Source organism: Oryctolagus cuniculus, chromosome 3, assembly GCF_051225735.1.
Source record: "Oryctolagus cuniculus isolate XC-2025 breed Fujian yellow rabbit chromosome 3, ASM5122573v1, whole genome shotgun sequence".
NCBI lineage: Eukaryota > Metazoa > Chordata > Mammalia > Lagomorpha > Leporidae > Oryctolagus > Oryctolagus cuniculus.
In genome coordinates, this window is record NC_142869.1 from 89028356 (window position 1) to 89605071 (window position 576716).

The 576716-nt window shown below is 42.5% G+C and overlaps 4 protein-coding genes across 22 annotated transcripts; 2 read left to right on the forward strand and 2 right to left on the reverse strand.

The window, feature by feature from the left end:
* Positions 1-57670: 57670 nt before the first annotated feature.
* ARL6IP6 (ARF like GTPase 6 interacting protein 6) lies at positions 57671-87953 on the reverse strand. 3 transcript variants are annotated; one of them, XR_016230855.1, is made up of 6 exons: positions 87398-87953; positions 85870-85923; positions 70644-70776; positions 60549-60624; positions 59699-59796; positions 58970-59093 (listed from the first exon to the last, which is right to left on the reverse strand). XR_016230855.1 is itself a non-coding variant. In XM_002712176.6 (4 exons), exons 1-4 carry the CDS (start codon positions 87795-87797, stop codon positions 59000-59002), a joined length of 681 nt encoding a protein of 226 aa, XP_002712222.1. In that variant the 5' UTR covers positions 87798-87953; the 3' UTR covers positions 57671-58999. The 3 variants fall into 3 exon arrangements, 1 of the variants encoding a protein (XP_002712222.1); XR_001793578.4 differs by lacking the exon at positions 59699-59796 and having other exon boundaries at positions 57671-59093; XM_002712176.6 differs by lacking the exons at positions 59699-59796; positions 60549-60624 and having other exon boundaries at positions 57671-59093.
* A 422-nt stretch (positions 87954-88375) lies between these two features.
* On the forward strand, positions 88376-145212 carry PRPF40A (pre-mRNA processing factor 40A). 8 transcript variants are annotated; one of them, XM_051849558.3, is made up of 26 exons: positions 88376-89024; positions 90188-90319; positions 104750-104830; positions 106264-106294; positions 109463-109479; positions 116880-116990; positions 118277-118397; positions 118638-118691; positions 120510-120534; positions 121049-121423; positions 123832-123940; positions 124438-124502; positions 124859-125023; positions 125754-125862; positions 126975-127125; positions 128092-128225; positions 131022-131136; positions 131293-131396; positions 131502-131618; positions 131915-132052; positions 132739-132834; positions 133995-134081; positions 134170-134266; positions 134350-134411; positions 135417-135548; positions 137344-145212. In XM_051849558.3, exons 1-26 carry the CDS (start codon positions 88941-88943, stop codon positions 137434-137436), a joined length of 2805 nt encoding a protein of 934 aa, XP_051705518.2. In that variant the 5' UTR covers positions 88376-88940; the 3' UTR covers positions 137437-145212. The 8 variants fall into 8 exon arrangements, with proteins under 8 accessions (XP_051705518.2, XP_051705523.2, XP_051705519.2 ...); XM_051849563.3 differs by having other exon boundaries at positions 131305-131396; XM_051849562.3 differs by having other exon boundaries at positions 88787-89150.
* Positions 144374-481548, reverse strand: FMNL2 (formin like 2). Of its 10 annotated transcripts, none has more exons than XM_051849549.3 (28): positions 481415-481548; positions 291532-291615; positions 265698-265778; positions 258383-258459; positions 247191-247274; positions 243657-243809; positions 221214-221322; positions 217213-217289; positions 215498-215591; positions 187254-187328; positions 182448-182558; positions 179040-179189; positions 176596-176697; positions 174620-174923; positions 174060-174272; positions 171522-171542; positions 169008-169132; positions 167730-167932; positions 165951-166185; positions 164496-164564; positions 164304-164384; positions 161982-162111; positions 158594-158757; positions 155687-155788; positions 153186-153284; positions 152390-152513; positions 148495-148541; positions 144374-146430 (listed from the first exon to the last, which is right to left on the reverse strand). In XM_051849549.3, exons 1-28 carry the CDS (start codon positions 481529-481531, stop codon positions 146392-146394), a joined length of 3270 nt encoding a protein of 1089 aa, XP_051705509.1. In that variant the 5' UTR covers positions 481532-481548; the 3' UTR covers positions 144374-146391. The 10 variants fall into 10 exon arrangements, with proteins under 10 accessions (XP_051705509.1, XP_051705506.1, XP_051705512.1 ...); XM_051849546.3 differs by having other exon boundaries at positions 148448-148541; XM_070070920.2 differs by lacking the exon at positions 148495-148541 and adding an exon at positions 150086-150211 and having other exon boundaries at positions 146289-146430.
* On the forward strand, positions 280893-282502 carry LOC149127421 (isopentenyl-diphosphate Delta-isomerase 1). The gene has a single exon (XM_089328310.1). It carries the CDS (start codon positions 281016-281018, stop codon positions 281697-281699), a length of 684 nt encoding a protein of 227 aa, XP_089184436.1. The 5' UTR covers positions 280893-281015; the 3' UTR covers positions 281700-282502.
* Positions 481549-576716: the final 95168 nt, after the last annotated feature.

Consider the following 576716-nt stretch of genomic DNA (forward strand, 5'->3'; position numbering starts at 1 on the left):
GTTTGAAGACAAGTTTTATCGTTAATTCTCATAGTACAACACAATAAGGATAGAGGTTCTACATGGGGAGCAAGTGTACAGTGACTCCTGTTGTTGATTTAACAACTGACACTCTTATTTATGACTTTAGTGATCACCCAAGGCTCTTGTCATGAGCTAAGCAGCCTTTTTGTCAGCCAATAGATGGTGGTGAAACGGCAAAAAGGAAGACCTTTCTCTCTGTCTCTCTCTCTCACTGTCCACTCTGCCTGTCAAAAAAAAAAAATAGATGGTGGTGAAGAAGAGAGCTTGTAGTCTAGTAGGGAAGGCAGATGCTCAAGGACTTAGGGTTCAAGTGCACCCTCGATTCCCAGGAGACCAATGTGAAGAACCCCTTCTTCTCCGTAGTGTGGGATAAGCGGAAAATGACGCATGTTGTACACTGGTCTAAACCAATGTGTATAATACTTACATGTATTAAACCAAACAATTCTAAATGGGCTAAATAGGATGTTGTGAAGAAGAGAATGAGGACTCTAAGACCTGGTCTGGAGAAGTGAGGACATTATTTATTTAAAAATTTTTTAGTTTTTATTTCTTTATTTTCAAGGTAAACAGAGAGGCAGACAGAGGCAGAGAGAGATCTTCCATGCCCTGGTTCACTCCTCAGATACCCAAAACAACCAGGGCTGGCCAGACCTAAGCCAGGAGTTGGCAACACAATTCAGGTCTCGCTTGTGTGTGGCAGGGACCCACATGCTCAAGCCATTGCCTGTTGCCTCCCAGGGTGTGCATCAGCAGGAATCAAAAACAGAGTCAAGACTCAAACCCAGACACTCTGATATGGATTGTGGGTGTCCCAAGCTGCATCATAACCACTGGGCCAAACACTGGCCCTGGTAACAAGAATTAGACTGAGAGCTGAGCAGAAGGTCAGCCAGGTGAAGGGTGAGCAGTCTGGAGGGCCCAGGCAGACAGAACAGCATCTCCACGATCTTCAGGCAAGAGCCAAAGGAAGAACTAAGAGGGCAGGCTCCAGGAGGGCTGGAGTCAGTGTGTGAGAGGAGAGCGGAGAAAGAAGCAGGAAGAAGGTCATGCAGGCCTCTCCAATTGCTTGAACTTCACGTGGAGTTCAGTGGAACGCCCGAGCAGTTTCTAGCGGGGGAATCTTGTGTTCTACCCACAGTACTGAAGACCTTTCTGGCTCCAGTAACCACAATACAAACCAGATAAGCCTTTCCTTCTCGTAATGATCTTTATTTCATTTTTATTTGTTTATTTTTTCTTCTGTAGTTTTCTGAACCATAAAATATCTCTGTCCCTTGTAAATTACTCAGTGATTCATCCTGAACCTTATAAACCTTAGCTGGAGGCATTCTGATCCTTGTGGTCTTCAGCTTTCCCTAAATCTAATCAGAAAGTCATGATTCAATCTGGTACTGTTCTCGGTGGAGCATGATACCTTCAAATATTATTTTACCCATTTTATAGCTATCTTTTAATCAAATATTAAAGTTGCATAATTAGAACTATACTTCTATTTCAAAAGATATAGTAAAGGTATCTAAGTATCTGGGAAGCAATACAAATGACAATTAGATTTGGGGAGAGAACACTTGCTTATTAACATCAACACCAGAAACTGTTATAACATCCCAAGTGCTGCAGGTCGTCAAAGTGACAGAGCCTCGGCTGTGTGCTGAGTGCTTCATATGTGAAAGTCCTAACTCCTGAGGTAATGCCATGAGGATGTGGAGTCCTTGAGAAGTGATGAAGTCATGAGGTCAATGCCCTCAAAAAGAGACGCTGAGAGCTCTCTGATCCTTTCCACCACAGGGGAACACAGCAAGAAGGCACCAGCTGTGAGCCAGATAACAAGCTCTCCCCAGACACCAAATCCGCAAAAGCCCTCGTCTTGGACTTCCCAGAGCTCGGAACTGTGAGAACTACATTTCTGCTGTTGGAAAGCCCCCCAGTTATGGTGCTTGTTACGGCAGCCCAAAGGGACTGAGACACCCTCTCCTCTCCAAGCAAAAGGAACTTTGCTTAAATCTGGATTTAGTTGTAGCAAAATATAGAAAATTTCTAAGCACTATAATTCTTCCCAAGGAAGACTTTTCTTTTTAATTAGGAGAGTATTTGTTTAAGTATTTGAGTGGAGAGGGATAGGAATAGTAACTACAAGACCTTTTGTCCAGCGGACATGCTTACAGGAAATAGGTAGTGCGTTCTTTGCCACAACTGTTTTTCATTAAGACCTTTTTAATTCTACCTAGCCCCACTGACCCCCTCTTATGTAATTATTCGATATACCCCTTTAGCATCCAGAAATTAAATTACTGAATAGTTTCAATCCACACACATTTCAAGTAATTCAATAAAATTCCTTAAATGAACTATAAATAGAATAGCCAGATAAAACAGAGAGACATTATTTAGGGCATATGAATACTTACAATAGAAAAATAATATTTATGGGTTATCTGAAATATGAATTTAATTGGGATTCTTGAGTTTTTTTTTTTATTTGTTTAACATGACAACCCAAAATACAGAGAAGACTTCTTTCAAATTTTTAAAATTTATGTAAGGTGAACAGATTTCATGTATTTCATATACACAAATTTAGGAGCATAGTGACACTTCCCACCCTACCCTCTCTCCTGCTCAAGCTCCCACCCTCCCTCCTCCTTCCTTTCTTATTCTTTCTTTTAATTTGTATAATGACATACTTTCAGTTTATTTTATAATCATACGCTTAACCTTCCACTAAGTAAAGAATTCAGCAAATAGAAGAAAAAACACTGTTCCCTCAGTGATAAAGACAAGAGCTGAAAATAATAATCAAATCTCAAAAATGTCAATTTCACTCATATATGACATTTTTAAAAAGCTTTGTACAATAATAATAGGTATTTGAATGGGTAAGTGCTCCACCATATGGCACATAACGAGGCAGGCAGATGTTCTCTTCTCCAAATACAAGGGAATTGCCGTCATTGCAATAGCCACAAATGTGGACTGATTGGCGTAGGTTTCATTGGCCACTAAAATAGCATAAGTTGCATGATCATTAGTGATATGATTTTCTGAAGTGGCAAGCACTCAGAATTTTCAAGCAACACAAGCCACCAGTTTCTTTTGATTTGCACACTGGTAACCTTCCTAGAAAATCTGGTATGCAGTAAAACCATGCCAAACACACAGACACATGTTAGGTAAGTTTTCTGCTCAGATAATTACAAACAGTGTTTCTCACTTACATGACTATCCAGAGGACATTTAAGCACCCTGGAGAACATTGTACACTTCTTTGTTAAATGGGACTTGGCTGCACGTTGCAGGACATTGCCTTTTCTCGTTCCAGCTCACCAAAACTAGTAGTTTCTTCCCTCTATCAAAATGATCAAAAAAAGCTCCTAAAAACTTCCCCCAATGGGTGGGAGTAGACTCCCTGAAGCTGCTAGTCTGGACCATACATAAAGGGAGAATGAAGGGAGACTTATTCTGGGATAAATATTTTGAGAAAAGAAATGCATATTTCGACCAAGTAGAATTTGTTCAATTTTCTTCTATTGCTGTGTCATGAAACTACAGGTCCATATATATAAAATCTTTGGTAGAACATTTGTTTCTCTGTTTCTTTTTTATTATTATTAATTTTGGAGGCAGAGAGGAAGAGAGACATCTGCTGGTCCACACCCCAAATGTCTGCAGTGGCCAGAGAGCCAAGAGCCAGGAATGCAATCCAGTGATCCCGCATGGGTGGCAAGAACCCAATGACTGAGCCATCACTGCTATCTCCTAGGATTGCATGAATAGGAAACTGAAGTAAGGAGCCTGAAACTGGGATCGAACCCAGGTACTCCGATATGAGACGTGAGAATCTTAATCACCAATCTATATGCCTGCTTCCCATTTCTCCATTTCTGATAATTTGCAATAGGGAGGAAGAAATAGGCCAGCTCTGAAATATACAGGAGGGGGCTTCAAAGAGTTTATGGAAAATGGACTGAAAGATGTGCTTATGTGCAAAAAAAAAAAAGTTGAAATCCATTTGTATTAGTTCTCAAGAAATTCATGGATGAAGTAGGTGTTGAGGCACAGCAGTTAAGCCATCACTTTGAAAGTCTGCATTCCTTATCATAGTGCCTGGATTTGAGAAATGGCTCCCCTTCCAATCCAACTTCCTGCTAAGGCATACCCTGGGAAGCAGCAGATGATGGTTCAAGTATTTGGATCCCTGTTACCCTTATGGAAGAGTCAGATTGAATTCTGGGCTCATGGCTTTGGCCTGGCCTAACCCCAGCTGTTGCAGGCATTTGGAGAGTGAACCTGTAGGTGGGAAATATTCTCTCTCTCTCTCTCTCTCTCTCTCTCTCTCTCTCTGCCTTTCAAATAAGTAAAATACTAAAAAACTGAAAGAATTCATGGAAAATATGTATTGTGAAAAAACTGTGCATAGATGTCAAAATATTTCTGCCCCCAAATAAGTTTATCTTATATTTTCATTTTCCATGAACTATTTGAACTTCTCTTATAGTCCCTCCTCCTTGTCTAAGACCTATAACCCATGGTACAGAGACAACAAAGAGGGAAGTGGAGGCAAAAGCCATGGGAAAACTACTTGTAAGTATTAGTGTTATAGACTGAATGTTCTATTCCTCTTGAAATACGTATGTTGAAACCCTGCTCCCCGAATGAGATGGTGTGTGGAATGGGGACATTTGGAGGTGACTCAGATTGAAGGTGGTCATAAGGGAGGAGCCCCTGTGATAGGACTGGGGCCCTTATAAGATGAGGAAGAGAGGCCAGAGTTGTGACACGTGAGGTTAAGTAGCTGCATGCAAAACTGGCTTCCCAAATGGGCATCGATTCGTGTCCCAGCTGCTCCTCTTCCAATCCAACTCCCTGCTGATGCTCTTGAGAAAGCAGCAGATGGCCCACCTCAGCAATTTAGGCCTCTTCATCCAGCTGGGAGACTGGATGAAGCTCCTGGCTCCTGGCTTCAATTTGGCCCAGCCCTGGCCATTGCAGCCATCAAGGAGTGAACCATCAGATCGTAGGTATCTCAATTCTCTGTCTCTCTGTCTCTGTCTCTGTCTTTCTCTTTTCTCTCTCTCTCTCTCTCTCTCTCTCTCTCTCTAGCTCTGCCTTTCAAATAAATATTTTTTCAAAAATAAGGAAGAGGCATCAGAGTATTCTCTCTCTCCTACACACACACTGAGGAAAGGCAGGGACAAATGCATTGTGTGCAGGGCGGGGTGAGGTCTCTCACCAAAACCCAACCATGCTGCCCCTGATCTCAGACTTCAGTCTTCAGAGCTGTGAGCAAATGAATGCTTGTTTTTTACACCAAGACTATAACATTTTATTACAGTTACCTGAGAAAACTGAGGCAATTATAAAGAGGCCCCCTATCTTGCTCTGGTTGTGCTGGGCAATGCCAATACCTTCAACTGGTATGGTGACCACTGCAGAAGCATTGTGTGTGGTTTTCTTGGAGTGATAGAAAACCTCACCTCTGGACCCTCCATCATGGTGGCCCCTTCTGAAATGACAGCTGAGTCCAAGAGAGTGCCTTTCTTGGATCTTCCAGTGATGTGAAGCCCAGCTCCTTCTCTAGCCTACAGCCCAGAGCTTCTGCATCCCTCACATGGAGACCTCTTTCATACTCTCCAAGGACATTGGAAAAGGGGATGTCTAACAATACAATACAGCATGGTTTCTTCAGATTTAGGAAGCATCTGTCACTCCACTGGTCCCTATATTGTAAATATCCAGGCCCCAAATAAATACCAATCTCTAGGTTCAAGTACAGCTCTAAATCTTAGAGGACTAACACCAAGCATCTCCTCTTCCCCACTGTGGGAAGAAGACAGAAGATGCCAATGTCACACATGGTCAAAGCCATTTTGGATTCTTATGGAAGGTATCTATAATCCTCTGCAGGTGGAGGTTGATAAAAACTACATAGTTCCTTCCCCTCAACCTTGCTACCACGAGGTATGCTACAATAAATTTGCTGCAAATACCAGTGGGTATTATGGAAGGCAGAAAAAACAATATTGTTATCTATTCTGTTGGCTTACTAAAATCCTAGCTCTGTTGTTCAAACATACTTGATAGTTTCTGTTGAAACAGATGCAGTGATATTCAGTTACTGTCTGGTCAGAGTCAGGAAGAGAACCTCCTACTAGAAAAATAGGAATGGTTTCTCAATTTCCTTGGAATCTTAAACCTAAGGAGTCATTGCACATCTGTAGTATTTGTAGTGCTCCGTGAGTACTTGTAACCTTCTCATACAAGAGGGGAAATGTCTACAATATTGCTGGCCCATCCACACATCTTCAACACCACTTATTTCACTAATGAAAAATTTCTGATGTTCATTGTGTTAATTAACAAAGATAACTGAAGCCAATGTTGCCTTAGGAAAATGAGCTTCTGATGAATCGTTTAACTATTAAATAACTACTTTGAGAGTGTGCATTCCCAATTAAGGTACTTCAAATATTAACTAATCGCTCAGAAAATGAGCAGATTAAAGTGAATTAACATGTATTTATCACATTCTGTACAGAATGATCAGATGGCCTAGTTAACCTGGGACAGCTTTATTCCTAACATTTCCCAGACATAAGTATAAAAAGTGTCACCTTGGTTGGCGTTGTGGTGTAGCAAGTAAAGCCACTGCCTGCAGTGCCAGCATCCCATATGGGTGCCAGTGTCAGTCCCAGCTGCTCCACTTCCAATCCCATTCTCTGCTATGGCCTGGGAAAGCAGTAGAAGATGGCCCAAATCCTTAGGCCCCTGCATCCACATGGGAGACCTGGAAGAAGCTCCTGGCTCCTGGCTTCAGATCAGCTCAGCTCTGGCCATTGCAGCCAGTTGGGGAGTGAACCAGCAGATAGAAGACTCACTCTCTCTCTCTCTCTCTCTCTCTCTCTCTCTCTCCTTCACCTTCTCTCTGTGTGTAACTCTGACTTTCAAATGAATAAGTAAATATTTTTTAAAAGTCCCCTTTTACTCTCAAAGAACACCTAGGTTCACAGCATATTCTCCAGGTATTCTTTCTCTATGTAACTTTGAAGACATTCCAGTTGGGTCTGTAGGTTCTACAGCTCACCAAGAATTGTGTAGATAGCAAAATTCCAGTCTGCCCTTCTTGGAGGTTACCTAATATGAAGGAATCTCTAGGAGACCCCATCCCTTAGTATTGAGAGAAACGATCACTGCTCCATAAGGAGGAAGAGAAAATACACCTGCTGTTGTGAGCTCCCTGAAGCAATATGCCCTCCTCTTTTCCCATCCTCTTGTTTGTTTTTTTTTTTTTTTTAATGAGAATGGATGGCAAAAGTGGTTCCCCTGAGAAACCACTTCAGCCATGACTCGCTGCATGTTCTTTTTTATTTATTTATTTGAAAGTAAGAGTTACACAGAGAGGCTGGCGCCACAGCGCAATAGGATAATCCTCCACCTGCGGCGCCGGCACACCGGGTTCTAGTCCCGGTCAGGGCGCCAGATTCTGTCCCGGTTGCCCCTCTTCCAGGCCAGCTCTCTGCTGTGGCCCAGGAAGGCAGTGGAGGATGGCCCAAGTCTTTGGGCCCTGTACCCCATGGGAGACCAGGAGAAGCACCTGGCTCCTGGCTTCTGATCAGCCCGATGCACTGGCCGCAGCGGCCATCGGAGGGTGAACCAACGGCAAAGGAAGACCTTTCTCTCTCTCTCTCTCTCACTGTCCACTCTGCCTGTCAAAAAATTTTTTTAAAAATTAAAAAAAAAAAAAAGAGTTACACAGAGAGAGAAGAGGCAGAGAAAGAGAGAGGTCTTCCATCCACTGGTTCACTCTCCAGATGGCGGCAATGGCTAGAGCTACGCTGATCCGAAGCCAGGAATCAGGATCTTCTTCCAGGTCTCCCATGCAGGTGCAGGGGCCCAAGGACTTGGGCCATCCTCCACTGCTTTCCCAGGCCATAACAGAGAGCTGGATTGGAAGTAGAGCAGCCGGGGCTCGAACCAGCACCCATGGCATGCCGGGACTGCAGGCAGTGGTTTTTCCTACTACGTCACAGCGTTGGCCTCCTCCCATCCTCTTGTTTCACTGAGTTAGAAGGCCCCAGCAGGCCAGAAGGTTGGTGTTCCATCTGGTTCTGTGCACTAGCTCCTTGCAGCAAGACCTGCACAGTAGACCAGCCTTAACCACTGACAATCTAGATTTTCTAGTTTTTATCCAAAAGTCCCATAGTTTCTGCCCTTTCTCTAAATTTGGGGGTTTGTCATAACTTCTTTCATGCTCTTCAAAAATCTGAAAAACAGAGGGAAGTTTTGCAGCTTAGAGTATTAAGGCCTCTCTTGGGACACCCACACCCATATCGGAGTTCCACTTCCAATCCAGCTTCCCGCTAATGTGCCTGGGAAGGCAGCAGATGTTGACTCACATACTTGAGGGCATGCCACTTATACAGGAGACCCAGATGGAGTTTCAAGCTCTGGATTCGGCCTGATCCAGCTCTGGCTCTTAGAAGCATTTTGGGAGAGAACCAGTGGATATAAGATTTCGATGTGTGTGTGTGTGTGTGTGTGTTTATGTGTGTCCTTCTGTCTCTCTCTGTCACTTTGACTTTCAAATAAATTCTTTTAAACAAAGGAATTCTGGGAGCCAGTGTTGTGGCACACTGGGTTAAGCTACCACATGTGATGCTGGCATCCCATATGAGCACTGGATTGAGTCCCAGCTGCTCCACTTCCTTTTTTTTTTTTTTTTTTTTTTTTTTTTTTTTTTTAATTTTTGACAGGCAGAGTGGACAGTGAGAGAGAGAGAGACAGAGAGAGAAAGGTCTTCCTTTGCCGTTGGTTCACCCTCCAATGGCCGCTGCTGCAGCCGGCGCACTGCGCTGATCCGATGGCAGGAGCCAGGATCCAGGTGCTTTTCCTGGTCTCCCATGGGGTGCAGGGCCCAAGCACCTGGGCCATCCTCCACTGCACTCCCTGGCCATAGCAGAGAGCTGGCCTGGAAGAGGGGCAACCGGGACAGAATCCGGCGCCCCAACCGGGACTAGAACCCGGTGTGCCGGCGCCGCAAGGTGGAGGATTAGCCTATTGAGCCACGGCGCCGGCTCCTTTTTTTTTTTAAGATTTATTTTATTTATTTGGAAGACAGAGTTACAGAGAGAGGTGGAGACAGAGAAAGAGGTCTTCCATCTGCTGGTTCACTCCCTAGATGGCCACAATGGCCGAACCTGCACTGATCCGAAGCCAGGAGCCAGGAGCGTCTTCCAGTTTCCCATGTGGGTGCAGGGGCCCAAGGAGTTGGGCCATCTTCTACTGCTATCCCAGGCCATAGCAGAGAGCTGGATCTGAAGAGGAGCAGCCAGGACTAGAACTGGTGCCCATATGCGATGCCGGGGCTTCAGGCCAGGGCTTTAACCTGCTGAGCCACAGTGCTGTCCCCAGCTGCTCCACTTCTAACCCACTTCCAAGTGCTTGGGCCCCTGCCACCCACATGGGAGACGCAGATGGAGTTCCTGGCTTCAGCCTTGTCCAGTCCAGATGGTCATGGCCATTTGGGGAGTGAACCAGCAGATGAACGATCTCTCTCTCCCTCTCTTTCTCCCTCTCTCTCTGTCTTTTTCCTTCTCTCTCCCTCTCTGTAACTCTGCCTTTCAAATAAGAAAATCGTTTTTTAAAGAAAAAAAAGAATTCTGAAGAAACTTAGATGTAGAAGCACCTGAGAAAATTATGAAAACCAAACTTTGATTCATATAGACCTATGGCCTCCAAAATTCAAGCACCGATTCCAATTCAGTAAATTGTATGTTGTTGTTGTTGTCGTTCTTCTTCTTTTTTAGTAACTCACGTGTTCCACTCATTCCCAGGTGCCTTTCCAGGAAGAATGGCATCCTGGAATTACAGAAAATCCATGTATCTCAAAAACACTGTCCAGAAAGTAGACTTGAACTTACTCATGGTCTTACTACTATGACTGAGACCCCTGCTCCTTCACTTTAGGCAAGAAATGTCTTATCTAACAGTGTTATAAAAATACAGATATTGCTGCTACTCTTGGAATATCTTTTGTATGCAGGAGTGGTGATCATGTTGGGAGAGAGACAGATTTCACATAGGCAGGTTCGAGTTCTAATTTCAAACATGAAGGCAAGCAGGGCTCTCATAGTTAAGTGTCAGTCACTTAACAAGTTTCCTCACATAGCTTCCATTATTGCACAGTGCTCATCAGTATTGGATATTTAGTGTGTGTACGTTTGACCACCTCTGATCCGGGTCTTCACCCTGGGATCCAATTCCTTTACAGCTATCCCTGAGTTTGGAACATTTGACAATAGTCCTTTTAGTGACAGAAGGAACCATAGAAATCATTCATTCAGCTTCTTCAAGGAACACTGTAATACATAGACAAAAGAATCAGGATCTAACATCATCAGAGAACTTGTGTTCAAACCCTCATTCAATACTGAATAACTCTGACCTCAGGCAAGGCACTCAATCTGTCTGAGTTGCTCTCTAAACAATGAACAATACTAACCATACAAAGCTATTTGAAGACATACAAACATGCTTCCGAAAAAAAATTTTTAAAGATTGATTTCATTTATTTGAATGACAGAGTTACAGAGAGAGGTAAAAGACACAGAGAGAGAGAGAGAGAGAATCTTCCATCTGTTGGTTCATTCCCCAAATGGCCACAACAGCCAAAGAGCTGAGCCAATCCAAAACCAGGAACCAGGAGCTTCCTCAGGGTGTCCCTCACGGGTGCAGGAGTCCAAGGACTTGGGCCATTCTTCGCTGTTTTCCCAAGTGCATTAGCATGGAGCTGGATCGGAAGGTGGGCAACTGGGACTTGAACCAGTGCCCATATGTGATGCCAGCACTGTAGGCTGGGCTGTAACTCATTGTGCCACAGCACCAGCCCCAATACAAAAATGTAACTATTTGGCAGATGATTAGATAGTAGCACAAAGACTATGTAGGTTGCTCACATTTAAGGGAAATATCCAGATATTCTAACTTCAGCAATGGTAACTGACATTGATTGATTGCTGACAGTGTTTCAGGCATTATGCCAAACTCTCAAAATTCACACTTAATTGCATTTATTCTTAACCCAAAGGGAAATGGACAAATAAAATTAAATGGTTAGGTGCATTTTCAATGAACCATTTGAAACCCCTTCATATTGTTACTAACATACTCATGTTCAGATGAAGAAACTAACTCTGCAATGGTTAATAACACAGATCCATGTGACAAACATCGTTAAGCAGCAATTCAAATCCAAGCTTGCCTAACTAGAGAAGCTGAGCTCTTGCAGCTAAGTAAGTAGATCTCAAGTTTACATACCAAGAAACAAATTAAAAAATATTAATCCACATGAGTAATCTTTAAAGGTTGAGAACGATTTTTAAGCAATTGATTGCATTTAAAGTTCATGAAAGGGCTAGCACAGTGCCTGGACAAAATCGTCTCTTCTTAATTCAGCTAACCATGTGAATTACTCAGATCACAGTGGCTGCAGTACACAGATAGAGATGGGGTGGGAAGGATTATGGGTAGCAATCAGGAATATGAATACAGTTGAGTAAAACAGGTGGACACACAGAGACAATGCTGATGGAGGGGATGAGTAGCTCATACTTGTACTGTCATCCCCACTTCCCATGAGAACAATACTAACCCTCCAAATGGCTGTGCTTACATAAATAGAAGCTAGCATGACCTAGGTATCTCCTTCTTTCTCTTAAAGTTTCCTTGGTGCTTATTTCAACTTAATTTCTACAAAAATAGGGTCAGGGGTTGAGGAAGCCTAACTCTCCAAACTCCCCTCATAATGTTTCATACTGGTTTTAAATATGTGTTAGATAGGGTGGGGATCAGCCTGGCCCAGTCCTGGCCATTGTAGGCTTTTGGGGAGTAAGCCAGCAGATGAGATCTCTCTCTCTCTCTCTCTCTCGCTCTCGCTCTCGCTCTTGCTCTCTCTCTCTCTCTTTTTCTCTCTCCTTCTTCCTCTCACTTTACCATTCAAGTAAGTAAATAAATAATTTTCAAATATGCATATATCTCATAATCTGTAGACACCTTTTAAACAAAAACACTTCTATGTTTCTTGCTTCACAATGAGGAATGTGAGAAGATTAAAAATTTGATTCCCAGTATTGGTAAAGAACTCAAGTCAAAGAATTGCTGGTCTTAAAATGGATTTAATTAGCTGGTGCAGCTCAGTCTGCAGATGTCCCACTTTCTATCCCGGTACAATAGCACTTTCTCACTTCACACATGAAAAGACCTCTGGGACACCATCCCCAAGATAGCGCTTCTTTGTCCAAGCTGATGCCACTCTCATCTGAGTGTGTTTAACCAGAAACACGTGTCCCTAAAATAATGGAACAAAAGCCCTCCAGGGTGAGAAGTCTTTGTTTATAGCATTCTCCAAATTGACACCTACTAAGATACATATTTCTTCTGTGCAAACAAATCATCAGTCTCAGAAAAAGCATCCTGGTTATGCCGTGGGACAGACATAGCATTTGACCCCCAACAAATGCACAACAGGTAAATGCCTCCCAGGCATCCTGCTGCAAGTTAGATACTCAGCAGCAAGACACCCAGGGACTCACACCTTCTTGATGAGAAGTACGGTAAAGCAATTCTCAGCAGCTGATTCAAGAAGGGGAGAAAGCATGGTCACAGAAGAACTTGAAAACTAGCCCTTCAAAAAGCTTCAGACTCCAGATTTTGAGTGACAGCGCTTCCAAACCTTCAAAGAACAGGAATACTTTATATGAAAAGAGGGTACTTCAAAAGTTCACGGAAGAATGGAATTAAAAGATAAATTTATTTTATTGTATAGTTTTTGAAATCCATGCGTAGTTTTTTTCAAAATGCACACTTTTTATGAGCTTCTAGAAGACATATATATATGTATATGTATATATATATATATATGCATCATGCAAAAAAGTATAGTCTTAACCTATCCTACAAGGCTAGCATAATCCTGTAGGTTCATAAGACCTATAAGCATAGATCCAAAAGTCTTAACAAGATATTAAAAGCTGACACTTAGTTAAAAAGAACAGCATTCAAGCATTCTCCAGCATTCTTCAGTATTGTGCTGCAGGTCCTCACTAACGAAATACAATAAGAAAAAGAATGAAGGGGCATAAGAATTCAAAGAGGGCCAATTCTACACCTAGCTGCGCTCAGATCCACCAGAACACTCCACGCTTTGCCGTGTGTCATAAGCAGTCCAAACCCTGCGGGTTGCACTTCCCTTGCTTTATTTTCAGAGGATGTCCAGCTAAGTACAACAGGCAGAAGGCACTGACAGCTGATTAGAGGGTTGGGGTGGGGGTGACAGGCTGGGATATTCCCCCACTTCCTCTCAGCCTCCCACAGCTTCCCTGCCAGCAGCTTTGACTCCTACCAGGTAAGTCTACGATGCTTCCAGTTTCTCTTGGGTGACCATTGTTCCTGGATATCTCTTCAGTCCAGTGGTTGCAGTTTTCTGCTGTTATTGATCCTTGAGTTATCTCCTTGCTACTGGTGTGATTTTCCAAGAGTCCTCCTCTTCTCTGTAACCACTTTCCTGTTTTAAGTTCTCTTTGTAATAAAAGCTCAGAGTGGTTCCTTTACTGAAGAACAGAAAAGTAGACCTAACTATGTAAAAGATCGATCAAATTCCTGCATGTAAAAAGTCAATAGCATGAAGTTGTCAATTCTTCTTCCAATGAATCAATAAATTCAGAGTCATCCCAACAGAATAGTTTATGACTTAAAAATTAGATTACCAAGTTCATAGTAAAAAAAAGAAAAGAAAACCACAAGAGTAACCAAAAAGATTTTCAAATAGCAATTAGGAGAGATCTTCTATTAAGATTTGCAATAAAGCTATATTTTAGTAAGAAAGTGCAGCAATACCGGTGAGGTACTTTTTAAAAACTAAAAAAGTCTGTGTGTTTGTGTGTGCTTAACTAAGGTGAAATTTCTGTCCATTGTGGAAAAAAAGAAACTGTTCAATATTTAGATTTGGAACAAATCCAATTTGACTTTTTAAGGCAGAGAAAAAAATATCCCTTACCTACTCTAAGTGACAAACTACAAAAAAAATTAAAATATGAAACTTTGGAAAAATATTTTATTTTGATAGAGAAGATATTTATAACTGATACACAGAACCCAGAAGCCATAAAAGAAAAAGTATGACCAATATGAACGCATAAAATATCAAAATCTATTGGTAAAAGACACTGTATACAATATTAAGAAACAAGGGACTTAGAGAAAATACCTGTAGCATGTATAATAAATAGTTGTTATTACAAACAGTTGTTACTAAATTTAAAGAGCTCCTAAAAATATTTTTAAAAATAGCAATCTAATGGAAAATTGGCAAAAGACATGAATGATCTTATAAAAACAACATACCAATCCTCAGTAGACATAAGAAAGTAAAGTTCTGTTTCAAGAGTAATTAGGTAAAAATATATTAGAGATTAAAAGTATTAATTTTTCCTTTGATTACCATGTATTTAAAAGATTGATAACAGGACATTGATAACATTTATTATCATATATTGCTCATGGAAGTAGAAATTGTTAAAGCCTTTTGAAAAGGCAATTATTAGTATCTACTAATTTTACAAGTGAACACACCATTGAACCCAACAAGACCACTTCCAAGACTCTAACCTAAATGCATATTTTCATATATATTTGAAAAATGTTCACTGAAACATTGCTTGGAAAGAAAGAACATTTTTTAGGAAATTTCTAAAGGTCCATAAGAAGTGATAGAAAAAGCTGTGCTGTATTTAAAATTGCTCTAGATCTACATTATCAACATGAATAAAATTCCTACACATGTGCTTAAGAGAAAGTGAAGTCGAAACACAAGATATGATGCACGCAATATGATATCTTCCTTATAAGATGAATACATGTGTCTTTTGATACGTACAAGCAAATTACACAGACGTATTTATAAATGTGGAGAAAGAGAACGAGAAGTATAAATAATACACTATTAGTAGTGAGCCCTCTGCTGTTGAGTAGGATCTGAGCAGGATTGGGTGCAATGAGAACAGACAGAGGGAGGGTTTGACATTAGTCCCTAAAATGACACATTTAACCCTGGGGGAGGTAGCTGGTTCCCTGTCACCCATGTAGGAGACCCAGGCCAAGTTCCCAGCTCCTGGCCTCAGCCTGCCCCAGCCCTGCCCCAGCTGTTGTGGGCATTTGAAATTGAACCAGCAGATTGGAGATATTCTCTCTCCCCTCCCTCCCCCTTTTTCTCTCTATGTATGTTTATGTATGTGTATTTACCTTTCAAACAAAAAAAAAATAAAAATGATGCTTTTATATTCAGAAAAATTAACAAAATATAATACATATTAGTCAACATCACAAATATGACTTCAGTTATCACATATTCTCTTTCTTCTGCAGCATGATTGACTTTTAGTGAAAGACCCTAATCTTGGAGCCAGTGCCTGGGATGGCAGTTTTGTAATAGCAAAGACTATACTTGCCTTGTTCATGCAATACTCAGTAAAGACCTGGGTTAGAATTTTGCCTATGTGAAGGACCCAACAACAGTAAAGACCTTGTTATATGCCAGTTGGCAACCTAAGTGCTTTGCACACACCACAACTAATTGGCCTACCCATGCTACTGTTGAAGAACCTGATATACCAGCTGGTATCACACAAGTAGGGGAAAACTCTCTTGAATAAGATTTAGCGCCCTTATAAAAGAGGACTCGTGGTGGGGGGCATCTGTTGCCGGCTTCAACCATGTAGTATTGTATTAGGAAGACAGCTATCCCTGAACCTGGAAGTGGACCCATGTCAACCACCAAATCTGCACAGACTCTTGGACTTTTCCCAGCCTCCAAAACTGTGAAAATAAATTTCTGTCATTTATGAGCTGTTTAAACAAGCTAAGCCCACAGGAGAGAGTTCTACATTTATGGAAGTATCCTCACTTCCTTGTAGGGACAAAGTACCACCAAGATCCAGATGTTACAGATCAAACCAGTTGTTTTTTCCTATATCAACTGCACTGTCTTATTATCAATCAGATTCATCCCACTTGAAAGAAAACTAATGGTAGTCAATATTTTCAGTGTTTACTATATGGATAGTATTACTTTAAGTGCTTAAAAATGTTATAATATCACTTTTCAAAGTGATTCTACAAAAAATGTTTATTGGTATTATCCCATTTTTACACTCAGAAAATTGAATAACCAACAGTTTGTACCAAATATCAACTCAAATCCACAAGTTAAATAATTTGCTCACATCTATCAAACCCACTAATTCCACCTCATCTCCACACCCCAAAATATCACTAAGCAGGTAGTAGCTACCAGTTCTCAGATAATTTTCAAGTATTGTCTCCAGAATATAATTCTGACCTTTGCTTACCAGTGTGACTTTGAGCCAATCACATAAACCTTCTACACGTCAACTCTCTCATTTATAAACTAGTATAAATATGATCTTCGGGAGAGTATGAAGGTTCAATGAGACCATATTTAGACACTGCTTAAGCCCACTTTTCTTGTGCCTAATTAAAAAATAAATTTAATTTATTAGTTTGTTCATTGAGTGTAAGCAGCACTAGCACTCTTTCAGTCACAGCTTTCTCACTCTCTGCTTAGGGCTGGAGTTTCATCGACAATCTATTGCGTCCCAGTCCCTAGCTCAGTGCTTGGCATGCATTTGGTACCTAATAGTAATAATATACAATAATAATAATAATAGTTACTCTTACTGTCTACCATGTGCCAGTCATTATACCAGCTGTATGCCATATATACAGTCATGTATTGCTTAGCAATAGAGAGGTGTTTCAGAAAATGTATCATTAGACAATTTGTCATTGGACAAACATCATAATCTACACTTGTACAAATCTAGATGACACAACCTACTACACACCTGGCTTATATGGTGTTTCCTACTTCAAAATTTTTTTAAGATTCTTATTCATTTGAGAGGTAGAGTTATAGGCAGAGAAAGGGAGTGATGAGAGAGAGATTTTGGCTGCAATGGCCTGAGCTGAGCTGATCTCAAGCTAGGAGCCAGGAGCTTCTTCCAGGTATCCCATGCAGGTGCAGGGGCCCAAGCACTTGAGCCATCCTCCACTGCTTTCCCAGGCCATTAGCAGAGAGCTAGATCAGAAGAGGAGCAGCCTGGAAATGAACCAGCATCCAAATGGGATGCCAGCACTGCAAGCGGAGGCTTGGCCCACTATGCCATAGTGCCAGTCTCCCAAATTTTTCTTAATTTTTAAAAACTCTGTTGTTAAAAACTAAGACACAAGAACACAATTAGCCAAGACCTATAATGGATAAGGATCATCAATATCAATGTCTTCTCTCTCCACATGTCGTCCCTCTGGAACGTGTTTAGGGGTGATAACACATCTTGAGCTGTCCTCTCTAATGACAGCAAAGCTGCCTTCTTCAATACTTCCTGAAAGAACTGTCTGAGGCTGTTTTATAATTGGTTTTATAAGTAGAATGAGTATACTCTAAAATAATGAAAAAAGTATAGCATAGTAAAGACATGAACAATAACACATTTACCATTATCAAGTATTATGTATTGTACATAATTGCACTTGAATGTGCTACACTTACTTGTAGCACTGTAAGTTTCTTCATACCAGTATCTCCAAAAATACATAAATAATGCATTGTACTATGACATTACCATTGCTGTTACATCATTATGCAATAGGAATTTTCCCAGTTCCATTATAACCCTAGGGGACCATCATTGTATGTGTGGTCTGTCATTAAGCAAAACAGTTCATGACTGTACTTACACATAAACACACACACACACACAGATAATCTCATGTTAGCCTCCTTGTTACCTGGTGAGAAGGACATTTGTGATTATTCTGTTATTCACCTGGTTTTTCCAGCTCCTCATAATAAAACCGCAATTCCCAGTCTTCTTGTGGTTGGGTGGAAGTCACTGACTGGTTCTGGCCAGTGAGTTATGAGCATTAAATGATTGACAAAAAACATTCCACATGCAGCTGTTCCCATTTGGGGGGAAATGTCCAGGCATTCTGAAGGGGAGCTGACATGGTTCAGAATGTCCAGCTGAGAAGGATGGATATGTGGTATATATATGTGGGAAACACACTTTAGGTATTTCTGGATCCTGAGAGTTGGGTTTTTTTACAATGCAATATACTCTGAAAATGTTATTATTCCAAATATACACAGATTAAGAGAGATTCAAAAGTATCAAATAGAAATATTAAGATTTCCAAAGTCACACAATCAGTTAATGATGTAATATATACTGAAAGATGCATCTGAATCCCAGTATTATGATTCTCCATTTACAAAGGCTCTCAGTAACTCTTGAATTGATGCATGAATAAATAATTTAATAAAATTTACATTTAGCTAATAAACTTTACTACACAAGTGATCTTCAACAAGTTTATGGAAATTTATTCATGAAAAAAATTTGTTTGGATTTCAAATTTTTTGCATCAAAATTAATTTGTCTTTTAAGTAGTGTTTCCATGAACTTTTTGAAATCCCTTTCTATGTATTATTTTAGTATTATACTCTGGATGTAGTTCTGCATACACCATCCCTGTCTGGCTACAACTTGGAAAAGTAGATCAACTCTTGGTGGCATACACAAAGTGCCGTGTGCCTATGTCTGATTCTGAACACAGCCACTGACAAGAACAGTACAGATCTCTCCCTGGTCCACTCAATAATGGAAAGGGGGAAGATGGAGGGAGACAAGAAGAAAACAGAGAAACTAAAATCTTGCCAGCTGACCTCACCCCCGTGGATCTAATGCAAGCCTTCACTTGAACAACCCAGCCAGGCACAGTCAGAGCTGCTTTGGTGACAACTTACCCAGTTCTCCTTAGGGCATACTCCACGTGACCTCAAAAGTGCTGAGTTGTGAAGCAATACTCTGTCCTTCCCCAGTCTCACAAAAGACTTGAAGAAACAAGCTCTCAACACAGTTATCCTCCCAAAAAGCTATGATATCAGGGAGTAGTTATCTTAGAACATGTGTAGATAATGCACAATACCAGTAATCCACATAGGAATCATCACTCATGTTTGATAATAACCAAAACATAGGGCTCTTTCTGAATCAAGGGCTCAGTAAATTGTCAGGTTTTTTAGTCATGCTACCAGCTGGAGAGTGGTAAGGAAAACTTTTTAATAACATTTTCCTGGGGCCGGCGCTGTGGCACAGAAGGTTAAAGCCCTGGCTTGAAGTGCCGGCATCCCATATGCCAGTTCTAGTCCCGGCTGCTCCTCTTCGCATCCAGCTCTTTTCCATGGCCTGGGAAGGCAGCAGAAAATGGCCCAAGTCCTTGGGGCCCTACACCCACATGGGAAACCTGGAAGAAGCTCCGGCTTCGGATCAGCACATCTCTGGCCGTTGTGGCCATCTGGGGAGTGAACCAGCGGATGGAAGACCTCTCTCTCTGTCTCTCTACCTCTCTTCTCTCTCTGTAACTCTGTCTTTCAAATAAATAAAATAAATCTTTTTAAAAAATAACATTTTCCTATCTTGTGCTTATTCTTTGATCAAGTCATGTTGGAAATGTCCCAAAATAGTATCATTAAGGGATGAATTGTGCCCTCCAACACTTCTTATGTTGAAGTCCAAGCCCCAGTACCTCAGAACGTGACCTTCTTTGGAAATAGGGTCATCACAGATTTAATTCACTAAGGGAAGATGAGGTCATACTGGAGTTGGGTCTTAATACAATATGACTGCTGTCCTTACAAAAAAGGAGCAATTTGGACACAAACGGGCTCACAAGGAGAACGCCAGGTGAGGATGAGGATGAAGGCAGAGATTGGGGTGACACCTACATAAGCCAGGGAACCCCAAGGATTGCCAGCAAACCGCCCAAAGCTAAGAGAGAAGCACAGAACAAACAGGTCTTCCTTCAGAGCTCTCAGAAAGAATCAACTCGCTGACATTTTCTCCCTGAATTCTACCTTCAGAACCATGAGGCAACACATTTGTCATTTGAAGCCACCCAGTTAGTGGTGCTTGGTTAGCAGCCCTAGGAAAATGCATATAGAAGTTATTATAAAGAAGCCCATGGGGCCGGCTCTGTGGCACAGCAGGTTAATGCCCTGGCCTGAAGCGCCAGCATCCCATATAGGCACTGGGGCCGGCTCTGTGGCACAGCAGGTTAATGCCCTGGCCTGAAGCGCCAGCATCCCATATAGGCACCGGTTTGAGACCTGGCTGCTCCTCTTGCGATCCAGCTCCCTGCTATGGCCTGGGATAGCAGTAGAAGATGGCCCAAGTCCTTGGCTCCTGCACCCATGTGGGAGACCCGGAGAAAGCTCCTGGCTCCTGGCTTCGGATTGGCGCACGTCCGGCCATTGTGGCCAGTTGCGGAGTGAACCAGCGGATGGAAGACCTCTCTCTCTCTCTGCCTCTCCTCTCTCTCTCTCAAATAAATAAATAAATCTTTAAAAAATTATAAAGAAGCCCATATCATGCTGGTTTTCTTATAACAGAAAGAAAGAGACCAATGCTTTATCAGTACTGACATGGAAAAGGCAAAACATTTATTAGAGTCTATCGTCTTGAACACACCATGTGCATTTGCAAGGGCAGCTCTGTACATGCAACTGCAAACATTCTTTAATTTGCTCAAATTGCCTTTCACCATAAGGAAAAACACAGCTGGCAGCCTGAGGAACCATGCTAGAGTGGAAGTTTGAATCAACAGCTCTAGTGACGGAGTCTAGTTTTTCACCCCTCATTCCACTTCAATAGACACTTGTGTATTAGTTAAAATTTCTATACTTATTGAACATGTCTTTAAATTGGATACAAAATTCAAGGAAAACGGGAATTGGAAACATGTTTGCTTTGGTTTGAAAATGGTTTATCTCCTCCAAAACTCACACTGCAATTTACCCCAACATAACAGTATTAGGAGAAGGTGAGGCCTTTAGGAGGTGATGAAGCCCTTAAGAGGAATTAATGCAGGGCCAGCACTGTGGCATAGTGGGTTAAGTTGCTTCCTGCAGTGGGGGCATCTCACTTCCAATCCAGCTCCCTGCTAATGCACCTAGGAAAGCAGTGGCAAAATAGCCCAAGTGCTTGGACCCCTGCACCTACATGGGAGACTAGGAAGAAGCTCCTGATTCCTGGCTGCGGATCGCCAGCTCCAGCCGTTGTGGCCATTGGGAAGTGAACTAGTGGATGGAAGATCTTTCTCTGTCTCTCTCTCTCTCTCTATCTCTATCTCTCTCTCTTTCTCTCTTTTTGTCTCTCTCCCTCTCTCTCTCTGTAACTCTTTCAGATAAAATATTTTTAAAAATCATCTTAAAAAAGGAGGACTTAATGCAAGAGCAGAGTGTGATAGAGCCAGGCTGCCCCTCATGTTTTCTCTCTTCTGTTTGCACTGCTTGGGCTTGCTTGCCCTTTTGCTTCTCCCCCTGCTTTCTGCCATGAGTTGGTGCAGCACAAGCCCCTCACCTAAAGCCCAGCAGATATCAGCACCATGGACTTGGGTTCCCCAGGCACCGACACTGTGAGCCAAAATAAACCTATATTCTTCATAAAGTACCCAGTCTTGGATGTTCTATCATAGCAACAGAAAATGCAGTAAGGCAATGCTTCTATTACCTTCAAAATAGAAGTGGGAAGTAAAAAGAAACAGCTCATATAACCGATTGCCCAGGATTACTCTCACTGAGGCCTTTGTGTTCAATAGGGGCAGGACAGGAAAAAAGAGCAAGGGAGCATGGGAGTAAAGAACAAGCATGTTCACGTTTGAGAACCAAAAACATAACATGAGTTAGGTGAAGTATTTATCTATTTTACTAGAAATTTACACTTTTTCAACATGAGCAAAAATTACATATGTATGTGTACATATCCATGTACATGTGTATGTGTATGTATGCATATATATGTACTCAATTTGTTAAGAAATCAAAATACAAGACCTTTTTACTTGTCCAGAAATCTGATTAAATAAACAGTGGGAAGAAACTGGCTTTTCTCTAGTCACTTTATTCCATCCAACAATGCTTAATCACATCACATGTTAGAGATTGTTATCTAGTATTTCATTACCGTAAGTGTTGAGATGACTTTCACTGTAATGTCTCGCCACTCCTTATGATAAGACAAAGATTGAAGGCCCACTTTTCCTAAATATTAAGTTTTAAATTCTGGTTGTTTGCTTTTGAGTGCATCACAGACTGCTTGGAAAAGCTAATAAAAATTACGGACCTAGGGGTCAGCACTGTGTCCTAGCAGATAAAGCCCACCTGCAGTGCCAATTTGTGTCCTGGTTGTTCCACTTTCTATCCAGATTTCTGCTATGACGTGGGAAAGCAGTGGAAGATGGCCCGAGTGCTTGGGACCCTGCACTCACATGGGAGACCTGGAAGAATCTCCTGGCTCCTGGCTTCAGATCTGCCCAGCTCTGGCTTTGCTGCCATTTGGGGAGTGAACTAGCAAATGGAAGACTTCTCTCTCTCTCTCTCTCTCTCTCTCTCTCTCTGCCTCTGCCTCTGCCTCTCTGTAACTCGGTCTTTCAAATAAATAACTAAATCTTTAAAAAAAATTATGGACCTACTCATGAGAAAAAAGTTCAAAAGCAGAGGGGCCAGCACTGTGGCATAATAGGTTAAGCATCCATCCATGGCACTGGCATCCCATATGGGCACTGGTTCGAGTCCCAGCTGTTCTATTTCCAATCCAGCTTTTTGCTATGGCCTGGGAAAGCAGTGGAAGATGACCCAAGTCCTCGGGCTCCTGTACCCATGTGAAAGACCTGGAAGAAGCTCCTGGCTCCTGGCTTCAGATCTGCGCAGCTCTGGCCGTTGCGGCCATCTGGGGAGTGAACCAGCGGATAGAAGATCTCTCTCTCTCTCTCTTTCTCTCTCTCTGTCTCTACCTCTCTCTGTAACTCTGTCTTTCAAATAAATAAAATAAATCTTTAAAAACAATAAAATGGCCAGCCCTCGTTCCTGATATAGACATCTAATTTCAGTTCATCACTTGCACTGGTAAATTCAGTCTACTATAAAAAAAAATGGCTTCTAATATACAGCAGATACTCATTTTTTTCAAAGTTCCAGATGCAGAGAACTGCAAGATCAAGGCATCAGCAGTTAGCATCTTATGAGGGCCCACTTCCGAGTTCATGGGTGGCTGTACTCTCGCTGGATGGTCACACGGCAGGAGGGACAAGGCAGTGCTGTGGGGTCTCTTTAATAATGGTACTGATTCCATTCATGGGAGTTTGACTCGTTTGACTCTCAGATGTAATCACCTCTAAAAGATCCCACCCTTTTTCTTGTTTAAGATTTATTTAATTACCTATTTATTTATTTATTTATTTGAAATGCAGAAAGGAAGAGAGTGAGAGATCTTTCATCTGATGGTTCGCTCCCCAGATGTCCACAACAGCTGGGGCTAGGCAGAGTTGTAACCAGGAGCCAGGAACCCCATCTGGGTCTCCCACATGGGTGGCAGGAACCCAAGTACTTGGGCCATCATCTGCTGCCACCCAGGTTCATTAGCAAGAAATTGGATCAGAAACGGAGGTGGGACTTGATTCACACCCCAATTTGGAATGTGGGCATCCTGAGAAGTTTAACCCACTGTACCACAATGCCCACCCTGACCCAATTTATTAATCCCAATGCATTTTCATGGCTTTAATCTTGGAAGGACACAGATATTCAGACCATCTTTCAGTATCAGTCCATATATCATCTCCTTCAGAAGCCTTTTATGAATACTATATGACAACTATTCCTTCTGAATTTCTACTGCATCCCTAATAATCTTGAATCTAGTCTCATTAATTTATATTTACATGTACCTTAATAACCCCTTAGATTTAAACTCACTGAGGAAATGGCCTTAGATTATATCTTGCAAACACCTCAGCATAGACTAGAAGCTCAGCAAGGGCTTGTCGTGTGATGACTTACTTGCTTACTATGTGCCATAATGCTTCTCATCATTCGGGACAGAAGGGGGCCTTCATGATACTGCATAAAGCATAATCTTACAGTCCTGTATGATTAGCAGGAGACTCAGCAATATCCCTCACAGAATAGGATAGGCCCTATGAGAAAGGAAAAGCAACTGCAATGCATAATGAGTCCTTAGCGTACAGTTACACTGCCACCCAAGTGGGAGACCCGGGTGAAGCTCCTGGCACCTGGCCTTAGCCTAGTCCAACTCCAGCCATTGCAGCCATTTGGGGATTGAACCAGTAGAGAGACGAGCTCTGTCTCTGTGTCTCCTCTCTCTCTCTCTCTTTCTGTCTCTCTCTCTCTCTGTCTCTGTTTCTCTGCCTTTCAAATAAATAAATAAATAAATAAAATCCTTACAAGAGACAGAGAGATCACACTTGAATGAACTCTACTTAGCTGCATCTCATGCAGAGAAGACAATCAGACTGAAAATGATTGATTAGTGAGCAACCCATTAGAGCAGAAACTTCTTTAACATATTCACCAAGCAGACAATACATTTAATTAGAGTGGGAAGATACAGCATGCCATTGAAGTAGATGTTCTGGTCACTCACTTCAACTAATTGGATGCAGAGAGACTTTTGTTCCCGAGGTAATGTTAAAGGACAATTTTAAAAAGCTAAAATTGTGACTTTCATACAAATATTAAAAATGAACACATAGTAAAGATTATTTTAACTCACTAATGAAAGAAAGGCTAAGAAGTTATATTCAGTTCAAAGATGAATTCAAAGAACAAACATATTTGGGGCCTGTGATGTGGCATAGCAGGTTAGTCTGCTGCCTGTGATGCCAGCATCCCTTATGGGCAATGTTTTGTGTCCCAGTTGCTGCACTTGCAAACCAGATCCCTGCCCATGGCCCAGGAAAAGCAGCAGAAGATGACTCAAGTACTTGGGTCCCAGAGGGAGACCCAGATGAAGCTCTTGGCTTCAACCTGGCCCAACACTGGCCATTGTAGCCATCTAGGGAGTGAACCAGTGGATGGAAGATCTCTGTCTGTCTCTCCTTCTCTCTAACTCTGACTTTCCAAATAAATACATAAATCCTTTCTTTAAAAAGAATATATTTGTATATTAAACACCTTAAAATGAATGTGCAAGTTGAGACAAAGCTAACTTAATTTCTCAAATGGCAGAAAAAATCAAATCCACTCAGGATAGAGTTTGCATGTCTATATACAAAAAATTATTTTGCATTGCAACTGAGTATGTCCAAGTTTTAGAGTTGTAAATTAACTCCCATAGAATCAGAAATACCCACATTTTAAAATTTGCAAAAATTATAAGGATTTTATTGCCCAAAGCAACTAACAACTGTCACTGGTAGCAACTCAGCCTTCACAGCTCTAAGAGACACATGCAAGCAGGACATAGTGAGAATGTTCACTTGAGAGTACTTTCTCCCAAAACAATGATCCTCCCTTCCCAGGGAACTCAGTGATAGATTCCATTTCATAAATATCTCCTGATAATAAACTCATGAATACTTGTAGATAATTTATTTATTATTTTTATTTATTTGAAAGGCAGAGAGACAAAGATGGAGAGAGAGAGATCTTCCATTGACAAGTTCACTTCTCAAATGCCAGCCAGCCACAGCTAGGGCCAAACAAGTCTGAAGTTAGGAGCCCAGAATTTGACCGAGGTCTTCCTTTGGGTGGCAGGAACCCAAGTACTTGATCAATCACCTGCTGCCTCCTAGAGCACACATTATCAGGAAACTGGAATTGGAAGTGGAGCCAGAACTCAAACCCAGGCTCTCCAATAAGGAATACAGATGTCTCAAGTGGCAGCTTAACCCGTCGTGCCACAACACCCACCCCTTGAATACTTAACAAAAGAATGTTTTATTGTGCACATATTGAAGATAAAGAATATATCACTTCATGAATTATCTTTGTAAACATTTTCTTAATTTTATCTTAATGACTCTTTAAAAATGTACTATTTTAAAGGCAGAATGACACAGAAAGAGAAAGAAACAGACTTTCCATCCACTGATTCATTCTCCCAAATGCCTGCCATGGCCAAGGTTGGGCTAGGCCAAAGCCAGGAGCCCACTCCTATGTGGGTAGCAGGAATGCACATACTTGAGCCATTATCTGCTGCCTCCCAGGAAACACATAAGCAGGAAGCTGCACTGGAAACAGAGTCGCCAGGACTGGAAGCAGGCACTCCTATAGGAGATGCAGGCATCCATTGCAGCTAAACCTTCTGCACCACAATGCTCATGCCAATGGTCTTTTTTTTTTTTTTTTAACTTATTTGACAGGTAGAGTTAGACAGTGAGAGAGAGGCAGACAGAAAGGCCTTCCTTCCGTTGGTTCACCCCCCAAATGGCCGCTACGGCAGGCGCCGCGCTGATCCAAAGCCAGGAGCCAGGTGCTTCTTCCTGGTTTCCCATGCGGGTACAGGGGCCCAAGCACTTGGGCCATCCTCCCCTGCACTCCCAGGCCACAGCAGAGAGCTGGCCTGGAAGAGAAGCAACCAGGACTAGAACCCGGCACCCATATGGGATGATGGCACTGCAGGCGGAAGATTAACCAAGTGAGCCATGGTGCCGGCCCATGTTTTGTAGTGTTTATTATTGTACTTTCTCTGCATTTTTATCTTTTACTTACATTAGTTTCAAACCAATTTCACATAAAACCTAAATGCTCCAATTATAAATTTTATCTGCTCTGTTTCATTATCTTTCAAAACATTTTGAATTCTAAATAAAATTCCCCAAATTATTTACTTGCTTATGTTCAACAATCTTCCAATCCCATTTTTCTCTAAATTTTTATTTGTTTGTCCTTAGATCATGGTTTATGTCCTGTTTTATTAGTGTGTAATGTAATTTTTTTTTAAGATTTATTTATTTATTTGAAAGAGTTACAAAGAGAGAGAGAGAGAGAGGGAGAGAAAAAGATCTTCCATCTGCTAGGGCAGGGCCAGGCTGAAGCCAGGAGCCAGGGGCTTCTTCCATGTCTCCCACATAGATGCAGGGGCCCAAGGATCCTTCTCTGTGACTTTCCAGGCACAGCAGCAAGGAGCTGAATTGGAAGTAGAGCATCCAGGACTCAAACCAGCACCCATACGGGATGCCAGCTCTGCAGGCAGCAGCTTAACTCGGTATGCTGCAATGTCGGCTCCATGTAATGACGTTTCTTGGATATAGTCATCATCTTTTACTACCCACACAGCTTCAGTTATCGCTCAATTACACTTCCTTGACTTTCACTCTGTTTACAAATGACTTGAGGGTAAAATTCTCTATTGAGGCATGCTGAAAGGTAAGAAACTTCAGCACTATTTTAAAATGCTATTTCCTCATGTTATTTATCTTAAGTCAGATCTGAAGTTTAATTGATTGAATACCAGCTAAATCTAAAGATAGGACAAAGCCAGATGTTAGTAAATGGAGGAAAACATGAAACATTTGTTTCTTTAATAGAATCACTTCCCTCCTTCCTCCTTTATCCTCATTCATATACCTTTGGATGTTTATATTTTGATTTGCTTTCTGGAGCATAAGACTAAAGCTTTAGGAACAGTTTTGAGAAACAATAGATAGTCCTTGAGCCTGGACTGCTTTCTCAAGGGGTCTACAGCTGGCCAAGCACCATGTTTCCTCAGAGACATGACTATTTAAACATTACGTTTTCTCAGGGGAGCAAGGCTAACTAGCCAGCATGCTTTCCTTTATAAAACGAGGTATAGACAGAACTTCAGGATTTCAGAAGACAGAACAGGGCAAGGACATGAGTATGCTGTCAACCCGAAAGCTCGGGAATAGATCAGAGATGTTTTATATATATATATATATATATATATATATATATATATATATCACATATATATAACATATATATACATATATATGTATATATACATATATATAACATATATATATACACACACACACACATATGTAGTGTGTAGTAATCTCAACCCCCTTCTCCAGTCCCCATTAAATCTTCAACAAAATTCTGTATTGCTCTGTAGAGCCAGCCCACTCAGTGTATGGGTTTGATATGGTGTTACTAGTTAGTTAAAGATCCACTTGTCTGGAACTTGTATCCTTGCAATGATCTGGTCACTTTAACTGTCAATTTGATATGCCTGTCACAGCCAGGACCAGTGTGCAAGATAAGACCCCACCCCATTTACATACCCAGTTGGAGTGCCACTCCCTTCCTTATAAAAAGAGGAGGAAAGGGGAGAGAGTTCTTTCCACAATGGCTCCTGCTTAGAGGTACCCGTCTCATTTGCTCTCTTTCTGCCATGAATCTCACTTAGAGGTCCTGCTCTCATTTTCACTCTTTCCACCGTGAGGACATACGGCTCTCGTGAGTGGGCTTCCTCCACAGAGCTCAAACAGATGGACCTCTCCCACTCTCCCTCTAACCCACTCTCTGACAGACCTTCCCAATTACAGGTAGCATTTCAGGTTTTTTTTCTCTCTCTCATTTATGGGCAATTGTTTGACCCACTCATTTTGGGTATTTGTCCTTGTGGGATGGCCCCCACTCATGCATGAATTCCCTCATTGCCAAATAAACTCTGTTCCTGTTTGCACAATGTACCAGTCTCCACCTAGTATTTCTATCTCTGCAAGAGACAACAACTTGGACCAAAATTAATATATTCATTGCCCACATCTGGTGGAGTATCATCCAAAATCCTTGAGACCAGGAGTCTGAGCTTTTGGGTATTATTTTTTTTCTTTTCTTCTTCTTCTTTTTTTTTTTATTTTGGAATATTTACATATTCAGAATGGGAGATCTTACAAATAGAACTACAGTCTACTAGAAATTCATTTATGTTTCATATGTTCCTTATACACATAGCCTGAAAGTACTTTTATATAGGATTTTTAGTGCACCAGCATTTTGACTGTCACCCATCAAATGATATATCAGGTGGGGAATTTTCCACTTGTGTTGTCAAGTGGGCACTCATAAAGTTTTGGGTTTAATGGGGGGAGGGGGCTGGCATCATGGTGCCGCAGGCTAAGCTGCTACCTACAAAGCCAGCATCCCCTATGAGTGCCACTTCAAGTCCTGGCTGCTGCACTTCTGACCCAGCTCCTTGCTAATGTCCCTCGGAAAGCAGCAGAAGATGGCCCAAGTACTTGGGCCCCTGCCACCCATGTGGGAGATGCAAATCGAGTTCCAGGCTCATGGCTTCAGAATAGCCAAGCCCAGGCCATGGCAGCCATTTGGGGAATGACCCAGCAGATGGAAGATCTCTCTCTCTCTCTCTCTCTCTCTCTCTCTCTCTCTCAACCTCTCTACCTCTCTCTACCTCTTGTAACTGTGACTTTGACTTTCAAATAGATAAGTGAATCTTTAAAAAGATTTTTTTTGAATTTTGGAGCATTTCTGATTTTAGATTTTTGGATTAGGGATGCTCAACCTGCACTGTGCTGTCTTACTAAGAACAGTTAGGTGACTGTAAGCAAAAGAGGCCCATGAGTCTTAACAAGGTTGTATGTCAATGATAAGCTGCACTCACAGGAAGAGGGGCACCACAGGCTTTAATGAAATGCTGGCAAGACTGACAGTGTGCACTGACATGCTACTGATGTCTTTTGGGATTTTGATTGGTTCTTTGTCATATCTGTTTTGCCTACTTAAGGAGATTTATAAGAGAGAGAGAGTCATCTCATTATCCAATAACTCCACACTCTACTAAATAATCAAAGTGGTTCTTTGTCTCAAAAAGAACATTAAATATTATTCCCTATATCATTCTCCAAAGTTCCACTGTTTCAATAAAATGGAAATGATATCTGCTTCCCATTATCATATCAGAATACTGAGTAGACATTATCTGAAGTCTTTCAGCACAAATATAGCTTCTACCTCTGGGCGTCACGAGCCCAGAAGCTAAAAAGCCCCAAAGGCTCAAATCTGCAGTCGTGGGAGGTGGCTCCATCTGGCAAAAGAACTTGTGGGTCCCGGCCCTGCTGCAGGCACGTGCCTGTTATAAAGCCCCTCTCACTTTTCTAGAGATCAGTCCTCTCGTCCCACGTGAATGCATCCCACGAAATCTTTGACTTTCAAATTGCTCGGAGGAAGTCTCCAGGCCCAAGAGCCTTCCTGCTAACCTGTTCCCTCCCCTCTTTTATGCCAGAGACCTTCCTTTCTATCCATGTCACTTAGGGAACAAGATGTAGAATTGTTTTACTAACTAAATTGCTCTCAAGGAGGGACATATTTTGATGAGCCGCTTGAAGCAGGAGTGAGATTCTAAGGCGCATGCTTAGGGAGATCCTCTGCATAATGAGAGAGAGAGAGAGAGAGAGAGAGAGAGAGAGAGAGAGAGAGAAGTTCTCTGGGGGAAAATATTCACAGGAGGGAGACAGAAGCATGTTTTCAGAGTGGAAGATAAGAAGACTGTGGTAGTTAAACAAGTGCATTTCTAAGTGTTTCCATTGAAAGATCAGCTCTTAACTAGTTATGTGATCTTGGAAAAGCCACCTCCCATCTCTTCAGTCTCCTCATCTGTAAAATGAGAATGACAATAAAATTTACCTAATTGGTTGAATTAAATCAAAGTTTACAGAGCTCTTAATATGTGCAATGCACACCCCTCGTGACTACAACCCTCCTTTTGGGGGCCAAATTTAGACAAGACCTGAAAGAGCAAAATGGCTTTTCAAATTTTGGTTTGTTTATTTTATTTATTTGAGGGACAAAGAGACAGAGAGACAGAGCTCTCATCAGTGGTTGCTCCCCAAATGCCCACAGTGTCTGACACTGGACCAGGGTGGCAGAGACACAACTGCTTGAGCCACATCACCTGCTGCCTCCCAGAGTGTGTACTGGGAGAGGATGGAACCAGGAACACACATGGAATTCAACCCAGGCCCTTAAACATGGGTTGTGGGTGCCCAGCAGCATCTTAACCACCAGGCCAAATGCCCACCCCATGCAAGAGCAAAATAATTTTGAAAGCAAATTTTAAATTAGCTAAGAAGACACCAATTAAACTTTGTTTTCCCTGTTGAATCCTCAGGGGAGTTCACATAATTCACTGCTGTTTTGTGTATGCCTACTTTATTATATGTTTGTTTAAAAAACAACATCTTTAGGGGCTGGCATTGTGGCACAGCAGGTTAAGCTGCTGCTTACAACGCCAGCATCACGTGTGAGTGCTGGTTCGAATCCCAGTCCAGCTCCCTGCTAATGTGCCCAGGAGAGTAGCAGAAAATGACTCAAGTGCTTGGACCCTAATCACCCACATAGGAAACCCAGAGGGAGTTCCAGGTTCCTAGCTACTGCCTGGCCATTCCCCAGTCGTTGCAGCCATTTAGGGAGTGCATCAGTGGATGGGCTCTCTCTCTCTCTCTCTCTCTCTGCAACTCTGCCTTTCAAATAAATTAAACTTTTTTTAAAAAAAAAAAAAGAGTATTTATAGTATCAATATTGAACATGCCCATTGTGGAAGATAATTTCTTTACTGAAGGTAAATATATAAAAAAGTCTAAGAGATGAGTACTAATGCTATGATGTAACTAGGCAGTTTTTGTGTTTTTTGTTTTGTTTTGTTTTGTTTTTAAGAGTTATTTATTGGAGCCACTGCCTGCATTGCTGGTATCCCATAAAGACACTGGTTCGAGTCCCAGCTACTCCACTTCAAATCCAGCTCTCTACTACGGCCTGGGGAAGTAGCAGAGGACGGGCCAAGTCCTTGGGCCCCTGCACCCACTTGGGAGACTCCGAAGAATCTCCCTGCTCCTGGCTCCTGCTTCAGATAGGCCCAGCTCCAGCCACTGTTACCATATGGGGCATGAACTACCATATGGAAAACCCATCTCTCCCTTTCTGTCTCTCTCTCTGACTCTGCCTTTCTGTAACTCTGCCTTTCAAATAAATACATAAATAAGTATTTTTTAGGTTTATTTATTTATTTGAAAGGCAGAGAGAGAAAGAGAGACAGTTTCCACCTAACAGTTCACTCCCCAAATGGCCACAGTGGCCAGGGCTGGGCTAGGCCAGGTCCAAACAGGAGCCAGGAGCTTCATCCAGGTCTCCCATGTAGGTGCAGGGTCCCAAGGACTTGGGCCATCCTCGGCTGCCTTCCCAGGCACATTAACAGGAAGCTGGATGGGAAGTGATACTAGAACCAGCAGGCAAATGAGATGCCAGTGCTGCTTAACCCACTAAGCCACAACACCAGCCCTGACAGTTCAACTTTAGGCGAGATGGAACGCTGGTACCCCTGCAATGTGACCCTATCTCTTTAACAGGTGGTTTGATACGCCCACCTTCCCAGGGTGCACCTGTCCCACCCAGGACCTGGGCTTGCTGCTAGGACCCCACATCATTTGCATATCCAGTTGAAGACCCACCCTTTTCTTTATAAAAAGAAATGGAATACCAGAAACACCTCTCTGCAATGGACGCTGCTTGGAAACACTCCTCTTGTTTGTTCTCTCTCCACTGCGAAATGCACACGGAAGTACCACTGTCGTGTGCACACTTCTGCCGTGGACTGGTCTCAAGGGGACCTCTCCCACTCTCCTGCGCTCTCACACTCCCACGGAGAGTGCTTTTTCATTTAAAGGAAATTCGCTGGCACATTCATGTTCATTGCCCACATGACTAGGACTAAGTTTCATTGCTTTACAGGTTATCTGGTGTGATTCCTATTAAAGTGATTGTCTGGGTGATTACTACTAAAATTTGTAAAAGGCCAATTTAAGCATTACAGAGGGAGGGGCCAGCATTGTGGCAAAGGAGGTAAAGTCACTGCCTGCAAGGCTGACATCCCATATGGGAACCGGTTCATGTTCTGGCAGCTCCACTTCCAATCCAGCTCCCTGCTTATGGCCTGGGAAAAGCAGCAGAAAATGGCCCAAGTATTTGAGTCCCTGTTCCCACACGAGAAACCTGGATGAAACTGCTAGCACCTGGCTTCGGCCTGGCCTACCCCTGGCCGCTGCAGTCATTTGCGGAGTGAACCAGCAGATGGAAGACTTCTCTCTCTCTGCCTCTCCCTCTCTCTCTCTGTAACTCTGCCTTTCAAATAAATTTTTAAAATCTTTAAAAGAAAAATGAGCCAGCGCCGCGGCTCACTAGGCTAATTCTCCGCCTAGCGGCGCCGGCACACCAGGTTCTAGTCCCGGTCAGGGCGCCGGATTCTGTCCCGGTTGCCCCTCTTCCAGGCCAGCTCTCTGCTGTGGCCCGGGAAGGCAGTAGAGGAAGGCCCAAGTGCTTGGGCCCTGCACCCCATGGGAGACCAGGAGAAGCACCTGGCTCCTGCTATCGGATCAGCGCAGTGCGCCGGCCACAGCGCACCAGCCGTGGCGGCCATTGGAGGGTAAACCAGCAGCAAAGGAAGACCTTTCTCTCTGTCTCTCTCACTGTCTACTCTGCCTGTCAAAAAAAAAGAAAAAAAGAAAAAAAAAATCTTTCAAAGAAAAATGAAAACCCAGCAGTCATATTTAACAAACCAAAGTTCACCAACAAAATGCATTATAGGTACGAAAACAATTTACTGAGTGGCAGTCCTAAGAGCTAAATGACCAAAGGGGTATGTCCAACCACGTCCAGCAGTCTGCCTATACGACTTGCTCTCCAGGCTCAAGGAATCCTTCTTTCTCCATGGCAAGGTGGGTCACCCGAAGGTCACCTTCTCCCAAAACCACATGAAAGACATAAGAATGGATGTGCTTCTTGGACACTCAAGACTCAGGTAAGAGGAGTACATGCAGTGCATAAAAATTCACTGCGGTCAATAATTCTTATATCCGAAGCCTAATTCTATACTTGCTAGCTTTTGAATGTATACCTGACATAACTATTCTCCTTTTGTTTATGTACTCACTTTATAAGGACTGGATGAGACAATAAATATAGCAATTAGCAAGTACAGGGCAAGGTACACACATTCAAAAATTCTTAAATGCTATCAATCCACTGCACTTATTGCATATCCTTGCTTATAACAAAATTAACTTATCACAGCTGTTACTGTGTTTTTATACTTTTTCACTCTCCTTGCTAGACTTTTGAAGACTCCCTATGTCCTTGGTTATGCTAGATGACATAAGTGGCATATTTACTGTTTGTATCAGCCAAATATCTTGAAAGATGAACAGTCTCATCCATTTTACTTTTTTTCTTATAAACTTCATTCTATTTTAAAGTTTCATTATATTTAATATATGTTACTTTTTTAGAATGGTCTTCCACCACCTTATTTGTCATTCTCAAGTCTTTTGGCTCCAGGAAAGCAAAGCCATGGTTTTCTTACTGGCACTTATCTGTACTTAGAATAGTGACAGGTATACAGCAGATTTTCAATATATCTTTTCAAAATGAAAATATTTTTTAAATAAAAATAAGAAAAAATAAAAATACAGGTAGATCCTTCTTTCTTGGTGATATAAATAACCACCCTCTCCTATAAATCACATGCTGGATTTTTTATCTGGATGTTATGTTTTCTTATTTCTAGGAAGTCTGATTTGTAATTTACTTGAGACCTTTTTTATCTAATTCCTTTTTTGGGCATGTTGTTGCCTTTCTCATCCAACATCTCTATGTCACCAGAGACCTAATTGTTCTCTTAATTTCTCTCTCTCCACTGTTAGGCCTGCTTAGATATGCTGTAATTTTTCTTTCTTTTCCCACTGGGACTTGGCTGTAACTGCTACCATCTTCAGTAAACCTGGTCACAAGAGGTAGAAGGTCCTGTGGGCTGGCATTGTGGCTGCTGATAGATTGTTAGTTCCCCCTTGAGAATCAGTATGAAACTGTTCCACTCCCTGTTCTCCAGGTAGAGAGGAATCCACTTTCATTCACTTTTTCCTTGGTTCCCTGGAAGCCAGGGAGAATGGGCACACTTCCATAGCCAATGTTGACTCTCCCCTTGAAGGTCAAGGATCCTTAAGTCTTTTAACATAAAGCATACTGTGTTGGTCTCCGGGACCTCACAGGACCCACAGTAGAGGAATCCCTGTAGCATTCTCTATCTGGCATCTTCTGTACCCCAGATGCCCCACCCTAGAAACTTCTAGGCTCAGGGGAATTGGGTAAGACAGAGTTAGAGGTCAACTTTAGTTTCTTAGGATGATATTTCCTTATCTCTGAATCAAATTTTATGTATTAACCATATTTGATTTTGCCACTTATTGTGACTGCAAATTTGTTAAAAATTAATTTTTCCCCCTTATTTGGCTGTCTTTAGAACAAGGGAAGAGGAAACAGCATAAGATGGTATAAGTGAACAAGAGAGAAACCTTGCAAATTTTTTTCTGTCACTAGGCATAAATTATTACTTCCAAAGCAGATAGCTCTTAAGAGGAGGGACTTCTCTTAAAAAAATAGATTTATTTATTTCTTTGAAAGTCAGAGTTAAACAGAGAGATAGGAGAGACAGACACAGAGAGAGAGAGGTCTTCTACCCGCTTGTTCATTACCCAGGTGGCTGAAACAGCTGGAGCAGCGCTGATCCGAAGCCAGGAGCCAGGAGCTTTCTCCAGGTCCCCGACGTAGATGCAGGGGCCCAAGAACCTGGACCATCTTCTACTGCTTTCCCAGACCATAGCAGAGAGCTGGATCAGAAGAGGAGCAGCCAGGGCTAGAACCGATGCCCATATGGAATGCTAGCACTGCAGGCGGCAGGTTATACTACTACGCCACAGCGCCAGCCCCAGGACTTCTCTTTAGAATCTAAATTAGTATTTGGTACATACATGTACTCAAAAAAACTTTGCTGAATAAATTAATAGATGCTTGGGTGGATGAATGAATAAGTGTGCCCTTGAATATTAAGGGAAAAATTTTGACCATATTTATGCAGTTGACAGATAATTTTCAAAATTTGTTTAGAGACTCAAAAGCTTTTTTTTGAATAACACTTAATGGGGAATTTCAGTAAGTGAATGAGATGAGCAACTCTTGTTGAAATGAGCTTGGAGAACCCAGACCCTAACTTTCAGATGTCCCTGGCACTAAGAGGTCCCCCCACAAACCCATCTCCATCTTCTGGAGATGATAACATTGCAGAAGATAAACCCTGCTCTTGAATGATTACTGTATTTACTTAAGCTACATTTACTTTACATATCAGTCAATCCAGTTGAACCACTGAGTTCAATGAACTGCACTGATTATTTAGATGGATTAAATAAATGAATGGATCATTACTTCTATGAGCAACCTACACTAATCATTAAGACTAAATGATAAGAAGCCGGAAGACCTAATGTAAAATTGAGCAACAGTTTCAAAAGAAGCTTAATATAGTAAGATATCAATTATTAGAATGTAACTAACCAGAATCTTGATAAACTGAATTTTATTCATCTATTTATGAGAAATAATGCAGGTGATAAAGAGATGTGAATATCTGTCTAACAAAGTGTTTAGCTCTATGAAGGCTGTAAAGCTATATTAAGCATAGATTAAAGATGCTTATAATTTAACTAGGAACACAAAACCCACACAGAGAAAATAATCTAAAAACAAGTAAGTACCAAATACTATATAATTAATTTTGAACTTATGTCATTAATTTTAGGGATACTCTTTGTAATCAAAGCATCATTAAAAATATTCAATGAGATGTGAATGGAAGGGGAGAGGGAGTGGGAAAGGGGAGGGTTGCGGGTGGGAGAGACATTATGGGGGGGAAGCCATTGTAATCCATAAGCCGTACTTTGGAAATTTATATTCATTAAATAAAAGTTAAAAAAATATTCAATGAGAGGTTTTTCTTGTTTTTTTGTTTGTTTGTTTGTTTGTTTTTGACAGGCAGAGTGGACAGTGAGAGAGAGAGACAGAGAGAAAGGTCTTCCTTTGCCGTTGGTTCACCCTCCAATGGCCACCGCGGCCAGCGCGCTGCGGCCGGCGCACCGTGCTGATCCGAAGCCAGGAGCCGGGTGCTTTTCCTGGTCTCCCATGGGGTGCAGGGCCCAAGCACTTGGGCCATCCTCCACTGCTTTCCCGGGCCACAGTAGAGAGCTGGCCTGGAAGGGGGGCAACCGGGACAGAATCCGGCGCCCCGACCGGGACTAGAACCCGGTGTGCCGGTGCCGCAAGGCGGAGGATAAGCCTAGTGAGCCGTGGCACCGGTGAGAGTTCTTTTTTAAAAAAAAAAGATTTGAAAGGCAGAATTGAGAGAGAGAGAGAAGGAGAGAGAGGGAGAGAGAGGGAGAGATCTTCCATCTACCGGTTCACTCCCCAAATAGCTGTAATGGCTGAGGCTGAGCCAGACCAAAGAAAAGGGCCTGGAGCTTCTTCTGGGTCTCCCATGTGGGTGTAGGGGCCCAAGCACTATTCCCAGGCACATTAGCAGGGAGCTGGGTCAGAAGTGAAGTGGCTAGGACCCAAACTGGTGCCCCTGTGGGATGCTGGCATCATAAGCAGTGGCTTTTCCCACTGTGCCATTGAACTCTTGCCCCACTGAAAGTTCTTAGAATATGTTTTAGAGGGAGTTAAGATTGAGTTCCATATCTTAGGATTGTATAATACAGTGTGCCATAAAATATAAGATTTAGAGTATTAACCTTGGGTTAATATTGAATTTATAAACATCAGAGGTCATATCAATCAAGAATTTCTGAAAAACAGTGACAGAGAAAACCTGAACATAACCATCACACTCTTGAATTGAAGGTTTTACAGTTAAATTTTCCTTCAAGGAAGAAATTAATTTCTACTGTAGACAAACTCAAAGAGCAACCGAAGAAGCAGGCAGTTTCCAACTAATTTTATGATGTTGGTATCATACTAATAACCAAAACCCATTCATAGATATTAGAATAAATATTTTAGGAGAAATTCACCCAAGAAATGTGAAAAAATACCAGGTTAAATGTGATTTACTTCATCTTGTAATATCATGATTAACTAGAGATTATCACTGCAATGCAAGACAGCTCTTCCTTAGTTAATTCTACCAAATGGGGCCGGCGCCGCTGCTCACTAAGCTAATTCTCCGCCTGCAGCGCCGGCACACCAGGTTCTAGTCCCGGTCGGGGCGTCGCATTCTGTCCCGGTTGCCCCTCTTCCAGTCTAGCTCTCTGCTGTGGCCTGGGAGTGCAGTGGAGGATGGCCCAGGTCCTTGGGCCCTGCACCCACATGGGAGACCAGGAAAAGCACCTGGCTCCTGGCTTCAGATCAGCGCGGTACGCCAGCCACAGCAGCCATTGGAGGGTGAACCAACGGTCAAAGACTCTGGGGAAAATAAAATGCTGTGGTGCAGGGAAGCAACACTAGTCGTAGTATACACTATACAGCTCAGCCATGAATAGTGTTTCCAAAGTCAGAATGATGACAATACCGGAAAAAAAATAAAAATAAAATACAGCAGTACTGGGAGGATAAGGGACACAAAAAATTATGGGAAAGGGAGGGAACAGAAGAGAGCTAAATCCCCATCTTCCTTAGTAGGAAGGCAATAGTTAGTGAAAAAAGCAGAAAAGTTAAGTTGTAGAAATAAGAAATATTACTTAAACATATGGAAATAAATCTATAGAATGACCTAAAAAGGCTGAAGATGGCTGTCTTTGTGATAGGGAGCAAATGCAGATAGGGTTTGGTTTTGCTGCATTTGGAGTAGGCCTTTTGGATATCTGATGATTTCAAATGTATGTATCAATAGTTTTGATAAAAAGAAAATGTAAAAATTTAAATCTTATAATTTATAACATAAATTGATTTTTTAAAGATTTATCTATTATTTGAAAGGCAGAGTTAGAGACTGAGAGAGAGAGAGAGAGAGAGAATCTTTCATCTGCTGGTTGACTCCCCAAATGGCTGCAATGGCCAGGGCTGGGCCAGACCGAAGCCAGGAGCCAGGAGCTTCTTCTTTATCTCCTACATGAGTGCAGGGGCCCAAGTACTTGGGCCATCTTCCACTGCTTTCACAGGCACATTAGCAGGGAGCTGGATCAGAAGTGGAACTGCTTGGAATTGAACCAGAACCCAAAAAATGCTGGCATTGCATGTAGTAGCTTAACCCACTATGCCACAGCAGCAGCCTCCATAAATTAATTTTTAAAATAACTTTACCCAGTGTCCACAGAAAAGTATGTAATAAAATTCAATTCCTAATCATCTAAAAAATAAGAGCACATATAGGAAACGAATATTTTCTAAACAGAAAAGGGCTCTCTTAACAAAAGTCTCCTATAAATACCATATTAATTCTGAAATGTAAGAAATGTTGCCATTAAAGTGAGGACTAGGACAAGGATGCCCAAGAAGACGTCAAGTAACAGGGTGAAGATAAACAAGACAAGGCTGATTAAAGGTATCTCACTCTACAGATATAAAGCCTGATCACGAAGTAATTAGAGTAATTAACACAGTTAGTATTCACTCAAGAACCAATGTAAGGGGCCGGCGCTGTGGCACAGCGGGTTAACGCCCTGGCCTGAGGTGCCGGCATCCCATATGGACACAGGTTCTAGTCCCAGCTGCTCTACTTCTGATCCAGCTCTCTGCTATGGCCTGGGAAAGCAGTAGAATACGGCCCAAGTTCTTGGGCCCCTGCACCTGTGTGGGAGACCCAGAGGAAACTCCTAACTCCTGGCTTTGGATTGGTGCAGCAGATGGAAGACCTCTCTCTCTCTCCCTCTCTCTCTCTCTCTCTCTCTGCATAACTCTGACTTTCAAATGAATAAATAAATCTTTTTTTTTTAAATGAACCAATGTAAGAGAACAGAAAGCCTACATAGAGATAAATGTGTGCTCGTATATAGGAATTTGGCGGTGGTAGAGTTAAAATTAGTGGAACGCTAAAACATTAATAATCCACATGAAAGGGGCTGACACTGTGACTCCCTTGGCTGGTCCTCCTCCTGCAGCGCTGGCAGCCCAGGTTCTAGTCCCAGTTGGGGCACCGGATTCTGTCCCGGTTGCCCCTCTTCCAGTCCAGTTCTCTACTGAAGTCCGGGAGTGCAGAGGAGGATGGCCCAAGTGCTTGGGCCCTGCACCCCATGGGAGACCAGGAGGAAGCACCTGGCTCCTGGCTTCAGATCAGTGCAGCGCCAGCCATAGCGGCCATTTGGGGGGTGAACCAATGGAAGGAGGGCCTTTGTCTCTCTCTCTCACGGTCTATCTCTATCTGTCAAAAAATTAATAATCCATATGAAAGTTATAGTTGGTAATCACATCATATGAAAAATTCCAAACAAGAAGTATAGTAAGCAAAAGTTTAAAACCTATATAAAGATAGAATATTTCATCTTCTCGGGCTTCCATAGCCTTGGAAACTCATGACTGGAGCATAGGGAGATTACTGATGCCATAGACAGGAGTGTCAATTGGTAAGGTCAACAACAGGAGTCACTGTGCACTTACTCCTCATGTAGGATCTCTGTCCTTAATGTGCTGTGCATTGAGATTTAATGCTATAACGAGTACTCAAATAATATATTTCACTTTGTGTTTCTATGGGGGTGCAAACTGTTGAAATCTTTACTTAATGCATACTAAACTGATCCTCTGTAAAAAAAAAAAAAAAAAAAAAAAAAAAAAAGAAACTATCAACTCCCAACTTGACTCTCACTGGGATTAAACATGACAATAGGTCTGATCTGATTTCATCATCATTAAAAAAAATCATCTATTATTTTTCACTTTATGTTTCTGTGTGGGAGCAAACTGTTGAAATCCTTACTTAATGTATACTAAGCTGATCTTCTGTATATTAAGATAATCGAAAATGAATCTTGATGTGAATGGAAGGGGAGAGGGAGTGGGAAAGGGGAGGGTTGTGGGTGGGAGGGACGGTATGGGGGGGAAGCCATAGTAATCCATTATTCGTACTTTGGAAACGTATATTCATTAAATAAAAGTTAAAAAAAAAAAAAGAATATTTCATCTTCTCATTGAAGCAAAGCCTTTCTTTTTTTAAAAAAACTTTTATTTAGTGAATATAAATTTCCAAAGCACAGCTTATGGATTACAATGCTTTCCCCCTCATAACATCCCTCCCACTCGCAACCCACCCCTTTCCTGGTCCCTCTCCCCTTCCATTCAAATCAAAATTCATTTTCAATTCTCTTTATATACAGAAGATCAGTTTAGTATATATTAAGTAAAGATTTTAACAGTTTGCACCCACATAGGAACACAAAGTGAAAAATATTGTTTGAGTACTAGTTATAGCATTAAATCATACTGTACAGCACATTAAGGACAGAGATCCTACATGAGGAGTAAGTGCACAGTGACTCCTGTTGTTGACTTAACAAATTGACACTCTTGTTTATGGCATCAGTAATCACCCTAGACTCTTGTCATGAGTTGGCAAAGGCTTTCTTAACCAAAACATTAAGAGTAGAATTACTAAATAAAAAAGCATAAATTGGAAATAATGAAAGTTTTTAATTTTCTACATGAGGAAACACCATAAAAATTAAAATCTGGCAGATAATATTTGGAATGCACATAACCAGTGAATGATTGGTATCCAAAATATATTTAGCATCCCTACAAATCAGTAGGTCAAAGTTATTCTCTTTTAGAAGAGAAAAATCCAAGTGGTTAATAACTGAGAAGATGATTTGAGCAATTAAGAAAATACAGGGTAAAACAAGAGCTAGTGGGCCATCGCTAAAGCCTGCATCCCATATGGGCTCCAGTTCTAGTCCTGGTTGCCCCTCTGCCGATCCAGCTCTCTGCTGTGGCCTATGTAAGCAGTGGAACATGGCCTAAGTCCTTGGGCCCCTGCACTCATGTGGGAGACCCAAAAGAAGCTTCTAGCTCCTAGCTTCAGATCAGCTCAGCTCCGGCTGTCCTGGCCATTTAGGGAGTGAACCAGTGGATGGAAGATCTCTCTCTGTGTTTCTATAGCTCTCTGTAACTGTGCCTTTCAAATAAATAAAATAAATCTTTAAAAAATGTTAGCATTTCCTACCCATCAGAAAGGAAAAAAATTTTTATAGAATATGCTTTATTTACAGAATCTTTAAAATATTTATAGTCTACATAACATATTTTGTTTTTTAAATGTCTTCTTGTGACACCAGAGTTATTTTAAAAAATAATGTGATGGAATTGCAGAACTATAAAGAGAAATAAGAGCAATAAAAACCTAACATTTCTTTTGCAAAAGTCGATCTTCCTTTTTCTAAAGCAGATTTCAGCATATTGTCATTTTTTTTAAAGATTTATTTATTTATTTAAAAGACAGAGTTACAGAGAGGCAGAGGCAGATAATGAGAGAAGTCTTCCATATGCTTGTTCACTCCCCATATGGCCGCAATGGCTGGAGCCAAGCCGATCTGAAGCCAGGAGCCAGAAGCTTCTTCTGGGTCTCCCGTGTGGGTGCAGGGGCCCAAGGACGTGGGCCATCCTCTGCTGCTTTCCCAGGCCACAGCAGAGAGCTGGATTGGAAGTGGAGCTGCCGGGACTCAAACCGGTTCCCATATGAGATGCCAGCACTGCAGGCAGCTGCTTTACCCACTATGCCACAGCACTGGCCCGTATTGTCATTTCTTCGGAAGAGGACTTACTGAAAACAGATCTTATGCTATCTAAATAGAGAAATCTCTTTAAACTTCTTACAAAGGAGATGCATGTACTTTTAATTCAGCAGCTATTCTTAGGAATATACACCAAAGAAGTGTTCTCATATGTGTACTAAGAGACATATATGAGGATATTCCATGCTGCAGCTTTTGTAATAAATAAAAATTGAAAACAATGGAGAAATGGATACATGAGTTGTAGTACATCTAATGAAATACTATACAAAGAAGGGATCTCCAAACAGAAGACATAGAATACCTGTAACAATATTGATGAAATGCAAAAATACAACGCAGAGTTGAAAAAAAATGCAACTTGAAGGTGGAGTACATGGTCCAGGTTCTTTGAGAAGCAGATGCCAAGATGGGATTAGCTACACATGAGATTTTAGGGCGAATAATAAAGGGAAGTACTTGTGAGGAAAAACAGGGCTGGAGCAGGGCAAAGTAGGAAGAGCTGTCAGACCACGGTGCATGAGGGAGAGAGGAAAGGAAAGTTTAATGGAAGGGTCTTAGACCTCATTGTAATTCGATGAAAGTTTGGCAATTCACATTGTTAGAATATAGTTATATGGAGAACAATAGTTTATAATAATAGTTTTGGCATGGCCCAATGTCCAAGAATCAGGATACTGTCACTAGTTGGGTATTCCAAAGGCTTGCATGTTAGTTGTAAGGCTACCACAAAACACACCAAACACTGGAGTTAGAGGAAACATTTTTTGTCGGCTGGGGGAAGCCTGAGGGTCTAGGGGCAGAGGGCATGAGGATAAGAGAGAGAAGAGCCTAAGAGAGCTCAAGAGAGAGACACATGTCAGGGAACAGGTCCTGTTAAACCTTTGCCGGGGGATAGGGATAGGCAGTAGCAGCAAATCCCATTAGAGTGTGGACAGAGCTGACACCTGTGGTTGAGCCATCTGGTCACCTGGCTTCCAGCAATGGCAGCAGGGGCCAGAGCCCAGGATGGCATCCGGAGCGTAGACAGCGCCACAGATAATACTACCCCATTTTAGTTCCCAGGAGTCATTCAAGGGTCAGTCCCTTTTCTGGAATGTGCAGGATTTAAACACTGCAAATCTGCTGAGTTGTTAACAGCACACATGAACAAAATCTGGATGGTGGGAGTTTATTATATCATTCTCTGTACTTTTCACTGTATAAAATACCTCACAATAAAGAGGGAAGCAAAACTTCAGGCATTCAGGTATTAAAAAAATAAAAAGTATATGATATAGAAATGTCCAGAATAAAATTCTGTGCAAAATAAAGTGCAGAATAATTTATAATGATGTAAACGTTTATAATAAAAATGTTATGAAACAGTATGTATAGCATAATCACATCTGTATACAATAAATGTGTGAGTATACATATGCTGGGGAAAATTGGCTATGATGTATTTTTTTATTTTACTTTATTTTATTTTATTGACAGGCAGAGTTAGAGAGAGAGACAGAGGGAAAGGTCTTCCTTCCGTTGGTTCACCCCCAAAATGGCTGCTACGGCCAGCTCGCTGCGCCGATCTGAAGCCAGGAGCCAGGAGCTTCCTCCTGGTCTCCTATGCGGGTGCAGGGGCCCAAGCACTGAGCCATCCTCCACTGCCTTCCCGGGCCACAGCAGAGAGCTGGACTGGAAGAGGAGCAACCGGGACAGAACCGGTGCCCATATGGGATGCCGGCACCGCAGGCGGAGGATTAACCAAGTGAGCCACTGCACCGGCCTGGCTATGATGTATGTTGATATACTAACAATGGTCATCTCTTGCTACTAGATTTCCTATTATAAGTGATCTCTACTCGTATAGAAATCAGATTCCATCTCAAAGGGATCAAAATATCTTGAAATTGAAAAATAACTTCCTTAAATAACAAACCACTAGTTTGCATAAGCAACTCTGAGATGACAAATAGTGGAGAATAGTTTGTTAAAAATTTTTGTGTTTTTAATTATTTAAGATGCAGAGACACACTGACAGCATTTCCATCCACTAATTCACGCCACAAATACCTGCAACACCCAGTGGCTGAATCCAAGAGCTGAGAACTCAGTCCAGGTCAGCCATGTAGGTGGCAGAAACTTTATTACATGAGGCATCACTGCTGCCACCCAGAGTCTGCATCGACCCAAAGCTGGAGTCAGGAGTCAGAGCTGGGAATTGAACCCAGGTAGTCTGACATGGGACGTGGGCCTCTTAACTGCTAAGCTAAAGAGCCACTCCAGAACTTTACTTTCATGTTTTGCCTTTATTGAATAAAATCAGTGTCCCCTATTTCTAATTCAAAGGTAAGTGAGAGAAATAGTGTCATTTAAAAAAATGCTATACTGCTGCTGGGTACTTTTTATTTTTATTTTATTTATTTTATTTAATTTATTTGAGAGGCAGAGTTATAGACAGAGGGAGAGACAGAGAGAAAGGTCTTCCATCCACTGGTTCACTCCTCAGATGGCCAGAACGGCCAGAGCTGAGCCAACCCCGAATCTAGAGCTGAGCTGATCCGAAGCCAGGAGCCAGGAGCCAGGAGCTTCTTCCGGGTCTCCCACATGGATGCAGGGGCCCAAGGCCTTGGGACATCTTCTACTGCTTTCCCAGGCCATAGCAGAGAGCTGAATGGGAAGAGGAGCAGCCAGGACTCAAACTGGCACCCATATGGGATGCTGGCACTGCAGGCAGAGACTTAGCCCACCATGCCACAGCACCGACCCTGTTTCATTCCTTTTAATGACAGCCTAATATTCCATTGTGTGGATGCCTAAAATAGATTTAATGAATTGTCTGCTGTGGTCATTTAGAGGTATTTCCTTCTGTTTGCTATTTAAATAATTCCCCTATTTGTACTCCCCAAAATGTGTGTAAGCAGAGCTACAGGATCTGATTCTATAGACAATGTAGAGTTTGGGTTTTTTTTGTTGTTGTTACTGTTTTCAATAATAATGAAAACAGCTCTGGCTGTTAAATAGGGAAGATGTTTGTTTCTAGGGAAACAGTATGTTCTAGAGAATTTCATGTCTAATATTTTATTAAATTTCACAAAACTTCAGCTAGTTACTATTGTTATTTTTAATATATTTTTGAATTATGAAACTATGTTTTTAGAAAATGTAAACATCTATAAAGAAAATTACTTTCACCTGTAATTTAGCTGCTCAGAGAAAGCTTCTATTTTAATGAATGTGCTTTGTGACTTTTTTCTCCATAATTATTTTACATAATTGAAATTCAACTTTAAATAATTCAGTATCCTGGCCAGCGCCGCGGCTCACTAGGCTAATTCTCCGCCTAGCGGCGCCGGCACACCGGGTTCTAGTCCCGGTCGGGGCGCCGGATTCTGTCCCGGTTGCCCCTCTTCCAGGCCAGCCCTCTGCTGTGGCCCGGGAGTGCAGTGGAGGATGGCCCAGGTGCTTGGGCCCTGCACCCCATGGGAGACCAGGAAAAGCACCTGGCTCCTGGCTCCTGCTATCGGATCAGCGCGGTGCGCCGGCCGCATCGCGCTGGCTGCGGCGGCCATTGGAGGGTGAACCAACGGCAAAGGAAGACCTTTCTCTCTGTTTCTCTCTCTCACTGTCCACTCTGCCTGTCAAAAAATAAATAAATAAATAAATAAATAATTCAGTATCCTACTTTCTTATTTAATGTTATTTCCTATGTCACTCTTTTTCATAACCATTACATTTTTAAATGCTGTATAATATTCCTTAGCGTTTCTGCTTAGTTTGTTATTTTGGTCTTTTGGTTTGCTTTCAATATTTGTTATCACAACAAACTATATGTTCTTAAGGTGTCTTTAGGGTATGGAGACTTTTCTGTGCTTTTTGGTACTTCTTTAGGATAAAGCCCTAGAAGTGGAATTAGGAAATCACAGCTCCTTATTGCCAAACCTGGAGCCAGTTTCATTAGTCAGTCACTGAATTGTTCCTCCCAAGCCTTCAGTAGTCAGCCAGAAGAAGCATGCCCCACACTAACAGTTCTGGTATTCTTATACATCCTTGAGCTTCATGGTGGCAACGTCAGCCATTTATTATACATTTTTCTTTTTACTGTATTCCAGAAAAATATTCATAACACAGGAATACATGAATAATCATATACATGATAATAAGGGTTTTGGTATCATTTATCCTTTCATTTCTCTGTTCATATTCCATTGGGAGGATTTGGAGGAGAAATTCTTTATATTACCTACATAATTAAGATTTACTTTTTAAATACTAAGGAATTTCCAATTGCTTAAGATTTTCTTTTTTTTTTTAAATTTTTTATTTATTTATTTTTTGACAGGCAGAGTGGACAGTGAGAGAGAAAGACAGAGAGAAAGGTCTTCCTTTTGCCGTTGGTTCACCTTCCAATGGCTGCCACGGCCGGCGCGCTGCGGCCGGTGCACCGCACTGATCCAATGGCAGGAGCCAGGAGCCAGGTGCTTTTCCTGGTCTCCCATGGGGTGCAGGCCCCAAGGACTTGGGCCATCCTCCACTGCACTCCCGGGCCACAGCAGAGGGCTGGCCTGGAAGAGGGGCAACCGGGACAGAATCCGGCGCCCCGACTGGGATTAGAACCCGGTGTGCTGGCGCCGCTAGGCGGAGGATTAGCCTAGTGAGCCGTGGCGCCGGCCTGCTTAAGATTTTCATTGTTGGTTTGGAATGCATCTGCCTATTTAGGGTGATAGTGAGTTCCAAATTTATTTAAATTTCTTTCCTAAAATTTTTTTTCTAGGAAAAATTGCTTGGCTTTGCCTTATGTACATGTGTTTATGGTACTAAAATAAGCATTTACTTGCTCTATTTCTACAACACTTCTACTGGAAAACAGAAAATAGGGACTATTAATGATTTTGTTTACAAACTATAATTCCTATTATTTCCTTTTAACTTTTTGTCTCTGTAGACTTATGCCTGCTGTGAGACTAAGTATAAAAATTGTTTGATGCAGAAACACGTTTAGGTTGCAGGCATTGTGGAACAGTGGGGTAAGTGGCTGCTTGATACACCAGTATCCGATGTTGAAGCCCTGGATCGAGTTCCAGATGCTCCACTTCCCATCCAGCTTCCTGCTAATGCTCCTGAGAAGCAGCAAATGACAGCCCAAGTACTTGAGCTCCTGCCACCCTTGTGGGAGGCCAGGATGGATTTCCTGGTTCCTGGCTTCAAGCAACTTCAAGCTATCTGAGGAGTGAACCACAGAATGGAAGATCTCTATCTCCCTCTGTCCCTTTTAAATTAACAAAGTAAATCTTTAATAACAGGTCTTCATGAAAACTTTTCTAAGATTCACTTTATTAGGTCTTTAGCTTTAAAACAATCTTAAATTACTCAGTCTGAAAGTACGATTTTATGTAAAAACTGATGTAAAATAAAAGTTATGCAGTTCACATTTTATATCAAAAGAAACTTGTAGGAGCTGGCAGATAAAGCCCTCACCTGCAGTGTTGGCATCCCATATGGGTGCCGATTCAAGTTCCGGCTGCTCAACTTCCGATCCAGCTCCCTGTTATTGCCTGGGAAAGCAGTAGAAGATGGCCCAAGTCCTTGGGCCCCTGCACCTGCATGGGAGCTCCTGGCTCCTAGCTTCGGAACGGCCCAGCTCTGGCCGTTGCAGCCATTTGGGGAGTGAACCAGTGGGTGGAAGACCTCTTCGCTCTCTCTGCCTCTGCTTCTGCCTCTCTGTAACTCTGACTTTCAAATAAATAAATAAATAAATCTTTAAAACCAAAAGAAACTTGTAACATCCAACAGTGTAAGCATTAACTATTATACTGTCATTACACTTTAGATTCTGTATATGGACTTAAACTATAGGCAGATTTATATGGCACTAAGAATTATAACTGATAACTTGCCTATAAGTAGTAATTACTTTCTTAGTATCTAGGAAAAATACAGATATATAATGTCTTATCTTTTTAACGTTTAAATTGTGCAGACAGATTTTAAGATGGTAGTTTTGTTTTTTTTTTGAAGATGGTAGTTTTTGTTTGTTTGTTGAAGATTAAAATTTCAGCAGCAGAGTCAGAACCTACAAGTTATAGGGAAGTCAGGATTTTGTTTTTAATTCTGACCTGCTGTTAGCAATACATCATTTTCCTGGCACATGTAAGTTTGTGGAAAATGTATGGAATGAAAAAGCATGCATGGATTTTGATTTTTTTAACCAAAATAAACATAACTTTAAATTCCATTTTTCTATTAGCTTTTAAAAGTACCATTGTATAATACTGAACTCAGTATCCAGTTCGATTCTGGAGCTGACCGAGAGCAACCAAGTGCTTATCTTATGGTCTTCTATAAAGAGAAGTTTGAGCTGGAGAGTCAGGGATGGGCCGTCTCAGCAGTTAATTCCATATAAACAACTGGAAACCAAAGTTGATTTCTGAGCATAAAGGGAGGAGTGCGTACCATGCTGGAAGAAGTGTCCAGGAAGCAGCAGCATCTATTTTTGGTGGAAGGCAAAGATCACGAGGTCAGAAACTAATGGTTCATCCAGTTCAGTCCTCCTTTGTAGTGGTAACACACATCGCTTCACACTTTCCAGAACGTTTCCAGAACATTCAATATCTGAAGGATTCCCACCTTCAAAAATTGCGGCAGTCATCATTCATGATTTTTAAACTTCTGTCAAAGCTATCTAGAGTTTTTAGCCTGTACAATCTTGAGGTAGAAACCCTGATTTCATAAATCTGTCATGTACTGAAGAACTTCTTCCTACTAAAACTTACCACTTATGAGCTTTAAGGATAGAAAGGAAAAATGAAAATAAAAAAAGCACTCTAACCTGTTACTCTTCTATATGGGGAGTTTGCACAAGCCCTTTTTTTTTTTAAAGGTTTATTTATTTATTTGAAAGTCAAAGTTACACAGAGAGAAGAGAGGCAGAGAGAGAGAGGTCTTCCATCCGATGGTTCACTCCCCAATTGGCCGCAACAGCCGGAGATGTGCCGATCTGAAGCCAGGAGCAAGGAGCTTGCTCCGGGTCTCCCACATGGATGCAGAGGCCCAAGGACTTAGGCCATCTTCTACTGCTTTCCCAGGCCATAGTAGAGCTCAAAAACTCTACTATGGAGCAGCCGGGTCTCGAAATGGCGCCCATATATAGGATGCCAGTGCTTCAGGCCAGGGCGTTAACCTGCTGTGTCATAGCACTGGCCCTGCACAAACCCATTTTAATTGTATTCATTTCTTTTATGATTTAATAAACCACTAGAGACCACTCCCCTGGTGCCTCCCCCACCCCACCAAGACATATACTCTTGAGCTTAAACTTTTTTTTTTTTTTTAATATTTGTTTATTTGAGAGGTAGAGTTACACAGAGGGAGAGACAGAAAGGTCTTCCATCTGCTGGTTCACTCCCCAAATGGCTGCAACAGCCAGAGCTGGGCTGAGCCAGGAGCCAGGAGCTTCTTCTGGGTCTCCCATTTGGGTATAGGAGCTCAAGCACCTGGGCCATCTTCCACTGCTTTCCCAGCCCATAGCAGAGAGCTGGATAGGAAGAGGAGCAGCGGGGACAAGAACCGGAGCCCATAGGAATGCCAGCACCTCAGGCAGAGGCTTAGCCTACCGTGCTACAGCACCAGCCTCATAGCTTAAACTTTTTAAACTGTAGGCTGACCTCATTTTTGGCCCATCTTTGCAGAATGAGTTGGAATTTTTATTTTTCTTGAGTAACAGAGGCCAGAACTTTAGTTAACTAACTTTATAGTTAGTATTTTGTGTCTTTGTAAAAATATTATTTTTATTTGAAATGCAGAGAGACAGAAAAGTCTTCCATCCACTGATTCATTGCGTAAATGCCTACAACAGTCAGGGCTGGGCATGTTGAAGCCAGGAGCCTGGAACTCAATCCAAGTCTCCCACATAGGTGACAGGGACCCAGGCACTTGTACTGTCTCCCAGGTGCTCATTAGTGGGAAGTTAGAATTGGAAATGGAGCCAGAACTAGAATCCAGCTATTCAATCTGGTACTTACTGTACCAAACTCCTACCCTTCAATGCCTTTTCTAGTGATTCCCTTTGTATATGTATTTTATTTTCTTCCATATAATGTTGCCAACTTTCATACACTGTCAATGATCTATCATCTTTCTACCAACTTTAAAGGCTGCCAAGGGTGGTGTTGTGAGGATTTCCCAAATTCTGATGTCATTGTCATCTGTAGACTTGGATATTTTGAACAACATTTTCATATTACAAAAATATTATCATTCTAAGCACTGATATTTGATGAATCTCTTCATATTGCTGAATACTTGTTTGCCCATAGAAGTAACCTGTAATTTTATGTAATTTAGCTCTTTTATCTCAGGGACCCAATATTTAAAAATACTCTACTGTGGAGGCTCATTCTGATATATTAATTTGCAAATATATGAATAAATTACATTCTGATTATCCCTTAATCATGCCACTTATTTGCTCGGTTTGATGGCACTACAAATGGTCAAATCTAGGGGAAATTTAAGAATGTTTTATTTTAAAAATCATATACTCCTTTTAACTTTTTTGTACTTTTGAGTTTCTTTTAGTATTGTATGAATAGGCATTTATGCTAATGGAGGAATATTTGCTTAAGTGTTTGTAGTAAGTGTTCTTTTTTTTTTTTTTTTTTTTGACAGGCAGAGTGGACAGTGAGAGAGAGAGACAGAGAGAAAGGTCTTCCCTTGCCGTTGTTTTACCCTCCAATGGCCGCCGCGGCTGGCGCGATGCGACCGGCGCACCGCGCTGATCCGATGGCAGGAGCCAGGAGCCAGGTGCTTTTCCTGGTCTCCCATGGGGTGCAGCGCCCAAGCACCTGGGCCATCCTCCACTGCACTCCCTGGCCACAGCAGAGAGCTGGCCTGGAAGAGGGGCAACCGGGACAGAATCCGGCGCCCCAACCGGGACTAGAACCCGGTGTGCCGGCGCCGCTAGGCGGAGGATTAGCCTAGTGAGCCGCGGCGCCGGCCGTAATAAGTGTTCTTATTGTCCACGTATTTATAAGATGTGAAGTCACTTTTTCTTAGTTATTTTTCCTTATATTACTTTGTCATTTTATGATCAGATTAGGTGTTCAATGTCATAAACAATGACCAAGCACCTGCTGTGTGCAAGCTTCAGCCTAGGTAATGTCTACATAAAAAGAAATCTATAAGACAAGATGAGTCATTATAAAATAAGTCTGCATAGCATATGATGTCTTTTAAATAGTAGTATAATAAATGAGTCCAGGCAGAAATCATGCTGGAATAAATGTTTTCAAGAAGCTTTGGAGACAAGTAGTGCTGGAGAAATGGGATGATGAATTTGGTTCTGGGGTTTGAACTTGTAACTTTGAGGCCAGCACCATGGCTTACTAGGCTAATCCTCCGCCTTGCGCTGCCGGCACCCCGGGTTCTAGTCCCGGTTGGGGCGCCGGATTCTGTCCCGGTTGCCCCTCTTCCAGGCCAGCTCTCTCCTGTGGCCAGGGAGTGCAGTGGAGGATGGCCCAAGTGCTTGGGCCCTGCACCCCATGGGAGACCAGGAGAAGTACCTGGCTCCTGCCATCAGATCAGCGCGGTGTGCCAGCCGCAGCGCACCAGCCGCGGCGGCCATTGGAGGGTGAACCAACAGCAAAGGAAGACCTTTCTCTCTGTCTCTCTATCTCTCACGTCCACTCTGCCTGTCAAAAAAAAAAAAAAAAAAAAAAAAAAAGAATGTAACTTTGGCTAGCTTAAAATTATTTTATTGTTAGGTTAGGGAGTAACAGAATTGAATCCATTATGCCACAACACCAGCCAAATCCAGCCCAATTACTAGTTCACTCTCCATCAGTATGCATTATTCTTATTTTATACCATACTTCCTCTAGCTAACAATATGAACTGCCTGAAGTTCTTCCAAGGAGGATTTTCCTTTGCTGCCACCTGTAAACAGGGAATTTAATATGTCCAACCACCTCATTTGTGGCTAGTACTAACAGATCACACAAAATCATACATAAATCAGGCTGAAATTATTACCAGCATCAGTCAGTTAACCATAACAAACTCATGTAGGATGAAGAGGCAGCATGACAAGAGAAAGTAACATGGGAATGTAATCCTAAAGCTCACACCTTCAGAACTGTCTTAGGACATTTTTCCTGGATGATAAAATCCAAATGATGCATCTATGTTAGTTATTCTCAACTAAGGGCAATTTTGCCTTCCAGAGACAAAATTTAGCAATTTAGCTAAACATTTAGCAATGCTTGAAGATTTTTTTTTTTTAAGATTTACTTATTTGAAAGGCAGAGTTACAGAGAGGCAGAGAGAGAGAGAGAGAGAGAGAGAGAGAGAGAGAAAGAGAGAGAGAGAGAGAGAGAGAGAGAGAGAAACGCCAGAGAGAAGCTTCCATCCACTGGTTCATTCCCCAAATGGCCACAATAGCTGGAGCTGGGTTGATCTAAAGCCAGAAGCCTGGAACTTCTTCCAGGTCTCCCACATGAATGCAGGGGTCCAGGACTTGGACCATCTTCTGCTGCTTTCCCAGGCTCATTAGCAGGGAGCTGGGTCTGAAGTAGAGCAGCTAGGATTTGAACCAGTGCTCAAACAGGATGCCAGCACTGTGGGTGGAGGCTTTTCCTGCTACGCCCCTGGAGATGTTTTGATTGCCATAATTGGGGATGCTACTGGTGACTAGTTGACAGTGGCCAGGAATGCTACTAAATATTCTGCAATGCACAGAATATCTTCACCAGAAAAAGCAGTCCCAAATCAGTGGTGTCAATGCTGAGAAACCCTGATCTATGTTCATGACTACATGTGTCAGATAACATCCTTTTAAGTCAGAGGGGCCAGCGTTGTGCATAGTGGATAAAGTTGCCATTTGTGATGCTGGCATTCTGTATGTGTGCTGATTTGGGTCCCAGCTGCTCCACTTCCAATCCAGCTCCCTGCTAATGTGCTTGGGAAAGCAGCAGCAGATGGCCCAAGTGCTTGGGTTTCTGCACTCATGTGGGAGACCCAGATGAGTCTCCTGGCTCCTGTCTTTGGCCTACCCCAGCCCAGGCTGTTGCAGTCATTTGAGTGAACCAGCAGATGGAAGACCTCTTTCTCCATAAGTCTTTCAAATAAATAACTCTTTAAAAAAATGAAATGATGAACTTCAGCAGTTTTGTCCTCATTAGTAGTCAAATTAAGGCCTTAGATTTGTTGTCCTTGTCTTTGGTGGTACTAATCATGGCTTTACTAAATGATTTATACTTTATTACGAATCCCCACAACATTGTTCTGGCCAAAGAACTTAGTACTCAGAAAAGACAGACAGTGTTTAATCCTTAGTTTCCCATTTCCCAACTTTTCATTATGAATCTTTTCACAGTTGGTGTTTCCAAACATTGAAATCATCTATTGATTATGAAGCCAGCTGCAAGAAAACAAAGTTGGGGTCTTTCTAGATAGATGTACCATATATTTTCATCCATCAGTTGATGCCTGTTAATACATGAGTTCAAGAATCAAGAAGTTGACATTTGGCTGATGCTTCTCACTATTTACACTCAGTGATCCACTCAAAGTCTTTGTTTTCTGTTTTTTTTGACTCTGGACTCTGCTGTTCTTTAGTACAGAAAAAAGGAATTTAAAAAAATTAGAAGTTCAAATTGCCACGTGGTAATTTTAGATTCTTGGTGTCATGAACAATCAGGCAAAAAAGGGGGTGATCATGGTAGCTGGGGTATTTTAACCTTGTAACAATTTCTGCCACACTATGAGAGCTAGAACAGAGGGAAAGCTTCAGGTTATGTTATTGAACTACTACACTGGCAAAAGATGAACCAGTAAAAATTCAGATATGTCAGAAATAAATCTTTAGTCACTGTATCAGGGAAGAAACCTAATTAGCCGAGGTGGTAGCCAAATCAAAAATAAAACAGGTGAATAGAAGGGAAGCTCTTGTGCCTGGAGGCTTAAATGTAGTATAGTCACTTCTGTCTATATTTTCTTGTTCTGTCATATGTGACACATATTTTAAATCTCCCACCTCTTTCCTGTCCTGTTAGAAAGCATTAAAATGACTACTTTGTATAATTTGCAGACTATTAATAAGAGAATGTTGGAAAACTAGAAGACAAGCTAATCTGACAGCACAAGCCTTGGCATTAAATGCAGTAAATGCTACCTGCTATTATGTCTGGTACTTAATTTTAAGTATGAAAAGGATTGTGTGAAACTTGATCAGCCAAGAGTAAGCTGCAGTGAATATTTGTCTTTTTTTGTTGTTGCTGTTAACTTACACCCATTCATTCACCTTGAAAGAATTTCAGACGTTGCTTTGTAACTGCAGAAACAAACGGAATAAGCACGTGGCCTAATTTTGGCCAACTGGTCATTCTCTGCAAGCACAAGAACAAATGGCAGGAAGGATTCACTTACATGGTCCAAACCAGTTTATCCCCACTGTCAGCCTTACAGTGTCTCCTTGAGTCTCTGGCCCTTTCTAGGTTCCTACACACTGATTCTGAGACACTGAATATTCTTCCAGTTAAATTTCCCTTTCCTTAATCAAATGGTTTGTTGCTTATAATATAGCACCAACTGAAAATAGGCAGAAATGAAAAAATCACTCTTACCTTTTTAAAAAGAATCTACTTTTGGTATTGGATATTGTGTCCCCACCCCCTTTCCTATTTCCAATCTTTTTTTTTTTTTTTTTTGATGTTGGGGGAGGAATGTTCTGTTTTTCTTAAAAATACATATATAAATATGAATGTATATATTTCATATATATACATGAAAAGCAGAGCAAGAGAGAATGAATCATCCATGTGGGGGTTGACTCTCCAAATGGCTGCAATAGCAGTGGCTGAGCCTGGAACTCCATCCATGTCTCCCACATGTGGCAAGGTCCCAAACACTCAGGCCATCTTCTGCTGCTTTCCAAGGTACATTACCAGGGAGCTGGATCTGAACTGGAGGAGCCAGGACTTGAACTGATACTCATATGAGATGCCTATATGGGATGCCGCATTGCAAGTGGCAGCTTAACCCACCATGCCACAATGATGGCCTCTGTTCATTCTTTAAAAAACAAAATTTGCTTAAGTTTTCAAACTCCCTTGTGTCCTGATTAATATATTTGAAGTTATAAATTACTTTAAACAGTATTTTACTGAAGTCAGGGGTATAGAACCTTTTTCTTGCCAAGGGCCATTGGATATTTCTAATATCATTTATGGGCCATACAAAATTATCAACTTAAAAATTAGCCTGCTGGGGCCGGCGCTGTGGGGTAGTGGGTAAATCCGCCACCTGCAGTGCTGGCATCCCATGTGGGTGCCAGTTTGAGACCTGGCTGCCCCACTTCCAATCCAGCTCCCTGCTATGGCCTGGGAAAGCAGTGGAGAATGGCCCAAGTCCTTGGGCCCCTGCACCCAAGTGGAAGACTGGAAGAGTTTCTTCAACTCCTGGCTTCAGATCGGTGCACTTCCAGCCACTGTGGCCATCTGGGGAGTGAACCCACAGTTGGAAGACCACTCTCTCTGCCTGTCAAATAAATAAATCTTTTTAAAAAAATTAGCCTGCTGTAGATATTTACATTTCAGTTCCCCCTATAGTTGCCTTGGAAGGGCCAGATCAAATAATTTCTCAGGCCTTACACGGCCCACAGGCCAGACATTCCCCACCCCTGATTTAAGTCTTACAAATTATGACACGTAGGGGCCATCATTGTGGCACTACGGATTAAAGCCCTGGCGTGCGGTGCCGGCATCCCATATGGGCTCTGGCTCTAGTCCTGGCTGCTCCTCTTCCGATCCAGCTCTGTTACAGCCTGGGAAAGCAGAAGATGGCCTAAAGTCCTTGGGCCCGTGTACCCACGTGGGAGACTTGGAAGAAGTTCCTGGCTCCTGGCTTCGGATTGGCGCAGCTCTGGCTGCTGCTATTGCAGCCATCTGGGGAGTGAATCAGCGGATGGAAGATCTCTCTGTGTCTACCTATCTCTGTAACTCTATCATAAATAAAATAAATATTTTAAAAAATGATGCCATCGGATCAGCGCGGTGCGCCGGCCGCAGCACGCCGGCCGCGGCGGCCATTGGAGGGTGAACCAACGGCAAAGGAAGACCTTTCTCTCTGTCTCTCTCTCTCACTGTCCACTCTGTCAAAAAATAAAAAAAATAAAATAAAATAAAAAAAATAAATAAAATAAAAAATGACGTGTAGTATTTTCATTGTGGTTTTGTTAAGTATTATTCCCATAGATAAGGAAATTGAGAAATATTACATTAAGTAATAGTTATAAAAACTCATCTTGTATAATTAAAGATTCATATCTTGATAACTAACTATGGTAATGTTCTGGTTAACACTTAAGGTAGAACTGAATTTGGGGACATAAATAATTCCTGATGAAATAGCAAGGTTAACAACTAGTTTTGGTTTAGCCCAAAACTTTTTTGAAGTCACTGATACTTAGCAACAGGCAAACTTACATACTGTGTATCCTTCACAGGTAACTGAATGGTATGTTGGTAACTACAAATTAAGACATGAGCTCATCTGAGTCAGTTTCTTGCTAGAGATGGAGTCCAGCTGCTAAGCAAACTTATCTTGACTTTTGTTGTAACTGATAAAAGCCAATGTGAACAGTGAAGGCTGAAACAGAGAAACTTATTGGTTATGTAACCAAATTTCATAACTAGCAGTATTGCCACTGGGCTTCAGGAACAAGAGGAATGTCATGGGATTGGTATTTAATGTATATACACACACAAGGAACTTCAAAAAGTTCATGTAAAATTCACATTCTCTTTCTCTGTTCCTTTTTAGAGAAATAGACAACAAAGAGAGTTTCTATATACTGGTTCACACCTCAGACATAACTGTGGTCAGGGATGGGACCAGCCAAAGCCAGGAGCTGGAAACTCAATCCAGATCTTCCATGTTAACAGCAGAGACTCAATTACTTGAGCCATTACCTGCTGCATCCCAGGTCTGCAGTAGAAGGAAACTGGAATTATGAGCTGGAGCCAGGATTTGAACCAAGGCACTCTGATGGGGGGATGTGGATATCTCATCTTAACCACTAGTCCAAACTCCTACCTGTGACAACTATCTTTTAATCCATTTTCCATGAACTTTTTTGAAACTCCCAGATGTGTCACACACACATTTTTGTCTAAACATTTTGGATAATTTACAGTGGAGAAACTCAAGATTTTTGAAGAGCAAAGCACCTTGTTTATTGAGTAACAATATTTAGCAGATAATGTTCAGGGGAATTCTCTGCACACATTCATTTTCCATTTAGCCTCAATAAGCAGGTTCACTACACAGTGGTTTACTAATGTTACTTTTTCCTTACCCAAGCAAAGTACCTTTATAAAGTATACATCTTTCAAAAATTGAGATGCCTTTCTAATGGCTTATGGTATTTAGTAAGGAAACTGAACAATTAAGGCTAAATTACTGTGAAAACAAAACTTAACACCATAATTATAGAATATTTAAATACAAAAATTAAAAAACTATAGAAACTATATTATACATTGTATTATACAAAGTTTATTGTACATATATAGAATATCAAAATACCTCTTCCACTTTAGTAACTAATTCTTTTGAGATAAAAACACAGCTCAAGCATTTCTACATTTAAAATTTTGGGTTCCTGTTTATTGAAAATGAAATATCAGTATTTTGGAAATAACCATATATATATCAATATAAATATTTAGAATTGTGAGAATAGAAATAGTGAGCAGTCTCAAATTTCTCAGTATTTTATTGATACAATGTATCTTTTTTCAGTCACTTAAAAAATTTTACTTAATTTTAAAAAATTGTTTTTTTCTGTTTTTTAAAATGCAAAATAGTAAAAAAGGGTGAGTATTAGGTTATACCAGTTAGGAAATAATGTTTACAATTGTCTAAATGTAATAATTTAAAAACATAAAAACTTAACATGTGGTAGGAAAGAAAATATGTTAAAAAAAAGACACAAGGAACTACCTCCCATAAAAATACACATGCACCTTCTTTGATGATATGAGTATCAAAATCTAAATATTCTTACTTAAAAGTAAGTTCTATAAAATGCTGGTGTAATATGTATTGCTTACTCTCCTAATGTATAAATAAGAAATAATTCTTTCTTAATTACACAGTAAAATCAGTATTTCTTAGCAAAAATGTACTATATACAAGGGAAATTAGGCATTGACTGGTATTCAAGTTTTCAAATTTGATTTCCATTAAAATGTTTTCTACAATTTAAAAGAACTACACGTACAAAAGTAAAAAGATGAGGTAAACACCTTATACTTTTAAGAAAGTACTTGAAACTTAATATTCAGATACTCCCAAGGTCTAGCCTCTAGAATGATGCTTGAAAAGTTCTTCCATAATGATGGCGATGACGACACACAGGTGAACCATATAATGAACATTAGGTTTCTCAGTCTTCTGAGTAGGCAATGATGTTCTTTCCTGTTATTACAAAACAATTTAGACTGTATTTTGCCAACAGTATTGCTCCAGTGTGGATTTACATGAGGCACCATGCTACAGTAAGAGCAGCCACAATGCCATTCAAAATTGCCATGCTATAGCCCATGTGGAAGGAGTGTCCAGTCAGTTTCCTAGAGAAAAAGGAAAAACACATCATAAAAGAAAAGTTTAACTTGGTTTAACAGAAACACCAACCATCTTTATTGAAAGTGCTTATGATGTAGCAACATTCACAAATTTTTACACATCAATACATGCTAAGTTAAAAAAAGATAGAGATCTACAGGATTAATAGTAGACACAATTTTAATTCTCTGTCAAATACTGCCCTGATTAATAAATATAGTTGTTTAACTACTCAGAGCAAAATGTTGTGTTTGACCCCTTTACACCATTTCATAGTCACTATGTGTACCCATACCTAATTCTAAGCTATAAATAAGATTTATACTACACATTTTTCATTAATTAGCATTATTTTTCCCAATTCTTACACTTCACTTAGATTTAACTTAAAATATTTTATTTCTGGGCTGGCATTATGGCATAGCAGATAAAGCTGCTGTCTGTGATGCCCACATCCCATATGGGTGCCTGTTGCTCCACTTCCGATACGGCTCCCTCTAAATGGCCTGAGAAAGCAGCGAAAGATGTTCCAAGTGTTTGGACCCCTGCACCTAAGTGGGAGACCAGGAAGAAGCTCCTGCTCTTGGCTTCAGATGGGCCCAGCTCTGACCGTTGCAGCCATTTGGGGAGTGAACCAGCAGATGGAAGGTCTCGCTTATTCTCTGTCTCTGCATCTCTCTGTAACTCTGTCTTTCAAATAAATAAATCCTTAAAAAAATAAAAATAAAAAAGCTGGGGTATAAAAACCTGTTTGTACATATCATGTAAATGCTTTTTTTCTTGTGATTATTCCCAGAACAATATAACATTGTTAACATAGCCTTTACATTGTATTAGCATTTTTAAGTAACCTAGAAATGATTTATAGTACACAGTAAGATATGAATTGGGTATATGCAAATATTTTGCCATTTCATATAAAGAACTTGAACATCTATGGATTCTGGTATGCACAACAAGGGTGGGTCTTAGAGCTAATTCTCCTCTAATACCAGTAAATAGCTGTATTTACAAAGCATTTCCTTTTATCTTTCTTTTAGAAACAACATCCCGTAATTCTCTGTATCCTTTTGTCTTAAAACATTTTTTGGTAGAAATTAAAGAGAAGTTTCATATTCCAATGAACTTTACCAGTGTCATTGAAGAAAATAAGGGTTCAAATTTCAGAGACTTCCCTGATTTCACTTCTTTGCTATGTTTCTCATTAAGAAAATAAACAATACATTAATCTATTTTTTCTTTAAATTCAATTCTCTTTCCATTAACCCAAACTTACAGAATGAGTATTTAGGAATTATATTATATATAGCAGACACAAAATGTAAGAATCAGTATGGCCCTCAAATATATCAGAATCTAGTGATACAATGTGCTGTTAAAAGTTGTGCAGACAGGAGCAGATATTTAGACTAGCAGCTAAGATTCTTGCATCTACATATGAGTGCCTGGATATGACTTACCACTCCAGCTCCTGACTCTAGCTCCTGACCATGCAGACCCTGGGAGGCAGTGATTACGGATCAAGTAACCAGATTCCTAAAACACACAAGGAAGACCTGAATTGTCCCTGGCTCCTGGCTTCAGCTCTGGCCAATGCAAGCAATTTGAGAAGTGAACCATTAGATAGAGTTGCCTGCCTCTTTCTCTCTGCCTCTCAAATAAATAATTATGTAATTTTTGCAGACAGCATGTTTAAATCATAAAAGAGTAATTAGGCTTATAGAAGGGGAGAAATCTTAAAGCTAATATCTGAGCTAAAATTGAGTATGAGGGATTTAGAAGGTGCTGAAAATCCCAAGTGCAGCATGTACATTTTGATAACTGTGCAGCTTAAAACATTACTTTTTAAAATCAAATTTCATAACAATGCACAATTTTGTTTTCCTTTACTTAAAGCTATGTTGTTAGCATACAGAACAGTCCACTGTTGTTTTGGGGGAAGAAGTATACTTCACTAACACAATGACTCTGAAACTTGATTCATGTGGGAGGAAAATTCCTTTCCCTTTTAGTTTCTGAGAGAATTCCTGTTGGCTCCTAGGAGAGATTCCCTATTGTTGACAAACATAGGCGAAAACACTTTGTGGTGTAGAAAAAGTAAAATTCATTTTTATGTCCTCCTCCCTTTCCATTTTCAGCATAGAATTAACTCCTTAAACCCAGAGATCTTATCCCCCTAAATTTGTAACCAGTATGTCAGGCAATCCAACTTAAAAGTGACATTGAGATGGTGTTTCTTGAAGGAGCAACGGTTCCTTTTCTAGACTGTGGTTCTTCAGATTGATAATTCTGTCATTTTCATTTCAATTCCTGAAAGCCAAGGTTGGCTTGTAAAAAGCTGTCAAACAACATGCTAAATGTGAAATGTGAACCTTCACTCATTTCATGTTTAGGATATCAGAAGAGTGCATTCAGTTTTTGGTGGCTTGCTAATTTTGATAGTCAACTGAAGAAGAAGTGTGAAAGTTGTCATATACTATTAACCACTGTTTGCCCATGTCCTTCTTGAAATAGCATTATTATTTATGAAAACAATCTCTAATAAAACTAGATATTATTTGTATTGGGGAAAAATAAATCTGGAGTCATTACCCCAGAACTCTGTTAACAGTAGTTATTTTGTGGTTACTTAATATTATACTTATGCAGCCTTTTACTTTCAAAGTTATATACCCATAATTCTGTGATTTACAATATGCAACGTATTTTTTATATAATCATTAAAAAAGATCAATAAAGAGAAATTTTAAATTGCAGTCACTATCCTAGCAATGTAAGTAGAATATTTGGCCAGAAGTTCCGGAAAAATTCAGGATTTAGGATTAGTATTGCCATCTTATAAATTTGTTTATTCAGCATTAGCTTCTCTTTATGTTATTAGGGTCTTCTCTGGATTTGCTCTGCTCTTTTTAACATTAAGAATTTAAGAAGATGTAACCAAATACAATAAAATCAAGATGGAAAATTTTATAGTTTCTTAGTTTGGGGTGTAATATAAGCCTTGGAAGTCAAGAAAAGTGGGTGATTTAGTATTTAAATTAGAAGTTTCTTTTCTAAGCTCACTAGATTTAACATTGAGCACAATGAATTCAATCTATTATTCTTTCATACAAATTTTGGAGAGCTGCCTCCTTGTTGAATCAGATTCTTTATGGCCATGAACTAATGAAACAGATGTCAGATGGCTAATTGCAGTATGAGAGAAAAGCTACTGACAAAAGAGATAGATCAAGAACTTGGCCTTGATATTTGAGAATCATGAAGTTTGATTATCTAGGAACTATTTGGACATCAATGCTGTCACTATTAATGAATATAGTGCTGCTTTTGAAGTGAAAGGTTAAAATACATGTCATTACTGTGAATAAAGACATGCGTAGATGTAACAAAGTCATCTAAGATATATTAACCATTGTTTTTCTTGTTTTCATAAGCCTGTATAACTAATGAGTGGTTGCTTTGCAGCTGTTTGCTATTGCTCTTGTTTAGGCTGTTTACAAATGTGTTATATATGCGTTGCTGAAGAGGCACAGGTATCCATATGCATAAAGCAGCACTGATAAGAAACAAATGAGAGATAGCACTAACCAGTTTTGTACTCGGAACACTCTGTATGTTCAACATCCCTTTGTGAATTATGAGAGGTAGTTTGGTACATTCAAAAATGCTTAGAGATCATAAGAGGTGGTTTCCGAATGCAGCTTACTCCGTATACTAGCAGGACTTTTAAGCAAGTCAGCAATTTCCTCATCTGTAAACTGGGATTTAAAACAATATTATCTGCCCTCCTTCATAGGCAAGAACTGTGAGTTTACTAGTTTAAGCAACTGATAAGTCAGATGACAAAGCAGGCATGGTGCCAGAGCTGTGCTTTGCTTAGTATTTTTCAAGCTGAAAGTCTGCTGTGGTTTACTATCAGTTGCTGATTGTCTTCTCTTGGGTCAGTGTTACTTATTGCCAGATTTTATCCTTTCCTTTTTCTTGGCTCTTGGCTTTGCTCACTGCCGCCATTTGGGGAGTGAACCAGCGGACGGAAGACCTTTGTCTTTCTCTGTAACTCTACCTCAAATAGATAAAATCTTAAAGACAAAACAAAACACATACATTCAAGGTCGCCAAACTGAACACAGAATTATACTCAAGGTTGGAATAATTTTTGCCAGCAGTGGGAACTCAATCTGGGTCTCCCACATGGATTACTTAAATCAACACCATTGCCTCTGAGAGTCTGCCTTAATAGGAAGGTGCAATCAGGAGCCAGAGCCAGGGCTTGAACCCAAGTATTCCAACGTGGGATGTGGGAATAAACAGCTTTCCCAGGGGTAATTCTTTAGCATTCATTCTAGGGGTCAGGCGTTTGGACCAGTGGTTAAGACACATGCTTGCCACATGGAACGTCAGGGCTCAAGTCCTGACTCCAGCTACCAATTCCATGTTCCCACTAATGCAGAGTGAAAAGCAGCAGATGATGGCTCAAGTAGCTGGGACCCTGCCCTCCTCACAGGATGACAGGATGACCTGGACTGACTTCCTATTTCCTAGCTTCGGCTTAGCCCAGTACAGTTACTGCAGGCATCTGGAGAATGAACCAGCAGATGGGAGCTCTCTCTCTTTCTCTGTGTCTCTGCTGTTCAAAACAAATAGCCTCAAAAAGACTCATCTTCAGTTTTCAGATTCAAGACGAGAAGTCTTTTAGCATAGAATTCAAAGGATTAAAAAACCAGAGGTTCTTCAATATCTACAATGATGTGACTTTAAGATACCTAATTTTTGTAGTATTTCTCAACAGGAGGGAAATTTTAAAGTCAGTTTCTCACTAAGTGATTCAAAAACGCAAGTTTTGGATTGGAATAAGTGGCACTGCATGTGGTAGCGTTACATGCTACGTCACAACACTCGTCCCAATGCTTCTAACTTTAAATACAAATATTGATTTTTTTTTTCTTCCTCGGAAATAAAATCTCTGTGGTATCTCCAGCGTAAAATAACAGTTCTATCTTGTTGATATAAAAAGCTTCCTTGGCATAGTAACTCTGTTCACAATAACTTCAGCTATTTTAATAAGGAAATCACTAGATATTAGAGGGTACTTGCAGTGTATGTTTTGGTTATACAAATTAGCTCTGGATTTGAAATGAATAAACCAACTTTACTTACCAAGAACACCTTATTGTGGAATCCCCAAGTTATTTTAGTTGTATATATCCACAACTTAATGCCTTAAAGATTATGAACATGTACTGCTAAAATTTTTTTAAAGATTTTTTTTTTTGAAAGAGTTACACACACACAGAGAAAGAGAATCTTCTATCTGCTGGTTCACTCCCCAGATGGCAACAATGGCCTGTCCTGGGCCAGGATGCACAGGAACTTCACCTGGGTCTCCTACATGGATGACAAGGGCCCAAACACTTGGGCTATCTTTCACTGCTTTTCTCAAGCCATTTGCATAGTGATGGATTAGAAGTGGGACAGCCAGGACATGAATTGGTACCCACATGGGATGCCTACATTGTAGATGGTGGCTTTATTCAGTACACAATGTTGGCCCCAATGTGATGATAAATTTGACCTTTAGGCATTTTTCCATGTCAGCAATAAGACTTCAAAAGACAGAGGAGAGAGAGAGAAAGAGGTCGTCCATCATTGGTTCACTCCCCAAATGGCTGTAATGTCTTGGGCTAGACTAGGCAAAAACCAGGAGCAAGGTGCTTCTTCTGTTTTCCCACATGGGTGCAGTGGCCCAAGCACTTAAGCCATCCTCTGCTGCTTTCCCAGGCACATTAGCAGAAAGCTGAATTGGAAGTGGAGCACCCAGGACTCAAACCAGTGCCTGTGTGGGATGCTATAGGCAGCAGTTTAATCCACTTCGCCACAGTGTTGGCCGATGAGACTTTTATAATTTTCACATCCTTAATTACAAAGTTAAGGGACTTTGTTGAATACATTGCTTGCATTGTCATTTTTGATAGTATCACTAAATGTATCGCTATACCATAACATTCCTACCATGGGGTGGCTTACAATCATAAAGTAGTTTTTATTTTTAGCTGTCTATAAACTTGCAGCTACATCATTTTACCACTAGATGGTGACTGTGTACAGATAATGTGAAATGTGTAGTACAATCTAAAAGTAAACAGCTCTCTGTCACTGGGAGCAAACACTGAAGGAAAAGACAAAGAAAGTGGGATATTAATAACTGTGACTGGGTTTAGCAATAATGCAAGGGCAAAACTGCCACACAGCAAAAGTTGGGAGTTCCTGTTAATTGTCAATAAAATGTTTCATTTAATGAGATTCTTCCTGTTGATTTATTTCATAGTGTAGAGGAAGTAGGTTGGCTAGCACAGCAAATGAAAACAATAAACACGAAGTCAGGTACTAACTATACTATATGCAAATTACTTGGCCTTATGCAATTGCCTATCTGGCACTTAGTTTTATCTGTTAAAACGATGAAGGAACTAGACTAACGATAACACCTGAAGCTGCCTTAGGAGGAATAGGATTCACCCAAAATCTTTAACAGGAACCTTTTAAGATAATACAGTATAGGTTCCTGTTAATGATATACTCTTAGGAAAAATGTACTTTAAATGAACATCTATCCACACTGAAATCCTTCCCCAAGAAAAAGGACTTAAAAGGTCTAGTGTTGCCTCTGACCCAGCTCAGAATTAATCTCAAGATTTTTAAAGCTCTGAGTTCTGTTTCTTTGCAGTATTTTTGCAGGGGTTGATGACAGGCGTACATGCATTAAATCTTGGCAAGGACAATTAAAGCAGATAATAAGGTAGTACAGAAAAAGGAGGATTATGAGTAACCTAGTAAGAAATGGGAAAATGTCTAGACTCCAAGGAATCTATGCTTACTGCCTGTCTCAGTCTCTTGTTCTTTAACAGTGTAACAGATATTCAGTAACAACTAAAACATACTCCTCCATATAATTTAGAAGGCTACTGGATTAAATAAGCAAAGAAAATGAAGGCATTATCTTAATATAGAAGTTTGCACAGATAACGTTGTACTATACCTTTCTAACTCAGCCAAGTTCTCAAATTCACAGGACTATTTTATACTGTTGAAATCCATCAGGTCTTGTTTGAAAATATACCTTGCAAAGTTCTTTTTCTGTTTACTAATGGTCTTGAGCTTATGGAAAAATGAGTTTCTAAAATATACCTAATAAATATGGAATACTGAATATGAAAAAAACTACCTGGAGACAAGAAAAATTTAATTTCTAATCTCAACGCCTTCTAATGATTAATCCAAATTGCTGATTTACTTAAATCTTTCATCTAGTATTTGCTAAATATCAACAGGTACTATTTTCTCTTGTCCTGAATTTATATGTTTTCAAAGAGACAAAGTGGATATCCACATCAAATATGGCTTCACAAATTTTTTCCAGCTTCCCAACTAGTTATTCTGCTAAAAGGGTAGGTGGTGGTGAGGGACAAATGTGGTTAAGTCTGCAGAGGATCACAAACGACTACTATCTTAATAGATTAATTAAATAGGATTTTTAAAGTCTCTTGGAAAATACAGTACATTGTAGTCCCAATTTCATTTTTAAAAATATGTATAAATGGAAAGATACACATTAAAATGCTGGTAGCTGGTTGTAATTTCCCAGTTGTTCCTAATCTCTATTATTTTCTGTTTATTTTCAACAAAGAATCAAAATAAATGTTTATATTGACATCATTGCTTCTTTTAGGTAATAATATATAACCCATTACAAAGATTTTTATGAAAGTATGATGCTTCATATTATTAACCAACTGATTTCTAAGAAAATAAAGTTTGAAGATGTCAACTTTCTCAAAAGGTATAGAAGCTGTTTCCCTGCACAAGGACTCACTCTACTGGTGATAAAGGGAACACACTCTGACATTTCTGGAGTTAAGTGCATATTTTCCACAAACACTAGAGGGCAGGGTTCTCACTTTATTTATAATTCTATAACCATACACGTACAAAGTATATTTTGTATTTACTTTGATAAATATATTATTTGTGTGTTTTTATATATCTTGTATGTATGTTTCAAAACTGTTAGGATTGTACTAACAAGTATATATACACATATATACATACATACATATATAATATATGTCTATGATCTGATATTACCTCATATTAAAACTGGATAACTAACAATCACATTGAAAAATCAAGGCCCCCTTGAGGCCAGCATTGTGGCACAGGGGGTAAGCCACTACATGTAACACCAGCATCCCATGAGGTTCAGGTTCAAGTCCCTCCTGGCTGCTCCACTTCCAATCCAGCTCCCTTCTAGCGGCCTAAGAAAGCAGAGGATGATAGACCAAGTACTTGGGCTCCTGTACCCAAGTGGGAGACCAGGAGGAGGCTCCTGGCTCCTGGTTTTGGCTTGGCCCAGCCCTGGCCAATGCAGCCAACTGCGGAGTGAACCAAAAGGATGGAGGATCTCTTCCTCTGTTTCTCCTTCTCTCTTTGTAACTGTGGCTTTCAAATAAATAAATAAATAAATAAATACATCTTTAAAAAGTTAAAAAAAAAAAAAAAAGAAAGAAAGGAAAAGAAGAAGAAAAAAAAAGAAAATCAAGGCCCTTAACTTTTGGTTCCAGTTTGATAAAACATGTAGATATATTTTTTTTAAGATTTATTTATTTATTTATTTATTTGACAGAGTTACAGACAGTGAGAGAGACAGAGAGAAAGGTCTTCCATCCGATGGTTCACCCCGCAAATGGCCACAATGGCCAGAGCTACGCTGATCCGAAACTAGGAGCCAGATGCCTCTTCCTGGTCTCCCATGCGGGTGCAGGGGCCCAAGCACTTGGGCCATCCTCCACTGCTTTCCCGGGCCACAGCAGAGAGCTGGACTGGAAGAGAGCAACCGAGACTAGAATCTGGTGCCCATATGGGATGCCAGTGCTGCAGGCAGAGTTAGGTTAACCTAGTGTGCTACAGGGCTGGCCCAACATGTAGATAATTTTTTAAAAATCAGTTAAGTGCCATCAGTTACAGATCTTTAAGAGAACACTAAAACACTTTCTCTAATTCCAAATGCTTTTAACAATTATGGGGCTTACAAAATGTGACAGTGGTGAAAGAGAATGGGAAAATGACACTTTAAGGAGAAACCACAAGAGTAAAGGGGATGACATCTCTAAATCACTAGTTTATTTGAAGGATGTCAAGATAACTAGGTGACTACAATATGTAGTATGTTGTGGAAATATGTAAAGATGAAGTTGAGAAAGTAGGACAGGGTCATTTTGTTACACTGTACTTAAGAACTGAACTATTTTTGAAGGCAGTGGAAAAGCCACTGAAGAGAGTTGAGACTTCTACTTTTAGAAAAACAGCACTATTCAGGACAAAAGAGTAAGATCTTGGAGGATGGGAGACCAAGGAATCAAGTAAATTGGCCAAGGCCTTAAACAGTACAGAAGTATTAGGAATCCAGAAAGGAGTCTTCCAAGAACATTTGAAAAGACGGTTAGGATTGGACTTGGCAAAGGTATAAATCAGGACTTCAGGCTTGCTATCATGGATGGATATTGATGTCTCTAAGACAAAGCCTAGAGTTACAGTAACTCTAAGTTACAAGATGCTTTCTGAACCCAGGCAGCAAGATCTACTATCCAGCTGGAAATGTAGGGCTGGAATTCAGGGTAGATAAAAAAAAAAAGAAGAAAAAGATTAAGATATTTTCTTGTAACTTATTGGTCTCATTATATGAGGCCCCTCTCTCTTATTGAAGTAACTGATGTCAACAGGCAGAAAAATATAAATATGAATTGAATACTAATCACTGAACAAAATAAACCTTCCAATTAAATGGTACCCATTTAAACTATGGGATGATATTGCACTTTAGGTATAATTCTTAATCAATTTAATTATTAATTATTCATCTACCTCAGATACACAGAATTATCAGCAAGTATATGGTTTTTAGTTTTATAAATAAAAATGTGTTAAGGGGCTGGCGCTGTGGTGCAGGGTTTAAAGCCCTGACCTGAAGCGCCAGCATCCCTTATGGGTGCCGGTTCTAGTCCCAGCTGCGGCCTGGGATAGCAGCAGAAGATGGCCCAAGTCCTTGGGCCTCTGCACCCATGTGGGAGACCAGAGGAAGCTCCTGGCTCCTGGCTTCAGATCAGCGCAGCTCTGGCTGTTGCGGCCATCTGGGAAGTGAACCAGCGGATGGAAGACCTCTCTCTCTAACTCTACCTCTCTCTGTAACTCTCTTTCAAATAAATGAAATAAATCTTAAAAAAAAAAAAGTGTTAAATAATTTAATAATATACACAAATATACCATACACATATGCATTCACATTTCCTTTGAAGTGAAGGAAAAATGTTAATGACATTATTTTTTAAGTCAGAAAAATTTTTGGAAGCTTACTAATAATGAAAGTCAACAATACTAATGATTACTAGTAACTATCATTTATAGTTTGTCTCAAATAAATGATCTGAATCTTTCAACCTGTCCATGAGGTGAGCTGGAGATGACAGTAAGAGTTACAACTAAAATAATATACATAAATTTAAAAGAAATTATTTTCTAGTCTTCACCAACAGTACCACCCTTTACCCCCCCAAAATAGTCTAGTTTATTTGCGTAACAAAATAGGAACTTTGGAAGTTTATATTTAAAACTGAAGCTTTCTTTGCAAGAATAAACTAGATTAGAACATTGCCTGTTGAATTTTCTGCATTTTTTGAAAACAGAAAATGCAGATCAAAGAAATGTAATATTGCTCCACTATGAAAAGTATCCAATCTGCTCTAGGCACATAAATTGGTGCCATGGATGCTTGTTAATAGATACACAAAGTTTAAATCCTGAGGAAAAGTCCAACCCAATTATTATCTTGACCATTTACATGTGAACTTAATAAAATGTTCAAATTTTGACATTAATTTTGCCTTCATAAACTTTTTTTTTTTTTTAATATTTGACAGATATAGTTAAGACAGTGAGGGAGACAGACAGAAAGGTCTTCCTTCCATTGGTTCACTCCCCAAAGGCCGCTACGTTCGGGGCTGTGCAGATCCGAAGCCAGGAGCCAGGTGCTTCCTCCTCCTGGTCTCCCACACGGGTTCAGGCACCCAAGCACTTGGGCCATCCTCCATTGCCTTCCTGGGTCACAGCAGAGAGTTGGACTGGAAGAGAGCAACTGGGACTAGAACCTGGTGCCTATATGGGATACCGGCGCCGCAGGCGGAGGATTAACCTAGTGAGCCACAGCGCCAGCCCACCTTCATAAGCTTTTAAATGAAATTCCATTCCAAAAAGACAGACAGCCACCAGCTTCTCAGTTCTTTGATAATTCCTTGAATTTTGCTTTTTAAAAGAAAACTACATAATCTAAATGTGGAGTTTTAAATTCTTTTCCCAAGTTCACAGCTAAAAAACTTGTATCATTTGTGTTTTATAGATTAAAGACTGGAAGCCTGAACATAAACCACAAATAGCATTTTGCTTCATTCATATTTTTAACGTATTTGGAATGGGTTACAAAAGCAACAAGACATGGGAACACTTACTTGAACCTGGCAGGTGAAAGAGGAGTAGGAGGAAACATTCCTGGTTCAAAAGAATCAAAATAAGTCACTGTCCAAGAAAAGCTGCAACAGGAGAATCCAGCAGTTAGGGATATTATAAGCAGAGTCCAGAATCCTTAATGGAAGAGAGAGGGGGAAACAAATTATTAATACTACAACAGTTTAAATTAAAACAGTATCCTCATGTTTAGATCATGTGTATTTTTTGTTTTGAATTGTATATAACCAATAAGACATTTGAGCTTAGTATAAACTGATCCACATAGAAGTATACGTTACTCAAGTACAACTAGAAGCCACATCAGCGAACATTTTGATTAAATTATGTAGAAAGGAGAGCAAAATCAAGAATAAAACATCTTTTGCTTTGTTAAACTCAACTAGATTTTAAAATGTTACTCATTCAATGGGGCAACCAACTAAACAAGTAGAATCCATACTCCATACCCTATGTCAGGCTAAAGTCTAAAACGCATTAATGATCTAAATATAAAAATAAAATTACAGAAGAAATAACTGGAAAATAGCCTGGGAGGGGAAAAAGTCTTTCTAACTAAGATACAACATTTAAGATTCATAAATTCAACTAGATATCCCATACACTATTAAATTTGCATGGTAAAAGTCAAATATTACATCAAATAACCAATGTTTCAAATAAAATATTTGCAACTTATAACACAAAAGGAAGATTTCTTATAATAGAATTACTAGAAATCAGTGTGAAAAAGACCAGCAATCTAAACTCTCAAAATGAAAACAGGCAAATATGACAAAAAAGGAGTAAGTGAACCTTAAACATGAAAAGATGCTCAATTCAGTATCATCATTAATAATCAGAGAAATTAGGTATCATTTTCATCCTCAATTGTCAAATATCCAAAAATCTGGTAACATTCTCTGATGTTGAGGCTGTGAATAAACAAACTGTTCATGCATGTCTGTTGGAGGGAGTAAACTGATGTAACCTCTATGGAGAGCAACTTAGCAGGATCTGCTAAAATGACACATATTTATATGTATACTTCAATCCAGTAACTCTTCTTTCAAGTATTTGTCCTAAATGTATACTTATGTATAAAATTATACATGTACAAGATTGTTCTCTACGGTACTATTTATAATAATAAAGATTGGAAACAACCGAAATGACCAGCAGTGAAAATACAGTAGTCACTGTTTTCCAAGGGGATGCATTCCAAGACACTCAGGGGTGCCTGAAAATACAGATAGTACCAAAATGTATATACATAGTTTTCCTACACATGCAAGTCTATGCAATTTAATTTATAAATTAGGCACAGTAAGAGATTAACAATAAGGAAACAATATATTCTGTAATAAGTTATGTAAAATCGTTTCTCTCAAAAGCTTACTAGAAAACAATAATAATAATACCACATAAGCCTATGGTAACTAAGTTGTGAAGTGACTAATGGGCATGGATATGCTGACAATATGATTCATTCAGGGGGTAGAGCATGGTACTTCAAAAGTCTACCCAGAATGAACTTTTCTTCATATAATTTTCCATCTAATATTTCAGAGCCCACTTCGCCACTGGTCAAAGTATGGAAGGTGAAACTATGCAGAAGGGGAAACTACTGCATAGGATTTGTTAATCAAGTACATCCATACATTGCAATACTATACAGCTGTAAAATAATGAGCAAGCTATTTATGTACTAACATGGAAAGATCCCCAAGACACTCCTGAGCCAAAAAAAATAAGGTTAAGAACAGCAATACAACTCATGTAAAATAGGAAAATTATATACAAAAATGCATGTGGAAAAGTGAATATACATTCTACTTAATATAATAAGAATTTTCTGGGGCTGGCACTGTGGCGCAACAGGTTAAAGCTCTGGCCTGAAGTGTTGGCATCCCATATGGGCACCAGTTCTAGTCCCAGCTGCTCCTCTTCAGATCCAGCTCTCTGCCATGGCCTGGGATAGCAGGAGATGGCCCAAGTCCTTGGACCCCTGCACCCCTGTGGGAGGAGACCCGGAGAAAACTCCTGGATTCAGATCAGCACAGCTCTAGCCATTGCAGCTATCTTGAGAGTGAACCACTGGATAGAAGACCTGTCTGTGTCTACCTCTCTCTGTAACTGTCTTTCAAATAAATAAAATAAACAGTAAAAACAAAATAAGAATTTTCTGAAAGTGTAAGAATATAACAAGGTTCTCTATGGGGAAAGGAAATAAGAGGTTGGGAAGCAGGTGTGAGAGGAAGCCTTTTCAACATTCACTCTTTTACACTGAGTTTTGATCCATATGACTGTTCTTACAAGAAAAACTGAAAAGTAACCTTATTTTTATCTTAAAAAAATTATTTTATTTGAAAGACAGAGTTATAGAGAGAGGTGGAGACAGGGAGAGATAGGTCTTCTATCTGCTGACTCACTCCCCAAATGGCCACAATGACTGGAGCTGCGCCGATCTGAAGCCAGGAGCCAAGAGCTTCTTCTGGGTCTCTCACATGGGTGCAGGGCCCAAGGACTTGGGCCTTCTTCTACTGCTTTCCCAGGCCATAGCAGAGAGCTGGATTGGAAGAGGAGCAGTCAGGACTAGAACCGGCGCCCACATGGGATGGCGGGACTGCAGGCCAGTGCTTTAACCCGCTGTACCACAGCCCAGACCCTGAAAAGTCACCTTGTAACAGACTGCTTAAGTACAAACTCCCAGCAATTTAGCATTAAAAAGGTGGTGAGGTATTTTCTAAAGATTAACTAAATTTTGATCTCCTGATAGTTCCCTTTCCCTACCCCGCTTTTAAATAGACAATGGCCTCGGGCCGGCACCGTGGCTCAATAGGCTAATCCTCCACCTTGCGGCGCCGGCACACCGGGTTCTAGTCCCGGTCGGGGCGCCGGATTCTGTCCCGGTTGCCCCTCTTCCAGGCCAGCTCTCTGCTATGGCCAGGGAGTGCAGTGGAGGATGGCCCAGGTGCTTGGGCCCTGCACCCCATGGGAGACCAGGAAAAGCACCTGGATCCTGGCTCCTGCCATCGGATCAGCGCGGTGCGCCGGCTGCAGCGGCGGCCATTGGAGGGTGAACCAACGGCAAAGGAAGACCTTTCTCTCTCTCTCACTGTCCACTCTGCCTGTCAAAAAAAAAAAAAAAAAAATAGACAATGGCCTCCAGGTTGACTGCACCAGAAGAGGAAAGGAGAAATTGCTTGAGCATCTCTCTGGTTTTATGTTGCAAAATAATTATAACTAGGAAACAGATACTTAGATAACTGGGGGTCTTGAATAGACAACAAAGCTAACGAGTTGCCTAGGTATATATAATATATATAAAATGCTTTTGTGGAACAAGGATACCTATATGTGAGAAAAATTTCCCTGGTTTGAATAAAGGATGCTATATTTGCATTTCCATGAATAGGGAGAGAAGAGGATCTCGCTGCTGGGGATTCCTGGCAAAGCCATCTACAAGAGGATACATACCAGCCAGAGAACAGATGTGTAAAGCACCTTGGAAGAATGGCAAGACCTGAAGATCTTTGCCCTAAGTGGCAAAGAAACAGATAGTCATGTGACTCAAAACTGGCTACATCTGAACATTCCATGCTGACCATAGTAACAGCTGTTTCAAAGTAACTCATTTGAGGATCTGACTACTTTGAAACCAACAATCTTGATAGTTTGAGCCACTAGAACCTTAACCTAACCTTCCTGCTGAGCAAAAATAAGGGAGTCGAAACAAATCAAGATTTAGTGTACAACTACAATTTACAAATGGCTATACTGCCAAATAGCTGTTATTAAACAAATCCTTCTAGGAGTTGGCACTGTGCCTTAGTAGGTTAAGCCTCCTAATGTGGCACCAGCATCCCATATGGTCACTGGTTTGCATCTCTCTAATGGCCTAGGAAAGCAGTGGAAGATGGCCCAAATGTTAGGGCCCCTGCATTCATATGGGAGACCTGGAAGAAGCTCCTGGCTCCAGATTGGCCCAGCTCTGGCTGTTGCAGCCATTTGGGGAGTGAACCAGTGGATGGAAGACCTTTCTATCTCTCCCTCTCTGTCTGGAACTCTGCCTCTCATATAAATAAATATTTAAAAAATATATACAAAACAAATCCCTCTAAAGAGAGGAGAAATAGACAAACTTTCTGTTTGGAGACTATACATATCCAAAGAAGACACATTTAAAAATGTCCAAGTGCAAGGTTCTAAAGCCCACAAAGCTTTTTACTTAGGTTCTTTAATAGGGTGCCTGTGAAATATAACACAAATGTATTCTTTTTTTTTTTTCAAAATTATATATTGCACAATCTAAGCTTACCCCACACTGAGCATTTTAATTATTTTATGTTCATTGTGAAGTTAACAAAAGCTGCTCTACTAATAGGTCACAATGATTGGGCCAAAAAAACAAGTGCATGAAATATTGCAGTCTAGACATGTGTATGATTCTGAAAATTACTCAATTCATTTATGAATTAAAAAAAGCCAAAGTTGGTAACTCCCAACAAATCAACTTGTTGCAGGTCAATATCATCAGAATCCTGAAATGAAATTTGCTAATGTTTTGTAAATTGTTTTTGAAGAACTCACAATTTCTAAAGGATGTGAAAATGAAAGCTCACAAAAATGAAATCTTCTTTCCTTAATCTTCCTTAATTTGTGATGCATCTTTCCAAAAATTACATAAGGAAACATAGGTAGATATATTTAAACAGTTATGGACAAAAGGTATATAATTTTCTCAGCCTATCTTCCATAGAATTTCTCAGCAGAAAAATAGTTCTGCAGTTTGCCGTTTTCACTTTATCATTCTGTTGAAGAGCTTTCCTATCAGTACACACAGCCACAGTTCTGTTAAAGATTTTTATTACGCTAGTTTTTCACTGTTAAAAACAATGTGCAAATAACATTTTGTATTTCAGTGTACAGTTGTACAAGGATATATGTTACAAATTTCCAGATGGAGAACTGCTATCAGAGATAGACTTTCAAATATGCACATCCTTTTCTTTTCTTGATAGTTTGCTAAATATTCATCAGTTGATGAAATTATGGCAATTCATCTATTTCATCAACTGAAACCTGGACTCAATGCTGTACCAAAAGCAAAGATGGGGATGGATGGAGGTTTCCTATTCCAGTTCCTCTTCTGGGATTTTATATTCATTACATAAGTGTATATTTTGTTTTGGCTCACTTTTTAAAAATAAGCTATTTTGTTTTCAGTTATTTTTTAAAAATAAAATATGTTTACAACTTACTGTACTTCTATAAAACCTTCTGACAAAAGCGACTATCTCATATATTTTTATTTTGTTTCGGAATATCAAGGCTTCAGGAGGAGGTAAACTTTAAAAGTTTTAGGAAATCAGATGTGGAGGTCCTCATTTGTACATATTGTATGGAGGTAGAAACTACCACCAAAAACCTCCCCAAGACTCCCATGTTCCCAAAACTGGGAAAGGTTTCTTATTAAAGACTTGATTAGTCACTTATTTATACATCCTTTATAAAACTTCCTCCTGTCACAAGTATATGTGGGACCAAATATGACTGCACACTGATAATTTAAAAGCTACAACCAGCTACCTACTAATAAGTACTTAAATGTATTCATATGAATAAAAATGCTTATATAAGTAGATTTTTCTCAACAACAGACTGACAGCATTCTAACTTAAGAGAAAGATATATTTTAATAATTTAGTATCCTCTATCAACTAAATCACATTCAATAGATAGTTCAAATTCCTGGAGCAATGCATCGCTACATGGTAAGGCAGTAGCTAGACAGTTCATCTTCAAACTTCTTTCCAAGTACAGGAGCAAAGAAAACGAGTCTTTTCTTTCCTGCCAGTGCAATATGAGCACAGTGTGTTTACTGGTAAAGGACTCTACCCATCTGCCTGACAACTTGCAACCCAGCATGTGGCAATTCTATTTTCCTTCCTGCTCAAACAAATGAGGAACCAGGAGAAATTCAGAAAGATAAATGACTAACATCTGAAAATCAACTATCACTCATAATTTCCAACCCTGGTAAATATTATATTAACATGGAAAACCATAAAACAAATTCTTATTATGGATAATTTCAAATAAATAAAAATGTTGCAAGAACAGGATGAACCATGTATGTACTCAACATCACTAGGCTTTAAACTATGAACTCATTGTCATTCCTGTTAAACCTATATCTCCTCTGAAGCTTGTACTCTGCAGTATGCCAGGGAAAATAGTCATCATTACTTATCATCTAGGTCCAGTAGATAATTTTTATTTTTTCAATTTTTTAAACTCAACTGATCAATAATTTACAGAATGATAGGAATGACAAAAAAAAACTTTTGGAAATTTTGAAAGAAATAAATATAGCAGAGCTAAATTTTTTCCAATTTTCCTGGTTTTGAAGTGATTGATATATAGCCAAATCAGGTAGGTCCTCAGTGTAAGTAACTGATAACTTTAGGCCTGAATCTAGAACCTATCTATGCTGTACATATTGATTTTAGATATCATTACTTCTGTGTTTTTCTTTTTGCACGCGTATCATCAAAACACATTTATTTGAAGAAATTTTTAAGCCTTTCATGACTTTTAATTTTGATTAAAAATAACAATTCTTTGATACATAACTTAAAAAACATTTTCATTTTCAGATTCATAAACAATTTGAACGATCAATTCCATGACTTTTTGCCATTTCTTTCCAATCATATCTATATACAAAACTGCCTTTGTCATTTGTCCACTTACAAACAGTATCAAATAAGTTAGGGCAAACAAGTAAGATAAAAGTCATACATTCTTTCAGCATAGAGGGACGGTTGATGTTCTTGTCTGAAATCTATTTTGTTCAATAACTAACTGGATGATAATACTGTTTTTCTGAAAAGAGCCAGACAGTAAATATTTTCAACTTAATGAGCCCTAAGATTTCTGTCACGACTACTCAACTCTGACATTCTAGAATGAAAGTAGTCATAGACAATCTATTAGGCAACAGGCAAGCCAGTGCTACTTCTTTCAAGGCAGCAGATCAGATTTAGCTTACAGACTAACATCCACTGACTGCTTCCAACTAGAAAAGGTTCCATCATTATTCCATCTTTCAAAATAGGTGAAAATAATGAATAGCATTAAAATAATTCCTAAAACAGTGAAATAGTAAAATGTTTTGAGATGCAGAAATACTAAAATTCCATAATGTATGTTAATTTATAAAAGGGCCCAATATAATTTCAAGATCAAATAAATCTTACTGAAAATATAGTTCAGTTTTCCCTTAATTCTTGAGAAGACTCTGAAGAATAAGTCATGAAATTACAATTCCTAAAAATCAAACAAAAAAACCTAAAACAAAAAGGAATCTTAAGGCACTGATAGGGTCTAAGATGATATAAATTGAAAAAAGAAAACCTTCAGGGTATTTTGTTTTGATACCTCGGGTTTGTGATTAAGAACACAATGTAAAGCCCTCATAGGGGGAGCATCAGCTTTAACTAGAAATTTGTTAAGAAATGCAAATTCTTGGGTTTCATCCCATATTATTGAATCAAGTATTTTAGATCAGGTAAAGACTAAAAAAGTCTGGCCGGCGCCGTGGCTCAATAGGATAATCCTCCACCTTGTGGCGCCGGCACACCGGGTTCTAGTCCCGGTCGGGGCACCGGATTCTGTCCCGGTTGCCCCTCTTCCAGGCCAGCTCTCTGCTATGGCCAGGGAGTGCAGTGGAGGATGGCCCAGGTGCTTGGGCCCTGCACCCCATGGGAGACCAGGAAAAGCACCTGGATCCTGGCTCCTGCCATCGGATCAGCGCGGTGCGCCGGCTGCAGCGGCGGCCATTGGAGGGTGAACCAACGGCAAAGGAAGACCTTTCTCTCTCTGTCTCTCTCTCTCACTGTCCACTCTGCCTGCCAAAAATAAAAAAAAAAAAAATTAAAAAAAAAGACTAAAAAAGTCCAGTTTTAAAATGAGATTCTGATGCCAGTAATGTTTGCCTGACTGCACTAGTATTATGAAACATCTCTTCAAACCAAAGCTGGGCTTTAGAGTACCACACAAACAATGACAAACCAGTTTCTTAAGATTCAGAGTTCTAATGTCTGCTCTTTAGTACTGCATTTATGTGTTAAAAGGAGACTTTTGTGGGAGACCAGGAAGAAGTTCCTGGCTTCAGCCTGGTCCAGCCCTACCCTTTGTGGATGAACATTTGAACTGGCTGATTTCTATCTTTCCCTCTACCTGCTCCCCACCCCAAACCCCATAACTCTGCCTTTCAAATAAATCTTAAAAAAAACAAACAAACAAACAAACAACTTTATGATTTTATGACCAATAATTTAGCTGCACACTGACAATTCTTGCTAAGAAACCATTACCTATGTTATCTCATAACATAAAAAATATATGTTGTCTTGAGTTTTAGTTTGGAAGGAAATAATTTTTAAAAAGGCATTACTGTGAACTATTAAACTAGCACTATTTCTTTCTCTTAAGTTTGTGTTTTTCTTTACATTAAATTTTTCTAATTGCAGGTTACACGTATGTATGTACTGTAGAAAATTAAAAAAAAAATTTCCTGTTAACCAATAATTTCAAAACCCAGAGTAACACTGTGGTAGTATCCTTCCAGTCCTTTTTAGCTTTTGTTTTTCTCTTCTTTTTCTGTCTTAGTCACTGCTCTTTTGATAGTTTGAGTAGATAATACACACAACTTTACAGATTATGCTTAGAGATTAGGATAACATATTTGTGAATTTTAGATGAAATATTTGAGTTACTCCACCCAGCCACATTCAGCACTGTATCATCACTCTAAATAGAGTATGGTCTCAAATTATAAGGGCTCTCTCTCGCTCTCTGCTCTGCTCTCCTCTCCTCTTCCCCCTCTCGTCTCTCTTCTCTCCTCCCTAGCTCCTCTCCTCTCTTTCTCTTACACTCTCCTTCTCCTTTTTTTTTTTTCTGACAGGCAGAGTTAGACAGTGAGAGAGAGACAGAGAGAAAGGTCTTCCTTTCCAGTTGGTTCACTCCCCAAATGGCTGCTACGGCCGGCGCACTGTGTGGATCTGAAGCCAGGTCTCCCATGCGGGTGCAGGGCCCAAGCACTTGGGTCATCCTCCACTGCCTTCCGGGGTCACAGAAGAGAGCTGGACTGGAAGAGGAGCAACCGGGACAGAATCCAGCACACCAACTGGGACTAGAACACTGGGTGCCGGTGCCGCAGGTGGAGGTTTAGCCAAGTGAGCAGCAGCGCTGGCCTCCTTCTCCTTCTCTTTCCTTCTTCACCCTTTCCCTCCGGTCTGCTGGGTTTTCCCCAGTAAACCCTTTCCCTTAAAAAAAAATTAAGGTTTACACACTAGCAAGTTTGGGGCTAAATGGTTAGCCTAATGGTTAAGACAGAGTACTCAGTTTCAGGTCCAGGCTCCAGATTCTAGTTTCCTTCTAATGCAGACCCTTGGAGGAAGCAGTGATGCTTTAAGTGATTAAGTAACCCCACCACCCACGAGAGAGATCTAGACTGAGTTTCTGGCTCCCAGCCCCAGTTATTGTGGACACTTGGGGGAATGAACCAGTGGAACAAAGCCTCCCCCCAACAACACACACCCCGTTTGTCTGTATCTCTAAATAACAACAACAAAAAAATCCCAAACCCCAGCAATTCAAAGAATTCAATAATTTTTTCACAGTAAGAAAAAAACTGAGTGAGCTTTTCTCAACTGTGGCATTGTGACATAGCAGGTTAAGCTGCCACCTGCAATGCCAGCATCCCCAACAGCACTGATTCGATTGAGTCCCTGCTGCTACTTAGGCCCCTACGACCCAAGTGAGAGACCTGAATGAAGCTACTGGCTTCAAGCTGACCCAGCTGCAGCCATTTGCTGAGTGAACCAGACAGACCTAAGATCTGTTTGTTTTTTTTTTTAATAAATTTATTTATTTATTTATTTGAGAGGTAGTTACAGACAGTGAGAGGAAGAGACAGAGAGAAAGGTCTTCCCTCTGCTGATTCCCTCCCCAAATGGCTGCAATGGTCGGAGCTGCACGGATCCGAAGCCAGGAGCTTCTTCCCGGTCTCCCACACGGGTGCAGGGGACTTGGGACATCTACTGCTTTCCCAGGCCATAGCAGAGAGCCAGATTAGAAGAGGAGCAGACAGGACTAGAACCGGCACCCATATGGGATGCCAGCACCGCAGGCGGAGGATTAACCTACTGCGCCACAGTACCAGCCCTTCTCTCTGTTTCCCTCTCTATCTAATTCTTTCAAATAAATAAATCTAAAAAAAAAAAAACAAAAAAAAACAAAAACGAAAAAAAAAAAACCACCAAAACAGAAAGAGTAGTAAATGCTACCAATCTGGTCCTGGCCACAAAAAGGATTAAGTTGTCGCTCCCCCTCTTCGTGGAGGAACGACACAGGACCCTGCGCTGTTCTTTTGTCTGCTGGGCCCTCCCCGGGTTTGCTGCTGGTTCTTCCCAGGTTGGCTGCCGTCCTTTCCACCTCCGTGGAAGGGCGGTTCCCCCTGCCACATTCCCCACTTCCGCGGGGGAGCGGCACACTGCCGGCCGGCTCTCTTGGGGGCTGCACAGGTGTTCCCTCAGATGTTCCCTTTTAGATGTTGTGGGAGAGTGTGGGGAGCAATCCGGACTGGACTAAGTTACTGGAATTAAGACTTATTTTATGCATCTGCTCTCCCACAATATGGCGCTGGGAGAGAAGTAAACAGCTTCTACACAGCTGCCTCCAGTTCAACCAATAAACTGTAGGACTTGCTCCTGATTGGAGGAGAGCAGCGTACTCGGCGTGTGGGCAGCCGAGTTAGGATTGGCGGAGGAGGACTATAAAGGAGGAGAGAGACGGCATGCACCAGGAACATCTAAAGGGAACATCTGAGGGAACACCTGTGCAGCCCCCAAGAGAGCCGGCCGGCAGTGTGCCGCTCCCCCGCGGAAGTGGGGAATGTGGCAGGGGGAACCGCCCTTCCACGGAGGTGGAAGGGACGGCAGCCAACCCGGGAAGAACCAGCAGCAAACCCGGGGAGGGCCGAGCAGACAAAAGAACAGCGCAGGGTCCTGTGTCGTTCCTCCACGAAGACGGGGAGCGACATAATGGTGCCATGACTCGGATATGAAGCCTAGGCAGGGCTTAGTGTTGCTCCTCCACGAAGAGGGGGAGCGACATAATGGTGCCGTGACTCGGATATGAAGCCTAGGCAGGGTTCTGTGTCGTTCCTCCACGAAGAGGGGGAGCGACATAATGGTGCCGTGACTCGGATAGGAAACCTAGGACGGATAGGAAACGGGAAGAACTGGGAAAATACCGGAGAGAGAGACTAGCAAACAGCCTAGGGAAATTACCGGAGAGAGAGACTAGCAAATAGCCTAGGGAAAAGCCGGACGAAAAAGGTGCCGGAAGAAGCTATTGAAAGCCTAGGCATAGACTCGGATACGGACTACGGGGGGAAGCTGGGAGAAATCTCTAAGAGCGAAAGTGAAAGCTAGAACAAACAGACTCGGACGCGGACTGTGGGGAGAGGCCAGGAGAAATGAGGGAGGAATATTGTTGGAAGAAAACTTAGGGAAACATACCGGGTAGAGAAAAATGTTAGGGAAATTGAAGCCGCGGGGGGCAGGCCAAGGCGGAAACGAAAGCCACTTTGGGATTCTCAAGTTAGCCCGGGAATAGGGGGCGAAAAGTTGAAACCAGAAGCTGAAACGTAAGCCAGATTGGGATCCGTCTGATTAGCCCGGGGAGCAAAGGACGGGAAGCCAAACCGTGGGGCGGAGACGTAAGCTGGGTTGAATTCGCCAGGCTAGCCCGGGGAACTTAGATTGAATGCTAGTGGTGGAGACGCAAGCTACGCTGTGTGACTCGCGGAAGCCGCCGCGTGCAGAGAGAGCACGGGGCGTGAATAGATAGGGAACGCGGGGCTGGCACGAGGCCGTGGTTCAGACGCGAAAGGGTTAAGTGCGAGACTGCGGAGTGTGCGCGCAAAGCCGAACCGCGCAGATGAGAGAGGCGCGGGCTGAAGCGGCTCAGAGCCGGCGAGGCGCCGAGAAGCAGCCTCGGGGCGGAGCCCGCTGGCGGGGCAAGGCGCCGGGAAGCCGCATGGAGCCGTGAAGCTGCCGGAGCCGTGAAGCTGCCGGCAGGGCGAGGCGCCGGGAAGCTGCAGGGATAAGAGAAATAGAAGTTTAGAAGTAAAGTGAGAGAAATAGGAATGCTGGAAGATAGAAGTAAAATGGGAGAAATAGGAATGCCCGGAGATAGAGAAATAGAGAAATAGAAAGGCCTCCCCTCAACACAGCAATGTGAGAGCTTGGATTCGGTCTGCCTGATTAAGTGAGGCGATGAGCACCTGCGGCGGCTAGCAGCTTATGCGCCGCAGGTCACTGAAGACAGGCACGAATTAACATCAGTAAGGCCTCCCCACAATACAACAATTAGGAGGCTTGGATTCGGTCTGCCTGATTAAGGCGGTAAGCACCAGCAAGCAGCTCGACCAGAGTATGAGCTGCAGGTCACCGAAGATAGGCACGAACCAACACTAATAAGTCTCCCCCACAATACGGCAATGAGAAAGCTTGGATTCGGTCTGCCTGATTAAGGCGGTAAGCACCAGCAAGCGGCTCGACCAGAGTGTGAGCCGCAGGTCACCGAACACAGGCACGCATCAGCGCCTAAAAACCTCCTCACAACATGGCGAAGAGAGGACCCGGATTCGGTTTGCCTGATTGATAGGACTTGTAAGAACCTGTGGCAACTCTAGCAAGCAGAGCAGAGTGTGTGCCGCGGGACACCGAAGACAGGCGCGTATCAACGCCAAAAAATAAAAAGAAAGGGGGATCTGTGGGGAGCAACCCGGACTAGACTGAGTTACTGGAATTAAGACTTATTCTATGCATCTGCTCTCCCACAATGTGGCGCTGGGAGAGAGGTAAACAGCTTCCGCACAGCTGCCTCCAGTTCAACCAATAAACTGTAGGACTTGCTCCTGATTGGAGGAGAGCAGCGTACTCGGCGTGTGGGCAGCCGAGTTGGGATTGGCGGGGGAGGACTATAAAGGAGGAGAGAGACGGCATGCACCAGGAACATCTAAGAGGAACATCTAATGGGAACACCTGTGCAGCCCTCGAGAGAGCCGGCCGGCGGTGTGCCGCTCCCCCGCGGAAGTGGGGAATGTGGCAGGGGGAACCGCCCTTCCACGGAGGTGGAAGGGATGGTAGCCAACCCAGGAAGGACCAGCAGCCAACCCGGGAAGGACCAGTAGCCAACCCGGGAAGAACCAGCAGCAAACCCGGGAAGGGCCGAGCAGACAGAAGAACAGTGCAGGGTCCTGTGTCGTTCCTCCACGAAGACGGGGAGCGACATAATGGTGCCATGACTCGGATATGAAGCCTAGGCAGGGCATTGTGTCGCTCCTCCATGAAGAGGGGGAGCGACATAATGGTGCCGTGACTCGGATATGAAGCCTAGGCAGGGTTCTGTGTCGTTCCTCCACGAAGAGGGGGAGCGACATTAAGTGAATGATAAACACCCACAATAAGGTTGAGAAGCTTCTTAAAAAAAAATGAAGGTGGGCTAGTGCTGTGGCATAGTGGGTAAGCCACATGCAATACCACCATCCCATATGGGCAAGGGTTCCAGTCCCTGCTACTCCACATTTGATCCAGCTCTCTGCTATGGCCTGGGAATGCAATAGATGGCTCAAGTCCTTGGGACCAAGTCCTTGGGACCCTGCACCCATATGGGAGATCTGGAGGAAGTTCTAGGCTCCTGGCTTTGGATCAGCCCAGCTCCAGCCTTTGAAGCTATTTGGGGAGTGAACCAGTGGGTGGAAGACCTCCCTCTGCCTCTGCCTCTCCACCTTTCAAACAAATAAACAAAGCTTTAAAAAACAAAATACAATGAAGAAATTCCAGTCTAATGTTATAATTCTGTATGGCCAGTGCCATATATATACAAATACAGTGCCATATATATACAAATATATAAAAAATACAAGCACTAAATATAATTTAATAACAAATGTCATAGATTAAGTATATTCTGCTAAAATTTTTATTTTTCGTATGTTCTTATTTCAGATTTACCTCAAATAAAAGATCATTTTATACTCATTGCTATATCCTGGAGGATATTAAAACCGTAGAAGAAAAACTGCAAAGCTGGAAACAGGATTTAGTTTGTAAAATGTGATAACCTGGAAAAATGTGACAGATGCAAAAGCCAATGTGCAGTGCAAAACAACTTAATGTTTGTTGTACATGATCAGTGTAATCAACTAGGCCTGTGGATAACCTTAAAAATAATGCCTGTAATGTGACTTTAACTAAATAAGGTTTATTATCTAAATTTCAAATTTAAATAATTTAAAGTAGGTGATGATTCACTGCATAATTATAAAAAAGCCTAAACCTAAAAGCTTACCTAGAGGTGGGAAAGGAAGAAAGGCCATGACTAACTCTTATTATATTCATTTTGATACTGAGCAGCCCTTCCTTCAGATAACAACTGCCACTAATTCTATTCAGAGATGTGAAATCTGGTATTTTCAAATAGGTTAGAATTCATGCCTAGTTCAAAAGTTTCTGTCATATCAAGAAATGCTAGTTCAACAAATGCTATTTTGTAACTTTGGCTGTTACTATGAAATAAAAACATATTGTTAAAATTAGTACCTAATGTACATTTTTCTCATGCAACAAGCTGAGAACACAGCTAAAAGTTTCCATGTGATATCTAACACACTAACTTCTAACTTGAAGATTAGTTTCTTCTGCAAAACCAGGCAGACAATACATTGTGTCACTTTGAGCTCAGTAGCCTTGAAGAAGTAAACTGAAGCATTCAGAAGGGATTGAGGGAGCAAGTGGATTTCAAGGTTCAGAATCATAGAATGATCATATGATTTGATTATATAGTTTAACTGCCCTCCAATTTATGATAAAATCAAATGAACTGTAGCAAACAGGACTAAAATAGAGATACACATACATTTTCTCATGCCCATTATAAAATTACAGCAAATATGTAAGACACATACTGCTTACATATATATGAATAGTCTGAAAACATCAAACATATGCAAATAGGAAATAAGAATGAACTGACTACGCATGGTTTATATGTACACTAAGTATTATACATCAAATTTTATAGTTTAAACATGATCTGAACAAACAAAAATGAACTCAAAATCAAATTCATTGACAATTAAGTCCATACCTAACAGCCCAGTGTCTATGCCATCTTCATTTTTCAAATTCTCAGCATGCAACTCTGTAAATACAAAGAGGAAGATAGGTAGAAAAGTAAGATTATTTTATAATTTCAAGAGTGACTCCAAGGCTGAGCAGATGCTGTGGAGCTGTGGAATGTGCTCTGAACTGGGCTCAAATTCTGATACAATTATCTAGTGATGTGCTCTTCAGCAAGCAAAGAAAATCACTACAGGAGTCGGCTGCCATATAGGAAATGAGAGTAATGTTTATTCTCTAGGAATGTTGTAAAGACATTTCATGCAAAACAAACTAAAGGGCATGCTAAGTAGTGAGTTCAGGTCCTTTCTCTGTTCTCAAAGACAAGCAGAGTTCAATGTCTTCTACACAAACTTCCACTTACTGTGATTTTATGACTTCATGATACAAAGGCAATCACTTGGGACAAAAACTATCAGGGATCCAGTGGCAAAAAGGGAGAAGGGGAGTGGCTGAGAAATGAAACACTGGCAAACATTTAAAAGTGAGGGTTTACACCCAATGCCATTTGATGAAGTAAACCTCACACATGAACTTGCCAATCTGCCTTCTGTATTAAAATCAAACACTTTAAGCACTGAAGAGCCATCTGCAACATCCTAGGGCTGGAAGGTAATGGAGAAAAACTAAAACTGGAAAGAAATAGATTTATTCAGTGAAGTAAAGCTAACACTTGAGTGACAATGTACGGGATGCTTCCATACAACACTTTCTTGGTTTTTCTTTTTCATTAATTTAGCCATGATCACACCCAAGTGTGATCACACACTGAGATTTTAACTCTTCAATTTAACATACAATACTCGGAAAACCATACTCGGATAATACACCCGTCAGTTTAGGAAAAACTTTCAAGAAACACTTATTTTTATTCTAATCTGGCCAATATTTCAACTTCAGACATGGGAAAATAAAACTACAGAAAGAATAGCCTGTACCTCACGCAGAACTTTGCATGCTACACCTGGTTACAAACTTGATCTTGGAAAAAAGCTGAGACTATTTCACCTCCAAAAGTCGACCTTTGGGCTGTGGGATGGAAATCCTTGCCCTTCAGAAATTGAGTAATGCGAAGGGCTGGTGGACAACATATCTTCAGGCATTTGTGGATCAACGCCCTTCCATACTCATAGCCTATTTAATTACACGCACTTCCTGCTGTCTGCTAGGAGGTGTTGTGCAGTTCGCTTACATAACTGTGCCAGTGTTTTGCCTCACTTGTTCAACGACCTGGATACTTCTTTCCAAGTCATTTAATTGAGAGACCTCTTCTTAAAATGGGTCCCCCGATCGCAGATCAGGGACCTCCGCCCAGGCAGCGAGGACAAAGAGGAACGGGTACAGAAAGGTACAGACAGGGCTCTGGGGGAACGCGGCTGGCTGGCTGCCTGCCTGCCAGCCCTGGGGACGGCGGGGGCTGAGGGCTGGACGGAAGCGAGAGCCACACCCGGGCCCATCTGAACTCTGGGCAGACTCTTCGGCCCGGGCTGCGATACCTTTTACGACCAGGTAGACGATGGCGAGCAGAAAGGCGAGGAGGATGGCGAACAGCAGCGCACACAGAATAGAAAGGACCTGAACCGGCCACTGCCGAGCCGAGGTTCGGCTTCCCGCAGCAGCCGGGAAGATGCCGTTGCGCTTCTCCGGCAGCACCGGCGACCCATCTCCATCTGGCGGGAACAGAGAACCTCTCCTGGACTCCGACGACGGCCCAGCCGAGAACTCTGCCCGCAAGTCGCGGGCCACTTGGGTGCATCCCTCCTCATCGTCGACTTCGCCCACACCCCAGCTGTCCCCCTGAGAGAAGGCGGAGTACTGCGGCGCCGCGAAGGGCACAGGCGTGCCGAGGCGGCGGCGGCGCGGCGCAGAACGCCTCCCGCTCTCCACAAAAGACATGGCGGGAAAGACGGCGAGAACCGCCGAGGTCCAACGTCTCTCACTGGCCCCGCCCCGCGACCGCAACAGCCAATCAGCGGCAGGGCGCCGCTGCGGCCTCCACCACCCGGCCAGGCGCGCAGGGGTGCGAGAGGGTGGGCGGCGGCGCCGAGAGGGAGCAGAGGGCTCGCCGGAGAGGCTGGGCGCCTCGCGGCCGCGGGCCGATTCTGGGGCAGCAGGCGAGAGCGGGCGCAGGGAAGCGTGCAGGGACAGGCAAGCCGAGGCCCCAAGTAGCCGAGTTGCCTCTCCCCAGCGTGCTTAGTCCCGGCCACCGGCGCGTCGCCACCCAGGCAAGCGCGTGCCCCAGCAGCCCCACAGTCAACACCGGGTCCTAAAGCTCGCCCAGGCCCTTCCGATACACATTCAAGAGCCTGCGTGCTTTCCCCCCTCTACGCTCACACTGCTCCCCAGTCTGCTCCTCCTAACCCGTCGCTTTGCCTCGGGAGTCCATCCCGCTCTCCCTTCGGCGTGTTTCTCCCCACCCACAACTTCCCTCCCAGCGACTCGGCGCGCTCTGCGCCGCTGCAGGCAGAGCTCCCTTGCTCTGGACGCCTCTTCGCTAGCCCGTCCCTCCCCGCCCCTTCGCCTCCCACACAGCGCGCGCACTGGCGCGCATCCTGCCCCAGCTACCGCTACCGCTGGAAGCTGCTTACCCCGCCCCCACGCCACTCCACCCCACCCCACCCTACCCTCTTGGGGGCGGCCGCAGGTTTGTGGCGCGTACGTAACTCGGGAGGGGGAGGTGGTGAAGGCGGCGGGCCCCAATACCCCACCCCTACGCAGTGAGGCTTTTGGAGCTCAGGGAAGATAGGGCACGGTAGTCTTCCTCCGCCGAAAGGAAGTTGGTAGAGTTTTCCAGTCAAAGGACTCGACGCGGAAACTTCCTCTTGTCCCTCCTCTTCCCCCCCTCCCGTGCACGGGACGCCGAGTGAGGCTGAGGCTCAGAGCCAATCGCCGCAGAAGTGCGAGTCGGCGGCGCACTGCGATTGGACAGCGGAGAAACCTGTCATTTTATTGGCCCCGCTGAGCCCGCCCCATAGCTCAGGGCATCCTTTAACCTTTGGCCCCAGCGGGCGCCAGCCACTCAGATCGCTTCTTGTTGGTATGTGTAGCGGTAGTGGCCGCCGGCCGAGCAGTCTGAGCCCGACGATGAGGCCGGGGACGGGAGCCGAGCGTGGAGGCCTCATGGTGAGTGAAATGGAGAACCAACCTCCCTCGCGGGGTCCTGGGGACGGGGAGCCGAGATTGTCCGGCTCCAACCTCTGCTCCAGCTCTTGGGTTTCCGCTGACGGCTTCCTGAGGAGACGGCCCTCGGTAAGGGATCGGTGGTGTAGGGGGAAAGCGGCACAATGAAAAACGGAGGCAGACAGGAAGCGTACTCCGAAAGGAGAAGAGTGGAGTGGACGAAGGAAGAACTCCAGATGGTGGGCTATGTCCCGAGGGAGAGAGACGCAGGGCAGGGCTGCACAAAGAGAAGTATGTGGGACCTTTGAAGTTCCCAGTGGGCTTGGCCTAGACAGATGCGCGGTGAAGGTGCTGGCAGGCCTTGGGCGGGGCGAGCGTCTCGGAGCCGAAGGCCTGGTTTAGCAGAGGCTTGATGTCGCTAAGACTGCAAGAAGCTGATTTGTTTGCACGCGTAGTGGTGGTGGTCTGCGGCGGGAGGAGGGGGTCTCTGGGATAATTGGCTGGGGAGAATTCCCTGGTTTAAAAGCCAGGAACAATGGACACATAGGAAGAAAGTAGTGCGTTAAATGCGCAGTGAAATAGTTGACTTGGTTGTTTGCATTTAGTGTCTGTGAGTGACAGAACCTTAAGTCTTCGGAGATGTGTTTTCGGGAGAGGAACTTTTACCTGTGCTGAAGCTTAGGTTAGGAAATAGTATGTTAGGCATGAAGTGGCTCTGACAACCCATCCTGTGCATTCTGTTAAGACAGGTTTGCCTCGAAGTGAATTTGACAAATTCAAAGTCTTTGAAGTGTCAAATTAGTGGCATTGTAAAATGACAGCTGGCTTTTTTTTTTATATCTATGTAAAACAGGATAAAGATGTGATTTTTTTGACCATAACTTTCTAAGTAAGCATTGAATATGTATTTTCCAAAACCAGCAAGCAATTCGGTAGATGATTGAATCAGTGCTTAGTGAAGGGGGGTGGGGGGACCAAGCTGATTCAACCCTCCAGGATCATTTTTCACCTTTTCCACATTGTTATGGAATGTGCAAGTTCATTATACTACAGTCATGCATCCCACAGTAGCCTAATATAGGCCACTACAGGTAAGAGATTTCTTGAAATGAGATTGCTGAGATGCTTATTAACTTGGTAATTTTCAAATGCTCATTATTTTTCAGATGGGGCACCCTGGCATGCATTATGCCCCAATGGGAATGCACCCTATGGGTCAGAGAGCAAATATGCCTCCTGTACCTCATGGAATGATGCCACAAATGATGCCCCCTATGGGAGGGCCACCAATGGGACAAGTAAGAACGTTATGTTTTTGTTTTGTTTCCTATTTGTTGGTGCTTTTTTGCCTCAGGTATTGTGTCGACATTTTAGAATTTTAAATCAGTGCCGTACTTGTAGCTGGTTGAGGATTAATTTATGCCCAGATAAAGTTTTCAGATAAAAATGTTGCATCAAGACTGTAATCAAATTTTGAATGTAATGAAAAAGTATTCTGTATCAAAAAATTACTACCTCAACAAAATTTAAGAGTTTTTTTTCCTAAGTAACTGTGTATCTAGGCTTTTTATTTAATGTCCTTTTCTCTCTTGAGCATGTCAATTGGAGTTAACTTTTTAAGAGTAAATATTGTATGAAATGTCAACATAACTTATTTCAATGGACTATGTAAGTGTATAGACTCTGAAAATAGCGATTGTTTAGGCCTTTGACTTGGAATGAATTTTACTGCTTAATATCTTCTCCTTTGTCTGTTGTGGGGTGGTGAGGGAGGGTTGGGAAATTTGCTCTGTAATTCTGATTCTTCATAGAGCAGTGTCAGGTAGTTCGTTTTCAACTTATACTGTTTTTGGTTTTTAAAAAAATGCTTTTTGCTTCTGCACTCCTACTTTTGAGCTGTCCCTTCCATCTCTAACATAAATTGTAAATGGATTGTTTTGTAGGAGTGATTTAGAGCAAAAGGTTTATGCTGACTCAGCAGCATCCGTAGAACTAAGTTAGTTAGCTTGATTTAGTAGAACTAAGTTTCTAGAGAAGCATCCAATAAAGGTAACAGGTTTAGTTACCATGAATAATTTTGTGCTTTATGTTATTAGGTTCTTTAATACACACTCTTTAGGTTGTTGGGTCATTTCTATTTGAGTATCTCAGTAAATCAGCAACAGCTTAGGCTAACAAGAGTATTTTGGAAAGCCAGTAGGTATGATCTTTTGTTGATTAGTATTATTTGATATGTAAGTATTTAAGCCTTGATGGTTAGAGTTATTGGTGAAACTGCAGTGAAAAAAGGAGCATGTTATGTGTCTCTCTCTTTTTACTTAACCTTACAAGGAGAAGGGCTCAATATCAAGTGGTTTTCTTCTTTTTTATTTGGAATATAGCCCTAAATTTTGTGTAAAAATCTTTATTCATAGGCACCAGATCCAAAAGATTCTGCCAGCAGGAGTTCTTTAAATAAGACTCTTTTATTCTGTTACTCTAGAATAACACAGGTTTTAACACTCCCTAGGTGATGCAGAAACAACTCTGATTCCTCTTCTGTTTCTTTCCATCTCTAAGCAGCAAAGAGCTCTTCTTGTTTTCTTGGTAGAGCTGCTCTAACTAGATAATGAGCTTTAAAAAATATTTTATTCTTTAAATGCTCTGGTTCTTATTTAAAATTAGTTTCTTTCCACAGAAAGATAAAATAAAACAATTTGCTACTGCCAGATGCTTCTCTCTTTTCTGGGGCCTTCTGTTTCCATTGGGCCAGTCAAGGTAAGTTTTGCAAGGGATTGACCTGCTTACCCTTGCTGTAATGGTGCTGTTGCAGTACCAAAACCAAAACACAAGCTAGCGTTTTCCAGGTTCTAGTAAAATGCAAATTTTGTTTTTTAAAAGTACTTTTGTGTATCTCATTGACATAAGCTGGTCACAGTTTGCTTTATGGCCCTATCTCTAGCTGTATCAATGACCATCTTCCTTATAGGTTTTACTTGATACTTCGTACACATCCATTCAGATACTCAGAATTTTGCCTTGTAGTTTCTTCTACTTTTTTCCTAGGTCAATATATGCCATGTGACTTTAAATATACCTGATTATTTGTATGTTAGATTTCTTTTCCCACTGTTGTTGGCTCCTGGTAGGGTAATGAATGGATGTTTTAGGAGGGACCTAAGAGAATCCTGTTGTTCTTTTCAGTTAAATCATTTCTTTTTTTCTCCATAATACGTAACAAATGTGGGCCCCAAATCTTGATAAAGCTAATTCTTATTAGCGTAACAGAAAGGGAGAGCATGGATAATTTTGAATCCTCAGATAATTCAGAAATCTTATTTAAAGCACAAATAGAACAAAACATTAGCAAAATTGATCCTTTTTCTGCATCATTTCTTCTGTCCTCACAACTCACAGAAGTGTTAATGAACAGTGTCAGAAGATAATTGACAAGAAGTGGTGTTCTGGTATCGTTCACAGCAGTGATAGTTGGTAGGGTTCTGCCATCCAGTTTTTAAGGTAATTCACAAAATCTTTAGCCTTTGGGACTGGAGGTTATGTAACCTTCCTGTATAGTTGACCCTCTCTATCTGTAGGTTCCGCATCCAACCACGGGCTGAGAACATTCGGGGAAAAATTGTTTCTGTACTGAACATGTACAGATTTTTTTCTTGCCATTATTCTCTGAGCAATATAGTGTAACACCTTTATGCATAGCTCTTATTTATATCATAGAAAGTATTTTGCCATTTATAAGCAACTTGAGCATCCATGAATTTTGGTATCTGCAAGGGATCGTGTAATCAGTCTCCTATGGAAACCAAGAGATGATGACTGTATTAACTGCTTCTCATTAAGATGTCATGCTGGAACCAGTAGACAATTACCATTGATGGCAGTTTTATTTGCTAAACGTTTGTGATCTTTGGAATGTTACTGAATATGACATGAAATTTAAAAAATTACTTGTAAACTAACATGCAGACTTAATAGGAAGGATCTAGGAAAGCCAGAATTTTGTAATTTTGTAACTTTTAAAATGCAACAAGTTATTTAGCTTGCAGAAATCTTCTTTGTTTGTTTAATTCATGATAACTTTGAGAATTCAGACATTTTTATAGTTGAAACTGAATCTCTTAATAAGAGTAAATATTTGTAAGTCATCAAATAGGGCTTTATAATATTTTTTAGGTTTATCTTAGTTATCTATCCTATTGGTCAAGTTTGCCTCTTATTGTAAATAATTTAATGGGAAAGTCATGCTTCCAGTTTTATAGGAGTATAGGATCTTATCGCTGGGAGAGACCTTACATGTTGTAAAAAGTTTAAATAGTGGTTTTGGAGGGATCATTGTTTTACCAAAAAAAATTTTTTTCTACTGCCTAGTGACAATACTGAAAATTTCTGGTAGAAATTCCTATCCAATATAATTATGTGTGAGGGTGTCTTCTTCCTCCATCTATAGTAAGTAATGTTTGCCATCGAAGTGTATTCATGTCTTACTGTTCTACTGTTCTTTCTCCACAAAGATGCAAGTTCTTCCATCTTTATCCAGGTGATTTTGCCTTTGCCTACAAGAGTCGTAGCTGGCTCTTTTTTCTCATTTGTTTTTTGAGTCTTAATGTTTTCTTTTTAAAATGAGAACAGTAGAGCAGAAGATCTAAGGTACCTTTCAGCTTCTAACAGACTATGATTCAGTTCAGAACATTTGATAAGAAGAGTAGATAATAGCAGATTTTATGGGTTTATGGAAATAAAAGAATAAAAATTCTTTTTAGAAAATCTCCCCATCTCCCCTAATTCTGCTTATTCAGTAGTTTTTTTTCCCTTTCCTTTTTTTTTTTTTTTTTTTTTTTGTGGTCTTTGTCAAAACTGACAATGAGGTTGATTTTCTTGTTCTAATATTTAGCAAAGCAGGTTCTATTAAAAACCTTACATTGTTTCTATTCCTGCTGCTAGCTGAGCTCAAGTCATCATACTACCATTCCTTAGACAGGTAACAATTTTTGAGCTGATTTTCTTGCTTGAGGGATGTCTTCCCTATTACCCCACCCAACCAAAATTTTAGATTTCAACTTCTTATCTCCTTGCCCAGGAATGTCACATGTTTTTACTGTGCCTTTGGCATAGTACCTAAATTCCACTGCTTTTCTTTCAAGGATTTACCTTAGTACATACGAAAGCAAGATTCAAAGACATTCTTCACACTCTCATGTGAACCCAGGCTGGTCTTTTCATGGTATCTTGAGTGATTATATGAATACTAGTTCCTGACTTCAAGCTGTGCTGTTCTTAACCCCCCACCCTCACCCCAGCTCACTGTCACTGTGAACTTTGATTTTCTTAGCAAAGTGCTCCTATTTCAAGTTCTGCCTTCTCTAGGATGTTCTCAGAAATGACTTTAGCTAATATATACTTCCCCTTCCAATTACTAAAGAAAATCCTGTGTAATCTGCCCAGAAGTTATTGTTTCACTTATTTTGACACTTGGTTATTGACTTGGTTTGTCTTAGTTTCTTACTTGTTTTGCTATCCCAACAAGTAGATTGTAAGCTCTTGGAGGGCAGAGACTGTGTTATAATTTTTAGGAAGCATGGAGGTCCGCATCAGTTTCTGGCATGTCATAGTTGCTCAGTAAAATACTTGTTGAATGAATGAAACAAATAGATACTCTTTGCTACATTATAAACCAGTGGTAGTAAGTGTTACATGTGACTATTTCTATGGTTATTTTTTACTTCATTTGTTACTACTTGTTAGTATTTACCTCTTTACTGTTGCTTTTTCATTTTGGCAAAAATAAAGTATAAAAGTAAGTAATTTTGCTTATTGAATAAAACTAAAATACTTATTTCCATTTTAAATTACAAGAAAGTGTATTTCTGTGGTAGGTGAGATCATTGAGAAGTGATTATCTGTTTACTAAGTTTTACCACAGGTTTTGATCTATATTACATATTTTTCCACAGCTTAGAGATTGCCAGTGAAATCCAATATATTGGTTCTTCGATTATCTAAGTTGGTACATTTATTTTTTGCTTTTGAACTTTCTTTTAACGTACTAATGTACGTGCTGGAAACATTGCCATTCAGTTGGTATTAATGACAAAAAGAAACACACTAGATTATTTTGTCATAATTTCTGAAAATGTTAAATTCTTATGAGGCAGAGGGAGAAAGACAGATAGACCAAGTGAAGATGGCTCCTGTCTGCTTGTTTACTCTCCAAACACCTGCAACAGCAGGAATGCAGTTAATTGAGTTATCAGCCACTGCTTCCCAGGATCTGCTTTAACAGGAAGCTAATGTCAGGAGTGAGAGCTGGGTTTCCAAGCCAGGTACTCCTGTGTGGATGCAGGCGTGTTAGCCACTAGATGGAATGGCCACTCCACTCATAGTTTTTGAATCTAGGTAATTTTTGTGTTCTTTACATTACTTAGGCAAGTACTTTTTTAAAAAAAGATTTTATTTTATTGTATTTTAGTTGAAAGGCAGAGTTAGAAAGACAGAGGCAGAGAGACAGAGAGCTCTTCCATCCGTTGGTTCACTCCCCAGATGGCCACAATGGCTAGAGCTGTGCCTATCCAAAGCCAGGAGCTAGGAGCTTCTTTTGGGTCTCCCACGCGGGTGCAGGGCCCAAGGACTTTATGCCATCTTCTACTGCTTTCCCAGGCCACAGCAGAGTTGGATTGGAAGTAGAGCAGCTGCAGTGCAAACTGGTACCCATATGGGATACTGGCACTGCAGGCGGTGGCTTTACCAGCTATGCCACAGTGCTGGCCCTCGCAAATACTTTTTATTTTTATTATTTTTTAAAGATTTTATTTATTTATTTGACAGAGTTACAGACAGTGAGAGAGAGAAAGACCTTCCTTCCATTGGTTCAACCCCCGAAATGGCTGCTACGGCCAGAGCTGCGCCAATCCGAAGCCAGGAACCAGATACTTCTTCCTGGTCTCCCATGTGGGTGCAGGGCCCAAGCACTTGGGCCATCCTCCACTGCCTTCCTGGGCCACAGCAGAGAGCTAGACTGGAAGAGTTACAACTGGGACTAGAACTGGCGCCCATACTGGATGCTGGCAGCATAGGCAGATTAACCCAGTGCGCCACGGCGCCAGCCCCATGGCAAATACTTTTTAATACATTTAAATACATTAACCCAGATCTAATGTGTTTAATTTTTATACTGTGTGTGCTAAGATTTTGAGAGATGTTTTACTAGTGAGACTGTAGCTGTTTTTATTATTGGATAATTTCAATGTAAGCTCAACTCTAGAAATTTCAGATAGAATAATGTTTCTAAGTATGAAGAGTGGTGAGTATTTTCAGAGATCTATGAAGAGCATATCAGTTTTGAAAAGTGAACTCTATTGCCCTGCTTTTAGAATCAGAGGCATAGTATTTACTAAGATTCTATATTTCTCAGACTTACTTGACTGTCTCTTCCTAACCATCCTTTCCCTAGTCTCCCTGTCCCTCACCCATTATCTATTTTATTTTGCTATTTCCGCATTGTATGGAATTAGTGTTTTGTGAGAAATGTTGAATTATGGCCATTTATTCATTGCTGTTTAGGAGAAAAAAGCATTGAAATAAATTAGTATTAACACACATGAATGAAACAGCTGGTAGAGTACAAACAAATGTATTTATTAAACATTGGGGTCAAAAAGAGGGACCAAATGTCAGCAGGTTAAACTGTTCATTTTTCATTGGATTTGTTAGAGATGTTAATGGCCTGACTTTAGATCATCATCATAAGTAGTGTTACCAGCAGATAGTAAAGATTTTATCTGTATGTATATCCAATACTGTGCACTAAGGGTTTTTACTTGTCTGTTTTCAACCTAGAGGAATAGGTCTAGTTAGGAAAGTTTGTGAGCAGTAACGAGTATTTTACTTTCTCATGAAGAAGTTATCCTTTGTCTTTTCATTCTTCCTTTTTCCATATGCTCTTATTTCCTTTAGTCAATAAATATTGAATTCTCCTGCTGTGATGCTAATATATGAATACTCACATACTCACACACACACACACACACACACACACACACCCACACACACACCTCTTGCTATCAAGGATTTATTTATTTGAAAGGCAGAGTTACAGAAAGGAAGAAAGAGAAATCTTCAATTATCGGTTCATTCCCCAAATGGTCACGGTTTCCAGGCCTGGCCAGTCTGAAACCAGGAACCAGGAACTCCTTGGTCTCCCACATAGGTGACAGAGACTCAAGCACTTGGACTATTCATTCTCTGCTGCCTTCCCAAGGTACATTAATAGTGAGCTGGAAAGGAAATGGGGCCATCAGGACTTGAACCAGCACTCATAGTGAATGCCAGCATTGCAGACAGCAGCCCAACTTGCTGTACCACAATGCTGACCCCAACCTGCCATCATTTCTGAGATGCTTTTGTGAATTGTGTGTTTTTGTCTTCCATTTGCTGGTTTGGCTTTCAGGATATATATGGACATTTGGAAGTCTGCTGGCCAGTGAATCAAAATTAATTTTAGTTAGTGATTGCTCAAAATGGGTATTTTGCATTGTGAGTTTGAAAAAAATGTCACTGCTGCTGCTTTGTGTACTCAAAGTGGAAATCTGAATATTCTATGATACTGTTTGCCATGTCTCTTAAAGGACTAAAATATGCAGAGGACTCCCTGGAGTTGAAATACACTTTGCTTTTTCTTGGGCTCTGATTGTTTTAATCACAGGCTTTCATTTTTTATTTTTATTTTTTTTTTAATTTTGACAGGCAGAGTGGACAGTGAGAGAGACAGAGAGAAAGGTCTTCCTTTTGCCGTTGGTTCACCCTCCAATGGCCGCCGCGGCCGGCGCATCGCACTGATCCAAAGCCAGGTGCTTTTCCTGGTCTCCCATTAGGGTGCAGGGCCCAAGTACTTGGGCCATCCTCCACTGCACTCCCGGGCCACAGCAGAGAGCTGGCCTGGAAGAGGGGCAACCGGGACAGAATCCGGCGCCTCAAGGTGGAGGATTAGCCTATTGAGCCATGGCGCCAGCCTTTTTTGTGTTTTTAAGAGGTGAACAGAACAGGTTTTATTTTTTCAGAAGATTTATTTATTTGAAAGTCAAAGTGACAGATAGTGAGAGACGGAGAGTGATTTTCTGTTTTCACTCCAGAAGGGACTGCAACAGCCAGGGCTGAGCCAGCTGAAGCCAGGAGCTGGGAGCTTCAGCTGCATCTTCCACATGGGTGACAGGAATCCAAGCACTGTATCATAAGTGGAGCAGCCTGGACAAAGATTGGCTCTATATGGGATGCTGGCTTCGCAGTCAGCAGCTTAACCTGCTGTGCCACAGCCCGGCCTCAGAACAGGATTTATTGAAAGGCAAAAGGATAGTACGCACTCATATACGAGTGCAGGTGACCTTGAGAGAATTGTCACTTTTTTTTTTTAACTCTTTTTTTTAAACACATTTTTTTTTCTGTTAACTCTTGAACATCAAGTAAATACATCTTCAATAAGAAATGAACAATTTGCTGTACACCAGTATGCCATCTTGTGGTTATGTAAGAAGGCCTCTTGGAGTAGTTGACCTGTACCGCCTAGTTTTGTCTAAGTGAACTCTTGTTTGCAGAACAGCGCTGCATTTCTTGGAGCATGCCTCAGTCATTGAGACGTGATTGTATATGTTAAGCGATGTAGAAAATTGCCCTCTTTCTTTATAATGAAATAAGATTTGGTTACATATAATACTGAATCTAGCTTGAAGGACTTGGGAAAGAGACAATGTTCCTGTGTCTGTGGAAATAGTTCTTGAACCCCAAAGAAGGCTTAGTTGACTTTTTAGGGTAAGTTTCAAGTCTTTTATTTTGTGTGATTTAATTGAGACAAACTACAATGTGTGTGTATCCCCAGTTCTCTTTATAACATTAAAAAAAAAATGACACAGTTCATTTTCATTCAGCTCTGTTTCTGAGTTTTTTGTCATGTAGTCTGTCTTAGAATTCTGATGTGCTTCTTTTTAAGCTTTCAAACATTTCGTATACTCTTTTGGATTTGATTATCTTACCTGATAAAGGGGTTGACTAGATAGATTTCATGTATTGATCCCTACCAAAAATAATGGTTTTACAATATTTACTAGATGTTTCAAAGAACCAAAGTGCTGGAGCTGGTATTGTGGCATATTGGTTAAAGCTGTTGTCTGACATGGCATCTTATATGGGTGCCTGTTGGAATCCTGGCTGCTCCACTTTGGTACAGCTCCCTCTAATGCTCCTGGGAGAGCAGTGGAAATGGGTCTTGGGCCCCTGCACCCATGTTGGAGACCCAGAAGAGGCTCCTGGTTCCTGGCTTCTGCCTGGCCCAACCCTGGCCATTGTGACCATTTGGGGAGTGAACCAGCAGATGAAGGATTCTTTCTTTTCCACCCTTCTTTCCCTCCCTCCCTTTCTCTGTAACTCTTCCTTTCAAATAATCTTTAAATAAAAAAAAGTGCTTGAGAGATCCATACGGAATAAATGAAAGGGACAACATAAAAGATACCTAGATGACATGAGGAAGAATAGAAATAATAAAAAAAAAAGCATTCCATATCTGCAGGTTTTGCATCCACTGATTGAACCAGTCATAGATTGAAAATGTTCAAAGAAAAAAAACATGTTCGTTATAGAAGGAATTGTGTCTGTAATGAATGTATATAGATTGCTTTCTTGTCATTCCCTAAGTAGTTCAGTAATAACTTAGTAGCATTGGTATTGTTACAAGTCAATTTGAAATATACAGGAGAATGTGTATTAGGATGTTCACGTAAATAAGCTGTTTATAAGGAGTCATCCATAGATTTTGGTGTGGGTAGAATGATCCTGGAATCAGTACTTCTCAGGTAGATACCGAGAGACAACTGTAGTAATCACCGTTTATTAAGCATCTTTTCTCAGTGCCTTATATGTATTATCCCATTTAATTGCTACAGTACTGTTATCAGATGGGCACTATAAAGAGTGATTAATTGAACGACCTTTCTTAAAACCTGAAGGAATTTTATAGTCTTCCTTTATCTGAGGGGTTATGTTCCAGATTCCAGTAGATGTTAGAAACTACAGGTAGCTTTTAACCCTGTATATATGTAACATTTTTTTCTGTATGCCCTGGTATGTTGTGATAACTACCAAAATTAATCTGTTGTTTCTTGTTTCTGTCTTGATGCCTCATTTGCATCACTGCTCTTGGGCTTTGAGGCTACTGTGAGTAAAATCATGGTTACTTAGTGATCACATTGAGCTTTGAGAGTCTTGGTGGAGGCAGTATTGGCCAGGGTTTCAGGTAGCATATACAAATGGCATGTTTATACTAGGAAAAGATGACTCACATCCCAGGCAGATGGAACAGAACTACTGAAGATTTCATCACACTACTCAGAATGGCATGCAATGTAAAACTTAATGAATTGTTTATTTCTGGAATCTTTTATTTTAATATTTTTGGAACTTGGTTAATCATGGCTAGCCATAACCATGAATAAAAAGAAGATACTGTACTACAGTAATTCTTGATTCTGTGAGATAAGAGAGTTTGGAAACTAATTTTGAATACTAGGATTTGTCTTACTACATGGTAAGAGTCTATTCCATGTGATAACAGTGTGAAAATATTGTGTAACTTTTATCTAAATGTTTCTTGTAAAAAATGATGTCTTAAATTTATATTATTCTAGATGAATAAAATGATTTTCCCAAAATTTATCTACTTCTTTTGAGTTGCTAAAGGTATGCTTTAAACATAGGTATATCCATTTATTTCAATTTTATAAATATTTAATAGTTTATTTCAGTTTTTGCATTTTCACATTTCACATTTGTTTATATTCATAAAAATGTTTAGTGCTGTGTAAGATACTTGATTTTAAATTATATACTTAATCATCTTTGTATAGTATGTACTTACCTTGTGGAATTTTAAAAAGAACCAAGTAAAAATACCAGAATCAAACTTTGGGTCATGAACTTGTAACAGGTTTATATCAAGAATGGTTTCCCAAAAAATCAACCAAATTTATGAGTTAATAGACTAGACAATAAATAGGTCAAGGTATTTGTGATTTATTTCCAGCAAGAACAATATTAGGAAACAACTATAAGGAAAAGAACTTGTGAAATTTTTACATGAAGATTTCTACTTTTGTTTCCTTTTCATATATTAAAATTGGAGACTAGGTTTATGGTTTCCACTCTTCTCTCTCTCCTGCCTTTCAAATAGAGAAAAAAAGGAAAGATTGGATAAAATGAGCTGCCAGCTTCTGGTTCACTTTCCAAATGTGCTGAAGCTGGGAGCTAGAACACAATCCTTGTCTCCTTCATGTGTGTCAGAAACCAGTTAGAAGCGCAATCACTGCTTTTTCCCAGGGTCTGCATTGGCAGGAAGCTTAGATACTAATAGCTAAAATTTCTCAATTTATAGTGCTTTACACATTTGCCAGTAAAGTTTAGTGGAAATTTAAAAAGCACTGCATGGTTTTGATTTTGTGGTACGCTACATTAAGTTAGTATGGACTACCATATAGTAAGTAGCCTTAAGAACTATGTGATTCATGGGATTTTGTTGGATCACTACCATAGCAACCAAGTTACGATTTTTTTCCTTCTAATCCCTTAGAAGAGACATTCCATTTTCATTAAACCTAATATGTTATCAGTGGTGAGATACTCAATACTGCACATAAAGGTGGGACACCACTATACATGTGAAGTAAGATGTATATCTACCAAGCAAAAAGGGACAGCAGAGAAACTTGACTGTCTCGACTTTGGTTACTGGGAAGGTGAAAATAAAAGTCATTTTTGAGGATTTGAGGCACAGTGCAATTACCACAGTCGTGCAGTATGGTTTACCATTATTAGTATGCTGCTAAAACAAAAAAAGGATAACCTAGAAAAAATTTTAATGGTCTCAGACCGAGAATTCTGCTGAGTGCCTGGCATAAGAATTCAGTTTTGAAAACAGCAATTGTAAAATCTGTCTCCAAGTTATAAGTATCCTATATTTAAAGTAAATGAGAATCATAATATTCCCACAAAATAGATTCTGTAACTGTAATCCCCAGATGGCCGCAACAGCTGGAGTGTGCGAATCCTAAGCCAGGAGCCAGGAGACTCCGATGGAGTTCCTCACTATGGCTTTGGCCTGGCCTTGTCTCAGCTGTTAGGGGCATTTTAGGAGTGAGCTAGCAGGTAGTAGATCACTTTCTTTGTGTCTCTAACTCTGTCTCTACCAATATGCCTTTAAATAAATAAATAAAGCTTAAAAAAAGTCTTACAAATAAGGATGTCAGATAAAACAAACTTAAATAGTTGCCACCTCTCAGATTTTGCAGAGGTGCTGAGGGAGAATATAGCTTTTTATTTGACATTAAATTTTATTTTATAACCAATACAGAAATTCCAGGTTAAAGGGAAAATGTTGATGTTGAAAAATTTGAGATAAAGAAAGAGGAATAATTAAAGGGAAAACTGCCAAATTTTGTATGTTTACTAATTTTAACTTATTGTTTGCTGTAAGTCTCACTAGCCTGGTCTGGAATTCTCTTGTCATATGTAGGAGATTCAATCTTTATTATGAAGTTAGGATATTTCAACTTGAATTTCATTTGCAGTCTACTGCTACATTATGGAGATTTTACCCCACTGTTAAAAATATCTTTAATTCTTTGAGAAATTACTGTGATTAAAAATTAAGAGTTGTAGCTTTAAATACATTTCTAGATTTTTATTTTATTTGTAGATCCTGTTAAGTAGCAGGCTGCTGCTTTGTGGCCCACCATGCTTCTGAGTTGCTGTTCCTTGAAACCAATTCCTGATTCAACTTACATCATATTAACATAAAGAAAAATTGTGAGGATATATCTGTTGGGTGGGATGAAGGTACATATGGAAAGGGAGCAAGCCTCATTCTTAGTTGATTGCTTTATTTTTCCATTTATGTGTGATTGTTTTTTCTAATTCTTAGTTTGGTTAGTGAGGCTTGTCAGCTTCTCTTTTTGAATGCTGTACCTTTAAAAATATATATATATACACATATATATTTTGGAGTGGGTATTTGGACCAGCAGTTAAGATGCCAGCATCCCATATCAAAGTGCCAGGGTTCAAGCTCTAGCCACCTCATGCTTCCCATCCATGCTAATGCACCTAGAACGTAATGGAAGATGGCCCAGGTACTTGGGTTCATCACCATTGTGGGAAGTCTGAATGGAGTTCTTGGCTCCTGGCTTTGGCATGGCCCAGTTCTGGTTATTGTGGGCATCTGGGGAGTGAACTTGCAGATGGAGATACCCGCCTCCCATTTCACTCTATCTCTTAAATAAATCTTTTAAAAATTGATATGTATAATTTTGACTTTGTGTTACAAATAGGCTACCATATTATTCTAATCATGATTTTTGTGAAGTTATTGTTTAATAGTGTTGGTACAGTTTACTGGATATTTTTTCATTCATTGACTACATACTACATTTCAGTAGTTAATTTAGACCTCCTTTTTTTGTTTCATGAGTTGATTTTCATAAGTAATAAAATTCAGGGTGTGTATTCTTGTCTACTTTTAATAGGCTTTAATTTATATGTTGCTGCGGACCAATGTGCTTTCTGTTCTGTTCCTGTTTCTCAGATTGTCCATTTAATTCGAAACTGCTGAGTTACTAGTTATCTTGTTCCAATACTGCTATGGAATTTTTGTCCCCCACCCAGTTTCCTTAGAAATGTTTGGTGTATGCATTAAAAAGCAAAATTATAATGTTGCATTACACTGGTAAATATGCATTGAGGCAGATATTTGAGAAATGTATGTTAATCTGTATAATTTTTATTTATGTCTGATTAATTCATAGACTTGACTCATAGTTGGTAAACTATATAGAACACTTCAAAACTATCTTCAAATACTTATCTGTGTACTTTGTTTTTTGAACAAGAAATGGCTGGATTATATAGGAAAATCAGTTTTATGATTCACATATTTACAAGCACTTTCAATCTTAAGTTTTTGTAAAGGACCAAATTGCTATACAAATTCTTTCATGCAGATACTAAAATTAAAGGTGAAAAATACTGGGAAACTTTTTTTTTTTTTTTTTTGAAGATTTGTTTATTTTCTTGAAAGTCAGAGTTACACAGAGAGGGAAGGAGAGGCAGAGAAAGAGAGACGTAGGTCTTCCATCTGCTGGTTCACTCCCCAGTTGGCTGCAACAGCCAGAGCTGTGCTGATCCAAAGCCAGGACCCAGGAGCCAGGAGCTTCTTCTGGGTCTCCCACACGAGTACAGGAGCCCAAGGACTTGGGTCATCTTTCTACTGCTTTCCCAGGCCACAGCAGAGAGCTAGATTGGAAGTGGAGCAGCCAAGACTTGAACGCCCATATGGGATCCCGGCACCGAAGGCTACAGTTTTACCCACTACGCCACAGCGCCGGCCCTCAGAAACTTCTTTTGCTTAAAGTAGGGAGAGAAGCGTATGTATTGAGTTAAAACTAAAAGGAAATTAATATTCTTAAGTTTTGGCTAGAAATAATAGCCTAAACTTAAGTTTGTTTGTTAAAATAATTTCAATTACAGATAAGCTATGACATAACTGTTAAAATAAACCTTTGCTAAAGTTTTTCATTCATTCAACAAATATTTACTGAGCAAACTCTATATAGTAGGGTGTTCAGTGTCTTTTAGTCTTAAGTTGTATGATTCTCAAAGTGAAATTGACTTTGGTATAATGTAACAACATTTCTTTTGTTTTAGATGCCTGGAATGATGTCTTCAGTAATGCCTGGAATGATGATGTCTCATATGTCTCAGGCTTCCATGCAGCCTGCTTTACCGGTAATCTTGTGAAAATAACTTTTCTGTAATGCATTTTTTGATTGACTACTTTTATGTATGCATTAATATATAAGTGTCTCTGGTTACCGTTATAAAGGTTACAGTGGACTTTAAGTTGTAGTTTATATAACTTGAATGATAGCCATTTATTTTTTTCCTATATTGGTATCATAAAATTAATTCTGTATTAAACAAGACCAGAATACTGAAAAATGTAATTTGTGAGACAAAAGCATTTTTTATTCTGGTAACATTGTGTTTTATGTTTTGTTTTCCATTCTCAATTGACTTTATTTTGCAATTCTAGAATTGTAAACACATTATTCCATAAAAACAGAATAAATTTTTTTATATATTTTATATATTCAGTTAACATTTTGATGGGTAGATACTTATTTTATTGACTGCTAATTGAAAATGGATATAATATGATTTAGTACTAAGTTTAGAAATCAGAGGACTTAGTTTGAAATCTATACTTCATAGGACTTAAGCTGTGGCATTTCAGAAAATTCTTGTACAGCCTTAACCACTTCTGTTAGCCTAATTCCTTTATTACATAGTGGTTAGAATGAATATCCAATATTATAAAGTAACATGTTGCGTATGTTATGTAAACATTTTCTGTGAGATGTTGAGCGGTGTCTTGTGGTCACTAACCTAATAATATTTCTACAATAAAACACACAGATACTCGCTATGAGGTAGAACTAAGATTGTAAGGGGTTTGTGTTCATTCGGAGCAGATTTTGCCACTTCAATGAATTTTGGTGCCATACTTGAAAAAATTTGATTTTCAGAGCTTTCTGGATTTTAGAATTATGGGTAAAGGTCATGTGGCTGTATATAATTAATGACTACATAATACATTAAAGCATTTAATACTTTTTTCATTTTTAAGATTATTTGAAAGGCAGAGTTACAGAGAGGCATAGACAGAGAGAAAGAAAAAGAGAGGTCTTCCATCTGCTGGTTTACTCCCCAAATGGCCACAATGGCTGAAGCTGGGCCAATCTGAAGCCAGGAACCAGAAGCTTCTGCCAGGTCTCCCACACGGGCGCAGGGGTCCAAGGACTTGAGCCAACTTCCATTGCTTTCCCAGGCCATGGCAGAGAGCTGAATTGGAAGTGGAGTAGCCAGAACTCGAAATTGGCACCCATTTGGGATGCCAGAACTGCAGGTGGCAGCTTTACCTGCTAAGCCACATAACTGGCCCCAAAGCATTTAATATTTTAAATTAGTACTTAAGTAGTGCCAGATTGTTGATCCATTATAATCTATAGCAAGCTCAGGAAATGAGATCACATAAACTTTTGCTAAGAATCTTTTTGAGTTAGTGGTTTTAGAATTGATTATTGTTCTTTAAGAAAAATGTATCTAAAATGTACTTTAAGCAAAAGTGAATATTACTAATTTCATTTTTCTTCTTACAGCCAGGGGTAAATAGTATGGATGTGGCAGCAGGTATGTATACCATGAATACTATATGCAAAGGTACTTGAAAAATGGAATTAAAGTAGTTTATTTTGGTACAAAAATATTTTGAAGTTATGCATTCATAGAACTTCAAAAAGCTCATGAAAATTGTATATTAGGAAAAAACTGCATGGCCCCTTCTGTAATGTATTTTTTACATCAAAATAAAACTTTTATTTCCATTTTCCATGGGATTTTTGAAGTACTCCAACATTAGACTTCATTTGGATAGTGGGAGCCATTTTATAATCAGCTCCCTTTTTTTTTTTTTTTTTAAGATTTATTTATTTATTTGAAAAGCAAAGAGTTACGGAGAAAGAGAGATCTTCCATCCTTTGGTTTACTTCTTAAATGGCTGCAATGGCCTGGGGTGGGTCAGGCCTAAGCCAGGAAGAGCCTGGAACTACAGCTCGGTGTTTCAAATGGGTAGGACATCAAGTGTTTGGACCATCTTTTGCTGCTTTCCCAGATGCTTTAGCAAGGAGCTGGATTGGAAATGAAGCAGCCAGGACTCGAATCGGCAGTCATAAGGGATGCCTGTGTCATAGGCAGCAGCTTAACCCTCTGTACTACAGTGCCAGCCCCCATTTTTTTTTTCTTTTTTTAAGTCATGGGAAATAGTGGTAGCCTTGATAATTAAATTTTAAAGAAATTATCATAATGTTAGTTTAGGGGTTTGTTAGCAAATTGTGCAGATAGACTTGGTTCCACAGTTTTTTAAATTGCATAACTATTGCTTCATTTTTTAGGTTTTACATGAAGATTGAATTTGTCTAAAGTTGGTTGATCTAACTGTTCAGTTCTTAACAATATTCTTGTCAATGCAGAAAATGCTCAGAATATTTGTTGAATGAATGAATCTGGTTGAGTCCATATTTGTTTTGTATGTGGGGGGTATTTTTTTTTTTAAGATTTATTTACTTATTTGAAAGGTAGAACATCAGAGAGGGGGAGAAATCTGGTTCATTCCTCAAATGACTGCAACAACCAAGACTGGGCCAGGTAGAGCTAGGAGTCAGCAACTTCATATCGGTCTCCCACATGGATGGCAGTAGCCCAAGCACTTGGGCCATTATCCAGTGCCCTTCCAGGCACATTTGCAGCAAGTTGGATTGGAAGCAGTGCAGCTGGGACTTGAACCAGCACTTTGATACAGGGTGTATACATCTGAAGCAATGGCTTAACCTATAGTGCCCTAGTCCATATTTGTTCTCTGCAAACCTGAGGATAGGGTAGTAGCTTCATACATTAGATGTTGCATATACACTCTCCATGGTCTTCTGGACCACTTCACAATCTGTTACTCCTAATCTTTTGTAATCATTGGACTTTGTACCAGCCCTAAAATGTTTTTTCTCTGACTTTTGCAAGAGTTTTACTATTTTGACCTATAAGGCTTTAATTTTTGACCCATAAGGCTTTAATATATAATAGAAACACCTCAATTTTCCATATAAATTAAAATTCCAGATGCTGAACATTATCTCATGATTATAACAATACATTATAGTTAAAATTGTTTAATATATGTATACTGTGTGTCTTCATCAAGCTTTATATGGGATTTTTCTAAGCAGTTTCACAAACTTCATTATTTGTTTAAATGAAAGTGATATTCTGTAATTCATAGCACAATTTTGCATGGGTTTTTTTAAAATCATTTTTTAGATATCTAATACTGAGTCTTCTAAGTAACCCTGAAAAATTAAATAGAAATTTCTTTCTTCTTCTTTTTTTTTTTTTTTTAAGATTTTTTTATTTAGTTGAGAGGTAGAGTTAAAGACAGGGAAAGACAGAGAGAAAGGTCTTCCTTCCATTGGTTCACTCCCCAAATGGCCTGGCTGCAATGGCTGGAGCTGGGCCATTCTGAGCTGGGTTGGAAGAGGGAGTAGCCAGGACTAGAACTGGCGCCCATATAGGATGGCGGCACTGTAGGCAAAGGAGGATTAACCTGTGCCACAGCGTCAGCCCCCGAAATTTCTTTTAAAAAATATTTATTTGTTTGTTTAATAGGCATAGTTATTGCAGAGAGGCAGAGGCAGAGAGAGAGAGAGAGGTCTTCCATCCGCTGGTTCATTACCCAGATGGCCGCAACAGCTGGAGCTGTGCTGATCTGAAGCCAGGAGCTTCCTATGGGTCTCCCACGTAGGTGCTGGGGCCCAGCGAATTGGGCCATCTTGTACTGCTTTCCCAGGCCATAGAAGATAGCTGGATTGGAAGTGGAGAAGCCAGAACTTAGAGGCGTCTATATGGGATGCTGGCATTGCAGGCGGAGGCTTTACCCAGTATCCCACAGCGCCAGCCCCTGAAATTTCTTTTCAATGTCTTCTAAAATGCTTTGACTCTACCACTGATGTCCATAGTAGCTTGTATTGAATGCTGTCAGTATATTTGAACTTTGTTGTGCTTCTTTTGGTTTACAGTCTTTGTTTTCTTAAGTACATTTTTAAGATACAAGTTTCTGAAGTTAGAGATTATTTGTATGAACTTTGTGAATAACATGCATTTCAAAATGCATATCTTAAGGGGTTTACTGTAGTTTAGGATAGCACCAACCAACAGAACTTTCTGCAGTGATGGAATTGTTTTATAATTTGTACTGCCAAGTAGAGTAGCCATTAGCCCCATGTAGTTACTCAATGTTTGAAAAAGAGGCTGGTGTAGTTTAGGGACTAATGATTTTTACATTTTATTTAATCTTAATTTAAATTTTAATTTAAGCAGTGAATTTTACTGCTAATGGTTTCTTTCTTGTACAGCATATATCTAGAATCAAGATAGTTCAAATTTCCAGAAGTCTAAAGCATAAATTAGAAGTCAGTGAACCATTATTGTACTTTGGTAAAATATGCAGCAAAAAAAAGGAATAGATAAGATAGATCGCCTTTAATAGTCAAAAGAACAAAAGGCAAGGTGAATACTTTTCAGACTGATTTCAAGATAAAGATTGAAAGGTCAAATTCTGAAAGTGCTTCACCCTGTAAATACTTAGTTTATGAGAAAAAGAACATTCATTTAGGGGAAATAGGACAGTTTCTAATGAGTAAGGATGAGGAGGAAGCAGTATTATGAATAAATAGTAAAACTGTTAAGTTAAAGAAGAGACCATGATTTATCACATTATAAATATTTTGCTTTTTGTTTTTTTTTTGTTAGGTACAGCATCTGGCGCAGTAAGTACTCTTCAAACCTCCATAATACATTTATTTCATTATTGCTTTAACCTATTACATTGAATCAATCCTTAGATCAGTCCAGAGTTTTCTTTGCCAAGATTGAAAACTAACTTTGATGGGACTTTTCAGAGTAGTAGCGCATTGCGTATTGCTATCACAGTTGAGGCTACTTACTTTATAAAGGAGAAAGGTTTATTTAGCTAACAGTTTTGGCGACTGAAAGTCCATTATTGGGCTATTTTCATCTGTTTAGCCTCTAGTGAGGGCTTTCTGTCTACTTCAGAATATGGTGGATGGCATCACATACAGAGAGTACATGTGAGAACAGTGAATGGTGTATGAGCAATAGATCATGTGGCAGCAAGACAAGAAGCAGTAGAGCAAACTGAGGAAGCTGAAGCGTGCTTTCTAACAACCCATTTTCATGATAACCAATCCAGTCCTGTGAGTGAGAATTCACTCCCTGGATAAAAGTATTAATTTTTCTTAATGACCTATTTGTTTGTCCCTCAAAGGCATGCATACTAACACTGCCACATTGGGAACCAAATCTCAGCATAACTTTTTTGGGGCAAACCATATTAAAATCATAACAAGTAGGAAGCCTATATATACATATATCAGTATTTACAAGGATCTCAAATCTTTGTTTCATGATTAGAAGGAAAGTATAAGTATTAGGTGAATAGTAATTTGTAATTTTATTAAGTATTACATTAACAGGTACTCTTTTTTTATATAGAAAAATTAAATTTACCCTGTTTTTACTGCAAACCTGATATAATTTTTTTCTAGTCCAGTTGTTACTGGGTATTTTGCAGGTTGCTTCTATGATTAAGTGGATACTAAAGTCCAAGGATGTTCAAGTTTCTATATATGGCTTATTAAGTCTATATATTTAGTACAGATACAATTATTTTTAATCATTTTTAAAGGTAGTAGTTTTCTTTTGCTGACGATTCTATATATGGTGTTTTGTGAAGCGTTTTTATCATGCCCCATGATTTGGGAAATAATGTTACTCCTGAGACCCCACTTAAAGATGACTATTTTATGTTTTTTAATAATTAACCTCAAGGGTTTTTCTTTTTTGCTATGCAAAGAAGAGTTTATATGTATAATCTTACTTAATGATAACAGACCTGAGAGCTACCTGATAATATATCTTGAAAAGATAAAGAGAGACTGGTATCATGGTGCAATGGGTTAAGCTGCCTGTAATGACAAGCATATCCCATATCCATATCAGAGTGCCAGCTCAAGTCCTGGCTGCTCCACTGCTTCTGGCTTCCTGCTAATGTGCCTGGGAGAGCAGTGAAAAATGGTTTGATTCCTTGGGCCCCTGCCACCCACATAGTAGATGCTTGGAAGATTCTCCTGGCTTCAGTCTGACTCAGCCCTGGCCATTGCTGCCATGTGGGGAGTGAACTACTGGATGGAAGATAATCTCTTATCTCCTTCCACCCTCTTAATCTCCTCCTCTTCCTCTCCTTCTTTCCTTGTAACTCTCAAGTAAGAAAGTAACTCAAATAAATAAATAAATCTTTTAAAAAGCTTTGAATTAATGATGAGTATGTTAATGGACATTTTGGAAAATAATTTTTGAGAAGCTTATTTTAAAATATTTTTATGGTATTCTTAGGGTGTATTTTGCTTTAAAAGTTGAATTGTTATACAGTATTATTCTGGTACTCTTCCATTATAACTACTTTCCTGTATTTTTGAACAAAGATAACCGTTTCCTGCTTACCTAAATAACTTCTACTCATTGGGAAGAAAACAAAGCAAATATAAGTTAATGAAAGCAACACTGAATATTTTCAGGAGAGAATCACCAAATTAATTTGCTTCCTGTTGCTAATATTTAGGTTGTTTGTTTGTGTCTGGGCTCTAAGCCCTCCTTCTGGTCCCTACACATTTTGTATAAAGAAGGAATAATTTCAAAACCAAAAACAGAAAAATGGGATTTCATAAAACTGAACAGTTTCTGCACAGCAAAAGAAATAAGAAGAGAAAACTTGCAAAATGGGAGAAAACATTTGCAAGTTCTCTGACAAGGGATTTAATATCCTGAATTCAGTTAAAATTAGGCAGTAAATTAACCGGACAGTTCTCAAAGGAAGACATGCAAATACCTAATAGGTACATGAAAAATACTCATATGACTAATGCAATTCAACGCCAGTGATTTGTCACCTCACCCTAGTAAGATTGGTTTTTCCCAAAGACAAAAGAAAACAAGTATCAGCCAGGCTGTGGAGTAAAGAAAACTCTGGGATTTTGGTAGTTTGCTAAGAAGTCATTTCCTTACATCTTCAGATTGCTTGTAAATCTGTTCCATGTCTGCTAATCTGTTCTTGTTTTCCTTTTGTTATTTTCCCTACATTAGAGTAGTAAGGGGATTTCTCTTTTTATTTAGCGTATGGATTAAAACATTTTTTCCTTTCATTTTCATATAAATAATTTGTATAGAAATATTAGTATCATTGTATATACATTTTTTTGGTTGGAGTGTTGTTTTTTTTGTTTGTTTGTTTTGTTTTTTTTAAGATTTATTTATTTGAAAGAGTTACAGAGAGGTAGCTACAGAGAGAGAAGTCTTCCATCTGCTGGGGTTCACTCCCCAGATGGCTGCAACGGCCAGAGCTGCACCTATCCGAAGCCAGGAGCCAGGAGCTTCCTCCAAGTCACCCTCATGGGTGCAGGGGCCCAAGAACTTGGGTCATTTCTGCTTTCCCAGGCCATAGCAGAGAGCTGGATGGAAAGAGGAGCAGCCGGGACTAGAACTGGCGCCCTATGGGATGCCGGCACCTCAGGCCAGGGTTTTAACCCACTGCGCCACAGCACCAGCCCCTGGTTTGAGTGTTTTCAATTTCTTTACCAACTGTTTTTGTTAATTGGCCTTTTTTGAATCTGAAAAATTTATCAGCATTTGGGCTACACTTATGTGAGATTTTTTGTTTCCCTATTTTCATTGCATTTCAAATAGCATTTTTTCTTTATTTTGGCGCTATCATTGGTATGATGTCTTATTTTTATTTGACACTGTGTCTTACACATTTATCCTTCTTTGTAGGAATAGACCCTTATTTGTATGTTTTTCAGTGGGTGGATATTGAGTTAATCTCAATTTCATCACTGTTAAAAAGTAGAACTTTAGACGACAGTCTTCTACATAGTTGTAACAGTATCAGTGGGATGATGCCGAGTGAAATTTCAGGGTGGAGCAATGATGTTTACATTTTTTACTGTTTTTTTATTTTTAAAGCTTTTATTTATTTATTTATTTATTTATTTGTGAGATGGAGTTAGAGAGAGAGATTACAACTGTTGGTTCATTCCCCAAATGGCTGCAATGACGGGCCGAGCCAATGCAAAGCCAGGAGCCGGGAGCTTCTTCCAGGTCTTCCATGCAGGTCCAGGAACCTAAGCTCTTAAGCCATCATCTTTCACTGCTTTCCCAGGCCATAAGCAGAGAGCTGGATTGGAAGAGGGGCAGCTAGGACACATGCCGGCACTACAGGTGGAAGCTCAGCCTACTGTGCCACAGTGCCGGCATAAGAACTGCTAACCTATATTTTAGAGAATATACACTACTTTAATTTTTAACCATAGCTTAAGAATACCCTTTTAACATTTAGATTGTCTTCAATATCATTTTTCTGAGAAATTTTCTTTTAATGTGTTCTTCCTTGATTTGTTGGTATCTGTCTTTGTTCTGTTGATGGCCATTCTTATTTTTCTATTCAATAACATTTGAAAGGCAGAGTGACAGAGTGGGGAGCTAGAGAGATTGTCCATCCACTGGTTCACTTCCTAAATGGCTAAAATAACTAAGATGGGGCCAGGATGAAAGCAGACAACATGAACTCTATCTGGGTTGCCCGTGTGAGTGACGGGGACTCAAAGTACTTGAGCCATCATCTTCTGGAGTGGCTTATCAGGGAGCTGGCTTAGAAGCAGAGTAGCTGGCACTGGCACACCACTATGGGATGGGGACGTTGCAAGTGGTGGCTTAATCCATTGCGCCAGAATATCCGCCTCGCAATAATGGTTTTTAACCTTTATTTTGCAAATATACTTCCAGTTTACCCTTTATTTTAAAAAATTAATTTTGTTTCTCAACTGTTTTGTGTCTGTATTTTGTTACTACAACTGTGTTTGTAGTAATTCAGAGACCGGTGCCATCTGTAAAAAAGTGCAGAGTAATACAGAAGCTCCAATTTTAGGAAGATCTTAACTCCTTTAAGGCCACAAAGTTCAAGTACTTTCATGGGTTCTTAATATTTGCTTCAGAGAAATTGCAATTTTCTTGTCCAGTATAGTGTGCTAGAATAAGTTAAAGAATTTAACACACTTTTGGCATACCTTTTTACCCTGCTGCAGAAATCCATGTTGTGAATTGTCATGTCAAATGACTTACTAAGTCTGCTGGGATGTTCAATTCTTTTGTCGTCAAGCTGCTTAAATTTTGTGAAGTTCTTATTTTAATTTTAGTGGCTGTGCCTTATTCCTTTACATTAATACCAGTTTTTTTTTCTTTTTTTTTCATATTTTCAAATGTGTTTTTAATTTTTTTCTGATAAGATTACAATTGCGATTCATTTAGACTATCAAAATTTGCATAAAATTATATTTGTGAGTACAATGTGTTTTGTCACAATCCTTTGGTAGCCATAGATACTGACTAAATTTTCAGATAGAATTTAGAGAACTATGTGATAATATGAGGACATATCACTTGTTTATAGTATTCTGGGTAAGAGCACCAGTTATTTTTTCAAGAGTTAATATCATTCCTTTTCTAATTAATCATTGATATTACGTTGATTTAAATACTTTTTTCATCATCTTTTCTTGGTTCTTCATCAAATTTTGGAGTTGTTCCTTAATTTTCATTTTTTTAAAAAGATTTTTATTTATTTGAGAGAGTTACACAGGCCGGCGCTGCAGCTCAATAGGCTAATCCTTCACCTGCAGCGCTGGCACACCGGGTTCTAGTCCCGGTCGGGGCGCCGGGTTCTGTCTCGGTTGCCCCTCTTCCAGGCCAGCTCTCTGCTGTGGCCCGGGAGTGCAGTGGAGGATGGCCCAAGTGCTTGGACCCTGCACCCCATGGGAGACCAGGAGAAGCACCTGGCTCCTGCCTTCGGATCAGTGCGGTGCGCCAGCTGTAGCGGCCATTGGAGGGTGAACCAACGGAAAAGGAAGACCTTTCTCTCTGTCTCTACCTCTCTCACTGTTCACTCTGCCTGTTTAAAAAAAAAAAAAAAGGAAGAAACATAGATCGAGACACCACTAACAAAGAGTTACACAGAGAAGGAGAGGCAGAGAGAGAGAGGTCTTCCATCCGTTGGTTCACTCCCCAGTTAGCTGCAGCGGCTGGAGCTGTGCCAATCCGAAGCCAGGAGCTTCTTCTGGGCCTCCCACGTGGGTGCAGGGGTCCAGGCGGTTGGGTCATTTTCTTCTGTTTTCCCAGGCCATCAGCAGGGAACTGTATCAGAAGTAGAGAAGCCGAGACTCAAACCAGCACCTGGGTGGGATGCTGGAGCCACAAGCAGATGCTTAACCCATGCCTCAGTGCCAGCCACTAGTTTTCGATTATTGTGTTTCATTTTACCATCTAAATTTTCTGAAATTATGAAGCATTTTATAGTTCATGGTATCCACTGTCTAGGTATTAGTTACAGATTAGTAGTATATGAGTCAATAGCAAAAGTGCCAGCATTCAAAAGAATTGATACCAGTGATTTGAAAGAAACAGGGCACTTTATTCTCATCAGCAGAATATGACTGTGGTGAGAAAATGGGAAAATCAATGACTCACATTTGTTTAGCCATATCCAAAGCAGAAATCAAAAGTAGATCAGTTCTTAATAAAGTCGATAAGAAAAAGCAGGTAAATCAGCTTTAAATAAATGCAAAAGAAGGTTAAGAACCAGTAGCAGTGATTTTCACTTATTTTATAATTTTTTAGAGAAATAATAATCCTGATGCTGCAGAAGATAATACTATTTTGGATTATAATGGACATCAAGGGCTCTTAAACAAAAGGGGGTTGCTTTGTGAAGGAGTTTTAGGAATATCTTAACTATTTCGTTTGCCTACTTTTGTTTTTACGTATGCACAAAATGGTACTTGATAAATTCAGTATCTACATAAGTAAATTTTAAAATATTTTAAAACGGAATGTGAGTAGTAGGACAGCATATGATAGTTTGACAGTTATTTTATGTTTTTCTTTGAGATGTACAATACTATTGGATTTCAAAAAATGTGGTATATACTGTCTTTGTAACTTGTCTTCCAGCAGTTTGTTACCATCTAAATAATAGCTTTGGTATTTATTCAGACCTGATGATTTGATTTGATTTGAGGCATCATGTCTATTGATGCATAAAGTTTCATTAATAGCTTTTAGTAGATTATTAGTTCTCTTGGACTCTTCGTTAAGAGTAAATTTATATTCTACTTCAGAATAATTCCATATAAAACTTTGTCTCAACTCTACTGTTTCGAGCCATCTGGAGTCATGTGGGTTTTATTTCCCCCTCTTTATTTTATCTTGTTTGCAGTTTAATTTTGATTATCATCTAAAAGCTATTTTTTTCCAATTTTGGTAGTTGTATCTTAATGGCATGACAGTTTAAAACTGTCCAATATGATACTCTGGACTAGAAGCATGATCTGTTGTCCTATATACATTAGCAGCTAGTTCATATATGTTCTCTTGTATGCACTACAGAGATTTATACTGTCTTATATACCCAAGTTACAGAGTTACTGTTCTTCAAGCAGTCATCTTTGTAATTCCATCAGAGATTCTAAAACCGTGCCACTTTTGAAGTACTTTTTTTTTTTTTTTTTTGAAAGGCAGAGTGGATAGTGAGAGAGAGAGACAGAGAGAAAGGTCTTCCTTTTGCCGTTGGTTCACCCTCCAATGGCCGCCACGCCTGGCGCACTGCGGCCGGCGCACCGCGCTGATCCGAAGGCAGGAGCCAGGTGCTTCTCCTGGTCTCCCTTGCGGGTGCAGGGCCCAAGCACTTGGGCCATCCTCCACTGCACTCCCGGGCCACAGCAGAGAGCTGGCCTGGAAGAGGGGCAACCAGGACAGAATCCGGCACCCCGACCGGGACTAGAATCCGGTGTGCCGGCGCCGCAAGGCGGAGGATTAGCCTATTGAGCTGCGGCCCTGGCCTTGAAGTACTTTTAAAATACTGTGTTTTTCAGTTTTTACTTTACATGGATTGATAAATTACTCTAATTGTCTTAAGCTGCCAAATTATACCCATTTGATTCAATTTCTTCACATAGTTATAACCTTGAAACTAGTAATACTGGTATTTACTGTCAGTGGCAGTGTTACATAACTTAAATCTTTTTTAATTCTTTGCCCACAGAAATCAATGTGGACTGAACATAAATCACCTGATGGAAGGACTTACTACTATAATACTGAAACAAAACAGTCTACCTGGGAGAAGCCAGATGATCTTAAAACACCTGCTGAGGTAGAGGTTTGAGGGCTGGAAATCAGGGACTGTTCAGTAGATCAGGGCACACCTTTTTGGATTCTGTATTTCACTATCTAAAGAGCAGAATTGCTTATATACTAGAAGAGGGTTAGTATAGAAACACCCGTCAGCAAGAATAATAATAAAACTAAATTTTTTCCTGACTAATTTTGTTTACTGATTTTGCCCCTACTCCAAAAGATGATTTAAAAAATATATAGGAAGACGGGCCTGTTTTTCCCCTTCTTTTTAATTCACATATCCAATTGGTTTCTTAAGAGCAAAATTGGCAGTCTTAAAAATTTCCAAAAAGGGAGTTGGGGTAATGGGAAGGAAGTGAAATTACCAACAAACACTTCCTTCTATGAGAATGAGAAGTTGTCTCTGCAGAAAATGACCTTAAAAAGTGTTTGTTTCATTTTGTGTTGTAAATTTTATTTAACCCAGTATTGATTGATCTTTGGTGATATTTGTACTTATCCAAGAAACTGTCAGTATTCAAGTTTTCAGTATCTTTTTTTATATCATCCTAACATTTTAATGAGTGCTTCACAAAGTCTGGAAAATGTAACTAAAATATGTTTATTTTGATGCAAAAAGTTTGAGACCTATGTAAAACTTTTTCATTCCATGGCTGGTTTTAGGCCGCCCCAAAGCCTGGAGATTCATCAAGGTATCCCATTTGGTTGGCAGAGGCTCAAGTATTTGAGCCACCATCTGCTGCTTTTCCCAGGCCATTAGCTGGATTGGAAGTGGAACAGCGGGAACACAAACCAGTGCACATATAGGATGCTGGTGTTGTAGGAGGCTGCTCTACTTGTCACCTCACAATATCGGTACCCCCATGAAAGCTTTAAAGACCTCATATGTGTGGATTTCAAAATTTTTGCACCAAAATAAGCTTCCATTTTTCATGAACATTTTGAAGAAAACTTGTATTACATATATTATACCTATATTATGCTTTAATATGTTAGTTTAAATACAGTTTTAACAGTATCATATCATGAAGCTGATACCTAATCAGATTTTTATTTTCCTTAAATTTTGTTTTTCATACTTGTATTACTACTTGAAATGTGTAATGGAAATTTTTACCTGGATGGTGACAAGATCATATGGATTTGAGATAATAGGGTTGCTGCCTTAAACAAATTACCTTTTTACGTAGCATCTCCCCAAGTTGTAGAAATAATAAAGGGTGAGAATATGTAGTGAAAACAGTTATGTGAAATTTAGTGATGCTAAATATATTAGTTAACTCGAAGTTTGTTCTTCTATAGCAACTGTTATCTAAATGCCCTTGGAAGGAGTACAAATCTGATTCTGGAAAGCCTTATTATTACAATTCTCAAACAAAAGAATCCCGCTGGGCCAAGCCTAAAGAGCTTGAGGATCTTGAAGGTAAAAATAGGAGAAAATAATGTGTAGTATAATTTTTTTACTTTGATATATCAATCACTTTGAAATAATCCTTCCTGAATAGGATTGTTCAAAGGCCTTTTTTTTTTTTTTTAAAATTAACTGATTAGAACATTTAAAATGGTGTAATAGTTTTATGGGCTCTTATTTTCTTGTTGCTCTAGATCTCAGTTCTATAGATTTTAAATAGATTTTTATTTGATTTGATTCCACTGAAACTAGGATACCAGAATACCATTGTTGCTGGAGGTCTTATTACAAAATCAAACCTGCATGGTGAGCCGCTTTGATAATTATTTTCTGTCATATTTAACATTTTTAGAGTATGTCACTAATATTCACTAACTGAATTGATAAATCTGCAGTGAAAAATCTCTAATACAAGAATTCCTTTCACTTAAGGATTATATTATAAATGAGCTTGTAACTTTTAAAAGTATACTTTGATTTTCTTTAAAATTTATTTGTCATTAAAAAATTAAAAACTTAGAAAATTTCTAAATTCTACTTGAGTGTTGGTAGATACTTGGAACATATGATTTAACCCATTTAATGGTAGTAATTAGAGAACCTTGAATCTATCTCTTTAGTCGTTAGCATGTAGTCAGACATTTAATATTGATTTTTAAAAAATTTTTTTTTGACAGGTAGAGTTATAGACAGTGAGAGAGAGACAGAGAGAAGTCTTCCTTCCGTTGGTTTACCCTCCAAATTGCCACCACGGTTGGCGCTGTACCAGTCCGAAGCCAGGAGCCAGGTGCTTCTTCCTGGTCTCCCATGCAGATGCAGGGACCCAAGCACTTGGGCCATCCTCCACTGCCCTCCCGGGCCACAGCAGAGAGCTGGACTTGGAGGAGGAGCAACCAGGACTAGAACCTAGTGCCCATATGGGATGCTGGCGCCGCAGATGAGGATTAGAAAGTGAGCCACAGCGCCCACCCCCCTAATATTGATTTTTGCTTTAGCATAACATTTTTTATGATAGCTTTGATACATTATGATTGAGTGAAATTAGGTAAACAAAGTAACATGCCGCAGTTTTAAGAATTGTTTTACACTCTGAACTACTCAAAATATTATAGAACCCAAGATTTAAAATAGCAGTGATTCTGAATAAGAATTAAGAATTGAAATTTTTTGGTCTCTTTTTAACTGAATATAGTGTCAAAAAATATACCAAATTAGAAACAACAGCTTATAGGAAAACAGGACTAATAAAGTAGGCATCGATATAGAATAGTATCTGCCACGAAAGGATAAAATTTCATAAAAGGCATTGTCGACTTTAAGTCATTTACCTTTTCTCTGTGCACATTGTATCAGGAAAATGTAAATTTATATTTGTATATTTTATATTTGTAATAACTCTTGAATATGTTTTCTCAACCATTGTTAACAGATTTTCAGATTTCCTTGTTAAAATATTTTCATACAAGCAGGCTTATATTATTACTTAAATGGTACCTCATCCCTAGGATGCTAAATAAAAGCTACTTTTTATCCCCAAAGGAAAATTTACATAATTGAAAATGAAACTGAAATTTTCATTTATATTTCATTTTATAACTAAAGTTACTAGCATTGGCTAATAAGAATAAAGATAGGTAACCTGCATCCTAGTTTATTCATTTACAGAATATCAAGCTCATTTCTGATATAACCCTAATAAAAATAGTATGCATACCTATTTATGTACTTGTTAATGCTAGAATATGTATGTACTGGAATTTTATAATTGCAGTTTGTCCCATATTAAATTTAGTATCATAAGAAAATTCGAAGTAGTCTCATCAGTGGGAAAAATATTTTATTCCAGAATTTAGATTTTTCAGGGAGATTTTGCAGTAGCCAACAGCCATTGGGAAAATAACAGCATGAGATAACTTTTTCTGATAACTGTTCTTATTTAAAATTGGTTTTATTCTTTAATTGCTGCTCTACAACTATGGAGCAAGTGTTTGTAAAATTTATTCAAGAATTTTTTTTGGATGTTAAATCCTATTGTAAGATAGTTTTCTTTATTTTTTTCAAAGTTTGTTTTCAGTTACAATATTTAAAACCTAGTAGATGACTTTTCATTTTTCTCTTTGATAGCAATGATCAAAGCTGAAGAGAGCAGGTAAGCTATTTTGAATATCAACATTTATTTATAAATTTGGTCTCCTGTAACATCTTGTTTTAGCTGTCAGTTTTCTTTTAGATCTTGTTTTCTTGTTAGATCTGATGATTTGATGTCTTTAGAGGATTTTATGGGGGAGAAGCAGGGAGAATAATATTTGCTCAGGTTGATACTGTATGAATTAAGAAGACTGTTAAAATGAAGTCCAAAATTTTCTTTCAGTTCATTTGGGAATGGATGAAATATTATATCGATATATTTCTTTGATTATATATGGTTTCCTTTTAATTCATGAAACAGAAATTTTAGAACTTCTTACAGACATAATATATGTCAAATTTAATGATAACAATCTAATTGAGCATTTTGTAAATGAGAATAATTATTGGACTTTCTAGTTTGGAATCACTGAATGTTGGTCCCTTTTCATTTGTTATTATAATTTAAAACCTAGATTTAGATTTATGATTACAGTGATGAAATAACTAGTTTTCTCTCTTTTTTTAATGTATAGTAAGCAAGAAGAGTGCACCACAACATCAGCAGCCCCGGTTCCTACAACAGAAATTCCGACTACAATGAGCACCATGGCTGCTGCAGAAGCAGCAGCTGCTGTTGTTGCAGCAGCAGCCGCAGCAGCAGCAGCTGCTGCTGCAGCCAATGCCAGTGCTTCCACTTCTACTTCTAATACTGTGGGTGGAACTGTTCCAGTTGTTCCTGAGCCTGAAGTTACTTCCATTGTTGCTACTGTTGTAGATAATGAAAATACTGTAACTATTTCAACTGAGGAACAAGCACAACTTACTAGTACCTCTGCTATTCAGGATCAGAGTGTTGAAGTATCCAGTAATACTGGAGAAGAAACATCTAAACAGGAAACTGTAGCTGAGTAAGTTTAGTAACTTGTCTTCTGAAAATCAGTGTAGACGTAATTCAAGAAATTGCTGCTTAATCAGTGACCATTGAGTCTAAATATTTTTGAAAATAAAAATTTTAAGACTTTAGACACTAGATAAATTTTGAGGCTAAGTTATTCTTCTTGCTCTGTTTTGGTTTTTTGGAGGTAGATTAGACACCAAACTGTTGGAAAACTTGTGCACTGAAGTTTTAAGAAGTAGAGCAAAGGATCGGGTGAGGCACAGATGTAAAGGAGTGCCAAAAACCATACTAAAGAAGATATATCCTATTTGAAAGCAAAATATCCATGATTAACAAAATGTCAGTTTTGAAAAAGGATCAGTGTTACTGATTTTTTTTCTCCTGTGTGGTTCAGCATAGCACTACAAATGCCATAGTTTGTTATTAAAAAGATTTCTTAGGAAAGTTGAAGGAGCTCTGCAAGCTAGAGTACTAAAATGGTTTTGTTTCATTTTTTCTTTGCTTATTTGTAGTGTTTGGTTTTCAGTTTTCTACAAATGAAATAAAACTGCTTTTTTAAAAGCATATTTTGGAAAAGGTAATAGAAGGTGTTTTACAGAGAAAGGAAATCAGTTCTCCAAGAAGTTTATAAGACACTCAGCCGTTATAATGAAACACAAAATAATACTACTATTTTTGTACCATATTAGTAAAAACCAAGCACAAAAGATAGATTTAGCAGAGTATGAGAGTATTTTCATACTGCTTTTGGAGTGAATTGGGATGGCTTTTTAATAAAGCACAGCTCCATCTGTCAAAGTCTACAGTTTGCTTGTACCTGCATACGCTATAGTAATATTTCACATGGCTAGCTATGAAAAGTGAACTCAAGCTGCCTTTGACTTAAGGATGTCCACAGGTATAAAAAACAGCCTTAATCTTCATGGTCCTAACATAGTCATCCATCTTAAGATACTGCCTTTACCCTCCAGTTCTTATTGTAAGTCTTCTTTTTGTGTTCTCCTATGTTATATTTTCCAAAGTGAAAATAGCTTTATAATTTGTTCTATGAAGAGATCCATATGGTATATTTGAAGACATCAAGGTAAAATTAACATAATCTCCATACACTCCATCATGTATTATGTACTATGCATAAATTTAAGTGTCCCCTTACTGATTGACATTTCCACTATTGATAGAATGTTTTGTAATAATCTTTTGCATTAAATCCCTTGTATAAATCAGTGTAGTAGTTGCATATAGTCTGTGCACATCCTTCCATATACTTTGAATCATTTCTAGATTACTTATTATACCCAACAGAGTGTAAATGCCATGTAAATAGTTGTTGTATTGTACTTTTTAGGGAATAATGAGAAAAATGTGTTGTTTAGTGCTGATACAATTTCCTTTTTCTTTCAAATATTTTTTGATCCATAGTTGGTTGAAACCACAGAAGCAGAGGGCCAACCATAATATGTTCTTCATAATTTTAAGAATTAATACTTGTTTCCTGCTGTTTTTTTCTTTACTGCATTTCCTGATTATAGTGCCTGTCTGTGAGATTTTGATTTTAATTATGTTTATTTAGACCATTTGTAGCTGTTAGTTTTTTGCTGATCTCTTTATAGTACTTTTTGACAGTTCTAAATAGATTTCCCTAAGTAAGCTTACCTGATGTAAAGTGAATATATTTTCATTTTTGTCAGAATCTACTTAATTGTCTCCTCCCTTAAATATTTTACTTGAAGTATTTCATGATTTTTTTCTTTTTCCTGCATTCCTCTGTGTTTATATCAGGGTAAATGTATTCTTTGAATGACCCCCAACCAAAACCAGTTAAAAATTCTTGATTGTATTATTTTTATTTTGGATTTGTGTTTGGCAAACTTTTTGATAAAATACCAAATGTAAGTATTTGGGGTTTTGTGTTTGTTAACAATGCCAACTCTGCTGTGGTCCCACAGATTGGCCATAATCAGTATATAAACAAATGAGCGAGGCTGTGTATATTTCTAGTCAGAGTGGGCTAGTTTTGGCTAGTGTAGTATGCTGCATATGCTGACCTTGGTTTAGATTAACCTCTATATCTTTTTTATATTTTTGCAGTTATGCGAAATACTCAGTCATTAACACACTAATATGAAACCATTGAATTAACCATTTAAAATGGTTAGGTTGTAGACTAGTGGAGCTGGTGTTTAATGCAGTTAATGTTATATTTTGGCATTTCTACAAGGTTTTAATAACTATACTTTCAGGAAAACTCTGTATTGCCTTTATTCCTGTGTTTTTAGCATCTGTATATGAGGCTTAATTCCCAAATTGTCAAAATTTAACATCAAATATTATTTAAATAACAACTAAAGGCATTTATATTTCTGACTGAAGCAAGTATTTGTTTAAATTATCAATGACATGTTTACATTTCTCTAGTTTTACTCCCAAAAAAGAAGAGGAGGAAAGCCAGCCAGCAAAAAAAACATATACTTGGAATACAAAGGAGGAGGCAAAGCAAGCATTTAAAGAATTATTGAAGGAAAAGGTATTTGTGTTACAGATTTTTATATGCTGTGTATAAATTACCTAATAAAATGAGTTATTTTTAATGCAAACCTTGATACCTTTATTTAAAATACTGATTTCATGTACTGTTTTTACTGAAAATCAACTAAAATTGTCTTATTTTTTTGAAGATCACTATTTTGAAACTTTGAACAAAAAAACTTGAACAAAACTACACCAGGACATTTCTTCTTCAATATTTAATACAAGGTTTTTTATTTATAGTTACAATTGTTTACCTTTTAATCAAAATTGTAAAGAAAAAATACTCATTCCCTGTTTAAATTTGAGTTCAAGTTCTTTTCAGTTGATAGGTAGATTTCAGAGGTTTCCCATCAATAAAACATTATTTAGAACTTTTCAAAATCCTACAAAGGAAAATTCTTGAGGTTTACAGTGAGTATTGTAGTTGGTTCCCTGTTACATGACTTACTGTGCTAGTGTGAAATTTTAATTCTTCATTTAAATGGTTTTCAGCGGGTACCATCCAATGCTTCATGGGAACAAGCTATGAAAATGATCATTAATGATCCACGATACAGGTAATACTTCATTATTTTATAAACTTTTCACTTTGGCATAGCAAGCCTAGCACATTTAAAATTGTGGAGAATGGTGCAGTTTTTAATTCAGATTAATGTTCATTGTTTTAAGATATAAAGAATAAAGTTCTTTTGTGGATTAAAAAGAAAAAAATCTAAAAGGCTTGTCATTAGATTTGAGCATCCTGTTTTCTATGAAATTACTTATTTTGAATTAGAAATTATTTTCTAGTACCATTTCTTTGATAAATTTTTACAATCTTAATTTATGCATGAGAAAAGTTGTTGGTTTCCCCCCCCCAAGTATTAACATTGTATTTTCTTGCCTTCATTTCATGTGTTTTTTTTATATTTAGTGCTTTAGCAAAATTGAGTGAAAAAAAGCAGGCTTTTAATGCCTATAAAGTCCAGACAGAAAAAGAGGAAAAAGAAGAAGCAAGATCGAAATACAAAGAGGCTAAGGAATCCTTTCAGCGTTTCCTTGAAAATCATGATAAAATGACTTCCACAACCAGATACAAGTAAGGATTTTAGTGATTCAAGACTATGTTTAACTATATTCTTTTGTCATACTTTCTTGCCAGCTGTAGTGACTGATCTAAAACAAATACTGATTGAATAATTAGATAATTATTAAGTGTGGCAGTTTGGTGAGATAAATCAGTAGTTAAATGAAATTTGACTTGTGGACCTTCTGAGTTACTGCTTAGGGACTTGAAGAAAAAAAGAAAGATGAGATTTAATAAAGCTCGATTCCCTTTTACATAATTGAAATATTTAATATTTGTGGAGTAGAAATAAGCTATTTTAATTGAGCAGTGGTAGTTTGCTTTTTATTTAAAATTATGAGTAATTCAGTACTAAAAATTTTACAGTAAGTTCAGCTTATTTTCCCTGTTTATTTTTCTTTCTTAGAAGCCTTAGTAAAGAATTCTTAATTTTTTAAATATATTTTATGTGATCATTAAATTTCCTATGACTTCATAAAATTTTAACTTAGTTCTGTGGATATTTGGTAGTCTCTAGCTACCCATAGGAATAAGGATACTGTAGATATTCTGTCTATGGATAATGGAGGCTTACATTGTTTTATTCTTTTCTTCACTGTTCAAAAGCTATCCTTTGTAGTATAGTTAGGACTTTTAGAGAGGAGTGATCATTTCGTGATTTTAAATTTAACTAAAAATTGAAATGTTTTAAGATTATTTTTATTGTATAATGTAGAGTAATATTTATTTTTGTGATAAATAGAAAAGCAGAGCAAATGTTTGGAGAGATGGAAGTCTGGAATGCAATATCTGAACGTGACCGTCTTGAAATCTATGAAGACGTTTTGTTCTTTCTTTCAAAAAAAGAAAAGGTATTGTTTATTCCTAGTTGTTGGTTTCATAGACAAAACTTCTTCTGATAAGGAGCTACACCATGTCCATTTTTATTGCTTAGGTTATCCTGTCTGTGTGATGTAACTGATCTTTTTATTAGAAGCTAAGGTTTAAAATGAAGTGCATAGTCATTATATTACTCTTTATCCTTTTCCTTGTAGCATATGTATTGAAGTCATCACAAAATTACTTAAGTTGCCAATAATTAGCTGCCTTATGCCCACTTTGAAAAATAATTTATCTCATTGAGTTTAAAACTGCTTTTTCTGCTGATGCATTTGATTCTACTCTTAAGAATAAAGTAATGTGCATTTGTTTCAACTAAACTGAACTTACAGGATAGAGTTATGAAATACCTCTTTTATTCATGCCTGTTTTGTTATGCTTTATTAAAATTTTCATTATCCAGTCTTCAAGAAACATAAATGTAAGCATTACCAAAAATTTGAACATGGGACAAATTTCTGGCCTAGTGGTTTAGACTTTTGGGACAGCTGCGTTATACATATGGCATACCTGGAGTCAGTTCCATCTGCTATTCCAGCTTCTTGATATTGCATACCCTACGAGGTGGCACTGATAACTCAAGTAATTGGTTTCCTGGCTCATGTCTTTGGCATAGCCTAACAATTGCCAGCATTTTGGTAATGAATCAATGGATGAGAACTCTGTGTGAGTTTGTATGTCTTAGATAAATATCTCCCAAAATTTTTTAGCATAGCTAGAAGCCATTAAAACCATTAAAGGACCTTAACATTTACTATTATGTGACTTGTATGCAGTATCTTTAGTTATAGGCTCTGTCTGTAATATATTGTAGTAGGAAAAGAAGTGTATGGAGTAGGGATAAAAAACAAAAATATGCTTTCCAGATTCTGAACTTAACAAAAGAGGTTAAGAAATTAAATGGAAGTACCTAGACAAGCACTAAGGCAAGAGTAGTGTCAAAGTAAATAGTGTTTACTTAAAGTTAATGTATAATATTTAAAATTTGTTTCCTCTGTTTTAATGTAAAGAAACCTTCACTAATTATAATTTAGTGCATTCATTTCTTTGAATTTCAAAAGGTTTTTTTCATACTGTTTTAAAGGAACAAGCAAAGCAGTTACGAAAGAGGAATTGGGAAGCCTTAAAAAACATACTTGACAACATGGCTAATGTAACATATTCTACTACTTGGTCTGAAGCCCAGCAGTATCTGATGGATAATCCAACGTTTGCAGAAGATGAGGAGTTACAGAGTAAGAATAATGACTATAAATGAGAGAAATAGTATAGTCCCTAAGTTCAGTCTTTTTGCTAAGAATTGTCACATTTTATAGTGGTCACTAACTGAACTAGTTGTATGTTAATTTCTAAATATTCTATTGATTTCCAGATGGGTTGTTTTCTTCTAATTGAGTTTTGTGTTTTAGGATAGAATTTTTTTTCCAGAAATTCAGGTTAGCTTTGAACTATGTAAATCATAAGTCAGACTTGAAATGTTGCTTAGCCATTCACGTATTATGGAAGTGGGTAAGAATTAAATTAACTAGCACATTTTATTCCTACTGTCTTCTTGAAATAGTAACTTTAATTGGAGTTTTGACAAAAACTGTATTAGAATTATGTTTCATTAGGCTTCCCCAAGTACCTTTTCTTTCTTTCCCAGTAGCTTTTAAATTACAGCTTTTTTAGCCATCCCTCTGAAAAATAATGCATGAGTGGGTTTTTTGTAGGACCTAGAATTCTGTACCGTCATGCACTGCATAATAGCGTTTTGGTTAACTGGCTGGCTGTCCGTGTATAGTGGTGGTCCCAAACTATAATATCACCAAGTGACATAGCCATCCTGTTTGGTGTCAGTACAGGCTGATGTCCACTCAACAACGAAATCTAACCACATATTTAGCAGAATATATCCCCATGGTTAAATGACACAACTACTATGAGAAACTCCTTTATCAGTTACAATGTTACAAACAAAGTTTGTCATAATAAATTTACTTTCATTAGTTTTGTCATATGTATATTCTTTGTTTTTATCTTTTACTGAGTTCTCTGAGATTTTCCATATAAATGCATTTTCTATTTAGATGATCAAGTCATATTTGAGCTTAATGCAAGTGTTTTTGAAATGTCAATTTGAAATTTGTACCAGTTAATTTGAATAAATGCTTCCCTTTTTGATAATTGACATTTTAACTTTTAACTGAAAAATACTTTAGATATGGACAAAGAAGATGCATTAATTTGCTTTGAAGAACACATTCGGGCTTTAGAAAAGGAAGAAGAAGAAGAAAAACAGAAGAGTTTACTAAGAGAAAGAAGAAGACAGCGTAAAAATAGGGAATCATTTCAGGTAGTAGGGGGAGAAATCTTTTATGCCTTAATATTTATCGTACAGTTGCTGGGCTTGAGTAATGCCATGAACAATTTTGAGACCACTCTTCCCAGATTGTTCACTTGGGCATTGTGGAGGACTCATACATATTTAAGTCACTGAGTTATATAATTATCTGTGTGCTTCCACACTCAGTTTAGTCAAGGGAACATAACAAGGCTGTAACGTTAACATTGAGCATTATTCGGTAAGATTTTGGTCGGGAAAAATGAATCCGGATGAGAGATGACTGAAGATAAGATACATGCGAAGTCATTAGTAGCAGGTGCTGTGCTTCCTATAGAGAACATAGGGAATGCCATGGTATAGTTTCAGTGTAAGATCTGGGGTTGCATGTGCTTCAGTGTGTGGTTAACCTTTACCCCTAATGATTATGTTCATTAGTGAGACTATCATGGAGCAATGAATTTTTACATTTCGTATCTCATCCGATTGCCCTTCTCAATAATCATAATACTACGTAGCATTTATTTGCTTAGCAACATGTATTTTACATTTGTAATTTTAATTTTTAGGCAGCAGTATCCTATGAGGTTAGGTACTGTATTTGTTAGAGCCATTTAGCTTAAATAAGGAAATGAAAGTGTTGAAGTACCCTGCCCAGGCTCGCAGCTGCTAAATAGTTCAGAGTTTGAATCCATGCAGTCTTGATTATATGGTCTCTTCCACTAACTATTGTATTAGGATAAATGCTGAATTATATCTTCCATTAGTTTGTTTCTTGAAATAGTAGTGTGTTTGAGTCTAGAGTAGGGCATATAGCCATCCTTCAAGGTATTAATCTCCAAAGGAGCTTTTTAAAAAATTCTTCCCACCATGGCAAGGTCACCAACTGTGTTAAATGCCACAGCAAATTGTCTCATTTCTTTCCTTATTCCATGAAAATTTAAGAGTTGCTACTATTGATGGTTTTCTTTATCTTAGTGGTTTCCCAGAGGATTATTTTGAAGACTATTACAGGTTGTTGAGCTTTATCCCAAGAATTTGATTCAGAAGATCTGGAATGGAGATGGAAATTTTGCATTTCTTACTTTCTGTATAGTATTCATATTTCTGGACTATACTTTGTGAACCAGTGCCCTAGCACATTAACCTTATCTGTTTGGTTTATGGTATTTTGTTCCCATGATTGCATTTTTTCATGGAAAATTTTGAAAGGATAGTTCTTTTTTTGGTTAAGTCTAAAATATGGCTCTAAATTGGATTAGTAATTGCCTCTATAATTAGTGTTAAGCATATTAATATACTTGCAGATATTCATCCCAGTAATTTTTTTGTGTGTGTTTTTTTTTTTTTTACTCTGTCTTTAAAAGGTATTCAGGACTTCAGCAAAATGAATTAAAAAACAAGGATTTTTACATATCTGTGACACACTGGTTTTTTATTCTTTTTTTTTTTTTAATTTATTTATCTATTTGAAAGGCAGAGTTACAGAGAAAGAGAGGTCTTCCATCAACTGGTTCACTCGCTAAATGGCCTCAACAGCCGGAGCCGGGCTGATCCAAAGCCAGGAGACCGAAACCTCCTTCCAAGTCCCCCATGTGGGTGCAGGGGCCCAAGGACTTGTATCTTCTACTGCTTTCCCAGGCTATAGCAGTGAGCTGCAGCAGAAGTGGAGCTGCTGGGACTTAAACCGGTGCCCATAGGGGATACCAGCACTACAGGCGGCATCCTCTGTTTTTTGATTCTTTAAACTGGTATTTGAATTCATGTCAGGTCTGGAATGACTTTAAAGGAGAACCACAGAAATATGTAGTGCCTTAAGCCAAGATGAAATTTTAATAGAATGGGTTGGTCCTCAATATATAATCCCCAGGTATGCAGAATTAGTTATCACCTAAGAAATTTTTGAACTGCAAATTGTCAAACTGTATTACAGGCCTACCTAAATCAGACTGTCAGTGGAGACTAACAAAATGATTCTTTGAGAAATCCTTGAGTAGAGAAAACCACCAAAAATAAGAAATATTAAGAAGTTTTTATGTACTGAAACAGTACTGTTAAGTGTGGTATTTAGTAATCATTAGTACCAAGGTCAGCATCCCTCATTTGTGTTGACAGATAACGACAAAAGGATAGAGAATTTGAGAACAGAATTTCAGAGTTGTCTATATGCACTTGTTTTTTTCAAGAGTAGTGGATTCACAGGTGTACAGTATTGCTGAAGGGCAGCTCTATCCAATAAATTTATATCCCTTATGCAATTTTAATTTTTAATTAACCATATTTAACTCATTGTATCAAAAAGTTTCAACATGTTGAGTTTTTATAAAAGTTTGTGCTAAGTCTTTGTAACCATTTCATTTTATACTTACGCTATATTAGAGTTCTGAATAGCCACATTTCATGTACTCATGTAGGTCAGCGGCTACCATATTGAACAGTGCAGTGCTAAGAATTATGGGAACAGAGTTTAGGGTCAGTTTCCTTAGAGGTATTTGCTTACAGTATTAAACTCTTAAGGATTTTGGGAAACAGGAAGTTTAAAAATTACTGGGGGCTAAAGTTTAGTATGTTGCCCTGTAAGTAAGCAAATATGGAAACCAAAGAAGAGCAAAGAGAAGAAATTGGAATTAGCAAATAGATAATGGCTTCTATTTAAACTAATATGAAAAAAGAGAAAGGGTCCTGAAACTAGATTTGAGTTTACTTTTATAATTGGAAATAATGTATCTACATTTTTACATGTGTTCTCACATTGAACTTAATTTCTAATGTACTTCAAGAAGACTATTCAGATATTTTTTTTCCCAGATATTTTTAGATGAATTGCATGAACATGGACAACTGCATTCTATGTCATCTTGGATGGAATTATATCCCACTATTAGTTCTGACATTAGATTCACCAATATGCTTGGTCAGCCTGGTGAGATTCCTTTCTTTGCTAATTTATAGTTTTGATAGTAGTTGCAATGAATTAGAGGGGAATGTGATTATGCTGGGAATTTTTGTTTTATTTTTGATTTATAAACAAAAAAGTAATTGCAGCTCTTTGGTTAGAGCTAGCTTTTGACTTCTTTAGTTTTTTCATTAGGATCAACTGCACTTGATCTTTTCAAGTTTTATGTTGAGGATCTTAAAGCACGTTATCATGATGAGAAAAAGATAATAAAAGACATTCTAAAGGTAAATATTTATTCTTACCTGTTTGCTTATAGTGTATTACAAAAACTGGTACTGTGTTCCTTTGATGTATGTTTTATATATATTAACAATTTTTCTGATTTTTAGGATAAAGGATTTGTAGTTGAAGTGAATACTACTTTTGAAGATTTTGTGGCAATAATTAGTTCAACTAAAAGATCAACTACGTTAGATGCAGGGAATATCAAGTTGGCTTTCAATAGTGTAAGTTAATAATTTTTGCAATTATAAATAACTGGTATAATAGTGAAGTTCTTAATTTTTTAGCTAAGAATTTAAATTGAAGGGCATTTTGATAATGGAGTATACAGAGGTTTTTATAGAATGGTGGTCCTTTTGGTGGGGTAAAAGTAAACTGTTGCTAAGCTTCCTTTCTTGTTAAGAGATAAATTGCCCTTATAAATAATATGTGAGTACCTCTAAATTAAGAATAATGAATTAATTTCACATGAAAGTCACAGTTATGCTGCAGTAATTAATTAATCATGGTTTTCTGATAGTTACTAGAAAAGGCAGAAGCCCGTGAACGTGAAAGAGAAAAAGAGGAGGCTCGGAAGATGAAACGTAAAGAATCTGCTTTCAAGAGTATGTTGAAACAAGCTGCGCCTCCAATAGAGCTGGATGCTGTCTGGGAAGATGTATGTATATGTGTATATTTTTTCTGATAATTTTTTTTAGTTGAAAAATAAAAATATAAATTCCTTTCACATTTTACAGCCACATATGAAATTGCAAGTTGTTTGTTGAATATATTCAGTATATTTAGAGTATTTGAAGTCAGCTGTGGCTCTGCACTTGGAAATACTTGTTAAAAACGATTGAGACTTTTTTTTCTTAAAGATTTATTTATTATTATTTATTTGAAAGTCAGAGCTGCACACACAGAGAGAGAGAGAGAGAGAGAGAGAAAATGAGGTCCTCCATCTGATGGTTCACTCCTCAGTTGGCCACAACGGCCGGAGCTGCGCCAATCCGAAGCCAGGAACCAGGAGCCTCCCACATGGGTCCAGGGGCCCAAGGATTTGGGCCATCTTCCACTGTTTTGCCAGGCCATATCAGAGCTGGATCAGAAGTGGAGCAGCCGGGACCAGAACTGGCACCTATGTGGGATGCCAGTGCTTCAGGCCAGGGCGTCAACCCTACTGCACCACAGTGCTGCCCTCCCCCCTTTTTTTTCTTTTAAAGATTGAGACTATTGAGAGAAAAAAAATTGCACTGTAAATGGTTTGGATTATCATAGTTTTCGCTTGTTGATATTCCTTTTAGGCATATCGGTATCCTATTCTTGGTATTCATCTATTTATTCCATATATGAATTTTTCAGATCCGGGAGAGATTTGTAAAGGAGCCAGCATTTGAGGATATAACCCTGGAATCTGAAAGAAAAAGAATATTTAAAGACTTTATGCATGTGCTTGAGGTAATCTTAGAGTTCTCATAACTGGTTGAAATAATACTTAACATATAAAAGTATAAACAAAATAGAATTTAGAATGATCTGTTTAATATTTATTTATTTATAATTTTCTGGTTACTTGATAGTCATAGAATGTTTCTATACACCGGTACACTCCCCAAATGCCTCACATAGCCAACACTGGGCCAGGCTGAAGCCAGCTGCCTGTAACTCATTTCCAGATCTGAGTTTCCTCTGTGGCCTCTCAGGGTCAGGAGCTGGAGCAGGGGTTGAACCTAAGCACTACAATGTGGAATGCTGCAGGTATCACAAGCAGCCTCTTAATCAACTAGGCCAAATTCTCGCCCCTTTACTATTTACTTAACAAAGCAGAGTTACTGGATAGGGGAGTAGGAAGGGGGAGGAGGGGAGGAAGAAAAAAATATAATTGAAGTTTTGAGATTGAAAAGAAAAGCTAGCATTCAGTGAAATAAAAAAGGGATATTAAGAGTTCTGTCAAAGTCAGATATTCTGTTTCCACTGTGGTAACTAATGCAGAGTGTATTTTTAAAGCTGTAAATGTGTTTGGAGGTACAAGTCTTTTACTGTAGTACCTTCCCTTTTCCATCAGCCTTATAATTTTTTATTTTAATAAAGAAGTTGAAGTCCACAGAGACATGTGAATGCCCAAGGATGTCTTGAGTAGGAGATGTTTCTTGAAGGCAAAGAAACCTGATGTTGATTTTGCATTTATTCTGCAGCCAGCCTTGGATGACATTTGAGGTTCTTTGTTGGTGCCTGGCCTGCATTGCTAACCAAAACCAGATTCCTCAGGAAAAAAAACATGCCTGCATGTTTTATTTCAAAGCAGTTGTGACTGTTCTGCAAATTATACATTTGTAGAGTTTATCAGCTGTCCCTTATAAACCGTACTATCTCTTAAAGACTATGTATACTAATTTTTAACATTATTTTATTTAGATATCTAAATGGATTGGTATAGGATGGGTAAGAAAGAACAAATTTATAATCATTCTTTGCAGTCTCAAGAGATTAAATCTGAAATATGATGGAATTTTACTCTAGAAACTTAATTTGTGTAGCTTTTAAAAAATTTGTTGTGATCTGAAGTATAAACTGTTTTTTCTCTACAGTAAACTCTATTTTCTCTTTTCTCTCTGCAGCATGAATGTCAGCATCACCACTCAAAGAACAAGAAACATTCTAAGAAATCTAAAAAACATCATAGGAAACGTTCCCGCTCTCGATCAGTAAGGAAGCCTTTTAGATAACATCATAAATGTATTGAAGTATTTGTTCACATCCTCATCCTTGAGTGAAATTATTTGTATTGTTTAGGGGTCAGATTCAGATGATGATGACAGCCATTCAAAGAAAAAAAGACAGCGATCAGAGTCCCGTTCAGCTTCAGAACATTCTTCTAGTGCTGAGTCTGGTGAGCATTACCGTACACTTGATTAAACTCATTAACATTTGCATGTCCTCAAATTCTGACACTTTTTTCTTTATACTACTCAGAGAGAAGTTATAAGAAGTCAAAAAAGCACAAGAAGAAAAGCAAGAAGAGGAGACATAAATCTGTAAGCAAGCTTCTAAATGTTTACACTAGGCTGTTGTCTTTAGCTTATGACAGTAGAACCTCATTCTGTCTGATCCTGTGTAGTTCATGTAGTTCAAGTGTGCACTGAGTTCTATAGTTGTTTCTCATCTTAACTTTTAAATAAAATCATTTGATGAGCTATGAAAAATACACACCAGTGTTAAGATTTCCACCTTCTTTAAAAATAGTCTTCAGGAAAAGAGACTGATGTATGTGTGTGTGTTGTAATTCTTCTTGAGAACCACAAGTTATGCTTATGCAGCCATTCCTCTCCTATTGCAGTTTTTAATCTTAGGTGTGCATTTTCTAAGGAGGTGTTTCAAAATGTAAGTGCCTGGGTGCCACCCTAAACCTGTTGAATTGGAATTTTTTCCATGTTGCTCAATTCAGTCTGTGCATAGCTGATTAACACTCATTTAAGCAGTAATATTATATTTTGAATAATTCATGCTTCTCAGTAGTCATTTTGAGGAAAGAATTTGAATATGTGATTGTCGTCTTTATGTGAGGATACTACACAAAGGTCAGTTAAAAATGTTTGGAAATCCATGCAGTTTTCTTTCCCGTAATATGCATGTTTCATGAACTTTTTGAATACTCCTTACATATATGAATTTCAGAAGTTTTGCACCAAAATTAACTCCATTTTCCATGAACTTTTTGAAGTGCCTTTATAGTGATTTAGCTAATAGACATGTTACGTATCTAAAGAAGCCAATACCGTATCAGAATGGCAAAAACTAGAATGAAGCTCTTTCAGTACTGTTTTACCACAAAAGAATGTCACCCTTCTGAAAGAAAGAGCAGCTTTCTCCCATGAATGAGTCTTAGGGAAATTTTACAGAATCCTTGAGCTTAATGGCTTAAATTAGATTTTACTGCTTTGGGAACATGTAATCTGTTAGACATCAATATGTCTAGATGATTTATGTAAAACAGAATAGCATCTTAATCAAAATACTTACTTTTGTATTTATTTACATAGGACTCTGCAGAATCAGATGCTGAGCGTGAGAAGGATAAAAAGGAAAAAGACCGGGAAAGTGAAAAAGACCGAACTAGACAAAGATCAGAATCAAAACTCAAATCACCTAAGAAAAAGACTGGAAAGGATTCTGTAAGTATTTGAAATTATAGACTTTTTCAGGCCTGAAAATTAAAGAAAACAATGAAAATTTAGTTAAATACCCCTCACACAAAATTGCATTTTGATACATATGGTCTCCCAAAGGAGACACACACACACACACACACAGAAAAAGAGAGCTTCCATCCACTGGCAAGTGAATTGGAGTACAAATACAAGATAAAATTATCTTTTTAAAAGATTGATGTATTTTGAAAGGGAGATAGAGAGACAGAGATCTCCCATTTGCTGGTTGATTGGCTACAGTGGCCTGCACTGGGCCATGCCAAAGCCAGAAGCTTTATCTTGTCTCTCTCATTGAGTTGGGGGGCCGTTGCTCAGACACTTGGGCCATCTTGTGCTGCTTTTTCCAGGCCATTAGCCAGGAGCTGGATCTGAAGTGGAGCTGCTGGGACAGCAACTGGTATCCATATACAGAGCTGGCATTACAGGCATTAGTGTTAGCTGCTTAGGCCATAATGTTGGCCTCAAAATTTTTTTAATACCAAATTAGTCTTTAGTTTCTCATATATATAAAGGATACTTCAAAAAAGTACATGGAAAATGGTTTTATTTGGGAGCATAAAAGTATTGTTTTCATGACATTTATTTTCAGTATTTTTTATGAAGACCTCAAGCATGGATTTCAACAGTTTTGGCTCTAAAATAAATACCTTTTAATTCCATTTTTTGACATTCCTTCATATATGAATGACAGCACACAGTAATGGCAGCCTCTTTAGCAAGAAAATGCCTATTAATCATCATTGGAAAGCAGTAACTGAAGATAAGCCTTAACCTTACCTCTGGATATTCTGATTGACTTGGTGTGAGTTAGAATTTTAAAGCTGCAATAGGTCAGTCTGATTTCAGCCTTGGTGAAGAATGATTGAATCATCTATACTGGGATTCTTAGCTGAATGAATCCCTGAAGTAAAGATGGATGTGTGAACTATTCACTTTCACAGGTTGTGTCTCACAACAAATAATGTAGTATTATTTTTGTTCTTCCCTCCATGCCCCCCACCCCCACCTTTTTTTTCCAGCCTAAATCTTCCAGTTTGTACAGGGCTGGGTGAAGTAGTGCAACAGAATAAAACTGCCATTTGGGATGCCTGCAAACCTTATCAGTTAAAGGTCTTGGCTCCTATGTTTCCTATCCAGCTTACTGCTGATGCATTCTGGGAGGCAGCACAGGATGGCTCAGGTTGTTGGGCCCCTGCCACCCACATGGGAGACCAGATGGACTTCCAGACTCTTGGCTTCAGAATGGCCCAGCCCTGGCTATTGCAGGCATTTAGGGTGTGAAATTAACACATCACAGATTTCTATTTGTTTTTTCTCTCAGATAAAAACATTTTAAAAAATCAGTATATTCAAAGTATAATGTTGCATTTGAAATAAAGCTCTTAATAGGGACAACCAGAATCTCTGCAAAATTAATAGTACTTGAACACCTTGCTTCCGTTAAATGGAAATGAGATGTTTCATGTGCAGTTCTTTAAAAGGAAAAGACATAAGAATGTAACATTCTCAATGGTTAATGTGTTAATGTAAACTGAAAAGTAGTACCTTATAAAAAATGTGGTTCTCTAACATAACAAAGGAATCCTTAATTAGCAATTCATTGGTGGGCTTTTGAAGAAGTCAGTCTTGAACCATGTGAAATGTATTGCTCCTGAAAGAGAATATGTACATGTAGATGATGTATTTTATGAAAGGTTTAGTACTGTCTAAGCTTCTGAGTACTGACATTAACTGTTATTTTGTATTCAATGTCTTTTAGGGAAATTGGGATACTTCTGGCAGTGAATTGAGCGAAGGGGAATTAGAAAAGCGCAGAAGAACCCTTTTGGAGCAACTGGATGATGATCAATAAATTATACCAAATATATGTTTACAGTATGATTTAAAAGTAATTCAGACCAGGGATTCTATTTTAAGTTCAATTTAAATAACACTGGGTTTTAATTATCACAGAAAAAAAGTGCATTTAAGTATTGTTATTGTGGACTTTATAAAAGCAAAGGAAATTGAAAATAACTTTTGATTCTGTATCAAGAATCATATTTTCATACGGTCATATAACTGTTTCTGTGACCCTTTCATAGGGCACTGCAGGATGGATTAAAGGTGGCAATTTACTGATAACTGCAGATGTCTCCTTTGTTCTGAAGTCATGAGGTGATTTGATTTACTTTATAGAAGTTGGATTTTGAAGACATAATGAAAATTTTGATAATACAGTAGTACAAAAAAAGCACCAGCAACTGACAAAAACTGCTTTTTTGTGCACTACCCAACTGGTTAAAGCCAATGTGATCTTTTATGGTGAGCTCCTAAGAAATAGGTGGTTTTGATGGAAACCTGGTAGACCCTTTAACAAGAGTTGTGCTGATGAGCACTACTATAATAAAGCCACCATTATTTTTTACGAAACATCTGACTGCATTTTAAAATGGTTGTTGAGGGCATTATTTTGAGCATCTATTTTGAGGTGATATTTTAAAAAAGTTAACATCAAATCAAATTGTAAATTAGTTTAAATATATTGCCTTAAGGACCTACTAAAGAATGTGCCACCAAACTTTAAGTGATAGTTGCAATATCCTTGTCTAAAAAAAAAAAAAATCAATGTTGACTTAAACATTTTCTTTAACAGTTGTCTTGATTTTTTTTTTAATAGGTTTTTTTTTTTTTTTAATCCCATTGAGGAAGTCTTTTACCTTCCCTGCTCACTGAGAAGTATTGGCTTCGTGGTACACATTCTAAAGCATTTCTGATTTGAATATTTTTGTACATTTTTATCGATTATTAAACCTTCTCTTCTAGTGTGTACTAGTATTTATTTCTGCTTAAACTGCTTAGCACTAAAGAAATTGTATGATCGTTTTAAAGATTCTAAGTCCCTGAGATTTTGCTTCATCTTATGCACATAGCTAGCTTACTTTTTTAAGAATGTTACATTTCCTTACATTTGAGATCCCTAGATTTGTTTTTCACCTGTGAATTTCCTATGGAATATTTTAGAGAGGCAATGGTTTAATGATAAAATACTCCTTACATGCTAACTTTTAAAAGTTGGTAATGTAATTTATACTATTTTCCTTCAGTGCAGGAGGTTTTTTTTTTTTTATAAGTAAATAAATTTTAGCATATAGTCTTTGGTATTATCTTATTTTAAGTTTGACACATTGAGATACTCTGTTTCATATTAGGATTTAGAAGAACAGAAAGTTTTCCCCTCACCATCTTACAGAGTTTGAAAGTGGACCTGACCAGGATGATACATTTACCCTCTGATTTGAAATGTATCCAATATCCACTATTTAAGGGTTGAAGGGGAAAAATTTGTTACATAACTTTGCCATGTCATTTTTCTGCTATGAAGCATGACATGACTTTATGGAAAGAATCATTATATTTGAGAAATTGTGATCAGATTGCTTGCTTGAAAATAGCCTCTTGTATATTAAAGCCCAAACACCCAGCAACAACTTTGGCAATAGTGAATTGCCTAGACTTAAATTTTCAGAGGTCTCATTGCAATGATAGTTAAGATTTGCTAATCATGTCAAACACAAGACATGAAAGTAATAGTCTTTGAAATATTCATATGATATTGGGAGATACACTAGTGATGTTTCACAAAAGAATTTAGATTCTGTAAAACATTGTTTTAATTATTTCCATGAATGATTCTTAAAGTAAAACTTTAAAGTTTTGATTTCTTTTCTATTTAAATAAAAAGTTATTGATATGTTTTAGCATGTCCTTAAATAGATTTCTGTATTTCTTATACTCTTATCACAACCTAAATCCCTACAAGGTAGCATAAAAAGAAAGGAGTGAACAAACTGCAAAACAAAATTCAAATCCTTTTCATAAAAAAGATTAAATGAATTGATTGTAATCCTTTGATTACCTTTGATGGTCCCATCAGTGGAATTTAATTGCCAGAAAATCAGTTGATGGAATATTAACCTAATGTCTTGTTTCGGAGTCTTCAGTTAACTTTAGTAAACTTCAGTTTAACAGATGTGTTCAGGCAAGAAAGCATGTTTATTTTTCAGGGGAATTTATACCTTTCCAATGAACACTCAGGCTATTATCCCTAAATATCATTAATAGTAAAAAATGCGTTAAAATTCACTGGTACTTAATATTTGGTCAAAATAGGGACCTCAAGTTGTTTTTTTTTTTTTTTTTTTGGACAGGCAGAGTGGACAGTGAGAGATTTTTAATAGAATGCATTTAAATAAAAACTACAGCAGTGTCACATTTTCCAGTTTGCTGGTCAGCATTTTGCTAGTATCCAGAGTAGCTTCAACATGTAAATTATTCATGTTTCTAAACTTTAAAAAAATACTTGTTATGCCTCCCAAATTCACAATCATCCCAAGTTATTTCATCTTTTGACTTTTTGCTTAATTGGGCCTTACTATAAAATGGAAAGGAGGATTATCCTAGAGTAGAACAGTCAGTTCAGTTCATAGCAGAAGGATAAAGCAACTGCAACAATTCCTGGAATATGGTGTGTGCGTATTTCTGAAAACTTTTCATAGATCCCAATTTTAATACAGATTTCAGTTATACTTTAAGAGTTTGTCTAACTATTCCTGGTTTCTTCCCAGTACTAAGTGCTTGTTAGGCAGCCATTTTCATTTTTCCTTCTAGAAAAGGATAGCTCCTTCACATAAAAGATTTTATTAAAGCTTAGATTCTACGGGAGAGAGGATGTTTACTAACCAAGTAGTACACAAGGAAAAGGGATGACTGCCTAATTTTTAAGTTTCTAGGGCATTAAATGAATTCAAATCATAAAATTAAAATACTAGCTTTTAAACTTTGATTTTTAAAACAGTATTTCAAAATATATATATTTTGACAGGCAGAGTTAGTGTGAGAGACAGAGAGAAAGGTCTTCCTTTGCCGTTGGTTCACCCTCCAATGGCCGCCGCGGCCGGCGCACCGCGCTGATCCGATGGCAGGAGCCAGGTGCTTCTCCTGGTCTCCCATGGGATGCAGGGCCCAAGCACTTGGGCCATCCTCCACTGCACTCCCAGGCCACCGCAGAGAGCTGGCCTGGAAGAAGAGCAACCGGGACAGAATCCGGTGCCCCGACCGGGACTAGAACCAGGGGTGCCAGCACCACAGGCAGTTGTTTTTGTTTGTTTTTGTTTTTGTTTTTTTTAAGATTTCTTTGAAAAGGTTACAGAGAAGGAACAAGCCAAGAGACCTTCTATCCCTTGGTTCACTCCTCAAATGGCTGCAATGGACAGGGATGGGGCCAGACTTATTCCAGGAGCTTATTCCAGGTCTCCCACATGAGTGTAAGTGCCATCAGCTGCTTTCTGAGGCACATTAGCAGGGAGCTGCATCAGAAATGGAGCAGCCAGGACTTAAACCAGCACCCATGTGCAATGCTGTGTCACAAGCTACAACTTAACCTTCTGTGCCACAGTGCCAGCCACTATTTCCTTGAGACTTTTTCTTTTCCTTTGAAAACATACCTGTCTCAGTACCAGGAAAATTTTTAATTCAACCATCCTGCATTCCTAGGTAGAATCACTCATTGGTATAATGGAAAAATGGTTGTTTTCATGGAACTGTTCAAATAGGTATTTATGAGTCTCCTAATTCTTACCTTCATTTTTCTTACCTTGTTACATTTTGATTGTTTTGACTTAATTCTTCATTTTTCTTGTTTTCTGTTTTGGTGTGAATACTCAACATGTTAAGTTCCTTAGTGGCAGTGATTTTTGTTTGCTTTGCTGCTGCATACATAACACTCCCTACATAGCAGGCACTTACTGAAGGACTGAAAAATATTAATTGATGTACGCACTCATGCAGCATCTGAAGTATTCATCTGTATGAAAGGACTTGAAAACGCTATACTGCAAAAAACCATACTCACCCACAACCAAAGCCTCAGGCATAATCATAGTGCCCCTAAGTAACTACTTCAGAAGTGTCCAAAAGCTTGTTGGAACAGATGTAATTTCTAAGATGAACATAGTCATTTTGTTTTTTGTTTGTTTTTTTTCCTGACAGAGTGGACAGTGAGACAGAGAGAAAGGTCTTCCTTTGCCGTTGGTTCACCCTCCAATGGCCGCCGCTGCGGCCGGCGCACTGCACTGATCCGATGCCAGGAGCCAGGAGCCAGGTGCTTTTCCTGGTCTCCCATGGGGTGCAGGACCCAAGCACCTGGGCCATCCTCCACTGCACTCCCTGGCCACAGCAGAGAGCTGGCCTGGAAGAGGGGCAACCGGGACAGAATCCGGTGCCCCGACCGGGACTAGAACCTGGTGTGCCAGCGTCACAAGGCAGAGGATTAGCCTAGTGAGCCACAGTGCTGGCCTGGGATTCTTTTTAATATAAGTCAATCAGTTGATGTGGCAGGTACTCACAGTTTGCTGGAGCTGACAGTGGGAAGTGAGAGATGACTTTCCAATTACCCACGTACCCTTTAGCTCTCCATTTTAGTTTGTTTACCCAGCTTAAGGTCTTTAACCTTAACCAAGGTAAATTCTGTACTTTGTAATCTTTCAGTATAAAGATGGTCAAAACTGCTTTTGTGATTTTCAGTAGTATCTTACTCAAGCCCATCTCAGTGTTAGTGATTAACAGTTGATCATTGATGTTTGCATTTTCAGAGGAATTGGAATACACACACCATCACAGACTGCAAAACAGCAGGTGGCCAGCTATTCAGATCAGATTCTAACTACGTCATTTGTTTATTCTATACTGTGTTGTTCCATAGGGTATCTAAATGTATCACTTACACACTTGTTTTGGTCCTATCTGAACTTCCCTGGTAGGTTTTGGTCTTACCTACCTCTCCAACTGAACCGAGGACTTGTTCTGAAAGGTGAGTAAAAAGGGAAACAGTTTGTTTTCTGTGTTTGTAATGACCAGATTATCAGTTTTGTTTGTTTTGATGTAAAGAACTTCATATACAGTTAGACCTTTTGTAAATAAATTAGAAAAAGCCATCTTTAGTAAATAAAAGATTTGTATCAACTTTTTCCTTTAAACACGTGTCATAGGCAGCAGTTCTGTGTTGAGTTGCTAGAAGCCCACATCCTATTTCCTGAGTATAATACTTGTTTTATTTGCTAAAATGTTAGACCAAAAAAAAAAAGCAAAAGTATGTCAACATTTCCTTCATGCATTTGTTTCTCGCTTTAAATTTTTTCTTTAGATGAGACATTAGTTTACAAAGAGATAAAAATTAATCCTTTTGTACCATCTTTTTAGACATTTCTGCTAAAAGTATAGGAGGGTTGTTTTATTAAATATTAAAATAGATACAATTTCATATTGTTTGTTTTATAATTCACATATATCTTCCAGGGAAAGCTGGGTAATTCTATAAAGACAAATCCAATATGTTAAAGAAAAGCAAAGTCATTGACTAATACTAAGTCCCATTGTATGTTGAGCCAAAGAGTCAAAGAATTAGCATTTTGGTATACTTAAGTGTTAAGGGGAAAGTAAGGAGCAGGGGTATTTAATTCCCGTGTCATTGGTAAAACATCTTTTTAAAAATAGATCCCATTGGTATTTAATCTCCTAAACCTAGCCATATCGCCTTACTTTAACTTACTGGTAGAGTTTGGATTTGAAAACTTTCTGAATTTGTGGAATATTAAGACTTCTTTTAGCATTAGGTATTTGTCCTGGTATATATAACAAATTGGAGATTCTTCTTAAGTGCAGAATATAATTTTTTGCCTTTACATAAAAGAAAAACTGTACTACACTTTTTTTTTTAAAGATTTATTTATTTATTTGAAAGAGTTACACAGAGAGAGGAGAGAGAAAGAGAGGTCTTCTATCCGCTGGTTCACTCCCTAATTGGCTGCAACTGCCGGAGCTGTCCCGATCCGAAGCCAGGAGCCAGGAGCTTCTTCCTGGTCTCCCACGTCGGTGCGGGAACCCAAGGCCTTGGGCCATCTTGTACTGCTTTCCCAGGCCACAGCAGAGAGCTGGATCAGAAGTGGAGCCGGATCTTGAACCGGCGCCCATATGGCATGCCGGTGCTTCAGGCCAGGGCATTAACCCACTGTGCCACAGCGCAGGCCCCTGTACTACAGTATCTTAACTGTGGAACAGAAAACACATTGACATGTGAACAATGATCCGTGCTTGTACAGGCTTTTTCACCAGCTAGATTTATGACCCTAAGGCACTTAATTTTGTGTGCTTGGTTTCTGCATGTGTTTAACAGTATTAATAAATAGCTAACAGGCTTGTTGTGAGGAGCATAATTGTAAACAGCCAAGTGTGAAAAATGTAAAATAACACTGGTAATTGTGACAACAATTCCTTAAATGACCATATAGCCCTCTTAAGTTTTTCTTAAAGCCACTTGGAATGTTTTCTAAAATAAGTTTTATACTTTCTTGAATTGGATAACTTAAGAGTTACTACTTTTGTGTGCTTTGCCAGCTATTGTTGGGTATAGCAATACCTCTTTGTAATCCTCACCTAACTTTCTGTATAACACCCAAACTAGAACTTGGGGGAGTGAAGGAGACATGGGATCTCACAAAACAAGAGTGATTGCTGTTATCAGTAACACTTTGGAGATAACATCCCTCAATATTTAAAAAAAAAAAAAGTTTTCCTGTATTCCAAATACGAAGTAATCAAAAGTTCACACAAAGAGATTCTTCCTAAAATTTAACAAAATATTTGGACTGAGTTCAAATAGCAAGATGGGTGCTTCTAGAAAGAAAAAGTCTATATAAAACATCAGAAACCCCCTCAATTGCACCACTGAATGATCACTACATATTACAGAATAGTAGTGTAAATAGTTTATTTGCTCATATGCCATGAAAAGACCAGAAAAGTAACATGAATTGCTTTTATAAAACATTTCTAATGTTGCTAAAGTAGCAGGCCCATTAATAGACTAACAGTAAAGAACATGCCAACATCATTGTCTATTTGAAGAATAATAGGCAATTATTTTAACATAGATGTCACCACTGAGCTTTGGAAAACAGCTGCTTTGTAATAAAGTTCCAACTATTTGTCTTGTGTCTCTCACAGCCAAATTGCTATTTTCATCAGAAAGCATGTTAACTGAAAGACAAAATCTTGGCATGTTCTTTTTAAAGTACACACTTATGTACCAGCAGGTGGCAGCTCAAAAGTAATCTGTGAATAGGTACACTAAAGTGAAATTTAACAGATCTCTAAACTGTCCTTGTAGTTAAATATATTAAAAAAAACTATAAGTTAAAATAATATTCAGATTGTATAGCGTAGGTAGGCTGATGAATCTTTAAACAATATTTACATTATTACCCAGAGGCTTAGAGTGGGAATTAAAGAGAAGTGTAAAAACCATAAAAAACTGCACCAGTTTTATAGCAAAATATCTGTACATTTAAAAAGAGGTCATATAACTACACGTTATCCAAGGAAAAGGGACCTTCACCAAGGGGTTCACATAAGCACAACATAAAATAAGAAATTCAGTGGTTAAATACTATACAATAAACTTTACAATTAATATATTGATGGTAATGTACCAAGAAGGTAAGCCAGAAGCAGAATGTATATTATGGAAAGTATAAATTTAGCTTAGTCCAGTTTTTGACTTTGGAATGGGTCAAGTGCCCTGCCAGAGAGGCTTAATTAGCCATTTAGCTCCATTACAAATACCACTTAACCTTAATCTCAATATTTTTCAGCAACTTAAATGTACTTCCCCATAAATAATCTGGGAATCACAGAAAAATTTAGCTTCAGTGCATGATGTCAAATGAATCATCTCCAATTTACCCAAAAAAAAAAAAAAAAAAGGACACCCCCCCTCCTCCCCCCCAAAAAAAACAAAAACACTGCGATTGTCAGAGGAGAACAAAGCCAGGTTCCTAACACTACCCTGCTAGCAAGTGTAATTTTGAGTGTTTATTGACAGAGCTAGTGAACTCCCTGGCTAGCAAGGCACCAGTTTCTACTCAGGATTGACCTATAATGTTCCTCAGAAATCTTAATACTGAGATGTTAAATTTAGTGCCAGTTAATAAATACATCTGCATTAAAAAAAGCTGCCTCAAGCTGAAGAACACAGTACTGCAGATAAGTGCTGGACAGCAGTTTATGCCATCACATCCTTGCATTCATCCCAGTGACCGTGTCTGCCAGGGTGTCATACCCTAGAACAGAAGTAGAATGTGAAAGCAGAGACTAAGTTCTTCTGTGCCACTGCAATTGCATCTTGTTTGCACTTTGCCTGGGCTTAGTTATGGATACAAGTAGTTCATGTGACTTTTCTTGCATGCTTTGAGTCCTTATAAATACAAAACTTATGGATATGGCTGAAACAAAATTAACTCCTTAAAAGACATCTCAGTAAAGGAAGCCCACAACAGATGCATCCATGTTATTTACAACTTATCAGGAAACCAGGGAGGATGATCATGGCACAATCACACACAATGATTTTAATAGGAAATTTACATTTTGGTTAAAAAACTGAATAACATTGGTGTAAAAAAGATACCTAATCAAATCAAATCCTATTGCTTTGATTAATCTGAGCAGGTACTTCCATTTTTAGGCACTTGTTAACAAGGGTTGAAAGGAAAGCCCATCATTTTAAAATTTCTATGTGTTTGCTAAATCTGAGCCCTTAAAATATTTGTGTTGAAGGCTGCAGTTAAATAATAGCACATAAAGTTCACATGGGCAGTTTCATTCACGCACACCCTCTTCATGTAGGCAGGTCGCTGGGGTCACATTGTTATTTCTGCACCATTAACAGAACGCAAGTTCTGATCATCAAAGCGCCGCCTGACACTTCTCCTCACCGCGTCGGCTCGTCTGTATGGTTGGTTTCTAAGATCTGTAAAGAAGAGAGTGCCAATGAAAGAATAGCAACCTTTAATACCATGTGTCTAAGCAAGACAAAGGCCAGCTGGCAGCCAATCAAAGCAGCTTGTGTGGAAGAGTCAACTAATGGGCCCTTCAAACTCATTGAGCAATGAACCAAAGCATTTGCCTTTTATATTTACAATCAAACAAAAAAGGATGCAGTACTGGTTAGGATTTTGGGACTTGGAGAGGAAAAAAATACAAAAGAGATTATTTTTGTCACTGACCAGGGAGACTAGTTGAAGTCTTTTAAGGTTTCTTGAAATGAAGCAGCTGTGGCTTAGTTTTTTCTGGAAGCCTAATTGTCATATCATCATTAATTGTAAACTGCAAAACTAAATATGTCAGATTGTCCTGACATAGTTTGCAGATACTGGTTCTGTTATTTTTATTGCATTAGCCTACCTACACAGTTATTTTATCATTTTGCAAATTAGACATAATATCCAGTTAATGAAATCTACACTGAAATACTATTCTAATCCCTGAGTATACTTTCCTGCTACCCAATACTTTGTTTCATCTGCAAGGAGACATGGGCCATTCTGCATTTTCCAGTTCGTGTAGCCAGTGCACAGATGCCTGACAAGGGGAGGGAAGGACATTGGAATGCCCACATCTCAACAGAGCACCTAGGTGTGGCTCCTCCTTGCCTAATTCTAGCTTTCTGTTAATGTGCACCCTGGGAGGCAGCAGGTACCTGAGTCCCTGCTACCCACATGGAGACCCAGATTAAGTTCCCAGCTCCTGAACCAGTAATTAGGGAACTGCATCCTCCCTCACAAAGAAAAAATTGTCTTGTAAAAGAAAATAATCACCACATTCTGATTTAAGAAGATTCTGCTCTATTGGATGAACAAAGGAATTTTATTTAAGCACTCCGAATATGTGGGATATTCTTGAATAAAGTAAGGCAGATGGCTTAGCCAGCAAGTAGCCTCCTTTTGATGGAGTTAGGACATAACGAAAAAATAATAATAAAGTAGGCTTTGTGCTTTTCCCCCCTTGTTTTGTAAAATGCAAGGGACCTTCAAAAAGAAAATGCACATTAAAAACTATGCACAAATTTCAAAATCTTTTGCACCAAAATAAACTTCTATTAATTCGATCTTCCATAATTTTTTAAAGTACCTTCAAATATATTTCCCTTTCCTTAACTTAGTATTGTTGACTTCTGCTACCTTCAGGAAGGGAAATACAAACAACAGAATTAATACAGATTGCATCTGTTTTATAATCCCTTCATGTACTCGATAAATTGAAAATGGAGCTAATGAGCCACCGCACTGCCCCATATAGTTTCCTGAAATTTACATGGTAAATAAAACGAAGACCAGGGTATCCGGCTTCTCTTGAAAAATTGGAAAATGTGGCCATACTGGGCCCAAATCCATACACTGACTATTCTGGAGCTGAAACCTAGCCCTTCAGGTATAGCAGAGCCTCCATGAGGCCTACCCTTCTAGCTCCTGACTCACTCACTAATTTGTGACCCTGCCCACCATCCAAAGTCAAGCAAACAATCATTTAGCATGCTCTGATCTCTGAGCCCTCGCATCCTAACCCAAACTGTTAAGGCCAGACGACCACCTTTGGCCAAAAAGCCACAATCACTGAGACCCTGAAGCAATTAGTTCTAAAGATCCCACTCAAATGCTGTAGATCATGTTTCCAGGCCAGGATCTCTTTTCAACCTCCAGATCATATGGGGTTGGTTAACTGAACAACATGAAGGCTGAGAAAGGACAGCCTGGCATCTGGACCAACTACTGTCTGATCAACAAATACCTTGCCCAAGCCAGCAGACTTAGGAACATGAAGTAGGCCAAGAAAGAGTTGAGAGACAAGCCCAGCCTCACATCAGCGGAATAATGAGTACAAAGACTTTTCCCTGATCATACTGTCACCAATATTACCCTTAGCCATAGATTGAAACCATTGATCTGCAAACAGAGAGAGGAGGAAGCTAAGTAAAAAGTGATGCTTGCCAGCTCTGTGTATCCTCCACCACCGGTGTGCTAGAAGAAATCCTTACCCTCGAGTGAACATTTGGAAATTTAGTGATATTATTCTTCTTTAAGGCTAAACAGAAAAAAAAACAAAAACACAAAATGATGGTTAAGTAAAAATGGGATGAAAATGGAAAGCAACTCAACTTAGTGCTTAACATTCCCGGGCATGTTAGCCAACAGAGGAGGAGACTGGAAGGCCATTGCTATCAGAAGTTAGATAAAACAAGGGAAGGATGAGTGTGTCTTCCTACCCAGCTCTGACCACCCAGTTCCAAGCTGCTTTGAAGATTGGCTCCAGAAAGACAGTCCAGCTTAAGTAAAACTGACAGCAAACATAGACCAAGCAGTGTCTAGCCTGTTAATAAGCACTGGTGGGTAAGTACACTGCAGAGCAGGCAGAGACACACTATGCCCTCTGATGTCACGAGACAGAAGAACATACATGACAAGAGCAAGTCATAGTCAACACAAAACAAACACCCAATTCCATGTCAACCTCAGCATGACCGTCAATCCACAGCTATTTCCAATGACAGACTGGGCTTCCCTCGTGCCTTTTCTAATCAGCAAGGCACTAGAGAGAAGTTTCATCACAATCTGAGCCCAGGAAGTTACTTATTGAGAAAATTTGGTTATCTTTGTTGACTTCTAAGAATAGTGGCATTCCAATGATAGGTATTTGTTGCTTGTATTTCTGGTGCCACTATCCTGATCCAAGAAGCAGGTCCAGAGATAATCTCACAGAAGAAATACGCTGGGTTTGACATGGAACAAAGTCACCGTGAAGAGGTATGAATGAGGTAAGATGGTGTGAGCGCCTGCATCTTTGTTGACTCTTCCTGCATCATAGCTTTGTTCCAACATGGAATTGCTCATAACTACACTTGGGCATGACACTCAGAGCGAACACATATGACCAGCTCAGCGTGGGGTGCTGTGGGGCCATGGATTGCCAATATCAGCATACAGACTTCTAAACAATGCCAGGGTTAAGTTTACATTGTGAATTCCATTCCATTCCATTATGGACTGCACATGACAGCTAAGAAAGGCCCAATTTATAGCTATGCATAATTCAAAGTTCTTTCTGAGAATCATTTCGCAGTTTCAGAACACTCTGAGGTAACTGGGTATTTTTGTTTTTAAAGGGGGGAGGGGCTACTGTACTATCCATAAACCTATTAGAGCACAGCAAAAGTGCTCAGCAAATGTTAGCCATAATAGTTACTGTTAGTAATGACACTATCCCTTTGTATTCAAACGTTTAAGTCCAAAAATCTTACAATCTCCTTGGTCCCAATCCTGATTTTCAAGGAAGTTCTCTGTTTACCATTTTTCTGCAAATTTCTTCAAGCAATTCTATTAATTCAACTGTCAGCCATGCCCAGACTGTCACAGCAATGTGGATTGCATGTAAGTACTGAAAGTGGCAGTGAGTGAGCAGTAATAATTGAAATGCAAAACCATGCAGCATGAGGACAACACAAAATACAACATGATGGAGATGGTAATTCCATGCTACACATTGATTGGCCCTGACAGACACACAGAGAGGGACATAAGTTGTCAAAATAAATAAATAAATAAATAAATAAACAAAAAACCTGTAGCAACCTTTTAAGAGCATCAGGTGAGAAAGAGTAATAGTTTAGTAATGGTATTCCTCAGTGAGAACAGGTTCGCAGAAAAACCGAGAGCCACGCTTGGCGGTGCGAGCAGTAAAGGGCACAGTCTTCAGCACTGCATTGAGAATGACAGCCAAACAACACAGACAAAGAGAGGAGAAAGCCAAGATCCATCACATTAGTTCATGGTTAGTGCTTTGTTAATCATACCTGGGGACGGAGGTGGGGAGAGGGTGGGCAGGAAACGGGGAACATGAGGTATACTCCAGTTAGTTCATGGAAGTCTTTAAGAGTTTTTCAACCTGGGGCTTAGGAGCAGAGCAGAAAATGGAATGCATTCCAAGGAGAATAAAAACTGCTCGAGAGGGAGATACGCATCACCTCCTCTGGTAGATCAATCGCTTAGGTCAGGGACATAGAAAATGGACGTGCATTCCTTACATAAAGCCAGGTGTCTTTGGGATGGAGACACATCCGGGTTAAACAGAACACCAAGTCCTTCGTTACAACATTGCATGCTTCCCTACCTACAAGTTCATCTTACTGTGGTGCTGAGACTAACCAGTGCTTACCTAGAGAGGAGATCTGTTCCTGGTCTCGTTCAGAGTAGGCTTTCTCTCTCAGTGTGGAGGAGGCAAGGACACATGCTCAACAATGGGGGCTTTAATTTGAAGGCCTCTGCAGGCCACTCAGAGTAGGCACACCTACGCCGAATGCACGTGCGCTGTGCGTAGAGAATGGCATCTCCGTCGGCCACTGCCCTTTCAGACCTTATACTACTTCAATCTGAACCATTATTGACTCTTTAAAAAAAAATCCATAACTATCTTATCTGGCTTATCTGTGTCTAATTTCTCTAATTCCCCTGGGTCTGAGTTGGTGAAAAAAATGTGTGGGTTTCACAGTTTGAGATCCCAATTTTCAGTGTTGGCTAAGCTATAATAAGAAATGAAAAAACATGACCAGGAATTAGGTTTTTTAAGAAATTAGGACAACTGGGAAAATGTGAATACTGACTAGATATCTGATATTAAGAACTTGTCAGTTTGGGTGGTAAGTAGAAAGGCTAATGCAGGGGCTGAAGCTGTGGCACAGCGCGTAAAGCCACCACCTGCAGTGCCAGCATCCCATATGAGCGCCAGTTCAAGTCCTGGCTGCTCTACTTCCGATCCAGCTCTCTGCTATGGCCTGGGAAAGCAGTACAAGATGGCCCAAGTCCTTGGGCCCCTGTGCCCGCGTGGGAGACCCAGAAGAAGCTCTGGGCTACTGGCTTTGGATCGGTGCAGCTCCTGCTGTTACAGCCAATTGAGGAGTGAACCAGCAGATGGAAGACCTCTCTCTCTGCCTCTCCTTCTCTCTCTGTGTAACTCTTTCAAATAAATCTTGAAAAAAAAAAGGGGGGGGGGGAGGGTACTGTGGGTATGTTTTTATTTTTCTAGGGCCCCTATTTTTGGAAGACATTAAAGCAAAATATTTCCAAGTAGAATATGTATTGGATGTGCTTCAAAATAATCCCAAGGTACATGGGATTCTCTTCACTATGCTTTTGTCTATTTTTGAATTTTCCTATAATAAAAAGCTTATAAGTGTCTTAGACGCTGATACACAGCATTCATGTGCAACAGACATGAAAAAGTCACTTTGTGCCACTGCTACCAGACAATAGCCCAAATTATAATGGTGATCTGTAAGACAAAGTACAGCAACCCAGAAGAATTGGTTCAAACAGGAAACATGAGGCTAGAAGAACCACCCTGGGTTACACATGGTTCCTAGCTGGCAAAACAGCTAGTCACTAGCCCTGGGCTAGAAGCCCACTGGATCATCCATAGTAAAGTACCAGGCCCTGACTTCCTTTTGAGTTCAGGGACTCTGAATTAGAATAAGGAGGCTTCTAACTGGCATGCTGGGGAGAGCCTGCATGAATGGTAGTTAGTACGAAGCTGAGTGGTCTTAGCTACATTTATGTATCAGGCAGGTGGGTAGGGGTGGCCATGAGGAACATGGAGATGATAAAATTGAAAATAATGGAAAACCATTAGGAGAAGCAGCACTGCTGAAACCTACAGGGTTCCAATGATACTGAGATATAGATCTTTCAGAGAGTGTGTTGGGCCAATACCGATGCTGCTATAATGTACTTCAACCCCTAGCATGGAGTCTCTGGGTATAATTCTAGATCTGAACGAAGTTGCCAACCCCTGGGCAAAAGACACTGCAAAATCTGCCTAGAGCCCAGTCCACGTGAGGCTAGTGGGATCTCCACGTGCCACGGTATGGAGACATACTTTACCTGTGATAATGTCTTCAATGGCACCATCTTTTCCCTCATAAACGTGTCTGTTATCTTTCACTTGCCGCCGCCTTAACTCTGCGATCAGTTCTTGCTGCTGCCTCTTTGACTTATGAGAAGGAGACTGAGAGGAAAGAAGGGCACACGTGAGTGGCATCGGCACCCCCTGGAGATCTGAGCAGACTCCAAATGTGCCTGCTTACTTTGTTACACAATTAGCAGCTCAACCCAAATCACAGAGTGTGATCCCAATGCGCTGTGCAAATGCAGGAAGACCCAGGAAGCCGCTGGGGAGCACACAAGCTTTCGCTGGAGGACACACACACACTCCACCCAGTATCAAGGAGAAGGCTGGATCCTATGGCAGCTGGGACTAAGCACAGACTTCTCCTTTACTCAAAGGCTCCCAACGAAGAAAACGATCCCGTGAGGTCATCCTCTACGACACGTACGCTCACTGCCATTCCTCCTGGCAGAGCCCTCCAGGCCAGCACGAATGCGCAGCCGCACGAAACCCTCCATGGACACTAAGCTCTCCTTTCATATCCAACTAAGATTTCTATTCCTGTTCTCTATAAACTTGGAAATGCAACACAAACACGCACTTAGCCTTATTCCAGTGACTGCCTGAACACAATAATGCAGGAGCGACTTCCCACTTGCCACGTTTCCAAGTCCTAGAGGGCAGAGGGCAGGATCCCGGGCAGGTCGGCTCGCTGCCGGGTCTACTCCTGCCTCCCAGGAGCTCCAGAGCACCTCCTCCCGGGCGCCCCTCGCAGGGACTGGGCCCTCTTACCTTTGGGTCCTGTTGCTCCATGAGAGCTTCCTGCTGCAGGAGCTTTTCCATGAGGGCTTGTTCCTGCTTCTTCCTCAGCTCATTTTCCTCTTCCGCTTGCTAGGTAATACGAAAGAACCAAGAAGGTCACATCCATGGAAAAGATGGCAGTCAAGATTTCTCTAAGTCACCACTTGCAAATCCTTAGTGAGTCAGGAATTACAAGGAAATGGAAGATGGAGGAGATGCACCCCATCTGCCCATATTTAACTCTGAGTCCAAGTTCAATGTCCGTCTATCGGTCCCATCTTTCCCAAAGCTGGTCACTGAGGACCACCCCTCAGCACCCACTCACAAGTCCATTCCTACCGATCCTGTCCCTCTGCTCCCACTGCACTCTGTCAGTCCCACTTATCTGAGGGGGCACCTTTCCTTCCGGCATCCATGCTCAGTGATTTTCACGTGAGTTTGTTTTGCTTCCAGAATCCGTCCACCTGCCTACAGCTTCCCAGAAAGCAGGATGGAAGATCCCTCTGCATTTTGCCCGCTGTTGGGGAAAAACCTCCATTACCTAGGCCTCTTGACCCATTTAGGGGCCTCACCAGAGAGATACTTTTGGACTCTCTCTCCCACAGCTCACTCCTTCCCAAGGGAGGCAGGGTGGCTTGTCTGATGAATCTGGGAGAAGGAACTGATCAGGTTCAGCTCAAGCCTCTGGGTCTCTCTCTTCTCTCTCTTCTGAAGCCAGCCTCCCTCAGATACTTCTAATTGTCGAGCTACACACTAAGGGATAGGTCATCTATCTAAATCAGGCCTGAAGTACAAGTTCGCAGACCCAATCCTCCAGCCCAGCTTCTGTCAGCGACAACGTCTGATCTCTGTTGCTCTTGTCTTCAGTTCCATCTTGGATCACACTTGGGAAAGAAAAAGGGGACTAACATCCTAAAGCCCCTGCCTCGGCCCTTAGAGTCCCCAGGTCAGTGCCACAAGAAGACTGTCTGTAACGTGGCAGCTTGGCAAGTGCCTCCCTGAGCCAGCTCAGAAGACCGCCAGGGGAAGAGATGAAGTGGAAGGAACACGCTTAGTGCACTGTCTGCTCTACTCAGACCCTTGCTGAAGCCGGGGACTGTGCGGCAGTTTTTTTTTTTTTTTTTTTTTTTTTTTTTTTTTTTTTTTGACAGGCAGAGTGGACAGTGAGAGAGAGAGACAGAGAGAAAGGTCTTCCTTTTGCCGTTGGTTCACCCTCCAATGGCCGCCGCGGCCGGCGCGCTGCGGCCGGCGCACCGCGCTGATCCGATGGCAGGAGCCAGGAGCCAGGTGCTTTTCCTGGTCTCCCATGGGGTGCAGGGCCCAAGCACCTGGGCCATCCTCCACTGCACTCCCGGGCCACAGCAGAGGGCTGGCCTGGAAGAGGGGCAACCGGGACAGAATCCGGTGCCCCAACCGGGACTAGAACCCGGTGTGCCGGCGCCGCTAGGCGGAGGATTAGCCTAGTGAGCCGCGGCGCCGGCCTGTGCGGCAGTTTTATAACGGCATACATTTTAGGTTTTGACCTTAGACTGCACCTCAGGCCGCCTCTGCAGCTCACTGGCACTGCCAGCCGGGGACTGTGGGATATCAGTGAGCAGCAGGTGCTGGCCAAGGACCTTCCCATTGCTCCCAGCCCACCCAGTGCCTTGCACTTGGCAGATAGCGCTGCGTGTCTACCCCACTGCCAGTGCCTCCTGAGATCCCTGCTGAGAGAAGGCAGCTCAATATTTTATCTTTTGCAGTTTCAGTTAAAGGCTCAAGGATGACTCTCCGAAGCCATCAGTCACAGTGGTGTTATTCCCAATGGGATTTTCCCCAGAAGTACAGAAAATCCTGCCACATCCTTCACCCCCTCTCCAACAAACACTTGTCCTGCCACCGCTGACACCAATAGAGACTGCAAAGTTTCCCATGTGAGATGATAAAATCTTCTAAAGTCTTCCTTGTCATTCTTTCTCGAAGAACAAGCTGTTTGGACACAGACCTCTCTCCAAGTCAAACACGTTTTCATGACCGTGGTCCTCGATTATATCCAAGAGGGACTCCCATGGAAAGGGCTGTTACTGCTCCAGACAAAGCAACAGGGAGCAGCAGCCGTCCTCCGCAGCACCAGTCTTCAGTCCACTCTGCAGAAGCGCCAGCTAAAAGGCCAGGGCTTGCCCTGCAGGCTCTCCCTGACGGCAGCTGCACACCTGCGCCCTGGGTGGCAGCTCATTTACACAACTCCATGGGAAGACTGCATTTTCTAAATCCCTTACCTTGTCTGCATGGGTCACCATACAAGAATGGGGTGCCAAGGGGCTGGGAGCACCTCACCTACTCCCAGGGGGCAGCCAGGAGACTAGCCCAGTAGACAAAGACCAGGAATGGCCTGAGGGCCCAAGGAGCTCTCCGGCTCCACCTCACAGACCTGCTGCCCAGGGAACCGGGAGGCCCCGGCAGGGTGGCAGGGGCTCAGGGACGGCTTCACAGCACACCCTCCTCCTGCTTACCTTATAAGCTTTCACAAAGCGAACGAAGACGGGAAAGAAGACAGAAGGCGGCGTTGTCTTGGGGTTTTCGCCAAAGTATTTCACCACATCATCAAAGGCATCCTGTGAGGAAGCACATTTCTCGTGAACTGCAGTGGCTCCAGCGTTTGACCCTGCTGCTCGGGGCTCCCACAGCACCGCGTGCCTGCTGCTTTCTTCCCTTCCCAGACATCACCCCTGTAGGTCTCACCACAGGCAACCAGGCAGTGGAACAGCAGGGCAGGGGGATTCCTCTGTGGGACACCCTAAGCCTTCTACACACCCCTCCTCTCCACACACACACACACACACACACACACATCAAATTCAGAGCCACTGTCTTCAAGAGCTTCCTAAGGACACTGAAGAATCTCACTTAGAAGAAATCTCAGGTCACTCTGACTGCAAATCCTAATTTCTACTTTCAGTGGTCCCATGACATCCCCATACAGGGCACTTAAGAAGTTCATTTGACTCCATTTGACTCTTCTGTGATACAGGATAGCCCCAAACAGAGCCCCCTCCTGAGTTCCCCCATCACTCTGCCTCCCTTTCTATAACGGTGCGCAGTTCATTGTTTCCCATGTTTGCCTACATGAAGGGACTTCAGAGACATCATGGAAAATAGAGATCAGAAACAAAAACTAACAACTTTGCAACATAAACTCCATCAAGTCTGAGACACTTTGGTCATGATGCTACTCATTCAGTGGATTTTTAAAGCACTGAAGATGCTGGTAATTTAATCATTCTAATACAATGATTTTTACATTACTAACTGAAGAAAGACGGGTGCCTTAAAGATTTTTTTTAAAGATTTACTTATTCATTTGAAAGGCAGAGTTACAGAGAAAGACACTAGTGAGATCTATCTGCTGGTTCACTCCCTAAATGGCCTCAACAGCCAGAGCAGGGCCAATCCAAAGCCAGGAGTGTCTTCCTGGTCTCTCACATGGGTGCAGGGGCTCAAGCACTTGGGCCATCCTTCGCTGCTTTCCCAAGCCATTAGCAGGGAGCTGGATTGGAAGTGGAGCAGCTGGGACTCGAACAGACTCCCATATGTGTTGCCAGCACTTGCAGGCAGTGGCTTTACCTGCTATGCCAACATGCTGCCAGCCCAAGATTTCTTTTTAAGGTGAGGAACCAAAAGGAAGTCAGAATGAGGGGCAGGCGTTGTGGCGAAGCGGATTAAGCTACTGTGCTTGTGATGCCCACATCCCACATTAGGCCTGAATCTGCCGCTGCTTCTGCTTTAACTTCCTGCTAGCACACCTAGGGGGCAGCAGATGATGGCTCAAACTAAGTCCCTGCCACTTGGGCGGGAAACCTGGAAGAGCTCCTGGTTCCTGGCTTCCATGTGGCCCAGTCCTGGCTGATGCAGGCATGTGGGGAGTGAACCAGAAGATGGAAGATTGATCCATCTCTCTCCCTCACTCTCTTTGCCTTTCAAATAAATAAAAAAAAAAAAAAAAAAAAAAAAAGTCAGAATGCGCCAAATCAGTACTATAAGGTGGATGCCTAATGATTTCTCATTAAAATGCTACAAAACCGGCCTTGTTTCACAAAAAGCATGAGTAGGAGTACTGTCTTGGGGAACACTCTCTGATGAGGGTGTCCTGAACATTTTTGCTGTGAAAGCTTTGGCTAACTTTTTCAAGCACTCGCCTAACAAGCTGGTATTACTGTTCTTTGGGCCTCCAGAAAATCAACAAGCAAAAATGCCTTGAGCATTCCCCCAAATTGTTGTTGTGACCTTTGCCCTTGAGTGGTCTGCATTTGTTTTGGCTCAATCATGTCTACCTCTGGATAGCCACTGCTTGGATCATGCTCTGTCCTCAGGATCATCCTAGTAAAGCCACGATTCATCTCCTCCCCAAGTCTCCAAAGAAATGCTTCAGGATCTTGATTCCATTTGTTTTAAACTGCCATTGAAATCTCTGCTCGTGTCTGCAGCTGGTGTAGGCACAACAGTTTTGGTACCCCCCACCCCAAGCAGAAAGTTTGCTCTACTTTATTTTTTCAGTCAGCATTGTGTAAACTAAACCAAGTAAGGTATCTGCGCTGTTGACTACTGTTTTAGGTGTTAATCGCTGATCCTTTTCAACTAGGGCACGAACAAAATTAATTTTCTCCTTACAAATTGATGGTCTGTTACTGCAGGTTTCATTTTCAGCATTATCTTGTTCCTGGTTCAAAGAAGTTAACCAATTGTAAATTGCTGGTTTCTTTGGGGGCACTGTTCCCATAAACTTTTCATAAAGTGTCAACGATTTTATCATTCTTCCACCCAAGCTTCACCATCAATTAGACATTTGTTCTTGCTTCAATTTTAGCAGGATTCATGCTGCTCTGATAGAAGCTGTTTGCAAACAGATGTCTTATCTTTACAAACGCCTCAAACTAGATCCTGTTCAGTTGTGTTACAGTAAGTCAGGAGGAGTTTGTTTTGGAGCAGAAAAATCTTGAAATTCATGCATAGTTTTTTTCAATCACGCGTTTTCCATGAACCCTTTGAAGATCCCTCACGTATCAGCAACCTCTGGGGCAGTATAAGATTTTCGAGGTCAAGATTTACAGAAACCTGGTACACCAGGAAGACTGCTTTAATGAACAGACACCTGACACCTGCTGGTTGAACTTAATGCAGGACCCATACTGGAGGGAGTCTAAGAGTGGAAAGAGAGGGCAAGGAGGTCTGCAGAAGCGGATAAAGATCCCCAACTAGAAAAGGATGATGAGCAAACGACGCACTTCCAAGGAAAACATTGGAGAAAGACACCCATCTAACGATCTTCACCTACCTAAGAAATGCAACATTTCCCCACCGCCCAGGGCCTTTGCCCCAGGTGGCTTGTAAGGACCCGGTATCTTTCCTGTGACAGTACTGACCTGGGCGATCTTGGCGTCGTCCTGCAGCTTCTTCAGCTTCCCCTCATTGTTGAGGATGAACTCCTTCAGCAGTGTGTTGTGGTCGTGCATGGTGTACTCCCTCTTGGTCAAGTCCATGCCCCTCTGGAGCTCCTTGACATCCAGTAAAACATTCTCAAGGGAGACTGAGAGAGAACCAATGTCCCAGTGAGTCTCAAGGACGGCCACAACAGCATAGCAAGGCTGGCTCGTAAGCCAAGTTCTCTGTTGACTCTTGGGCTTGTTTCAAGAAATTTAGATCTGGTGTCTAGTTTTTGGTGCAGAGATCCTATCACTATGAATAATTTACTAAGTGCTCACTTTGAAGCACTACATTAAATTCTTTATAAGCACCAAATCATTTATACCATTAGTTTATTTTGCCAATAAAGAAAAGTAGCACAAAGAGGTTCCACATCCTGCCCTGGGTCAGGCAGTTAACAGAAGGTAGAAAAAGAGTTCAGGCTATGGTACAGACTCCAAATCCATTTCTCCTACGGGAAACAGTCTAGCTGGTGACCTGCAGGTTCTGAGCTCCCCAACCGTGACACGCCTGTCAGCGTTCACCCTGCGGCTCTCCAGCAGGGAGCAGCATTTTGCCTGTTGCACTATCTCTATGTTGACCACAGGCCCCCAAAGCAACCTTAGATTCTTTTTGTGAAACTAAGCGACCCTTCCTTGCTTCAGAACGGTTAGGCATGAACTTTCCCATCTGCAGTGTGGCCACCTGCCAGGGCAGGCCCCTTCCAGGAACCTCCTGAGCTTGCTTCCCATGAGAAGTCTGGTGGAACAAGGTCAGAGTCCCCCTACACACCCACCCCTCCCCCTGTCGCCTTGTTGACTGATTCAACTCTACACATGAATGAATTATAAAACAACGTAGGAGGTTTTCCCCTCACCAGACTTATACTATCTTATTCATCTCTGATTCTCCAATACTTATGAGAGTGTCAGTTCTACAGAAGGTACTCAGAAGTATTCTCTGGGTAAATGAAGGACTGAAGACAGGAGAGAAGGTGCAAAGAACGTGTGATGGCCCATCCAGGCACAGGGGAGCCAGCAGAGAATGAACAGTTCAATCGAGAGCACCCTAGTCTCCCCCATTTTCCCGTCGATTTCTTTTTTTCAAATAATACTTTTTGGGAATCTCACTTTGGGGAAAAATGTGCTAATTATAATTAGTAAAGCAGAAATTTTCTGAACTTTTTTCTTTTTTTATTTTGACAGGCAGAGTTAGAGAGAGAGAGACAGAGAGAAAGGTCTTCCTTCCGTTGGTTCACCCTCCAAATGGCTGCTACAGCTGGTGTGCTGCATCGATCCGAAGCCAGGAGCCAGGTGCTTCTCCTGGTCTCCCATGCGGGTGCAGGGCCCAAGCACTTGGGCCATCCTCCACTACCTTCCCAGGCCACAGCAGAGAGCTGGACTGGAAGAGGGGCAACCGGGACAGAATCCGGTGCCCCAAGCGGTACTAGAACCTGGGGTGCCAGCACCACAGGCGGAGGATTAGCCCAGTGAGCCGCAGCGCCGGCCAACTTCTTTCTTAACTAGAACTACAGTACTGAAGAACTAACTGAAACAAAAGGATATCTGAAAGGTGGAAAACCACCCCATTCAGAACAAATTCTAACTGCCTCACCAACACTGAATACGTCTATCCCAGCCTACAAAATCATAGCCACTTCCTCTCAGTCTCCACCAGGCCAACAGCCTATCTATCCCAGCAACAATCTATCACCCCATTCATTTTTTTCACCATCCAGTTTGCCAAGGGCTGAGGGAATTGTAAAGACAAGTAACATTTGGTGCCGGTGGGTTAAGCTGCTGTCTGCAATGCTTGCATCACATATGGGCGTCAGTTTGAGTTCTAGCTGCTCCATTTCTGATCCAACTCCTTGCTAATGGCCTGGAAAAAGCAGCAGAGGAGGGGCCAATAGGCTAAGCCTCTACCTGTGGCGCCAGCATCCCATATGGGTGCTGATTCCTGTCCTGGCTGCTCCTCTCTCGATCTAGCTCCCACCTGATGACCTGGGAAAGCAGTAGAAGGTGGCTCCAGTGCTTGGGCCCCTGCACCTGTGTGGGAGACCTGGAAGAAGCTCCTGGCTCCTGGCTTTGGACAGGCTCAGCTCTGGCCGTTGCGGTCATCTGTGGAATGAGCCAGTGGATGTAAGATCTTTGTATCTCTCCCTCTCTCTGACTGTAACTCTACTTGTCAAGTAAATAAACTCCTAAAAATAAAAATAAAAAAAGCAGCAGGGGAAGCCCCAAGTGTTTGGGTCCCTGCTACCCACATGAGAGACCTGAATGAAGCTTCTGGCCCCTGGCTTCGGCCTGGCTCAGCCATGGCTATTCACTCTGGGGAGTGAACCAGTGGATGGAGGATCTCTATTTACCTTTGTCTGTAACCTTTCAAATACATAAATAAATAAACCTTTAAAAAAACATAAAACTTGATTATACCCTTAAGAAGTACAGCGGTTGCAATAGACATGCATGTTGTGATGGGTAAATTAGGTACTAGAGGGGAGCCTAGAGTGCCTTTAGCCTGGCTGAGGTCAGAGAAGGCCTCACCTCAAAGATTTGCTAAGTCCGGAGTAAACCTCAGGAATCTGAATTGTTAACACATACTGGCAGCTAGGGATCAAGGTCACAATCTGAAAATCACAGCCCGTACATAACTCAAAGAACAACCTGCATGTCCTTCATTTTTCTAATATTCTGCTGAAAGCACACGAGTAAATCAGACGACAGACTACTCGACAGGAAATACCACTGGGGTTCTAGTCTTGTTTCCAACACTTTCCACTCATGTGACCTCACCTGACAGTTAACCTCTAAAAATTCCAATCTCCTCACCTACAACATAGGAATCCTGTGACCTATATATCCCAGGTATCTTAGAGTCACTGATGATTTAAATCAGAAAATGCCGAACAGTTTAGCTAAGTAGCAAACAAGAAGTAGTGACAATCTGGTGATCAGGCAAAGGCGAAGTGTACAGAAACGCCACATCTCAGTCAGTGTAATGGCACACAAATTAAGAATATTTCCTTGGGGGTGATTCTCACATTCTCATTTTCCCATTTCAGCCAGCAGCAATAGAGCGCACAGGGCAATGAACGCACGAGGGAAGGCATATGGGTCTCCAAGGCCTGGATCTTCAGAGAGATGGCTTCACGCTCACATTCATGGTACCTCTCAGCAGGGAACGCCACCACGGCCACGTTCTAGCTCAGCTTGACTTCTCAGCCTTGCCTTTTAAGTGGGTTTTGAAGAGTGTCTGCCTTAGCAGGGGCTGGCTAAAACAATGACTTGGCCAATGACTAGAGTCGGCAACTACCCAAGAGGAGCACAAACAGCTAACATCAAGTACCTGCGGCAGCTTTTTCTACGTAATGCAGCTCATTGTAAAACAGGGACACTTGGTGATATTTCTCTTTTACAACATTCGAGATATAGTGCAACAGCGTTTGCTTCCGGTCTGTGGACTTGGTGTCTAAGAGCTGAAAAAGGAAGGGAGCACAGTTAGGTGCAAACACATGAATGAGAGGGGAGCTACCCACCAGGCGATGATTGCCCACTGGAGTAAACAAATGAGCCAGATCCCCCAGCAGCTTGACAAAGATATTCCCAGAGGAGACTCAAGACTCGGAGTGTTCTTCAGCAAACCGGGAGGGCTTCCTGGCCACGGGAGATGCTCAACTGTAGTGATGAATCTACGCTGCAAGTGGGTCGCACTTCCACGTAGATGAACTCCCTGCCTCTGCTACTCCACCTCCCCAGCTTTAAGAGCAGCAGACTCCAGCTGTAGTGCCCCTCAAAGTGAAGGAACCGAGCGGAAGTGAAAGGTGGAGCCAGCAGGTGAGCGCAGGTGTCCCCGACGCAGGGCTTCTGCACTGCAGTCTGCACTTCTGGCTCCACTCCTCTCCTGCTCTCCAGCTTCTAATACAGTTGGCCTTCTGAATCCAAGAATTCTGCATCTGTGTGGTTCAATCAACCACAGGCTGAACCGAGTTTTTTTTTTAGATTATATCTGTAGTGAATGAGTACATTTTTCCTGTTGTTATTCCCTCCGTAACAGAGGATAGCAAACATTAACAAAGCATTTATGTTGTATGAGGTACTGCAAGTAATCTAGAGAGGCAGGTGTTGTGGTACAACAGCTTAAGCCAACGCTTCTGCTTCTAGCTTCCTGCTCATGCACCTAAAAGGCAGCAGATGAGGAGTCCCTGCCTCCTGCTTCCGCCTGGTCTAGTGCTGACTGTTGCAGCCATCTGGGCAGTGAACCAGTGGATGGATGATCTGTCCTTCATTCTCTTTCACTTTTTCAAATAAATAAAGACAGTGGTGCAGCCGGGACTTGACCGGTGCTCATATGTGATGCTGGAATTGTAGGTGATGTGCCACAATGTCAGCCTAATAAATGAAAATCTTAAAAAAAAATGAAGGTTATAAGAGGATACATGTTGATCATATGCTAATAGTACACCATTCTACATAACAGACCTCAGCATCTTTAGCTTGGCAAGGCAGGACTGTACCCAATTCCCAGAGGGGACTGAAGGACAACTGTGTGCTTAACTTACTGTGCTGGAAGCCAGAAGTGTGACTGACTGGACCCTCCCTACCCGATCACCACGTCTCCCCGCCTGCAGATGCATCCAGGGCCCAACCTTCCACATGCGAGCCACACCAGAGAGGGCTCAACGGAGTAGTTTCTCTACTCCTATTCATATCATGCAGGCGATTCTGAAGGTCAGAGCACCTTTTACTAGGCAGTCGAAAAATAATTTTTAAAAAAGGATGGAAAAGTACAAAAAAGTAAATAAGTCTTTTTTTAAAAAGTAGTTGGAAAAAATTCCCTAATTCCCTCTGACCTCTGTTACAATTTTAACCCATTTACATTCATTCCCTTTTTCGACCTGTGTTACTAATCTGAAGTTAAACTTCACCTGCAATTTATAATGATTTCTTTTCTACACATGAGATTACCTATTTTTAAAAAAGATTTATTTATTTATTTGAAAGAGTTATACAGAGAGAAGAGAGGCAGAGAGAGAGAGAGAGAGGTCTTCCATCGACTGGTTCACTCCCCTATTGGCCGCAACGGCCGAAGCTGTGCCAGGATCCGGAGCCAGGAGCTTCCTCCAGGTCTCCCACGTGGGTACAGGGGTCCAAGGACTTGGGCCATCTTCTACTGCTTTCCCAGGCCATAGCAGAGAGCTGGATTGGAAGTGGAGCAGCTGAGACTAGAACTGGCGCCCATATGGGATGCCAGTGCTTCAGGCCAGGGCATTAACCCGCTGCGCAACAGCACCGGCCCCAAATTACCTATTTCTTTAAAAACTCTTTTCAAGTATTTTAACAGCTGCAGTTCACTGTATTAACCACTCTTATGGCATATTTAATCATTTCCCACAAGCCTGGACCTTCAGAGTGTTACCAGTTGTGTGCAAGTGTAAGTAAAACATGACATTCCTAATTCATACTCCTGAGGAAAGATTCCTAGAAAGGGAAATACCATGGCGGTAAGTGCTCAAGTGACAGCCCCAGGGTCCCCCAACTAGCACAGAATCTTCACCACATCTACGCCCTCTTTGAAAAGCAGACCCGCACCCTTGACTCCAGCCATGAATCTTGGCCAGCTGTTTGTCCCAGGATCAAATAGTTCTTACAGTTCTCTCAGCCCACTCACCAAATCCAAACTCTGAAGCTTAAATCCATAAACTGCTCCTCGTTTACTGCTATTCATGTAGTTTCCAAGCGCCAAGATGATCTGCGAGAGAGAAAGAGAAAAAAAGATGCCCTCAGTACAACAGCCCAGGCCCTAGAGCGCAGCTGACACATGGGCTCTTCACGCACGCACACAAGGAAAAGCGTCACTTGCCTCCAGAATCTTCTTGAGCTTTTGGGATGACTTGATAGAGACCGACGCTGCTATGACTGCGTGCAGTTGCTAGATGCCAAGAAAAGGTCGGACATGTGGGAGAGAAAGACACATTAAATACGGCAAACGAACTGCAAGCTAAAAATGAACACGGGAGAAAGCAGTTCTGCATTTAGATCTTGAAATTCTGTTTTTCTTAAGGCTGACAAACTTGGTTGTCCTGCTGGGTCTTCAGCGACCATATGGTTATGAGTACACTTGGCAATAACAAGGAACACAGTAAATTGCTTATTGTAACAGCTGCAACCAATCTATAATCAACAAGACTCAAGAGCCGGGAGTCAGCAGGCTCTTTCCACAGAACTCAATTCCCAGCCCTCTATTTCTAATTAGATCATACAACTTCTATTTGTAAACCAAAGGAGCTGTTCAAGAGTGAATAACAAACAAACAAGGAAACAAATTCTCAAAATAGGTTTTAAACAGATGTACTACTATAATCAGTAATAACAAAAGGTAACCTAGAAAGAGAACTGGGAAAGACCTGAAGTCTATGATATCTTAAGTCTCCACCAGCTTAATGCCAGGACACCGGAGATGAGCGTCTATTATCCTAAATGACCACAGTCTAGTGTAACAAGCGTCCAAGGAAGAAAACGCCCATGGTGAATTTGATGCTTCCAATGAAAGCTCCCAAGGCTGCTCCAAAGACAAGGAATCATGTTTAGAAATGAAGACATTTTCAGTATTTTCCATCCTGCCAAGGGACTAATATCTCCAGGAGGGGACCAAGTGGTTTTCCTTGTGCTTTTTAAAGAAATGTCCTTTGGCCGGCGCCGCGGCTCACTAGGCTAATCCTCCGCCTAGCGGCGCCGGCACACTGGGTTCTAGTCCCGGTCAGGGCGCCGGATTCTGTCCCGGTTGCCCCTCTTCCAGGCCAGCCCTCTGCTGTGGCCAGGGAGTGCAGTGGAGGATGGCCCAGGTGCTTGGGCCCTGCACCCCATGGGAGACCAGGAAAAGCACCTGGCTCCTGGCTCCTGCCATCGGATCAGCGCGGTGCGCTGGTCGCAGCGCGCCGGCCGCGGCGGCCATTGGAGGGTGAACCAACGGCAAAAAGGAAGACCCTTCTCTCTCTCTCTCTCTCTCACTGTCCACTCTGCCTGTCAAAAAATAAAAAATAAAGAAATGTCCTTTGAAATTCAGAGGAATCTGCAGACATAGATCTGCATTCTCCTGGGAGACCAGTAATATGGAATATGATAATGCACCATTTTTAAATTTACTTCATGTATACAATGTAAAAAGGAGGGCTGAAATAAAAAATGAAAACTAGAAAATGCTGAGTCTTTAAACCCTGTTGTACTTACTGCAATTCTGGGCAATAATAATAAAAACAAATTCTCTATGCCATTGGATCCCCCCTCCCCCCGCCCCCGTCAGAGTTGGTCTACTCACGGGAGTCAGCATCTGGATGCTCTCAGCGAAGTTCCCAATGAAGGCCATGATGGTCATCTTCTGCATGAGCCTCTCAATTTTACTGAACTGCATCATGAACCGGTCTTCATCCGACAGGTTCTCCAGGGGCTTCCGTTCCCGCTCGTAGAGCCGCAGCACTTTCACCTCGTTCTCGGTCGGCAAGAACCTCATCAAGCATTCTACAAAGTCTACAGGCAATGTCTTCAAGTCAAATCTGAAGACAGGTGTGCACAGATTCAGCGTTAGAGAGGAAACCTCCTGCCCCCTCTTCACACTTCCCATCTGGTCCAGCTCATCACTGCCAGGCTGACAAGTGTAAGATTTCTGCAGCTACAAGTCCAAAGCCCAGTCTTGTTGCTGGTTCCCGACTGCACATCAGGTACCTTTCTTGATTCTTCCTGAAAGCCTAGACCTTATCTTAGCTTTCTACCCCCAGTTTTAGGTCACTGGCACTGCTCCAAGCCTCTAGAAATCAACAGGAAATGAAAGCAGGAAGAGGCTAAATGAAAGCTGAAACATCTGATGGTTAAATTGTCCAAGGACACTATTTGTAGGCTTTGTAAAATACTGCTAATTAAGAACATTAACACTGTACACACCACCACAGAGTATCCAGTGCACCCTACAGATATTTCAATTAAACTAATAGTCTGCAATAATTTTCTTTGAAAAAAAAAAAAATACCTCCAAATGCCTACACTAAATGCCTAAGAGCACACATTCCATGAAGAAATATCAAGTTTTTGCAGAGTTGTGCTCAATTTGAACAAATTAAGTGTTTGCTACTACCTCTATTTCATTTTCTGCATGATCTTTGTTCAGCAAATAATACAATTATATTTAATCATCATGATAAACAAGGTATATCAAGATTAAAAACTAGGCTGCATATCAGGTTCCAACATTAGAAATCAGAACAGACTGTAGGAGGCACTAGACTATTAGATTATGATTCTGGCTGAAGACACAGAATTGAAGAAAACAATTTATCAGGGTCATCTACTCTAGGAATCACTGACCTAAATTTTTAAGATACCAATTTATGAAGAATTAGCTCTGAAAACATTTAATAACATCCTTATCACATTTGAGTGTTACCAAGGCAACAAGAATAGTAGAAAGATTGTTCCAATAGAAAAGTAAATAAAGCCAAAGCCTTCTGTGCAGTTCGGGAATTAAAAGAGAACTTTGTTTAAAATGTCCTGACAGTACTGGGAGCAACAGAACTCACGTTCCTATAGCTATGAATTAAAATACACATCTGTATCATATTTATATCTGGCATTGAACTATTTCATTCCACAAATGCCATCAAATTTGTGTCCAAAATATGGATAAAATCCAGATACTCCAGAGTGAACTGACATTTTCTTCCTTTTCTTAACATCTGCAACACTTGGCTCAATTTTCCTTTTATGTAAGCCTTGCTGTGGGCCTACGTAAAAGAGCAGACCGAGATAATAAATGACGTCACAATCCAGATGTTACTCTTCTGAAACAATTAGTAAGTCATTCTAACAGAGCACTCCCTGGGGAATCTCCAGTCCACCTCGTGAGTGCTAGCATCTCATTCAGCTGAGGGAGCACACGTGTAACACAGGGAATCTCTCTCTAATGTGGAGACCGAAAATTGCCCCATCTTCTATCTCAGATCTTGCTACATTATTAAAATATTTGCTGTTGATTCCTAGCTTTCTTATTTGCATTTTTCTCCTAACCACACTTGCATATGATTCAGCCAGAATATCCTGAACTTACATGTGAATAGCTTTACATATCTCATCCGCAGTCTTCCCAGCTTTCCTTAAAGTTATGGCAAGATTTTTGGCCCTGTTTGCTTCTAGCAACGTCACTTTGCTCGATCCCTTCTGTGTTATCTTCTGTTTGCTTGAAGACAGATCAATGGCAGGACCTTGAGCTTTTGTCTTGAATATTTCCTCAAATTCATCCACATTTAAATCCTGGGGAGGGGAGAGGCAGGACATGGGCAAACTGTATCCTTCTGAAAAAGTCAGTCTGAAAGCCACCATTTAGCTTTGTAAGCAAAACCCTTATTTTTTTCTATCAAGTATGTGTCTTTGCTCATGGCTTGCCCTGTTTTTTCTGTTTTTGTTAGAGTGCAACATCGACCCATAAACATAAGTGGACACCTTAAGTGGACTGACTCCAACAGCCAATTCCATTACCTTTCCATCATTAGCTTGCACAGGCAGCTGCCACAGAGTACAACTACCACCAAGCAAGGCACTGAGTTATTCACTTACAGTTCAGTCAAGGGATTTTAGGCCCCTTTATAAATTAAGACAAGAAACTGTATCAGATATAGACATGGGTAATTTGACAAGTCTGAAAAACTGGAACCAACAGTTCCAGTTTGTTTTGGTGTTAAAAAAAAAAGGTTGGAAACCATAAACTTTTTTCATACTAATCTTCAAAGAACTTTTTGAAGACTCCTTGTATTTTGTGTCATACACCGAAAATGTTCAAAACTTTACTGGGGCTGGTGCTATAGCATAGCAGGTTAAGCCTCCACCTACAGTGCCGGCATTCCATCTGGGTGCCAGTTCGAGTCCCAGCTGCTCCACTTCCCTACCAGCTCCCTATTAATGGACTGAGAAAATAGTGGAAGGCAGCCCAAGTCCTTGGGCCTCTGCAACTGCTTGGGAGACCTAAAAGAAGCTCCTGGCTCCTGACTTCGTTTTGGCTCAGCTCTGGCCATTGTGGCCATTTGGGGAGTGAACCAATGGATGAAAGATCTTTCTCTGTCTCTCCCTCTCTATAACTCTGCCTCTCAAATAAATTATCTTTTTTATATAAAAAATTACTCCATTTACTCCATTTTACAACACAGTTTTAGAGCCACCTTACAAAATAGCATACCATTTTATTCTTTGCTTTTATCCATTAGTTGTCTCTTTCTATCCAGGCACTTACAGACATCAGTACTTTATTACATGAAACCTGCAGGAGGTTGGAGCATCCTCTGTGGCTCTGCTGCACAGGGGGCCCCTAGTTTCTAACCAACGAGAGAGATACCTCCAGAATACGCTCGTCGTCGATTTCATTGAAGACGGTGCCATTAATCTGATTGGGCTTCAGGGCTACCCAGTTAAACACCGGCATTCTGAACTTCGTCTTGATTGGCTTCTTAATTTTCACAGCTGAAGATATCACAAGAGAATAAAATGACAATCCCATCAAGGCTCTGAAACCCTCAGGGACAATCAGACAACAGTCCTTGCAGATGACACTTCAACACTGGAGGAAGGCTGGCAAGAGGTGCCCCGTGTTTACAAATAATGGGAAATGCACAAGGTTTTGGCCTGAGCATCTGAGGCTGCCATTTGGTTGACTGACACAGCAGTGTATTAAAAGTTTTCCAAGGGACTGGACTTTTTGTTTTAATTCAGGTAATGGCATTATTGCTTTATAGTTATAAAATATTAAGACAATATTTCAGACATTGCTTGGGAGCAAAAATTATTATGAGTATTATTAGATAGTAAAAATGGCAAAGAATGTCAAATTCTTGCTATTACACACACATATTTACCCAAAAGTCTTTAAAAATGATCAGAGACTGCAGAGAGTGGCCGCCTAAACCTCCGGGAACATGACATCAAGAAGACTGAGTTTCAGCCATGACAATGGACATTATACTGGCTGCTAAGCTATTCCAAACAGACTAATGGCAATGGCCTATATTGGAAAATGTTTAAGATGACTGGGGGGGGGGTAGGGGGGTGCCGGTGCTGTGGCACAGAGGATAAAGCTGCTTCCTGCAGTGCTGGCATCCCACATGGTTCGTGTCCTGGCTGTTTCTCTTCCGATCCAGCTCTCTGCTATGGCCTGGGAGGCAGCAGAAGATGGCCCAAGTGCGGGGGCCCCTGCACCCACATGGGAGACATGAAAAGAAGCTCCAAGCTCCTGGCTTCAGATTGGCCTAGCTCTGGCTATTGCAGCCATTTGGGGAGTGAAGCAGTGGATGGAAGCCCTGTCTGTCTCTGCCTCTCAAATAAATAAATCAATCTTAAAAAACAAAAACAAAACAAAACAAAAAAAACAGAAGGGTACTTAGAAATCAAGCAATCACTTTGTTTCTCAAGAAGGGCTATGGTTTCCCTCTCTCCTTTTTAAAAAGCAATCAGCTCGGTCTGAGTAGGAGATGTGAAAGAATCTATTACAAACACTGCAAACCTCTCTCTAGAGAGATGAGGTCTACCTTTAAGGGGCCTGAGGAGTAGCAACCCCTCTCACCTTTGGGGAAATGAGCTCAAAAAGGCAATTCATTTAAAATTCTGTTTGTGAATTAAACATCCTAAGAAGCCTTCCTAAGCCACTTAAGTGAACACACTGACTATCCCCTGCCTGTCCACCACCTTATTTGGGAGCTTAGCTATTTACCATTATTAGCAAGGGAGGGGCCTCTTGAGTGCTTCTATGCAAAACAAAATGGAAGCAACTTACACGGAGCTCTTGTCTGCCTGCCTGCCTCAGCTGGTGGTGACTGAGACAGCGAGACAGGGACAGACAGTGCCTCTCATTCCTCCAGAGTTACAAAGGTCACAGGGACAGGTAACTGCATCTGAAGAACCCCCACAAAAGCATGCAGGAACACAGAGACACAGCTTTTGCCAAACCAGCCATTTCTAGCACCAAATGGGACACCTTCGTTCCCACTGCCCAGCGGAGTCAAAACCTTGCCACACTTCATGCCTGTCTCTGCTCCCCAGGAAAACCAGCATGCTCTCTATGGATGAAGAACAGATCTTGCTTGAGTGTGACGCTTCAGCATGCTGGCCGTCCTGGGGGACAGGGGTGGGCTGTGGAGGTGTTGGCACGGGGAACAGGGAGGGCTCTTATCGTCATCTGCGGTGACAGGTGAGGCTGCTGCCGTTGGCTCCTGACCTTCCCTGCACAGACACTGCAGGCTCTGGTGCTCACTAGAAGTCTCTGCCTTTGCAGCCGCATTCTTGCAGCTCTTTAGCAGGAGGTCAGAACGTTCCCCTTGGAATGGTTCTCCTGACTCTCACTGGGGTACCGGGGTGGGGAAGATCACGAGAGGAACAAAGGTGACCACAAAACGCAAGTATTTTATACTTCTGCATCTCCAGAGTTCAGTCCCAACAAAGTGGCTCTAGGTGGGTGGACATTCCACAGCATGAGCCAGAGAGCAAGAGGAGGGGACTGGAAATGGGACACCGGGCAGCTCTCCCTCGTCCACGTTTCCTCAGAATCAGCCTAAAATTTAGATTGCAGCCTCAGTTCCAACTATGAAAATGAAACCCCTCAAGGAAGAGGTCCTCCCCTCAGAGGGAGAGGAACATGGCACATGAATCCAGGACGTCTGCGGAAAGGACAATGACCTCTTCTCCAGGAGAACTGTCGTGTGTGGGCAAACCTCGAGGAACAGCCGGCCAGCACCCAGACTCCCCGCGCACACAAAGTCAAAATGCAATGGATCGAAGTAAGATGGGGTGAAAAGATGTCAAGGCACAGTGTGACCAACACAAGGCAAATACCCAACACACTCAGTGAGGAGCAACCTACAGAAAAGCTTGATGGGCCCATCTTTTGTGGAAGCAGAAAGAACAGAGAAAATACAAAGAAAAAAAAATTAGATATGGTTAGAGTCAGGTGGCCCAGCAGTTCACGCACTTGTAGAGTTTCCTGCTTCTTGGACACATTTCACAGAGCAGCACAGAGCCAGAAACTCACTCCATTCAGGCCTGCCTTGAAGACTCACTTATTCTGTTTTTGTTTTTGTTTAAATCCTTTTCAGAAGAGGGAAAGAAAAACTTTTATTGCAGCGGTCCCAAACAGCCACAGGGAACTGTGCTATGCAATATAACATTTTTTTAAATAAACAATTCACTGAGATTTATATTCCCATTCTGAAGAAGCAACCACACCCTCCTAAAAAGATAGCAGAGGATACAGACTGCCCAACAGACAGGCGTGGGCGCTCCACCCTGCGGCAGGAGGCCACACTGCTGCCGCACAGCTAAGGAAGGAAGCCTCCGACTTCCAAGGCAGAGTTCACACTACTAATACTTTCCTCCTAAAATGCCAGCGTTCTACTGGAAAGTCACGGGCATCTCCTGCTCACTGGCTATCAAGGAGAGGAGGCGTCCAGTGGGTCCAGTGATGTCACCGTTTTCTGACTTCTCGGGAGCTCGGGGCCTCTCTGCTCATAGATCTCCTAGGTCTTTTGGTTCTCCTGGAACATTCTGATTCTGTCTGGCCTCTTGTTCCCAGATACAGAGAGAAGAGCAGAGTGTGTGTTAAACGGCAAAACATCTCACAAACTGTGCTTCACTAAGTACTCACAGCCAACTTAAGGATGAGAAATAGAGATGAAAGCCCTTGGAGAAACTGCCTGACCTCAAAGCTGTCTACCACTCGGTGCTTGCGCTTGCCTTGGCATTCTCTCCCTCCCTGCCTCTCAAATCCATGCATTTTTAAAACATAGATGAATTTATGCAAATAGATACCTGTATATAGTATGTCTAATTCCAAACTTAACCTGGCAGGGCCCCTGCACAAAGACCTGCCTCTGCTGGCCTCTTTTGTTTGCCAAGGCAGCTCCGAGTTTCCCGTTAGAGCTCAGGTGAGTGGAAGCAGATGCTGCGTCACACATTAGCTCTTGCCAGAGCGGAGGAAAGCAGTACCAAAGGAGCCATCACAGCAGCCACATCTCTCCCAGCCCCTCCAGGCTCCACACTCAGCCTAAGCAGGGAGGCCAGGTGCACAGGACAGTCGGGGCCTCCACACTCAGCCTCTGAGAGCAGCCCGGTGAGCAGCCGTGAGACTGTTTATTTACATTCCACCATCCAACAGCTCCACCAGGATTCTCCTCCAACTGCTCTCCTTCAGAAGCAATACAAGTTCTAGAAGAAAGTGGTAGAGGGGGAGGAGCTTGAAGGGTACAAATACATCAGTGATTTACTGTGGACGTTAGGTTGAGCAGACGCCTTGTTTGCTTCTTTGACACTCTTACAGGAGTCAGAGTGGAAGTCACATCATGGATTTGTTGTGTGTGTCGAAAAGGGCTCGGATTCCTACGGTGAATCAGCTCTGGTAACTGACCGGTAAAGCTGACGGGACCCTTTTGGAGGGACGAAGATTAGAGCTAAGACTGTGCCTTGTACTTTGAGCAAAAGCCTCCAACAATTACTGTAGCCTTGGAAATGGAGGCCATCAGAGTGGTTCTTCCTCGGAAACAGGAGACTCACCAACAGACTATGGCAGACAAAGAAACAGAACCACCTTATGTCACTGGGATGACCAAGCTCAGAGCAACTGCAAATGGCCAGGGACTATTCTATGACTGGGAAGTGGCTCGTCACATTGTAGAAAAGAGTAAAAATTCATGCCCATGGGTCAAAAGCCAATTCCAAGGCACTGTAAGAACTCTCCTGCTCTCACGTCTCCCCGGTGCTCCCTGCCCTGTTTTGTTTCTGCTGAGCTGGGGATGCTGCTCCTGGTTTAGCAGGAGACAACATGAATTATTTGGGAGGAGTTCAAGCCATGGAGTCATTGCTGTTGGCAGCACTTCCTCTTGAAGCTTGAGTTTCACCCTAGCAAATTCTGATGTCATCAAACACTCAGAAGACATGCTTGGAAGCCTGTACCAGACAATGACCCATAAAGGTATTTTCCCCTTAATAGATGACACTGCAAATAACTTAAAGGATAGAGAGAGAAAGAGAGCGAGCGAGCAAGAGAGAGCGGGCCGGAAGTGCTCAGTATCTGGCCTACTACAAGTGTCCAGGAAGTGTCTGCTGAACCTGCCAAAATGCACTGATCCTAAGGAAGTCCCTTGTCTTTCTTCTCTTCTCTGGATGGGACCAGTGGAAGGCAGAAGAGGTGTGCAAGATCAGAACCTCTCCCTAGGGAGGGCTGGCCAAATGCTTCCCATGATAATGTCCCCTTTCCCATGGCTACACCGGCAGGAGTATTCTCACACTTAGAGACACCTGTCATTCCAAGAGACATGGACTGCAAAAGAAAGGCTTTAACTCTCCAGAGTCAGGACAAATGAGTATTTCTGGCATGAGAACCTGGGTTTTCATTCTGTGCTCTTACCTGCTAATCCTGAGTTGAAAACCACTGTAGGTGAAGATGATCCCGGCAGTGGGGGTGCAGAGGGAGGAGGGGGTGGTGGCAGAGGAGGAGCTGGCACAGTCTCAGCTGCAGGACCCGGGAGAGGAGGAGGAGGAGGAGGGGGTGGGGGAGGTGGGGGCGGGGGAGGAGGCGGGGGAGGTGGTGGCATTGGTGGTGTTACAGGACCATTTTGCACTAGCAAGGAGAGAAGAGACAAATTGAAAATACAGGAATGGTTTTCCAGCAGTATGTCATGTGCATATAAAGTACCTGAAAACAAAACACTTACAAGGAGAAAGGGTCGCTTTCAAAAAAACCATAAAAATTTCCCTATTCACAAATGCAACACTTGTGAAACACTTGTGAAACACTTGTGAAACAAAGACCTATGACCTGGATCTCAAAATGCAAACAGTTCTTAAAATCAGGACATAAAAGAAAGGATTGGCAAAAACAGACAAGGCACACAAACCGACAACTGGTCCACAGAGAAAGACCAGTGCCCCAATACTGCCCTAAGCACCCCAGCCAAGGCTTCTCACCTGCTTCGGGTGTGTCTGATGACGGAGGTAGTGGTGGGGGAGGAGGTGGCAAGGGTCCCGAGGAGGTAGCCCCCGTCAGCGGTCCCACATAGTTCACTTCTGACCCTGCAGACAACGCGCCAGAAGCCAGGACTGGCAGAATGGCAATGTCCCCGTCCCCTTTCTTCTGAATTTTAATGGTTCCCTGTTTCTCCAGTTCATGAATCTTTTTTTCCAGGGTAGACTGTCTCTGAATGGCTTCTTCTTTTTCTTTGACCATTTTTCTTAATGTGTGAACTTGGGTGTTTGCATCTTTGTAGATTTCCTGCAAAAGAGTCTATGGTCAAGGGTTTGTCTTCACGTGGCATTCACTCATTATCATCAGGTTGGGAAACTGAGGATAAAGACACGACACTAAAAATGAGATGAAGGGTACACATATGAATAGGAATTCTATAGAACCCAGCCAGAATGGGTAAAATCCCACTAATTATTAATGACACCAATAATGCATGCAATACATTTCAGCAATTGCAAGTGTTAATGAAGTCCTTTCCATTTCATAAATGCAGCCAACTCATTTCTCCCCACAGGTGGAAAGGAACACAGCAGAGATGGCTCCAAAAGCCGACTTCGACCCTAAGGGTGAACTGGTGGTGCAGAATGTTTTCCTTCCACTTAGTTTAAAATTCTTGGTAACTCCTAGGCAGTGTATCAGCTAACAGTAGGCAAGAGGTCGCTAGGTCAGACTTGGACAGAAGTCAGACTAGGATCAAAACTCTGCAAGCCACAGGAGAGTGTATTCCTCAGTAACCAGGGGCTGGCTGCCCTTGAGTGCACGGCTCTGCTCCTCATAAAGGCCCCTTGACCAAGCTCAGGACAGGGACTATGCCATTCTCCCTCTGGTAATGCCATCAACAAAACGGGCCAAAGCTTCCCTCCACTAATTACTGACTTCTGTCTAGGTTTTTGGCAGAAGACAAAGGAGCTACAATTTCCAATTCAAAAGGCTGTCCTGGCTCCTTTTTTAAGGGGCCCACCGAGATTCCAGGAAAAGGATTTCTGGAGCTGAGTGAACTTGCTGCGCCTTCTACATGAGGTCTCTCCCCACAGCCTCCAGCAGGCAAGGGCGACATTCTTCACACCCTGTCTACTATTAATCATCTAAGAGTCTGAACTTGAATTGAGTCCATATGCTACAACTTGGTCTCGACGGTGTGCCAGAAAATAAATTTCCTCGAGTTAACTGCAGGACATGTCAGAGGAGAAAGCAACACACACAGGCATGACAACCCTCACATAAAACGTGCTGTTTCATTCACCATGATGCGAAGGCCAGCTATTTGCCTGCAAGCCCCCCAGGCAGGCATTTTGGTGTTTTATGTTCTGGACAATTCCAAGCACACGGATGGCACTCCATAAATACCTGACACGTAAGGGAAAGCAACACCAAGGCCAAATAAAACAGCTGGGATTATCTGATAATAAAATGCATTGGTTTTGCTTTGCCTTCCCCCACCCATTTTTTTTTTCTTTTGGTGAATGCTGTTAGGTCTAGTCTGTGTTGTGATTTCCCTGTTTCCACAGCAACCACCAAATCTCAATTTGAGAAGAGGCAAAGCAAAGCAAAGAAATACACCGAAGCCCAAGTCCCAGTAAAAACAAATGAGCGGCATGAATTAAATCCATGCTGTGTTTTCATTCCCAGCAGCATGTGCAATCCACAGAATCAGCTCAACCTCCTCCAGAGGGGGAGGTTGTTGGGCCCAAAATCAGTGATAAGGAAATAGAGAACCTCCAGGATTTGACTGCACACGCGCGTGCGTCTGTCCCCTGCCTGTGTGTACTCTTCACCTGGGGACCACCTGTAGCATGTGCCCATACACACACTGCACCGATGCACTCCTCGGAGAGGAGCATACTCCACGTCCACCTAGTCTAAGCACAGCCCGGTCCCCAGCGTGCCCACCTGGGGCAGCTGTCATCGTCACACTTACTCGGACAACATCCAGCTCCTTGTTCCTCTGCATGAGCTGCTTTTCCAGTTCCACGATTTTGGACATGGCTTCATTCTCTGTGTCTTGCAGTTTCTCAGATAACTGTGAAATGTTTAAAAGGGAGCCGTGTCACAACACAGGGTCATTCGGATCAGGTGCCCGGTTCTCAGAAAGCAGAGCTCCAAGACCATTAGGGCCTGTCAGAGCCGGTTGTTCTCTGGAAATGTCAGTATTTCTAATATGGTTCTGAATGCAGATTTGTTGCTATCAGGAATTAATAATTTATTAAGGTTATATTAAAAATGCATCCTTAATAAAATCTACAGGTCAACTCCTTAGTGTTTCAATCTACACATTGTGTCTGCTTCCATTTCTTCAGGGACCAGTAATGATAGAGAGATCAGTAAGGGACGAGGGAAACGGGAGTCCACTTCCACAGCTTCCCAAGCAAGGGCATCGAGCAAAAGCTTTCCGAAAGTATTGATTCAGAAATTTTGGTTGTGACATTCCAGGTAACCAGTTGAAACAAAACAAAAACTACTGCTTGTTTTAAACCAAACTGATCAAATATTGAGCACTATTTGAGAGACAACTGAAATAAACAGGTGGCCTGCTGTAAGTAAATACAGAAGTACGGCCATGCAGCAGCGGCTGTTCTGCACAGCAGTTGAGATGCTGCTTGGGGCACCTGCACCCCTCGTGCAAAGGCTTGGGTGGGAGTCCCAGCTCCAGTGCCAGTTCCAGTCGCCTGCTGATGCATGCCCTGAGAGACAACAGCTGACTGCTGTTGAGGTACCGATGTGGGGGAGATCCGGATAGAGCTCCAGTGCCTGGCCTGGGGCCGGGGCAGTCTCTGCTATTGTGGGTATTTGAGGAATGGATAAGCATATGGAAAATCTCCACCCTACCCCAATCCTTCAAATAAAATGACGTTAAGTTTAAAAAAATTTTTAATTTTGTGAAAAATGGAATTAAGTTTTTTAAAAGTATGGTCATGTAATGTTGGCAGTGGTTTCAAGAGAAACACAGAATGGGTCATTTTACTTTATGCCAAATGCTCTTAAAATTTACCTATTTCTGATTTTTTACATCTCAATGAAAATAATCCTAAGCAAAGACAAGGTCAGGAGGAAGCATGGAGATTTCTACTGTTCAGACTGAATCATTTAAGTTCAGAATTATTGAGCCTACAAGTTCTCTTCCGAAGTGGAAGCCGACCAGCTCACTGGAGCACTTACAGAGGGTTTCTGGATCACTCACTTGGCCTAACCACAAACCATGAATATGCCCATTTGCAGAGTGATGGGAAAAGGTAGAGGAAACCAAACACACGCAGTACTCTTTAAAAGAAAAATGTAGAGGAAAATAAATGAGCTGTTCCATGGGAAAAAATAACATTCCTCCACAAAAGGGACAACTCAGTTCACAATCAAGTGAAGTACACATCAGAAGTTATCAAAAGAATTTGGACCTCATAATACTGGAATTTCTGAGAAACACCATTTTTCTGTTCATTTTCACAGTACTGAATGCTCTGTTCAAAACATGAACAAGTGAACAATCTCTGAGGACCTACAGACTAATATTCAACTTGGAAAAGTCCCTCAAAGAAAGCTGCATCCCTGTTGGTACAGAGCTGACATCACACTGGGAGGACACTTCCTCCACGAAGTATAGTCAGGTTATTTAGCACAGCAGCTAAGGGACCCCACATCCCACATGGGAGTGTAGTTCCAGGCTCAGCTACTCTCTTTCGGATTCAGCTTTCTGCTAATGTGCACCCTAAGAGGCAGAAGATGACAGCTCTACTACTTGGGTTCCTGCCCCTGACATGGGAGACCCGGATTGAGCTTCATGCTCCTGACTATTGTAGATATCTGGAGAGTGAACCGTCGGTTCAAGTCAGGAGCTGGAGCTCAGGATTGAACCCAGGCACTCCAATGTGGGATTTAGGAATCTTAATCAGTGTATCTTAACCACTAGGCCAAATACGTGCCCCTGTTTAGAATTTGAATAGCCATCAGACAGGAATGTTCAGACCTGCATCACAGAGTTAGCTAATCCTGCCCATGGCCCTGTGTGAACATATTTAAGAAGGTGGCTAAATTCAAGAGATACTCCTTTGACTCAGACCAAATTCCCATATTTTATATCCTCCCATCTTGCAGGTGATGTCAATCATCTAACTCTCCATAACCGAAGTCATCAGGAAACACAACCCAGCAGAACCTAGCAGGCAAGCAGACAGACTTGATTTTGTTTTATGTAACACATCTGGTTTCTTTGAAAGACCCCAGAGTGGCTTCTGACAGCTCTCTATCCTAGGTTAGAGCTCATTGCTACACTTCAGCTCCTTTAACTTATTGCCATAAATGCTTGTCATTACTTCTGCTTTGCACCCAGTTGAAATGTCAGCAATTTTTCCCATTCTGAGACCGACTTACGTGAGAGATGTTCTCTTCCAGTTCTTCTACCCTCTCCAAGGCTGCATTCTTGGTTTCAGCATCTTCCAGCAGAGCTCCTACATCAAACACATTGTCCAAGTAAGCCTGAATCTGTACCTGCAGCTTGTCACTCTCTGTGTGTTTCAGCTTCTACAAACCAGAACGTGACAGAAGACGGTGTTAGCTTCTCTGAGGAAGCAGAATATACCAAGAGTCAATGCATTCTGTTTGCTCGAAGAGCCCAGCTTTTCCACAAGAAGGCTGAAGGTATCATCCACCTTAAAAGAATTGTGGAGTAACAGCCTGAGGGAGGACCACCAGATTACATTCTGGTGACTACACTCTCCCAAACACACACACATTTTCCTCCTAATCCTTCCTGCTCCATGTAATTAGGTTGTAACCTAGAACATCTGGATGTAGGTGAAATTGGGACAACAAAAAACATCCAAGCAGCTCCCAAAGGAAACAATGGCTAGCAACGTAAAACTTGAGGGTTGTCTGTGTAACACGAGAGACTGGAGGGAGTGGGACCTTGCCTAGAAGTGATGGGGTTGCAGCGAGGCCAGAGGGTTAGGTGGAATATGGGGCAGACACTGCTTGAGTTTATACTTAGCCTTCAGGCTTATTTTAGCAAATTCCTAGGGCCTATATCCCATGATTTCTTCCCTAAGGTAGAGCGCCCAACAAAAACAGCTCAGGGCTCCCAAAGCACAGATCAGAAACCTTTCCCCAGCTTGCTGCATCCAAGGTCAAGCATCAAGAATAAACTCAGCTACCTTTAAGATGATACTAGAAGGCAGCCGGCACTGTGGCATAGTGGGTAACGCAAACGCCAGCAGTGCCAGCATCCCATATGGGTGCCAGTTCGAGTCCCAGTTAATCCACTTCCCATCCAGCTCCTGCTAATGTGCCTGGGAAAGTAGTCCCTGGACCCCTGCACCCACATGGGAGACTCAGAAGAAGCTCCTGGCTTCAGATTGGCTCAGTTCTGGCTGCTGCGGCCATTCGGAGAGTGAACCAGCAGATGGAAGATCTCTCTCTGCCTCTGCCTCTGCCTCCCTGTAATTCTGCCTTTCAGACAAATAAATAAATCTTCGCGGAAAAAAGGATGACAATAGAGGTCAACAATCAGTAAATCTTCCCTACATGTCATAGGTTATGACCTTCCCTGGAGGAAAGATGAGTGGTGAGAATAGTATCTGGTACGTGGATGATGTCAATAAACATTTATTGAACAAATCAATGACTACCTATAAAAAAGTACTTAGGTCACTACATGCTTATAAGATAGCTCTTCTAATCACATGTATCCATCAGGATCCAGAATTAACATAACACAAAGCTAAATAAACACTGAGTTTTGGGAAAAAATCTTAAATTTTGAAAAGGTATCCCACTCTATAAAAGTTCTCATGAAAATAGATATTTTTCCTAGGTCTAATATTAACTTCCATAATTTAAGTCTTTTCTAAGGACATGTGTTCTATCTTAGTTTGAAAGAAGGAGGTACCTTTCTCTGAAGGGAGGAGAGAACCTCCACTTTGACTATGACCCTGTGGAAATATGATCAGAGTCCGCGAACTCAAAAGGCCTCCATAGCCTTGGCAGCTCATGACAAGAGCTTAGGGTAATTACTGATGCCATAAACAAGAGTGTCAATTTGTTAAGTCAACAACAGGAGTCACTGTGCACTTACTCCTCATGTAGGATCTCTGTCCTAAATGTGCTGTACATTGTGATTTAATGCTATAACTAGTACTCAAACAGTATTTTACACTTTGTGTTTCTGTGTGGGTGCAAACTGTTGAAAGCTTTACTTAATATATGCTAAATTGATCAATCTTCTGTATATAAAGAGAATTGAAAATGAATCTTGCTGTGAATGGAATGGGAGAGGGAATAGGAGAAAGAGTGGGAGATGGGAGGGGTGTGGGTGGGAGGGAAGTTATGGGGGGGGGAAGCCATTGTAATCCATAAGCTGTACTTTGGAAATTTATATTTACTAAATAAAAATTAAAAAAAAAAAAAGAAAGTAAGAACTTAAAAAGATTTCTGAACAAGGGCAAAGTCTAGAAAAGAAAGTGGAAAAGAAGCCTAACGGGACTTGAAACAAGACTCTCGGCAAACAACAAGGGTCCACTGATTTATTACTACCTGCCACGAAATCAGGAGCCTAAAGCAACTTCTACTCAGATACCGCAAAACTGAGCTCAGCACACTGTTAGGAATCTACACTCTCAAATGTTGGTTCAGATACTGCTACTATCAGAGCATGTGAGGAAAGAGGCTAGACAGCCTTGGATCTAAATGCAAATAAATAAATAAAAATCCAAATGCTGCCAATGACATTAATGAGCCTTTAATAAACAGACAAATTATTCAACAGCTCTTCAGTGGAGATCTATTATGCTTTGCCCTAAGTCAAAACTTTATGTGAAGTTAGGCCTGTCTACTCGAAGGGCAGCCCAGCTGGCCCAGTCAGCAAGTGTGTCAGGTGAGAGTAATTAACTCTGCAATTCTGCTCCCCCAATAAGCTGGGTCTGTGTAATCTCCTGGCTTTATCCCTAATGATGACGGGCAGTTGAACTCTGGAAATGTCCAAGGGAAGTGTTTCTATCATTTTCTTAGCTAGAAACATCCTTAAAATCGAGGCCAACAATTCTATCCCTGTCACTAGCAGTCTTCCAAATTCAACCGGACCACTCCCATCCGAAAGAGTAAAACAAAATCTGCCTAAGAGTCAAGGGACAAGGAGCCAGCCTGTGTACACACACAGCAAAGCAAGTCCATTTAGGGTATTCGTATCAACTTTCTGTTTGCTAATGGAAGAACCCCAGGGAACGGGCTGAGCACTTCTGCAAGGCAGCAGAAAAAAGGGAAACTTTAAACCTCCTTCTCCCAAGAACTAAAAGTGGAACTTCCAAAGCCACAAACACTTTAAGCAGAATTTAACAGCTCCAGGAGTAGGTCTCCAGTGTCCACTCCCTCATTATTTTTTTATGCTCTAAGTGTTTGCTCATCATTCTACAGCAGTCTTGGTTTGACCCTCCCTGCCCAGATGGGGTCCCCAGGGTAACCAAGAATGCAAATCGCCCAACAGCCCCGGAGAAGCATGCAATGCGACTTGACCCAAACAGGGCTCAAAGGCAGAGCAAAGCTACAACGAGGCTGCAAGAGGTTATCTGACTCCTGTTCTAAAAGGCTGCTGACAAGAGACAGCTCGAGGTCCCATGAGGTATGAGAGAACGCAGCTTCTCTGGCAGTTTACAGCACTCAGATATGTTCCCGCAGACTAGGAGGACAGTAGTTGCCTGCGCAGAGCCTTCGTGTCATTTAGTCACAATGGAAGTATTCCTTGGAGGGCAGCAATAACTCGGTGCTTACGAAGGTTCCAGCCATACTCACGTCCAAGTATTCATCCAGGCCTAACTTGGTAAATTCATATTGAAGGTGAACTCTGAAATTCATGTCTTCCACCGAATGAACTACAATGTTAATAAACTGCATTGAGGCCACCTGAAATGAAATTGCCAAGGCGTTAGATGGGCCTCAAACTTTTTTCTGTTTAACATGGGCATGTATTTTCAACTGCACAAATCAAGTCTCACCAATGGATTTCTTTCTCTGTCATTTCATTGGATCTTGGAAAATATTTTAATAATTTTTTTAAAGTGAAAAACTCCTAGAGGTACAACAATAAGATACCACTTCACACCCACTAGAATGGCCACAATGAAAAAGAAATATAATGACAGGTGTGGGCAAGAGTGTTCCAGAAAGGAAATTCTCACCCATTGCTGGAATAGAAAATGATGTAGCCACTTTGAAAAGAAGGAGTTTCTCAAAATGTTAAACACTGAGTTACCACACACTCCTAGTTTCTAACCAAAAGAAGAATATGTCCACATAAAAATCTGCACACATATGTTCAAAGCAGCACTATTCATGACAACCTACAAGGGAAAGAATGCAATGTCCATCAACTGATGGATAAACAAAATGTGGTCTATCTATACAGTGGAATAGTATGCAACAAAGAATAAAGTAATGATGCACATTAAAAAAACAAACTTAAAAACATGTCACATGGGAAAAAATCACAAAAGACCATATATTGTCTGAATCCATTCATATAAAATATCAGAAAAGGCGAGACTACAGAGTCAGAAAGGTTAGTGGCTGGCTAGGTAAATGAGACATGACGGCTAATGGGAAAAAAGTTTCTTTGGGGGTCATGAAATGCTCTAGAGTAGATTGCAGTAAGGCTGGGTCAAACCTGTGGCTCTTCTAAATATACTCTGAATTGCACACTTTAAATGGTAAATTGTATGATATGTTCATTATATCACACCAAGGCTATTCTTAAAAAATCATACAAGTAAAAACAACAAATTGTGTAAAGTATTACAAGAACACTATACAAAATGTGAAAATTATTACAAGAACATTTAAATCACCAATCGTCTCAGCAAAAGGTAATCCCGTCTCAAAATTCACTGTGTGTCCACCATACCCACACTGAATAACAGATCTTGGACCCACCTTTCCATACAGTCATCCAGTTTACATTCCATAAAAGCTTTCTCCTACAACTGCATCAGGACCCTAGGATCTCCTGCAGAGAATACCTATCCACAGGTTGATAAATAACACAAAAGTCCAACAGATCCATTTGTCTTTTAATGGACACTGTCAGTCTACCTAGGGTGAAAGGATCTTACTCAGACTTTCTCCATGGCTATAAGTCAGCAGAGTCTCTGGAAAGGAAAAAAAATGATTGACAGACCTGGTTCATACTTACTCTGAAAACCTACCTGGACTGGCACTGTGGCATAGTGAGTAAAGCCACTGCCTGCCATGCTGGCATCCCATATGGGCACTGGTTCAAGTCCCGCCTACTCTACTTCCAATCCTGCTCTCTGCTATGGCCTGGGAAAGCAGCAGAAGATGGCCCAAGTCCTTGGGCCCCTGCACCTACATGGGAGAGCTGGAAGAAGAAGCTCCTGGCTCCTGGTTTTGGATTGGCCCAGTTCTGGCCACTGCACCCATTTGGGGAGTGAACCAGCGGATGGAAGACCTGTCTCTCTGCCTCTCTAACTCTGCCTTCCAAATAAATAAACAAATCTTTTTAAAAAAAAGAAAAGAAAATCTACCTACTATTTCTCTTTTCCAAACCCAATTTCCTTCATGATTTTAAAAACTGCTCTCATCTAGCATTGTGGTATAGCAGGTAAGGCCACTGCCTGCAGTGCCAGCATCCCATGTAGGATGATTTGTGTCCTGGCTGCTCCACTTCAGATCCATTTCCCTGCAAGCGGCCGAGGAGAAGCAGCGAAGATGGCCCAAGTGTTAGGACTCTGCACCCACGTGGGAGACCTGGATGAGGCTCCTGGCTTCCGCCTGTTCCAATACTGGCCATGGTGGCCATCTGAGGACAAAACTGGAGGATGGAAGAGCTCTGTCTCTCCTTTCTCTTGGTGACTCTGCCTTTCAAATAAGATTTATTCTTCCATCTGCCAGTTCATTTTCCAGATGGCTGCAACAGTATGAAGCCAGGTGCTTCATCCGGGTCTTCCACATAGGTGTTGGGGCCCAAGGACTTAGGCTGTCTTCTACTGCTTTCCCAGGCCATCAGCAGGGAGCTGGATTGGAAGCAGAGCAGCTAGGACTCGAACCAGTCCCCATATGGAATGCCACACTGCGGGTGTTGGCTTAATCTGCTGTGTCACAGTGCTGACCCCAAATAAATCTTAAAAAATAAAAAGCCATTTGCATCATATATCACATTAACTTTCCCTGTGAAAACATGTTACATATTAGGTATCTCTGGAAGATGGTAAACTCTGAGTTACAAGAGGACTTTGTAATTTACTTTAAAAAAAAAAAAAGGACTTCAGTTTCTCCAGTTAAATGAGCTTTAAAAAAAAAAAAAAAAAAAAAAAACAACTTGTGGTTTGCTTTGTCCAAAAAAAATATCCAGAAAAGAGGGAAGGGAAATAAATCTTATACTCTATGACAGAAATACACATTATGAGGATTATGTTGTTTGGGAGATATTAATTTTCTGTTTGTACTCCCACTCATTTGCTGGAGGAAAAGAGTGGCTGAATTCTGACATCTTTCCATTTCTCTTCTGAAAACAGGTCTGAATGATCTGCTGAGCTTTATGATCTACCGAAGAGGCAGCTCTCTGTAGGTGGCATATGAATTCAGTACAGAGAACTCGTGAACTAACAGCGTCTAAATGAGACAGGTAACTCAATGCATGTGCAAACACATAAATGAATTCACAGGCATGAGGCCCCAGTTTGTACATGGAAAATGCAGGTATTTTAAAGGCCTCAATATAACTTCAGCCGAATTCCAGTGCTAAATCAGTCTCATAAAGTCTCATAGAAGAGTGAGGTGAACCATGTCTAGTGGTATGCACTGTGACAAGCTGGAGAGGATATCTTTTTTTTTTTTTTAATATTTATTTAATTATCTGAAAGGTAGAGTTACAGAGAGGCAGAAGGAGAAAGAGAGAGAGAGAGAGAGAGATTGATTGATTGATTGATTCTTCTATCTGCTGGCTCACTCCCCAAATGGCCACAACAGCTGGAGCTGGGCCAATCCGAAGCCAGGAGCCTGGAGCTTCTTCCAGGTCTTCCATGCAGGTACAGGGACCCAAGCATTTGGGCCATCTTCTACTGCTTTCCCAGGCCATAGCAGAGAGCTGGATTGGAAGTAGAGTAGGCGGGACTTGAACCAGTGCCCATATGGGATGCCAGCACTGCAGATGACAGCTTCACCTGTTATGCCACAGTGCTGGTCCCAAGGATATCTTTAGACTAAAGGGCTGCTTGGTTCCAGCGGCTGATTCTGAGCAGAGATGGACACCTAATGTCATCAGACAGCTTCAGCTTTCAAGAAAAGCAGATGTGTATTTTTATACACAACATCCAAATTTTCACGGAGAGTCTTTGCCAACAGAATAAATGTATAAGCCTATCTATCTGTTGGCTTCAGCCTGGCATCTTTCAGTTTGCCACCTTACCGCTGATGGAACAAGTAGGTTGTCCCTGAGCGGGCACAGGAGAGAAACTGGTAATATGAACCAAGACAAAGACCTCTTCCATATTTATCACCAGGGCCCAACATAGCCTTAACTTCTCTGAAAAATCCTAATGACAAGAATTAAAAAGACATTGTAAAGCACTCTGACTCACAGATATTTCTCCATCAAAGATTTCATCTTTCTCACTGATTTTAGAAGGGGCATAAGGATAGGATGCATGTAAAATTTGAGGACCCAGTAAAAAACACTTCACAGAAAACAGAACTCTGCAAAGCTATGTGTCATGTTTCACAGTCACTGAAGCAATTCAAATTAAAACTTCGCTTGGCAGCCTAAGCACAGGTTTAGTGATATACGAACTGACTGGGGCATCTGCCCCAGTGTGGAGAGAAGTGATCGGGAAGGAAGCCCTGGTCAGGATCTGCTGGGACCACTGGACTAGGCAAAGGCCTGCACATCTGGGCACACTCGTGTCTCAGGAAATTCCAAGAGTTTCTACCTTCAGTCTGGGATCACAGGTTAGGCCTATGAACGCAGAAGGGCTAAAACACCTTTTGCTGTTTCTCTTCCAGGAGGATAACAGGATGGCTGCGGAATCACAGGTTCTTGCAGGTGACCTAACCTATAAGGAGACCCGCTGCATTCCTGTGACTGTGTCCTCAGGGACATTCTAAAGCAGGAAAAACGATCAGAGGAAAAGGCACTGCTGCCTAGGTGGGGGAGACATGCAGCCAACTGTACAAACCGAACCGCTTGGGTCTTTGACAATTCAGTCTGGAGAAGGCCACGGGACAGGGTTGCAGGAGGCAAGGAAAGGTCCAGTTTCTTAGGATTTCTTCTCACTTCAGGATTCTGACCCAGCTCTACCAGCAGCTGAAGTTGGCAAGTAACCTCCAGTCCCAACTGTGTGCCTTCCCCCATGTATTTGCTACAAACAATCAGTACTTTCAACCCTTTTTTTGTGTATGGTGAACAGAGCAAGAAACAAGTGCTACAGAAGGTAAAGAAAGATGAAGAGGGGCATTCTAGATGGATCCTGTAGCACATTAAACTCAAGTTCCTGTCCTCTGGAACACACATACGTGTGAGTAGAGTTAGGGACAAAGTGCTGAAACTGACTTGACTTTAGTGAATGCAGTCCTTAAATAACTCACCATAAAATCGATGTTATTGTCTTCATTCCTGAAGTGTTCCATCAACTTCTCAAAGCGCTGTTTTTCTCCACAAACCTGAAACACACATTTTTGATGTGCATGTGACATTCCAAACATAAGCATTCCAAAATTAGATGTAGAAATTTCAACATTAATAATTATTTCCAGAATAGCTCTTGTTTTCTTCTCTCATGCACTATTTATTTCTGTTCTAAGCTAGTGAACCCACAAACAGTTCCATGAACTGGGACCAAGAGCTGATCCTTGGTTTCTTTTGTATGTTCTCTTCATATTTTGAAATTCCTATCATATGTCTTTTTCTTTCATTGTTGTCTTTGTAGTCCCATCAATTTTTTAGTACACTTTCAGAATCTAAGGATATAATTCATGATTTAAAAAAAACAACCATACTTTTCCTTTTTAAAAATACTTTTAAGACACACATACTGAAAGATCTGGATAATTTAATACTTTTTACATTTCTTGAAAGGCAAATTTAGATTATTCTTAATAGATCTAACTGAACCAAGTAACTTGAATGCAGAAGCTACAACACAGAAGTACACAGTTTGGGGAGCTGTCTAAGCCTGTGTAGGCTGAGTTTAGATTTGCAGTACTTCATGTTATAGCCCTGAAACAACATTCAGCTCAAATTATTGCTTTCATTGAAAAGCAAAATAAACATAGCAAACGCTGGGAACCCCAGGCCCGCCAAGTGCTTGTGTATACGTGGAATTAAATACATGAAGTTAAAAACAGAGCCAATGAATGATTTTTACCAAATCACAACCCTCTGGAAACTTATTCTCAAAATCAAGGATGACCTTTAATTTGGTCAATGTCCTTGGCTTCCATTTTTGGAGCAAACTCCTATTTCCACTTGGTTTATTCATTCTGCCTCCAGGAATATTTACCTGAACTTCCTATGGACTACATGCTGCAGTAGTGAGACACAGTCCCTGGGTCAACATTTTACAAACCACAGTCTCACATGGCAAACTCTAACTTTTCTGATTCCATGAGCGGTCTTAGAAATACTCCTATCAATCATCAAGAATTCTCCTAAAATGAGATTTCACAGTGTTATGATGAAGTCATTTAATACAATCATGTTGTGCTCCATGTGAACATACACATGCACAAAGTCCCATGAAGGCAGGAACTTTATCTGTTTTCTAGATGAATGCTTAGCATGTTGGAAATTCTCAGTAATATTTGTTGGACTGCACTGCACAGAGGACAAATGAGTAACTGTCAAAATATACTTCACAAAAGGGTTAACACATCTTACAATGAGATTCCGTCATACTTTAGAGCAAAACAGGGGCCATCAGAGACTGTAAACAAGCACCAGGAGTCGATCAGCAGTAGCTCTGTGCTTCAACTAGGAAGTTAAGGGCCTTCTAGTCTAAGAGCTGTTTAACAGTTCCAACAGATTAAGACCACAGACTATGCTGGTTACCACTCTCCATTTATCTATACATGCCTACCAAAAAATAATTTCAGAAGGCAGAGGAACATTCAAGAGGAAGGGACAAGGTTCTGAACAGGAGAGTATAAAGTAGAGCCTTTAAAAAATACACTTGCCCAACCCACCCTAGAAAAAACTAATTCTATAGGACAAGGCTGGAGTGATATGGGCAGGCACAATTTTAAAGGCATTACAGGGGTGGGCACTGTGCAGCAGGTTAAGCTGCTACATGGGATGCCTGATCTCAAATCAGAGTGCTGGTTCCAGGCCTAGCTACTTAGCTTTAACTCCAGTTTCTTGCAAATGCACACCCTGGGAGGCAGCAGATGATGGCCCAAGTACTTGGGTTCCTGCCACCCACATGAAATACTTGGATGTAGTTCATGGCTCCTGGTGTTAGACTGGCCCAGACCTAGCTGTTGCAGGCATTGAGGGAGTGAACCAGTGTATGGAAGATTCCCTCTCTCCGCCCCCCCAACTCTCACTTCTATCTGTAAAACAATCATCCTTTTTTAAAAATAATAAAGTCATTGCAGATCATTGCAATGCTACACAAAGGCCAAGAACCAGGGATAAAAGGGGATACCACTCTCTGTGCCTACTTACTGTTGGCCCCTCCAATTAATGTACAAGTTCCTGCAAATGAAAGGTTTCTTTAGGGGCTGAGGCAGAACAAGCCCCGCCCCCTAGACCACGATTTCAGGCACACTATGTGCTGAAATGAGAACCCCACAGGAGAAAACTGCCAAGGCTTGACATAGAAAGGATCCAAAGAACAAGTAGAATTTTCTATAGCAGACCCCCCAATGTAAGACCTTGCCTCCCAGGAGAATGTCTTGTTTCAGTTTTGTCTGGGGAAGTTGGCAATGGCAGAAGAAGGAAAGGAGAGGCCCCGTTAGATCTGGGGACAGCCACCACTCTCTTGAGACACACTCTGTGACTGAAGTTCTGTTGAACCTCACTGAACTGGAAGGGGCGATGGCTGCTGGCGAACAACGATAATGCATAGAAACCCTCAGGAGGGCAAGGCTGATCATCGGGCACCCCCAGCTGAGGGCTGAGACTGACACTCCCACAGGCCACATCTCCAGACCCGAGGAAAAGTTAACCAAGCAGCAGAGTCCAGGCTAAAACCTGGTCCCCACCTGCCAGCCTGCCGTTCCCTCTCCCAGGTAGCCCAGAACGCTCAGATAAACATATCCTCTTGAGACGACAGATAAACTGTTCCAGGATTATCTAGATAACCAGGGATGAAAAACAGCATCATTAAAAATCACAATAACTACCCTGTACACACACATCTGTGGACCAGAATCTTCCATGTAACTTCTACAAACAGCAGATTCCTCTAAGAAATAGAACTAGCAGTCTGTGCTTTTAAAAGGTACTTGTAGCAGGGCAGGCATTTGGCTCAGCAGTTAGGATTCTGCTTGGAACACCTGCATCCCATATCAGAGTGCCTTAGGTTCCAGTCTTGGCTTTGTTCTTGATTACAGCTTCCTGGGTTCCAGTCCTGGCTTTGTTCTCAATCACAGCTTCCTGCTAATACACCCCTGGGAGAGACTGGGTGACTGCCCAAGTTGTTGGGATCTGGTCACCCACAGGAAGACCTGGATGGAGTTTCGGGTTCCTGGCCGAATCCTGAATGTTGTAGCCATTTGCAAAGTAAACCAATGGCTGTAAGACCTCTGTCTCTCTCTGGCTTTCAAAATAAGTGAGTACTCATGGTATTGGACCAGCATTTGTGAACCTGTGACTTACACATCACTGAACTACTGGTTAAGCCATCAGGTTTTTTTCTGACTACCAAATGCAGACCGAATACCTCTACCATTAAGTCTCCAACTCATTCAACTGCCAACTGAGCAACAGAAATAAACAAACATGAGTTACCATAGCTGGAAATCACATGAATGGAGCAAGAAATGGCCCACTGCCCCTGCAAAGGTATGAAGAATGACAAGGTAACTCACAGACAATCAGGAATAGCACCCAGGGTACTAGACACAATGGATTTTATATGAGGGGCCTTCAAACAATTCACGGAAAGATTGAATTAAAAGAAAAGTCTATTTTGGGGGGCCAGCGCTGTGGCACAGCAGGTCAATGCCCTGGCCTGAAGCGCCAGCATCCCATATGGTCACCAGTTCGAGACCCGGCTACTCCACTTCCGATCGAGCTCTCTGCTGTGGCCTGTGAAAGCAATGGAAGATGGCCCAAGTCCTTGGGCCCCTGCACCATGTGGGAGACTCAGAGGAAGCTCCTGGCTCCTGGCTTTGGACTGGCACAGCTCCGGTCGTTGCGGCCACTGGGGAATGAACCTTTGGAAGGAAGACCTCTCTCTCTCTCTCTCTCTCTCTGCCTCTCCTCTCTCTGCCTCTCCTCTCTCTGTGTAACTCTGACTTTCAAATAAATAAGTAAAAATCTTTAAAATTAAAAAAGAAAAGTCTATTTTGATAAAAAGTTCTTTGAAAATCTTGTAGTTTTTCATAGAATGTACTTTTCGTGAACTTTCTGAAGATCCTTCATATGGCTGGGGAAAGCACATGTGGATGGCAATAAAACAAACTACTCACAGCCTGTTAATAAAAAGAGATGGCCTCAAGTCCAGAGCAAGCAACAGCAGATTAGCTTTATAGTGGGTAAGTATTCCAGAAAACGTACTACTAGCCTTGTAGGCAGGACTGAAATAGACATTAAGAAGAGGCTTGAATATGTGTTTCTTCAGTCATCCTTCATTCTGTCAACAGACAAATCCATGCTGGGAACATGTGTGTTATGAAATAGAGCAATACTTTTCATCTTCAAAAATAATGCACTTAAACATCTTCCTATTTATGGCTGCCATAAACAGGTGAAAAGAACTCAAATACACAAAGCAACCCATGACCAACAGACACCACGTTCAGCAACCTTGAAAGAATCTGAGTGACTACTCTCCAGCCCATAGTAATAACTAGACGGACCCCTACTATTGGCTCCCACAAAACCCTCTTTGTAAAGATTTAGGCTGCTGGCAATCTGAATTGATAGATTAAGGGTACTATCTTCGACACAGTTCCATGGGAACAGCATGAGCACCAGACCCCCTTCATTTCTTCTGAAGGAAGGCAAACCAGATTCCCATTTGTTTCCATATTACGTTAGCAATCATTAAACAAAGCACAGACTACAATCCCACAGGAAATGGGAAGGTATGTTTAGGGAAGGTTGGTAAAAGTTGTGTCCCACATCAAAGGAAAGTCATCCTAGTTCATACCACTCACATCTGGACCACCCCTGCACATCTGGTTACAAAAGGACCATCACAGTTAACAGGCCTCTTCCCTCCTTTCAACTGGCCTGGTTTAGAAAGCTGGTGAGGATGAAAGGAATAAGATGCTGACTTCCAGTTGTTTTCAGAATCTACAGATTGGTCCTCATGAAGAGGCTCTTAAGGGTTTCATGACAACGTACATAGGAGCAGGGAACACAATTATGTGTAGATATTTTAGCATGGCATAAAGTGCTGTGTGTAACTTCCAGCTGCCAACAAAAGCCAAAGAACATATGCTGCAAAAACTTTTAAATTAAAAAGTTGTACTCAGATTCATCATTCTGGATTTTTATATTCACTGGTTATTTCTTGTTCCCCCACCAGCTCTGACGCCAATTTCCTGTATCAGTAACCTGTAGCTCCTGGAGGAGGTGGGGATGGAGAGCAAGTTTACGAGGTACAGAAAGAGCAAGCGGAGTGGAAAGGAGCCCCGCTGTGCCTTGGAATACTCTATCAGGAATGGGATTTCCCAGGACCAGCAGAAACTAAGTAAACATAAAAGCATATGTTCTGGAGAGCAAGTAACTCTACTGTAAACTCAGAGACATCTGCATTATAAATCATCTACAAGCCAGTCTCATTTGAATGAATCCACTGGCCCTGATTAACACAGTGGACAGCGAAAGCAATCAGGCTCTGACCCTGGGCCACAGACTTCAGGCTGCTCTGCTAACCCAGCCACCACACTGCTCATCCCTGCGGGGTCCTGTCCTACCCAACTGCCCCTCCTAACACCTTCAAGCTCCAAAACTCATGCATGTGAGGGGCCATGAGAGCAGACACGGGACTACGTGGCATATTGGCTTTTTCTTTTTAAATTCTACTTATTTTAAAGGCAGAGGTAGAGAGAGAAAGAGACAGGGCCGGCGCCGCGGCTCACTAGGCTAATCCTCCGCCTAGCGGCGCCGGCACACTCGGTTCTAGTCCCGGTCAGGGAGCCGGATTCTGTCCCGGTTGCCCCTCTTCCAGGCCAGCTCTCTGCTGTGGCCAGGGAGTGCAGTGGAGGATGGCCCAGGTGCTTGGGCCCTGCACCCCATGGGAGACCAGGAAAAGCACCTGGCTCCTGGCTCCTGCCATCGGATCAGCGCGGTGCGCCGGCCGCGGCGGCCATTGGAGGGTGAACCAACGGCAAAAGGAAGACCTTTCTCTCTGTCTCTCTCTCTCACTGTCCACTCTGCCTGTCAAAAAAAAAAAAAAGAGAGAGAGACAGAGGGAGGCAGGCAGAGATCCTGTATCATGTAGTACGCTCCCTAACTGCCCACACAGCGGAAGGTGAGACAGGACAAAGTCAGGAGCCTGCAGCTCAGTCTGGGTCCCCAGCTGGAGCGGCAGGCACCCAAGGACAAGAGCCATCACCGCTGTTGCTCAGGGTGCTTGTTAGCAGGAAGCTGCAATTTAAAGCAGAGCCAGGTCTCGAACCTTGCACTCACATATGGGATGCAGGCTTCCCAAGAGGCATGTTTACCACTGTGCCAAATGCCTGCCCCTAAGCCATGTTTTAAGAAGCCATAGGATTACAGAGCATTGAGGAGCTCTAAATTTGGGGGCTTTGAAGGGAAAGCGAAAGCATCAATAAGTAAGGTTCTTGGGACATCTCCCCTCCTCCGAATCTGCCTTAGTATACAGAGTGGCCTGGTAAGAGTTCTTTTGGGGGAAAAAAGAAACAAGTTTCATTACTACAGATGTTTACAAAAATCCTCTCATTCAGTGTGTGTGTGTGTGTTTTTTAAAGAGTTACTTATTTATTTGAAAGTCAGAGTTACACAGAGAGAGGAGAGGAGAGGGGGGAGAAGGGAGAGAGGGGTAGATAAGGGGAGAAAGAGGGGGAGAGGGGAGAGGAGGAGAGGGAAAGAGCGAGAGCAAGCTTCCATCCACTGGTTCACTCCCCAGATGGCCACTATGGCTAGGATAGGGTTGTGCCAGACTAAAGTCAGGAGTTTCATCTAGGTCTCCCAGATGGGTGCAGGGGCTCAAGGACTTGGGCCATCTTCCATTGCTTTCCTGGGAGCATTAGCAGGGAGCTGGATTGGAAGTGGAGCAGCTGAGACTCGAACTGGTGCCCGTAGGGATGCCAGCACTGCAGGTTGAGTCCTAACTTGCTGGGCCATAGCACCAGCCCCTCATTCAGTGTCCTTAAGCTCTAAAATTCCTAACTAGAATGGAAATATAACATGATATTCCCAAACTAACCAGTGAGGAAATTCAGAGAGAGGCACTTGGCTGTGGGGGCCCTGAGGCGCAAACCACTCTCAGTCTCCTCCCATCTGGCTCTCCCCTGCTCCTGGAGCTGATCAATCCTGCCAAGCCCAGATAAAATGGGGCCACTCCCAAGACCAGTAAGATCCATTTCCACTTAAAGGAGAATGGGAGAAAAGGCACAAGTCCTGCCAAAAAAAAAAAAAAAAGCAATGCAACTATATTCACCAACATCTGTGAAAGACATTTCTGAATGGTGTCCAGGACCGTGTGAACCAATCCGAGGCCCTGGTTGCAGGGTAGGCTGTGGCTTCAGGTGCTTTCAGAGTTGGCAGGGGTTGGGGACGACTTCCCTAAAAGCTAACAGTGGAGGAGAGGTGGCTTTACAAAAATCTTTTAATAAAGCACATCATCTTGCCAGCCAGATGGGGACATGAACAGACTCCCAGCCTGCCGCCTCCTCGCTGTCCCCCTTAGAGGACAGTGATAGTCTAGGGCTTCCCCCAGCAAGGTACCACACAAAGTCTGCAGCCAGAGTGAGGCCTGACTCTTAGGAGGCGGCTATAAAATATTCTTCTGCGTTAGTTATATAAAAATTAAAGGCCCCTTGCCTAAGTGTTTCCTTCTCGCCCCGTTGCCTGGCGCCTGCCTCAATACTTTCTTTGACCCTGCTCACAATGGGCCCCTGTAATCGGCAGGGCTCCCTACAGGGAGGCACTGCTGGAGAGGCACACTCTATTATGAATGATTAGACCACCCTTCTGGGGGCCTGCCCCAGAACAGAGGTTCCGTTCTCGTCCCAGGGCCACGTGAGGTTGACAGTTACTTCACAGGGAGTCCTAGGTGAAAGACATCTTGTACCTTCTACCGGGGGCACCAGCCGTCTGAGGGTACTGACGCCATCATGGCCCTACAAATACCACTCCTCTGGGGTGTTCCGAGGTTGTGATGTGGGATAAGGCGGCTAGCTGAGCTGGAGGTCACACACCACAAGGCCCCACCCCATGTAATTCTACCCTGTCAGAACACTCCGTTCCCAGGATGCCTCATTTTCATCTGGGAGCTGAGGAAGGGTGGCCATGCAAGTTCCATGGGAAATTTCAGAAGGAGTCATAAACTGCCCAGGTGACATTACCTCACAGAAGGAGGTGCTGTGAGGTGCTCACTCTCCTGAGGGAGAAGAGGTGCTGAGGGTACCCCTCTCTCTACTTCCCTTCCCCCAATCGCTTCTATCTTGGTCCACTGTAACTACACCACGTGTGTGTGTGTTTGCTTTCCTACCTTCTAAATAAACTTTATCACTTTGTGTACTGTGTATGTGCCTGTACCTAAAGTGCTTTTGAAGAAAAAGGCAAGGACTGAGAGTAAAATGAAACCCACTTTTCCCACAGCAGTTGCAGGGGTCTGGCACTTCTTTCCTCTGCGGTGAGCAGATGCTGTATTCCAAATGGCTGCCACCTCAGAAGCAGGTCGCTCTGAGCTGTGGCTGGCTCTCAAGTCTCGGGATTTCACGGTGGAAATGCTCACCTTACTGAAAGGCTCGGGGACAGAAAAATTTCATCTCACTCCACTGAAATGAAAACTAATAGAAACTAAGCAACTACACTAAATGTACTCTACAACCTGGACAACCCCTCTTCCTCCATAAATTAATGGAATATTTAATCAATCTTGGACTGAGAGTCATGGGATGATGAGCCTGAATTCATCTGCATAATGCTAAACACCCTCGTGAAAATGAAAGTCACTTTTCCAGATGTTTCCAAATATCCAGATATTTGGCAGCAGGAACACAAAACATGCCTTACTTTCCGTGCTTGTATTTTGCTATACTGACTAAAGAACCTAGGTATTAAAGCAAAACGTCACCCAAAGGATGACTTAATGCACCCCCACACCTTAAATAAGAAATATATTTTTATCACTCCTCTAAAAAAAAGTGGCCTTCGTTATATTCTAGGGAGTAAGACTTCGTGATGTAGAATCTCAGAAAGGGTATCTTTTGATAACATTCTCAATGCCAGACTTGAATCTCTCAGTCTTCAGTGTAAGACTCCCATCTTCTAGTCATTAGGAAGAACATATATGGGTTCCCTCAAGACCACCTGTGATGGTTAATTTTATGAGTCAGCACGAGTAGGTGAAGGGATGCTCAGCCAGTAAAACATCATTTACAAGTGGGTCTGAAAGGATGTTTCCAGAAGAGACAAGCATTTGAACCCATAGACTCATATGCACAGACTGTATAAAGACCACCCTCACCAACACAGGTGCACGTCTCCAATCCACTGAGGGTCTAGGGAGGAAAAAAGAGATCTTGAAGGAAGATGAATTCTCGCCTTGAGCTGAGACATCCACCTGCCCTCACCCTTGGACACCGGAGCTCCTGATTGCCAAGTCTTCAGATTGCAAGACTCGCACTGCTGACCCTGCTGGTTCTCAGGCCTTCAGACTCATAGTGGATTATGACCCTGGCATTTCTGGGGCTCCAGCTTGCAGACAGCAAATCATGGGCTGTCTTGGCTTCCAAAATTGCATGAGCCAGTCCCAAAATAAGTCTCCTACATACAGGAACAGAGTAGAATAAAAAGATATCCTATTGGCTGTTTCTCTGGAGAACCCTCGCTAATACATCTCCATCCTTACTCGAAGGCCAAAATATCTTCCAGTTCTCCAAGAGCAACTGGTATTTAGGTGGGTGAGAACGAAATGATGAAGGTCTTCCGTCATCTCTGGGATAACCTACCAGTCACACCTTTCAAAAAGTCTCATCTTCTCCTTCACTTTCACTCATCTCTCCTTACAGCTTCACCCACTGAATGTGGCCCCTTAGTCACACAGGGCATGAAGGATGCCTCAAAGACTCAAGCTGAGAGGTCACTGCAGGTGCTCCAAACCACAGCAATGGCCTGCAGCATTTTCACCACGCACCTTGGTTCCTGCTCGGGAGGCAGCAGTCAACTCATGCTCTCCCCACGTCTGAATCTCAACAAATTAAATCACATCCAACAAATGTGTGCTGGGAATTCAATTAAGGAATTTGTGACGACAAAGACTCTGAGAAATCAAAGACTTTACGCCAAATACGTGCAAATGCCTTGAGTCTGTCCACTGCTCATATCTTCTCTACTTTCTTCTGAGCTCTTCCCCAAATTTATCCTAACATCTACTCTGGGTCTTAATCAGGAAGGTCTTGTTTTTAGCCAAGTAGAACTATCCAGGCCAAGATAGTAGACAACAGATTTGGGCAGCAAAGTATGCTTCTTGAACACCAAAGGTCTGTGGTCCCCTTTGAAAGGGTCATTGGGTTAAAAAAATAATTATAATCATATTTCAAGGTTATCTGCCTCTTTCACAGAGTTGACATTTGCATTAGTGGGGCAAAAGCAATGGTAAGGGAATAAAACTTCTGGTGCCTTAGCACAAACAAGATTGTGGCACCAAATTATTCTAGTAATCATTAGATTCATCACAGTCATGCATTGTTTCTCATAAAAGTGAATTTCACTTAAGAATATCCTTGGGGATTGATATTGTGGAGCAGCTGGCTAAGTCAACACTTGGGAAGCACATACCCCATATCAGAGTGTCTGAATCAAGTTCTGGCTGCACTTCTTCCAATCCAGCTTACTGTTAATGCACCCCAAAGTACTTGAGTCACTGTCACCCATGTAGGAGATAGAGTTCTTGGCTCCTGGTTTTAGTTTTTCCCAGCTCCATCGATTGTAGGCATTTGAGGAATGAACCAGCAGATGGAAGATTTTTCTCTTTTCTCTCTCTCCCTGTCACTCTGCCTTTCAAACAAATAAAAAATTTTTCAAAAAAAAATATACCTGATGAACCAATAAAAAGTGCTCATTTAATTACATCTCAACCTTCAAATACACAATTTTCTAATATTTTATGATGAAATGTACCTCCGCTGCATACAGAATACAGCTGTCTTGGGAAAAAGCACTTCTGAGATTACTCCAGTTGTAAGATGAATTAGTCACTCTAGTTCTTACAAGAATGACTGACAAACTACAGTTATTCAGACTTGCAAACTTTGCAGATTTCTTCTTGAAAATAAATTCAACTAGGCATTTACTCTGAGATAAATAATGGGCAATATTTGTTGCAGTGATAAAAACTGAGCTTTCAAGCAAAAAAACAAGAATTTTGGAAAACTGGCATTCACTTCTATGAGCCTGAAACCTGCTCAATACTTACAGAAGTTTACTGATGATAATAATAAATGTGATTTAAAAAAAATACTCTGGGATAATTCATTGAGTCAATATTTTCTAAATAACCACTGAGTGTTGTTGCGAAAGGATAAATTCATCCAGGGTGCAAGATAAATAGACATTAGTGCAACAACAGTATAAGAAGTTCATTATTATCATTCCACAATTCACTTTGCAATTAATCTTTATTCATTTATTTGAAAGGCAGAGTGTCTCAGGAGGTAGAGGGCGAAGGAAAGATCTATCTTCCATCTGTTGTTTCACTATCCAAATGACTGCAATGGCGAAGGTTGGGCCAAGTAGAAGCCAGGAGCCCCATTCTGGTCTTCTACGTTGGGGGCAGGGACCCAAACACTTGGGTCCTCCTCTGATGCTTTCCCAGAACCTTAGCAAGAAGCTGGATCTGAAGTGAAGCAGCCAAGGACTGGCGTTCACATGGGTTGTGGGAGTCATAGGCAGTGGCTATCTCAGCTGTGCCATGACACCAGCCCCAAAATCAATCTTTAAGAAACTTTAGTTGTCCAGTGTTTAAATAGCATAATACCAAAGTGAAAATGCATTATTATCTAAAAATGCTATCAAAATACTTCCTTCCCATGTACATATCTCTGTGGAGCTGGAGTTACTTCATCTATATCATCTGAAACAACACAAGTGACCACATGCATGGGTAGATGTAAGAACACAACTATCTTCTATTAAGAGAAACTGAAAAGATCTACAAAAATGTAAAATAATGCCACCACTGTTGTAAAGCTTGAATCCTCAATGTGACTGTGTCTGGGGTAGAGATCTCAAGAGGAAATAAAGTTAGTGAGGTCAGATAGGTAGGGTCCTGACGTGACAGGACTAGTGGCCCATCTTTTCTTGCACACAGAGAGGCAAAGCCACATGAGGTCACAGTAAGCAGGGGCCATCTGCAAGCCAGTAAGAGTCCACACCAGAACCCTAAAACATCGGCAACCTTATCTTGAGCTTCCAGCCTCTAGAACTGAGAGAAATTTAGTTTCTGCTGTTCCGGTTTACTACAGTACTACAGTATTTTATTATAGCAGCTTGCGAGATAATTAAGACAGCCACTATTGTCGCTGATTATTTTTATGTTTTGTTTTGGAAAAGTTATTTTTAGAAAGTTGCATTAAAATGTAATGAGCTTACCATGCTATTTTTAACAGAATATATCTGTTTTACTATATTTCTAAAATGCTAAATATATAATCTCTGTAGACAAAATTCTTTTTGGGTCCTTAGAAATTTTTAAAAGGTAAAAAGAGGTCCAGAGGTCAAAAGTTTGCCAATTATTGGGTGAGAGAATATCTCCTTCATTTCCATAAAGAAGAATTCTCAAAACCTCAAACTTGAAAAAGCAAATCAATAGGTATCTAAACGTAAAATTCCTTGTCAAATTGTGTTGGACACAGTCATACCTTAAAAAGAACTCCTGAACTTGCCATCTTTCCACAAAGACAAAGCCACCTCACTCAGAGACGGGTAAGGTTTACAAAAGACTCCCCTTCCTTCTGTTTCCCAAGGCCAGGCATCCGCCAGGTTGGATAGCAGCAGCCCCTACCTCTTCTGGTTATCTCTGCGTGAGCCTACTCCTGTCACAGGTAAACTCAGTGCAGGGTTAGATATTCTCTGGGTATCTATTCCCAAACCCAAGCAAATGTTAGACTCTGTGCAAGAATAGGAGAGGGGTCCAGAAAGTTTTCTCTCCCAGGGAAAGAAATTTAGGACACACATCCACCAGTGTTCAGAGAACTAGACTCAATGAATCCACCCAAATAAACACAGTTGTCCTGGGACGCCTGACATGCTACAGTATCAAACAATCGTGAACAAATATACAAGGAACAAAAAGATTATTATCTCACACCCACGAAGGAAACATGTCCGCGATACCTACCACATAGAAAACACCACTGACTAGTCTGACACCTATTCCTGGAAAATACTTCAAAATGGAAAAGCCAGTGTTGTTCTTGGTAGTGCACCAGTCAATCTGGGATACCACATGTGCTGCTACATTTATTGGTGTAGAAGGAGCCCTCATTTTCCACAGCCAAAACCAAACTCTCAAAACAAAACAGAGTCTGGAGCTCACGTTACCAGGACTGGCCAGTTCCGCTCCACAGTGACGCAGAGCTGTGGGGGAACAATCTCTCAGAGAGCTCCAGTTCATGACGAAGGCTGACTGACACGGGCTGTGGGGCACGATCAGGAACGGCTGGACCATTTTCTTCCACTCAGTGTGAAAGCTACGTATATGTCCTTGGCAGGCTGACAGGCAGAGAGAGAGAGCTGGACAGGGGCCACATGCACCACGACAGTGAAAGGGTTAAAGAATGGATGTTGAGCAACAGTGGACAGAGCCGAATTTGGAGATGAGGAGGAGCTGGGAATTTAGAAGCTTAAATGATGAGCCAAAAGCTCAGACTTCCGAACACCGCACAAGCAACACTGTTGATTTTCTAAATGATGTTTGAGTCAAGAGAACGACATGGCCACATTCTAGGTGGTCCCAAAGGGGAACTAAGGACTGAAGGCATGACATGGCCTGAAGTCTAAAGCCATCCATGTTCAGTTTGTTACTGCTTTACCTACAGGCCTTGGATGTGTCAGTGTTTGTTGTTAGTAAAGCAAAGCACTTACCACTCTACTGTCTACGTACTCTGTTTTTGTATCTGCAGGCAAAGAAACACTTAACCTTTCTCAGGTGGAACTATTTGAATATATACATACATACTACTTGAATATATATATATATATAAAACACATATTACACACATGAGTAGGTTCAGGCATAATTTTATACAGAATCATAAAACTATGGGATGGAAAAAAAAAACGAAGGGATCACTCGATGAACGTCTCACTTCAAGCACCACCAACCGAGTAGACGCACTAGGCTGCTGGCTACCCCTCCATGCTGCGTGCTGGTCTTTCCTGGATCTGTTAGCCTACTTTAGCCTTTTCTCCTTACTCTTCTCTTTCTAACCTGGGGTCCCTGTGGAGGAGTAAACCTTCACAACGATCCTCTTCTCTATTTGGATTACTCTTTTCTTGTGTACGTACACACACACACTCGCTCTCTTTCTGCCTCTCCCTTCCCCTCCCTCTATCCCTCCCTCCCCAGTAACTTCTGTTTAAGCCTGTACTCAGTATTTCCACCGCAGAATAAGAATCTGACCCGGGGCACTTTCCATCAGTAGATGTGCGAATTTAATAAAAACAAAATCTTATGTCCTTGGCCTGAGAAAATACTCAGATTGGCTTTTGTTTATCATGGTAAGATTATTTTCTCCCTGATTAAATGTATACTATACAAATAGATTCTTTCTTTCCTGTCACGACTGATCCCACATTCAGTGAATCTATCTCTTTTTTTTGTAAAATTTACTATTTATTTTTATTTATTTGAAAGGCAGAGTGACAGGTTCACTCCCCAAATGTTCACAACAGCAGGGGCTGAGCCAGCTGAAGCCTGGGGTTCCATTTCCAACTCCCTTGTGGGTGGCAGGGACCCATGTAATTAAACCATCATCTGGGGCTGGCACTGTGGCGTGTGGGTAAAACTACCGCTTGTAGTGCCAGAATCTCATATGGGCACCGGTTCAAGTCCTGGCTGCTCCACCTCCAATCCAGGTCTGTTATGGGAAAGCAGTAGAAGATAGTCCAATGTCCTTGGGTCCTTGCACCCGTGTGGGAGACCCAGAAGAAACTCCTGGTTCCTGGCTTTAGATCTGCCCAGCTCCAGCCGTTGCAGCAGTTTGGGGAGTGAACCAAGAGATGGAAGACCCCCCTCACACCCCTCTCTGTTTCTGCTTCTCTGAAATTCTGCCTTTCAAATAAATAAATAAATCTTAAAAAAAATTATCTGTTGCTTCCCAGGTTGCATATCAGTCAGGAACTGGACTGCAAACAGAGGTGGGACTCAATTCCAGGAACTCCTATGTGGGGTTCAGGCATCCCAAGCAGCAGCTTAACGTGCTGTACCACACGCCCACCCTGGATCTCTCTCTCATGACTTTCTGGTTTCATTTCCATCACCATGGCCACAAACTTGGTCCAGGGCTATTCATGTAACAACTAAACAACCAATCAACCGGCCGGCGCTGTGGCTCACTAGGCTAATCCTCCACCTTGCGGCACCGGCACACCGGGTTCTAGTCCCGGTCAGGGCGCCGGATTCTGTCCCGGTTGCCCCCCTTCCAGTCCACTCTCTGCTGTGGCCAGGGAGTGCAGTGGAGGATGGCCCAAGTGCTTGGGCCCTGCACCCGCATGGGAGACCAGGAGAAGCACCTGGCTCCTGGCTTCGGATCAGCGCGGTGCGCCGGGCACAGCGCACCGGCCACGGCGGCCATTAGAGGGTGAATCAACGGCAAAAGGAAGACCTTTCTCTCTTTCTCTCTCACTGTCCACTCTGCCTGTCAAAATAAATAAATAAATAAATAATAAAAAAAATAAAACAACCAATCTTCCAAAGTTCAACATCACTTAAGCGCTAATGTATTGTACATAGAGCCATACGAGTCTCTAATAGTTATCTAAATTACATAAAATGTCTTTCTCAGATATCTACAGAATCGAATAGAATATCTGAAAAAAAGTTTTACAAACTAAATTACTATGCAACTGTTAATTTATCCCCTTCCCCATTTTTTCCTATTTTTTTAAATCTATCTCCCATTTGACTTTTTTTTTTTTTTTCCACAAATCATGAGTTTCAAATTTCTCCACCATTATTTTCTCAGAATCTTCAACTCACCTCCTGTGATCTGTACCAGGGGCCAATCAGGTATTTTTCCTGATTAACCAACACATGTATTCTGACGTACACTGCCTCTGAGATTTTACATCAATCTCTGTTCGCAGCGATCTCTCCATCAAATAAGTCCCTTCCTTGTTCAGGACCTACTCCCTCCCACACCGGGCTCTGCACAAACAGTGCAGTCTATATGTTCGTGTTAGGTTTGTTTTGGGTGGGAAAATTGAGGAAAATATATGAGCAAGCAGAAAATACTTGGAATGTGATGACATGTTGTGTACGGTTATGTATGAGCTCTGAGTTAAAGGGATTTGTGTACAAACCCCAGAGTTGTCAGCTGGTCCACTGATGCCGAGCCTCCTCTCTTTATTCCTACTTCACAGAGGAGATGACAAATAGGAAGTAATACATGGCAGCAGGTCAGCACCAAGCAAACAACAACTAAGCCACAGCATTTTTAAGAAATAAAACAGTAACAATAGTCTCACTGTTTCTACATACATGTATGCCTTTTTTTAAAATCTACATAACACATTTACTGACTGACTGCAGCATGGAAGGAAAAGTAACAGATTCATAAAATGCTGTTCATGGTTTCCTTCTGAAAATGACCGCTAGTTTAAAAGAAACCGACCAAACAAAACCCTTATGTACTGACTTTGGACCTCACATAAACAAAAAATGTGCTCTTGTTTTTTAAGTGTTTAAGTTTCAAATGAATTTTGAACTTGACTCACACAGGGAGGCAAGCTCCAGAAGCACATTCTTTGTCAATAATTCCTAAAATTGGTTTAAATTATCATCAGAAATAAAACTGTAAGCACAATTCTTCACTCTTGGTTACTGTCCTCTTTTAACCTTTGTGTACAGTTAGTCCATAGCAAAATACCTATGAAAATTAGTCTTTTCATTCTCAAGGCAACAGACACTTTGCAGGACAGGAATCATGCCTTGCATTATCTGTCAAACTCCCCACTCTAACAGTGCCTTTTCCCTGGTAAGAAACAGAGTTACTCAACAGCTCCCTAGAAGTTCCAATTCTGCTTAGTAGTTCTGGAGAAAATGTGCTAATAACCAGAGCTTTGTTTTGGGACAGCTGTCCAAAAAAAAAAAAAAAAGACACCTGAGAATCTTTGGAAAAGAGAAAAATTAGTCCTATAAAAACTCTTGACAGCAAAAATCTAACCCACACAATAGGGATGTGCTGGCCATATGAAGGAATTATTATTCCTTTTTTTTTTTTTTTTTTTTGACAGGCAGAGTGGACAGTGAGTGAGAGAGAGACAGAGAGAAAGGTCTTCCTTTTGCCGTTGGTTCACCCTCCAATGGCCGCTGCGGCCGGCGCACTGTGGCTGGCGCACCGTGCAATCTGATGGCAGGAGCCAGGTACTTATCTTGGTCTCCCATGGGGTGCAGGACCCAAGCACTTGGGCCATCCTCCACTGCACTCCCTGGCCACAGCAGAGAGCTGGCCTGGAAGAGGGGCAACCGGGACAGAATCCGGCACCCCGACCGGGACTAGAACCGGGTGTGCTGGCGCCGCAAGGCAGAGGATTAGCCTAGTGAGCCGCGGTGCCGGCGGAATTATTATTCCTGAAACAGTCTAAGCACCATAAACAAACACACACAAAAACAGCAGCACCACTGGCACCCAAGTCCTTAGTTTCCTCTCAGGGTTTGCTACTATGGATTACTATGCCATTACAAAACAGACACACTCAAATAACATACATATGTGTATACATACTGGGCTTAACCAAAAGTAAGTAGGAAAATGGAATTAGTTGGGTTGGTATTGTGGCACAGTGGGTTAAGCTGCAGCCTGCAACACTGGCATTCCATACGAGTGCTGGTTTGAGTCCTGGCTGTTCCAGTTCCAATCCAGCTCCCTGCTAATGTGCCTAGGAAGGCAACAAAAGATGGCCCAAGTACTTAGGCCCCTTCCACTCATGTGTGAGACACTGATGAAGTTCCAGGCTCTAGCAGATAGAAGATCTTTCTCTGTGTGTATGTGTCTCTCTATCCTTCCCTCCTCCCACCCCCATTCCCATAACTCTGCCTTTCAAATAAAAATTTATAAAAGAAAAATGCAATTAGAAGATAACCTTAATTTGACACAAAAATATAATATGCATTTTCCTTGAGCTTTTTAAAGACTCTTGTATATACATATAAAAGATTTATCTTATTATTCATCCAAGTTAACATATCTGGCATCTCATAACTATTTTTGAACACATGTTTATTAAATAACATGGTTAATGGAACCCTATGTCTAGACTTAATGATCACTAACATTCTACACTACAGAATTCTTACATATTTAGTAACAATTATTTCTACTTCCAGTTAATATAAAACTACTTTTAAAAGGAGCTGGATGGCAACTCATGACAAGAGCCTCAGGTGATTACTGACGTCATAAATAAGTGTCAATTGTTAAATCAACAACAGGAGTCACTGTGCACTTGCTCCCCATGTAGGACCTCTGTCCTTAATGTGTTGTACTATGAGAATTAATGGTAAAACTAATCTTCAAACAGTACTTTGTGTGTCTGTGTGGGTGCAAACTCTTGAAATCTTTACTCAATATAGAGTTGATCTTCTGTATATAAAGATAATTAAAACTGAATCTTAATGAAGAATGGGATGGGAGAGGGAGTAGGAGATGGGATGGTTTGCAGGTGGGAGGGGGGAAGAGCCACTATAATCCAAGTGTTATAAGATTTATATTTATTAAAGTTTTCTATTAAAAAATAATGAGGCCGGCGCCGCGGCTCACTAGGCTAATCCTCCGCCTAGCGGCGCCGGCACACCGGGTTCTAGTCCTGGTCAGGGCGCCAGATTCTGTCCCGGTTGCCCCTCTTCCAGGCCAGCTCTCTGCTGTGGCCAGGGAGTGCAGTGGAGGATGGCCCAGGTGCTTGGGCCCTGCACCCCATGGGAGACCAGGAAAAGTACCTGGCTCCTGGCTCCTGCCATCGGATCAGCGCAGTGCGCCGGCCGCAGCGCGCCGGCCGCACGGCCATTGGAGGGTGAACCAATGGCAAAAGGAAGACCTTTCTCTCTGTCTCTCTCTCACTCACTGTCCACTCTGCCTGTCAAAAAAAAATAATAAAAAAATAAAAATAATACAAAAAAATAATAAGGAGCTGGAATAAACATGGGATGCTTAAATCCCAAGACATAGACCTTTTTTTTTTCTTGCATCCATTCTGTGCAAATCAGAGTGAAATAAGGGAGACAAAGAACAGGGAGGCAAGAGCTCCTTCACATAAGAAGAAATCCACAGAGGTTCTGAAATACTTCTGTCATGTTACTCTGCATAAATAAATGCTAGACTGCCCATGGAAGCTTCGCCAGTGACTCAAAACTTTCACTCGGATGCTTTCTGGAGTTGGTGATGATATTGCTCAAGCTCTACTAGTTTGGACTTGATTTTCTTTCTTTTTCAAGTATTTATTTATTTATTTGAAAGTCAGAGTTAGAGAGAGAGAGGGAATGACATAGAGAGATTTTTCATCCACTGGTTCACTCCCCAGATGGCCAGGGCTAGGCCAGGCTGAAGCCAGGAGCTTCTTTCAGGTATCCCACGTGGACTGAGGGGCCCAAGTCCTTGGGCCATCATCCACTGCTTTTCTAAGTCCATCAGCTGGAAGCTAGATCTGAAGTGGAGAAGCCGGGACATGAACCAGTGCCCAAATGGGATGCCAGTGTCACATGCAGTGGCTTCACCTGCTACTCCAAAATGCTGGCCCTGACAGGTGACTTTTTTTTAATGATTTATTTGAATGACAGAGAAAGACAAAGAGCAAGAGACAGAGAGACAGAGACAGAATCTTCCATCCACTGGTTCACTCGCCAAATGGCCAGAACAGCCGGGGCTGGGCCAGGTAGAAGCCAAGAGCCTAGAACTCCATCCAGATTTCCCACATGGGTGGCAGGGGCCCAAGAACGTGGCCCAACCTCCACTGCTTTTCCAGCGACACCAACAGGGAGCTGGATTCGAAGAGCAGCCATAACTCAAACTGGCATTCCGATATAAGATGCCAGCATTATAGGTAGTACATTAATCCACTGTGCTACGATGCTGACTTTTAGAGGTGACATTTTTATGCAAATTTTACAAAAAGAAGAGTAACACTTTTTTTTAAGTTGCTGCTGCACTTAAAATAGAGGCTCTCAATTGTAGGAAACTGTACTCAGGCTTCTGATAAGAAGAGAGGTGTAATGAATGTCAACTTGTGAAGCGAAGCATCTCTACATCTGTGCACCAGGATAACATAATCTGTTCTGCCTCTGAGAGCCCTCTGCCTCTCATGTATTTATTTATGTATGTATTCAGTTCTCCCAGGCTCACAAAGAAAAGACTTGAATATGTCAGAAGTGAACAAATATAGCAGCTCAGGGAGCAGATGAGTATCAGTGATGCCCAAGCAATGAGAAATATGAATGAAAAAGTCCTCAAGCGAATCTCAGACCTCAGCTATGCCCTGCTGAGTCAAGGTGACTTCATGCTGAGCCACGGCCAAGTGACTTTTGGAGCAAAACCTAATTCATTTACTATCAATGGATCTAAAGAGCTGTGACTGGGAAGCGCACTGCCTCACTACTCCTCACTACCATTAGGCCATGCGGAAGTAAGACGACCCTGAATAAACAAGGAGAACTTCTGTGATCTACCCTCTCTCTGCCTACCCCAGCTTGCCACTCCCCATGCCCCGTCTGCTGTTAGAGACTCAGGGCAAAAATGAAGGCTGTTAAGCCTGGGCAAAGCTGTACCTTCTTGGTGTAAAATGCTATCCTTATACTCTTTACCTGGTGTGGCAGGCAGAAAACCACAACCGTTCGAGATGTCCACACACATGTCCATGTGCACATGTAGATATGGGGATAGGGTCTCAGACTACCTGGATGTATCCAGGGAATCCAAGGAGAGGTCAGAGACTCAGACACAGAGTGAGGACAGGCAACGTGGCAAAAGCAGCAGGGAGTCAGAGACAGATGCTGTGTTGTGGGCTCCCAAGCTGGAGGAAGAAACTATGACTCAAGGCATGTAACTGGCCTGTGGAAGCTAAAGAGGTTGAGGGAATGGGTTCTGTCCTGCAGCCTGCAGTAGAATGCCACCCTACAGACTGGTTTTCTGCTTCTGACCTATACAGCTATAAGACATTTAATTTGTGCCATTTTCACACATTAAGTTTGTGGTCATTTGTTGTAGCAGTAACAAGAAACCAATACATGGTTAACACATGTTCACCCTATATTTGGCTCATTTTCCCTTTCCTATTAAGAGCCTGCCCTGAGAGCTCTTACCCCATCTGCCCTCCTTCTCCTCCTTGGTCTTGGCTAGCTGCTCCTTCTCAGTACGATATCCTGTATTTATATTCAAGTAACCTGGTTCTATACCTGTTGAAAAATATTTAGGGGCAGCACAGCAGCATAGCAGGTAAAGTCGCTGCCTGTAATACCAGCAATCCCATATGGGCACCAGTTCGAGTCCTGGCAGCTCCACTTCCAATCTAGCTCTCTGTTATGGCCTGGGAAAGCAGTAGAAGGTGGCCAAAGTCCTTGGGGCCCTGCACCCTCCTGGAAGACCCAGAAGAACCTCCTGGCTCCTGGCTTCAGATCGGCCCAGCTCCAGCAGTTACAGCCATCCGGGGAGTAAACCAGCAGATAGAAAACCTCTCTGCCTCTGCCTGCCTGTAACTCTCCCTTTCAAATAAATAAATAAATCTTTAAAAACCAATTTATCTGCTTCCTCAACTAGCTCATTTTTCGTTTTCTTACTTTGAGAGTTTAGCAATGTTTCTGACACACAGAGAACACTCTTTTTTTTTTTTTTTCAGTGAGTTAGCATGACTCACCCCTCAGTGGTCATTAGGCATCAGCCTTCAGTTCCTTATTAGATGGAAAGAAATAACCAGTCCAATACCAGGAAATGAACTTGGAAATCTTGTATAAAAGGTTCCTTTTTATTTCAGGAAGGCTCTCACAGCATCAGCTGCTGATCCTACATTTGCCAGTAAGTAGTAACTGTCCTTTCTAGCCCCCACCAGAAAATTCAGGAAGCTTTCTGTCATGAGGAGAAAGCAAGTTTTGGGTTGGGTGAAAAAGGAAACAGAGGATGAACCATAAATTGGTTGCCAACTCTTATACAGTTCCTGAGGTGGACCATGTTTTCCAAAGATGGCCACAGCTGTCTCTCCTGTCCCTAGTGAGGTCCTGCACGTGACTCTGAGATCCCAAGCATTGAAAGGTGAAGCCTCTGCCTTCCCAGATGCCTCTGTAGTGTCTCACTGCCAAAGTATGCATATTCACTGAATGATTTTTTTTTTTTCAAAGATTTATTGACCGACTGATTGATGTGAAAGGCAGAGTGAGAGAGAGAGGAAGACAGAGAGAGAGATATCTGTTACTCACTGGTTCACTAGTCAAGTGGCCAAAATGATCAGGGCTGGGCCAGGCCAAATCCAGGAACTGGAACTCCATCCACATCTTCCATATGAGTAACATGGGCCTATGTACACGGGCCCTCTTCCACCACCTGCAGGGAGCTAGATCAGAAGTGGAACTGGTATGGGACACTGGCATTGTAGACAGTGGCCTAATTCACTGTGCCATAACACATGCCTACGCATAACTTCTAAACCCAGCTCGGAGGACATGCTGCCACCTCTAACTCTTTGAACAGAGGCTCTTTGCTCTTAGGCACTTCTTCCTGGGATGCACTCACTCACTTACTCAGCCACTCTCCTGGAAGCTAGTTGCCAGGCTGTGAGAAGCCCAAGCCACATGGAGGTGTTCTGCTTGATAGTCCCAGCTGAATCCAGCCTCCATGGCCTCACATTCCTAGTGCTAGTCAATTGCTTCTATGATCTACCTCTAATAAAGCCAAGACACAACAGAACAGAGACAACCCCTGACAGGCCAGCCTGAATTTCTGACCCACAGAATCCATGAGCATAATAAATTGAAGTTTGGGGTATGCTATAACCCATAGACAATAACTACAATAGTTGATAAACATAATGAATAAATAATAAATAAAAAGTTACTTAAGACAGGTGTTGAGACTAGTAAGTGGAAAAGACATCAGTTAAGACATCACATCCCGTATCAGAGTTCCTGGGTTTAATCACCAGCTCCAGCTCCTGATTCCATCCTCTTGCTAATGCAGACCCTGGGCGGAAACAGTGATGGGTCAAGTAGTTGGGTTCTTGCCACCCACATGAGATACCTGCCTGGACTGATTTCCCAGCTCCCAACTTGAGCCCCACTCCCAGCTAGTGTAGGCATTTGGGAAGTAATTCTACAGATGGATTCTCTCTCTCTGCCTTTTGAATTTTAAAAATTTGGCAGCGTTAGTACCACTTAACACCGCGACTTTGCTTCCTGACCTCGAAAGATGGACCAGCTAGATGACAGCCTTGGTCAATAGTGAAATGCATACACACACTAGCACTATGGCTCCCCACAGTTTGAGGTTTTTAGAAACCAAAAGAAATAAGCAGTCTTCCCTCGATGTTAAAATCTAACCACTGATGGAGTTTTCTGGAAAGCCATGTGCTGGATTTATAATTCTACATGCTCAGATGTTCAAGAGGTGAAATTAGATGGGACTAGACTCAGAGAGATGCTGGAAGCACACCAAAATGTCTGCTCTCCTTCCTGCCCAATTTGTCCACTCCAAATAAAACTTGACAGACTTCCTTAAATCAACTTAATAACGTGCAGCACGAGTGCTTTCAGATGCCCAGCCTTCTTAGGAAGCCTTCTAGCAATACACAAAAAGAACAGCTACTGCCAAGAGAGCTGTATACAGAGAGCTGCTGGCCTTGACTGACTCATTTCACAAGGTCCCATCTATCTGCTCTACAAGGTCAAAAGTGGGAGGGAGTGGGGACTTTAACAACCAAACTCAGGCTTTTTCATTACACCAGATGCTGTCACTAACAGAAGCAAGATGAGAACACAGTTGTAATGATCTGGAATCCTGATGAATCCCAGGTGCACCCCCAGCAGCCTGGAGGAATGGTGGTTCCAGTCCTCAGAGGATTTTATCTCTGGTGTCACTGTAGGAAGTTCCATGGCAAAGTCTATTGGAACATTTTTATTTCATGCAGGAGTACTTTTTCAAAGTGAAGTGATTTCTCAAATCCTCACATAACAAAGAACGTAATGGAAATAAAAGTAGGATGACTAAGAAAAAGCTGCAGTGAACAAGGTCTGGCATGAAGACCTTAAGGTTCCTAAAAGGAATCTGGATGAAATACGGTGTCAATAAGTCTAAAGAGGGGGCTGGCTGCCATCCTTAACCAGAAGGTGTAGTTCTATGACCCAGTGGATTGCTAGCTAGGGTCCTTGTCATTTGGGAGAGGAGCAAATGCATGACCAGAACCCCAAATAGTGTTTATGGCGGCTCTGCGCCAAGGACACAGGCAGAGGTCAACTGCATTAGGAACGCCCGCCCGTTCTCCAAGTCTAGCTTCCTTGTCAAGTGTGTGCTTTTCTTGACATCCTTTCAATCAATTTTTTCTCCTCTGTACACCTGAGGCAGTTTCCGCTTCTTGCAAACCACCTTGGAATTGATTCAAATACCAAAAAGAGTGCTCTTTACTTCCAAATGTATTTTTTTTGACTTGGTAGAGCTAATGCTCAAAAATACAGACACTATCATGCAACTAAGAAAGAAAGAACTTAAGTTGCCTGGTTGTATGTCCTTCATGCGACTAAATCAGCCAACAAGGAAAGAAAAAGATGACTCCCTGTTCTTACTCTGGTCCTTGTTTCAGGACCATTAATTTTCACGAGGTGTTTCATCACCAAAACCAGATGTGTTAATCCTTTTTAAGACAAGTCACAGGGCACAATGGTTGACTATTAGACAAGATAGTCCTCATCTACTCAGCACGCTCAAGTTTGCAGGCATACCACAACCCACACATGGTATAAGCCTAGCATCTGAATTTATGTAACTGTAACTCAAGCATAGCCACATTCAGCACGGCAACATAGATGCTTTCTCAGTGACGTCACGTTTAGGCCTCAACTCCAACTTTCACCATCATCACAGAGCACTGAATGGGAGATGTTCTCTTTCCGAAAACATGTACTTCAGGTATTACAAAACTGATACCAAGATTCTTTGGGGAAAAATAGAAAACTGAACTTGTTGGGATTCTGATTAATTGAAATACGATAAGATCATGTAATCATATGTAAAAATCTTTCAAGAGCTAAAAAGAGCCTTCCTTTAATTAAAATTTGAATTAATTAGAATGGATCTTTTGACTAAAGAGATAGAAGAAAAAAAAAAACCCTTGCTCTGTACTTCTGATGCGTAATCTTTAAATTTCCTTCGGGCATCTGTGCCACACCGCACCAGTGCACTCGGCTGTGCTCTACCAATGACGAAAGCCCCAAGAGTCCAGCTACTCTAAGAGCACATTACCCAGTTCACAAAACATAGATGCTGAATGCCGCTGCCCCAGATCTTGCTCCTGCCAGCCAAAAAAAAAAAAAAAAACACACACACACAAAGAACAAAAAACCCAGAGATAACCCCTTCATTCTTATCAGGAAGAACAGAATTCCAATTTACTAAAAGGAATGAAAGCTTTACAAACAATCCTCCTAAAGGCAAAGACTCTTTGGTCCACTTCCTGCAATCCTGCATTGTATTCCTCTGCCACAGCTGGCTTGATGGCGATTATCCACTGACCACACACTCTCTGCACAGGCATCCCAAACCATAAAGACGACCTGGCTCCAGACATCCCTAGAGCCGCAAGATTTCAATGACATATGGGCCAAATATAAAATCAAACATCCTTCACCATGATGTGTAGAAAGGAGAAAAGGGGAAGAAACGTAAGAGATTTAAAATACTTGGAGCTGCAAATGGCATCCCATGTTTTAAAAACAAAAATTACCCAACAACTGAATAAAGTGGCTGATGCTGCTTTTCTGACCTCTCCATAAGAACGGCTTCCTGGGGCATGTTTCTGTCTTGTCCTCATTCGCAAAGCCGTTAGGATAATTTTGGCTCCAGCTGACCACATGCACCACAGCCTCAAGGAAATGCAGGCCACTTGCACACATGGCACCAGTTCTGTCCTTGTCCCTTCTCCTACACAGCAGTTTCTCTCAGAAGCAAGCAACTGTGGTAAGGAGAACTGGAGTCTACGACCCTAGCATCAGTCACAAGGTGAATTTTGATTAAAACTCTACAAATTCAAAGTCCACATCCATTTAGCTCTCATTGCTATTGTCCAGTGATGTTTACCAGGTGACTTTTTTCTTCAACTAAGCATATATGATGCCCTGAATGCTAAACCATACATAATGCTGACACAAGAGAATTAAAAGTCAATTCTGCAAGTATTGTGTGTTGAGACTTCCTGAGAAAGACATTTTGTCCCACCTGAGGAAACAAAATCAACATTCAACTCATGAATTATTGGCTTGAATTCTGAGTTTAGACAACTATATATTGAGGATATAATGTAGCCTGAAGCTTCATCAGATGCTTGTTACAGTCTGCACCATACTATAACAAGAGTCACTGCTAACTGTATGGTAAACTGTGTTTCCAAATGGGAGCTCAAGATAAAGACCTGGGAGTTGGACCCGCAGCACATCTGCTTCTCTCCTATATTCAACACCACCCACCCAAATAGACCTCCTTGTTTATAAATGTGAAACTTATATATTTATACATCATACAGGAAAACATGCTCAGCATTCACACATTCTTGTCTCTAAGGATGTATTTGTTTCGGAAGTCAGAAAATGAATGTAAAGACTCTTATTTTTCATCATTCTCGCAGAAACTGGACATTTTTTGACTTATCACCAGGGCTGAGAAGATAAAATGACAATAGTGGGTTCTGTCGACAGTTGGCATTATAAACTAGGTGACACCACGATCTGAAGGCCTGGCCAGGGGAAGGGAGGCGGGAGGAATGCTGTCCCTCTCATGACTTCCAGCTTCCCAGCCGGCAGCGCAGCATCACAGGGCTGCTGTCCCGCACACGCGGCAGCTGTGGTAGGCAGCCCCATTAGGGACACAGGGGTGGGGGAACGGCCCTAAACTCCTGTCTGCTTCAGTATTTTCCTTCTTTCCCTGAGGAGATGCACACGCCACCAGGCCCAGACTTCATCACAGCCTTACGAAAGGCACCAAATCCTGATGATCCTGGCTCAGCCACTTCTGTAGCTACGTAACCACAGGTAAACCGCATATTTAATTTTTAGTTTATTCTTCCATAAAATGAAAATGTTAAGAATTGTCTCAAAGATCTTATTATAGAATCAAATGTCATGTGTGTAATTAACATGACCCTGGCACGCAGTGGGTGACCAACAAATAACTATCTGTGTTCTTCTCCACAGACTTTCAGGAAAGATGCAAAGAGAGCTTAGATGTCTCTCTCAGATGTGTTTGTAATCCAGAAGCATTTGGAATTCCATGAGGCTGATAGGATAATGCAGAATTTTGTTGCAGATCCTGCTCCAACCTGGGGTTTCCAGGGCCTTCCGAGTGCTCCAAGGAGTTCTTTTGGAATCTTCCACCTCAAAGTAGCTTCAGCTGTTAGGCACTTGCTTGGAGGGAAAATGGCACTCTCCTTGGCCATTCAACACTGTTCCCTCCCCCTAAAGAAGCTGGTTTATATTTTTGTCCTGACGTCCTGATGCTTCCGAATAATTTATGAGGAATTTGTTCCACTTTTGTGTCAATTCATCTTCATTTTCAATCATGCACATCAATTGCTTTATTGTCTGTCTGTGATGGGACTATTTAGTTATGATTACAAATGCCTAAAATCACTGTCTATATTTATTTGACAGATTTTTTCATAGCCTCCAGTAAAGCCATGACAATAAATAGGATCCCATAGAAGTAACTACGATAGAAGCGTTCTTAAAATATATATGATGAACAATCAAGTATCAACCCTAATGAAAACCACACATGTGGAATAAAACCTGTTTTCAAATTGGGCTATGCCATATTCTCCAAAGGAAAATGAGTGCCAAGAATAATTTTTAACTTATTCTAGAAACGAGAGACACAAAGAACACTTAATCTATCCACTTAAGATCTGTAAACCAAGTTCATCACTTCCCTCTTGGGGATGTTTCAGAAAACTATTGTACTCCTAGGATGCTGGAATAAATGAAAAGATCAATCATTCTGTTCAAAGATGTCCAAACGTAAGACGTTTCTGTGAGCGTTCTTGCTAAAACCATAGCATTTCCTACCTCCTTAAAGTTATCAAAGGCTGATAAGATGATTTCATGCCCGCCTCTGACAAGACAAACGGCTGCCAACAGTTCTAAAACAAGGGCTTTTGTTCTGTCAAAACAAGAAGACAAAAGAAAAACACCAATCAGCGAAAGTGACAGGATGAGTCAGCTGTTCTTCCTTCCCACAGGGATACGAGAATATTAAAATATTTTCCCATGTAGTTTTAAAATATTTACTACGGTGCAGTTACTTTAAGGTGTATTTTCAAGCCTTTGCTGACTGTGCACTGTGGGATCTCGGGCAGCAAATGTGCCCACGTGGTAGTCACTCCCCAGGTTATACATCACTAATGAAAACTAACTCGGGGAGAACAGTCTCTCGGCCCTAGCACTAGGTGACTCAGTTCAAGGTAGCTGAAAACTGTTTAGTGCTCAGATAAAAACAATAGGGAACTTGTGAAAAGGTAGAAAAATCATTGGTTAAATATTTTCTCTGTTTTTACAATCAGAAATATAAGATTTGTACAAGAAGTTCAAAATCGACTGGCATTAGTGATCTTCGCCTCCAATCTGCTCATTTACGGATGGAACCATAAAGATCTACAATGACGTCACAGGTCTATCCGTCCTTTCTTCCTGTGCAGAAGACCTGGCAGGGGCTGGAGCACAGCTGTGCTAATACAGAATATTTTCTCTGACTCAGGGAAATAAAACACGTCTAAAATATTTTTTGGAAGGAGAACCTAGAGACACATCTTAGAAACAAACATCATTGTTTCTTCATCCTTTGGCCACTTTAGTATTTCATCTTTATTCTGGAATAAAATGCATAAAAATGAAATCAAAACAAAGACCACTCTCATACCCCACAGTGTCAACTGTCTGAAGAAAAACGAGTAATGACTTCCCCATAGTGGAAAGCAGAGACTTAGACACCTGGCTACTTAGGTTTCCAATAAACTAAGGAAGAATTGCAAGGTCACAAAAGGTTTAGTCAGGGGAAGTTTGAGAGAATAATTTTCAATATTTAAATAAAACTTCATAGTTTAAAGTGGGCTCCAAATCAGAAAGGACTAATTTATCATCAGATTTTTGAGTTGAATTAGGGTTTTCAGATATTCAGTCTATAGAGAGGCATCTGATGAAAGAGAATTATATATCTGTAATACCAAGAGAATGGAAAACACAGAATAACTAACACTGATGAAGGCAGGCTTCTAGAGGGAATCTGATGTGAATAATTCAGGATGCTGGTATTTATAGAAAGTGAATGTAAAAGGTTATCTACATGCACAGTTATTTGTGGTTTTTGTTTGTTTCTTTGGTAATTAAAGCTGCATAAATAGGAGCAGTAAATAAAGTATAGACGAGGGATCATGGTTTTAGATAGCTTTCAGCATTAACTGGTGTAGCTAAATTCTGTATCTAGACTCTCCCAACAACCTGATTCTCATTAAATTTAGCAGCAAGGATGTGAGAGCCAGGCCTTGCAAGGAATGAAAACTGGAAGAGACCAGTGAATCACTGGAGTTATCCCCAACTGCTCAACTCTGCCACACGTGACAACACCACTTGGCTGGAAGAAAGAGGGCCACACACAAAAGTTTATAGCCAAACTTATTTCAGAGACTCACACTTGAAGACCTCTAAAATCCAACTTGGTGAGGTGCTGACCAGGTGTTGGTTTTCCCTAGTTAGCTTTAGACACGCACATTACCAAGGAGGCTTACCTGGGATTCTTGTTGTTCAAGCTTAGTGCAATCTCGTTGACAGCGTGTGGATGAGACATGACCATGTTGAAACCATACTGAAATGTGACAAACAAAACAAAGCATTAGGAGACTGTAAATGTTTATCAAAAATCAAAACTCTTGAAGTTTCTACCTAATATAACTCACATCTTCATGAATGCAGATGTGTCATCATGTCTGTCTCTAAAAATGTCATGAATGATGCCACTATCAAGGGATCAATCGTTGGCAAGAATGAACCACATGTCTGTTTATTTAAATGGTGAAAAACCTCTAGCCAGTGATTCTCAACCTTGGCTGCTCATTAAAATGACCTGAAGGACTATACAAAACAAAGCACTGACTGATTTTCTAAGAGCCACCTCAGCTCAATTTATTCTGAATCCCCCTGACAGGGCCCTGGCATCTGAATTTTATTTAAGCCTTCAGTTGACCTCATTGTGCAGCTAGGGTCTACTCCCTTCCTTAGGCAATGCCTACCAGATCCCACAGGGTAGAAAAACTTGCCCTGCTCTGGGGAATGTTGCCTAACCCTTCCACACAAAGAAATTCAATAACAGGCTCAACAATAATTCTTGATTCTGCTGAGTTGAATTGTTCTTTCTCTCTCAAAACCATTCTCTGGTCATGACCTTATTTCCCCACACAAAGAAAAAATATAAACCGTCAGAAAAAACTTCCAAAGCTCCCTCCACATCAGTTCACCCATACAGATCTATGGCTGGCTTCCTCCCCTCTTCCTCAAGGTGAACTCACTCCTGCTCTGATCTAAGGACAACCCCTCCACTGGAGTCCTTGATCATACTCCTTTTCACCAGAAATAATCCTATTCTTCTCTCCCCTGTCTACTGATGAATTTCCATTGACATAAAAACAAGCTGCAAATTCTCTTATCTTAAATAACAATCAAAAATCTCTGGGGATACTAAAGTGTCCAGCTACTGCCTCTCATTTCCCTGCCATCTGTACAGTCCAAACACTCGCAGCCTGTAATTCCTCTCCTCCCACTGGTTCTTGAAACCACTCCAGTGAGCCATTCCATCCTCACCACTCCAGTGACACTATTCTTGCCAAGACCATGAGTGTCGCATACTTCACTCAAAGCCAATGGCCAGTTTCCACTCCTCATCATGGGTGGCTCAGCAGGGGTGTTTGACACAACTGAGCACTCCTTTCTTGGACCATTTCACTTGGTTCCTACCACTCTGGCTACTTCTCTGGCTCTCTAGCCAATTTTTCCTCATCTTCCTGGCATTTAAACAGAGTGCCCAGGTTCCTGTTTTGGACCCCTTTACTTCTCTGTCTTCCCCTATTGATAGCATTCATCCTTCTTTGTATGTTGTCTTTATGCTAACTACTCCCAAGTGTGTATCTCCAGTCTAGACCTCCACCTTGAAGTCCATACTGGCATATCTGAATACTCATTTGAGATCACTGTTTGGATGCTAGTAGGCATCTCAAAGTTAAACTACCTGAAACAGAATTCCTAATCCTCCACTCTGCGCATCTGCAGCATTCTCTATCGTGGTGCATAGCAACACCATCTCACAGGTACGCGACAAAAACCGGTGCCAGCCTCTGCTCCTGAACATCTCCCTCACCACATCTTCAAGGCAAATACCAGAATACGGCAGCCTCTCACCCTTTCTGCTTCCATACTCCTGATCACCACCTCTGTTTTCCTTAACTCTTCTTGCCTCTGCCCTCTAAGGTCCATTCTAAACACAGAAGCCATAGTGTGCACAGTAAATTTCAAGTGTCAGATCACGTCCTTAGAACCCCTCAACAAACTTTCAATCATAATAAATCCAATGTCCTTTTTTTTGGCCTGTAAAGTCAGGATTTCCTGTTACCTTTGACTTCACCTTCTATTCTTCTCTTAGTCATGGTGATCCAGCCAGTCTAGCCTCACGCCTAGACCTTGGCCAGCTCAGACTCATTCCTGCCTCAGGGCTTTTGCACTTGTCCTTCTCTCTGCCTAGAATCTTCTTTCCACAATACCCTTTCACTTTTCCTCTGACTCAGCTGCTACTACATATTATCTTCTCAGTGGCACTTTTCTGGTTGGTCTACTTAAAATGCCACACACTCTTTTGGCACCTCCTATTCCTATTTTCAGATTATCTTTTCTACAGTACATGGTAATGGTTCTCTGGGTTGAAATCTTGACGCTACCACTTATTAGCTAGATGATTTGTGGCAAATTATTCAACTTCTCTGTGACTAAGCTTCTCAGCAGTAAAATGGAGAGTAATATTACCAATCTCACAGGAATGTTGTGAGGCATACATGAGCTGAAAGGTTTAAAAGCACGGGAGCTGTAAAACGCACCACGGAAGTAGAGCCTTTCACTGCATTTCATTGCCATTATTATCTAGAACACTATGTATTGTACCACTGCATTTGCTTATCATCTGTCTCCCATCACCTAGAAAATAAATTCCCTAGGGTGCTTACTGAGTACTTAGAACACGGTGTGTGTTAAAGCCCAAAAACTACTAATGGAAAGAAAAACAAATGTATGTTTTCCTTTTTACATTCAGGTCAGCACCTTTTTTTATTTAAGATTTATTTATTTATTTGAAAGGCACAGCCACAGATAGAAGAGAGATCTTTCATCTGCAAGTTCACCCCTAAAACAGCAGCAACGACCAGAGTTGAGCTGGTCCAAAGCCAGGAGCCGGGAGCTACCTCCAGGTCTCCCACATGGGTGGAGGGACCTAAGCACTTCGGCTGTCCTCTACTGCCTTCCCAGGCACATCAGCAGGGAGCAGTACTGGAAATGGGGCAGCCAGGACTCAAACCAGCACCCATATGAGATGCCAGCCTCGCGGGTGGCAGTCTCATCTGCTACGCCACAGTGCTAGCCTCCAGTTCGGTGCCCTTATGTTGGATGTGAAGGCTAATATCAACCCTCTAACTGTATATTTACTGTCCATTTCTACTTGCAGCATCACATCAATGGAAATAAAATTCCATTTTTCTATCTAAATTCCATTCTTCTAAAACTCTTACCCCTAATTTGCTTACCCAACTGCACCTATGATCCTGTCAGTTCACCTGATATACTCCAGCCTCTGACTTCTACTTTACTGTTAGAATGAATCCACCAAACAAGCTCCAGGGTTTTTCAGCCTACATACAATCCAGCATACAATCAACAGAGGAAGCAATCTGCATTTTTAACAACAATCTTCCAGGAACTTCTTGGAAATATTAGGAATCACTGAGTCCAAAGACATGAACTGCACTGTTCTGCCTGTTCACCATACATCCCGTTGAGAACCGTGAGCCACCCACAGTGCTAGTCAGCTCAGTCCAGTATCCTCCAGTTGTCCTATTACTGCCCATACTAGACACTTACTCTGTCTTTAATGTCACAAATGTTTACCAAGTAACCTGGGCAAGTTTATTGCTGTAGGAGAAAAATATCTTTCCTTTAAATACATTGTAAAGTATGAGTGCTAATTAAAACACTGGACAACGGGGCCGGGGTTGTGGCATAACAGGTTAAACTGCCTACAATGTCGGCATCCCATGTGGACACCAGTTTGAGTCCTGGCTACTCCATTTCTGATTCAGCTCCCTGCTAACGCACCCAAGAAAGCAGCAGAAGATGGCCCAAGCCCTTGGGCCCCTGCACTCACATGGGAGTCTCAGACAAAGCTCCTGGCTGCTGTCTGACCCAGCTCTGGACTTTGCGGCCATTTGGGGAATGATCCAGCAGATGGAAGATCTCTCTCTGCTGTATCCCATAACTCCCATAACTCTGCCTTTCAAATAAATAAAATGAAAATTAAAATACTGGGCAATGAATTAAAATTTTGAGTATTGCAATGAACTAGACCTTTCTTTTTCAGCAGAATCTCATTAAATCCCGATATATACTTCAAATAGAAATATTGCAAAGAAATCAAAGGGAACAAAATCTAAGGCTAATTAATTCAGATATTTTTAAAGGACCAGAAGCACAAACATACCTGATAATTCATGATGGCACGTAAACACATGATACAGACATGAACATCATCTTTCTTACTCACTAATCTTGAATTTTTCAGGGTTCTTCTGCTTGGCAAAGTATTATATCTATAAACAAAAAGGGAAACATCTATAAAATGAGACATTACTTTCTCAGCATAGGCACATGCACTTAAGGACACAGTTCTTGACCTACACCCAAATAAGGACTGCAGATCAAAACCACCATCAGCAAATCCATCATCACAAAGCTATTGCTGTGGACAGAAGCCCACATGTTTCTGTGTACTGGTCACCATCTCCAAAGGCCAGGGACAGTGAAAGTCAACCATACTCAGAGTACATAACAAATCAGACTATACATTAGATTTAGCAATAATCCCAGACACCTTATCAGCAGGCTAAACTAGATGTGCAGAGGTGATCCAAGACAACATGCACATAGACTGCACCTCCAACAAACTAGCGACGCAGTGAAAACATAGACCTAGACCTAGTGAAACCTACACCTCCAACTACTTGGCCAGACTTTCACTGCATCTTCTCACAACTGCTCTCCAAAGTCCTTCTTTGGCATTAAAACCTAGGCAACACTGTACCTTAGCAACTTTAATTTCAGCCTATAATATTAGATCCCGAAAAGTTAATAAGATGCAAATGCTTCAACATCCTGACCCCTGACCTAATGTTTGATCCAATATGCTGATATTTAAAGGGTTGATGTGTCAGTATGTTAGTGTTAGCATTAATTCCATAGCTCCTACATCTCCAAGCTGCCTTCCTCCTTTCTGTAGATTTATCAAAACCTGCAAGAAGTAATTAACTGGCCAGGTAATGTGATGCACGTAGAAAAGATGACAGCACTGACAGCTCTGATATGAACTCGAAGTTAATGCCCCTGAGCAGTAACACAGATGAGCCTTCTCTGCAACTCCAAGCCTACAGCAAAAGCAAATTTCAAAACCTTCAACTATGTTCTTGTAAAGGGAGTCAGCGGCATAATAAATGTTCCACAAAATCAGATAAGGCCTCGTTAATTAAAAAAATTAAGCACAGTATGAGTAATACTGACAGCTTTCAAAAGTTCCAAAGCCGCCGGAGAGGCGTTGAAAACTGAAGTTTTCAAAAAGACCACTGAACACAAAAAGGTGATTATTTCACATAAGCCTGCAACTGAACTGAATAAATTTTTGAAAGTCTTCTCAATAAGCCAATTGTCTCAGTGAACCTGAAAAAACCTGAGTTTCCTAACAGGAATTATAAGAACGTGGCTTCATTCAAGGATTTCCTGCTTTCTGCGCACTTGGAAATAATATTTCACCAAAAGAAGTTGGCCTCATTCAGTTCTGAATGCAAAAACAATGAAGTTGAGTTTAGGAAACAAATTCAGATTTTGGTGTTAGTAAGCCCAATTTCAACAGCTAACACACAACTATAAATTGCGCTACTGCTCCACTGCCCCAGCCTCAGCACGGTGCTGGCACATTCCGTGGAGGTCTCCGAGAGGCTGGTGCAACTTCCAACAATAAACACAGCATCGGCCTGACCCAATCAATGGTAGTCTACACCTGAACTTCTTTCCCTTCCTCTACCTTTAGTTTACTTTAATCTCAGTTTTGTATTTCTTTAATGGAATCACTTGTTAACCATATACAACACTTGATTAGAGAGTTTTCATTTTCAACCAAGAGCAATTGATATAGTGTACAACAAAGTCATTAAGTTTAAAAAAAGTCTTATCAGTGGAATCAATTTTTTTTTGTGAAATTATAGTCATGTGTAGCACCGATTGCAGAAGACCAAAATAAACCACTCTATAAGATGACTTAAGATTACTCTACACAGTCCCATTATTTCTGCCTGACTTTTCAAATAAATTTTAATAATTCCATCAAGCAGACCAATCTTATGCATTTAACAGTACTTTCTAAGAAACAAAGTGGCAGCACACTACTTCCCTGTATTTATTAATCCATCTCTTAATCTATATTGTTAAGTTTCTTTGTAAGAAGCTGAAGTATCTTTGTTACTGTTTTTTAAACTGTGAAAAACCCAACAGGGGCTGGTGTTGTGGCAGAGAAGGTTAAGCTGTAGCCTGTGACAGCAGCATCCCATACGGGGGCCTGTTTTGAGTCCTGACTACTCCACTTTCGATCCAGCTTTCTGCTAACGTGTCTGGGAAAGCAGCAGAAGGTCCAAGTACCTGGGCCGATGCACCAAAATGGGAGAATGAGATGAAGTTCCTGGCTTCAGCCTGGGCCAGCCCTGGCCGTTGTGGCCATTCGGGGAGCGAACTGATGGATGGAAAATCTATCTGTGTGTGTTTGTCTGTCTGTATTTCTCTTTGCAACTCTGCCTTTCAAGTAAATAAATGTTAAACAATAAAAATTAATTAGAATAATATTATATTTACCAAATTTAAAATGTTTATATTCGTAGTTAATATCAAATATATTTATTCTGGGTCAGCATTTAAAATACATTTAATATGACATATCACGCACATATTTATTACTATTGGAGTTTAGAAAATATGAGATGTCAAAAAATGAGCATTCTAATAATGTTATCTATGTTTACAAACAAAAGAGACATATATCTTAAAATGTTTGGTATTTGTCTTAAAAGTTACTTTCTGGCTTCAGATCGGCGCAGCTCTGGCCATTGCGGTCATCTGGGGAGTGAACCAGCAGATGGAAGACCTCTCTCTCTGTCTCTACCTCTCTCTGTAACTCTTTCAAATAAATAAAATAAATCTTTTTTTTAAAGAAAAGTTACTTTCTCCATATTTTTGGCTTGTATAAATAGGAGGGGCTGGCACTGTGGTACAGTGGGTAAAATCACTGCCTGCAGTGCTGGCATACCATGTGGGCTCTGCTTCAAGTCCCTGCTGCTTCCACTTCTTTTGTTTCTTTTTTTTTTAAAGACTTATTTTATTTATTTGAAAGAGTTAGAGAGAAGTAGAGACAGAGAGAGGTCTTCCATCCGCTGGTTCACTCCCAAGATGGCCGGAGCTTCTTCCAGGTCTCTCACGCGGGTGCAGGGGCCCAAGAACTTGGGCCATCTTCTACTGCCATCCCAGGCCATAGCAGAGAGCTGGATGGGAAGAGGAGCAGCCAGGACTAGAACCAGCGCCCATATGGAAGGCCGGCACCTCAGGCCAGGGCTTTAACCCATTGCAGCACAGCACCGGTCCCTGCTGCTCCACTTCTGATCCAACTCCCTGGTGATGTGCCTGGGAAAGCAGCGGATGATGATCCAGATCCTTCGACCCTCTGTACCCACGTGGGGGACCGGGAGGAAGCTTCTGGCTCCTGGCTCTGGATCGGCCCAGCTGATGGAAGACTTCTCTCTCTCTGCCTCTGCCTCTCTGTAGCTCTGCCTTTCAAACAAATAATATTTTAAAAAACAAAACTAAAACTAAAAAAGAGTAGGAATAAAAGACAATATTTAAAATCACAGCATTACCACAGAAATCCCACTATCACAAACAGTAACAACAATAATAAAAACCATAGTGCTGATGGCTAAAGAAGATCTAGCATCTACTCCAATTCTTTTTTTTTTTTTTTTGTAAGATTTTATTTATTTGAGAGGTAGAATTACAAACAGTGAGAGGAAGAGGCAGAGAGAAAGGTCTTCCTTCCGTTGGTTCACCCTCCAAATAGCCGCAACAGCCAGAGCTGGGCTGATCCGAAGCCAGGAGCCAGGTGCCTCTTCCCAGTCTCCCACGTGGGTGCAGGAGCCCAAGCATTTGGGCCATCTTCTTCTGCTTTCCCAGGCCATAGCAGAGAGCTGGATTGGAAGAGGAAGGGCTGGGACCAGAACTGGTGCCCACATGGGATGCCGGCGCCACAGGCGGAGGTTTAACCTACTGCGCTGGCCCTCCAATTCTCTCTTGACACAGGTAAAAACTGCAAGTCCAAGTAATAAGCAAGCAGCAACATGAGACAAGAACAATCCCTGTCTCCTCACTAGGATTCAGGGCAGTCACATTCTATATGTTGCTTCTGAACCTGCTCAAGGCCAATGTATTGGATTATCGCAAGAAAAATGTACTGTCCACAGCCTTCTATGCCGGCTAGTCCATCCACAAATGTTTGTGTTCTGTTATTCTGACAACACTTTCTACTTCAGTCCTGTACAGATGTTATTTCCAACCCTCAATAATAAATTCACTCTGCAGGATTGAGGCTTTGTCAACTAGAGCAGTATCCAAGCAGGAGCTGCAGAACACAGGACTGGTCCACTTGGCAGGCTATGTTTGGTTTCAAATTCTTATCCTATACATCACCTGTCAGGAAAACAAGGATGCTTTGTAACACAACAAGGAATTTTATTCTATTCTCATTCTGAAAGGATTTCCTCCCATTAAACAAATATATCCTGACCAACATTATGACTCAATATCATGACTCAGGACTCAATTTAGGATCACCTTAAATCTACAAGGCTAGATTTTAGGGACTGTACTGTAGGGTTAGCATGGACATTAAGCCATTCTCCAGCCTGTACATTTTATTGAATTTGACAACCTTTGTAATTAGATATTTGGTATATTTGCTTTAATTACCAACTGAGTAAATCACTTTTGTGAGGGAGGGCAGGTTTTAAATTCAAGTCCAATATATGATATTGATATTATCTAATAACCACTTTTCTGTGAAGATGTTTTTAGTAGATCCCCCAAGTTGACCCTAAAATGCCATCAGAATTAGTATAACTATTCACTGGTCACTCTACCACACAGGGACACCTAGACAAAGTGGGCAACCTATAGGAGATGGCACCTGGTGTTCTCCATCAGCTACAGGAAATCAAAGCGAATCTTGGTTAAGCCCCCAAAGTTCATCTTAGTAAGCACCTACTGTGTATGCTGAATTCTGTTAAACACTAAGGGAAAATGAAAGCCACTGCTTCTGCTCTTGAGGGCCGACTGTGAAAAACAGCTTCCACAGCTGATGGATGAGGGAGACTGATGAGAGCCACATAACCACACCAAGCATTAGGAGTTACGCAGGTTCATTGAGGGTCAGACTGTCACGCAACACTCTGTCACCACTTACAAATTCAAACAGCCCAGTAGTAGTAGTTCTAAGGTTCCATAGTAGTTGTAACAAGGTGCTGTTGCCTGATCATGTTAACACAAGTACATGATTCAACAATGTGCACAACTTTTTTTTTTTTAAAGATTTTATTTGAGAGATAGACTTAGAGACAGTGAGAGGGAGAGACAGAGAGGAAGATCTTCCATTCGCTGGTTCACCCCCCAAATGGCTGCAACGGCCAGAACTGCACCTATCCGCAACCAGGAGCCAAGGACTTCTTCTGGGTCTCCCACGTGAGTGCAGGGGCCCAAGTTCTTGGGCCATCTTCTACTGCTTTCCCAGACTATAGCAGGGATACAGATTGCAAGAGGAGCAGCTGGGACTAGAACCTAAGTCCACGTGGGCTGCTGGCACCACAGGTGGAGGATCAACCTACTATGCCACAGCACAGGCCCCACGACTTTTGAAATGGTAAATAAGGCAGCCTGCATCCAGGTCTGTTATGGCCCTTTAGACTACACTCCCTTTTTCTTTCACAAGCACTGACCATCCTAGCTTGACTACTTAAATAAACTCTTCACAAAGACCTGAGCTTTACAAGGATTAGGATGGTGACTCAGCAGGAGGTATGGGTGCCTCTGTGGTAAACCAATACTCTTGGCACGTGTTCTCTTACAGAATTACATAAAGTGAAACTGATTACTGCAATGCTTTCTTCCTGAAACTTATTATAAAACAGACTTTCTGAGCAGAGCCAAATTGGAGACTGTCTCTCCAATTCACGGAATGTTTTAGAAGCGCCAGCAAGAAGCGTCAGCATCAGTTTCTCTCAGGGCTAACTGAGGCAAATGAGCTTCACTTAGTCCTGTCCCATGTAGTGTGAGCCACACTCTGTCAACAGCTATGGTGCAGGCTTCCTTCACTGAGCTTTGTGAAATCGGCCTCTGTGACAATGCACTCTCCTGGGTCCTCTTTCTCTTCCCCGTTAGTTCTCGAATCTCAACTCATAGTTTAATCCGTGGGGCTCGGAAGTTTGCTCAGACAACAATCTGCTCCCTCCAGGGGCTGCCAGGGTGCCCTTGTGCAGCTTTTGCTTTTCAAGGTCACTGCGGAACTGGAAAGGGAAGGCTGGGAACTGAGTAAGTCAAAATGCCACGAAGCTTGCTGTTCTGAGACTCCATCATCTTTCTGGAGCAGATGCTCCCCAGATCGCTCTAGGACTTTCATTTCCAGAGTCCTGAGAAAGTTTACCCTAGCTGTTTTTGCCAGTTTTCTGATCATGTTTCTGGATGAGAGCATTTTCCGATGTCCTCACTCAGCCATGATCACTGGCATCCCCTGTCTCTGAGAGATCACTTCCTGCCCAGCCTGTTGGGCTGAAGTATATCAGTTCTTTCAAGTCGATGGAAACAGGTATAGGAGGTCCTGGGACAGTTACGTCCCTGGTGACTTGAGGCAGGTTCCCTGAGATAGGAAGATTAGAGAGAACTCCCTCAGATCCCAAAGGGAAAACCGAAAATGAGATATATGGGGCAGGCGGTTGGGAACTGCGACTCAACCTCTGGCCCGCTGGGACTAATTATTTCCTGCCACCCTGCGCACCTTGTTCCTCGCAGGCTGGCAAGCAGAGCTGTGTGTCTCTCCATGCCTGAACACATAAGATGGGATTCCAATAGGCAGCAAACAGCCCTGGGTTGAATTTTTGGAGCTCCTGCAATTTGTAAGGATTGTTGGAGTGGTTTTTAGTAGGAAAACTGACATCACCAAATGTCTCAGGGCCTTTTCTAGTATCAACCTCAAGAGCTGTCTGCTATTTTCCCAAGCTCTGAACTAAAATTCTCAATATTTCCTAGTATTCTAATATGAGATCCTGTGTTGGAATAGTGAGTAATAAGAATACATAACATTCTGTGATTATAAAAAGATACAAAATTGATGTAAGATTAAAATCTAATTCTTTGCACATTTATGTTAGTTTTAGGCACATACCAATGGTTATATATACAGGAAATAATAATAATAAAGTTATAAGTAGATGGTAGTATGAGTGGTAGGCATAAAAAACTATAAAAAAAATCCTTAAAGAAGCCAATATAGAGGAGTTACTGTTTAGGATTACGATGACAACTGCTACCTGAGCCACCTACTTCATGCTTGGCCATGAGTCTGCCTTGTAGCACATATTGAGTACCGACACCTATGCAGAAGCTGTGGCAGGTGCCACGGTGAAAAGTGTTTATATTCAGAAAGACCTTCAGAATGATTGACTAGTGAGCTCCAACCAGGCAATCAAAACCTCAATTTTTTTGACTCAAGAATGCAAAAGGTAAGGTCAGCAAAGAAAATCCAGAAAAGTCAATCTCTTGCATTTGCTTAACTACAGATTAGAAACTAAGAAACTTCAGGCCGGCGCCGCGGCTCACTAGGCTAATCCTCCGCCTAGCGGCGCCGGCACACCGGGTTCTAGTCCCGGTAGGGGCGCCGGATTCTGTCCCGGTTGCCCCTCTTCCAGGCCAGCCCTCTGCTGTGGCCAGGGAGTGCAGTGGAGGATGCCCCAGGTGCTTGGGCCCTGCACCCCATGGGAGACCAGGAAAAGTACCTGGCTCCTGGCTCCTGCCATCGGATCAGCGCGGTGCGCCGGCCACAACGCGCTGGCCGCGGCGGCCATTGGAGGGTGAACCAACGGCAAAGGAAGATTTCTCTCTGTCTCTCTCTCTCTCCCTGTCCACTCTGCCTGTCAAAAAAAAAAAAAAAAAAAAAAAAAAAAAAGAAACTAAGAAACTTCTCTTGCTAGGTTAAGTGTTCACAGCCTGAATTTTTTATATATATACATGTATATATATATATAAAATATATGTTATATATTTATTATGTTAATGTTAATATATTATATATTAATATATTATACATATTATATATTATTTTTATATATATTATATATACATATATATATAAAATCTTCTTCAGAGTTCTGGTTAGAGTAATTTTTGCTGGCCTTAAAGCACTGCCCATCACAAGGCAACCCAAACAGGAAGCTACAATAATTTTGAGCTAGTCTCTAATGTTTAGGAATACAAAGCAGTAAACTAAAACCAAAAAAGTCATAAACACAAGCAGTGAAAAGTGGAGAGTTCATGACCATTCTGGAAGATCTCTGCTCCTGGGCAAAAGCTCCAACACTGGATTTACCTGCAGATCTAAACCTGTGAATTCCCAAGAACTTAATGAACATCAAAACTGAAGTCCAGTGATGCCTTGAAATGAGTGATTGCCCATCTGTTTTCTCAACACATATACGTATTTTCAGACATTTAAATGCTTCCCTTTTCTCCCCAAGTTTCTGTTAGCCACAGACTGCTCATGACTGCAGAACCCCTTGAACAACTAAATTAATCAAGATTTCCCAGAGACTGGCAAAAGGGTCTATCATGATCTTCCTATGGAGCTTCCACGGGAGGAGATTCAACATGTCTAGGTGTTAAACAGCAACTAGAACAAGAAAACGTATACTTTTCTCTTACAAAAAAGTATTTTTAGTGAGCCTATCAAACTATTCAAATGTCAAACTACCTGTAAATAAAGAATAGGAATTAGAACTCCCTTAGAAGCTGATGTAATGGTTCAACCCAAACTGAAACCCACCACTAACTCAGTATGTCACATAATTTGGCATAATTGTATTAGTCTTTTATGAGTCCAAAGTCTGGGCTCATAGAACTTCAACCAAGACTTGAGGTTTTAGATTTCCTCTCTCTTACCCTTCAGACATGACATCACTTGGACATATTTTTTTCTATCAATTAAACTCATAAAATAAATGTTGCTAAAAGAAAAAAAAAAGAGCCAAGCACCTTTCTGACTGTCTCTATAGCCAAAACAAACAGGACTGAAACAGTGGAGTCCAGATTGTTATAACTGAAAAGGAGAGGGGAGAAGGAGGGAGAGGAGACAAAATTCCAAATGAATTTTTATTAAATCCTATACGAAATGTTCTGTTTGTCTCTATTTCCCATTAGAAGACCAGACTGCAGCTAGAACACAGCCTGTGGTCAAAAGGCCTCAGTACACACTGTCCAAACGGACTAAGTGAAGGGTGCTGACTCATCATATGAATGAAAAACTACTGTTAGTCTTAATTTTATTATTTTTTTTATCATATTCACTTTGTCAGAATCATTTGCTATTGAGTGGTTAATTTATCAGGATATATTCTAGACAAAAAGTATCCATGAAATCCATCTCACTACTGCAACCTATAAATAAAATTATTCCATGCTAATCCCAAATTAACCCCTCTTTCCATAAACCTTCAGTACAGCATTGGTAATGAACTACAGTGACAGTTCCACAGCCTGGACCTCAAAAACATTACATAAACTGGCTCTAGACCACTTCCATTCAGACTCCGCTCATCATTTCCTTAAGGGAACCATGAGGTCTCACCACCTAACCAGTGCTCACACCATGCCCCTACCTGCAAGCCACTCCTCCACGTTTCATTCACTGTTATTTCCTACCCAAACCACGTCTCATGAATTCACTCTAGGGTCTGTTCAATCCAGCCACTGGATTTCTCTATCATTAGTTTTGGATTGAATCACTTGACATTTAACAGACATGTTTTCTCAAATTGTAGATAAACACTGCAACATAGCAGAAAGAAGTTAGAAGACTTTGATAATAAATCCTAGCTGTGCCACTTACTACCTACAGTATAACTTCCTCATCTGTAAAATGGGTTAAAAATATTTGAATTTCTCCCAAAGATATCATGAAGATATAATAAATGGTAAAAGTACCTTAACAGCCATGAATCATACACAACTATTTAATACATCTTTCTGTATCTTCAACACATGGCAAGGTACCATTCACGAATTAAGTACACAAGAAATCTTAGCTATGAACGGACTGTAGACCATGGCTGTAAAAATTTGCTGAGTCACCTTCAGTGTCTTACCTCTTTACTGAATATTCACAACCGTGTCAACGAAAAACTCTTAATTTAATCTCACAACATATGATGCAAGTTCTAGAACCTATTTTCTCCTCAATCAGAATCCATAACACAATGGCAAGGTGTCTTGTTTTCCCATTCCACATCGTCTCTCTCAGTTAGTTAGTTGATCCTTCAAGAAATAATCCAATAAAGAGATGGAACAAGTTGGGGCCAGCGCTGTGGTGCAGTGGGTTAACGCCCTGGCCTGAAGCGCTAGCTTCCCATATGGGCACCAGTTCTAGTCCCGGCTGCTCCTCTTCCGATCCAGCTCTCTGCTATGGCCTGGGAAAGTAGTAGAGGATGGCCCAAGTCCTTGGGCCACTGCACCCATGTGAGAGACCCAGAGGAAGCTCCTGGCTCCTGGCTTCAGATTGGCGCAGCTCCAGCCATTGCAGCCAAATGGGGAGTGAACCAGCGGATGGAGGGCCTCTCTCTCTCTGCCTCTCCTCTCTCTCTCTCTGTAACTCTGACTTTCAAATAAATAAAATAAATCTTTAAAAAAAAAAAAAAAGATGGAACAAGTGAAGTCAATCTTTCTCTAGCAGGAATTACTTGACAAACTGCTAGGATGGTGTGTACACAAGCTATCACTAAAGGTTGTCACCATTTTCACTGGTAGAGCCATTATAAAAAATTCCAAACTGTAAAGTTTGATTATAAATTCTTAACCCAAGTACATTTTTATCAAAGTGTATTTTTCCCTTTTAATAACTTTCAATAAGCAAAAAAAAAAAGAACTACAAAACTGATATGTGACAACCAAACCCATCCCCAGTTATTTCTGATTGCGAATGTGATAAAAAAAAATCCAAAAATTTATAGCTACAGATTATTTATGGAAAATCTGCCAAATTTAGAAAGTCTATTTTACAGAAGGTTGTTACATTTTCTGCAATTTCAAATCTTCAGATCAACTTTCTACCAGGTTAAGGAGTGTCTCAAACATCTCTTCTTCCTCAGAAATAACGTGTGTGTTTTACACAATGACTGTCTCGTTAACCATTCTTTTTTCTTCTACTCCCTTAACAATGTCTTCTCTCCTTCTAAATTAGGTGTTAATGAAAATTCTAATCAGCATTTGCCATATCATGGGGTGAGCAGAGGGAAGTTAAGCTTTGGCAATACCATTTAAAATTTTTTTTCATCTTTATTGCTTTTTCCCATTTGAAAAATCAGGTTCTGTGCTAACAGTGGGTCAAATTCTTCAGTACACTTCCAGAGGGAAAATTTAGAAGAAATGAAGCAAGTAAAAGGAACACGTGCAGAATGAAATGCAGTCACAACAACTCTTAATGATGAAAGCGATAAAATCACAGCTGAGTTGTATAAATGAGGGGAAGGAGAAGGAAGAAAACAGGAGACCAGGATCTTGTCAGAAACTACACTCCTAATACACATAAGCTGAAACAAAGAACAAAACCAAGTTCAACCTTCTTCTTGTGAACCCAAATAAAAATTTCAGCCTTGAAAAGCCCATGAGAGTATTTCAGGCATGGAAAGCCAAGACACTCTGGCAAAAAACAAAAACAAAAACAAAACAAACCAAAACACCTAAGTGAAAGATCTCCGCGAGTGAGATCCTAGTGGAAAGAACAGGTCATCGGCCGGCGCCGCGGCTCACTAGGCTAATCCTCCGCCTAGCGGCGCTGGCACACCGGGTTCTAGTCCCGGTCCGGGCGCCGGATTCTGTCCCGGTTGCCCCTCTTCCAGGCCAGCTCTCTGCTGTGGCCAAAGGAGTGCAGTGGAGGATGGCCCAGGTGCTTGGGCCCTGCACCCCATGGGAGACCAGGAAAAGCACCTGGCTCCTGGCTCCTGCCACCGGATCAGCGCGGTGCACCTGCCGCTGCGCGCCGGCCGCGGCGGCCATTGGAGGGTGAACCAACGGCAAAGGAAGACCTTTCTCTCTGTCTCTCTCTCTCACTGTCCACTCTGCCTGTCAAAAAAAAAAAAAAAAAAAAAAAAAAAAAAAAAAAAAAAAAGAACAGGTCATCAAAGAAGGAGGTACCTTTCTCTGAAGGGAGGAGAGAACTTCCCCTTTGACTATGACCTTGTCTAAATATGATCAGAGTCGGCGAACTCAAAAGGCTTCCACAGCCTTGGCAACTCATGACAAGAGCCTCGGGTGATTACTGACACCATAAACAAGAGTGTCAATTTGTTAAGTCAACAACAGGAGTCACTGTGCACTTACTCCTCATGTACGATATCTGTCCTAAATGTGCTGTACATTGTGATTTAATGCTATCACTAGTACTCAAACAGTATTTTACACTTTGTGTTTCTGTGTGGGTGCAAACTGTTGAAAGCTTTACTTAATATATGCTAAATTGATCTTCTGTATATAAAGATAATTGAAAATGAATCCTGATGTGAATGGAAGGGGATAGGGAGTGGGAGAAGGGAGGGTTGCGGGTGGGAGGAAGTTATGGGGAGGAAAAAGCCACTGTAATCCATAAGCTGTACTTTGGAAATTTATATTCATTAAATAAAAGTTAAAAAAAATTTCAGCCTTGAATTTCTAACTATGGAATCCCAACACCTTTTGTATGTGACATTTGTAACTGCTAAAGAAAAGAGTTTGGGTAACATCTCCCCCTGACAAGGAGAACTAATAGTGAAATGCTACTTATTGAAATGAAACAGTTTGAAAGAGCTTTATCCTTCTAAAATAACACTTGGTTTATAAGCAAAATGGAATAGAGTCCTATATCCTTAAATAGGATGACTGTTACAAAGTTGGGAAAATACTGCAGTGAACACAAGCATTAACTGCAATAGTCAACAAGCCACTGAAGCCATCAGCCCCCAAAGTGGAGAAGGAGCTGCAGGAACCAGGTGGCATTCTGGAGATCAAGGCGTAGAGTGTCTCATTAACAAAACAGAGGGCTGGACTATGTGACCTTGAGGTTCCCACCGGGTTCTGACTTTTCCATCTCCCCTCATAGGTCTGTTTCCCTTCTAATCAATCATACATGCTTCTCTTTCCTTTATTTGACCACCAAGTCAATTTTTGAATCTTCTCCTCGTTGGCCTTTGCTCTGCATAGTAGCTATCAGTGACACATGCTGAGATTCCAGCATTAGCCACCTCAGCAACCCCCCTTCCTCCAACTGACATCTAATGCAGTCAGCAGCCCATGAAAAGCTGGATTGCCACAGGTCATTTCCCATTCCACTGTTGAGAAAAGCCAACCAAAAGCTCTTTCTAATGTAGCCCTCGCTACTCTAGTCACTGGCACCTATTGCAAAGATTTTATATCAGTAATAGGATAAAAACAATTTCGAAAGTGTACCCATAATCTACTTCTGCAAAAATAGTCACTACGGGGACCAGTGTTGTGGCACAGTGAGTTAAGCTACTGCTTTGTGATGCTAGCATCCCATATTATACTGTAGGTTCTAGTCCTGGCTGCTGCACTTCCTAATCCAACTTCTGGTTAATGTGCTTTAGGAAGGCAGTGGAAGATGTTCCAAGTATTTGAGCCCCTGCCCCCATGTAGGAGACCAAGTGGAGATCCTTGCTCCTAGCTGCTGCGGCCACTTGGAGAGTGAACCATCAGATGATAGATACCTGTCTCTCTTCCTCTCTCTCTAGCTCTTTCAACTAGCTAACAATCTTTTAAAACACAACCAGTATTTTCATTACTAAACATTCCTTTCAATGTCTTCCCGTGTGCAAGTAGGTAACACTAAAATTATAAATACACAGCTTTTTATCCTCTTCTTGTCACTTATTCAGCAAACAGTTCTGCACTTCTCTAAAGTTGGTGACACATTCCAGGATACTGACCGGGGTCTGCACTAGCTCATTTGGAACCTGTGTGACCATCTCCAGGGAAGGATCAGCCAAAGCCCCTACTGTGGCTTGGGGACAGAAGTCCTCCCTCTAGGCAGGAGACAACCCCTGTAATGACAAGTGGACCTGCAGGACTCAGGCCACCTGTGTTCAGATCCTGCCTCCTTCACCTCCTCTTTGGTAACAGGACCCAGTGTCCTCCCAGGGTAATGACAGCAGCTACCTCACAGAAGCACTGTGAGAAGGAAATCCCAAATGCCTATTTTTTTTTTTTTTTTTTTTTGACAAAGTTAGTGAGAGAGAGAGAGACAGAAAGAAAGGTCTTCCTTCCATTGGTTCACCACCCCAAATGGCCGCTACGGCCAGCACTGCGCCAATCCGAAGCCAGGAGCCAGGTGCTTCCCCTGGTCTCCCACGTGGGTGCAGGGCCCAAGACTTGGGCCATCCTCCACTGCCTTCCCAGGCCACAGCAGAGAGCTGGACTGGAAGAGGAACAACTGGGACAGGACCAGTGTCCCAGCCGGGACTAGAACCCGGGGTACTGGCGCCACAGGCAGAGGATTAGCCTAGTGAGCCGTGGTGCCGGCCCCAAATGGCTCTTAGCACAGAAACTGGCCCACAATGGACCTTCAATGAAAGTTTCCCTCCCCAACAAAATTATATCAATGCGCTCTGTGTCTTTGTGTCATTTAAAAATGCTTTTTAAAATTGCTCCTATGGGGCTAGCATTGCGGTGCAGTGGATTAAGCTTCCACTTGCCATGCTCGCATCTCACATGGGAGTGCTGGTTCAATCCTGGCTGCCCCCCTCTGAACCAGCTCCCTGCTAATGCACTGGAAGGCAGCAAAAGATGGCTTAAGTGCTTTGGGCCCACCATCCATGTGGGAGGCCAGGATGGAGTTCCAGCTCAAGAGTGAACCAGCAGGCGGATGATCTCTTGCCCTCTCTTTCTGCCACTTTGTTTTTCTAAGTGAACACATACATACACATTTTTTTTTTTTTTGGTGACTCCTATGCAAAACAGCACCAGGAATAGATTCCTGTACTAAAATGTATCAACAAGGATCTATTTTTTTTATATTTTTTTTTTGACAGGCAGAGTGGACAGTGAGAGAGAGAGACAGAGAAAGGTCTTCCTTTGCCGTTGGTTCACCCTCCAACGGCTGCCGCAACCGGTGCGCTGCGGCCAGCGCAGCGCGCTGATCCGATGGCAGGAGCCAGGAGCCAGGTGCTTTTCCTGGTCTCCCATGGGGTGCAGGGCCCAAGCACCTGGGCCATCCTCCACTGCACTCCCTGGCCACAGCAGAGAGCTGGCCTGGAAGAGGGGCAACCGGGACAGAATCCGGCGCCCCGACTGGGACTAGAACCCGGTGTGCTGGCGCCACAAGGCGGAGGATTGGCCTAGTGAGCCACGGCGCCGGCCGCAACAAGGATCTAAACTCTTCATCTCTTCACGTAAATTCGCTACACATACAGATGGCAAAGAGTCACATGATGACTATGCACACATGCACACATGCATTTTCCATGAAAATAACAGCCTTAGCAAAAACAGTAAAGTGCTTATTCTAGGGGAGTCCAGAAAGAAAGAAGAAGGTGGGCATTGCTGCAGCAGTGGAGATGTCACCTGGGATGCTAACATTCCATATGAGTGCCTGGGCCTGAGTCCTAGCTTTGCTCCGGATTCCAGCTTCTTGCTCATGTGCATCCTGGGAGGCAGCAGTTCATGGCTCAAATACTTGGGTTTTTGCTACCCATGTGGGAGACCTGGATTGAGTTCCCAGTTCTCAGACCCAGAGGTTACAGACATCTGGGGAGTGGGCCAAGAGATGGAAGATCTTTGTCTCTTGTTCTCTGTCTGTCCAATTAAAAATAAGCAAATCTTAGAAAGTGTTATTAGTAGTAATTAATATGGGAGCAGGCACTGTGGCACAATGGGTTAAGCCACCATCTGTAATGCTGGCATCCCATATGGTGCCAGTTCAAGTCCTAGCTGCTCCACTTTCAATCCAGCTCCCTGCTGATGTGCCTGGGAAAGCAGCAGAACATGGCCCAAGTCCTTGGTACCCTGATACCCATGTATGAGACCTAGATGACACTCGTGGCTCCTGCCTTTGGCCTGCCCAGGCCCAGGTACTGTGGCCACCTGGGGAGTGAGCCAGCCAATGGAGTCTCTCTCTCTAACCCTGACTTCCAAATACATCTTAATATAAACAATTAGATGTAAAATAATATTACTTATATATTAATATATTAAAAGCAACGTGGACATTCCTCACACCAATGAGAAGGGCCGGACTTATGACCACCCAGACTTTTTCAGCTTCAGACACCTCTGACCCACTCTCTCCAAGGTGCAGCCCTCACTTCATCACATCACACACACTCTGCCCCTGGAAGGACACACTTTTCCCTCTTCCCTGGACATGCCTGATCTTTGGTAAAAAGTTTCATTCATCTCACAGCCTTTCCACTCACCTCCACCTGGAGCAACCTTTCTTCAACTTAAGGATCAACTCCTTTTTTTAAAACTTTTATTTAATAAATATAGATTTCGAAAGTACAACTTTTGAATTATAGTGGCTTTTCCCTCCATAACCTCCCTCCCACCTGCAGTCATCCCATCTCCCACTCCCTCTCCCATCCCATCCTTCATCATGATTCATTTTCAATTATCTTTATATACAGATCAACTTAGTATATACTAAGTAAAGATTTCAACAGAATGCACCCACAAAGACACACAAAGTATACACTACTGCTTGGGTACTAGTTTTACCGTTAATTTGCATAGTACAACACATTAAGGGCAGAGGTCCTACATGGAGAGCAGGTACACAGTGACTCCCATTGTTGATTTAACAACTGACACGCTTGTTTATGATGTCAGTAATCACCCAAGGCTCTTGTCATGAGCTGCCAAGGCTATGGAGGCCTCTTGAGTTTACCAATTCTGATCTTATTTAGACAAGGCCATAGTCAAAGTGGAAGTTCTCTTCTCTCCCTTCATAGAAAGGTACTGCCTTCTTTGATGGCCTGTTCTTTCCATTGGGTTCTTACTCACAGAGATCTTTCATTTAGGCTTTTTTTTTTTTTTTGTTGTTTTTTTTTTTTTTGTTGTTTTGTTTTTGCCACAGTGTCTTGGCTTTCCATGCCTGAGAAACTCTCATGGGCTTTTTAGCCAGATGTGAATGCCTTAAAGGCTGATTCTGAGGCCAGAGTGCTATTTAGGGCATTTGCCATTCTATGAGTCCGCTGTATATCCTGCTTCTCATGTTGGATCATTCTCTCCTTTTTAATTCTATCAATTATTATTTGTAGACACTGGTCTTATTTATGTAATCCCTTTGATACTTAATCCTATCTTTTTGGTCAATTATGAACTTAAACTGATCACTTTAACAAGTAAGATGGCATTGGTACATGCCAACTTGATGGGATTGAATTGGAATCCCCTGGCATGTTTCTAGCTCTACCATTAGGAGTAAGTCCAAGTGAGCATGTGCCGAACTGTACATCTCCTCCCTCTCTTATTCCCACTCTTATATTTAACAGGGATCACTTTTCAGTTAAAATTTAAACACCTAAGAATAATTGTGTGTTAATCACAGAGTTCAACCAATGGTATTAAGTAGAACAAAAAAATACTAAAAGGAATAAAATAGTAAGCTGTTCCTCGACAGTCAGGACAAGGGCTGATCAAATCACTGTTTCTCATAGTGTCCATTTCATTTCAACAGGTTTCCTTTTTGGTGCTCAGTTAGCTGTCACAGATCAGGGAGAACATATATTTGTCCCTTTGGGACTGGCGTATTTTACTCAGCATGATGTTTTCCAGATTCCTCCATTTTGTGGCAAATGACCAGATTTCATTTTTTTTTTTACTGCTGTATAATATTCTATAGAGTACATATCCCATAATTTCTTTATCCAGTCTTCTGTTGGTGGGCATTTAGGTTGATTCCACATCTTAGCTATTGTGAATTGAGCTGCAATAAACATTGAGTTGCAGACAGCTCTTTTATTTGTCAATTTAATTTCCTTTGGGTAAAAGGAAATTAATTTGGGATGGCTGGGTTATATGGTAGGGTTATATTCAGGTTTCTGAGAAATCTCCAAACTGACTTCCATAGTGGCTTTACCAGTTTGCATTCCCACCAACAGTGGGTTAGTGTCCCTTTTTCCCCACATCCTCTCCAGCATCTATTGTTGGTAGATTTCTGAATGTGAGCCATTCCAACCGGGGTGAGGTAAAACCTCATTGTGGTTTTGATTTGCATTTCCCTGATGGCTAGTGTTGAGGATCAACTCTTGTTGGCAGCCAAAGTCCCCTCTGAAAGGCCCTAAGTTAGTACTCTGCCCCTTCTTTAAAAACCTGGGACCAAGGCCAACGCCGTGGCGCAGTAGGCATCCCATATGGGCGCCAGTTCTAGTCCCGGCTGCTCCTCTTCCAATCCAGCTCTCTGCTGTGCCCTGGGAAAGAAGTAGAAGATGGCCCAAGTCCTTGGGCATCTGCACCCGCATGAGAGACCTGGAAGAAGCACCTGGCTCCTGGCTTCAGATTGGTGCAGCTCCAGCCGTTGTGGCCATCTGGGGAGTGAACCAACAGAAGGAAGACCTCTCTGTCTCTCCCTCTCACTGTCTATAACTCTACCTCTCAAATAAATTTAAAAAGTAGAAATAAAAAAATAAAAACATGAGGCCTTAACTTGCTGTATTTGCCATTTCTTAATTTAAGTGTGATGGCACTGACCTTGTCTTCCCTTAAAGTAAAAGTTGTTTCTCTTGTATCTGAAATCATGCAGCCTTTGTCATCATAGATCTACAGGCACATGTGTCTAAAGTACATCACCTAATTTAGACAGACCTGCAGCCACGCTGACAAAAACATATCTTGACTGAAGGCATTACAGATGGCACAAAACCAGATTTCTACTGCATCAATATCAACATGTTTCCATGTGGCCAATCTGACAAATGTATGCTTAATATAAAGTTCAATCACTGATACAACTCAAGGCATGCATGATGTTATGAAAGTTAATAATCAATTTTACATCATTAAAATATAGTCCTAAAAGAGTATGTTGTCAACATTAGAATTGTATCCAAAAGCCTTGTATTTTAGAATAGCATAGTTTTCCTATGTAGTCAAGCCCCCTATGTAAAGTGTTTGAAATTTCTTCTTTCCAGTTTAATCCTTTTTGTCAAGTGTTACTGGATAAGATTACTCTATCTCTGTTATTGTCTGGCGATTGGGAAGAGGGAATTAAAGTCTGCATTTGCATACAGAAGACACAAAGTCAACAAAGCTTCCAAAATAAATCATCTCCATAGAACAAGAGCTAATATCCTTTTTCCTCTTTAAAAAACCATAATGTTAGTAAAAACGTAATATGCCTGAGAGGTTCCAATTCTGAAAATGAACACTCATAATATGGTAACAGATTATACCAAGGTCCGAAAGGCAGTAGACTTCATCCCAGTGCAGCATGCTGGTACCAAGCCATGAAGTTATCCTATTATAACGTGGAGAACAGTCGTAGCACTGCCACCGCACACTCTGGGCTTTCTCGGGTGTCATTTTCACCCATGACTTAGGAGATTTTCCGGTTGGAAGCCTCATCACCAGTGTGCAAACTGAAGCTGTTCCAGAGGCAGTGGGGGAGGAGCAGCTCTGGTGGCTATGAGCTGAACCCACAGGGCAGATATACCAGTCTGACGGCAGTGTAAGAGACGGACAGAACCACAACAGGAGGAGACGGCAGAGAAGACGGTCAGAAGCGAGATGGCAGAATGCAAAAGGACAGCAGGAAGCCAAAAAGTGAAAGTTGCATGGGGAATAGAAAAACAAAGAGGTGAAGGACAAAGAAAAGGAAAAAAAAAAAAAAAAGTAAATAATCTTTGGGTACATGACAGCAGCATGAGCCTGTACTTTTGACGGCTGTTTTGGTTAAGTCACAGATGCTAGCCAATGACCAAATACAGGATAGGAATCCAGGCACAAATCCATGAGCCACAAGAGCTGGAAAATCACCACCACACATTTTTTCAAAACACACAAATCTGAGTCTCAAGCCAGTGAACGGCATGTAAGTTACTGCCATGTTGACTCTGAGTTACTAGAAACCGTGACGTGCCGTCAAGGAAATTCACGTTTCATGCCTCAGCCTGAAACCGAGTCAACACGAAACAGAAGAATGCGATGCTGGTTTCGTGGCTGCAGAGCACACCTGCCACCCAGACACGTCCTGTGGTCGCTATGTTTCTCTGCATAGCACTTCTACCCTGGCCCTCTCCATACACTGGTCTGTCTTTTCTATTTAAAATGAATTCTGGCAGGACCTCCTCTGAGTCGGCTGTGAGGCAGATCAAGCTGGCTTTTGATGTCCCTGTACCTTACCTTCCGGTCCCGTACCTCACATTCCTTCTTGGACCTAGTATGCTTCCCTGTTTTCCTGATTCTTCCATTCTACTGAAAGCAATGTGCTCTCAAGGAACAATCTTCAATCATTTTTAACAGGAGACATAACCAATTATCAATGAGAAAAATGAAATTTTGTTAAGGTACCAGCTGGTTAATAAAAGCTTCTAACTAAGGAATGACGGGACACCAAATTAAAATATACTTTATAAATTAAATTCTCTGAACATATTTTAAGCTGGTGGTGAAAATTTCCAATCAAGGGCCAAGGTGATCAAGGAACTCTTCAGAATTAAAGGAATTAATTACAGGCATTCTTTATTTAACTTTCGAATCAGCCCATTCATCCCCTTGCCCACATGTGAAGTTGATGCAGACTAGCAGGTGGTATAGTCCTTGGCCTGTGGCAAATTCCAGAAGGGGAACTGAAACAAAGCTCCTTATTATTATTAAATCAATTCATTCTAACCCATTCACATTTCTGGAATTTCCAACCAAGGAAAATCTGAATGGGTTATTAGAGGTGTCATATTCAAATGTTAAATCCTTCAGCAGAAGTGAACTTGGCTATGGAGAATTTTTGTTAACTTCCCATGATCAAAACCTGAGGCAAAAGGCATCCAAATGCACAAGGTTTGGAAACAACATCACCAACCGCAATCTGATGTGAAGACTCTAGTACAATGACCCTAGCACCCACGGTGGTGCTAGGTGACCGTCACACTTAAACAAATAGTGTCCCCTTGCCAGATCATGTCTAGAATGGCAGAAGCTTTCTGAGCTACAAGAATAGCAAGATTTGGAAACAATTATCTTATTAATAAAATTTTACATTGAACTCCTAGGCCATACAAATTTATGAACTTGCTCTATATCAGGGTAAGGGGAGTTTTTTCCTACGAAGGACCATTCAGATTTTTTTTTTTTTAATTTTTTGCCAGGCAGAGTTGGACAGTTACAGACAGTGAGAGAGAGAGACAGAGAGAGAGAGAGAAAGGTCTTCCTTCCTTGCTTCACTGCCTTAATAGCCGCTACGGCCAGCACTGCGCTGATCCGAAGCCAGAAGTTGGGTACTTCCTCCTGGTCTCCCATGTGGGTGCAGGGGGCCAAGCACTTGGGCCATCCTCCGCTGCCCTCCCGGGCCACAGCAGAGAGCTGGACTGGAAGAGGAGCAACCGGGACTAGACCCCGGGGTGCCGGCCCCGCAGCCGGAGGATTAGCCAAGTGAGCCACAGCGCTGGCCCATTCAAATATTTCTAACATCGCTTGCAGGCCATATAAAACTATCAAATTAAAAATTAGCCTGCTATAGATTTATTGCATTTCAAGTGCCATCTGTGGTTGCCAATGATTTCACGGGCCTTATACAGCGCATGAGCCAGATGTTCCCGGCCCCTGCTCCAGAAGATAGCTCTACCTCACAGACAGGAGTTCTGGTTTACCCACAAACATACAATTAACTCTCAGTGCAGTGCCTGGCAAATCAGAAACTCAAAACTGTTTTCCAGTGAACACATGACTGTAGGTGTGAATGCATGAACAACCTCAGCAATATTACACTATGACTGGTATAGGCAGGTGATTACAGACTCTTCCCACAGCACAGAGGTGTCTCAGCCAAGAAGGATTACAGAAGGCAGGCCTATGAGGAAATGGGAGGTTGACGTGAAGGACCCCTAAGAAAAGGAGCACTACTGAAAGTTCTCTTGTTGATAAGAATGATCACTCCAGCAACTCTGCACCTGTGACAAGAGCACATGGCCCAAACACACACCTGAGTGCCACTGGAGGAAAGCTACAGAGTGCTTCAAGGGGCTCTTCAGATGCCTGGATCTCAAAGAGCTGCTTCTGCCCCGCAAACAGTGCTTGTATCACGACATCCTCATCTTCCTGCTTTCACAGATCTCTCCCTACAAGATTGTCCTACTCAATCACTTGCCAGAATGTTCTCACTTTCTGTGGTCAAGACAAGGTGTCTTCCAGCAAGCTGTTGAAAGCTGTAAGTACTGCCCAAAGGGTCATGAGCTGCTCAAGATACTTTCACTTGGAATCATTGGAGATGGAGTGCTGGGTGGCAAGATACATGGATACCCTGTTTCGCATCACCAGAGGAAGCAGGGGACCCTGCTGTCCCAGTGCATCCTGCCAAAGTGGCCTTCTGGTTCAAAGAACTTACCGGAGTGCAGAATGCCTTCCAGAGCGGGACACGCTGTTGCCCACAGGCGATGGCAGGTTGCTCCCTCTGTGCAGGTCCTCGATGGACCTGCTCCAGGGCTTTGATTTGTCCACCGAACTCTCCACAGTACTCTCCACGCTCTCAAAGTCAAAACTACAATGAAACAGAAATGCCACCAGAGACTCAAAACTCCAGTTGCATACATACATGGATGTGTGTAACCTGCTATTCCTACAGTACTTGGCACTCTAGTATGGAGAGTCTGCAAACAAAGGCAACACAAAATAATTTCTTTGGACTGCATGTTAGCTTTGAAAATACAAAATGACAAATACAGGGCCTGACGAAATAATAACAATGAATGGTGAAAATTAAATAGCGATGAACTCTGTGCTTTACTCCAAGGCTCACTAACTTACCTAGGGCTAACACTGCTATGATGGAAAGGAAGAAAAGACCCTACAGCTGTCTTCATTTTGCTTTAACAAGTCAATATGTTAGGCTTATACTAATTTATTCCTACCCATCAATTTTCAGTGAGCATTTTCTCTGGGCTTGTTGGCAAGGGTACTTTTCCAACCATATGTGATACATTACTAGCAAAGTTATGGAACGGCTTTGATTTTGGAATCTCTTCCCAATGTGGTGCTCTTTAAAGTGAGACTGTTGTTTCTCTGATATTTTTTGAGGTTATTACTCATGTTAACCATGTTAGAATAACCAGCAAGTTACGTTGCTCATTCTTGTATAGTTTTAGTGATGTTTTTCAGACAGGCCTTTGTGTTCCATGGTTTTTTACCCTCACAAAGTCAGTAACTGCTCTCTCGAAAAACCAGCATATTGATTGTTCACCTAGTTCCATCTAGCAACAGCCGACGAGAGGCAGAAGAAGCAGAAGGCAGCTGTCATTAACATCCTCTGAAAGATTTTTAGGAGATGTTGCAGAAGAAAAAAGCAGTAATTTGTGCTGAAAGTAATAATGCTTTTTATAAAAGTATGACTACCAGAATCAAATATTGGGTTAGAGTGGCCATCTAGGTTTCACTCTACCTACTGGACAGCACAGACTGATGCACCAAGTCAGTGGAGGGGTCTGATCACGGACAGCTATGTCTGTCTTTGCACGCAGGAAACAATGCTGAACAGAAAAGAAGGAGAATGGGGTAATTTCATAAAAAACTGAAAACAAAGCCTCTAATTGAGATTGGACAAGCCAAGCGGCGGGGGGGGGGGGGGGGCCATGGAGAGATGATGCAGAGCATTGCCATTGGCACCAGGTCCCTCTGTAGCCTTCATGTAATCCAGCTGTTCAGAGAATTAAGTTACTCTCAACTCATCTCTACTCTCACACAGCAGACAAGGCCAACAGCCACCTGAGTGAATGCCTCTATTTTAAGGACCTGCTGCCTCACATACTACTGGATAGAAAATTGCTACATGCCAATGAACACTAAGCAAATTTTCAGCCCATTAGTTTTAAGAAAGACAACAATTTATGTACCTGCATATAATTTATTACCTAGTTAAAACAACCAACACTAAGAATGTTAAAAGAAATGTTAAATAATGTTAAAAGCAAAGAATGTTAAAAGAAAAAAAGAACAGTGAAAAAAATAAATAATGGTACAAGATTAGGAAACAAATCTGACTTCTGATCTTTTAATGGACACTGTATTATGCTACAGACTGTAAGACTTCCCTTATGGTAGCACAGCCATTCCCCGTTGGTCCTGTGTTAGGGGACATTTGGGAGAGCTGGTTCAAACAAGTTCTGCTGTCATGTGGGTAAAATTCCACTGCAGCAAATACAGAATACGCAGCACGTCATTCTTATCCATCAGTCCTAATGCTTCTTAGTCTTCCTTTAATTTCATCAGTCTTACTCCAGATTTCAAACTATACAATGTGGTAATATTCTGCATTGTCACATAATATGACGCCTCAGAGAGATCAGCTATGAGAACTAGGATTATATTTCAGAGGACAATTTCTCAGGAAGATAAGCCCTTGCCTGTTGCTTTTTCTTAGTTTCTTCCATCTAATGTATGAGGTATCAAAACCCAGCCAGCCAGTTTCAGGGAACAATTTAGTTTCTGCATTTGTAAAGCAGGAATAATTATAGCTTCCTCTTCACAGATTGTCAGGGAAGAGATGGGGATTATAGGATAACATCTGGGCAGGTCTTAAGACTGACTCTTGCAGTGATGCAATACAAAAGCCATGTTATTGCTTTTTTTTATAAGAGTGAAATAAAAGAAAAACAACATCTGTGTTGCAACATTTTATAGTCAAAGTACAATATTATTGACTCAATCTGTGTATAAGAGTGTTATCTGTGGATATTATAACATTTTTTGATTAAAAGAGAAAAGGTGAGAGGGTTTCATTCAAATGTACACCTTCCAATCTTCTTGTAATATATTTCTGAAGCCAGGAAAATAGAACTTTTATGAAATAACAAAAACAATGTTAAATAAGAACAGCCTCCCCCAACCCCAGCCCTGGCTTTCCCATTTCTTTTTTGCTCCCCTTCAACTTGAGGCCAGGAAATCAAAGCAATGTAGACACATATATCATCAATAGAAAAAGCCTCTGGTTTACCTCTTCTTCCTCTAATGCCACTGTGTTTGGTATGTATTTCTACAATATTTTCTATGCATTTACTAGGCAAACACAAACACACACATGACATTATTTTCAAATCGAAAAGGGAGTTATTCTTCACCACTGTCCTTTATTTACAATATGATAGAGCCCCAAGTCTGTGGGAGGGAAATGGGCATTTGGCCTAGCAGCAAAGATGCCCACGATCCCTATCAGAGTGCCTGGGTCTCGTTCCTAGGTCAGGCACCTGACTCCAGATTCCTGCCAATGCAGATCCTTGGAGGCAGCAGCTGCCAGTTGAAGTAATTAGGTTCCTGCCACGCACGTGGGAGACCTGGATTGAATTCTATGTTCCAAGCTTTGGCAGGGTCCACCTCTGGCCATTGTTGTCATTTGGGAAATGAACCAGTGAATGAGAGGTTGCTCTGTCTTCTAAATAAATAAAGTACATGGAAAATGGAACTAATGGATGAGTTTATTTTGTTGCAAAAAAAACTGAAATACATTCATAGTTTTTTCATGAGATGCGTTTTCCGTGAACTTTTTAAAGCCTCTTTTGTATGCATGGATTCCAAAAGATTTTTTTCACCAAAATAAACATTTTGAAGTATTCTCAGCTATCATACCTATCTCTTTCAGTGACTGCTAGAGTATCCTACCATCTAGATATACACACCTTAAGCCTTATTTTGAAAATAGAGACTGCTCTAAGGGTAACTTCTTCTCATCAGCTTTCTTTCTGCCTTAAAGGCATTTTTAATACCAAGTTTGTGATTTCATCTTAGTCTCCCAAACAGAGACAATCTCCCTGAAACACCACCACATCTGCCTGGGGTGGGCCCCCCTCCGTTTGGAATGTAACTTTACGGTCGAGCGCCATCTTCTGTGATCACGTAAAACTCGAATGCAGGTGAGCCCAGCTTTACTTACGTTACTGCGTACTGTGCAAATGACAGATATTCCACCAGAACATCGAGACCTTTGTTTTCTTCATTCAGAAACTCTCGGACCCATCTGTTGAAGAAACAAAACAAAAATCACCGCCGCGGTTGATCGCAGGGTCTGCCGGGGAAAGGATACAGTAGGAATTTTGTTTTGGCACCAGAAACATTCACTGCCTGAAGGAAGATACAGGAGAAAGGCCTAGACTACTGCACACAGGGAAGGAGCTCTCGGTTACAGGAACTAAGAGAACCCCAACATTCCAGTGTGACACAAGAAGGAGCAAAGAGTGTACATGTGCCATCCTTGCATGGTTGTGAAGAGGAGACTCAGGAGAGCCTGTAAGAACCCATCTTTATACAGGAACTTGCTAAATGGACTTTTCTACTACAACTGATAGTCTGCTTGGTTGATGAACCCAAAACTGCACGGGGAACAAGGCAAACTGGGGACATGACAATGTAACCACTGAAATCTAGGCCTGATGCCAAGCCCACATTCCACTCCCTCTTGGCACACTGAGCCACAGAAACCACTAAACTATCCAGCAAGAGACCAGTGTTTATGGGCTTCTGGAAATTCAATAGGGATAATGATTTGCTTAATTTTTTCCATGAACACTAAAACCTTTTAAAAGGCAGCAGGCACCAAAGACTATCACACCAAGACCAACATGTGACAAATATCATGTTGTTTAAAAATTATTTTTAAATCATGCCACCTTGCATTCAAGTAGTGCTGAAAACTTCACAGAGATTGATTGCCCATTTTTATTTGTTCTTCAAAAGAACTCCTAGAGAGTAGAGAAGCAGAATCTGTAGGTGCTGAGAATAAATACCTCACACCCCTTTTTACAGATTTCCTCCAGTGTACTCACCTCCAAAGAACATGTGGGCCAGAATGCACCTTCACTTGGTTTCAAACTCCAACTAATATAAAAAGAGGGTGGGTATTTGGCTCAGTGGTTAAGCCACTAGTCAGGGCAGCAGTGTATCCCATCAGAGTGTCTGGGTTTGAGACTCAGCTCTGCTCCCAACTCCAGCTTCCTAATGCACACCCAGGGAAGTAGCAGTGATAGGTCAAGGACTTGGGTCTCTGCCACCTTCATGGGAGACCCAGATGGAGTTCCTGGCTTTGGCCTGGCCCACTCCTATTCCTTAGGGGCAAATGGGTAGTAAACCAGTGGATGGAAGCTCCCTGAGGTTCTGTTCTCTCTCTTTCTCATGAATAAACTAAATGTTTTATATTTGACAGAGTTATAGACAGTGAGAGAAAGACAGAAAGGTCTTCCTTCTGTTGGTTCACTCCCCTAATGGCTGCTACGGCTGGCGTTGCGCCAATCCAAAGCCAGGAGCCGGGTGCTTCCTCCTGGTCTCCCATGCAGGTGCAGGGCCCAAGGACTTGGGCCATCCTCCACTGCCCTCCCGGGACACAGCAGAGAGCTGGACTGGAAAAGGAGTAACTGGGACTAGTACCCGGTGCCCCAACTGGGACTAGAACCCGGGGTGCTGGCGCTGCAGGTAGAGGATTTGCCAAGTGACCCATGGTGCCGGCCTGAATTTTTAAAAAGTAAAAAGATAGGCTAGTATGACTAAAATGACATTTTATGTATATCCACAACTACCTTCCAAAATGGTAGTTTCCCCCATGAACACGAAGCCAAAAAGGTGGAGAAGCTACCATGAAAGCCAGGTTTTCCAGCTACTAAAACAGTAGGACAATCCTATCATGTGCCCCTTGGGATGAACGACCCTTCAAGATCTTTGTCTTCAAAGAAAAAAACGCAGCGACATCAGGATGCCTCTTGTGTTTGTTTTTGTTTTTGTTTGAGTAGGCGTTGTTTTATTTGTCTTATCCTCAAGCTTACTCTTTCTTCTAGTCCTATCTACTCCAGGTTAACTCAGGTCTGCAGACAGTTTCAGGAGCCTATCCTATATTTTCCCCCAAAATGCTTCAGGTAAGCTGCCACAAAACTCATGTGCTTAATAGAACCTCACAGAGTGCATACACTGAATTTGAAGGAGGCTAGAGTGGCAAAACGGGCAAAGAAAACATGAGCCATTTGTTCTTTCAAAGTGTCTTTGTTATGAGATCTAAACACAACCAGCAGGGCTGGCCACTGGTTCCAATTGTAGTTTCATTTCAAAACAGACACACACATGATCTCACAGCCATCTGCTTCTAGATCCATACTTTAGTTTGATTTATTTTAATTACTGCCTATGCTGCTGGGTCTCCAGAGGCCCTAAACATTTTTAAATGCTGATAATTAGACTCAGAAATAGTGAATAATTTTTTTCTTTTTTTTTAATTGGCAAGAGACTTAAAGACTAGAACACACTAAGGAAAACAGGTGACCAGTTTTCCTTTCAGCTCAAGCCCCTTCATTTCTCTTAGGCACTTCCGTTGGTCTGGCTCATGGGTTGGCCATGATTGGTAATGTCATTTTAACATGAAAAATAACCACATGGGTCCACACTGTTCAGGGCATTCTGGGTTTCACATTGTCTGTCTCCAGAGCCCATAACGCTCTGAGGAGTTGAGAAAAAGAGCCATTGCTGCTCCTCCTGATTGTACCTAAAGAGTTCACACCACACAGATGCCTCTCGTGTCTGCCACTGTGTCAACCATTGGCACGTCTGTCCCACTCAGAAAGTTAAGCCAGAAATTGGACAGGAGGCAACCATTAACTGCAGCACCAAAAATAGGCAAAGGCCAAGTGTACAGGCAGAGCTACCATTCTCTTGATTCAGCATCTAATACTTATATACTTTGATGCAGTGATAAAGATTATTGTTTTCTCTTACTTTATTTCAAAATTCTTATTGGTACTCCATTGCCAATTGCTGTTGGCATTGTGGTACAGGAGGTTAAGTCACCACCTGTGACACCCGCATCCCATGCAAGCACAAGTTCAAGTCTTGGCTGCTCTGCTTCAGATCCAGCTCCCTGTTAATGCACCTGGAAAGGCAGCAGATGACAGCCCAAGTGCTTGAGTCCCTGCCACCCATGTGGGAGACCCAGATGGAGTTCCAGGCTCCTAGGTTGAATGTGGCCCAGCCTTGGCTACTGCAGCCATGTAGAAAGTGAATCAATAAATGGAAGATCTGTCTGTGTCTCTCCCTCTTTCTCGCTCTGTCCTTCTGTCTTTTTTTTTTTCTTTAAGATTTATTTTACTTGAAAGAGTTACACAAAGAAAGAAGGAGAGGCAGAGAGAGACAAACAGACATATTTCCATCTGCTGGTTTACTCCCCAATTAGCAGCAAGGGCCAGAGCTGCATCGATCCAAAGCCAGGAGCTTCTTCTGGGTCTCCCAAGTGGAAGCAGGGGCCCAAGGACTTGGACCATCTTCTACTGCTTTCCCAGTCCATAGCAGAGAGCTGGATCAGAAGTGGAGCAGCTGGGTCTCGATCCTGCACCCTTATGGAATGCCAACATTGCAGGTAGCAGCTTTTCCCACTACACCACAGCACTGGCCCCACTTCTGCCTTTTAAATAGAGAAATAAATGTTCTGCTTTGCTTTTAAAAAAAGGACAACTGTCAACGTGAAAGGTAGGAGCTAGCTGCTAACTTCCTAACAAGTTGACAAGCATGTGACTTGTCCTGCTTCTGGTTTAATTCCATATGGCTAACATCTTTTCTTAAGCTACAAGATCCTCCCTGGGTCTCTGATCTGGCCCTGATACTCCTAGGTCTTTTAGGAAGGAATGGAATGAGATACAAATTTTCAGGGGTAACTGTTCACTCCCTTTATCAAAAGCTATCAAGTTAGCAAAGTCATTTCAGCAATAAGAGTATGTATTATAAGAAAAAAAAACAACCAACGTTCTGTCCCTATCCTTTCCCTCTTGGGATATTCTGTCCAAGACAGAAGAGAATTGAGATGGAACTCCCATGTGGAAAGGAACAGGAAGAAAGAAACTAAGTAATGACGGGAAAGGGTAACTTTCAAAGCAGGATCTGGAATCTGAGTTCATTAAAAGAATATGGATACTTCATTTTACAGATTTTTATATATGAGCATACAATTATATTATAAATTTAGGGTTCCTGTACTAAAGTATTCCCATTTTCACCTCTATGCATGCTATATACTTTTATGTGTGTTGCCAGTAGGCAAATGGGTTCAAATTGGGTGATTACAGGTTTTGGAAAGTAGGCTTATTTCTGACTCTGACGGCACACATTACCTCCTGAGCGCCTGAGACTCCGTGTGATTACCGTTTGTTGTGAATTTGAATTTAGGCAAATTCCAAATCACAGGCTTAGAAGCTAAAGGAGACAGGGATAATGAAAAAGTGCTCTAGGAAAAAAAAAATGGGCTCAGGGAAAGCAGAGCCAACAGTCACTGTTTCACTGCAGCCTGGTCAAAGCTTTGCTCTCGCTGCTGCCTCAACCCTTATTTTGTCCTCATTGCGCTCACATGGAAAATTAAAGTCTTAAGGGAGTCTCCTGGCTTTCAATTTCTAACATCAAGCAAACGGCCAGAAGATACACAAGAAAAAGGGATAGTGATTCTCTTTGCCAGTCTCTAGTACTTTTTTTAATTTCTAAATTCTTATTTATTTGGTTGGCAGAGAGACTCAGAGAAACAGATAGAGCGCTCCCACCCACTGCTTCACTCCTCGAATGCCCCCAGTGACAGAGCAGCCAAAGCCAGGAGCTGCAAATTCAATCCAGGCCTCTCATGTGGGTGGCAGGAACCCGACTACATGGGCCTTCAACTCTGCCTCCCAGGGTCTTTGTTAGCAGTAAGACAGAGTCAGAAGCTGGAGCCAGGGATCGAATGCAGGCATCTTAACCACTAAGCCTCTCAAACCAGTCTCCTATGGAGAGAGGCCCTACAGACATGGTGGGAACTGAAGTTGCTGAAAAAAATTCACAAGAAGCAAAAGGCAAATGAGCATCATGCAGACTCAACTATGGTCAAAAAATGTACTTTGGTAGGCAGTGTTGCAAATTGCTTCTCAAGGTACAGCCAACCCATCATCAGAGGTCCCTGAAACCCTGTTGGGGTGACTATGTGGGTAAAACTATTCTTGTAAAAAATATCAAGACATTAGCTGTTTTCACTCCACTGCCCCTGACTCTGATGGTACAAAGGAAACAGTGAACAGAACCGCTGCCACCAAAGAATACACTACTTGCTGTATTCTTCATCCCCTGCACTCAGGGGTAGGAGTGGAGGCTGGGGGTGGAGAGGCAACTTTAAGAATGCCCTTAGGAAATCAGGGGGAAATCACTGGTTTTATTAAAGCTTGCTCCTTGGGTACACATCTTTTTAATCATCTGTGTGACAAAACAGGAAGCTCACATATAGCACCTCTGATGCACACCCCAGGATGAGGGTCATCAGGAGGAAAAGCATTTGCACAATTGTTTGAGCCTCAAGCTGGCATACCCCTTTATTTATGGAATGCCAGTTCACTTGTAAAAGTGGCTGACAGAATAGGATGCTTCAGATTTGGGGATCTGGCAGACATCTGATCAAAAATGAAGTGGGACAGTATTTATTGTTGCTTAGAAAAACTAAGTGTTCAATTAAAAATGAGAATTTGGGGAAACCTGTATTCACTATCATAGCTTGACAGCTTCTCATTACTTAAAGTATATTTGATGAGACTGATTGTTAAAAATTTTTTTAATATTGTGGAATATCTCAACATGTGAAAGATCAGACTAACTCAGTGAAAGAGTTTTCCAAATGATCAATGCCCGATATTAAGAATTCATGCTATGGGGCCAGTGCTGTGGCACAGAGCGTTAAGCTGCTGCCGCCGTGTGCAGCGCTGACATCCCATATGGGTGCTGGTTCAAGCCCTGGATGCTCTACGTCCATTCCAGCTCCCTGTTAATTCACCTGGGAAAGCAACACAGGACGGCCCACGTGCTCAGGCACCTGCCCCATGTGGGAGACCCAGATAAAGCTCCTGGCTTTGGCCTGGCCTAGACCTGGCTAGGCTATGTTGTGGCTATTTGGGGACAGAACAAGCAGATTGAAGATCTCTCTTCTGTGTGTCTCTCCCTCTCACTCTTTAACACTTTTAACTAAATAAATATTTAACAAAAAAAGAAAAAGAAATCATTCTATAAGATTATGCATGGGCAAATGATTTAGAATCCAAGAAAATATATGGCCAGCGCCGCGGCTCACTAGGCTAATCCTCCACTTGTGGCGCCAGCACACCGGGTTCTAGAGGCCAGCTCTCTGCTGTGGCCCGGGAGGGCAGAGGAGGATGGCCCAAGTCCTTGGGCCCTGCACCCGTGTGGGAGATCAGGAGAAGCACCTGGCTCCTGCCTTCGGATCAGCGTAGTGTGCCGGCCGCAGCAGCCATTGGGGAGGGAACCAATGGAATAGGAAGACCTTTCTCTCTGTCCACTCTGCCTGTCAAAAAAAAAAAAAAAAAAAAGAATCCAAGAAAATATAAAAGATTTTAATGTAACAGGATATAAAAATTGACCAATATGGCTTCAGATATTACAACCACCTTTAAGAATTAACTACTACATGGTAATTCACAATTATCAGAAATGGCCATTTAAAACTCATTTTTCCAAGGACATCTATAAGACCAGATTTTCTTCATACATATCATGCAAAACAACCTATGATCATGTGTTGACTCAGGAGAATCCTACTACCTTCAATTAATTAAACAATAAAGATATCTGCAAGCATAGGAAAGAGCAGGATTTCATCATTCTTCCACCCAAGTTTCTGCTTCAGTTTTATCAGAGTTCGCATTGCGCTGACAGGGGAAGTTTTTGTTTGTTTGTTTGTTTGTTTTTGACAGGCAAAGTGGACAGTGAGAGAGAGAGACAGAGAGAAAGGTCTTCCTTTTTCCATTGGTTCACCCCCAATGGACCCTGTGGCCGGCGCGCCGCACTGATCCGTACGTAGCCAGGAGCCAGGTGTTTCTCCTAGTCTCCCTTGCGGGGTGCAGGGCCCAAGGACTTGGGCCATCCTCCACTGCACTCCCAGGCCACAGCAGAGAGCTGGACTGGAAGAGGAGCAACCAGGACAGAATTCGGCATCCCGACCAGGGCTAGAACCTGGTGTGCCAGCGCCGCAGGCGGAGGATTAGCCTAGTGAGCTGCGACACCGGCTCTGATAGGGGAACTTTTCAAATTAATGTCTGATCCTTTTTAGAGCCTCAAACTAAATTCTATTCAGACATACTATAAGAAGTCTGGGTTTGCTGGGGTGCAAAAAATTTTTTAAATTCATGCAGTTTTTTCATAATCAGTGTTTTGAAGATCCTTTCCAATGCTTAGTAAATAAATGACAAAATGATTACTATCTTGATGATTTCCCCAAAGCAACATGCAGGAGTGAACTGGAGCAAAGGTAGGGAACTTGGTATAACCACATACACCTGCACACGCTGTACACATCTGAAAAGCAGCTTAGCCATTCTTCTATCTTTCCTCTTTTGACATGGTCCAGACAGTTCACAAAGAACCTGAACACCCTAGAGAGAAGTCATTTACTAAGTGTTCCTCAGCTTCTTCCTTTTTTGACAAAACTCCTCCCACTCCCCCATATTCCTCTTGCAAGCCAATGCTGTTCTCTCAATTCCCCAAAGAGATAAAGTGAAAGGAGTCTCTTGGAGAATTTCTGTGACCTGAAACTTTTCAGGATGAAAAGTAATTTTCCACCATTATAGGCAGTTTTACTAAAATAAATGACCTCCAAGGAGGGACAGCCTACAGCTCAGGTCCACAGAAGAAAGCCAGTCAGTCCATCCTGTTCACCTCCACCATCACTTGAATCCTACTGCACTGACTTCCCAAGCATCATAACATCCATCTGTTCACAATGCACGGCCAACAGATGTAATGATACTTGGTTCATTTCAAGGGTATTCCAAGTAATTTCAAGCACTTGGATAAGTCATAATCCAATTCCTCTCTATTATTATAGTTCCTAAGAGAACCTAAATGGGATTATGTCTAGTCCAACTCTTATTTCAACTTGGCTCAAAGAAAATTAATTTTCTTTTTCAAAAGACCACTCCATTTATCAAGTTTTAGGCTTATATCAAAATTCAAAATTTGCTTATATCAAAATTTGCTTTACAAAACTGCACATTAGAATGTTATCTCAAAAAAGCCCAAGATGTTAACCTTGAAAAGCAAGCATGTGCCAATAACTTTTTCAAGACAAGTAGATTTTATGTAATCCCTCCTTTTAATTTCCAGGAATCACAATCTGCTATGTGTCAGGATCATATTAGAGGAAGTAACATTCTCTACATGGAATTCCTTAGGTATGTATTATAGAGTAATGGATTATTAGCAGATATCATTTGCAATGATCATAAAAAAACCTACCTCACATTAAATAACTACTAAGTTTAAGTTCCTTTATTAGTTCCATTTAATTCTTACAATATCTCTATGAAATATTATCTTCATTTCACAGATAAGAATTTGTTGCACTTGGTAAGAATAAAGCCTTATGCAATATTATTACCTAAGACCAAAGAAGGGAGCATAGTAAAAATATGAGTCAAGATCTCTTTGTCCATGAGGTAAATGGGCACCCAATCATCTTCATATAATGGGTACCGTAAAGAGTACAATAAAATCTATGAATCTCTTATACAGCACCTTACATTGCAGGAATGGCTCACTATAATAATTGATTATTTTTATCACTTTCAGGCAATTCTTTAGAAAAGTTCCCAATCAATTAAGGTGAAGCCAGTTAGTTTACACGAAGAGTTCAGCTCAAGGTTGAATTTTCAGGATAGGAAAGATCAAAAACTTGGTGTGTGGTTTCATCCATATAACTTTATGACAGTAACTGGTTGCAAACAACCAGACAATGCATCTCCATAAATATTTCTGCTGCTAAAACCAAAGTGTGTCTCACAGAGATGGTAGGCAAGGGAAAATGAAGATGAAAGAAATGTAAGAATCTTTCAGCACGCCTATAGTATCCCCAACAACAAACCACTCCAATTGCTTGCAGATTGCACTGGCTTCAACCCAGCCAAGGCTTTTCTATTCAGCCAACTTTGTATTGGAAATGATTGTCTTGCTTTGGTATTTGATGGTCAATTTCACATTATTTTAGCAATGCTTCAAGAAATGTTTTTTGACAATTTGTAGAAATCCTGGCTGTAACTCATCCCACCATTTTCAGTTAAAGAAGGGCCAAAGGCGCAGAGCTCGGCCATACCAAACAGAATCTAGTTCCTGAGCCATAAATTCTGGAAAGTATTTAAGTTTCCTAAGTTTGGATGCCCAACTGCATTAAATTACCACTACCTTCACCCCCAATAGACAAGCCTCAATGCTTTGATCCCAGAACCTGATTATCTTAATTCCTTTCAGGGAAAGAGCTGCCAGGGTAAGCTACATAGTAAAGAGAACAGAGTGTGTTGAGCAAAAGCACCTGGCTCTTCCTGGCTGCAGAATTTGTACAATTCACTCACCTTCTCTGGCCCTTAATTCCTTCCATCTGTAAAATGAGGTATTAGGCAATCTTTAATTTTTCTTCCCATTCCAAAATCTTGATTCTGTAACTCACTGCTCTGTTGTCCGTTTTTTTAAGACAAAGGCTAGAATCACTTCATTTTTCATTATTCATAATTCATTCTCAAGGTGACCAACATGCCTTAAAGAAATGAACATTCACCCAAGTTCCTTCACTTATAAATTAAAAGCATTCCTACAATTTAAGAAAGCTAATTCTGAAGTAACTGTGCTAGTTAACCATTGGAATGGTTTCAGGGGTGGGGAAGGCCTGACCTGCAGGCCACATAAAACCCATTAAATCATTTGGTCTGGCCCTGCCAATGCAACTACAGGCAGGACTCAAAATTCAAGTTGATAATTTTGTAAGGACTGTGAATGATGTTATAAATATCCAAATGGCCCTTGGCAGAAAAATAAAAAAGGATCCCCACCCACTTTACCTTAGTCATAGTCTAAAGCAGAACTGCTATTTATATGATATACCTGTTTTATAATATGCTGTAAAACCATGGGCAATATACACATGAAATTTTCATTTCCAATAGGCCTGCAAAGAAAGTCACATGGGAAAATTCTAAAAGCCTATAGCCCTGTCATCATAAAGTTCAAAGAATCAATACCCAGAGGACTTAAAGAATTTGCTCAGTGTTAAACAGGTACTTTGGGTGGAACTCATGATGTAAAATTGGATACCTGGTATCATTTTGCTTTGGAGATAAGCCTTCTATTTTAAGGTACTGGACAATTATGTCACCCAAAGGTAGGGAAGCCTGAAATAGAGTTTACATGTCCAGGGTAAACCAACCATGCTGTGGCATGAAAGACACTTCTCAGAAATGCTTGTTTGCAGAGATCGGCCAAAGTTTATTACACCATGTTCAAGTGTAACAAGGTGAGTCATGTGACATTACTCCAGCATCTGCCAGTTCTGGCCCGAAACTCCATGAAATTGAGCATGGGGTTGGTGGGGGGAGGGCAGAGGTGCGCGGGTGGAGAAGCTCCAACTAACCAACTTGAATAACTACAGTGAAGTTTATACATCTCCAAGGATCTTTGTCCACAGCCACTCATAAGGGCTCTTGTTTTACCAGAGTTGTTACATGCACATCAAAGCAAGCACTCACTATGAACTGCTTACATAGAATTGTATCAAGAAAACATAAAAGTGATAAAAATGCCTCAAGTCAAAAATCATCTGCCCTGCCTCTAAGGATTCTTTAAAAACAAACAAAAAGATTGACTTATTTTTTTGAAAGGCAGAGTTACAGAGGAAGAGACAGATCTTCCAGGAGCCACAACAGCCAGGGCTGGGTCAGGCTGAAGCCACAAGCCAGAAGCTTCATCCAGGACTTCCACATGGCAGGAAGGGGCCTGAGCACTTGGGCCATCTTTGCTGCTTTCCCAGGCACTTTAGCAGGGAGCTGGATTGAAAGTGCAGCAGCAGGGACTTGAACTGGTGCCCATATGGGATGCCGGTGTCGCAGGCAGTGGCTTAATCCACTGTGCGGCTAATCCATGGCTGCCCTCTAATGATTCTTATACAGGTGAGTGATCCAAGAACTAACAAAGTTTCTACCCATCTAAACCTCAGCTTCTTACAATGGGCAATAAGAAAGCTCAACTTTTCGGAAATGATTCGTTTATGAAGTTTCTAAAAGCCTTACAGTTAAGATGTTAAAGGGATACACTTACCCTATGTGGTTGGTTCTTAAAGAAATTTCCAGTTCTCTTAGCACTTGTGTAGACTCTTGAACACGCCGTCTAAATTTCTGTAACACAAGAACATACATTCTCATAGAACATTTTGGCAATTGCTATAACTGTAGCTTATTATTTAAGTTTAACACCATATGAAAATATCATCACTTCTAAAGTGGGATTCTTTCACAGTTCTCTTTTGTGCAAATTTTTCTTTTCTCCCCCCACCTCCCAAAGAAACCTTTTATTCAGTGAGTACAAATTTCATAAGTACAATTTTAGGAATATAGTGATTCTTTCCACCATACCCACCCTTCCACTCCCACTCCCACCCAACTTCCTCCTCCCCCTCCCATTCCCAGTTCCATTCTCCCTTAAGAAAAAAAAAATGTTCCTTGACAATCGAGACAAGGGCTGTTCAAGTAAGTCATTGCTTCTCAAAGTGTCAATTTCACTTCTACAGATTTCCTTGTAGGTGCTCTGTTGGTTATCACAAATCAAGGAGAACATATGGTATCTGTCCTTTGGGGACTGGCTTATTTCACTAAGTATGATGTTTTCCATATTCATCCATCTTGTTGCAAAGGACCAGATTTCATTTTTTTAACCACTGTGTAATATTCCATGGAGTACATATCCCATAATTTCTTGATTCAGTCTTCAGTTGATGAGGATTTAGGTTGACTCCATGTCTTAGCTATTGTGAGTTGAGCTGCAATAAACATGAGGGTACAGATAACTCTTTTATTTGCAGATTTTATTTCCCTTGGGTAAATTCCCAGGAGTAGGATGGCTGGGTCATATGGTAGGGCTATATTCAGATTACTGAGGTATCTCCAAATTGACTTCCATAGTGATTTCACCAGTTTACATTCCCACCAATAGAGGATTAGTGTACCTTTTTCCCCACATCCTCACCAGCATTTGCTGTTTGATTTCTGTATGAAAGCCATTCTAATTGGGGTGAGGTGGAACCTCACTGTGATTTTGATTTGCATTTCCCTGACAGCTAGTGATCCTGAGCACTTTTTCATGTGTTTGTTGGCCATTTGGACTTCCTCTTTTGAAAAATATCTGTTTAAGTCCTTGGCCTATTTCTTCACTGGGTTGCTTGGTTGTTGTGGAGTTTCTTGATCTCTTCGTATATTCTGGTTATTAATCCTTTATCAGTTGCATTATTTGTAAATAATTTCTCCCATCTGTCAGTTGTGCAAATGTTTCTTATGCTGAAAATTAGCTTGTCAGAAGGGAACAGGAAAATTACTTATTCATGTAATGAGAATCTTGAAGTAAGCAGATTACTGTCTCCAGCCCTACATACCCAACAATATTCACCAATACACCTATGAGTCAAGGACCCCAAGGATGCCCCCAGTCTCAAAGATTCTCTGGGAGGACTTATGGGACATAGCAGATAGTCACACTCATTGCTAGAAGAACATAAAGCTAGATTCACAGAGAAAATGTGCATGGGATGAAATACGGAAACCAGCTTCCAAGAGTCCCCTCGCCAAGACATCAACAAATGACAGTGACGATGTGCATAAGCTCATCAGAGACTCAGTACCCAGGGTCCCTGTTGGGGACTGGTCTCACAGGCCCCTATCGCATTCCAGGGGCAGGCATTTGGTATAGTGGGTAGGTTGCCGCTTGGGACGCCTGCATCCCATTCTGGAGTGCCTATGTTTACATCCAGGCTCTGCTTCCTCCTCCAGCTTCGTGCTAATGCACATCCTGGGAGCCAGTAGTGATGGCTCAAGTACCTGGGTCCCTGCCACCCACATGGGAGACCTGGACTGAGTTGCCAGCTCCTAGATTCAGCCTGGCCCAGCCCAGTCCCAGCTGTTATGGGCATCTAGAGAATGAACCAGCACATGGGAAGATCTCTCCATGTCTGTGTATCCCTCTCTGTGTCTCTGCCTTTCAAATAAAAGATAATACTAATTCCTGACTCCCAGGAGGAAAACAGAGATTTAGCATTAACCATAGTGTTTTCATCAATGGTTTAGGCAAAGTGAGCCATTCTTATCAGGGAGGAGTGGGAATCTTCCCAAAATACAAGTTCTCAGAAGCCAGTCAAGGACTAACCTTGAAAGGAGGCCTTGCTAATGATAGCAGTCTCGGGATTGCTACATTAACTCTTTTCCTCATGACCTAACACGCTCCAAAAATCAACATTCAGAGTTACCTCTGCCCCAAATCACCACCTGGAAGGTCCTTCTTCTGGAATATCAAAATTCTACCTGTGCTTCCAAGACTCCCTCAAGGTCTTCCTTCTTTACTAAATTCTTCTCTGATAGTAAATGTCTACATCTCTCTATTCTCTGGACTCTTAATAACATGCATGCTACCCGGGGGTGGAGGGTGGGGTGGGAGCATATATCAGTGTACCGGAACAAACCTTCCTACAGAAACACTCTCCAGCAGTGGCTATGATCAGGCTACTCTGGAAGAAGGAATTCAACAGGCAGCACCTTCTATGAGGAGTCCCAGGCTCTCTGCACTACAGATCAGAGCTGTCATTGACAAGAAAAAGCTTGGAGCATTTTTCTCAGGAGAAGGATCTGACTCCCCTGCTGCCATGGTTACAACAGAAACACAGTCATCTGGCTCCAAACCTCTGCTAATGGCTCCCATGGCTTGGGAGAAAGGTGTCCAAGGGCAGGAAGGAGACTAGCAATGAGGATTCCAGAATATGAGTCAGCCCAAGGAAGGCCTGGAATGGTGTTGGCACAGATAGGCTCCCATCATTTCTCTCCTCCTCCTGTGCAAGACCTTGACTTCCTCACTATTTTTTCATAACTGTTATTCACAAAGCACACTGAAAAGATGTCTTCAGCTTTCTAATTCCAGGTATAGTGGGATATAAGAAAGAGAGATATCCCTAATATGTTGTAAAAAGAGAATGGCTCATTCCCATCTTCTATCAAAAATAGCCAAAAGGACACAGTTGCTTAGCCTAGCAGTAAAAATGCTCACTAGGATGCCTGTGTCCCACATCACAGTACCTGGGTTTGTTTCCCAGGTCTGACTCCTGACTTCAGCTTCCTGCTAATGCAAATACTGGGAGGCAGCAGTGGTGGCTCCAGTAACTGGGCTCCTGCCACCTGGACTGAGTGCCCAGCTCCCAACTTCAGCCCTGCCCATTATGGGCATTTGAGACATGATTCAGCAGGTGGGTGCTATCTGTCTGTCTGTCTCTCAATGTATTTTTATACTTAAAGGCCTAAGGAATGGGGGGTCATGGATAGTTTGCCAAGACATCCAAGCCCAGAGTTTCCTGGATCCCCTCCCGGCAAAGAAGTCGCCCAGGGCAGCTCATGGCATAAAAGGGAGGCAGAGCAGGATGAGCACGAAAGGGTGCTCTGCCGAGATGAATTCAAGGGCCAAGTGTGGGCAGTTCTGCAGCTTGGATAAAGCAGGGCAGAGGAAGAAGACAAAATACTCAATCCTGCATTTGCCATAAAGGAAAGCAGGACCCGTGGTCACACGACAGGCAGCCACTTCTAGGTGTGCCAGCTGCTCCACAGCGGCCTCTCCCACATCAGTCAGGCTGTCTGCACAAGAGACCTTTAGAAACTAACTCAGTGCCCCAGGCTGCATGTCACGTGCAGTTCTGCAGCATTCCCTACAGCCCTGGGCTTAGCTGGTCCCCTAAGTCTACCTTAGGCTCTCCAGGGTCAAGGTGGTCTCCTGTGTATGCCATCAGCCAGAAGGCACTCAGCGTAGAACTGAGGATAGAGTATAGACAAGGACTGGCTGAGACACCAAGAGATACGTATCACAACAAGACAAGGAAATCGAAACCCTCTGTGGTAACAGTAACCTCAGCAGCTGACACTTACTAGGCACTGACTAAGCCAGGCACTACCCCTTCTATAACTGAGGTCAAACTCAACTGCCTGTGCCCTGTATTCTATCATCTTTGGAAAGGCTCCATTTGTAGCTGAACTGTGGACTACGGAGAAGCCTTGGCAACCACCTCTCTAACACATTAACAAGGAGTGCCAACACTGTGCACTGCTAAAACGTATCCAGAATCCTCTGCACACTTCAAAGGCAATCGTGTGCCTGTAGAGAGCAGCAGAAGGCAGCCAGGTAGGATCCATTAGCAGTCTGGACCCTACTCTCGTCCCTCCATACAAGGAGGGGCCGCGGAGGCCGCTGAGCAGGGGACGAGCTACGCAGTGAGTTTCATTTCCGCAACTGCGGTTCCAGTGAAGGACCAGCCTCCCTTCTTCCTGATCTGCAGCCAAAGCCACAGACAACCAACGGCTGGTCTGAAACGAGCTGCTTGCTGCTTCTGGTCACAGAGAGATCTAATTGAGGTGCTTCCTTCCTTGCCCTGGAGGGTTTCATTTAAAATGATTGAGAAGAAAATCGACATAGAAAATGCTTAAGACATTTTTTTTAAAGGAGCAAGTTAAGCATCTTCCATTCAATCTAGACAACAGATGAATGAACGGAACGTCCAAGGACTCCAGACGTAGTTAAAGGGCCTGCTCAGCCTGGTCTGGCCAACTGTGAAGCCCGGACGGGAAATCCAACCCCCTTCCCTGCACCATATCACAGCCGAGGAGTCTAAGCTCCTTCTAACTGCAAGCCACGCCTTATTCCCAACAAATCCCAGCTTTCCAGGCTCTAAGTGACATAATTACGTTGTGTGCAGCAGATCACCGCCCCTTGCCACCTGCTGACAGAAACCTGCCTAAGGCAGGGGTGCTTCACCAACACCTTTGTCACTTCTTGCTGAGCTGAAAGACAGAGCTCATGAGGCGCAGAGCAAACAGGGCTGTACAGGGGAGCACGTGGGCCAGGGCAGAGCACTGGGCAGTGAAGGCCCAGACACACATCTTAGGTCCTCCTCCTTTTTTATTCAGCAATTGGCGAGAAAACAAAATGCTTTCCGAGAAACCAGTTTGTTAGTGTTGTTTTGTCTTACTGAACCTGGAATAACGGATCTCAAGGAGAAGCGGAACTGTGTAGGGAGGAAGCTCCCGGCTTCGTTCTAAGCATCTTCCTTCTTGTGGGCCATGGGGCTTAGAGGCTCAGCAGCACTCTCTGGGAGTTTATATATCTCTCTCTCACCCCACCCCACCCACCCCCGCCATTTTTAGAATTTGAAAAATGTAGAGAAAATTTTTTAGGGTTAGAATGGACTCTGAGTAAGAGCAGATCTCAGTCGTGTGTACAAACACTGGCATTTCTGTCCACTTAGCTGGGGACGAGGGTGTTTAATGCTGGGTGGGGTCTGAGCCATCCGGCTTGCATGTTAGAAGCCTAGTCTAGTGTAGAACTCCATACTAAAAAGGATCTTGTTGCCCTAGGCAAGTAAATAGTGCAGAAAAACAACTGCTCTGGGGGAGAGGCGTGTATTTTGTTTGTATGGGGGTGTCTTCCTTTGTAACCATCCCTAATTTGATCAAATTAAGACTACTATATTCTCTTTTCTAAAAATATTTATTTAATTTGAAAGACAAGAGTTACAGAAAGAAAGAAAGAAAGAGAGAGAATATCAAACTTTCATCTGCTGGTTCATTCCCCAAATGGTCACAATGGTCAGGACTGGGAAAGGCCCAAGCCAGGAGCTTTATCCAGCTCTGCCACATGGGTGCAGGCACCCAAGGACTTGGGCCATCTTCCTTTGCTGTTACAGGCATATTAGCATGGAGCTGGATCAGAAGCAGAACAGCCAGGAAAATGAATTGGTACTCATTCGGGATGCCAGCATTGCAGGCGGCAGCTTAACGCACAGCACCACAACATCAGCTCCAGCTGTTGTACGCTTAAAGGCAAAAAGCAAAGAAACTAACAAGAATTAAGCATTTGGGGGACCTGACAACACACCATTTTTTTAAATGATTGATTTATTTATGTAAACGGCCAGGGGGTGGGGGTGGGGAGGAGGAGACAGAAAAAAAATCTTCCATCTGCTGATTCACTCCCCAGATGGTCAGAACAGCCAGCAGAGCTGGACTAGGCTGAAACCAAGAGGTCTACCCAATCTCCTACATGGTTTGCAGGGGCCCAAGTGCTTGGGCCAGCTTACACTGCTTTTTGAGGTGCCTTAGTGGGAATCAGAGTAGCCAAGACTCCAATACGGGATGCTAGAGTTGCAAGCAGTAGCTTAAGCCACTGCACCACATACTGGCCAAAACAGATCTTCCTTATCAAGTGTGGATGCTGTGTTTTTGAGGGGAAGAAGTATTATGCTACTTTGACAGGTAAATTCCTATAGGACAGGGCTGCAACACACTTGAGTCTCATTAGACATGGAGCCAGCACGAGAAGTCTGGACATTTTCAGCATTTCTAGATTCTACTTCACCTTGTCTGCATGTGAAGCATGCAGTAAGAGCCCAGGAAACTTCCAAAAGCAAGTAACTGCTGCTCTACTTTGCTTTACTTTGGAGGAGGGAGAGAGAGGAGACAGAATAGAAAAATGAAAAAGAGAAGGCAATTTTTAAAAATATACAAGCATCAAGAGCCCTAGGGACAGTGGCTAACCAAGAAAAGTGTGCCTTTCTTTTCTCATGAGTCAGACATCTAAACAACAGAGTGACTTCAGCTTGAGATATTTTCGCTGGGACCTTGAAAGCAGGAGTTGTGGAAGATCAGTGGAAAAACAAGTGTTATGTGGAGGAGCGCCCCTTCACCCATCCGTAGCAGGAACAGCGCTGCTCTGAAACATCCCAGGACTGACCCAGGGCCGCAGGGCTGTACCAGGCTACATCCTTTACCACGAGGCATCAGCTTAAGTCAATTGTGTGGCTGCACAAAGCAGGGCTTGTTTGTAAAAGCAGGGAGTCAGTCGAGAATGGAATCAGCTCTTCTCTCCTTACCTTCTTAGGGCCAGGGGAGGGCTCTGGGTGGGGAAGCTGCTTAAAGCATCAACACAGGAAGTCCGTGCACAGCTGGGATGACAAAGCCCCAGTGATTTTTCAAGGTCTCTGGAAATGCACACAGGCATGAAAGGCAAGTATTCCTCTGTGCGGCCTCCTCTGCGCGGCCTGCTTCCCTAGGGGCCTCACCGCCTCTGCACTGGACTCCCTGCACTGTTGTAACTGGAAATAGCAGAGACTCAATAACCAACTGAGGTACGTGACTCCCATTTCAGCAAAGTACTTGTAAACACATCCTCCAGTCAGGAGGATTTTTCCTTTGACTTCTTATGTAGTCAGTTTGCAATGGTTGTTTTCCTGGAGGCCAAGGCAGAAACCAATGTAGAAGAAAGAAGATCTCTTCCAGTGCAGAGGCTCTGACGGCTTGTGAGGAGGCAACAACAAAGAGTGGGAACACATCCATCTTACCTTCCTGGTTACAGCTGGGTCCAGGTAGCCTTTGAGTTTCTGAATGTATGTATGAGGAGGATTCTTCACCTGGAATCGTTCCTGCAGGAAGCACACAAGTAAAAATCATGAAAGATATGAAACAGATCAAACAGATAAACATTACGGATCCATGACCAAATGCATCCATGTAGGAACATGACCCCACAGATGATCATTATGTACTAATTGTTTCTAATCTTTTATAATAGAGTATATAATCTTCTCTTTGCACAGGAGAACCAAAGCTCAGAGACATGGAATACACTTCTCTTTGATGATGACACAGCCAGTGAACAGGACACATAGATCTGAACTCATGTTAGTCCAGCTGTTTTCCCTGCAGCTTCTGGGAATGATGTTTTGCTCAATCTGTTTCAGATTTTTTTTGACCAGGTCTTTCCTGCATATTCTTCTGACTGTCTTCAATGTTGGCAAATCTTCAACTATTGGATATTTAGTTTATCTTTGAAAAGAGCCAAAATGTGACTCACACTAGATCGACTATTGCTAAGAGATTGGAAGGCAGGAGTGTCTATGTATTTATGTGTGTTCACATACATTGCTGTTATCAATAGTGGATTCCTAAAGCAGTTCCAAATTAGAAAATCCAAAAACAGCTTGAGCAAAGGCGCTGTCACTGGAGTGAGCACAATACTTGATGTATATCCCAAGGTGATATCTGAATGAGGATCTGGGGTAGGGCCCCAGAAGTTCTTTCTAACAAGTTCTATGCTGATGCTGCCAATAAAGGAACCACACTTTGAGAAAATCATGCACACATTTATTGGGTTTTATAGACCACAATGTCCAAGGCACAACCATAACAGTATATGAACTCGGGTGAAAACCAAATACCCATTAACTTTCAAATGAGTAAGTACCTGGACTACATTCCAATAATGGCATATTATATTACAATGACAATAGTGTACCACTGCTCCTATGAAGGGTCTTACAAGCCTGATGTTGAGCCAAAACAAACACATTATCTCATGTATATGAACTTTCAAATCAAACAAAATTAAACTTTAGTGGTTAGAGATACACACACTCAAGTAGTAAGATTATACATATATATGTACAGTATCTGTGTATATAATCTTATAGTGTGTGTGTACCTAGAGATGATCAACTTTAAGTGTAAAAGATTGAGGTGGGGAGAAGGTTGTATCCAAGGAGGGAAGTACAATGAGTCCCAAGTGGCCAGCAATGCCCCGCTTCTTGACTTGAGCAGTAGTTACACAGGTGCTGGCATCCTACTACTCATCACAGTGATTCTTAGGTTTCACAACCTTTTCTGTATGTGTGCTTTATTTTACCAAAAACAAAAACAAAAACCAAAAAATCCACATTAAATAAATCAGCTTTAAAAGGAATCAAAAAAACAACACAAACAAAAGCAAGGTTTTCATCAATGAGGACAATTCTTTTCTCCCTATACCCTAAAAGATGTTTCCCTGGCAATTCTTTTTAATTTGATTACTGCTTTCTCCATAATGGAATTTTTTGATATTTGACAACACTGACAATTGGGCAGCATGCTCAAGCATTTGTTTATCCCATATAAGCTTGCATTTCTCCAACACAAGGATGCCCAACATTCTTCCCAGTCTTCTCTGGTCGTGCTTAAGTACAGATTTAGAAATGCTAAGGATCATCTTACTAATGTTGAAAAGATCATCATACTGAAAATATATTATTTAATAATTTATAAGACAAACAGTTTCTAGTAAAACATCTACTGGTATTTTCCCTTAGTTTAAAGTCAATTAGAATGAATTTTATAGTATTTAAATTACACTTCTATAAAGCTTTGCTTTAAAAAAAAAAAAAAGATGAGCACACTGTTCCTAATTAGTACTTCAAATTGCCCGTCCTGAGCACAGTTTTTAAATAATAATTCACAAGTATGCAATGTTTCTAGTGCCATCACTGTGTCTGTGCATAAAGTCTTTTTTTTTTTTTTTTTTTTTTTTGACAGGCAGAGTGGACAGTGAGAGATAGACAGAGAGAAAGGTCTTCCTTTACCGTTGGTTCACCCTCCAATGGCTGCTGCAGCCAGTGCACCATGCTGATCCGAAGCCAAGAGCCAGGTGCTTCTCCTGGTCGTAAAGTCTTATATAAAAGACTGTCACTACACTACAGGATCAGAGCCATGGGGATTTAGTGACAGTCTAGCTCACAAAATCCTCTGAAAAATGAACTGATGAGCTATCTAGAAGTCAGTTTTTATTTCCTACTTTATATGACAAGTGATAATCAGAGATATTAAGATATAAAGAAAAACTATGTTTTTTAATAATAAAACTCTATCTCAATATTTAAAGATCCTACAACCAGTAATGACACAAGCTGTGTTCCCTTTTGTGATGGCAAACAACATCTGTCTCTCAATATAAGGTCACAACACAAGGAACTCAATAAATTGTAACTCTGGCCAGTGCAGTATGTGCTTTAGGACTTAAAATCCAAACTGGTCAACCGTTACTGAAAAGTATTTGACTTTGTTCTCATGGGCTGTGTCTTCACAGCAGAAGAGTCATATTTATCCCTGTGAAATAACAGAAACTGGCTGAGTAGATTGCAGAGCTCAGAGACTGAAACCAGGAGCCAGGAGCTTCGTCTAGGTCTCCCATGTCGAGGCAGAGGCCCATGCACTTGGGGCCATCATCCTGTACTTCCCCAGGCCACTATCAGGGAGCTGTATCAGAAGTGGAGCAGCTGAGTCTCAAACTGGTGTCCATATGGGAAGCTGGCTCCGCAGGCAGAGGCATAACCTACTACACCACAGCACCATCCCCAACAAGTTTATCTGTTAATGCTAGTTTCCCATCAACTCTGTATATGAGATCAAAGATTCAAATGCAAGCTCTGACTCTGACCCTTGTTCCTTTTCACAACACTGGAGTAAGTGCACTCATCTTGAATTTGACAGTGCATTTAAAAAAAAGAAAAGAAAACTTGTTTTATCTTTCATTGAGTCTCAGTGTGAAGAATACTTAGTACACAGTTGGTCCCTGATCATTTTCAGAGAATTAAACTTCCATTAAATGCCATATACAAGTCACACCTCTCATTAGTGAAGGGTAATTTTTTGTAAGTTTACAAAGTATGGAAAGATGACTGTAAATGCCCTGAACAGGGCATATGCACTCTATGTCCAGCAGGTTCAGGACTAGACATGAGTCAGCCAGGCTCTGAGCAGAGCTGAAGGCACTTGCTGAGGAGCCAGCTCAGAGTCTCTGGCGGCTCCAGGATCACCTAACGTATTTCATAACCGTGCATTTCTCATGAACCCTTCACCCCTTCCGCACTGCTCACCAGGAGAGTGTGCCTGCCTGCTCTGCAGATAAGGGAAAAGACAAAGCATTGATTGGACTCCACTTAATGACTAAAGCTCAAGTCTGCTGCAACCAGAATTCAAAAACCCAGGCATCCTGAAAGGAACTAAATGAAGGGGCTGTGACAAGAGCATACTAAATTAATTAGGTAAGTCACAGTAAATGGAACTCATTGGCTATGCTTCAACGTGGCTTTTTCTATCAAACACAGAAAGGCAGCGTTAGGTTCTTTCAAACCAGCTGAACGGTTTCTTTGGGACTTACCCTCTATCCTTGTCCTCCCTCCCCTTTCTCCACTTAAACCCAATAAAGTTTGTCATGCTAAATCTTTCACATAAAGGCTTGAAAATGGACATTCCACTCATCTCCCAAAACATTCCTGCTTTTTTACATCCTTTCTGTCCATGTATTTAATTACATGAGAAATTAATTGAGATTAATTTGGTATGAGCTGAACTTACAACAAGCATGTTATAGGAATTTCTATTCTGCAAATCATGCTTGAATAAGCAGCTCTGAGGCCAGAGATGTGGCATAGCAGGTAAAGCTACTGCCTGCAGTGCGGGCATCCCATACAGGCACCGGTTCTAGTCTGCTCCACTTCTGAGTTTCTCCAGCTCTCTGCTATGGCCTAGGAAAGCAATGGAAGATGGTCCAGGAATTTCCTGGAGGAAGCTCCTGACTCCTGGTTTCGGATTGGCCCAGCTCAGGCCATTGTGGCCATTTGAGGAGTGAACCAGCAGATGGAAGACCTCTCTCTCTCTCTCTCTCTCTGCCTCTCAATAAATAAATAAATAAATAAGATAAAATTAAAAACCTCCAAAATCAAACAGAATTCCACTCAACTGTGCCTTATACTACAGTTTTCTGATGTTTAAGGCAAGAAATGATAGCTGAAAATAGAGGGTGACTTCAGGAAATGAATGGCTCTCGGGGAACACACCTACCCTTGACTTTCTCTCTTGGGATGGACACAGGGTCACTGGCTCTATTTCAGTAGTGTATTAGCAGAGCTACATAAACTGCTTATGCAGCCTTCAGGAGGCATGTCAGCAGCGTTATCCCAATGTTAAAGTTCTATCATTCTAATTCTATAATAATTCACTTTGGTAAGCAAAAAGCCCAAAGGGTTTTGCTTATAAGACAAACTGAGTACACTTAAATGTTTTCCTTCTCAGAAGCTGGAAGTAATTGGGTATCCTTTTCAAACGCTGAGTAAGCAAACTATAGCCTGTAAATGTGTTGCAATTACCACCAGCACCTTACCATTAGAGTGAGTACTAATTGGCAAGATTTAGCTTGGTGCTAAGTGCTCTTCAGAGTTGGGTAAACAGAAAGAAGCCATGTCCTCAAGGGGTTTTCCCTCTAATTTGGAAAATGCTGAAATAAGCAGTCAGGCAAAATAGGATACTACATTAATATTACATATAGACAGAAATAACGTAAGTATAGAAGTGACCAAGAACAGTGCACCTGCAGAAGCGGTGGGGATGAGGGTAAGGGGTGGGAAGTACACCAAGCACAATCAGGGATTCTAAGCAGGAGCGGCTGGGCTGAGTCATGACCATCTCAGCTCTCATACAGTGAACAATTTATACAAATAGAAAGCAATTTACACAATGAGGCCTAGATGCCCCCAAGGAATTTGGAGTACCAAAATCCCCAACAGAAAGCATACTTCTGGTTTTCAAGTAGATAGTTTAAAATAATCCTGATACTTCAGAAGAGCTGTCAGCCTGTCCCTCCTACAGAAAGTATCTACAAGAAGTTCATTAAAAACATGTACTATGGAAAAAGGATAGTCTTCAAAAAAATTTTGCACCAAAAAAAACTCATATTTTAAAATATTCATAAATTTATTCTAAAGGCAATGCAACAGAGAGAGAGAGAGAATGAATGAATATGAATATCAATCTACTATCCATTGGTTCAAATGGCCATAATGGTCAGCGCTGGTTCAGGCCAAAGCCAGAGTTCAGGTCTCCCACATGGGTGGCAGAGGCCCAAGTAGTTGGGCCATCATGTGCTGCTTTCTAGGCACAGTAGCAGGAAACTAGGTTTAAAGCAGAGCAGCCAGGACTCAAACCAGGTCTCTGATGTGGGATGCTAGCATGGCAAGCAGTAGCTTAACTCCCTTTACAACAATGCCAGCCCCTAAACTTATTTTTCAAATTCCATTTCCATGAATTTTTTTGAAGTTATCAGTAGGTAGTGAATGGTGAAACAGGATAGTTTAGAAGAAAATAAAAAATATTCAGACCCTACCTATTTACTATAACCAATGGCCGAGAAGGCGAGTTTAAGTGGGAGTCTAATTTGTAGAACAGCTACACAGGAAGCTAACGCCAGCTGTGTTACTATTTCGACTTTCCCTGTGGCTATCACTAGATGAACACATTTTGCTAAACAAAACTCTGCCTCCAAACCTTTTCAGTCTTTATGTCACACGTAGGTCGTCCCTTGTTTCCAGGGACTAAGATGAAAAAATATCAAACTAAAAATAAATAAATAAACTGTTCATTTTGTTCCTTTACTCATCCAGAACACATTATACAAGATACTTGTAAAAAACACAGAAGAAATAAATTCAATTCCAAAGTGTTAAATCTCATCTCTGAGATACAACAGACATAGCTGTGGTACAAAGTAGAATATGATAAGAGCCATATGTGATCCTCTGGAAGTTCAAAGAAAGGTGAGGCTCTTTCCAACTGAGATGATCAAAGGAACCTCCCTGGACAAAGTGGCTTTGGAATTGGATTTTGAAGGACGGGCAGCATACAGATACCCTGGGATAGTGGGAAAGGCAGGAGACGAAGTTTTCCAGATGGCAGAACACAGAACAAAAGGCTGAAAAGCAAAAAGCATGTGCTAATAGCTTCAAGGGGTTTAGCTGGGTTCCAGTAATACAGTTTATGAAAAGTAATGGTACAAAAAAAATCTAAGGGGAAAGTTGGAACACAGAGCAGTGAAAGTCAGGTAATAGGCAAACGATAGACAACCGGAGTCAATCAGGAGTTCTGAGTAGTGGAAAAACATATGGTTAATACTCTATGACTCTCGCCAGTCCCAATTTTTAAAACTTGGCCATTTCTACACTAGACTAGACTTGAACAATCAGCACATCAGATTCATTCCACAGCCATAGTTTCTTGGAGTGCCTTGAAGCATTCTTCAGCCCTAATATGAAATCATTTTCCTAGTCGGAGAAGAGAGGACAGCTTTCCAAGTATTCCATTACAGATTTCAGACTGAAAATAACGTTTGATGAGACTTTTCCAAATGGTTTCCTTTATTTAGACTAGCAAGACTTTGTTCTACAGGTTTTATCTGATCAAAACATTCCAAAGCTCATTTTCTAATATGCAATGAGAACTGTGTTTCCCCAATTTAAAAGGTATTTTCACTAAATTTGTAATGGCAGGGTCAGACTAATAAAATTTGTTTATTTACAATCTCATGTCAACCTAAGCAAAGATTTAACCACCACAGTGCTGGGCACTTAGCAGTGTAAAAAAGGAATAGCTGGTATTGAGGATCTAAGAACTGGATAAAGCGATGGGAGGTTACGTTCATTTTGGAATGATAATCATAAAATCCTTTGCTTTTTCCCCAACTGCCAAAGATTTCCTTTCTTGTAAATTGGTGTGTGTATGTGTATTTGTAAAATTTCTTTATTTAAAAGGCAGAGTGATAGAGAAAACAAGGAAGGACAGAGAGAGGTATCTTTCATCCAGTGTTTCACTTGCACAAAAGCTAGGCTAAGCCATTGAAGCCAGGATTCAGGAACTTCATTCAAATCTCCTACATGAACGATGGCCTTCCAACCACTTCGCACATCATTGCCTCCCTCCCAAACACATTAACAGGAAGGTGGATCAAAAGTGAAGAACAGTGCCAACTCAAACCAGGCACTCCCATGTGGGATGCAGGCATCCCAAGCAGTAGCTAAACCTACTTTACCACAACGCCCACCTCAATCTTTGCATTTTTTTAAATTTTATTTTGAACTGACAAATAGGTACATATGTAGACAAAATGTGATGATTTGATGAATGTATATATGGTAGAATTATCAAATCAGGTAAGTTAACATATCCATCCCTTCATATACTTTTAAAAGTCACTGAAGATCTACAACCTGCAAGAGAGGATGCTTGTAAAATCAGTCTCTTGATCTAATCCACCAAGCACCCAGGAATCTGCATTTTTTCTTAAATTCCCTGGGTAGATCTGCTATGCACTAACGTTCATCAATTATGGCATTAGGTTACTCTTTCCTACTTTCATATGTCAACTCCTGATTTTTAGTCAGTCTACAGGGAAAATGTACATATCCTTGATAAGCAAAAACTCAGGAATTTTTTCAATTATATTTTAAAATACTCATAATAGTATATAGTTCCAGTTTATGTGCTCATGAAAATTTTGCTAAACCCTGGGGAGTACTCTTCCTCTGAAAGTACAAAGAATATAAACATGTCTTGTTTTTTCATCTGAAAAATGGGAATATGAAGCCCTCTTCTCTCATTTGTTATACATTTCAGGAACCTTATGAACATGAATAAAGTACTGGAGATCTTTAAAAGTCTCCAGAGATACCCACGCAGCATACAAATAAAACACTGGGCAGGTGAGAAGGAATAGAGGTATGATCCTCACAAGAAGAGAAAAAAAAGGAGTAAGCCTTAGATTTCCTGTAGGAACCATTAGGCATTTCACAATTTACCTAACAGTATGAATAATTTTCACTCAATAATTTGAATTAATGGCAAGCCAATTCTACTAAATGGCTTCTCTGAAACTTCATTTACCCTATTCAAACAATGTACAAATACATGGGTACAGTTTTCAGAATTTCAGTGGGTGCTTTCTGATGGAGTACTTATGAAGAATATAAATTATGTCAGTGAAACTTTAAAGGAGAAAGCATACAAGGATGTGGAAAAGAAGTGTATCCTACTAAAGGCAGTAAGTGTCTGATACAGGCAAAGAAATCAGCCTTGTGAACAGAACAACTGAGGACACAGGGGGAAGTTATCAGTTCTTGCCTGTCCTTACTATATGCTTTCATTACATTAGGCATAAATGTAAGCACCACAGCCAAGCTCAGAATACTACCCTTGAACATTTATCCATAGCCATGAATAACAGTACTGTGCTGCTCTGTACTGCTGCTTACAGCACAGAAGCCATAAAACAGGCTCCATGGCAGAACTCAGTTTTGATAGACGCAATAATGTAACATGAACCATCTCTGTCAAGAGGAGGACAAATGAAATGGTAGGTGGTTGTTCAAAAACAGTATTTCCCTAGGAGTAAACAACAAAAGCTTGAGTTTTAAAAATGTATCATTCAATACATTATGAAAAGCTTATGGATGAATTTAACAAAATAGGAGCAAGACCTGTACCATTCAAACTTCAAAACATTCCTGCAAGATAATAAACCTAAATGGAGATACCATATTCACAGAGCAGAGGAATCAATACTATGAAGATGTCAGTTCTCCTCCAACTGATCTACAACAAAATGCAATTCCAGCCTCAGTCCTGGGTGCTTTTTCTTAGAAACTGACAAGCCTGATTCTAAAATTTATATAAAAATCCAAAGAAACTAGAATAGCCAAAATATTTTCACAAAGGAACAAAACTGAGAATTCATACCTGATGTCAAGGCAGTAATCAACCTAGTGACAAACTGACATCAGGATAAAAGTATAGTTGAGTGGAACGGAAAAAGAGTACACAGGCCCACACACACTTGGCCAACTAGCTAACAGTCAGAGATTCCAAGGCAGTTCATACGAAAAAGAAGAGTCTACTCATCAAATGGTGCTGAACTAGTTAGATATACATGTGGGGCCTGGGGGCTGACTCGCTACCCTCACCTTACCCTATGAACCTAAATTAACTCATAATAGATAATAGATTCAAATGTAAGAACCAAAACTATAAAATTACTAGAAGAAAATCGTTGTGATCTGAGGTTAGGCAAAGCTTGAACAGATATCCATGGTATAACTGGAAATCAAAATCAATTTGCTGTGTATTTTTGCTCTTTAAGTGGAATCACAATGTTGTTCCACTCATGCAGCAGGAATAAAGGCCACAGACCCCCAAATGACCTGAGAAAATGACTCCTTTTAAAGCTCCTTTCCTTAAAAGTCATCAACAAATACTCATTAGGGGAAAAAAATGCAGAGATTTTAAATATTTTTGCACCAAAATAAACTTACCTTTTAATTCCATTTTCCATGAACTTTATATAGTTTATTCTTAACAAAAAGAAATTTATTCATTTGAAAGGCCAAGTGACAGAAAGAGATAGAAAGAGACCTTCCATGTACTGATTCATTATCCAAATGGCCAGGTCAAACGCAGAAGCTCCACCCTGGTTTCCTACATGGATGACAGGTTGGATAACCACTTGAGTCATATTCCACTGCTTTCCTAGGCACATAAGCAGGAAAGCTGGATTGGAAGTAGAGCAGCTGGGGCTCAAACCAGCACTCTGATATGGGTTGCTGTATTACAGGTGGCAGGCAGCCTAACCTACTGTACCACAATGCCAGCCCCTCTGTAGTTTACATTTAATAAGAGTACATCTAAATTGTTAAAAAAAAAAAAAAAAAAAGGAGGGGAGTGCTGTGGCGCAGCAGTTTAATGCCCTGGCCTGAAGCCCAGGTATTCCATATGGGTGCAAATTCGAGACCTGGCTGCTCCACTTCCGATCCAGCCTGGGAAAGCAGTACCAGATGGCCTAAGTCCTTGGGCACCCGCGTGGGAGATCCGGAAGAAGCTCCTGGCTCCTGACTTTGGATCGGTGCAGGTCCTGCCATTACAGCAAATTGGGGAGTGAACCAGTGGTGGAAGACCTCTCTCTCTCTCTCTGCCTCTCTTCTCTCTGTGTAACTCTGACTTTCAAATAAATAAAAAATCTTTAAAAAAAAAAAAAAGGAGCACATCTAATTATTTTTTCTATCTCATTTTGAAAGACTCAGCATAAAACATGATGGTCATAGGACCTGACATCTCTCTCTCCACAGTGTGAGCTCAATAAATCATTCAACTGATTGATAGTGAAGAAGCCACAATCACATGGTGATCAGTGTCATCCACGGGCAATATTTTCCAAAAACCTTTGCAAACCATTATGACATTTTCTTTAAACACAAAACTTTTCAGAATCGGACATTTACAGACCTCAGTTTTAAACAGTTCATTCTTGGGGTTGTTGCTGTGGTGTTGGCGGTTTAAGCTATGGCCTGCAATGCCGCCATCCCATATGAGCACCGGTTCAAAACCCAGCTGCTCTACTTCCAATCCAGTTCCCTGCTAAAGTGCCATCTATTTTCATCTATTTGAAAGGCCAAGCAACAGAGAGTGAAAGAGAAAGAGGAAGAGAATCAAACAGAGCTCTTCCATTCTGGGTGTTGTTGTTGTTGTTGCTTGTTTGTTTGTTTTGTTTTTGACAGGCAGAGTTAGACAGTGAGAGAGAGAGACAGAGAGAAAGGTCTTCCTTCCATTGGTTCACCCCCAAATGGCCACTACGGCCACAGCTACACCAATCTGAAGCCAGGAGCCAGGTGCTTCCTCCTGGTCTCCCATGCAGGTGCAGGGCCCAAGCACTTGGGCCATCCTCCACTGTACTCCCGGGCCACAGCAGAGTGCTAGACTAGAAGTCACCAGGACTAGAACCTGGGGTGTCGGTGCCACAGGCAGAGGATTAGCCTAGTGAGCCGTGGCGCCGGCCTTCCATTCTGTTTTATTCCCCAAATGCCAGCAACAGCCAGGAGCCAGCATCTCCAACCAGGTCTCCCAGGTGGGTAGCAGGGGCCCAAGCACTTGAGCCACCATTTACTGCATTTCAGGATGCATTCTTAGAAGGAAGCTGGATGGGAAGTGGAGCAGCTAGGACTCTAACTTGTTCTTGGATATGGGATGCTGGCATCACAAGCAGCAGCTTAATCCACTATGCCACAACGCACTCCCAATCTTAGTTTTAATATCAGCTCAAACACTTGCAGGGTAACGTCCAGAAACCCATGTAACTTTTGTTTTCTGAGTGTGTGTGTGTGTGTGTGTGTGTGTGTGACAGCTGAGCCAAAAGACTCTTCTACAGCAAAGATTATGAATTAAATATGCAGATGTCCAAACAACATAAAGCACTTCCTGGTAGAAATTAGTAGCTAGTACAGCTTGATAAATCACTTAAATTTGCTTAATGAATATGTTCTGAAAGATGGGGTCAACCTCAGTCTAGTCCATGTGAATTAAACTGCTGTAATATTCTCCATTTCCTGTAACAGTGCCTCCAAATTTAACAGACTCACATACAGTGAAGTTTCCTTCAAACAACTCAACCAAGTAAGCTAACTTAGCCCCAGTAATCAGCCAGGGAAGGAGGTGGAGATCCACAATTCCATGTGTAGTACCAGTATGGAAAGTAAGTTAGTGCGATGCTGTTTTTGGAAAAGGAAGCCTGTAAGCTTCAGAGCAGACGGGGCCTTAGCATCTCGCTCTGGGAGTGGAGCTGAAGGGCACTTCTGACAGAGCACTCTGTGGAGCTCCTGAAAAGAGATTAGTTTATAAAGAACTCATTCTTTGTCTTCCAGATGAGACCCCCTGCCTCACCGCCCCCCTACACACACTATAAAAGCTATATGAGAAAGGGGACCTCAGCGAGGGGAAAAGATGTCAACCCACTTCAAGATTCAGCCTCAATTTTCCAGGACTCCTGATCCTGAATACGGAAACAGCTCAGCATTCAAGAGCTGGCATCTGCTGCTTTGATAGCTTCTCCAGTGTTTTAGGATCAAAGAAACAGACACCTGGATTGAGTGTTAATGGAAGGGAAACTGCTTTCAGGAAGGAAGTTGAAAGAAACTCATCTTGTTTTCAATGTCAATTAAGTCAACGCCTTTCCTCAGGTTTGGAGACTCAAGAAAAAGATTGTCCCTTCAAAACTTCAAGATCATCAAAAGACAAAATGCCCCCCCCCTAAGTTTGGCTAAAATAACCATGTCCCATAGCCAGTTCTGGCCTGGCATGTTGCTGGAACTCAGTATAAACAAATTGGTACTTGTAACCACCTGGAGTCTTTTCCCTGCTCACAGCATCATAGAAAATACTTGGTTTGGGAAAATTCAGATCCACACACGACTGCCTCACTCTTTGCTTTCCCTCACCTATACAGGTACACGCCTATTCACTGGATTCGTTAATGAATGCATCTAAAAGTTTTAATACTGAGCTCCATGTAAACCAAATGAAGCGTCACACTATCAAAACTGGGCATTGTGTTACAGAGTGAGAGGCTCTTCTACAAATCATTCTTCTGCCTGAGCATTCAATCTGCCCACGTTTCTCACCCTTATTGCCAGCCTACCTAACAGAGTAGAGTGCAGGTGGCACACGCCATTTCTAGGCTTGGGTCAGAATGTGCACCTTATGTCCTATCTCTCTTAGATTGGAAACAGACAACCCCCAGGGTGAAGCTGAAGCTATAAGAGGAAAACAGCCTTACCAGCAACCTGACTGTGCAGAATCTAACCCTCAAGGCCACCAGTATTCAATTTGATTGCTACACAGATGTTAACTGCATTATGTGAATACATATATGCTGGTATCTGCAGTGGGTTGAATGGTGGCCCCAAAGACAGATATGCCCATGATCAAACCTCTGAGAAATTGAATATGATCATAATTGGAAAAGGGATCTTCACAAATGCAGAACAATTAAAGATCTCCAGATGAGATCATCCTGGATTATACAAATGGGCCCTAAATCCATTAAGCATCCTCACAAAAGACAAGACAGAGACATGAGGGAGAAGAGGAGATGTCTACATAAAGATAGAGGCAGGGACTGGGTGGATGCATCCACAAACAAAGGAATGCCTCAAGATTTAAAGAGACTTTACTAACACACAGCCAGATGCAATGTGTGACAGATCCTGCACGAGGATGCTCAATGGTATGGGTCAGGTGGAAGATACATCTTAAGAAAAACTGGTAAACATGAACTGGACAATAGACAACATCTAAGAAATAATGAGCAGGGCCAGCGCTGTAGTGTAGCAGGTTAAGCCTCCACCTACAGCACTGGCATCCCATATGAGAGTCAGTTTGTGTCCCAGCTGCTCCTCTTCCAGTCCAGCTCTCTGCTATGACCTGGGAAAGCAGTAGACGATGGCCCAAGTGCTCGGGCCCCTGTGTCCATGTGGGAGAACCAGAAGAAGCTCCTGGCTCCAGATCAGCTCAGCTCCAGCTTTGGGGCCATTTGGCGAGTGAACCAGCAGAAGGAACACTTTTCTATTCCCCCCTCTCTGTAACTTTTCCTCTCAAATAAATAAATAAAATCTTAAAAAAAGAAATTATGATCTGACCATCATTGTGGTTTAGCAGGTAAAGCTACCACCTGCAATGCTCTCATCCCATATGGACACCGGTTTGTGTCCTAGCTACTCCACTTCCAATCCAGCTCCCTGCTAATGTCCCTGGGAAAATTAGCAGAAGACAGCTCAAGTGTTGGGCCCTTATACCCAGGTGGGAGACTCAAATGAAGCTCCTGGCTTTGGCCTGTTCCAGCATTGGCTGTGGGGCCATCTGGTGAGTAAACTAAAAGATGGAGAATCAATCAATCAATCTCTCCCTCCTTTCTTTCAAAATTAATAAATCTTCTAAAAATAAATTATGATTTATTTTGATAATGATGATCTTATTTGAACATAAGAAAAAAATCCCTAATTTTGTAAGACACATACTACCATTTTAGAACAAAGAGGTAAACTAGAAACCAAAACACCAAGTGAGAAAATCTGACTAATGCAAAGTCAAAAGAGGGACTCTGTATAGGGTAAACAGCAGATATCAAAAGAGAAAACCTCAAAAAGTTGAAAGACTGAAATTAGAAACAATCAAACGTGTCACCAAAACCTAGTAATGATACAAACATATATAGCATTTCAACAAACCACAGAATTATGAAAATGCAGTGAAAATGTAAACAAATGTAAACAATTTGGAGCTGGCATTGTGGCATAGTGGGTAAAGCCACCGCTTGTGATGCCGGCATCCCACAGAGGTGCCAGCTCATGTCCCAGCTACTCCACTGCTTCAGCCTCCTGTTAATGGCCGGGGAAAAGCAGTGCATGATGGCTCAAATGCTTGGGCCCTTGCCACCCACGTGAGAGACCAGGATCAAACTCCTTGCTCCTATAGCTGTCTACAGAGTGAAACAGCAGAGAGAAGATACCTCCTTCTGTCTCTCCTCTTTCTGTAATTCTTTCAAGTAAATAAATAAATCTTTAAAAAAGAAAAGAAAATATAAATAATTAAAACCAAACAACACTGCAGTAAAAATGCCAGGTGGCCAGTGATTAGAAGAGGGGGTAGAAGGGAAGAAGGATACCACCATCAGCTTTCCCTGCAGCTGGGAGTAAGAAGCCAGAACAAAGTTATTATGACTAAATGTTAAGTTAAAACCTAGAACCTGTGACAGGGCCTAAGTCTGTACTCCAAAAGCAAGGGGAAGGGAAGGCTAGTTAGCATCACTGCTCTTCCTCCAGCTTCTTCCCAGTATCTCTGCTCTCCATGTGCTTGCTCCATGACTCCGATACTGAAGTGCTCTTCAACCACCACAACTCCCTTCCCCCCACACACACTGCCATTTCTCATTTATTGTCCCTGGTTGTCCAAGAACAAGCCTCATTACCTAGACTCTGATGGTCCACAGGAAATAATTTATCAGTATCCAATAACAGTTGCTTACTTGGCAGAGAAGAGCCCTAACTGGCTCACAGAAACACAAACATTAAAAAAAAAATCACAGAGGGGTCCCGAGTTTGAGGTTGGAGAACGCACGCCTCGGGGCTGCGCGGGAGCTACAAGGTGGCGCGAGGGGGCTGAGCGCCAGTGTTAGTACTCTTGGCCAGAGCAGACATTTTGTAACGATGCCGGAAATACGTACTGACCATCTCGATGAGCAACAGGTTCAACTTCTGGCAGAGATGTGTATTCTTATTGATGAAAATGACAATAAAATTGGGGCTGATACCAAGAAGAACTGTCACCTGAATGAAAACATTGAGAAAGGGTTGTTGCACCGAGCTTTTAGTGTCTTCTTATTCAATACTGAAAATAAGCTCCTGCTACAGCAGAGATCAGATGCTAAAATTACCTTTCCAGGTTGTTTTACCAATACTTGTTGTAGTCATCCGTTAAGTAACCCACATGAACTTGAAGAAAATGATGCCATTGGAGTAAGAAGGGCGGCACAGAGGCGTTTAAAAGCTGAACTAGGAATTCCTATGGAAGAGGTTCCTCCAGAAGAAATAAATTATCTAACACGAATTCACTACAAAGCTCAATCTGATGGTATTTGGGGTGAACATGAGATTGATTACATTTTATTTGTGAGGAAGAATGTAACTTTGAACCCAGATCCCAATGAGATTAAAAGCTATTGTTATGTGACAAAAGAAGAACTGGAAGAACTTCTGAAAAAAGCAGCCAGTGGTGAAATTAAGATAACTCCATGGTTTCAAATTATTGCAGAGACTTTTCTCTTTAAATGGTGGGATAACTTAAGTAATTTGAATCAGTTTGTTGACCATGAGAAAATACATAGAATGTGAATGTACAGATGAATGACTATTGAATATTTTCTCTATGTAGTAAACTTAGAATGTTTCTGTTTGTTTTAAATTTGGGGTTCCCCACTAGATCTCATAAGATACATTGCTGTTTTTGGCAACCAGAATTTCTGTGAGAAAAACAGCTGACTTATAATTTTGCATTACATACTGCATACTCACTTATAAAAGACATTTATGAGATTAGTGTAAAATGAGAGAGCAGATGAGACCTAATCTGTTCACATGTGGCCATGAGAAATTGGAACAAGTAAATGAAGCTGGTTTTTGACCTGTTGTAATTCACATTTTCAGAATACTTCGCTATTTGTCAGATGCTTTATGTATTATTGTTTTTATGATAGTCCAGGAAAATACCCGATTAACTTTCCATATTAACAGATTAAACTGGCAAAGCAGGTTACAGGGAAATTAAAATAGTGTATAATCATGCCTGCATAAAAAAATTCCAGGGGCAAGCACTGTGTTGCAGCAGGTTAAGCTACCACTTGGGATGCCCACATCCCATATCAGGTTGCCTGGTTCAAGTCCCAGCTACTCCATGCTTCTGATAGAACTTCTGCTAATGTACCATAGAGGCAACAGATGGTGGCTGAAGTACTTGGGTTCCTGCCACCCATGCAGAAGATGCAGGGGGAGTTCCTAGATCCCAGCTTCAGCTTGGCCCAGCCCAAGCTATTACAGGCATTTGGGGAGTGAACCAGTGGATGGACGATCTCTGTTTCTGTTATTCGGTCTTTCAAATAAATAAATTTTTAAAAAATAAAAAAAAAATAAAAAAAAAATCACAGAGACATATTTGCTCTTAATTTTCAAGGAAATTATATTCAAGTGGCAAATTGCCTTAATTATTGATGCAAATTACCCAGTAAGTATCTTGTTTTTTTTAAAAAGAATATAAAGAAAAAAGGGTCTAAAAAATAATTACATTCTTAATAATTAAATATATTAAAATGGTATGAGTCAGTTGTGTTGAAAACAAGAGTAATCAAGTATCTCAGAGTAATGGACTATCTTAGTGCCACTAGTCAGACTGGGCTCTGAATGACTGGCAGCCAGGGATTTCCCCTTCTCTGGATCAGGACCCATGCCAAGCTGTGAGGGCTGTAATCTGACCTCCCTGAAGTGCTTAACACAGGAAGCTGTGTCTAAGTGGGTATGATTTCCAGCCACCTCTGTGTTCTCATTTTTCCCCCCTTTAAAAAAAATCTCTCTTTTTTCACTCTGCACAGGGAACAAAGACGAGACTCCCACCTCCCAGCTTCCTCCCAGTTCCTTCTCCATGGCTGCTAGGCCAAGGAATACTCAGCCATTCGAAGGCAAGGTCAAGATATGTCCAATCACCACCAGAAAACCACAAATCAAGCAATCAGTACCGACAAATCCAGAAGGATGTTTTATTCATTCATTCATTCAATCATTCATTCAAGAGACACAGAGTGAGCAAGGCCCCTAAATGCCACAAGAACCTAAGCTGGACCGTGGCCAAAGAAACGAGCTGAGAATTCAATTCATGTCTTCAACATGTGTGGTAGGAACCCAACTAAATGGGCCAGCAGTGCTGCCTCCAAGGGTCTGATTAGCAGGAAACTGGAGTCAAGAACTATAAGTAGAAATCAAACCCAAGTACTCCAGTGCGGAACACAGGTGTCTTAACCACTAGACTAAATGCCTACACCACACAAGGAAGCTTTCTTTCTGAAGAATTTTTTACTTATTTAATTTCATGTTATTGGAAGGCAAAGAGAGAAAGATCTTCCATCTGCTGATTCACTAGCCAAATGCCCACAACAATCATGGCATGGGCAGGCTGAAGTCAGGAGCCTGGAACTCCATCCAGGTCTTCTACACAGGTGGCAGTGACCCAAGTACTTGAGCCATCACCTGCACTGGAAATGCTGGACAGGAAGTGGTGTAGCAGGGACTCAAACCGGACAATCCAATGGGAGATGCAGGCATCCTAAGCAGCAATTTAATCTCTGTGCCTCATGTCTGCCCTTAGAAGGAAACTGTCTAAGCCAGCGTAGATGGGCTGCCTCTACCCATTTTTGAAAGGATTATACATTCTTATCAGGACTTCTCAAATCTCCTGTAGACTGACTAATCACTTCATTTCATCCATCAGCAGAGGCACAAGTATGAACTAAGCTTCCCATCAGTTGTAAGATCCATAGATCCAGCCGGCATCGCGGCTCACTAGGCTAATCCTCCACCTAGTGGCGCCGGCACACTGGGTTCTAGTCCCAGTCAGGGCGCCGGATTCTGTCCCGGTTGCCCCTCTTCCAGGCCAGCTCTCTGCTGTGACCAGAGAGTGCAGTGGAGGATGGCCCAAGTCCTTGGGTCCTGCACCCCATGGGAGACCAGGATAAGTACCTGGCTCCTGCCATCAGATCAGTGTGGTGCGCCGGCCGCAGCGCGCCGGCCGTGGCAGCCATTGGAGGGTGAACCAACGGAAAAAGGAAGACCTTTCTCTCTGTCTCTCTCTCTCACTGGCCACTCTGCCTGTCCAAAAAAAAAAAAAAAAAAAAAATCCATAGATCTGTTACCTCTGCATTTCTCAGGAAGCCACAGCATGAAACACTGGTTATGGTCTCTTACTTACTACAGTTTTCACTTCTGTGGACTGTTTGCAGGTCCCGGATATAACAGAGAACTGGAAGGGCTTTTGAGTGCAGTGTGGACATGGGTGTTCTTGTTCATAATCCAGGTGGCCTTGGTATTGGCCTAGCTGTTTATGTTCTAGGGATCTCACTTTCATCGTCTATAAAATAAGGGGTTGGACAACAGGTAGGGAAAGGCAAAAAGGACTTCCACTTTATTTCATGTGGCTCAATTCAGTTATTTCCCTTTTTTTTAATTTTTTAAAAAAGATTTTATTAATTTGAGAAGCAGAGTTACAGACAGTGAGAGGGAGAGACAGAGAGAAAGGTCTTCCTTCAGTTGGTTCACTCCCCAAAGGCCGCAATGGCCAGAGCGGCGCCAATCCGAAGCCAGGAACTTCCTCCAGGTCTCCCACGTGGGTGCAGGGGCCCAAGGACTGGGGCCATCTTCCACTGTTTTCCTAGGCCATAGCAGAGAGCTGGATTGGAAGAGGAGCAGCCGGGACTAGAACGGGTGCCCATATGGGATGCCGGCGCCGCAGGCAGATGATTAACCTACTGTGCCACGATGCAGGCCCCATCCCTTTTCTACTTTTTTAGCCGAGCATGTGCTAACTTCTAAAATCAAAAGATAAAAAACAGAGTGGCTTGGAAGACACGGTCTTTAACAATTCTTTCAGATGTAACTACCTGGAAGTATAAGTTTATCTATGATCTCTGAAGGTCACTAAACACAGAAGAGCCACAGAATGTCCTGTGCCAGAGCTCTACCCTTGTGGGAAAATACCCAAAAGGTACAGCGCAGGATCTGCACCAAAACTTGTGGCATGAGTGAGAGCTAGGGGCTTTCTCTCCTTTCACAAGGATAAACTTTGACTGAAGGAGCCTTCCACTGCTAGGCAGTTTCATGGATTTTGTTTGCGTTTATCACAGGCGGTTAACATTTCAGGTCTTCTACTCTCAACTCCTGTAATAAAAGTTACCTCCATGTTCCAACACAGTCCTTAAATTCATCATCATAGGAACTCTGTCCATTTACTATAGCACAGAAATAGATACTGTGGTATGCACATCCAAACCCAGCAGTGAAATTTCTCTTCTGTGGCTCCCATACACTCACTCACACCAGAGCTACACAGTGCTCCCACGTTACTCAAGCCTTCAAGACAGAAACTCAGTTTACCTTTATGCAAAAATCTAGGAAAGGAATAAGGGGTATTTCTGGAATATTATTACTATAGAAAGTTCTTTGGGATTAAAATCTTAATTAAGATGGAATTTAATTTATAGTCTATACTCATCAACATTTAGTCATCCTAGAAGTTTTATCTTTGGGGCCAGCATTGTGGCACGGTGAGTTAGCCAGCCATCTACAATGCCAGCATCTCGTATCAGATGATTTTGGATCCCACCTGTTCCACTTTCAATGCATCTCCCTGCTAATGTACCAGGGAAGCCCTGAAAGATGGCCCAAGTGCATGAACCCCTTCCATTCACGTGGGAGGCCCAGATGGAATTCCGGGTTCCTGATTTTGGCCTGGCCCAGCCCTGGCCATTGCAGCCATTTTCAGAGTGAACCATTAAATGGATGATCCCACTCCCCGGCCCATCCCACCCCTCATCACTCTGCCTTTCAAATACATAAAATTTTAGAAAAGTTTTCCATGTGAATGTACTTAATACCAGTGAACTGCACACATAAAAATCGTCATGATAAAATTTATATTATATCTATATTACTCTTATCTGGTTCCAAGAATTAGCCAGAGAAATGAAGGAGTCACTACCATTTCACTCAGTTCACGCAGCCACACTTTCGAGTTGGCCGTGAACTTCTTTGTAGAAATTTGCCCACAGAGATTCCTTCCTATCTACATAAGGCACCCTTCACTCTTTAAGGAGTTTCTAGAACTGAGCAGTCAAGTTTAGTTTTACCTACCACAATCAATCTATACTAAAGGTAGAGAAGGAGGAGAAGAAGAGAAGTGGAGAAGGAGAAATATACAGCAAATGTCTGCTTAGTCTCACAGGCTGTGTCTCCCACCTTCTGCCTGCCCTGCCAATAATGCTACTTTCCTTCTCCAAGGTCTAACATACACGGGTGTATCAGTCAGCCATTATTCCTCTCACTCGACACACGTTCAGTAAGTGTTTATAATATTTCAGGTACTAAGCGAGTTGTCAAAGGTTCACAAACAAATGGTACATGGTTTAATCCCTAAAAGAATTCACTTTTTTCCCCAATATTTATTTATTTGAAATTCAGAGAAAAAGAGAGAGAGAGTGTGTGTGTGTGTGTGTGTGTGTGAAAGAGAGAAAGGGAAATCTTCTATCAGCTGATTCCCTCCCCAGATGGCCACAACAGCCAGCACAGGACCAGGTCAAAGCCAGGAGCTTTTTCCAGGTCTTCCACGTGGGTGCCGGGGCTCAACCACTTGGACTATCTTCTGCTGCTTGTCCCAATCCATTGCAGGGAGCTGAATCAGAAATGGAGCAGCTAGGACTTGAAAACCAGCACTCACATGGGATGCCAGCATTGCAGGTGGCGTATTTACCCACTATGCCACAACATAGGCCCCAGGAATTCACTCTTGAGGACAATATACATAAATAAATACTTACATAAACAGAGTGACAGACTAAAGCAACCATATCCGAGAATGAAAAGTTGGTACCCACAATAAATGATGAACTGTATCTAACTCAAGAGAGCATTCCAAGTCACTCCACATTTACTTTCTCAGAGAAAAGTACAAAAAATTCAGTGAAGGATTTGCACAGTGCCTCCAGCATGGAGAAAGGTCAAGTTCAGTTTTCAATGCCAGTACCATCTTTGTTCACCTGTAATGCTGTTACATTGTTTTATTTTTATTTTGTTAACAAGATGACTTAGCCAAGCTTACAACTATATACCTACTAGACTTTAGATAAGTAATGAAATCAGTGTGAAGGCAAAATGTGGGCAGGAAAAATTAGCTGAAACATAAATGAGATTGGGAAACAAAATACCTATTATTAAGACATTATATAGTTGGTTAGGGTAAGCCACAAAATTGGCTCTGAGAATTCTGTAGCTGAGAACAAATGGAGAAATGTGATCAGCTCCATGAGTCATAGTGTCCAGATGATAATTTTTCAAGGAAATAAAACCTGAAATCACTTCTTCATAAGTTCTCCAACAGCGATATGCACATACAGTACTTCCTTTTACAAATAAATTTCTTTTGGGCCAGACATGTATATCCCATCACAGAGCATCTGGGTTCAAGTCCAGCTCCCTTTCCTATCCTAGCTTCCTGCCAGTGGGCACCTTTACAGGCAGCAGGTGTTGGCTCAAGTACTTGGGTCCCCACTACCCATTTGGGAGACTTGGAACTGAATCCCTGGTCCACTCCTGGTTGTAGTGGGCACAGATACATCTAGGTTACCAAAGAAATATATGACATGGCTTAAGTATTTAACAGTTAAGATAAACATTTAGTCAATAAATATCAATATATTATAGTTGCTGTGAATGGCACCTCAAAAATGCTTTCAATTCATGATTTTCGTCTTTTCCTTCACAAACATATAGGGCAAATAGTATTCATGTGTGTCACACTCTTCCTGTGTTACTCATAGATTGCAAAAGGTTCAATTTTCTGCTGCCCACAGTTTTCACATTGACTGGTGGTTAACCAACAATGGTAGGTCATCACGGTAGTCACGTGCATGGGTTAGGCTCAGTGCCTGACCTACAATGCCCCACTTTCTCTAGAAGCATACCAGAATACAAGTATAAAAACAGCCTATACTATCTCTCACTCATGGCAAATGATGGGGAAGATAGCAGAGGGTTTTGGTTAAGAGTAGAGACTTCAAAACCTGCACCTTCTCCAGGATCAGAACACACAGGCCACTCAAGCACCCAATACACACACCCTCTGCAAAACAACTTTATCTCCAAGTCTGTTTGCCCTTTGTCAAATGGAGAAACCACTAAATATGACTGCTTTGCAGAGTAACCACAATGCTATTAAGCTAAACTGCTTACTTAACACCAGCTCAACAGCAATGATCATCATTATTCTCTAACATTAACCAATCATCATGGTACCTTGAAACTTGTACAGTCCCTTCAGCGTGGAGCTTCTAAACAATGCAGAAGCACCTGCCAGACAGGAGCACAGGGAGCATCTCTACATTTCCCACGTGCTGGAAGAGTGACCCATAAGGGCAGTAACAACCTGAACTTGGAGCAAGTGAAGACCAGAAAGTCTCGGCTTCTCCACTTCCAACACGGCTCCATGTTAATGGCCTGGGGAAAGCAGTGGAAGATGGACCAAGAGCTTGGGCCCCTGCGCCACGTGGGTGACCCAGATGAAGGTCCTGGCTCCTGGCTTCAGGCTGGCTCAGCCCAGGCCATTGCAGACATCTGGGGAATAAATCAGCAGATGGAAGATAAAGTCTCTGTCTTTCTCTTTCCCCGCCAACCCCTCCCTCTCTTTTTCCCTCTCTCCCTAACTCTTTCAAAATAAATAAATTCTTTAATAATTAAAAAGAGACCCAAGTTGATATTTTATTTGCTCCTCTCTCAGTCCCAAGATGCCCCAGGCCCTAATTTCAGGTGTATAAAGCTGTTTGAGGACTGACAGAAGAGTGTACTTGTTAGTGACTGCCCCTCATTAGCAGTCTTCCCTTTCTGGTGTATTTGACATGCAAAAATTATAAGGCCAGTGTTGTGGTGCTGTGAGTTAAGCCATAGACTGTGATGCCGGAATTGAATATGAGCTCCAGTTCAAGTCCTGGCCTGCTCCACTTCTGCTTTAGTTCCCTGCTACTGTACCTGAGAAAGCAGCAGAAGATAACCTTGCCAGCCACATGGGAGTCCTAGATGGAGTTCCAGGCTCCTGGATTCAGACCAGCCCAGTCCTGGCTGTTGTGGCCATTGCGGGGTGAACCAACAGATGTAAAATCTCTCTCTGTAACTCTTTCAAATTAACCAAGCAATCTTTAAACAAACAAACAAACCTACAACAAAGCCAGAAAGGAGGGGGCTTCTTGTGAATCTTGTGGTCTGACGAAGGAAGGAAAGTTTAGCCCCTCACAGTCCTCACACATGACCACCTGGGGACAGTACCAATCTCCCTTTGCCCATGAGGTCTCTTCTCTCATAATCTGTCATACCTGCGAATTTTTCCACCCACCTTGGACCCTCCCCCATCTGGGTGATGGCCTGTCTTTATTAATTACCCTATTATTTTTTTCACTATCATTATAAAATCATTTCCCTTAGAACAGCAGCTTTAGCTAACACTCATTAAAAAGAAAGTCTCAAGAAAGGAACTAAATGTCAGTAGCTTTTTTTTTTTCTTTCTCATCGTAGTCACATAACCAGTAACCTCCTCTTTGGTTCCATCTACCTAGGGGTTGCATGCACGCACACACACAGCATGGAAAAACTAAGGTGATTAGCGTCATTCCACTACTATTGTAATTCAGGAACTAAGGGACTGCAACACGGGGGAGTGCTTCAGAGGCTCGTGTGAAGTAGAGGCACCTATTGCTTAGGGAACAGGGACCCTCCCCATGAGCAGCAGAACATCTTATCGGCTCCCCCGACAGTGAAGACCCAAGGAAGCTGTGCTGGAAGGATTACAAACTCCTCCCCAAATGTTCAGGGTGCCATGAAGTTGGCGAAGGGTTCACTCAGCCACCATGAAGCTCATGGCACAAACTAAAAGAGCCAATGGAGGCTTACTCCCTACTGAGGACAGAGACCCTTGGAGTATTACAACACTCGGCAGGCACCAGGCCCCTAGCCCTGCACCCAGGTGCAGGAGATCATCACTGAGCACAGTGGAACAGCACACACCACTTAGAAGAATGAGGTAGTAACATATACTCCAATACTGCTGAACTTATCACGACACAGAAAGGTATGTGTGAGTGCATTATCATTTAATTTGCTTGTTTTTTCAAAACAGAAACAGGAAAAGAAAACCTAGAAGGAGGTAATTCAGCCTTGAGAGTAAGCCTCTATCCAGTGTCTTGGGTATAACTAGATGCCATCAAGTCCTGTCTCCTGCAGTCTCCCAGCCTCCACCCCTTAGCTCAAGGTTTCCTTGCCCTGCTATATGAGTGCAAATCAACCTCTCACTAAAAAGAGCTCATTGCGTTGAGGGAGTGGGGCAGCCAGCTGGCCCTACAGGGTCCCTGAACACAGACCCATGAGGCCACTGATCTCCCTTACAGATGACACCTTGATGTTGAGGCTTGTCTTGAGAGGTGTCTTTTCCAGAAACCACAGGCCTCATACAAAAACAGCACTACTTGCAAACAGCCCAGCTGGCCACCATCAGAATCTGCCACCCCCCAAAACACAGTATCGCCAACCACTAGAAGGAGGGCCATGAGCACCACAGGCCAGCCAGAGATCTGGATGTGTGTTGAACACATACCCTTCATACCCAGCTCAACTGCATGCCTTACCACGAACCCCTCAGGAAGTCCAGGCATTACGTGAGGGTGGCTGGGCTCCTTGCTCTGCACTGTGCAGTCAATACCTACTTTCTTCTACCCCTCTGCATCAATAATTGACTTGCTGCACATTGGCTGAGTAGACCCGCTTTGGGGGTTCTCTAGCAATCCCTCCAACCACTTTCGAGGGTACACTTGCAAAGTCTTCCCAGTGGACCTGGAAAATGTAGAACTTGGAGGGTAGAGACAAAGCAAATGGAGAATTCTGCCTTTTATTTTACATCCCTCTGAAGAGTTGGAATTTGTTATCATGAGTTAATGATAAACCAAACATGTAGCGAGGTGTTAAAATCCAAAATGATTTTATTTGCCTAAATGACATTTCTTTATAAACAATTCATCATCCGGCATGAATATACCTCAGTTTAGATCTGAGGACCTGCATTACTCAAGCAGCATAAACTACTATAAAAGGTAGGAAGAGAAACAGATCATTTGAATTTGGTTTGGCCACTTAAGCAGATTTTCCCAGAAAATCTAACTGTAACATGTTTGAAAATAAAGGAGAAAATTATAATAATCCAAGAATAAAACAAGTCATTTTCTAGTTCTTCCTTTGATGGTAAGAAACAGGAAGGCAGTGTCACACAGCAGAAATCTATGCAACATTCAGAAAAAGAGCCCAAGCCATTTATACGCGCAAGAAATCTGGTTCTCTTCTTTACTTCCTGGATGGAAAGATCGCTGTTTCTTACCTGATCACAAATCAGTTCCCATTTTTTCTCATTGTCATACTGCCGCAGTAACCTGGCTTTGTCAGGAGGTAGGTTCATGGCATTCTACAAAAAAAGAGAGAGAAGCTCAGTCACATTCCACAACAGGCTGCCAATAGCTAATGAAAGGCAAAGTAACACAATACTACTGTGGTTCTTTTATGATTTACTTTTCAATTACTAGTATGTGATTAAACCAGAACACCCTGCAGAAGTCACTGAAGTACCAAAGTGATTGAAGGAGAGGAGGGAAATGGGGAGTTCTATGCTGGGACATATGAAATCATCTGTGTTGAGTAATCAGACATGCATTTTCACAGAGACGGTGATGACTTTGCCCTTCATTTAACAGTGGGCTCACTTTCTGTGGTTGATTACAAAGGATTGCCCCAGGCATTGTGGTGTAGTAGGTTAAGCTGCACCTTGGGACACCCATAAGTTGTATCAGAGCACCTAGGGTCAAGTCCTGCTTCTGCTTCCTGCTAATGCACACCCTGGGATGGGAGGCAGCAGATGATGGCTCAAGTGCTTGGATCCCTGCAACTCTATTGAGAGACCTGGAGAGAGCTCCTGACTCTTGGCTTCAGCCTGGCCCAGCCTGCCTGATGCAGGAGTTTGGGGAGCAAACCAGTGGATGGATGTATCTCTCCCTGTCATTTTTTCAAACAAATGAAATTTTAAAAATAAAAAACTGGATTGTTGCTATTTCTTCTTAAAGCACTTTAGTCCCCACCAGACACATAATAGCAACATGCAAAGAAAACTCAGTGACCAAAACCACTGACAGATACCACCAACTTCACTGGCTTTGATAAATAACCATGAGGAAAAGAATATATTAAAAGAAGACAATGGTGCAATTTGTTGTTTACAAAATGAGAGCATTCCTTCAAGATACATGCTAATATTAGCAAGCATAATTCTCATCTTAGCTATACTAGTTTATAAAATTGAGCTTGCAATGAGAAATTAATCAGAAGCTGAACAAGGTGTTTAGACGCAAGCACTCATAAACCACCCTCTTAACACAGCACACCTTCTGCAGTGTTACTCACGGATATGCTCCAGCTCATTCATGTGTTGTGAATGTAATCTCTCAAGAGCAATCATACACATTTTTAAAGATATTTGACTTCGATCTAATGTGATATCTTCGATGATAAAATGTGACAGATTGAGAAGAGTTCCAGAAAGAAAGGTCTTAAAGAAAAGGTCTTTTCTTTCTTAAAGAAAAATAATTCCAAAGTTGGAGCTGTGGCCTACTGGGCTAAGCTTCTGCCTGCCATGCCAGCATCCATAAGGGTGCTGGATCGAGTCTTGGCTGTTCCTTTTCCAATCCAGCTCTCTGCTACAGCCTGAGAAAGCAGTGGAAGATGGCCCAAGTGGCTGGGCCCCTGCACCCGTGTGGGAGACCCAGAAGAAGCTCCTGGCTCCTGGCTTCCGACCCGTGCAGCTCTGGCCATTGCAGCCATTTGGGGAGTGAACCAGCAAATGGAAGATCTCTCTCTCTCTCTCTCTCTCTGTCTCTGTCTCTGTCTCTGTCTGTCTCTCTTTCTCTGCATCTTCTTCTTTGTAACACTGCCTGTCAAATAAAAAAATCAATCTTTAACCCCAAAACTGACAATATAACTTGAAAAGCTTTGGACTTGAGTTTTCAATGGCACTGTCAAGGCTTCTTAGATAAATAAACAAACTTCTAAAAGGGAAAAAATGTTTTCATATGGTCTATCTCCATGGAATATCACCTTGAATTAAAATAGAAAATGTCTACTTCTCTGTACTACATATCACATTTTAACACCATTAAACAACAACTAGGACAAAGCAGAATTCCATGGAGGCCAATGTTATTTACTGTAAAATAACAAGTTCATCACTGTTTATAACTTAGAGATGAACATTTGGATGCTCATGTGAATGCCCCTGATTATGCATTAAGAAAAATAGGAATACAAGACAAATTTAACGAGTTTTTTCCCTCCGAGTCCTTATTAATCTCTTAAGATAGAAAAGAAATAAGAATGCCTGAACTCCTCCAATATGCCAAACATTGCATTAGGCACTTTGCATGTGTCATCTAGCTTGATCTTGCACATAACACATGATATAATATACTCCTCCTCACTTAATATACATAGAAACAGACCTGGGAGGACTTAGTTAACTTGCTCAAGACTGCACAGCTTTACAAGAACAACAGAACCTAAACGTAGCCTGTCAGGTGCTCAAGGCGAACTCTGAGGTTTCTAAATGGCTGTAATGGGGTCGGAGATGGCTCTAAGCCAACCAAGAAAACAGTCAAGCGGGGAATCCGATACAGGATAAGAAAGGTCTGCATCTCTCTGAACAAGAGGATTCTTTTAAAAGTCTTTTTGAGGCTGGTAACCAATTAGTGTCAGAGAAATACCTCAACACCAATACACCAAAACTAAACACACACTTGGTAATTATTCACCCAAGCAACTTAAGTAACCCCATCCACGGGTCAATCCCCTAAGGTGCTCAGGCACATTTTGCACAGCTTAACAACTCTATATGGCCATAGGACAGAGCTGTATTTAAAATCAGTCCCTCCACAGAGGCCTCGCTGAAGTGCAGGGATGTTGTGATTAGCTGGTAATAACTAGTCTTAAACTTCTGCAGAGTGAACTCATTCCTCTGGTGCTACATAGAACAGGAATACAGAGTCCAACCTCAATGTTTGTGTAGGTAATTCTTAAAGAGCCCAGTGTATTTTCTCAGGAAAATGTTGGCTCTAACTCTAGGTTCCTTTGCCGTGTGTATAAAAATGGATTGTTTTCCAATTTGGTTGGAAATGTCAAGCAATTTCCAAATTCTTCTAACATAGTCACAACTCATCCTCACCTGCACTCAGTGTTATCAGTGACCTGGGAGTCTCCATTGGTTCGTTTCACCCATTGATCCATCCAGTATGAACTGGGTTTTGACCATGTACCAGAATTTCATCACTGTAGGCACGTGAGCAAATCTAATCATCATGTTGCAGTAGTATGTGCCAAAGGTGCAAAAGACATACGATATTTGAGTTGAAAAGTTTAGTGGATGTTAATGATTTTCTAGATTGTACAAGTTCCTAGCTAAAATATATTAGATCATCCAAGAGTATTCTTTCTGTAGGTATTTTTTCTGTAAGACAATTCTTTCTGTAAGTATTCTTTCTGGAAAGCATCGTAAGTCGGCAAAATATCATTTATCAGTAATACCTCCCCCAACTACTCTGAGACACCCCCCTCTGCACACACTGGGCTCCGAAACCACCTCACCCACTTCAGCACCAGGCAGACTGCACCTAGTAATCTGTTTGTCGATCTAAAGTCCCCACTGGATTAAGTACATAAGTTTTTTTTTTTGCTGTTAATCACTGGTATTTGGCATAAGATGCCTAAGAGAGGACATTAAGCAAGTTGCTTGATAAATGAAAAGTAACATAACTTGGCCATACCCACCAACCCGAAAATATCTTCACCGATAGTAGGTTGAAGCTTTAGGTATTAATGAAGTCTATATACTAAAGAGCATTTCTGCTTCTTATAAAATAGTCAACAACGTCTGCTACTTAGTATCTTCTAGACAAGAATTCATGTGGAAAAATTCTTTAAGTTCAATTCTAATGACATTTTCCTGACACGAAAATCAATATTTTCTGTACTATTCTGCCATATATATAAAGCATGGAAGCAGACTTTTGTTGTTAGTAAGTTCAGTTTGGTATCAACTTTAATAATTAATCTACTCCAAGTGGTAATCACGGTTATGGTCTCGTCTCTAATTTTATCTCTAACTTGTACTGTTTAATTTTTTTTAAAGATTTGTTTATCTGAAAGTCAGAGTTAGGGGGCCGGCGCTGTGCACAGCAGGTTAATGCCCTGGCCTGCAGTGCTGGCACCCCATACAGGCGCCGGTTCGAGACTCTGCTGCTCCACTTCCGATCCAACTCTCTACTATGGTCTGGGAAAGCAGTAGAAGATGGCCCAAGTCCTTGGGCCCCTGCACCCATGTGGGAGACCCTGAAAAACTCCTGGCTCCAGATCGGCACAGCTCCAGCTGTTGCAGCCAATTGGGGAGTGAACCAGCGGATGGAAGACCCCTCCCCTCCGTCCATCCCTCCCTTCCTCCCTCTGCCTTTCCTCTCAGTGTAACTCTTTCAAATAAATAAATACATAAAAAAAAAATCAGAGTTACACAGAGACAGAGGGAGAGTCAGAGAGAGAGAAAGGTCTTCTATCTGCTGCTTCCCTCTCCAATTGGCTACAATGGCTAGAGCTGCGCCGATCAGAAACCAGGAGCTTCCTCCAGGTCTCCCACGTGGGTGCAGGGGCCCAAAGACCTGGGCCATCCTCTACTGCTTTCCCAGGCCATAGTAGAGAGCTGGATTGGAAGGACTTGAACCAATGCTCATATGGGATGCCGACACTAGAAGCATCAGCTTTACCCACTACACCACAGCATTGGCCCCTGTTTAACATTTTTTTAAGTGTGCATCCTATCCCATAACTTTCTGAAACTAGACGGTTGAACCACCAAAAAAAAAAAAAAAAGGAATATCTAATTTTGAGTATTTCATGAAGAAACTAATTATGGTTTAAAAAAGAAAAAACTATGGCCATTTGTACCTCTGACTATACAGTTACAGGTTACTTATCATAGATAACAGAAAGAAGGTACCCAAAATCCAAGAGAATCCATGTCCAGGAATGCTTCACTCAGGGTTTTCTATTTAGCTCTGTCCTAGGCTCGCGGTAATAATGAAAATTTGTAAAACATCCCTCGTTCCCCCTGATAACTTCAAACACACACTGAGACAACCACAGTGATAAGCAGATGCACAGCAGTGGAGGTGAACAGTCTCAAATACCCCTTATGTAGCTTTCCTTTGTCCTGATAATCTCCAAATTAAACTTGTAAGTATTTTATAGCAGGTACTCTTCCATTACATAACCACCTGGACTTTGCAGGTAGTGCTGCTTATGGACCAAGTATGAAATAAGAGCAATGGCTTAGACAGTATTTTAGAGATCTTAAATAATAGAGTAACAAAAGTTTTACAGGAATTCAAAGAAGGAGCCACTGTTAAATTTTTGTAATTGTAGTAGAAAACAAATAACATAAAATTTACTCTTTAAATATTTGAAAATTTCTCAGTGATTTTTGTAACTGTATTCACAGTATCATGCAACTGATCTCCAGAACTTTTTAAACACATAAAAATTACACACATTTAAGGGGTTCCATGTGATGTTGGATACATGTATATACTGTATAATGTCCAATCAGGGTAAACATACATTCAACAATTCCTTATAGTAAAAACATTTAAAATTCTTTTAGTTGTTTTAAAGAAAGAAATATACTGTACATTACTATTTATAGTAATTATTATTGGGCAACAAAACCCCCAACACTTCTTCCTCCTTAGTACCCATTAGTCAACCTTTTCCCATCCCCTTGTCCTTATTCTTTGCAGCCTCTGTTAACCACTATTATTATACTTTTACATTCTGTGACATCAACTTTTCTATATTCCACATGAGTGAGATCATGTGGTATTTGTCTTTGTTCTTACTCCACTTAACCTAATTTGACTATCAGTTTCATCCAAGTTTTTATATTCCACTATGATTAGGTACCACCTTTCCTTATCAATTCATCAGTGGATGGACACTACACTTAGCTTGCTTCCTTTTCTTTGCCACTGGGAATAGTGCTGCCATGAACATGGGAGTGCAGTGTGTTCTCAAGAGATGTATTTCACTTCCCTTGGATATATGCCCAGGAGTGGGACTGACGAGTCTTATGGTAGTTCTATTATAAGCTTTTTGGTTTCTGAGGAACTTCCATATTGTTTTCCAGAGTGGTTATACCATTTTACATTTCCATCAACAGAGTGCAAGGGCTTCATACTCTCTACATCCCTGCCTACACTTAATTATTATCTTCTGTGCTTTGATAATAGCCAGTCTAACTAGAATGAGGTATATCTCACTGTGGTTTTGATTTACATTTCCCTGATGATTACTAAAGCTGATTTCTTTTTCAAGTTCTTGTTAGCCACTCCTAGGTCTTCCTTTGAGAAGTATCTATTTAAATCTACTACCCCTTCTTTAATTCCTTTAGTTTTCTTTTCGCTTCTGCACGGCTGGAGTTGCTGGGATACTCTACTAACTTGTAAAGGTTTTCTCCCGTGCTGTAGGTTGTCTCCCTACCCTGCCGATTGTTTCCTCTGTTGGGCAGAAGCTCTTTGCTTTGATGAAAGACCATTTGTTTATTTTTGCTTTTGTTTCCTGTGTGTTTGGCATTTGATCCTCAAAATCATCCCACATTCCAATATCCTGAAGCACTTTCCCATGTTTTCTTCTACTTCAAAGTTCTCTTTCTTCTAAATTCAAATTTTAAATTTCTAGAACTTTTCCATCTTACATAACTGAAATTCTATACCTATCAAACAAGAACTCGACAGGGTCAATACTTTTGCTACAAAAAAGTAGGGAAATGCAATGAATTTGGGCAGTGCAGCAGGAATCAATCTGTCAATATGGAGCAAAGATCGACTAGGTGGGCTCTGGAACTGGATTAGATGGATTCCAATCCTGATCACTACTAATTAATGGGTGTTCTTGAACCACACCATTTATATCCAAAATCAGATTCTGTACTGTAGCAGAGTATCTGAGACAGGCTAATTTAATAAAGAAAACAAGTTTTTAAGGAAAACCGCTCTGGAGGTTCAAAGCCCAAACAGCAGGACACAGACTCTGGTGAAGGCCCACACTGGCTGACTCACATCATGGCAAGAGTGCGTATGTCTACACCCGTGTGATCTTCCTTCCTCCCTCTTTACAAAGCCACCAGGATTCATCCATAGGGGCTCCAGCCTAATGATTCAATCCAAGCACTTTCCAAAAGCTGCACCTCTGAAATCAGAGTTGCATTAAGTTTCTACCCTCTTAGTACCATTAATTTACACCTTTGGGGTTTAAACATCTGCATCAATTCAGGGAGACAAATCAGATTCAAACCATAGCCATGTTCACCCATATTCATATAACTGGTGATGACCAGCCAGGAGACGCTGGCAATGGGGTATATAGTCACAGTTAGCTGGGATCAGTCACTTCTGGAGACTGCATGGTGGCTCGAAGCAACAATGCTGCATCGGATACGTGAACTCTGCTCAGAGTCCATGTGAACTGTTCTCACCACAAAAAAAGAAGTGAAAGAAAGAAAAGGAAGAGAAAGAAACAGGAACAATGAGAGGTGACAGCTATTTTCGTTTGATTATGGAGATCACTTCAAAATGTACATATGAGCCGGTTAATCCTCCGCCTTGCGGCACCAGCACACCGGGTTCTAGTCCCTGTCGGGGCACCGGATTCTGTCCCGGTTGCCCCTCTTCCAGGCCAGCTCTCTGCTGTGGCCAGGGAGTGCAGTGGAGGATGGCCCAAGTGCTTGGGCCCTGCACCCCATGGGAGACCAGGATAAGTACCTGGCTCCTGGCTCCTGCCATCGGATCAGCGCGGTGCGCCAGCCGCAGTGCGCCTGCCGCGGCTGCCATTGGAGGGTGAACCAACGGCAAAGGAAGACCTTTCTCTCTGTCTCTTTCTCTCTCACTGTCCACTCCACCTGTCAAAAAAATGTATATATGAAAACACCAAGTTACATATTTAATATATCTAATATTTATGAGCCAATTCTACCTCAGGGAAGCTGGCTGAAAAAAAGAATCCGGAGCCAGCATTGTGTCACAGCAGGTAGAGCCATGGCCTGCAGAGCCGGCATCCCAAACGGGCACCAGTTTGAGTCCCAGCTGTTCCACTTCCTACTCAGCTCCCTGTTAATGCACCTGGGAAAGCAGCAGAAATGGCTCAAGTACATAGACCCCTGCCACTTAATGTTGGAGACCCAGCTGGAGTTCTAGGCTTCTGGCTTTAGCCAGATCCAGCCCTGGCTGCTGTGGTCATTTGGGGAGTGAACTGGCAGATGGAGGATCTCTCTCTAACTTTACCTTTTGAATAAACAAAATCTGACCTGTCTGCCAATCCTTCTCCCTTAACATCAAAGTCAGTCCACTCATATCTGTCTAAGTGGGTATGGGTGAGCACACACACATTTGAGAAAATCCAACCAGACGATTAAAGTAGCTAGCACAGAATCCCACACACAGCTGACACTCAGTACAAGTTAGATATCCCACTCTACTTACTCTCCTTATAAGGAATGTCTGAATTTGTGTCATGACCTTCTCCTACTCCAGTAAGCTCCCTTCTTTCCCCGACTACACTTACAGCAGAAGGGTCAGCACTCACTACTATCTTCATCATTCCTCCCTGGTTTGGAGCTTTGTCTTCACAGAACAACTCACCTGTTAGTTTATAAAGCATCACAAAATTATGCTTTCATTGTACCAATAAACACACACACACGAATTCCCAAAATCTCATGTAAGCATATTTCAAATTAGTCAATTAAATGGCAATGAATGTGATATAACTATATATTTATTTATATCACTTATACTTAAAAGCAAGGCTAAATTACCATCCACATGGGTAAAACTAGGTTGGAGAGCCAGTGTACCCAGAAAGCAGAATGTATAAGTTCAAGAGTCAAGGACAAGATTTCCTATATGTCTTATTTCTATTATTCCCCATTTCACAGGCCTAAGTGATTCAATACCTTAACAACGCCAAAACCATGCAGCCCGCCTGTGGCAATCGTGACTACTCCTAAAATACAGAATCCTGTCATAGGCAAACACAAAAGGAATAATGGAAAAATCACTCATTCAAATTTCTCTTCTTTCAGATCTCTTATCTGATTTTTATGAGAGCCCTGATGTCCGATTTCGTGATGTGATCTGTAATCCTAACAACTCTTCAGCTAAAGTCCGCCAAGTACAGCACCAACAGCCATGTCTGCATGCTCTCATTTTAATGCCAGGATGGGAGAGTTACACTAGAGGCCACCATACCTTTCAAATAAATAAAAAAAATCTTTAAAAATAATTAAATTTAACAATTAAAAAAAGCAGCAGCCAAAAAACTCTTTCATGGGTAACCATTAGACAACATAAAGGCAAATATATTTGCGTCTACTGATACAAACCAAAAGGAGTCCATAAATAAAAGTTAAAAAAAAAAAGGAGTCCAAACCCAAAGGTTTTTACTCTATCTACTCATAAATATCAACTTTGTATCCTTTAGTCGTTACAGATACAAAAGCGGGAGTGGGCAGCTGGCACAGCAGTTAAGTCACCTGTTGGGATGCTTGCATCCCACATGGGACATGCATATTGAAGCTTCCAGACCTGCTCCTTCACTTCCAATCCAACATCCTGCTAATACACACCCTGGGAGGCAGCAATGATTGTTGAAATTCTTGGGTTGCTGCCATCACATAGTAGACTCAAGTGAGTTAATGACTCCCAATTTTGGTTGTCCCAGCCCTATCTGTTGTGGGCATTTGGGGAGTAAAGTAGCAGATGGAAGATCTCTGGATTAAAAAAAAAAAGAGAGAGAGAGAAAAGAAGGGTACCAAACGTAATTATATCAGATAGCCAGATTCTACCACAATCAAGCCATACAAATATACAAATATGACCCTGTAGTACCTGGTGATATGAAGCAGTGTATCTTTTCACTTGCTTCACCTCCAAAACCCAAGCCTCATTCTCCCTCATCCCTTTCCAACACATCTCCACTTTCCTTCTTAGTAATCAGGGTCCCCATTAGTCTCCCTTCTCCTTTCTCAGAGCCGTCCCTCTGGAAATGGCTACTGACCCCAAGGTCCACATTTGAGGTTGGCCCAACTTCCTGCCTCACACTCTTCCATCTCATGAAGAGGATCACCAAGGAAGAAAACAAAAAATCCTCTCACATTCAAGCACAAAAAAGAACTGAGTTAATGTTCAACCAAAACCACATTTTCTGAGGCAGCAGGACAAAGATGATGCTTTTGTCTTAAGAATGAAGATTCTTGGACAGTCATGGTCAAAAGTTTTAACTGCAAATTCATAGCTCCTCATTTGCAAACAGCTGTAATTTCAAAGGCAGATCTGCTAAGGCAGGCAACCTAGTGGCCCCTAAAGACTTCCTCATCCTAATCTCAGGAAGCTGTGAATATGTTTTCTTAGATAGTAAGATATAATCTGTAGATAGGACTAAATGACTATCAGACCTGCTTTACCAAGTAAGGTAAAAGGTTGCATGTTTCAGTCCTCCACCATCTTGCACTGCGAGCAGCACTAGACCTGTGCGTTGTCTGAAAGCCTCACATACAAACTCCAGCTAACTGACTGTCTGCTAGCCTTCACATTTAACAAACTACCATGAGGCTTTTTATATCTCAGTTCTATGCGACAGACAATTCAGCTAGCCACATATCATATGAATGAGATTCATAGATTTTCAATCATTCATTTCCATTTATCAACTGAAATTTGATTTAATGTGAATTTTTTTGAAATGCCTAGTGAGGGGCTGCACCTGCAGTGCTGGCATCCCAAATGGGTACCAGTTTGAGTCCTGGCTGCTCTACTTCCTGGCTGCTTGTGGCCAGGGAAAGCAGTGGAAGATGACCTAGGGGCTTGGGCCCCTGCACTTGTGTAGGAGTTCGCAAGAAGCTCCTGGCTACAGATTAGCCCAGCTCTGGCCATTGCAGCAATTTGGGGAGACAGATGGAAGATTTGTCTCTCTCTGCCTTTCAGATAAATAAATCTTAAAAAACAAACAAACAAAAGAAATGTATAGTGGACACAGGGTTGCACTGCTGGCAAATCATAGAACATATTAAATTAATTTGACATCCTCCTCAAAAGAACTTTGAGATGGGGAAATTACCCAGGACTTCTGCATGGACCAATGTAATAAAAAATATTCATAAAAGTGGAAAGATGATCATTTTTTTAACTTTTATTTAATGAATATAGATTTCCAAAGTACAGCTTATGGATTACAATGGCTTCCCCCCCATAACGTCCCTCCCACACGCAATCCTCCCCTTTCCCACTCCCTCTCCCCTTCCATTCACATCAAGATTCATTTTCGATTCTCTTTATATACAGAAGATCAGTTTAGCATACATTAAGTAAAGATTTCAACAGTTTGCTCCCACACAGAAACATAAAGTGAAAAACACTGTTTGAGTACTAGTTATAGCATTAAATCTCAATGTACAGCACACTAAGGACAGAGATCCTACATGAGGAGTAAGTGCACAGTGACTCCTGTTGTTGACTTAACAAACTGACACCCTTCATTTTTAAAAAGGAAAGAAAGCACTGGAAAGGATGTAGAGAAATGAGATTCTTCTACATTACTATTGGGAATGTGAAACAGTAGACACACTATGGACAGCAGCCTGGTAGTTCTTCCAGAAGTTACACATAGTAGTGCTGGAAGCATGATACTGTGAATACATTTAATGTCAATGAATTGTACAAATGGTAAAAATGAGACATTTCATGAAATGGACATGTGACCACAATCAAAATGTTCTACAAAGCAGAAGGAAGTATGAGTGATATGATGTGATATGAAAAGGACTTGGTGTAGGAGTCAGCACTGTGGCACGATGGGCTAAGCCTCTGCCTGCAGCGCTGGCATCCCATATGGGCACCAGCTCATGTCCCAGCTGCTTCTCTCCTGATTCAGCTCTCTGCTATGGCCTGGGAAAGCAAGGAAGATGGACCAAGTATTTGGGCCCCTGCTTCTGCATGGGAGACCCAGAAGAAGCTCCTGGCTCCTAGTTTCAGATCAACTCAGCTCTGGCTGTTGTGGCCATTTGGGGAGTGAACCAGCAGATGGAAGACTTTTCTCTCTCTGTCTCCCTGTAACTCTACCTCTCAAATAAATAAAATCTTAAAAAAAAGAAAAGCACTTGGTCATTCAAGTTTTGGTTTTGCAGGTGGAAGGAATGGACCACAAGCTAAGAACTGTGGGCAAGCCAGGCTGCCACTAAAACAGAAAAGTCAAAACAACAGCTCTCCTTGAGCTTCCAGAAAGGAATCAAGTCCTGCTAAGAGCTCCCGTTAGCGCAGGATGACGCGATGCAGACTTCTATCCTACAGCACTGTAAGACAACGACACTGGGTTACCTCAAACCACTGAACTCAGGGTAACTACTTACAGAAGCAATAGACTGTCAAATATGCTCACCACATTTGAGTTCCCCCAGGATATGGCTCCCTTCTTTCCAAAATCCCAAATTCCAAAACTTTCATATGCACTTCTCACTGCATGGTTTCCAGTTTAAATGCTAGAGATTCAACTTGATAATGGCCAGCACTTCATTTATTTACAGCAGGATATGGAAATCCTTGGGGTAGGTACTAGATGACATTTAACGTTAATTTACCACCACCCCCCCAATCTAAAAAGACGACCATCATTCTGGAAGAAGACATGTTACAAAATAGAATTCTATACTACCTAAACAAACACAGTAACAATGGCATGACTCAGGTTTCACTGCAATATGTGTTTCTGGTCTTGAGGAACTCTGTTTAAAGAAAGCCATCATGTCTACACACAAGGCCCGCCAAGACAGGCAGGGAAGCTGCAGTGTTGCTTGGCACGCCTTCTTACACAAGACAAGCTCATTAATTTTCCTGCCCCAGGTTTTCCCCTCTACCCAGCTGTTCTGCTTTTGGCCCTTATCTCTCACAGCATGCAGAACGCCATCAGGAACCAGAAACTCCCACGTATACAGATACAACATGGTATTAAAAGCTCTGCTTCACTGATGCTTAGTGTTTTGGGGGTCAGGACCAATCACCAAGTCAATACATACATAGTTCAGAGACACTGTCAGGGCCAGCACTGTGGCATAACAGGTTAAGCTGCTGCCTGCAATGAAGGCATCCCACATGGGCACTGCTTCAAGCCCCAGCTGCTCTACCTCTGATCCAGCTCTCTGCTAACGTACCTGGGAAAAGCAGCGGAAGATGGCCCGAGTGCTTGGGCCCCTGTACCCATGTAGGAGACCTAAATGAAGCTCCTGGCTCCTGAATTTGGCCTGGCCCAGCCCTGGCTGTGGCAGCCATTTGGGGAGTGAACCAGCAGTTGGAAGTCATCCCCACTCCCACTTTCCCCCTATTTCTCTATAACTCTGCCCTTCAAATAATTAAATCTTTAAAAAGACAGCGAGAGAGACTGTCATGTTTAATTTTTTTAAAGCACTTAAGATGTCAAAAAAAAACAAAGGATTCCCAAACCAATGACCTTAAGAAAGAAGGGAAGGAGGATTTGCTGATATCCTCTATAGTCTCACCCTGCAACAAGTGTGAGGTGCTCAGGGCACAATGGCATTCTGCCTTCTGCACAGCCATACAAGCTGCTTTCTGATGCAGTAAAGGCATCCACCACCTAAGAGCTCTTTCATCTTCTTTAGACAAACGATCAGGGCTAGAAGAGAAGTGCAACTTTAACAATCATCCATCTGCAGGTGGTTGTTAAACATTATGCAAACACTACTAACAGTGTCTATTTCAACTCTGCAAAATTATTTGAAAGGCCCAGAATTTACCTTCTTCTCTCACACTTGAGCTTACACCTGGCCTGCCTCTCCTGATACCCTTTAATCCACCCTTCTCTTTTACCAAGCTACATCCTAACCTACATCCTGGGTCTTCCATATACTGTGCTTCTAGTTCATTTTCCTTTGTGTTATCTCTACTAGCAGTTGTTTGGTCTCTCAGCCATAATCCTATTTATTGTTCTATTATTTTGCATGCACAGACTGAAACCTCCTACAAAACTCACAACATGGATACATCACACCTCTTTAATAAACAGTTTTGAGTTAAGTAGAAAAGCCCACACTACAAGCAAACACAACAAAGGAATTTAGATTTTGTACACCCAATGCAAAAAAATATGACATCAAATAACAATTTAATAGCTGAACTAAATTATGTTATGGTCATGAAACCTTTCACACCTCATTAAGAGCTATCTTTTGTTTGGGGTGCAAGGTTTTCAATCTTTGCTGCTTCTATCTAGGAGACAGAAAGGTTCACGTGAAATGAAATCCAGGTCATTTGAGTTATTCCTGGTTTTACATCCTCACACTAAAATGGAACGTTCTAGGCAGAAATGGCTACCTGAGCATATGGTCTAGCCTTGTTCCAAAGCGAGGCAGCATGGTCACCTCTGTACTGCCTGCCTGCTAGGACAGACACACACCTACATTTACAGACAACCAATTTCTGGGAAGCAGGCCCCAGGGTATGCACCACCCAAGTTTAAGCGCTAGACTAGGCTGTGTACAGAAAAAGGGAACAAGGAGGCATGCATGCAAGTAAAAGAGAGACGGAAAACGCAGGGGCGGAGGGAACTTGAGTGTATTGATTCCCCTGGCTTCTCAGCTGGGTAAACCACAAGAGAAGCTCTGGGGGAAATGACCCTGGCTGCTGAACTCAGTACACTCAATGTGTCCTGGATGTAAACACTTCTCTGTTCCCTACAAAGCAGTGTGATGCTTCTCCAAGAGAGCTGTAAGTATTTGGAGAAGTGCCAAAACACTACAGCAGCTCCACTCTTTGCATTCTTACATTCTGTAACAACTCCACTCTCCTTACCCAAGAGGCAGGCGGTACCCAATTCACAGGAAGCAATCCATTCCACAGCGAACTCTACCTTCAGCCCTAAGTATCCAGGAATAAGACAATTCATCCAGTAAGCTAACGCTGCTTAGCACCCAAAGACTTTCCTGACTTGAAGTGTGCTTATGTGATTCAAAGCTGTCTTCTACCAAAGAAAAATCCAACTCCAAGTAAAATGAACCCCTGCTGGTATCAGGCTTTATGAAATAACATGATCAAGAGACCTCCAACTTGTAAGTACCCACTCTTCTTTCTAAACCAAGCCTTTCAAAGCTCATGCCCCACACACTGTCCTATCTCTGGGGACTGCTGGCTTACTGCTGCAGCACTGTTCCCTGCTAGTCAGCCGGCCACTCACAAACCAGCCCATTCATTCTTCCTCCCTTCTGTACATATATTTATAAATGGCTGACACAATATATTCTCTGTTATTCCACATGGACAGGCAATAGGGTCGCAATTCAACAGAGAGGTGCCACACATATGAGGCAGGACTTCTAAGTGAATAGGATTTATCCAAATATATTAACACCAAAGCCATATTATCATAACTTCACCTTTCTTTAATGACTCAGAAAGAAACCCAGGTCCTTACAGTGTTTTCTGCTCATCATGATAAATCACAATGATAAGCTTTGTGATGGGGGCCGGCATAGCAGGTAAAGCTGCTTCCTGCAGTGCTGGCATCCCATATGGGTGTCAGTTCGAGTCCTGGCTGCTACATTTCCAATCCAGCTCTCTGTTATAGGCTGAGAAAGCAGTAGAAAATGGCCGAAATGCTTGGGCCCCTGCACCCAAGTGGGAGACCTGGAAGAAGTTCCAGGCTCCTGGCTTCAGACTGGACCAGCTCTGGCCATTGCAGCATTTGGGGAGTGAAGCAGCAGATGGAAGACCTCTATCTCTGCCTCTGCCTCTTTGCAACTCTGTCTTTCAAATAAATAATTTTTTTTGACAGATATGAGTTAGATAGTGAGAGAGAGAGACAGAAAAGTCTTCCTTCTGTTGGTTCACCCCCTAAATGGTCGCTATAGCCGGAGCTACGCTGATCCAAAGCCAGGAGCCAGGTGCTTCTCCTGGTCTCCCATGCGGGTGCAAGGACCAAAGCACTTGGGCCATCCTCCACTGACCTCCTGGGCCACAGCAAAGAGCTGGACTGGAAGAGGAGCAACCGGAACTAGAACCCAGAGCCCATATGGGATGGCGGCGTCGCAGGCGGAGGATTGACCAAGTGAGCCATGGTGCCGGGCTACCCCACCCCCTTTAAAAAAAAAAAAAAGCTTTGTGATTGGCATTGCTTAGAATTGGGTTCAAATTTGTGATGGGGGCTGGCTCAATTTGGTTCATTGAGCTCAGTGCCTGAAGCACTGAATAAATTTTAGCTACTGAGTTGTAGAATTCAGCACAAGTTGAAGAAAAAGGAGGGATGAAGATTGAACATCTCAACTTCTTTTAACATAATGTCTTTGAGAGTTCCTCAAATACTTCTACTGGTGGGGTGGGGTAGGATGGTCTTCACAGTTTATGGAAAGTGTGCATAACCTATAAAGTCCACTTCTTTTAAAGTTATTTTTACCTTTTTAGAGTAACATATAATACTTCCACATTTCAAGGGGCATATTGCAACTTTCCAACACCAGCCTTTTCACTTCCTTATCTTTTCTTCACATTTGCAGCCTGCCAGTACCTCTCTTCCAATTCTTCAAAAAGGATATTATCCATCAGCCAGAGCCGGCATCGCCCCACTGTGCTGCAACACACCAGGAACTGGTATAGTCACCTCAGTTTCTTCCAGTACCTACTACCCAAACTCTCATCCTACTCAACTTCCAGTAAGCACTACCTTAGATTCAGATACTACTAGTATTTTTTTAAATTTCATATGAGAGAACATGTACTTTTTGTCTTTCTGGGTCTGGCTTATTCTACCTAACCTAACAATCTCCAGTTCCATCCATTTTGCTGCAAATGTCAGGATTTCACTTTTTTATGGCAGAATACTACTCCATTATGTATATATGGCATATTTTCTTACTCCATTCATCTGCTGATGGACACTCAGTGTGTATCTTGGCTGTTGTCACTAGTGACGCAAGAAACATGGGAGTGCAGACCTACCTTGCATTTGCTGCACTTGGTTTCTTTTGGACGTATTCCCAGAGGGTGATAGCCTGTGCATATGGTAGATTGTTTTCTGAGGAACCTCCATACTGTTTGCAGTAACTTACATTCCTAACAACAGTCCATTAAGGTTCCTTTTTGTCCACATCCTCACCAGCATTTTTTATTTCTTTGTCTTTTGATAACAGCCATTCTAACTAGCATGAGATGATATCTCATTGTGATTTTGATTAGCACTTCCCTCATAGATAGTGACAGTGTATTTATATATTTGTTGGCCATTTGTGTTTCTCCTTAAAAATAAGTCTATTCAGATCCTCTCCCCAATTTTTAATTGGATTGTTATGAGTTTTACGAATTCCTTACACATTCTGGTTATTAATCTTTGTCAGCTGAGTAGTTTGCAAGTATTTTCTCCCATTCTTTTGGTTGGCTCTTCACTCTGGTTGATTGCTCCCTCTTCTGAGAAGAAGCTTCTTAGCTTGATGTAATCCCATTTGTCTATTTCTGCTTCTATTGCCTGTGCTTTGATGAATGATCCAAAGGTTACTGCCTATGCCAGTCTCTTCAAGTTTTCCCCAGATGCTTTCTTCTAACAGTGTAACTGCTTCAGGTCTTACATTTAGATCTCTGACCCATTTCAAGTTCATTCTTTATATTGGGGAGGGGAGCTTGTTTAAATCTTTTGCATATGGAGATCCAGTCTTCCCAGCACCACTTATCAAAGAGACTGATCCTTCTCCGGAGTATGGTTTTAGATTCTTTGTCAAAGTTAAGTTGGCTGTAGTGCATGTATTTATTTCTGTTTTTTTTTTTTTTTAAGATTTATTTATTTATTTGAAGGCAGAGTTACAGAGAGGCAGAGAGAAAGAGAGAGAGAGAGAGAGAGAGAGAGAGAGAGAGAGAGATCTTCTAACCAGTGGTTCACTGCCCAGATGGCCGAAATGGCCAGAGCCGCGCCAATCTGAAGCCAGGAGCCAGGAACCAGGAGCCTCCTCTGGATCTTCCATGCAGGTGGAGGGGTTCAAGCACTTGGGCCATCTTCTACTGCTTTCCCAGGCCACAGCAGAGAGCCAGATTGGAAGTGGAGTGGCCGGGACTGCAACTGGCGCCCATGTGGGATGCCGGCACTGCAGGTGGCGGCTTTACCTGCTACACCACAGCACTGGCCCCTCTGGGGTTTCAATTGTGTTCTCTAAGAACTTTCTTAATCAACCTTGTATATATAATAATTTCTGGTGCTATAAATACGATGTATGTTTAGATAATAATCAAAATATGAACTTGATAGGAATGTCAAGATCTGTGGTTCTCAAATTGAGTGTCAGGACACCCCAATACACAAGAGTGAACTATAACTAAGGGATAACTGAATTTTTGAAGGAAGCAACAAAATCCAAAATTTTTTCCTGCCAACAAACCACTAGAAAGCAGCAGTTTGGTTTTTACATTAAACCAGCCATGCTATGCCATTTCTGACATCTCATCTCTGCCAAGTTTTTTTTTTAAAGCAGTTGTTGCAATAAAAAACAAGTAATGGAAGAAATCAAAGTGAAACAGGAAATCAGAATGTTCTCATAAAGTCTCATTTCAAGATTTGAGAAGTTGGGCAGTAAACAATAGATGCATATATGTTTATAAATAATTATGGTTTTTTTTTTAAATAAAAATATTTTTTCTCACAACTTACATTTAACTTTTTTTTTTCAAATAGCCACTAAATTATTAGGACATGTCTGAGCATAAATTCTTCATAAATGGAATACTTAGGAACTTCTTTTGGCCTAAGGGTCACCATGAAAATTGAGACACTAAGGATGCTGTGATTTGAAAGTCTGTGGAAACCTGTGGTCCATATCATATCTACCCCTCCTTCCATTCTATCTGATACGACTAAAGTGAAAAGAATCTCTGTCAAGAATTTTAAACTTCAATCGTATACTAATTTTAATCTTAAACTTTATATGAGAAATTATTAAAAGAACTAGATGAGAATGATTTGGGAGAAAAACATTTTCTTAATTTTCAACCAGAAAAATAGTTTCACAAAAAAGACATACTTCCTACAGGGTCCATGTAAACAGGTAAATGTCATGTAAAAAGCAGCATCTAAATTACATTAGTAAACAAAGTTTAATTTAGATAAATTTTTCACCTATGATTTTTTTAAAGTAATTATTTGAAAGGTAGAGTGACAGGCTGGCGCTGCAGTTCACTAGGCTAATCCTCCGCCTGCGGCACTGGCACCCCAGGTTCTAGTCCTGGTCAGGGCACTGGATTCTTTCCGGTTGCTCCTCTTCCATTCCAGCTCTCTGCTGTGGCCCGGGAGTGCAGTGGAGGATGGCCCAAGTCCTTGGGCCCTGCACCTGCATGGGAGACCAGGAGGAAGTACCTGGCTCCTGGCTTCGGATCAGCGCAGTGTGCCGGCCGCAGCGGCCATTGGAGGGTGAACCAACAGTAAAAGGAAGACCTTTCTCTCTGTCTCTCTCTCTCACTGTCTAAATCTGCCTGTCAAAAAAAAAAAAAAAAAAAAAAAAAAAAAAAAAAAAAAAAAGAGTGACAGAGAAAGAGGGAGGAAAGGAAGGAAGGAGGGAGGGAGGGAGGGACCTTACATCCACTAGTTTACTCTCCAGTGCCAGCAAAAGCCTGGCTGGGCCAGGCTGAAACCAGGAGCCAAGGACTCCATCCTGTTCTCCCACTAGGGTGGCAGGAACCCAAGTGGGCCATTATGCACTGCCTCCCAGACACATCATTAGGAAGGTGGACTGGAAGTTGGACTGGAAGTGTGGAATAACGCGAACATGAAAGGAGACTCTGACATGAGATGCAGGGTTTAAAGCCATGGCCTAATTCACTGCACCAAAAAGCCAGCCCCTTCACCTGTAATTTCAAATAAATCTTTCAGAACAAATAATGTGTTTCAAAACCATTTGATAGGTTTTTTTTTTTTTTTTGCTGTTGTTGTTGGGTTTTTTTTTCTGATAGTCAAATAGAGACAGAGTCCCCTCCTCCCCCCGCCGAATTCACATCTGCTAGTTCACTCACCCAAAGCCAACATTGGTCAGGATTGGCCAAAGGCAGGAGTCAAGAACTCAATCCAGATTTCTCACATTGAGTGGCAGAAGACAAACTACCTAAGCCATCAGTACTCCTCCCAGGCGTAAATTAGGAAAAAGCTGGAGCCAGAATTCAAACCCAGGCAACGTAATAGGGATGGGGCCATGCTAATCAACAGCTTAATCATGACGTCAAATACCAACCCCAAAAGTATATGCCAGAGTATTACTCTAAAGTATCTATTGCCCTAGCATACTTTTCATTAATTTTTTTATTTGAAAGAGGGGGAGACACAGTGACAAAGACATTTCCCATGTGCTGGTTCACCCCCAAAAAGCTCACAGCAGCCAGAGCTAGAGTTGGGCTGATTCCAAAGCCAGGAGCCAGGAAAACTCAATCCAGGTCTGCTGCATGGGTAGCAGGCACTCTAATGTGGGACACAAGCATCTTAACTGCCAGGCCAAACACCTGCCCCTGGCATAATTACTAACAGCGTCCCCTTTCATTTTTAAAAGTACTCCAATCCGGTGGTTACATGGCCACCCTAACTCACAAGCCAGTGACATGCTGATGAAATCAAGGTATGCATGCCTGCTTGGAGCTAAGCAAGAATGTAAAGTGTAATATTGGATTTCAATTTCAAAAGAACTCCATATCAGACATTCAAAGATAAGGGTGGGACCCAATGACCTCTAATACCTGTCTACCCCTGCAGTTGTTACTATGAAGTCACTGGGGTAGTAAGTGGGCCTTGGTCATTGTCAAAGCTACTGACTTAGCCTTGCACTTTATAGACTATGTGCATGGTTCCCTAAGTTGTAAATAACTTGCACCAGTAAGCCAAGTAATTCATAAATTATAAATTCTCATTTGTTTAAACGTCTTTCATATTTCATTTTAAAATACCTACAATTGGATCTTTTCAGTAATTTTCACATTTTTTCGACCTATGTGCCCAAAGCAAATTCTGTATCTTTATGCAAAATAAATGCATAGATAGCCTCTGCTCATTCACCAATACTTAATTTTTTTGCCAAGAAACTACTTGCTGGCTAATTTTTGCACTGACTCTGCTGTTCTTCCCTCTTAAAGAAAATTTAAAAAAAAAACTAATCTGATATGCTTCAGAGTTTTTTTTTTTTTTTTTTTTTTGGACAGGCAGAATTAAACAGTGTGAGAGAGAGACAGAGAAAGGTCTTCCTTTTCCGTTGGTTCACCACCCAAATGGCCGCTATGGCCAGCGCATTGCAGCCAGCGCGCTGCGTCGATCCGAAGCCAGGAGCCAGATGCTTCCTCCTGGTCTTCCATGCGGGTGCAGGGCCCAAGGACCTGGGCCATCCTGTACTGCACTCCCGGGCCACAGCAGAGAGCTGGCCTGGAAGAGGAGCAACCAGGACAGAACCGGCACCCCAACCGGGTCTAGAACCAGGGGTGCCAGCGCCACAGGCAGAGGATTAGCTTAGTGAGCCGTGGTGCTGGCCCTAGAGCTTTTTTTTTAAGTATCTTTTTTTTCTAACTTTGAAAAAAATAATTACTGACAAAAAAGCAAGCACATTCATACCTGACTTTCCGTAGCACAGAAAGAACAGAAATACTACAAACAACTTCAGGTAAACAGAGGCAAATCGCATGTCATACTCCCAACTCCATTTCTGGAGAATTGTGCTTCCAAAGTGATCATAATTTTTAGGATAAAATTAATTTGCTGATTTCCTTCTTGCTTTGCCCTTACTTACACAAGGTTATGGCTTAAGGCAGAGGTGACTTGCAGCAACATTTATGTATGTGTCATCAGAGTATTAATATGCAAATACACACATTGCTGGGCTCAAGCCCAGAAGTAATGATTCAGGAGCTCAGATCTGAGCCCAGAAAACTGCATCTCATATAAGTCCTTAGGGATATAATGTTTGCCAGGGACTGACGAAGAGAGGCCTCTGCATAAGACAGTAGTACCATTCAATGAATAATTGGCTTACTCATTTCTCATCATTAGAGCATCAATGTATTTACATAAAATGAACGTGAGAAACAGCTGTGAAGGAGACAAGTTAGGCATATTTTTAAGAATCTAAGATTTCCCAAGAAGAAGCTTTGAAAAATGTGTCCCAATCAGAAATGGACCAGTGTTCCTCACTGTGTAGAGTGTGTTGTCGAAGTGTTCACCAATCAGAAATGAGGAGAGACAGCACAAGGCAACGTTGCTGCTCCTATTGTAATGTTATCTTCCTACTACACACAATACCTTCACCAAACATGTCTGATCCTTAGCAAAAACTGCCATCAGCTCATTCGTTTTCCCTATCCAGCTTAGAATTGATCATTGCCGGCGCCGCGGCTCACTAGGCTAATCCTCCGCCTTGCGGGCCGGCACACCGGGTTCTAGTCCTGTTCGGGGCGCCGGATTCTGTCCCAGTTGCCCCTCTTCCAGGCCAGCTCTCTGCTGTGGCCAGGGAGTGCAGTGGAGGATGGCCCAAGTGCTTGGGCCCTGCACCCCATGGGAGACCAGGAGAAGCACCTGGCTCCTGCCATCGGATCAGCGCAGTGCACCGGCCGCAGTGCACCAGCCGCGGCGGCCATTGGAGGGTGAACCAATGGCAAAGGAAGACCTTTCTCTCTGTCTCTCTCTCTCTCACTGTCCACTCTGCCTGTCAAAATAAATAAATAAATAATAAAAAAAGAATTGATCGTTGGGGTAACATTCTCAATAACGCAGTGAATGCTGGGTCTGATTCCTTGTACAATCCAGTTTTGGCAAGAACCCTGTTCAGTCAATTTTAGAAATTTCAGAAAGCCCAACCCTCCATATAGTTCTGATGACCCTGGTTATCTATCTGTGTTCCTCAAACGCCATCGTCCCCCCAAGTGGTGTCTCACCACTCTGACCTGTTTTCAACAGAAATCCTCTTAGGTCATTGCAGCCAGAATCCCCCCTGCTTCTCTTGTTTCAACTTAGTCATCTCCCACCCAGTCACACCAATGCTACTTGTCAAGCTCAATCTCTAAGGCAAAAATTCCATTGCACTGGTCCCTATACCTACTGCAATGGTCCTAAATAAAGTCTACCCTACCCCCTCTCTTTACCTCATCTCAGTGCCACCTTAAAAAACCTTGCACCACGACTCTCCACTTCCTATCACTGAACTCACAGACCTTCCATACTTCCAGCGGCTCTCTCCCAGGCTCCTCACAGTGAAGGAAGGACTGCTTCCTTTCTTTGGAGACGATCCCTCCTATATTCTACTCACAGAGTCATTATGAAAAGAAGAAGCATAGTATCTGCCACTTTAAAAAGTATTCAGTGAGTATTACCTGTTTTCACTATTAAGGTTTTTAGTGGAGCTGTGTCCAGTGGACACTCCAAGGATGAATCAATCAATCCAATATTTGAGTAGGGAGAGAGACTCGGATAAGTGTAAGTTTCAAACCCTGGCCCAGCTCCAGCCATTGCGGCCATTTGGGGAGTGAACCAGTGGATGAAATCTTTGTCTCTCCCGTTCTCTGAAACTCTTTCAAATAAATCAATAAATCTTTTAAAAAAAGAAATCTTACTGCTGCCACCTTCCCATAAACTTACGAAACAGTTCAAGAAAAAAAAAAAATTAGCCCACAGCCTAATAGAATAAACCAGTGGTAAAAAGTTAAGGCACCAGTGTTTGCTTGTCTTGGCTGATTTTCAGTCTACTCATATACATACTCTTAAATGATTGGGCCAATAATGAAAACCTTTCCTTGCTTGCTACAGAACTGTCAGTTACAGTTTCTCTCTCAGGAAACTAACTCATGCAATTTAAATGGACCAGAACATCTGAATGACATTCAAAGAATATGCTGCACCTTGCTGCTAGTATCTGAATCAAACGGGGTGCATGGGACTCCCTTAAGAGAAGTGCAATATATACATTCACCAGACCCATCCTCAGCATCTGCCTTCTACCTGAAAGGGCCTTGTCATTAATTTCTCAGAATTAAAAAAAAGCACACAAATTTACATATGTGAAACAATATCCTATTTGCTGAAGCCAAGAACACAACCAGGCTCCCTGCTCCTTTCTTTGTAAATATTCTCAAGACCCTCCCTCTCAAAACCCTGGGCAGCCTGGGGAATCCTGCTCCTCAGGCACGGAGGCTACCCATCTGCAGGGCTCAAGACCAACTCATAACTGGCTACGCTTGCATGTGACAGGACAGGTCTTTTAGAAAACTCCGAGACAGATTTTCTGAGTTGCCTTCTAGAAGGGTCACCTTCAAGTCTCACTGAAGCCAAGTAAAACGTAACTGCACTCCCAAGGCATCTTGTAAATGTGATTACATGCCTACATCCAAAATATAGGAAGGGCAAACATTTCAGAATAAAAACTCATCCTTACAGTAAATAAGTTCAGGCATGAGAAAACCATGTTAGGTGCAGGACTTAGTTATGCGCTACTGGCCTACAGTTTGATTACAGGGGCAAGAGGGCAAAATGAGTTGTTTTAACTTCCCATAAAACCTTCCCAACTGTCCAATGTCATGAGAAATGTGGATGACTTCATTTCAGAATCAAAAATTTCATCTTCTCAGGAAAATCTGGAATGCCTCCCGTCACTGGCCTTCTTGCCAATATAGGCTAGAGCCCAGGGTGGAGGGGGAGAAGAGGGAAGAGAGAGGAAGGGGGAGGAAGAGAGCGGAGGGGGAGAGGGGAGGGGGAGTAGGAAAGAGCGGGAGCCTGCCAGGGTCAGGAAATACACTCTGCCTCACCTAGGCCCCTTTCATCCCAAACTGGGGCAGATTTTCACTTATTTAAGGGACCTGTTTTACATGTGTAGACTATGTGAGTCTTATTCCTGTTTTAAGTATTACTGGGATCCTGAGGTGTGAAAGAGGATAGGGGATAATATTTAAAACAGTAAGCAGCTGTTGCTTCTTCACTTGAACAAATCTCAAGTGGTTTCTGAGAAAAGCTGAATTCACCAGGTACTGGAAAGCCAAGCAGGAAGGAGGAGGGGAATAGAAAAACAAGGCATTTTCCCTGGGAGTGCTCTTGTGTTTTTTGTTTTGTTTTGTTTTGTGATAAAAGTTATGTTGTGGCATGAGAATCAAACGGATGTATTTAAGTTTATTTCAGACGACAATTTAATTCTTACTCTCCTGCACTCCTGGTGGGCCAGAAACACCCAACAATTCTTATCTCGGCTCCTCGATTTTCCTCTGGGTGTTGCCTGTAACAACATGTTCTCTTCTGAGATTCCCCCACCCCAGCTGTCCTGCTCTGAAGTCAGCACCCTCTCATTCACTGTTCTGCTTTCATTATCATCGGGTGAGCCCTAATAAAGTAAACCCAACATTGCTTCAGAGGTCAATGTTCTGTGTCCCAACTGTGCAAAAGAGAAAGCAGACAGACTTCCTCCAGGCTGGAAGGAACTTGAGAGTGAAATTCACAGGAATTCTTCTAGTGCATCTACAGGGCAACTTAACTCTCTAGCTGCCAACATCAGGATAATCCAAAGCACCAGATCATCAAAACGAACATAAACAAGAACTCAACACACTGCTAGCTAATAGCTAATAGCTAGCAATGAATAAACTTTGAAAAGTTTTTGGAAGATGGAATTAAAGGATACATTTATTTTGGTGCAACACAGCTTTGAAATCCATGCACACTATGCATAGTGATTGTATTTATCTGGGTAACACTTATTCAAGACCTGTGGAACAGAACAGAATCTCAGTGCTGGAAGCCTGGTGACCAAGTCTGCCAACCACACACCACTAGAAACCTATTTACACACAAAGTTTCTCATAGAAGTTAGAAAGATCTGGGGCCGGCGCTGTGGCGTAGTGGGCAAAGCTGCAGCTTGCAGTGCCAGCATCCCATATGGCCACCAGTTTGAGTCCCGGCTACTCCACTTATCCAGCTCTCTGCTATGGCCTGGAAAAGCAGTGAAAGATGGCCCAAGTCCTTGGGCCCCTGTACCCATGTGGGAGACCTGAAGGAAGCTCCTGACTCCTGGCTTCAGATTGGTACAGCTCCAGCTGTTGCGGCCACCTGGGGAGTGAACCAGCAGATGGAGATGCCTCTCCTTCTCTGTGCAATTCTTTCAAACAAATAAATAAATCTTAAGAAAAAAAAAAAACTTATCTTGGGCTGGGGTCTGTACTTCCCCTAGTGACCTATAACAGTCAGTAACAGTCAGGAAGGCCTCCTTTTCTCACTTCTCTGCATTCCAGTCATTTCTTTAGACGTTAGGTGGCCTTGGTTAACTAACAGTTGCATTACATAAGGTCCTAGACATCAGGAGTCACAACAGCCCCAATGCTTGGCTTTCCTCTGAAATACACAAGCCGAAGGCCTGTGGCAAGACGCCAGACCCCAAGACTCCTGGCATCATGGAGAAATTCATGTCACCACAAATTCTTACTCATTCATCTGCACACTTCGATTTTCTGGAGCTTTTTCAGCTGTGAAGTCCAACAAACCTGAAAGGAGATTTTTGACATGGCTCCTCTAGGATTTGCATTTTCATCAATACTTTTTTTTTTTTTAAGATTTATTTATTTATTTGAAAGTCAGAGTTACAAGTTACACAGAGAGAAGGAGAGGCAGAGAGAAAGAAGTCTTCCATCTGCTGGTTCACTCCCCAGTTGGCTGCAATGGCCGCAGCTGTGATGATCTGAAGCCACGAGCCAGGAGCTTCCTCTGGGTCTTCCCACAGCGCCGGCCCCTTCATCAATACTTTCACAGTACACAGACTTTCATTCTCCAGTCCAGCTTAACAGGAAATGAAATACCAATCTCAGAGAAGATAAGCTCTTTACTAACTGATCTATTTTTAAATGCCATTGACTATATCTATCCTAATAGGGTTATTAAACGAAACAAAACCACAAAGGCCCCTTTGCCCTCCATGCCTACTGACTTACTGAAAGATTTATTTTACATAGGCCCTTTATGTTTACACAGTGCTAAATCCCTGCACTAATTAATGTGAAGAAGGACTGATTTCTTGTCTTTTTGAAGCAGAAATCATTTCCCATGTTTTTGTAATGCACACAGATGATGAGGTCTTTGAACTTAATGTAAGCTTACTTGTTTGCTCAATTTTACTTTCTTTGATGGTCTCCAAAAGTCAGTACTTCCAAGATTTCAAAGGAAATGGAAAAGGGTTGGGAGACACTCCTGGCATAAAAAAAAATCAACAAGAAGTTTCCTCAAAACTTTGTAGAATAAGAAAAATAAATAAAAACCAAACTTTCAGTAGTATCCATAAAGAATGAGATACAGATCTGGAAGACTGATGCAACAACGCTGTATGCTGTGATGACAAAGAATCCATACAACTAAACACACAGAGGGAAACAGAGCAACAGCAAAGTAGGTCAAGATCACTGAGTGATGTGCAGCAGAGGTGAGAGTCAAATAATAAAGAACTGACAACTCCATACAAGATTAAATCAGAAACCAGAGGCCGAGGGCTTTTATAGATTTATTTATTTGAGTTACACAGAGAGAAGGAGAGGCAGAGGGGGGGGAGGGAGGGAGAGAGGGAGGGGGAGGGAGAGAGAGGTCTTCCATTTGCTGGTCCACTCCCCAGTTGGCTGCAACAGCCAGAGCTGCGCCAATCTGACGCCAGGAGCTTCTTCTGAGTCTCCCGTGTGGGTGCAGGGGTCCAAGGACTTGGGCCATCTTCTACTGCTTTCCCAGGCCATAGCAGAAAACTGGATTCAAAATGAAACAGCCAGGACTCGAACCAGCGCCCTTATGGAATGCAGGCACTATGGGTGGCGGCTTTACTGACTATGCCACAGCACCAGCCCCAAGGGCATTTTTTAAAATACGCAAAGTACCAAGGTAACCATCAGAATGGAAATTCAAACCTTCCTATCTACTAAAAATATTTTTTGTATAAATACAGGAACAAGACTACATATCTCACAGAGAAGAGACACAGCAAATATAACACCTTTTTCACAGAAAAAGCACTCAAACGTTTAAAGCAGTGGAGGCAACGAGCTGTTGGTCTTAAAGAAACAAGCTGCCGGTGTGACAGGAAACCACAGGCAGTGTCTAGGACATAAAGTCTCCAGTGCAACAATGACAAGGAACCGAATTCAGCCAACAACCAGTCAGCTTGGAAGAGGATGGCTAAGCCTCGAATGAGATCGTAGCTCTGGTCAACTCTTGGCAATAGCTGCTTCCAGGAAGAAGCCAATGAACCCCAAATTTGTGTGTAAAACTACAAAGGGGTAGGAGAGAGGGGCTAGAGAGTATAGAGGGTAATGCTGTTGCCCAGGATGCTGGCAGCCTGTATGGACACCAGTTCATGTATGTTGTGGCTGCTTCACTTCCAATCCAGCAACAGAAGATGGCCCAATTGTTTGGATACCTGCACCCGCATGGGACACACAGATGAAGCTCTTGGTTTCCACCTGGCCCAGCCTTGGCCATTGCAGCCATCTGGAGAGTGAACCAGCAGATGGAAGATCTCTGTGTTTGTCTCTCTAACTCTGATTTTCAAATAAATATTTTTTTAAAGTATGATGGGAAACAATGTATTTGTACAGTTGCAAAGAACCTCCCCATGAGATATTCAGTAATTACAAAGGGTTTAGTATGACTTCACAGCCGGGAAAGTGGGCAGATACCATCTCCCCCAAATAGTCAAGCTAACAAAGTAACGAGACATACAGATGACAAGCATGGTGAGGTACGCCAATGTGTGCCTAACACCACCTCTGTGCTATTCTTGCCAAAAATGCAAAGCCTGTATTGAATCCACACAAACCCAAATTGAAGAACATTCTGCAAAATCACTGGTAGTAATTTCTAAAATGATTAAAGAGAAGAAAAACAAAGAAAGATTGTGGAACTGTCCCAACTTTGAAGAAACTGACGAGACACAACAACCAAATCCAATGTGGGAACCTGGACTGGATCCTGGACCAGAGAAAGGGCACTAGTAGGACAATGAGTAATAGTATTTTATCACTGTTAAGTTCTCAGTTTTGATCACTATACTATAGCTATGTAAGATCTGAACATTTTTGAAAGGTAGATAACAGTTCTATAGAAACTCATGGTAATGACTGGCAGCTTTTGCTAAATTTGAAATTCTAAGGTGAAAAGTTAAAATCAATTTTTAACCAACTGTCACCTGCAAGATACGGGCTGATGGAAGATATACATAAAGGGTACGGCCATATCTTTAAGTTCCAAGCTTGACTGTGGAATAAAGGAAGAGAATTATTGTTACCAACTTAATGGTGAAATGACCAGGGTCAGAGCTGAAGAAATCTTAACAGATTCAGAACAACATGCCATTTCAATCTCTGGTTTTCACACTCAACAAAGCATCCTAGTCAACTGGCATTGAGTACAGCTGCTTCTTGAATTACAACAGGGTCACATCATCAAAAATTGAAAATATCCTAAGTAAAAAATGCATTTACGACACCTCGTCTCCCGAATGCCCTGACCCACCAACACAGCGTGCGCTGTGAAGCACTGTTTGCCCTTTCTGACCACGTGCGCACCAGGAACTGTGCTTGCAGCTGCAGGCAGCACCACCAGACAGTACCTGCACATTGCTAGCCTGGGAAGAGCAAACTTCAAAGTCTAAAGTACATTCTCTACTGAATTCATAGCACTTTTCACATCATCAAAAATCGTAAAGGGAACACTGCTAAGTCCAGACAGGCTGCATATGCTTCTGGCTGGCGTGTGTGTGTGTGTGTGTGTGTGTGTGCATTTTGTCACCTCAATTAGACAGCAAGGGCTTTTAGAACATGAACATCTTATCTATTTTTACATAACCTATGTCTGGCAACGTGATCTTCATACAACAAGAATACAATGAAAAACTTCATGATATATACCTGTTACTCCAAAGAAGTTACCTGAAAAAAACAATGGAACTCAAAGAGCTCTTATAACTTCCATTAAGATGCTCCTGTTTCCTCTCAGTATTATTTCTTTAGGAGTTCTTCCTAAAAGACCTTTGCAATCTCCTTTACATGCACATGCATTTTACGGTACACAGAATCGCAGGAGGAATGAACAGGCAGTACAAACAGAATGTTCCAGTACAGATTTCCCAGGTGTATTATGTATGTATTCTAAAGAATAAATGTCTTCCTTTGTTTAACTCAATTGAGCCAACACTGAAGAGCTCACTTTGCAGGGGTGACTATGGTGTTAGTAGTTCTATTTTCTTCCACACAACTGTGGCTGGCATGAAACAGGGGCACAAAAGGAGACTGTCAAAGAAGGAAAATCTACATTGTCTTGAGGAGGTGTGTGTGGGGTTGGTTTTTTTTTTTTTTTTTTTTTTTTTTTTGGACAGGCAGAGTTAGAAAGTGAGAGAGAGAGACAGAGAGAAAGGTCTTCCTTCCATTGGTTCACCCCCCAAATGGCTCCTGTGGCCAGCGTGCTGCGCCGATCCGAAGCCAGGAACCAGGTGCTCCCTCCTGGTCTCCCTTGCGGGTACAGGGCCCAAGCACTTGGGCCATCCTCCACCGCACTCCCGGGCCACAGCAGAGAGCTGGCCTGGAAGAGGGGCAACCAGGACAGAATCCAGCGCCCCAACCAGGACTAGAACCCAGAGTGCCGGCGCCGCAGGCAGAGGATTAGCCTAGTGAGCCCCAGCACCAGCTGAGGAGGTGCTTTTAAAGTCTACCGCCCACAAGCACACCACATAACTTTACAAACAGGCTGATGACCTAGGGCTTTCCTTGACAATAGCTAAGAGACACAGGAAAGGATCACCACACAAAACTTCTCAGTTTGAGCAAAATTTAAAGAGCAACCTGTAATTATCATGCAATTGTCTAGAAAAAAAAAAAAAAAAACTGCATCCCAGCGATGTTAACATCTTCCAGACAATTGTTAACTAAACAAAATGACAATTCTCAGATCAAATTAACATCCTTTCTCTCTAGATGGAAAGAAACAAGCTGCAATCTAAAAAATTTTAATACCTATATTTCTTAGGGGGCCGGCGTGATGGCTCACTTGGTTAATCCTCCGCCTTCAGCGCTGGCATCCCATACGGGCAGCTATTCCCGGTTGCTCCTCTTCCAGTCCAGCTCTCTGCTGTGGCCCAGGAGGGCAGGTGAGGATGGCCCTGCCTCCGAATGGGAGACCAGGAGGAAGTACCTGGAACCTGGCGTCAGGTCGTCACAGTGTGCCAGCCATAGTGGCCATTTGGGGGGTAAACCAACAGAAGGAAGACCTTTCTCTCTGTCTCTCTGTCTATAACTCTACCTGTCAAATAAAAAAAAAAAACCTATATTTCTTAGACCAAATGTAAACAGTATTGACATAAAAAAATACAATTATATTTCAGCTCTGAAAACACTGCAGCAATATTAACAGGGCACTAGTTTCCCTAGGGAATTTGCTCCCATCTCACTTAGTGCAGTGTACAATCTTTTTATAATCAGGTTCCTTCTGAATCTTATTCCTTTTTGTCAGTTTTCTTCCTAAGAAAACAACTCTTAGGGCCAGCACTGTAGTGTAGTAGATTAAGCCTCCACCTGCAGCACCAGCAGCCCATATGAACACCAGTTGGTATACTGGCTACTCCTCTTCCAATTCAGCTCTCTGCCTATGGCCTGGGAAAGTAGTGAAAGATGGCCCAAGTGCTTGGGCCCCTGCACCCATGTGGGAGAAGCTCCTGGCTCCTGGCTTCAGATCAGCCCAACCCCAGCTGTTGCAGCCATTTGTGCAGCAAACCAGCAGAGGGGAGACCCCTTCTCTTTGTCTCTCCCTCTCTCCGTCTATAACTCTCCCTTTCAAATAAATAAATAGATATTAAAAAAGAAAAAAATAACTCTTGTTGTTTTGGGTCAGATCCCGAAGGTGAAACATGAAGTACAATACCAAAGGTCAATACCAAAAAGGCCTTTAGTGATTTTGGTCCAACAAAACACTCACCATACAAAAGGAAATGCTCCCAACTTCCTTAAGATGGTCCTCTCTCACACTTGGGTGACCCGCCTTCCTCACCCACAAGAACTGCCTCTGTCCACCTCAGTCAGTGCTACTGACTGCACATTCCTCGGGTGGATGATTAAAGGGTTCCACCAGGAAAGGCTTTTAGCTTTATTTTCTCATGAATAGCATCTATGTCCTATTGTTCCTAATCAAGCCTGTGCACTCTCCAAGCAAGTAAGATACATAAGCCAAATGCTTTGGCTTTAACTGAAATGAGACTATGGTTTCTTAAAAAAAAAAAAAAGGCAGGAAAGCAGGATCCCATATACAGGTGATCCTACAAGACCACAGTAAAGGCGATGGAAACCACTCACTTCATCAGCACCTTGGTTCTCACCTTCCCACAGTCCTACCATGTTCACTTAGAAAATACCAACAGAGGCCAGCGCTGTGGCTTAGCAGATAAAGCTGCCGTTTGCAGTGGGCTTCACATATGGGCTCCAGTTCAATTCCTGGCTGCTCCACCTCCAATCCAGCTCTCTGCTATGGACTGGGAAAGCAGTTGAAGATGGCCCAAGTCCTCGGGCCCCTGCACTCACGTGGGAGACCTAGAACAAGCTTCTGGCTCCTGGCTTCGGATCAGCACAGCTCTGGCCATTGTGGCCATCTGGGGAGTGAACCAGCAAATGGAAGACCTCTCTCTCTACTTCTCCTTCTCCCTCTGTGTAACTCTGGCTTTCAAATAAATAAATAAATCTTTAAAAAAAAAAGAAAAGAAAATACCAACGGCTCGGTTGTAGTGAGAGAGAGAGAGAGAGAGAGAGAGAGAGACAAAGGTCTTCCTTCCGTTGGTTCACCCCCCAAATGGCTGACACGGCCGGCGCGCTGTGCCAATCCAAAGTCAGGAGCCAGGTGCTTCCTCCTGGTCTCCCATGTGGGTGCAGAGCCCAAGCACTTGGGCCATCCTCCACTGCCTTCCCGGGCCACAGCAGAGACGTGGGCTGGAAGAGGAGCAACCAGGACAGACCCAGCGCCCCGACCGGGACTAGAACCCAGTGTGCTGGTGCTGCAGGCGGAGGTTTACCCTAGTGAACCGCGGCGCCGGCCTGGATATTTCTTTCTTTCTTTCTTTTTTTTTTTTTTTTTGATGCCAGTGAGAGAGACAGAGACAGAGAGAAAGTTCTTCCTTTTGCCGTTGGTTCACCCTCCAATGGCTGCTGCAGCCAGCATGCCGCAGCCGGCACACTGCGGCCGGTGCACTGCGCTGATCCGATGGCAGGAGCCAGGTGATTCTCCTGGTCTCCCATGGGGTGCAGGGCCCAAGCACTTGGGCCATCCTCCACCGCACTCCCTGGCCACAGCAGAGAGCTGGCCTGGAAGAGGGGCAACCGGGACAGAATCCGGCGCCCCAACCGGGACTGAAACCCGGGGTGCCGGCACCGCAGACGGAGGATTAACCTAGTGAGCCGTGGCACCGGCCCTGGATATTTCTTTTTGAAGGAACTTTTTCAGAACTCTGAAATTCATTTTATGAAAGGGGAAAAGATATCAAATCAAAAGTCTATCAAATGCAGAATCTAAATTGGGGAAAAGTTTGGTGAGCAAACAGTTCGAACCCTCTATCAAGTTCTTCCTCCTCAACAACATTTTCCCTAATGCACAACCATTTTGCTTCTGAAAGTTCCTACAGCGTTTGTAGACTGCACTCTGTCATCTAGAACTCATTCCTCCAGCGCCATTTATAATCGTTTATTGCTTCACGATGTACCTCCTGGGATCTAAATAGATCACACATTCTTTAAGGCTAAGAATAGACATCCACTATTTCTGCCCATAATCGTAGCTGGCATCACGTTGAGCAGAGGCAGGTACAGAATTCTTGGATACTTTCTAAGAAAATCAGCAGGCAGTGAAATAATCTTACAACACTAAGTGATATGGACACAAAAACAGAACAACTACTAATCTATCAGCTATTTTCTTTTTATCATCAACCCATGAAAACTGCTCATTGGTTACGACAAATTTCAGTTAATCAAGCAAAACTTAGGAATAATATCTGATCTGCTTAATTCCTGAGAAAAATTTAGTGTTGGAAGCAACAGAGGTAATGAAGCAAAAAATAGATGCTGGGACACCGAATCTTCTAAAATGCCTGTCTTGTTTGAATCAAAGCTAATTAACTCAACATAAATATGGAAAATGATGAAAGATAAGGGAAAGAGGATTCTCCTGGCTCTACACTATAGCTGAACATCCCACTTAAAAGGCATTCCACGAAAATTATACAAAAAGAATCATTTCAAAACACTTAACCTAAAATCATTCTCAAGCTGATAAAAGCCAAAACTCTAACAACAGAGCATGTCCATTATTGAGAACCAAGATGACAAAGCCAAAAATATTGAACTAATTTCCTTGCCGAAAAGCATTACTCAAATATTTCTGATGCTATCCTATTTTAGCATACAATCTCAGAAAAATCTTCTCTGAAATGGAGTTCCTGTTTTAATATGCTGCTCGTGAGCTTCAATTTAATCTATCCCAGTCACTTTTGGAGGTGGAGATTACACTAACAAATTTTATAAAGCAAGGAAAATGTTCTGGGCACCAAAGGTGAAGGACAAAAGGAAGGGATCTCAGGCACAATGACCTTGAGTTAGACAAGACAATGCAAAAACCAGCATCAAAAACTTCTGGGACCTGGGACCAGCGTTGAGGTATAGCAGGCTAAGCCTCCACCTGCAGTGTCGGTATCCCGGCTGCTCTACTTCTGATCCAGCTCCCTGCTAAAGCACCTGGAAAACCAGGGAAGATGGCCCAAGTGCAGGGGTCCTGTACTCACACAGAAGACAGGAAGCAGCACCAGTTTCATTGGCTCCAGTCTGGCCCAGCCATTGTGGCCATTGCGACCATTTGTGGAGTGAACCAGCAGATGGAAGATATCTCCACTCCTCATCTCCCATCCCCCACCCCCTGCTCTCCTTCTAACTCTGCCCTTTCAAATAAACAAAAATAAACCTTTAGAAAAAATTCTGTGACCTACAAATTCCTTCAATGGGAGCACTTTTAAGTCATCAACTTTTTTTTTTTTTAAACCAAAGCAACTTATTATTCTTCCCTATATGATAGTGACTAAGTAAAAACCGTCATCCATACTTGGGCTCAGTATCTCTCTATTGTATTACATAGTTCATTTGAAAAACCACCATTCACAGGGGCTCTATTAAAATACACTGCACAATGTTAAAGTAACTTCAAGGAAAGGATAAACAGGCAGGATCAAATAGGTTAGTAAGTGGGGTTTAGGAGACTGCAATTTTTTGCGGCCCATTTAGCTTAACTCTGGTCAGTGACCAAAAGGACAAGAGCTCTCAGCCAACAGTTCACACCCACTGTCCTGTCACGGAACTGAATCACAAGGGAGAACAATAGCACCCTGGCTAGCCAGGGTCTGCTGGGCTGGTGCAAAGTGCTCCTCCAGCCTAGGCCACAACCCCAGTGCCCCCAGTCACCCACCCTGGCACCCTGATCCCGAATGACTTGCGGCAAAGCCTCTCTCTCTCCAGCTTGTCTCCAGTTTACACTGGAGTAGAACAGGGAGACTATAAAATCCAGCAAACTTCCTCCTTAAATCAGGGCAGTTTCTTTGCCAGATGTTCATTTTTACTGGCTTTTTTCACTTAAGAGTGGAGGCAGGGAGACAGGACAGCAAATTCATTGCAACATGAAGGGGTGCAGGAGGGCAGCACAGGTCTCTGCAGGAACCCCAAAACGGCACATGGAGAGGATAGAATGGCCAGAGCCTGACACCAGAGGCTTCACAAGCAACAGCATGATTTGAGGCGAATGGCAAGTAAGATGGAAGGAACCAAAATAATGAAGAAGATTGTTTTTTCCATTTTTTGACCCAGCCAGATCTACTTGGCGAGCTACACAGCACACTTGCCTCTCCCACCCCACCCATCTGCAATTCTTTCTTTTTTCAATCAGATGTTCTGCTCACACATTGCTCCATACACGACTTGCTGAGAGCCTGATACTGGTATTTGGTTTGTTTTGTTTTTCAGCTCCATAAACTGTTTCCTAAAAATAGGAATTCAGGCAACGCCTAAGGTGAGGCCAAACATGATCTCCAATTTGAGGCAGTGGGTCTTCACCACTGCATGAAATCAAGAGTTTTTCTAAGTTCAACACACACACACACACACACACACAAACTCCCCTGTCCCTCATCACCAAGGCACAGAATCAATAGTTTTTTTTTAAGTCCATCTCTCTACCCCCCCCCTTGTGCGCTCTCGCTCGCTCGCTCTCTCTTGCTCTCTCCCAACAGCAAACGCTGAAGAGAAGCATCTGCAGCCTGCGCATGCAACAGAGCTGTTAAATTTTTGGCTCCTATACAACAGACGAGAAGTCTGCTCAGAGGCCACAGACTTCCAGGAAAGTTTATGTTCGGGTGTATCAAACTGTGGCAGGAAACTCAAGTGCTCACAGCATCTGCTTGAGCTGAGGGCTTCGAGTGGGAGGTTCTCAAAGGAAAACTGAACACAAATACTATACACCTACATCGTCTGGTGCCTGAGCCTCCCCAGCGCAAAGCACCTCCCATGCTTCAGTCCTCATTCTGAACTCATTCCTTACTCCAGCTACGTCCATTTCTACCGCACCCAGTGCCCAGCCCCTTCCCCTGGTGCATCTTGCCTCCTCATCTCTGCATAGCATAATCAACATTTCTAGTTAAATTACGATTTTTAGTACAATTTTCAATCTCCTGCAATGACAGGCATAATTAAAAAGTTAGCATTTTTGTCTAAATTTGGAAGAACTGAAAAGGTCTGTTACATATTTTCTTTGCTAATTCTTAAGCACCGACATGATGTTAATTAAAAACCTGTTCTACTTTTTATAGTTTATCACTATAAACAGACACTATCTTTTATATCCTGTAGTGGCACCACTTTCAGTTCAATTACTATGACTAAGGGATTCTCAATAGATTTTCACAAATTTTTCTGTAACAATGACCAGTCATCCAAGCTTCTCTAACTGTAATTTATGGTGGGCCATCTTCATGCCATTCCCAAGCTCAAGATGCAAACCATATATCTATCTCCAACTGTGTCAGGGTAAAATATGCACTGTTAACCTACAAAACAACATCAACCCACAACGGTAGGAAGTTGACATTCCACTTTCCACATTTACCCAACCAAAGGAAAATATATGCCCTCCCTCCAACCACAGGTTCCACATCCATGGACTTAGCCAACCATGGGTTAAAAATATTCCCCCAAGAGACCCCAGCTGTAGCATAGTGGGTAAAGCTGCCTCTTGCGGTGCCAGCATCCCATATGGGCGCCTGTTCAGGTCCCGGCTGCTCCACTTCCAAGCCGGCTCTCTGCTATGGCCTGGGAAAGCAGTACAAGATGGCCCAAGTCCTTGGGCCCCTACACCCACATGGGAGACCCAGAAGAAGCTCCTGGTTCCTGCCTTCAGATTGGCACAGCTCCAGCCCTTGTGGCCATCTGAAGATTGAACAAGCAATGGAACATTCTTTCTCTCCCTCTTTCTCTGCCTCTCAAATAGAAATATTTTTTAAAAAATTCCCCCAATCACATCAGTACTGAACATGTCTAGGCATTTTTTTTTCTTGTCATTATTTTTTTTATTTTTATTTACTTATATTTTTTTGACAGGCAGAGTTAGACAGTGAGAGAGAGAGACAGAGAGAAAGGTCTTCCTTCTGTTGGTTCATCCCCCCCACAAATGGCCACCATGGCCAGCGCACTGCGCCGATCCGAAGCCAGGAGCCAGGTACTTCCTCCTGGTCTCCCATGCGGGTGCAGGGCCCAAGCACTTGGGCCATCCCCATTACCCTCCCGGGCCACAGCAGAGAGCTGGCCTGGAAGAGGAACAGCCAGGACAGAACGGGCGCCCCAACTGGGACTAGAACCCAGGGTGCTGGTGCTGCAGGCGGAGGATTAGCCTAGTGAGCCGCGGGGCTGGCCTCTTGTCATTATTCTTTAAACAGCACATTAAATCCACTATTTCCATAGCATTTACATTGCATTTTTTTTCTTTTACAAGAACTTTTAAAATTATTTGAAAAGGAGAGGGAGAGGGGAAGAAGGAGGGAGAGGAGGATGGAAAGAGGGAGTATGAGAGGGGAAGAGACAGGAGAGGAACAGACAGTGTTCCCATCCACTAGTTCACTTCCCAAATGCCCTCAAAATGCCAGCCTAGCCCAGGGGTAGACTGGGCACCTGGAACTTCAATCTAGGTCTCCCACATGGCCAGCAGGTACCCAACCAGTTCAGTCATCAACTACTGCCTTCCCTAGGGTGCACAATAGCAGAAAGTTGGAATAGAGAACAGAGCTGAGACTTGAACTTGGGCATTCTCGTGTGGTATAAAGGTGTCCCAACCAGCAGCTTAACTGTTAGATCAAAAGCCTTCCCCTAGAAGAATTTTTTTAAGTGATACTTTGGTACCACTTGTTCTGAAACAAGATGAAAAGAGCATAAATCGTAAAGCAGAGCACTAATAGAGGTGATTACATTAAAAGGAAACATTTTCTGTGTAGTAAAAGTCAACCAAAGGCAAGAGCCAATGACAAAGAACTCATATCTCAATTATGTAATATTGTCTAAAAATAAGTAAGGAGATAAGAAACAGGAGGAGAGGAAAAAATATTTTAAAAATAAGCAATTCATAAAACAGGATACAATGATACTAGATAGTGCAAATTAAACCAATGACAATCCATAACATCATAGTCAATAATTTTGTTAGTCCAATCATACCAAGAAACTGTGGACAACTCACATGTATAGAGCCTGGAGACATTCTAGCAGCTAGAAGGCAGGGATTCAACAATTCCCCAGGCACAGAATTGTGTCCTGATCTACGTGGCATAAGGTATTTTCAGTGATCCAGAGATGAGTTAAGGTATACAGGAGGAGATGCACAGGTCACTGCAGACACTACACCACTTTGTACAGGAGACTTGAGCGCATGCAGAGTTTGGTATCCAGGGAGGGGATTTCCCCATGGGTACCAAGGAATGACTGCACTATGAACTGTAGTCTGCATCTAAGTCTTCTGCTCCGCCCTTCCAAGCATCACAGTGCCTATGTAGTAAGCACAGAGGACCAACAGCTATCCTGGGGGCTCTGGGTCACGTGATCTATTTGTCCTCATCCTTTTGTCCCCAGCTTTTCCTTTTCTCCAAACATCTGACAGTGTTTGCTGAGCTTATCACATCTCTTGTTGGTATGGGGAGCTGGCTGCCCTGTAGTATCAGGGGTTTCTACACAGGGCTCCTCTCTAAAACGGGAAGACTGAAATGCAGAGAAAGAAGACAAGAGGCTGGGACCCCAGGCCTGCAGAGTCAGGGACCCTTGACCCCATGTGCACTGTTTCCTTCCTATTTTTCAGAGCTGCCTTACCATTTCTATCTGGACAGTCAGGGATTATTTTGTTGTTCCTGTTCTGCTCTTGTCTCTAACCTCAAGTCTTCCCCACTACCAGGACAACCTCTGCTAGTCCTCCCCAAATCTCCTCTAAACACTAGTAGGTTTACAGTGGGGAGAGGGCTCCCTCCTGACCCCACGCTTCGACAGGCACCCTTCTTATTTTCCACCCCTGTGGCTGGGCCCACCTAGGCCTTGCCCTGTGGACTCTGAACTCAGATGCTGGTGGCCTCATCTTTCCTTCATGGGAAGGAATGACATAGAAACAGTCCTCTGAACCCAGCCACCATTCATTTGACATTAAATTAAATATTTCTTGCCCATTAAACATACCTTCACTATCTCTTACAGATTTACTCCTTTTCATTCACTTCAATGTGAAGAGAGAGAGAAACCCATAAGAATGTATAACGTAGATGTATTTGCCCTAGAGTACTGTAATTACCTACACTCCCTCATCTCCTGCCAAGTGACACCAAAACCACTTACCAGGATCTTGCAGATTGTTTCAAGTCCACCCAACCTAACTCATAGGCATTAAGATAGCTATCAGTTTGGGAGGCAAAATATTATAGAGGTAAGTACTGTAATTAAAATACCTATACACATATATGCATGTATATGTGGCATACAGATGTATAGACAGAAACAGGTATGTCAATGTGGATCCAACTGGTACACAAAATTCCTTGTTACCTCAGTATTATTTTTTCTTGCATGACTGGTGTATCATGGGAAAGTAGCACTTCGCTGGAGCAAGAATTGCTGCTTTTTTGACCAAGGCTTTAATCCCTAATAGAACACCTTGATTTAAGTAGCTAAAAGGTTTATTTAAAAACTTGCTTGGTGCAAAGGTTCCACAATAAGCTGACCACTAGTTTGCCCTCAAGTGTAAAATAATAAGATGACACTTGCTACTGCCAACCATAGGCAGGCTCTTTGTAAAGACCAAACAGAGATAGATTGCTTCACCTCCAATGTGTGAAATTTATAAATTAACCCCAGCAGGACTCAGCATAGGGTCCATTCATTTCACAGTACTAAAATGCTCCTTGAAGATACATAGACAGTAAATTTCTATAGGAAAGAATGCATCTAAAAGTATCCCACTATATTTCAAACAGAAAAGTACACATAACATATCCCCCATTAACACAGATCCAAATCTTATATTTGCTACATTTTCTTCAGGTTTTCGTATGTATGTTGTAAGATTTTCTTTTGATCAGTGATAGTATGGCTTTATCAAGAACTAAGGTGATAGGGACCCAGCCTTGTGACACTGCCAACTTATAATGGTGCCAGCTTCTGGTCCAGATCCCTGCTAATGGCTTGAGAAAAGCAGCAGAATATGGTCCAAATGCTTGGGACCCTGCTATCCACATAGGAAATTTGGAAGAAGCTCCTGGCTTCGGCCTGACCCAGCCCAGGCCATCGCAGCCATCTGGGAAGTAAACTAGTAGATGGAAGATCGATCTCTCTCTCTGTCTCTGTCTCTTTCTCTCTCCCTCTCTCTCTAACTCCTTCAAATACATAAAGAAATATTAAAAAAAAAAAAAAAGAACTAAAGAGAGAAACCATCAGAAGTGGTAAGTTCCACTTTCATTTAAGCCAAAATCTACAACAGCTCTCACGGTTATTGTTGATACATGATAATGTAAACTCTACCTTTACTGGGAGACACTCACCTCCTAAGGATGTACTTGAAAACAGTGTTTCAAATTAGTTTTTAGATGACATTAATCCTTGCATCTATGTTCAGGAAATTTGTCTGTATTCTGGGATATCTATAATTGGTGATTAATTAAAATGACAGATTTTTCACTTTGAGAATTAAAGTACAAAAAATTGAAAATCTTAAATTCAAACACTAATTTCAAAACAGGAACTCTGAACTGCTATGACCACAAATTCCCTTAGAGACAAGTTTTTATTTTTTTCAGAAAGTAAGAATTATGTGAAGGTTATCAGAGGTTGACCCATACATGCTATGACATCATTACTGATATTAAAATTCTCTAATGCAGTATATAACAAGCACAGAGTAAGTGCTCAATGAGTGTTTGCCAAATATATTTATTATCTGAAGTATGCAGAAGAGTCAAACCAACAGCCCATTAAAGTAAATAAAACTTCAATTTGGCATGCACTGAAGAAGTTGGTGTCTTAAGCTAAGCAGTTTACTACCGACTCATTTCTGGTATATTTTGCTAGAATATCTATAAACACTCAAGTAACAGAAGTAAAGAAATAACTAAGCCTACTGATGCTGGGCATGATCAGACAATTTCTTCATTCTGTTTCTGGACAAAATAAAACAGAAAAAAATAAGCTATCCTTTCCCAAGAAAACTAACCTAGAAAATTCAGCAGCCAAGCCATGAGCCTCTTAAACAACTGTGGGAAGAAAGCAAAGCCTGAACAAGCTTGCTTCCTAACTCACATGGATGCTCCAAAGCACTGCTTCAGTCTAACCCTAAGAAATACTTATTGTCACCATCATGACACTTCAGTTTGAAAAGCAAAACAAAGAAAGCCAATGATAAGGGTTGAGAAAACGTAAAATGCTTAAACTTCCATTCTAAAGAAAACTCAGAAACTGTCCTTTTCCAAGTCATCTAAGTCAATTGAGAACATACTGTAGACAAGTTCTAGTATTACTAAAGCCAAAAATTTATTTTCAAGTCAAAATGATCATGGCCCAGGCTCCAGATATGTAAACAGCTTCTGAAAGAATCAAATATTGTTAGAGACAAAAAAAAAATCTCATTTAATAGAAGGTGGCAGGAAGCTGGGGTCCTGTGATACACACAAGCATGCGGTGTGGCAGGAGTACATCCTGCAAAATGCTTTAATTTTACAGCAATTTTTTATCTGTGTTAATGCAACAAAGAGTGAATACCAAACAGCAGAAAGGTGACAAGAACATCCCAACACAGGCTCACTCATGGCAACAAATCACTTGGGCCCAGCCCCTGGCAACCAGGGGCATCCATCCACACAACCCATCTATTGCCACGTATTTCTCTTAGGACTCAAGATAGCCATGTTATCTTAACAATGGTTAAGACATTGCTCAGGATTTTCACATTCAACATCAAAGTGCCAGGGCTCAAGCCCTAACTCCAATTCAGATCCATCTTCCTGCTAACACATGCTGTCAAAGACAACAAGTGATAGCTCAAGTATTTGGTTCTCTGCCACCCAAATGGGCCACTGGGGTTGCGATCCCAGTTCCCAGCTTTGGACAAGCCTGGTCCTAGGTATTTGGACAGAAAACCACCCAATAGAATCTCTCTCTGTCTTTCTTATCTCTCTGCCTCTCAAGCAAATAAAAACATGAAATAAACAACAAATATTGCCTATTCCTCCACTGGTGAGCAATCTTGCTAACAACCATGTCTGAAATACAAAATGCACTGTAAATGCCCCAGGTCATCACCACACCCAGCTTCTGGTGAACAGGAAGCATTAATGCTAATGTACTATATGCTCTCAACTCCCCAAGAGTGGTTTTCTTTCTTTCTGCAAAGTCAGTCTCTCCTGCATCACCACTTACAGCCTAACTCCTAAAGCCACAGATCTCTTTCTAACTAGGCTTGTTCATTGAGAAAATACATCATAGACTTAAAATTATGTAAGCAAGAAAAAAAAAGGTACTGGGTGCCAACACCTTGGACTGAGGCAAATATTTAAAGTCATTGTGCAACTGTCAGGCATCTGATGGGAAAACTGAGGGCTCTGGAACTGCACAACAGTGGCACTGTTACAGTTCAGCATGTGAGCGAGGAAAAGACCAAAGTAAACCACGCATACTGTGCTCAAGGCCATTACCACTGGAAACCATTTACTCAGGAGCTGCTAGCAACAGTCTGATTGAATACAACTGACCATTCAGGAGGACCCATTAATCTGGCTCCATATCTGCAGACACATTAAACAGCAGCAACTAACACCTGCACCCTGTCCAAAGACATCGTACGAGTCTTGCTCACACCAACTGCATTCCCCTCACACAAAAACAGGATCTTGGATCCTGGGTTGTTTTTGCTTCTTCCTCTCCATGGAAACCATGTCTATGTATGCATGTCTCTGGTTCTCAAGAGGCATCAAATGTTAGCTTTTAGCTACAAATTAATGGCTTCAAGAGCAGAGCAGCTCCTATAGTAGTCTAGAAACACACGTGCACAGCTACAGAGCTGGAGCCTCGGCACATTAACTGCTGGTAAAGGACAGCGGGACAGGAGAGTATGGTCATAGTCATGAGTTATAAAATGCAAACAGCCTCAAGGTTGAATCTCCCTGGAGCTCAGCATCAGGGAGGGAGGGCCTGAAGGAGATGACCTGAGAAGCCTGCCATACCAGCTTCCCCTTTGCTGTTCAGCCCCTAATGACCATTCCCTTCCCCGGGAAGAGCCCCAAGTGTCCATCACCAGGTTTAGAAAGTCTGCCATGTGCCACGTTCAGGCACAGAATCCAATTGTAGTTAGCTGAACTGCATGAAAAGCTCTTGAACCCACAAGGAAAACCCAGACGAGCAGGCACTTTTTTTTTTTTTAAACATGTCTGTAGTTCTGGTTATGGAAATAATTGAGTCTAATTTTAGCCAACACCTACTACTGTTTCAGCACATTCCACTGGTTATGGGAAACAATGACTTTCCAGTCAGGGATGACAGTGACACAGACATGAACTTGGCAATCTAAGCTTCCAGTTTTCAGTCACTCCGAGATGTTTTCTAGTTCATTTTTATAAAAGTCAATGTATCATGAATAAACAATGGCCAATATTTATGGAATTTCTATGGCAATAAGACTATCCCACAAGACTCCTACTAATAACCTTATATATTCAATACAACTAAGACATCAAGGGGTCAGCACTGCGGCACAGAAGGTTAAGCCACTGTCTCCAGCATCGGCATCCCATTTGGGCACCAGTTCGAGTCCTGGCTGCTCCTCTTCTGATCCTGCTGCCTGCTAATGCACCTGGGAAAGCAGAAGATGGCTCAAGTACTTGGGCCTCTGTACCCACGTGGGAACGAATTTTTTTTTAAGTGCATATGCTGCTGTTTTGTATTTCTTCCTGTTTAAACTCAGCATTCGTTTAGATATTTGGAAATTTTATGGTGACCTGTCACTGAATATTTATATAGGCATCTGGAGAGAGAGGGGCAAGTCTTGCTGGCTCCAGTTCTTAACAAAGCTTTACTGTACTCGCTGTGTCTGATGTCGGCTGAGCCGTCCACAGGGCTCCTCTCTGTGTGGCGGAAAGTTCACCACTATTTAAATCTTTTCCATACAGCTGGGTGAGGCACTATGATAGAGTATAACTCCAATGGCTGGAGTCATAAAGGAAGTTAGTTATCCTCAGGCTAGCATTAAGATTTTATTGATACAACTAATTTTCCCCATCAGTCTTCCAAGTATTGCCCAAAAGCAGACTGAAAATAGAGATAAAGCTACCAACATGACACCAATTCCCTAAAAGAACTGACATTATCAGGTTAATCTGAACACTAGAGATGACCTAACTGGATGATCCTACCCCCACCCCCACATGGAAACTTAAAAAAAAAGAAAAAACTACCACCCAGACCATTAAATCAGAATTTGAGGGAAGAAGCGTGGCTCTCACTGTGTAAAAGTTCTCCACAGTGGGGGTGGGATTCTAATGATAGTCTATTAGCACAGCTACAGCCTTTCTGCACACTGTGCTATTAAAACTAACAGTTGAGGTTAAAGTCTGACATGTAGGATCATCTGAAACTTACTGGGTCACAAATTTCAGTCTTCATTCTACTCAATTTTATCCATATAAATTCTTTATTAAAATTCATCTTTGTCATTATAACTTTTTTCAGTGATTGCAAAGCAGTAAAATTTTCTGAAATTCAGCTGTCACTCTACGTCAATCTTTATAAACATTTTTTTCAGAAACAAATGAATTTCAATGCAGACAACTGGTTCCTAATATATAAAAGACAAAATCAGACCACCACAATACTTAATGGCATTTTGCAATTTTATTTGGTGTATTTTACCTCTTGAAAATGGTAACAGTTTTTTCGATCAACTTTTTAAAAAATTAACTTCCCATCAGACAGTCACAGAAGGAGCTCCCATCCTCTGGTTCGAATGCTTGCAAAGGCCCCACCTGGGGCCTTAATCTGAAACTGGAGACCCCAATCCAGGCCTCCCACACAGCCGTCAAGAATCCTATCACTCCTGCCATCCCTGATGTTTTGCAGGGTCTGCACCAGCATGACTGGAGCCACAAATTGAACCCAGGCACTCCAGCATGGGATGTGGACATCTTAACCGCTAGGCCAAATACCCAATTTTTCTAATTATGTGTCTGAAGTACCCAAGGTCTCTTGGAGTCCCCAAGGGAGTCCGGGAAAATAGAATAGTTTGGCTTTTAACTGTGCTATGTATTGTGGTTCTGTATAAATCTTAGTTTGGGAAACAAAGGTTCTGCTATTTTGAAAACCTTTCTGTTAATAGTGTCATACTGTTGAAAACTAAATAATGTAAGGAATAAAGTATGATTTTTTTATTCACATCCATTTTTCTACCACTCCCACTATTAATCTGCCACTTTTAATAGTTTGAGTATTCATTGAATATTTCTTCATAAAGCTACAACATAAAAAAGGGATATTTGTTAAAAAACAAAAAAATTTTGACTCCAACATATGAATTATCAACAGTGTTTAGATGAATTTAAGAAAAGGCCCACATCTTCGGAAGCTTGGCTTACCAGATTGTACTGACTCAAAAATTATACATGGTATGATGCAACACTGGAGCAACAAATTTAGCAGGTGCTATGCTGTGTTTATGTGCATATGGTTTGTGTATATATACACCATGCCTTGCCTCACTTAACCAAGGACACCTTTACTGGAACCATGTCTGACCATAATTATAAAGAATCCAAACCATTTTTACATCATTATTGGCCAACCTATACTCAATGTCCATCTTCTGCTTCCCTCCACTGTTTTAGTTTCTTAGTGTGAAATTATACAAAAAGCTCACCTATTTGGATTGGTCACGACCTAAAAGAAGCTCCAAATAGAATAAAAATAAACAATAAACCTTCAACAATGAGTTTCAGTCTCCCTCTATCTTAACTGTTGCTTATCCTGAGACAATGATTTGTTAATATCAATGATCTGCACAGCAAGAACAAATTAGAGAACTCAAAGGAAGAAACAAGTTTGGGAAGGTGCAGAATCAGCCCCAGAACCTGGTCACTGCATTCTTTTGAGGAAGGTTTTTCAAAGATCTCTGGCCTTGACCCCTTCACTTTACAAATGCATCAACTGGGAACCTAAGAAATTAAAAGCCTGGGGGCCGGTGCCATGGCTCACTTGGCTAATCCTTCGCCTGTGCCAGGTTCTAGTCCCGATTGCTCCTCTTCCAGTCCAGCTCTCTACTGTGGCCTGGGAAGGCAGTGGAGGATGGCCCAGGTGCTTGGGCCTCTGCACCCCATGGGAGACCAGGAGGAAGCACCTGGCTCCTCGCTTCAGATCGGTGTAGTTCCAGCCATAGCGGCCATATGGGGAGTGAACCAATGGAAGGAAGACCTTTGTCTCTGTCTCTCTAACGCTGTCAAAAATAAAAAATAAAGAAATTAAGAGCCTGCACAGTTTGCACAGCTATTCCTCTGGCTCACATCCATCCTAGAATTTATCCACAAAAATTCCAGTTGAAAAGTAAAAACTAACGTTGAGGAGACCTTTCCCTAATATGTTTGAATGGATTTGAAGAACCAGCCATCTGGCATGGCTTAATGCAATGTAGTTCCGAAAGGAAAAGATGGACTTTTTTTTTTTTTTAAATTGGGATAGATCTGTATGGTAAGCTTTTCAAGCAGCTTGCTATATCTTTTCAGAGAAGTTAAGCATGCCCATATTTTTTGTTAGTTTCTAACCAGAAACATTTTCTGGCTTTTTCAATGAGTCTTGAGAAGGTAAACAAGATATTACACAATCATTCTAACTTCTCAAGATGGGAGTTTCTGTCACCCAGTTCATCAGACCATGGATTCACCTCTCAACCCAGAACTCTTCCCAAGAGCTCTGTCATGGGTAAGGATTACTCAGTCTTTTTTTTTTTTTAAACCCCAGAAACACTTGTCTGACACCACGTTTATACAGGGTGCTCAGTCTACTAGGGAGGCTTTTTGTTAGGATTGCTATTTAACTGTATTACCTTGTGCAAGTCACTTAAAATTCTTATCTCTTTCTATACAACATTTTTCCTTCATGGGACAATAGAAATCAAGTACAAATTGTTAACAAAAGTATGTCATCCAATGGTAAACACAGCTGATGCTTTAAATAAAAATGTAACATCAAACAGAAAATGGAGCAATCTTGGGGCATCTTAGCTGGTTGCCACCAAAGACGCTCTGAAAGGATGCCACACCATTGACATGGCTCAACTATTTGAGACAGAAATTTTGAAATCAATTGTCACTGTATTCACAAAAGAGAAGACAATGTGCATCAAGGAACCCCCTCCCCAAACCATGGCACTCCACTGAAGGGACAGCTGGCCTCACCGGACTCACATCATACAAGGTGCCAATTGTAAGACTGAGTGCCACTTTCCATCTTCTTTTTAAAATTGTTTTAATTGACAAACAGTAATCATGTATTTTTATGGGGAAAATGTAATGTTTTGATGTATGTATATACTATGCATAGTAACATTAAACCAAGGTAATAAATAGATTCATCACTTAACCAACCTATTTTTTGTGGTGATAATTTTAAAAGTCTATTATTTTAGTAATTTGGAAATATTCATTAGTATTTATTGTGGTGAGCTCCATTTTCTGTGTCAAGGATTCACTTAGTCAAAAACGTTGAACATCTACCTCCAACTTCTCAATATTCACATATAAATATCAAAAATGGAACTAAAACAGCTTTCAGTCACTCATGGGCAGACTAGCTTCCAGAATGTACCACTCTGCTCCAAGGTACCCTGTTACATTTCACAAATTGAAAGATGTATCAGCTACAGATTCCATTCTTAGAAATTTTCAGTACTCCATCAGCAGGCATTTTTATATCTAAATGGCACTACAGTTTTCAAAAATACTTTCACACGTATTTCACTTATTTTTTGCATAATTCTTGCTGAGTCTGTACATATATTTCCCTCATTTTATAGATAAGCAAACAGATTTCATCACATTAAAAGATTCGTCTACAGTCACTTAAGGGCTGACTTGGTCAAAATCCAAGTTTTCATTCTATTCACTCTGCTGTGTAGCCTTCAAGAAGACAAATCCCTGCAATCAACTTGGTAACACAAAGAAGACACCTCCAACCCCTGTGAATGGCTCTGTAACAGTTTTCCTCTGCTGCCCAGCTCTCAGATCAAAAACTGCTAAACTAAAGCTCCTTAGGTCCATCCAGATCCATCTAATGGTTACCAATGTCCATCAGCAAAGCTCAGCCATGAAGTGCTGACTGTAGCTCCATTACAGAAAGTTACTCATGTTAATTTTCCATTTAATTAAAATGCTTTACGTTGAGAGGTAAAACTTCTCTTCAGCCAAATAGTCAAACAGAAAGCAATTGTGTGTCACAGAGTTAATGGCCTTTCCTGATGTCAGAGTGAGGTGGCTCTGGGACAAGGTCACTGGTTAACACTCTAAGAGTGCAAGATGAAACAAGCAAATTAATGTTATCACTTTGGTTTGGTTTTAAGGAAGTTTGGCCTATGATTGAGGAGCAGAAAATTCCAGATGTGTTAAGCCACACAATTTAAGAAAGTCAGTGTTTGTCTTTCTTATTATAAGAGTTTCCTAACAGAAAAACTAGTATCAATATTTTCTATGGAGATCTTTCAATACTGTGTCTGAATACGCAATATGAAATAGAGTGAGGGTGACTGCTCAGACCATTTCAATCAACATGAAATATCTGGCCTTGGTTTTTTTGGATCTAATAAGCAAAAGAAAACTTTTACTCCATATCATTCCCACAGTTTCTTCAACTCTCTGAATCACCATATGTACTATATGTGTACCAGACAAACTGTATGAAAAATAAGCAGACTTCTAAACACCACTTGGAGACTGTGCTCCCTGGGAAGCGTGAACAGAAGCATTTTCCCATTCATGAAAATCTACTCCATCTTCCTTGTTTGCCACTCACACAAAGCCAAGATCATGACTCAGAACACATTTCTACAAATGTGTAAGTATAAACAAAAAAAAAAAATCACACAAAAGCCATCCTTACTTGATGTAACACACAAACACTTTTTAATTCTATTTTCACCAGTTTCTACATAAAGTGGTACCAAGGTCACAACCTACTGAATAGACTGCAAACTCCAATCTTGACCCACAGTTTGAAAAACACTTTGTTCTTTATCATGCAGTGGACCCCAACCTGGAAAGGACCTATATTTGAGGGTTTACCATGTGCCATTATAGTCCCTACAGGAAGAACTTGTGGTCGTCACAATTTCCTTAAACTTCTATTTTTAAAACACTTTCTGTGCATTATTTCTCTTACTGCTCATAACAGCCTTTAAGGAATATGTCATCACCCCACTTTACTGATGGGAAATGGTAAGATGGGCTCAGCAAGAGCAAATAACTTGCCCAGGGTTAGCCAGTGGCAGAGCTGGAATGCACAGTGAACTGTGTGATTGCATATGCACCCTAGAGCTGGCATAATGATGGCACAGGTCCACAGATCTTCATCTGGATGGCTTAGAAGCAGACTACTTTCAGAATTCACAACTCTTTTGGAATCTGGAAAGATCATCAATACAGAGCCCACGCTACATCCTCCTGAACCCTCGTGGCGGTGCCTGGGGCAGCAACCCATCGTCAGACATCAGAACTGACACACATACCCACAAATGTTCACATCTGAGGGATCAAAAGTGGTCAAGTAGCTTTCCTTTAGCTGAGGCCAGGTGATGGCCAGGTCAGTTCAAGTCTGTCCAGCCTCTGCCAATCAAATGAGGTTTTGTTTTGTTTTGTTTAGTTTTGTTTTGAAGAAAAGGACTTTTATTAAGCCTTTTCATCAGAAATACCAGTACAGGGTTGAAGATCTGCATGAAAAGCACAAATTGAGATACAAACAAGCAAAGCAGTTTCATATATCTCAATGAAACATCTAGACTCTGCTTTCTCACAATCTTTAGACGATACTACCTAAAGGTATGTCAGGACACCAATGGAAGGTTCGTATTTCCATAGAGGAAGACTAGGACGTGCCTGGTTTACAAAGCCTCTGTTATTGTCATGTAGAAAGACTAAAAGCAGTGTGCTGGATCACAGTACCAGAGTAAGGTTATTCCTATCACACCATCACTTTGCATTTGGAACTGAACTGCTCTCTTCTTCTTGTGGTTCAGTGCACTACCCATTCTCAGACCAGGTATGACCTCCCATCCTCTGGTCTGCCCGAAGCCTGGGATCTCGAGTGCCATCTGTGTCCCCCACTCCTGAGTCCAGGATTTAGTCGGAATTTGAGTATACAGACCCTCACCAGATAGCTTCGATGGTGCAGCTAAAGAAATGCTGCTAAGTAGTGTGCTTAACTACGTGCTAAGGTGTGCTCCTATTCTCAAGAAAAATGCCCTGGCAATGCTGTGAGCAGAGAACACCATTTCCCAAAAGGCTTCAAATAATCAGGGATATGAAAAGGTTCCTATTTATAAAGCTGAGGGAGTGTGAGAAGGCAGGGTTAAAAGTTTCTAAATCTAACCACAGGGAAGCAGATGCTGGCTCCAGCTCCAGTGCAGGGCTGTAAGGGCACCCTTCCCCTAGCCTAGCCCCTACCCCACGTGGATTACACTGAGACCTCATTCTTTTGCTTATTTTTGGACTCTTGCTTTTTTAAGGCACCCTGCAGTCAAGTGCTAGGTACAGGAAACTAAAGAGCTTTCTGGTAAATAATTTGGCTTTCTTTGTCAAGAAGAATAAATATATCCTACTTGCTCAATCTAAACAGCCTCTCACTCCACAGAAGATCAAAATGAGGGGTTGAACAGCCTCACTTTGTTTTATTGGGGGGGGGGGGGCAAAACAAAAGTGATTTGTAATTGCATTTTCCAAAAGACAAAATGCGGTCCCCAACTGCCAAGAGAGTTAAACTAATATTCCTCAGTTACTCAAATGGTACCAAGGGCAAATGTAAGAACAGCTCAGACAAAACTATGAAATTCGGAAGGCCTGCAGGACTTTTCTGCTCATTTCTTTTTTAATGGCACAGCTTTGAAAATTAAATCTTCCAAACAACTTAAAATCACATTCCTTGCTCTTTGGACATGAAAAGGGAGGTCCCTTATGTGAAGCCAAACATTCCCTAACACTTCCACAGAACAGGGCTTGGTCACACCATAGGAAACCAAGAACAAGGACAGGGAGCTGTTACAAGGAGGTCAGTCTTTCACCTTTCTTCTAAAGGAACTAATAGCCTGTATTTAGCAATCCTACTCTGCTCTGCTCCTACTTTCAAGTGCAAACTTTACTCCCCGAGTTACCGTTTCTCTAGCTAACTTCAAATTAGCTACCAGAACTCTTGTGTCTGCCCTTCAGAACAGATGAATGTGATTCATTCCTTCCTGGAACTGTGGCTCATCATTCTAATCCCTTTGATTCCACAATACAGTTCAAATCCTGCAAATGGTCTGCAAGTAAACCCACAAGCGCAATCACAGCAGGCTCTGTGCTACAGAGATACAGTGCGCATCGTCTGAGAATAACAGGCTTGCTCCGTTCACACAGTGACTGGTCAGGCAGACGCAGAACCCGAGTCTTCCCTCTTCCTAACCCTGTATTTTAACCGTTGTGTTATCTGCCTCCAGGATCACTACTGTGGTCTCAATATGGTGAAGTGGATTACTCAGAGTTCATGTGTTAGAAGCCTGGTCTCCAATCTGGCAATGCAGAAATGGTATAGAAGCTTTAAGAGGTGTAGCCTAGAGGAAGGTATGGCACTGGGGGGATGCAGTCCTCAAAGGGATGCCCAGTCTATCTGGCTTCCTGTTTCAAGATGTGGTCTCTCCTTCCCAATGTGCTCCTGTCACGGCAAAGCCATCGGCTGTTAGAGCCCAAACCAATGAGCTGCCAGAACTATAGGCTAAATGAGTCTTTTAACCTTAAAAAGTCAGCCTGAACAAGTATTTTGGTATAGCGATGGCAAACAGACCAATACAATCATCCATCTCTACAACAACTACCTTTGTCTTTTGTAAGAGGTAGAGGGGAGGTAAAAGATTGTCTTTTAAGCTAAGGGCTACTCAAATCTGTTCAAAACTTTTAAAGCAGTAATTCTGACACCAAGCAGGGGTGGATGAGAATAGGGAAGAAGAAATAAAGATACTTAAAACATTCATTCTCAAAAACCTAAAGTAGGAATAAATGCCCCTCCATACTAAGCCCAGTGTTTTAGTTTAATGTATCATATCAAATCCTATGGCAGTTAACTAATCTGAAATGCAATACAAAAACTACAGTGGTACACCATGTACTCACTGTGTTTCTCTACGATACAGCACTGCTTCTACAGAATCTCTTTAGAATGCAAATACTGCTTATATTTTACAAAGGAGGAAGTAAATGTCTGCGAAATTATTTAAAAAATTATAACCAGAAGAAAAGTGATAGAAAAAAGGACTAGAACATGTATTCCTTGACTCTTAATTCATGATCAGTTAAGCACAGAATTTTATACTGCTGGCCACTCCAGAGGGAGTGAAAGACACAGCGGGCAGTGCATTCTGGCCAACCACTGGGAAGCTCTACCAAGAGGGAGCTGAAGTCCTGAGAGTGTACAGGAAAGCTCAGAAAGTATGCAGAGTGACCAAGACACGCCATGGGAAGGAGGCAGCCCTGGGATGTATCAACACATAGGGGGCATGTAAAGAAATACCAGGGCACACATTTGGCTCAGAGGTTCAGGTGCTACTTGAGACACCTGTGTCCCACGTTGGAGTGCCTGGTTGGAGTTCTGGCTCCACTTCTGATTTCAGCTTCCTGCTAATGTGTATCTTGGGAGGCAGCAGATGGTGACTCAAGCACTTGGTTCCATCCACCAACGTGTGAACTGGCTCCTGGCCTAGTCCTGGCTGTTGTAGGCATCTGGGGAGTGAACCAACAGATGTAAATTCTGTTCCTGTCCTCCCCTCCCTTTCAAGTAAAATGTACCCAAACAAATAAGAAAAACAAACAGCAAAATCTGCCATTTTGCTTCCACGGTATTGGCTATCCGTCAACTGTGATGTGAAAATATTAAATGAAAAACTCCAGAGGTACACAGCTCTTAAGTGTTAAATTGTGCACCATTCTGACATGTGTGAGGAGATCCTGTGGTGTCTGTCTCTCCTTTAAGGATAGGAATCCTTCCCTTATGCAGCGTATCCACACCGTGCATGCTACATCCACCCTTCAGTTCATAGCTGTCATAGTCATCAGGCCAACTGCGGCCTTATGTCCGTGCTGTGTTCAAGTAATTTTCATTTTATTTAATAGTGATCCCGAAATGCAAGCAGCTAGAAAATTTTTTTTAACAGTACAATGTCTATTTTTAGTTATCATTAATTTCTTACTATGTAATAGATAAGCTGGACTTTATCATAAGTATGTATGTATGTATGTATAGGAAGAAATAGTCTATATAAGGTTCAGTACTAGCCAGTCTCAGGTACCCTCTGTGCAGCTTGGAACTTAGCCCCCCAGATAAGGTACTAGCCAGGAGCAAAGGAGGACAATTAAAAGTAGATGGGTAATGAGGAGGGGTGGAGATAACCATTGTGTTTCACCCTCTGTCCAGGTGATGTCCCAAGACCACAAACTCTTAATGAGAGACGCTGCCTGCTCCTTTGGTGTTATATATAATAACAGAGACAGCTGAAACGTGTGTACGTGTGTGTGTGTGTGTGTGTGTGTGTGTGTGTAAGGCACCGAGGCTGGTCACAAGGAGCTTTGGAGGCATAACCGTGAAACCCCACCAAAAGGAAGGGAAAACAAAGCCAGGAGTCAGTATAATCCAGCTCACTGCAAAAAACAGGAAACTCATCTGGACCAAGAGAGTAGCTAGCTCATTCTAATTTTCTCCACTTTCATTTTATCCCATGATACCCACAGTGGCAATTTATTGAAAGGGCTACAAAGTATTGTGTATATTATGCTGGGTCTGTTGCACATCATTATTTCATTTATAGCCTAAAATAAGTACCACTTTCAACCAAAGTCATCGGGTTCTATTAGTTCTCCCAGCCAGCTCCCACTCCCCAGCTACCCATTTCATAATCATCTTTTGAGCACTTGCTTGAGTAAAGTATTATTCTGTAGGGAAGCATTCCCATCTATGCTGCACAATAGCACTATCAAGAATTATGAGTCACGTATGGAATTAAACTCCCTAGCAGCCACATTAAAAAGAGAAATTGACTTCAATATTTTAGATACTGTTTTAAATAAAGTGTGTCATTTCAATGTGTAACCTATATAAAATTTTTAATTAGGTAGTAGGAAAATGTGTTTTTAGAATCCTGTCTATTTAATATTTATAGCACATTGCAATTCACATGCTGTTCTCATACAGTATGACTAGATTTCATAAAAACACAAGTGAAAAAAAAAAAAACAGGTTCACATATCCAATTTGTTCCAAACATACAAAGAGTTTTCCAGCAGCTGAACTGAGTATGTGTTTAATTTTAATTGAAATGAACTGAAATTTCAATGTTTGTTCCTTAACATACCAGCACCATCCCCATCCCAAGTGCTCCGTGGTCACAGAAGGTCAGTGGTTCCTGTATTAGACGGTGCAGTGCTAAATCCACACACGCTAACTTCTGAGGCAACAAGGCAGGAGTCTCACTACATATCTGGGAACTGTGTTTCTTCTTCAGAGGCCTCAAAGGCAAGCATCGAATCACAGTTCTTCAGAATCCCTCCAATAAAGATGTCACTGACCAAAGGCAACAACAAAAAAGCCACGACTACTCTCTGCTTTCCCATTCCTAAAATCAAGGGAGACTACATCATTTCTAGGGATGAGAACATGGCTTAGCAACTTAGGAGCTACTGTTCACAAACGGAGAAGAGCATGTCCAGGTTGGAGACGTGGGTCTTGCATTCCCCAGCAGGTAGCTTAAGGTTTCTGTGCTTTAGTTTCCTCGTTGGTGGACAGGCTGCCGAGGCTGCTAAGACCTACCTCACCAGCTTATCGCTATAACATGTGTAGCCCAAAGGAACCCAATAATGAATGACAACAGCTTGCCTCAACAGCTCAGGAGGCCCAGTGCTGCATGGCAACACCCCATTGTGCGCACACACCCACATGCCGTGCGCCCACAGATGAAAGTCCATTGCGGGCACAGTGTGAAGAGGCCAAGGAGAATGAACCCTGCACTGCTAATCTCCATAAACAAAATAATACACATACATGCAGTTCTCTAAGCAGCATGCATGCTCAAAATATGGTGCATGGCATTTTAAAAAAATGTGCCCTTATGACACACACATGAGCTGCCAGAAGTTGGCAGCACTCGCAGGGGGTCAAGTTCTGCCTACTACCTGTAGAAAACAGGGACCCAGGGAAGAGAAGAGAGCAGAGAAGTACCAGTTACTGAACAGGACCAATGTGCGTCCTAGTGTATGCACATATGGTATTTATTAAGTTAGAGGAATCTGGTTTCATCTATTTTGAGATTTTTGTGTTTCACTTCACGTTGCCAAAGGCATGACAATCCATCAAAAATTACTGACGAACAGGTTCAGCACGTAGAGGAACAGGCCGGCGCTTCCAGGAAAAAGAAATGAGGAGGGGGCGGGCTGGAAGTGAACAAGCAGACCAAGGAGTCCAACTCTTGCAGGGGAAAAAGGAGAGCAGCTGCCAGCAAGAAAGGAGAGCTGAGATTCTGCCCAGGCACTGGGCCTGCCCAAGGGTCAGGAAGGCGGTGTCGGGCCTTCCAGGGAAGAAGCGGGGTGGGGCAAAGCCAAGAACACTGGGGCTTCCTTGCTGTGGAGAAGCCATGCCTCACTCAGCCTTCAGGGCTACAAGAGAGGCTTTGCAGGCCTGGGGAGGCAGGGAAAGGGAATAATCCTCCACGGCAGCACAGCTCCGGGACGCAATCTGCACAGCCTCGTGACACAGCAGCAGAAGCAGCTCAGAGCACCAACACAAATCCACAGAAGACGTGGGGGTGTCTGACCTTCAGTGCGTCCCAGGCGTGGCAGGAGCTGCTGGTCCCATGAGTGCCTGAGTGGGAAAGTCTTGCACAGCATCAAGTACAAAGGGCAAGTCTATTCCCAGAGAACTTTGACGACTTAGATGTGGTAAGTTCTGGAATATCCACTTAGAGAGCTGTCTACAGTATCAGCTCCCCCTCTCCGACTCTGCCGCTGGCCAATTTGGGGTCACAGAGGACACCCAGTGTTAACCAAATGGCCTTTTGCCATTTTCTCTTCTTGAGATGATTTCAGTTCCATTCTTCTTCAAACCTAGTTTCTAGTCAGTGTCATTTCAGTGACTCAAATCCACAGTGGTCCACATTATACTTATCAACTGAAGATGCTGAAATAGTGATGAGGCATGAGGTTAGGCAAGTCTTAACAGCTTACAAAAGGAAGTATTGGGGCTGCTGTTGTGGCAAAGCAGGTCCAGCTCCATCTGCAACACTGGCAACCCATATGGGCACCAGTTTGAGTCCCGGCTGTTCCACTTCCAATACAGCTCCCTGCTAACGCTCCTGGGGAAACAGTGGAAGATGGCCCAAGTGCTTAGGTCCTGCCACCCACACGGGAGATCCAGATGAAGCTCCAAGCACCGGCTTTGGCCCTGTTCATTTGGGGAGAGAAACAGCTGATGGAAGGTTCTCTGTCTCTACCTCTAACTTTGCCTTCCAAATAAATAAATCTTTAAAAAAAAAGAAGAAGCAGGAAAGAAGCAGAGAATTCCATGCATTTCTTTGAAATATTTATGAAAACCTTGAAGGGAAAGCAAACTTTAGAAAATGGCATTGGTTACTAGTCTTGAGAAACATTTTCTTCAAAGATCAAGTGGCTTGCAGGATTACAGCCAGGACTCAGCAGGAGCATGGCCTTGTCACAGGAGGGAGGAAGCACATGGTGCCCAGAGGTGCCCAGTGACTGCATTCAGACTGAGGCTTCAGACTCTAGAGTGCTGTGTGGTCTAACAGGTCCATGCACCTGCTCGTGTGCACCTCCCAGTGTGTTTTCCTTAGCTGCCCATTATGAAACTAAGGCAGAAAGAGATCAAAGCCATCTCACCTAATTATAGGTAAGAACTAGGATGAGATCCCAAGATTCCCAAATCCTGCTCAATGGTCCCCCCACCCCCCACAGCACCAAGTTGCTTCTTGAAAATCACAAACCAGAGCTTCCACTCAGTAACCCTTCCAAACATTGTTTCTGGTCTCTGTCACAAGCTCTCATCTCCACCATTAAGCTGATGCCTTTGTCAGCAATGGGAACCTACAGGCGTGATAGTGAGGACAAAGCAGAACGAAAATTTTCATAAAACTATTTCCTTTGTCCCGGGTAGAGAAGGCCACGGGTATCTTGGAGTCAAGGCATTAAGAAAAGTGTGTGGACATCATTCTCCTATGAAAGCAGCCTGATCCGCCTAAAGATAAGCAAGAACTTCAATCCACAGTTTTGAGGCTTCCATTCCCGACCTGTGCCAACTATTTAGTGTGAGCAGGGGGAGGGGATACACTGTCATAATCTGGAATAACTGTCAGGATTTAGGTGCAATATACCCCTCAAGAAACAGGAGCAAAAACAATTAAAACATAGCCCTGTAGCTGGACTCACACTCAAAGGTTTTACACAAGGCACGAAAGGGGTGATCTCTCCCCTGCCTCTGTGGATTACTTCCCATCCTATGTCTCTGTCCCACTCCAATCACTTCACCCTGGTAGCCTGCTGACCTGGAACACCCCAGCAGAATCCATTGCCTACAACAAATGAGCACCTAACCTAGGTTTTTACACTGCTCTTGGGATGCACTCTCCAACATACCAGACCTCAGTGCCTTTGCACAGGATGTCCTTGACCTCCAAAATGCCCTATCCTGCTGAACCCGGGGTGGGGGGGAATTTTTCAAAACCTCACTCTACTCGTCTCTGTGAAGCCTCCATCACTTTGCTGGCAGCATCCACCACTTGCTCTGAGCTCTGCACTCTGTTCCTCATTCGTGCCTCTATGGTACTACTGATCACACCATCTTACGTGTCATGGCCGAGTTCCCCCTGCCAGCAGCTCTTTTAAAACCTGTACATCTTTTGAGATTCGATGATGGTTTACAGCCCTGAATAGTGTTTTTTTTTTTTTCTTACTGTTTGTTGAACTCTTAGTGTAGGGTTAATCATATGAGTATAAAGTAATCTGAAAGTAGATCACTGAAAATTTAAGCGGGAATAGGAGAGAAAGGAGGAGGAAGGGTGGGAGTGACGGCAGGAGGAAGGGCAGGGTGGGAAGTATCACGGTGTTCCTAAATCTGTAGACGTGAAATACATGAAGTTTGTATACCTTAAATTTTAAAAAATAAAACTTGTACATCCTGTGCCTAGCAGAGGAGAGTAAGATGCAGTATCTTGCAAATAAGATCTTCTCCCCATTTCTACAAGCTTCTACCTCCCAGCTTGCCGCCCAGCACTAATGTCAAAGCACACGGCTGCTTATTTCTCTAAGAAACAGGACAAGCATCCCGGAGAGGCTCTGAAGGAAGTGCTCTCAGCCACGATGAACCAGAGGATTTAGCAGCTGAGGCTCTTCCTCGTGGACTGAGCTGCTTCCACTTCATTTGTGCTAACACGTTTTATACTCAATCACGTCTACACTAAGGCCCAAGGTTATTCTCCAGAGAAAGGATGCTGAAACAAATTATAAAAGCTCATCAACAGACAAATGCCTGGAGAAACCTTCTGCAAAGGGTATTTCTACTCCCTTTTATCCCAATTTCAACAAAGTGGACGCACTCCCGAGGAGCCACAGACAACTTGGGAATTATCATGCCCTGGAGAATGGGAGCCAAACAAAAACAGTCTGCAAACTTTTCAAACAATAATGCTTAAAAAAAAAAAAAAAAAAAGCAAGCTTTAAAGCTAACCAAAGGAGTCAGGAAAAACAAGACCCACTATTCTATTTGTTGGCACTTAGAGAAAAGCAACAAAGAATGACAATGACATGCATTTAAAAACTAACCATAGAATCAAGCAAACACCTGTTCTAGGCTTGAACCCTTTCTCCATGCAGAAGAAGCCAGGGAGAATAACAACCAACATTCAATTAGCTATTAGTTAACGGAATGCAAATTAAATGGTAACTGGACAGTCCTGGAGTCGCTAGGATCCCTGTGAGAGAAAAAACTGGCGGAAGCTACCTTTGCACAGCAAGCTCGCCAGCCTTAACCTGGAGCTCTACGAATGAATAGCAAGGTGTTTGCAGAGGCTTTGACTTTACCCAAGACTGAAGAGGAGCTGGTGTTGTGGCACAGCAGGTTAAGAGGTCACTTGTCAATGCCAGCATCTCATATAAGAATGCCGGTTCAAGTCCCAGCTACTCCATTTCAGATCCTGCATTCTCGCTAATGTGCCTGGGAAAGCAGTGGAAGATGGCCCAAGTGCTTGGGTTTCATTCTGGCTCAGAGCTGGCTGCTGTGGCCATTTTGGCAGTGAACCAGCAGATCAAAGATCTATCGCATCCATTTCAAATAAATAATAAATCTTTAAAAAAGAAAAAAAACTGAACAAACATCCATCACCTGTTAGCAGTCTAAGTAGGGAACCTGGCAGTCACTAATGAAACCTTACCATGTGCTGGTGTCACACGGAACACAGCAAATACCCCCATTAGAGGTAACCTGCACTCACATGGGAGGGTCGGATTTCGTTCTCTTCCACAGATACTATCGTGAGCTTCAGAGCAAATCCATCTTGGCTATAATCCCGGCTGTGTGTGTCTCTAGTAAGACATGTGACCTTGGCAAATCCCTGAGCCTTCATTTCTTCATCTGTAACACAGAGGTAGGAAGTGCGATCTCCCAGGGTGGCTGTTGTGAGGATTCGGTTAATTCATGCCCGGCACATGAACAGTGCTCAATTTTTAAGTTATTATTATCTAAAGATGAACAACAGGGGTGGGGGTGGGGACATTTTACTTTCCTAAGTATTTCAGGGCTAAGCATAATTTGCAGAAGTATAAATGTTGTTCTGCATTCACAGATCAGGCAGGTTCGTTAGCTCCTGCTGTTAACAACTAGAAATTTGCTGTGCTTGGCTGGCTAACTGAAGGTCACCAAGATCATATGTTGTACCAGGGAAAGAGCAGAGATCGCCCAACACCCAGCATTGTGCTCTTTGGGGGATCGTGAATCTGTTGGACTACAAACATCCAATTGTTAATGAGATTTTTTTTCCTTAATATCAAAAGAAACATTCTTTATAAATCCAAGCACAAGGGCCCTATTATGAAGAGAGGGAAAACAAGCCATGAATTGCAGGGGGTTGGATACTCTATATTTCTGTTTATGTGGTGGCAGAAACACGAGATCCAGGTTCCAGAGAAAACGGGAGCGAAAGCGAGACTCCCTTCCTCACTCCTTCCCACCCTCCAATTCTGTGACCTTCAAGTCAACGAACCTGGAGACTCTGCCTTTCAACAGGGGCGCGATCAAATTAGAGTACACATGTAATAGTCTTAGGAACCTAGAACACACAAGGTACTGATTTGGCTTCCTTCAATACTTAGGCTTGTTCCTAGCAAACTCATGTATGCTATGAACAGCAAGGAAATAGATTGGTGGCAAATTTATAATGCAAGAAACAGATCTGTCTGCAAATGTTCTACACATAAAAAAGTCACCTGGGGATTTTTAAAAATACTAATGACAAGGTTACTCCTACCAATTAAATCAGAACATCTGGGAGTGGTAGCCAAGCGTGGGGCTTTATTTTAAGAATTTTTTTTATTTCTTTGAAAGACAGAGTTACAGAGAGAGGTAGAGCCAGAGAGAAAAAGAGGTCTTCCATTCCACTGGTTCACTCCCCAGATGACCACAATGGCTAGAGCTGAGCTGATCCTGATCTGAAGCCAAGAGCCAGGAGCTTCTTCCAGGGCCTCCCACCTGGGTGCAGGGGCCCAAGGATTTGGGCCATCTTCCACTACTTTCCCAGGCAATGGCAGAGAGCTGGAGTGGAAGAGGAACAGCTGGGACTCGAACCAGTGCCCATATGGGATGCCATAGCTGCAGGCTGGGGCTTTAACCCACTGTGCCACAGCGTCGGCCCCAAGTATGGTTTTCTTTTAAACCATCCTGCATCTCCGTAATTCCAATACGCAGTCATGTTGGAAACAACTGGAATACCACTCCCCATGCAATAATAGTGTCTTATCCTTTTATTAACTCCACTTGCAGCTCCTTCACAAGACTTCACACCAGCATGACAGCCACTAGCCCCACAGGGTTATTTACATTTGAATTACACAAAATTAAAATGTATTCCCAGTTGGACTTGCCACATGTCAAGTGTTCAAAACCCTCATGGGACTAGTGGCTACCTTACTAGTCTGTGCTGACATAGCACATTTTCATCACACAGAAAGTTAGACTGACAGTGCAGTGCGGCTCTGGCCCATTCCCTCTTAACTGTCCCACACAAATGCATAGGAATTTCTTTTATATTTATATGCCACCACAAGTTACGTAAGTATTAAAGGAACAAAAAGTCTTTTTTTGACTGATACTTTTATTTCAAGATTTTATTTATTTGAAAGTCAGAGTTACACAGAGAGAGGAGAGGCAGAGAGAGGTCTTCCATCCGTTGGTTCACTCCCCAGATGGCTGCAATGGCCAGAGCTGTGCCGATCCAAAGCCAGGAGCTTTTTCTGGGTCTCCCACATGGGTGCAGGGGCCCAAGGACTCACTCAGGCCATCTCCTACTGCTATCCCAGGCCATAGCAGAGAGCTGGAGTGGAAGAGGAGCAGACAGGACTAGAACCGGTGCCCATATGGGATGCCAGCACTTCAGTCCAGGGCTTTAACCCATTGAGCCACAGTGCCGGCCCCAAAGGAACAAAAAGTCTTATCAAACATCCAAATCCACGCTGTTCAATATTTTGCCACCAACATGGGGGGGGGGTGCTACTGGCACTTGAAATATGGTTAGAGCAAATGAGGAACTGAATTTGTCACATAATCAAAGTTTAATGTAAATTTAAATCAGTGTTTGAATCAGTAACCGAAAACTTCCAGGTAGGTTTGGGATGAATTTGGTATTTCAATCTACTTTTTTGACTCTACATTTTATCTTCTAAATAAAGATAAAATATTCTCCATGAAAATTCGGCATCAAATGGACACATGATTCAGGCATGAATCTTTATAGATTTTGAAGACAGATCATTCAAAAAATAATGTAAAATATCTCATTAGTAATTTTTATATTGATCACATGTTGAAATGATATTAACTTTGATATGCCGGATTAAATAAAATGCATGATGGAAAACAGGTTTTTTTTTTGACAGGCAGAGTAGACAGTGAGGGAGAAAGACAGAGAGAAAGGTCTTCTTTTCTGTTGGTTCACCCCCGAAATGGCCGCTATGGCCGGTGTGCTGTGCTGATCCAAAGCCAGGAGCCAGGTGCTTCCTCCTGGTCTCCCATGCGGGTGCAGGGCCCAAGCACTTGGGCCATCCTCCACTGCCCTCCCAGGCCACAGCAGAGAGCTGGCCTGGAAGAAGAGCAACCAGGACAGAATCCGGCGCCCCAACCAGGACTAGAACCCGGGGTGCCAGTGCTGCAGGCAGAGGATTAGTCAAGTGAGCCGCGGCGCCGACCTGGAAAACAGTTTTAAAACCTGTTTTTCTTTTTTTCCCCTCTTACTATACCTACTGAAACAGTTATACAATACTTCTGTTGGACAGCTCCGATCTAACTGAGCAACTACTTGAAGGCAAAGATCATGTTACTCTTCTCTTTGAGGCTACAGCAGGACTGGAAAACCTTTTTCTGCATTTGGTCATTTCTAACATCATTCATGTGTCATACAAAATTATCAACTTAAAAATCAGCCTACTGTAGTTTTACTGAATTTCTAGTCCCACCTGCAGTTCCCTTGGCAGGGTCAGACCCAATGATTTCTTGAGCCAATAGGCTGGACATTCCTCATCGCTGCACTACAGATAGGGCACTTGTGGGCAAGACAGATATTAAACACGCCTCAATTTCATTCACTACTAGACAAAAATATCTCCCAAGTTTTGTTACACTGTAATGAATTATAACTGTGAAGCCTGGCGATTAACAGCAGGTCCCACTCAAAATCAATAAAGTATGCAGTAAGAAGGCAGCATCCTTCAGCCTTTCATTTTATTTTATTCAGCAGGACACGGTATCACATAATGGCTGCTTTAAAAAAAAACTCTCAAATATCTGTAACCAAATAAGTATATTAATTATCAACATTTCACTTCAGCTCTGAAAGAATAGCCCCTAGTGATTCCATTTGTGTTACTTCCATCAGATACCACAATAGAAACTTACCTCCAGCTGGAGGTAACAAGGAATATAAATGAGAATGAACCCAGAGAAAAAAAAGAACATGAATTTTCATTGCTTAAATGCCAATATTCTATAAACCAAGTAATGGGCACATAGAGAACTGGCTTAAACTGAACCAAACACTACTATTAAAGTGCCTACCACAATTCATCTTATAATAGCTCTTCTTTCAACAAAAGACAGTAATGTAAAAAAAAAAAAAAAAAAACTTATGTTTGGTGACCAGAAAATCAAAAGAAAATTTTGATCATTTCCAGTTCAAATGTATCACTGCTGTGACAGCTTCCAGTTCACAGAAACAGTTTTATTTTTAGTATCTCCTCTTTGGGCAGAGGTTAGATTCATTTTTTTCTTACAACAGGTAGAACCCTATTATAATGTGAACTCTAAAATAGCTATTTAAAGATCTTCTCTCAGTGAAAACAAATGTCTTCCCTTTCTGCCAAGTTAATAACAAAAAATACAAAGTTTAAAGTTTTTTAATAAACTTATTAAAGTTTTATTTTATAGGATCTCGCAAAATAAGAAGGCAAAAACCAATTTTGTAAAAGAAATCTAATCACTGAGACTCTAAACTCTCCAGGGAATCTAGAAAATAATGTAAAACAACAAAGACTCCATTGCCATCTTAACAAAAGCAGAAATCAAAATCATGGCATATTCATGAAAGGCCTCATTCCAAAAATGCTTGGATCAGTGGGAATTCAGATTTTTGGGTATTCTTTTCATTCCAGCCCTCAAGACGAACTGGTTGTGAGAAGGAGCACTGAAAGCAGAGAGTTTCCTCTGCACACCCCCAAGAAATTGGCCTTCTCCTTTCCATGACCAAATTTCTGCTTTTCACACTTGACCTCAGGTCCCTGAAACACAGAAATGGTCAACCACAAAGTAAAGAGGCACGGTGATTCTGCCACCCCAGTCATTTCCAAACCTCAACTGTCCTGTTCATCTGATCCATGCACACCCTACAATATAAAGATGGACCTTTGTCCAACTCTGAACTTTGATGACACAATTCGTAGCTCCAAAACGCGGTGCACAGTTGGGTGCTTTAACTCTATTACACATTCCCAGAAAACACTCTCTTCCCTCTGATTAAGAATTCCTTTTGCACAACTGGTATTTTTCTCAGAAACCTGCATCTCCACCTGCAGACAGAGCAGGGTGTCCTGTCACTATGAGGGACAACCAACCTCTCTCAAGGAGCTGGCAGGACACTGCAGCAGGGGCCACCTGTATCAGCATCTCCCAGAGCCTGTGACAAACCCAGACTTTTGAGCCCCAGCCCAGACCACGCAATCACTGGCTCTGAGGGTAAATCCCAAGACCCTGACTTTCAACCAGCACTTCAGCCTGGCAGGTCTAAATGAGAAGATCAAATGCATTCTCATGAAAGCCAAGTGATAGCACTAGATACAAGGGAACTTCAAAATGGTCATGGAAATGGAATTAAAGGTTTATTTTGGTGCAAAATAAAATGAAAATCCATGGACTGTTTCTTTATAACACATAATTTCCATGAACGTTTTGGAAATCCCTTATATGCATGGATTTCAAAACTTTCAGCACCAAAATAAACTTGTCTTTGAATTCTATTTTCCATGAACTTTTTGAAGTGCCCTAAAAATGATGCTAAACTCTGGATGTCGAGTGACAATGGTCATTGTCACAGGAGTTCACAGAAAGGATGGAAAGAAATAAGGCAAGAGGTGCTCTAGTTTGGGAGGAACAACCCAGGCAGAAGCATGGAGTCAGGAACATGCAGGACGGAAGAGGGGATGGATGGAGGCTGGGATGAGTCAATGCCTCCAACCAGAACAACACGTTAAGGGGCAGGGCTCTCATTTATAGGACTTCTTCAAACCTCAATTTCCAAATCGATGACGCGAAGAAAAGTCTTCCACTTACTATTCACAGGATAGTTGGAAAGAACATCTATTTAAAGAAAGAATTTGCCAAAGAACCTAATGGTCAGGGAGGTAAGACATGCAGGACACGTGTTCTCCCTCTAAGATGCCCCTCACCGCAAAACGCGTCTTCTGCGAGTTCCTTCCCCTGCATGCCTTCACCTTCAAATGCATGAATCTGTACTCACTTCTTCCTGTCTGCCTTGTGGTGCTCCGTGCCCCTCACCCTCCCAGCACAGCCTTCTATACAGAAGGAGCATGGCCTCCCCACCCCTGGGGATGCCCATCAAACCTCCAAGGCAGGCTCTGAATGCTAGCAGGCCTTCCGTGTGGAATGGGCTCTTCCTCATCTGGGGACTGCTCACAAAAGCCTGCAGACCCTGTCATTTCTCTATTTCCAAGGCAGGTGCTAGCTAGGGTCCTCCCGCCAGAGGTAGGGATGCAGAGCTGCAGGGGGAGGCTGTGAGCCTCAGGGTAGTCACAGCAGCAGAGGGGAGCGCTCCCCGCTGGGTCACTGGCCCTTCTCGGTGGTGGTGGCGTTATCAGGTATCTTGGGCCCCTTCCTCAACTTCCAGTTATGCAGTGGCCCATGAAGCCAGGGAGCTTGAGCTTAATGAATAGCAACCCTCTCCCAGCCCACCCCCACCCTAATTTGCTAATGCCCACACTCTTTCATAGCAAAGTGGCAAATAGCTACAGGTGGCAGCAGGAATAGAAAAAGGTTTGTGATGTGACATAGGAAGATTTCCCATGTTGCCTGTGCCTTTGCACACATTTCTTGCCTGTGATCTGGAAGGATTTTAACAGCTATTTTGTGAAACATTACACCTACCCAAACACAGTTATTTTCAACTTGATGTGCCAGGATTTTCATTTAGGTGCCTCCAAGAATTAGCAGTAAGTCTACAGTCTTAAATTTAAGACAAAAGAAGATTAAGAAAATACCGCAGGCGGGCGTTGCAGAGCAGTGTGTTAAGCCACAGCTTGGGGTGTCCATATAGGAGCATCTGGGGCTCAGTCCCAATTCAACTACCAATCCTGCTTCCTGTTAACGCACCAGGGAGGCAGCAGATGATGGCCCAAGTGTCTGAGCCCCTACCACCCATGTGGGAGACCCACACGGAGTTCCTGGCTTCTGGCTTCAGCCTGGCCCAGTCCTGGCTGTTGCAAGAATTTGGGGATTGAATCAGCAGACAGAAGATTCTCTGTCTTTCCCTCTCTCTGTAACTCTTTCAAATAAATAAATAGATCTTTTAAAAAAATAATTTCAACTAGCCATCTTTACCACTTGATTATATATTAAGTTTTCTAAGATGTGCTTTATTTCAATATCCTCTTTTCCTGTTTCTAAATCCATGTAGTTGGCTACATGAAGACACATTTTGGGCAAACACTGCTTCCCACTAGTCTACGCCTCATCATTCTGTCACACAAAATGTCCCTTTCCACTCTGCTCACAATGGCTCTGCCCACACAGTGCCCACATGAGGAACAGGGCCACATACAGTGTAAACCTATCGGTTACTCGGAGTTCAGATCTTTCCCTAGCTCAGTCCTGACTCACCCAGCTAACCTCCAATGGAAGCTGTTAACCCAGAAGGTGACTGGTAACTCTTTCTGCTTCTTCTCCTAACAAAGAGGACCCGGGCAGCTGAAGAGCCAGCAGGCTGGGCAGCAGGCAGGGACAGAACACAGCAAGCATCTGCCAATCCGTGCACTGAAGCCAGCCCCCCCTCCAAGAGGAGGGTGAGGATTCCAGCCTCCACCCCCTCCCACCAAGCACCACTAATGCCAACCAATTCACATCTCAAATCCCGTGCAGAAAGCTCCTTGAAGTAGACGCATCTGTGAAGGGTACATCTTAGCGACTGCTCCTAATTAAAGAATGTGAATAATCACACAGGGGCAGCCAGGCCCCAGCATCCGCGCCTGCCCTTTCATTCAGCCCCCTTTTCTTCCCAATCCAGCACCATGCTGAGGCTAAACCCTGGTTTACACTCCGGCTGAGAAGCCCAAGGACCACATCCTGCTGCTGCCACAGCGAGAGATGAGGCACTAATTACTTCTCACCTGCCACACCATCCCTCCTCATCTGGCCCTGGACAAAGGTATGCAAAGAAAACCCAGGGCCCCGGGCCTTCCCTCCTCCTGTCCAGGGCAGGAGTAGCTCCATGGCTTCCCCCGCATGCTTAGGTTGCCCCTTTGCCAGGAGACCGAGAAGACTCCAAAGGCCCTTGTGGGGACCTTCTGTGAGAAGTCACATGTGTCCCATTACAAAACTGTTTTCTAAAAGACGTTTTTCTTTTGGTGAATTCCTACCAACCCACATTCATCTGTCTTTGCAAAGATGGTTTTGCTCCTTCAACCCGCTGTGTTGTGAGTGGCTTCCGCCCACAAGAGTGGGGCGGCAGTCCCGACGAGCCTTCCAGGGGCACGCATTGTGTGTGCAGACAGCCAAGGAAGGAACTGCTACTCAGACAGGCAAGGAAGCCGGCCTCGGCCCAGCCTCTCAGAGGCCAGTAACTCAGACCCCGAGAACCGAAGTCCAATGATTCAGTGACTTCTTTTAGAGTCCACACCGTGGGTCCTTCACCTGATGGGAAAGGAAATTCTAACACCTTCAGTTGCCAAAGCAACAAATGCGTTCACCCTGGAACGAAAAGAATGAGGGGAGGGAAGAACCACACCATCCGGCCGGGGTGACCGGGGCACCATCCTCACAACTGAAATGAAGAAGCATGTAAGTGATGGCTCCAAAGACAGAAGATCAAGGCCAGGGAGCCCACTGGCCAGAGTGGAGAAAACAGCTCACTTGCCCTCCTTCCTCAACATCACGGTCCACTCTTTCCTGCTTTGCTTCTCCCCTGTCCCCTCCAAACTTGCCCTGCACAGGCCTGCATACCCACACTGTGATGGGCACACTAAGCCCTCACGCTGAAAGTTCAGCCTCCAAACACAAGTGGCCAATGGTTGTGCTTGGTCCATTCCAAGTTTGTAAAAACCAGCAATTATTGGGGCTGGCATTGTGGCATAGTGGGTAAAGCCACTGCCTATGACGCAGGCATCCTATATGGGCATTGGTTCGAGACATGGCTGCTCCACTTCTGATCCAGCTCCCTACTAATGCACCTGGGAACAGCAGCAGAAGATGGTGCAAGTGCTTGGGCCCTTACACGCACATGGGAGACCCGAAAGAAGCTGCTGGCTTCTGCCAATGTGGCTCTGGCCATTGTAGACATTTGGAGAGTGAACCAGCGGGTGGAAGATACCTCCTTCTCTCTGTCCCTGGCTCTCTAACTCTGCCTTTCAAATAAATTCTTTAAAAATCTTTTAAAAAAAAATCTACCAATCATGTTCATGCACCAAGTTTGTTCAGAAAGTCTAAGGTTTAAGTGCGTGGACTCCAGAGCAAGTTGGTTGACCTCCAAGTCCTGGCTCAGCTACTTCCTGACCACAAGACCTTGGTCAAAGTGGATAGCCTCAATCTCCCCATCTAGAAAACGGTGTTAAGACTAGCACCTACCCCAATCAGCAAAGATTAAAAACAGTACTATGCTTAAAAATTTGGCTCATAATAAGCCCTCAATAGTTAGGGGCCCACATATTGGGAACTATGGGAGATCTGCACACAAACACACTTGCCCTAGATTTTAGAACAATGTAAGAATTTCTTTAAAAGAATAAGTAACAGGGGCAGGCATTTTGCCTGACCAGTTATATCCACGTCCCAGAACAACAGAGTGCCTGGTTCAAGTCCTAGTTAAGTTTTTGAGTATTTTTAAAATCAAAATAAAGAGAACAAGTTTCACATGTACAGTTCTAAGAAGATAACCAGGCTGGCGCCTGGGCTCACTAGGCTAATCCTCCGCCTTGCGGCGCCGGCACACCGGGTTCTAGTCCCGGTCGGGGCGCCGGATTCTGTCCCAGTTGCCCCTCTTCCAGGCCAACTCTCTGTTGTGGCCAGGGAGTGCAGTGGAGGATGGCCCAAGTACTTGGGCCCTGCACCCCATGGGAGACCAGGAGAAGCACCTGGCTCCTGCCATCAGATCAGTTGGTGCGCTGGCTGCAGCGCAACGGCCGCGGCGGCCATTGGAGGGTGAACCAACGGCAAAGGAAGACCTTTCTCTCTGTCTCTCTCTCTCACTGTCCACTCTGCCTGTCAAAAAATAAAAAAGATAACCACACTTCCCTCCCTCCCTTTTTCCCCCTCCCTCAATCTCTCTCCTTCCTTTTCTTATTTTTACAAAAACTTAATTTCAGTCTACTCTATGAATACAGGCTTAATGCACCACTACCCATAATATTCAACAAGCAAAAAAGTACAAAGACCACAGTTCCATAGGAGTATAAACAAGGCCTAATCACATAATCAAATCACAGATGCCCATTTCACTCCTAAACTTTTTTTGTATTCTACACTATCACATATCAGAAAAAAACTTATCTTTTGGATAAAAACTTTATCTTTTGGAGTTTGTCTTATTTCACTAAGCATAATGGTTTCCATCACATCCATTTTGTTGCAAAAGACAAAATTTTGTTCTTTTTCATGGCTAAGTAGTGTTCCACACTGTATTTATACCACATTTTTTTTAATCTAGTAAGCAGTTGATGGGCATCTGGCAACTCAGATGTCCAACTATTGTGAATTGAGCTGCAATCTAGACCTGCTTCTGTTTCCAACTTCCTGTTATTGCATACCCTGGAAAGTAACAGATAACGGCTTAAATACTTGGGTCCCTGCCACCCATGTGGAAGACCCGGATACAGTTCTTGGCTCCTGGCTTCAGCCTGGTCCAACCCCAGGTGTTCTGTGTATTTGTGAAGTCAATCAGTGGACAGAAGATCCCCTACCACCACCACCCCTTGTCCCCCCTCATGTTATTCTGCCTTTCAAATAAATAAATCTTTAAATAAATGTTTTAAAAAGAGCTAACTGTGCCCTTGCCTCATTGTTCACAGGTAAGCTTGTATTGATTTGTTAAATCCTTTATTTCAGCTTTTCCTGTGTCTTTTCGCTTTCTTCCTAACACAGAACAAAGAAAAAAAAATATGGCTTAACAGCAAGTTGACTTTTTATGTATTTGGTTTTTGAAATGTAGAGGTGTTTCCAAAACATGTTTGTCTAACTGCTTGGAAATGAAAGTATTAAAATTAGTGTTTATTCCCTAAGCACTTAATGAACCTCCTCATGGGACATGTCTCATTAGGTTATTTCTACAAGAACAACTGAGAAACGGCTCTAGCTACAGAGGCCTTGAGAATGCAGCCAAGAGTACACGAGTGGCAATGGGTAGATTCACATTAGAATGTGACTGCCATCCTTGAGCTCTGTTTGAATAAGGAAAAGTTTCCCTCTGGGGCAAAATGTGTAAAGGTGGTGATAACTCATTAGACCATTCCAGGAAAGTATAGGATGTTTTTGTGGTCTAAGCACACAACCACATCAATGCTTTAGCAACTACGTTAGACATCACACCAGAGGAGCTTCCAGAAGCAAATTTTACTTTTTTCCCTTTTTTTTTTTTAATGATTTATTTATTTATTTGGAAGGCAGAGTTACAGAGAGGCAAAGGCAGAGAAAGGTCTTCCATCCACTGGTTCATTCCCCAAATGGCTGCAACACTGGAGTTGGGCCCATCTGAAGCCAGGAGCCAGGAGCTTCACATGGGTGCAGGGGCCCAAGGACTGGGGCCACCTTCTTCTGCTTTCCCAAACCATAGCAGAGAGTTGGATTAGAAGTGGAGCAGCCGGGTCTTGATCCAGTGCCCATAAGGGATACCAGCACTGCAGGTGGCAGCTTTAACCGCTAAGCCACAGTGCCAGCCTCCAAATTTCGCTTTTTAAAGCCTTTGAATTTTTAACAACTGTCTTTATTTTAAGAAGCCACAGTCTTACATGAATCTGCACTAGGTAAGCAAGCAATGCAAACAAGACTAAGTGGGAACATTCACTCTGCTCAACCACAAAGTTCCTCTCTTTCAGTGTGGCCCTACAGGGAAGACTGTCTCTCTTCTCCAGAAGCTACCAGCAGGTAATTTTCAACCTCTCGCAGAAGCATGCACCATGAAAACCTTGTTTGGTCCTTCCCTGCAGGGTTGGGAGCCCCATGGTCCTGCCATAAAACTGCAGATCACTGGGGACAGAGGCAAAAAAAAAAAAAAAAAAGAGAGAGAGAGAGAGAGAGAGAAACCTTACACCATTAATTAATTTTGCAGAAATTTTGCAGCTGAGAGGAAAATCTTGGAAAAGGACTTCATTTCCTAAGGCCTGTGAGTGAAGGAAAACATCGGCACCAGGGTCTGCACCCTGCATATCTCTGCAGATTGAACATGGAAAATCACACATCTGAGGCGCTACCATGTAATAAAATCCCACCACTGGAGACGGAGAGTGTGAGGGAGGTGGAGAAGGGGAATTGCATCTGTAGAATCGACAACATGCTGTCCTTTCCAGCAACTACAGAGCACAGAGGCATTCACCAAAAGAGAAAGCCTAACCGTCTCCTGGGAGCCTTGCCTGCTGAGCACAGAGCTCCTCTTGACTGCTAGTGCCATTTTACGCAGCGACATCAGAGACCTCAGCACACCTCGGCCACACACAGCTCTACTGGCTTTTCTTTACAAAGCCGGAGTATACAGCTTCAAAGCACCAAACAAGTCTGTATATCAGAGACTCTTGGAGGGACAACAGGCAGGAAATCGAGATACACACATTTGATCAGTTATCTGGAGGCAAGCTCACAGATCTAATCAGAGCAGCAGTCTCCACAGAGTTTTATTTCGCCCATCTCGGTGCGGCCAGTGACCTACTATTAAATTCATTAATGGAAAAGGTACAAGGTTCCCAGAGAAATGGAGCGTCTACAGGCGCTCAACAAATACTTTGATGAATGGGTTCAGGTTCAATGGTATTGTCAAGTTATAAAGGGTTTCCTTTGATAGGCTACTCATAATCCAAATAAAGGGAAACCTCCCTCCCAGCGTTTTACTCTACAGCTAGTCTGTATTTCCAACGTCGATCAAAGAAGGTCTTAGGAGCATGACCCTAAGGCTTAATGGTTTGAACTACGGGGACTAGGCCCACCTTGGCAGTCAACTTCTGTGTTACTCAGGTATGAACTGCACTACAACTCCAATCAAGAGTCAAGGGAACCATGTCCTTCCCTCCCCTTCCCTCCCTCCCTCCCTCACACACACACACCCACGCACACCCGTACCAGGCTTGGCTATTTAGAAATAATTTCATAAAAGAGGACTATAACCCAATATAGTTAACCAAGAATTTAAAATCAAGCAATAAATACTTAAACACCAGGACAGCTGCAAACATCAGATATAGAACAGCCCTTCTGTTACTGTGTTGAGTTTTATTTAAATTTTGAAATGCTAAATGCAAAAATTTACCCTGCCAAAATATTTCTTTAAGTGACTCCCTTATAGACGTAGCAAAGCATGTTTCTGTGAATTCAAAGTATACAGTAGGAAAGGCCTGGAAACACATCTGCAGTCATGAGTACACACCCTGCAGGCAGGAGGTCACTTGTACTGATGAAGACACCACCTTTGAAAAACTTATTCTCTATTGAATTGCTGAAAAATAATAAAGACTGAATTTCTTGTTATATTTTACAACTATTTTCAATTCATAAGCAGTGTTTGGAAAGAAATACCGCATGGTATTCTTGCTAATGCAAACTCTGGGAGACAGCAATGAAAGCTCAGGAATTAGGCTCCTGCCACCCACATGGGAGACCTGGATTCAGTTCTCAGACCTGGAGGGTGCAGACATTTAGGAATGATCCAAAGATAGGATCTCTCTTTCTCTCTGCCTGTGTCAAGTAATTTTTAAAAATGTATTTGTTTTATTTGAAAGGCAGAGCAACAGGGAGAGGGAGAGAGGAAGAGTAGGGGAGAGGGGGAGGGCAAGGGCCAGGGAGAGAAGAATTTCCATCTACTATTTCATTCCCCAAATGTGCCCAACAGCCAGGAACACCCTCCTGGCCTTCCATGTGGGTATCATTGACCTAAGCCATTACCTGCTGCCTTCCTGGCTGCAAATTAGTAGGAAGCTGGATCAGAAACAGAGCTGGTACTTAAAAAAAAACCCCAGGCACTCTGATATCCGATGCAGAGTGTTCCAAGCAGTGACTTAACCTGGTGTGCCACATTGGTCCCAATTAATAAAAATTTTTTAAAAAGAAATATTGCATGGCAATACACAGGTATACTCTTCTATGAAATTGGCAAACAAAAAGGACACATGTGAAAGAATAACTGAATGCTAAAGCACGTGGTCCAAGTACAGAAAGTCAAAGAAAAGTCAAGTCCTAGGGAGAGAGCAAGGGGAAAGGGCAGAACCTGCAGTGAAGCCATTTAGGGCAGGAAGCAACAGACGGGACTGAACTAGATGATGGGGATGGGAATGCCATGAGAATGTGTTAAAGGGGCATTTCAAAGTGCAAATATATGGGCAGCCAACTGGCTGTATTAAGAAGAATAATAAACACAGGTAACACAATTTAAGTGGTGTGAAGCTCATTGCTATTTAACAAAACCACTTCTCTACTTATTGAATTTAAAATTCTCAACTTCTGTAATCTAACTGAAGAAAATGAGGTTTTGTTTTTTTAGAATGAAAATGAGTGGAATTTATTCATATAGCCTCTAGAACATTAATCAAATTTTACTTTCTTCTCCTTCAAGGTGAATATCATCGCTCCACAGTGCTAGAAAAATCCTTACTAAGCCATCCAGCGGGTTCAACCACCCAGGAGCTCTATGGGCATCGACTCACCTTCATCATCCCTCCTTCTGTTCCCATTTTGTGAAAACTTTACAAACTTTGCTTTTGCCTAGATCAAGGAAAATTGACACATCAAACTGAGAACCACTTCCACTGGGAGCGAGTTTATAAAAATGATATCCATAATGGTATGCAGAAAAATGAGCAAGGGTGTCTCTCCCTACTGAAATGCTATGCTCACATATGAACCAAAAGGCACACCCTACAGATTCTTCCCTACCTTTGGCCTGTAACCCATTATCTATAAACAATTGCTAATCTCTACCATTTTCTTCAGATCAGCAATTTCTTGTCTTTGCTTTTGAGAGAGAGAGAGAGAGAGAACACGCACAAGTTCCTGTCCATGGTTCACTCTTCACATGCCCACAGCAGGCGGGAACAGACCAAGCTGAAACCAGGAAGTCAATCCAGGTCTTCCACTTAGGTGGCATGGACCCAATCATTTGAGTTATCATTGCTTCCTTGGGTGTGCATTAGCAGGAACCTGGAGTCACAGTACTAGAAAAATCTTGACTAGCTAGATCCTAATATGGAATCCACGTACTCTAATGTGCGATACAGGCTCTGAATCTCTAGACTACACACCTGCCTCCAGATCAAGTATTTCCTCACTTAGTTCCCTAGAGCAAAACCAGCAAGCTACTTTTTATTTTCAGCTTCAACTATTCACCAGATACTTCAAAAAATGCTGTGTTTAGTTTCTCTAAAAGCATTTTTCTTCTTCATTTTTTTGACTTATGCAACAATTCAATCACAAGGGTAGAGAGAATGATCTATTGTAACCTCAGTGTACCTTGGACGATCATCAACATTTTGTAATCCTGTTTCATCCACCCAGTACTTCAAAGCCAACCTCAGACAGCATGTCATTTCATCTGCAAATACTTCAACATGCATTCTGAGGAAGACCTTTTTATAAGCAACCACCCATATGACAAGCTTTATTGCTCCAGAAACTTTTTTATGAGATGGTGTTTCTGAGTGTAAAAAATGACTTCATCATTTACTTAAAAGGCTACTGGTTAAAAAAATTAGCCTAAAGACAGTTCATCAGAATCTAATCTAGCCAGCATGGATACAGAAATTATTCAACATAATGCCACATATGAACTTGGCTAAGATAAAATTACTCACACTCTGCCTATACCATACATGTTCCAACTTCTTAGATTAGAAAACAAGTTAATAAACCTGGAATGAAAAACAAAGTCTGCTCAAAGCTGGAATTTCCCTAGTTGGTCACTCTTAGCTACTGCAGCCGTTCAAAGTGTCACGAGTCAGCTTTAAAGATGAGCTGTGATGTTTATGGAAAACAGGATGCAGGGCTCGCGGGTGGGAGGCTCGGCTACTAGACTGCATGTCACCCAGCTGCCTGGGAGCCCTGAAGCCTGGCTGCTGGTATTTCTATAAGAGCGAATGAGCATATTCATTCAAGACTACAGCTGGGTCTACAGTGGTGGCTCCCAAAATACAATCTCCTTCAGACCAGACCTAAGAACTTACTAGAAATGCTTACTCTCAAGTCCTATGCCAGACCACCTGAATTAGAAGTTTTGTGGGTTGGGCCCAGCCATCTGTAACAAGCCCTCCAGTTGATTCCGACACACAAACTTACAGCACCAATGGCCTAGAGCTCCACTGTCTAACCACATGTAACTAACTTTAAAAAAATTGAAATTAAATAAAATTTAAAATTGAGTTCCCCGCTGGCACTAGCCATGTGAGTGCTCATGAGGGCAATGGTGGTGGTTGTGATATTGGGCAGCATAGATCACAGAATATTTCCATCAAGGCAAATGCTCCAGTGAGCAGGGCATTTGAAATGAACTTTGATTTATAGAATACAAGATTTCTCTAATTCTGGGAGACCCAAAATTGGGGTCCTGATTTGCCTGGATCTCAAGATCGTGTATTCCACAAGTATCCCTTGTATGACTCAGTTTCATCAGGGACAAGGGTACAAGAGGAAGGCAGTGACCGTTACCTCACTAGGCCACTGAGGCCAGGATTGGGTCAACAGAACCACAGATAGGCTACAGGGAGCTACTCAAGCTCACAAGACTCTGATATGTAGTCAGAAAGAATGGGACCATCCACCCTGACTCTTTGGTTGAATTTTTTTTCTTTTTAAATGTATTTATTTATTTGAAAGGCAATGGCAGAGAGAAAGAGAGTGATTTTCCATCCACTGGTTCACTCCTCAAATGGCTGCAATGGCCAGGAACCAGGAACTCCAGCTGGGTCTCCCACAGGGGTGGCAGGAACCCAAGGTCTTAGGCCATCTTCTGCTGCTTTCCCAGACACATTAGCAAGGAGCTGGATTCGAAGTGGAGCAACCAGGACTAGAACCCGAGCCTATATGGGATGCCGTCTTTGCAGATGGAGGCTTAACCCTCTATGCCACAGCACTGTAATGGCCAGACTCCACACTGGCTCTCTGAGAGTTAGGCAGCATGAGATCTAATGAAGCACCTGTGCCGGTGCTCTCCACCCACACAGAGAACACCACTAGCAGCAGCCGAAGTGGAAACAAATTTCCTCAGGCAGCTTTGCCAAAGGAGGGAGTAACAGGACTGGTTGTGAGCCATGGATGAAGCCCACAGAGATAACCAGGAGAGGCCATGAACAGGTCTGAGACTCTGCCTATGACCTGAGCCCTTAGCATTCTACCACTAACAGCAACACAATCTCCCTGGGTAGTAGGGCAGGAGACACCCAGTTACCCATACACTTGCTGACCACTCAACAAACTATCAGATCATTTTAATGCCATCACTGCACTGACTGCAAGGACATGACTATAAAAACCATGTTCATAGTACTAAGGGCCACTCATCTCCACTGAACCAGAAGCTAAAAAGGCTAAGGGAACCTTCAAGATGCCGTCTCTTCCTTCTGAGCACCCTAAGCTCACTACCTCTCAAGAGGATGAAGAGGGAATATGGAACTCACTTGCTCATTGGCCTCCATTTCTGTAATGCTATTCTTCCCAAGAATATCTTGCACAGCTCTCAAGGAAAGCAGTGCAAAAGAGTAAGTATTTTAATGCTAGAAATCAACCTGAGTCTCATTTAAGTGAGACAAATCTAGAGGGGTCCTTTAAGAACCCTCAAATCACTCATAGGCTGAATCTGAACATAAGTTTACCCTGTGGGTCAGGCAGGTAGAACCAGCCGTGCAGGATCTGGCTGTGGTCCCCTTCCTATTGCTTATTCTCACGGACATTCATCTAGCAAACTCTCTCCTCCCTTCTAAAGCTGTAATCTCTTTCAGTCTTCCTGGTACATTTAAATATTCCCAAATCCACTGTAATAACAATTTAAAAACTCTTGCAGCCCCATGCAGCTGACTTCTTTATAGAATTCTACCAACTACACTGTCTCCTTCCATAACCAATCTTCTAGAATATACTATGTCAATTGTTTCTGGGGCTGGTGCTGTGGAATAGTAGGCTAAACCTCCGCCTGTGGCATGGGCATCCCATATGAACACTGTTTCATGTCCTGGCTGTTCTACTTGCGATCTAGCTCTCTGCTTATGGCCTGGGAAAGCAGTGGAAGATGGCCCAAGTTCTTGGGCCCCTGCATCCACATGGGAGATGCGGAAGAAGCTCCTGGCTTCGGATCGGCAAAACTCCAGCCATTGTGGCCATGTGGGGAATAAACCAGCAGAGACCTTTAGATCTCTCCCTTTGTCCTTCTGTAACTCTCTCCCTCAAATAAATAGAATAGTTTCTATCCTGCCACTCCTAAACCCACTGCTATCTGGCTTCTGCTGCTTCCAAACCATGGCTGAACCCTCAGCATCTACCACAGAGTCTGGCCCTAACCAGGCTGAGTCAACACTGACTGACTGTATGACAGACCTCCTTGTACTGAACTCAAAAGAACTGTCATCAGCACTTCATCTCCAGCCCTTCTGAGCAGCACTTGCTGCTGTGTCTACTCCCCTCTCTTCTGAAACAGACTCATTTTGGTCTGGGTACTAGCACTGGGCATTCCTAGCATTTTCCACTTCTCTAGGTGTTCCTTCTCTGCTGCTTCCAGCTTCCCACAACTATGACCCTCCAGTTATGTCCCAGGGGCCTTTCTCCTTACTCATGCTCCCAACTAATCAACTCCATTCTGTCTGTGGTCAGCTCGCGGCCCCATGCTAATGATTCTCAAACTATCAGCAGCCTCTCTCATCTCTGAGAAGACAGTGGCAGCAAAAAGCCCCAGACACATCTCAAAGGTACACACTGGCTGCATCACCCTCCTCCTGGGCCCACCCCCAAAATAAATAAATAAATCTCATCATTGTCTACTCCTACCATCCATCTGGCTGCCTATGCAAGTAACAGGGTCTTCATGTTTTGCTTTGTTTCCTGTATTCAGTCATCTAATCAATCACTGTTATCCCTGGAGAGACCTACTGCTCTCTATTCCCATACCATTACCTTCACATCACTGCCTTGTCTTCTGTCCTGCCCCCTCACCCACCCACCCACCCACCCATTCATTCATTCCCACTGAAGCCCAGGATTCAATCTACGTCACTGGTTGTCCATGTGAGATCCTCAGACCAGCAGCAGCAGCACCTGGGAAGCTGTTGGTACTACAAGCTCTCAAGGTCCCCCCTCCCAGACCTACTGCAGCACATCACCTGGAATGGAGTCCAGCAATTTCAACAAGCCCCTCATAACTGTGACCCATGTGAAGGTGTGAGAACAACTGCTTCAGCATACAAACACGCTCACACCCCTGTCCTGACAAAGCTTTCAACAGCTCCTCATGTTCCCAAAATAAAGCAAATTCTAAGAGATCATTGATTTAGTGTAGAAACAACTACCCTAAAATGAGGTGTGACTAGAGTTTCACACACACATGAACAGGTCATGGGTCAGCCTACAGGTGAAGATGAGGAAAAGGTGTTGCTAGCACATGGAACTGCACATGACAAGCTTGAAAGTGAGAAGCATGGCTCACTGAGGGAACTGCTAATATTCAGGATGGCCAGCCACTGAAGGTCAGCTACCTAAAAACACGTGGCTTATTCATTAAGCAAATGATGCTTTCATACTTTCCTTTCTCAGTTGCCAAAATTGTATCTGTCCTCATTCTATCAGCCTGTCCCCTTTACCAACCAAAAAATCCCTACAACCCAGATTTAACACACAAAATTCCCAAGTCATCATTCCTTGTTAAAACAACAAAAACACTGTTAATAACTTACCCTCTCAATATACAAAACATACACACAAGTCTCTCACCTTTTATTATTAAAATTGGTTCAAATCACACTGTCCCCTGGAAAAATACATCACTACAATCTGGTATTAGCACTTTATAGATCTTCTGTATTTGAGGGTGTTATGTATCTGAATAAATATGTCACTGCCACATCACACGACTCAGACATGTGAATCTCTTCAACAGTTGAACTTCCTCAACAGTCAAACTGTTCCTTTCACAACTGCCTCAGTTTCAAAATAAGTCAGTTAAATAAAATGACAAATAAGGTCAACTCCAACTCTAATTTCATCACAGAAAATCTCACTTAGTACTCTGCATATATTACATAGTCCATAAATTTAAGACTCCTGAAATCTCACTTCCAAAAAGCTGTGAACACGATATTGGCTTCCCTAATCTCCCTTTTTGAAAAAGGTGAAGTGGTGACAGGCGTTGTGGGGCAGGGAGTTAAGCTGCACTTGAAATGCCTCCATCCTGTAAGAGAGGACCTGGGATCAATTTCTGCCTCCAATTCCAAATCAGCTTCCTCTGATGCACATGCAGGGAGGCAGCAGAGGATGGCTCAGGTGCCTGGGTCTTTGCCATGAACGTGGGACACCTCAGCCATGTGGGAGACCTGGATGAAGTTCCTGGCTCCTGGTTCTGGGCCTGACCCTGTCCCAGTCGTCATGGCCATTTGGGGAGTGAACCAGAGGATGGAAGCTCTCTCTCTCTCCCTCTGTGTCTGTAACTCTTTCACATAATAAATAAATATTATCCCCCTGAAGCTGACTGCGAAAACTGAGCTTACTAGTTTACCTAGAGAATACACAGCCCTCATCTATGCCAGGAAACATGCCTTCTCTTGCTACTGAAATAGAAGCTACACATAGGTGGTTCTCGGACAAATAAGAACAGCAGACAATTTCTGCTGACCTACACAGGATTTTGAAATACACTAACATTAAGATCATACATATCTCCCAAAAAAATCCCTTAATTACAGTTTCCCTGAAAAGATTTGAAGGTCTAACAGCACTGGCCCTTCATCTCTGGATGAAACTTCGCTATGTACTTTCTCTCCCTTGCCCTCCTAGGACTTGATCTTTCCATCTGTCACTCTGTGTAGAACCTTTATCACCCACTTAAGGGTATCGGCATGGCTGCTGGGGACACCTGAGTTAGCCAAGTTTGTCACCCTTTCACTTCTGAAAGCTACCAGGCGAAGTGACCCATTGCTTTAGAATCTGGAATGACAGTCTCTAGAAAAATAAGTAACTACTGCATGGTAACATTTCCTGTTTGCTCTCTATTTAAATCCGAAGTTAAACACTTGTGTGGTGCTCGTTTAAACCCATTTCCCACTTTGTAGGCTGATTTCTCTGTTGTCAGAGTGTCCAGTGCTAGCATCTGGGCACTCTGCCTTCTCCTTTTGGCATCAAGAGCACAGAAGACAGACTGTAAGGACAAATTTCAACAGCAGCTTCCCATGCTTTCATTCAAGTATCTTATTTACCTGAGTCAGATTTAAGGGAAACGTCTCTCCTTTCAAGTGTACGTTTCATAGTCTTCTGCCCTCTCTCACACATTCTAATGCCTTTTACAACAGATGTGTATCATACAAAGCTCAGAGAGTGGCCTCAAATCAGGCCTTTTTAGTACACAAATCCAAGAAGTAGGCAAAAGACAGTAATAGTCAAGGACCAACTATGTAATTCTTATAAGATGTGCCTAGTCCACAGAGGGCTACTGTGTCACTTCTTCAGGTGTACCCATCTGGAATTCTTATCAAGGGACCATAGTATCCAGGCTGGAAAAAAAAAAATCACTCAAGTTACAAACATACATTGTCAGTTTCAGACAAACTGAAAGACTCTAAAAAGGCATCAAGGTTTGCTTCATGATGTCCAGACTGTCACTGCTGGGCCACATCATCCTTTGGTCACCTCTGCTTTGCAGCTACGGCAACCTTCTCTTCTCGGGGCACTCTCAGACACTCTGCCATTTGATCTTGACAATTACGTGTGCCAACAGGCAGGGCAGGTGGTAAATTATACCCCAGGAGAGTTACAACTTGCTCCATGTCAGGAACACGGTTATACACCTAATGCCTAGCCCCACAACATCGAAACACTGTCTGCCACGGACTGAGGGGTCTGTGTCCTCCCCCAAACTCATGTGAAAGCCTAAATCTCCAATATTTTTGTACGTTGAGGTGGGACCTCTGGGAGAGAATTGGGCTATGAGGCTGGAGCCCTCAGGAGTGCTGCCAGGGCTCTTCTGCAGGTGCCTGTATGTTATAACTCCAGCCTCTAAAATGTGAGAAGTAATTGTATTGGAAAGCCACTCAGTCTATGATAGTTCTGTGATGGCAGCCTGAACTGACCAGAGGAGCCCTGTCCAGTTGAAATTCTTGGAATGTAAGAAAGTTGTAGGCCACAGCTCAATAGGCTAATCCTCAGCCTGTGGCACTGGCACACAGGGTTCTAGTCCCGGTCGGGGCGCCGGATTCTGTCCCGGTTGCTCCTCTTCCAGGCCAGCTCTCTGCTGTGGCCCGGGAGTGCAGTGGAAGATGGCCCAAGTGCTTGGGCCCTGCACCCGCATGGGAGACCAGTGGGAAGCACCTGGCTCCTGGCTTCGGAGTAGCGCGGTGCACTGGCCGCAGCGGCCATTGGGGAGTGAGCCAACGGAAAAGGAAGACCTTTCTCTCTGTCTCTCTCTCACTGTCCACTCTGCCTGACCAAAAAAAAAAAAAAAAGAAAAGAAAGTTGTTGGCAGGGGCCAGTGCTGCAGCACTGCACCCACATGGGAGACCTGAATGAAGCTCCTGGCTTAGGCCTGGCTCAATCCTGGCCATTGCGGGTATCTCAGGAGTGAACCAGGGGATAGAAGATCTCTGTCTCTCCCTCAGTGTAGCTCTTTCAAATTAATTAATTAAATAAATCTTATTTTAAAAATAAAATAAAAAATGTTGTGGGCAGAGGGGGCTATCTGTCCAACACCAAAATTCCTACCCACCTTCACATCATAAACTTGCCTACGAAGGAGTCTAGTTCGCAGGCTCTCACTATCTAGATGGAATTTGGAACAATCTCTCACTGCCAGAAATGGCAGGCAAAATGATACCCATCACTTCTAGGCAGAGTGTCTGTAACCTCTCTTTTCCACATACCAGACTCCAAAGCTGTGGAGGATATAAAGACACCAGAGAGGAATATGGCAAAGCAACCACCAAGAATGTCTACACTGAGCTCTATGTGAGCAAGGCTCACAACAGACCACTGAAACTTTGAGATTCGCTGTAACAGACAGCACTCAGTTCCTAACTCCTATCAGCAATGGGGTGAGGAATTGGGTCAAGTTCTGACTTTGTCAAGCATGGGATTTTGCAGTACTGCACGGTGTTTTGTACTTGAGGTATGCTCAGTGAAACACTTGACACAAAAATGAATTGTGACACTTTATGTACATATACTACAGGACTTAACACTGCACGGTATATATAATGTGTAGGGAGTGATGTCAGGGCTCAAGGACTGCAGGTAGGCCTGGGTCCAGAAAGCACCCTTGGGAAAGCAGCCTCTTCAAGGCTTTGCACCCTGGCTCATTTGTAGAAACGGATGCTCAGGATCCTCCCAGCTCCACTAAAAGGTTAGGATGTTGCAGCAACTTGTTCAGGATATAATTACTACTTAGTTTGTTGTTTTTTTCTCTCTTATCCCAGATAATTCAAGTGATAATATGTCTCAGTGCCACCCTAAACAAAGTGTCATACAGCTATATTCCATAAGGACAGTCGAGAAAGCCCCTCACTTCTTTCCATCACTTTGACTGACAGCTAATCCGCCACCACTTAATCCACCACCACTTGTCACAGGGTTATTGTAGCCATCTCCTCTAGTCTTCCTCGGCTTCTGCCTAGTGTCAGTATACATTCCTGTAACCATATATAAAACCATCTCTTCAGTAATGGGATTCAGGTATTCACCATATGTGATGATAAATCCTAAGCAGAGATGCTGGATGAGAAAAAGATGCCAGCATGTAACTAATGGGTGCGGCCAATAAAGGATATTTAAATATAATCACCTTAGATGTACACAGAACTTAAATCCCAACACGTCAGAAATGTCTTTCTGATTCTACTCATCATTTTTATATGATCCATCTCACTTACCCTTAAACAAATGTTTGCAGAGAGCAAGGCAAGAGGTGCACGTCTAAGTACAGGCATGAGTATCTGAGTTAAGAAATCTAGGCCCTAGGATCCAATGCCTCCACACAATTGTGAGCTCTAAGATCACCTTTAACTCTGCCTCTGATCTTCTCTCTGCTCCAGACTGACAAAGGCCCCAGAGGCCCTTGGCCCTTAACCATGCAACCTAGATATTGAGTGCTAGAGCTTGTTGGCCATTACCAAATATGCACTTGTGGTCTCTGGGTGTGAAAAACAAGTATCTGGGTGCATTGCTCTGAGTGGCTAGCCCAGGGATTAGTATCACATTCATGCTAATCCTGCAGCTGGCCTGGCCCAAGAATTCCCATCCAAGTCTAGGCCCTAGAACTCTGAAGCAGCAACTTACCCTTTCCCCAAGCGGTGTGAAGAATAAGGAACAGAGCCTAGCTGCCTAATTATAACCAACAAGAAACAAAACAGCCACCTAAAAAGCTGATTCCCATCCCACAGGGGACAGCCAGGTTGCAAGGCTGGCTAATAAATCCACTTCTGTGTTCTGCACAGGCCCTCCAATAGCAGGGAGGGGGAAGAGCCTGCCCTTAATCGCACCCTGCCTTCACCGTGGTGCCACCCAACCAATTCACACAAACTAAGATCAAAGGCCAGCCAGGATTAGGATCCTGTTAAAGCTGGGCAAACACTGGAGTTTCTGTGTCTTGGATAAGATGCACGAGATCAAGTGTCTCGTTCTTATAATATACCTAGCTTGGTTTAAAAGGATTAGAGTCTCAAATTCCGGTTTAGTTGCAACTAGAAACATGAACTCCCATGTGCAGTTTTCAAAGGGCCACCAGATCATATAGAGTCATGATGCCTCCCTCCACCCACAGCCCCGCCACTTGCACAAGATGGACCTAACTCATGTGCAACACATAGCCCACACATTCCTGCTGTGCCATACAGACTGCTTGAAATCTGCATCTCTGTCTCCTTCCCTTGCTGCTCTAGGCCACAGTAGGCTCTGTAAGGGGCTGGGATGCTAATTACTAACCAACTTGGGACAATGTGAAGAGTCCTTCTACCAAACTCATTGGAATAACTACAGTTAGATTTCCTAATCATCAGTTTTGCTGCAGCCAGCCAACTTTCTCCTCACAAGTGTACTTCTGTTTCTACTCAGAATGGCCTGTCTCCTTATATGACTTTAATAGTACCAGCTTCCTCTCTATAAGGTCAGGAATACTTCATTGTTGGGCCTCGCATTTGGGAGTTTCAAAGCCAGGGGAAAGCAGGGCGGGACACAAATTCTCTTCAGACTGCATCAGACTAATTTTCTCCCACTGCTCTCTACAGAGCTGTTCTTTAGATGGGTGGGGCCGATGGTGGGGGCAGGACCAGCAGAATGAGAGGAAAGGGAATGCTGACCGGGCGTTACACGCCACCCTCTCATCAGAGCTCAGTTAAGACACCCAGCCAACCTAATGTGGTGACAGGCCTTCTTCCAGGCCCCCCAGCTCAGTATTCTCCTTATCACCCCACCAATGGTCTCCATCTTTATCATTTCTCAACAATCATCAGGCCCAGCAGCTTTCACTTTCATGGTCAGGCCAATCCCAATATCCTCCTTACACTATGGCACCAGTTGACTCACATACATAAAGGATGGCCTCTGGTCAAGCTAATCTTGGAGCCCTGGTGATAGGAAACTAAGAGAGACTGTTTCGCTTTCTATTTTCATTTTTGCTCAAAATGCTGAAGGACAGATAGAGACAGATTCCCCCATTCACTGGTTCACTCCCCCAATGCCTGCAATAGCCATGGCTGGGCCAGGCTGAAACCAGAAGCACAGAACTCAAACTGAGTCTCCCCCATGAGTGACAGGAACCCAATCACATGAGCCATTAGCACTGCCTCCCCTGGGGACTGCATCAGGAGCTGCAACTGCAGCAGAGCCAGGACTCCAGGCAGGACTTGAACCCAGGCATTCTGGATGGATTGCAGGCATCCTCAGAGCTGTCTTAACCAAGGCGAATGCCTGCCCCAGGGTTTATTTTATGTTCTTCAGAATGACTACAACTATTTCCCTCACCCAACTTTTAATCATTTTAGTCTGTGAATATATATGCATGGCTTCTCCCACAAAATGAATTGCAACAAACAAGGGTTAAAACAACCTACACTCCTACAATGCTGTGTTGCAGTAATTGAAAGGCTCACAGGGCAAATACGGTCAGTAACAAAGGTGCTGACAGAATTGTTCTTGTGATTCTTTTTCATCCTCTGCTGGATGGCACTCAACTTCTCTTCCCTTCGTTAGCTCTAGCACTGCCTTCCCTTGATACAGAGATTAAGGGATGAACTTTTATGATAGAAAATTAAGTGGCCTGCCATTTTGTGAACACTTACTTATTAGGGATAAATTCTGAGAGACTGGTGTCTCCTCATTTAACATGATCAGCCTATGAGGTAGGCTCGGCTAGGGGACAGAACTCACACCCAGGTCTTCCCGACTCCCAAGTCCATGGCCTTGTCTGCCAGGCAGCCTGAAAACGTCCTTCTAAGCCAGACCTCCAGAGCTACTCTGTGGCTTTTCCTGTATATCCTGCATGGCAGGACCGGGGAGCCTATAAGGAACAACTCCGATGCTGCACATCTTTAAATCTGTTATAGTCCCAAGAAAGGCTAGAGTATGATTAACAGCGCTGCACACTATTTAAAACTAAGGAAACATCCAAAGGCTTCAATTTATTTATAACAGCTGACAAAAGGGCTACTTCCAAAGGCCTGGAAGTTTATCCTCAGAAGAGATTTGCCTTTCTCCAGGCTAAAGGTCAGGCAAGGTACAAATTTAGAGCTGTGGACAGCCATCTGCTGATGCATCTGGATCCAAAGGGAGGAGACCGGAAAGGAACAGGAGACAGCCAAATCCCGTCAGATGTCTCACTGGGGAGTGTGTGTGTGTGTGTGTGTGTACTCGCTTCCTGGCGCATCTTTAGAACAATACTGTAAATTAGCATGGGTGTGACCGACTGAATACTGGCATGATTATCTCACCAAGCTTCCACTCCACTTTGAATTATTGCAAAATCACAGAATGATTGCATCGTGATGTCAAGCTTTAACACGTTCAATCAACAGAGGCGATGCCACAATGAGGAAGGATGAAGACTGAATCAGCTGAGATACTGAAACGCAACCACCAGTCACTATGTATGAGAACACATACTCAGCATGTGAGAACCCCCTTCACCCCTGACAGCCAAATACCGATCACAAGCAACAGCATAAACCACATTGCATACAATTCCATGTGCTTCTACATACACACGCAGACACAGAGACAGGAGCTCTTTACTCAGAAATAGCCACAACACTTCTCAGATTTAAATTCTTCGTATTTTATCTCTAAAATAGACATACATTAACTTCTCTATTTAGCCAAAAAACTCCAAGTTTTATATAATGATAATATACTTAGGAAACTAAAATCTAAAAAGGACATAGGGGCCAGTGTTGTGCAGGGAGTTAAGCCACTGCCTTCAAAGCCAGCATCTCATATCAGTGCCCATTTGAGTCCCAGCTTGCTCCACTTCCGCTGCAGCTCCCTGCTGATGCACCTGGAAAGGCAGGAGAAGATGGCCTAAGTATTTGGGTCCCTGCCTCCCGTGTGGGAAACCAGGATGGAGTTCCTAGCTTTGGCCTGGCCCATACCCATAGCTGCAGCCATTTGGGGAGCAAACATGCAAATGGAAGATCAAGAATTCATTCTCTTTCTCTTTCTCCTGCTCTGTACCTCTGTGCCACTCATGCCTTTCATTTGCTTCTCTCTTTTTAAAGATTTACTTATTTATTTGAAAGGCAGTTATGTGAAGCATGGAGTAGGGGGTGGTGGTGTAGATATTCTATCCACTGGTTTATTCCCCAAATGACAGCAATGGCCAAGGCTGGGACAGCCTGAAGCCAGGAGCCTTGAACTCTATCCAGGTCTTCCTCTATGTGGGTGACGGAGGTCTGAGTTCTTGGTCCATCTTCTGTTGCCTTCCCAGGTACATCAGCAGAGAGCTAAATGAGAAGTGGAGCAGCCAGGACTTGAACCAGTGCTCATGTGTGATGCCAGGATAACAGACAGTGGTTTAACAACTGTGCTGCAACTCTGGCCTCTCTGCCTTTCAAATTACTTGATTATTTTTTAAGAAATAAAGCTATATTTAAAAATTAGTTTTAGGGGCCAGCACTGTGGGATAGTGGGTAAAGTCGCTGCCTGCAGTGCTGGCATCCCATATGGGCGCCGGTTCTAGTCTCAGCAGCTCCACTTCCAATTCAGCTCTCTGCTATGGCCTGGGAAAGCAGTAGAAGATGACCCAAGTCCTTGGGCCCCTGCACCCACATGGGAGACCCAGAAAAAGCTCCTAACTCCAGATCGGCAAAGCTCTGGCAGTTGTGGACATCCAGGGAGTAAACCAGCAGATGGAAGACACCTCTCCCACTCTGCCTCTGCCTCTCTGCCTTTCAAAAAAATAAATAAATCTATAAATAAATAAAATTTTTTAAAAAGTTTATATTTAAATGACTATTCGGTCACAATGGCTTCAAAAATGTTGCTCATTTACTCCAATGTTTCATGACCCATAAACAAATGAAATGTTTCACCATTGGCTGAAAAGCTTAGCCTCTCGGATTAAAATCATGCACATGTAACAAATTGGTAGACAAAACACTGTAAACTTTTGGTGACAGACAATGATAAATAATCCTGGACTAATTGTGCATTTTTAAAGTCTTTTTTTAAGTTTTTACATCAATGTCTCAATTGAACTTTATAAGGAGCCCATGAGGGTAGGGATTATTTTCTCCCTATCTGAGGGAATGCCAGAGTTAACATTCAAGGAAGATGATTTAGGGGCCAGCACTGTGGCACAGCAGGTTAAAGCCCAGGCCTGCAGCACCAGCATCCCAATGGGCATGGGTTCATGTTCTGGCTACTCAACTTCTGATCCAGCTCCCTGCTAATGCACCTGGGAAAGCAGCATATGATGGCCTAAGTCCTTGGGCCCCTGCACCTATGTGGGAGACCCAGAAAAAGCTCCTGGCTTCAGATATGCCCCGCTCTGGCCATTGTGGCCATTTGAGGAGTGAACCAATGGATGGAAGACCCCCACCATCTCTCTCTGTAACTGGTCTTTCAAATAAATGATAAATCTTTTTTTTTTTTAAAGGATGGGGGACAATGATTTAAACTGTAGTTCCTAAAAGTAATCTGCTTTCTTAATGTGATATAGAAAATATTAATGAGCATAAAAAGAACCATTTTCCTGATCCCTGTAGAAAAAAATCCACCAAGCTTTTGCCTTAAAAGTCACTCTGTCCTCTGTAAAACAAAACACAATCATCCAAAAAAAACGGAAGGTAATCTGGGAATTGTAGTTGGTTTTTTTTGTTGTTGTTTTTTTTTTTTTTTGTATTTGAAGGTCATAGTTACAATGGGAGAAGGAGAGACAGAGAGGAGAGAGATCATCCATTTGCTGGTTTACTTCCCAACTCACTGTAACAACAAGGGCTGGGCAAGGATGAAGCGAGGAACTTTACCCATGTTTCCCACCTGGGTGCAGGGGCCCAAGCACTTGGGCCACCTTCCACTGCTTTCCCAGGAGCATTGGATGGGAAGCGGAGCAGCCAGGACTCGAACCAGCACCCATATGGGACGCTGTCACAGCAGACAGCAGCTTAACCTGCTGCAACACAGTGCTAGCCCCAGGAACTGCAGTTTTTAAGGTCCACTTTCATCAATCAAAAAAAGGTTTTGTAAATTGCTGAAATAAAATCATTAAAGAAAGATAAAGGATGAATGGAAATAAAGGTAAGTATGAAAGACTGGCATTATGGTATAGTGGGTTAAAGCACTGGCATCCCCTTTCTGAGCACAGGTTAGACTCCCAGCTATTTTGTTTCTGATTCAGCTCCCTGCTAACACACGTGGGAAAGCAGCAGAGGATGGCCCAAGTATTTGGGCCCCTGTTACTTTGGTGGAAGACCAGGAAAGTGTTCCTGGCTTCTGGCGCTGGCCTGGTCCAACCCCGGCCATTGCAGTCATTTGAGGAATGAACCAGCAAGTGGAACATATTCTCTCTCTCTCTCCCTCTCTTTCTCTAAGATCTATTTGTAACTATGCCTTTCAAATAAATTTATAAAAAATCGTTAACAAAAGATAAATATGAGCATTAAATTGTCATACATAGCTCATGTCTTCAAAATACCCCACAGACCTGGGGTACCCAAGTATCCATAGGCCATTATGAAGTGCTATTCCACATTCACGCCAACTAAGTGAACTGAACACTCCCAGTACAATGTTCACTTTGCCTACAGCAGAACAGTCACAGAGAACAACAAGGTGAGCACATGCACACGGGTATGTTGTCACCGAGCTCTGTTTGCCAAGGAATCAACAGAATCACATGGTCTTGGGTTCTAAAATGGACCAACAAGAAAATATATTTCTTCATTCGAGCTCATCACCATCTCCTAACTTCCACATGGAAATGAGAACCACTTTACTTTGTGAGCGAGGAGATAGCCAGTCACCGGTTGATAAGACCAGTACTGTAAGAATCACAATATAATCAACTGCTCAGAGCATACAAGACAGATATGTAAATGTAACACACACACAGGATTGCTGAGCCAAATGACAAAGACAGAGATTCCTTAGTCCAACACCTTTATTTTATACAGAAGAAAACCACCCACTTAGTGTAATGATTGTGGTGCTCAGGGGTAAATCAGTTCTTAGATCCCATCATCCTGCCTCAACTCAGACAAAAATTTGCAAAGAAAGATTGCTTAATGCTTAAAAATTAAAAATGAAAGGGAATTCCATAAAAAATAGAAGCCAGGCTGGACTTGGGAACCACAGAAAGCCTTAGAAGGAGAACAAAGACAAGAAGTAGGTCATTGAAGGGAGCTGCCAAGAAATACCAATTGCATTAATTTGGTAACAGTTCTTTATGACCCATCAGGGATAGCTGGTAAATTGAAATACTAAGCTTTTAGTCTTTCTCTTTTTAAAATTTCAATAAAGCCCCTATCTCTCAGTGTAGAGAAGAATAATGAATTGCTAGAGGCAGAAAGTTATTGCCAATTCATGCTCCAGCTCCCACAGCGAGGTCCTTAACCAGAACCTAGGAGAGGATCAGGAGTTGAAACACAATGTAAGGCAAGGGCATCAGCCCAGCGCAACAGCTCTGCAATGACACACTTGGATGACACTGCACACTGTCTTCAGCTCTGGCCATTTTCATGCAACAATGTTAGGTCAATTCCAGAAAGACCAGAAAAATAGCATGAGACATGAAAGCCAGATGTATGTGCTGTGATAATCAGAAATCTTTCCAGTGGCTGTGCTGTGGCATAGTGGGTGAAGCCATTGCTGCAGTGCCGGCATCCTATATGGGATATAGTCCTGGCTGCTCCTCTTCCAATCCAGCTCTCTGCTATGGCCTGGGAAAGCAGAAGATGGCTCAAGCCCTTGGGCCCCTGCACCTGCATGGGAGACACAGAAGAAGCTCCTGGTTCCTAGCTTTGGATCAGCTCAGCTCAAGCCATTGCAACCATTTGGGGAGTAAACCAGCAGATGCAAGACCCTTCTCTTTATCTATCATCCTCTGCCTCTCTGTAACTCTTTCAAATAAAATAAATTTTTTTAAAAGATTTTTATTTTTATTTATTTGAAAGTCAGAGTTCCATCCATTGGTTCACTCCCCAGATAGCCGCGACGGCCAGAGCTGCGCCGATCCGAAGCCAAGAGCCAGGAGCTTCTTCCAGGTCTCCAATGCAGGTGCAGGGTCCCAAGGACTTAGGCCATCTTCCACTGCTATCCCAGGCCATAGCAGAGAGCTGGACTGGAAGAGGAGCAGCTGGGACTAGAACCAGCACCCATATGGGATGCAGGTGCTTCAGGCCAGGGCGTTAACCTGCTGGCCACAGCGCCGGCCCCAAAATAAATAAATCTTATCAAAAAAAAAAAAATCTTTCCAGTCCACAACCTTAACTATTTCTATCCAAAATCACCTGCGACTTAAGATCAACAACCACATCACAAACTATAAAACACGGTTTAGTTAAAACCCAAGGTTTTCTATGTACTTTTTTAAGATTTCATTTATTTATTCAAGAGGCAGAGTTACAGACTGGGAAAGGGAGAGAGAGAAAAGTCTTCCACCCGCTGGTTCACTCCCTCAGTAACCACAACGACTGGAGCTGATCCGAAGCCAAGAGCCAGCAGCTTCCTCTGGGTCCCCCATGCAGGGACAGGGCCCAAGCACCTAGGTCATTTTCCACTGCTCTTGCAGGCCACAGTAGAGAGCCAGATTGTAAGAGAAGCTGCTCTACTTCCGATCCAGCTTTCTGCTATGGCCTGGGAATACAGAAGATGGCCCCAGTCCCTGGGTCCCTGCACCCCTGTGGGAGACCCAGAAAAACTCCTGGCTCCAGATCAGCGCAGCTCTGGCCATTGCAGCCATCTGGGACAAGAACCAGTGGATGGAAGACCTTTCTCTCTCATCTCTCTCTGCCTCTACGTCTCTGTAACTCTACCTTTCAAATAAATAAATAAACCGAGAGAGAGAGAGAGAGAGAGAGAGAGAAGCAGCCAGGACACGAACCGGCCCCCATATGGGATGCCGGTACCTCAGCTGGAGGCTTAACCTGTTACACCATAGTGCCAACCCCTATATACTTTTTTTTTGTAATTTTATTTATTTATTTATTTATTTATTTATTTATTTATTTATTTATTTTGGACAGGCAGAGTGGATAGTGAGAGAGACAGATAGAAAGGTCTTCCTTTTTGCCGTTGGTTCACCCTCCAATGGCCGCCACAGCCAGCGCGCCGCGCTGATCCGATGGCAGGAGCCAGGTGCTTCTCCTGGTCTCCCATGGGGTGCAGGGCCCAAGTACTTGGGCCATCCTCCATTGTACTCCCGGGCCACAGCAGAGAGCCCCGACTGGGACTAGAACCCAGTGTGCCGGCGCCGCAAGGCGGAGGATTAGCCTAGTGAGCCGCGGCGCCGGCCCCCCTATATACTTTTATTTCAAAGGGATCATTCCTCAGTAACCATGGAGAACGGGCTCCAGGACTCCCTCCCCAACCAGATACCAAAATCCACAGATGTTCAAGTCCCTTATATAAAACAGTAACTTTGCATGTAACCCACATACATCTTCCCATGTATTTTAACTCATTTCTAGATTTCTTATAATATCCAATATAAACCTTATGTAAAAAACCACTACAAACCTATGTTTAGGGACTAAGGACAAGAAAAAAGTCTGGTACATGTATAATACAGATGCATTTTCTTTATTTGAAAGGCAGAGAGAGAGAGAGAAAGATAAACAGGGAGAGTTGTCATCCAACGGTTCATTCCCCAAATGCCCACAAAGGCCCAGGCTGAAACCAGTACCTGGGAACTCAATCCAAGTCTCTCCAGAGATACCAAGAACCCAACCACCTGAGCCATGCCTCTGCTTCCCAGGATGTGCATTAGCAGGAAGTCATTCCAGGCAGCTAGGAACTGAACCTAGGTAATCCAGGGTGGTTCATGAGTGTCCTAGCCAATGGATTAACCACTAGAGCAAACACTCACCATATTACAGAACATTCTGGATCCACACGTGACTAATCAGAATACACAGAAGGCACAGGAGTGCTGACTGTACCAGACACTTTCCCTTTCCCGATACACAGTTAAGTAGCATCATAAGAACAAAACAGTACCTTTTCAGGCAAGTTTTTGAAAAGAAAGTCTCCTGAGTGTTGCTATCTGCCATATATTAGATCCACCAAAAAGAAAGGATTCTTGACTCACAGAGATAAGACTATTAGCACAAGAAGAAATTAAATAGAAAACATATTACAAATGAAAAGCACTATAGCAGCCTAGGAAGCAACACAGCATATTTCAGTGCCATTTTAAACTTCAAGTCATAACGGAGCAAATTATAATGGGCCCTTCTGTTTCCAGAATTAATTTTATAAATTTATAAATGTTTTAACTGGCCCTTTGTGCTCTATTCTAGAAGATAACCATAACTCAATCAGGGTCCCGCTTTTTTTTAGAAGTTTAGAGTTCGCAGGCAATGAGGGATAAAAACAAAGGAAGCAAACCACAGTAATTTAAATTTAATCTAAATGCTATCTACATATCTAATCCCAGGATTCACAAACAACTTCACAGAGGTCACTACCAACAGTAACACTGGCACAGGAGGAGGGTGGTCTTATTTTCCCACCTTCTACCTTGGAGGTTGTTTTCACTTCACACAGGAAGATACCTTGGAAAGTTTTTGGAAATACAGAAAAATATATGATATGCAGTATACAAAAATTTTGAAATCCTTGCAGTTTTTTATTTATAATATACATTTTCCATGAACTTTTTAAAGACCTTTACATTATCTTGGAATCTTAAAAAATTTAGTCATCTTTTTAAGAAAGTTGCTATATTGCTTTGTAAAAAAAGACAACTGGAGCCAGTGTTGTGGCGCAGCAGGCAAAGCCATCACGAGCATCCCATATAGACGCTGGTTCATGTCCTGGCTACTCCACTTCTGATCCATCTTTCTGCTAATGGCCTGGGAAAGCAACAGAGGATGGCCCAAGTGCTTGGGTCCCTGCACCCACATGGGAGACCTAGACAAAGCTCCTGGCCCAGCCCTAGCCTATTTGGCCATCTGGGGAGTGAATGAGTGGATGGAAAACCTCTCTGTCTCTCCTTCTCTCTGTAACACTTTCAAATAAGTCCTTAAAATTTTTTTAAAAAAATTGTAGAAAGTAAAAAAACATAAAGTGCTCTTAAGACATAACTTCGCCGTGTTTTTCTTGGTGAATGGTTTCCCATTACCTATCTGAATCATTTCCTGCTCCCAGGCATTCCAACACCAGAGTAGAACTCCTCATCAGGCTGCCACAAACACCCCTACTAGGGGTGAGAGGAGGACTCTGCAATGCTGAACACCAGACTTCCTGTTCCCTGTCATCTGACCAGGGAGGTGGAGACCAAGGCAGGACAGCCAGAGTGTGACTTGTGTACCCCGAGTGCTTGGTCTTTAATTTACTCCTTCATGTTGATCACCTGTACTTAATATGGCTTCTTGGAGACTTATATAATGTTAACGGGTGACATAATAGTATAGTACACCTTCTATGGCAAGTCAAGTTAATGACAGAACAGGCTATGAACAGGTTTTCTAAAACTATCAAGTTCCACACATATATAAGATATAGTCACTCTTAAAATTATTTATTTATTATGAAAGGCAATGACAGAGAGCAAGAGCGAGAGCACAAGCAAGAGAGAGAAAGAGAATCTTCCATCCACTGATCAACTCCCAAAATGGCTGCTAAACAAAAGATCCAGGAACTACACCAGAGCCTCCCACATGGGTGTCAGGGGGCCCAAATATTTGTTCCATCTTCAACTGCCTTCCCAGACACATTGGCAGGAAGCTACACTGGAAGTGGAACACTCAGAACTTGAAAAGGCACTCCAATATGGGATGCCGGTGATGCAAGCAGCAGCTTAATCCAGTGCATCACAATGTCAGCCCCTATATTGTTGCTTTACATTTCTCCTTGAGTTTCCTTAAAAAAGAAGGAAAGAAAAAAGAAAAGAAAAGAAAGAAGGAAAGAAAGAAACCTCAGTTTCAGTGGCCCATTCAAATCTTTAAAAAACACCAATACTTGGATCCCACCTCTGGCCAACTCAATCAGAACCTCCATGTGTTCCATGGGTATTAAAAGAAAGCGTTTTTAAACCAGCAGGCTAGACTAGGCCAAACTGAGGAACCAGGAACGAAATCCAGGTCTCCCACGGTCAGAGGCCCAATCGTCTATGGTAACAAGGCCTTAGAATTTAGCCTTTGGAACGAAACCCAGTGGAGGCTGAAATAAAACAAGTAATACCAAACACTAAGGACTAAGACAGCCCCAACTGAGGGGGCTGCTGTCTCATGTCCCTTTCCACTGGCTGCCTGCTTGGGCTGTTACCACTAGCAAAGGTTTTCTGAATACCCCAGTACCTACCAGAATGCCCTTCTCAATGGTACAGCTATTCTGGGGGTATTTCAGCCACGGACAACTGAAAGACAAACAGCGAATGCCTCACAGCGCAGTGTTCTCCATGCCCGGAGAACCTGAACTTTCTCACTTCCTTCTTCTCTATCATCCATCTCCATTTACTCAAATGCCGTTATCTGAAGTATTGTTAGAGCAGTTAGAGAAAAACACATTCCTCAACTCAGAAATGATCTGCCCATACCGCAGATCTGCCACAATGGTAACCCAATGCTAACAAAGGCTATGTTCAACCTGTGAGGTTGGAGAATCCTCCCCAAACATTGTGGCAGGGCCCTGAAACCTTCTCTGGATTCTAGGCAAAGTTAATGAGTTTGCTTCTTGAAGTCCTCATATCACAGAGATAGATAGACGTAGGGGAAGTCATCTGGAAATTCCCAAGAAATACTAACTGGAGACAGGGAAAACCAAAACAAGCATTGCATTTTGACCCACGTTAGCCTAAGGAGGATTCCTAAGGCTTCTTAATATTACAGACATGACATAACTAGAACTCTATTCAATAAATGTGATTTAGGGACAATCAGGATCAAATACCTGTTACAAATGTGAGTGTTAAACTCTAACTGGCCTGGCACATTAGGATATAATTGCTATTTTATTTCGATTTTTAGAAGACAATATGCTTAGTACAAACAGAAGAAAATCTGCTGATAGCTTATGATATTTTGGGCTTTGTTTGGAAATTAAATCAAGAAATTAAAATCAGAACAGTCAGGAAAATATTACATATAAATGAAACTGCTTCATAATTGTCATTTATAGAGCTTTTATCATATTTCTATCACAAGCAAATCCTTCAGCCTGACAGCATGAATCATTCCTGACCTCAAGGAGTTCTGTTCCCAATCCTATTACTGAAGTAGCACACAGTGCTCTCACCTAGGGAGACCTGAACCCTCAGCTTTATAGTCAGGCCATATATTGGATTTTCCAAATGAAAAGGCACCAGAAAATGAAGTCAGAAAGCTAGACTGCCTAACTGATCTAACCCCTTACAGGATTTTGGATTCTAAATTGCACTAACCACTTTAGGTATCATTGCCTACATATGGAAAATGAGCAGTTTGATTTTGAAGGTGTGTTAAAGTTCGTTTCAGCTCCAATAATTTCTTCCAATTTAAAACTAGGAAATAAAAATGACAACTGAAAGATTAAGAGTGAGTTAACATTACAGATGCAGGGCCTCACAACAATGATCATTGTGCGTATGTGTGCTTGGCACATTATTCCAGACACTTTGGGAGAAAGAAAGGAATGGCTGGACCCCAGACTTCCACACACTTCGGGAGCTATCTTATAAATGTAGAAATGTACACAGACGTATCTACGCAGCAGTTAAGGAACAAAGCAGCACGAGGCTCTATGATAGGATGAATTATATAGGCAGAAAGAAAGGTCAAGAAACGGAAAGATTGGTGAATAATTTGGGGTGGGACTGTGGCAGGAGGAAACCCAAGTGCCACATTACCATGTTTTGGTCAATCACAGACCACATACACAAGGGCAGCCCCGGTGGAGCTGAAAAATTCCTATAGCCTAGCGCCAGCGAAGCCATGTAAAGTCAGAGCACAATGCGTTGCTCACGTGTTTGTGGTGATGTGGTGGGAATAAACCTACTGCACCCCAGGCCACATAAAATTATACAACATATAATTTACGTACTTGATAATGATCACAAACAACTATGTTCTGGGTTATATATTTACTATACTACGCTCTTTATGGTTAGAGGGTGCTCATTCTACTTATAAAAAAGTTTACCATAGGTGATGTTATGCCAGCAATAGCCTCTAATATTTTGTGTTTCTCTTCCTACTGCATCAAGCAGCCACATAGAATGATCAGCCTACACTATGTAGGTTTAATTGCCCTGAGTGATACTCACCAAATGATGACATCACCTAACAATGCCTTTCTCAGGACACAGCTCTGCCTTTAAATGATGAATGACCACGCTTACGGAACTGCCACAAACCACAGTTGGTGCTTTAGTACCATGGAATTAACTGCACAGCAATGCAAGATCAATGCCACTGTGCAAGTAAGAAATTACAGCTGTTTGCATTAAACAACATCACCAAGATTGCTAACAGAGCTGACAAGCAAAACCCACAAAAGGAAGGAAGAGTTGGGCCTAATTCTAGGTGTCAGTTTTCTAGACTACTGCAATTGTATTTGTGTGTTTCAAATACCAAAAGCACCTCTTGAACTAGGCACCTGACCCATTCCTCTTGTCAAGGAATGTCTGCAAAGAAATAAGACACAAATCCTTACGGAGCTATTCCATTCATGTGCAAATTTAAAAGGTCCATACCGAGCCTCAGTTCTGAGTCTATACAGAGCCCCCACTGCCCAGCCCACATATTCCCAGGAAGAAAAGGTGACTCCTCCTGGTTCCAAGAAAAACACATTCAGAGAGCGCTACAAGGTGCTCATACAACCAATCAGTCCATCTTTTTAGATACTCCCAGAGAGGGTAGCAATCCTGACTCAAGAGCCACACACTGCCCTGGCACGAATCCCATGGAGTCCTAAGTTCTTAGAACACAGATGCTGCAGATGCAAGAGGAAGTGCCTCATCACCAGGTCACACCGTCACCAATGTTCCAAATGCTCTACTAGTGGGATGTGGCCAGGCTTGATGCCTAGTTTGGGGCTTCAACAGAAAGCAGCTGTTTAATGCAAGCCAGAGAAGCTGGACTGTAAACTCATTTAAACAGTTCTGTAACATTTCAGGTATCCCCAGCAATTAGCACTCAACAGAGGGGCCCAAGTGCTGTTGCAGTTGTTCAATTATCGAACTATTTCACATAAATATTTAAGACAGACTTTCCCATTTGAATCTCAGTCAATAGAGGATCTTATGTCCAAGCTTTGTTTTCAAAATCTGCTGTCCCAAACAAACCCATACAAACTAGTACACGGAAGAAAACTTTAAAAAAAAAAAAAAAAAAAAAAAAGGCAGTGGAGCTTCCAGCTTAGCACTTTTCTAGTGTTTAATACAGCCTAACAGCTCTGACTGATTACTCCACATTCCACAAACTCACTCTCACTTCCTCCTGGGCACCTTCTCGTAACTGTCAATTCATTACGAGGCCTTGAACCAAATGAAAACCTGCCAGAAGCAAGATGAGGGTCCTAAGCTGGCAAATTCAAAAGACGGTGGCCCTCCGCAAAACAAATCAACTATAATGAACCCCAAGTTCATGACAGATTCGGTGCGAGCAGCCAAGTTTCTCCCACCAGAATGCACTAATCAATTACTATTAATGAACTATAAATGTACTCAGATGCCCAGCACAGGGTCTCCTTGTTTGTACAAACCAATACTTCCACAACCTTTATGTACTATAAAGACAGGAGAATACTGAATAAAAACACAAATAGTAAGTTTCTCTTTGCAGTCCAGATGAAATTCGTATGACTGTATTCTTCCAAACAGCCATTTCTGAAGTGCTTGTTTTCAGTGGACAGCTGAGCTTTATGAGCTCTCCCCCTCAGAGAACCAGCTCCAGGCTTCAAAGTAGGCCAGGATCAATGGGAAAACCCACTCAGTGATCCAAACCAAGCCTCTGCCCAAGAGGAGGCATGAGGACAGAGCTGGCCTCCCGCAGATCACTCCAGGCTGGTCTTCTGAGACCCTCACCAAGGACCTCTGGAGTAGACCCTATTCTCCTCCTCAACACATACCCGCTCAGGTAAGGGAACTGGAGTGCTACAATCTAGCTCTTTGGTGTCCAGTAGAGAAGGGCAAAGTCCATCAAAATCTGTTTGTTCCCTATAACACCAAGGCAAAAGACACAGCAAATGAAGGCACAAATCACACCATATCACATTGTACTTAATGCTTCCGCTCTGTCATTCTGCCTTTCAAATAAATAAGTATAGCTTCAAAGCAAAACAGAACATCTCAGACCAGGGCTCTCTCCTCAGGGGTCACAGTTGCCCACGCCCTCCACCTGACTGGGTAACTGCTCCTTCTCCCATTCCTTCCTGTCTCCCAGGGGGGTTCACATGCTTAGAATAACATGTTTCAATCTGACTCCACCATTACTAGCTCTGTGATACTGGCCGAGTTATGTACCTGTCCTGCACATCTTTTTCCTTGGCAAAACACACACAAGGGCACCTGTCTCAAAAGGCATTAGCAAGAATCAATGAGTTAAATGAGTTCCGCTTCATAAGGCACTTAGAACAGTGCCTGGCATGTGATGAAGCGTCAAAACTCCCTGGGAAGCTTTCACAAAAATCTCGGGGGGGGGGGGGGGACACACTTTCAAAGTAACAAAACATGTCACAATAGGAAAGTACTATCTCTTAAATGCTGATGTATATTCCCCTAAACATAGTAGCAGCAAAGTATGATCCCAAGAGCACAGCCATTTGAGATTTGCAAAAGTGTTTCAAATTTAGCAGGAATGGACTAGCACAGGTTTTGTTCTGTTTTATTTTGAAGCTATACTTATTTATTTGAAAGACAGAATGACAGAGCGGAAGAAACAGAAAGGCAGAGATATCTTCCCTATCCCCAAATATCTTCACTCCCCAAATAACTGCAACAAGCCAGGAACACCATCTGGGTCTCCCACGTGGGTGGCAGGAACCCAAGCACTTGGGTCACCCTCTGCTGCCTCCCAAGCACATTAGCTGGAACCTGGATTGGAAGCATGAAGCAGCAGGGATTTGAACTGCCACTCCAGTAGGGTGCAGGTGTCCCTGCTGTACCGTGACTCTTGCATCAGATTATTTAAGGATATATGCCAGTTTCTTCATCAGTCAAACTATGTACCTGTGTTACTAAGGACTGGAGATGTTAAGTGTAAAGCACATGGTACGCACTCCAAACCAGTAGGGCAGTAATAGCAACTCTTTATATTGTAATTATATATAAGCACAATAAAATGCACACTAAGAGATCATGCAAAACAAGGCAAACTAAGCCTTTTCATTCATCTCCACATACTGTTCGTATAACATGACTCCCTGCTATCTCCCCATTCCGCACTTGACTCAGAGCAGAAGGAAACAAGCCCCGAGGAAGGAAGACTCACCAACAGGAAGCCATGCTGACAACAGAACGGAATCATCATTTGTAGAAGTGCCTGATGAACTTGGTGTCCTCTGAAATCAGAGGAAGTCACATAACAGTTCATGGAGTCTGCATGTGCCAACTGTCTACTCTAAGTCATGCGTGTACATCTCACGTGGTAGGCAGCCAGTCCTCCATTCCCCTACATCTGGCTGGACTCTTAACATTTCAGAATTGCTCCTTAATTTCCATAGACACACTAGCACTGATTTGATATCCAAGGTGGCTGCACATTATCAATCATTCAAAAACATCATCATAAACAGTAGGGCTTATGGCGCATCTGCACCCTTAACCCTGTCACAGACACAGAATTAATTTGTGCTTGGGATGAGGCAAATAATAACATCCATAATAAGTCAATTTATTTTTCAAACCCTGAAATGATCCTTCCAATTGCCTTCCTCATAAGCTTAAGACACTGACAGAAGCTTTGTACCTACTGCTGGGTATGGGGAAATTAGGCACAGGAGGCAATTCAAAGTTGGCACCCAAAGGAAGTAAGGTGGGCGGTACCCAAAGTCGTTTACCACCAAAGCTGATTGGCTGCACAGCATCAGGGGAGGTGATGACAACTGATGACAAGTGTACAGACATATGGCTGGTCCTGTAAAAAGTCGCCCCGTAAAATGACCTTTTAAGTAATTGGTTGGTCCTTATGCCCTGCCCCAGTAATCCTGCGGTCTTGTGCTTTAAAAGGCCTTGCTACACGTGAAATAAACCAAGTTCTTGCTTGCTTGACTCGACTCCCCGCTGCGTCTGTCTGTCTCCGGGATCTGGAGGCTGGGGAACGGGCGAGCGGCGCACTTACCTTTCTTCGGACCCAGTCCATCCTCGTTCAGGTGGACTAAGTCCCCGCAGCTGGGAGAAGGCTACCTGATGCCAAAAGAGGAAACGACCTGGGGCGGAGGGTGCCTGGCAAAGCAGTTACTCTTTCATTTCAGCTTTACTGTTTTACTTACTAACCACAATTGCTACAGTATTACAAGTTTCTAAAATATCGCCATATATATGATGCATGTAAAAGTCCTAATAAGACTTGCAGAAAGATTATGCAACCAACATGAAATATTTCAGGCAGTAACAGACAAATCTGAATCTAGAAATTCCTAGCTTCCCATATCTAAGTTTTGCACTCTATCTCCTGCTATCTCTAAACTTCAGGTTCATAGCGGAATTAGCAAAGTCCTTTGCACCCCTAGGTTTCTTTTTTTTTTTTTTTTTAAGATTTATTTATTTATTTGAAAGACAGAGAGAGACAGACAGACAGACAGATAGACAGAGACAGACAGGTCTTGCATTCTCTGGTTCACTCCCCAAATAGCCACAATGGCTGGAGCTGGGCTGACTCAAAGCCAGGAGCCACCTTCCTCTGGGTTTCCCATGCAGGTACATCGACCCAAACACTTGGGCCACCTTCTACTGCTTTCCCAGGCCACAGCAGAGAGCTGGATTGGAAGTAAAGCAGCCAGAACTCAAACCAGTGCCCTTATGGGATGCTGGCATTGCAGGTGGCGGTTTTACCTGCTACACCACAGTGCTGGCCCCCATCCCTGGGTTTCTAAGTAACTTTCTGGAGGCACATCAAGTCACCCCCTGTAATGTCACCATGAAATTTAACTCCACAATGTGATTTAAGTCCCTTGGGTTCATTCAATTCATTCTCCCCTTTGCTCTCATCTGCCAATCACCTTAATAATCAATCAGGAATGACTGGCAACTCAGAGCTGTGTCTGGAGACTTTTGGAGGCAGATGTGGTCAGCTCCTCCCTGAAACACAGAACTCACTATTGAAACTCAATGCCCCAGTGCTATCCTCAGTGCCTCAAGAACTATCCTTGTCACATCTGCCTGGTAACACACGCAATCACTCTCAAAGACAGAGCTTATTAAGAGCTGGTTCTTTGAGATCAGAAATACCCATAGATGTTCATTTCCAAAATTTGCAGGTTACAAAGTAGTCAGTAGCAAAGGAGTGTGAACGTTTTCCTACTGTGAAGCAACAATCAACTTTGGCTTTAAAATCACATTTACACATGAAGTTTCATTGTGAACATTTTTAAACTCAGGTCTACAAGTTTCCACTTTGCTTATAAGAATACCCTGTATAGTCTCAACATTTCTATAATTTTTGGTGACCAAATCAGTCTTCTCACAAAGCATTCATTTCTGTTTCAATACTTTGGTGTTGAGTAACCCTACTCTGTAATCTCTGTTAATGGGGTATTTTAAGATTCTTTTTCAAAGCTTTTTGCTTAATCACTGCGTTAGCCTGTTGGCAAAACTGGGTTTTTAACCAACCAATGGCCTTCAGGGGACAAGTTTTTAAACTACTCTCAAGCTTTCCCTACCCCTTCAAAGTTTTCCCAAACTACTTTAAAGCATCTCAGCCTTAGGGAAGGATGATAAAGTGGATGATTTAGCTGTGTCTCATGCCTGGCATTAACCTTGGGCTAATGTGCTTTTGTCTCAGCAGAAACGTGCCTCTTACTGACACTCTCTCCCTCATGGTCTGCAGGATCCATAAATAAGATCACCGGATCGGAAGTGGAGCAGCCGGGACTTGAAATGGCACCCACATGGGATGCTGGTGCTGCAGGCCAGGGCTTTAACCCACCATACCACAGTGAGCACCCTGCTAATGAGCCTGGGAAAGCAGCAGAAGATGGCCCAAGTCCTTGGGCACCTGTACCTATGTGGGAGACTCCGAGGAGGCTCCAACTCCTGGCTTCAGATCAGCTCAGCTCCAGCTATTGCGGCCATTTAGGGAATGAACCAGCAGATGGAAAATCTTTGTGTCTCTACTTCTGTCTGTAACTCTTTCAAATAAATAAATTTTTTTTTAAAAAAGATCACTGGAACAGACACCCCCAGAGACCCAAAATAGGCCACAGCCCTATAGGCTCCACACAGGCTATGCTCAGGGTACCTGCATTGACTTTTTTTTTTTTTTTTTTTTTTCCCGAAAGGCAGAGCGGACAGTGAGAGAGAGAGAGAGACAGAGAAAAAGGTCTTCCTTTGCCGTTGGTTCACCCTCCAATGGCCGCCGCGGCCGGCGCGCTGCGGCCGGCGCACCGCGCTGATCCGATGGCAGGAGCCAGGTACTTATCCTGGTCTCCCATGGGGTGCAGGGCCCAAGTCCTTGGGCCATCCTCCACTGCACTCCCTGGCCACAGCAGAGAGCTGGCCTGGAAGAGGGGTTAACTGGGACAGAATCTGGCGCCCCGACCGGGACTAGAACCCAGTGTGCGGGCACCGCAAGGCGGAGGATTAGCCTAGTGAGCCGCGGCGCTGGCCTGCATTGAGTTTTATACTGTCCTTTTCTAAGGCAAAGCCTGTATTTGCATTCTTGGTTCAAATTCCAACTTTTTAAAGAACTAGGAACTTCAAGATGGATCCTAGAGAGAATTAAAAACAGTTGCTTTAAAAGGCAAAGAAAGGGCCGGCGCCGTGGCTCACTAGGCTAATCCTCCGCCTGCAGCACCGGCACCCCGGGTTCTAGTCCCGGTTGAGGCACTGGATTCTGTCCCGGTTGCTCCTCTTCCAGTCCAGCTCTCTGCTATGGCCCAGGAGCGCAGTGGAGGATGGCCCAAGTGCTTGGGCCCTGCACGTGCATGGGAGACCAGGAGGAAGCACCTGGCTCCTGGCTTTGGATCGGAACAGCGCCAGCCGCAACGCGCCGGCCGTAGTGGCCACTTGAGGGAGTGAACCAATGGAAAAAAGGAAGACCTTTCTAACTCTGCTTGTCAAAAAAAAAAAAAAAAAAAAGGCAAAGAGAACATGACAAAAATGAATTAAGGACAAAAGCATTGCAGACATGGTATTAATCTATTTTTTTAATCTATTCATAAATGCAATCAAAACCACAATCAGATGCTCCATGTCACGCCCATTAGGATGGCTATTACCAAAGAAACAAAAAGGTGGGGTTGACAAGGATGTTCAGGAACCACATTACCAGTGGGAATGTAGGATGGTACAACTCCTGTGGCCATGGGTATGATATTCCTGAAACAGGTAATGAAGAATTATCAAAGGACTTGATTCCACTTCTGGTTGTATGACCAAAAGTATTCAAAGCAGGAACTCAAATATATATCTAAATAGCAATGTTCACAATGGCATCAAGTACCATGGTCAGGAGTCACAGACGAACCCAGATGGCCATCAAAAAAAAAAAAAAAAAAAGGATAAACCCAATATAATACATCCTTACATCCTTGCAATGGAATACTGCTCCCTCTTGAACAGGAATGAAATTCTGATCCACGTTAAAATTATGACTGGACCTTGACAACTTGTGCTAAGTGAAATATATCAGACACATAAGGAAAAACAATTGCATGATTCCATTTGAAGGACTTACTTGCAATAGGCAGAATCACAGAGCCTGAGAAATAAAACAGAGGTTACTGGGGACTTGGGGGAGGGAGATGCGGGGAGTTAGTGTTTTCTGAGGACAGAGTTTCAGTTTGGAAAGGTAAGAAGGTTCTAGAGGTGGTATGATAGTTGCACAACAATATGGATGTACTCACTGCCATTAAATGGTACATCTTTGTGAAATTTTTAAAAAAGATTTATGTATTTGAAAGGCAGCATTACAGAGAGAGGAGGACAGGCAGAGAGACCTTCCACTTGCTGTTCACTCCCAAATGGCTGCAATGATTGGGGCTGAGCCAGGCCAAAGCCAGGGCTTCTTCTGAGTGTCCCACGTGGGTGCAAGGGCCCAAGTACTTTGGGCCTCCTCTGCTGCTTTCCCAGGCACATCAGTAGGGAAGGTTTGAAGGCGGAGCAGCCAGGACTTGAACCAGCGCTCACATGGGACGCCAGCGCCGCACGCTGTGGCTTAACTCGCAGTGCCTCAGTGCCGGCCTCCCATCTTTCTGAATTTTATCATACATTTTACTACAGTATAAATAAGTAAATATAGTGGGGGTAAAAAAAAAAAGGTTGGGGAAGAAGCCACCATGCAAAAGGCAGTGTAATAATGGGCCATTTCCCTAGGTTCCAATTCTTCCATGAGAGCTGTTCTAATTTTAAAAATCAATGCATTTACTTACACTCACTGGTGCGCAAAGAAACAGACAGGGTAGGTCAAAATAACAGTTTGGGTTCAGTGGGATTCTTAACAGTAACAAAATGAGGCACCTAGAAGGTGAAGTTACAGAAGCATGTCAGAGCAGCAGCCAGCAATGTAGATGGGAGCCGAGCAAAAGAGGAGCTCCATCATGTGCTGGCACGTTTGCTGCCTTCTCATCTTCTGCCTTGAAAGCAAGCCTCTCGTCCTATCCTCAAGGTCTCGGTTATCTTGGTTCTGTGTGCACAGATCACAGCAGCAAGTCTGTGTACGCACACCCACCAGCTCCAAGACCCTAGACTATTGCTTAATATTCTCTTGTGCCACTGTCATGACGCACACTAGGCAAACCAAAACCAAGGCTATTTCCCTATCCCCACAGTCAGGTGACTGAAAGCCAAGCAATTTTCTGCAATGTCAACACCATTCAGTGAACTCAAATTCTTCTAGTTGAGCCATAACCTTTAAGCTGCATCTGGAGATCTCAAGCACAAATTCAATACAACCAACAGTCACCTCTTCATCAATTCTTAGCCACCAAAGAGAAGAATCATCTGGATTCACAGATAAACTCAGTTGTTTTCCATGTGGCTGAAAGAATCTTGCACATGTCAGATGTGTATGTCTACCTGGCCTTATATTTGCTCAGGTGACTCTGCATTTCCAAAAGAGATTGGGCTGATAAATGACACTGTAGAAGCCAACAGAGAATTGTAATTCACTATAGACACCCAGAGCTGGCAACGTACACCTGGATCATTAAGGCTTGCCTACCCAGACCTACACATCCAAGCCGAATCTCATTATTTCAAGTCTCCTTAGACGCACACTGTCCACCTGGAAGACACTGGGGCTATTCTGGAGCAGAACATCCACATGGGTTGGTAACTACAGGCTGCTCTAACTGATTACCTGAGCTGTTCTAACTGGTTGACCTTACAGTGTGTCCGGATGTTGTATTTTTAATTCTATTCCCTACTTGACCTACATTTCCATGCCTTGGCTGTAACACTTGGGAAATTAAAACTAATCCCAGTAGGGTATAGTTAAGAGTTAAATAGAGCAACAAAAAAATCTCATCTCATTGAAAGTCACCTCAAAATCATACAACTACCCCAGGGTTGGTCTGACCGAAGTCGACACGGACAAACCTGTGCTCAAGGAACAGGAGGCATCTATAAAGGTTACAGCTGAGCACCTGCAAGAAGTGTACACCCTATGTGTCCTAATCTACTTGTGGTCTCACCTCAACTGTTGGGCCAACTGAGACCTCAAGGATACCTCACCAAACATCTAGCCAGCCCTCTCCAGTAAGGGCCAAACTCTGGCACAGTTTTCCACAGAAATTAGAAAATGGGTTCATTCTCCATAGAAGTCGAAAAGAAAAAGGTAGCCACTAGTTACTCTCATTACCCCTTCTCAAGTCAACTCCAGACCAAAGCTCCTGCCCTGTCCCCAGGAAGTGTCCTCCTCCCCTCCTGCACCATGCACCTGCAGCTTTCCTAGGATATTGGGAGATAACATCTCTGGTCTCCATGGCTACCGAAGAAACAGTTTCAATAGTGCCTCTGAGGACTGAGCAGGATGCCCTCAAAACTCTCTCTCCACTCCCCAATACCTGAGGAAATAGTTTTCACAACTCTGAAAAAGTCTCCTCCATCCATGCACAGCAAATGCTCCAATAAATGAGGTTCACCCAAAACCCAGTGAGGCCAGTCCTGGATGTCCACTTCCCACCCATCAAACTTCATGCTTGCTGGCAGCCATAGAAGGGGCATCTCAATTCAGCTCTTGAATTTGGCTGGATAAAGGTTGCTGCTGCTGTTGCCCTTGGTGACCACACTCACTTTGGGAGAAGAAACTGTGGCAAATATTTCTCTGGAATGTCAATTCCCATCAACTGGTGCCTTTGCTTAAGGAAACAATTTCTTCAAATGTATCTTGAGAAAACTGTTCGCTGAACACATACAGTGCTTCAAGGTAGCACTACCTGCCCTCTGACTTCTACATAGCCTAGGACCCCAAAATGGTTCATGGGCAACAAGCTTACCCTTGAAGTAGATACCAAACAGCCTGGCTAAAAGTAAAAAGTCTCTCCTGAACTCAGTATGTGCCATTATCGCCCACCGCAAAAAGAGAAATGTTACGTAAGCTCTATCCGAGCTAGAAGAAAATGGGATGCACAAATACTATTTGTAGAGTGACTCACAAACATGTTTAGGAACCAAAATGTAATGTTATACCTACATAAGCCAGTGAAGTGAGGTAGGTTTTGTCATCCTGGCAGTACACTGATGAGGACGACTCAGGCACTATATTTTATCCATAGGTTCTCAACAAGTACACAGGTAGAGGGTGAACTTGGGTCTTGACAAATGCTTCTTCTGGACAGACCACGTTGTCTCTGAGCACAGAGCTGCATGGTTCAAAAAGCCATGTCATTGACAAGGGGACATATGCATAAACATAATCAATCTCTGGGTGTGTGTGTGTGTGTGTGTGTGTGTGTGTGTGTGACAGGCAGAGTGGACAGTGAGAGAGAGAGACAGAGAGAAAGGTCTTCCTTTTCCATTGGTTCACCCCCCCAATGGCCACTGTGGCCAGTGCGCTGCAGCCAGTGCACCGCAGCCGGTGCACCGTGCTGATCCGAAGCCAGGAGCCAGGTGCCTCCCCTGGTCTCCCATGCACATGCAGGGCCCAAGCACTTGGGCCATCCTCCACTGCACTCCCGGGCCACAGCAGAGAGCTGGACTGGAAGAGGAGCAACCGGGACAGAATCCGGCACCCCAACCGGGACTAGAACCTGGGGTGCCAGCGCCGCAGGTGGAGGATTAGCTTAGTGAGCCATAGTGCCGGCAATATCTGGGGTTATTTTAAAAAATAACTGAACGGACATCAGGCTGCCACTCAAAACAAGGTTCATGCTTTTATGGTAGGTTTTGTCACCACAGCTTAAAATTGCCTAATATTTTAGTGCCCCATGGCATAGCCAAATCCGTGCTGATACATCCTGTTCTGGAATTTTCTACCTTATATGCTTCTAGAATATGAAGCTCTACAAACCCAAGAGGAACTAACTCCAGGATCATTCACTCAATGTTTCAATACATATTCCTCACAGTCCCCTAAGATATTCAGGGGCTCTATCACTGTAAGTTTTGTGTTATAGTATTCAGGAAGTGTTCGGGTATGTACAGTTAGGGCTGACAGTCAATGTGACTGTACAGGACACAGAGCAGTAGAGGTATGAAAAGAAATCAAGAACAATCATTCATTTCATAGAAGTAGCTGGAAGAGACTGGCAGAAGCAGAAGAATTTTAAAGATTCAAGCTTACTCAAAACACACAAGTTCACACCTTAACTCTAAAGTGACTCTAACTTCTAGTTTCAGTATGCCTGATCCTTCAAATTTGCAACAGTGGGCTTCCATGCATCAGGTATTGGGCTAGAAGAGGGCAAGACAGTCCTTGCTATGGAAGAGCGGATAGCCCCAGAAGGAGACTAGGAAGCTTCCACCCTTACCCTGGAGAGCTGACAACTCAGTCATAAGGATTGTCCACTTCTGACTAGAGCATCTCCAAGGACAGGTAACACTGAGCAACAAATTTGGTGCAACGCACAAGCAAGTTCCACAAGTTCAGAGCGACTGTGGGAGGACTCACATAGAAATAAGGATAAAATCAATCCACTGCCAGAGATTCATTAAGAATGGTGACCACAGGGCTGTGCTGTGGTGTAGCAGGTTAAAGCCATGGCATGCAGGGCCAGCATCCCATATGGGTACAGGCTTAAGCCCTGGCTACTTCACTTCCAATCCAGTTCCCTGCTAATGAGCCTGGGAAAAAAGCAGAGGAGGGCCAAAGTCTTTGGGCCCCTGTATCCACATGGGAGACCAAGAAGAAGCTCCTGGCTTCATCCTGGCCCAGCTCGGGCCATTGTAACCGCTTGGGGAGTGAACCAGTGGATAGAAGATCTTTCTCGGTAACTCTGCCTTTCAAATAAATCTTAAAAAAAAAAAAAAAAAAAAAAAAATGGTGACCTCAGAGCAGGTTTTGGTGTAGTGGTTAAGATGCACTAGGGAGGCTTTTACCCTCTGTCACTATGTATAGGTTCAAGCACCAGCTCTAGTTCCAATTCCATCTCCCTGCTAATGCACATCCTGAGAGGCAGCAGGTGATGTCCCCAGCACTGGGGTCACTGTCTCCCACACTGGAGACCTAGACTGAGTTCCAGGCTCCCGGCTCATGTCTAGCCCAGCTGAAATTGTGGGCCTTTGGGAAGTGAACAAGTAGATGGATGATTTTCCACTCCCTCTGCTTCCTTCTCTTTCTCTTTCTTCCAAACAAATATAAAATAAGACACAGAGCAGAGGAAAAAGGAACAGCAACATTTTCTAAATGAAAGCAGTATGCAAAATAAGTAGGTCACAGGAGAATCTGTATTGCATTATAGTAAGTCAAGATTATACCCTGTAACTTGCGTAGTAATCACCAATAGAAGAATGAAAGAATGTATAATCAACAAGTTCATAGACAGGAGAAAGTCAGTAAATTTTTGCTTAGTCCAAAAACAGTCAACATGGAAATAAGAGGGGCCAGCGTTTGAGCCCTGGCTGCTCCTCTTCCAATCCAGCTCTCTGCTATGGCCTGTGAAAGCAGTAGAAAATGGCCCAAGTCCTTGGGCCCCTGCATTTGCGTGGAAGACCCAGAAGAAGCTCCTGGCTTCAGATCGGCGCAGCGCCAGCCGTTTCAGCCAACTGGGAAGTACACTAGTGGACGGAACACCTTTCTCTCTGTGTGTGCCTCTCCTCTCTCTGTGTAACTCTTTCAAATAAATAAATAAATCTTTAAAAAAAATCTAAAAAAAAAAAAATAAAGAAAGAAGAGATCATAAAGCAGGTCAAACAGAACACAAATTGTAAGATGGTGGATTTAACCTCATCTACATCAGGAACTAGGTTAGAGGGAAGTAGAAAAACTACTCCAATTAAAATAATAAACACAACAAATCTTGGAAAACAGCATGGGTTGGGGGGGAAGGAAGGAAGGGAAGAAAGAAAGGATCCAAGTAGATTACAAAAAACACAAAGGAAGACAGAAGCTGCCACTTGGTCTGTCTTGTCCGCTGCGAAGAGGACTCTGTCTGCCAAGACTACCCAAGTCCCATGTCCATCAGCAGTCATATCTTTCACAAATCATTTGTTCGCCTCCACGCACTGTTAGGAAAGCAAGTCACTCCATTGGAAAAGGCCATAGAAAACTCTGCCGTCTTGCTGACTCTTTATTGAAAAAAGCCCTTGTTCTTCCCTGCTAGGAATAATTCATTTAGTGCATCCTTGCATATGCACATTAGACCCTGCATTGTATCTAGATTATCACATTACTTCATTGGAAATTGCCTAACCACTTTGCTGGGGGACACCACTAATCATGGAAAGGGACCCACTTGTCCTGCCCACATCACTTACCTCACCCGCTCCCCTCCCTCATGTGCCAGCCTCCAAGTACCAGGCTCCATTAGTACAGTAATAAAACCACTACTGTTTGGTTAGCAGTAATGAGTTCTAAAACTATCAATGGAGTGTTTCACAGAGAAGGGCTATTGTTAGGTGCAGCAAACTTTCCCGGCATCAATCAACGACAGTGGATTGTAGCAGCTTTCTTTTAAAGCACGTCAGGAATGCAATGAAAAATAGCACAATCTATGCTCCTCAAGGACAACAGAGCTCAGACAATTCAACGAAATGATTAGTGAATGTACACACCCAATCCCACAGAAGCTGGCTGTACTGTAGCCTTGCCTTCAAAGCTGGGTGTTACTGTGGAGATGCAGTGTTTCTGTCATTGCCTGCTCACCCCCAAAAACATCAGTCATCTTGACTTGTCAATCTCTTACAAAGCCTTTATTCTGCATTTATCCTGACTCTTCAAGGGGAAGAGAGGTGAGGAGGGGGAGGGGAAGGAAGAAGGGTAGCGGGAAATTTTAAAGGTAATAGTTAAATAAAAGTTACGTCTTAGTCTTCTGTCTACTGGGTGTGAGGACAGAAAGGAGAGGGGGTGGCTGATTAACTTTCCTGGGTCTCAATGCCCTCATCAAGTTCAATAGCATCAACTATAACGTCATTGCCAATCATTTGTGATGTGTAACCCAACAACAATAAAAAACACTTAATTCATTAAATAAAGATAAAGAATTAAGTTTCCATTTCATTTTAGCTCTCTGATTATCTTTAAGGCATAGATCTCTTCACTCTTGGAAAGTAAATTTTTCTTTAACATAGCTACTTGCTGCAGAAGTGTTTTGGTAACTTTATGCTTCAGCCGGCGCTGTGGCTCACTAGGCTAATCCTCCGCCTAGCGGCGCCTGCACACCAGGTTCTAGTCCCGGTTGCGGCGCCGGATTCTGTCCCGGTTGCGGCGCCGGATTCTGTCCCGGTTGCCCCTCTTCCAGGCCAGCTCTCTGCTGTGGCCAGGGAGTGCAGTGGAGGATGGCCCAGGTGCTTGGGCCCTGCACCCCATGGGAGACCAGGAAAAGCACCTGGCTCCTGCCATCGGATCAGCGCGGTGCGCCGGCCGCAGCGCGCCGGCCGCGGCGGCCATTGGAGGGTGAACCAACGGCAAAGGAAGACCTTTCTCTCTGTCTCTATCTCTCACTGTCCACTCTGCCTGTCAAAAAAAAAAAAAAAAAAAAAATTATGCTTTGCTCAGTTCATCTTTCTCTACTTTTCCTATCAGAAGTTCTCCCTAGGTTTTTGGTGGTGATAGCAGGTTTCTTTGTTTTTTTTGTTTCACAGTAGGTACAGACACTCAATGAAGAAATTCCAGCAACATTATTCCCCATTCTTCTCTGAATATAACTTCAATGTCATTGCCACCATCAGTCAAGGGTTGTCTTGCCTTCTGCACAGATAGGAATAAGGAGAACAGGCACAACACTTGAGTTAGTGTTGAGAAGCCACAGAAATGAAGAAGAGGAAGGAAGGGTGATAGAGGAAATGGACAGGCTTCAGACCTTCTGTGAAATGGCCTTTAATTCTTTTTCTATTTGTCACCACTGAGTCTGTCAGAAATGCCTGTTATAAAAGTGCTGCCGCTCGGTAGGGGAGCCAATGTCTGAACAGAGAACCATCCGGCCACAGAATAAATATGCCTCAGGCTAGAACTGAAAAGTCTCTCCTATCTTCTGTTTCATGAATGTTATTGTCATTATAAAAGATGTCTTCTGAAGAGGGGCTATAAAAATCTAGTGATCCAGGAAATCGCCAAAATTAAAACCAGTTCAATCCAAGACTAGAATGAACTGTGTTTCTAATTTTAAGAAAACTAACATACTTTTCACAGACATATAGAAGAAAGAAAGAAAGAAGAAGTAAGAATTAAGTGAAGTAAAGATAGAATTAGAACATCTTCTCGGGGGCTGGCATTGTGGCGCAGCAGGCTGAGCTGCCCCTTGCAACACCAGCATCCCATACCAAAGCAACAGTTCAAGTTCCAGTTGCTCTGTTTCTGATCCAGCTCCCTGCTATTGTGCCAGAGAAAGCAGCAGAGGATGGTCTGAGTGCTTGGTCCCTCCCCCCATGTGGGAGATCCAGATGGAATTCCAGGCTCCTGACTTCAGCCTGGCCAAGCCCTGACTACTGCAGCTATTTGGGGAGTGAACCAGTAGATGGAAGATCAAGATCAAGACCTTGATTGCTCACTCTCTCTGCCTTTAAAATAAATAATTATCAGAGAATAAGCACCTCTAATAAATAATACTTATTTATTTGAAGGGTGGACAGAGACAGAGAGAGAGAGACAGAGAAGGAGATGGGAGACATAGCATGGGCCCCAATAAATAAATCTTTATCAAAAAAAAAAAAAAAAGAAAACATTATTCTCTAAAGAGCACTCAAATGAGATCCCCATGGAGACAGTCTTTTTTTTTTTTTTTTTTTTGCCTCCCTTCCTTTTGACCCTGGGGAGGAAACCCATCTTTCTGTCTTTTATCTGTGCCTTACTTAGCTCCTGAAAACCACACACAAGGACAGCCTTCACTAGGCCAAAATGTCTCCTCCAAAGGCTCAAAGACAAAAGTCAACAGCACGAACCAGTCTCGTTTCTGCAGGCTCAACAGAGCAGACAGACTTCAATGTGAGGCAACACAGAAAAAGGAAACCAAAGCTTGCAGTCAGCACAGGCTGATGAAGTACTGCTGGGAACAAAAATCTTATAGAGGTTGATCCAAAACAAGTACATGACCAGCACTTGACGTCCAAATGACACCTGGGATGTCTTTATGACCTCAGCTGTGGGACCACCATAATGGGGTTACCGCGCTCCACCACAAAAGATGCACACTAAGGCTACCCCACACCCTTGCCCCTTTTTCATCCAGGAACTACCATCTTAACTGAAAGCCGGAAGACAACAGGGTGTCTGAAGACTCCGGATAAAAGAGTGAGTTCAGTTCCCCAGAAGTGTGACTCGACAGTAGTCATGCAAGCACAACATACTCTTCTAGGTCTAGCAATTCGCTGAGATTTACTGAGAATGAAACGGAGGCGAAGCTGGGGACCAGCATGACCCAGGACCTCATTAGTAAAGTGAACAAATGACCAGGACTTTTCTCAGTACAGTCATACACTGCTTAAAGACAGGGACGTGTTCTGAGAGATGCATCATTAGGCAATTTCATCCCTGTGCAAACATCATGTTGGGTGCTCACACAGACGGGGATGGGGCGGGTCAGTCTTGCAATGTGGCTTCTGGATGCAACAGGCTGCTGCTGGCGTAACACAGTGTACTGTTCCACAGTTTACTTGTCTTATAAGAGTATGTTCTAATATTATGATAAAAATAAGTAGTACATAAACCAATAACACTGCTGTGTACTGTCATTATCAAGTACTATGTACCGTACATAACTATGTGTGCTACACTTTCACAAGTGGCAGTGCAGTTGGCTTGCTTACACAATCATCACCACAAACATGTGACACATTCCGCAACATCAGGATAGCTAAGGCACCACCAGGCAATAGGAACTTGTCAGCTCCATTGTCATCCTAGGGGATCACTGTCATGTATGTGATCTGTCACTATGCAGCACCTGACTGTATTTGTGCTGAGCCGTAATCCTACTTACTCTAATAGGGGTAAATAGCTGGCTGGCTCTTGGCCCAAGGTGGGTGGAATTTTTCTTAGAAAAGTAAAAGGAGAGTGGATTTTTAGGGTAACTTCGTATGCCACTTCTCCTTCCAGAAGAGTATTGCTACTGAAACGTATGAGTAAGATGAGCAAAGACAGCATATGTCAGACTCCTGAACAATTTGGTATATTTTGGGGTCGGCATTGTGGTGCAGCAGGTTAAGCCTCTGCTTGTAGCGCTAGCACCCCTTATCATACTGCTGGTTAGAATCCCAACCACTCTGTTTCCTGCTCCGATTCCTTACTAATGTTCCTGGGAACGCACTGGAAGATGGCTCAATCATGCGGGACCCTGCCACCCATGGGGGAGTTCCTGGCTTCAGCCTGGCCCAGCTCTGGCTGCTGCAGTCACTTGAGGAGTGAACCAGCAGGTGGAAGACTGATCTCCCCACCCCCACCCCCCATGTATCCTTTGTCATTTTGCCTTTCAAGTAAATCTTTAGAAAGAAAATCGTGTGGCACGTTTCTTGTTGAGCAAACATCAAGTTCTCTCCCAGCATTCTGCTTCCCACTGGCTGTATGCAGAACACTCACCACTTCACTGGCACACATACCTCCAAGTACCCAACCAAGCATGCCTGATATTTGTTTAGGCTTTTATTGCAATATATAATTTCACTTTCTCACCTCAGAATGTCTCTTCCCTCAACTCTTACCAAAAATCTTGCCTGCTTCCACTGAATTCTCTCAGAACAGCACAGTTGGTTGCTTACCCCTTTGGAAAGAACTGGAAACTAACCAATGGATTCACAGGTTTCTTCTAATAGGAGATGTTTCCTGGGGGTGAGGAGAGCCGGAACAGAGAATGCTCCTTATAAACAGAGTATTGCTCTAAGCCATCCAGAGCCAGGTGGCCGCTCTTCTCTAAGCAGAGCTCATTAACTGCTACCAGTCCACCAGTGCTTTGGCAGCAAGCGAGCGGGAGAAGTAATTTTGAGCAAGGGGACCAAACAAGACACCCACAATTACCCCTCGGGGTAGTCAATAAGCTGTGCCTGAGGCCATGTTGCTTACAACACTAAAATAAGCCTCCCCTGAAGTTGAGACTGTTAGTCAAGTAAATCCTTCCTGAGGGAAGGATTCCATTTTTTCTTCACTCGGAAAAATAAGGAGCTTATGCAAAGGGAGGGAGTAACAGCAGTCACCCATTCCCTGTGGGTGTACTGGGGCTCACAAAATGACCCCAAAGTGAAGTGCTCACCTTCTCTTGCCCTCCTGTCTCTCTCCCTTCTTCCCATCCTCAGGCAAGCCACAGAAATTCTTCCCCTTCAAGGCAGATCTGAGAAACCAGAACCTCTTTTCTCCAAAGCCAGCCACAAAGACTAAAAACACTGCTTTAACTCCCAGCTTTCCCTCTTCCCCATCCCACCCCCAAATCTCTGTGCAAGACTGGCCATAAGGAAAATCAGGACTCTTTTTCCAGAAAAACCCTGTCCCATACCCTGAAGGAAGAGATGCTACAATGACAGGCCAACAAGAATCCAGACAGACAGGCCTTGCTCGGCTTCCCGCCCCAGGCTACTCCTGTCAGATCACACCCTTGTGGTCAACCCTGTTTCTACACAGCTGTCCCTGCTTCATCAAACCTAAGCACAAAATTTCATTAGCTTACCAAAGGTTGCCCTGTCCTGTCAAGACTATCAGATCGATTTTATCATCATTTAAAAAAAATCATCTATTATTTTTCACTTTATGTTTCTGTGTGGGAGCAAACCGTTGAAATCCTTACTTAATGTATACTAAGCTGATCTTCTGTATATTAAGATAATCGAAAATGAATCTTGATGTGAATGGAAGGGGAGAGGGAGTGGGAAAGGGGAGGGTTGTGGGTGGGAGGGACAGTATGGGGGGGAAGCCATTGTAATCCATAAGTCGTACTTTGGAAATTTACATTCATTAAATAAAAGTTAAAAAAAAAAAAGACTATCAGATCAATTTGTTATGCTTTTCTCTCATTAACCTGCGTACCCTTACAAGTAGTGATGACCCTATACGATAGGCAGGAAATGGATCAACCTCTTTCAAACCCTACAAATCTAAAAAGCCAAGCACAGACAGACACTGGGAGGTGGTGTGTATATGAACAGCAGTCAACCAGCCATGGGTCACTTGTCCAATTCACTACTGAAGCCCCAGTACCAAGTTTCAGCTAGCACCATCCTAAAGTCAGTGAGAAATCTGGTGAGCTACATGGTGCTCAGTCAGATCTGAGAATCTGAGGCCTCTTTCAGAATGAATGCTGCATCCACTCAGAAGGAACTCAGTCCAACAGCTCACTCTCCTAGAAAGTGGTTGCTGAGAGGTGACACGGAGCAATCAGAATAAATGCGGTCCTTCTGAAGATGGTCGTACCATCGGTGACTATCACTGTACTGCTGCACTGAGACACCACTTAGGTCATTAACTAAGTGACAGGACAACATGATGAATCTGAGGTCCAGTTTGAGTGCGCACTGGCCCAGCCAGAATCAACACCAGTATGTGTGACAAGATTGTGGCTCAAAAGCATCATTTCACAACCTGTGTTCCATACCAATGGCAAGCACTTGTAGTGAAGTTGTTTTCTGAAGACCTGAAGATGAAGTTAACATTGATTATGGGCTACTGGCTGTTTTCTAGGAAATAGAGTTCATAAACATGGCTGAGACACAGCCTCATCATTTACGCTTGCTATGCTCAGTGCTTCTTTTACAGAACTCTAAATTTTTTTCAAAGATTTACTTTATGTATTTGAAAAGCAGAGTTAGAGAGGAAGAGAGGAGAAGAGAGGGAGGGGGAGGAGAGGGAGGGGGAGAAGGGGAGAGGGAGAGAGGAAGACAGAGGGGGAGAGAGAGAGGGAGAGAGGGGGAAAGAGGGGGAGAGGGGGGGGGAGAGTGAGGGAGAGAGGGGGAGAGAGAGGGAGAGAGAGGGAGAGAGAGAGGGAGAGAGAGGGAGAGAGAGAGGGAGAGAGAGGGAGAGAGAGGGAGAGACGGGGAGAGACGGGGAGAGATCTGCCATTAGGTGGTTCACTCCCCAAATGGCTGCAGCTGCCAGGGCTGAAGCCAGGAATCAGAAGCTTCATTCAGGTCTCCGACACAGGTAGCAGGGTCCCAAACACTTGGGCTATGTTCCACCGCTTTCCCAGTACATTAGCAGGAAGCCAGATCAGAAGTAGAACTGCCAGAAATTGAACTGGTGCCCCTATCGGATGTCAGCATTACAGATGGTAGCTTAACTCAATAAGCCAAACATGAGCCCCGGAGAACTACAATTTTTAAATAATTTCTGCCTATTCATTTTGTCTCAAGCTCATGCATCTAGTGTATTACTAAGTAATTGTGACTTCTGCCTCCAAAATATTTCCCTGGTTCAATGTTTATTTTATTAATCTTGACATCATTGAGGACATACAGAACTACATCATGATATCAAGTCCCAGCTCCACATCTAAATCACATCACCTTGGGCAAATCCTTTACTTCTCTTAATGACCATCAAAAATGGTTGTTGCAAGAATTATATGGAGGAACACACATACAAAGTCCTGGACAAAGCATCAGTATCATCATTGGCTTCAGTCTCATTCATCAGGTCTCAACCATGGCAAAACTGCACCAAAACACCACATTACCTGGTACCCGAAGTTGCTCCAGCAGCCATGATAATACTAATTTCATTAAATGTTCTCAGTTATAGCCCACATCCAATAGGAAACCTACCCCACAGACCTATAAATACTATTTTCTCCTACTGTCAGGGAAACTTACTCCTTGCTCTTCCTCTTGTTTTGAAACTTCTAAAAACTCCAGCTACAGTTTAACCCAGGTTATGGACCATGATTTTATTTCCTTTCTCTACATCCTCACCACCACCTCACAAATGCTATATAAAGCATGAATATACGCAAACTACGCAACTGATAAAGGGTAAACATCCAGAATCTATGAAAAGCTCAAGAAGTTCAACAACAACAAAACAAACAATCCAGTTAAGAAATGGGCAAATGACCTGAACAGGGATTTTTTAAAGAGAGGAAATTCAAATACCCAACAGACCCTTGAAAAAAATGCTCACGATCACTAGTCATCCGGGAAATGCAAATCAAAACAACAATGTTTCGCCTCACTGCAGTTTGAATAGCTCTCATACAGAAATCAACAAACAAATGCTGGCAAAGATGTGGGGAAAAGTATTGGTGGGAATGTAAACTGGTGTAACCACTGTGGAAGACAGTATGAAGTGTGATATATCATATTAACAACCTCAAGCATAAAAACCAAATGATTACCTCAATAAATGCAGAGAAGCATTTGATAAAATATAACATCTTTTCACGATTAAAAAAAAACACCTTGGGGCCAGCGCTATGGTGTAGCAGGTAAAATTGCCACCTGCGGTGCCAGCATTCCATATGGCTACCAGTTCGAGTCCTGGCTGCTCCACTTCTGATCCAGCTTTCTGTTATGGCCTGGGAAAGCAGAAGATGGCTCAAGTCCTTGGGCGCCTGCACCTGCACCTGCGTGGGAGACCTGGAAGAAGCTCCTGGCTCCTGGCTTTAGATCAGTGCAGCTCCAGCCATTGCAGCCAATTGGGGAGTGAACCAGCAGATGGAAGACCTCTCTTTCTCTGCCTCTCCTTCTCTGTGTAACTTTGGTTTTCAAATAAATAAATAAATCTAAAAAAAAAAAAAAAAACTTAAACTGGTTATAAAAGGAACATTCCTCAACACAATCAAGGTAATATATGACAAACTCACAGCCAACATTATATTGAATAAGGAAAAGTTAGAAACATTCCCACTAAGGAGCCAGGCAAGGTTGCCCACTCTCACCATTGCTATTCAATATATTTCTGAAAGTTTTAGCCAGAGCTAAAATTAGAAATAATAAAGTCAAATCATTCCTGTTTGTAGATGACCTGGTTCTATATAAAGGGAACCAAAAGACTACAATAAGGTTATTGGAACTCATAAGAGAGTGTTGTAAAGTTGCAGGATACAAAAGCAACACACAGAAATCAATAGCCCTTCTATACATTGATAATGCCTTCGCTGACAAAGAACTTGTAAGATCAGTTCCATTCACAATAGCTTAAAAAAAAAATCAAATACCTTTGAATAAATTTAACCAAGGATGTCAAAGATCTCTATGATGAGAATTACCAAACATTAAAGAAAGAAATAAAAGACACCAAAAAATTGAAGAATCTTATGTTTGTGGACTGAAAGAATATCACCAAAATCCCATACTAAAAATAATTTACAGATTCAATACGATCCCAATAAAAATACTAACAGCATTCTTCCCAGATTTAGAAAAAAATGCTAAAAAATTCATATGTAAACACAAGAAACCCCTGAATACCTAAAGCAATTTTAAACACAAAGACATCACAAGACCAGATTTCAAGACATATTACAGGACAATTATAATCAAAATAGCCTGGTTTTGGCACAGAAATAGACATGCAGACCAATGGAACAGGATAGAAACCCCAGAAGTAAATTCACTCACCTACAACCAACCGATTTTTGACAAAGGAGCTAAAATCAATACATGGGGAAAGGACAGTCTCTTCAACAAATGCTGTGGGAAAATTTGATCTCTGCAGGCCAAAGTGTGAAACAATACACCTATCTGACACCTTCTACAAAAATCAACCCAAAATGGATCTAGGATCTAAATCTACAACCTGATGCTATCAAATTACCAGATGAGAGCATTGGGGAAAAAATACAAGACACTGGCACAGGCAAGGAGTTCTTGGAAAAGACCCTGGAAGCACAGGCAATGAAAGACAAAATTGACAAATGGGAATATACCAAGCTAAAAAGTTTCTGCACTACAAAGGAAACACTAAGCAAAGTGAGGAGGCAATCAACAAAAAATGAAGAAAATATATGCAAGCAATGCAACTGATAAAGGATTAATATCCAGAATCTATAAAGATCTCAAACTCAACAAAACGAACAATCCAGTTAAGAAATGAGCAAAGGACTTGAATCGGCATTTTTCAAAAGAGGAGATTCAAATGGCCATCAGACACATACAAACATGCTCAAGGATCACTGGCCCTTGGGGCAGTGCAAATCAAAATCACAGTAAGATTTCCCCTCACCCATCAGAATGGCTCTCATACAGAAATCGAAAACCAATAAATGCTGGTGAGGATGTCTGGGAAAAGATACCCTAATACATTGCTGTGGGAATGTTAACTAATACAGCCATTGTGAAATAATGAAATCAGAAATAATTTTCAGATTTCTCAGAAATCTGAAAAATAGATCTACCATATAACCCAGCCATCCCACTCTTGGGAATTTACCAAAATGAAATGAAAACCAGCATATGAAAGAGTGATCTGTACCTTCATGTTTATCACAGCTCCATTCACAACAGCAAAGAAACTCAGATGTTCATCAAACAATGACTGGATAAAGAAAATTTGGTATATATACATTATGGAATATTACTCAGTTGTAAAAAAAAAAATGAAGTCCTGTCTTTTGCAACAAAATGGATGCAACTGGAAACCATTATACTTAGTGAAATAAGCCAGCCCCAAAAAGACAAATGTCATGTTTTCCCTGATCTGTGGTAACTAATAGACTACAAAAAAAGTGATGCATAGGACTGAAATTGACACTTTTGAGATTTGATTATTGTTTACAGCCCTTGTCTCTACTTTTGAGGATCAGTGCTTTTTTCTTCTTTAAAAACATAAAAAGAATTCAACTGAACCCAGCAGACAATTTTGGGAACTGAGATAATTTTTGACAAGGTAAATAACATGACACCCAAGCTCTCAAATACCAAAATTTAGGATAAGGATTTACCCACGTGGCAGATATGCAACATATATTCATAGATAATACGAAATCATAAAATTTCAGAGCCTGAAACAACAGAATAGTCTAATCCAGATCCCTTCTGAACAAAGCCCCGAGGGAAGACTTGGCAAAAATATGCCTTAATTCTGAATAGTGACAGAACATCCTGAATATCAGGAAAATTCTTACTCCTCTACAATTGTAGCTCCTGAATAATGAATGACTCAGCATGTATCATGTATGCTTTTTCTTAAAGATTTTACTGTCATATGTAGTTTTCAACATCCACTGAGATCACCATCAATCTTCACAGACAGAACTTTTAATTAGATATCAAAATGAAGTGTTTGAAATCCTACTACAACCCTCAAGTTAGAGACACAACCAAGAGTCAGGTGACCCAGGTACTAATTAGTCATGATTATCAAAGACCAGTTTCTGGATCATAAATCACTTCGCTGCAAGATGACCTTTGTTTCTAGACCAGTTTGTTTCAAGGTCCTTTCCTTACCTAAAGCTCTCTAATTGTCAATCACCTGGCACACAAAGTAGACAAAAACTAGCACTTCCATTTAAAAAAGTCACAAAGGAAAAAAAAAAATCCAAGACACCATTTAAGGAAAGCTCTGTTGAAGCAACACCAACCTTGGGGTTTTTCCAGAGGTAAGCTCTGTGTTTTCCAGAGGCAAACAGTCCTCTCTCTAGAACAAGGACAGGATACTGGGGACATGAGTCATTCTGTTGACATTCTAGGTACTGGTCAGTTAGAGGACAGGAACTAGATCAGCTTCCTAGAGAAGACAGGGGAAAAATTTGCTCTGGAAAGGACCGGAAATAAAGATGCATTGATTGTCAGAAGAATCTTTGCTTCCCAAGCCCTTCCTAATTCAGCCTCCCATATTAGTAACACTGAGCTTCATTCTGGCAAAAGGAGCAAAAAGACTCATTTCTAGAACCCCAGAGTCCATACAAGCAGCTCAATGCTGTGGACATAACAGCTTCCCAATACCAACAAACCACCAATGATTTGTAGCCTAAAAGTCTGTTCTCAAGCACTTATCCTTCCTGCCCCCTCCCCAACACGTCAGGATATATGTATGCCGTTTACCAACCATTCTTCTCAGAGGCAGGACTTAACAAAGATCAGTAAGAACCCCTGACAGCATTTCGAACTGGAGGAGGAAGAGCTCTGGCCCAGCTCAGACATCAACATCTACTCTTCATCCAATTTTACTTTTTAGAACATATGTTAGAAAATATCACATATGACCCACTATCCTCCTCGTATCAAAAAAAATGTTTAAAATGCATATGTGTATCTTCCCCATTCTTGTACTTACTAGAGGACTGTAGCTTACTCATTATGGCATTGAACAGCATAAATAAGCCTCCTCCACTCTGCCTTTGCTGTACTGAATGCCACCATGTTTTCACTTATGACCCTGCTGGAGAACTCTATGCTAATCATCCAAAAGACAAGTCTCTTCCTTAAGTCAAAATCCCATGTGGTTCCAAAATGTATTCACTCATCATTCTTCACTGGCAATCTAATGATTTAAGAATCCAGTGCAAGTAATTTAAAGTCTGAAGGAATAGCAAGAAAGGAAATGGCACCATCCCCAAAGCTTATTTCTACTCCCCCACTATTTTTCCATTTCAATTGAAGTTGTTGCCCACTTTCTCCATCATTTGCTTCTCAGACAACAAGAACACCTGTCAGCCACTGTTATGCTATATGTGATACAAGGAAGTAAGATAACCAGAAAAGAAACTAAAAACTAAAATATTCATGCAGAAAGGAAAAAGTTTACCCATCTACATACATTAAGTTGGGCAAACAACAGATGGCCTGCAGTATGAAGAACAGCATTCACTGAACAAGCACTGGTTCATTCAGTAAACACGTTCTGTGGTTGTGGCAAGACCTAGAGGCAGAAGTCTGGAGATGTGTTTCAATGTCCAAAACAAGACCATGGATTGCTAACTAGTAAGTGGGAAGCTCCTTTACATCTATTTAATGTCTACACTTCTGTTAGCTAAAGGCTTATGCTATATTCGCATTAGAGACAACAGATCATAAAGATCAGGTGAATTGGTCAGTGAAGCTGAGGCCAATCTCAACCCAGAGGACACCAAGGATATCATGTGTCACACTACTCCACACTGGGAAGAAAGCAGGACAGAGCACATAATGTGGCAATTTTTAGTGCCAGAGAGGGAATGCTTAAAAACAAAAACAACAACAGCAACAACAAACCAGAAACACTGAAGGAAGTATGCATGCCAATAAAAGAACACAGAAGTCAAGTGGTCAGCTCCTAGTGCCCAAAACTGGGACAGTTTGAGCAAAATGAAATAGCATTGTAACACCAAGTATAAAAGAAGCATCCCAAGTCCATACTGATAGAAACAATGGAATAAATAGAAGACAAGTTTCCAATGCAGAAGACTCCAAATAATTCATGTAGATAATCTACCCTCAAGGTGGTTGAGCATTGCTCCTCATTCCCTAAGTGCAGGCTACACACAGTGACTTCTTTCCCAAGAGCACAGCGCACAAGGCAGGGAGGAGTGTTCTGGCCTTTGATATCACTGTTGCTTTTGAAGTTTTTTACAGTTTACAGTGGAGCAATCTGACAAGCGGGACCAGATTTGGTGGACACTTGACACCACATGATGAAAACGTATGTCAACTCTGTGGTCCTCCTCAACAGGTATAACCTCAGTTCAATCAGAGAAAAACGTCAGGCAAATCTCAAAGGAGGGACATCCTACAAAATGTCCAACAAGTATTCCTCAAACTACCAAAGTATGAAAACCAAGGAAAGTCAGAAAAACTGCCACAGTGCAAACATGACAAAGGTAATGTGGCATATCCTGGATGGAATCCCGTAACAAGAAAGGTAAACAGAGAAGAAAAGTGAATACAATACACTTTCAGTGAATAACAATGTTAGTATAGGCTCATTCGTTGTGACCAATGTTCCATACCAATCTAAGATGTAATAGTGCCTGTGATAACTCTCTGTACTATGTCCTCAATTTCCCTATAAATCTAAAACCTTTTTGCAATAAATTTTTTTTAAAAAAATGTCAAAGAAGGGATGAGAGAACTGTGTGCAAGGGAGAGCAGATGGATGAATATGAACCTGGCCAATTCTCTTTGGCATCAATTGTCCTTGTGCCTTTCTTCCTCTTACAAACTGTTTCTATGGACTAGTGCCACCCCAGGTCCTGAGGCCAGAACTCAGTGCTCCTGCGAAGGGCACTGAGAAGGTGGCCCAAATTGTGTTTGGTGGCCACAGATGCAATAGACGCTTTCTGCTCCTTGCAAAGACAGAAAGGACGTTGGAGCCACTTGGGGTTATAGAAAACTGCCTGGCGCACTAAGGAAAGATATTTCCTGTGGGCTCACCACCCCCCACCCTCTGTCTTACGTACATCCATTCACATCTTTGTTTTTATTTCACCATTTATAAATGAAAACAACTCTTAACATTTATGAGCTTTTAAAGGATTAAACACAACATCAAACTCCTTAGAAACGGTTCTATTTTTCCTTTGCCTCCCCCTTTTCACTCAATTCCTCAAGTCCTGTGAATAGCACATCAGGTCACACTGATTACAATAAGCACATCTTCATCAAGCACTGGTCAGACAGCAGCCTGTGGCTCCAAGGCCAGAGGAGCACATGGAGAATGCCAAGGAAGAATAAGAAAAAAAAAAAAAAAAAGCAGCCCTGGGTTGAGTCAACATCTTCGCCGATACTGATTAACAAGCACCCCCCAATCCACAGCCAATCTTACAACATAGATTTCAAATGAAAACGAAGACATGAACACTGTTGACATAGTCATGAACTTGTTCTTTGTTATCCTGCACGGATTTAAGCTAAAGCTTTTTCCTCCAAGCATCACTTCTTCCTCTTTCAAGATCAAAAGAGAATTCCTCAAGCTGAACTGACAGCCAGGATTTCAATTCAATCACTCATGAGCACCTAGCAGGTAAAAAGGTAGTGCAGTGGGTACGTGGAAACCACTAGAATCAAGTAGATGTCTACTGTCAATTCATTCAGACATTTAGGGAGCGTCACTAGGACCCCTATCTAGACCTACTTGCCCTGATAGGTCATTTAAATCACTTTTAAATCACTGGCTTCTCCTAAAACCTCTCAGAATTGTATAGGGAATTCCATTAAAAAAAAAAAATCATTCTTTTAGAAACTAATAAATTCCCCAAACTTCCAGAGCTGAAGTTCCCCTGCTCCACAAGCCCAGACCTGTTGAGAGCAAGAGAAAAAAAAAAAGAAAAAAAAAAAAAAAAAACAACAGTCTTGCAAGTCCACACTTCCCCTAACACAGGAAACTGTTGCACAGTATGATTTCCAACGTCTTCCTATTCGTAACTTTATTGAGAACTGAGTCACAAGATGACTGCAGCCAAGTAAAGGTTCAACCCTTTTGTTGGCAGTGACTGCCTCATAATTCCTCTCTGGCTGTGGTTTGGGCAGGATATACACGGGGAAAAAATGAAAATCATAAACTGTAAAAGAGTGGTTTTCCACTATGGGTGATTTTGCCTCCCAGGGTACATCTGACCAAGTCTAAAAGACTCTTCTGGCTGTTACAACTGGGGGGAGGAAGTGCTATCCAATGCTAACATTCTATAATGCACTGCATAGGTCCATACAACCTAACAGTTATCTGGCCCCAAATGCCAAACTATGCCAAGGTAAATAAACCCTGTTCTAATGTCATAGGAAGACTTGAAAACACCATAGGAAAACATGTAGGCAGAAAAATTAAGCTTTACTGATTACTTCTCCACCCTCTTTACAGCATCTTCCTTCTGTCCCCTAACATTTAAGCTTTGCTTGCAAGGCTTTGTCTTCTGCCTTCTTGCCTCTACAAGACCTTTTTTTTTTTTCTTTAAATATTTATTTTTTATTTATTTGAAAGGCAGAGTAACAGAGAGAGGAGGCAAGGCAGAGAGAGAGAGGTCTTCCATCCTCTGGTTCACTCCCCAAATGGCCGCAATGCCTTGGGCTGGGCTGGGCAGAAGCTAGGAGCCTGGAGCTTTTTCCAGATCTCCCAGATAGGTGCAGGGACCCAAGCACTTGGGCCATCTTCCACTACTTTCCCAGGAACATTAACAGGAAGCTAGTCAGAAGTAGAGCCACCAGGTCTCAAACACTTTCTTTGTTTTCTGATCCATTTTCCATCTGTTGCCACCTGTAACCTCTGTCCAGTGTCTGCTTTTATAGCTAATTACTTACCGTAATTGACCTTGACCTCAAGTCATGACAACAAAACGCTTCATCAGGGCCTCCAACTCCACTGCTCCACCATCCATCCTATTCAGTCCATGTCATACCACTTTCCCCAGGCGCCAAACCTCAGGAAGCCACTTCTCACTCCACTCCTCACCCCATCCAGCCACACACCCAGTTTTTTGCTTGCCATTCTACATCCAGCACCTAGCACTGGGCCTGTCAACCAGAATCATGTAAATATCTAATTCACCAGTGAAAATGTTATTTAAAACATTAAGGCCATTTTTAACTCCTTTAGTTCCCACCCTCCAGATCAAATTGAATGCAATGTCTTTTGAATTCTATCTCCAACATAAAGGCTCACCCTAAAAATTCTGAACAACCTAAATCACCCTCACACAAATGCCAGAGCAGTCTCCAAGTACAATCCACCATGTCACTACTCCTCATTTAAAAAAAAAAAAAAAAAAAAACTTTCAACAGCCTATCAAATTCTCCTGGTCCAAACTTGATGCTGGCATTTAGAGTCCTCTGTGCTCACCACCACCACAAGTTACCTGCCCAGCCTTTTGTCTCTTACATTCCTTCAATACTGCACAGAGGACACTTACAAGTTGCTCGCAGCCCATGTCGAGTCGCCCACATCTGTTAAAGACCCAGTAGAGACCTTCCTTGGCTCAGAGAATTCTCTGGGCTCCCTTTCCAAGCATCATTTCTGACATTCTGACTCATGTTCTGTGCTGCCACCTTCAATCCTCTCCCCTCCCGCTGCACAACGTTTCTCTGAAGCAGGCACCTGACTTCTGAGTTGACTTTGATCAACGTTCAGCCTTTAAGAGCCACCCAGGGCCAGCGCCGCGGCTCACTAGGCTAATCCTCTGCCTTGCGGTGCTGGCACCCCAGGTTCTAGTCCCGGTCGGGGCGCTGGATTCTGTCCCGGTTGCCCCTCTTCCAGGCCAGCTCTCTGCTGTGGCCAGGGAGTGCAGTGGAGGATGGCCCAAGTACTTGGGCCCTGCACCCCATGGGAGACCAGGAGAAGCACCTGGCTCCTGCCTTCGGATCAGCGCGGTGCGCCGGCTACAGCGCGCTGGCCGCGGCAGCCATTGGAGGGTGAACCAACGGCAAAGGAAGACCTTTCTCTCTGTCTCTCACTGTCCACTCTGCCTGTCAAAAAAAAAAAAAAAGCCACCCGGAAGCCTTGGGCAGGGGAAGGCTTGCCCTAAAACCCTATCCAGTCTTGAATGCCAGCACCAGCTCAGTGTCCAGGAGCTACTTCTGGGGCTGGTTATCACACATCCAGCATAGTTCACAAAGCCAGCGAGGCTGCCCACTGCTCCTAGGCACCACCCAGAGCTTTTACCTCCAGACATCACATTCTTCTCATTGGCTCCTATCTCTGACTCACCCCTGCATACTCACTCCTTCTATACCCAGCTTAAATAACACCTTTATCCTGAAGCCTGTCCTAACTCTCCCACCCAACCAAACCGAACTAAATGTTTTCTTTTCTAACCTACGTGGTCATGGTCATGGCCCTGCCCCCCCCCCCCATATCATGTCTCTCATTACATCCCTGAGTTTATCTCCTTCTGCTTCATTCAACCACACCACTTACTGACTGTGCCACCCAAGATAAATTCATCCTCTGCCATTTTTTTTTTCCTCCAGAAGCTGGGATGAAAATGATGCTTATCTCATGGCCATGTAAAGAAAATTAAACCAGATAAAATGTACACATGCTTCAAACTGTTGTCTCTCTATTCAAGCACTGCTCACCATTCATGCTTTATCTCCTCAAGCCTTAGAAAATTCCACCTATTAATTTAATTGATCAAAAACGTTATACAAAATTATAATCACAATTCTCAAGGACCTCCCAATTGTACAAAGCCATGCAGAAAACACTTCATATAGGAGAATTTGTCATTCTTGCATCTCTTCAAACTAGATATTCTTATCTAAGAGGAGAATCCAAAAAATTAAGTGTTTTACGTTGTGTCAAGTCTGACTGCGAATGCCACAGTCTTTGCACATAGCCTACTGCCTCCATAACGTGGACTTTCCTTCCTCACAGCCCAGGCCTGAGCACAGCCTGGAGGGTAAGAGAATAAATAGAACCACTTCCTTTTAGTCTATTAAATGGAGGCTATTATTGTTATGTCTAAGAGCTCACAAAAGATGTGTCATCCTTGGGTTCGTCTTTAAAGACAATTAAGTTTCTAAAAGCAAGGAAGGGAGAGGAAGGAAAGGAAAAGAGAAAGGGGAAAAGCGAAATCACCTTTGAGAAGCAGTAACTCAGAACAGCCCTTATACAGACATTGAGGAACAGTTCTCTTAGTTTTTTTATTCCATTCTTCCTTTCTGGTTCTTTTTCTTTCTCGAACTAAACAGGAGAGGGAGGAGGAAGGGGGAGGTGTGGGTGAGAGGGCAGGTATGGTGGAATGATTACTATGTTCCTAATGTTATATTTATGATATACACCAAAAAAAGGAGTAAATATTTAGCAGACACCCAGATGCACAGACGAGCCAGAGGACAAGAGACCGAGGCTTTTTTCTTCCCTCAACCCAGGCTGGTTCACAGGGAAGAATCATAAAGAAACCAGAACTTCACAGACTTAGTGTGGCCACTCTTCTTGAAAGACTGAACCCTGGTTTAGAAGGAGCAATAGGAGGAACAGGAGGCAGGCAGAAAAGAGAGGGGAGGAGGGAGAAGGGGAAACCACAGGCTGTGGGACTTGGCCAGGAAATTACCCGAGGGTCACAACCCCAAAGCGTCCATCACTTTCCTTGGTGACGTCACATTATTTTATATCACAAAATTTAATTTCTCCCTGTTTATGTTTTTTTTTTTCTGGAAAGTGCATTAACAATTCCAACATATCATTCTGACATCCAGAAATACATTTCTTTTTCCTAAGTGGCTGAAATAAAGGGAAAGGAGTTGAATTATCCAGATATTTTCTTATAAATTGCCTCCCTCATCCTTTTTAAAGATATATTTACTTGAAAGGCAGAGTGACAGAAAGAGAGAAATCTTCCATCTGCTGGTTAACTCCCAAAAAGCCGCAATGGCTTGGGTTAGGCCAGGTTGAAGACAGGATCCATGAACTCCATCCTCATCTCCCACACTGGTGGAAGGGGCCAAAGCACATGGGCCACCTTCCTCTGCTTTCCCAGGCACATTACCAGGGAACAGGATAGGAAACAGAGCAGCTGGAACTTGAAGCAGAGCTCCACTATGAGATGCCAGAATCTCAAACAGCAGCTTATCTCACTGTGCCACACCACCGGACCCTCCTTATACATTGTGCCCACCTGACTTCCTTGGAAAGCATCCTGATGAACCACCTGAGTGTGTGTTTTTCAGTTCTTCAGATCAAAGCTATTCCTTGTATCAATGAAGAAAACAACAAAGATTTCTTCTCAAATTTCCTTCCTGCACATCCCAGGTGAAGCAGTACTGGGTCACCCCTAACATCCTTAAGCACAGCAATATCCAATCGAAAGCACACAGTATAAGCTTCACATATCATTTTCCATCAGCCAGTTTTACAATGATGCTAATTGCAAGTCTAAAGGATGACCACATCTTCTGGAAGGGCCACAGAAAGAACAGTGTATTTAGTCTACGAATTCATGGAATAGTGACCAGCATGCCAAGTACATTCCACCTCCACGGTCTTAAGAGGCTTAAGGGGAAAAAAAAAAAAAAAAAGGCATTTAAACTGTCTCAAAAATGATGATGGGGAGGGTACGCTTGTGGAGAGGGAGACAGGTTGTTTGAAATGAGGCAATTTGGGTAATGCTCTTTGAATAACTGTTACCCCAAATGTCACTTAAGGGTAAATTTAAGACAAACGAATGTCCACCCAAAGAGTAATTACCCAGTTATTTTAAATCTCCCTTGAAGAAGGGCCTAGAAAATGTCAATAAGACAGGAGAGTTAAAGCCTTGCTTAAATAAAAACATACTTGCTCATTGGGAAAAAGAAAAGCCAATGTCTAAATTCTGAAACACTCCCAGAGGCACAGAAATTTGCCCTGGGACACAGTTCCCCTGGGTGTCAGGGGCTGCAAGTAAAGGTCCTGGGTGCGTGCTATCTTCCGAAACGAGCAGGCTGAGCAGAAATGAACCACCAGGGCCGTCAAGGGTTAAGCAGCAGTCTTGCATTTCACTCTAGGTTTGGCAAGCACTGAAATAATGAATGGGTCAATGACAATACTGCCCACTGTATTAGATCAAGAAATTATGAATCAGTTTTCTAAATTTAGTAGTTAGACTCACTCCTGGTCGACTGTTTCAGCCAGTTCGGCCCAAAGAGCGACTGTAGTATATGACTTCTAAAACAGAGAAGGGAAAAGTAATCCCCTCCCGTGAAAATCACAATTATATCCAGCCAAGTTCTTTTCATTTTCCAATGTGGAAACACTTAGCTGCGGCTGTTCAAATGCTTAGTCTAGATCTAAGACACTAAAAGAAATGAGAGAGGGGAGAGATGGGGCTCAAGAGCTCATTTTTGCAGAAAAGCCACAATTAAACAACAAGGCTTACGTTTACAAAACCACATAGAAGCCTTCAGAACCAGTCACTCTCTACACATTCAAGTGTGTTGACTCAAAAATGTTCTGATCACCAGAACACAGTAACTCTTAAGAATTATTTTAAAAAAAGATTCCATATGACTTTTTGCTTTCACACTAAGAAAAAAAAATGCTTAATTCCCCATTTCATTTATCCTATTCATCTCACAATTGAGCCCTTGGATGAATCATATTTAAAAGAGAAGGAGTACAAAACCTGCTCCAGTGATCCCAAGAAGAACAAACTGTCTTCCGTTCAAGGCTTATAAAAATAAATTTGTCTTACAAAAAGGAATTCAAGAAGATTTCCACATTGTCCTCTTGTTTCATGTCAGCTTTTTGATTTTTTTTACCCATCCCTATTTTTCTCCACATTCACACTGGGTGGGGAAGTTGAACAAACAGTCTAAGTGTATCACTGTAGTCTGGCTAACCATAAACACAGATTCCAAATTTCAAATCAAAGGATTACCTCTAATGTAACTTTTAATTTTAAATCATCAGTCCAGATGGCAGCTGAGGACCAGTGTGGAGACACAAAATTGGAATGAGTTTCCTGAGAAAGCTAACAGCCCATCTGGGGCATAATCAGGCAGTGAATCTCATTTAAACCTTGGAATGGAGTTTTTCCTCTTCGGATTAAGACATTTCGTTCACCCTCTTGCCTAGAACTTGCTGGCACGTCTTACTTGCCGTCATCTGTATCCCGAGCACTGCTCATCTCTTTAACTCTTGTGTGGGGTTGCCACCTCATGTCACACAGCACCATGGCAACCCAGCTTGCACTACAGACACTCTTGAGTCTGAAAGAACACTCCAACTGCAAACACAGGCTGACCGGAGGAGGGCTTCCGCAGCAGGATTTTCTGCTGTGAACCAAAGGTCTAGAAAGGAATTTTAACAGATTTCTTTTTAATTGCAGCTTTGTATGAAAATAATAAGTTAATGGCAAATCCATCCTTGATACTCCAACATCATTTTTGGTTTGGCAGGAATAACTTCTGGGGGGTAGCAGAAAATAAAAGCATTGCATCTTTTCTTAGTCACCTGAATTGGTAAAGACAAATTTTGAAGTCTCAGGGGCAAGAAAATCATTCTTGCAAATTTAGTACTGCAACTTTTGGTGTAACAGGCTTTTGCGTATCATGAAATTGTACCCTAACTCACTTTAAGACATCTATAAGATAAAATCAAACAATTATTTCCAAGTCTTACCTGTGCTGATTTTACTTTCTGATTTGAACATTTCACAAAGGCTTAAAACATCAACAGGTAATGTTTTGTAATACAAACTGTTAATTTCCCATTTCTTTTGTAGTGTGGAAGATCAGGTGGTCATTTTTTATTTAAAAATTATATTGAGAGTGGTTGGCCTAGCAGTTAAGACTTAGGTTAAGATGCCCATATCCCATACCAGAGTGCCTGAACTCAGTATCTTCCTCTGGATCCTAACTCTAGCTTCCTGAGAATGCTGACCCTGGGAGGCAGCCGTGATGGGTCAGGTTACTGGGTTCCTGTCACCCTCGAAGGAGACCTGGATTGAGTTCCAGCATCAATCCAGCCCCAGATGTCACAGGGACTTGGGGAGTAAACCAGTGCACAGGAGCTCAGTCTCTCCCTTTGCCTCTCAAATTTTATGTCTAGCTACATAAAAGAAGCTCTGTGCTATTGTTTGAATAGGACACAGCTCCACAACTCATGCAGACGTTTAAAGTTTAAACCACACAGTCTACCATTGATGGTGTTGGGAGAGTGGAAGCTTGGCCCAATTATGGTGTTGAAGAGAAGACCTTAGTGCACATATCCTTGGAAGGTGGCTCTTGTGAGCTGGTTATAAAAGCTGAGTGAGCCTGCCCACTCTACTTCCTGGCTCATCATGTGACTTCTACATGTCTGGCCACTGCCATTCTCTGGCCTCACCAGACAGCTAAACCAGTGGAGCCTATCTGATCTTAAAACTCCTTCCTTCATAACTAGCCTAAGGTATCTCATTGTAGTAACAAAAAGCCAATGAATATACTTTTTCTTTTACAAAACAACTATTTCCACTGGTTAATAATAAAATAGAAAACATTTACTTTCACTGCCAAATTAAAAGAATTTCTGGGGCCAGCACTGTGGCGTAGCAGGTAAAGCTGCTGCCTGCAATGCAGGCATCCCATAAGGGCACGGGTTCATATGGGCACTGGCTGCTCTACTTCCTATCCAGTTCCTGCTAATATGCCTTGGAAGTCAGCAAAAGTTGGCCCAAGTGCTTGGGCCCCTGCACCCCCGTGGGACACCTGGAAGAAGCTCCTGGCTTCAGATCGGCCCAGCTCTGGCCGTTGTGGCCATCTAGGGAAATGAACCAGCAGATGAGACCTCTCCTTCTTTGCCACTGCCTCTCTGTAGCTCTGCCTTTCAAATAAACAAATAAATATTTTTTAAAAAAGAAAAAAAAAAGGAATTTCTTTGACCTATCAAGTTAGGAAAGATCTGTGGGGAAAACAAATCAATACCTGATGCTATCATGGATGTGCTGAGACAAGAGCTAAGATACTGCAGGTGGTACTCTAAATGTGCCAGACCTTGTTGGAAAGCAACAGAACAAAAAAGAAGTAAGTCTCAAAACAGATCCATAACTCATTTCTCATCAGTCCCAAGGACATAACCTGCGACATGGGCAAATGTAAACACAAAGATATTATGGTATCATTACTACCATGTAAATACCAGGGGCAACATAATAGACCTCCCTCAACTCTAAGAGTCATGTTTTCCTGATTTTATTTTCTTCAAATTTTAGTACAAGGATACTGCAAAAGCTTCCCAGGAGAATGGAATTTAGAGTTTTGATGCAAATCATTTGAACTCCATGCATTTGAGGAGTCTTCAAAAAAGTTACTTAATGCACATGAAAAAATTCACACATGGATTTCAGTAAAATAAACTTGTCTTTTTTAAGTGCTTGTTGATTGATTTTGAGATGCAGACACAAGGACAGGCAGGCAGGCAGAGCTTCCACCCATTGGTTCACTCCACAAATGCCCTAAGAGCCAGGGCTGGGGCAGGAACACAGAACTTAATTCAAGTCTCCCATGTGGGTGGCAGGGACGCAAACATTTCAACCATCACCTGCTTCCTCACAGAGTACACACTAGCAGAAAATGGAATCAGAGCAGAGTTGGGATTCAAATCAAGACACTCCACCATGGGATGCGGGTATCCCAATTGATGTCTCTGCCACCAAGCGAAACATCCAATACCAAGTCTACCCTTTAACACCATTTTCTGTTAACTTTTTGAAGTGCCCCTGCATATATAAAACCAAGATATCCCTTATAATCATGTAAATTTGATGCACTATTTGCTTCATGGCATTAAAATGGTGACACTATCTGACACGTACTACACAAAGCTACCCATGTAGTTGCACAGAAGGGACTTGATTGGAGACTGCTCAGAGACATGACAGTGATGAAGGGCACCAGCAAGGGATGTCCAGGCAGCAAAGAGGAGACAGCAAGCTGCTGTCTCACTGCAGTAACAAAAAGCTGAAAGAGGGCCCACGCAGGTGGTGGGACACAGCCCTAACTAAACCACTGTAGAGAAACAGGAGGGGAGAAAGGGCGTGATGCTGGAATCTCTCTCCAGCCCACCTGCAGCTCTCCAGACATCCTCCCATTAGCCAATTCTGCCAGGAGCTAGAGAGCAAGGAAGGCTGGAGGACCCGTCTGCAGTGAGCACTGCTGCCCACTCTCAAGAAGAGGCGGCAGGAAGTAGGCCTGAGGAGGGACTGTGTTTGGAATGTGTCTCCTCCAAAATTCAGGTGTTGTCCAAGTCTTGGTGTTCTGTTATAGCAGCACCAAACACGGGCAGAAGAACAACCATCTCAGTCATTCTCCCAGTCGTCGAACAGAGCACACGAAAAAGGCTTTCGTTCTGTGATGCGTGGAGGGAGAAGTCATTCTGAGTCTTCAGCAATTTCACCCCAAACCATCCAATAAGCCAAGATTTAAGTGGCTCTGGCTGACTGACAGAAAATGAGAAAACATGAGTTTGAAAACTCAATTTTTTTTAACAAGGTAGTTGTAAACAAAAACGTTTTCCACAATGTTTAGGTATAAGAAAAATATTAAGCAAATAGTCACCATCTTTGTTAGAGAAACCCAATAAAACTATATGAAAATGGCATAAGATTTTGAAATTAAACAATTTTTTTTTTTTTTTTTTTTTTTTTTGACAGGCAGAGTGGACAGTGAGAGAGAGACAGAGAGAAAGGTCTTCCCTTGCCGTTGGTTCACCCTCCAATGGCCGCCGCTGCAGCCGGCGCACCGCGCTGATCCTGGCAGGAGCCAGGAGCCAGGTGCTTTTCCTGGTCTCCCATGGGGTGCAGGGCCCAAGCACCTGGGCCATCCTCCACTGCACTCCCTGGCCATAGCAGAGAGCTGGCCTGGAAGAGGGGCAACCGGGACAGAATCCGGCGCCCCAACCGGGACTAGAACCCGGTGTGCCGGCGCCGCAAGGTGGAGGATTAGCCTATTGAGCCACGGCGCCGGCTTAAACAATTATTTTAAATAGCGGGGAAGTTGTAATCTTGCAGGTGAATCAAAGAGTTGACAACATCAAGGATGTGAGAAGACATGATTTCCAAGCACCATGCATTTGATGATAATCGACATCTAACTCCCAGTCTTCTGTATTTTTTCAAGTTCACTATTTCTGATCAGATTTTGGAAAGGGCTCTACCCAGAGTTATTTCACAAAGAAATATGTCAAGAAAATGGTCAGTTGGAAGAGGTCAAACAGCTCACTTCTTAAGTAATAAATAATGTGATCATTAGAGATCTTATAATGTAGCTCTGCTAACTATCCTTGTTTGCAAGTCATTCTACTCAAAACTCCTGAAGGGAAATACAGGAAAGAAGGTGTCTCATTCGCAACAAAAATTAACTATATCTAACTTCACTAACAGTCACCCCTTGCACGCAGCTCTACTAACACCACCACCTCCTCTCTCTGTCCTTTCCTGTCTCCATTCCAATCACTCCTCCCAACCTGATGCACAATACAGTTAGTTCCCTGGTGAACTTCACCCCTCCCAGCTCTCTACACATTCCCATTCAACCACCTCTACTGCCTTCACAGTAATTCAGTTCTTACTTGGTTCACTGGTCATTGCTTTCTGAAAATGTGTCTTCTATTTGTTTGAATCTCAACCTATGAGAATCTCCCAGAAGCATACTGTAAGTTTCCAGTGTTTAGCTGGCATCATCTGTGTCATCCTTTAAGGCTTCAAAGTGAGGCTGCACAAAAGGCCATGAGGAGGTGAATCAACCTTAGACACCAACATCCATCTCTGGGATCATTCACCAACACAGCAAGTGTAATTCGTGCTCGAAGTCTGGGAATCTGTGAGTTAGCTAAAGCTGCAAGAACAGATGGCAACTGATGAAATAAACACAAGGGTGTGGTTCCCACTGCTTTGGTATTTATTTTTGCCTCAGCTTAGCCCAGAAAGGACAGTAGCAACCCTTTCAAACTGAGACGTGAAATATGGCAATATCCCCTCTATCTTTGTCTCTGAGAAGTCAGGGAGAAAGGCACTTCAAAAGTCATGGGGTCGGCGCCGCGGCTCACTTGGCTAATCCTCCACCTGCAGCACCAGCATCCCAGGTTCTAGTCCCGGTTGGGGCACCAGATTCTGTCCCGGTTGCTCCTCTTCCAGTCCAGCTCTCTGCTGTGGCCCGGGAGGGCAGTGGAGGATGGCCCAAGTCCATGGGCCCTGCACCCTCATGGGAGACCGGGGGGAAGCACCTGGCTCCTGCCTTTGGATCAGCACAGCACCGGCCACAGCGGCGCTGGCCTTAGCAGCCATTTGGGGGATGAACCAACGGAAAAGGAAGACCTTTCTCTCTCTCTCTCACTGTCCACTCTGCCTGTCAAAAAAAAAAAAAAAAAAAAAAAGTCATGGGAAAATGGAATAAGAAATGAATACTTGGGTGCAAAAAGATCTGAAACCCATGCATAGTTTTTTCATAAGAACCATTTTACATGAACTTTTGAAGACCTCTCATATGTTCACACCTTAGCTGAACAATGACCTTAATTATTACAACTTTGCATCACAAATTAAATTAGCCAGTCCTAATCCCTAAGAGATATGTAAGAGTTCAGAGTTAAAGACCTATGAGTCTTTTTACAAAATTAAAAAGATATATTCATTTATTTGAAAGACAGAGTTAGAAGGAGGGAAGACAGAAAGAGATCTTCCATACACGGATCACTTCTCAAATTGCTACAATAACGAGGGTTGGGCTGGATGAAGCCAGGAGGAGCATGAAACTCCATCTGGGTCTCCCCTGTGGGTGTTGGGAACCCAAGTACTTGGACCATATTCAGTTGCTTTCCCAGGCATATTAGCAGGAAGCTGGATCAGAAATGGAGCAGCAAGGACTTGAACCTGCACCAATATGGGATGCCAGCATCACAGGCAGCAGCTTAACCCACTATACCACAACGCTAGCCCCAACCTAAGTATCTGAAGACAAGGTATCTCTGTCTGCTATCGACTGAATGTTGTTTTCCCCAAAATTCACATGTTGAAACCTAAGCCTCCAAACATGCATTATGACACAGCAGGTTAAGCAGCCACTTGCAATGCTAGCATCCCATATCAGAGCACTAGCTGAAGTACTCATTGTTCCACTTCCAATCTAGTTCCCTGCTAATGCATCTGAGAAAGCAGCAGAAAATGGCCCAAACACTTGGAACCCTGCCACTCACAGGGGAGACCAGGAGGGAGTTCCTGTTTCCTGGCTTTAGCCTGGCCCAGATGTAACTGTTGAGGTCATTTGGGGAGTAAACCAACAGATGGAAGATCTCTCTCCCTCCATCCCCCTGCCTTTATCTTTGCATCTCCCAAATAAATAAGCCAAAAAAAACACCTAAGCCTCAGTGTGGTATTAGGAGAAGGTGGCCAAGTGGAAAGGACAGTAGGAGTCTTCCCAAGCATTCCTGGGCATTAAAGCCTGCACCTTGGGTTCCAAAGAACGTATTTCCTCCAGTACATTCTGCTCTGCTTAACACATCTCTGCTTCCACTTAATTTTAGTAACTACATGTGGAGTTCAAACTCAAACACTGAAATGAACTGAACCTCAGCTACTAAACCTAACATCAGGACACCCAGATTTTCCTTTGATCAGCCACCATATCCATCCATGAGGCTTACTTTCTAACTTGGCTCACTACTTCATTTTTCCTTAAAAAAAAAAAAAAAGAATTTTCTTGTTTGTGACCAAAAAATAGTTCTTCATCACAACATCACAATCTATGTGGTTTAACATACTCATCATATCTTGGAACTCAGCAGGTCAGCAAGTAAGGACATTAAACACACACTTATCCAAGGCATTAAGAATAGTATCTGTCTAGGGCTAGCCTTCTGTCCAATAGGGATAACACAAAATCATCATTTTCAAGCACAGCATGCTCTGTTGAACTGAACTCCACCAGGAGTGTGGCAACAGCACAGGCTTTAACAGATAAGAACCTGGGTTTCAGCAGTTAACCCAGACCTTCCACAACATTACATCTTGCAGTCATCTATGAAGCAATCAAAACTTCATTCCTATTTCCCAGTAGGGGCTTAACCCCAAGATAAGTCTCATTTTTTCATGAATTATCTCTGAACCAGTCCTCTCACATGGTCTTTCCCTTTGAACTCATCAATCCTCAGGCTTCTTTGAGGATGGTAAAGGGGAAGGAGAATTCAGGAAGATACAACAGCAAGCTCCACTCACAAGAGATCTTTAGTCTCCTATGGCCAACAAGGCTTTCTCCACCTATTGTTAGCAGTTAAAATCATTCTGAAAACAGAAACAACTTCTTTCTGTATCACTACTTAATACAGCTCTTAGACTATGGTGACTAATAGAGAAATGAGAAAGGTAGAAGTCCAGAGTCATTGATTTATAGTTAACTTCTCCATTTATCCAGGTCAATGAAAAACCACCTCATGTAAGAAGTCTCCAGGTTGCAAAGCCATAATATTGAATCAAACAAACCTCCAACTGCTCAAAAAGCAGAGTCAAGAAAGTCCTGGAGGTAAAAAGGACAGGCACATACTCATATAGGGTCAATGGCACAAAAATCAGCATCAAGTAACTAGCAGGGGCTGGTGTCGTGGCATAGCAGGTCAAGCCACCGCCTGCAATTCCGGCATCCCATGTGGATACCGGTTCATGTCCCAGCAGTTCCATTTCTGATCTAGCTCCCTGCTAATAGCCTGGAAAAGCAGCAGAGACTGGCTTAAGTCCCTGGGCCTCTGCACCCACGTGGGAGACCTGAAAGAAGCTGCTGGCTTTGGCCTGATCCAATCCCCAGCTGTTATGGCCATCTAGGGAGTGAACCAACAGATGGATAATCTTTCTCTCCTCTCTCCTCCTCTCTGACTCCGACTCTCAAATACATAAAATAATAACAACTAGCAAATGAGACTACTAATGAAAAAGTGATCAACCGAAGCCTAGTTTCTTGAATAAATAGCCAAACTACTTACATATGCACTGACCCTATTAATTTAAAACTATCTAACTTAACTTCTAAAATAGGACATTTTCAGGAAGAAGGTGAAGACATGAGTACCAAGAGTAGAGATCCCTTATAAAAAGCATCACATACGTGAGCTAAGCCAAGTCCTATAAAGACCACAGTGAAAGTCCTCTGACGAACTTAACACTGAATGTGGTCCCATTACAGATCAAGAACCCAAGCAGGAGCCCAGGATTCCAGTGTCATCTCTTCATGAATTCTTCCCTCTCATCAAGACCACCGGGGAATATATTCCAGGACAGCCAACCACAATGGTGCTGGGACTGAAGTGCAACAAGGTATGCTAGCAGAATCAACTCATCTCCTCGTCTCCTCCAAACCGTCCTGGCCTTCCACTGTCACCTATGACGGAAGTGATCCCGCCACTACTATTTCTGAACCTCCCAAGCAAAGTAGGCACCTTGAGACTTCTCCTTTTGAGTTACTTCTCATCTGCAGGACTAGTATATGAACTCAAAGTTACAGAGCGGACAGCATAAGCATAAGGGGTGAAAGCAAAATAAAGCAAGACGCTGCTGACATCCTTCTAGTACAATTTGGCATCCAACCTGCTCGAACATTTTCATATGGTTGACTGTTTAAAGAAAATCCACGGCATAAGAATATATTTTAGGCCTTCAGAGCAACCATTCTGATAGTTTTCAGAAGACATTTAAATAAGAACTGCATGAACAAACCACATGATCAACACCCAATTAATGGTAAATAGCAACAAATACAGAGAGACTTGCAGGGTAACTGTTTCCGAGACTCAATCAGTTGAGTTCAAGTTTGCTCTGCAAATACAGGCCTTTTTTTCTTACCCTACCTTTTTACAGCCAAGGTTGCTTCTCCTTAATTGAAACTCACCAGGGCAGGAGACATTATATGACCATCTGTTCTGACAAAATATTACACATTCACAGGGCATGGCTCTCATCACAGCACGGTTTAAACAACCATCACAGGTCTCAGCAAGATGCTCCGAAATGGAATAATTTTATATTTCATCTTTCAAATTGTTTTTAATGGATGCATGCTTGTGAGAACACTATTAGAAAGGCTTCACCCTGAGCTCATTTTCCCGACCTCACTTCCCTCCCTACAAACTGCCCTAACTTGGATTCTGTACAATCTTCACTCTCTGAAAGAGAATGCACCTGCCAACTAATGTCAAGAGCAAATCACTTTCTCTCCTGTTTAGATGCTGCTTTTTGGACACTTTTGTGCTTCTACCTCCAAAAAAAGTCATTCTATCATTCAAGGGTCACTGTTACTTCCTTCAACAAACAGGTGCTAACTAAAGAAAAGAGCACACTCCATGGGGTTTGTGTCTCCCCAGAGCATGTACATTAAAATTCTCACTGCTAAGGTCACCAGGGAGTTAGATCTAGACAGACAGCATGGAGTTCCCTGTTAAAAAAAAAAAAAAAAAAGTCTTCCTCTAACACATTTGTATTAGCCAATTAAAATTTATTAGATTATTAAATCAGCTAGTTACTACATTAGGACAATGACAACATAGCATCATGGGACAAACAAGAAAATAAACCTAGGGTACAGCAATTTTTTCCTTTTTTCATGGAGGTAGCTGGCAGTTTGAAGAAGAAAAGAGTTTAGACAAGAGTGCAGGCTCTAGACCAGTGAAAACCTATCCTAGTTCAAAGACTGATGATCCACACCAAAAGTTCTTGCTTTTCAAAATTCAGAAACAAACTTCCCAGGAACTGAGATGCCCCAGAAAGAAAAAGAAGCTAAAGGATCCAGTTATGCTGACTCCAATGAGACAAGAGAATCCATTTTTCAACATGATGCTTGAAGGATGCTCTGCCCCTCATGAAGCACCTGTCCAGGGCTCTGATGCCCTCTTGATCATGTCAGCCATCAAACAGACACCATACTTCCTCCCTAGCTGAACTGTACCCATCATCATTCATGGCCTGGCCCCTACCCTGATGCCTATACGCTATGCCCAAGCCCCACTTCAACATTCCCAGCTTCTGCAGGACCACAGAGACTGGTAACCCAGACTCGAGTAAAGACAGGCCACAATAAAAAGAAATATGGGGAAAGGTGTAATTCAGCTAGAGTAGTAGAGACAACATGTGCGTAACTAACCAGTCTTAGTTCCAACCCAGGTCCTGCCACATGTTGGTCTGTCACAAGACTTCGAGGCAACGATCTTGCTCCTCAGCATCTGTCTCCTCATCTGCAGAGATAAAATGCCTGCTTTGCAGAGATGCCATGAAATCTAAATACATACAAAGTTGGCCTTCAGAAAACAGTAATATTCATATTTTTATTAAAGGACAATCCAAAATGCATGCAAGGCAAGAGTCAGATTTTACTAGACACAAATCCTACAGTATAAGAATATAAAAAAATTAAATCTGAATAACATATGGCAGCTACTTTGATGTAGAAAAATATACAGGCACACACAACAGTTCTCCAAATTCCTAGCTTGTGACATCAGAATCATCTAAACAAAACAGATGTTAATAACCAAAGTGTACAATGACTTCTGCTCATTTCTTCACCACAAATAAAGATCTTCAAAGATGAAATCGATGTCCTAATTTGCTTTCTCTCAGTTTGGGGATGGTTAGGATCTCTTCATTTGCCTTCTGGGGTTTCCAAGGCAACTGTTAGGGTAATTCTCAAAAGGAAAAGAAAGAGGCCGGCGCCGCGGCTTACTAAGCTAATCCTCTGCCTGCAGCGCCGGAACCCCGGGTTCTAGTCCCGGTTGGGGCACCGGTTCTGTCCCAGTTGCTCCTCTTCCAGTCCAGCTCTCTGCTGTGGCCCAGGAAAGCAGTGGAGGATGGCCCAAGTGCTTGGGCCCTGCACCTGCATGGAAGACCAGGAGAAGCACCTGGCTCCTGGCTTCAGATCAGCGCAGTGCGCTGGCCGTGGCAGCCATTTGGGGGATGAACCAACGGAAAAAGGAAGACCTTTCTCTCTCTCTCTCTAACTCTGCCTGGCAAAAAAAAAAAAAAAAAAAAGAAAAGAAAAGAAAGAAAGAACACCAAGTCTGTGATAACTATTCTACACACTCATACAGTAACAGACATTATTACTAGAAATGCACTGCTCTCATAGCAGCTATCCTATGGATAATTTCCTACATTCAAGCTTATACTTCTGCATGAAGAGTAAATGATTATTACTACAAGAAACAAAACTCTAAATGGAAAATAAAATTAATTTCATGAAAGTAAATTACAAAACCTAAAGCCCAAATTTGCAGCCTAACACAGTATTGTCTCTCCAATCCAAAAAAAAAAAAAAAAAGGTTAATTCTCAAGTGTTTACACCTAGGAGATTCCCACAGCCACCTCATATAATCCCTTTCCAGGGGTCCTAGGGAGGGAAACTGTTAAGCTGTACCTCTCTCTAACCCTCTGGGCCTCCATCACTCCATCCATCCCTATTTTATTTCCCAGTCACAGTTTTACTGAAGTTTGATAGACAAATGAAACTCCTATGTATTTATGGTATACAATGTAAGACTGATATTTCATGGTACATTGTAATACACTGTAAAAATGACTATCACAGTCAAACTAATTAATATATCACCTCCCAGGGTTACTTGGTTTTGTTGTGTAAGGTGAGAACACATGAGGTCAACTTGGTGAATTTCAAGCACACAATAAGTAAGAACCTTAACCATGGACTTAAAAGTTGAAGCCTGGGAACCAGCTATATGGCATAGTGAGTAAAACCACTGCTTGTGACACTGGTATTCCATACCAGCGCCAGTTCGAGTCCTGGCTGCTCCTCTTCGGATCCAGCTCCCTGCTAATGTGCCTGGGAAAGCAATGTAACATGGCCCAAGTGATTGGGCCCCTGCACCCATGTGGGACACCTGGAAGAAGCTCCTGGGTCCTAACTTCGGCCTGGCAATGTGCTGGCATTGTGACCATCTGGGCAGTGAACCAGCAGGTATCTCCCTCTCTAACTCTTTCAAGTAAATAAATAAAAATGAAAGTTGAAGACTGAAGTGGCTTTGTGACAAGCTTCTGTTAGCATCGGGCCCTCTGTGAAGGCAGGTAGACTCCCTTCTAGCCTTTCTGCAGTTCTGCTTTTCACACCAGGACCTCAAAAGCACTGAGGACGGTCAGAAAAGGTCTCCCAGACTTAAGTGGGCCATGTAAAGCATTACCTGCATTTTAATTTCTCTTCAAAGACTGCCACAGCAACTATGTTCAGTACAACAGCCTGCAATTTCACAGGAACAGTTCTAAATTTCTCAAAACTGTGAGATGCATTTTTAAAAATAAAACAGTCAAGGGCAGGTGCTTGGTGCAGCAGTTAGGAAGCCTGCACCCCACACCAGAATGCCTGGGTTCGAGTCCTGACTCTGAGTCCCGCTAATGAACTCCCCAGGATGCAGCAGATCATGATCTAAGTACATATGTCCTTGACACCCATGTGAGAGACCCAGATGCAGGTCCTGGCTCTTGCATTTAGCCTGGGCCAGCCTTAGGCGCTACAGGAATTTGTTGAGTAAGCCAGCATATGGAAGGTCTCTATTTCTGTCCAAGTCTTTCTCTGCCTTTCAAATAAGCAAAAATAATTTTTTAAAATGTTAAGCTCAGGGCTGATGCTGTGGCGCAGCAGGTTAAAGCCCTGGCCTATAGTGCTGGCATCCCATATTGGTGCCGGTTCTAGTCCCAGCTGCTCCTCTTCCAATCCAGCTCTCTGCTATGGCCTGGGAGGGCAATGGAAGGCAGCCCTTGGGCCCCTGCACCTGTGTGGGAGACCCAGAAGAGGCTCCTGGTTCCCGTTTTCGGATCAGCGCAGCTCCAGCCATTTCGGCCAGTTGGGGATGCAAGATTTCTCTTTCCACCTCTCCTCTCTGTGTAACTCTGACTTTCAAATAGATAAATAAATCTTTTTTTAAAAAAATGTTAAGCTCTTGGAATATGTGCATTATCATCAAAAAAACAATCATGTCAGAATCCAGAATTCAGGCTGTGACTCCTGCAAACACACAGAATGGGAACACCAATAGCAGAAATATCAGACTATTCTCCATTCTGCTCTTTTGACTGAAGAGAACTTCAAATACAATCTCTGCTGTGGGGGCTGGCATTGTGGCATAACAGGTAAAGTTGCCACCTGCAGCACTGGCATCCCATATGGACATCTCATATAGGCGCTGATTCAAGTCCTGGCTGCTCCATTTCCAATCCAGCTCCCTGCTAATTCACCTGGGAAAGCAGCTGTAGATGGCCCCAGTGCTTGGTCCCCTGTACCCACGTGGGAGACCCAGAGGAAGCTCCTGGCTCCTGGATTCTGAATGCCATTTTTCTGAGAAATTAAGGCTCAGTTTAAGTACCCTGTCATCAACTGCAGTCAGAGAATCCAGCATCTCATGGTTGCTACTCCTCACATTCTTGAACACCGATACAATAACCGGCGCAGTGCGACAGACAGACACAACTTAAAAGGACAAGGGGTCCTCAAAAGGTTCTATCATGAAAAACCATGTAAGGTTTCCAAACAAACTTTTTTTACCAAAATAATCTGATCTTTTATTTCCACTCTTCCAACATTTTTCACCACATCCTACAGAGACAGCTACAAACCAATGACCTCAGTACCTGGAGCAGGAAAACAAGAGTTTTTCTACACAGCTTCAAATGTTAGGTTACATGTGTTAGATGTGAGCTCAGCCTAGAAAGGCGGGTATAAGCGCCAGTCATCTTTTGGCAAACAGCCTAAGGGAGGCGGGAAGAAAGGCATTTCCCTATAAAGTGGGGGCGGGGCGGGACCCTAGAGCAAAGGTGGAGAAGTAGGAAAGCCCAGGGCTGTAGGCAGTCCCAGCAATTCCTTCCACTTCACTCTGATCTCTCAGTGCCCAGACTGTGGAGCACATAAAAGTTACAAGAACTTCAGAAATAAGAAGTTACCACAAACAAGTAGGAGCATATGGATACAATATTGGTACCTTGAGATCAGAGAGATATCCAGCATTAGAAAGTGTTTTCACTTTTTTTTTAATTTATTTGACAGGTAGAGTTATAGACAGAGAGAAAAGTCTTCTCCGTTGGTTCACCCCCCAAATCACTGCTACAGCCTGCGCTGCGCTTGATCCGAAGCCAGGAGCTTCTTCCTGGTCTCTCAAGCGGGTGCAGGGACCCAGTACTTGAGCCATCCTCCACTGCCCTCCCGGGCCACAGCAGAGAGCTGGACTGGAAGAGGAGCAACTGGGACTAGAACCCGGTGCCCATATGGGATGTCAGCACCGCAGGCAGAGAATTAACCACGTGAGCCACGGCGCCTATGCCAGTGCCAGCCCCACGTTTTCACTTTTTACAAAAGATTTCAATCCCCAAATCACCATACAAATAAAAAGCTTTCCAAGTGGTCCCCAAGGTAACAAGAAGCTGCCTTTGGCTTAAATACATTTGCATTATTTCCCTCCTACAAATGATTCATTCATTCAAAATTTGCTAAATGCTATACACCAGACACTGTGTCAGACACAAGGGATACAAAGAGGAAGCAACTTTATTCTTGGCTTCTCAACGTTCAGTAGGAGATGATCACAGGAAGTAAAACATATTGAATGTCCCAAAAACATCAAATAGGGAAGGACTAGAGGCTATTAGCTAAGAGGATCCATGTTGAAAGTGTAGCAGCAGCAACAGCTTGGAAATTCACTATTTTGTGCACCCTAAGAACCATCTTTGATTTGACTTACATCTATTTCTAGCTCAACATGTTTGTAGGCACCTTCATAAGGCTATTAAATTCCTCCTCACCTCTTCTTTTCTGAAGATTCCGTTATTATTTTCTATAACAACATCTAAGAGGAATAAACAACTGAGTAAGGGCCTTTATATTGGTTCTGTGTCGTTCCCCATATCCATGTGTCCTATTATGTATGTTAGAATGTCAACTCAAAATTGTCAAATCAGAAGGCAAACTATGCTTCTAAATGCCTAAGATCTGTGTTTCTACTAAGTTTGCATAGCTTTCTATTTGCCATAGTAAAGCTGTGCAATGACTCCTACCTGGACCTGGGAATGGAGCATTATGTTATAAATATGAGGCAAAGCATTCCCTTCATCACTATTATGTATTTAGCAGGTTGAGGCATTTGAGTTTTGACAGAAAAATACAAAGGTTATATTAATATTTCTAAAATATAAGATACAAATTTAAATACAAAATTAAAGATGAGCAGTTGAACAAACAGAATCGTAACAATATTTTTAATTTTTAATTTATTCATTTGAAATTCTGAGACAGGCAATGAAAGAGAGGTCTTTCATTCTGCTCATTCACTCCCCAAATGCCCGCAACAGCCAAGGCTGTGCCAGACTGAGGCCAGGAGCCGGGAGCTCCATCTGGGTCTACTCTACAGGGGTAGGGACCCAAATACTTGAGCCAACATTATTTGTACCTTACAAGGTTCATATTAGCAGGAAGCTGGAATCAGGAGCAGAATAGGTCTCGAGCCCAAGTACTCTGATATGGGAAGCAAGTTTCTCAACTGGTATCTTACCTGCTAAGCCCAAAAACTGCCTCAGTAACAATATTCTGATATAATACTTATTTAGGTACACACTGACCTGGATCAAAACAGCCCAGAAGCTGGGACCGACGCTGTGGCGTAGCCCCAGCCTGCAGCATTGGCATCCTATATGGGCACTGGTTCAGGTTCTGGATTCTCCTCTTCCAATCCAGCTCCCTGCTATGGCCTGGGAAAGCAACTCCTTGGGCCCCTGCACCTGCATGGGAGACCCTGAAGAAGCTCCTGGCTCCTGATCAGCTCAGCTCTGGCCATTGTGGTCATTTGGGGAATGAACCAGCAGAATGGAAGTCCTCTCTCTCTGGCTCTACCTCTTTCTATAACTCTTTCAAATAAATAAAATAATTATTAAAAAAAAAAAAAAAACCAGCCCAGAAGGGCCAGCATTGTGGCATAGCAGGTTAAGTCACTACCTACAAGTCTTGCATCCCATATTGGAGCACTAGTTCAAGTCCCAGTTGCTCCATTTCTGATCCAGCTCCCTATTAATGTGCCTGAGAAGGCAGTGGAGGATGGCCCATATCCTTGGGCCCTTGCACCCATGTAGGAGACCAAGAAGCTGCTCCTGGCTTTTGCCTAGCCCAATCCCAGCTGTTGCAGCCATTTGGGAAGTGAACCAGCAGGAAGAAAATCTACCTCTCCCTTTCTCTCCCTCTCTCTGTGTAACTCTGCCTTTCAAATAAGTAAAATAAATCTTTAAAACAAAAGCAAAATCTGACATCTATTAAATGGAATTTAATTTGAAACTCCATTTGCTGCACCACAAGTCACCACAGTTTTAAAGGGAGTTACTACAATACATTTCTCTAAAGTCATACCAGAGTTCACCAATGAAGAAGCAGCAACAATGAGCTGGCCAACAAACTAACACTGGGCTGCAACTGCATCCCTAGCTTGCACATCCCATGCACCAGAAAACTGATGTCAAACAGCTGTGCCTCATATAAGCTGCACACACCTTTAATATAGCATTACCACCTCCAAACAGATCTCCCCTCCTCATCAGCAAGGCTCAGCCGCAGTTTCCCTCTCTCCCACATGAGAGTATTGGAAAACACAGTGCAGCCTGTGCTAAGTCAGACAGTTGGTCCTCACCCACCTCCTGCTGCACACACTGCTCCATTCACTCTGCACACCCTGTCCCTCAACACCTGGGACGGGTTCTCCTACTTCACCTGCTTCAACACATGGCTGTTCTTCCTCTTGAAACTTTCTCCAGGAAACTAACTCCATTGAGAATCTCTTTTCCCATAGGCCTACACTTCCACCTATCTCATTAAAAATGATGTTAATAATGCTTGCTGCTTGTGTAACAACAAACTGACTACACAGCATTTCACACTTAAGCTTCCGCTAAATCCACCAACAAAGCAATCACGCAGACAGGCCATGGAAAACTATCCCCATTTCACACAGGAGCCTCTCCTGAGCGGAAATCACAATGTGCTGATTTTTGCCTCCTCAGCAAATCATGCAAACAATGTTTAATAAATAAGAAAGCAGAAAGGGGATGTAGGGTGGATAAGAGAGGATAAACAGTAGGCCTTCTGATAGCTAACTCAATGCTCTGAAAACAGAACACAGATAGCAAGAGAAAAGTAGGTTACACATGAAATCAAATACATGCCAGTTACAAAATTTAGTTATATAAACCCAAATGGAACAGGCCAAGCACATTTGTAAGTCTAAATTAGGATCTCCATATATAATCTTTCCAAAGCTAAGAAAAACACTGGCATTCTGAAATGAAATATAAATACTGCTGTTTAGATGGCTTCCATAAATAAAGTTATTATAAGTGTTAAACATTATTTAGAGCTAACAATTCAAGCACATTCTTTCTAAATGACCCTACTTGAAAAGATGCCTTCATGTAAACTTTCATCCAAAATCAAGGCAATCTATAACTTAGCAAAGGCCTAGAGAGCTGTTGAGGCTGTTGACAGGATAAATACAGTCTGAATTCTATTGTTTCTTTTATATATACAAGAATTATATTCAAATTCAGTTATTTAAGAGACAGGGACATCTCCCATCCACTGGTTCACTCTGCAACTACTTGCAGCAGCTGGGCATGGGCCAGGCCCAAGTGGGCAGCTGGGAACTAAATCCAGGTCTCCCACAGGGCTGGCTGTGACCAACTACATGAGCCATTACAGCTGGAATCCAGCAGGAAGCTGGAATTTGGAGAACCAGGTCTCAAACCCCAGCACGTGGATTTGAGGTGTGGGCACATCAAACACCCATCCCTATTTCCTATCTATTGAATTCAAAATTCTAAGGGAATGAGGTTTTTTTTTCTTGGTATATAAAAATTTATTACTGCCTTTTCACCATTAAAAGTTTTGGTCTTGGTCTTTGCTTGCCTCCACACAGAGTCAAAAGAGAGACACTGGCTAGACTGACAGCCTTAAAGTATACCCCTGGAACATCACCAAGAGCATCTGTCTACCAAAGCCAGCAACCACAACTTCATTATTTCCTTCAGTGAGGTTCAATAGCCCTCAGACACCGAGGCTGTGGTTTTTCTCCTCTTCTCCATCTGCTGGGTCCTGACACAATTCCTAAAGGCAGACTTTGGTGTCAACCTCTGCGTTTTCCAGCAGTTTCCTTTGCTGGGAGTACTTCCACAAGGGCTGACCTTTAGCCCTGTGCCCAAACACCCTTCCTTTCTTGGGTACTACTTTTCCTGTCACATCCAGCCCTACTGGTGACGGGAGCTTCCTGGCAATCCAAGGACCATGACACGTGCCCCTCCTGCCAGTACCCAGGCCTCAGCATAAGAGCTTAAGGAAACAAGCATCTCCAAGACACTACGGTGGACCATGAGTGCCACCATCAATTATTTTAGGAATCCTAAGCAAAGAAATGCAGGTATTGTGGCCACAGAGAGATTTATACAAACAAATCCAAGAATGAGCTTTTACTGAAGTTCCCACTTGCAACAGTCTTATTCAATAAAGTAGTACTATGCAACAGAAGTTTCTGCAAGATGCAAGTCCCATATCTACACTGTCTAGTCTGATAGTCACTAGTCAACGTAGCTCTTACACACTTGAAATGTGACTATACAATTAAAAAAACTAAACTTTTAAATTTTTTCAAATTTAATTAACTTACATTTAAATAGCTTCGTGTGGCTTGTGGCTACCATTACTGGCCAGAACAGCTACCAAAGATGAAAACAAATACACTGAGTTCAACAAGAACTCTTTAACAGAAGACAGGCTGCCTCCTCCAACTTGAAACTACGACCAGATGCTTACCTAAGAATTGGAACACTACCTTCAAAACCTAATAAAGGACAGAGAAGTCTTGTCCAAGGTCAAACACCAACAATTACAAGCTATGCTGGCTCCCCAACTCAACTTCTCCCTAAGCCAGTTTGCCTTCAAACTCAGCTATGAACAAGATGAAAAGGGAAATTAACCATAAATAATCTATACTGTTTTAGTCACTGGGACAGATTCTTTACACTTACTTTCACCCTCACCATAATTATGACATGTAGCCATCACTATGCCTATTGGATAACTGGAGAGATTGGCAAAAGTATGGCTCCAGCTCAATTCCAGAAAGCAGGTTCTTCCCACACTGTCATACTCCTACTTCAAGGTGAACCCTCTCAAGGTCTCTGGCAGTCCTTGGATACTCAGACTTCCACGGAAGTAGTTGATCACAGGCACTCAATGTTTCCAACAGCTGGTCATCTCTGCCTAGAATGCTGGAAGTTAACTGGTGTCCTAACCAAGCACGAAGTAACCACTGATTCCCTAGATAGCAAGGACAAGCTGCATCTCTCCATCTTTCTTAGAGATATTAACTCAGATGAAGGGCTGCCTCTGAGGTGGAGAGCTGCCAAACCAGGAGCTTAGCAGAGCCACTGCTTACTAATTAATCCTTGCAGGAGGTGACAGTTTTCAGGAGTAACATCACTCTTCTCCTACAGGATCAGCAGCTGCCAGGCCGACGACCCAACACCACACCACATGCTCTCCATTCAGGCATTCCTGGCTCAAAGCGCCTTCCTCGGCTCTCACAAGTCCACCTGACCCTTTGCAAAATTCTCCAGGGAGGCGATTCCTTATGTCAGAGGCAATCTCCTCTCCTTTGACAGCAACAGAGGTGCATGCAGCGTTTGAAGGACCCCAGCTGTGAGCAAACCGCAACTAGAAACAAAGCAGTAACCGTTCCTGAGAAGATGTCCCTTCCCAGAAAAACCTGTACCGGAACACTCAGAGCAGCATGATTCAGAACAGCCAAGTACGAAGGGGCAGCCATCTGGCCCACGAGTTAAGACAGCCCTATCCCACACTAGAGTGCTTGGGTTGGATTCCCAACTCCAGCTCCCTCTCCTGACTCCAGCCTCTTGCCAATACACACCCCAGGAGGAAGTAGTGATGGCTCAAGTAATGATGTTCCTGCCACTCAGGTGGGAGAGGTGGTTTGAGTTTCCACCTGGCCCAGTCCCACCTGCTGCATACATTTGGGGATTGGAAGCTTTCTCTCTGCCTTTCTAATACATTTTTAAGTGTTTTTTTTTTTTATAAAAAAGCATAACTTTATACTCTTTAGTTTGTTTTTATAGTTCAGAAAAGTAGTAGAAGGAAAGAAGAAATCAGTTGTTCCAAGTCACACTACCTGTTAATATTAAGGCTGGATATCTGACTGATAATCCGAAATCTGATAGTCAGACTCTGATACCTGACTTGGGTTCAGAACTGTGTGGCTTCACTCTTCAGTAACATGCCCAACCTCCACCCAAGACACTCACAATACAGTGAGAACACAGCTCATGTCTTCCAATCCCTGCACCTCTCCTTGGGGTCACAATACTCTTCCTATTTACAAATGAGCATTTGCCTCTTTCTCAGATTCTTTAACAAATTGTTTAGGGGCCGGCACCGTGGCTCACTTGGTTAATCCTCCACCTACGGCGCCAGTATCCCACATGGGTGCCGGGTTCTAGTCCTGGTTGCTCCTCTTCCAGTCCAGCTCTCTGCTGTGGCCTGGGAAGGCAGTGGAGGATGGCCCAAGTGCCTGGGCTCCTGCAACCGCATGGGAGACCAGGTAGAAGCACCTGGCTCCTGGCTTCCGGTTGGCGCAGTGCTGGCCATGGCGGCCATTTGGGGAGTGAACCAAGGGAAGGAAGACCTTTCTGTCTCTCTCTCTCTGTCTATAACTCTGTCAAATAAAAAAAATGTTTAATTATTTTATTTGAAATGAAGAGAGTGAGTTAGCAAAAAAGAATGCTCACAAAAGCTGAGGCTGGAAACAGAACCCAGGTCTCCCAAGTGAGTTGGCAGGCACCCAACTATTTAAGCCATCAGCTGGTGCCTCCCAGGGTGCACAGTAACAAGAAGCTGGAATCAGCAGCAGAGTTGAGACTGGAAGCCAGGTACTCCAATATACAACCCAGAAGTCTCAAGCAGCATCTTAACTGCGGTACAAAACACCACTCGTATTTCTCAAACTTTTAACAGCCAGCTAAAAAAAGAGCCAAATGAAACTAGAGGAAGCCACTCCATCTCACATTACCGGAACATGGGTTGTAATTAGTAACAACCCATTGAGAGAAAGAGTCCTTGCCTTTAATTGGTACTGAATGGCAGGCCAGTGGCCTTGCTGCCCAGAGGAAACTGTGGAGTTGTTCTTGAAAGGGCAAGGTCAGACATACAGATCTTGCCAAGGTTAAAGCACAAAGTCTAGTTCAAGGCCCTCATTACGGCTAACGAGCATGGTGTAGTGAATGCTTTCCACTAACATGTAGAAGGCATCCCACGAGTAAATGGGTGGGGTGAAATGCATCACCAACACGGATGGTTTGCCAGATGCAGCCATGCATTTGTCCCATACAACCCTATGCCAGATGAAAAACAAACCAAAAGCTGCAGTTAACCACACAGAAAATAACGATCAACTCATGGTGGATGCCAGGCAGTTTCTGTAAGCTATCTGAGGACAATGAACCAGATTTCCAAAAGGATCTTTCCTATAATGAATATATCACGAACCACACATCTCACACGAATGCTAAATGAAGCTCTCATTCACCTCCCTACAGAGGACTATCAGTGCTCAACAAAGGCAACAAGCTACTCATACAAGCCAACTACCACGGACAAGTGCTTTAACTAAAACACTTTCAGTAGCAATAGGAAAACCCTTACCCTGAGGTGTAGGCTATCTCCCACTGAATTGAGGACTCTTGGTCTCCCATGTAATACACTCCACTGGTGAACTCAGTTAATATTAGAAGGAGAAAAGCATCCAAGATAAGAAACCAATCGAGTGTTTGTCCTTTGCAGTAGCCAGCCTCTAAGAAAGCCCCAATGATGAGTACTCACACCATGGTCTATGAGCCTCTCAAAATTCAGAGGGCTGACTCGAGTCACCAGCACAACGCCGCTGAGGGCTGGTATGGAATCTGGGTGTCTCTTAAACCGCTCCCATCTGGGGAAACCCACTGTGCTGCAGTATTGTATTGACACAAAAGCAGGGGCCAGTGCCATGGTGCAATAGGTTAATCCACATGCATGCTGGTTCTATTCCCGGCTGCTCCTCTTCCAATCCACCTCTCTGCTATGGCCTGGGAAAGCAGCAGACAATGGCCCAAGTGCTTGGGGCCTGGCACCAGCATGGGAGAGAGCATGCACCAGGCTCCTGGCTTCAGATCAACACAGCTCCAACCATTGCAGCCATTTGGGGAGTGAACCAGTGGGGAAAAAAGACCTTTTTCTCTGTTTCTCCCTCTTCCTGTCTGTAACTACCTCTCAAATAAATAAAATCCAAAAAAAGAAAAACAACCATACAAGCAGTCTGTGCAAATACCTTCAGGGAGAGAGGATGAGGCCTCCCACCCCAGCTGCCAGCTCCAAGACAGACACCTTCAACATACCCCACCCCCACCCCACCCCACCCCAGTCAAGCTTTCTTACAACTGCAGCCCTTTCATAAATCACAACCTCATCAGAGGCCAGGAGTCCGGCACCCAAATTCCTGAGCCACAGGAACTGCGAAGATAATCAATGTTTGCAACTGTTCTAAGCCTCTAGGTTTTGAAGTCATCACACAATAAAGAACTAATACACTTTGCGGGATTCACTCAACCCCCAGGAAATCCAAGTGCAGCATCTGGGCTTTCTGAATGATTTTCTTTTCTTTTTTTTTTTTTTAATAATGAAATTAGTTGGTGTTGACTGGGATTGTTTATTTAAAAAAAAAAAAAGATTTATTTATTTATTTGAAAGTCAAAGTTACAGAGAGAGAGAGAGAGAGGCAGAGATAGAGAGAGGTCTTCCATCCGCTGATCCACTCCCCAGTTGGCCGCAATGGCCGTAGCTGTGCCAATCTAAAGCCAGGAGCTTTTTCCAGGTCTCCACATGGGTGCAGGGGCCCAAGGACCCGGGCCATCTTCTACTGTTTTCCTAGGCCACACTACAGAGCTGGATCAGAAGTGGAGCACCCAGAACTTGAACTGGCACCCACATGGGATGCCCACACTGCAGGTGGTGGCCCCTACCCGCTATGTCACAGCACCAGCCCCTGAATAATTTTTCAAGCTGTGCCTTCCCCATGGTTCAAGTGACCCGAGTCACTGCTCGATCAACTGCTCTGCAAAGAACGCATCACTCATAAGGAACCAACACAGGTCCTAACGTTTACCAGTCGTCATCCTTGTGGTATCGATAAATGCTAGAAGTTATTTCTGGAAATCCACTTCCAAGGAACTCAATATAGTCTACCTAATGCCAATAAAAGCTTGTATTATTTGAAGGGAAACAACAGACTGAATTTTCATGCCTCCCCCACCCACATAAGTTCCTAGGTTGAAATTCTAACATCCAACGTGATATATCAGGAGACAGGGCCTTTCAGAGAGAAGCAGAGTAGAGCCCTTGGCTAAGCCTCCTCCGGCAGCGCCGGCATCCCATATGAGTACCAGTTCCTATCCCAGCTACTCCTCTTTCAACCAGCTCTCTGCCAATGGCCTGAGAAAGCAGTGGAAAATGGCCCAAGTGCTTGGGCCCCTGCACCCACATGGAAGACCCAGAAGAAGCTCTGGCTCCTGGCTTTCTATCGGCCCAGCTCTGTCCATTTTGGCCATCTGGGGAGTGAACCAGAGGATGGAAGACCTTTCTCTCTCTGACTCTGCCACTCAGATAAATAAAATCTTAAAAAAAAGTCCTTGGGGCTGGAGTTGTTAAGCTGACACTTGCAATGCTGGCATCCCATCTGGATGTCAAATCACATCCCAGCTGCTCCACTTCCTGTCCAGCTCTCTGGAACATGCCTGGGAAAGCAACAGAAGATAGCTCTAGGGCTTGGGCCCCGGCCACCCACATGGGAGACCCAGATGAAGTTCCTGGCTCCTAGATTCAACCCGGCCCAGCCCTGGTTGTTGTGGCCATTTTGGAGGTGAAACAGCAGATGGAAGATTCTCTCTCTTTCCTGGCTCCTAGATTCAACCCGGCCCAGCCCTGGTTGTTGTGGCCATTTTGGAGGTGAAACAGCAGATGGAAGATTCTCTCTCTCTGTCTCTCTCTCTCTCTCTCTCTCTCTCTCTGAAGCCCTAACTTTCAGACACATAAATAAATCTTAAATCTAGAATAGTGCCCTTGTAAAAGGAGCTCCTGGGAGGTCTTTCTGCCTAGCAGTAGCCTGCAGCCTAGAAAAGGCTCCTCTCCGGAACCCACCAACGCTGCTGGATGGCATCCACACGTCGTACTCCCAGCTCCAGAACCATAAGAAAAGTATGTTGCCTAAGCCACTCAGTCCCGATGATCTGTTAATACAACCAGAACCAAGATGAGGGATAGGAGGCCGTAAATGCGTGTTCACAAATAATCATTAGTCCTCAGAATGTCTCCTTATCCATTTAGTCAAATCCCCGCACTTGTAATGCTGCTCCAGTCAACCTTGTTCCCTGCAGGATGCACACTCTTCCCCCACAGAGCAGACAGCAAAGAGGAAACCAGCACAACCGCAAAATCTAAACCATCCAAGAGGCTTACAAGTAACAAGAGTCCATCATTCATTGTAACTCAACAGTCCATTAGAATGCCTTATCATGAGTAGTTTATTATTGACTTTTATGGTATCCCTGGAAAATAAGTTCCTTCCCCCCAACAGGAAGTAAGGAGTATAGGAGAAGGGAACACAGAGCAAGGGACGTCTTCTGGGGAGCACAGAGAAACTGTGACAATCACCCTGAAGTTCAAATTTCCACACCCCTGCATTCTTTCACACTAACTCAGACTCTGTGTGCCTGGCGAGGAAGGAGAGAAATGCTTTCATGTTAACTACGTACATGTCCAGTCAGAGAAGGCTAGACTGCACATGTTAGTGGCCTAACGATCTAGATGCACTGCGTGCACAGGTGAGCCACAACCCTCTGCACCCAATCGCCCTATCAGAACCCCAAGTTTTAAGAAATAACATGTATCCAAATATAGTCAATCAAGTGAAATAGCAAAGGTAGCACATCGAGCAAACAGACATGACCATACACTGAGAGCTGTATTTAAAGCATACACTGGGGCTGGCGCTGTGGCGTAGTGGATAAAGCCACCGCCTGCAGTGCTGGCATCCCATATGGGTGCCGGTTCGTGTCCCAGATGCTCCTCTTCCAATCCAGCTCCCTACTGATGTGCCTGGAAAAGCAGAGCAAGATGGCTCAAGTCCTTGGGCCCCTGCATCCATGTGTGAGACCTGGGAGAACTTCCTGGCTTCAGATCAGCCCAGCTCTGGCTGTTGCTGCCATTTAGGGAGTGAACCAGCAGATGGAAGACCTTTCTCTCTCTCTCTGTCCCTAGCTCTGCCTCTCAGATAAATAAAATCCTTTAAAAAAAAAGATGCAACTATGTCTACTATGGAAGTCCTTTTCTTGGGTAGATACTTTATTGTAGAAAACTAAGAAACATCTCATTTACAGGAACAAATTACAATAAATCAAAAGATGAGCAGACTAAGACAAAAAGATAATATTTAGAAACAAAAGATCGGGGCCGGTGCCGTGGCGTAGCAGATTAACCCTCTGCCTGTTGTGCCGGCATCCTATACGGGCACCGGTTCCAGTTCCGGCTGCTCCTCTTCCAATCCAGCTCTCTGCTGTGGCCTAGGAAAGCAGAAGATGGCCCAAGTCCTTAGGCCCCTGCACCCACATGTGAGGCCGGGAAGAAACTCCTGGCTCCTGGCTTCGGATCAGCACAGCTCCAGCTGTTGCGGCTACCTGGGGAGTGAACCAATGAACAGGAGACCTTTCTGTCTCTCCCTCTCACTGTCTGTAACTCTCTCTCAAATAAATAAATAAAATCTTTTTAAAAAAAATCTTCAACAAGTTCATAGAAACTGTATTATGAAAAAACTATCTTTAAAACTTTTCTACCAAAATAAATATCTGTTAAGTCCATTCTCCAACTTTTTGAAATTCCTCAGTATAACCCTGATGACTCAAAAAAATTTTTAAAAATTGCAAACAAAACCAGTAGATACCATTTTCAGGCTTTTATTTCATCACCAAAATTGAACTTTTTACTTAAGCAAGAGGTGTATAAAGCCCAAGAGAAAACTTAATTATTCAAGGAATTCTTCTCATTCCCATACCAAAAGATTTATAAAACACATCACTGCGTCGGAGCTGTGGTGCAGTGGGTTAACGCCTTGGCCTGAAGAGCCGGCATCCCATATGGGTGCCGGTTCAAGACCCGGCTGCTCCACTTCTGTCCAGTTCTCTTCTATGGCCTGGGAAAGCAGTGGAAGATGGTCCAAGTCCTTGGGCCCCTGCACCCACGTGGGAGACCCAGAAGAAGCTCCTGGCTCCTGGCTTTGGATTGGCACAGCTCCAGCCTTTGCGCCCATCTGGGAGTGAACCATCGGATGGAAGACCTCTCTCTGTGCCTCTGTCCCTCCTTTCTGTGTAACTCTTTCAAATAAATAAATAAAATCTTAAAAAAAAAAAAAAAAACATATCACCAACAATAAACTAGTCATTTGCCATTTGATTGACTCTCTTCCAATATTTCCACTTTGGATGGATTAATCAGGTTCCTGCCTATCTATCTATATCTACCTACCTACCTACCTACCTACCTCTTTAAAGCCTGAGGTATCAACCCAAAATAACTCCAAAGACCACTGGTCAACCAGTTCCATTCTTCATAAATAAGAGGAAAAATCAATTCTTCAGGTTTCGAAGTTCCCTCCAAGAAGAATGAGTTGCTACTTTTACTGCTTAAAAAAATACCCTTTCAAAATGAAACAAAATACAGCCAAATATCCCTAGATCTTAAAAGTACAAATATGGGGGCCAGTGCTATGGCGTAGCAGGTAAAACTGCTGCCTAAAGTGGCAGCATCCCATATGTGCGCTGGTTCGAGACCCAGCTGCTCCACTTCCAGTCCAGCTCTCTGCTATGGCCTGGGATAGCAGCGGAAGATGGCCCAAGTCCTTGCGCCCTTGCACCCACATGGGAGACCCAGAAGATCCTGGCTCCTGGCTTCAGATCAATGCAGCTCCAGCCATTGCGGCCAGTTGGAGAGTGAACCAGCAGATCGAAGACCTCTCTCGCTGCCTCTCCTCTCTCTGTGTGACTCTTTCAAATAAATAAATGAATCTTTAAAAAAAAAAAAAAGAGTACAAATATCAAATACACAGGTCTGTAGTTCTTTTGCTGACTTAGTAGCAAACAAACTCTGATAAGAGGAGTTTTCCCATTTTTTAAATGATTTTTTTTGAAAAAATCATCTAGGAAACAGAGACCAGAAGCATTAGAAGATGAAAGGCTAAAAGATAATCTCCATGAGCAAAGAGATCATACAAACTTCCGTTATTAATCTTGAAGAGGGGAAGACTAAGAGGCATCTAAATCATTATCTTTAATTCCATGAAAATTTATATATGAAAGATGGTGACCAGATGTTTCCCCATCACCTCTGGGTAGAAAATAAATGAGAAAAGCCTTGAAGTTCAGCAAAATGGTTCCAAGAGCCCAGCATCCTGTATGGCACATGAGCTAGTCCATTAAGTCCCGACTCTTAAACACACATTAATCACTATGGAGACCTTCTTGGTATGCAAATTGCTTAAGTTGAGACAAGGAAATGAAAGTCTGCATTTCTAGCAAGCTGCCAGATGACATCCATGTTTCTTATTCTGGAAGCACACTTTGCAAGAACAATTGAATTGGCTGTCGATTCAGCTGAGCAGGGTAACTGCTTGGGCTCAGCCATCAGTACCAAAGAGGAAGCTAGCCTAAATGGAGCAGATCCTACAAACTGTCCTGATTGATGAGCTCCGTGTGCAAATTACAAAGAATACTGAAAAATAACTGATTGACAGAGAGCAAAATCTCCTTGAACCAGGTGCATCGTCTGCTCCCTGCAGCCCTGAGGTGTGGCTTAACCTGGCAGAGGACAAGCAAGACAGGATGACTTCACACACCTGGAAGACAAGACTCTGGTTTCACAATCTCTTTCCATCCTGTTTTACAAATTAGGAGCATTCTTGGAGGCTTAGTGACTCCTCCACTATTGCTATTGCTTAAGAACTTTGCCAATTAAAACGTGGCAGATTTGCGAGCAAAGGCACTAAGGTGTAGAAATAGGGTCCTCTTAACTGTGATAATCAACACTTTTTTCAGCCTCATTCTGTGTAGTCCACAGCAATTAGTCACATTTCCACTCACAGATCAAGAATATAAATGCCTACTAAATGCTTAACAAGTCAAGACGGCCAAAACGAATGAAGAGGGTAGCCTTCTATGCTAAACAAGCAAAATAAAATTATCGCTCAGAGCATTTTATTTATTTATTTATTTATTTTGACAGGCAGAGTGGACAGTGAGAGAGAGGGACAGAGAGAAAGGTCTTCCCTTGCCCTTGCCGTTGGTTCACACTCCAATGGCTGCCGCGGCCGGCGCGCAGATCCGATGGCAGGAGCCAGGTACTTTTCCTGGTCTCCCATGGGGTGCAGGGCCCAAGTACTTGGGCCATCCTCCACTGCACTTCCCTGGCCACAGCAGAGAGCTGGCCTGGAAGAGGGGCAACCGGGACAGAATCTGGCGCCATGACCAGGACTAGAATCCGTTGTGCTGGCGCCACAAGGCGGAGGATTAGCCTAGTGAGCCGCAGTGCCAGCCGCTCAGAGCATTTTAAACCAGGGCACAATACATTTGAAGCTGCAGCTCTACCAGGATTTTTATCCTTGTATATCTAGATTCTGCACAGTCAAGTCCCTAATCCAGCATCAATGAGTCTAAAGCAGAGTACAATAAGTACTTTGAGGCAAATGCACTGTTCTTGTTCTTAGGGGAAATCTCAAGACATTTAAAATTGAATTCATTTTTCCTTCTATGACTCAACTGATCCATTCCGTTTGCTGCACCAATAATCTTCCAAATTCCCCCAGTCTAGTAAACAAGAAATTTTTCTTTTTTCTCTCCACAATTCTATACATCAAAGTTTCTGAGCCTGGGATTCACAGCCTCTAATAGCCCATAAATGGGTTTCTGGAGTCACATGTTAATTTTTATGTGTACAAATATCTATGCACTTTGGGGGAGGATAAGGATCCACAGTTGTCATGACAGTGTCCAAGGGGTCCCTGATCCAAACAAGGACCACTCTGCATGCCAATTCTGCATTTTCTTCTAAGCCACCATCTGTCAGGTCTGCCCTCTTCACTCTCATAGGTGCCTCCCTTGTCTGTCTCCATCGCTGCTCACTATGGGATTACGGAAGCAGACTTTGGACAGAGCGTTCTCACTCTTAGTCCACAGGAAGCCACCCTAAGATTACTCCCAGATAACATTCCTGAAGCCCAAGTTTGATCACAACTTCTCCTGTCATTTCCACAGGCACACTGTGTTCTTCCAGCCATGTCAAGACACAGCTCACAGGTTCCTTCTCCAGAATGCTTTCCTCAGACACTGCTCCCCTGCCTCTCCAGCTCTAAGCTTCACCTTCCCCTCTCCAACTCAACAGACAAATCTTCCTCAGTTTCTTTTCTAATTCCTCATCAATCTCTGTCCTCAAAGAGCATACACCCACGCTAGGCTCCCATTTAACTGCCATTCCAGTACTCTCCATACCTGTGTAAGGACCTTGTCTTTTTACTTCTGTAAACTCTAACTTAACGCTCAGCTCACCGTGGTCACCCAGAATCCTCCCTGAATGAATAAGTCATATTATTATTTTTTTTTAAAACAGGCAGAGTGGACAGTGAGAGAGAGAGACAGAGAGAAAGGTCTTCCTTTGCCGTTGGTTCACCCTCCAATGGCCGCTGCGGCCGGCGCACCGCGCTGATCCAATGGCAGGAGCCAGGAGCCAGGTGTTTTTCCTGGTCTCCCATGGGGTGCAGGGCCCAAGCACCTGGGTCATCCTCCACTGCACTCCCTGGCCACAGCAGAGGGCTGGCCTGGAAGAGGGGCAACCGGGACAGAATTCGGCGCCCCGACCGGGACTAGAACCCGGTGTGCCGGCGCCGCTAGGCGGAGGATTAGCCTAGTGAGCCGCGGCGCCGGCGCAATTTCTTTTTTATTCTACATTATATCATTTTTTTATTATTTCATTTAATATCTTTTTTTTGGCATGCAATTTCCTATGTGCATTGAAGTTTTTAGAAAATACTTGGGCTTCATCTTACATCTCAGTTTTCTCTGTCCTCAGCTTAAGGAGGGTATTATTCAGGGTTTGCAGGAGAAATGTTTTCAGTGGGAGGAAAAGACCTGCCAACTTCTCAGGAACCCATTATTAACCAATTTCACTCATTATCGAAGACAGTTCTGAATTCTCACTACCCAACACAGAAAACAACCTACCTAAAAACTTCTTAAGTAAAGCTGGACTTCCTTCAGATATGAAACAGAAACATCGTCAAGGAAATTGATTCATGTAAGATCAAAGTCACAGGCTAATTCCAAGATCTGAGTTAGTCTCTAGTTACACAATTTACCACTTTGCCATTAAGAGCACCCAAAGCATTTCTAAATACATTAATTTGTTGGAAATAGTAGTCATGAAACTGCTTCAGAAATTCAGCCAAATTTCCTCTTGCTACACGAGAGAGTCTCAAGATATGTTTTATGGTTTACAAATGTTTGGGTTTAAAAGCATGGCTTTCTGGCTAATATCATGACAAAGTGCAAAGGCAAGACAAAAATTAAAACAAAACCGCCAACATTTTCTTTTCATTCACTCCTTTGGTAATCTATTGTTTAATCACACCATGCATATCTTGCAGGCCTCTGTAAGAAAAAAAAAAAAAAAAAAAAAAGAAAATCTGTTGACTGATTTTTTTTTTTTTTTTTTTTGGACAGGCAGAGTGGACAGTGAAAGAGAGAGAGACAGAGAGAAAGGTCTTCCTTTTCCGTTGGTTCACCTCCCAATGGCCGCTTCGGCCAGCGCACCGCGATGATCTGTAGCCAGGAGCCAGGTGCTTCTCCTGGTCTCCCATAGGGTGCAGGGCCCAAGTACTTGGGCCATCCTCCACTGCACTCCCAGGCCACAGAAGAGAGCTGGACTGGAAGAGGAGCAACCAGGACAGAATCCGGTGCCCTGACTGGGACTAGAACCCAGGGTGCCGGCACCACAGGCGGAGGATTAGCCTACTGAGCTGCGGCATCGGCCCTGTTGAATGAATTTTAATCTTGATATTTATTGAATGGCAGAAATTCCTGCAGGATCTGACTACTCAATGTGGTCTGAATTTCCAAGCAACCCAATTCTTAGCCCAGGCTGCTGTTTTGCTTGTAAACTCACTTCTCCATAAGTAATACCTAAGTGGAAGGTAGCCCAGTAGTGTCTGAAGCTCCTCAGACATCTACAACAGGATCATTCATACACCAGAATAATAACACAAATCATATGGACAGGTGTTTGGCACAGTGGTTAAATGTCACTTGGGATGCCCCCATCCCATACAGGAGTACCTGGATTTGAGTCCTGGCTCTGCTCTTGCTTCAAGCTTCCTGCTAAGGCGCCCCTGAGAGATAGCAGGTGATTGCTCAAGTACTTGGGTCCCTGCTACCCATGTGGCCAGACTCAGTTCTTGGCTCCTGGCATCAGCCTGACCCAGTCCTGGCTGTTACAGGCATTTGGGGACTAAACCAGCGCATGGGAGATTGTGATTCATTCTCTCTCTCTCTCTCTCTCTCTCTCTCTCTCTCCACCTTCCACCTTCCACCTTCCACCTTCCACCTTCCACCTTCCCTCCCTACACTTTTTTCTTTCATATAAAACATAAAACAAAATCTAATGGTATAAACTGTAATATAAACATCAAGAACAAAAATCAAGTATTAACTCCAAGATATGTGAGGTCTGTTAGAGCAAAATAAACTACAGATAGTTTCCTTAGCTGTAAAATATCATAAAGGTTGTCATCAAAATTAAATTTTCTTCAGGTGTTGGGCTCATTTTAGCTACTACTGAGAAGGAAAATGAAGGCCAAGGAAGTGATTTATATAGGTGAGAGCAACAATTAATGGCAAAATTAAACCCAAACATAATTCTCCTAAGCCCATTTTATTTTCATGACTCTTATCCACCTTTTTTAAGATTTATTTATTTATTTGAAAGTCAGAATTATAGAGAGACAGCTTTCCCATCTGCTGGTTCACTACCCAGATGGCCACGATGGCCAGGGCTGGGCCATACCAAAGCCAGGAGCCAGGAGCTTCATCTGAGTCTCCTATGTGGGAGTCAGGGGCCCAAGGACTTGGGCCATCTTCTGCTGCTTTTTCCAGGCCATTACCTAGGAGCTGGATTGGAAGTGGAGCAGCTGAGACTCGAACCCATGCCCACATGGTATGTCAGAGTTGCAGGCTGCACTTTACCCACCTACACCACAATGCTGGTCCCTGACCAACTTCTTAACTATAATGTTACCCCAAGGACATGATTAGAATATGTGCCTAGACAAGCAGGACAGCAAGCATGCTGAGTCCAACAATAGGGAACTACTTAAACTCTGAGATGCCCATCAGTCTAACACCTTGCAAACCCTCAGAAAGTATAACGAAAGATACGAAAAGGAGCTAGGGTTGCATCCCATACTGCAGATTCTGGTTCCAGTCCAGCTACTCCAAATTTCCAATCCAGTTCCTGTTACTGTGCACCCTGGGAAGTAGTGGATTATGGCCCATGTACTTGGTTCTTATCACCATGACAGCAACCTGGATGGAGTCCCTGACTCCAGGTTTTGCCTGATCCAGGCCTGGCTGCTGCACACATTTGGAGAGTAAACCAACAGATGACGATCTCCGTGTGTTCTCCCTGTCACTCTGCCTTTCAAATAAATCTTTTATAAATACACAGTTGTATGTGTATATGTTTGTGTGTGTCTCTCTCTATATATATAGACACACACACATATATATAAGCATACATATAATAAATACAAACAATGTTCATGATATGGAGGCATACAACCAAACAAGCCCATGTGGGAAGAATATGTGGCTATCCTGATCACTTCTTGGTCTTTTGGCTAAGATCAAATGTGTGGATATCTTGAAAAGCTCATGGAAAATGAAATTTAAAAACAATTTGAGTGCAAAAATGTTACAAACCATATGAGAAGTCTTCAAAAAGTGCATGAAAAAATTAGTACTAAGAAAAAACTATACATGGATTTAAAACATTTTCTGCATGAAAATAAATTTATGATATTTTTCCATGAATTTAAGTGTCCTCGCATTATTGGAATAAATGGAAAAAATCTTATGTTTATTTAACATTAAAGTGTAACTTGTTATATCCTATCTGATAACTTTATAATACTGAGATTTTGAAACTGTATTATTATATTTAAAAGAATTTCTCCCACCAAAGCCCTCTGCAGGATTTATACCATATCAGTGTTCTAAGACACTAAGTGCAAAAATTAAACCAGCTTGCAAAGAGTCAAGTGAGGATCAAAGGGATCAGAGTGGCACAGTTGGGATGACAGCCCCTAGATTTAAGTCACTGCAGCCCTCATGACTAAATTGTCAATCAGAAACATAAAACTTGGAAAGAGAATGATTTTATGAGAATGGTGCTATCTTGTATAGTCTGTGATGGAAAATGTAAGGTACCTAGAAACAAAGTATCAAACCACCTTCTATTGATACTAATTTGCTATTGAAGAGGAGCAAATAGAAGCAGAAACAGACTTGAGAGCCGGCACACGGCTCACTAGACTAATCCTCCGCCTGTGGCGCTGGCACCCCAGGTTCTAGTCCCGGTTGCTCCTCTTCCAGTCCAGCTTTCTGCTGTGGCCCAGGAAGGCAGTGGAGGATGGCCCAAGTCCTTGGGCCCTGCACCAGCATGGGAGACCAGGAAGAAGCACCTGGCTCCTGGCTTCGGACCGGCATGGCGAGCCGGCCATAGCGGCCATTTCGGGGGTGAACCAATGGAAGGAAGACCTTTCTCTGTCCCTCTCTCTAACTCTGCCTGTCAAAAAAAAAGAGAGAGAGAGAGAAAAAAAAAAAAAGAGAGAGAGAAAGAAAGAAATAGACATAAAAAACAGGATAATTTCTGCCGGCGCCACGGCTCACTAGGCTAATCCTCCACCTTGCAGGCCAGCACACCAGGTTCTAGTCCCGGTCAGGGCGCCGGATTCTGTACCGCTTGCCCCTCTTCCAGGCCAGCTCTCTGCTGTGGCCAGGGAGTGCAGTGGAGGATGGCCCAAGTGCTTGGGCCCTGCACCCCATGGGAGACCAGGAGAAGCACCTGGCTCCTGCCATCGGATCAGCGCAGTGCACCGGCCGCAGCGCACCAGCCACGGCGGCCATTGGAGGGTAAACCAACGGCAAAAGGAAGACCTTTCTCTCTGTCTCTCTCACTGTCCACTCTGCCTGTCAAAAAAAAAAAAAAAAAAAAAACCGGATAATTTCTGTAGAATGGCCAGCAAGGTAAGAGTGTGTTCGAAAAAAAATGCAGACACAGCCCAGAAATTATCCACAAACAATTTAGAATCGACTGCTCTAGGTTTTTGGTTTTTCCTTTCTGCTTCAATGGTAGCATTCCAATCAGTAAAAACTAAGCTTAAGATACCAAGCTGAATTTCAAACAAAACGTGTCAATGTCTGTTACTATCATTATCCAGAATCTCACCACATATGCAAACTTAAAATATACATCAGAAGCCATCAAAGAATAAAAACATTTCCTTGTAAGTGTAGTATTTTCAGGAAAAATGAGTTTCTAGAAAAAAGCATGAGGCTACAGGACCCAAATATATTAACATGCCTGCTAAAGTTAACCCTCTTCTCAGTATCCTGGAGTCTTAATTCTTCTCCACTGTAACACCATCAAAAACAAACTTTCAAACCAAATGGTTTCAATCTGAGCGTAACCACAAGAAATAGATACTGGCAACTCTGTCAGGCCTAAGGAGCAGTCTTACGAACAAATCTGAAGAGTAAACAGCTTCCCCAATATGGGCTTTATGAGCTAAGGGGTTTAAGTGCTATTTGACCATGTTGGTTCAATACCATATTACAAACTCTGGAATTTAATTACTATGTAGAGCATTTTTTCCATTGGAAATAAGTCCAAACCAACATATTCTAAAACAGAATGACACAGAAAATGAACTGTCATTCTCATTGTAAAGATAAGTATCGTTTCATGAAATTGTTTTGTGTTCCCCCACCTCCTCCCCCTTAAAGCAACTTAAAGCAACTTGTGTATACTGGACCACAAAAATGTACAACGTGGTATAGCACAAGTTGTAGACAATTAGTCTTCTTCAAAGAATCATCTTATTTCTTTTAGAGTAGGTCATGAATATTGACTTTCAGTAGATAAAACACAGATCATTTGCTAATAAAAGTGACTGATTCCAAGAAATGAGAAAGCAAATGTTCTCATTCATCCTACTGTGAACATCTCATTAATCTCATTCACCTTACTATTGAATAAGGTATGTGTGAAGAGCAGTAACGCTGTGTGTGGCTTCCAGACTTCCCTTTAACATGCTTTACTTACAATCTGTCTTTTGTGATAGAATACTGAGTCACTAACACATCAGTGAAATTCCACTTTAATAAGCAGCGGCTTGGGGTTACAGTCTGCAGATTTACCGAGGGATGTCTCCTTCCTAAGCTGTACCTACTCCAGGCTCTCCAGCCTCATTCACACCTCTCCCTCCATCTTCACTCAGAGTAGAGCACATTTATTGAACATAATGCTATGGAGTCCAAGTGCCTTGTTCGACTCCCACTCAACTACTTCCTAAGTAAATTATTATAACACCATCGTATTGTTGTGAGAAATACACAGAACAACGCACAGTGAAAGCAAGCCATCAAAAAGTGGTAGTGATTATTAGTAGAGAAATTGTCATTTGTACTAGAGAAATTGTCATTTGAGCAAACTAACAAAAACGACAGCAGAATACACAAATTTCTCCCTTCTTCCAAAACTGCTCAGTGATTTTGTAAGTGGTGATGGATAAAGTGCTGGATATTAACAGTCTTTTCACCATGAGATCTTAGGTTTGATCATTAGTACTGAAGCTGAGTTCTCTGCATGTCCTTTCTCACTACTGCCCCTGGCTTTTAAGAGAAAGAAAAAAATCAACTTCATACTTACTTCCTGCTGACTCTCCAGCTTCCTTGAATTGTTTGTATTTGTTAAATATATTTTAGAAAGACTCTTTGGCAAGGGCTACAAGTATAAAAATAAATGGCAAATTGAGACACGTATGTCACAATGCTTAAAGCCAGGAGCTCAACAGCTTGGGATCTCAAGCTCAAACACTGACTTTGTCACTCACTGAGTGACTTTGGATAAGTTGCTCAATCACTTTGCACCTCAGTTTCCTCTTCAGTAAAATCAAATTTCAGCAATTACAATATCTACCTCCTTGGGTTGTTGCTAAGATTAACTGCAGGCCCGGTGCTATGGTGTAGCGGGTGAAGCCGCCGCCTACAGTGCCAGCATCCCATATGCGTGCTGGTTTAAGCCCCAGATGCTCCACTTCTGATCCAGCTCTCTGCTATGGCCTGGGAAAGCAGAAGATGGCCCAAGTCCTTGGGCCCCTGCACCTGTGTGGGAGACCTGGAAAAAGCTCCTGGCTCTGGATCAGCACTAGCTCCAGCCACTGTGGCCATTTAGGGAGTGAACCAGCAGATGGGAGACTTCTCTCTCTCCTCCTCCTCTCTCTCCTTCTCGGTGTAACTCTTTCAGATAAATAAATAAATCTAAAAAAAAAAAAAAAAAGATTAAAATGCATTCAGATGTCAAAACCAGCACAAAGACTCAATAAATACTAGGTATGATTACAATATCAAGTTTTCCGCAAATAATCCTAATCTATACTCATTTCAAAGTTTAAATTGGATGCAACTAATTTTCAGTTGTGTTTATGTTTCTGAATCTCATCATGAGTGATATATTGTAAAGAAATATGTTGTAAGCTCCCAAATGACAGCTTGCTATTAGTATTCATATCAAGCACCAAGTAGATACTAAAAAGTATTTGTTAAATCATGAATACATAGGTACAATCAATGTAGACAATGGCGATGAATTCCACTAACATCAACTGCACCAAGAGAAAACAGTAACCTTAGGGAGTACTTCAACTTCACCATCACTCAAGTTGAAGATGGGCATGCCCAGGACCCAAACCACACTTTTCAGCATGTATACCTGAAGAAAATGTCAATCTGTGTATCAAGTAACTTATACAAGGACTGAGGTTGCAATATTACTTGTAATGGGAAGCTATAAGTAATCTTAAGTGTCTATCAATAGGGAAAGAGATAGCCAATTCTCATTACTTAGGGTTGGTTTTTGTTGTTGTTGTTAAGATTTATTTCTTTATTTTGAAAGTCAGTTACAGAGATAGAAGGAGAGACAGAGAGATCTTCCATCCACTGGTTTACACCCAAGATTGCCACAACAGCTAGTGCTGGGCCTGGCCAAACCCAGGAGCTTCTGGGTCTCTCACTTGGGTGGCAGGGCCCAGGTACTTGGGCCATCCACTGCTGCTTTCCCACGTGCTTTAGCAGGGAGCTGAATCAGATGTGGAGCAGCCAGGACGCGCACTGGTGCCCATTTGGGATGCTAGCATTGCAGGTGGCAACTTTTAATCACTACATCACAACCCTGGCTACAAAGTCACCACATACACTGCACTAATATTTTACTACTGCTCCAAAGGAAAATAGAGGGTTAGGGTCCCCAGACTTATGGTCACAACATTTTTGTCACCTCCTTGAATGCATAAATCCATGTTAAGTGTGTTTCTGTTTAAAGAAACCTTATTTAATAATTCCTTATTGATTCGTTAGCACTGAACTCACAGCCAACAGCTCTCTACCACATACCTGAAAGCAGCCAATGGAACACACACCCCTTTCTAATGCTCTTCACAACCTTCCTGCACTTGGAACATGGGACAGCATTTCAGCCTCACTCTTAGAGGCCATTTTAAAGAGCAACATCACCCAAGACCCCAAGAATGTCAAAGACGTGGCTAGGGACTTTGCAAGGGGCAAAGGCCCTAGCATAAGTAAGCAAGGCTTAGACCTTAGCATAAATAAGCAGGCTAAGACCCACCTTGTTCAGTTTCAGCTATGAAATGCACAGACTGACTGAACTCTGTGGTCCAAGAATGCTTGGTTGGAGGGTTACAATACTGTGTTGGTTTTGGGCTTACAAATAGTTTTTACTGAATAGGCAAATTCAGAGTCCACAACAAATGAGGATCAACTATAAATAATTTGCTGCAATCATTAAGTGAATATGATTCAAATGTTAAATGACCTGAAGTTATATGCATCAACATGAATACCCGTCAGTCCCAAATATACAGATCTGGAAGTACAAGTAGATTGTGATATAATTTCTGTAAATTCAAAAACAAACTGTAAATTTTCCACAAATGTACCTAGAAATAACACATTCCAATTCACACTAGGTTTCCTCTAAAGACAAAGGGAAGGAAAAGAGGACACAGAGCTTACACTGTATGAGGGCTTTTTAAAAAAATTCATAGAAATGTGTATTGGAAAAAATCTGTGTGTGGATTTCAATTTTTTTGTGCCAAAATAAATTTATCTTTTACTTCCATTTTCCTACAAACTTTCTGAAGTTTCCCTTATCTGTAGCATTTTATTCCTTTAAACATGTGGGTACTTCATCCCACTGTTCTGTAATGTTGAGACTATTTCATGAAGAACATGCCCATTCAAGCTATTTCTCAGGGACACACACTACAGAGCACACAGGTGTAGCACTTGCAGCACTAACTTGCAGAGGGAGGATCCTGCATGAAATCGCTGCTCATCCTAGAACAGTGCTACAAACCACGTAACAGCGTGACAGATGACAACCATTACAAAGGTCTGTTTGCACAGAAGGAAAGAACGCCTGTCAGACAGAGAGATGAAAAGAAGAGACAAAGGGTCAAATTTTCATTTCTAGATGCACCCTGCCTCTCTGTTCCTTTGAAGTTCATGAGAGTTTCTTCCCAGAAGGACAATATACAGCACAGAGCAGAATGAGCCAAAAGCAAGCTTAGTCACCAGGACATGGAAAAAAAAAAAAAAACTGCAAAAAATTAATCCTAAAGTAGGGGAGAAGGTGTTGGAAGGAAACGGCCTATGAATGGAAACTTAACACAACGGTAATTCCTACAGCCAAAGACCGGGAAGACCCATCAGGGTCTTATTTTCACTGGGATAAGGAATAATTTTCGTGGGGCAATGAAAAAGATATCATGGAACTCCCAACTTTGTTTCTGCTCAAGGGAAAATGATGCTGTTATGTTCCATTTTAAAATTCTCCTCTTTGTTCACTTTTGGCAGTTACCACCCTGAGCATTAGGGTGAAGTCTAGCACCCTGCCAAAAATACCAACATTGTGATTGATGTGTGATTCAAAAAAGCTGTCAAAATGGATACTCCAAAAAGGAATGAGTCACATGGATGGGCCAGGCATGTTAATATTTTTGTACCACATTATAATCCTTTTCATCTGGACTTTCTTAGAGTTGGCTTATTACTTCCTTTCATGTGATTCTAAGCTGACAAAGGGCTATAGGAAGTGGCACAAGAAGCCTGACAGAATGGGTTCATACCTTCATTACTAAAATCCAAAAATTTAAGGTTATTTGATATGGAAATAGGGCACCAAGAAAAACATTCACAAAGCTTTAGCCTATGTGATTTAAGAACTCTCCAGGGTCTGAGAACACAGAGAATTTTATCTCACAATAGCCTGAAAGTGCTATCAAATATTCTTTTATCTTATGAGCTTAAAGTATATTGTCACTACAAAATTTAGGGCAAAAGTGACATTTATCAACTGAGCTAAAATGAGCAATTTTTCTCACAGGAAAGTAAAAATGAAGAATGAATCTTCAGAAAATTCTGGGCTCTCATTTCTGGATGCTTGTAGTGTTTTCATTTGATTTGGGACTGGCCTGTTTCACAAACTTAGCTCTGTCTGATTCAGCAAGATTGCAGGACATAACCCAAACATTAATATAGAAACTTCTGGCAAAAAGTAGAGTAAGGAGTTACTAGAAGAATGCAACCTGTAATGCCTTTGCTTCACAAAGTCAAATGGCATTGTATTATTGATTTGAAACAATACAGCTTTCATTAAACAATGTTCTTAAACAGAAAACCATCTGCAAGTAAATTACAAAAAAAAATTTTTTTAACCACCACTGAAATTCAGAATCAAGTTCAAATGACTCCATCCAATCCCAAATGAAGCTGGAGCCAAACAAAACATCAACAGCAGTTTCTTCAAGGCTCAGATGGTCATGACCTTGAATGTATTTACTTATGTGAACTAGCAGCTTAGTGGTCATAGCACTGGACACAGCATGGTGGTTGTCTGCTCCAATTATGAAAACAGTGACACTTCCATTAGGCTCTGAAATGGAACAGTCCAATACATCAAACACCAGAGTCATTTTTCTCAATAGCACAAAATACACATGAGATAAAATATCCAAGTAGAGGCTGCACACATGGCTCAGATCTTCGGAAACATTCAATGTCCCAGAGAAGGCAAAAATGAAAAGCACAAAGCACCATCAACTCGATTATGGACACTCAAGGGCCCTGCTTATTATCCCTCACATTTGAGGATAATGATGACTTAATTCAAGTGACTTGTGAAAAATGCCACAGTCCCATTAGCATCAGTAGCTTAGACCCTAAAGCCAGTGCTGAATCAAGCAAAAATTTAAAAAATAGCGAGGGGTTACAAAACAATCAGACCCACCAGTTTTCATGAAGTGCTTACAGTGACTGGCACAACTCAATGCTACTAATCAACATCATTTCAGAATCACAACAACCGAAAGAGGTGACTCACACAGCAGACATGGTTTACCCAGGCCTAGAAAGGCCAATCAATTCTAACTGGGAAAAGCCTGATTCAAACTTGGGCCTAAATCCCAAGTTTGAGTTATTTTCCAATAAGTCTTCCCCTACTCTTTCTTAAAAAAAAAAAAAAAAAATTTATTTGACAGGTAGAGTTACAGAGAGAGGGAGACAGAGAAAGAGAGGTCTTCACTCCTGGTTCACTCCCCAAATGGTTACAACAGCTGGAGCTGAGCCCGATCCAAAGCCAGGAGCTTCTTCCTTGTCTTCCACACAGGTTCAGGGACCTAAGCACTTGGGCCATTTTCCACTGCTTCCCAGGCCATCAGCAGAGAGCTGGATCTGAAGAGGAGCAGCCGGGACACAAACTGGTGCCCATATGGGATGCTGATGCCATAGGTGGAGGCTTAACCTACTACGCCACAGCGCCAGCCCCAGTAAGTCTTTAATAATTAAGCTACATACCCTGATAGGAGGTCCAATGCCAGTATTTCATGCAATGAGTTTTGTGGGAAAGACTACAAGCTCTCTAGCAAAGAGGGAGGTGGGGACGGCAGCAGTGCTGTGGCGCAGTGGGTTAATGCCCTGGCCTGAAGCACCAGCATCCCATATGGGCACGGGTTCTAGTCCCAGCTGTTCTTCTTCCAATCCAGCTCTCTGCTATGGCCTGGGAAAGCAGTAGATGATGGCCCAGGTCCTTGGGCCCCTGCACCCGAATGCGAGAACTGAAAGAAGCTCCTGGCTTCACATCAGCACAGATACAGCCCTTGCAGCCAACTGGGGAGTGAACCAGTGGATGGGAGACCTCTCTCTCTCTGCCTCTCCTCTCTCTGTGTAACTCTGACTTTCAAATAGATAAATAAATCTTAAAAAAAAAAAAAAAAGCCTTGTTATTTAAAAAAAAAAAGTGTGTATGGAGGGAGGTGACACTTGCAATCCAGAGTAAAGCTCATTGAACACCCCGAATCCAAAAACCCAATACCTGAAACTTTGAGCTTCAGCTCCAACTGAAGCTGTAAATCTTAACTGCCTATCAACAGGGTAAGAGATCACTGATTCTCATTATTTGCAATACACTGAGTTTTGGAGCAGTTCAGAATACTCAGCTGATGAAGTCTACATATATTCTGGTCCCAAGCATTTTGTATAAAGCACACTCAACATGCACAAGCACTGTTTTTGGCCAAATTCATTCAAGTTGTTTGCATAGACGCACTTAGTCATGCATCTGGATTTGAAGCATTCAGGCATAGAACAGAACTCATCTTGTCAAAGATTCATATATTCTAGCTATTAGCCAAATTAAATTAACTTGTCAAGACTTATCAATGCATCCTAAAATGTTATAAAACCTTCATCTTAATCTATCCTTTTATAGCACATTATATACATAGCACATATGTATGTGAAAAGTGCTGTTTAAGATTCTTATTGTCTTTAGGTCATGCCTATCTCTTGCACAAGGAAGTTAACTCCAAAGGCAAAGAGGCTGCTTTATTCACCTATGTGTCCCAGCATCTTAATGGCACCTTGTAGGGCTGGCGCTATGGCGCAGTGGGTTAATGCCCTGGCCTGAAGCGCCAGCATCCCATACAGGCGCCAGTCCGTGACATGACTGTTCCACTTCCGATCCAGCTCTCTGCTATGGCCTGGGAAAGCAGTAGAAGATGGCCCAAGTCCTTGGGACCCTGCACCCGCATGGGAGATCTGGAAGAAGCTCCTGGCTCCTGGCTTCGGATAGGCACAGCTCCGGCCATGGCGGCCAATTGGGGAGTGAACCAGCAGGTGGAAGACCTCTCCCTCTCCCTCCCTCTCTGCCTCTCCCCTCTCTGTGTATCTCTGATTTTCAAATAAAGAAAGAAATCTTTAAAAAAAAAAAATAGTGCCTTGTTTGGTACAAACATACAAACAAAACATTGGTTTTACGAAACTAGAGGTTACATAGGATTTGTTTCTAAAAAACAAGCAATCCCCAGCATAAGACCTAGTAACACAAGATAATAACAGTTGTTCCTCACACAAGGAGGTTCAAGTTGATGGGTTATCACTGAGGGCTGAGCAAAAGGCTTCTTACACAGCCTCTGCACTGTAACAACACAGCCATTTTACTAGGGACATTTAAAAACACAAAGGTTCAGAAACAGTTGTCTGAAAGAGCCTTCAGAAAGCCTTCAGAGGACAACTGTTCCTAGAAAAAAAGCCAATTTCATCACAAGCTTATTTGGCCTTTACTATTTCAACAGTGGACAGTGCCTCATTCATCCAGTTCTTATTTTATCTCTAGGTTTTGGGGGTGGGGGGAGAAGGATATATAGTAACTGTTGGTTGTGGCTCTATAACAACAAAGGGAATACAGGCTGAACAGATGTTGAAGTTGTCATGCCAGGGCTTTCAATGTATTGGGAAACATTATATTTACGTGCATGCTTTATACTACGTTTATTAGTTTCTATAATTTCTAGTCAAAACAGTGTGTTAGCAGCACAGCTTTTGAGTCAACAAAGTTTGATTTCCAACTACAGTGCCAATCAGAAACACGGCTCCTCAGGCAAGTTAACTTTTCTAATCCTGAGTCTCTCATAGACCAAACGGTGACAGGTACCTATTTTTCCTATCTCCTGAGCTATCTTTCATGTTTACAGAAATGGAGAAGGTACAAATAAATGACTTGCACGGATTGAACGGACATTTAACCCCACTTGAGGGCTGCCAGAAAATCCTCACAAGAAACAAACCCACTAACACAGATTTAAAGACTTCCTGTGATACCGAATGCTGGGAATCTGCAGGCAAGCAAAGATATATTAGAATTCCCGGGCCATTCTCTAGCCACTGCTGGAGGTCTGGAGTCCAGCAGGCACAGGGGCCTGAATGCCCAGGCATCTGTACACACACTTTGCTTTTGTGGCCTCTCCTTTAGTCAAGCTCAAAGGCTCTGAAGTTCAATGTGCATAAGAATGACCTCCTAGGGTTATTTCAGTACAGACTCTTACTTTTATGAGCAACTTAAGAGGATTTGAGAGATAATTTTAACTACATAACAACTTTCACCAAATTGAATGTCTATATAAAATCCTTAGATGCCCTTAAAATTCAACAATTGTTTAATGGAAAGAGAAAAAAGAAAGGATTTGAGCCACAGCCAGTAGCAAGTTACAGCAATAAAGTAATTTCTGTCTATCTTGCCTGCCCCAGATCCACGCGTGGCTTTCAGCAGATAAAACAGGCCGTTCTAAGAATCTGCAGTCAGAGCACCTTCCCGGAGAAACTGCTCATACTAACCAAATACTCCATTCTCAAACCAGGTGCCCCAAGAGCTGAACAATGACAGTCCTGAAATGATAATTCGCTAAGACAATCATCTGAATTCAACAAGAAGCAGAACGGTACCTGCACAAAGCCACTTAGCAGCAACAGCTCTGTTAGGCTAACACAATCAGAGGGGTCAGACTCCTGAGCTTCTACACTGAGGTTTCTCCCCTTAGGCAAGGCCTGAAGCCCACCAGGCTGAGCACATCCACAAGCTATTCTCTGCACTGGCCCCAGGGTCCGCAGAACCCCAGCCTGAGAGCAGGGGGAGAAACTAAAGGCACTGGGCTGCTCCTGCCAGAGGGCTCTTCTCTCATCACATGCTGGCTGCCTGCTCCTCACACAGATCTTAACTGAAAGGGCTCCCCGCCCCTGCCCTTCCCCCCACCCCACCCCTGTTTTATTCCTCCCATATCAGCACTTGCCAGCATATGAACAGTTGCATCTGTGGACCTCTGCACCCCTTTCCTGTCCAACTTCCCCACTGCCGTCTCCCACTAAGCTCTAAATTCCTCAGACAGCCAGTCTTGTCCTGCACTTCATCCTGCAGTGCCCACAACATTGTCATGCACACAGTAAGTACTCAATAAATACTTCTGGGGCTGTCTGATTGAAGTATAAGCCCTTCATAAACTGTACCTAAGGAGCAAAAGTGCACAATATAGCAGGAAAAAAGTGCAGTGTAGCAGTGGTTGGAACTGAGCTGGAATTTCAAAACAGGACACACAAAGCACACAAAAAGGATTTGCTCTCTAACCCTCGAAGTTTAATGTATCTCCATCTACACTGATGAGGCAGCTCTCAAAGCTTGTTTTGTTGTTGTTTTCCCAGCTACTCCTGAGCCCCTTGAGACCAAGGTCAGTTTCTGCAGCAGATAACACACACTGGACTCAGACAAAATAGATAATGTATAGTTAATGCATTTATCAGAGGGTATATGGAAAATGAACAAGGAACAGATGGCATCCAATAACTCAGAAAACATACACAGTACAGGACAACAGAAAAGTCAAGTTCTCACATCAGACATGCCTGCATTCAACTCCTGCCTCCACTATCTGGGAGTGGCCACTTAATCACTCAGAGCCCCACTCTTCCACCTGTCAAAAGAAGACAGAAGCTCGCTCTCTCAGCAGGTCATCAGGTACATCAGAGATAATGCACAGAAAGCACCTGACTGAGCACAAGCGTGCTCATGAACATCACCTTCTTCCACAGTAGGATGCTCTGGGGAATTGCTGTAGCAAGTCCTAAAACAGAAGCACAAACCTCAGCCTTCTAATTTATCTTCCAGGCACCCAATGTCATGCCCTGTGAGTATCATTTAACAAAAACCCTTAGATACAGAAGGCAGTCTGAGAGCACTATGCAAACAGACCAGTGCTCAAGTGCCCAAACAAGGAATGCTGCTCATTTAAATTTGCCTCACTCTAAATAAAAAAATAAATAAATAAATAAATAAAAAAAGGAATGCATCTCACTTAAGCCCCTTCCTTCTTTCCTTCTGTGACATCCACTTACTCAATGACAGTAGTTATGACATCCAGCTTAACAATGCTGACAAGCCATCAATTTTCTTTGGTCATTGCAACTACCCTCTTTTTCTTCCCCAAACTCCCAAGTATTCCGTAAACAGCCAAGTGAAAGGGCAGGCATTTGGCCTAGCAGTTAAGATGCTGGTCAGAACCCCACATTTGGTATCAGATGGAGTACCTGAGTTTCATACTCAGCTCCAGCTCCCGACTCCAGCTTTTCTGCCAACACATACCCTGAGTAGAAGCAGCGCTGGTTCAAGTAATTGGGTTCCTGCCTCTCATGTGGGAGACTTGGTTTGAGTTTCTGGCCCCTGGCTTTGGCTCAGTCCAGTCCAGCCCAGCCCTCAACCATTGTGGGCATTTGGGGAGTGAACCAACAGATCAGAGTGTGTTCTCTCAACTGCCTGTTCTCTCTTTTCTCTCTGTCTCTCAAACAAATACATTTTGGAAAAGTTTTTTACAACAAAGAACAAGCCAAGCAGCTTTTTTTTAAAAATGAGAGTCCAGTAAAGCAAGAAGCCAAGTTGTTATCAAACACTCAGTGTTCCTGGACACTGACTATAAGCAAGTGATACGGGGAATACCAAGATGAATAAGGATCTGTGACAAAGTGTCATTTCAACACAAAGGCAAGGTGTGTGCAATTAACAGTCAGCCAAGTGTGGTCAGTTAACTAGGTTCCCCAGTAGCTACTCAAATTCCCAGCCCTCTGTGAGCAGGCAGCTTCTCTAATCAAGTCGGTAATTATCTGCCGAGACCTTCCCTGGGCCAAGCACTGCATGGAAAAAAGAAAAGCTGCCAGGACCTGTAAGACTTGCTGCTTGCCTTCCAGGAGCCTGCAATGCCAACTGGAAGATAAAACAAAGACAAGCAGATGGCTAAGAATGTGATGCAGGCTACAAAGCTATACATAAAAGCATCTCCTTAGTTTATAGTCCCAAGTACCTCCTAAGAGAGCTAATTCGTACTATAAAGAGATCAAAGGGAGCAGAGTTGTTTTTCCCACCTCCCTTGAGTTCAGTGGGCCTCCAAGGACACTTGGAAAAGGTGGGATTTTGGAAGGACCTTGAGGGCTGCACACAGTGTCAGCAGGCAGAGCCCGCCAAGGGAGCCCATTTAAGCAGGGAATCATCATGAGAAAAGATACAAAGGAGAGCAAGTGCAGACTTGCTTGGGGGGAGGAGGGCAGGAGTAAAGCAAACTCAGAGACCTATAAAGAAACACAAGAGGAGACAGGTCTGGCCAAACTGTGGCCAGCTTCAATGAGAAGGCTAGGAGGGACACAAACTGCAGGAGAATAAGGGAGGCAAACCATCAACAAGAAACATCAATGTCTGGAATAACGTCTAACAGTGCTTTGATGGGCAAAATGAACATGATGAAATTCATAGTATTATTAATATTTCCAGATTCACCAAGAAAAGATAAAAGATAACAGGAATTTAAGTTGAAAGGAAAAACACAAAACTTCTGTGTAAGTATATAATTCCAAGCACTGATGCTCAAAATTGCAAATGCTCATTTTCACTGTGGAAATCCCTCCCCAGTTATGCTTTACTCTAGGATCTATGTCAAAATGAAAAACATTTTATACATACACTCAAAAATACCATTAAGGTTATCAATGATGATATAACTAAAAGCAGCCAGAAGACACTGTGATCTCAATGTTTCCTAATGGTTAGGCCTACTTGGCCATAGGAAGTCTCTCAAAGGAAATGGTGGAAACCTCATGGTTCGAAATCATTTAGAATCAGACCACAAGGCACAATCCTGTGGCTCCTTTCTTCCATGTAAGCATGGCCACTGGGAAAGTAAGTTCAACTGAGTGCCTGGCTGGGAAGGCCAGGACCCAAGTCCAACCACATTTGAAAAACTGCTTGGAGGGTGAGACTAATTCCTGAGCTGAGGGTTGGTTACAACGACATGCCCAACTTGGGTAAAGATTTTAAGATGTATTTATTTATTTGAAAGAGTTACAGAGACAGAAGGAGAGGCAGAAGAGAGAGAGAGAGATGATTCACTCCCCAGACAGCTGCAACGGTGAAGCCAGGAGCTTCTTCCACGTCTCACAAATGGGTAGCAGGGGCCCAAGCACTTGGGCCATCTTCCCCTCCTTTCCCCCGGCCATAAGCAGGGAGCTGGATCCAAAGTGGAGCAGCTAAGCCTTGAACCAGTGCCCATATGGGATGCTGGTGTCACAGGTGGTGATTTTACCCACTGCACCACATTACTGACCCCAGGGAAATTATTTTTTTAAAAGATGACCAGGCAAGATCCTTTGAAACAAACAAAAATTGCTAAATTTCTACATTATCAATAGGAGAATTACAAGGAACCAAACTTGAAATTTCTAATTATTAGTAAAATAACAAAAATCTTTGTCTAATGTTAAAGAACTGTTTCATTAAATGCCAATTGGGGCCTGAGAAACTCACCAGTAATTGGGAGACTTCTGTGCCAAACCAATGTTTTCCAAAAAGTCTCATCTGAGACTCACACACTCTGCTGGGAAAGTAGTGTGCCGAGGCTGAACACTGGCATATGCAAGGGTTCCACACACACAGGAGGCCTCACAGCTCTAAGTGGTCTCTGCGTTTGCATTCAGATGTCAAGGAATCAACAATTCCAAGTGTGTGACACCCTGATCCCAAGACATTAGTACTGAATCAGCATCCTAGGCTCACCAGGCAGAAGCCCATTGGAATAAAGAACCCACATTAGTCAAATAACCCACTGTCACCAAAAAGAGAAAGGTTCATTGGAAGGAGTGGAAAGCTGACAACATCAGGGATTAAAAGGACCAGAAATCAAACTGACCTATAAAGCCATGCACCTGATTCAGCATCTTTATGTTTGGGTTCTCCAGCTTTCACCAATAAGACATTTGATGGCATTGAACTTACTGGGCAAAGTAGGTGTTGCCATGGTACAAATCTGATCATGTTCTATTAGTTACCATAGTGCATATATATATATATATGCATGAGAATATTACATAACATTATTTAATGAAAGCAGATGAGAAAAATGTACAATGTTTCTGCCATTATAAAATAGTCCTCTTTACCTTCCTTTAACATTCTATCTAAATCCATACCTCCCCTCACTCTGTTCCCAATTACCAGAAAAATGTATCCAGTCATAAATCAACTACCTACATTTCCTTGAAAGATTTTCTTATATTTCTAAATGAAAATGAGACAATAATTGCTTCTCTCAGTTCCAGAAAACCACATATGCTGCCCTCAAACCCCAAACCATAAATGCTCCAGATTATAAGAGGAATGTCTATTTGCTTATGTTATAGCTAATAAAGGAGTGACTAGAGTCTTGCACTGCGAACAATCAGCTCATTCTTGACCTAGCATCCTATTTATCTTTCTATTCTCAAAGCTAATTGCTTATATAAGCATGCCAATTTGCCTTGATTATAGGATTCTTAATAAATGAATGTTGTTTACATTTCACAACTGTATTTGAATTTCACTCCAGGAAGCCAAGCTCATCAAGTCTTTGTAAGTGGTAAAACCAGAGATCAAAGCAGAAGGCCTGCATTGAACCAACAAACAATTAGGCTTGAGAATGGAGGCCCAAGCAAAAATACATTTGATGTATTGATTATTCTACTCCAGAGGTACAGCTGAGGGTTGCTATTTAATGTCAACCATACTATACAGAACTTTCCCTGAAATTTTTCATTTTGATCATTTGATGGTCATTTCCTAAACAGTAAATAATTACACCATCTAATAGATTTTGAACCTAGTCTTCTATGTTTCTCTAGGAAAAATATTTGTTTTTTCTTTAAGATTTATTTATTTATTTGAAAGGCAGAGTTATAGAAAGGCCGAGGCAGAGACAGAGACAGAGGTCTTCCATCCACTGGTTCACTCTCCAGATGGCTGCAACAGTGGGATTTGAGCTGATCCAACGCAGGAGCCAGGAGCTTCTTCCAAGTCTCCCACGTAGGTGCAGGGGCCCAACTTCTACTGCTTTCCCAGGCCATAGCAGAGAGCTGGATCGGAAGTGGAGCAGCCGGGACACAAACCGGCACCCACATGGGATGCCAGCACCGCGGGTGGCGGCTTTAACTGCTGCACCACAGTGGCAGCCCCAGGAAAAATATTTGTATTTCTTAAACAACTTTTTTTTTCTCCACTTTGTTTACTTTTCCAAATTTTCTCTTATTTCTTCAACAATCTCTTTCATATATACACATTTTTCACCAGTTCTAATTTACAGAGCAGGAGAGCACTGTAGCACAGTGGCTCTCAACCTGGGTTTCACATTTAAATCTTCTTGAAAGCTTTTACAAATCCCAATGCTCAGGTTATACCCTAGTCAAATTTATCACAATTTCAGGAGAGGGAGCCCCAAGCATCAGTGTTTCTGGGGCTCCCCTAGGGAATGTCAAAATGCAGCCAAGTTTGAGAATCACCGTTCTATCAATCACTTCCTTATTCTACCCCAAAGAAAGTGCCCTCAAAGTTCCATGGAGAAAAGACAACCAAGGAGGGGCCGGCGCTGTGGAGTAGCAGGTAAAGCTGCTGCCTGCAGTGCTGGCATCCCAGATGGGCGCCGGTTCGAGACCTGGCTGTTCTACTTCCCATCCAGCTCTCTGCTGTGGCCTGGGAAAGCAGTAGAGGATGGCCCAAATCCTTGGGCCCCTGCACCCACATGGGAGACCCAGAAGAGGCTGCTGGTTCCTGGCTTCGGATTGGCACAGCTCCAGCTGTTGCGGCCAACTGGGGAGTGAACAGCGGATGGAAGACTACCTCCCTCCTCCCCACCTCCATCCCGCCTCTCCTCCTCTGTGTAACTCTAGCTTTCAAATAAATAAAAAATTAAAAAAGGAAAAAGAAAAGACAACCAAGGAAGGAGCCAGGTTCCTGAGCAAACTCTCCATCTACGAAACACATGAGACAGATGAGATCTGTTATTTTCAGGAACCATCAGTCACATCTTAGCGTCCAGCACCAGGCACACCGTCCAAAATGTGAACTATCTGACACCTTCCCAAAGTCAACAAGCTCTTAGTGTAAGCCAGGTTATGGGCACCATCTGCTGCACAGGAATCAAGGGAGCTCAGTTCTGGAGGCAGCAGGGCCTAAGCATCTCCAGGCTTTCAGCTTCGTGACAACAGATATAGGGCAGCGTTTCTTCAGCTTAAAGTAGACTAAGGTTACATGTGGATTAAGAGTTATTAAGGCAGTGACCAGTTGCCAAAAGCACTGAAGATTGAGCAGGGATCACAGAAACCATAGCCACTATGTCCTAGAAAATCTAAGAAACTAGAAACCACAGAGAGTTCTGGGTAAGGTGCCCACCTGTGAGCACTGATGGGCAAGCCTTTGTTTTTTAAAAAATGGAAAATGAAGTGCACTTCTATCTGTCAACACCAAATACCATGACACCTCCAAGGAAGCACTTGGTATTTCGCAGTTTGGGGACTCCCAGCCATGCAGGTCTACACCTGTGAGCCTTAGTGGAATCACAGTCCATGACACAACATTCTGGATTATCAGTTTTCCATGGGCATTGCTTCCAAATTGTATCAGCTGGGGACCAGTGTTATGTTGAAACAGAGTTCTGGAGAGGAGGATGGGGTGACCAGGGAGGCGAGATGAAAATCATCCTGCAGTGTGGACAGAATTTTAAAAGGAAAACAAGAGCTGAGCTAGCTCGGCCCCCAGGGTTCAAGTTAAGTGCTAAAAAGATGCAGGAAGCCTTTCTAAAGAAACCAAGGACCGAGGCCTGGGGATACCCTTCTCATTTGCGGAGTATAGGACTCCAAAACGAGCTGCTCCACAATAGGGGACCTGCCAGGCCCCTGCATAGCTTATAACTCATCTTTGCTCCTTAAGCTCTTCCAGGTTGGTGGGTTTTTGGTTTGTTTCATTTTGTCAACAAGGATTCACTACTTTGTTCAAAGGATTCCAGGTACCACAGCCCTCTTGCAAAGAAGAGATGGACACTTACAGTCAGCGCCTCTTGCATTAGCCACTGTTGGGACAGATTACCTGCTTAAGTACAAAGAACAGGGAGCTCACTCTGCCTTGTCCTTATTCTCCAAGCCTTAAGGTTGAAATGAAGAGCACAATTCAGTAAGACCAAGTCCTTCAGGACACAGTTCTTACAAGGTTAATGCATTTCCAGAACTACTTTTTTTTTTCTTCAATCTTTGAGCTGAGGAGAGACCTACGAAGACACCCTTCCCTACTCTCAGGTCCTATGATTCTAAGTCCTGAACTTGCACATGACACTCACTCCAAGGAGGGTTCCTTTCGAGCCAAGACCACCCTTGCAATACTTTAGGTTTGGAAGGGCTTCTGGCCACCAACATGGTTCATGCAACTCTGCCTAAACAACTCTAATGGACAGCTCAATGTTGATTTCTTGACAACTCTAAATGTTAGAATACTTTCCCTTAGGTTCACAGTTACTGACCCTGGGCAATTCTACTCTCTAGAACATGGCTACACACTTTCCCACACATAAATTCTTCAAAACGCAAAGTCAGCTAATAGTTCACCATGTATTATGTTCTGCAAATGTTACACTTTCAACTACCATAATTTCCATCATCCTCACAACATCCCAACAGTTATGCCAAATTTTATTTCTATTTACAAGGATCAGGCAAAGATTTTAACTTGCCCAAGCTGGTGCAGCTGATGAAGATCCTTAAATCCAGTTCTCCTGACCCTCAGGCCAATTCTCTTTTCCAAATGATAGGACACAAGCAAAAGTTATTCTTAACCCTTAAGGATTTAACAGTGAGCAAACTTCCCAGATTTCACCAGTTAATACAGCTTCCAGGTTCCCAATGGAGCCAAATAATTGTATTCAGTGAATACCTTTTGATCATCTTCTATCCTAGACACTGAGATCTATTTTCACAGTTTTTATTGGCATTATGAGGAGGGGAAGTGCACGCTGATAATGATGATATGCACAGCCCTAAGCATCTATTCCCACTTTGGAGGAAAACACAGGGAGTTACTGCCTAGGGTGAAACTGCAATGGTTCAAAGTGACAACACTCCGCCCCCTTTCCACACTCTCTTTCCTTCACAACAGGAGAAAGGATCTGAGAAAACAAATCAGCAGCATCTGATGGCTTCACTCTACTCCCACTCATCCATCTGTTCAACAGACTTCACGGCAGGTGCTCTCCTTGGAAGAGGCTGAAAGGGAATACCACCTTGCAGTGGCAATCCACTTCAGTGTTAAAACTTGACCTTCCTTGTCCCTTTCATAGGTAATTACATTTGGAGTGCAAGCATTGCAATGATAGGTTGTGTCTTCCCTCTGGTTTAGAAAATCTAAATTTTCCAACCTAGGGAGAGTCTGCCTGGAAAGGAAAAGCTATAGACAAGACTTATGGACCAAATCCGTTGTTCACTCCATGCCAAAAAAGGGAAGAGCACAGTGCAGATGCCAGAAAATTTGACACCTAAAGGCAAATACCAATGCACCCCACTTTGGTGACTTCTGAGAAATTTCTGCCAATTTGATATAGTTTAAAACTTGCATTTATCAGAATTAATAGGCTTGTTTTTTTGTTTTGTTTTGTTTTGTTTTTTTTGTTTTTACTGGTAGTTAAGAGCCTTTTTTTTTTTTAACCCCCTTCATAATTCCAGGCCTAAAGAAGCATAATGCAATGCTGGGGCCCAGTAAAGTGTGGAACAGAGATCCAAATCTGGTGGAAATCCCAGATTGGTTATTTAATAACTGTATGACTTCAGACACTTTAGCTAATCATTTACACATCCCTAATGTTGCTGATGGCTCTAGCTACTGTGAGGATTAGGTGAGAATCTCTAAGTACCCGGCCTACTCAGAGTAAGTACTCTGCAATGTCCCACTCCTTAAAATGACTATGTTCAACCTGGAAAGGGATGAAAAGGAAATTGACTCAAATTCACCAGATACCAAAAGCAATTCCTGATATCAAACCTAGGATAATACTGCCCTAAACCATTACTTCCTAATCTGTCTTTTTTTAATCTGTTTGCTGTGCTGCCTAATACCTGATATCCCAGAGATACAGCAGCTAAGACAGAAGACTTAAATTTATCCTTTTTTCTGAAGATCAAAGAAAGAATTCTGAGGACAGCTCCTCAACAGAGGCATCTGAAGACTTATATTTTAAGTTGTCAGCAGCGGCAGCTAGAAAATGACTAGTGAATATTATGGGGTATGTACTCAGAAAAGGAGGATTCTTGGACAAAGAACATCAGCTGTGCTCAGTACCTTCCAAGAATCACTTCACAGCATCATCTTTGAAAATAAAGCAAAGGACTATTCGTGTGTGTAACCCCCAGAATTAGACAATGTTTAAGAAACACAGTGGAGAACCACAAATTTAATCATGAATCATAGAGCCCAAAAAAACAGGCTAATGATATACCTGTGTCAAATGTATACCCTAAAAGCAGCAAGATTCACGTAGATGACTGAATTTTTAATTTACGAGAAACACTTCCACTGAGTGTCAAATCCCACCAATGTACACACAAAGGCAGATACAAAAGTGAAAACTATACATGTATACATTAAGTCAATCATCTTTGCCCTTAAATCTAAGTTTTGTAATAATTCGTACAATAATGCTCAAAACAGATGCAAAGGAGGAGAGACTCTCCTTAGGAGAAGTAAACCCCTACGATTTGGAGCCAATAGTACTTACTGCACTCATTACTTCAGGGTCCCGGGCAGATGGGTGCAGGTGGCAAGTCCAGTAATTCATTTTCTTCTATTTAAGAACAAAAACTATTCCCTTTAAAAGTTATCCCTCCAATGATATTACCCAATAGTCTCCTACTCTGTCCTTTCCAATGCATACTCACTCATTTCATAGACTTGTACAATTTAACCCATAGAAACTGGTGAAGGGGGCAGGAAGGGGAACAGCCACTCAGAGTTTTGCTCTGTCCTAAGGCTTTCCTAACAAGCAATAAGGTGGACTTCCTTCATTTTGTTTACCCCTTCCCCAGGGCTTTAAATATGCTGGAGCCTAGAAGGAACTGTTTTCCTAGCCTGAAACAGCTCGTTAATTATTGATGTATGCCATACTTACAATGAGTTGCTTGTACACTTTTCTGCACAGTATTACTATCTAGTTCTCCTTCCAAAAACACATACAGGATCTTTACTATGTAAGAAAATAAAATTGGAAGCAAGGACAACTCAGTTCCCACTATTGAATGGTATTCTTCTGCATTAAGTACTCAGACCTCTGCCACCTAAAACCGTCTGGCATGCCAGCTTAATGTCCAGAATTGAATGGGTGAACTGATTTCTTAGGCAGAAGAAAATCAAAGTTAAGAGAATCACTTACACAACTTCAAAAAAGAATTGACTGACCACAAAATAAATCCCGGACACTTGGGACCTCTATCAGCCGGTGGTGATATTCAGGAGGGAGTCCTTCTAACTCTTCCCAGTGATTTCCCAAGAGCTACTGGAGCTGACTCAAAAAGTAAACCCCACTTTAGTGGTCCAAGGGCATCTTAACAAGAAGGTCCTGGAGCTGAGACTTGCCCAAAAGCTTTATCTCTTCAGGAAAAGTCTGTGTGTCTTTTGTTTTTGCTTTTTTGTTGGAGATGCTTAGACTGTTGTAAACAATCTTACAAAGAACTGAATCCAGTAACTGTGTGTGACACACAGGAGAGTAAAAGTAGCCACAACAACCAACGCCCCCAAGGAGCCTGTGATGTTCAACCATAAACGTCTACATCCTAAATTAGCGACTGCCAGACTTCATAGCAACACAAACCCACCATGTTAATGAGGAGACATTATTTTTCTGAAGATTCATCCATCCCATGTGTTATTAATCAGCAGGGTAACTGAACGCTCATGCAAAAAAAACTGCTATCCCAGTTGAGCAGAACTTAATTGCATTATTGTTATTATTATGGCTGCTGCACTGGTTTCCCTGGGTCCCTGGCTCCTCCACCACAAATATTCAGACACAGACAACACACATGGACGGGAAAACAGAAAACCCAGAGCCATAGGTCTGGTACGAGGAGCATTTTGAAGAGAAACGTTTGTCTTTGCAAAAACCGGTCAAGTATGCACCCAGGCTGCCTTGAGAAGCAATTAAGCCTAAGCTGTTTCATTTCAGAGTGTCCCATCTTGCACAGGGTGAGCAGCTGGGGGAGATCACAGAAAATGCAAAGCAAGACAGGCAACCTCCTCTGTCTCCCCGACAGCCGCACAATTTCCAGGTGGCCTCCATTCTCCCCAAGAGCACAAAGCTAACCTGCCCTCCAGAATAGTACGCCCAGAGCAGACCAGTCCCTTTCCAAGGCCATCCAAACGCTCAGAGTTCAGACCTCGGACGACCGATTTCTGACCTAGCACTCCAGTCCTTTCCCAAAGTAGTTAGGGTACAAGCCAAAAAGCCCCGCAGGCAATCACAATCACAATCGCCGACTGCCTCCATCCCAAGTTTCTCTCTCTCTCTCTCCGGGCGGGTTGTAAGGATAACCAGCCAGGCAGAGAGAGATGTCCGAGTTTGAGGAATAGGAATGGGACCCATCTTGCCCGCTGCCCTCCCAACCTCCCTTAAGAGATTGGGACACTGGAACTAGAATTCTTGGGACCAAACGCAGTACAGCCCCTGGCTGGGACAAGGGCGAAGCGCCACACCCTCTGCAGCTCGCCAGGCTCGGGCTGGGAGGGGCCCACAAACAGTCCCAGCAGGAAAGGGGCAAAGACAGAGGTCTTCAGAGCGTAGGATGCGAGGTGCTGAGGGAGAGGGACCGCGGGAGGCAGCGGGGGATTTGTCTGGGTGTGCAGGGGGAGGGGTCGCCCGAGCAGTCAGGACAGCTCGCAACACGTACCCGCAAAACTGCACATTTTTGTGGTTTAAGATTTAAGACCAAGGAGAAGACGCTGAGGTTCTGCCCCGCCCAGGGCCCTTCTCTCCCGCCTGGGTTTCGGAGCCCCCTCCTCGCTGAGGGACCAGGGCAGCCAACAGCTGCCGGTCTCCTCTCTCTCTTTTGGGGAAGCTCCCCCTCGCCCAAGCCGCGACATCCGCCCTCCAAGTTCGCGTCCGCTCCCCGCCCCGCGCGGCGTCTTCGGCCGGCCACCTGCGCCCATCTGCCTGGGACCCTGAAGGCCCTGGGCTGGGCGCCTGAGGAAAGGGGCTCGCGATTTTTTTTTCTTTTTTAAACAAACAAAAAAACCTTAGCGGCTTGCAGCCGCCTCCACCCGGCCCACGCCACCTTCCCTTCACGCCCACGCCGCACCTCCCGGGCACACGCGCCGCGAGGTGCCTCTCCCGCCAGACAATGGGTTCGGGGCCGGCGGGGCAGTCAGCCCGGGGCCCCCATCCCAGGACCTGGAGGCTGGCTGGGCGCGGGGGACTTCGGGGGAAAAGAGGAGAGGCGAGGTGAGGGCGGCCACAATGGGGAGGGTGGGCGCCTCCCCAGGGGACAGGAGGTCGCGCGGGGCGCAGAAGGGGAGGGGCCGGGGGTCCGCCGCGCCGCAGGTCGGGGCCCCACGCCCGGCCGCCTCACACTCACCAGCACGATGGCAAATCGCTCCTCCAGTTCCCCTGGCTCGGGCATCGGCAGCTTCAAAGGCACGTTGTGCGCCCTGAAATCGGTCTGCTGCGAATCCATGCTCCCCGCGTTGCCCATGTCGGCCGGCGCGGGGGCCGGGGTCGCTACCGGCCCCTCGCGTGCGCGTCGGAAATCAGAACAGCTCCCGGCGATCCGCTCCCCGCCCTCCGCCGCGCCCCGGCGAGTGTGCAGCGCACGCCGCTCCCTAGCAGCGCCCGGAGCTCAGCAGCCCGCCGGCCTCCCTCATGCTCTCCGCCGCCCCAACGCGGCCCCGGCCTCTCTTCCTCGCGAGGGGTCGTCAGGGCGCCGAGCGCCCCTCTGCATGGTGCGCCCCCGGCACACCGGCCCCTGCCAGCGATCGCGACCAGCAGGCGCGCGGTGCCGTTCCTCCGCCTCCCGCCGGGGCCGCCGCCGCCGCCGCTGACACTCGCAGCCCCGGACCGGCGTCCGCAGCGCTCGCTCGGCGAGCACCTGGAGCAGACAAACGCAGCTCGGCGCTCGCCGACACAATGCCCCCTCGCGGCCCCCGCCCCCGGCCCCGCTCCGCCCACCGCCCCGCGGACTGCCGGGACGCGTAGTTCCTGCCGCCAGTGTCCGCGCGCAGAAGCCACGCCCGCCCGGGAAGGCCCGCGGAGCTGGACCGCCAGCCGCCAGGGCAAGGTGCGCGCACGAGAGCCCAGCCTTAGATTCCTTTCAGCCCACCGACGGAAGGAACTGCCTCCTCTGCCTGGCCTCTGAGTCCTAGGCGCGTTTCACAAATGAATGAATGAAGGAAGCTGGTCAGTGAATCACTGTATGGGTTCTGGCCCCTGAAGTACCGCCAGTGTCCTATTCACAAGCTGGGAGGGGGTGGGCCCGGGGCTGCTTGCCTTGTTCCTTCTTCCATGTACGTGGTATGTGTTCTTTGATGTACCTGAAACCTTGTGTAAATATAGCATACTGGTGTATGGTCACGCTCTAAGAGTTGGATTCAATTCACTTCCAAACAAGCACCTGCCAAATACCTTCCACTCCTGAGTTACTGTGTTCCTTTGGTTAGAGAAAAAAAAAAAAAAAAATGGGGGGGTGGGTGGAGGGGTTGCCTCTGGCCTGAATTACTTTCCAATCAAAAAATGTTCACAAATGACCGTGTTTCGTGTGAGTTGGACATGATGACAGCGTGTTGGGCGGGGGGGTGCTTTGGGGATGAGCTTAGGCTGCAGTTCTTAGTCCTATGCCGCAGTTTTGCTTGTTGTGCTAAAAGGCTGGGCTTGACTCTGCCATCCGGGTTGTGTTTCAGACGGTAACTATCCATTCCAAAACCTTGGAGGTAGAGAGAAACAGCCTTAGAAGCGACTTTAGCTCACTGCTCATGCTGTACATTTCAAAGGCACCCCACCCCCACCCCGTTTGCCTCGTGGCTGTGTTCCTGTAGTTGGTCCCTTCTTAGTGTAAAATGGTGCTTCTTAGTCCTGGTCGTGCACCAGATTTACCTGGGGAGTTTTTTTGTGAAAGCCACACACACCTTGGGTTCTGCCTCTTATCAGAATCTTTCTAAGAGCTGAAACCTGGGCAGGTGTATGTTTAACAAGCTCCCCAGGTACTGATGATACACAGCTAGGGTTATCGACCTCTTGTTAAAAAGCAAGTACACCTGGAAAGGTAAAACACCAAGATTCAATGAACAAGGACCACATTTCATTCGGCTTTATAAACCCCAAGATACTTGGAGCATAACAGATACTCAGTGACTATTGGTTGAATTAATGTACAACTTGTACCAAAACTGTATGGAGCAAATACACACTAATACATTGTGTGTGTGTTCTATTAAATGAAACACTTCTTGTCTTTTTAAAGAGAGAAGATTATAAATGAATTCAACTTGAAAATTCCTAATGAAAAGAATCAATAGTTAGACTATTAAAGTTAGTGGCAAGTGTATTGCTGATCTAAGAGAAAAACAAGGCTAATGCGAATGAGAAAGGTCAGATCAGGTAAGACATTTCTGACCCAAAAATGCATTTAGTTTATTTGTAATCTCTGGACAGATACTTGGGTCTCGCTGACTCACAAAACCAGCCCACCCAAGAGGGTTGCCGCACTGGATGGAAAGGCTGGAATTCTTTCTTGTAGTTGAGAAAGCCTTTTTATTCCATTTATGGCTCCCTCAGGCCATAATTCTGCCAGTAACCAAGACCTTTTCCTCCCCTTAATTCTTATCACATCTAGTCTGTCTCATAATCTCATATTTGACAAAGGCCAAGGACAAAGTGTGCAAATCCAGGAACCAAAAGAACTTTTCAGCTATTTGTAGGTCTACAATCTCTAATATTTGGATATTATTTATGACCATTATTAAGAGCAGAAATAAACACCCCATAGAAGTCTAGAACTTTCCATAGAAATTTCCAGGAAAATTTTTGTTTTAGGGACAGCATAGAGAAAGAGGAAGATGAAGATATACATTTCTGTCACTTTAATTGTAGCACTCTTCCAACAAAATTGAAGTCAGGCAATCATTATTAAATGTATATTTAAATTTTATGATCACTAATGTCTCTGATTTGTTTTGGCTGATGTTGCAAAATATTGGCAGAAAAAGAAATTGTTGAAACCATCTACTCATCTTCTCTAGAAACTGAAATGTTAGAACATTTATCTTCAGTGGGCCAAGCATTTGCCAGCTATGCCAGGATGACTTGGTCAGGAATTCCCCCACAATGGTTGTGATCACTTTCAAGTAAGTTTTTCCATCATCCATACAAATACATCTACAAGATCAGCCTATTGAGAGACTGGAGCTGAATGTTACTGTTATCTCCTCAGGTTTACCTCTAAGGAACTGCTATGCAGCTAAGCTCACTTGGTTATCTTTTCAGGCAACAATGTAACCCTGAGATTCTCCTCTGATTATGTAGAAATCAGGCAAGCAATGACCGTTACTAGCCCTGGATCTAAATTGTCAGTAGATGGAATTTTTTAAGGGTTTGCTATTTGTCAATTTCTGTCTACAACATTCCTATAAGATTCATATATCCATCTATATTTATTTGAAAAATATTTACTGAACACTTACATTGCCAGGCATTGCTCCAGGTTTTCAATGAAGTTTGAACATGGTTTCTTCTTCATTTTTTTGCTTTATAAAGCCTTCTTCAAACTTAAATTGCAAGCAAAAATACACCTCAATTCTCCTTCTCTTCCAGAATCAGGAATGCTTTTGCCACCCAACTAATAATGGCTTCAACATTTACATCTTTCTCATCAGAGAAAAACAGTCCAGGGAGAGGTGGCTGCTAATGTTTGTTCAGCAACTTGGTCCTTCCTGTGTGCTTACAAAATAGCTTCCAGGGAGCCTAGAGTCAATTCTGCCTGTGCTCAGGACACAAAGCAAGGGAAAAGAGGCAGTATCAGTGAAATCTGTCCCTTTAATCAGAAAGCAGAGGCATGCCAATAAGTACTAAATAGCAAACTGCCCATTATTCTTCACTTCCCACATCTGAAGGACATGGCCATCCTTGGCTGCAGGAAGAGCTGATGGAGTGAGACTTAATCCTGACGTGTTGCTCACCTGAATAGAATGGAGACTCTGAGCACGAGATGCAGAAGGGCGTGTGTGTGCGCAGACAAGTGGGAGACAGTTTCTTCTAACACCTGCCCCCAAAAGTTTGCATCTTGGAATACAATTTTACATTTATATGTGAGTTCATATTTTATGGAATTCTTTCACTCCATCTTCTTAATACAGCAAAGAGGAATGTTAGACTCAGTGAAGCTAAGTAATTTTTCCCAGTTTTATGCGACAATTAACAGTCAGAAGTTAGGTATGTTGACACATGAACTACCCGTGAACTGGTCATAAGATAAATAGCTGTTTTATCTTTTCTTCTTTGGTTCCTTTTAATATTTCTTTATCTTTGATTCTCAACAGTTTTGCTACAGTGAGTCCCTGTGACTTGAGAATATATGTATCTCGCTCAGGACTTGGTTTGCTTCCTCAGTTTAAAGACTCAACGTTGTTTGTTTGTTTGTTTGTTTCCTGTTGTTATTGTTTTAAATTTTGGAAAATTCTTACCCATCCTCTTTTCAAAAATTGTCCTTCATTCTGTTTTCTTCTTTCTCTTTCTTTTCCTCCTCTTCCTCCCCTCCTCCTTCCTTCTCCTTCTTCCCCTGAAACTCATACATGTTGATCCCTATTCCATCCAGAGTCTCTTAACTATTCTTTTGTATTTTTCATGGCTTTCTCTGTTAACTACAGTCTGATTTCTTTAGACCTTGCAGTACAGACATTCTTTAAACTTAACCCATCAACTCTTTCCCTTATTCATTGAGACTTAAATTCCATTGGTGATATTTTGGTAGATGTTCTAATTAAAGAACTTCCAGTAGAATTTCCTTTTATTTTTCAAATATGCCATTTCATTTTCATACTATTCTATTCTTTCATAGTAGTTTATAGTTCTACCATTCTTCTATTCCATAATTTCAAGAGACTTTTGGTAAAAGAATAAAAAAAATACTTGGTTCACCTTGACAGACATTTATTACCTGTTTGGTTTTTTGGTTTTTCATTGTCATTATGAATTTTAACTCTATCTTCACTAAGTAATTTCAATTTTATAATTTAAAAAATATGGGTAGATTCCAGCTTCTCCAACATTATTACAGAATGTTACAAGTAGAATTGGAATATGATACTGAACCTTTAAGAGGTAGGGACTAGGGGCCAGCATTATGGTGTAGTGGGTAAAGCCGCTATTGGCATCCCATGTGAGTGCTGGTTCGGGACCCTGCTGCTCCACTTCCAATTCGGCTCCTTGCTAATGCACCTGGGAAAGCAGTGGAAGATGGGTCAAATCTTTGAGCCCCTGCACTGAAGTGGGAGACCTGGAAGAAGCTCCTGGCTCCTGCCTTTAGGGAGTGAACCAGTGAATGGAAACATCTCTCTCTGTCTCTCTCGCTTTCTCTCTTTCCATCTCTACCTCTTTATAATCCTTTCAAATAAATAAAGTAAATATTTTTAAAATATTTATTTATTTGAAAGCATATTTACAGAGAGATCTTCCACCCGCTGATTCACTCTCCCAAATGGCTGCAATGACCAGGGCGGGGCCAGACCAAAGCCAGGAGCCAGGAGCTTCTTCCAGATCTCTCACATGGCCCAATGACTTGGGCTTTCCTCCACTGCTTTCTCAGGCTTATTAGCAGGGAGCTAGATTAGAAGTGGAGCTGCCAGGACTCAAACTGGCACCCATATGGGACACTGTTGCTGCAGGTGGCATCTTAACCGGCTGTGCTACAGCGCCAGCCCGAAAAATCTTAAAAAAAAAAAAAAAAAAAAAAAAAAAAAAAAAAAAAAAAAGGAGGTAGGTCAGTTAATCCAAAAAGGATTAAGGTATTTCTCGTGGGATTCTGGTGAGTTCTACAGCAAGGGAATTGCTATAAAAGCCCGAGCCTGGCCTCACTCAGCTGTTGTGAGGTGATTCCTGGCTGGGTCCAGGATCTTAAGAGTGTCCAGCTCAAGAAAGAAGGAAAGGGTGAAATGTAGGTAAAGGTCAGCAGAGAGGCAAGGTTTATTTACACGCAATGCACAAGTACACAGGGAGGAGTATGGGCAAGCTTGGGAGAAAGAGCTCTACACTTAAAAGGGTTGGTGCTGTCCTTTTATATGATCTGGGGATATAGGGAGTGATGTTTGGGGCCAGGCTTAATTGGACATTCAAAGAGGGTAGAATTTGGGGAGGAGCTTGAGTACCACCCATTTTCTTGCCCTTTTTGGAAATCTCCAAAGTGTCATGGCATCAGGTACGTGATGGTAGTTGGAGTATTGGCCATGGTCATTTTATAATGGCATTATAATAAACCGAAGGTCATTGAGGGCTCACGGTTGACAGCCATACTGGATTTTTTAAAAAAATAGATTTATTTATTTACTTATATAAAAGTTATAGCGAGAGAGGGAAAAGGAAAGGGTGAGAGGGGAGAAATCGTCTATTACTCCCTAAATGGCCACAATGACCAGGGCTGGTCCAGACCAAAGCCAGGAGCCAAGGGCTTCATCTGGTCTCCTTCATGTGTGTGGGGGCTCAAGCACTTGAGCCATCCTCTGATGCTTTCCCAGGCACATTAGCAGGACGCTGGATGGGAAGTGGAGCAGACAGGACTCAAACCGGTGCCCATATGGGATGCCAGCACTGCAGACAGTGGCTTAACCCACTATTGCCACAGCACCAGACCCCCATACTGGATATTTTTAACCAGCACTGCTGTTCTAAGCACCGAAACCCTGACTACTGCAGTTTTCTGCTGCAAAGAAAGGAGTTTGGGCATTGCATGCCGGCTGCAACTCAGGCAAGGCTACAATGCAGGTGTTGGCAAACCTCAGCTCCTCTTTGCAAGCTACCTCCCTGCCTACCTCATAGTATCTCTCTGACTTCCTGTATCCAGATGTGATCTCCCATATATGCTCCCACCAACCACCATGGTGGCCTCCTGCTATGATATTTAGACTCCCAGCCTCAAATCATGAGCTAAGTAAGCCTCTTTCCTTTATAGAATTAGCCTGTCTTAGTTATTTCATGACAATAATGAAAATAGACTAAAACCCTCACTTACATCTGTGATACATGGCCATCCCATCAGTGTACACCATGTCACAACATCCCTTCCAAATTTGGCAAAACTCAATCTGGGTCATTTTTAAATGACATAGAAATAATAATGTAGAAACTTTATTTTATGTAATTTAATGTACATTTGTACATGTGTGAGGGTACAAAAAATGTATGATAAATGGAATTAAAAGATGGATTTACTCTGGAGGAGAAAATTTTTGAATCCATGTATAGTTTTTTCTTTTTTTTTTTAACTTTTATTTAATGAATATAAATTTCCAAAGTACGACTCATGTGTTACAATGGCTTCCCCCCCATACCGTCCCTCCCACCCACAACCCTCCCCTTTCCCACTCCCTCTCCCCTTCCATTTACATCAAGATTCATTTTCGATTATCTTAATATACAGAAGATCAGCTTAGTATACATTAAGTAAGGATTTCAACAGTTTGCTCCCACACAGAAACATAAAGTGAGAAATAATAGATGATTTTTTTTAAATGATGATGAAATCAGATCAGACCTATTGTCACGTTTAATCCCAGTGAGAGTCAAGTTGGGAATTGATAATTTCTTTTTTTTTTTTTTACAGAAGATCAGTTTAGTATGCATTAAGTAAAGATTTCAACAGTTTGCACCCCCATAGAAACACAAAGTGAAATATATTGTTTGAGTACTCGTTATAGCATTAAATCTCAATGCACAGCACATTAAGGACAGAGATCCTACATGAGGAGTAAGTGCACAGTGACTCCTGTTGTTGACTTTACCAATTGACACTCCTGTCTATGGCATCAGTAATCTCCCTATGCACCACTCATGAGTTTCCAAGGCTGTGGAAGCCCCTTGAGTTCTCCGACTCTTATCTTGTTTAGACAAGGTCATAGTCAAAGTGGAGGTTCTCTCCTCCCTTCAGAGAAAGGTACCTCCTTCTTTGATGACCTGTTCTTTCCACTGGGATCTCACTCACAGAGATCTTTTGCCAGAGTGTCTTGGCTTTCCATGCCTGAAATACTCTCATGGGCTCTTCAGCCAGATCCGAATGCCTTTAGGGCTGACTCTGAGGCCAGAGTGCTATTTAGGACATCTGCCATTCTATGAGTCTGCTGAGTATCTCACTTCCCATGTTGGATTACTCTCCCCTTTATTTATTCTATCGGTTAGTGTTAGCAGGTACTAGACTTGTTTATGTGCTCCCTTTGACTCTTAGTCCTTTCATTATGATCAATTGTGAACTGAAATTGATCACTTGGAATAGTGAGATGGCATTGGTACATGCCACCTTGATGGGATTGAATTGGAATCCCCTGGTATGTTTCTAACTCTACCATTTGGGGCAAGTCAGCTTGAGCATGTCCCAAATTATGCATCTCTTCCCTCTCTTATTCCCACTCTTATGTTTAACAGGGATCACATTTCAGTTAATTTTCAACACTTAAGAATAACTGTGTATTAATTACAGAATTAAACCAGTCATATTAAGTAGAACAGACAAAAAAACTACTAAGAGGGATAATGTATTAAGTTGTTCATTAACAGTCAGGGCTATGCTGATCAAGTCACCGTTTCCCATAGTGTCCATTTCACTTCAACAGGTTTCCTTTTTGGTGTTCAGTCAGTTGTCACCGATCAGGGAGAACATATGGTATTTGTCCCTTTGGGACTGGCTTACTTCACTCAGCATGATGTGTTCCAGATTCCTCCATTTTGTTGCAAATGACTGGATTTCGTTGTTTCTTACTGCGGTATAGTATTCTAAAGAGTACATATCCCATAATTTCTTTATCCAGTCTATCGTTGATGGGCATTTAGGTTGGTTCCAGGTCTTAGCTATTGTGAATTGAGCTGCAATAAACATTAGGGTGCAGACCGCTTTTTTGTTTGCCAATTTAAATTCCTTTGGGTAAATTCCAAGGAGTGGGATGGCTGGGTCGAACGGTAGGGTTATCTTCAGGTTTCTGAGGAATCTCCAGACTGACTTCCATAGTGGCTTGACCAGTTTGCATTCCCACCAACAGTGGGTTAGTGTCCCTTTTTCCCCACATCCTCGCCAGCATCTGTTGTTGGTAGATTTCTGCATGTGAGCCATTCTAACCGGGGTGAGGTGAAACCTCATTGTGGTTTTGATTTGCATTTCCCTGATTGCTAATGATCTTGAACATTTTTTCATGTGCCTGTTGGCCATTTGGATTTCCTCTTTTGAAAAATGTCTATTGAGGTCCTTGGCCCATCTTTTAAGTGGGTTGTTGGTTTTGTTTTTGTGGAGTTTCTTGATCTCTTTGTAGATTCTGGTTATTAACCCTTTATCTGTTGCATAGTTTGCAAATATTTTTCATAACATACATTTTCCATGAAGTTTTTGAAGACTTTTATACAAAACTATTTGATATGTCTTTAAAAATAGCTGATGTATTAAATAAGCCTGTCACTGATGCAGTCAAAATACATTAAAAATTGTAAATCAATAGTAAAAGAGGAAAAAAATAGGTGAAAAATTAAAACCTTCTGCATGGGCTCTCTAATATTGGTTCCTGCCTTTGCTTTGTCCTACCAACTGGTCAGTTTAAAGGTAAGTGAATTTGGGGAAGGCTGTGATTATTTACTATTAGAAGTCATCTGAGGAGCCGGCGCTGTGGCACAGCAAGTTAAAGCCCTGGCCTGAAGTGCTAGCATCCCATATGGGCACCGGTTCTAGTCCCGGCTGCTCCTCTTCCGATCCAGCTCTCTGCTATGGCCTAGGAAAACAAAAGATGGCCCAAGTCCTTGAGCCCCTGCACCTACGTGGAAGACCCGGAAGAAGTTCCTGGCTCCTGGCTTCGGATTGGCGCAGCTCCGGCTGTTGCAGCCATCTAGGGAGTGAACCAGTGGATGGAAGACTTCTCTCTCTGTCTCTACTTCTCTCTGTAACTCTGATTTTCAAATAAATCTTAAAAAAAAAAAAAAGTCATTTGACATGCTCTGTATGCAACTCTTACACCAAAATAAAACAAAGGCATATTACAAAATGGGCACTGCATTGTTACCTGTTCTGGCCATTTGTACTATTGCATTGCTGTACCTTTCATGGCCTCCAAAAATGTCAACTGCCTACTGAAATAAAAAAAAAAAAAAAAGATTGGTTAGGAGGGTCTTCTAGCTTGCGATATCAACAACGGCAAAAACAAAGGAATGTACTACTGGTTTGCAATGTCTCCCATTTATTGCAAGGAGTTCTCTTAACTTCCCAGCCTAATATCAGCTGTCTCCCAGGAGGGTGAGAGTTCCTGAGCTGGGCTGTGTGGGAAGCCCAGGATGTGCCTTCCACACCTGGCCTCCTTTGCAGATAAACACAGAACTCACAGTCTCCAAGGCTGTCCATCTGGCAGTTTTCAACAGCTTCCAAGTCTAAGAAAACAAATCCTTTGAAAAAAGAGTTCTCAAAACAATAAAGCCCAAAGGGGCATTTTTATTTCTGCTACAACCATTTCGCAAGAATGGATTTCACAGCGGTAACAAGAAAGAAAATGAGCTTAGACTAAAATGCAGTGCTATATATATATATATATATATATCAAACACATTTTACATACATGAATTTGTAAGTTTATTTTCTTTCTCACTTGTTTTGGAGAGAGGTAACTTGATTGAGGAGAACTGTAGATTTCTTTCTGGTCATAAGAAAAAGGCTTGTCATCCAGTAAGTCAATCAAACTTTCTGAAATCTGTCCTTCCTTCCCCATCTTGCTCAAAGCCCCCAAAATGAGAGATTCCCCCTTTTTGACTTCCAGAGAAGAAAATGTCACAAAACAGTAATTATTCTGCCTGGTGAATTTGAATTCCTTGATTTGCAATTGAAACTCTGAAGGTATGTATTGTGATAAGAACATATGCTTAGTGGGTTTGACCCCTGTCTTTTTTGCTTTCTGAGTGATCATGAGAAAATACATAACACCTTCCAGCCTGTTTCTGCTTTACCAGTAAAAGATAAGATTCAGGGAAGTAACTACATAAACTAGCCATCAAGGTCCCGCTTCACGTATGATAAATGGTATGATAAATGTGCAGTAAGCGGCACGTCCCTCCTTTTGTTCTTTTTTTTTTTTAAGGTGGTAATGAATTTAATCTTGTGTCTATTAAATAGATGAGGTTTTCTGTGTACCTGAAAGGGTAAAGAGAGAATATGTAAACACATGGTCCTTTTCCCAATCACAAGATGTGTTTACATAAAATAGAACACGCCTTGGTTTGTAGTCCATGAGTGCTTCCCAATGTCCTGGTTCCTCCAGTGATGAAACTCTGGTCACTCAGTGCAGTAGTGATCAAGAAGTTAAAGCCACTGTCAAAGCAATCTAATCAGTATTTCCAAAACCTTTCTGATAATAAGATGCCCCTAGGATGCTCATGGACCATTCATATGCCTCCACTAGAAATTCTAATTCAATAGGTTTGGGATGAGCCCCAGAATCTGTGTTTAACAAAAGCCCCAAGTGGTTCCTATTTCAGGCAAGTTTAGGAAACACTAATTAATTGCCTGGGACTGGGGAAATGACTCATGCAATTAAGCAATAATGTCTCTGCTTAAGGAACAATGCCAAGTTATTTTAAAGCCATTGAACAATTATAATATATACAACACTCAAAAATTGAATTAGCTGTTATTTAAGTCAGAAAGATTACTATATAACTTTGAGTCAGAAAGATTATATAACTTTTTAGAGTTTTAAGAAATATTCAGATTTGCATTTGTTAGGCTTTTTAGGTTTTGGAGGAGATAAAAGCATCATTCATTCAATTATATAAATTGTCCAGTTACAGAACTATTGGCTAGGGGACAGTTTAGTTGGGTGGCCAAATTTTGTGGAATTTTGGTTGTGCAGGTCTCTTCCTGCCCACCACAACTCACATTTATATATAAAAGTTGACTGAGTAGATGCCAACCATCACACTGTGTACAGAAGAAATTAAGTTGTCCAGAGTTACTGAATGTTGCTTGACCATTTTATCAAATTAATTTTACTAACAAATGTTTATTACATCATTTGAGTTTGTAATTATTTTCCATGCACAATTAAGATCAAAGAGAAGTTCATGTGTGGAAGGAAGGGGGAGAGGGCTGTGCAGCTCATTAGTAGAACTAAGAGCTCTCCCTGAAAGGATCAAGCCCTTCACCTCTGCTGTAATCACTAGTCACAAACACCTGCAGAGCTCATCGTCTCTCCAGAAAGCCAAACTCCACTAACTGTATCTATCTGCATTAGAGAAGTGCTGACCACAGGGGCCAGACAGGCCGGTCTCAACTCCGATTCTCATTGTCTGGACACTTTGTTCTGTTGATTTTAGAGAGTAGGGGGTTTTAGAGATTCTTAAATCATTTTCAATAATTGAAATCCACAAGAAAGCAAATCCCAAAAGCAAAACAGATATATTTTTCCCCTTCAATCTCTATTGCACTGATAATAGTTACAAGTGGAAGTTCAAAATGTTAAAAATGCAGTGGGTTAGTAAAGAATGCGTGGCACTCACCAATGTGTTAATGCAGTGGGCACCTACTTTTTTCTTTGTCCAGCACCTCTTCTTTTTGAAAGTGGGCCCTGCCCCCCGAAACTGTCCCTCCTTCCCTTCCTTCCTACTATTCACCCAAGAACTGCCATATTTCTGCCAGTTGACCTGTTGTGGGGGGGAAGCTTCTAACTCAAGCTCGGCAATGATCTTTGCCCCCCTTCTCTGATTTTTGGACTTTGGACTGTAAGTATCAGTTTATAGTCTCTCACGTGGCTGAAGATGTATGCCGTAAAGTGCAAATGTGGGGGCAGCCATTTAACCTAGCAGTTAAGATGCCAAATAAGACACATGCAGTATATATCAGAGCACCTAGGTTTGATACCTGGCTCTGGCTACTGATTCCAGCTTCCTGCGAATGCAGGCCCTGGGAGGCAGCAGTGATGGCTCAAGTAATTGGGTTCCTTTCTCTCATGTGGAAGATCTGGAATGAGCTCCTGGGTCCTGGGTCCTGGCTCTGGCCCAGCCCAGCCTTTGGGCAGTGAACCTGTGGGTGGCAGCACCTTCACTCTTTCTCTCTCTCTCTCTCCCTCTCTCTCTCGTGTGTGTGTGTGTGTGTGTGTGTGTGTGTATGTGTGTGTGTATTTTTATAATAAATAAAAATTTTAGAAGTAAAAATAAAATTTAAATGTGGTTGATGGCAGTGGTCACTGGTAAGCAGAGAGAAAAAACCTGACATAAGATGAAGCAGAGTTATGAGATGCAGAGAAAGATTTACCTGGAAACCCTGTTTATGCAAGAACATGACAGTTGGTAAGTTGAACACAATCCTTAAAACTCTGTAAGGTTCAGTTTCCTTGGCTATAAAATAAGGGCAGTAGTAGTACTTCAAATGGTTCTTATGCGAAATAATTGTGGTAACTCACACAAATCACTGAGTGTGTACACAACACATGGGAAGAACCCAGTAAATGTCAGCCGTTAAGCACCCCCAGGTAGGAGACTAAAAAGGTAGAAGCTGCAAAAGTGGGCCCTACAATTAAACATGACAATAGGTCTGATCTGATTTCATCATCATTTTAAAAAAATCATCTATTATTTTTCACTTTATGTTTCTGTGTGGGAGCAAACTGTTGAAATACTTACTTAAGGTATACTAAGCTGATCTTCTGTATATTAAGATAATCGAAAATGAATCTTGATGTGAATGGAAGGGGAGAGGGAGTGGGAAAGGGGAGGGTTGTGGGTGGGAGGGACGGTATGGGGGGGGAAGCCATTGTAACACATGAGTCGTACTTTGGAAATTTATATTCATTAAATAAAAGATAAAAAAAAAAAAAAAAAGTGGGCCCTACAGTCAAAGGACGTGATGTGGCAAGACTTCTGGCACTGTTTATTGGGAAGTCTCTCAATATTATATGGACAACTAACTAGAACTTTTTATTTTATTTTTAAAAAAAATTTTATTTATTTGAAAGAGTTACAGGGGGAGGTAGAGACAGAGAGAGGTCTTTCATCTGCTGACTCACTCCCCAGATGGCCGCAATGGCTGGAGCTGTGCGATTCAAAGCCAGGAGCCAAGATCTTCCAGGTCTCCCACACGGGTGCAGGGGCCCAGGCACTTGGGCCATCTTCTACTGCGTTCCCAAGCCACAGCAGAGAGCTGGATTGGAAGAGGAGCAGCCAGAACATGAACCAGCACCCATATGGGATGCTGGCACTACTGGCAGTGGCCCCATACTATAGATTTATTGAATTTCAAGTCTTGCCTTCATTTGCCCTCGCAGGGCCAAACCAAATGATTTTGGGGACTTTATAAATGGTCCAGGCATTCTCTACCCCCTGGTAGGTCCTAAAGAAAACTGCAGTCCAGGATTAATAATAAATAATTTACTGCAAGCATTAAATATGGGCCATGCATGAAGCTAAGCTGTTTGAATAGGCTATCTAATACTCACTACTGTGAGGTGAGTTGAGTATTAGTCTTGTTCCTGTTTTGCAGATGAGAAAACTGATGCATAATGTTGAAATCTGTCGAGAGAACCCGTAGTTCCCAGGGCCTCTGAATTCACCAGTGTGTCCTTTATTTAAAGGAAGTGGCTATTTCTCTCTCTTTTCGGTGACTTCTGCCCCGGGTTACTTGTTAGTTGCTAAGTCGGTGAAAAGGCCATTACAGCACTGAAGGAGTTTAACACAGAGCAGAGAAGCCAGTTTTGCTTTCCCAAGATGCCTTCCTCTTTCCTGTTCCCCACATGTGGGCTGCAGGGCTCCATTTCAGCCTTCCAGTTTTCAGCTCTGCCCTGCTCCCTGCTTTGGCTCACAAGCCACTCCCTGGAACTGCTTCTCTCTCCACAGGAAGCATGGAAGGAATTTTTGGATAATGCAGAATTACCATCAGAATCAGAATTGCTTTCTTTCCTAGTTTTATTTTTACATGCAATTTATTTTACTAAGGCAGTTTTTGTTGCTTTTTGATTTTTATTTATTTGAAAGCCCAAGAGAGAGATCTTCCATCTGCAAGCTCACTGGGCAAATGCCTACAACATTGAAGACTGTGCCAGGCGAAAGCTAGGAGCCAGGATCTCAATCCAAGTCTCCTACATGGGTGACAGACAGAGACCTAAGTATGTGAGCCGTCACCTGCTGCCTCCCAGGTACACATTAACAGGAAACTGAAATGGACAGCAAAGCCAGGACTCAAAGCCAGGCACTCTGATATGGGATGTGGGTTTCCCAAGTGGCATGTCAACTGAGCCAAATGCTTGCCCCCAACTTTCAATTTTTGACTGCCCTTGGTTTTTTGTGGTCTTCTGCTCAGTCCCAGTCAATGCTTTGCCCTGAGTGATGGACTCATTCTATGTTCTCAATGAAACCACTTGGGTCTTCTGTCTACCTAGTATAATACCATTCTAGTATGGTTCTAGTAGGTTCATCTGCTCTCCAGACCACCGTATTCTGATTTCCTGCTTCTGCTTTGGTTTCCTTCTTACTAGGCTCTCAACCTATCCTTGAGCTATCCCCACTTGTCCTGGCACTAACAGCTCCCTCATAACTTCACCAGTATAGAAAATGGCATCCTCTCCCCTTATTTACCAAGGTTCACAACTTGGGATTCTTCCTGACTCATATATGTCTCTTCCATTGTTCACTGAACTTTTCTTTCCCATTTTCATATGTTTTAGGCTGTCCTACTGTAGTCTAGACTATAGCTGCGTCTTCTTGCTTTGAATTTCTTCTCATTGCACAACATCCCAGAGGGAGGTTCTAGGATAAGTAATCTTATCTCATACTGTAATCACACCAGTAGTTTTCTTAAGCTCCTGTTGAATCAGAGCTAAACTCTTCAGGATTCAAGGAATTGCACTAACTGCACTTTACATAACTCCTCTTCCCAGCTGTGACAGTCTCCTGTCTACCTTTGGCAAGTCTCCAGAATCCTGCTGAATGTGGAGCTCACAAATGACTATCCTACAAGATTTTCTTGATTAAACTTGCTGTTACTTCTTACTCTTCCCAGAGGCAAATCAGACCCTAGATTGCATTACCTTTAAACATGCTTATTTTACTCAGAGGCCATATAAATAAACATGTTAGCTTTCGAACTAGATATAGGTTCTGGCCATATGAAAGTGATTCACACTCAAATGCACTTGAATCATCTGCAATGCTTTATGAAAATAAAGATGTTTAAGCCACATCTCCATGAATCAGAATTTCTATGGTAATGTCAAGAAAGATGCATTTTTTTTTTTTGAAAGGCAGAGTGGAGAGAGAGAGAGAGAGAGAGAGAGAGAGAGAAAGGTCTTCCTTTTGCCGTTGGTTCACCCTGCAATGGACGCTGCGGCCGGCGTACCGGGCTGATCCAAAGCCAGGAGCCGGGTGCTTCCTCCTGGTCTCCCATGCGGGTACAGGGCCCAAGGACTTGGGCCATCCTCTACTGCCCTCTCGGGCCACAGCAGAGAACTGGACTGGAAGAGGAGCAACCGGGACAGAATCCGGCGCCCCGACTGGGACTAGAACCCGGGTTGCTGGCGCCACAGGCGGAGGTTTAGCCTATTGAGCTGCGGCGCAGGCCGATGCATTTTTTAAAAAATTTCCTGGGTTCTTATGCCTACAGAGTTTGGGATTCATTGTCATGGAAGAAAACATACTAGAATTGCAGTGCATTTATTTTTTAATACCCTAGGTACTTCCAGTTCTGTGCTTGGCACATGGAAGATTCTCAGTATCAATGCTGGATGAAGGAATAAATAAACCTATCTTTAGAAGGAAATGCAGTCATGAGCAGTCTTCCCCCCTCTATGGAAATATGTGCAATTTTCACTGAATATGCCCATGATACCAGCTTCATTTAGTGTAATCCATGGTCCCTCATGAGTTAAAGTGTTTAAATCTTCTCTGGGTTTTTCTTCTTTCTAACAATGTAATTCTGGTTTACTTTTGTTGATGAAATATTGACTTTGTTCAAAATGTTCAAAGTGTTATTTAATTCAGTTTCAGTCTCCTCCTGGGTAGAAGCTGGAAAAGATTTCTCCAAAATAATTGAGGAAAAAAAACACCAAAATTGTATAAGCTATGTGAATATCATTGTAAGGGTAACTAAAAGTGGTAGCATTCTAATATACTGTTAATTCAGCAACCTTTGCTGTATTCAAACATGCAGGTTGTTATCACAAGCAGCACATAGAAGGAAACAATTATTTTCTTTGGCTCCCTAGGGATATTAATACTTTGATTTTTTTATTCAGTCGGGTTGGGATGTTCTTTTTGCTCCCTAGCTTTAGCCTATTTAAGGCTAGGTGACTCCAGATAGACATTTTGGGTTGCTGACTTTAAAAGATGTCTTATTCACAGAGTTTCTTTCAGCATAACTCATTAACACCTAAGCTTCTCTCCAGTCTTTGTCTTTCTGACAGATGTTGCCTTGATCTCTTTGCTAACTTACTTTGTTCTGAACATGTGAAAAGGGAAATGGAACAAAAGTCATATACTTTTGAGTTTTAAGTGTGTTTTTGCTTTTCATCTTTATAGTGATCTCTTGAGGCAGTTTTTCATTCCACATTTTAGAGAAGACAATTGGGGCTAATAGTAGTGGAAGCATATAACCAAATCATTCAAATAAGAAGTGGCAGAGCCAGGACTGAATTTCCCATTTCTTTGGTCCCTAGGCTCATCTATGTTGTGTTATGCTGTGTTTCTTCATCATTTTATGCCGCCTTCCTTGCCCTTAGCCAAGTGTTAGTCTGCCTGTTTAGAACTACTTTTTCCCAGGAATTCCCTGGCAATTAAAGTTCTGTTTATTGTCTTCCACCAAGCAACCCTCCCTTCCTCCCTCTGCTAACTACCCCTTCATGGTCAGTCTTGCCCCAGCTTAGGCACCAGAATACCCCTTGCAGAACCAAAGCAATAAAAGGCTCTTGTTGATGACTTCTATATGTCTTGTTACTAATTTACATGAGGCCAGCAATGTGGCTCAATAGGCTAATCCTCCACCTAGCGGCGCTGGCACACCGGGTTCTAGTCCCGGTCGGGGCTCCAGATTCTGTCCCGGTTGCCCCTCTTCCAGGCCAGCTCTCTGCTGTGGCCCGGGAAGGCAGTGGAGGATGGCCCAAGTGCTTGGGCCCTGCACCCCATGGGAGACCAGGATAAGCACCTGGCTCCTGCCATCGGATCAGTAAGGTGCGCCGGCCGCAGCGCGCCAGCCGTGGATGAAGAATACAAGTCAAAGCCTTTCTCAGCAGAGACCTATTCTTAGCTAATACTTCTTTGTAATGGCAATTTTTGCACAGGCACAATGTTTCTCTTTTTCTTTTTTAAAGAAGATATTTATTTATTTTGAAAGTCAGAGTTAGAGAAAGAGAGATCTTCCATCTGCTGGTTTACTCCTCAGACGGCTGCCATTGGAGGGTGAACCAACGGCAAAGGAAGACTTTTCTCTCTGTCTCTCTCTCACTATCCACTCTGCCTGTCAAAACAAACAAACAAAAAAAAAAAAAAAACACACAAATTTACATGAGTTATCAGTTGAAAACACATCTCACCACACAGAACATAACATAAAACCTCTCTGCAAAGGCTTAAATAAAAAGAGGTTTATTTTTATCATATAATGAGCAGTCCAGAGGTAGATGTTTGCAAGAGCTACTGCAATGATTTCACAACTAATTGCTTTTCCTTCTCTCATAATGGCAAAATAGCTACTGTATCTCCAGCTATCACATCCAAGTCAAGAACAAATTAAAAAGGAGGGGAAGTGTCCTTTGTATTCCTCTTAGCTTATCAAGAAAGTGAAGTCTGGGGTGAGTATTTGGTACAATAGTTAAGACATCTCTTAGGACACCCGCTTCCCATTTTGGAGTGCCTGGCTGGAGTTTCCTGCTAATGTGTACCCCGGAAGGCAGCAAATGATGACTCAGATACTTGGGTCCTTGCCACCCTTGTGGGAGGCTGCATTGAGTTTCAGGCTCCTGACTTGAGCCTGGCCCAGCCTGGCATTTAGGAAGTGAACCACATCTCTCTTTCTCTGTTTCTTTCTTTCTCTCTCTCTCTCTCCTTTTTAAAAGAATAAATTTAGTATCATTGACACTAGAACCACACACACCAAAGAAAAGTAAATAGGTATAAATCTGCATCTATATGATGAAAACCTCAAATCTCTGATGAAAGAAGTCAGAGAATAAACAATGGAGAAATGCTCCATGTTCATGGATGTGAAGACTCAATATTCCCAAGATGTCAGTCCTATCCAGCTTGATCTATAGATTCAATGCAATCCTGACTGTTATTGATATATAGATAAATAGATACAGCAAATAAACATATAAAAAGATACTCAATATCATATGTCATTCGAGAATGTCAAATAAAAACAACAGTGAGACACTACAACATACCTTATTTTTTTTTAAAGTCACTTTTTTTTAATATTATGTGTTTTATTTATCCTGTGTATTCTCTCTCTTTTTTTTTTTTAAATTTGACAGATAGAGTTAGACAGTGAGAGAGAGAGACAGAGAGAAAGGTCTTCCTTTTCCATTGCTTCACCCCCCAAATGGCCACCACGGCGCTGTGCCAATCTGAAGCCAGAAGCCAGGTGCTTCCTCCTGGTCTCCCATGTGGGTGCAGGGCCCAAGCACTTGGGCCATCCTTCACTGCCCTCCCGGGCCACAGCAGAGAGCTGGACTGGAAGAGGAGCAACCAGGACAGAACCCGGCGCCCATATGGGATGCTGGTGCCACAGGCAGAGGATTAACCAAGTGAGCCACGGCGCTGGCCCCTACAACATACCTTATTAAAATTGACAAAATTCAAAACACTGACAATACCAAATTCTGGCAAGGATGTAGAACAATAGTGGCTCTCCTTTATTGCTAATTAGATGCAAAATGATACAGCTACTTGGGTGTGGGGAGCAATTCGGACTATACTGTTACTGGAATTAAGATTTATTCTATGCAGCTGCTCTCCCACAATATGGCGCTGGGAGAGAAGTAAACAGCTTCCGCACAGCTGCCTCCAGTTCAACCAATTAACTGTAGGACTTGCTCCTGATTGGAGAGCAGCGTACTCAGCCGAGTTGGGATTGGCGGAGGAGGACTATAAAGGAGGAGAGAGACGGCATGCACGAGGAACATCTATGGGGAACATCTAAGGGAACCCGTGCAGCCCCCCAGAGAGCCGGCCGGCGGTGTGCCGCTCCCCTGCGGAAGTGGGGAATGCGGCCAGGGGGAACTGCCCTTCCACGGAGGTGGAAGGGACGGTAGCCAACCCGGGAAGAACCAGCAGCAAACCCGGGAAGGGCCGAGCAGACGAAAGAACAGTGCAGGGTCCTGTGTTGCTCCTCCACGAAGAGGGGGAGCGACATAATGGTGCCGTGACTCGGATAGGAAACCTAGCTTGGATAGAAAACCTAGGACGGATAGGAAACTTAGGACGGATATGAAACTTAGGAGGGAAGAAACGGGAAGAACTAGGGAAAATATCGGAGAGAGAAACTAGCAAACAGCCTAGGGAAAAGCCGGACGAAAAAGGAGCCGGAAGAAGCTATTGAAAGCCTAGGCATAGACTCAGATACGGACTACGGGGGGAAGCTGGGAGAGATCTCTAAGGTCGAAAGCGAAAGTGAAAGCTAGAACAAACAGACTCCGACGCGGACTGTGGGGAGAGGCCAGGAGAAATGAGGGAGGAATATCGTTGGAGGAAAGCTTGGGGAAACATACCGGGTAGAGAAAAATGTTAGGGAAATTGAAGCCGCGGGGGGCAGGCCAAGGCGGAGACGAAAGTCACTTTGGGGTTCTCAAGTTAGCCCGGGAATAGGGGGCGAAAAGTTGAAACCAGAAGCTGAGACGTAAGCCAGATTGGGATCCGTCTGATTAGCCCGGGGAGCAAAGGACGGGAAGCCAAATCGTGGGGCGGAGACGTACGCTGGGTTGAATTCGCCAGGCTAGCCCGGGGAACTTGGATTGAATGCTAGTGGTGGAGACGCAAGCTACGCTGTGTTACTCGCGGAAGCCGCCGCGTGCAGAGAGAGCACGGGGCGTGAGTAGATAGGGAACGGGGCTGGCGTAGGCCGTGGTTCAGACGCGAAAGGGTTAAGCGTGGAGACCGCGGACCGCGCAAAGCCGGGAAGCCGCGCAGATGAGGCGCGGGCTGAAGCGGCTCAGAGCCGGCGAGGCGCGGAGAAGCAGCCTCGGGGCGGAGCCCGCTGGCGGGGCGAGGCGCCGGGAAGCTGCGCGGAGCCGTGAAGCTGCCGGCAGGGCGAGGCGCCGGGAAGCCGCGGGGATAAGAGAAAACAGAAGTTTAGAAATGGAATGAGAGCGGGAAGCTGCGGGGATAAGAGAAACAGAAGTTTGGAAGTGGAGTGAGAGAAATGGGAATGTTGGCAGATAGAAGTAAAATGGGAGAGATAGGAATGCCCGGAGATAGAGAAATAGAGAGAAATAAGGCCTCCCCTCAACATGCCAATGAGAAGGCTTGGATTCGGTTTGCCTGATAGGTTTTGTAAACACCTGCAGGCAGTTCTAGCAGAGCAGAGCATGCGCTGCAGGGCACCGAACACAGGCACGCATCAGCGCCTAAAAACCTCCTCACAATGGCGAAGAGAGGACCCGGATTCGGTTTTCCTGATTGATAGGACTTGTAAGAGCCTGTGGCAACTCTAGCAAGTACAGCAGAGTGTGTGCCGCGGGACACCGAAGACAGGCGCGTATCAACGCTAAAAAATAAAAAGAAAGGGGGATCTGTGGGGAGCAATCCGGACTAGACTAAGTTACTCGAATTAAGACTTATTCTATGCATCTGCTCTCCCACAATGTGGCGTTGGGAGAGAAGTAAACAGCTTCCGCACAGCTGCCTCCAGTTCAACTGATAGACTGTAGGACTTGCTCCTGATTGGAGGAGAGCAGCGTACTCGGCGTGTGGGCAGCCGAGTTGGGATTGGCGGAGAAGGACTATAAAGGAGGAGAGAGACGGCATGCACCAGGAACATCTATGGGGAACATCTAAGGGAACCCGTGCAGCCCCCCAGAGAGCCGGCCGGCGGTGTGCCGCTCCCCTGCGGAAGTGGGGAATGCGGCCAGGGGGAACCGCCCTTCCACGGAGGTGGAAGGGATAGTAGCCAACCCGGGAAGAACCAGCAGCAAACCCGGGGAGGGCCGAGCAGACGAAAGAACAGCGCAGGGTCCTGTGTCGTTCCTCCACGAAGAGGGGGAGCGACACTTGGGAGTCTGGCAGTTTCTCACAAAACTGAACAATACAATCCAACATACTTCTTGATATTTACCCAGATGAAATGAAACTGACTGTCAACACAAACAATTGCATACAAATGCTTATAACAGTTTTATTCATTATTGCTGAAACTAGGAAGGGGCTAAGATGTCCTGTAGTAGGGAAACAAATAAACTGTGGAACATCCAGATAGTGGAATATTACTCAGGGCTAAAAATAAGTGGACTATCAAGCCATGAAAAGGCATGGGGGGAGGTTAAATGCATAAGAATCGAATCTAAGAAGATGGTAAGCTATATGTTTCCAACTCTGACATTGGGGAAAAGGAAAGACTATGGAAATGGTAAGATTAGTGACTGGCAGGGTTTGGGGAGAAGCATGAGCAGAGCACAAAGGACTTTTAGGGGCAGTGAAACTATTGTGCACGTTACTCCCTGTGGTGCATACATTTCATGTACACTTGCCGAACCCATAGAATATAGGACACCAAGAGTAAACCTTGATGTAAGCTGTGAATTTTTGAGTGATAATGATGTGTCACTGGAGGCTCAGGGCAGTTTGTGATTGTGACAGAGGTCGTGTGTGGTAGAGGCAGGAGATAAATGAAAACTCTGTACTTTCTGCTCAATTTTGCTGTAAAACCAAAACTGCTATAGTCCTTTTTTTTTTCAGCAGATGAAGGAAAAATAGGACTTTCATGATTTACGTAGACCAGTCATTTTGCCTGAGCCTGGGAGCACTGATGCCCTAACCTATTACACCCTTTTGTGGGCTGGTGTTGTGACTTAGCAGGGTTAAACCACCGACTTGGGATTCCGGCATCCCATATGTGTGCTGGTTCTAGTCCAGCTCAACTTCCAGTCCAGCATCCTGCTAATGCTCTTGGGAAAGCCACAGAAGATAGCCTAAGACCCTGGGCCTCTGAACCCACATGGGAGACCCAAGTGAAGTTCCTGGCTCCTGGTTTTAGCCTGGCCCAGCCCAGGCCACTGCAGCCATTATGGAGTGAATCAGCAAATGGATGATCTCTTTCGCTCTCTCTCTCTCTCTCTCTCTCTGCACCTTTCAAATAAAATAAATATTTTTTAAATTACAGCCTTTTAAAACACTTTTTAAATTTCTTTTACTTGAAAGCCAAAGTGATGGGGAGGGCGAGAGAGAGAGAAAGAGAGAAAGTGGTAAGATGGGCATCTTTGTCTTCTGGTTCACTCCCCAAATACCTGCAAGAGCCAGGGCTGGGCTAGGCCAAAGCCAGGAGTCAGCAACGCCATCCAGATCTCCCACGTGGGTAGTAGGAACTCAAGTACTTGGGCCATCATCTGCTACCTCCCAGATGCATTAGCAAGAAGAAGCTGGAATGGAAGTGAAGGGGACCTTGACCCCAAGCACTCTAATAGGGGAAATTTTCTCTATTTTCTGATTCAGATTTTGTTTCTGCATATAAATGTGCTTCCTGGCTAAGGCTATTACAATCCCTGTTGTATGTATTGGATGTATGATAGGCAACTAACGGAGTGTCTGCTATACAGGTGCTTCCCTGTGGTTTCCCCTTCTTGGCACTGAAGGATTGGCCAAGGGGCTCTAGCCTGGCCTCCCTGCCACCTGCCCTGACCCAGCCTCTCTCTCTCTCTCGCTCTCTCTCTCTCTCTCTGATTCACTGTCATGTTTCAAGAGTTCTTGTTTGTAAAATGGACAGAGCTCCAGACGCAGCCTGTGGTTATGGGACTGCAGCCATGGGTGAGAGTTGTGGGTGGAAGGTATTAAATAGAAGGCTTGTCATTAATAGCACTGGAATGGGAAAACCTACTTCTATCTTTGGTTGAATGAAATCCTATAAGGAAATGTATGCAATTATCAGATACCTTCATAGCTGCTTGCCTGAATGTAGGATGAAGGGTGGAAGAACTCTCCTAAACCATTCTGGGATAATTAAAACCTCTGGCTAGAACCAAAGGCTGATTTTCCATGAATTCTGTTCCCATGGCCTGAGACCATTAAAATGGGCTTTATCCCTCTCGTAGTCAAAGAATAACTCACAGTGTTCCTGGAAATAGGCTTATCCATGGTGATTATATTAAACCGTTCATGTATGTGAACTACATGTTTGGCTGAAGTTAGAACTGAAGCCAATATCCTAAAAGGAAAGAACTGCGCCACATTAATTACTTTGAGCTTGTGTTTACATCTTTATTTTAACAAAGCCCACCTGCTTGTCTAAACCAAAATATTTTACATTTATTACAGTGATTAGGGTAATGTGTTAGAATTTCATATATGTATGTGTGCATGAAGAATACAAGTCAAAGCCTTTCTCAGCAGAGACCTATTCTTAGCTAATACTTCTTTGTAATGGCAGTTTTTGCACAGGCACAATGTTTCTCTTTTTCTTTTTTAAAGAATATATTTATTTATTTTGAAAGTCAGAGTTAGAGAAAGAGAGATCTTCCATCTGCTGGTTTACTCCTCAGACGGCTGCATTAGGCTGTGGTAGGGCAGGCTGAAGCAGGGAGCCAGGAGCTTTATCTGGGTCTCCCACGTGGGTGGCAGGAGCCCAAACACTTGGGCCATCTTGCATTGCTTGTTCCAAGCACATTAAAATGGCAGTAGATCAGAAGTGGAGCATCCAGGTCTTGCACTGGTGCCCATATGGATTGCCAGCATAGCAGGCAGTGGCTTTACCCACTCTGCCACAATGCCAGAACCCATGTTTCTCTTTCAACAGAGAAACCCAAGCAGAACTCTAATTGGTGACAGACATAATACCCCTCTTCATTTGACATTTGTCTAAGTTCAGGCTTTAACCCGTATGTTTTAATTATACTTAAACCAACATGCAAACTGAAATTGCCTCTCTCATCTCCATGGCAAGATAACGGACTATCATGAACTGGAAACTGGAGTGTTATATTGTTGCTTCTGCTTCTATTCTCCAATTTTCTTCATCTCCTCATGACTTTGAAAAGATCCAAGTGGAGTTAAAACCATTTAAGACATGTCCTTCTTCATGGTATTTCCTGATTATGATATTTTACTTCTGGATGTGAATATGGTTCTTCACAATATTTTCTGTAATCCTTATTGCATGCATTACTTTTTTTAAAAAGATTTTATGTATTTATTTTATGTATTTTATTTTTATGTATTTTATTATGTATTTATTTTTATGTATTTTATTGAGAGGAAGAGCTAAAGACAGAGAGGGAGAGACAGAGAGAAAGGTCTTCCATCCACTAATTCACTCCATAAATGGTCACAATGGCAGATCCTAAGCCAAGAGCCAGGAGCTTCTTCCAGTCTCCCACATGGGTTCAGGAGCCCAAGCACTTGGGGCCATCTTCTAGTGCTTTCCCAGGCCATAGCAGAGATCTGTATTGGAAGAGGAGCAGTGGGATACGAATCAGCACCCATATGGGATACCAGCACCACAGGCAGAGGCTTAGCCCACTGTACCACAGCATCGGCCTCACATGCGTTACTTTTAATAAAATGTATATTTTAAAGCATTATACAGGTGCTACTATCAGAGGAGTCCTTTGCAGTGCATGGGTTAATTTGTTCATTTATCCCACAGGCATTAGTGGAATGTTTCCTTTTTAAATTTTTTTAAAGATTTATTTTATTTATTTGAAAGAGTTATGGAGAGATAAAGAAAGAGACAGAGAGAGAGAGAGAGAGGTTTTCCACCCACTGGTTCACTCCCCAGATGGCCACAACAGCCGGAGCTGAGCCGATCCGAAGCCAGGAGCCAGAAGCTTCTTCCAGATCTCCCATGCGGGTGCAGGGGCCCAAGGACTTGGGCCATCTTCTACTGCTTTCTCAGGCCATAGTAGAGAGCTGAATCCTAAGAAGAGCAGCTGGGACTAGAACCGGCAGCCATATGGGATGCCGGTGCTTCAGGCCAGGGCTTTAACCTGCTGAGCCACAGCGCCAGCCACTGTTTCCTTTTTATTTTTTTGAAGATTTATTTTATTTATTTGAAAAGCAGAGGGATATATATAGATAGATAGATATAGATATAGATATAGAGAGAAGGAGAGGGAAGGAGAGAGGAAGAAAGGGAGAGAGAGAGAAAGAGAGGGAGAGAGAAAGAGAGATCTTCCATCTGCTGGTTCACTCTCCAAATGTCTAGGGCTGGACCAGACCAAAGCCAGTAGCCAAGAGCTTCTTCCGGAAATCCCACATGGGTACATGGGACCAAGTGCTTGAGCCACCTTCCACTGCTTTACTAGGCACATTAGCAGGAGCTGGATTGGAAGTGGAACAGCCAGGGCAACACTCATATGGGATGCCAGCCCTGCTGGTGGCAGCTTTACCTGCTATGACACACAGTGCCAGCCCTGGTTGAATGTTTCTTATTTCCCAGGAACTCTGAGCGATGAACTATATTCATAAGTTCACAAGTTCTCAAAAGAAACAGACTTGTAGGGGCTGGCACCGTGGTACAGTAGGTTAATCCTCCGCCTGTGGTGCCAGCATCCCATATGGGTGCCGATTCTAGTCCTGGTTGCTTCTCTTCCAGTCCAGCTCTCTGCTGTGGCCTGGAAGGGTAGTGGAGGATGGCCCAGGTGCTTCAGCCCCTGTACCCACATGGGAGACCGAGAGGAAGCACCTGGCTCTTGGCTTCAGATTGGCACAGCTCCAGCCATTGTGGCCATTTGGGGAGTGAACCAATGGAAGGAAGACCTTTATCTCTGTCTCTCCCTCTCACTGTCTGTGACTCTACCTCTCAAATAAATAAATAAAATCTTAAAAAAAAACCAGACTGTAAACTGAAAGCTGTGGCATGAGGTACTGCTGTGACAGGGACCCATATAATGCAGTATACAAACCCTGTGAGGACAGGTATGTCCCAAAGAAGATGCCACTTTAACTGAATTTTGAGGCTGCTTAGCAGAGGCTGCTTTGCAAGGCCTTGTCTCCTGGCTGGGATTCTGGACCAGAGATTCAGTTCCCAGTTTGCAGGAATAGCTTTCCTGAGTTCCAGCCCTAGTGGGAAGCTGAGATGCAAACCTATTAGAGAAACAAGAATTCAGAATGGGGCAAATAAATACTATTCAGCTATTAAAAAAAACCCTCATGTTCTTTAATCATTTATTCAACAAATATTTATTGAACTCCCACCATGTTTACAGCAATATTTTATGTGCTGGGAAGATAGTATAGCACAAACCATTTATAAATCCTCAACCCAGTGAAACTTTACAACAAAGAAGGAAATATATCAAAGACTTGAGAAAACGTCATCTGAAAAAGGCTGGCTTATAGAATAGTATATATAGTATAAGCCCAATTTTGTTTGACTAAAGGATTACTGTGTCATTTAGCTTTTGCTGCATAAAAGACCAATGCAAACTTAGCAGTTTAAACACTACTACTTATTTAGCTGGAGATGCAAGGGGTGATGTGCTCTGGGCTTGGCTTGGCTGCTGGGTTTTCTGCTGGTCTCGCTTGTGTGCACTCATGTGTCTCTGTTCTGTTGCCAGTCAACTGGGCAGCTCTGCATCTGGGAATCTGCTGAGCGCTGGCTGTTGAGATGGGGGCAGAGGCAACTCCGCCACTGTCTCAGATCATTCAGCGGGATAGGAGAGGCTTGTTTTCATGGTAGCAGTATCATCAAGACGGACAGTGGGGACAAGCACAGTCAGAGCGATTTTCAAGTCTCTGCTTGTGATACTTCGGCCATGATCCCATTGGCCATGCCCAGAATCAGGGGACAGAAGATGTGGCTACAGGGAGGTATATATAAATCAAGGGCCTTTGCTGTAACAGTTTATTAGCAATGTATACTGAAGGGGCTGGCGCCGTGGCTCACTTGGTTAATCTTCTGCCTGCAGTGCTGGCATCCCATATGGGCGCTAGGTTCTAGTCCCAGCTGCTCCTCTTCCAGTCCAGCTCTCTGCTGTGGCCTGGGAGGGCAGTAGAGGATGGCCCAAGTGCTTGGGCACCTGTACCCACGTGGGAGACCAGTGTGGGGAGCAACTCGGACTAGACTAAGTTACTGGAATTAAGACTTATTCTATGCATCTGCTCTCCCACAATATGGCGCTGGGAGAGGAGGAAACAGCTTTTACGCAGCTGCCTCCAGTTTGACCAATAAACTGCAGGAGCTGCTCCTGATTGGAGGAGAGCAGCATGCTCGGCGTGTGGGTAGCAGAGTTGGGATTGGTGGAAGAGGACTATAAAGGAGGAGAGAGACAACATGCACCAGGAACATCTAAGGGGAACATCCGGATAACATCTGAGCAGCCCCGGAGAGAGCCGGCCGGCGGTGTGCCACTCCCCCGCGGAAGTGGGGAAAGCGGCAGGGGGAGCCGCCCTTCCACAGAGGTGGAAGGATCAGCAGCCAACCCGGGGAGGGCCGAGCAGACAAAAGAACAGCGCAGGGTCCTGTGTCGTTCCTCCGTGAAGAGGGGGAGCGACAACCAGGAAGAAGCACCTGGCTCCTGGCTTCCAATCAGCATAGCTCCAGCCATAGCGGCCATTTGCGGGGGGTGAACCAATGGAAGGAAGACCTTTCATTCTGTCTCTCTCACTGTCTAACATATGTCAAAAAAAAAAAAAAATGTACACCGAAAAGTTGAAGCTGGTATGTAGGTATTGAGATTATACTCTCTATTTCTCCTTTAATGTTCAAATTTCCTTTTATGATCACAGAGCTTTTATAATAAGAAACTGGAATAATAACTAGGTAGGGGCCTGGAATCCACTGATTTGGACTAGGGTCTCTGGGGGAAGAGACAGGAAGAGAAACTCAAGTACCAATGATCAGAACATGAGGATGCAGTGGAACCTGCAGCTTGTAGCCCCATGAGAGCTCCCAGTGCCTGGCCCCTGACACCACATCCTGGCTCCTAGGATGCATAACTAATGGCACTAAGTATATGACTGAGTTAGAGGAGAGAGGCTTTAGAAATTTATTGGCTCCGAAATAAACTAGATTATGACACCATCCGCATCTGTAAGAAATTGGAAAATCCACTTTGGGTTGCCAGAGCAAGGATGAGCAGGAGGAATAATGACAAAGGAAGCTCCCTTATAGAAATACGAGTCCCCTGGCATGAGATGAGCAAGGGAGAGGGAGAAGGAAATTGTGAGTCTCTTTGACAACCCTGAACTTAGATACTAGAATATTACATTCTGGCAGAATATTCAAATATCATTTTTAAAAATTTTATTTTCGGGGTCCCCATTGTGGTGCAGCAGGTTAAGCCCCAGCCTGCAATGCCAGTATCCCATATGGGTGCTGGATTGAGTCCCTGCTGCTCTGCTTCTGATCTAGCTCCCTGCTAATGTACCTGGGAAAGCAGCAGAGGATGGCCCAAGTACTTGGGCACCTGCCACCAACATGGAAGACCTGGATAGAGTTCCAAGCTCCTGGCTTTGGCCTGGCCCAGCCCTGGCCATTGCAGCCATTTGGGGAGTGAATCAGTGGATGGAAGATCTCTTCCTTCTTCCATCTCTCCCTCTCTCTGTAACTCTTTCTCCCTCTGTCTCTCTCTCTCTGTAACTCTGCATTTCAAATAAATGAAATAAATGTTAAAGACAATTTTATCTTTATTTTATTTGAAAAGCTGAAGCCAGGAGTCCAGAACTCCACTCTGTTCTTGATCCAAGTACTTGAGCCATCACCTGCTGCCTGCAGGATTTGCATTAGCAGGATATTGGATTGGAAGCAGAGGAATCAGGATTCCAACTAGACTCTACAATATGGGGAGCAGATTATCCCAAGTGACAACCGTGCATCAAATGCTTGTTGCTCAGATATCATTTTATTGAAATTGTTCATTACATCAGAGTCCCAGAACAGTGGCAGGACTTGAGAGAGTCATCAAGACCTTGTGGCAGAAATGGAAAAAGAGCCCAGATCTCCAGGGAATGAGAACAAGAGCCCAGATCTTCTGAGGATCAGTCTGGGGCTCTTTCTCCTTGCTGCACCACTGCTGTGACATTTGCAAACAGTGGAATATTCTCTCTCTCTCTCTCTCTCTCTCTCTCTCAGATTATTTATTTACTTGATAGAGTTACAGGGAGAGGGAGAGACAGAAAGGTCTTCCATCTGCTGGTACACTCCCCACAGAACCACAATGGCCAGAGCTGGGAGCATCTGAAGCCAGGAGCCAGGAAGTTCTTCTGGAGTCTCCCATGGGGGTGCAGGGGCCCAAGCACTTGGGCCATCTTCTGCTGCTTTCCCAGGCCATCAGCAGGGAACTGGATCAGAAGAGAAGGACTCATACGGGTTGTCAGCTCCACAAATAGTTGCTTAACTCACTAAGCCACAGCGCTGGGCCCATCTGTCCCTCCCTCCCTGTCTTCTTCTCTCACTCCCTTTCCCCCTCCCTCCCCTCTCTCCCTCCCTCCCTCTCTCTCCCTGCCTCTCTGTCTCTCTCTGTCTCTCTCTCTCTCTCTCTTCTCTCTCTTTGTCTCTCTCTCTCTCCCTCTCTCTGACACGCGCGCACACACACACACACACACACACACTCCTCCTATGATATTAAGATGATCTATGTACTATCATTAATGATGACCACCATTTCTCATGCTGAAGCCTTTACCTAGAGGTTATGAGCTAAAGTACACTAAGCAAGCAATTTTTAAAAGATACACAGCTAATGGGAACTTGAAAAATAAAGGATGATTTGTCAATTCAACACTGGTTTGAGGCCTGGGATTTTGCCAGGGGAGTAATTATCTGCTACATCAGTAGAACTTTCTTGTCTTTGCTTGAATTGATCCTATTAGTACCCCTACGACTGTAACCTTGAAGGAAGCATTGTGAATCTAAGTTCTTGTTAATGCAATGGATGTATTATTATTTATCAAGACCAGTGATGTTCCTTTTATCATGGTCAGAACCAGATAGTTTGTTATTAAAATAATTTATACAGTTACTTCACAACAATGAACCCAGTTAGTGCATCTATGTAAATATGGCTATGTTAAGAGTGGGAGTGCAACAGTGAAATGGGAGAGAACCAGAAAAAGAGGGAAGGAGCACAACAGTTAAGATGCTGTCTTCATCCCATACCAGAGTCCCTGGGTTCAAGTCCCAGCTCCATTTCTCATTCCAGCTTCTTGCTTATGTGTACCCTGGGAGGTAGCAGATGATGGCCCAAGGAGTTGAGTCCCTGCCTCCCAAAATGGGAGACCTTGACTGAGTTCCTGGACTCTGGCTTCATCCTGACCCAGCTCCAGTTATGTCTATTTGAGGCATGAACCAGCAGATGTAAGGCCTATCTGTCTGAATCTCTCTCTCTCTCTGCCTTTCAAATTAATAATAAAAAAGAGGAAACATTTAAAAATAAAGAAGAAAGCATCACTGCTCATATATTCTAGGAGTAATGAATTCTAGGAAGGGGTTATGATTTGTGTTTCATGAAAAGAGACTCAAGACAGGGAGAGATATCTGCAAAGTGTTAGGTTTATCCATTTCTATCACATATCAATAGGGGTATGAATTAAATTATTTCTGTGTGTCAAGTCAAAAGACTATTTTAACCTAGTGATTTGGTTTTTTTAGCTTATAAAATAACTTAGTCTCCACTTTTTAAAAATTATCCTAGATGCAGACTTGATGATCTTTCTAATCCAATCTGTTTCTTCTCATTCTCACTGAGAACTCACACAGCTGTTATTCCTTCCACCATGGGTTTAGGCTATCATCATACTGTCTATGAGTATATGGTGACAAGACCATAATTAACCCAAGGTCAAAAGGTCTAAAATCCCCCTTAAATGTGGGGTGACATTGCTGCTGTCATGAGATTCCTCTGAGTTGGCTTTGTGTCCATGGCCATTTGTGTTTTTTCAGGTAACACTATGTGCATGATTCACACGTTTCTGGGAGCTAATGAGTCTGTGATGATGAGTCCCTATTCCAAATAGGAAGGCATCTGGGTGAAGTGGGCTTGGCCCTCAACCCAGTGTAGCAAGTGGTTTAAAGGTTGCTCAATGAACCTCTGTCATTTTTATGCAGTGCAAACTCCCCCCCCCCCCTTTTTTTTTGACAGGCAGAGTGGACAGAGAGAGAGAGACAGAGAGAAAGGTCTTCCTTTTCTGTTGGTTCACCCCCCAATGGCCACTGTGGCTGGCGCACTGCGCTGATGCAAAGCCAGGAACCAGGTGCTTCTCCTGGTCTCCCATGCAGGTGCAGGGCCCAAGGACTTAGGCCATCCTCCACTGCACTCCCGGGCCACAGCAGAGAGCTGGCCTGGAAGAGGAGTGACCAGGACAGAATCCGGCGCCCTGACTGGGCCTAGAACCTGGTGTGCCGGCGCCGCAGGCCCAGGATTAGCCTATTGAGCCGTGGTGCTGGCCCAATGCAAACTTGAAAGCAGATAAAGCTGCTGGTCCCTGGGATTCCCCTCACCTTTGGGTCCCAGAGCCTTAACTAAAACTCTCACAAATAGGGAGAATCATGACCCACAAGTTTCTACTTTTCTGCTCAGTTTTTCTCTGATTGCAAACAGCTCCAAACGGTGGGAAGAGCCCAGGGTTCATGGATACCAGAACCCAGATCCCAACTCCAGCACTGCCTCTGGTATTGTGCCTACCCAAAGCTCTCTGAAGCAAATGGACAGAGAATTCCAGGGGAAAATCCTTGGCTCTTGGGACATTTCTGACTATTCTGTACACAAGTAATTAGAAATAATCTGAATGATTTATTAACAAGCATTTATTAAATGTCTACTCCTGAACCATACTTCTGGGATTATGGAAATAAGTAAATTAAGTCTCCTTCCTCAAGGAGCCCATAGCCAAAAAGAGAAGGCACATCTAGAAGCAGATGGGTCATAACTTGCTGTGCTACATGTACAAGAGTAAAATTGAGTGGTGTTCATGGCAGTAGCACAGAGGGGTGATGAACTTTCTATTAGGATAGAGATGCTCAGATAAGGCCTCTAACATTTCATGCAGTACAGCAGACCTAGTACATCTTTTAAGAATCTGTGAGGGGCGGGCACTGTGGCGTAGTGGGTAAAAGCTGCTACCTGTGACACCGCCATCCCAGTGGGTGCTGGTTCAAGTCCTAGCTTCTCCACTTCTGATCCAGCTCTCTGCTATTGCACCCGGGAAAGCAGTGGAAGACGGCCGAAGTCCTTGGGCCCCTGAACCCACATGGGAGACCTGTGTGAAGCTCCTGGTTTTGCCCTGGCCGTTGCTGCCACTTGGGGAGTGAACCAATAGATGGAAGATATCTCTTTCTCTCCCTCTATTCCTGTCTGCCCCCTCCCCAGGACTCTGCCTTTCAAATAAATAATAAATAAATAAATTAAAAAAAATAATCAGAGCCTTGAAATTAGAGAATATTTGGGCTTAAAGATAAGAAAAGACAGTAGATTATTCTTCTACATTGAGTCAAGACCACATTCATAGAGCATTCTTGATAACAGTGAGGGCTACATAATTTGTGGAACCCCCTATTCACAAAGCAGGGAAAAGTACTAAAATATAAAGATTTTTCCTTTTCCAGTGGTCTTTCTTTTGACTTCTCATAATGTTTTTTATTTGCTATTTAATGTTCTGAGTTTAAAAAATTGGCCTTTATTTTACTACAATCTATGTTTTTTCAGTGCATTTTAAATGCCAACATAAGAGTGTTGACGCTTAAGCAGAACACTGAAGTCACACAATTCTTACTTTGTAGCATGAACACACGTGTATTTCCTTCTTACCAGAGCAATAGAAACACTGCCCAAAACTAGCTGACTGCTTTTATTTTACTTCTGGTTTTGAGCACTTTAAGATTTGCTTATTTGAAAGGCAGAGTGAGAGAGAGAGGAGAGAGAGTTCTCCCATCTGCTGGTTTGCTCCCCAAAGGGCCACAACAGCTGAACTGAGCCAGGCCAAAGCCAGGAACCTGGAACTACATCCTGGTCTCCCATGTGGGTTGCAGGGACACAAGCATTTGGGCTATCTTCCGCTGCTTTCCCAGGTGCATTAGCTGGGAGCTGGATCAGAAGTGGAACACACTGGACTCAAACCAGCATTCACTGGGATGCAAGCATGGCAGGCCATGGCATAACCTGCTTTGCCACAATGCCAACCCCTAGATTTGAGCACTTTGTACCAACCCTCTCTACCCTTGGCACACTGATGAGTAATAAAGCAAAGGTAACTATGTAGCCTTACCTTTCCCTATGTCAGCATTTTCAGCATAAGTAGGGAAGTAATGAGTAAGAATATTATTGGGTTTTTTGGTCTTCATGCATCTTAGAATGCCACTGTTCTCTTTCTGCATTTGATGCAAGTCCTGGTTCAGACAGACAGAATGGCCTTTTGGGGGCTGGCAGCACCTCTGCTTCTCTGAAGACAGAACCTTTACCTTCTGCTTGTTTTGCATCTCTGCAGGGTAGTCACAGTTCTGTGCTCATGCATACTGGGAATACCATTTGCAAATGTGACATCAAGAAACATACACGCTATGCACTTCTCCTCTGTTCCATTACCCCTTCCCACGCCGTTATACCTGCATGACCAAAATTCAAGGATAAAGTTGTTTAGACTGTAATGATGTCAGAAAAGTATTTAACCAAGGGGAGGGCCCATGAAGCTGGCTCTATATACAAATAAGGGCTAGCCCTGCCTCAGAGCTTGAAAAATATACATTGAATTATTATATTTCATGATTTTATGATTTGCCACCACCACAGATTCTAGGTGAATTTCCTGGGTTTAACAAGCTTTATCTACTCTTGATCTTGGTTCACAGTCATTCCTTAAAAATAATACAATATCATTATCATAATCATTATTTAGACCAGGATATATTTTGTTCAATGCAGAAAAGGGCAATCTAGAAAAGTTGGTGTTTTCTCCATTAAGGGTTTACAATCGAACATAGACTGCACCAACAAGAATAAGTGTAGGGATGAATAAAATTTCAGTTGTACAATAAAAAGTGAGCCATTAAAACTGCAGATATAGAGGTAAAAGCACATGTTTTCCACCATTCGTTCAAGTCTGCAGAAGGAGAATGCTAGTAGTGTAAGTTTTCTGTATGTGTAACATGAAATGCTTTACTACTTCACCTTTTGTTTTTGTTTGTTTGCATTTAAATAGATTTTATTTTTAGAGCATTTCAGGCTCACAGTTAAAAATTTTTTTAATTTTTTTTTTTATTATTTATTTGACAGGCAGAGTTAGACAGTGAGAGAGAGAGACAGAGAGAAAGGTCTTCCTTCCGTTGGTTCACCCCCCAAATAGCCGCTATAGCTGGAGCTACGCCGATCTGAAGCCAGGAGCCAGGTGCTTCTTCCTGGTCTCCCACGCGGGTACAGGGCCCAAGCACTTGGGCCATCCTCCACTGCCTTCCCTGGGCCACAGCAGAGAGCTGGATTGGAAGAGGAGCAACCAGGACTAGAACCTGGTGCCCATATGGGATGCCGGTACAGCAGGTGGAATATTAACCAAGTGAGCCACGGCACAGGCCCCAAGATTTATTTATTTGAAAGGCAGAGTTACAGAGAGGCAAGTACAGAGAGAGAGAGAGGTTTTCGATCCACGGGTTCACTCCCCAGATGACTGCAACAACTGGAGCTGCATTGATCTGAAGCCAGGAGCCAGAAGTTTCTTCCGGGTCTCCCATGCAGTTGAAGGTCCCCAAGCACTTGGGCCATCTTCCACTGCTTTCCCAGGCCATAGCAGAGAGCTGGATTGGAAGTGGAGCAGCCAGGATTTGAATCATTACCCATATGGGATGATGACATCGCAATGGTGGCTTTATCTGCTATGTCACAGCACCAAACCCTTATAGTAAAATTGATCATAAAGAGCACAGCATTCCCAAATAATCCCTTTTACCCCACTATTCTTTTTCATTAATTATTTTTCATAGTATCCTTGGAAAATAGGTGTGCTTCTTAATCCTTATAAATACTTCTGGAGAAACCATGACACAAAACTTAACTATTTTAGAGCAAAGGAATATTAAAGTTGGAATTTCTTAACATTTAGCCAGTTCAGTTCCATCTCACACATTCTATGATAGTCACATGCCTAATGTATCAGGGTGTTTTTCTTTGAGCCATTCCATCTTTTTACTTAAGTACATTTATTTTAAAAAGAAACTTTGGGGCCAGCACTTGGTACCATGGTTAAGATGCTGCTCGGCTTACCTGCATGCCATATAGGAGTGCCTGCCTCTGCTCTCCATTCCAGCTTCCTCCTAAAGTACACCCTGGGAAGCAGCAGATGATGGCTCAAGTATTAGGTTCCTGTTACCCCTGGAGGAGACCTGGATTGGATTGAGTTCCCAGTTCTAGGCTCTAGCCTGGCTTAGCCCCAGCTCTTGAAGGCACTTGGAGAGTGAACTGGCAGGTAGAAAACCTCTCTTTCAAGTAAATCTAATAAAATAAAACTTTTAAAAATAGAACTTTAAAAAAGAAATTTTGTCTATCCCATATGTAGAAAACAGATGCAGAAGTACTGCAATTAAAAATGTTTATACAGAGCCAGCACTGTGGCATAGCGGGTAAAGCTGCCAACTGTGGTGCCAGCATCCCAGATGAGCACCACTTTTGGTCCCTGCAGCTCTACTTCTGATCTAGCTCTCTCCTATAGCCTGGGAAAGCAGCAGTAGGTGGCCCAAGTGCTTGGACCCCCCACACCCACAGGGGAAACCCAGAAAAAGCTCCTGGCTTTTGGCTTTGGATCAGCAGCTCTGGCCATCACGGCCATCTGGGGAGTAAACCAGCGGATGGAAGACCTCTCTCTCTCTCTCTCTCTCTCTCTCTCTCTCTCTCTGCCTCTCTGTAACTCTGCCTTTCAAATAAATAAATCTTGAAGAAAATATTTGTACATTGCTACCACCTCGAACCAATTCACAGAAGCATGTCCATCGGAATTTGGGAATAACTTGGTTCAAACTTCCCATCAGTTTTTCTGCTAAAACATGACTGGTAAATAGAGTTTGTAGCACTTTCCTGTGGTTATTTGGAGCTTTTTAAAGGCTTTGACCTGAAAGAGGGTGATCCCCAGTGAGGCCCAATTCTTAGTTCCATCTTCCATTCGTTGTTTCATCATTTGTCCTCCTGCTGATCATCCCCCCATCTCTCACAGACAAAGCAACTGAACCTAACAAGGTTGAGGATCTGCCCAATTTATGTGGCCTGAATTTATGAACCTCCAGCACTTGAATTCAAGTGCTCTCCAATCTGGAACTGAGATGATCAAGTAATCAACTCATGGACATTAAGGGAGCAGATTTAAACTTTAAAGTTGAAATTATCTCTTGCAAATGATCACCACCATGAAAAAGCAATCAGTGCCTTCTTAAATGTCTACTCCTGTGGACAGCAAGAATGTACAGCCATGTTTCCCAGAGTACCATGGATTTACACAGATGACCTGGGGCAGTTCACAGAGAAACAACTTCAACTTCAACTTCAGAGAAACAGAGGCAATGGCAGTGAGGAAGTCAGTCCCTTTTGCATGTCTTCGTTCCTTCCCCCCTTCCTTCCCTTCCTCTCCCCCTCCACCTTCCCTCCTTCCCTTTCTTCTCTTTCTCTCTCTCTTTCCTTTCTGCCTCCCTCCCTCTCTTCTATCCACTCTCCATAGGCCCACTCGTAATGACCAGGGATGAGCCAGGCTGAAACCAAGATTCGGGAACTGAATCCAGGTTTCCCACATGAGTGACAGGCACTCAAATACTTTAGCCATCATCTACTGGTTCCCAAGGAAGACATTAGCAGGAAGCTGGAGTTGGAAGCAGACCAAGAACTTGAACCCAGGGACTCTGGTATTACATGTGGGGATCAGGGCTGGCATTATGGCACAGTGGGTTAAGCCATCACCTGTGATGCCAGCATCCCATATGGGCACCAGTTAGCATCCTGACTGCTCTACTTTCAATCCAGCTCCCTGTTAATGCATATGGAAAAGCAGTGGAAAATGGGCCAGTGATGATCCAGGTGAAGGTCCTGGCTCCTGGCTTCAGCCTGGCCCCGCCCTGGCTGTTGTGGCCATCTGGGGAGTAAACCAGCACATGGAAGATCTCTCTCCCCCCACCCCCTTTTCTGTAACTCTGCCTTTCAAATAAACAAATAAGCCTTAAAAATATGTGGGCATCCCAAGCAGTATCTTAATTACTATGCCAATTGCCTGCCCCTCCATTTTAAATTCTAATTTAAATCTGATTGTGTCCAGGAGAATTTCTGTAATGCTCAAGATACTTATTAGTTATTTATCAAGCTAGTATTTAATTAAGGAATTATTTTTAGGTTACTTTATGTTTATAACAGCTAATTTAAAAGTTTTATTTGTGGTGGACATATACATTTTAGCATTTAAATCAACATATTTTGGTTAAAAATAGTGAAGTGAGTTGAAGAAAACTTTGAAGTAAAGATTTGATGTATATAAAAACATCAAAAATGTGAAAACTGTATGGGAGTGGCTAGCATTTAGGAACCACTAGGAAAATTAAGTGGAATTGATACTGGTTTCTGCTGTCAGTTTCTTTCCCAGGCATTTGACATTTGTGATGTGAATGGGAAAAGTTGACCATTAAAACCCAAATGAACCATTGGCGCTTTTTCCTCCTGGAGAAAATGTCATCAGTCACATTAGTGGAGGAGAAATAAGTCTCTCAGCTCATTGCCACTAGCAGAGAGACTTGTGAGAGAGAAGCAAATGGAAAGAATTTCAGTGCCTTAGCCATCATTTCTGTGCTGTTAGAGAAAAGGAGAGCAAGTCAATGACCATGTCAGGCAGACCATGTTCGTAGTCTGGTCACAGAATAGGGGTGAAGGAGAAGGATTAACCGCTTTCCAATTAATGGGAGGAACTTGACAGAAGGAGCCCCAGAAAAGGACAGAAAAGAGAAAAATGGGGTGACTGCATCAACTCATTACCCCCTACTTTACTGTTTATTGCAGTACTGATTATTGTGTGCAAGTGTGTTCTTTTTGCTGTCATTTATCAGGATGGGGAATAGTTATGGAAGGCAGGAGAGGTCAGAGAATGCAGCTTTGTGGACTGTTGTCACCTATTATATGCAAGGTGCAGGTGCCAGACACTGGGGAAAAGAGATAGAGTCCTGACATCATAGAACTTGCAGTCAAAAACAGAAATAGACTCATATAGATAAAACACTGACATAAATGAATATGTAACTACAACTTGTGATAAGAAAAAATTGTCACTGCTGTGGTGACAAGATCCAGTGCAGGCTTCAGCTGGTTTCATGGAAGTGCAGTGTAACGGCCTCTGTACCAGGTCCATGCTGCTGGTGTCCAGGCACCTGCACCAGAGTACTTCTTCTCTGACTTCATGTTGTGCTGTGACTTTGGAAATCCACTCACACATGTGAAGCCCAGAGTATGTGGAGCCACTGCAAAAGTACTTTGTTCTTTTCGGAGTCTGCAGGGTAGTTTGAGACATATTTCATAAGGCTTCTCAGAAGGTCCTGTGGGATTGAGCACCCATCATTCATAGCAGTGGTAATCTCAATAGTAGGTCCTTTTTAAAAAAAATAAAGAAAGGTTTATTTATTTATTTGAGAGAGGTACAAAGAGAGAAGGAGAGACACAGAGAGAAATCTTCCATCTGCTGGTTCACACCCCAGATGGCAGCAATGGTTGGGGTTGGGCCAGGCCAAAGTCAGGAGCTAGGATCTTCTTCCAGGCCTCCTACATGGGTAACAGGGGCCCAGGCATGTGGATTAGCCTCTACTGCTTTTCCCAGACCATTAGCAGGGGGCTGGATCAGAAGTGGAACAGCTGTAACACAAACTGGTACCCATATAGACTGCCAGCATTGCAGGCAGCAGCTTTACCTGCTATGCCACAGCGCCGGCCCCAATTATACATCCTTATATGGCCTCTCCTGTATTCTCTTAGTCACTTCCTCCCTTCATGTGGTGGAGCTGATTCATCTGGATGGCAAGCACTGACTTAAATTTCAGAAATTTTGTCATCTGATTGTTAAACACAGCACTATTTAAAATGAAATATATGGGGTGGGTGTTTAGCTTAGCAGTTAAGACATTGGTGTCATATATCAGAGTCTGGTTTGATGGCTTGCTCTGGCTCCTGACTCCAATTTCCCACTAATCTGGGAGGCAGTGGTCATGGCTCAAGAAAATGAGTTCCTGCCACCCCTGTGTGAGACCTGGATGGAGTTCCCAGCTCCCAGTTCATGTCTGGCCAACTGCTCTGCCATTGTGGACATTTGAGGACTGGATCAACAGATGGGAGCTCCATCTAGCTATCTCAAATAAATTAAAAAAATTATTTTAAAGAATAAAAGATTGTTATATAAACTTAAAATCTCTTTTTAAAAAAATTTTTGACAGGCAGAGTTAGACAGTGAGAGAGAGAGACAGACAGAGAGAAAGGTCTTCCTTCCGTTGGTTCCACCCCCCCGCCAATGGCCACTATGGCTGGCACGCTGCGCCGATCCAAAGCCAGGATCCAGGTGCTTCCTCCTGGTCTCCCATGCGTGTGCAGGGGCCAAGCACTTGGGCCATCCTCCACTGCACTCCCGGGCCACAGCAGAGAGCTGGACTGGAAGAGGAGCAACCAGGACAGAATCCGGCGCCCCAACCGGGACTAGAACCCAGAGTACCAGCACCGCAGGTGGAGGATTAGCCTAGTGAGCCGTGGTGCCAGCCAAGAGGGCAAGTTCTTAAACATTGATGCTCCTAGTCACATACATCTTTATTTCAGACTCGGCTTTGGGGTCATCTCAGGATAAGATCATTGTAATGAAGTGTGACTCTAGAAAGCAGAGCCTCGGAATGAGAATTTGGAGCTTTATCACTCGTCAATAAGATTCTGATAGGCAGGGTGCTGATAAACCTAAGTGTGCAGTTGTATCAGTTACTTACACTGACCTATGACTACTGGGATGAAATGCAAATGGAAGATGAAGTGCTGTGTGTGTGGTTGGTGTAATGTGTGAATTGTATGGGGCAATGGCACTTATAAGGATTGGGGAGCTTACAGAGCTTGGATCTACCCTTTGGCTGAATCTTAGTTGTAGTCCAGGGATCCAAAGGTGAGGGAATACTCAGAGACCAGCAGTTTCATTTGTTTTCAAGATTGCACCATATAAACCAGAGTGTGTCACTGAGAACTTGAAAGTTCATTTGGTATTGAGCTGAGAGCTGAACCTCTTTAGATCAAACGCCTTCCAAGGATGAGTGGATAAATGACTGGAAGGTGCCTAGATACATTTCATTACATTCCCAGAAGGTCCTGGGTGATCAAGCAACCAGCTTCCCATTGCAGGGGTCAACTCAGTAATACGCATCCTTGTGTTGGCTCATCTTCCTTCCCACCTTCGCTCCCCTGTTCTTACTCCCACTCTGTTCTCACACGGAAGCCTTTGTCTTAGGCTGTGCTTGGGGGCAACTTGACCTAAATTCCGCATAGATCTTATTTCACTTGGGAAGCAGAGAGTTGTAAATGAAAACCTAGAAGACCAGGTGAGGGAGGCTGGGGTGGCAAAGACAGGGTTCAAGTCAAGAGAGGAGTTTGTGTGAAAGTCTGGACGTGGGGAAGAGCTTAATCTACTCCATGCTTAGGAAGGAGACCAGTGAGGCTGAAGCAGCTGGGAAGAATGACATGAGATGCAGCAGCAAAGTGGGCAGGACTCTGTATTTTCTGCTCACCAGAATTTTCTTTGTCACTTGAAAACCATCGTTACCTCAATCCACTAAACATCTCATTCCTTCCTCTTCCCCTTTGTTACTTTTTGCCTTGTCCTTAAAATTCATGTTGTAACAAGGGCAAAACTGAAATTGAAGAAATCTTAGCTCTGCTCTAGACTTAATGTGTTACTTTGAACAAATGAAAATACCTCCATGATAAAGGGATAGGAGGGCGATAAGTAGCATATGTATACATGCTGCATGTATTATACATGATATTGCTATTGTCCTCACAGGCTCCGCAGCATAAGAGGTCATGGACATAGTCCATGTTTTACAGATAAATGAAAACCTGGAAGCATTGTCAGGGGCGAAAAATGACAAGACAGTTCCATGACACCTCACCTTTGCTCACTGTAAAATCACAGAATAAAAGATGGGATTTGGAAATATTCATGATCAAGCATACTCCCAGAGCTGAAAGAACCCCAGCCCAAAACTACAAGAAGGAAGGTTTTCATTTCTTCCTATCGAGAATGCCAGAACAAGAATTTCCCTCTGGTGAATTAAATTATCTACCTGTCATCAATGTTTAATAAAAAGGTATTATAAAAAAAATCAGCATTCATAATGCTATCTTTAAAACAGTTCCCACCTACACAATAACTGTTAAGCAATTGGTAATTATGGCTTCCAGTGCATATTCCAGAGTAGTGTCATTCCATTGTTTAGAAGTGTGTTTTCCTGGCTCTTGTTTCAATACTGGAAGTTAACTGTGGTCTGAAATGTGATCACTAATGACTCTACCTAGAATAAGGACTGCTCCTGGAGGAATTGTCATATGCTCTGGGTCATATAATACAATAGGTTCAGTTTCATTCCCTAGTCTTTGGTCGCTTTCCTGGTGAGTGTAGATTATTAAAAAAGAATTTGCCTCATCTATACAGAGTCCTGCTTCTAAATGAGTGCTCACCTATGATGAACAACTCTGCTTGTGATAATTAATGCTGATTTGATACCTACCACATGCCTAGAAACTATACTGGAAGCTTGGAAACCAATTATGTAAAGGTTCCCAAAGAATCATGTTATCGTATTTTTCCTTCTGGGTTTGAAGTATCAGAATTCCCTTGTAATCTTTTTTTTCCAATAAGATTTATTTATTTTATTTGAAAGGCAGAGTTACAGAGAGGCTGAGGCAGATATAGAGAGAGGGAGAGAGATCTTCCATCCACTGGTTCACTACCCAGATGGCTGCAATGGCCAGAGCTGTGACAATCTGAAGCCAGGAGCCAGGAACTTCTGGGTCTCCCACACGAGTGCAAGGACCCAAGGATTTGGGCCATCTTCCACTGCTCTCCCAGGCCATAGCAGAGAGCTGTGCTGGAAGTGGAGCTGCTGGGGCTCGAACTGGAGCCCAGATGAGATGCCATCCCTGCAGGCAGTGGTTTCACCTCTTGTAATTTTACACCCCTGCAGATACCAGTTGCTGTTTTTGTTTTCCCTATAAATTTCAGAAGTCTGTCTTAATTGTGTCTTGATGTGGACGTCATTGGACTTACTTTGTTTGAGAGTCATTGAACTTCTTGAGTCTGTAGGGTTTTATTTTTTGCCACATTTGGGAAATTTTCAATTATTATTTATTTGAGCAGATTTTCACTCTGTCCTTTCTCCTCTCTTGAGTCTTCAATGCCATAATTGTTCAATTTTTTTTTTTTTTTACAGGCAGAGTGGACAGTGAGAGAGAGAAAGGTCTTCCGTTGCCATTGGTTCACCCTCCAATGGCCGCCGCGGCCGGCACACTGTGGCCGGCGCACCGCGCTGATCCGATGGCAGGAGCCAGGTGCTTCTCCTGGTCTCCCATGGGGTGCAGGGCCCAAGCACTTGGGCCATCCTCCACTGCACTCCCGGGCCACAGCAGAGGGCTGGCCTGGAAGAGGGGCAACAGGGACAGAACCTGGCGCCCCGACTGGGACTAGAACCCGGTGTGCTGGCGCTGCTAGGTGGAGGATTAGCCTATTGAGCCGTAGCGCCGGCTATAATTGTTCAATCTTTTGTTCTGATCCCGTAAGCCCCTTAGGCTCCTTTTCCTCCCTGCTTATTTCCTCTCTGTTGTTTAGTTTGGGTGATTTCTATTGTTCTATCTTCAAGTTCACTGATTCTTCTGCACACTCACACAGAGCCCCTATGTTGAGTTTTTCATTTCAGTTATTGTATTTTAAATTCTAGATTTTCCAAGTGATTCTTTTTTGTATCTTCTATTTCTTAACTGAGATTTTTTTTCCCATTTATTTCAGGAATGTTTCTAAATGCTTCTTTTTATTTATTTATTTATTTATTTTTTTGACAGGCAGAGTGGACAGTGAGAGAGAGAGAGAGAGAGAAAGGTCTTCCTTTGCCGTTCGTTGGTTCACCCTCCAATGGCCGCCGCGGCCGGCGCACTGTGGCCAGCGCACCACGCTGATCCGAAGGCAGGAGCCAGGTGCTTTTCCTGGTCTCCCATGGGGTGCAGGGCCCAAGCACTTGGGTCATCCTCCACTGCACTCCCTAGCCACAGCAGAGAGCTGGCCTGGAAGAGGGGCAACCGGGACAGAATCTGGCGCCCCAACAGGGACTAGAACCCGGTGTGCCAGCGCCACAAGGCAGAGGATTAGCCTAGTGAGCCACAGCATTTTTTTAATGATGGCTACTATAAAATATTTGTCAGACATTTCCAATATCCTGTCATCTTGATGTTGGAATCTATAGATATAAAAAAAATTTTAAGGTTGTATTCATTTATTTGAAAGGCAGAGTTAGAGAGAGGGAGAGACAGAGAGCAAGAGAAACCTTCATCCGCTGATTCACTCCGCAAATGGCTGCAATAGCTGGGGCTGGGCCAGGCTAAAGCCAGAAGCCTGAAACTCCATCCAGGTCTCCCATGTGGGAGACCTATCTCTTCAAAAGCACCCTCACAGACAAACCCAGAAATAATGTTTCAGTAGCTATCAGTGCATCCCTTAGCCCAGCCAAGTTTAAATGCATTGGCATTTCTTTGTTAGTGGCTTCCCCAGTGTCCATTCTGGGGTATATGAGGCAATTAAAAAATAATAACAACAAGAAACAACCACTGCTACAACAGATCTGAGGTCCTTGGGCAGTGTATTTTTGTCCCACTTTCCAGGGTCGTCTTATGTTTGTTTTATGTGTAATGTCCAGGGGTGTTAGCTGTTCTTGGAGGAATAGGGGGAAGCATGCCTCCAGATTAGAATGGCTTTTTGAGAAGCTGCCAAGGGTCCAGTGCTGTGGCATAGAAGGGTAAGCCTCTGCCTGCAGTTCTGGCATCCCATATGAGCACCCATTTGAGTTCTGGCTGCTCTGCTTCTGATACAGCTCCCTGCTTATGGCCTGGGAAAGCAGCGGAGGATGGCCTGAGTGCTTGCACCATGCACCCATGTGGGAGACTCAGAAGAAGCTCCTGGCTTAGGCCTGGCCCAACCCCAGCTATTGCAGCCATTTGTGGAGTGAATCAGCTGATGTCTTGGTCTCTTCCTCTCTCTGTGTAGCTCTTTCAAATAAGTAAGTAAGTAAGTAAATAAATAAATAAATAAATAAAAAGACAAAGCTGCTGAGCTAGTTTCCAAAGTAATGAATATACATTCCCCCCGGTAGTATAAGAGACCTTCAGTGGATCCACAGCCTTGCATTGGGTCTGATCAGCTTTTCAATTGTGGGCATTCTGAAATGTATGTAGTAATAGCACATTTGCATTACACCAATGAAAAATTGTATTCACATTCTTTTCATGTGCTTATTTTCTTTCCACAGATAACTTTTGATGAAGTGCCAGTTCGAATCCTTTGAATATTTTAAAAATTGGGTTTGTTTTCTTATTACTGAGTTTTGACAACTTTTTACATAGTCTGCGTCCAAGCATTTTCTTTCTTTTTTATTTTATTTTATTTTTTTTTATTTAATGAGCATAAATTTCCAAAGTACAGCTTATGGATTACAATAGCTTCCTCCCCCCCATAACTTCCCTCCCACCCACAATGCTCCCCTCTCCCACTCCCTCTCCCCTTCCCTTCACATCAAGATTAATTTTCAATTATCTTTATATACAGAAGATCAATTTAGCGTATATTAAGTAAAGATTTCCACATTTTGCTCCCACACAGAAACACAAAGTGTAAAATACTATTTGAGTACTAGTTATAGCATTAATTAAACACCTAACAGTAATTGTGTATTAATTACAGAGTTCAACCAATAGTTTTAAGTAGAATATAAAATGCAACTTTTGTATTGTTGTGGCTCCCCCCGCCAACTTCCCTCCCTCCCGTGGCCCTCCCCTCTCCCACTCCCTCTCCCATCCTACCCTTCATCGAGCTTCATTTTCAATTACCTTCATATACTGAAGATCAACTTAGTATATACTAAGCAGGGATTTCAACAGGCTGCACTCACACAACCGAACCAGGTATAGGGTATTGTTAGACTAGTAGTGTTGTTTTTGAGTTTCATAGTTAAACACATTAAGGACAGGGATCCTACGTGGGGAGCATGAACCCAGTGACTCCTGTTGTTGATTTAATAATTGGCACTCTTATTTATGATGTCAGCAATCACCCGAGACTCTTGCTATGAGCTGTCTAGGCTATGGAAGCCCCTTGAGTTCACCAACTATGAATTTGTTTAGTCAAGGCCGTATCACAGTGGAGGTTCCTGCCTCCCTTCAGAGAAAGGCGCCTCTCTCCTGTCCAAGCATTTTCATCAGATTTGTGATTTATAAGACATTTTCTACTACTCTGCAGCTTGTCTTCTCACTCTCTCAGGAAAGCGTCTTTCAAGGGTGGGCATTATAGTATAGTAGGTTAAACTGCTACTTGAGATACCCACATCCAGTATCAGAGTGTTGGTTTGAGGCCTGGCTACTCAGCTTCTGGTCCAGCTTCCTAAACCCTCAGAAGCAACAGGCAATTGATGGCTCAGGTCCTTGGACCTCTTTCTACCCATGTTGGAGAGCTGGATGGAGTTCTGGGCTCTTGGCTTTGACCTAGCCCAGCCCTGGCTGCTTTGGACCTTTGAAGAGTGAACCAGTGAATGAAAGATCTGTGAGTGTGTGGCACTCTGCCTTTCAGTAAATAAAATAAAATACATATATTTTTAAAAAGAAAAGTTTGGGAGCCTGTGTTGTGGCATAGCAGGTTAAGCTGCCACCTGCCATCCCTTGTGGGTACTGGTTCAAGTCCCAGTTGCTCCATTTCTTTTTTTTTTTTTTTTTTGACAGGCAGAGTGGACAGTGAGAGAGAGAGACAGAGAGAGAAAGGTCTTCCTTTGCCGTTGGTTCACCCTCCAATGGCCGCCGCGGCCGGCGCACCGTGCTGATCCGATGGCAGGAGCCAGGAGCCAGGTGCTTTTCCTGGTCTCCCATGGGGTGCAGGGCCCAAGCACCTGGGCCATCCTCCACTGCACTCCCGGGCCATAGCAGAGAGCTGGCCTGGAAGAGGGGCAACCGGGACAGAATCCGGCGCCCCGACCGGGACTAGGACCCGGTGTGCCGGCGCCGCAAGGTGGAGGATTAGCCTATTGAGCCACGGCGCCGGCCAGTTGCTCCATTTCTGATCCAGCTTCCTGCTAATGCACCTGGGAAAGCAGCAGAGGATAGCACAAGCGCTTGGGCTTCTGCACTCAAGTGGGAGACCTGCAAGAAGCCTCTGGCTCCTGGCTTTGGCTCATTACAGCAAAACATCAGTCCCTACCTTCTTAAAAAAAATTTTTTTTTGACAGGCAGAGTGGACAGTGAGAGAGAGAGACAGAGAGAAAGGTCTTCCTTTGCCGTTGGTTCACCCTCCAATGGCAGCCGCTGCCGGTGCGCTGTGGCGGCTTCATTTTCCCTAACTTATATTTTTCTCTACCTGGTATATTTTCTAACTTTCTTCCAACAATATTTCTCTCTCATTTCTCCTGGCTTCTCCCCACAGTCCGTATCCGAGTCTAAGTTTTTTCTAGCTTTCACTTTCGCTTTCAGCCATAGATTTCTCCTAGCTTCCCCACCATAGTCCATATCCGAGTCTAAGTTTCTTCTAGCTTTCACTTTCAATCTCAAATTTCTTCCGGCACTTTTTCCGTCCGGCTTTTCCCTAGGCTCTTTGCTAGTCTCTCTCTCCGGTATTTTACCACTTCTTCCCGCTTCTTCCCTCCTAGGTTTCCTATCCGAGTCACGGCACCATTATGTCGCTCCCCCTCTTCGCGGAGGAACGACACAGGACCCTGCGCTGTTCTTTTGTCTGCTCGGCCCTTCCCGGGTTTGCTGCTGGTTCTTCCTGGGTTGGCTGCCAACCCCTCCACCTCCGTGGAGGGGCGGTTCCCCCTGCCACTTTCCCTACTTCCACGGGGGAGTGGCACACCGCCGGCCGGCTCTCTTGGGGGCTGCTCAGGTGTTATCCGGATGTTCCTGGTGCATGTTGTCTCTCTCCTCCTTTATAGTCCTCTTCCACCAATCCCAACTCTGCTACCCACACGCCGAGTACGCTGCTCTCCTCCAATCAGGAGCAGGATCAGCTCCTGCAGGTTATTGGTCGAATTGGAGGCAGCTGTGTAGAAGTTGTTTACTCCCTTCTCAGTGCCATATTGTGGGAGAGCAGATGCATAGAATAAGTCTTAATTCCAGTAACTTAGTCTAGTCCGAGTTGCTCCCCACACAGAACTTTAGAACTTATTCATTTTGCTCAACTGAAACTTCATGCCCATTGGTTAGTCACTCTCTATTTCTCCTCCTCATTCCTTTATCACTTGTCTTTGATTCTATGAATTTGACTGTTTTAGATACCTTAAATATGTGGAATCATGCAATATTTATCTTTCTGTGAACACCTTATGTTCACATGATGTGCATGATGTCCCACAGGTTTATCAATGTGGTAGATTGCAAAATTCCCTTAAGTTTTTAGGGCTGAATAATATTCCATAGTGTTGTACGCCACATTGCTTTAATCCATTTATCTGTCAGTGGATCACTTGGTTGTTTCTATAGCTTGGCTAATGTGGATAGTGCTGCAATGAACATGAAAGTGCTGTTCTCTGGTGTTTGGCTGCAACAAAGCATATCTCATTGAGGTCTTCCTCTCAATTCTTTTGGATATATACTAAGAATTGGGCTCTTTTGAATATATGGTCAGTCTATTTTTAAATGTTGAAGAATCTCTATACTGCTTCCCAGTTTCTCCACATCCTCACCAGTACTTGCTGAATTTTGTCTTTTTGATAATGACTGTCCTGACAGAATGATCTGATGTTTCACTGTGGTTTTGATTTGCATTTCCATGATGACTTGTGACCATACACATTTTTTCATATGTGTTGGCTATTTATATGCCTTCTTTGGAGAAATCTCTATTGAAATGAGTCAACTTTTAAATATAATTAAGATTGTTTTTATTGTTAAGTTGTATGAGTTCTTTATATATATTTTGGAGATAAACTCCTTATCAGATACATAACTTGCGAATATTTTCCCCATTCTTGCACATTGCCTTTTTACTCTTGATTGTTTCCTTTGCTGTGCAGATACTTTGTAATTTACTTGGTCCCTTTTTTATTTTTATTGCCTGTCACTTTGGAGTCATTTCTATGAAATCATTGACAAAACCAATGTCATAAAACTGCCTCCTATGTTTTCTTGTCATCGTTGTATAGTTTCAGATGATACCTAAGTCCTTAATCCATTTTTAGTTGATTTGGAGGTTATGGAACAAGGTAATGGTTAAATTTCATTCTTTTAAATGTGAATATTCAACTTTCACAGCATTATTAATGGTTTATTAGTTCTAAGTTTTTTATATTCTTTAGCAGTTTCCATATATAAGATCCTGTCTGCAAAAAGGAACAGTTTTACTTCTTCCTTTCTAATTTGGTTGCTTTTTCTTTTTCTTGCCTAATTTCTCTGGCTAGGGATTCTAGCACTATGATGAATAGAAATGGTGAGAGTAGGCATCTGTCTTTTTTCTCATCTCAGAGGAAAAGATTTCACCTTTCACCACTGAGCATATTAGCTATGGGGTTTCCGTATTTGGCTTTCTTAAGTTGAGGTGCTTTCCTTCTCTTCCTAATTTATTGAGAGTTTTTATTGTAAAGGGATATTTAGTTTTGTCAAATGCTTTTCTGTGTCTATTCAGATAATTGTTTGATTTTTATTCCTTGCTTTTTTAATGTCATGTATTACATTAATTGGTTTTACTTTTTTTAAAGATTTATTTACATATTTATTTTATTTTAAAGATTTATTTATTTATTTGAAAGGCAGAGTTACAGAGAGGCAGAGGTAGAGAGAAAGAGGTCTTCCATCCACTGGTTCACTCCCCAATTGGCCACAATGGCCGGAGCTACATCGATCTGAAGTCAGGGGCCAGGAGCTTCTTCCCTGTCTCCCACGTGGCTACAGGGGCCTAAGGACTTGAGCCATCTTCCACTGATTTCCCAGGCCATAACAGAGAGCTGGATTGGAAGTGGAGTAGCCAGGACTAGAATCAGTGCCCATATGGGATGCTGGCACTGCAGGCTGTGGCTTTACCCGCTATGCCACAGCGCTGGCTGTGGGGAGCAACTCGGACTAGACTAAGTTACTCGAATTAAGACTTATTCTATGCATCTGCTCTCCCACAATATGGCACTGGGAGAGGAGTAAACAGCTTCTACACAGCTGCCTCTCACCAACTTGACAAGCTGCAGGAGCTGCTCCTGATTGGAGGAGAGCAGCGTACTCGGCGTGTGGGTAGCAGAGTTGGGATTGGTGGAAGAGGACTATAAAGGAGGAGAGAGACAACATGCACCAGGAACATCTATCTGAAGGAACACCTGAGCAGCCCCCGAGAGAGCCGGCCGGCGGTGTGCCACTCCCCCGTGGAAGTGGGGAAAGTGGCAGGGGGAACCGCCCCTCCACGGAGGTGGAAAGGTCGGCAGCCAACCCGGGAAGAACCAGCAGCAAACCCAGGAAGGGCCGAGCAGACAAAAGAACAGCGCAGGGTCCTGTGTCGTTCCTCCGCGAAGAGGGGGAGCGACATAATGGTGCGGTGACTCGGATAGGAAACCTAGGAGGGAAGAAGCGGGAAGAAGTGGTAAAATACCGGAGAGAGAGACTAGCAAAGAGCCTAGGGAAAAGCCGGACGGAAAAGGTGCCGGAAGAAGCTATCGAAAGCTTAGGCATAGACTCGGATACGGACTGTGGGAAAGAAGTTAGGATTGAAAGCTAGGATTGAAAGTGAAAGTGAAAGTAAGAAGAAACTTAGACTCAGATGCGGACTATGGCAGGGAAGCTAGGAGATTAAAAGCGAAAGTGAAACCTAGAAGAAACTTAGACTCGGATACGGACTGTGGGGGGAAGCCAGGAGAAATGAGAGGGGAATATTGTTGGAAGAAAAGTTAGGAAACATACCGGGTAGAGAAAAATGTTAGGGAAAATGAAGCTGCGGGGGCAGGCTGAGGTGGAGACGTAAGCTAGCTTGGGATTCGTCAAGTCAGCCCGGGGAGCAAAAGGCGAAAAGCTAAAACCAGAGGCGGAGACGCGTAAGCTAGGTTGGGATCCGTCAGATTAGCCAGGGGAGCAAAAGACGGGAAGCCAAACTGAAGCAGAGACATAAGCTATAGGTTGCATTTCGTCAGGTTAGCCCGGGGAACTTAGACTGAATACCGGTGGCGGAAACGTGAGCTAGGCTGTGTGACTCGCGGAAGCCGCCGCGCGCAGAGAGAGCGCGCAGGGCACAAGTGGGGAGAGCACACGGGGCGCAAATATATAGGAACTGTGGGGCTGGCGCGGGGCCGTGGTTCGGGCGTGAAGGGCGCAGAGACCGCGGAGCACGCAAAGCCGGGAAGCCGCGCAGAGCCGGGAAGCAGCCGCGGGGCGAGGAGCCGAGAAGCATCCTCGGGGCGGGCGCCGGGAAGCCGCGGGGATAAGAGAAACAGAAGTTTAGAAGTAAAATGAGAGAAATAGGAATGCTGGCAGATAGAAGTAAAATGGGAGAAATAGGAATGCCCGGAGATAGAGAAATAGAGAAAAATAAGGCCTCCCCACAACATGGCAATGAGAGGGCTTGGATTCAGTCTGCCTGATTAGGCGATAAGCACCAGCAGGCAGCTCGAGCAGAGTATGAGCCGCAGGTCACCGAAGATAGGCACGAATCAACGTCAATAAGTCTCCCCACAACACGACAATGAGAAGGCTCGGATTCGGTTTGCTTGATTGGTAGGGCTTGTAAGCACCTGCAGGCAGTTCTAGCAGAGCAGAGCATGCGCTGCAGGGCACCGAACACAGGCACGCAACAGCGCCTAAAAACCTCCTCACAACATGGCGAAGAGAGGACCCGGATTCAGTTTGCCTGATTGGTAGGGCTTGTAAGCACCTGTGGGCAACTCTAGCAAGCAGAGCAGAGTGTGTGCCGTGGGGCACCGAAGACAGGCACGTATCAATGCCAAAAATAAAAAGAAAGGGGGAATTGTGGGGAGCAACTCGGACTAGACTAAGTTACTCGAATTAAGACTTATTCTATGCATCTGCTCTCCCACAATATGGCGCTGGGAGAGGAGTAAACAGCTTCTACACAGCTGCCTCTCACCAACTTGACAAGCTGCAGGAGCTGTTCCTGATTGGAGGAGAGCAGCATACTCGGCGTGTGGGTAGCAGAGTTGGGATTGGTGGAAGAGGACTATAAAGGAGGAGAGAGACAACATGCACCAGGAACATCTATCTGAAGGAACACCTGAGCAGCCCCCGAGAGAGCCGGCCGGCGGTGTGCCGCTCCCCCACAGACGTGGGGAAAGTGGCAGGGGGAACCGCCCTTCCACGGAGGTGGAAGGGTCGGTAGCCAACCCGGGAAGAACCAGCAGTTAACCCAGGAAGGGCCGAGCAGACAAAAGAACAGTGCAGGGTCCTATGTCGTTCCTCTGCGAAGAGGGGGAGCGACAGCTGGCCCCTACCTATTTATTTGAAAGGCAGAACACCAGAGAGAGCAAGAGAGAGACAGATGGAGATCTTCCATTGCTGGTTTACTCCCCAGTTGGCTACAACAGCCAGGTCTGAGCCAGGCCAAAGCCAGAAGCCAGGAGCCAGGAACTCTATCCCAGCATTCCACAGTGGTGCTACGGGTCATCTTCTTGGGCCATCTTGTACTGCCTTCTGAGCCACATTAGCTTCCACTGGAAGCAGAAGATTGGAAGCAGAGGAGCTGGGACTCAAACTGACACTCAGATATGGTACTGGTATTGTGAGTGGTAGCTTAACCCACTGCACCATGCCAACCCTGATTGTCTTCTTTGTAGCACTAAATTGTCAACTTTATTGTTATTTGAAAGAGAGAGAGACAGAGAGAAGTCTTTCATTTGCTAGTTATTTCAAATATCCACAACAGCCAGAGCTGGAACTCAATCCAGTCTCCTATGTGGTTGGTAGGGACCCCAGTACTTCAACCATTGGCCACTGCTGTGTACATTAGCAGGAAGTTGGAATCAGAAATGGAGCTGGAATTTGAACCCAGGCACTCTGATATGGGATTTAGTCAACCCAAATGATGACTTAACCACTGTGCCAAATGCATTAACTGCTTTTCATGTGTTAAACCATCATGTCATTCCAGGGATAAATCCCACTTGGTCACAGTTAATCATGACCATGTATGATTCTTTTAATTGAGAAAGATTTAACTGAGAAGGAATTTGAGAAGGACTGGCATTAATTCTTCTTTAAATGTTTGATAGAATTTATCATTAAGCCGTCTGGTCCTGTTTAGGAGGGCTTCATAACTGATTCACTTTTCATATTAATGATATGTCTGTCAGACTTTTCTGTTTTCCTGACTTAATTTTGGTAGGTTGTGTGTTTCAGGTAATTTATCCATTTCTTCTCTGTTATTTAGTTTGTTGTCACATAACAGTATGTTCATAGCGATTTCTTATTAACCTTTTTATTTCTGTGCCATCACAGAAATTGTTGTTGTAATATCTTCTCTTTTGTTTATTGTTTGAGTGTTCTTTATTCTTAATTAGGCTACCTCAGGGGTTGTCAAGTTTGTTTATTTTTTCAAAAAACAACACTTTATTTTATTGGATTTTTTCCTGTTGTTTTTAAATATTGTTTTACTTAATTCTGCTCCAATATTTTTATCTCCTTCTTTCTGCTAACTTGAGGCTTAATTTGTTCTTTTTCTAGCTTCTTGAAATATAAAGTTAGATTATTTGGGATCTTTCTAATTCTTTAAAAAATGATTTATTTTATTTATTTATAAGGCAATTACCGAGAGAGAGAGAGAGAGAGAGAGAGAGAAACAGAGACAGAGAGATTTTCCATCCACTGGTTCACTCCCCAGATGGCTGCCGATGGTTGGTTCTGGGGCAGGCAGAAGCTGGGAGTCTAGAGCTACATCCATGTCTCCAATGTGGGTGGCAGAGGCCCAAGCACTTGGACTTCTTTCCACCATTTTCCCAGGCCATTAGCACGGAACTGGACCAGAAATGGAACAGCTAGGATGCAAACCAGCACTCATATGGTATGCCAGCATCGCAGGTATCTTAGCCTACTGTGCCACAAAATGGCCCTTCTTCTTCTTTTTTAAAAAAATATTTATTTATTTATTTATTTGAAAGGTAAAGTTACAGAGAGGCAGAGAGAGATAGAGGTCTTCCTTCCATTGGTTCACTCCCAAGATGGCCATAACGGCTGGGGCTGGGCCAGGCCAAAGCCAGGAGCCAGGAGCTTCTTCTGGGTCTTCAATGTGGGTACAGGGGCCCAAGTGCTTGGGCCATCCCCTGATGCTTTCCCAGGTGCATTAGGAGGGAGCTGGATAGGAAATGGAGCAGCCAGGATTTGAACCCGTGCCCACATGGAATTCTGGTGCTGCAGGCCAGGACTTCAACCTGCTGAGCCACAGTGCCAGCCTAAAAGTCTATTTTGTCTAATTTAAATTTAGCCACTGTTGTTCTCTTTTGTTACCATTTTTATGGAATATATTTTTTGATTCCTTCACTATCAGCCCATGTGTGTACTTTAAGGTGAATTTCTTATATGGGTCTTAATCTTTTATTCTTTTAGTCTTTTATCCTTATGGATGGGTCTCTTATCCTTTTCGTCACTCTATGCCTTTTAATTGGAAAGTTTAATCTATATAATTTTTTTAAAAAGATTTATTTATTTACTTGAAAGTCAGAATTACACACAGAGAGAGGAGAGGCAGAGAGAGAGAGATGTCTTCGATCTGATGGCTCACTCCCCAGTTGGCTGCAACGGCCAGTGCTGTGCCGATCTGAAGCCAGGAGCCAGGAGCTTCTTCCGGGTCTCCCACGTGGGTGCAGGGGCCCAAGGACTTGGGCCATCTTCCACTGCTATCCCAGGCCATAACAGAGAGCTGGATTGGAAGAGGAGCAGTTGGGTCTTGAACCGGTGCCTGTATGGGATGCCAGCGCCTCAAGCCAGGGCACTAACCTGCTACATCACAGTGCCAGCCCCAATCTATATAATTTTTTAACATTTATTTTATTTTGAAAGGCAGAGTTAGAGAAAGAGGGAGAGAGATCTATCCACTGGTTCACTCCCCAAATGGCCATAATGGCTGAGGCTGAGCCAGGCCAAAACCAGGATCCAGGTGCAAGGGCTTAAGGACTTGGGCCATCTTCCACTGCTTTTTCCAGGTTCAATAGCAGGGAGCTGGATCAGAAGTGGAGCAGCTGGGACTTTAACTGGCACCCATGTGGGATGTTGGTGTCACAGGCAGCAGCTTACCTCTTTACACCACAATGTTGGCCCCAACCTATTTACATTTAAAGTAGCTGTTGATAGGGAAGTAACCACTATTGCCATTTTGTTGTTTTCCTATAGTTTAAATTTTTACTTGTCTTTTCCTGTCTTACTGTTATCCTTTGTATTTTGATTTTTAAAATACTGATATGCTTTGATCTCATTCTCTTTTTCTTTTGTGTAATTTCTATGTAAGTACATTTTATTGGTTTACCTTGGACTTATATAAACTATGAGTCTAATTTAAGTTCAGTTTCATACAAAAAAATCTACACTTTAATTTCTCCTTCCTCTCTCCATTGCCTGTATTTCCTTTTGAAGTTTAGAATCAATTTCTCAATGTTTACCAAGATATGCTATGAGCTGGGATTGTTGTGAATCTGTAGATGAAATTTTGGATAATAAACATCTTTACATACTGACTGTTCATGAGCATAGTGTATCTCCATTTATGAGAGTACTTCAGAAAATGTGTGGAAAAGTGGAATTAAAAGACAAGTTTAGCCGGCGCCGCGGCTCACTAGGCTAATCCTCCTCCTAGCGGCGCCGGCACACCGGGTTCTAGTCCCGGTCGGGGCGCCGGATTCTGTCCCGGTTGCCCCTTTTCCAGGCCAGCTCTCTGCTGTGGCCCAGGAGTGCAGTGGAGGGTGGCCCAGGTGCTTGGGCCCTGCACCCCATGGGAGACCAGGAAAAGCACCTGGCTCTTGGCTCCTGCCACCGGATCGGCGCGGTGTGCCGGCCGCAGCGCGCCGGCTGCGGCGGCCATTGGAGGGTGAACCAACGGCAAAGGAAGACCTTTCTCTGTCTCTCTCTCTCTCTCACTGTCCACTCTGCCTGTAAAAAAAAAAAAAAAAAAAAAAAAAATTTAGGGCCCTGCGCCGTGGCTCACTTGGTTACTCCTCCGCCTGTGGCACCGGCATCCCATATGGGTATCTAGTTCTAGTCCCAGTTAAACCTCTTCCAGTCCAGCTCTCTGCTGTGGCCCAGGAAGGCAGTGGAGGATGGTCCAAGTGCTTGGGCCCTGCACCCTCATGGAAGACCAGGAAGAAGCACCTGGCTCCTGGCTTTCGATCAGCGCAGCACACCAGCCGTAGCGGCCATTTGGGGGGTGAACCAACAGAAAGAAGACCTTTCTCTCTGTCTCTCTCTCTCTCACTGTCTAACTCTGTCTGTCAAATAAATAACAACAACAAAAAAAGACAAGTTTATTTTGCTGCAAAAATTCTTGAAATTCATGCAGTTTTCATAGTATATATTTTCCACAATTTTTGAAGTATCCTCATATTTATATATCTTAATTTCTCTATCTGCTACATTCTGTAATTTGCACCTCTTTGTCATATTTATTATTGTGTATTTTATATTTTGATGCCCTGGTGATAGTCTTATTATTTGAATTTCTTACTTTTCATTTCTAATATAAAAATATAATTAACTTTTATATGCTGATCTCACATCCTATACTCTCTATTATTTATTCTGTATATATTGAAATAACAATATTATTTTTGAAGTGCTATGGTGAGCAACATTGAATTTTTAATACATTTAAAATTCTTTCTTTCTTTGAAAGGCAGAGCATTAGAGAGAGAGGGAGAAAGAGAGAGAGAAACAGAGAGAGAGGAAACTATTCCCTCTACTGCTTCACTCTGAATGCCTGCAATGGCCAGCGCTGGGCTGGGCAAGGCTGGAGCCAGGAGTTAAGAATTCCATCCAGGTCTTTCATGTGATAATAGGGGCCCATGCAGTTGGGTCATCATCCATTGCCTTCCCAGGTGCATTAAGGGGAGGAAGCTTGATTGGAAGGAGAGCAGCCAGGACACAAACTGGCACTTTGATATAGCATACTGACATTTCAAACAGTGGCTTAATCTGCTGTGCCATAACCCTGTCCCTAATATTGATTACATTTTGAATGCCAAACATACCTTAATGATAGTAGATTATAGTTAAGATATCTCTGTGGGATTTTATCAAAATGTCCCAAGTGTATTTTTTTTTTTTTTTTGACAGAGAGAGAGACAGAGAGAAAGGTCTTCTTTCTGTTGGTTCACCCCCCAAATGGCCACTACGGATGGAGCCATGCTGATCGGAAGCCAGGAGCCAGGTACCTCTTCCCAGTCTCCGATGAGGGTGCAGGGACCCAAGCACTTGGGCCATCCTCTACTGCCTTCCCGGGCCACAGCAGAGAGCTAGACTGGAAGAGGAGCAACTGGGACTAGAACCCGACGCCTCTATGGGATGCCGGCGCCGCAGGTGGAGGATTAACCAAGTGAGCCATGGTGCCATCCCCGGCCCCCGAAGTGTATTCTTTAAAACATTGTCTTTGTGACATGTTAATACGTGTTATGTAAGAAGAGCAGATCCAATTAATTTATCAAATAACAGACTAAGTAGGTTCCTTTACTGCAGGACTTCTCACGGGCTTTAATATCCTGGAGTTAATTGTAAATCTATCAGGAAGTAGATCAATTTCTAATCCTGATTTGACCATAGACCAATCTTTTCTTAGATCATCCTTAGAAAACAGAATTCCATGGAACACTAACTCTGGAAAAGTCAGCATTGTATGAGGTGGGTAGTATACACCTGATCCTCAATTAAACTGGGAGCTTGTCAATGGTAACTGTCATATTGAGCTCACATTTTTAACATCTGGCACCTACCTGGCATTCTTTCACACATTCACTCATTTCCCCCCACAAATATTTATTTGAACTTCTTTGTATGCTGGATTTCATGTTTGGAGAGAAAAAGATGAAAGTTACTGTTTCTATCCCCAAGAAGCAAAAACAAATTCAAGAAGAGTCCTCAATAAATGTTAACTGAAGCAATTTACAGATAAAGAACACCTAGCTATTTAATTTTCAAACATAACTATAAGCTATTACTCTACATTTTGGGGAAAGAAAAGAGAATTCTTAAGTGTAACTCAGTTGCTTCAGTGTTGCCAGTTCCTATTTTCCCTCATAATATATCACAGAGATAATGAAATATCATATCCAAAGCCTCAGAAGAATTAATGAGCAGGGTGTTTTTTATCTGAGAGACAGAGAGGAGAGAAAACGCATGTATGCTCTCATCTGCTGGTTCATCCCCCAAACGCTCACAGTGGCCAGGACCGGGCTGGGGCCAAAACTGAGAGCCAGGACCTCAGTCCAGGTCTCCCACATGGGAGGCAGGAACCATCAGTGCAGTCTCCCAGGGTTTCATTAGCAGGATGTTGGAGTCAGCAACTAGAGACAGAAGTCAAACCTGGGCACCCCATGTACAACGTGGATGTCCTAACTGACATTTTAATTCCTAGGCCAAGCACCTACCCTGAGTCATGCAATCCTTTTTCTTTTTTTTTTAAGATTTATTTATTTATTTGAAAGGCAGAGTTATAGAGAGGCGGGGAGGGGGAGGGGGAGGAGGAGAAGGAGGAGGAGAAGGAGGAGGAGAAAGAGGAGGAGAAGGAGAAGAAGAAAGGTAGTCTGAGAAGTAGGAAGCAGGTTCCCATCAGATATATTATCTACCAGGCACTTGGTCTTGGGTTTTCCTGTCTTCAGATCTGTAAGAAGAAAATATTATTGCTTTTTTTTTTTTTTTTTTTTTGACAGGCAGAGAGAGACAGAGAGAAAGGTCTTCCTTCCGTTGTTTCATGCCCCAAATGGCTGCTACGGCCGGAGCGACGCTGATCTGAAGTCAGGAGCCAGATGCTTCTCCTGGTCTCCGATGCGGGTGCAGGACCCAAGGACTTGGGCCATCCTCCACTGCCCTCCCGGGCCACGGCAGAGAGCTGGCCTGGAAGAGGGGCAACCGGGACAGAATCCGGTGCTCCAACCGGGACTAGAACCCGGGGTGCTGGCGCCGCAAGGCGGAGGATTAGCCTAGTGAGCCGCGGCGCCGGCCGAAAATATTGCTTATGTCATCCAGTCTGTGTTAATTTTATAGCAGCCCAAATTAACTAAGACAACTGTTTGTTTCTATATTCCTGGGTAGACAATAAACTCAATGAGGGTGGCATGTTGTGTTTTTCTCTGTGTTCCCAGAACTTAGCTTCCCATGGTGTCCATCACACTGAAGGTGTTCAGTGCATATGTGTCAGCGCATCAGCTTGCTTGTGCTGCCCCCACCTACCTTTCTAGCCTCATCATCTGCCATTCCTGCACTTTCCCCTGCAGCAGTTGCGTAATCCTCAACTCTGTGGCTTTGCCCATGATGCTCCCTTTGCCACGACTATCCTTCTTCTTCCAAGTTCACCTCCGACTCCTTCGCTTGTTTTATTCATACTGAGCCTTCAGGACTCAGCTCAGGATTCACCAGGAAGCATTTGGTGATGTACTCTTCCCCTGTGTTTCCTATACCATTGAATTCCCATTAGCTGCCTTTCTGGTTTTCTCCCGCGAGGATGTGGGCTTCCCTGAAACAACAACTGTCTTCATGAATGTATCCCACACACTGGCACGGAGTTTGTCACTTAGTAAGTGGCCAATAAATATGTGTGGGATTCTGGCCAGCGCTGTGGCTCAAAAGGCTAATCCTCTGCCTTGTGGTGCCGGCACACCGGGTTCTAGTCCCGGTCGGGGCGCCGGATTCTGTCCCGGTTGCCCCTCTTCCAGGCCAGCTCTCTGCTGTGGCCCGGGAGTGCAGTGGAGGATGGCCCAAGTGCTTGGGCCCTGCACCCGATGGGAGACCAGGAGAAGCACCTGGCTCCTGCCTTTGGATCAGCGTGGTGCACCGGCCACAGCGCACCGGCCGCAGCGGCCATTGGAGGGTGATCCAATGACAAAGGAAGACCTTTCTCTCTGTCTCAATCTCTCACACTCCACTCTGCCTGTCCAAAAAAAAAAAAAAAAAAAAAAGTGTGGGATTCTGAGACAGACATATGGTACAGTTAAGTCACTGATTGGGAGCCTGCATCCCATATTAGAGTGCCTGATTTGAGTCCCAGTTACTCTGCCTCCTGCTACTCTGTCCCTGCTACTCTACCTTTCTGCTAATATACCTGGGAGGTGGCAAATGATGGCCCAAGTACTTGAGTACCTGTTATCATCCACCTGGGAGACTTGGATGGAGTTCCTGGCTCTGCGCTGGCCCAGCCCTGGCTGTTGTGGGCATTTGGGGCGTGAACCACTAGATGGAAAGTATCTGTCTGTCTGTCTTCCTGTGTTTGTATTTGTCTGCTTTTCAAATAAAATGAAAATAGGGGTGGGCATTGTGGTATAGCAGGTAAAAGTCACCTCTTGCTGGCATTGCACAAGAGTGCCAGTTGATGTCCTGGCCTCCCCACTTCTGATTCAGCTCCCTGCTAATGGCCTGGGAAAAGCAGCACATGGTAGCCCAAGTGCTCGGGCCCCTGCACCCACATGGGACATTGGAAGAACCTCCTGGCTCCTGGCTCCTGGATTTGGCCTTACCCAGCCCTGGCCATTGTGGCCATCAGGGGAGTAAACCAGTGGGTGGAAGATCTCTCTCTCTCTCTCTCTGACTTTCAAATAAATAAATAAATCTTTTAAAAAATGAAAATGATAAGTAAATAATTTTTAAAAGATATTTGTTTAAGAAACAATGTGTGGAATCCAACCGAGTTAACTGCATAGAAGTCCTTATCATGTCATCAATTTTCTGGAAAAATTCAGCAAAAGAAATTGCACAAAAGCACAGCACTCTCTGGACAAAACATCTATTCAGCACTAAGTTGTGTTGTTGGCAGGATTAAGCACTCCAGGGAGACGTAGTTACTACCACTCTGGACTGTGCTGCCCAGTAGTTGTTACTAATCGTATGTGACTGTTTAAAATTTAAACTAATTAAAATTAAATAAAATTTAAAGTTTAATTCTTTTGTCACCTTTGTATATTTCAGGTGCTCAGCAGTCACATGTGGTTAGTGGATATTGTACAGACAGCTGAGAATGGACGTTTCTATCGGTGCAGTAAAAACCACAAACCTTCTGTAACTATTTAGGATAGAAGTCAAGTTTGTTTTGTAAACCTAATATTCAACACTGCTTTTCTAGCAGGTATTTTATTTTTTCAGAATGCTTTTATTTAATAAATATAAATTTCATAGGTACAGTTTTTGGATTATAGTGGTTCTTCACCCTGGACCCACCATCCCACCCCCATTCCCATCCCACCTCCTACTCCCTCTCCCATCCCATTCTTCATTAAGATTCAGTTTTAATTATCTTTATATACAGAAGATCAACTCTATACTAAGTAAAGATTTCAACAGTTTGCACCCACACAGACACACAAAGTATAAAGCACTATTTGAAGACTAGTTTTACTATTAATTCTCGTCGTACAACTCATTAAGGACAGAGGTCCTACATGGGAGCAAGTGCACAGTGACTCCTGTTGTTGATTTAACAATTGACACTCTTATTTATGATGTCAGTGATCACCAGAGGCTCTTGTCATGAGCTGCCAAGGCTATGGAAGACTCTCGAGTCCACAAATTCTAACATTATTTAGATAGGGACATAATAAAAGTGGAAGTTCTCTCCTCCCTTCAGAGAAAGGTACCTCCTTCTTTGATGGCCCCTTCATTCCACCGGGATCTCACTCACAGAGATCTTTCATGTGGGCCATTTTTTGCCACAGTGTCTTGGCTTTCCATGCCTGAAATGCTCTCATGGGCTTTTTTTTTTTTATAAAAGTAAAATTAAAACATAAATTTAATTTCTCTCCTAAATAATAACATAAGTAGTTTTTTTTTGTAGATACAATTTCTTTTTTTTTTTAACTTTTATTTAATGAATATAAATTTCCAAAGTACGATTTATGGGTTACAATGGCTTCCCCCCATACCGTCCCTCCCACCCACAGCCCTCCCCTTTCCTACTCCCTCTCCCCTTCCATTCACATCAAGATTCATTTTTGATTATCTTAATATACAGAAGATCAGCTTAGTATACATTAAGTAAGGATTTCAACAGTTTGCTCCCACACAGAAACATAAAGTGAGGAATAATAGATGATTTTTTTTAAATGATGATGAAATCAGATCAGACCTATTGTCATGTTTAATCCCAGTGAGAGTCAAGTTGGGAGTTGATAATTTTTTTTTTTTTTACAGAGGATCAGTTTAGTATGCATTAAGTAAAGATTTCAACAGTTTGCACCCCCATAGAAACACATAGTGAAATATATTGTTTGAGTACTCGTTATAGCATTAAATCTCAATGCACAGCACATTAAGGACAGAGATCCTACATGAGGAGTAAGTGCACAGTGACTCCTGTTGTTGACTTTACCAATTGACACTCCTGTCTATGGCATCAGTAATCTCCCTATGCTCCAGTCATGAGTTCCCAAGGCTATGGAAGCCCTCTGAGTTCTCCGATTCTTATCTTGTTTAGACAAGGTCATAGTCAAAGTGGAGGTTCTCTCCTCCCTTCAGAGAAAGGTACCTCCTTCTTTGAAGACCTGTTCTTTCCACTGAGATCTCACTCACAGAGATCTTTTGCCAGAGTGTCTTGGCTTTCCATGCCTGAAATACTCTCATGGGCTTTTCAGCCAGATCCGAATGCCTTTAGGGCTGATTCTGAGGCCAGAGTGCTATTTAGGACATCTGCCATTCTATGAGTCTGCTGGGTATCTCACTTCCCATGTTGGATTACTCTCCCCTTTATTTATTCTATCAGTTAGTGTTAGCAGGTACTAGACTTGTTTATGTGCTCCCTTTGACTCTTAGTCCTTTCATTATGATCAATTGTGAACTGAAATTGATCACTTGGAATTGTGAGATGGCATTGGTACATGCCACCTTGATGGGATTAAATTGGAGTCCCCTGGTATGTTTCTAACTCTACCATTTGGGGCAAGTCAGCTTGAGCATGTCCCAAATTATATATCTCTTCCCTCTCTTATTCCTACTCTTATGTTTAACAGGGATCACATTTCAGTTAAATTTCAACACTTAAGAATAACTGTGTATTAATTACAGAATTAAACCAGTCATATTAAGTAGAACAGACAAAACAACTACTAAGAGGGATAATGTATTAAGTTGTTCATTAACAGTCAGGGCTATGCTGATCAAGTCACCGTTTCTGGAACACATCATGCTGAGTGAAATAAGCCAGTCCCAAAGGGACAAATACCATATGTTCTCATGGGCTTTTTAGCCAGATCCAAATGCCTTAAGGGCTGATTCTGAGACCAGAATGCTGGTTAGGGCATTTGTCATTCTATGAGTCTGCTGTATAGCCTGCTTCCCATGTTGGATCATTCTCTCCTTTTTAATTCTATTATTATTAGCAGATACTTGGCCTTGTTTATGTGATCCCTTTGACACTTAGTCCTCTCTTCATGATCGGTTATGCACTTAAAATGATCACTTTAACTAGTAAGATGGCATTGGTACCTGCCAACGTAATGGGATTTTATCCTTATGGGTAAGTCCAAGGGAATGTGTGCCAAACTGTACATCTCCTCCTTCTCTTATTCCCACTTTTATTTTTAACAGGGATCAATTTTCAATTGAATTTAAACATCTAAGAATAATTCTGTGTTAAGTAAAGAGTAAACCAATGGTATTAAGTAGAAAAAGAAAATAGTAAAAAGAATAAGATAGTAAGCTGTTGCTTAACAGTCAGGGCAAGGGCTGATCAAATCATTGCTTCTCATAGTGTCAATTTCACTTCTACAGGTTTCCTTTTCGGTGCTCAGTTAGTTGTCCCAGATCAGGGAGAACATATGATATTTGTCCCTTTGGGACTGCCTTATTTCACTCAGTATGATGTTTTCCATATTCTTCCATTTTGTTGCAAATGACTGGATTTCATTTTTTTTACCACAGTGTAGCATTCCATAGAGTACATATCTCATAATTTCTTTATCCAGTCTTCCGTTGATGGGCATTTAGGTAGATTTCATGTCTTAGCTATTGTGAATTGAGGCTAGAAGGTATTTTAGAAGTCAACTTCTGGCTTCATAAAAAGCCCAGGTGCTCAAGCTAGTGATAGAAAATAATGAAGAACCCAAGGATTATGTTTATGAAACACTGAACCAAGATGACTGTGGCACAAATTTACATTGTCCCTGGGCCTTGGGGACTTCATTACTTAAACATATGCTGATAACCAACTCTTCATGAGAGGTACCCATCTACTTACCTATGGCTAATATCTAAAATTTGAAAACTCATAAATTCACTTAGAAGTGTTTCCTAAATCTTTGAGCTCCTCAGAATGCCTGACACACAGATGCATGTGGATTGAATGAAGGACTTTTGGGGAAATAGTTCTAACTCTTGTGCTTTGAATTAAACACAAGAATGTTTGACATGTGATGATTCATTGATTATCTGGAAATTTTTTCTTTCTCACATAGTTTGTGGTACTAGAAATTTACTCAATTTGAAAGTGCAAAACTCTTAATCTACCTGAAGCAGAGGGGTGATCTTGGCTCTGTGCTGTCCCTATCATGATAACAATCAAAACAAAATATATATTTATAGATTCATTTGTTTGAAAGGCATAATTACAGAGAGAGAGAGAGAGAGGGAGCAAGACATCTTCCATCAAGGTAGCAGAGACTCAAGCTCTTGAGCCATCACCTGCTGCCTCCAGGGTACATATATTTTATCAGAAGGCTGGATTCATAAAGCAAGGCTGGGTATCAAATCTAGGCACTTCAGTATGGGATGCAAGTGTCCCTAGCAGTATGCCAATGAATATCTTAATATTTAGAGTATTGGGTTAAGAAGTGGAGATTACTAAGAAATTGGGATACAAAATCTTCTCTCAGATTATATGAGAGTAGAATATAGAATTGAAAACAGAACTTAGAAGGTTTACTAGTTTAAAGTTTTCTCACAACAAATGCATCATTATCCTTGTGGACAGCCTATCTATCATTGTCATCTGTGACTTCTTTGCTTCCCTTGCTGTTATGTGCAAAAGGTTTTCAAATTCTTTCAAATATCTTTCCATATTGCCATCTGTATCCAAGCTCTTTCCATGTGTAATGCCTACAGCCTTGCTCAAGTCCTTAGATCCAACTGACACAGACTCCACTGAGTGCCTGGCTTCTAGTTCCTCTACTCCCACTGCCACTAATGTGATCTTGTGAAAGTATAACCTGCTCATGAACATCCAAATCTCTGTATTTCCCATAGAGAAGACTTGTATATCCCAATTTTAAGGCTTTATGTGATGGAATTATAATCTATTTCTCCACAGATTTTTCTCATTGTTGTCCACCTTGTACCTGATATTCCAGCCATATCTCAGTGTTTGCTGTTCTTTGGACATGTAATGTATTTTGTGCTTGCTACTGAAAGCATACACTTACAAGAATACTCTTTTCTTGCTTTTTTGTAGTGTAGCTCAACTTTGTTCTTCATAGGCAAATCAAACACAATTCTTTATGAAAAGACCATTTGTTATAGGTGGAACTGATATGTAAATACACACAAAAAAGTTCCCAAGATGTGAATGAACAGGTTTATTTTTTTTGAATTGATCATACCTATATTTAGCCATATAGATGAAGTACACAACTCCCCAGAGGCTTACTTTAAGTCTCTTCTTGTTCCTGATTTCCAAAAGTAATTCTTATTCTGATTTGTATTACTGTAGATTAGTTTGTTTTTTTTTTTTCACACATTATACTATGGATTTCATATGGTCTGAATTCTTTTATGTCTGGCTTCTTTCACTTACTGTTGCATTTATAAAATTAATGCACATTTCTGTGGAGCATTTGTGTTGCCATTAGTATTTTATTATATGAATATATCACAACTTATCCATTCTGTCAATGTTGAGTGGTTTCTATTTTGGGGATATTATGAATAATGTTACTTTGAACATTCTTGTACATGTGTTTTAATGCATATATTTTAATTTTTTTAGTCTATATCTGAGTGGAATTGATGAGTGATAGGATATGTGTGTGTTCAGATGTAGTAGGTATTGCCAAATAGTTTTCCAAAGTGGTTGAGCCTATTTATACATTGACTAGCAGGGGAAAAGAGCCCCAATAGCTCTCAACAACTCTTTGAAAATAGTCGAAAACATTTTTTAGCAATTCTGTGGGATATAAAGTAGTAACTCCTTATGATTTTAATTTAGATTTCTTCCATAGCTACTGATGTGAAATATACTTTCATTGGACATAGTCTTTTATGTACCTGTTCAAGCTTTCCTTTCCTCAATGATTTGTAGGAATTCTTTATATATTCTGGAAATAAATCTCGTGAGATACATGTTACCAAAAACTTACCTCCAGTCTGTGGCTTGCCTTTTTATATATCTATGTCATCTTTTGAGAAACAGACATTTTTAATTTTAATGCAATTCAGTTGTGTGTACCTTTTACATCACTAGACTGGACATTGTTGAAATCAGAATCTGTGTTGTATTTACCATTATAACTCTTGAAGTTTTGATTATGGTCTTACAAAGGATAAGAATTCAATGTCGATTGAACTGAATTGCTAATAATGTAGTGTGCATGTTAAGTTGTTAGAAGAGGAGAATGAATGTGGGATAACACAGCCAAATAAAGCACTAGGTGGGAGCCAGGAATAAGCTGGACCATGAGTGGGGAAGGGCATTCCAGGCAAGAAAAATGGCTCTGTAATAATTACATTGGTGAACAAAAGAGAATTGCAATGGCTATTATTTTTTTTTCTAAAGTACTGTTTTTGATTTCCTTCCATGGACCAACAGCTACGTAAATGAGTTCACTTGATCCCAATAGCAGCCTTAGAGACAGGGATTATAAACTGGCTCAGATTGAAGATGAACAAAGGAAGGCTTGAACAGGTTAGATAACTGAGCTTGATGTTCTTGAGAACAACTACAAAATTACTGACTGCTCGAGACTAGTAATCGTTTCTCTTATTTGCATGTACACTTCTGCTTCCACCAACTACATTTTAATTTTAATAGATATTTATTTATTTGAAAGTTAGAGTTACAGAGAGAGAAGGAGAGAAAAAGAGAGATCTTCCATTTGCTGATTCACTCCTCAGATGGCTGCAACAGTCCAGATTGGGCAAGGCTAAAATTAGTAGCCAGGAACTTCTTCCTCGTCTTCCATGTGGGTAGCAGGGCCCAAGCACTTGGGCAATTTTCTGCTGCTTTTCCCAGGCTGTTAGCAGGGAACTGTATTGGAAGTGGAGCAGCAGGGACAGGAACTGGTGTCCATATGGGATACCAGCCTTGTAGACAGCAGCTTTACCCATTATGCCACAACACTGGTCCCTAAGTTTTAATTCTTAATAAGTCATCGTTCTGTTTATTTCCCAAATTGTTTATCCTATTGTACCTGCTATAATTAGGTAATTTAATTAATGAGATGAACACAGAAGCCCAAGTTGAATGCCTTTGAAAAAACTCAGAAAAGGCACATCACTGAAAAGTAATTGTCTAAATTTGATGACTATAAAAGATTTCAAGAACAGTCTTAAAAATCTAGAAGACTACAGCTTTCAAGAGGCTTCCAAAGTATGCTAACATTCCTCCTGCTCCTTAAAGGAGCTAAATGTGAAAATTGTAGACTATCAGTTATGGGTGTGGTTTGTGAAACACAAAAACAAAACAGTAAGAACTGTATTCAGTAGATCTATACTAGAGAAAGGATCTTGGCTGAACATCAAAAAATTGACAGATAAATATGTATTTATGTTTCAATTTTTGAAAATCTTAAGGTGCTTGTGCATTGAGATTCTCCACTTTAATCAACCCTCTTTGATGAGCTGATCCATGACCATTCTCAACTCAATTGTGGCTGAAAGCTGCCGTTCACTTACATTAACAACAATACTAATTAGACTTTCTAGCTCAGCAAGCGACCGGCACACGCTAAGAGCTCATTAGACCTTAGCTAGTATTATTATTACCCAATTACATATGATGTAAACTAGAACTAGAAACTGCTGAGACTCAGTTTTGACAAATGAGAGGCAAATGACAATTATCAACCATCCCAAATTAATTCAAATCGGATGCAGGTCTCAGATTGCTGCCAAATTGTGATGATGCTAATTGGGTAGTGGCTATTTGTTCATCCATTATTACAGATTAGGAAAGCTTTGAACAGAGGAAAGTCTCTCTCTCTCTCTTTTTTTTTTTTTTTTTTAAGAAATCTCATAAAATATAATGTGGAGTGGTTTACATCAGATCCTGGCAGAGTTAGTAGTGGCAAGGGGGGAAACTCCTGAAATAAATGATCTCGGCTGATAGTCGCAGCCCAGACACATTTTTGTGAGAATGCTGTTAAAAGGACAATGTGTCTCATTACTGCCTCTCCCTGCAGTTTGTTTTTAATTATTGATACCACTCTCTCCTTCCTTTCCTAACCAAGCAAGCATATCATCTCAACATTAAAGAGACTGCAGAGTCAGTGACTGAATAAAAGAAAGAATGCTGTAAAGAAATAGATAATTAAACTTGGTTCCCTCCCAATTTATAAGTAATTCCTTCCCTTCCCTTATGGGCAGAGGATTTAGAGACTTTGTCCTATCAGAGCAATATTCACTCCCATCTAAGCCAGCTCTAAGGCCATAGCAGAGGAGAGCAGCAAAAGGAGATGTGTATGTTGGTAAGTGTGTCCTTGGATCACTGGTGCCTGTTCATTTCTTTCCCAACTCTTCTCTGTATATTTTCTCATAGAGTCAAAGCTAAAGTTTAGCCTTAAATGCATGGATATTATTTTCCTGGTGCATTCATGAAATAGTCCAGCATCTGTATGTGTGTCTATTGTGGAAGATGGTTGAGTTCTATAAACACATGACACTGATGGACATTTCTGATCCTGTGCTATTTAAAACCATTAGCTATCCTAGAGGGACTGGCATTGTGGCATGGCAGGTAAAGCTGCTGCCTGCAATGCTGGCATCCCATATGGGCACCGGTTCAAGTCCTAGCTGCTCTACTTTCAATCAGCTCCCTGCTAATGGCCTGGAAAAGCAGTGGAAGATGGCCCAAGTCCTTGCTCCCCTGCTACCTATGTGAGAGATCCGGTAGAAGTTCCTGGCTCCTGGCTTCTGTCTGGCCCAGCCCTGGCTATTTCGGTCATCTAGGGGAGTGAACCAGCAAATGGAATTCTCTGTCTGTCTCTCCCTCTCTCCGTGTAGCTCTTTCAAATAAATAAATAAATCTATTTTTAAAAGTAAGTCATCCTAGCAAATGTTACCAAAAGATTAGATCTCTAGATAAAAATACTTAAATTTTGTGGACACCCACACACAAACTTCAGAACAGAAACTCAAGGGTTGGCACTGTGGTGTAGTAGGTTAAGCCTCTGCCTGTGGAGCCAGCATCCCCTATGGGTGCTGGTTCAAGTCCCCGCTGTTCCACTTCCAATCCAGCTGATGGCCTGGGAAAACAGAAGATGGCCCAAGTGTTTGGGCCTCTGTTCCCACCTGGGAGACCCAGGTCTCCTCAAATAACTGGAGACAAACCAATGAACTATCACATGACAACACAATATAGTTGTTTACACTACTAGTCGAACAATACCCTATACCTTGTGCAGTTGTGTGAGTGCAGCCTGTTGAAATCCTTGCTTAGTATATTCTAATTGATCTTCAGTATATGAAGGTGATTGAAAATGAAACTCGATGAAGGGCTGGATGGGAGAGGGAGTGGGAGAGGGGAGGGCCACAGGAGGGAGGGAGGTTGGGGGGGGAAGCCACAACAATACAAAAGTTGCACTTTGTAAATTCACATTTATTAAATAAAAAACTATATAACAAACAAAAAAGAAATAGAAAAAAAAGAACTTAATACTTTACCCTTTTAGTATTTTTTATGTTCTACTTAAAACTATTGGTTGAACTCTGTAATTAATACACAATTACTCTTAGGTGTTTAATTAATGCTATAACTAGTACTCAAATAGTATTTTATACCTTGTGTTTCTGTGTGGGTGCAAACTGTTGAAATCTTTACTTAATATATGCTAAATTGATCTTCTGTATATAAAGATAATTGAAAATTAATCTTGATGTGAATGGAAGAGGAGAGGGAGTGGGAGAGGGGAGTGTTGTGGGTGGGAGGGAAGTTATGAGGGGGGGAAGCTATTGTAATCCGTAAGCTGTACTTTGGAAATTTATGTTCATTAAATAAAATAATATATATATATATAAAAACAATATAGTTGTTTAAGAGAATAGGATACTGACTGGAACGGGGAAGTAAAAAAAGGTTGCCTGGTGGCCGGCTCCGCGGCTCACTTGGCTAATCCTCCGCCTGCGGCACCGGCACACCAGGTTCTAGTCCCGGTCGGGGCGCCAGATTCTGTCCCGGTTGCCCCTCTTCCAGGCCAGCTCTCTGATGTGGCCAGTGAGTGCAGTGGAGGATGGCCCATGTGCTTGGGCCCTGTACCCCATGGGAGACCAGGAGAAGCACCTGGCTCCTGCCATCGGATCAGCACTGTGCGCCGGCCGCAGCGGCCACTGGAGGGTGAACCAACGGCAAAAGGAAGACCTTTCTCTCTGTCTCTCTCTTTCTCTCACTGTCCACTCTGCCTGTAAAAAACAAAAACAAACAAAAAAACAAAAAAAAATCCATGGTTGGCAATCACATACTCAAAATGAGACCAGTGAGCAAAGTGACATGGTTCTCCTGTGAGAGTGCAGTTGCACCATAGGCAGAGAGTTGGATCTGTGCCTGGAATGGTGTGTTTTTGTTTTTGTTTTTGTTTTTTGGTTTTTTGTTTGTTTGTTTTTTGACGGGCAGAATGGACAGTGAGAGAGAGAGAGAGACAGAGAGAAAGGTCTTCCTTTTGCCATTGGTTCACCCTCCAATGGCCACTGCAGCCGGTGTACCACGCTGATCCGAAGGCAGGAGCCAGGTGCTTCTCCTGGTCTCCCATGGGGTGCAGGGCCCAAGCACTTGGGCCATCCTCCACTGCCTTCCCAGGCCACAGCAGAGAGCTGGCCTGGAAGAGGGGCAACCGGGACAGAATCCGGCGCCCAGACCGGGACTAGAACCGGGTGTGCCGGCGCCACAAGGCGGAGGATTAGCCTAGTGAGCCACGGCGCCGGCCTGGAATGGGGTTTTACTAAGCAGGTATTATAAGAAAACTTGAAAATATACTTAACAATGTGATTATAATGATTGAGCATGGGGGTCACTGATTCCAGGTTCAGAAGAAAGACATGCAACATGGGACAGTGAAAAGGTGCTAGTGTCCTATAGATGCTGGCAGGGCTGAAGAACTGTTGGAGTCAAAATGCAAGAGAGCTATATGGCTGCCACAGACAAGAGCACTGTGGAAAACCAGAAAAGGTACGGTTCATGTGGGCCAGAAGATCTGGGGAGATTTCTTTGAAGGTGGCAGGATTTTGGCTGAGAGTAAAGGACAGAGAAGAACTAAAGTTGATTAGACACAGGATAGAAGATGGAGTATTTCAAATTGGGGTATGGGTGAGTAAGCACTGGAAAGCTGCACTAGAAATAATGATTTTTGGGAAATAGTAAGGAAACCAGCCTTACCAGGGTATAAAGGTTGGCGACTGGCAGGGCAGAGTTTTAATAATAAGCTTTTCCAGATTATGACTCAGGTAAAAGGAACTCAAAGACTTTTTCCAAATATTTTCCAAATATTCTAAAACAAGTTGCAATCTCTATTTCTTTGTTTACTGGTGAGTGTAAATAAGGTCCCTGCAATTTAAGTTGACAATATTGTCCCTGTTTGAAAACCTTGTCACATTTTATCAGTAACTTTCCCCCATGTTTTTAATATCTTTTATTGGCTCCCTGTGGTGAATTTATGTGTTTGCCTTACAATGTTCTGTGTTAAATAATTCAGTGTTGGTACAGTTAACTGCAGCAGAGATTCAACACACATTTCAAAGCTTCTAACTTAACCGAAAATGTGAAGCTGAACAGATTTACACAATGACTGGAGTTTAATTGCCATTGCCATTTGAAAGTAACCAAACTGTAAAAATGCTTGAATTTTTATATAAGCATGATCAGTTCTCCATGTTCCACATCATTCGTAAATTTATTCAATATTTGAGCACCACCTGTAAGCCATGAACTATGATAGGTGATGGAGATAGAAATGAAAGGCACTTCCTTCCTAGCCTAGTGGCTAAAACAAACAAGTGAAAGATAATCACAGCATAGGTGCTATGATGGAAGTAAACAGAGGGTGCAAATAAGAAATGTTCCGGGAGTGGCATTTAGTCTCACTGTTAAGACTCCAACATCCCTTATCAGAGTACCTGGGTTCGATGCCCAGCTTTGGCTCTCACAACTAGCTTCCTGTTAATAGACACCCTGGGAGGCAGCAGTGATGGCTCGAGTACGTGGGTCCCTGCCACCCATGAGAGAAACCTGGATTGCATTCCTGGCTCTCATATTCAACCAGGACCTACCCCTAGCCATTGTGGGCATTTTAAGGAGTGAACCAGTGGGTGGGAGTTCATTTTTCTCTCTCTCAAATAAGTTTTTTAAATAAAAGAAGTGGTCCTTACCTGGCAGCAGATGGGAAGTCAAGAAAAGTGTCTAACAGGGATACAGAGTGAGTTTCTAAGTTCCAGCAGCAATTATTTACCTGGCTGCAAAGCAGCAGAGAGGGCTCCTGGTGTGGGTGTATGGGGGTGGGAGGTGGGGATAAGTGCATGCAAAGGCTCCAGTAAGAGAGTAAAAGAATTCCTAAGAATTTCAGCATCTTGGAGCATCAGCTAGGGATAGTGAGAGAGTTGAGGCAAGGGAGATTAACAGGACCAGGTAGAAAAAACTAAAGGCATTGAAGGCAACATGGAAGCAGTGCTAACATGTATGTGAAGGAGGACCACTAGAGAATACGGAATAGCAAGAGAGGAAGGCTGGGGGCAAGGAGATTATAAGGGACTTTTGCAGTCCTTCAAAATGAAAAATAAGGGGCCCTTCAAGCCCCAGGAGGCAGAGGAGCAAATAAGCACATGATTGTTTAGGAAAGAGTTTGTTAAGTTTGATGACTGAACTAAGGAAGGAAAGGAACCAAATGATGTTTCTGTGGATTTCACCAGGTATAAAGCAGACTTATTCCTTAGGTACCTTATTCTCTAAATGTCAAGTAGGAAAAACTTTGAGTCTTGAAGCTTGTGTTATATCCAGGGGAAGGGAGTTTCCCTGAGTTTGGACTCCTGGGTTTGTAGGCTCTGGAAGAAAGCTTGGACAGACTCTTAGAGAAACAATCTAAATTCACCAGTTAATGTTATTTTCATAACTAAAAAGAAATTGCCAACGATCTCAGACAATCATACACTGAAATTTTGCATTCCTTCTGTTTGTCAGATCCTTAAAATAAGCCATATGGCCTGAAGTCCACACCTATATCCTAACTACACCTTCCTTATCTGATTAAAGTGAGGCAAGTGTCATTCAGCTGTCATTGGCACAATGAGGAAATAAGGAAATAAGAATGAGGAGAGCTCTCCAACATGTTGTTGTTTTTTTTGTTTGTTTGTTTTTTTTTTTTTACAGGCAGAGTGGACAGTGAGAGAAAGAGACAGAGAGAAAGGTCTTCCTTTTGCCGTTGGTTCACCCTCCAATGGCCGCCATGGCTGGCGCGCTGTGGCCGGCGCACCGTGCTGATCCGATGGCAGGAGCCAGGTGCTTCTCCTGGTCTCCCATGGGGTGCAGGGCCCAAGCACTTGGGCCATCCTCCACTGCACTCCCGGGCCACAGCAGAGAGCTGGCCTGGAAGAGGAGCAACCGGGACATAATCCGGCGCCCCGATTAGGACTAGAACCTGGTGTGCCGGTGCCGCTAGGCGGAGGATTAGCCTATTGAGCTGTGGTGCCGGCCCTCCAACATGTTTTTAATATGATGAAGTCACGTAGGTCCTCAAGACAGGGAATTGTGTTGTCATCTTCATGGTTTGAGTTTTTTAAAACTAAAACTTCATCTGTAGGTGCTCAGATTCCAAGTGACTGAAGCTATTCCTTCCAGCTACTACAAGTGCAGTCAAGTCATTGTTTGAAGTTCACAGGCTTAGAGCTGCTAAAACTTCCCACTGGGAAGGGAGTGGCAGTGGAGCAAAGGTTGTGCCGTTCACCCCATGCCTGGGTCACATGGCCACAGCCTCATGCCAAGGGCGTGGCTGACCCAGCCGCGAAGCAGAGGTCGTCTTGTGGTGAGACAAAGGAAAGTCTGTCATCTTTAAGGCAAAAAGGAAAGCAAGACAACTCCTGAAGTGCCAAGCTTTAGGCTCAAAGAGACAAGTGAGACGTCCTACTGCAAGACAAGCTGCTTTGTGTCGTGCTTTGCCGGTCACATGCCTTTTCCAGTTGAGTGCTGCTGAATTCCCTTCTCTTCCTCTGCCTTTCTTTTGCTAACCTCAGGTGAGAAGCTGCCGTGCATGCCTGCAAGAGTGACCCTCATCCCAGTGCCAAAGGGATGACTAAAAGAAACACAGAAAACCAAAGCTTTGGACTGAGTCGCACATTTGGTTCATTTGAGGCTTGTGACTTGCCTTTGGAACTAGTTTCTTGAGATTCCTGATGTGGCTTTGAAATCTCCTTCCCCATATGAGTTTGTTTGAAAAGCATTGATATTGGGCACAGTGGATTACACTGCCTGCTACAGCGCAGGCATCTCGTATTGGAGTTCCAATTCGACTCCCTGCTGCTCCACTTCCCACCCAGCTCCCTGCTAGTGCACTTTCCCTGGGAAGGCAGAGAGGGATGGCCCAAGTACTTGGGTCCCTGTCACTCTTGTGGGAAACTCAGATGGAGTGCCTGACTCCAGATGCCAGCCTGACCCAGTCCCACTGTTGCAGCCATTTGGGGAGTGACCCAGTAGATGGAAAATCAATCTCTCTCTCTCTCTCTCTCTCTCTCTCTCTCTCTCTCTATGCCTTTCAAATAAATAAATCTCTAAAACAAAACATTGAGACTTGCCTAATGTTCAAGTGTTCAGTAACAGTACTTTTAGGCTGCTGTGAGCTAGAGGGTGAACAGATGTTCAGCCAGGAAAATAAGACGAACAACACACTTGACTGTGTCTCCGGAGGCACTGAAGTCGCTGTAAGACATGTGCTCTTGAGAATTTCTTGCCTGATCTTTGGGAGCAGGAACTTGAAAACTTCAATATTGTCACCATTCTTTATTTTTGAAATATTTATTTATTTAAAAGACAAGGGGACAAAGATCTTCCATCTACTGGTTCAGTCCTCAAATGTCCTCAACAACTGAGGATGGGCCAGGCCAAAGCCAGGAGCCTGGAACTCCATCAGGGTTCCCCACATACATGCCAGGGGCCCAAATACTTCAGCAATCATCTGCTGCCTCCCAGGGTAACAGAGTAGGGACATTAACCCAGGAACTCTAATATGGGATTCAGGCATCCTAAGTGAGTCTTAACCAAGACAGCACCAAATGCTTACCCTTGTTGTCATCATTTTTTTCAGATGTGGAAAGGAAATAAATTAGTTAAGTAGGACTGACGTGGAATTTAAAATCATATCAGGGTTCACAGATTTTAGAAAACAATCTATTATATGTTTTCTCTTTTCTTTTTTTAAAGATTTATCCATTCATCTGAAAGGTGGTGTCACATAGAGGGAAAGGCACAGGCAGAGAGAGAGAGAGAGAAAGAGATGGCTGCAACAAGCGAGGTTGGGCCAGGCCAAAGCCAGGAACCCAGAGCTTATTCCGGGTCTTTCATGTGGGTACAAGAGTCCAAGGACTTGAGCCTTCCTCCATTGCTTTCCCAGGTGCACTAGCAGGGAGCTGTATCGAAAGTGGAGCAGCCAGGTCTCAAACTGGCTCTGTAGGCTGTGGCTTAACCTGCTGTGCCACAGCAGCCGGACCCCTATTATGATTTTTTTTTTAAGATTCATTTCTTTGAAAGGCAGAGTGGCACGAGGAGAGAGATATTCCGTCTTATGGTTCACTCCACAGATAGCTACAACAACCAGGTCAGAGCCAGGCTGAAGCCAGAGGACAGGAGCTCCATACTGGCCCCTCACATGGATGGCAGGGGTCCAAAGACTTGGGCCATCTTCTGTTGAATTCCCAGGCACATTAGCAGGAAGCTAAATCAGAAGGAGAGTGACTGGGTCTCAAACCAGTACTCTGATATGAGATACTGGAGTCACAAGTGCTGTTACAACCCACTGTACTACAACACCAGCACTTAGCTCATTATCAATCCTTTGATCTTTCCATGAAGTTCTCAAAACTTACCATCCAAATTTATTATCTTTGCCTCATGTCACTGTATTAGGCTAAGAATTAGAGCACTTAAGCCTCTCCCAACTAATAGGAGAATATAAAATCCATCTAAGATCCAGCTAAATTACAATTTTTTTTTGGCTGAAGGTGACAAAAATCCATCTCACATTGGATGAAACAAAAAATGGAGAAATTATTGGCTTAAATAAGCAATAAGCCAAGGAGCACAGTTAGCTTCAGGCAAGGCTGTGTCACAATGCGCCAGCATCCCATGTGGGCACTGGTTAATGTCCTGGCTGCTCCTCTTTTTTTTTTTTTTTTTTAAAGATTTATTTGTTTATTTGAAAGTCAGAGCCACACATAGAGAGAAGGAGAGGCAGAGAAAGAGAGAAAGAGTGGAGAGAGAGAGAAAGAGTGGAGAGAGAGAGAGAGAGAGAGAGGTCTGCCGTCCACCGGCCCCTCCCCAACTGGTGGCAATGGCTGAAGCTGAGCCAATCCGAAGCCAGGGGCCAGAAGGTTTTTCAGGGTCTCCCACCCAGATACAGGGGCCCGAAGACTTGGGCCATCCTCCACTACTTCCCAGGCCACAGCAGAAAGCCAGACCGGAAGTGGAGCAGCCAGGACTCGAACTGGCACCCATACGGGATGCTGGTGCTTCAGGTGGTGGCCTCACCCACTACTCCACAGCGCCGGCCCCTGGCTGCTCCTCTTACAATCCAGCTCTCTGCTAATGACCTGGGAAAGCAGTGGAAGATGACCCAAGTGCTTGGGCCCCTGCACCTGCATGGAGACCTGGAAGAAGCTCCTGGCTCCTGGCTTCGGATTGGCTCAGCTCCAGCTGTTGTGGCCATTTGGGAGTGAGTCAACAGATGGAAGACCTTTCTGTCTGTCTCTCCCTCTTTCTGTAACTTTGCCTCTCAAATAAAGAAATATAATCTTTAAAAAAAATGCTTAAACAATTATTGGTGGAATCTTTTTCTCCGATTTGCAAGTTTGTTTTATTTTATGTTGGCTTTGTTTTTATTTTATTTAATTATTCTCTTTATTTGAAAGTCAGGCAGAGATCTCCCATTCACTAATTCACTCCCCAAACGCCTGCAACAACCAGGGCTGGACCAGACTGAAGCCAAGAGCCAGAAACTCAATCTGTTCCATATGTGTAGCAGGAATACAAGTACGTGATTCCTCACCTACTGCCTTCCAGGGTGCACATTGGCAGGAAGCTAGAATTAGGAGTAGAGCCAGGACTCCACTCTAGGCACCCTGATATTGCATGTACATGTCCCAAAGCGCATCTTAACTGCTTTGCCAAATACCAGTCCCAAGCCAGATGCACACCCCTGATTTCATTTTTAGATGTGGTGGCAAACAGGCCCCTATGTTTAGGTATCTACTCTCCCTCATATGCCTATGGGTCTGAGGTGAGGGATAAAGGGTAAGGGAGTGATGGGGCAGCCAGGCACAGAATATCAGAGCCAAGGTAGCATAAGGAAGGCATCTTGTTCACAGGACAGTAAGGACAACATGTTCTAGCCAAGTGTAGTGAGCGTCATTCATGACAAAAGGGGGGGTGGTGGTTGTGATGGTTTATGGGAGAGAGATTACACAGAGGACAACTGACCAAAGAAGTAATATATTACAAATCATGGGAGACAATTTTCTCACTGTTAGAGAGTCAGCAATACAGAAAATGAGAAAACTAATGAATTCTGTGGTGTTGAATTGGAATTGGTACATGTTAAGTACCAGTTGTCCACAATGCACGAGGACAAAAATGTTTTGGATTGCAGATTTTTGAATATTAGTATACACCTGAGATATCCTGGGAAGAGGATCCAAGTCCACATATGAAACTGACTTAGATTTCATAATCCCTTATACACAGAGCCTGGAGGGAATTTTATTAAATATTTTTAGTGTACCTTCATTCTGACTGTAATCTAATTCCACCTGAGATCAAGCGTGGGATTTTTCACTTGCAGTGTCATGTCAGCACTCAAAAACATTTGGATTTTGTATCATTTCAGATTTCAGATGTTTGGACTAGAGATGCTCAACCTTTATTGTGAATTCATGATTTTCCAGCTTACATAGATACAAACAAGGGTAAATGTAGATGTAAACACTTATGTATGCATGTATGTACACACAGTGCAACCTCCTACAATTCGTGGAGAGGGCCAGGGAACAATAAATAGCTCATGGCAGTGAGCACATCTAATTCTTGGATGTTGTCTTCTAAATGCCATTTTCTACTAAAAGGAGCCAGTGATTCTTGATCAGAGCAAGGAAAGTATAAGATTAAGTCTGGAACATTTTATAGTGCCAAAAAAATTAGAACATGTTCTTGGATCAGGACATTTTGAAGAGGCATAGGAACCAACTTTAAGGGGATCTGAATAGCCAACCTAGAACAATTTAAGCCACTAAATAAATAATCATAGTAATGAATTATTCATTGAATAAAATAAAAATTTGAGTCTATACTAGCACACAAGAGGGGAAAAAAAGTTCTCCCAAATAGTAGAGTTCTAACTACTAAATGTGGAAGGAACAGTGAAAATTGAAAATCATTGTATGGTGAACACTATAATAATAGTGGTTTCAGACAAGAATCATCAGTAGATAGCAAAAGTAGAGGACAAAAATATAATAACCCACTTGTCTACGTGGTCTCAAAATATGTTTGCACAGTTGGCTGGTAATTTTACAGTGGAGAAATATAGCCAACATCATCTGACTCAAGTGATGAAAGTGAACATCAGGATTGGGCATTGAGCCTTTTGGTTAAGATGCCCACATCACATAGCAGAGTACCTGGGTTTGCTACCTGGCTTCTGAATTCAGCTACCTACTAATGCACACCCTAGGAGGCAGGAGGTGATGGCTAAAGTCCTTGAGTTCCTGCCACCTACATGGAGGGCCGGATTCAATTCTGGACTCCTGTTTTGGTCTAGTTGAGCTCTGGCTTTGTAGGCATTTGGGAAGTGAACAAGCAAATGGAATCAAACTTTTACTCTCTCTCTCTCTCTCTCTCTCTCTCTCCCTCCCTCCCTCTCTCTCTCCATTTGAGATGAAATGAAAATAAATGACTTTTTATAAAAAAAAGATTTATTCATTTTATTTAAAAGGCAGAGTTACAGAGGCAGAGAGAGAGAAAGGTCTTCCATCCGCTGGTTCACTCCCTAAATGGCCACAATGGGTGGAGCTGTGCCGATCCGAAGTCAGGAGCCAGGAGTGTCTTCCGGGTCTCCCATGCGGGTGCAGGGGCCCAAGGACTTGTACCATCTTCTAATGCTTTCCCAGGCCATAGCAGAAAGCTGGATCAGAAGTGGAGCATCCAGGACTTGAACTGGTATCCATACAGGATTCTAGCCCTGCAGACAGTGGCTTTACTGGCTAAGCCACAGCACTGGCCCCAATAAATGAATTTTAAAAATTGTATACAGTTGTCACAGCAGGGCCCCAGAGACGTGAATCCTATAGGAACTGTAGGAGCCAGGGAGCGGTTCAGGCTCCCCCTCCTCCCCTGCAAAGCAAAGCACTGCTGATATCTGTCGCATCACGGGCCAGCACTCACTGGGTTAACACTTACATTTGTGCTTTTGGAGAATGCTCTCTCTGTGGTATCAGGATTGGGCATTGCTGTGACCTTCAGGAGAAGTGAAAGCTTTCTAGATTTTATCGTTTTGACAGGTGAAGCACTTCTGGTACATCAAGAGTTTTTTAGGACATTAGTCTTGTCACAGGGCTTCAGAAATCTCTCCCTTTTCTTGAATTTATCGGAGTACTGATGTCAGTTTGCTGAGCAAAATTCTGGTGAAATCTATGATATTCTATGGAATTCTTAGATGAAATGGTAGTTTTTAAGGCAAGAAAACACTGGCCTAACTAGTTAGCTTTCAACACTTCCAAAAAATCCCTTTTGTTATACTTTTTATTCAGGAACTAAAAGAGCAACTAAGCTAAAGAAATGTATTTCTGGGGCAGGCCAGTTGTGGCACAGAGGGTTAAGCTGCTGCTTGAGATGTCTGCATCACATATTGGAGTGCCTAGGATCTAGTTCCACCTCTGCTTCTGATCCAGCTCCCCGCTAATGTGCATGGGAGGTGGCAGATGACAGCCCAAGTACTTGGATCCCCTGCCACCCACATAGGAGACTCAGATGGATTTCCTGACATCTGGCTTTGGTCTGACCCAGCCCTGGATGTTGTGGGCATTTGGGGAGTGAATCAGCAGACAGAAGATCTGTCTCTCCATCTCTCTCTGTGTCATTCCACTTTTCCAATAAATAAATAAAATTTTAAAAAATATATATTTATTTAGAGATGTAGAGTTACAGACAGAGGAAGAGAGAGAGAGAGAGAGAGAGAGGCCCTCCATCCGCTGGTTCACTCCCCAAATGGCTGCAATGGGTGGAGCTGGGCTGATCCGTAGCCAGGAGCCGGGAGCTTCTTCAGGGTCTCCCACGCAGGTGCAGGGGCCCAATCACTTGGGCTATGTTCTACTGCTTTCCCAGGCCATAGCAGAGAGCTGGATCAGAAGAGGAGCAGCTAGGACTTGAACTGGCACCCATATGGGATGCTGGCGCCACAGGCAGAGACTTTAGCCCACTATGCCACAACACCAGCCCTTAAATAACATTATTTTAAAAGAAAGCAAATGCTTCAACATAGACTTATAACGCAGACAGTTAAGAAATTGCTTTAAAAAAGGAAATGTATTCCTTTTACTGCCATTTATGTAATACTATAAAGACATTCTTACAGATCAACTAAAAGATATCTACTACAATAATGGTGGTATTTCTGTATAATACAGTACAAACAATAAAACCAATTGTAAAAGGTCAGCACTGCAACATGGGATGCTGACATTGAAGCAGTGGCCCAGCCTGCTGTGTGCCGATGCTGGCCCCAGGGGCGGGTTTTTGTGCTGGCAGTTAACTACTGGCTGAAACACCCATGTCCCATGTTGAAGTGACTTAGTTCAAGTCCTAGCTCTGTTCTCTATTCTGGCTTCCTAGGAAGCAGCAGATGATGGCTCAAGTAATTGGGTTCCTTTCACACATGTGTGAAACCCAGATTGAATTCCAGGCCCAGCTACTTTGAGTATTTGGGGAGTGCATAATAAGTGGCATACACTCCCTCCAATCCCCTCTCTCTCTCTCTCTCTCTTTCTCTCTCTCTGCTTTCAAGTAAGTTAAATAAGAAAAGGAAAGAAAAGAAATCCAAAGTTGCAACATTTATCAAAGGTCTTACTTTGCTGGGGCATTAGGAGTTAAACCAAAGTTCAGTTCTCTTTTCTTGAGTTCCCTGATCGTGATGGGATGGAGGGGAAGAGCTTGCTCCCCCCTCCTGCTGTACAGACCAGCTTTTAGGGTTTGGATGTGGTTTGTCTCCCAGGGTTCATGTGCGGAAGCTTAATCCCCAGCATGACAATGTTAGGAGATGGTATGACATCTTGAGCTGGGACCTAGTGCGAGGTCTTCAGATCATTGTGGGAGCAGTCCTCAAAAGGGTTTAAATGAACTATTGTGGGACCATTGAGCTCTCATGAGAATGAGTTGTAAGAGCCAACCCAAACCCTGAATCATTTTCTGTCTTCTGGTTTCAAGAGATTCTCTATTCCTCCCACACACTCTCCTACCATTATTCACCATCTGCTATGAGGTGCTCAGTAGAGCTGAGCTGGTGCTGGTGCCATGTCTGTGAGCCTCCAGCGCTGTGAGCCAGATAAACCTCTTTTCCTAATAAAGCCAGCCTGCCTCGGGCATTTCCTTATAGTAATAAAAATGGACTCATACATAAGACAAATAAATTACAAAGGAAAATGGGAGCCTGGGTTTAGAAATATTTGACAATTCTTCTTTATTAGACCTAGAGAATTGCATTTTCTTTATCAAGAAGTATTCATGAATGTTTATTGAGTTAATGGTTCTGTTCAAGTTTACTGTAATACCTCCTGGGCCTTTGGCTCATGTTTGTCTGTTGCAAATGTTTGATGAGCTTGATTTAAAAAAAAAAATTCAACCAGGCACAGACTGTAGAGTTTCTGATCATCAACATGAGATGTCATTTTCAACATATTTTCTGTGCTCTTGAATGTTACTATAGACTTGAATGATTCCTGTGCTCAATTTGATTGTTTAATCAGGTCATTGGATGAAAGGCTTTGGGCTGTTTTAAAGGGTTACACCATGGGCTACATATTATCCAACATCTTATGCCTAGAACTCTTCTGGATAGATGGAGAAAGTCATTCATGGTTTTCATTTGGAAATTTTTAGAAATAAAATTATTCACATATTGAAGTTGATGATGACAAGCTAAAGGCCTAGTTGTGGAATCCATTAGATACTTACTTTTCTATCTGAACACACATCAATGCCATGCATTCCTGTTGGCAAAAAATCTGAGTAGAAATATTTCTCCTATTTTTGTGCTGAGATGAAAACCTTTTCATCTCATGTTTTCACTGCCACCACAAAGAAAGTTGTGTGTGATGTTTTTCCCTTTGCAGCCATTGAGAACTTCTCCCTGATCATTCAAATCTGGAGAGTCCTGCGCCTTCCTTCCTGTCCTTGTTCCTTTGCATGGTGGGCACAGAGAGCCCTAGAACCATGATCTCCAGACCCCCCTGGGATCCTGAACTGAGTCGCTGGCCAGGCTTAGCAGAAGAGGAAGCTCTCAGGAGAACAAAGTCACAAGGCTAGGGCTCCCCAGAGTTCGTAGCACCAAGGCAAAGGTCTAAGCAGGGTCTCATTTTGGCTCAGAGAGTATTGCATAGATCGATTTCTTTTGTGTGTATTTTTTCCTATAGAATCTATCTATATAATCTGACAAAATCCAAAGAGAAGGTTTTTTACCAGTAGGATTTCTTTTCAATTGTGTTTGCAGGGAGATATGCCAGACTGAAGGCCTTTCTTCCAGAGTGGCTTCAGAATTGGCAGCTGCAGGCTGACCTTTCCCACCATTTTCATTCACACAGTTCTAAGGAGAGAACCTGCTTTTGTACTCGGTGCCTATTCAACCCGTAGCCTCTCTGATGAGCCTACCAATTAGTGTTACTAATTGTGGCCACAGATTAAGGTCTGGATACTGAAGTGCAACTGAGAAGTCGGATGCATTTAAGGAACTAGACTACTAAGAAGGCTTTGGATAGAACATGGAGGACACAATTTACAAGGCTAAATAACAGCCCAAGAGAGAGTTTCAAGTTTGGAAACTTTCTCTATAAGAACCTTTTTATATCACATTGATTAAGTCATTCAGTTTGCCTCAAATCTTATTTGTAACAACTGAAAGTCCTCTCTTTTACTGATAAAATTTCAATCAGTTGATTAATGTACCTTTAGATACTAAAAAAAGTTTGTAGAAATTTAAAATTCTATACTAATTCAGGGTAAAACTTTTTTAATATTTCATTTTTATCATTTAGAGATGTTTTGTTCTTAATATTTATGATCTCCAATTCTGTAATGAGAGTTTTTTTTTTAAAGATTTATTTGTTTGTTTGAAAGTACATGAGAGGGAGAGGGAGAGAGAGAGAGAGAGAGAGAGAGAGAGATCTTCTCACCTCTTGTTGACTCCCTAAATGGCTGTAACAGCCAGGGCTGGACCAGGCCAAAACCAGGATCCAGGAACTCCATCTGGGTCTCCTACTTGGGTGGCAAGGGCCCATACACTTGGTTCATCATCTGCTGTGTTGCCAGATGCCTTAGTCAGGAGCTGGATTGGAAGTAGAGCAGCTGGAACTTGAACCAACTCTCCAAAATGGAATGCTGACATGGAAGCAGTGGCCCAGCCTGCTGGCCAATGGGGTGAAAACTTTGAGAGGCTCATTGTCCTCTTCGTTTGTTTTCCCCCCTACCACTAGTACATATTTATTAAAGAATAACAGGGCGGGCATTTGGCCAAGTTGGTAAGACTCCTATGTCCTGTATTAGAGAGCCTGAGTTTGATGCCCTCCTCTAGCTCCTGACTCCAATTTCCTGCTCTTGCAGACCCTGAAAGAAAGTGGTGATGGCTCAAGTAATTGGGTCCCTACACCCATGCGAGAGACCTGGGTTGAGTTCTCGGCTCCTGGCTCCAGCCTCAGTGCTGCCCTAGCCTTTGCAGGAATTTGGGTAGTAAGCGAAGATGAGAACACTCTGTCTGTCTCAGATTTGGAGCTCCCTGTCTCAGTCTTTTCACATGTGCCCCCTTTGTTCCTCAAATACATATATAAATAATTTTAAAAAGAATATCTATCAACCCATTATCTTATTAAAAGGTAACAGTAAGGACCAACAAGACATGGTGATTGCTTGGGGTTCAGTGAGCAGTAGGACTGTCAAGCACAACACACTGGGGTGAAGGCAGTGAAGGTAAGTGAGTGTGTGCTGGGCCGCAGCACCAGCCTCACCTGTTGCCCTTAGGTAACCTGCTTAACTTCTCTGTGCCTCAAACTCCCCCTCCAACACAGGGGTAGTAGTGGTTTCTAGCTCACAGCTTGGCTATGAAGACTGGATGAGCTAATCTGTGTCAAGTATTTAGAACAATACCTGGCCTGTACTATGTGTTGATTACACATAAAATGCGATGAGGTGATAAAAACCTTATGTTGTGCACCTTATCTTCTCCCGTGATCTTAAAAAAATTCTTCTCAGAAACTAATTTGCACAACATTCCTGAGATATTGGGTAATTATAGAATACCCTGTAGGGTAGGGTCTGGCTCCTTGTCAGACAGCGGTGTGGTGCAGTTATAACTTGCAAAGTCCATTGCATAGTTCCCTGTGCCTAGCACCAAAACTTATTGCTCACCATAATTACAACTGATTTTTCATCCCTCAGAGTTAATGAGTATCTTATTGTGTCCTTTGATCAATGTTTTTGCTTCCAAAGATGCATTAGTATTTTTAAAATTTTAATTCAAAAGCACAAGAAGCTCTTTGTCTATTCAGCACATATATTATGCAGATGTGACAATTATAGCACTCTAAAGAAGCATGCATACATGTTTAATGCGTAAATTACATATGAGAGGTAGCTCAAAGGCAATACACAAGGGTCCAAACCTCCAGTTTTAAGCCTTATAACAGAAACCAATGAAATATTTATGTTAGGAAGGCATAGGCATCACATTTACATATGTATATTCTACCATGAACAGGCAATTTATGTACATATTCATGTACACATCTATTCATACATCTATAGTTAAAGCATATGATCCTCCTGCTTCAATTCCACGTACAATCACAAACAGTTCTTCAAATGCAACATAATGGGACAAAATGTGGAATTACTAGGCTATCGTTGAAAGATGTAATCAGGCTCTGGATCAATGTCCCTAAGTTCCCAGTTGTATTTATCTTGATCTTTCTACCTCATTTATGTAGAGGTAGTTTTCTTTAGTAATTACAGTTGTAGTTTTGAAACAGTATAGAAAAGGCTCAGTGGTGGGCAGGGGTACTGATATGTGTGCCTGTTTCAGGAACTCTTGATGTCACACCGAAGCCACCAGCAACCATCTTGCACTGGGAGGTGAGAATGTTGGCCATTTCAGAGTGCTGTGTGTTTCCTCAGTATCCATGGGTACAGAAAGGGAAAATAATCCCAGGACTCAATGAAGAAAAACACACATTCCCCTTTCCTCCTGTTTCCCATGGAAAGAAAAGTAAAAGAGGAATACTTTTGCTCTCTGCCCAGCCCTCACTTACTCTACCCAATGAGAGAAATGACTTGACTGACTGGATGAGTTTTGGAAAAGGACATGTTTAGTTGGGTTTGGATCACCCCTTATGGGATCTCTTGAGGGGCCAGACTGTCCGCTAAATCTCTCATTATGGTTTGTTCTCCCATGTGTGATAACTCAGCAGGCAGAGGTTTGTAATCTTCTTTGGCTACAACTACAGGTGGAGATTAATGAAAAAGTTGATCTATGCATCTTCATCTGCTTATCTATGTGACTTCATTCTTATATTGTTTGAACTCTGCAATATCAGTTTGGACCCCTAAAATGCCCAGCATTGCACAGTGATGAGTTAGGATGAGAAAAGTTGCACATTTGGTATCTCCTTCATCCCTCTATAATTCTTTTTTTTTAATCAGTTAATTCACAGGCTTTTGTTGGGTTCCACTCCCGGGTGAGGTTCCCCGGTCCCAACAGAGCAACAGAGCAGGGGCCGGAGAAGTCGCGCGTCAGAGATTGGGAGAGCTCCTTTTATAGATTCAGGGCATGGGAGTTAAAGGTTGAGGAGGGTCTGATCCTCATTGGTTGACCTTTAGGCACCCGCAGGGACCTTAACAAGGACTTTCTTCCCCGGAAGTAGGCCTCTCCATTCCCGGAAGTGTAGGCCTTCCTTCCATGCGGATCCCAAAGCTATCATCCTGACCTTTTGATGATAGGAAAGGGGGCGACGATGAGTCTCTCTGGCTACTTCCTGCTGACTGGGGACATTGTCTACAGGGGCCTGATTGGGGTATCTTGGGGCTCCGCAGGGACAGGCATGTATGGATGGAGAAGCATCTGGTTGACTGCCTGGTTGCTGAAGGCCTTGGTTCATTCCATTATCACCTGCTGTAAAAACTTAGACACTGTAGTATACAAGTCAGGGTGAGAATATAGCAACCAATGGTCCTAAGAGTGGCATTAACCAGGTAATGAAAGGATTTCATAGAGGAGAGGAAATGAGGGGGGGTCTCTGGACCATTGTGAGGATTGTTTGATGGACGTGGTTTAAATCTGATCCCAGCCAAGACAAGGAGAAAGGCCACTCAACTTTTGTAGGTGGAGGGATCTGTCTGTAGAGAAATTCTGAATAATCATACAACATTAAGTGGAGGAGAGGACCATCAATACACACAGGTTGGGAGTACAGTCAGCTAAGTTTTCTGATTGAGAGGCAAATAGAAGCTGACAGAAGGGGCTTGATAATAATCTGGTGGGCTTTAGGTCTTGTAAGTTAAGAGGCCCAGACCTATCTCTTCACACAGGTTACATCCTAAGGGAGGTGTGAACCTCCTTGGGGAAGGCACCCTGTTGACTTCCATTACCTGGCTGGTCTGGGAGGAGAGCTGGCCAGGTAAAGGCAGGTGGCATCTCTAACAGGAAATTTACAGTTCTGCCTGCAGTGTTGCTGACACTACTTGGCCATCCCCTCAGCTGCGGTAGTCACTTTGGAAGCTTGGCTGAGTGAAGGGCTCTTCAGCTTAGAGCCAATAAGATCTGTGGCTCTGACCTGGGTGTCCTTTGACTCCAGGGTAGGTCCATTTCCAGTGATCCAACTCTTGGCTGGCAGAGCTGCCAGGGCTCTTCACAAGCTGACTTCTGCTGAAGCCCAGGCTTGCCATACTGAAAGCCACTGCAGTGGACTGGCCTGTTGGGTCTCCTTGAGGGCAGATCACTGTACAAAACAGCCATTAATAGGCCTGCCACCTATCATCACATTTCTGATGCCTGGCTTTCTCTTCCTCCTGGTTTTTGTTAAAGCAGACCAGAGGATGCAAGTGAAGGGGGTGCCAGTCCCAGATGACTTACTGACAATAGCAATATCAAATGAAAACTTAGAAAGCAGTTTCAATTATTAGATAACAAATATAGCAGCTTTTTAAGCTTTTTAACTGTGTTTTAATTTACCAATTGATTCGAATTACCTTCTGCTCTTAGTAACCTCAGCTAACCATACTTTCTCTCAGTTGGTACCTGTAATACATTATTGGCTTCATCTGTTTACAGCATCATCCCAAAGCACTGAATACAATAGAAGTTGCTGGAAAAAGTCATCAGAACCTATAGGAGGACAGCTAAGCACAGAACCAACAACACTTTAGTTTTATGAGCAGCAAATCTGATATGTAGAACTGTGGACGACAAAAGACTTTAAGTTGCCACATTTAAAATTATAGACTTATTATAAACTCAACAAGAGGCACGTGCTTACTTCACATAACATTTTTGAAAGCACCTGTAGGATTTTACAGAACATTTAACTCTTTAGGCCTCTGTGGCTTTCTCATTAAGATCCAAGATTTCTTCCGTAACCTTCTGAGACTTCCACACACCCTCTTCAACTTACTTGAAACATTCCATCATTTCCATTCCAGTCTAGAGTAAACTAGCCATCAGGATGAAGTCAGTCTTACAAACTTTGTCCTTTCTTTATTCAAAATAACTCTTTCCTTTTAACCTTCCTTACCAAATGCACATTTCTATAACATTTTTAACACAAATTTAACATGCTGAGTATACAAAGAGTTTACAATAAATTAGCAGTTACACCTAAATGACTTAAGATGCTGATATTAAATATTGCTATCTGAATTCAATTAAAATTAAAATTGCATTCATCTAAAACAAGTACTAATTATCCATTGTTGTTTCATTGAGTACTGATTACCCAGAAACCTGTTAAAATAAATTGCAAAAATAAGTTCAGCAAGTTACAAAGCAACATTTTCAAAGGTAGTGATCTACTTAGATTCAAAGAAAGGAAACCAGAGGAGGAGGCTAGAAAGCCACTTGTTCAGGAACAGGTCCTTTTAAAACTTTGCTGGAGGGCGGCCAGGGAAGCAGGAGCAGTGAATCCCATTAGGATGGGGGTGGGGATCTTGACACTGGTGGTTGGGCCACATGGCTACCTGGCTTCCAGCAATGGCAGCAGGGAGAGGCAGGACATGGGGTGGGGCAGGGTGGAAGAATGTGCATATGGGGGCAGGAGGTTCCTGGCTAGCTGTGGGTCCCCAGGAACTCAGGAGGGTCCGAAAAGGTGGAGGGTGGAGAGTTTGGCAGTAACACAGAAGAGGCGTCCTTAGGTGGCGGGGGCCCGATCTTGGCCAGCAAGACCTGGGCTGTGGAACAGGCAGAGTGGAAAGTAGGGGAGAAGGGAGTAGGACAGGAGCGGAGGTTTCAGAAAGCCTGGAGATATGGGACCTCTGACCATTTTCTCTCCCTGCGGCAGAAATTCTCAAGGTAATTAGGCCATGCCTGGGTGGAGTAGAAGATTAGGCGTTTACTCCGTAGGTCCTGGGCCAGTCCCAGTTTCTTCAAGTTCTTTAGCAGGTAGGCCAGGGGGCATTTTTAATCCCACCCTCAGGATTGGCCAGATCCCATGGTCTCCCCGATAGCCCAGATCTACTGAAATTCAGTCAAGGTGTCCCCTGTCCCGGACTTCAGCAGACGGATTAGAGGTCAGTCCTCTACGGGGCCAAGCCAGCGGCGGGATGTCTCCAACAGCCGCTGGGAGGCTAAACAGTGGAGAGAACAGAGACCGCATGTGCACGATTTGGAGGTCTCTGTCCGGACGGAGAGCTAGCCGGAGATCACAGAGACTGGGCCAACCCAGAGGAGGTAGGGAGAGCAAGGGAGGAGTTACTTAGAGTTGGTCGAACGTGGTCCGTAGTTAGCCTGGGGCACCAGACAGGTTCAATGAGTGAGGGGGCCTCGAACCCAGAAAGGGGAGGCTCTAAACCTCAGCTCCTGGGTTTCGGCACCATCTGTAAGGTGTCTGGCGTGTAACAGATCTTCCCAGGCAGACGAATCAATTAATTCACAGGGCTTTTATTGGGGTTCCACTCCCAGGCGAGGTTCCCCGGTCCCAACAGAGCAACAGAGCGGGGGCCGGGGAAGTCGCCCATCCCTCTATAATTCTGACATGTAGTAACTCTAATCAAAGAGCAGTGAAGGTAATAGAGGAATATAGAGGAATAGAGCCAATACAGGAATCTCAAAAAACAGAAGGCCACTGGAGATGGAGAACAGAGAGAGAACACTGAGGGTGGCATCGGAGTGATGCCACCAAATTCCCTTTGATCTAGAAAAACTTGACCTAAATGCAGTAGTGGATGGATTCACAAGACTCTGAGGGAACTAAACCACCTGTCTGAGAGCTTAATTGAAAGTCTGTAACACTGCTGCAAATGCAAAGATTTTTCCAAGTAAATTGGAGGACTCTGGCACCTTAAGGTGAAGCAGTAAAACTCACATCATTGCAAATGCCAGGTCAAACTTCAGCAATAATGTCAAGGTCATAGTCTAAGACAAGGACAGCAAAGGCAGTTGCTAATTAGAGTTACCAGGTGGCAGAAAGTAGCATTAATATTTGAAGAAGAAAAACTTGATTTTCTGGGAATCAGCCACGTGATGGGAGAGAATGGGGAAAGCTACTTTTCTTAGCATTACAGGTGCTCTTGTTTCTTTTTCCTTTCATCTAGTGTGGCCTAAGGGAAAATATTTATAGATTTAGACTGCATGGCAGCTATTGTCCAGAAAATGGTCTCCCAATAACCCATGCCTCCCTGTTTCCCTGCCCTTCTGTAGTTTCTCCTCTTGAGTCCTTTCGGTTAGCATGGAATCAACAGAAGGCAATGAAAGGCAAGCTGCATGGCTTCCAAGGTTAAGTCAGCAGGCCTGCAGCTTCTGACTGGGTCTCTTAGAGCACTGCCTCAAGGGAAAGACAGCTACCATGAACAAACTCCGGCTACCCCAAGACTTCCATGCTGTGATGAAGACCAGGCTAGTCACACGCAGAGGCAAGGTGCAGCAGTACGCCCAGGCACGGCCCAGCTGTTCAAGTCATCTCAGCCCAGACATGAGTGAAGAGCCACTCTTGGACACCTAGTTGAGTCCTTAGATGACTCAAGCCCTAACCAACTTCTTTTTTAAAAAAGTTTATTCAAAAGGTGGAGTTACAGAGAGAGAGAGAGAGAGAGAGAGGCAGAGACGGAGAGTCTTCCATCTGCTGGTTCACTTTCCAAATGGTCATGGATGGGCTAGACTAGAACCAGGAGCTAGGAGCCTCATCCAGGTCTCCCATGTAGGTACAAGGGTCCATGTACTTGGGCCATCCTCTGTTGCCCTCCCAGACACATTAGCAGGGAGCAGGATCAGAAGTGGAGCAGCTGAGACTCAAACCAGTGCCCATATGGGATGCTGGCACTGCAGGCTGCAGCCCAACTCGCCACACCACAATACTGGCCCTCCTAGTCAACTTCTAATTTCAGTTGCATAAGAGACTCCAAATTAGAATCACCTAGCTGAACCCAATAAAACCACAGAACTGGGAGAGAGAACAACTTGTTTTAAAGTTATTAATTGTTCAGGTAGCCATCTATAATAGCAGATGATTGGAATAGCAACATGAGGTGTGGAATTTTTTATGATGATATTCCTGAATTGCTACAGTTAGGTGTGTCCTCATCTATTTGGGGTGCTATAACAAAATACCACATACTGGTTAGTTTATAAACAACAGAAATTTTTTTCTCACAGTACTGGAGGCTGGAAAGGCCAAGACCAGAGTGTCCACATGGCTGAGTTCTGGAGAGAGTCCACTTTCTCACAGAGGGCACCTTCTCGTTGTTTTCTCTCATGGTGAAAGGGCCTACCTGGCTTTCAGAATTCTCTCCCCTTTTGTAAGGGCACTAATTCCAATCATAAGAGCTTTACCTTCATCATGTAATCACCTCTTAAAGTCCCCTACCTGCCAACACCATCACCTTGGGAGTTAGAACTTCAACAAATGAATTGAGTTGGAGGATATAAAATTTAGATTCCAAATGGGATTGCAAGTAAAATGCCATCCATGTCTCACTTGGTGAGGGACCCCCTTTCAGCTTGGATGCCTATCATGAAGTTACTCTTCCCTCCGGAAGGAGCAGAAACAGACCACCTCCCGTCAGCAATGCAGGCAGAATGAAGGTGCCATTGGCCAGAAAACACTAGGCCCTTGTTGTAGACAGGCTTAGAACCGGGCTTGAATCTTGTCATTGCTGCTTACCAGTATTGCGACACTGGACTAGAAATTTCACCTTCCTGAGTTTATATTTAGTTCTAGATATAGAACTCTAAATGAGTATTATATGGATGATAAATGCAAAATGCTTGCTGCCACACCTGGAACATGCTAAGTCCCTAATACAGTGATTCTGTTATACTCAAATTACTTGACTTGTTTTGTGTATTTTTCCTTTAATAACATAGGACCTTCCTGCTAATGTACCTAGGAGGCAGCAGTCACAGCCCAAGTTGTGTCCCTGTCACTCACATGGAAGACACATATGGAGTTCCTGATTCCTGGCTTTGGCCTGGCCCAGCCTGAGCTGTTGCAGACATTTGGGGGAGTGAACCAGCAGATGGAAGATTCTCTCTCTCTCTCTCTCTCTCTCTCTGCGTGTGTGTGTGTGTGTGTGACTCTGTAACACACATGTATGTTTTCCATGATTCTCTTTCTGGGAACTCAAAAGTGCTTTGACTTTTAGGTTATTGCCTCTATTATTTGCTTTTAAGCCTTTCAAAAGCTGAAAGCCAGGACTTTCACTTACTGCTTTCTCGATGCCACCCCAATCTGGAGGAGAGTACATAAAGAATACTCTCGGTGCTGCTCAAATGATGTGGAAAGGGCAAGTGTAGATGATTTCAAGATCAAGTAAGTGATTTAGTATAAAAATTCTTCTGCTGCAAAGTTTAAAAAGATTAATTCATTTAATGGGCTATTTTTATTAGAATGAATGGAATCATGTGGAATTGAATTTATCTTAAAAATCCCACTTATGATTGCTGTAAGTTGTGTTGTATATGTGTAAATACTGAGGAAATTCACTATGTGGGAAAGACCACTAGTGGCTACAGAAACCTAGCTATGTGGTTACTACCAGCATTTAACTGCACCAACAAATGGGCCTTTGTGCTTCCTTTAAATTCCATAAAGTAATGTCACTTCAGGTGTATCTTCCTACTAATGTCAAACTTCGTGCTTAGGAGAGTCATCCTGAGAGACTGTTTAAAAATGCATACTCCCGAACTCTGTCTCTAGAGGTTGAGTAAATCAGGGGTAGGATCCACTAAGCAGGCATCCAGGTGATCTCAGTTCAGGCAGTCCATGGACCACACCTTGAGAAATACTGTCTGAGAACAGGAAAGGGAAATGCCCCTTCATTCAGCTACCTTGTTCCATGCCCTGGCTCCCCTAACTCAGTATCATCAATCACCACCCACGCGAGGATGGCGGGGGTTCTGTGACTTGGCAGGGCTCTAGACCTGCCAAGGCAAGGTTGGTGCCCACCCACAGTCTCCCATGCAGAATCAGCATCTCAGCTCCACCTGTGATTCAAGGATGTGCATAGTCTTTTGGCCATCTGGACACAAGCACAAACAGTAGGTAGTGAAAGGATTGCCAACTATATTGCCTATACAGCAGTGAGCTTTTGTTCAGCGCTAGACAGCTTTTATGCCTTGAAACTGAGTTATTTTTTACAATATGATTTTTTCCTCTGTAGGAAGATATTGTCTCTTAACTCTGTCTTTAAAAAGTAGTTGTTATATGTGAAATATTCCTCTTGCTATCAAAATGCCTTGAAAATTACACTGGCTTCATTTGAATGGAACCTATGATAGGAAGATTATATTTGTCTTCATGAACAAAAGCAGAACAAGGGAAACCATTGAGTTGTTATTAGGATTTGTTGTTGCCATTATTGTATCCCTGCAAGGATTTTTAAAGGGTCAAAATTCACTAAAATTATGTTATTTCTGAATGTGTATAAGATTTTTTTCACCTCATTTGCAACACCAATAATGACAAAGATAGTTGAAGGGCTTTTTATTCTATTCTAAAGGTGCTAAATTTATACACATTTGTTTAGGTGGAACAGACTGTGAGCACTCAAGCACATTGCGCTGACTTAAATCTGTTGTAATAATTGGAACCAGGAGAGCTTGTAAGTAAAATGTGGGATTGGAACACAGTTGAAAATCTTACGGAGCTCTGTCAAACACAGAGCTTATTTCAAAGCGCCATGCAGGGAGAGTAATTACTTACCGTCATGACTTACAAGTTAAGAGATGAAACAAAATGGGAAAAAATGTAGCGAGCCTTTCTGTCTTCATAGCAGTGAGACTTATTTAACAGTGAGGTATATTCTGCCAAGAAAGAGAAACCCATATCAAATGAAGCACTGAAAACCAGCCTGGACAATGCAGTCAAAAATGTGCAATAAGATCCTTTGCCGGCAACAGGGATTGAAATGATAAGCCAAACACAATATACCCTTAGTGCTGATTTGTCCCTAGGTCCTAACCTAATGTTCTAAGGAAATAATCTATTCCCATACATAGTTCAGCACAGGAAACTGTTAAATCAAAAAACCTGCACAAATTAATTATAGAATTACTATGGTATGTATTGAGGGTCAAGGTAATGGGAAAACCTTTTAGTAATTTAGTTGCATAAGCAGCATTTAATAAATCTCTAGGTTTCTTTGTTGTTAGATTCCTTTCCTCCTGCCTTCTTCCTCTTGCTTGCCATACTTCGGTTTCCCATTTGTTGTAGCCTTGTCTCTGTCTTTGGGGAAATTCACATACACTGCCTTCTTGCTCCTTCCCTTCTACCCAGTCTGTTGGGCCTTAAGAATAAATCCATTTTCAGGCTTGGGTTCTAAAGACTCGGCAACTATCATTGCACCCATGAGCTCCTTGGCTAGAATCTGTGATCTCTGCTCATTATTTCATACTGTTATAGGTATACAGTCATAATGGTGCATACCTTTTGTTCAAGTCCCAAACAGTGATAACTACTTTGCTGGTGCTGCCTACAAGGCCCAAGGGTATTGTTCTTAGTGGCCAAGTTACTTAAAACAGAGCCCTTTCCCCCAATATCTCTTAGGGCTCTCCTTAAAAGACAATGAACTGGGAGCCAGTGCTGTGGTGTAGTGGGTAAAGCAACCGCCTGGAGTGCCAGTATCCCATATTTGCATCAGTTCGAGTCCTGGCTGCTCCCTTTCCCATCCAGCTCTCTGCTGTGGCCTGGGAAAGCGGTGGAAGATGGCCCAAGTCCTTGGGCCCTGCACCTGCATGGGAAGACCTGGAGGAAACTCCTGGCTCCTGGCTTCAGATCATCTCAGCTCTCAGGGGCTGGTGCTGTGGTGCAGTGGGTTAAAGCCCTGGCCTGGAGCACCAGCATCCCATATAGGTGCCGGTTCTAGTCCCGGCTGCTCCTCTTCTGATC

What these genes read in the sequence shown, in the direction of transcription:
- ARL6IP6 (XM_002712176.6), bottom strand. Translation starts at nt 87,797, where the DNA reads ATGTCTTTTGTGGAGAGCGGGAGGCGTTCTGCGCCGCGCCGCCGCCGC. An exon ending in CATAGACACTGGGCTGTTAG is followed by an intron (nt 70,777 to 85,869) that starts GTATGGACTTAA and finishes TCTTCCATTAAG; the next exon opens with GATTCTGGACTCTGCTTATA. An exon ending in CTTTCACCTGCCAGGTTCAA is followed by an intron (nt 59,094 to 70,643) that starts GTAAGTGTTCCC and finishes CTTTTTCTCTAG; the next exon opens with GAAACTGACTGGACACTCCT.
- PRPF40A (XM_051849562.3), top strand. Translation starts at nt 88,941, where the DNA reads ATGTGTAGCGGTAGTGGCCGCCGGCCGAGCAGTCTGAGCCCGACGATG. An exon ending in GAGGGCCACCAATGGGACAA is followed by an intron (nt 90,320 to 104,749) that starts GTAAGAACGTTA and finishes CTTTTGTTTTAG; the next exon opens with ATGCCTGGAATGATGTCTTC. An exon ending in AGAAGAGGAGACATAAATCT is followed by an intron (nt 134,412 to 135,416) that starts GTAAGCAAGCTT and finishes TTATTTACATAG; the next exon opens with GACTCTGCAGAATCAGATGC.
- LOC149127421 (XM_089328310.1), top strand. Translation starts at nt 281,016, where the DNA reads ATGCCGGAAATACGTACTGACCATCTCGATGAGCAACAGGTTCAACTT.
- FMNL2 (XM_051849545.3), bottom strand. Translation starts at nt 481,531, where the DNA reads ATGGGCAACGCGGGGAGCATGGATTCGCAGCAGACCGATTTCAGGGCG. An exon ending in TGGAAGAGAACATCTCTCAC is followed by an intron (nt 176,698 to 179,039) that starts GTAAGTCGGTCT and finishes AACATTTCACAG; the next exon opens with TTATCTGAGAAACTGCAAGA. An exon ending in AGCTTCAGAGTTTGGATTTG is followed by an intron (nt 162,112 to 164,303) that starts GTGAGTGGGCTG and finishes TTCCTTTTTCAG; the next exon opens with CTCTTAGACACCAAGTCCAC.